The sequence below is a fragment of the Galleria mellonella genome, unplaced genomic scaffold (genome assembly GCF_026898425.1).
Source record: "Galleria mellonella isolate WM207_F2 unplaced genomic scaffold, CSIRO_AGI_GalMel_v1 utg64, whole genome shotgun sequence".
In the NCBI taxonomy this organism is placed as follows: domain Eukaryota; kingdom Metazoa; phylum Arthropoda; class Insecta; order Lepidoptera; family Pyralidae; genus Galleria; species Galleria mellonella.
The window spans coordinates 6340785-6888834 of NW_026442133.1; the positions used below are offsets into that span (position 1 = coordinate 6340785).

The 548050-nt window shown below is 31.9% G+C and overlaps 15 protein-coding genes and 1 long non-coding RNA gene across 26 annotated transcripts; 6 read left to right on the top strand and 10 right to left on the bottom strand.

Annotated features, from left to right (window-relative positions):
• Nucleotides 1–29864: 29864 nt before the first annotated feature.
• On the bottom strand, nt 29865–45179 carry LOC113512445 (putative uncharacterized protein DDB_G0282133). The gene is made up of 9 exons (XM_026896335.3): nt 44899–45179; nt 43717–43916; nt 41555–43617; nt 39629–39798; nt 38107–38712; nt 37585–37681; nt 36271–36405; nt 35664–35784; nt 29865–30097 (listed from the first exon to the last, which is right to left on the bottom strand). The coding sequence occupies exons 1-9, from the start codon at nt 44976–44978 to the stop codon at nt 29928–29930; spliced, it is 3642 nt and encodes a 1213-aa protein (XP_026752136.2). The 5' UTR covers nt 44979–45179; the 3' UTR covers nt 29865–29927.
• Nucleotides 45180–46429: 1250 nt separating this feature from the next.
• On the top strand, nt 46430–50950 carry LOC113512390 (ATP synthase subunit delta, mitochondrial). 2 transcript variants are annotated; one of them, XM_026896270.3, is made up of 6 exons: nt 46430–46588; nt 47311–47428; nt 47958–48048; nt 48611–48717; nt 50036–50140; nt 50782–50950. In XM_026896270.3, exons 2-6 carry the CDS (start codon nt 47312–47314, stop codon nt 50848–50850), a joined length of 489 nt encoding a protein of 162 aa, XP_026752071.1. In that variant the 5' UTR covers nt 46430–46588; nt 47311; the 3' UTR covers nt 50851–50950. The 2 variants fall into 2 exon arrangements, with proteins under 2 accessions (XP_026752071.1, XP_052756080.1); XM_052900120.1 differs by lacking the exon at nt 46430–46588 and adding an exon at nt 47207–47225.
• Nucleotides 50951–52683: 1733 nt separating this feature from the next.
• LOC113512373 (cell adhesion molecule Dscam2) lies at nt 52684–126515 on the bottom strand. Its single transcript, XM_052900115.1, is given in 42 exon segments — nt 52684–52905; nt 55273–55333; nt 56551–56700; nt 57151–57289; nt 57377–57490; nt 57792–57964; nt 60835–60933; nt 61878–62054; nt 62525–62722; nt 63140–63241; nt 63640–63704; nt 63840–64016; nt 64614–64696; nt 65116–65267; nt 66003–66162; nt 66403–66494; nt 66497–66511; nt 66944–67076; nt 67439–67587; nt 67939–68094; nt 68182–68423; nt 68513–68623; nt 68710–68961; nt 69087–69243; nt 69329–69536; nt 69636–69724; nt 69808–69981; nt 70073–70192; nt 75486–75770; nt 81851–82005; nt 82777–82934; nt 83804–84060; nt 84675–84778; nt 85108–85291; nt 85382–85530; nt 91775–91898; nt 93092–93241; nt 97203–97373; nt 100373–100511; nt 102629–102813; nt 119019–119172; nt 126089–126515. Coding segments are annotated over 41 exon segments (5937 nt in total). The 5' UTR covers nt 119068–119172; nt 126089–126515; the 3' UTR covers nt 52684–52826.
• Nucleotides 126516–127099: 584 nt separating this feature from the next.
• LOC113512284 (glycogen phosphorylase) lies at nt 127100–143300 on the bottom strand. The gene is made up of 9 exons (XM_026896069.3): nt 142748–143300; nt 140739–140970; nt 139437–139621; nt 135914–136025; nt 134421–135538; nt 134221–134328; nt 133343–133521; nt 131242–131443; nt 127100–129541 (listed from the first exon to the last, which is right to left on the bottom strand). The coding sequence occupies exons 1-9, from the start codon at nt 142985–142987 to the stop codon at nt 129392–129394; spliced, it is 2526 nt and encodes an 841-aa protein (XP_026751870.1). The 5' UTR covers nt 142988–143300; the 3' UTR covers nt 127100–129391.
• Nucleotides 143301–144163: 863 nt separating this feature from the next.
• Nucleotides 144164–146713, top strand: LOC116412638 (uncharacterized). The gene is made up of 3 exons (XR_004223840.2): nt 144164–144291; nt 145603–145653; nt 146465–146713. It is a non-coding gene; the product is annotated as an uncharacterized LOC116412638 (long non-coding RNA).
• LOC113512460 (galectin-8-like) lies at nt 146665–161869 on the bottom strand. 3 transcript variants are annotated; one of them, XM_052900119.1, is made up of 8 exons: nt 161726–161740; nt 161392–161629; nt 151295–151404; nt 150998–151144; nt 150285–150504; nt 148847–148968; nt 147788–147992; nt 146665–147594 (listed from the first exon to the last, which is right to left on the bottom strand). In XM_052900119.1, exons 2-8 carry the CDS (start codon nt 161494–161496, stop codon nt 147403–147405), a joined length of 1101 nt encoding a protein of 366 aa, XP_052756079.1. In that variant the 5' UTR covers nt 161497–161629; nt 161726–161740; the 3' UTR covers nt 146665–147402. The 3 variants fall into 3 exon arrangements, with proteins under 3 accessions (XP_052756079.1, XP_052756078.1, XP_052756077.1); XM_052900118.1 differs by having other exon boundaries at nt 161392–161869; XM_052900117.1 differs by lacking the exons at nt 161392–161629; nt 161726–161740 and adding an exon at nt 160250–160550.
• A 2164-nt stretch (nt 161870–164033) lies between these two features.
• Nucleotides 164034–175195, bottom strand: LOC113512459 (PR domain zinc finger protein 10-like). Of its 3 annotated transcripts, XM_052900185.1 has the most exons (17): nt 174926–175194; nt 174738–174829; nt 174344–174428; nt 173892–174146; nt 173520–173651; nt 172690–172815; nt 171896–172096; nt 170162–170259; nt 168958–169031; nt 167845–167892; nt 167094–167373; nt 166925–167010; nt 166354–166471; nt 166209–166271; nt 165745–165916; nt 164832–164968; nt 164034–164256 (listed from the first exon to the last, which is right to left on the bottom strand). In XM_052900185.1, the coding sequence occupies exons 1-17, from the start codon at nt 174933–174935 to the stop codon at nt 164194–164196; spliced, it is 2040 nt and encodes a 679-aa protein (XP_052756145.1). In that variant the 5' UTR covers nt 174936–175194; the 3' UTR covers nt 164034–164193. The 3 variants fall into 3 exon arrangements, with proteins under 3 accessions (XP_052756145.1, XP_052756146.1, XP_052756147.1); XM_052900186.1 differs by lacking the exon at nt 174926–175194 and having other exon boundaries at nt 174344–174446; XM_052900187.1 differs by lacking the exon at nt 164034–164256 and having other exon boundaries at nt 164861–164968; nt 165693–165916; nt 174926–175195.
• A 1216-nt stretch (nt 175196–176411) lies between these two features.
• Nucleotides 176412–187470, bottom strand: LOC113512644 (transmembrane protease serine 9-like). The gene is made up of 8 exons (XM_052900229.1): nt 187329–187470; nt 184993–185161; nt 184021–184276; nt 182878–183195; nt 179241–179301; nt 178195–178363; nt 177712–177967; nt 176412–176785 (listed from the first exon to the last, which is right to left on the bottom strand). Exons 1-8 carry the CDS (start codon nt 187369–187371, stop codon nt 176459–176461), a joined length of 1599 nt encoding a protein of 532 aa, XP_052756189.1. The 5' UTR covers nt 187372–187470; the 3' UTR covers nt 176412–176458.
• A 2594-nt stretch (nt 187471–190064) lies between these two features.
• LOC113512540 (signal-induced proliferation-associated 1-like protein 3) lies at nt 190065–219432 on the bottom strand. Of its 2 annotated transcripts, none has more exons than XM_052900053.1 (15): nt 218467–219432; nt 210143–210376; nt 209150–209438; nt 207233–207833; nt 206829–206964; nt 206412–206527; nt 205718–205850; nt 204207–204380; nt 203603–203772; nt 202496–202658; nt 201450–201607; nt 200077–200304; nt 199111–199209; nt 198652–198870; nt 190065–197613 (listed from the first exon to the last, which is right to left on the bottom strand). In XM_052900053.1, the coding sequence occupies exons 1-15, from the start codon at nt 219107–219109 to the stop codon at nt 197503–197505; spliced, it is 3474 nt and encodes a 1157-aa protein (XP_052756013.1). In that variant the 5' UTR covers nt 219110–219432; the 3' UTR covers nt 190065–197502. The 2 variants fall into 2 exon arrangements, with proteins under 2 accessions (XP_052756013.1, XP_052756012.1); XM_052900052.1 differs by having other exon boundaries at nt 198652–198873; nt 218467–219431.
• On the top strand, nt 213914–217104 carry LOC113519363 (uncharacterized). Its single transcript, XM_026904423.3, has 2 exons — nt 213914–214006; nt 214448–217104. The coding sequence occupies exon 2, from the start codon at nt 214458–214460 to the stop codon at nt 217083–217085; it is 2628 nt and encodes an 875-aa protein (XP_026760224.2). The 5' UTR covers nt 213914–214006; nt 214448–214457; the 3' UTR covers nt 217086–217104.
• A 1260-nt stretch (nt 219433–220692) lies between the features above and the next one.
• Nucleotides 220693–261999, bottom strand: LOC113512538 (cilia- and flagella-associated protein 44). The gene is made up of 42 exons (XM_052900230.1): nt 261966–261999; nt 260223–260388; nt 258984–259146; nt 258134–258288; nt 257736–257899; nt 257418–257548; nt 257192–257296; nt 256956–257105; nt 256730–256789; nt 256415–256657; nt 255927–256103; nt 255608–255799; nt 255384–255526; nt 255056–255183; nt 249287–249467; nt 248353–248518; nt 247661–247764; nt 247243–247354; nt 246841–247013; nt 246031–246240; nt 245744–245854; nt 244637–244805; nt 244211–244384; nt 243621–243818; nt 242805–242943; nt 241675–241774; nt 241369–241471; nt 240930–241049; nt 240344–240542; nt 239830–239989; nt 231360–231498; nt 230561–230763; nt 229495–229723; nt 229231–229335; nt 229025–229132; nt 228774–228928; nt 224983–225132; nt 224537–224678; nt 223924–224080; nt 222812–222925; nt 221826–221965; nt 220693–221352 (listed from the first exon to the last, which is right to left on the bottom strand). Exons 1-42 carry the CDS (start codon nt 261997–261999, stop codon nt 221311–221313), a joined length of 6114 nt encoding a protein of 2037 aa, XP_052756190.1. The 3' UTR covers nt 220693–221310.
• LOC128201900 (uncharacterized) lies at nt 236803–239454 on the bottom strand. Its single transcript, XM_052900260.1, has 2 exons — nt 239218–239454; nt 236803–238892 (listed from the first exon to the last, which is right to left on the bottom strand). Exon 2 carries the CDS (start codon nt 238887–238889, stop codon nt 237300–237302), a length of 1590 nt encoding a protein of 529 aa, XP_052756220.1. The 5' UTR covers nt 238890–238892; nt 239218–239454; the 3' UTR covers nt 236803–237299.
• Nucleotides 262000–263377: 1378 nt separating the features above from the next.
• On the top strand, nt 263378–265125 carry LOC113512328 (electron transfer flavoprotein regulatory factor 1). The gene is made up of 2 exons (XM_026896137.3): nt 263378–263577; nt 263872–265125. Exons 1-2 carry the CDS (start codon nt 263533–263535, stop codon nt 264079–264081), a joined length of 255 nt encoding a protein of 84 aa, XP_026751938.2. The 5' UTR covers nt 263378–263532; the 3' UTR covers nt 264082–265125.
• LOC113512435 (synaptotagmin 1) lies at nt 264442–313705 on the bottom strand. Of its 5 annotated transcripts, none has more exons than XM_052900264.1 (11): nt 313551–313705; nt 283580–283678; nt 282011–282133; nt 281061–281203; nt 280312–280404; nt 279133–279327; nt 278871–279047; nt 273153–273261; nt 272396–272529; nt 270928–271135; nt 264442–268148 (listed from the first exon to the last, which is right to left on the bottom strand). In XM_052900264.1, exons 2-10 carry the CDS (start codon nt 283674–283676, stop codon nt 270941–270943), a joined length of 1266 nt encoding a protein of 421 aa, XP_052756224.1. In that variant the 5' UTR covers nt 283677–283678; nt 313551–313705; the 3' UTR covers nt 264442–268148; nt 270928–270940. The 5 variants fall into 5 exon arrangements, with proteins under 5 accessions (XP_052756224.1, XP_052756222.1, XP_052756223.1 ...); XM_052900262.1 differs by having other exon boundaries at nt 273153–273270; nt 313551–313704; XM_052900263.1 differs by having other exon boundaries at nt 280312–280410; nt 313551–313704.
• A 119086-nt stretch (nt 313706–432791) lies between these two features.
• LOC128201894 (uncharacterized) lies at nt 432792–433805 on the top strand. Its single transcript, XM_052900231.1, has one exon. It carries the CDS (start codon nt 432792–432794, stop codon nt 433803–433805), a length of 1014 nt encoding a protein of 337 aa, XP_052756191.1.
• A 37032-nt stretch (nt 433806–470837) lies between these two features.
• LOC113514129 (uncharacterized) lies at nt 470838–473359 on the top strand. Its single transcript, XM_052900232.1, has 3 exons — nt 470838–471231; nt 471291–472459; nt 472495–473359. The coding sequence occupies exons 1-3, from the start codon at nt 470838–470840 to the stop codon at nt 473092–473094; spliced, it is 2163 nt and encodes a 720-aa protein (XP_052756192.1). The 3' UTR covers nt 473095–473359.
• The last annotated feature ends 74691 nt before the right edge of the window (nt 473360–548050 follow it).

Consider the following 548050-nt stretch of genomic DNA (forward strand, 5'->3'; position numbering starts at 1 on the left):
CATTACATAGCTACTTATCACAGACATATATATACTTTAAATTTTGCAAATCGTAAATAGATAGATAGGTATACTTTTGATAATTATATTATTTTAATAATAGTAATAATATATTTATCTTTATTTTACTACTCTCAAGGAATATTGTACAATGTACAACTATTTAGGTTTTAACTTAAAATAATTATCCTTATGAGAGTCTGGAGTCTGAACTAGGTCGAAACATTTTTACATTACATTACTGAACATCTACATTATTATATCAATTCAAGTATTGTGAGGTAAGTATTTTTGGTATTTCTATTTTAGAGACGAATATTTGAAGAATATGTTTTGAGTGTAATGTGTGTGTGTGTGTGTGTGTGTGTGTGTGTGTGCGAGCATGTTGTGGGTTTGAGTGCATGTGTTGGGTACGCACTGGTGGGCACCAGTGGGTGTTTTACTTGTATATAGTACTAGCGGCCCGTCTCGGTTTCGCACGGGTGGATATTTTTACAATATTTTACATTTTTATCTGATCCTACCTAGCGACCTATTTCATAGATGTGCCCGCCCCCACCCGCCCCTCTCCCGCACCGCTAAAATAGGTATGAATAACATGTACAACGCGACAGCGTTATTTATTCTATGGTTTATTAATTTCGTAATATCTATTGAATGGAATAGCCGATTTGAACAATTAAAAAAGTGATCCACATAAATTGAAACAGTTTTGAAAACAATATGATTTATTTGAATAAGAATTTAAACAGAATTATGAATAACATGGTGTAATTTTGGTCGGTATTTTTATCAACTTTTAAAATGTAAAAAGTGGTTATTGTGACATAATGATAATAGTTGGACATATAGTATCGCGAAGTTTTTTTGTAGTTATTGATATTTTCTTCAATACTGTAGAACATACTTTTGTTCTATTACCAATAGTTTCCGCAGCGCACGTGACGAAAATATTATATAGCATTACTTTTACGCCTTATGTTACGTTACTAAAGTTTTAGTAAGTATCCCTAATTTTTCTATCAATATATATAACCTATGTTACTTAGGGTCAATGCTTTAGCTTTCTAATGGTAAAAGAATTTTTGAAATCGGCAAAGTAATTTGTGAGTTTATTCATTATAAACATACACACAAAAATACAAATCTTTCTTCTTTATAATATTAGTGTAGAAGTGTAGATATACATTTCTAGTTTTGTAGTTTTATACTTACTATTATTTTAGAATTGACAATCAGTTTGGTCATATGACAATTGGTTATCTTTCTCTTACAATTAATTTTATTTTCAGGGTAGATTGACAGCCTCTTGTTCACCTTGTTGTACATATACGGATCCAAGAAACAAAAAAATCTTTGTGCAAAGGTTATTCTAAATTTAAATGTTTGCTTGCAAATAGTGTATTTTTTACATTTTATTAGTGATTATTAGTACATTACTTTAGCGGCTGGCAAGAGAGGCATTGATGGACGAACGTGTGAATGTGGGCCGAGGGGAACCCGAGGCACACATACGTGAGTCCATCAATGCCTAGTTGCGGCCAAGGCTTGTATAGTACTTTTCTCAAATAATGCGCGGAAATTATTCAAATTCACGTTATGTTTCATTAAAATTGTGCATTTTAGCATTGAATAGATGACCCAAAGCGTTGTAGGCTTCACTTTCTTGGCGAGTTCTCCGAAATAAGCCAGAAAAACATTTTCGGATAAGGATTTCTATTTTCTTTCATTCTTCCATTGAACAAAATTTTCATAGATTTTCAAATATTTTTCTTTAGATTTTGGCGGTAACAAGTTTTCTACTACGGCTCTTGCTGCCTCTTGAATTTCAGATGACGTTAAAATAATTTCATTACACTCATTGTCTTCACTTGTACTAATTTTGTCAAATACAAAAGTATTTAAAACCAATGACGAAGTTGACGAACAACTAATAACAATAGTTTTTTACGCGCCAAAATATTTTTTTTCACTAAACAGCTTTCTATGTGCAAGCCAGTTCGAAATTTAAATTAAACATTTGATAAGTTACCTCTTTGATGGTCATGTTGCGGAGTAGAAGATCGTTCCATTTTTAAATTACACGACAAATATGATTTTACATAGTAATTTATTTGGCCGCTAAACACGACAGATATGGATTTTCATACAACTATTGCCGGCCGCTGCTCGACCAGTACCGCAAGTTCGATTTATCTCGAAGAAGGTTGTCAAAATAATGCTCAAATTTCCAAGCATGTTTGAGAAAAAGTTATATATATACTCTATTTGGCTATGTTGCTTAAGGACGATAGTAAGTATATAGAGTAAGCCAATTGTTAATACTTCGCATGATTCGTACGATTGTCTTGTAGGATATAATAATGATCGAAAAGTAGAAACTTTTAGAACGGCCCTCTGTGCTGATTCAAGTAGCTTCAGAATCGTTTTTGGAGACCCTCTTCATATCGATATACCATAAGTACACAAAGATTGGCATAGCGTTAGGTAAATTGTTCTTATTAGTTTCTTATCAACAGCGTGACGGAGTCTTTTAAAAACCACTATAAGTTTTTGTACACGACTGGTAAGATATGTTATGTGGTGTTTGATTATAATTATAATTGATTGTACACTTACCTTAAGTGTACAATCAATCAATCAATTACAATTTCCAAATATTTTAGTTATGTGGTTTTTTCTAACAAAGGACAATCGCACCGACAGTTTCTCCTTGCCACGCAGTTGTGATTGTGTACTTTGAGATTGAAATTTATCGTGTCTGTATTTCGGGTAGAGAAACAGATATATTTTGTTTTCTTAACATTTAATGACAATAAATTAAGTGTTAAGAATTCCCCCACAGTATTTAAACCATTTTAGGCCACATCATAAAGCTCGTTTCAGGTGTTAGCCGTATCGTCTACATAATAAATTAATTTTTCCTTTGTAAGTTTGGTTGAGCATAGATCTTTAATATAGACGAGAAAAAGTATAGGACCCAAAATACTTCTCTGCGGAATACCATGGGTTACCGGTAACTCAGAACTACTGTATACATTCATATTCACTGTTTAAGTTCTTTCCGAGAGATAGCTTTAAAAAAACTTTTTTTTATACAACTTAGAATAGCAAACAAGCTGACGGTCTACCTGATGGAAAGTGGTAACCGTCGCCTATAAACATGAGCAGTACCGTGGACATAACAGAGTATACTGTTTCGCACATGATACCCCCCATGCGTTACCATTCCTGAGGACTCCGGTGTTATTCCTCTGTACCCAGTAAATTCACCCATATCCCAACCTTCAAACCAAAACACAGCCATGCAAACACAGCTCCTTCACGGTTGAAACACGAACGAGACAGAGGTACCCAAGCAATCGACTTTTGTACAAAGTCTCCCTCTGGTAAGCTGTAGTTGTTGACCTGTAATACCAATAAATTCAAGTTTATTTATTAAATACGATACTGGTATTATATCGAATGCTTTAGCTAGATCTAAAAATACAGCTAAACATTTTTACCTTCATCGATGTTATTTGCGATAAAATCAGTCAAAGAATGTACTGCATCGGAAGCGGATTTCCCACGTCGAAAACCGAATTGGTTTTCAGACAGTATGTAATTATTTTCAAGGTAACTAGTTAATCGCTTATTTATTAGTTTTTCCAGCACCTTCGAAATTGAGGGCGACAATGATATAGGCCTATAATTACCAATGTTAACTTTGTTACCATTTTTGTTTATTTGGAATACCTACCGTTTTTTTTAAACATGGAGGAAATATTCCTTTGTTAAAGCATCTATTAAAGATAAATGTTAGAGGTGGCACTAGAAACTCTCTCATTTCTTTTAGCATTTTCTTAGATAATTTATCCCAGTCAACCGAGCACTTAGTTTTTAATCCGATAGTAATATGTTCGACTTCCTTCTCATCTATTTCCAAGAAAAACAAAGAGCTTATAATTTTTTGTTTTTGATTTTCACTGTAACAAAATTTAGGTTTATTTGTATTTGTGTTTTCCGATATTCTTTTCCTAATGTTTCTGAAATAGTTATTTATTAAATTTACAGATTCTTGTATATTTGAAGCTACTGTTAGGAATTCTTTAGGATGATTTTAGTTTTATTTATTATGTTACTGATATTTTTATTGAGTCCTATATTTTTTTACAATTTTTACCCGTTTTTGTAATAAGTTCTTTATCATAAGCTTTTTTTTTTATTTTTTTAGTAAATTATTGCAATAAATCCTGTATCGAGTATACGTGAGTTTTAGTATTTCATTATTTTTATTCTGTTCTGCTTTAATGTGGAATTTGTTTATACAACGGAGGAGACCAGGCGAGATCCAGGGTTTAATAAACCTGTTACGTCTGGATACCGATACAATTACTGTATTATTTTCTACAGCTTTAAGCAGTTCTTGGGATAAGTAATTCATCGAAAATTCGGGATTACCAGAACTATATATAGGATTTAAATCTAAATTAAGAACATCAGACTTCAGTTTTTCGTAATCTATTTTCTTATATGTGGAGCTTTCAGGGTATCTTATAGTTCGATTTTGTAGAAAAATTATGACTGCCTTGTGATCCATTACTGTCGAGTTTGGACCAGGGTTAGTGCCGGTGTTTTTGATTTTATTAGTACATGATCTATACAATTACCACTTATATCTCTAGTTGTCTATGGTATGCCATGTGCAGGGAGTAGACCGTATAAAGCAGCTAAGTTTTAATAGTTATCGGAATTCCGGTCAAGTTTTTTCTAAGTTAATGGGTATGTTTATATCACCTATGATCAAAATATTTTGGTAATTTGATAACTGCTTTAGCAGTGTGACAAGCGATACATGAAAAGGTGTAATATCCTGTATAAGGGTGATCTATATATGCTAATATCAGAGTTTAATATTATGACAAGGCAATTAGAATGAGTTAGTATAGGTTTTTCCACATAGATATTTAAATTATTTTTAGCATATATCACGATTCCATCGTTTTGTTTGTGGCTATTTTTGGATGAAAAGTAGTTATTGTCTTCCAGAGTAGGTAGTGTTGTTGTACATGATAACTAACATTCCGTGTGAACCAGTAGATCAATACGAATACCCACCCTGCATATAAAAACAAACATTTCCTAAGACTAAAACTATTTGTTTGATCCACTTGGAGTCTACATTCTGAAAATATGTATATTATCTATAGACACGTAATTGAACCAACCATATGCTACAGTTATTATAAAGGTGTCGTCAAAATACTTCTTTCGGTGCAATGTAACTTTTGTGATCAAAATTATTCAATGCTTTCATACCGTTAGCAAGGCAGTAGTTCAATTAATGCCGCTACACACTAAAGTTTAAAAGTACGCAGACAATGAGACGATTAGATGCACAAGCATCGCCTGATTCCTTGCTTCAAACATAAATCTTCAAAGTCTAGCCAAATTATCAGATCTTCTCTACCCACACCTTAGAAACCATATATTCTTCGAGGAAGCCTTCACAGCAGAAGAAGTAGCGCAGCATGTGAGTCTCCTTGCATCTATCTTCACAGATAACAGCCAGCACGAGGGAATGATCGGGGCTGCATATGTCGCTTACCAAAATAATGGCAGTGGTTAGAAATGAAATAGATACGGAAAAAATATGTAGTTACTTTTTCAATACAACAATGCCTTCTATTAGCGAACAGATAACATGGTAATAAACATTCCAAAGCATTGCCAGATTGAATATTCTTTTCCAATTTTGGGTAAAAAATTCAGTTTATATATATATAGAAAAATTGACGTAAATTTGTCATTGGGTAAAAGTGAAGGAAATCATATAAATAACAAAAAAATTAAATTTGGACAGAAATAAAAAATCGCATCTGGAAACACGGAAAGGAAAAGGTGGAATAAGGGAATTAAATTTAAATAAGCACTACCAATGGAATAGTGCGTAGAAGACTCTGAGGGAGGCTACATCTTTATCTAATTGTAGAGGATCAAAAGTTTTGATCACCTCAGCGTTTCTGGATGCGAACATGGACAGCTCGTCTCTGCAGAATATCAAGAGCATATAGAAGGTTCTGAGCGGAGCCATAAGCCAAGCGATACATTACTCCACACTTGACTTTACCTGTGCTTTATATAGCAGAAGGCTTTGTTCCGATGTGAAGTATCGTCGTGCTCTGTTAAGAACTCCGATTTTTTTATACTATTTGAGTTACACTCACGACGTAATTGCTGTAGTTAAGATCGGGATGCAGATATACTTCCAGTAAATCGAGCTTGTCTTGTATATCCAGAGGAATGCTACAGAATGAAGGAGAAGGAGACAAGGGGGATTTTTTGCGGAGAACACGAATTTGTGTCTTGTTAGGGTTAAATGCGGCAAGTTTACTGTCACTCTGCGCAGTATTAGATTAATTTCGGCAACGAGCGTATTCCGCATTTATTGGATGTTGCAATGACCCGCTGATTCTGAGACTTTTCTTGAAGCTTTTCTCGCAGAAAGTCCGCTATCTAGTTATAAAGACGGTCAGGCAAGTCGTACGCCGAAAAAAATAAGTGCCTTGTGCTGGACCCTGTCCAACGCCTTCGAAATATTAAGGCTGATCGCCAGCGACTCGTCATGGTCCATAGCTAGTCCATAGTCTAGAGATGTGTGACATATAATAGAAGATTACCTGTCGCCTAATTTGGTCTAATCCCGTATTGCCGGTCATTAAGCAGTGTGTGATCTTCCAACTGCCTGAGAATATGGATATTTAAAATCCTCTCAAGCATCTTACACATCGCTGAGGTTCCAGAAATGGGATGATAATTTGTACAGGTCTGATGGATCCCCTGTTTTTAGGGACCGGTTGCATACTGGTCATTTTTCAAGATTCTGGCACGCATCCAGAGGTGTAACTTAGGCGGAACAAGCGTGTTAAGACGGGAAAAACTCGGATAGATGCCTAAATACTATCGCTGGAATACCGTCCAGCCCACTAGTCTTAAGTTAGTTAGTTATAAGGATAGGAAAAGACCTAAAAAGGAATGGAGGGACTGTGTTAAAGATAATATGGGATTATGCACTCATCTATGTTAATGGTATAAAATGACGAAGTATCAGTGTAGGATGAAACAATTAAGTTGAAACTAGATAAAGTAAGGAAAAACTATCATTATTATATTGTAATCTATAGTGATTTTTAAAGCTTTTCTGCTTCTTTTTCTTAATTTAAGAAATACAAGTTAGTAAAAATATTAAAAAAAACCGGCAACGCACAAGCAACATCTCTTCTGTTGTAGATGTTCATGGGCGCTTTCCATCAGGTGGACCTGTTTGTTTGCCTCCTTTACAATAATGTACATGTATATAAGTATCATATCTATACTAATATATAAAGCGATACGAGTTTGTTTGTCGTGTGTTTGAACGTGCTAATCTGTGAAACTACCAACCGGATTTCAAAAATTCTTTTTAGATTTAATAGCTCATTTCTTGAGTAAGTTTATAAGTGAGGAGTGACACCGCGGGATAAGCTAGTTAGATATATTTATTATAATTAGTATATTATCTGTGTTAGTGCAATGTTATATTAAAGAATCAAAAGAAAATAGGTAGTTGATAATTGTTATCTATTTATAAATTACCACTAGTCAAGCCTTAATAATTAGTTATCTAAGCTTTTATGTGGTATTGCAGTATCAGTTCGAAATAATGATAACCGATTGGGAAGGTCCTCGAGGATAGTCGTCTGCGTACTTACTTGTAGTATAGATAAAGGTTTGCGATTTTCAGTTCAGTTAATTTGTCAAATTCACTACAATATATAATGAGTTCTTTTTTCTATGTTTACCCAGAATTCTGGGATCAGATCCAAGTTAGAAAAGTTCGTTTCCTAAATTTAGCTCAACTGAGGATTTAATCCTGAACTGCATATATTTAGCTCAGTCGGACAATATTTGACTACGGTATAGGCTGGGAGTAGTTTCTAGTCTATCCTACTGTCTGGCCAGTCGTTAAGTTTCTAAATCGAATGGATGAAATCGTACGTATGCTGTTCTATTATATTATTTCCGTTGTATGGAATTGATACCTTTAAGTACCCTGATTCAGAAACTTAATCAGGGAATCTGATGCAAAAACTCGATGAGTGCGTCCAATTTGAATTTTGAAAACAAACCATCATCCGATAAGCTATGTTAGAAGTCTTCGCATAAACGAAGGAGATTTAGAAACTCCTGAAACCGAAGGGCGATACCCTCACCTGTGTCAAGGAGATTATCAATGTGATAACTGAATTCTGTACAATCAATTTAGTACTTATCACAGGACAATAATTTAATGCACTGCCTACTTATTTCTCGGTTTGCCCAATGGATGACTGGTAGAGCACACCGTATTGTATTCAGTCCGCTAAATGTACTTAGAATTTCACTGTGCATTAAAGTTTAAATAAGTCTTCCTTCACGAAAATTTGCTCGTCAGTTAGTCATATAACAATGCGATTAAATGTTAGCTGTAATGATAATCCTATTAAACATTGATTATAATATGGAATCAGACTGTTTTAGCTAACCGATATGCAATATGGCAAATTGTACAAGTTGGCTGCGATATACTCGTAAACTGGGCATTTCGGTCTCGTGATTGTGTCATTCTAGGCCCGTGTGATTCCTCTTGATTTGGCTGTGACCTGCGACATATGCATACAGTAAGTAACATTCGATAATATCTATATGTTATAATTATATCTAAGTAGGTATATGTAAGAATTATCTTACCATTAATTCTGATAATTACTTTTATCGTGTTATTATATTTGCCAAAATTATATAAACAAGATGTATTCAGATGACAATCTGTTTAAAATGTAAACACTTTATAAACAATAAATAAAACTCCGGTTCAGTACAAATCAAAGTAATGTACACTCAGATAATAATCTGTAGAAAATGTAAACATAAAAATAAAAATCCAGAACAGTACAAGTAAAAATAATGTAGCGATGATTCTACGCCGTAGTAATTTGCTTTGATAATTAATACTTTTATTATTACGATTATAAACTAGCGATCCGGCCCTGCTTTAAATAGTCAAACAGAATTTTCGAAAATAATATATAGCCTATGTTACTCACTGATAATTAAAATCGGTTAAGTAGTTTTTGTGTTTATCCATTACAAACAAACAATTAAATCTATCTTCTTTAAAATATTATATAGTATAGAAGTATAGATTAAGATGATAACAACTATAGTAGATATCTATATAAACATGTATCAATTTTATGCTAGCTTTTATAGATTCATAGTATGGTAGGTAGCAGCTTAACAGAAAGACGCGCAGGATTAGTAACATTTTTTTATTGTTCCACAAAAAAAAAGTTATTTATTGTAGGTACAATGATCCTTTAGAAAAATAGAATAAAAAATATTTATTGCTTACAAAAAAATCACAAAAAGTAAATCCATAATCATACTTACAAAAGAGAAAAGAAATGGTCAAAGGGTCCCTATATCTGCGGGTACTGTTGGTAGCGCTAATATTCTTATAGGTCCCATGGTGGCGTTACAGACACATTTATAAGTGTGAAAAAAAAACATATAAATAAATTAAAAAAAAAAATATAAATATCAGAAAGTGGATAATACGAGGGCTGCCTTTGAAATTGTGTCGTTTGCAACAAGTGTAGACAATTTTATAGCTTATTACCTATTACCATTTGTTTTTCAAAGAATTCTGCACAATATTTACACTTTTTTTATTTGCATGAGTTCAAACTAGTATTTAAAACATTGATTCCTCTTCGATGTGGGGGTAGTCAAAATGGCCGATTTGTATGCGTCAACAGCTTCTTTGGGTAAGCTGAAACGTTGACCACGAAGACTTTGCTTAATTTTGTAGAACGTAAAAAAATCGTTAGGGCTTAAGTCAGGCCTGTAAGGCAGATGATCTAAAATTTCGATATTTAGAGTGTTCAAAAACATCTTTGTTTGGCGGGCGGTGTGCAAACTTGCATTGTCACGGTGTAGTATCATACGACGTCTTGAATTGTTTTTTCGAAATAAACAGTGGTATACCAGTCAGCGATAACTGTCTTGCAACCTTCTAGTACAATAGTGGTGACGTGACCACCCTTTGCCACAAACGAGGCAACCATTTTTTTTCGAAGTGCTTCGTGAGTATATAACTTTGGTCGGTTTTGGCTTATCCTGGAAGACCCAGATAGTTGACTGCTGCTTAGAATCTGGATCGTAAGCATATATCCAAGACTCGTCACCACTAACCATATCATAAACATGTTTTAACCCTTCTCGGTCGAATCGTTGCAGAGTTTTGCGATACTAACTAACACGAGTTGTTTTTTGGTCGTCGCTAAGCAAACGTGGTATATCGTGGTATGGTTATCGGTATCAAACGTGGTATAAACAAGTCTGCGCGTTTACCGCAAAAAAGACGCCGTTTGTCGTATCTCCTCACTTTCAGGGCACTTCCCTTGATAAAAAGTCAAGTCTAGGAATTCTGGGCGTTGATATATCTTGCGACGTCCAGTTTTGCGGTCATCTGGAGGAGAAGGCTATAATAGCTTCCAAAAAGTTAGGAGTGCTCAATAGGGTGAGACGATATTTCATGCCAGAACACCGCCTGAAATTATATAAAGCCCAAGTCAGGCCGCATATGGAATACTGTTCTCAGCTGTGGGCAGGAGCGCCACAGTACCAACTCCTTCCGTTAGACCGCATTCAAAGTCGGGCGGCTCGAATTATCGATAGTCAACGCCTTACTGTCCGACTTGACCCATTGAAACTGCGCAGAGATGTTGCGTCTCTGTGCATCTTCTACCGAATTTATCATGGGGAGTGTTCTGAGGAATTGTTCGGATTGATACCTGCTGCTGATTTTCACCACCGTACAACCCGCCACAAACTAAAGTTTCATCCCAATCATCTGGACGAGTGGCGGTCTTCCACCGTGCGTTTTTCAAGGCACTTTCTTCCACGCACAACCATTCTTTGGAATCAACTTCCAGCAGCAGTATTTCCGAACCGATACGACAACATAACCTTCAAGAAAAGAGTATATTCCTTTTTAAAAGGCTGGCAGCACACCTGCAATGCCGCTGGTGTTGTGGGTGATCATGGGCGGCGGTAGTCACTTACCATCAGGTGAGCCGCATGCTCGTTTGCCCCCTGTGTTGTAAAAAAAAAAAAATCCAACGAGAGATCAACTTTCTTACGCCAAGTTCTTCGTGCATGATTTTTTGGACAGTGGTCCCTGAAATGCCCACGGATGCCTCTATTTCACGGTATGTCACATGATGATCTTTGAGGATTAGCTGCAGCACGGCTTCGACATTCTATTGCGTCATTGCGGTTTTTAGACGAACCGCACGTGGCTTGTCACTGAGGCTAGAGTGCCCACGTTGATTTTTTCTTAGATTATTCCATTTTTACAACCGACTTGTCACCTTTGAATAGACGATACAATAAAACTATTTGATCAATCTTGAAACATTCTTTTAATTTCGAATTCTAAATTCAAAAAGATGAAATGCCATGTGATTTTTTTAATAATCACGGGAGGTTGGCAAACGATACGACATAAAAGGCAGCTTTACGTAGTTCACTCAATCTAACTCATTCCTTTATATATATATATATATATATATATATATATATATATATATATATATATATATATATATATATATATATATATATATATATCATTATATACATTTATCACATTTTTCTAACAAATGAATTCAATAAATGGCCAATCATTTTGATAATGAGGATTTTTGTGTCAAATTCAAACTTTTTTTAAGATAGGGTTTGTGCTGTCAAATTGAAACTTGAAGCGAATTGCTAGCGATAATTATCGCTGGCAATAATTATAATTATTGCTTTGTGTTTATATTTTTAAACATATTGTTCAAATCGGCTATTTCATTTAATAGATATTATGAATTTAATAATTCATAGAAACAGAAAAAATAACGCTTTTGCGTTGTACATGTTATTCGTACCTATTTTAGCGGTGCAGAAGAGGGGCAGGTGGGGGCAGGCACATCTATGAATTAGGTAGCTAGGTAGGTACAGATAAAAATGTAAAATGTTGTAAAAATGTCCACCCGTGCGAAGCCGGGACGGGCTGCTAGTACATTATAAAAAATAAAGAAACAAAAAATAATGTTGTGGAAAGAAGGGATACAAATCAATGAGGTATGACAGGTGAGAATGAATAAACGTCAGCTAACCGTGATTAATACAATTGGAATTCAGTACGATGGTTTCCGGGGGGACCACGTGGAGGTCAACCTGACTATATAATATGCTTTATACTGCTAGCAATGAGAATGATAGTCCACATTACTAAATGCTAATAGATAAATACGTAGTTTTTGAAAATTCAACTGCAAATTAGAGACATGGGGTCATAATATTAATATAAAATAGAGGTTGAAAATATATAGGAGTCTGTAATTTTTTTTAGTCTTTGAAAATTCAACCCCAAACGGGAGAAATAAACTAATCTTTCCGACCCGGAAAGATTAGTATAAAAAAGAAACAAAAAATGGTCTGATCTGCATGACATTTATTATTTGTGTTCCTTCATTGAACTGATAAACTTATATTACACCTAACTAATTCTTCGGACACCCCCATATTATCCCTATTGTTGTCTACATCTACCCTACATACTGTACTCACGGTATCCACACTACGTTTAAATAAATAATCGCATGTCTTAAGTGTATTAACCACTGGATTCCAAGCTGTTGAAAGCCAATATATGGATATATGGAAGATAGCTCCTTATTTAAATTTTCGGATGCTTCCTAATTTTAATTGCTTCGAGGATAATAGGGATGCTCGGTTGGTAGAATTTTCAGGTCACACAGATCGCCGATTTATTTATTTGTCTGTTTTTGACTGCCACTATATGTTCTTTGATTCTTTTGGCTATGGTTCGATTTGTTTGGGCTATATACGATCTACCACAGCTACAGTCTATTTTATAAACGCTTGGTGTTTGTATGGAATCGTATCCTTAGATGAGCGCAGTAGTTTAACGATTTTCGAGAGTAGTGTATATACAGTTTTGAATGAGTAACTTATTCAATAACGTCACTCCTTTTAAATAGGGTATTATAAATCTGCAATAAAAACATCGCGTTAAGTCTGTCTACGCTAAGGGTATATACTAGCGGGGTACCAGTGCGGGATGATGAATGATGATGATAAGGATCTACCACCTCATGTTGCAATAATTTTGCATCAGTAGATATCGATATTCGGTGCCTATGCAAGCGCCGTTACAAAAGGCAGCGGCAAATTGTATTAAAATTTGTATATTATATTGTTAATCAAACACCAGAGTTATTATTATTATTAAATCAGCCGTCAATAGTCCACTGCTAAACATAAGGGTAAAGTGGGTTTCGTCAGTAGTTGCCATTTTTGGCAGGCGAGTTGGCCACGGCAATTAGACTTTAATAATGTTTTAAGAGGGACGCTGCCGTCCATCCCTCAACCAATAAATACACCACCATAAACATCCGAGTAAGGACGATTCAATAAAGATACCATAACATTATATCAGTTTAAGAGAATTCAAAAGAGGAAGTTCACAATTCGCTACTTTTGTGTGGGAGACTTTGTACAAAGTCGTCTACATGGGAGTACCTCGGTCCCATCCGTGTTATGTATGAGCAGTGTGCACTATGTGGCAGTGCACACACAATACGGCCATTATTCGTCCACTGCTGGACATAATCCTCCCCTATAGACTACCATCAGGTACGGTTGTGAGCCACCCGCATCCACTGCTCCCTGCAATGCATTTCAGGTCGTCACTCTATCTAGTGAGGGATCGTCCTACACTGCGCTTGCCCATACAGGATCGCCGGTTGTTGGTCTTTAGAGCTATGTGACCACACCATTGTCACTTCAGCTTACTTATTCTTGGGGCTATGTCGGTTACTTTGGTTCTTTTGCGAATATCCTCGTTTCGGATTCTATCAAGCAAAGAGACTTCTACCATTGCCCGCTGAGTAACTTGTAGCATTTGTTTACGGGCAATCGTATAGAACCATGTTTCAGTTCTATAAGCTATTACTGGCAACATGCACTGGTTAAAGACCTTCGTCTTCAAATACTGAGGTATTTTGGATGAAAAGATGTTATAGTTTTCAGAGCTCTCGAAAACAGTATGTAGACGCGCTCCAGAAGAGATATTGGTCTGTAGTTCTTCAATAGGGTATTGTTACCCTTTTTAAAGAACTTTTTCTAGTTTCCACTACTTGAACAGTTCCCACTAGCACATTGATGTCGTCTGCTATTTCACAGTTCACCAGGCACTGAAAGCAATTTGACAATTCGAGTTGAAAACCCTGAGAGTTTTCAACTCGAATTGTCTAAGGGCATACAATTAGGGCATACGAAGGTCGGAGCGTAGACTTCATCAGACGAAACATTCCTAGCCTAATAATCAGGTCCAATGTGCCTCACTGAATGTAATTATAATTCGGTGATTACATTCAGTTTTAAATCTGTTGATCATTGAGACATCATTGAACAAATGGCGATTACTCATCATGATGAAGTTTATCTCATTTTTTGTGTATCCATCTGAGGTAGCCCATTTTCTGTGCGGCTGCGTTTGGAAGAAGGAGTTAATCATAAAGAGTCTCTCTTTCTCTATGAAGTCAGCCAACTGCTATCCCCTAAGATTTCGCTTCCTGATACCGTAGTTCCCTATTCTCGTCTCATCGTCTTTTCTTGTGCCCAATTTAACGTTTAAGTTTTTTTTTTTTATAAAACTTAGAATGGCAAACAAGCTGACGGCCCACCTGATGGAAAGTGGTAACCGTCGCCTTTAGACATGAGCAGTACCATGGACGTAACAGAGTATACTGTTTCGCCCATGATATCCCCCATGCGTTGCCATTCCCCATCAATATTGTATATTGAGTATTAGAGGAATGTATAGGTCTTGCAATACCCTCATACATTGCTTCCACTTCTCATTATCGGAGTGGTCACGGTTGGCGCATATACCTGTATAACCTTCAGCGAATACCATTTGGTAATTCTAACTATCAGGTATAACAACCCTTGCGGACACACTTGATCTTTAGGACATTATTAACGAAGGACTTGACACCACATAGGACGGATGGTCACCCTCCCGGTGGTAGAACAAGTTATCGGATTCAAGGATCATCGTATCCTCCCCCTGTCTTCGGACATTAGATAATTCTATGATATCCTAGTGTAACTTGTTCACCTTTTTTTCCTTCCTCTTTTTTCAACTTTGTGTGTATATCGTCTACTAACGTAACAAAACTACCTTTTGGAATTTTAATTTTGAAGTGCAGTTTCATTTTGTAATCTTATATAAACTAAACATAGATATATTTGTCTAAAACTAAACATATATTAAAAAAACTTAATTTTTTTAATTCATAAGCAAAAAATTGGAATACCTAATAGGTATGTAGCGGAAATATTTGTTGCTTGAACGCCTGAATGTGACAGAAAGTGACCTCTGACTACCCCTTTTCCAATGGTATCTGTTTTTTATTTAGAATAAAATATCAAATGGTAGCAATGTAATAGACACATAATGTATTTTATTCATATTTCTTTTTTATTATTATTTTTATTAAGGAATTTCGCGACCAGCTCTTAGCCACAACAGAATATTAATGTTTTGCTCTTTTGAGGGCAAAACAATATACTGAGTTGTGACCATTTTGTATTACTATGACACACGCATGAAAGGAAATTGTTATTTTATATATTTTGCTTTCTTTATATATGCATTCTTTTATCTCTTTTTCTCGTCTATGTCTGTATTATGTGTATGTTTGTATTGTTATTTGTATGCTGTAAGCAATGCAAGTAAATTATCTATCTATAATTCAATTTTTTGAAAAAAGAAACAGTCGAGTTTCCTGCCTGTTCGTTTTGGTTGCAATTGCGTTCCAAATGGATGGTAGAATCATAAAAAAGATGACTATTTAAAAATACTTAAATTTATGTTTATTTGAACAAAAAAAATTTATATATAATTTTTTTATTTAATTTTGTTTTAATAAATTTAATAACTGTAAGGTTTTGAAGATTATTGGTGATTTATATTAAAATGAAAATTAGCCTATGATGTCGTCTATAGCTGAATATTTATTTTTTCGTAAAAGAAGAAATTTAGGTAATAATTTTACAAAATCTATGTATGATTATACAATGTTTTTAATGGTGTCATTGTCTGCCCTTGTTTGATAGTAGGTATCCATTATTCATTGATTGAAAAACGTAATACAAAGTTAACAAATATGATGTTTGTTTCATGTCCGAGTCGAGGAGGAAGACTTTAAAATCACACGTGTTGCGAGTCGTATTTTTTCATATTGTATACTAGTTTACTTACGCGGAAATGATAACATGATTCTTTAAGACATTTCCTTCATTAGGAGATTTAGATTAAATAAAAAGATAGGTTTATTTTTATTTTTAATTGATTGAACAGAGCACACGGTTAGAATCAATGACGGCAATCCACAGACTAAAGAGTTGCCAGCTCTAAAAACTTTTGATTTAATTTTAATAAGGAGATTGTTAATTATCTGTAGGTGACTTGAACGTTTGCCTTTAATCTTTTATGCGTCGAATTTTCACTTTAGGGGACTATTATTATTTGACTTAATTACCTATAATGATAAATCTAAGCTGAATAGAAGGCATAGTTTCAATAAAAAGAAAGAAAAAAAAAGCAGATTAGGTAAGAGATTGCCAAATAAAAAACAAAATAGCTCTCGCACTCTATTGTAGATAATAAAGTTTAGATTATAGTAGTACGACTATCCATGTAATGCGTACTAATATCTTTCTATCAGTTTTTAAATTATTTAAATCAGTATTTGATAAAAAAAAACTTGATTTTTACCTTTGATCGTGGTCACATTTTAAGTACAAAATGCTGATATTTTAAAAACTATTGATATATAATGAACAGTATAAGTAAATATAAAATGACTTAAGAAAAGAACATGTTGGAAAACAATTTTACTTCATAAATAGCTGCTTATGGAACATACATCTTATTTTTTATTCTCGAATGGGGTCAGCTAAACTATTGTGTGTGGGGGGGGGGGGAGGGATTGATACTAATATAACCAGGCAACTTGACTTGTCGCGGTCTTTCCTGGAAACTATAATGCTCAATTATTCATCATAATTGGCTAACAGACCTGCCTTTCTATCCTCACCTATATCGTCCTTCACTAGTGTCTCGTTAGCGTATATTGATAGCGTAGGCGGAGGTTACCATCTAACTTTTATACATTAAAATCTAAGACCCATTTGAATCTTTTGTGCTTTCTCCTGCCGTATACTATCATTTTACAGATCCTATGTATTACTTTTACGATATACTACGGTTTAAGATATCTATAGTTTCATGGCTCCGGATATGCCGTTTCCATTAGACTCATACTACTTATGCCAATGAATTACAATTGCACATCAAGTGTTCCATGGATTCTGCTTCCTCACTGCAGAATCTACACAGTGTATTTAAAGACAAACCCATCTTACATGTCAACCGACATTAGTTAAAACGCTTGAGATCTTTCAATTTTCTCCATTCCTTTTGCTGTTTTATTCTCGCATACTTCCCAAGGGTATAATTAATGACACCTGGTACAAGTGTCACAAATGTTTCAAGACCTATCATTTTGATTCTGATCCCTTTCTCGCCAACTCATCAGTTCTCCATTAACTTTAATCCCTATATCCCAGGGGACCCATATCAATTTGACTCTATTACGCCTACCCAAGTTATTTAAGTTTTGACTGGTAATTAAAGTTAACCTTGAATTCACTTTTGTTGATACAAGTGCTGTGATAGCCGCTTGATTATCACTTAGAATATAAATGTTTTTGTCTTTTACATTATTATTTATAGATATTATAGATTTATAGCTGCTCAGGTGGCAATAACATATATTTCTGTTTGAAAAACTAGAATATTTCTATCTATATACTATTATAGGTCATTCTTTCAATGATGGTGTACCAAATTCTCACTCTTCACTCTGCGGTATATGGACATTGAAGTTCCTTTTGAAAATATACTTTAGTGTTATTTTATTACACCTCATGTCCATATTACATGTCCAAGTATTTATCGGCCTCCATTTTCGTGTGATTTAAAAGAGGCATAGACGGTTCCATAATTCTGCTTCTTGCGATCTATGAAGAGCTTTCTTATGCCGTAATCATTATGCCGTAAGAGAAGATTCAGTATCATCTTCATCGCTGTCGTTAGCGTGCTTAGATATCGCCAGACATGCAAATATAGATAATCATATCATAATCAAAATATTGTTTTCCTAATGTTATCTGTACTGAGGCAAAGACAGTCCATAAGTGACTATCATATCTATTATTATTATTTGTATCCAATTTATATAGGTATAGTGTAAAGATCAGCTAAGAACTGAACTTCTGATGAGATGAAGTATATCATAATTTTCATATAAAACAATGAATTAAATTTCATTTAAGGTGCTTCATCCTTGCATGAAATTAGGCCATAGCCTTGGGTATAATTTTACCTTTTCTCCACGTTACCCTTCATAACAAAGAGAACTAAACTATGTAGATTTTTCGTCATACATAAGTGCTTGGAAGTAGATTACTAAATTATATTTTTTAAACATCCTAGTTCATTAGTAGAATACTTTTTAAATAATCAATCAGAAACATTAAAAAATGTTAAATTGTTTTTAAAAATTGACAGATAATCGCGACATTGTTACACTTCGAGATGCAACCATTACGAACGCTCTTAAATTTTTTTTTACAACACAGGGGGCAAACGAGCATCACCTGATGGTAAGTGACTACCGCCCGCGCAAATAGTTGCCACGCTTGGCAGGCGGATTAGCAACCGCAGTTAGGTTTTTGGTAATGTTTTAAGTGGGACGCTGCTGTTCATCCTTTATCTTAGTCTTAGCATTTTATGACACCTACGGGAAAACAAAGGGTGGCCCATTCTATGCCGAGACCACACAGCAATATTCACATTAGATTGGTTTTAAATGAAAGATTTTTTTTTTATTATTATTTTAGTCTTTTAATTAACATAAATACATTTACATACACACGTTCCAAATTTGCGAATACATGTAGTAAGTGATTGATGTCACGTAGCTACCTACCTATATTCATCATCGTATTCTGTGCTATCATAACATACTTAATACTAATACATATTAATACATCCATAATGTTCCTTGTGAAAAAAGGGATGCTAATGTATTTTACTTGAATTATATAGGGCTACTACATATATACGGCAAATACATATATGTATGTACACATTTCGATTTCGTTACAAATAAATATATACCTAAAAATAACTATTCAAAAATGCTCAAATCTAAGTTATATATATATATATATATATATATATATATATATATATATATATATTAAACGTAGAAAGAGAATATCAGTACTTGGCTTTGTCTTTTTAACTATTCTTTTGAATTTAGAATGTACAGAAAGAAGAGTAAAAAAAAAACATATAAAAATACAAATAGGTAAATAGAAAGGTCGACTAGCCAAATTGCCAGCAACACATGGAAAATTTTTGATTTACTTAAATGGTAATTTAATAAGAATGCTAAAATATATACACCATATTTTTACATATATGCGTTTTAATGGCAACACATGTGTTCCCATTTACACGTCTGTACGTAAAAATATGGTCGAATCGAAATCTACTTTTGTGTCTATTGGAACTCAGATCGTTTTATGCGAATTTTTCATAACTTGCTAATATAAATAAATTCTATATCTAATCTTTTATTTGCAATAGCTACGGAAGTAATCTTTCAATAGTATGGAGCTCCACCTCACAATCGTCGAGATGTTGTTATAGGACACTTAGATAATTTAACAATATAGCGCATAATAGCAATTTTCGTTGCTCTATGCTTGATCTTCTATCATGTGCTATTTTATTCGACTGCCGAAGAAAATTAATACTGATAGGTACTCCTTCTTAAAACTTTTGGATTAAATGTAAAAGGGTGATAAATTCGGATACTGTAACTGTTTATCTTCAACAATTTAAAATTTTTCACCGCATAATTATATATCTGTGTTGCCAAAAGTTTGACTGGGAGATAATGATATAAAGCATTAAATCTTCCTTTTGTACCAGAAATTATTAGTAATGTGGTCAATAAAGAATAAAGTAAATTCGACAAATATAGTAAGTTTTTTTATATTACAGTATATAACCCTAATGAACTTACTAGGTATATAATATACGCCCATATTGAGGAATTTCCTTAGGCATACAATTTAAGAAACTAACGTTAAAATTTAACCATTCTTACCTGACTACATATCTATCGGTAAATTTTATAATTCAAAATCGGTACAGTGCTTTTTAAGTTATTCTTGAAAAAAAAAAGGAACAAATAGTGAACAAATGTATTAAAATCGATTACGTGATAGTTTGTTTAAACTGCCACTGTAGGTCAAGTACAAAAATGCTCATATTTTCTAGAAAGTTTTTGTTTATTTTTAAGTTTAGCTTTATTATAAATTCATATTGGATTTAGATATTAGGTTATAAAAAATGACGAAATTCATAGGTGATCTTAGCCTTTGAAGAGATTTATTTCAGTCAACCTTGAGAATCCGAAAGTATCTCTTGGGTTTCTACGTTAACCCTAATATATATAATGATTAAATAATATGATAAATAATAAACTGTAATTGATTCATAAATCGATTGTATTTAATTCCAAAGATGGATTGATGCCAAACAGGTAACCGGTCTTAAAGCCAAAAACTACGAGCTTGTGTAATATAAATAAAAACATAAAATAAAAACATATGCCGATCCCAAATAATTGGGATAAGGGCAGAAAGATGACATGATGATTATAATTTGTTATTAGGAGTTCTTTATGTCACATTTTCTGTCGTAAGTAAAAAACTTTGAGTATAAAAATAATATAAAAAAACAGATTTTAGAATATGTAAATGATGCTTTTTTATGACTTACTTACTTGTACTAGTAGGCATATTTTGAAATTTCGAGCGCTTGCTTTAGACCTACTATCCAATCAAATAAAAATATTTTTCCAATTATTTTATTTGCAATGTGGGTCTATCAAAAATATCTGAAATTATTTCGTTCATTTCAAAATTTTCATAGTTGTTTAGCACAGCAATATGATAGATTGAACAACAGACGGACAGTCATATCAAAGTTTTCTTTGATACAAAACCTTAAAAAATATTGGACTTTGTAGGCATCATCCATGTATATAGTGGTTTCAGCGTGATGCCCGCACAATGAAGTAGATAATAAAACAAAAATAATAATATTGAACTATGAACCATGTATGCAGTAGTTTTGGACTTTGTGTCATGCATGTATTATACCTAGTTAACGAACAGTTATGTACCTATATAGGTAAATACCTATCCTTATAAATATATATATATATATATATATATATATATATATATATATATATATAGATGATATATATAATTTCTATTTCATGGATATCCATGAAAATAATATTCAATATCTAGAAATAAAATATTTAATAATATACACAACGTACCTACTTGTGTACAGACTCAAATTTTCTAATAGTTTTTTTTTCTATTGTGTGTATGATATAATGCATTTAAGTATTTGTTCCAAAGTTATTATCTACACTAAATTACATATCTATACAAAATTTTAATACTAAATAATAGTAAACAAGTATCATAATTTAAATTTAATTAGTCTAAAGTGCAAGCGAACAAACTCGTTTAAATCTTTTATTTCGAGAAGATTCGTGTGTAACTTTGTTATGACTAATTGTAAACACGATCATAATAGGTGCCTAATATAATAATCTGTATGAACGAACTGTTGACCCTAAAAGAAACGGCGATTGTCACGAGATCATATTTTATCAAAAAAACATCCACAATAGACATTCGTGGAATAAATTACCGAGAACACGTGAGTAACGACAGTGCAAAGTCCATAAGCTTTAATCATGAGCGTAAAATCAATTTAGTATTTGGTAAGGTTATCTAATCACGTGAGTAGAAAATAAATATAATAGATAGATAAATAAAATAAGTATTTGTATAATATGATTTCATTATCAAATTTACTATCATTATTTATTATCTCCTGCTTAGTATTTAAAAAAAATATTTCTCTATTTGTATATATAATTTATTAATTTACAATTATTTCCTTTTTGAGATTTTGGCTATTGTCATATTATATATATTATTAAGCTACAGTCTAAATTGACAAAATATTAGCTCTCATCCGCACCATACGACTACAAAATATAAACATTTTTCTAGGGTTTTGTCATTATACAAATCTTTATTCTTATGGTTCTGTATCAATACGGTATAAAGGAACTCACCGGTGTAATTTTGTTTATCTAACACAATATTATTTCTCAGCAACTATTAATACTATCGATTTAAAATTTGCGGTTCTATGTAGAGTTTAATCACGAATTGGCTATTCATCTATCAGTGGATAAGAAAAAATATGCCTAAAGTCCTGGAATTTGTTGAATCTACAGATGGAGACCGTAGTAGTCTTGGACGTGGAAACATATTGTAGGTCCTAGTGCATGTATTGAATGATATTTCTCTTATCTCGTAAACATTAAGCACCGAAATCTTATATATCTATCAACCGCCTTCAAAAAGAAGAAAGTTGTTAATTTTGTACTTATTTTATGTGTATCTTTTACCTTACATTTTTGCTCATTTTACACCGATTGCATGACTATTTTAAAATCGATAAGCACACATGCATTGGTCCCATATAAATTTTATCACGATGAAGTGAGGCCTTTTTGACCGCCGCCGGCAAGTTTCTCAACTTAAAATATCGATCGTCAGTGAAATACTAGGGTAATGGGGGGGGGGGGACTTTTTTTTGATGGGTGAAAATGGTATGGTAACCCCGCCTGCGCTAACGGGATATGCTGGCGGAGCACCAGTGAAGGGTGATAGATGAGAATGAAAACAGGCCAGTTAGCCCATCATGATGAATTCATCAAGAATTAACCATGATAGTTTCGAGGGGAACCGCAGGGAGGTCAACCTGATAGAGTATATTGCTAGCAATATACCCAATCAGGTCGCTCTCCATATAGTTCGCTGCGCCGTTAATTTTGAAAACAGCGGAATGCTATTCGATAATGTTAAACTACAGTAAAATCTTGGTTTAGCCATGAGTAATGAATAACATGTAGAGAAATGTAATGTTATATTTTGGTATTTCCAAATTGCTTTGATCTTTATGGCTGTGACGGAGACGATGACTAGTTAAAAGTGTTGCATCATTTTCTTATTTGTAGACAATGATGACATGAAAACTTCCAAAAAATAAAGATTACTAATTTTAATGTTCTTAATCTTTTTATTTATAATTACTATTATTATCGTTGTTTCTGTTTAGAATAAAGAGTAATAGAAATGCATATGTATCGTTTCATAAAACACTAGCTGATCTGGCAAACGTTGTTTTGCTTCTTATACTAGTAGGATTTGTACATTATACAATTCATACATTAGATGGTGCAACGGTTCAATATATTGCTTCGAGGATCGTTGCAGGTTTGGTTTTCGTATAATAAAAACATTAGTTTTTATGAGAAAATATGTTTTGCTCCGTGTTTTTTTTTTATGTATACCTAATATGTATGTATTTAAAAAAAAGTATTTAAGTATGTCTATAAATAGTCCAGTAGATACAAGTTTTAATGATTAATTTGAGATTATATTGCACTGTGTAATACCTATGTCCAGGCATATTTATTTATATAGTTATAGATATTCCTGAGATGTAATTTTCAGGTGGGTTTTATAGGTTTGATCTGTGTGTCCTATCCCATGCATATGAATGAGACATTTTTACGCATAAAAAGTGTCCCAAGTATAACTATATAGATTCTGATACTAAATTGTAATATCAAAAACAATCCAAATGTAACTGCGTGATTTGTGCATAAACAGAAATCCCGAGAAAAAATTAAAGAGTATATTTTATTGGTTTAGTTATTATAGATAACTAATTTGACAGTGAGGTAATTTTTCTAAATTTATCTCTTAATATTTTATTTTGATAATTTCGCGACATTACTGATTTATGGATATAAAATAAATTTAAATAATTTTAACTTATTTAAGTAAAAATTATTTAAGTAATATATTTATATTAGGAAATTAATTAATATTAGCCCGTACAGTAAAAATTGCGCTGTGATATCTAACTGAAAATTTTATTTTAGACATAAATTTAGAGAAATAGCACCTCAGAATTGGTCCCATTGTTTGTTGTTATTAATTATTTATTGTTATCTATATATTTCGCATTACTTAGGTATGTATCTACTTAAAATATTGCGTATCGAAAATCCGCGATAAAAAAAAATTATATCCAATACCGGATATAGATTATTTGTACGCAATAGGTAACATCATAATGTTATTTGCAATTAAGTATGTAATTGAATCAACGAAAATATTTTTCTTAACATCCTCGCATTTTGGCATGGATCTGTAAGAGTAATTTTTATTCAAGTAAATTTAATTAGATATTATATATAAGGGTATCATATCATGGGCGATACAACATACTCTGTTATGTCCATGTCTATAGGCGACGGTTATCACTTTTCATCAAGTGGGAAATCATCTCGTTTGCCAATCTAATTTGCATGAAAAAGAAAACATTTTTGAATAGTAATTTTTTTAAGACTACCGCCAATTCGATAGGTAATGCTGTTTTTCAGTTTTTGCGGCTAATGAAGTAATTTGGTTTTAAATTGAAGAAATAAAATAAGAAGGAAATGAATTGGATGTAGGGTTAGGAGATGTCAGTACAATTATAAGACTCGAAAAAATAACATCTTAGTGCTCAAAAATAACGCCTCAGAAGTGTTTTGGGCGACATAGTTCATTTTGTGATATCTACATATGATGTTATTCATATCTATAGGCTACGGTTTCCACTTCCCATTAGATGGTTAGTATGTTTGTTCATACAAGCTTCATAATAATCAGGAAGTTGTTAAATAATTTAATAAAAATAATTATTTTCTGTATAATAATAATGATTAAAATAAATAATAAAACTAAAAAGGCACTTGATGCATTAAATATTTCTTTTAAAATTTTAATAGGCATATATTATGTCGTCTATCTGTGTATTTGAGTACACAAAAACTCGTGGACAAATTTTGATGAAACTTTCACTAATGTGTTGAGCAAGGGTCAGGTAAGGATCTAGGAAATCATCACGCTGTTCCTTGTACAAGCTTAGCAAGTAGGTATTATTTTTTATACTCACTGCTTATAACGTGAAAATATAGATGGATTTTAATGGGATTTTCACTTACAACAATAAAATTTTATATCCTTCTACTGGACGAAATCGTCGATTTTGTTGGTAGGTTATTTACTTATCAAAATGTTCGTTCATTAATGTGAAATGTGAATAAGTAAAATAAGTACCTACATAAAGGTTATCAATTAAACTGATAAGATTTATAAGATAAGATTACCTCCTAGCTTCGTATATACAAAAACTTCCTATTTATAAGTTTTAAGTACATACTTGTTTACCTTTTTATAATATTCATAGTACATATATAATATACAGTGTTTACATCACTGTTATCAATCTAATTCAGTATTCAAGCTACGTAAGTTTCTATGTAGGTTTTATAAAGCTACGTAACAGATTCGGACAGTAACTTGCAGCTGGAGATATATTTTCGCGGATGTTTTTTTTTTTAATAGAATGGTAACCTCGCCTGTGCTAACGGTTTACGCTAGCGGGCCACCAGTAAAGGATGATAGATGAGAATAAAAAGATAGGCCAGTTAACCTATTGTGATGAGTAATCGTGAGGAATTTAGGACGATCCTTTCCAGGGGGAACCAAGTGGAGGTCGACCTGACTAGTTATATCGCTAGCGATGGAACTGATAGTCCGTATTACTAACAATCCCTTCTCGATTGTTAGCAATGGAGTTTGACAGCCCTATTGCTAGCAATATGCCCTATCAAGTCAACTTCCACGTGGTTCCCCCTGGAAACCATCCTGAACAATTCTCGTTGAATTCGTCACGATGTGCTAACTGACCTGCTTCATCCTCATCTACCATCCTTCAGTAGTGCCCCGCCGGTGTATACCGATAGCGCGGGTGGGGTTACTATTTCATTATCACCCATAAAAAAAATTCCTTCATTCCATCGGAATATTAAATTAAAAGAATCTTTTTTCAAATAGACTTGTTTACAAGCACTTTTAAAACGTTGTTATTTATGAACGTACTGAATTCGGAAAGTTGAGAAGAACCCGCAAGAAACTCCACAATTTTTTCTAAATCTCTGTTAAAGTTATGTGTATTTATTTACATGTATTATGTCTAAAAGTACATAATAAAATGCACGTGCAGAATCGACTAACACCATACATATTCAGGTCATTCAAGTAATCGTTTAGTGTGTAACGTGTGTGTGTGTGTGTGTGTGGCTTTGTTCAATAAGTGATTTCATTACCAATTTTAAATTTATTTTAATTAATTTACCTTTTAAGGTAGATTAAAAAGATCCTTCGGTGTATACTTATACCATATACTTACTATTTAATGCCCATTCCCATAAAAGACCTATTAACTTTTTCTAAACGATACTTCGGAATAGAAAGTTTGAATTACATCGCTGTTTTCAACTGAATTCAAAAAGAGATTCTCAATTCGGTTGTATTTTTTTAGGTTTGTGAATTCACAACTCTGTCGGTTCTAAATCGATTTGGAAAAATATTTTTTTATTTATTTTTTATTTATATCATTATCAAAATCGGCCCAGTAGTTTAATTTTTAGATCAAAATAACTGGTTTTGTTATAATTCATGTCGGTTTTTTTTATGAGACACAATCTTTGTTTAAGAAACAGTTGAAGATTCCTGCGTGAATGCACAATAAATGCATATATGTATTATGAAGCAATGACGAGAATATTTGCTTTTTAAAATTTCTCTCTTAGTGATTCACGACTTCCCACAGGATAAATCGCGCGAATAGCACGTTTTTGCACTACAAATATACTTTCGATGGCAGTTGCTTTACCCCTAATAATATTCCTTAGAACAGTATACTATGAAAGTAATCTGGAAATCTCGATATTTTTTTTTTTATACAACTTAGAACAGCAAACAAGCTGACGGCCCACCTGATGGAAAGTGGTAACCGTCGCCTATAGACATGAGCAGTACCATGGACATAACAGAGTATACTATTTCGCCCATGATGCCCGCCATGCGTTGCCATTCCTGAGGACTCAGGTGTTATTCCTCTGTACCCAGTAAATTCATCCAGATATTAGTAGACTGTTTAATCTTGCTTACAACATACACCGCAGAACTTAATTTAGTTGCAAATTTTGAATATGAAGACGCCAATGAGTTTTATTATTATTATGTATTAGTAGTTTTATAATACAGGGGACAAACGAGCACGCGGCTCACCTAATGATAAGCGACTACCGCCGCCCATGATCACCCACAACATCAGACGCATTGTAGGTGTGCTAAGAGTGACTCCAAGAAAGAAAATAGGAATTAAAAAATCAAAAGGTTTGTTATTTAATTTTACAATAGAATTGGAATTGAGATTTTTAGAAAGAGAAAAATTTGGTCATTTGTTCAACTATACGGGATATTCATATTTGGTTCCACTACCCTATCTATATTTCTTTATAGATACCCAGATTAGAGACGTGAGTGTCCGTGTTTCGAATTGCATATTAGTAGTATCTTACCCGTGATAGTGATCGTGAGCAAAGGGCATTGGCATTGACAGTGGCGAAACTATACCATCTGAGGTCTGTGGGAAATTTATTAGATAGAATACTCCCATTATATAGAATATTATAAATATTATTATTATAAAGAATCAAAGAATTTTCAAAGGATAAAATAGCCAAGTTGTGTAGCTTTGCTTCATCTTGATAGTTTATTTATATCATTATTTATGTATGTTCTTGAGTTAACACTTCAATTCTTCAAATAATTTAATATTTATTTACTAATTTATGCAATAAACAAATATTAGATTCTTCCTGACCTCTTGGACTAGGGACCTCTTCGAATCGAATTGGCATTTTGTCTGTTCTGTCACCATGTTGTTACGCCACTGGGTGATCAGTTCTTTGTGAACCTACCTTAATGAGTGAATAGACACTAGTAGTAGAATGAACAGTGCGGTAAAGCAATATTATTGCCGACGTCGTGTGTATAGCAATTGCACACATAAAAATGAATTGTGGACAATAATGGATTACCAATTTAAATTTATTTTAATTATTTCTCACTATCTTTTAAAAGTAAAAACGTACATAGGCAATCACCTAGGTAGTTATCATAGTTCTTGATATACTAGAGCTGAGTTTACTGCATCTTATAAAAAGTGTCAATTTGCTTCTTCATTTAATTTGGTGTAAGTAAACAAGTATTTGGTGGGCAATTATTTTTGTTATTTATTTGTATTAATGATAATGTCAATGTAAGGTCATATAGCAAGAGATTTGTTATTTAAAGTGAATACATAAGCCGATTATAAGTATAGCTATTTATATCTATGTTTACTACCTGATAAACGTCTTGTTAAAACGTGAGCAGGTGCAGATATGTGTATCACGTATGTATGCTAGTCAATCAAGATTATGATAATTAATTGACTTGTATAGATTTTTATGCATGATACTTTACCGCAGTCCGAGTTCACGTTACAAGTAAGATGGATTCTCAAGAATATATCATGGAAAATGTAGTGTGACAATGGACCGGCTGTGTGGATTGACAAATTAAAGTAACTGATGAGATGAAGGGTTTTTGTATTGAAACACTCAGTGTAAGACCCCGTTAGATAAAATATGGTATCACGTAAACAAGTAGCTTATACTCCACAAAACAAAACACCGACTTCAATCGTGGTTAAACTGAATTAGTATTGACTTCACTATTTTTATTTTAAAATATTTATTTTCAATATAACCATAAAGAGCATGTTTCTTCCTAAAAGGCTGGCAATATATACAATTTGTCTGATGTTGCGAGTGCCTATGAGCAGCGGCAATCACTTACCATCAAAAGAGCTGCATGTTAGTTTGTCCCCATGTTACACATAATTTAAAATTATGTTCCACAAAAACCGACTTCAATTGTGGTAGAATCAATTATTTTGATTTAAAAACTGATCTAATGAACTGATTTTGATAATTTTTTATGGATCAATCTGTGAATATATCCTTTCAAGTAAAAAATAACTTTCCAAATCGATTTAAAACTGAGTTTTGAGTTTATTCTGTAGATTTACTTATAGTTCAATTGATTACGGTGATATAAATTTGTCTAATCTATAGCAGTTTATTACTTACAATTATGTGGCCAGACAGTATGTTAATCCCAAGGCTTATATACTATGATACTTGTATACATACATACAAACAAACAAACATATTGAGAATCTCCTCTTTAAGATTAAAATCGTCGTTGATTGTGTATTGTTAAAGTTTGAAGTAGTAGTGCTAATAAGATTTCCGGTTTCGTCTCATTCATTTGAATATTTTTTTTTTAAAGAAAATATAAAATTTGGCATGGAATTTTCATTATTCATATTCCACAGTATCATATCAATGATATATTTTCATACAAAAAATTTTTGGAACTTAACCTATTTTCTCCCCTGTATTAAAATAATATAAATGTTACGGGGATATTTAAACAACCAAATGAAAAATCTAAACTTTCTATATAAATTCATGTATTAAAAATTATGATTACAATAACATACATAATTGTTAAACATATTAATCACAATCTTGAGACACTAGATCGGCTGGCCAAGATGCGGTAGCTGCGGGCAACAGCGCGGCCGGACACAACAGCAGTTCATATATGGAACTCAGAGTGTAGCTTCCGAGGGAGTTCAAGGCCCATTCGTGGTTCACCGGTACAATATTCAATTCCATTGCTAAATCTATAACAATAATAAAGTGTTATTTGGGGAAATTATTGTTTAACGTTTGCAAAATATGTGAAATTATGTTTATATTGATACATATATGAAACAAAATATGGATACAAACAAAACACTATTATTTCACATAAGAAGTTTCATCGGTGTGCTTAATTACATGTATTAAGATAGAATATCATATTGAACTTGTGCTTTAATAAAGGCACAAGTTCAATATGTTATTCAATAATGCCTTGCACAATAGTGCCTTGTGTCTCACATTATTCATACCAATTAAAAATCATCATATCAGCCGTTAACTGTTCACTGCTGAACATATGCTTCCCCCATCGGAGAGTTTTGCCAGTAATTGCCACGCTTGGGTTGGCAAATGCAGTTTACCACTTAAAAATACTGAACGGCAATTTAGCATGTTCACAATTATCGCCATCTGTAAAATTCGTAAGGATCTCTATTTTTTTTTAATAACATGTAGCATATCTTACTGATAATGTAGCTTTCTATTGATGAATGAATGAATGAATATGCATACTTTATTTGCTTTATACAATATAGGGAATAAGCAGGACAATAAATGTAACGATACAGTAACGACATAGAAGAAAGAATTTTTTAAAATTAGTTGTTTTTAGTTTATTCATTACAAACACACATAAATCAAACCTTTTCTCATTATAATAATATTACTTTACTTATTTCTTTACCGTGGTTTTGTCATAAAAAGAATTATATCGGTGTCTATGAACTACTTGTTGGCAAGTAAATCTTTTATTTTATACTAATTTTCACCTATGCTACGAAAAGTTTTCGTTTACATTAAGTACAATAATACATTTTTGAGCATTTTCGTTCAACGAAACTACTCTGCACATTGAAGTACTTTTTGTCATCGCGATACTTCTTACCAGGTAGTGGAGGAAAAACGGTAAATAAACCCATGCCTATACAGTCCAAAGCCAAAGACAAATGAAGTACCTTAAAACTGAAAGGTCGTTGCACTATATGGAAATCGAAAGTATATCCATCATTACAACGTCGCTCTAATCTAAGTTATATCTATTACTTATATACATATCTTAATTTTAAAGTCACGTGCAAAATAATGTTATGTGTTAAACATTATAATTCTTATCGCTTATGTGCATATAGACGTATCATACACATTTTTTTAACTTCTAATTAACTATTACTGCGATAAAGTATTTTGTGTTTATTATGTATTACACGTGACTATGCATATCAATCTACCGAATTTAACATAACGATAGGACGAGTTCAAAGTTCTTCAATGCACAAAAAATACTCTTTTGTATATTGTTAAATATATTCATTAATTGTCCTCTGCATAAGAGACGATTACGCAAATTACATATAAGTAGAGAGTACAGTAGTTTTTGCCTAAAAGAGTAACAAACATCCATCCATTATTATAAATTTTCGTATGTACTATATTAACCCTGTGTCTTATTATATATAAAACTTATTATATATAAAACTTATTATTATAAGAAAATAGGCATTATTACTGGAATTAATATAAGTGTATATTAGGAAAAAAACTGAACGATTCCTGATTCAAGGCATTCAAGAAGAGTACAACAACTAAATTTCAATTTTCCTCCCATGTTTAAAATAATACCAAAGATTAAGTAGATTTTTATCCACAGTGTAGATTTTTACAGAAGTAATTGTTACTTAATACTAATAATAATATTTGCTATCGCTCAATAAATCTGATGGCACTCTGGCTTGAAGGACCATGTGTGGGTCCATTTGCTAGTTCAGAACTTGATTCCCGTATTATAATAGTTGAATTATATCCAATATAAAACTGGTTTAGTTAGTAAACATTTTTACTTTTTGAACGTTACGAGCACACTAGTTATAATACTTTGTTTCGATTTAGTTTACAGTTTGAAATTGATAAAATGGAAATTATATGCTATTCGGTGATGATTTGAAATGTATTAATTGTGATGTATATTTTTTGCATAAGTTATAACTAATAAACTTAGATTATATAGATAGAGTATCGAGCCTCAAAAACGGGTCAACTTTTTGTTAGCTAATTGTCAAATTAGCTGACTCGTTTTTTTTTTCATTAATATTCTATATACTTACGCACACAATGGATCTTGACGTATCTATATTTAATTACTTAATAAATAAAATTATTTGCGCATGAAAAAGATATAAAAATTATAAGATAAAATAAATATAGAAATTATAAAGGAATCACTTTTTATCACGCAAAATTGTATGAAAAAGACCCGCTTTTCTTGAAGCATTTGTATGGAGCCATATTATCTATTTTTATAATCTAAGCTAATAAAATGCTGAGCTGTACAGTTGGTTATATCTGTACACACAGACTTATAAGTACAGAAGTGGGTTACCTCATAAGAATAAATGAATAAAAATTCTGCAGTTTCCTTAAGGAAGGAAACAATTACATGTTATAAAATACCAGCTTTTGTCCACACAGGCGTGAACAGGTCTCCAGGTATACACAGGCGGGGCACCAGTGAGGAATGGCAGGTGAGAATGAAAAGGCAGATCAGTTACCACATTGTGATTAATATATCTAGGCTTCAGCACAATGGTTTCTAGGGGGACCACGTGGAGGTCCACCTAACGGGCACATTGCTAGCAATGGGATTGATAGTCCGCATTACTAGCAATGCCTCCCCCCAGGTAATTTTGGTTTGTAGGCGACGAGACAGATGGAGAAAATGGGTTTAAGACAGGCAAATCTATGACTGTATTAGTTTTCATGATAGATTAACACTATTGTTGATTGTGAGTGATGCTTCCAAATGGGGTATGTATATTTCTTTCCTGTGCACCTCACATTCCCTTGTATTATCTGATCCAAATTTTTCGATTCAGCAACTACCAATTATTGGAAATTAATAAAAAAAAAATTAATAAATAAAAAAATTCATATAACTAAAATATTTTAAGGGCCACCGTTTTTTATTTTTGATGTAATTAAAATACTTTTATTTTTAAAATATATATCCCAAAGAGGGTTGACCTCAGGCAGGCGGCCGGTCGTAAAACTATAAGCTAAATCTTTGTGTAATATGGATAAAAAACATATATTACGCCGACCCCAAATAATAATTGGGATAAGGGTAGGCAGGTGATGATGATATAAACATAGTATATACGAAATGATGATGTTGACACTACGTCTGCGTTCTCTAAAGGTTGGGTCTTTCTAAAGTTGTGGCAAACGAGCTGTAGAGTAATAGTAATAAAAGATTTTTAGATTTAACTTTCTGAATTCTTTTGCGACATTATCTTGGCATTTTGTTATTAATACATTATTAATCTATAATATGAATCGTAATTTGACATATTTAATTATTATGATGTTATCAAAAATCACAATTATAATAACAAATTAAATGAAATCAATGGAATGATATCTGTAGTTAATAATTATGATTATTATTGAACAATAAACTAATCCTATATATGTATTATTTTATTTGTATATTGGTATCATTGCAATAAATAAAGATGAAAGTCTGAATTTTATCAACTCAGCACAAAGATAGATTTAGGCAAAAAAATTAAACTGCAGTTTCTTTATCTACAATTACCAAAATGCCATTGCATTAATTATTTATTGATACTGTTACGATGCATAAGTTTTTAAAAAACACATACTCCAAATATGTTCTTTCGATTTATTTTCGACATAGTTCTAGAAAGGCGCATTGACTTTGAGCAGCAAATATACATAGTTAATATATATATAATATGTGTATGTATGTATATGTATTTGTATATGTGTTAATATGTATATATATATGTATATGTGTGTGTAGGTGTATGTATATAAATATAATAATGAGTAGGGATAATATTTATATTATTATATGTATCACATCTCCCATATTTAGAACTAACAAAATTTTTCATCGTGCCTCCCACCAAATTGTTTATAATTACTCCTCTCCATCCAAAGGTTGCCTGAAAGAGATCGCTCTTAGCGATAAGGTCGCCCATTGTTTTCTCATTGTGATTATTTCTTGTAATTATTTATATTTATTATAAGTTTACTATTGTAATCTTTTGGAAGAAACAATAAAGAGTATCTATATATATATATATATATATATATATATATATATATATATATATATATATATATATATATATATATATATATATATATATATATACACGTGTATAGGGGATTTTTTTTATTTCGGATGTATCAATATCTCCTATATAAATTAAAATCAGCTACTGAACAGATATTTTAGTGATCTAATTTTGAAATTTTGAGTATGTTTTGGACTCCATAATAAAAAAATTGCAAATTCCATTGCGGACGAGTGATATGTAATCTATTCCAGTCTTCAACTCCTTAACATTAGTAGTTGCTGAGATATAACGCTGTGACAGACGGACGGACAGATGGACGACTATGAAATATCTGGATATGTTGTATGAAATTCAAGCTATCCCGTAAATGTGAACAGGCCTTTGACCCCTTTGAAGAAGCTGGTTCTGTGGCGCTCCTGCCCATCGGTGAGAATCTCATCTGTCCGCGTGTGAACTTATAAACACTCTTTCTTAGTCATCTACCATACCAAAATCATATCTTACATTCCCAGGCAAATAATTGTAGTTATTTCTTGGTAAATTGGTTCAATGGGTCAACAGATCAAAATGTTCTTATAGTAGGCATTAGTCTATTATAACTTTATAGGACCGCTACTTGATCTTTTCGCCTTATTGTTATAGTGCGTTTATGAATAATACTTTTTACAGATTTACTATATGATAGGTTTACAGATCATCTTTATGTAACGTCACTATTGAACAGTTATTGCAGAATTATAGTGCATTTATAAATGAAGATTTTTATAATGACGTTATTTCTTGTTATAGAGAACTAATAAAGGGTTGATAATTTTTAAAAATAAGACAGTTTGTACTATTAATTGACCAGACAAATGTTTTGACTCCTTCCTGGACTATTTTTTATCTAGTCTATTTATTATTTATATATTTATTAAAGTTGGAACAAACAATATACATTTAAAAAAAATTAATAAAACCAATTCAGCAATTTCGAAGATTAGCGTGCTCTACGTGTTCTACCGCTCATACAACGGATTGTGCTCAGAGGAATTATTCAATATGATGCCTACGGCCACTTTCATTCATCGTACGGCTCGCCATCGACAGGGAGTTCACCCTCATACCTTACAGTCTAAATGGTCGCGTACAACGCGGTTTCAGAGATGCTTTCTCCCACGAACACTCAGGTTATGGAATGAGCTCCCTGCCGAGGTTTTCCCAAGAGACTACAGCATGGGGTTCTTCAAAAGGGGGTAAAGAGGTTTCTTCAGGGTCGGCAACGCGCGCGTAATACCTCTGGTATTGCAGGCGTTTATAGGCTAGGGTAACCGCTTACCATCAGGTTGGCCATATGCTTGTTTGCCACCTCAGTGGTATAAAAAAAAAAGAACGAACATTGTGACACGGGACTTATATATACTAAGGAATTAAGAAAATATAATACATAAGAAATAATGCTTACATATAAATTTATTCTCTTGCGTGTTTTCTGGTTCGGCCAACAGTAGTGCCGGTGTATCGCCAGTCACTCTAACGCTTTTAGCTTCGTTCACTACTCGGCCACCTGCCGCTTCAAGTATATCCTATAATTAATTAAATATTACAAAATACAATACGAGTAGCATTATCAAAACCATACTTGAGAATAAAGTTTCTAACAAAAAGATTTTCTCCTTAAAAAAGTAACTACAATCGTGAGACATTTAATATAGATTACATTGATCTCATTGTTTACTTATTTACTTTTTATTGCACCACTTAAAGAATAATACAAAGATAAAATTATATTACACTTATGGAGTACAAAAGGGAGTCTTATAGCTAAAGCTATCTCTTCCAGACAACCTTTGGGAAGAAAAAAGATAGTAGCTATTTGACGCAAGAAATGTAATTAATATGTATTATTTTTAAACAAATAAAATGCATCATTGAACAAGATATTTAATAAACACGTTATTTTTTTTTTTTTTATTTAGAATGATGACTCGTGTGTCAACAAATAACTTAACTAATGCTAAACTGGACTTAATAATAAGTTTAACTTTTCTATTAAAAGATAATAAATTCACCTTTAATGTATTAACATCAAGTATGCTAAATGGTGGCATACAATAAAATATCATTCCCTCAAATAATTTTTTCTTCGCAAGCCGGGAACGCTTTGGTCCAGGTTCTCCAGTTCCGTCAAGCGCTTCATACTGTTCCTACACAAAAATACATTATTTATTTGAATGTCTATGCATACCATGAAAAGACCTAAGCAATATTGCTTTATATTGCATTGCGTTGAGAGTAAGAGACTTAAGAGACTCTATTCTTGCTAATAGATCACTAAAAGCAAAAAACACAACAATTGCAGTTAAATTTTATAGTAGATGGCTTTAGTATGAGCGTATTTATGTGAATACCTATAATAGGCATGTGCATTAATATTGTATTGTATTTAATGTTGTTATACCTATATGTTATAATGCAATATGCTGTTGGTGTTCCTTAAATAAATAAATAAATAAATAAATAAATATTTAATATTAACATGGCTAGTGGTTTCTGTAATTAATAACATTTGATGAAATTACCGAATACAGATACCTCTGTACATACCATAGTCCTCAAGAATGTCAATGCATGAGGGGTATCATGGATATCACAGATTATTCTGTGACGCCCACAGTGCTGTTCATGTTTTTAGGCGAAGGTTACCTCGTTCCATTAGGTGGGACATCAGCTTGTTTATCATTTTAAACTTAATAAAAAAATTCAAAAATGGCAACAATTAAGAGGTATCAGAGATATCTTAGAGTATATTCTATGATGTCCAAGGTGCTTTTCAAATTTATAAGCGACGGTTGCTAATTTTCATGAGGTGGGTCTTTTTTTTTTGGTGGCTGAAAATGACATGGTAACCCCGCCTGCGCTAATGGGATACGCTGGCGGGGCACCAGTGAAGGGTGATAGATGAGAATGAAAACAGGCCAGTTAGCCCATCATGATGAATTCACCAGGAATTAACCATTATAGTTTCCAGGGAGAACCGCGAGGAGGTCGACCTGGTTGGGTATATTGCTAGCAATGGGATTCTCAGTCTCCATTACTTACAATCCCTTTCCCCCCTCATGAGGTGGGTCATCGCTTGATTGGTATTCTATGTTTTTTTTTATACCACTGTCATTCTCTCTCACTCATCTAATGGTAGTGGGTACTGTAGTCTATGAATGCTTGCAATATCAGAAGTATCGCTTGCGAGTGGCTAACCCGGAAGAAACCTCTAAGTATTCTTTATAAAACCCTATACTGTAATCTCAAATTGTATAAAATATAAGCTGTAATTTCATTTGTTCTTAACTAATGATGGCTAATAAGTATTTTGATTAACCACCTACCTCTTTAACAATTTTATTATTTTTTAAACAGCTGTCGACCCACTGGAATGAAACAATCCACTTAGATGCCGCTAAAGCGCACATGTACTTAACCGATCTGTAATATTTAACAACATATTATTATTATACTGTGACAATAACTGCTTATTTCATATAATTTCAGTAACGTGTAGCGAGTGTCATACGGGAAGCAACCATTTATCCATCAAGGTGGCAATTGTACAATTCTTATTTCCTGTATGGATCCTAAAATATCTCAAAATATGAAAACGAAGACCTTTAACTAGATCACATTTAACATGTTTAGCATTGGACAGATATCTGCTGATATGACGATCATGTGGACCACTATATATAGTCCATATAGATAGGCTAGGCCTATAGTGGCAAAAATGAGGAATGGTAAAATTGAGACTGAGAATAGCTGAAGGTTAAAAGTGTAAGTGTTATGTATATGAAAACAGTGATTGTGATTTTTAAGATAAATGAAATAAAAAACATTACTTCTATAAAAAATATTACCTTTGTGACCGGTTTTCTTCATCGACTCCAACAACTAAATGAGTCAAATCTTTAATATATTTATCTGTATACTTCCAATTGTATTGGCGACATAACAGTTTTACCTTAGCCAATTCAACAGGACTCAAACATGATCCAGCCAAACAATTGTCTATATTATTCACTTTAAAATTTCTTGATACCAATGGTTTCCTTATTGGCGTTTGGGGGGTCTCTTCGAAAGCTTTAACTAAAAATTCTTTTTCTTGCGTAGTTTTTGCTACTGGTTCAGTAGTTGGACATAAAGTCTGGTCTATATCATCAATGTTTTCCGCTTCAAAATTAAGTGATTTTCTTGCTACGGGAGTAGACTTATGTGTTATGTGATCAACAAATCTATTAATTGTAAGAGGTGTCTCCAATGTGGTTTTTCTTGGAAGAGCTTCAATGACAGTCAAATCTTTAGTATCTTTAGATGCATTTGGCACAGAATCGGATACATCAACGATACTTTCTATCACTTGTTTTTGTGAATGCGATGTGCATTTGTTTTTACTGTTATTAATCTTCTCCGCTTCGTCATGAGTCAAATCCTTTTTATTTTTCGGTTTTGTAAAAGATACATTTCTGGAATAGTCCATAAAATATCTAAATTTGTAATAGTACATGTACAAAACGACAATAACCTCCTAAAAGGAGAAGATTATTAGATTGATAGATATATAATTTATTTGCATACTTACAATACACAAATAACAACAGATATAGATATAAAATATGCAAAAAAGAATTCATAAACAAAAAAAAATTCTAAAAAATTATTTAAATTATTTGTAACAATTTTGTATTACGATGCTATGTATTTTAGAATTTAGATTTTTCACGACATTATATTTACGAAATATACTCATCCACGCTTTTTGTAATACCAATTGTACCCAACTTTGCCCATTTTTTTACCAGCCTTCGTATTGTGAGGTTGAATAACTTATAACCTTCCTCAAGAAATGAGTTCTTAAATGCAAAAAGATTTTTTTAAATCAGATTATACTTTCAGAGATTAGCGTGTTCAAACAAACAGATATACTTTTCCTCTATTAATAAACTAGCGACCATCTCCACATCGCACAGTTTTTCTTTAAATTTCAAAATATGCACTTATTGTATTACATATATATATAAATCGTCCTTTTGAATCAATCTGTCTATTGATGAAAACTGCATTAGAATCCGTTGAGTAATTCGAAAGTGAATAGACAGCGGGAAGCAACTCTTTTAAACTATGTGGAGATAAATAAGTTCCACACAAAATTTATTATTATTATAGTATAATTATTAGTCTTTATGATCCTGGTACATAATATAAAAATAATCAATGTCGTTCTCCATCCCAAATAGTATGTGTATGCCAAATATTGCTGTCTGATTGAATTAAAGCGTCAAGAGGTGGCAAACAAAGAAATGAACAAACTCACTTTCTGACTTATAATATTAGTAAATGTAATATTAGTAAATATACTTGTAATTTATAAAAGTTATTTACTTTTGTGGTGTTTCTTCTACTATACTTTTGTCGGAATCGTCGTCGTTGGCGTCTTGTACAGGTGTACATAATTTTTTGTCCACATTCTCAACTTCATTTGTGTCTGCTAAATTTTGACATAATCCCGGCGTTAATAAGTTTTCTATGTGTTGTTGAGTAGAACTGGGAATCTGAAACGCATAAATATATTTTTAAGAATATACAAAGTTCCAAAACAAACTAATAATTGTGATAATATAAATAAATAAGTAGCTTAGAATCTGAGAAATTATTTTAACTGTAATATATTTTAATAAGGTGAACAGGTAAGTAAAAGAAATATTTATTATTTTGTTTTATAGATATATGACAGTAACGTACTGATTTGAGTGTAACAAAGTGTGAGTGGGAGGATTCATATGACGAATTTAAGCACTTAATCTAAAATAATTAAAGATTGTGTTCCACAAACAAAAGGACTTCAATTGTGGTAAAACTAGTTATTATTATTTTATATAAATGACTCCGGGTTCAATTCTCGATTGGACATACGCATATTTATTGTCTCTAATTGTTTTAAGTATGAAATATAATAGACAAACAATATTTGAGAATGAAAACCTCCTTCTTTTTGAGGTTGGTTGAAAAGTTTTTAATTCACCAGCATATTATGGAAGACTAGTTGATAATTTGTCTATATATAGTACAATTGTTGGTTGCTTACATATTCGATGGTAATAATAAATATCGGGCACGTCACACAGAAAAATACTTATTTACTTATTCTTTGTAGATTACTGTTACTATTCACTAGTATAATTTTTATATTAAAAAGGTTTTTTAAGTCACCGTCTACAAATGCATAACACTTTAGTTCTCAATAATAGCAATGGTGCCATGGATGTCACTGTGTATTTTGGGATGTACATAGTACTGTTTATGTCTATATGTGTCATAGTTGCCATTTTTAATAAGGTGGGCCAACATATTATCTTGATGAGTTGTCAAAGTGGTTAATTATAAAAAATGTTAATGCTACGCAGTGGTAGTTGATTTCGTATTTTAAATAACTCTCGATTTCAATAAAAAATAAAATTAACTAATACGAGTACTAGTTAATTATCATCTTTATACGTCGTAAATATTGTACTCACTATTCTTCTCTGATATCGACGTCAAATGGAGTGCAAGATTTGATAAAGCAATATATTCTATTTTGCTAACAACAAGGCTGCCCTCTTTTTGTTAGCAATATGTCCTGTCAGATCGACCCCACGCTTCTCCGATGCAGTTTGCAGGGAAACCATTGTGATTAATTCTTTTTTAATTTGTCTCTATGGGATAACTGAACTGTCTTCATCCTCACCTGTCATTATTCATTGGTATTCTGATAGTGCAAGTGGAGTTAAAAATTCATCATCATCCCTTACAAAAAAAGTATGGTTGAACACCATTACCATTGAAAAGGTTCAAGTAGTATGTAACGCAATTGAGGAGGGTGAGAGGAGGGTGTTGGATACTGTTACGAGGGGCGAAACGTAATACGTTTTCCGTAACTTTTTTTTAAACAAACTAGGGAAATAAAATCTCATAAGTTGGTAACATTAAAATCTCCCCGACTTCTTTTATGTTTTACGGGGAATCCCTCGTATTGTACGTAATTTTTATTCACTTTTCTTTATCAATATTCGTTAGTGGTGCGACTTTTAAGTAAAAAAATGATCACTTGGGTGTTACGTTACCTTTAGGGACAGGAAGGGGGAGTACAGAAAAATGTTACGGCGCATCACATGGGGGAGGGAGGGTAAAAATCAATCAATCAATAAAGGGTAATACTTGAACGTTCCCATTAGTGCAATTGTTGAAAAAACAATTAAATGACACATCTAAAAATTTTGCACTCAATAATATAATAAAATAGTTATGTACATTCAATAACTAACTTACTTGATTTTTGGGTTTGTCTAAAGTTTTCACTTCATTTTCTTTTTCCAGGAAAGAAAACACATTTTCACTGAATTTTTCATTACTTAATGTAATCTCATGTATAGATGTTTCCAAATCTTTTTTTCTATCTTCTGATAAAGAAATGAATTTTGTATTTTTTTCAGTTTCATTTACATTTTTGCTTTTCTGAGTATCTTTAATGTCTGCATCTATACTAGAAAATACTTGACCCATGACGATATCATAATCCATAGCTTCAATATTAAGTTCATTATTCTCTTGTGTTTTAATATTATCATCTACATTATCTATCAATTTTATTTTTTTACTGTTTGGCAAAAACAATTCATCATTCACTTCTCTGGCTCTTTTATCAATATGTTTTTGGGTTCTTATTTTGTTACTTTTTATTGTAGGTACTAATATTTCAGAAGGTGTATGTTTTGTACTTTTCAATAATTGTACATTGGCTTCTTTTATAGAATTACTATCAAATATATCTAATTCATTATAGTCATCTTCCTCCAAACATGGTTCTATAATAGTTGACTTTATATTTGAAATAGTGTTTTTCAAAGTAGTTATAGGCTCTGCAGTAATATTATCCATACCTCGTTTTTTTAGACATGAATCAATTGGATCGCATTCCATGATATTGGACATCTCCTTTTCCACACTTTCAGTAATTTCAAATTGAGCTGTTTTAGTATCAGCTGATGCAGTATTTTTCTTAGTAGAAAGAGATTTATTCATAATATTACTTGCATTTTCAGAACAGTTTTCCGAATTATTTTTTTGTGTGTTTCCACTAACAACTGACACTTCCTTTTCATACCCTATGTTAACTTCTATATTGTTATCGTTCATATTATTAGGAGAGACATTATTATTCTTAGATAAAGTATGCAGGCCTAATGTTGTCTGAATTTCTTTATCTGTGTGTAAACTATATTCCATATTATTTTTCTTCTTCTTTATAAAAATATTTGTTATAGTGTTACCTATTTTAATTGTAATCTCAATATCATCCATATTCCCTTCAGTATTGCAATGAACATCATAATTAGTAGTCTTCATATTATTTTCAACTGTTTTAGGTTGTAATGAGCTTTTTTTCAAGAAAGACAGTTTTGGATGATCTATGGATAAATTAGCTTTTGACTTTTCTGAAGATTGCTTTACTCTATTAACATTCTCATTATCACAATTTTTATCAATTTCTAAAACTTTAGATGTATCAAGAGAGGATACATTCTTTTCTAAACGCATATTGTTTGAATAATTTTTGTCACTAATGGGAACACTTTTTCCTACATAAGATGTAGATTGTTCAATTTTATTTGTTGCTTTCTCTGTAATTTGCTGATCTAATTTATTAATTAAATCAGGAGTGGTATCTCCAATAATATTATCATAATTTTGAGAAACTACATCTGTTGTAGTTATTACTGGCTTAGATATTGTCTTGGTTGTCAATTGACTTTTTTTACACATTTCTATTGAAACATTTAATTTATTTCTATTCTTTTTGTTTAATTTACTGAACTCTTTGCGCATTTTTTTAACATTCCCCCAATTTCGTTTATTATTATTTGATTTAATTTCTGTTTCTAAGCTTGAATTTTTAGAACTGTGTTTATCTGTTGATATATCGTAATTTTTTAAACTAGGCTCACTGTTTTTAATTTCTTTTTTTCTACAACTTCTTCGTGGATTAAATGTTGTGTACTCATCTTTATCATTCAAACTATGTTCATCTATAGGATCATGACTGTTATTATTTTCATTTGATACGGGTAATATTTCAATTTTTTCCCAATCATCTTGTGGAGGTTGTTTATGGATTATTTTTTTTGGAGTAGCAGTTTTTTTTGTGTCTGCATGTATTAGGACTTTACTTGTTAATTGTTCTACTATTATCTTATCTTGAGTAGAATGCTCTGAACTAAGCAATGGTGCTGAAAAGTGATTTTGAGAGCTGTCTAACCAATTCTTGACATTTTTTGTAGGATCATCTTTAGAACATAGTTCATTATCTTGTACATCTAGTATAAATTCATCTACTGCAAATACAATAACAAAGTAAAATAATTATAAAATAAGAATTCTTGTCAAATATTTTATTAATCATTTATATTTTTAAAAATGTATAATTTACTTACATTTAACATTAAAAAGTTTCTCAAAAACCTCAATAACGGTATGTATATGTTCAGTTTTATTCTGAACTGGTATATTAAGCTTTAATGTTCTTCTTTCTAATGGAGCTGCACAACTAGGACAGGATCTGCATTTTTTCCAACATGTATGGCAAAATGTATGTCCACAGTTTGCAGTTTCTGGAGCAATATAAAATCTGTAACTAATTATATTTAAATAATTAGTAATAACTTCCATTACAGTAGTCCAATGTTATGCATATTAAAATTAATATTTTATATATATCTGATATGAATAAACATATCAACATAAATTGTATATATGTATATGAGTAATTTTCAGTGCATTGTCAAGTACTGTTTTTGATGTCTTTTTCCTTCACCATGTTATTTTACACAAGGTATAGACATATTTAAGAATGGGGGTGAGGAAGAGAAGGGACTTGTCAACCCCAGAATCATCTAATGTTCATCCCAAGATGTGTAAAAAGATTTTAAGTATTTACAATGACATATTGTTGAGAATATATTTACACCTAAGGGTTCAGGTGCCTCTAGACAATAATCTTAAATATACCAAGATTATAAGAAAATATTTTGTCTAAAGGTAGAAGGAAGGAAGGTGTTCAAGTAGTTTTTATGTATTATGTTGATCTGTGGAGCCCACACGTTGCTAAAATAGAGTTGCTACTTCTGTTACTCTTAATCTAAAATTAAATAAAATATAATACACTATATAGATTTCCCTTATTTTATTTCATCAGAAGGAATATCTACTAGTGACATAATTGATAGCAAGCAAACCTCACTTGCATTGTGAGGTTTGTGCTTTCATATAATATTTCATGAGATAACAAGAACCCAAAATATTATATAGAATAAAATAAAATAATTTTAAATTTGGTTTACAATCCAAACTCATCATTACTCATTTTGGTTTATAAAAAATACTACTTGTAAAATAATAATAGGGAGTGCAATCCATAAGTGGTCAAATAAAATGTAGTAAGTTGAAGACAAAGAAATTAAAACTGACTGTGTAATGCAAAGTTTGAAATGATGCACTTGTTGTAGTATGGAAGCAAAAAAATAGTATAAATAACTAAGTATTACCACTCCCCGCACTCACTTTTTAACTAAAATCTGTCAAAGTAAATAGATAAGTAGTAAATCTCATATACGTACCATTCAAGACATGTAACTTGGTCAATAAATGAGGAAATTAATTTTGATATGTGTCCTAAGTCTAGTCCTTGTAGAGACATCGCAATCTGATGAAATTAAATATCTTAGTACATTTGAAATATGACTGCAGTTTTATTTGTATATATTTTTGGATAAAACGCCTATACTGTATTATATTTAGATTCACAATTATTTTGAAGAAAAGAAAATTAACCATTAAATTAATCCCGCTTTTTTCCAAAACAAAGTTCTTCCATAGTTACTGTCAGTGTCAAAAGTGACACTTGATAGGCTTAACTGGTGCTTTAGCAGGACAGGAAATAAGATTGATAGTTTTTAAAAAGTTACTTATATAGACGGTCAAGAATTACACTTTATACTTATATTTATTTGGTACTTTTTGTTATCTGTTATGAAAAGTATTCATAATGGAGGCAAAATTGGCGGGAAAGGTGAACATTTAGTTTAAATTGATAAGCTGTAGTTTGAATATATATAAATACGTGCTGCGACTACGTACACGTACGTGTGGTCTAGGATGAGCAGCAGCGTCCCTCTTAAAACATTTTTAAAACCTGCAGTTGCCAATCCGCCTGTCAAGCGTAGCAAATACCCTCTCGCGGGGGAGGGGGAGGCTTATGTTTTGCTGTGGGCAGTTAAAAGATGATATGCTGATAATGATGACGATAGTATACCCTTATTACTGTCAATAACTCAAAAAGTTTAGAAAACAATTCATTCTATTTAAAAAAAATGATACATAGCGTAATAAAAAGAAAGAAGTGTTTTTATTTGACTCAAGATTCATTTAAATCGAATGTGTTTTAGAAATTAATAACCTCTATTTTAGACATTATTCACCTGCTATCGTCATCGTGTAGCTATTGCCATTATGCATAATACCCTATGACGAATTGAGTTGTAGTGGAGCAACTCGATTCGGCTAATATCGTAATCAACAAAATATGTACTGATATGTGCGCATCGGTTACTGAATCGGTCGCATGCATCAGTGTATTGCGTTAAGTGTGATATTGGATATAAATAAGGGTATAAAATAATATGAAGTCTCAGCCATACGACGGTATCAAAGCAATACATTTAATTGCTTGTAGCAGATATCTAATATATAGTTTGCTTGTCTGGTCTAAATATAGATTTATAATTTTTGATCAATATACATATATTGCAACTGTAAACAGATTATATTACCTAAGTCTATTTATGACGAAACCTGCAGTTCTACCCTAAGAACAAGAAATTACAAAATTTTTGGTTCTAACAGATATAATGTGCAATGATAGTAATGGTTAGAACGAGATATGATTATAAATATAATATGGAAATGTGAGCAAGATCGGATTTCTTTTCTTGCATATGTACACTTTTATTTTTAGATGGCCCAATTTATTTCGCACGTTAAAAGTTTAGCATACGGTCATAGTACATTTTTCTGGCATTCTCTTTCTATAGAAAATTTAATTTGCATTTGACAGCACTGACATTTGATAGATTAATGCAATTTAATAACTTTTTATTGTGAGATTTCGGTTCGGTTGTCTCTGTTTTTTCTATTAATGGTTGTACTCTGTGCAAGGATTTTCGGAGCAAATTTTCAGCCACAGTTTTCAGCTATTTTCGAATAGTTTCTAAATTTTGTATATTTGTTGTGAATTAATTATAATATAATGTAAGTTTTAAAATTAAGGTTCAATTGTAATTTTTATTTATTGTCTTTTAATCTATTTTCTTTTTCTGACATTCGTTACATAATTCAATATCTTATAGAAAAATTTCAAGTTATTTATCGAGAGATAAATTTTTAAATTTTTGTATTTCAAGAGTTACTAAGATCTTATTTAAAAAATTTAAGTTTGTTTTTGACTTATGACAATTCTTAATTTTTTCTTTAAATAATTTAATTTGAATACTGAGTAAGTTGAGGTTAAGTAGGAGGTTGTCGATAATAATCGAGCAAAATAGTAGATACTTTTTAAAGTATACAGTTTTATACATATCTCACGAAATTCTAGAACGCTTGTACGAATCAGTGTGCTTTGTTTGTAACTAAAATAAGAGACATATTCTTGTATTTTGCACTTGTAGACTAATTACTACTATTTACTACTGTAATCTTTTGGAGGGGATAATAAAGAGTACCTCTGTGTCTATCTTTAACAGATAATTATTTTAGCCATTATTATTAAAGTAATAGTTATTTACTAGGCATATGTAAAGACAATTTAAAATTAACTCACCACTTTTCCATTTTATTAAGATAAAAGAGTAATAATTTATATCTTTGTAGACCAACATCTCTAACATAAGTATGACTTGATAATTATTAACCAGAAATTCATGATCCCTAAGTCTTATATCAGAGTTATAAAAGTGTATCTATTTTTGTTTTAGAATGGCAATGGCTTTTCGCAACATGTTAAGGAATGTGTCGAGGAGGATCCAAGTTCGAAATTATGCTGATGCCCCCAGAGGTGACGAAATGGCCCTTACATTTGCTGCTGGTAACAAGGTATTAAAATTATAATGAATTAGCTTTTGGTTAAAACTTTGTAATTGGTTCGCCTAATAAAATGTGGTAACCATTACCTACAGACAGAACAGCATCATGGACATCCCAGACTATAATATGGTGTCTATTATACTCTCCATGTATTGCCATTTCTAAGGACTACGGTGTTATTTTTCTGTCTGTAATTCACAATACCAGTATGGCTGCTTCACAATAGAAACAAAGTCATAAGTGTGTGGTATAAACAAAAAGTAATAAGTATGTGGTTCTTTGTAATATGCTTAATGCTTAAGCTCAAATTTGAGGATTGAGTTCTAAGTATCAAGTTCTTAAGCTGTTCTTGTTCCTACTTGACACTCATGTTGGAGTTTCTGGTTTCCTTAGATTTCATAGATTTTGTGTTATTGTTAATATTTTATTTTGTGATCAAATATTATTTGTATATGTTAAAAATATCTATATAAAGACAAAATCCAATTTATAATTGTAATTATGTTTATGCAAATAAATGTATGATTGATTGTTACAGGTCTTCTATGACAAGCAAGTTGTGAAACAAATTGATGTGCCATCATTCAGTGGGTCTTTTGGTATTCTACCAAAGCATGTACCAACACTTGGTAAGTAAATGAAACCTAAAGCTTGCTATAGCTAAGTGACTCTTAAGAGACAATAAATTGTAGCAAAATATATAATATTGGTTGCAGCAGTACCTAGTAGGTCTACAGTTTGTAAAATTATACCTGCAATATATAATATCATTTACAATTATATTTTTATTTTCCATTTTAAAAATTTTTTTTATTATAATTTTATTTGTTAGAGCTAACAAAGCTCATGCAAATTTAGTAAAAATGATATAGAAAGTACTTGCTTCTTTTTTCACCTTTAAATAAAAAAAAAATTACAAACCATTACATTACTACTTACTTTATAAAAAAACATTTTTTATTTGATTATAGAAAATTGTCATAGTTTTTAAATATCTGGTGTCCAGCTGAATAGTAAATTTGCAACAGGCTGGATATGGATAGTCATCAAATATCTGTTTTATCTTTAGAAACTACTACTATTTTATAAATGCCAGTTAGGTATTCATGTTTAAACACTGATTACAGTATTTGAACACATGAAATATCTCTGGTTATTGTAGTGTTATAACATTATTTTTAATTTCCATAGCTGTACTTCGCCCTGGTGTTGTCACTGTGATTGAAAATGATGGAAAACAAAACAGGATTTTTGTTTCTTCTGGAACTATCACTGTAAATGATGATTCTTCTGTCCAGGTAACCTAATTTTGCTTTTATTTTTTTTTATTTATATGAAGAAAAAATTTCTTTAATAATAATAATGTTGACTAAAAAATTGCTGCTCTGATTTCACTGTTTTTAATATAACTTTTTGATGGAACTTCATTTTTAATTTTTTTTTATGTATATTGTTGTTATATTCATCGGATTACATAATAACACTTTAACAAGGTTTGTTTTTAATTCATCTGCATTTATGTGTGAACACAATACTTCCACTAAGTTTGGTACATTTTTTTAAATCAGTAGGATTTACGCCCTAGCTTAATACTAGGTATTTTCCGCGGCTTCGTCCAAGTGTGTTAGTAAGTACATACATTATTCTATGTGTTAAATTAGGATATAACTTACCCGAAATCTCATTAAAATTCGTTTAGTAGTTTATGCGTAAAAGAATCATCCATCCATTCATCATTTTAATCAAACAATCGTTACAAAGTTTCACCTTATGATATTAATATTATATAAAGCGGAAGCATTAAGCAGATTTGAAAGTTTTTTTTTTTATTTGTTAGCCTATTTCTTGAGGAAGGTCACATAGGCTATTCAACAATAATTTAATTCATCTGCATTTATGTGTGAACACAATACTTCCACTAAGTTTGGTACATTTTTTTAAATCAGTAGGATTTACGCCCTAGCTTAATACTAGGTATTTTCCGCGGCTTCGTCCAAGTGTGTTAGTAAGTACATACATTATTCTATGTGTTAAATTAGGATATAACTTACCCGAAATCTCATTAAAATTCGTTTAGTAGTTTATGCGTAAAAGAATCATCCATCCATTCATCATTTTAATCAAACAATCGTTACAAAGTTTCACCTTATGATATTAATATTATATAAAGCGGAAGCATTAAGCAGATTTGAAAGTTTTTTTTTTTATTTGTTAGCCTATTTCTTGAGGAAGGTCACATAGGCTATTCAACATCACGGATACGACTCTAGGCGTAATTGATATAGCTAATAGTCCGATATTTTGTGGAGTAAAATCTATAGTCTGAGTTGGCAATACTTGCCCGAGACGTTTTGTTCTTCCGGCGGCTAATAATCTAACAATCAGCTAATTTATACAATTGAAAATAATATATAGGCACGGGTGATTTACTTCAAGTATTGAAACTTTCAAGAAAAGAGTATATTCCTTCTTAAAAGGCCGACATCACACCTACAATTTCTCTGATATTGCGAGTACCTATGGGCAGCGGTACTCACCTACCATCAGGTGAGCCGCATGCCCGTTTACCCCTATACAATAAAAAAACATTATTTTTATGTATAATTTTATTACTAGGTATTGGCAGAGGAAGCTCATCCCTTAGAAAATTTGGATCGCAGTGCTGCACAGGAAGCCCTTAGCAAAGCCCAATCTCAACTCAGTTCTGCAGCTAATGATAAGGTTTGTTATAATTTTTATTTTTGCCATTTATTCTTTATATCCAATCCTTCAAGTAAAGTGTAATAAAACGCTTTATGAAACCATCCAACTAGCCAATAATGGGCTAAACTTTTAAAAGTATAAAAAAAATCACTGACCGCGATTGTTGTTACTGCACTTGCTTTTAATGCACACAACAGATTTTTAAGTTATTCATATTGTAACTGTAAACAACTTTGTAGTGCCATCTTGGGTAGTTCACTAATCTTAGGATTGTGTGTGCGTCTTTCATAATCTTTGTAGCTTCAAGTGCCGAATAGAGAGCCTACTTTGTTTCCTTTATTTCACTTTCAGCGCAATAAATTTCTATTAGCTGGAGAGCACCATGCATTGACGCAACTTTTTCCGTTATCAGGGATTCAATCTTTATACTGTAGGATAAAATCTAATACGATTTCAGAAGAGTTCTTTCGTGAGAAGGTGCAGGTTATAGAATCCAAATGATATGCATTGCATATGATACCTCTAGTGTTGCAGGTATTCATAGGTCATTATGGTAACTGTCTACCATTAGAAGGGTTGTATGCTTGTTTGTCATTTACTATCATTGTGGTATAATAATATGTTTGTATTTCATAATATTCATAATAATTTTGTTATAGGCTAAGGCGGAAGCTGCCATTGCTGTTGAAGTAGCTGAAGAGATAGTGAAGGCGGCGGCGACTGCATAAACTGTCAGCATGTTTGCTAACGACACTTAGTGTTAAAGTTATATTTATTACTTATATCATTTATGTATAAATAAATAATTCTCCCATCTATGTAGCAAAATGTAATTTTATTTTCCTACATCGGTATGTACATAAGTAATTATAGGTTAATTAAATAAAACGAAGATCATGTTGTTGACTCTTGAGTAGTTTATTCAATACAAATCAAACACTTTGGTACAAACAGTTAGTTGCGTTGCGTTGCGTGTCATATGGCAATAAAACTAAAGTTAATATTTGACTATATGCAAAACTTATATTGCCACGAGACTATAAAAACATCATGATAAAAATACGTCAACACAATGCAGCATCTTTATGGTACAATATTCCGTTAATTATTATTCCATAGCTATATTATAATTTTGAATAAAATTCTTATTTAATTTGTTCACATTAATTTTTAACTAATTTCAATTTAATTCAAATTTACTAATTGGAAGGTCATGAGAAGATTTCGGTTGCTAGGAAGTCGCGAGAACCTAACTACAAGCCTACATTGCCAAGCTTACACGACGATGCACAACATATAAGGGAAACATCTAGAAAATCGACACACGCGTGTCTTATACCTAGTCATTTGCATAAATATAGAAGGGTAAAATTACGATTAATAGTATGATTAATAAAAATGCACCTTAGTATTCTAGAGTAATATTAAAAGCATTTAAATTCCGTATCAGTAGTGTTTGTTACATTTTCGATGATGTTCAATTTGTTATTCCTTATACTTTGATTAGGTAACTTTATTGTAATAGTATATCTATCCAGTTCATCCTATTTCATCGCGGCGGTTAAAATAGTTTTTTCCTATTATAGAATAATTTTAAATTTCACATAATTATACTGTAACACATATGTTACTAACTAGCTACTGATTAAATAGTAGGTACTTTTTAAATGTTGATTATTTACTATAAAAGGAAGCTTAATATTAATCTTAATCTAAATAGTATATGCGTAAACGCAAATCAAATAAAACAGTAAAAAATTACATACAAAAAGTATAGAAGGGCAAAAATTCAAAAGCGTTAAGAAAACCATAACATTACTAATTAAAAGGAAGCATTGTCACATCCAAGCCATTGCTGGATCATTTATAAATTACCAATCTACGAGTATAAATAACATTAGTATTACATCACGTAAAAATAAAACTGGATAAAAATACAAAAATATCACATTATTAAATTGTTGAGCTTAATTTAAATCGAAACTAGTGGTACACCCCAATACAAATGACTCATTATCATTTTATTTTTAAATTAAGCTAAACAAATAAGATCAAATAAGGTAAATTATAAAAACTCGCTGTTGAAACAGCACCTGCAGTAACCATGCCAAAGTTGGGTCAATAGCATGCGTATCAATGAAGGTATACAAGTATCATATTTGGATAAATTTGGAGGACGCGTCACATCACTAAAGCAAATATATGTATATCAATTTGAAATAACTACCACAACCATAGTTTTCTGTTTTACATGGTAATATTAGAAGGTGACGCGTTATGGGTATCCCCTACAAGGAAAGTAGAAATTACCCAACATTGGAATTTTACTACAGGCTAGTTGAGCCCAAACCTCATAGTTATGATACGAATATGGCACAACCGTGCCCACGTAAAACTAAAACTAAAAAGAAGAAATCCAGCCAACTAAGTTGGGATAATTTTCAAAAGAAATAGCAACAGAAAATAGCGACACACTAATTAAAATCGCTGATTAAATAATGTTTTGGCACAAGGATCACTATCTTGCTGAACACAATAATTGCAGCTTTTAATAAGGGATGTAACTTAAAGAGCGCGTATAGAAAAATGCTGTCGCTGAATGAAATGGGCCACATTGCTTCAGCAAGATGTTGATGGTCCATAAAACTAAAAACGTTAAGTTGGCTGCGTGTCGCTGTATGGTTGTGCAGTCCTGATTTACAGGTTACACTGCCACAGTATCGTAGGCTGTGAGTCCCCGCCCGTGGATTGCTTGCTGGGGGATTGGGGTGGCTGCTTCTGGTCTGAAAATTGTCCGACAAATTATTTTCAGTTCGTAGATTTTTTCCAATTCAAATTCAGTTTTTTATTTGTTTTGCTCAATTTATAATTTATGGATATCATTTAGACCCGCAATACTATCCTAGACCATTTTTACTATTCGATTTACATTTGATCTTTATACATCAATATATTTTTTTGTTGTTTTTAAATAATATATATCAGCAAGTACATAAAAGATTACTTATTTATGTAAAATTAACATTCAGCTGAGAAATAAACTGCTATACATCTTTCCAAAAAGCATTTCAACAAAATTATAAAAGTATTTATTTGCCTACGATTAAATCTATTGTAACTTAGATAGGTAAAATTTTTAAATAGTTATAAATTTGTTTATATCTTGTTAGGAAAATAACGTACACATAAGGTACTCTACTAAGCTATGTTGCAGACGAGCTCCGAGTAAGGGTTGGAATTTATAACTTTATATGTAATTTATCAGTAAGCCAAATTCTGTTTTTGTTTTTCTCTATATTTTCTTCTATTAATTATATATTATAGTTTTATTATTTTACTTTCATAGCTTGATATTTAATTGAATTATTAATTACATAATTTTCATATAATAATTTTATGGAGCACGCTAGCAATTTTGCAATCAATATAACAAGTGCAAGGGAACAAAAAAGTCAAGGATATGATTACACACTGATTAATATATGTATATTAATATAAATAGGTATTTAATGTATTTATTCATGCCGGTTATAATGAGTGACGCACTGTAAAAAATCTAGCCACGGCGTCTGAATGTAATGTCTCATTATTCGTTCAGCAAAAAAAATGGGTTGAGTGCATAATATAGGTTAGAGTGTTAGCCACATAATATTAATCACGTAAAAAAAAATCAGGCAAAATGAAAGATACTCAGTAAATAAGGCGTTTTTTCACATACTTTGACTTACTGTTTCCTGTAGACCACGGATGCAGAACATAACACATGCTTAATTACGGGCTTAGACTAGTCATACACGATGCTTTATTATATAGTATAGTCTATCGCACAACACATTTACTAGCACACACACAAGGAATCGGCAAATTTTGTTGAATTAGTACCAAATTGAATGTATTAAGGTGATCAACTATTGTTTGTTCAAAAAGAGTACATTGCAAGTATTTCATAGGCGAAAAAAAAAAGAAGAAAAAACGACAAAAACTTTATTTTCTTTTAAAAACATATTTTTCTTCGGAGTGGATTTTTTTGCTAAATGAGGATGTTCGTACATAGGATGTAGCCACATCCGAACAACATTCATTTTGCATATTAAATTTGACTGTTAAGACGGCAGATAATGTTTTAACAGAAAGTTGCGACTTCTCACTGCTTCAATAATCATTCCCTAGTAAAAATATCCTTTCAACAGCAGCATTAGTGCCTGGACAACATAAGGAAATTTCTATTAAAACATTTAACATTTCATGTGGGATATGTTCTACTGAAATTCTAATGAAATTCAAATCACTGTCAAAATAATTTCAAATATTTAATTAATAAAATTGAAATAAACTAAAAAAAAAATGTTTTAGAAATACAAATGAGTACTTTCAGAGTACAGGATTTGAAAAGAGTACGGTTTGCGAAAAAAGAGTACAAAACTCAGTAAATGAGTATAGTTGGTCACCTTAATGTATGTCCGAAAGTATGATATTCTGTCGTACCTCGTCTATTTATATGGCATACAGGGCATAACGGATTTCGGTACTGTAACTAGAGGTAGTCACAACATATTTCATTGTTAATATTAAATTGGTATGTTCAGATGTAGGATATTCCTATGGCTTGCAGAAAATGATCTTATTGAACAAAACATTTAAAACATTAATTATTATGAAACAACGACAAACATAGATTTAATATCAATCTATGGGTGTTATTGTAAGTAATACTATCAATTATAACAAATTCTACTCGTACATATTTATTGTAGGGATTTTTCAAATTGGTATAAATTAACATATTGTGTATGCGCCGAAATTTTAGCCGTCTATGTTCGAATAGTTTAAATCATTATAATTAAAATCGTAATTTTATTTTAATCGAAACTATTATAAAATAATATCTTTTATTTTGTGATCCTTAAACTATTTTTAAATAGTTTCGATTAATCCTATTTTGAAGTCACATTTGAATTTATTATATAAGGGAAAATAAAATTTGAATATGTGGAGGATTACATACCCAAATGTATGTGCATTTGTTATGTCTGGTGACCTATAGAGTTAATAGTGACATGATACAAGTGTTTAGGTAAGTATATCAATTTGTTGGCACATTATACTGTGGTGGAATGTAGTGAATGTACTTTAGGTCTCGTTGAACTGACCTGTCAATGAGTTTCCTCATTTCCTCGCTGTGCAAGCCGTCCTTGGCAGTGTGGGCCCTGACTGCAACAACACATAAGTCACGACGAGCTCTACTCTAGACACGAGACCCGGAGACACCTGCCCGCTACTGATACTGATCATACAACATCCATTCTGTCTGTCTTGATAGAAATATCGTAGTAAAATACACATAGAGTGGATGTTTTATGATTATAATCTCCAAAACATATACTAAATCTACAGAATTATTTTCAATAAAAATAATTAGTTAACACAATCACGTCTAAGCACATAAAGATCAATGATTTATAAAATTTAGAAAACCCTAGTAAGAACATTAGATACGTGGCAAAATTAAAGAAGTGCATAATTTATTTTCAATGTTTTATATTAGGAAGTATGTATAGGTATATCGTTATTTTATCAAAAGGACGTCATTAATTTTGCCGCGTTTTTAATAGTAAATAATAAGAAGTAAAAACATTATTATAAATATGAAATTTTGAAAGGAAAATCTAGAAAGCCAATTGCGTAAACGTCAATAATATATAAGCCTAAGTTCCAATATTGTTAAGTAACAATTATCGAGAAACATTTTGCATGCTGTCAGTCACAATGAAAATTAACATAAAATAATTATTGAGCTAAAATATTTTTACCGTCTTCTGTTCAGGTGACACCCAAGAGTGCATGGACCAATCCGACAATTAATTTGAAATATTATTTTATATATATGATATTTGATTTATGAAATGACCTGATGAGTTGATAGCCATACTTTATTATTATAAAACAATAATATGTAATTATAATACAAATATAATACATTGAACATATATTGGTAATGTAAAATACATTTTACTATTGTGTGGTAATAAATAAATAAATATATAGTATTGGTAAAAGTAGGTATGCCTTAAAAATTGTAAAACAATAATATATTGTGTCTATCACATTTTTCAGTGTCCCTGTCAGAAGAATAAAAAAAATACATTCTAATTTGTTAAACAAAAAATAAATATATTTTAGATTTCTATTTTTTTTTATAGATCACGTTACAAACCGTGCAACAATATGCACAATTTATTTTGAGATTAATGATAGAATGACAATGTGTTTCTTTCAATTTTTATGAGATATTCTAAAAAATCGTTCAAGTAGGACAATAACAGAGCGCATATAAATATCTCGTAAGCATGTGTAGGCAACGCTAACTGATGATTATATGTTTATAAAAATTTTATCGTTCCATTAGTTATTTGTTATGTTCTACGTACCAGGATAGTTCCGCGGTTGGTCACACTCGGCTTCGGAAATTTCGTTCGAATCCTTGCTTTCATTGAAAGAGGAAGAGCAGTTGTTGTCATTGTTGGCGTTGCGTGGTGGTGGTGGGGGAGGCTCGGGGGATCCTCCGCATTTGCGTGTACCTGTGATTGGTATACTTAATTCACTTTATGTCCTATGTAATTATAGTAATAAGACTTTAGATAGACAACAGAATTGCCCGCAGAGGATTAACAAAGAACCTAATTTATATAAAACAATGTAAACATATATTGTATATATTCATCTCACAGCACCTCTAAACATCATCATTATATGACGATGCACATAGAAATTTATTTCGTTCGGAGTGACTGTAGCAATTCATATTCACTTACAATTTTCACTGTCCTTCTTTCTGTCTTCTTCACTCGCCTTCTATATGCTTTTTTGTTTTTATAAATCATATTTATTTATTAATATATATCTAATTATTTATGTACTGCAACGTACAAATTATTATTGTACCATTGTAATACGTTGCTGTAGTAGTAATGTCACTCTGGCACGACGGAGACCATCAACGTTAAAAGAGTAGTATGTAGTACATATACCAATGCTGGGTCGTGATCCATAGTGGTCGGAGTAGGGAGTGCCATAGGCGCCGGTGTACTGCTCGTCTTCAGGTGCGCAGCAAGCGGGCTCGTCATACTCGGGACCACACGCGTACATCGGGCGAGAGTAGCGAGCACGCTGCAAATATTACATTACATATAAAATAAAATAATAAAAAATATATTTTATGTGTTGTATATGTAAAATTCATATTAAAACAATTACGTATTGATCTTCTTCGGCGCAGGTAGCCGGGTCGTCATATTCGGGCGCAGTAGAGTAGATAGCACTTTGTCCTCCCTGAGAATTTTTGCGGGCATAGCGGCTGTTTGCTCGAGGCTGTGTAAAAAATTAATAAAATGAATTAATGGACGAAATTTTATTTTTATGTAAATATATTTTAAATTGAGGAATTCTATAGAGGAATTGAAGCAATTTAAAATATGATAGCTGAAAATTTTTCAAGTAAAATAAGTTAACTATTACATTAAGTAACTGTATTGTATCTTAATTCTTTTTTTGGATCAAGGGTCGTTTTGATAATGTTTTTGTTTCTTCGACTTTCAGAAGCGCTGTATGTGTCAGTCTCAATTGAAATAATTTTTAATGTCGTTTGAAATATGTAAATACGTGCTCTCACCATGCTCTGCGATCCAGCGCGGGAGTGAGCCGGGTGGTGTGGGTGTGGGTGTGCGAGGGTGCCGGCGTGCGCCGCATGGTGGTGCGGGAATGCTAGCGCCTTGTTGGGATCCATTTCCTCACGGAAGCCAAGCAGGTGGAAAGTAGCGTACGGGCAGATTTCGTCTTCCATGCCTGTGAAATTTCATGCAAAATAATAATATTAATGTAGGATTGCAGTTGTGATAATACTGTTGGATAATTAAGTCCAACTGGCTGTTTCCTGCGACTTTGCCTCCATGAATCAGTGTAAATACTATCCTATGTTAAGTTAGAATATAACTTATTCGTGCACCAAATTTCATTCAAACCCATTCAGTAATTATCGCGTGAAAGAGAGAGAAACAAACATCTATGTACGAGTATACATTCTTGTAAACTTTCGGATTTATTATAGTAGGTAGTGGGGTTGGCACGTTAAAGTTTGCTGATATTTTTTATATATTGAATATTTCTGCAACCAATATTGTTCTTAATCAATCATTTTTTTACGTATAATTTACTACTTCGTCTGTAACAATTTACAACAGCAGCTGATTTTAATCAGATACTTTATTCTCAGTTATAACAATTAGATGAAGTATCTATACTTATTAACACTTATCAATCCGCATAGATACGAGTAGATATAAATATGTAAGAGTCTACTTGGTGTCTTTATTAATACAATATTATATTATCTGTGCTAATAAGTGTAAAAGTGAGATTGTTCATTTAAATATTTGTTTGTTACCTCTTGGTGCTTTAACCACTCGTTTAATTGCATTAAAATTTGGTATACATGTACTATTCGAGATGAAGAAAGGCATAGGCTACTTTTAATAGCGAATAAAGTCGCGGGTAAAAACGGTAGGATATCATTATCATCATCATATCCGCCTTCAGCTGTCCACTGCTGGATATAAGCCTCCCCCCGGGGGGGGGGGGGATTATTTGCCCCTCTTGGCTGGCGGATTGTTAACCGCAGTTAAGCTATAGATATGCTTTAAGAGGGACGCTGCTGCTCATCCCCCGTCCTTCTTTAGTCTTATGACACTCACAGGATAGGATGGGGTGTGTCGAGACCACACGGCCAATAGTAGGTAGGATGTGTAGGCTATTATTTCGTGGGTATGTAGTATTATATAACATATTAGGATTAGGGGGGAAAGGATTGTTAGTAATGCGGATTATCAGTCCCATTGTCAGCAATATACCCTATCAGGTCGATCTTCACGTGGTTCCCCCAGGAAACCATCGTGCTGAATTCTGAGTGTATTTATGACGGTAGGTTAACTGACCTACCCTTTCTGAGGATAAAAGGGTAGGTCAGTTATTTCCTATCATCTCTCACTGGTGCTTCGCCAGCGTATACCGTTAGCGCAGGCGGGGTTACCATTTCATTATCATCCATTGAAAAAAAAACATATTAGGATTCAGATATATTAATATCGTTAACAATTAGGTATTATTAACATAGGTAGGATCTTATTCTCTAAGATTATTATAAAAAATTTAAGTACTCACAATAGCAAAGACAACTTAAAGTTTTAAATAGTGTTTCATACCATTTTTTTAGATAATTATGATTTACTGAGTAATCGTAAAATTTTGAATAAGTTATTGATTTTATATAATTATTTAAACTATATTTAAATAAATATATATTTTATGAAACCGTAGTCTATTTTCAACGTAATATTTAACACTTTAACTACTGAGAATTTACCGTGAAAGTTTAATAGGTCGTATCAACAGTGTTCCTCAATTCACAGGGCGTCATCAGTTCGCAATTACCTAAGTAAGCAACGCATGTAGTATCCTCACGAGTTGCTCTAACCTACATGGCGATTTCAATGCCTATTTCAATGCACGAATAAACGAGATACGCAATAGTGAGCACCATATAGTTTACATCGACTTGCGAGGTCAGTTTATGTGTATCTATTCGCAAAAGAGGCATGTCTTTATAAAAAATAATAGCGCATAAAATAAATAATTATCTGGCTAGATAAAAAAAAAATTAAATAAATATTGTTAATATTAGTTCTTTTATTATTATTTTTTTTAAGATATGCCAACATTGTTTAGATGTTAAATACGACAAGTATAAAAAAAAACTGATTATACTTAAAATATAGTACATATTGGTATGAAATACTAATTAATAAAATTAGAAAAATTCTAATAAGTAAATGGTTAGTAGTTAACACTCTTACTCCCTTACTCATAAAAACTAAAACCTACTACTAACCTATATTAGCTATTGAACTGTTTTGTCACTTTCTTTTTAATTGGGATCGCTGCATAAAAGAAAAAGACAAAATAGTTCAATAGCTAAAATAGGTTTATGACACGTTTCACGTTTTTATGAATAAAAAGAACATTACATTATATTAACACTATACACACACGGGCAATGTTAGTAGCAATCTATAAGATACTTACTTACTTGTCTAAAACTATTCAGTTAATGAATTATGTAAATGATATACATAAGTTCTTAGAAAATTTCATAGATAATATGAAACTACTTTATTTGTAAATAGATCAAGTGTGCTCAGCTACTGCAAGGGAATGAGAGTGCAGTTAAGTGTCTAGTTGTTCACAGGATAATTGCGAGTCATCTAAAAATCTACATAGCAAACGGCATGCTAGTGTTTAGTCCATTTTACTCCATCTTAATATAAATGTAGACAAACTGGAGAAAGATACTTCTGCTCCAATAGGTAGGTTATTGGTACTTCACCAATCTTGACTTGTCTAACAAAAAAAGGAAACATTTGGAAAGTAATTATTTTTTAGAATATTGCCAGTATGTAATCAAAGATCCTTCAAACTCAGTTTGCTACCTGCCAATGTATCACAATTTTAGTGTTCGTATTACTAGATAAAGTTTCAGTATATCAATAGGAACTTGAATATTTCTAAAGTTGAGATGTAAGATCAAAAAACTTTGTATAATCGAAGTACATTTATATTGGGATGGATCGTTATGAACTATACATATTTTTAACGAGAAATACCTGTGGAAATGGTGTCACCGGAACCAGCACGGCGCATTCGCGGGCGCCGCACCCGCTCGTAGTGGTGTCGGCGCGGGTCCCACGTTGAATGCGCGCCCACTGAACCATACTACTGAGTTACGCATGCGCGTACCATATACCACGCACTCCCATGTACCATCTCACCAATTGTCCCTCCACGATTGAACTTTATTCCGTGGGATTTTAATAGTTATGTACTAAGTACATTAAATGGCACCATGAGCAAAGAATGTATTGATAGTGCACGCGAATAAACACTAGCGAGATGATATTTGAGAGGCATTCCATTAATCTACGGGTAATGAATGCACCAGTGTCTAAACCTGGACTTGTTGTAGGCTTCAAAAACATGTTGAACATGGATGGTACAATCAAGCAGACAACACTGCTAGGACAAAGCAAAGGGACACGCAAAACAATATTGTAGCTTTCGCCAGTTATGATGTGTGAAAATATATGAAATAATTTTGCATTAAACTTATAAACTACGGTATATATAGGTAGGAACAAAGATCTCTTGGGATTATTATCGCAACAATGTTTGTTATGACATTGTTTAGCTTTAGCTACGTAAATGTATATATATTTCTGTCTCAAAAATTTAACCATGCCAATAGATGTTTGCCGTGTTAGTTTGGATATGAGCATACTTTATTCAAGGAAAAGTTTTGAAAAAGGAAATAAAAAAGTAATATTTATATAATAATCCCAAAATCCCAAATAGGTCGTATTTATTATTATATAATAATAGATATATTTTAATTACCGTCACCTTGTACATAAATCTCTAAATACTATAGAGCATAAGAGCTATGAAAAAAATAAGATCGTGCAAATAGAGGAAGCTAATAAAAAAAAATTAAAAAAATGAACAGTGTCCTGGAATGTCATTTACCGACGCGGAGTTTTCGCCAAGCCTTCCAGAATGTAGATACGTGTGCAACCTATGAAACTGGTTGAGAAAAATATATGTGTGTAGTTAAAAGATCATCAAATACGTAATCAGAGATTACTGTACTCACTGATAACCGCCTGACGTTTGACTCTGTCGCAGGTGTTATAGTTGGAACCGGGAACGGGTGGCAACTTGCGGTTGGGCGGTGCGATGTAGCCAAGTTCATCACGTAGTCCTCCACGTTTGTCTAGCGTGCCTCCGCCGCCGCCCATCGCCGCTTGGGACGCGTTGTATACTGCATCATCTGTATAAGTAGACTGCTGTTTTCACTGTTTGCTAAAGCTATTGACGTTGACACGTAATTGAGTGCATATTTTTATAGCTTTATAAATTGGACTCGTGAAATATGTAAAGGTAGAGCATTTCAATTTATTATAAAGTGTCTAATTGGCCAATAATATAATTTTACGAGTATAGACGACTAATACTAATATTATATGACATGTTCAAGAATTTTTTGTTAGTCACATTGTTATTTACATAAAGATTGATTCTTAATTTAGCTAAAACTAAGGCGAAAGGCAAACAATAATTTAATGATGAATTTAGAACAATGAATACGTACATAAAACATAAGTGTGTCATAGACATTATTTACATGCTGGAAACTTATTTGATCTAAGTAGGTATAGTTTAGATATAGTATAACGTAAGGAAAATGTCGAATGAGATAAATTATAAGATATAAGCGGCGACCCATGCCTCCATACATACAGTACACGTCCTTCTGACCTCGCAGCCGATGTGGTGTGTTTCTACGCGCAAGGGTAAGACATATGACGACAACTCCCACTATGAATACGACAATCGTCGCTAGAATCGGCACCAACACTTCAGGTTCCAGCCAAGCTTTCACCCATACAGGCAAGTCCTTGCTGCCGTCCACATTGTTGGGTAGCGGTGCGATAGTTCCTAGAAATATTAAACGGTCAAGTACCTTTGTGGTGGTCCCTGGTGCCTCGCACTACGCATACGACTACAATAGCGATGATGATGACTAGGATCGCAGCGACGACGGGCACGATAAGGTTTAGGTGCGACAGGATAATCTTTAACGTCTGCTCGGTAGTTAGCGTGTTGCCGACATCGCGTGCGGGCGCTATTGTACCTGAAATGCAAGCCGCCATGTTATAATTTCGTGTATGATAGAAACGATTATACAAATTTTAAATATGACAAACATAAAGTTAAAAGGCGATGCATTTCAGGTACATTTGTACAAATTATAGTATATAACGATAAACAAAAATAAAATATTAATATGACTGAATTGTAAGAAATAATAAGTGATATAAAACGTAATATTTGGTAGAGTTATAGTTTACTTACCGCCAGTCATTGTAAGGGTAGCGAAATCATACTCAGCGACGTTAAAACCTGCGTTGTTATGGGCTGTAATCCTTAAAGTATACCATGTAGCAGGCTCGAGGTCTGTAAGGTATTTGTGTACATTAGTATAAAGGTTTATACAGGAATATGATCATGATGTCGACGAGTTTAATTGTATATAAAAAAAAAACTTGCTAGTATAGAAGGTTGTAACAACACTAAATAATAGCAAGACTTGTGTAATAGCAAGAATAAGAATATTCTTTCTGTTATAGAAGTATATATACATCTATTTATATAACTGTACTTTCACTCTAGTCCCATACAGGGAAATAGATGCATACCCAAATTATGATACCAGCTTTTTTAATTTTTTTTTAAAGGTAGATGGGCTTTTGTTTACTATTCTTCCCTATCTGCCGTCTTTATTATTTCACTATTCTACACATCATATGTTTCAAACAACCAATATACCTTTTCTTTAGTCTTACAATTCTTACCTAATACAACAAAATTGCCGCCTGGTTTAACTGCATTCGAGATTTGATTCCATTCAGCCGTACCCCTGAAATATTTCTCTCATTTATTACAAAGTTTTTATTTTTTTATTATTTGAAATAGTTATAAATAGTTATTATAATACTACGTAATCTCAATATTATTTTCGTTTGTATATAAAATAAAATTAATTCATACTAACTTCTTTTTGTTCTCGACTACGAAATGGCTCATGGGGCAGCCGCCATCAAGCCATTGTTTTAGGTGAAGTGTGACAGAGGAACTACCGACCTCGATGAAATCAGCGGCCCTGGGTACTGGGGGTTTAGAGCCGCGAGTTCCAGCGAATACTACATCCGATGCTTCTCCCGTTCCGATACTGAGAAAATAGAATATATTTAATTTTGCAACATATCACAACGCATGCAATGTTAAAAAATTTACTACAAATAATGTAAAAGTTTTATATACAGTAATATATAGTTCAATAAAAAGATAATAGGAATATAATAATAATATATTTAATTTATATTGTATTTTAAATTAAACTAGTGTAATGACTGCGTCGCGATCTAGGTGCAGAATTAGTTAAGCATTCTAATTTGAATTAGGTTTAGTCGATCTATATTAAGTTATTGCATATTCAGCAGTAGGTAGCCCTTAATTGTTCACTATTGAATATGGGCCTCTCACATAAGGAGGGTTTTGCCAGTAGTTACAGCGGGTTAGCACCCGCAATTAGGCTTTGGTGATGTTTTAGGAGCGATGCCACTACCTATCTATCCCTCGACTATTAAGTTCCGGTTTTCGCCTCTTACAACACTCACAAGAAAAAAAGAGTGGTCTATTCCATGCCAGAACCACACAGTCATATTGAATTGTATACATTTAAATGAGGCCAAAGCTAGTAGCTGTAGATAAAATTATTTGGTACCTACATATATCAGTGTCTTTATAGAAATAAATGTATATTTACCCATTGTAGGCCGTGACATATAATTGATATTTGGATCCGCAGAATAAGTTTTCCAAAGTGTAAGTATCAGTGTTAGCAGGAATCTGTAAAAAATATTTTTCGTTATTATGTTTTATTGTATTTGTAAAAAATACGTATATTAATGATACTTACTATTGTAAATACTTAGTTTAACAATTAATTTAGAAATTTGCAATTTTGCGAGTTTAATAATACGTACTTAATAAAAGTGTGAGACTACTCAACTGATAATTTGTCTCAGTGCTATGAGAGATACAACATTAAATATCATATGTAAGTTTTTAATTTAACGTCTATTTGTGCAAACGGTAAATAAATTCAGTACATACTTAGTTCGTGTACAGTAGAAAAGATTCTACAAGCATTATCACCTTTAGGTTCTGCACTTAGTTCTAAAATTGTATAAATATTAGAGAATATAAGATACATAATGGGTTTTAAAATTATTCACTCTTTATTTAAAGCTAAATCGGTAACTAACCTGAACAGTTTCCCAGTCTCCAAACTCTTGCTTGTAGTGTATGGTATAACCGGCCGCGGGCGACTGTTCAGCTTCGGCAGATGGCTTGAGACGGAGGGTGAGTGACGAAACGGATGACGCCGCGATAGTGAGTTGTGGGGGGAAAGGAGGAGCTGCAACGTTAAGTTATATTATTTTTTTGTTTTTTTAAAATACCTGTTTGGCTGTTTAATTGCAATGTACTGAGATGGCTAGAAATGAGGCTCAAAAACATTGAGGTACAAATATTGAACATGAATATTGAACTAGTAGTGTTTTTGAAAATACAATGTTACTCAATGATAATGTGTCTTTCTATAGGTAAGTATTTTCTGAGTTTATCCATTTATCTTCTGTCTTTTTCTGATGACATTTAATGTTTCGGTTTCTTTTTAATATCCCCTCTCGTTTCCTGTTTCTTAGTGGTATAATGGGCAACATGAGTCCCTTACCAATATTAAAAAGAATGTTTTGGTGCTACAAGCAGACATCAAAAAGTTTTTGTAGTTTATTACCCCGATACAAATATATTCTCTTCGTGTGTTCGAATTTGGCATTACAGACTATTGTCAGTTCAAATTAAAGTGTACTTACCTAGAGAGTATATGTATAAAAGATGTTGTTTTAGGATTTTTATTATTTTATATTATAATATCTAACATTTCATTGGATTATCTATGTCGCCAATCTTGGCAAATCTGTTAAAAGTATCTTTTTGTTGTGATTAGTCAATGCTATAATTATAATTTAATATATTTTACTTTTGTATATTTTAATCTAGACTATTTCTGTGTAAAAGACATGCCTGTTTGACATATTTCTATACCATAATAAGCCGCGTGTATTACCTAAATAGACCCGAAACTAACCAAGAACAGAGAGTGTGTGGGTGACGGTGTCTGTGCCGAACTGGTTGTCCACGTGACACGAGTACTCGCCGGCGTCCTCGCGCGCCACGCCTGCGATCTGGAGCGACCCTTCAGGCAGCTGGCGTATGCGTTCTAGTGTTTCTAATGGTTGTCCTTTGACCTGAGTATTAAATATTATCATTAGAGTAAACTCTTGTTGGGTTCGATTTTGTAACTTCCTCATAAGATAAATACTTATCTAAATAATCCTTATTCTTTGCCATTATCTATAAAAACTTCTTTAAATGAATTCAAGTTATTATATATAATAAATCATAATTAGGTATAATACAAGTAGATACGTATACTTTAGAGTTAAGTATAATTATTTAACATTTTAATTGAAATATATTGTAATTACCTTCCATAGAATATTTGGAGGAGGTACACCGACAGCAAGGCAAGGCAGCTTCACGTCTTCTTTGTATGTGGCAATGAACGCTTCATCAAAGAAGCAATTTTCGCAGGAACTAAAAACGAAAGGATTCATTTATTATTTCATTAAATAAATAAATAAATATACGCACGCGTAATACCTCTGGTATTTCAGGTGTTCATAGGCTACGGTAACCACTTACCATCAGGTGGGCCGTATGCTTGTTTGCCACCTCATTGTTATAAAAAAAAATAGAGATAAAAAGTAGCCTATCTCCATACTATATGGCATATGTATACCACATTTTATTTTAATTGGTTAAATCGTTAGCCGATAAGAGGTAATAAATAAACAAACAAACTCGCAAAGTCCATATATATATCCAAACAAATTCACTTTAACATTTATTATTTAGTAAGTATTATTTTGTAATTTCACAATTAAAGTAACTAAACATAGGTATGTTATTAAGTCGTCATAGTGCGAAATAATAGTATTTTTTGTTTTATGTTTAAAATTTCATTACCTTTGTCACTAGGGCTGCAGGAGGCTGTTGCTGAGGGTTGACCTTCGCCAATTATAGTAGAAGCCGTAACCCAGAAGTCATATCGGCCCGCTTTCAAATCTGTTGCGGAGTAGCTGGTCTGAGATGCAGGCACCTGGAATAATTTTTATATGAATACCAATTTGGTTTATCAAGCTGTAACTCAAATTGAATTTTATTGTTTAAATAGAAATTTTACTTAGAAGCCCCAAAACAATGACTTTCATCTATATTCTTGAAGTAATTTTGATATTACTTTACACAGCCACATCGCGATTCAGGTGTATACATTAGCAAATAATAAATTAGTACATAAAATTATGTTCTTAGTTTATAAAGTAAAAAAAAGAATAAAAATGCTCGCAATTGTAGGCAGATCAGGTGGAGATTAAAAACATTATATGATATGATATCAAGTACCTTTCAATTTGAATTTACATATTTAATTATTCTCTCTAGAATAGGTAATTAAAATACCTTATTGGGATGAGGTTCGGCGTTTTGTGCTTGCGTGTAGACATTGTAGTGAGTAACAACACCGTTAGGTTGTGCTGGAGGTCTCCAGGAAACGAGAATCGAATCAGATCCCATTACAAGGGCTTTTACAGCACGAGGAGCTTCGGGAACTGTAAAAAAATTTTTTTTCTACTTATGTGCTAAATAAATATACTGTCTGCGTACATAATCTGTACAGTGTAATGGAGTACATAATCTGAGACCCGTGTCAATTCATCGGATGGGGCTCGCCATTTATTAAAAAAAAAACTATATTTCCATAGCTTTTATGTCGCTTATTAGTCAGACTCCCAGTTTTCTGAATAATATTAAGTCATAATATACATTTACAGTCCACGATTTCAATTGAAATTTATTTCCCATGAAGTTATCTATCAGTTAATTTTTTTTTAAATTATAATTAGTGCTTTACAATAAGTAATAATATTACAAATTTCATCTGTTGAATTGTAATCACATACCGTCTTGTTCAGTTTGGCAGTGGATTGGGGTTGACCGTACGCCATCACCACCGTTCGTAGTCGCTAGCACTTCCATCGAGTAATTGGTGAATTTCTTAAGTCCATGCAAAATGGTTTCACTGCTGGCCGTGATTTTGGTGTCCTTTGTTTTTTCATCTAACAGAAACATACATTTAATATGTGTAATTATTTAAATTGCTTAAGTGACAAAGCGTTTAAAATATTAATTTTATAAATACTTACCATACCATGTTTCACTGGGTCCATATATCACCTTGTAAGCTTTAATAAGTCCATTAGCAGCAGCCAGAGGAGGGGATACCCAAGAAACGCGAATAGTTTGAGCGGTAAGCGTTGTGCAGAAAACATCTTGAGGAGGAGCTGACGGAGCACCTTCGGCGGTGTATGCTCTAACTTCGGTAGAAACTGGACCAGAACCCATTTTGTTAAATGCTTGAACTACCATAGCGTATTGTGTATATGTCCTACAAACAGTAGATTTTTCAATAATATATACGGATATTTAAAAATTTTAATCAGGTAAATTAAATTGTTTTAAATTTTCCATACTTACTTTAAATTTAAAATATCAAGATGATGTTCTTTACCCGATTCTTTTGAGATATCTACAGTTTCAAATACGAACGATTTGTTGCTTGAGGCCAATTTGTAACCAACATAATATCTGTAAAAAAAAATATATTTCTTAGATTTTGTAAAAACTTTTATGGACAATGAAGAAAAATGCGTAAACATAATATATTTAATTACCCTTGGAGTTCGCCGTTCCAATCTTGGGATGGAGGAGGCTTCCACGTTACTCGCAGCGTATGTTTATCTACAGCGTCTACTTTCACGTCTTGCGGTGGTCCAGTAGGTGCTTCTTCAGCAGTGATAATAGTTACTGTTTCTGATGGTTCCGAAGTGCCCAATTCATTTTCAGCGACAATTCTTATGTGATAAGCAGTAGCAGGTCTTAGGCTAAATACACCAGCTTCTGTCGCATCGCCAGGGACAAGAACTCTGAAAAATAAAAATGTGAGTAGAATGACATTGATTGTAATATAATTAATAAGCTAATAATCACTATATCTATTTACTAAAATCTTCGTAAAACAAAACCTAAGTATATATAAATAAAGAATTACCTATCAATATCTTTTTCCCAATTTCCCTTAGCGCGCTTGTACTCAATAAGGAACTTCTTAATAGGAGAATTTCCATCATAAGGCGCGGCCCAAGAAAGTTGCACTGTCCTTCCAGATTTGTCCAAAACTTTTAAACCATAGGGAGCTTCGGGAACCTCTGTAAAACAAATAAATAATGATTTAATTTAAATCCATTTTTTTTTTATTATAGTATGACTTCTACTTTAAATATTTTTCATTACCTTGTATAATCATGTTAATACTGGTGTCATCAGAACCGAAGGCATTGGTAGCCACGCAAGTGAATAAGGCGCTATCTGATCGTTCAGTTCTCCTAATACTCAAGTCAGAAACAACTCCTCCAGGCAGAATTTCTTCGCGAATTGTGTAACGTGGGTCAGATTTGGGTTCGAGACGTTTGTTGTTCATATTCCAGATTATTCCAATTGGCTGTAAATATACAATTAAATTAAGTTTTAAGTTTCCTTAAAGGACAAGTTCATTAATTATTGCACACTAATGTAAAACAAATATGTGCTTAAATGTCACCTTTTCACCCTTGGCTTGACATTGTAGTACAGCTGGTTCACTGCGACGTGCAGTTTGGTTTCTCATTTTAATTTCAAACTGAGGTGGTGCTGTAATAGATCCAGTTTAAAATGTTTTTATATGATAATATTAAACAATGTAAATTTTATATAGAATTAAATATTTCTCTTACCCTGAACGCTAATTAAGATTACAGCAGATAGTCCAGAACCAATTCCATTGACAGCTTCACACAGATAATAACCTTCGTTTGTTTTTTGGATATTATTAATAGTTAATGCCCCATCTTCTACTTTTACATTAGGATTATTTGGCTTTAGGTCTTTGTAGTCGCCAGGTGTGTCCCCTAATAAGAAGAAGTACAATTATAGTAATAACAAAAAAGAATTGTTGTAGCAATAATATAATACTATGTTTTTATAAAAAATTTTATCTACCTTCGGCCCTTTTCCATGTAACTTGAGGCTTAGGGAAACCATCGGCTTTACATTCGACCTTGGCATCTGATCCTTGCGCAAAGGCTTTATCAGTGGGTTCCAAAATCCAACGTGGAGGAACTGAAAACATTGAATTTGTTACAACGATTGTAAGTTAATATAAACATATAAAATATAAAAAAAAAATTACTATACTTTCATTATAAAATGTTCTTTAAAAGATGCAATTATATTTTATATGTATATTATTACATACAAGTAAATAAATAACTAAATGCTACGTTCACCTCAACAGCAAAAATTTATAAAATGTCATTGATTATTCCATTTATTGGATTATTAAATCAATTCAAATTTACTGTTATTAGATCTTAATTATTATTAGATATTTTAATAATCATCATCTTTTACGGGTTTTAATGTATACTTTAAATATTTTAAAGATCTTTTCAGTTCAGTTGTTTTTGATATCAAATTGTGGTATAAAAATATACTCTTATATATCAAAATAAAACTAAAATTCTGTAAGAACATGAATAAGTTATAAGTAAAACATTTAACTGATCATTAAAGTTTTTATAAATATTTTTTTGGCACTATGTATTAATAATACGTACAGAATTCTAGTTTGTACAATGTTAAGATATGATTAAAAGCTTCTATAATGTGTTCATTGTTTTATAAGACAGTAACAGTTTAAAAATAAGAATTTTATTACATTTAAAAGTGCAAATGGTATGCGGCGAAGCTGACTCTATAGAAGCTTTTAATTACTCACAATAATGCCAAATGTTTGTTTGGGCAAAATGTATTATTTTAGCTAAGTATAAACTATATTGGACAAGTAGTCGTAATAAATAAAAAGAAAAAGCGTATTCAATGCGCTAAAGCAGTCTTGAAATAATCTAGCAGTTTTTACAAAAAATATTTTAAATTTTCGAACGAGAATTTTATTACACATAAAAAATATTACAAAACTACTAGTTTATTCCACCAACATGTTAGCAAAGCAAAGCACGTACATTACACACATACACCGAAAAGCAAACGTTGCAAATTAATGAAATAAATAAAAATTAATAGACAGGAACCCGAGGAGTAGGAAGGAGGGAAGATAAATATGCAAGGAAAGGAAAAAGAAATGGTAGTCGATGAGAGCCGCAGCCTGTCCCTAATACAACGATTTCGACGTTTATATTTGGCATACAAAAGTAATCACCAATTACTTGTAGAATAATTCGTACTTGCAAAATCAATTAACCGGGAAACGAAATAGCTCAAATTGAGGAAGACAAATGGCACCTAAATAGAAATCGTGTCATATTTTTTATATTCTGGACTTTATACAATAATGACCTATAATAACTAATAGAAGCGTTCCTATATACTATGCAAAGCTTTTCCGTGCTAGGAATGAAGGTGACACAGATATGTGCTGGATATACCATGTATTTTTAATGTAGCAGTATAGTTGGAAAAGCCGGCGGCATTGCGTGCAAGACACGCATAAGAACCGCTATGTGACCATCCAGCCGGGTCAATGAGGAGCAATGAAGCTCGTTTTGCAATTTTGGTGGCCGTTACACCAGACTTCTCCTTCAAAGGCTTTCCTTCAAAATACCACTGAATATCCAGCGGTTGATCGCCTTCCGAGACTAAACAAGTGACTTGAGTAGCCTGCCCCGCGTACAGCGGTGTCTCGAATGAGAATGGAACTATGCGAGGTATGACTGGAAACAACCATATAAATTTAGGTTAGATCTGTGGCAGGCAATGTTAGCGAATTGTGAAAATATAATGGGAAATAGTGATATCGGTGATCGATTTCAATTTTCAGGTGCAGATTTGTGATGTTAGTTCCCGTGATTAACGACGCAATAAAGTTATATTGTTCATAAACGTGCCGTTGACGACGAGAGTAGCAGCGTATTCGACTCGTCCAGCCGCGTTCTGTACGATGCAAGTATAGTTTCCTTGGTGATTCGCGCTGACCGGATTGATCGTGAGAGCGGAAGCACGTGGGCCTAGCTGCACTGTCATGATGTCACGATGAAGGCTGGAGTCTATTGTTTCACTGCTGAATGTCCACGAAATGTCGAGAGGTAGGTCTCCTTTCGTAGCAACGCAGTTGACTACCACTGTATCTCCAGGATTGTATGGCATCTCACCGAAACTGAACGGCACAATTAACGGTGGAACTGGGACAATAAATTTTTTATAAAGAAACGAGAAATGTATGAGTAGTGTTGATAGGGAGGAAACTAGAAGCATTATTATTTAGTTGATTTGTTACTCGCACCATTTACGACTAGTTCAGTCGTAAGCGATGAGGTGCCAGCTGCATTACTCGCAGTACAATTATATACGCCCGCATGTTTTGCGTCTACAGATTCGATTGTGATAAAACTACTTCTTCGGTCGATGTTACTGACACGAATTCCAGGAATAAAATTGGCCGATTTATTATTGACCATCCATTCGATGTGTAGTGGTTGATCGCCGTGTGTTATTATGCACTGAAGAGCAAAGTAATCACCGAGAAACGCCGGTTCTGGCTCGGCAACGAAAGGTGCAATTTTGGGAGGAACTGAAACAAATATTATCTACCTAAATGTCTAAGATAAGTAAAAGAATTTATTAAGCCTTTAATGACTAACCGTAAACGACTAAATCTTCAGAATAAGTAGTGCTTCCTGCACGATTTTTTCCGATGCACATATAAGAACCAGCGTGCCTGGCATCTACAGATTCTATTATAAGTAAGCTACTTCGTTTAGAGTTATTTATAATATAATTATTATTTCTTTGTGATATTGGTTGTCCATTGACCATCCACGTAATTGTGAGAGGAAGATCACCAAAATTAATAGTACATGCTGCTTGCAAATATTCTCCGACGTTTGCGGGTTTTTCGCCGAATTTGAATGGCAGAATATTTGGAGGGACTGGAAACATTGTTATGGACGATATGTGATATTAAAACAACACAACGGAAAATTCGAAGAAAAATAGATACATTTGTAGAAACTTATTAGATATAATAAAATTTTAGAATTCGAATAAGCACCGTTAATAATTAACGTCGAAGTGTGAGATTGTTTTCCAGCTGCGTTCTCAGCAACGCATGTATAATTCCCGGCATGACTATGTGTTACTGCAGCGATACTAAGAATAGCGCTTCGTTCTCCAATATTAAATACGGTTACACCAGATCTGGGTTTGATTGGTTCAGCGTTAAAAAGCCATCGTAGTTGCAATGGATGATCACCCTCAATTACCGAACAAGGTTCAGTGACTACTTGCCCGAAGTTCATCGCAACTTCCCCGAATGAGAAGGGTTGGACCACAGGAGGAACTACAGGAAAAGCAAGAATCATCCGAGATAATAATATTAGTACCGATAACGTTCAGAAGAGCAGTATGGCTGGCGGTGCCTGCCCTATTAGCCGCAGTACACGTATAGTTGCCGCTATTAGGACCCAATGCATTTGGAATATCCAGAACAGAAACACGTTCGTTCAATATCATTGTTTTTGTGCCCATTCTAGATGTGATTGGTTTGCCTTGAAAACTCCAAGTTATGTTTAAAGGCGTGTCACCTTTGGATATGTGACAATCAAGATGTACAGATTCGCCAGCAAATACGGCTTCATCCAATTCAAAAGGCTTGATGTGTGGAATAACTGAGCAAAAAATTGTTGAAATATTAGTGAGGACCTACTATACAGCTAGCTGTAAAATGATCATTTAATGGTAACCCTTAAATTGAAAAGTAGTTGAATATCTTTTTCCACTCTATTCTTTACTATATTTGTATAATAACCCACTAAGCGTTACCATAACGGAAGTATTTATGGATAGGAAAAAGTTTGCTTCATCATTTTTTTCCTGTTTCCTGTCTGTCCTAAATGGCCAAGTAAAAAATATAAACAGTAATATTTGTTACTAGAATGGCAGGTTGTTTGTACAGATTCTTAGTAATATCTGAATTTCTCGCTCTTAAATAGCAATATGTGGAGAGGAATATCTCAAAAAGAAAAGTAATAGTAAATTCTAAATTATTTTCTAACCGTGCAATATAACAGATTGTCTAAAAATGCTCTATTGTATTAGAAAAATATAACGTATCTAGCACGGTAAAGGGGGCGAAATCTAATACCATGAATGTTGATAAGAGCAGAGTGATGTACTCGTCCAGCACGATTACTAGCAGTGCAAGTATAGTTCCCACTATGCTGGCCCATTGCAGTCGGTATACTTAAAACAGAAGCTTCTTCTCCAAGCTTAGTTGTCGTTATACCCTTGTTATTGTAATAAGGTATTTCTTTTCCTTGAAAACTCCATAATATTTGAAGCGGTCGATCGCCTTTCGACACATGACAAGTAAGATGCACCGATTCACCAGCAAATATTGATTCTTCGACTTCAAATGGAATAATATGTGGAATCACTTGAATCGAGACAGATAATTTAAATTGAATGAGCATGGAAAGGAAAAATGGGGAAATTAATTATAACTAAAAAAAATATTGAACTAATCCGATAGAAATTTAAGGTACCGATCACTTTAAGCAGCGTAGTATAAGAAGCTATTCCTGCCCGATTTTTTGCGATGCAAGTGTAGTTTCCGCTGTGAGCACCGGTTAGAGACGGTAGCAGAAGTACGGAGGAGCGGTCGCCTACTTTCGAAAAAGTTCCTAGTTGTTCTGATAACGCTCGACCATTAAATTGCCAATATACGTTCAGAGGTGAATCCCCTTTAGATATGTGGCACATCATTTGCACCGATTCGCCAAAAAATAATGCTTGATCAACGTCGAATGGCAATATGTTTGGTGTAACTGTATAAAAGAAAAAAATATGAGAGGTTCAAATTATTGAAAATAAAAGAAAAATAATATATGTAATTAGTCTGTGATTACATAGTCATGCTGATTTCTTCATTATATAAAATAAAATAAAAACTAGCATTTTTGAATTGTGATAAATAATAATTTAAACCACATACTTCTTGATGTCAATATTAAACAAAACTGACCATGAACATTAAGGACAGTGGAATGATTAGTAGAGCCGGCCCTGTTGGTTGCAACACAGGTATAGTTGCCACTATGCCCGGCCGTTGCCGCAACGATAGAGAGATATGAGGCACGTGATGTCATTTTAGTAGTCATAATGTCGAGATGTGATGAACTGTTTTCAAACCCATGGAAGTGCCACTTGATATCAATTGGTAAGTCACCCTTCGACACATGGCAGTTGAGCTGAACAGATTCCCCAGCAAACACTGATTCATCCGCTTCGAACGGTACGATGTGTGGTAATACTGTTAATTTACAATGCTAAATTCATTACTTAGGCAAGCGAGCAACGTGCGAAAGAGGCGAGGGCAGTGAATGGGTTACTTTTATACCGTGGACATTAACTGAGGCAGAATGGATAGCCACGCCAGCATGATTTGCGGCATGACACCAATATTCGCCGCTGTTACTTGCTGTTGCACTAGATATTGTCAACAACGATGAGCGCTTGCCAATCTTCATAGTAGTAATTCCTTGGTGAGAGGATAGTTCCTCCCCGTGAAAAGTCCAAGTTATAGTAAGAGGAATATCGCCTTTGGAAACATGACAGTTCAATTGTACGGATTCTCCAGCAAAAACTGGCTCTTCAGCCTCAAACGGAACGATGTGCGGAGGAACTGATAAGGGAAAACACATAAAATCATAATCAAAAACGAAAAATAAAAGATGAGAAAACCTATAATTATTGTACCCTGGACATTTAATACAGCAGTGTGGTTTACGCTTGCTACGATATTTGAGGCTGTGCAGGTGTAATTTCCAGAATGATTTTCTGTAGCCGCAGCAATTGCCAATATTGAGCTTCTGTCTCCTACTTTCGTAATAGTTAATGCGGCATGTGATTTTAGCGGCTGACCGCGAAACAACCATGCGAGATTCAAAGGCGTATCGCCTTTAGGAATGTGACACATAACTTGTGTGCTTTCTCCATAAAAGACAGCTTCATCAAATTCAAAAGCGGTCATGATGGGTGCCACTGAAAGACGACTAACTTTCTACATAAAATACATACTTATTTGAATATTATACATATAATGCATGACATGAAAAACCGAGTTAGGTTAAGTTTTATTAAAGCGAGACATCACCCTTAACATTGAGCTTGGCGTGGTAGCTAGCTGTGGCAACAATATTGGATGTTGTGCATGTGTAATTGCCAGAATGTTTAGCCGTCACCGAGGGGATTATGAGAGCTGACCCCCTGTCCCCAACGTTCATGATGTTTAATCCGGGTAATAAACTCACATCGCCTCCGCTAAAACTCCACTTGAAATTTAAAGGTTTATCTCCTTTTGGAACGTGGCACATTACTTGAACTCCTTCTCCAAAAAAAACTGATTCATCAAAATCGAAAGGAGTTATACTTGGCGCCACTGAAAATTACATTTTCCATGGAAACCTCTCTCTTATTGTAATTTTCCATTGTATAATTACGGATTGTTATTTATTTTAATATATAAGCTTATAATATTTTAGATGAGAATCAACATTCAAACATGAACAACTTAAAAGCACTTACGATTTTTATGACCCGCCAAAGTTACACTGTAAAGTGGGAATAATAAATGAGTCGGATGTTTACATAAGACAGGCACTACTTCTACCAGGCTCGAGGCTTGAGGTAGCAAACAGTTGAAACATATACCATTAACAATCAGTTGTGCAGTATGATTCACTGAACCAGCATCATTTGCCACTACGCAGGAATAATTTCCTTGATTTTGATGGGCGACAGATTCGATGTTGAGCTGGCTCATGCGACTACTCTTCGAGATAACAACTCCATTATAACCATTTGATATTAATTTTCCATTAAAATACCAATCAATTTTTAATGGCAAGTCTCCTTTGCTAGCTCCACAAGTGACGAAAACCATATCCTGGGCATTAAATGATTCCTCGCCGAATTCAAAAGGCATGATCTGTGGAGGGACTATTGGAATACGAGTCAGCAAAGAGGCATGACTTAAATCTACATTACTTAAAGCTACTGTATTTTTAAAATTACACAACCGTCAATGTGCCAGTCGTTCATATTTTTAAGCTCTTTAAATTTGATTTAACTCCTTTTTACCTACCAAATTTTACTTAACTATTGTTTTTTTATATTACTTTATAATCAATATTTGTTTTCGATTTCTTTAAGTGTTAATAATTTTGTTTCTATTTTTAAATTACTCGAGTGCTAAAAAATATTTATTAAAAATTAAATCATGGTTATGTTATGACTGAACAAGTGTGGGTTTATGACAATAAAATAAAAAAAAAGAATTAGGTGATGTGTGTTGTCTAGTTTAGGTCACACACGTTAATGATTGTACGATAAGCTTTAATTATTAAATACATTACATAAACAACACTAAGTAACACAAATCTGTATAAAATTAACAAAAACTGTGCGAATACAAGCGTAGTGTTAATGAAAGATCCAACTATATCCAAAACTTGTACCATTGACGTTGAGAACCGCAGTGTGGCTACTGTGACCAGCATCGTTTTCTGCGATACACGTATAATTGCCGATATGTTCGTGTTGTACATTATCTATACTCAGAATTGATATTCTTTTTCCGTTTCTATTTATTATAATTCCATTATTATTTCCCGAATACAAAATCTGGTCATTTAGTTGCCAGTGGATTTTTAAAGGTAAATCTCCTTTTCCAACGGTACATGTCAATGATACAGTATCTCCAGCATTTAGGATTTCTTCGCCGAAATTAAATTGTGTAACCTGTGGCGCAACTATCGAATTTATTTGTATTAGTGTCGACTCTACTGACTAATTTTATGTTATCTGTACATCAATTTATTGCACACCATCGTCTAACTCGTTTTGCCAAAGTAAAAGGATGGATTTGGGGTAAAACTATTTAAATGGATATAATAAATTAGTGGAAAACAAAACATATATTCAAGCAGTCTATAAGAATATGAAATTTGTAACACAACCATTAACTTCTAACGATGCGCTGTGATTCACTTGACCGGCCAAGTTTTGAACGTGACAGGCATAAACTCCTCTGTGTGTTCCATTCACTGAGTCAATACTCAAAAAGGACCCCTTCAGGCTCATTGTGCCAATTACGATTCCTAATGTATTGGCCCGAGATATTTTTCTTCCATTTAAACTCCATGAAAAATTTGCCGGCAAATCGCCTTTATGCATAACGCATTGAACGGAAGCAGTATCACCAGCATTGACCGGCTCGTCACCAAAATCGAAAGGAGAAATCTGGGGAGGAACTGTAGCGATGCAAATATAACTTATGTGGATTATAACGATCAGTAATAATATTCTATCACTAATTTGATTAGAAACTATCGTACGGAACCATAATCATCTCATAAATCTTCATTGTGACGTTTCCGGTTTTTTACTATGCTCTATTTGCCTAATGATTATATTTCTTTATTTTATGATATATTGTTATAATCTGTTGGCGAAAAACCTCTTTTTACCTTTTAGATTTAATATTCTTCTATTTCTAATATGTCTTTTTATAACTTATTATATTTGCTTTATTGATATATACGCCTTTGTGAAGGAAATAAAAACTGATAAGTCTCTAATCATATTTAATTATTGCCACTGTTCTTTCTTCCTACCAGCGCATATTTAATAATTACCGACTTCGATTGTTGATAGAATATGGAAAGGAACATTAAGGATAAATCTAAATAATATTTGTAAAAACATTTAAAGTTACTAAGAAGCAAAAAAATATTAAGGTACCATTTACTGACAACTCAGCTGAATAACTAGCGTTTCCCGCTGGATTAGATGCGAAACATGTATAAATCCCTGTATGAATCGAGTCTACTGCATCTATCGCTAAACTGCTTGATTTATGGCCGATCTTCGTGATACCAACTCCTTGTAACTTTTTAATGGGCTTTCCATTTAGATACCAAGTAATATTTATAGGTGTATCACCTTTTGTCACCATACACTGAATACCAACAGTATCTCCTGCATTGGCTGGCTCCTCCCCAAAAGTGAATGGATGGATTTGGGGTAGAACTGTTAAAATAATATATTTTAGCTAACAAAAATTATATAAATATATATTAAAAAAGATATAATTTGAAAATGAACCATTGACTTCTAATTTTGCGCTGTGATTCACTTGGCCTGCTAAATTTTCGACGTGACAAGCGTACAGTCCTCTATGTGTTCCATTTACAGAGTCGATATTCAAAAATGTGACTTTCGGACTCATGCTGCCTATTGCTATCCCCATGGAGTTTGTTTGCCCTATTTTTTTTCCGTTTAAACTCCATGAAAAATTTGCTGGTAGATCGCCTTTATGCATTACGCATTGAACAGATGCAGTGTCCCCAGCATTAGCTGGCTCGTCGCCAAATTCAAAAGGTAAAACTTGCGGCGGCACTGTAGCAATATTAAAGCACTATGTACACGAATTTTGAATTACGATTTATTTTGTTTTGTTTATAGGTATCAACATATACAATTTTGTTTTTAATGAAGTTTCTTGTTTCTTAATAGATTTGGGTGTATAGGATAAAAGGAGCCGTAAGAAATAAATAAATTAAGAGTAAAATAAATTTGAGTTGCTTTAGGTATGGGTACGAGTACCGTTAACTTCAAGAATTGCAGTGTGGTTGGTGGCGCCTGCCGGGTTGGTCGCCACACAGTAATAAGTGCCTCTGTGCATTTCATTTACTGAGTCTATATTTAGTATAGAGGTCTTTTTATTGACGGCTAACAATTGTATTCCATAATCATTATTTTTAGTCAGTATTTGTCCATTCAGAACCCACTTGATTTTGAGAGGTTGATCCCCCTTACTGACTGCGCATGACACTGAGGTCGATTCTCCGGCATTCGCAGGTTGATCTCCGAATTCAAAGGGTAATATTTGTGGAGGCACTAAATAAAAACTATCATTAGAGAAAAACAACAACTGTGCAGGATCATGTATGAAAAACGATGTAGCTTTGGCGGGTGGGTACCTAATAATTTTATCTTTTACTTAGAATTTAACTTATCTCTTATCGTGTTTTATAGTAGGTATGCTTTATTAACGTACATAGTATTTTATTAACGTCCTGCAAGAGAAATTTTATTAATAAAACATTTACTTATAAGTAATGTCATAGTTTTTTTAGTTAACTTTAACCTAAATAGATTTTTGATTTAGTGATTCGACTGTCATATTTATAGCAAAATATATTATATATATTTTTTTTATATTATATTATGGTTATCAATTACATGTACGATTTTTTTTAATCGAACAAAGCATTCAACTTTATTAGTTAAGTGTAATTAAGTAGGTATATACTTAGGTATAAACAATCTTTTCTCTGTATCAATACCGTAGCTGTAGAAATAGGTAACTAAATTTAATAAAATTAGTAGTTAGTCGAGTTTATTTATTTATGTATTCTTTATAGATTACATTAAAAAACATATACAAAAGGCGGACTTAATGTTATATAGCATTTTTTCCCAGTCAAACTTTGGAAAAATAGAAATAAAATTATGCGGTAAAAAATATTGAAAATTACATACATACATATCTGTCACGCCTGTATCTCATTAGGGTAGGTAGAAACAATGGAACGCCAAATGCTTCGATTAAATAGTTACACTTTGTTGACGTTGTCGAATCACTAGATTTATTGAAAACTTTTTAATTAAACTAATTGTCTGTAACAGAATTGCTCGTACTATGACATTACTATACATACAGAAGTGTCACTGAATAAAACTTTTAGTTTATTGAATATTATTTATCCATATAATATTTTAACTATCGATTACGTACTTATCATTATATAAAATTCAGTGTCGAAACCATTTACTTGTTGTAGTAAAACTGAATTACCTCATATATTCATATATATTATTATCTGTGTCTATACCATAATATCTCTATTATAACATTTACCAAATACTTAAATCTTATTTTTTCGAATTCGAAAAAATTCAATAGCCTAATCAAGATACATTTTACATGCCTGTAAAAATAAAGGAAATTCATATTAATAAGAAAAAGTTTATTAATACATGTAACAAGTAAATGGTTTTCTACTTCTGTAAATATTTATTTAATAAACAAATACGTAGTAGAATTTGTAAAATGGATCACAGTCAAATGTTGAGCAAGTCAAAAATGCTAACCTTAGTAATTTGTGCAACTAAGAAATTATAAAATAATATTTTATATGCTTAAAATAGTTCCTAGGTAGTCATAACTTGTAGGCATAGATTAGAAATATCTATATATCTCAAAGTTATTGTATAGATCTGGGAGTTTTAAATAATAAGGTATCACTTTTTCCGTTTAATTATCAACGTAAATTTGTTGTTTTAGATATTGTTATAATAAAATTTACCATTTGATTGTTAATTTTTTTTATTCTATTTCAATTGCTATTTTCGATTCTTTTACTCTATCTAACCTATCTTAGTTACTAATTGTAATGTTTTGTCTCTTTCTTTAGAATATGTTTCTTATTTTTAAAGAAAATTATAAAAAATCTAGATATATTATAGACGATAAAAGAATCTTAATTATAATTAAGAAAAGTTTATTGGAGGTTTTTTTATTACTTATTATCAACTATGGTCAGCATTTAATATCTCGCTCAACAGCTATCATCATAATTTCAACCATTCGTTGTTATTTAAAATCAATTTGGTATTATCATATTCTAGCCAACTTACCCATAACTTGAAGTTCGAGATTTCCTTTGACACTGTATCCCTGTGAATTCTTAGCTACACAAGTGTAAGTGGCTTGGTCGCTAATACGCTCTACGTTCTCAATAACGAGAGTCCCGTTGGGGAAGACTTTCTGCTTGCGGTTGATGGGTAGAACTCTGCAAAGTAGCATAAAAGATAATTTTATTTCGGTTACATCACAGAAATACTTTAATAGAAGGCTTCTTCGCATCTCTAAAAGGATTTAAATTTTTCAGTCTCTCACAAAATTGGTCTTCATATTAAATTGTACCTCAAGTTGTCACTTTTTATTACCTTTTGTGAAGAGAAAATAAACCATTCATTCATATTTCATACTTCATTTTCCCATTTAATTTTGATTAGAATCAAATATAGTCGAATAGTCGAATTTATCATCAGATGTACATATATATGTAGATGTACTATAACTACTACCTATGTTTTGTCATATTTCGTTTTATATATTTCGTTTTATCTATATATCTAATAGAGGTCATAAATGTACTTCGTTTGTAAGGGGTTAAAAGAAAAGCGTGCATGGCTGAAGTGTACCATAATATTGCACTGACACAATTGTATAATTTATATATGTAGGATCTGTACGTACTTATAACACAATAGTTAAAAAGCTATATAAATCGATTTAATACATAAATCGATTTTGTGTATTTTCGTTACGATTGTCAAGAAAAAGATTAAAAGAGAAAACTCACTTTTTACCAAAAGTGTGTGTAAGGCAAGTGTGCTTTTCACCGTGTGTATTTTACTTATGATTTTCGCCTGTATTATAAAATTTATAGATGTCACAGAATAATATTAAAAAAAAAACTGAACAGTAAAAATTGTCTGCATTTCCTATGATGCTACAAGAATTATATAATTTGTAAATTTCATAAATTGAAACTGACCGGCCATCTCGCTCCCACACAATAGAATCGATGGGATATCCGGCGACGGGGCAGTGGGCGATGAGGGTATCACCGGCAACAACTGGGCGTTTCTTCATAGGGCGGATGTAAGGCAGACCATAAACGTTAACGCGAGCTGAGTGTGAAGCGCTGCCGACCTGAAAGTTTACAAAATTCCATTTTGTAGAGAGACACTTCTCGATGTTTCTGTTTATGTCATTTTATACATTATTTCTTTAGCGAATTAGATATAAATCAGTCACGTAGAATAACTCAATTTAACCATATAAATAAAACTTATATAGTGTTCGTTACATAGGCCTATGTTCAGCAGTGGACAGATAACGGCATATATGATAAATATGATGATAATGATAGTGTTCGTTACTAGGTGTTTTTATTAATATCTGCTAGACGGATTTGGCAAGCTTTTTACTTTCATAATAACTATATACTCATGCTTATTTACACTTTTTGCTACATTTACCTACATATTGGTCGTATAGACATTTCATCAAAATCGGTTCAGTAGTAAAAAAAAATATATTTCAATAGTAGCAAAATCAGTTATTTTAATTTAAAAACTAATTTTGAAATATTTTCAACTACTATTTAAGTATATTTTTATGAGAAACATAATTTACGTAAATATTTGTAAATTTGATTAATAAAAATGAAATAAATAAATATCCTTATTACCCATGAAATTTGAAATTTACACAGGACAAATGAAGCCTGATAAGTCAGCTAGTTTATACAGGATAAAATTAAAATCGTTAGCGGTACATAAAACTAAGAATCTATTCAGCTATAGAATATATTAGGATAGAAATTTCGTTATACAACTATTTAAAAAAGACAAAATATTCTGAATTTCCTGCGCTAATTTGGCAACTGAACGCTCCGTGTTATTTTAGGATACTAAAATTTTTTGTCGTTTTCCAAATTAGTGAAAATGCTTAGTATCACTTTAATCCTGTAATAGAAAGAAATTGTATTTTAATATATTAAAAGTAAGATAGAATACCTTGCTTAGTGCCACACACGAGTACAATCCACCGTCGTTGGTCTGAACTGAGGAGATGTTAAGGTGCGATTCAACATTTCCATCAGCTGTGACAAATTGTCCGATTTGCAGCCGTTCACCGCTGGACAGTTTGTCGCCGTCGAGGAACCACGTGATATCGGGAGTCGGATTGCCGGATGCGATGCATTTCAGCCGCAGCGAAGGACCGGACCGGAGGGTTTGCTCGCCGAAGCTGTGACGAATTTGAGGCGGTTCGACTGAAATTTTAAAAGTTCTATGCAAATCTAGGCTCAAATAATGAATTAAAATGTTTTCTCGGGTCTCCGTTTCTAAATGACATATTAAGTTATAATTTTCATTTATGAAGGTTACGAATACATTATAGCAAGTTTGGAAAAACAAGATCACCTATCATATCAAATTAAAATATAAAGTTTTATATATTTTTCAATGATCAAGAGTACTGTGATCACGAATTAAAACCAGAATTGTACAATATTATTTATATTAAAATATTGGTAAAAAAATCTTTTTAAAATCTATATAATGCAAAATATGACAATGTTTAGATTTCTACTGACAAATTCATTGAAATTTATTTTAAGAGTAATAAAATAGATATTTCGTTAATCCTTCAATGAAATTTTTTAATAGTAAAAATAGTAGATATATGCACATAATGGTACATACAACATTAATGCTCTTAATTAGGAGTCTCTAAATTGTATATGACGATGCGCCTGTCTGTTGTGCTGTACCACACCTAGTACTTTATTTAAAACTCAAATTTAATAAACATATAAATATATAATAGGTGTAGGTATAAAGAAACAAATTTATACTGACTCATATAATTATGGTATATACTCACATCGTCCTCCAAGTTTCAGTTCAGCGCTAGCACCGGCACTCTCCTGGTCATTCCGAATAAAACACTGATACATGCCCTTGTCCTCTTTCTTGACCGATTCGATTCTGTAAATTAATACCATTATACATACATTTAAATTTGATTGTATTTATATCGTATCTTTCGTTTGTAACCCAGGTTCATTAGTTTTGTATTTTTAGTTATTGGTGGTTAATCGATTTAAGATCAGACTTGATTACTTCTAGTTATCAACATAATAACATAAGTAGGTATATTCTTCTCCCTGGCTAGTTACCGTATTTCTACGCAAAATTTTTTCGTAAAAAATGCTTATGATTAACATATATACAACAAAAAGCATCTATAATTTATTTCGGTGCGTGTCAAAGTTTACGTAACATTTAATTACGTTATAATATTTAAATAGTATAACCTCAAAACAGCATCATGATGGTTCATGTCCTTGCCGTCCTTTAACCAAGTAACAGTTTTAATGGGGTTGCCTTCATATTTGCAAGTGAATACAGCGGGTCGTCCAAAATCTACAGTTTGTGTCGCTGGCTCAACAGCAGCTTTGAGGGGAGCGGTTACAGTCAAAACAGTTTCTACTGATTCGCCTGAAATACATGTTAAATAGATATAATTTGCGTACTTCAAGGTTACTTGCGTAAAATATCTCATATAGCTAAAATAATTATTCAACTCACCTCCTACAGAATTGTTTACAACACAAAGATACTTTCCGGAGTCCTCAACTTTTGCCTCTTTAATGATCAAGGTACCAGACACTTGTTTTACTCTATCATTAAGTGTTACTGGTTGTTTACGTGTCGATCCGTCAATAAATTTATACCATCTGAAACAAGAGAGAATAAGTTTAGGTAATGTTCTATTAATATTACAATCAGAGGCAAAATAAATTATTGATTTATATTAATTAAAGCTGGTATTGCGTTTATAAATTAAAAAGGGGGAAATTATTTTCTATATTCCAACTAGAGCCGTCAATCACGAAACAACAACAAAATAACTTTTCGAGACACTGCCCTTTGTTTTTAGAAAAATAAAGTCTTCTAAGATTGCAAAATTTTAAGAAGAAACATAAATGCAGCCCATCGCAATAATCATCATATAATTTTCTCACGCCATTCATATGATTCAAATATGTAAGTCAAACAAAACTACCTACAATCTAAAAATACAGAACTACCACATCAATTGGAACTTAGGTTGTATTTAATATCCAATAAATTATGTTAACTGTAGCCGTTTTTTTTTAAAAAGCACAAAGTAAAGATTAGAAGCGGCTGTATAAAGCAAGAACACCCTGACACTTACCAGGTGTCTACGCTGCTCAATCGTTACTTTGGCTGGGGATGGTAATAGAGGCACGCGGCCGGCCGCGGTTCGTCACGCCTTCATGTCACGTGTGGGCGGGCCCACCGCCGCAACAGACTGCAATAACAACTCACATCAGTACATTGGAATGATATGGTGTGCTCGTGATAAATGAATGCGTGAGATGCCGACGACCGGCCATAAAGAATTAACAACAGTACCTCATTAAAGGAGCAGGGAAAGCTTGGACTTCACAAAGTAGTGCGAGACTATTATTATTTCGACCTACAAGACGATTGAGGCCATCGCCTGTCCCTTTTGGCCCGGTCCTACCAGTCGGCTCTGGAATAAAAACCGACAATCAACAACTATCCTTTAACACTCACCTAAATAAAGGCGATGGGAAAGCAGAAACTTGACATGTCATATAAGCCACATCTTTTTGCGGCACGAAGAAAACTTCCCAACCTTCAAAAAGTTTAGTAGACTCTTTTCTAGGGGCAATTTTATTTGTTGGCTCTGTAATGACAGGGACGACTCTTAGGTGAAATACAAGACTAAAGCTCTCAAATCGATGGTAAAAAGTGAGTTTTTTTTTTTTTTATTTAAATAAGACGTTTTAACTATAGATCAAGGGCTTACCTTTTTAGATGACAAACACGTGCTGTACCTCGCGGCGGTAGTGATTAGCAGATCGTATAATATCAATATTTGAAACTTACCTAAACCGGGGTGCAGGGAAACCCGTTACATCACAGGTAAGATAAACAGATTCTGCTTCAGAGACTAGAAAAATTTCACCACCTTCGAATTTTCTACTTTTATCACTTCGCGGAGCAATTTTATTTGTTGGTTCTGCAATATGCGAGATTTAATAGAAACGCACCTTGATATCGGTATGGGATATCCCTGCGCAGGGCAGACAAATGCCACTGAATGTTTTTGAGGATAATGTACAGCAGCTTTTGATGTTGCAGTAATACTTGGCGCTGAACTTGTGATTGGTTCTATAGGAACATTTTTAATATTCTTTGAAGATCCGGTAAATTTTAAACGAATAACTAGGTATGTTTAATGATAGTTAAACTTGCCTGAATGTTGGTATCGGAAAAGCTTGAGCTTGGCATAATAATCCAAAGCTTTGATTAATAGTTCTTATAAAAGTAATACTGCGGGCGTCGTTTGAGAAAGTAGGTGTTTTGAAGCCAACTGGTTCTGTAGTTAAAAAATTAGTAACTTTTATTTATATCATTCAAATACTACACTTGCCTGAAATTTGGAGCAGGATAGCTTTGAGCTTGACAGAGTAGAGCAAAGCTTTGTCCAATACGTTTTCTAAATATACTACCCATAGACTCAGTCGAAAATGTAGGAGATTTTGCGCCAACTGGTTCTATAAAATTGGAGACTATTAGATATCTCATAGAAGAAATTATATCAAAAATATGAAAGAGAACTTGCCTGAAAACTGGTACTGGATATGCTTGAGCTTGACATAGTAAGACAAAACTTTGATTTTCATGTCTTTTAATAGATGACAAGGTTGATTCACTCGAGAAAGTAGGGACTTTAAATCCAACAGGCTCTGTATAAAATAATATACGAGTATGTAGCTATATTAGCCGAATTACTATATTACTACAGATATACAAATATTGTGAAACAGTATTCAATAATCGCTTCATAGTAGGCAATATCAGAAATATTTCAGTAAGAATAGACTAGTAAAATAATACAATAAGGGCACTTGCCTGAAAAATGGGATAGGGAAAGCCTGGGCTTGGCACATCATTGCAAAACTTTGACCTCTATATCTTGTTACTGCTGATAACGTAAAATCTGTAGAAAATGTCGGCGGCTTGGAACCCACTGGCTCTGTATAAGAAAAATGGAAATATTTTTTATTGACTTACCTAAAAATAGGAGTAGGAAATGCTTGTGCCTGGCAGAGAAGTGCAAAACCTTGTCCAATTTCTCTGATAAATATACTGCCTTTGGAGTCAGTAGAGAAGGAAGGTGCTTTTGCACCAACGGGTTCTAAAATGAAATATGTACTCTTAACGTCTCATCCTACCTGAATTTCGGTTGAGGATATCCTTGCGCTTGGCAAAGCATTGAACCACCAGAGGACGCTTCTATATTGTAATTATAAGATGATGCGGATGTGGGGAATGCCGGAGCTCGAGCAGTAACTGGTTCTAAACCCAAGAAATAAACATCTAAGTATTGTGCACTCACTTGAATAAAGGAGGGGGGTGAGCTTGAGCTTGGCATAGTAATGTTATTGCTTGTACGGCCAGTTTTGTAACCGTAGTGCTTTTGAATTCCAATGAAAATGACGGCGCCTTTGATCCGATAGGCTCTGTGACAATTTGATCGAAATAGTTGAAGTTTATAAACTTACTTTTCTTACCTGAACATTGGGACAGGAAATGCTTGGGCTTGACAAAAAAGAGCGAAGTCTTGCTCAGTTCTACGCACTATTCCTGAGAATTGTACGTCATTTGAAAATGTGGGAGATTTCGATCCTACAGGTTCTAAAATGGAAAAATAGGCATATTTATTCACCTGAATAGCGGTACAGGAAAACCTTGAGCTGGGCATAGTATGTTTAAACTTTGACCAATTTTCCTCATATACCAAGAAAATTTGTTATCAGTTGAAAAGGAAGGCGACTTCGTTCCTATGGGCTCTAGAATTAAGAAATTAATAATATTAGCAATTAAAATACCTGTATACAGGAATAGGGTAACCTTGGGCTGGACAAAACAATGCTAATGTTTGTTGTATTGGTCTAATAAACCATGCTAATCTGTCGTCTGTGGAAAACGTGGGTGGCTTCGAACCGATGGGCTCTGTAATATATTATAAATATTAATAATTCTCACCTAAACAGTGGAACTGGGAATCCCTGGGCTGGACATAATAGGGCAAAATCCTCATTGGCTTGAATTTCAAACCATTGCAGTTTAGACCCACTTGAAAACGAAGGACTTTTGGATCCTATTGGTTCTAAAATTGATGATTAATTAGAGCATATAGTACCTGAATATAGGTGCTGGATATCCCTGCGCTGGGCATAATAATGCAAAGCCTTGCATAACGTCCTTAACATACCATGCCATTTTGAAATCCATAGAAAAAGTAGGAGATTTGGAACCAACAGGCTCTAAAACAAATTGTATTTACCTATATACTCGTTGAAACTCACCTAAATACTGGGACTGGAAATGCTTGCGCCAGACAAAGTAAAGTTACGTTGAAATCCCTTGCAAATTCCACAAATTCTATAGTTTTAGTTGGAACTTTGGGTGGGGCGCTATTAATTGGCTCTAGAAGAAAATTATTAAAAGTAATAATACCCTTATTTATTACCTGTATAAGGGCACTGGAAAAGCTTGAGCAGGACACAGTAGCGTCACGCTTGCGTTAACAAATGTATTAAAGCCCCTAACATTATCCAAAGTAGGGAACTTTGGCGGGACTCTTCCTACAGGCTCTGAAGATAATAATCCCAAAATAGCGTCAATTTTATAATACTCAAATAATCTATTACCTGAATATTGGTATAGGGTGAGCTTGTGCTGGACAAAGTACTGTTATTGTACCATTGGATGAACCTTCGATAATATCGATCATTTTAGTAGCAACCTTAGGGGCAGCACTACCCACGGGTTCTATAGAAAAAGAATGTTACGTATAATTCTATTGTAAAATATAGTCTCAGGATATATATACCTGAAAATTGGAGTAGGATATGCTTGAGCAGGACATAATATTGTAACGTTGTCGTCTCTTTTAGCATCAAATGCGCGACTTTTATCCCCGCTAGTGAATTTAGGTGAAACACGACCGACAGGTTCTATGAAAAAATAGCTATCATTATTCGTTTAGAAATTTACCTGAATAATGGGACCGGGAAAGCTTGTGCCGGACATAATAGCGTTAAACTGGTGCTAAGCAAACTGCTGAAACTTCTTGAGCTATCCATCGAAGGAAATTTAGGCGAAACTCGCCCAACTGGCTCTAAGAACACAAGAGTAACATGAATAACAATACCTGAACATTGGAATTGGAAATGCTTGTGCTGGACAAAGCATTGTCACACACGAATTCCAAGTAAAAGTAAAGCTGCGTCCAGTTTCAATCGATGGAAATTTTGGAGAGACTTTCCCCATTGGTTCTGTTACAGACAAATTAAAAATTACCTAAATAATGGAGCGGGAAATCCTTGTGCAGGACAAAGCAAAGGTACGTCATCACCAGTATTTGCTATGAATGTTCTACTAAAAGCTTGAGCAGGACACAGTAGCGTCACGCTTGCGTTAACAAATGTATTAAAGCCCCTAACATTATCCAAAGTAGGGAACTTTGGCGGGACTCTTCCTACAGGCTCTGAAGATAATAATCCCAAAATAGCGTCAATTTTATAATACTCAAATAATCTATTACCTGAATATTGGTATAGGGTGAGCTTGTGCTGGACAAAGTACTGTTATTGTACCATTGGATGAACCTTCGATAATATCGATCATTTTAGTAGCAACCTTAGGGGCAGCACTACCCACGGGTTCTATAGAAAAAGAATGTTACGTATAATTCTATTGTAAAATATAGTCTCAGGATATATATACCTGAAAATTGGAGTAGGATATGCTTGAGCAGGACATAATATTGTAACGTTGTCGTCTCTTTTAGCATCAAATGCGCGACTTTTATCCCCGCTAGTGAATTTAGGTGAAACACGACCGACAGGTTCTATGAAAAAATAGCTATCATTATTCGTTTAGAAATTTACCTGAATAATGGGACCGGGAAAGCTTGTGCCGGACATAATAGCGTTAAACTGGTGCTAAGCAAACTGCTGAAACTTCTTGAGCTATCCATCGAAGGAAATTTAGGCGAAACTCGCCCAACTGGCTCTAAGAACACAAGAGTAACATGAATAACAATACCTGAACATTGGAATTGGAAATGCTTGTGCTGGACAAAGCATTGTCACACACGAATTCCAAGTAAAAGTAAAGCTGCGTCCAGTTTCAATCGATGGAAATTTTGGAGAGACTTTCCCCATTGGTTCTGTTACAGACAAATTAAAAATTACCTAAATAATGGAGCGGGAAATCCTTGTGCAGGACAAAGCAAAGGTACGTCATCACCAGTATTTGCTATGAATGTTCTACTAATATCTCCCGTGGGAAATTTTGGTGATACTCTTCCCATCGGTTCTATGGAAATAACATTGGAATCTTATGAGAATTAGTGAAAAATGTACATATGTATATATGTATAGTAAGTATATCTTGTGTCTTACCTAAATACTGGGATAGGGAAAGCTTGCGCAGAACACAATATCGATATTGTTTGATTTGCATTAAAACTGAAAAGTCTACTTTTTTCAAGAGACGGAAATTTTGGTGATACTTTCCCCAAGGGCTCTGTAGTAAAAATACATTATTTTTACATATTGGAGGTAAATTTGAGAAAACACTAACAACTATTATTACTCAATACACATAAGACATAATACAACTATAATAAGTCATCATTGTTTGATAAATTCAATACTATGTATATATTACAAAGATACCTGAAAAGTGGGACTGGAAACGCCTGCGCGGGACATTGTAATGTAAAAGGATCATTTTTCTTAATTCCAATCATTGTTCCCATAACAACAGAAGCAAATTTTGGCGGAACACGACCGACAGGTTCTATAAAAAGTTATTATTAAAAAGATCATTTTGTTATTTATTATTTACCTGAATAGTGGGGTTGGGAATGCTTGTGCAGGGCACTGCAACGCATAAGATTCATTTTTCTTAACTTCGAACATAGTTCCAGTTAGTACACTTGCAAATTTAGGAGGAACTCGGCCCACCGGTTCTAGAATTATTTTCAAAATACATAGGATTTGATATAAGAAAATGTTATAGAGACAGAGAAAGCCTTTGCAGGACATAATAATCAGAATATTGATGCTGTTAAAAATATGATGTCGCCTAGTACTATGGACAAATTATTTGATACGCACCCTATTCACACTGATGAAATATGTGCATAACGTCGATAATTTAAGAATTCTTACCGGTATAGTGGTGCAGGGTAAGCCTGCGCAGTGCAAAGTACTGCGAGACTGGAGTCCACCATAAACTGGAATCCGCTTGTTGTCATCGCGCTAGGGAACTTGGGAGGTACTCGGCCCACAGGCTCTGCGCATGTTGGGAGAAGGTGGATTTGGAGAATGGACACAAAACGTCAGAAAATGTGCACTACATATAAGTAACCTGACAGACCCCTACTTTCTCTATGGCGATTTATCTTATAAAGTATCGTATTAAGAGTGACGAGTAAAGACCCTGCAGGGTACCCTATCCCAACATTCAGGCAAGTTTACACTTTTACACAAAGTTTATGGTGTAGGTCTATATATATATATCCATAAACTTCATGAAAACAATTACGCTGTCAATTAGTAGGTACTTATTCTATTAAATTTAAAAACATTTTCAAAATCGACCAGGATTCCATCAATGATAATAATTTTCAATTATTGTTATTATAAGAGATAGAATAAATACCATGATGGCAAAGCAGAATATCTACATCATAATTTTTTTAAGTCATTCCATATAAATAAAATCCAGATTATAATATACTGATAGTAGTTTAAATTAGAATAGTAGAAACTGTAAATCATTAAAAAAGAAAAGTATTCTGCTAAGCTTATTTTTAATAAATACTGTAAATTGATAGAAAAGAAAGACTGTGAAATTTATATTTTCCCTAGTAACTATTCCTATATATATATTAATTATTATCCAGCATAATATCAAGGCAATGATTTTAATTGTAAGAAAGTAACAATTTATTTATTTAAATATATTTTTCACAGTCATTTATATCATTGCACTACAAACTCACTGTATTAAATATATTCACTTTGTATATTATAAATAGGTAGTATATTCTTTTTTGAACAATTTTAAGGTAAAAGTAACATTTACTGTTAATTAATTACTGTATAAAATGAATTTGTAATACGAATGGAATTGCTAAAACGAGCTAAGTTTACTTACCAGTGATGACTAATCTTCCTTTAGTAGCCGACAAGCGTGTTTCGCCAGTAAGTCTATGTTTAGTTCGGCACTGATACGATTTGTATCCATCCTCGGGACCAACATCTCTGATATGTAATTCACCAGATGGTAGTACTAAATATTTCCCCTCTGTATACAAAAAAATAATAATTGTATCTTCTGCCAACAGAATATAATTAAAAAAAATAAAATGTAAACTCTCAATTTAAATCAATTATATTTATGGCAAAGCAACTTAAGGTTGCATTTACTTATAAAAGTCATTGCATGCATTAACCTAAGGAAGGAGGAAGTAAGGATAGGTAGGTCGTTAGACCCGTGGAGCTATAGGAACCCAAAAATAAGGAACACAACCCTAAGCCCTACATTCAAGGATTTATGAAGTTGGATAGAGGCCAAAAGTATATGGCAAATTACAACTGTAAGGTTTATACCGTCTAAGTTATTGGCGGAATCTAGTTTGATCTCAAGCACCTCGCTATCCTCGCTGATGATCCATGAAATGACAGTGACGTACTCTGAGACGAAGCTTGGTATATGACATTTCAAAATAGCAGCGTTACCCCGTAAAACGTACTCCTCCATTAGATTAACGGCGTATGCCTGAGAAACAACTGAAACAGATTTAGAATTCGAATCATCAAATACACCCCAAAGATTTTTTAGATTTCGTTTCGTCATAATCTAGTAAAGATTGATGAAGTACTCACAACTAGTTGGAACAGAGCGGGATAAAAAGGAAGAGGATCTAATCGGGATAGTTTTATAGAGTGGAATACCTAAATCTGAAGACTCATCAATTTTTACTTCCTGTGTATTATCATCTTCGGAAATTATCCAGGAAGTTACCGAAACATATTCTGATACAAAACTTGGAATTTGACATTTCAAAATGACCGCATTACCCCGCAAAACATATTCTTCCCAAAACTTCACATCATAAGATTGTGATACAACTGAAATAATCGAATAAATGGTTGTTTAAAAATACACAACAATACATACATTAAACCCTATTTGAAGTTATTGTACCAAGACTTTGAAGTGCAATGCATTTGCAGATGAGATAGGAAGTTCCGGAAGGAATGTGCATGGGAGTTATTTCAATACTAGGTACCTAAATTTAAATCAGAGTCTAAATTTATCTCGCCCTTATCATTGTCCCCCTCTGAGATAATCCAGGAAGTGACTGTGACATACTCGGTGACAAAGCTTGGTATGTGACATTTTAATATAGCAGCATTTCCGCGTAAGACGTTTTCTTCCCACAAATTTACCGTATATGATTGAGACGCCACTGAAATGGATAACTAAAGATAATTGAGCATTTTTACGAGGATGTTAAGGATGCTGTAGGATATACCATACTGAAATGTTGTTTATTTGTAAAATACCTAATGTCAAGGATTCATTTATTTTAATTTCTATTTCATCAACATCGCTTTCAGAAATTATCCAAGATGAAACAGTCACGTATTCAGTTACAAAACTTGGTATATGGCATTTAACTATTGCTGAATTCCCTCGTAGAACATTTTCTTCCATTAAGTTTACTGTATATGCCTGAGAAACAACTGGAAAGACAATACAAAATTTGTGACGAATAGAAAGTTAGGAATAATTGAGGAAATTGGGTCATAAAAATCCGAGTTACTACTACATAGATACCCAAATCATGACTTGATTCTGCATTAATTTCCAATTGATCTGTTCCTTCTTCAGATACTATCCAAGAAGAGACGCTTACATATTCTGTGACGAAGGTGGAAATATGACATTTCAATATAGCAGCGTTCCCCCGCAATACACTTTCTTCCATAAGATTGACTGTGTAAGCTTGTGACACTACTGCAATATGAATGTTGCTTTTAGCAAATAAATTTTGTACCAAATGGATTTAGAAGGAATTTAGGAATTGTAACTTATATAATGCTATGACATTTTTAGGTACCCTCTGTATTTCGCGTATCATTGGCGGTAATTTCGACATTGTTATCATCTTCAGATATTATCCATGAGGCAACTAATACGTATTCAGATACAAAACTTGGAATAAGACATTTCAAAATAGCAGTATTTCCTCTTAAAACGTTTTCTTCGACCAAATTAACTGTATAAGCTTGAGAAACAACTGAAAATATTGACTTATATAAGATAACGTAAATGAAATGGATGGAGAGGGATGTGAAGAACGAATAATATTATAATCCTTAACGATACCGTAGTTCTCGTTTAGTAAATACTCTCCGCCTTCAGTATCGTGCCAAGAAGTTACTTGCACATGATCGGATACAAACGAAGGAATGTGGCATTTGAACACGGCAGCATTACCCCTTATTACATATATATCATACACCTGTGATTCGTAGAATTGGTTGACAGCTGAAATTTTGTACATCCATTAAAAGTACATCTGAATATGTCCAAATGGAACCTCAGGGACTTAGCGGAGAGCGGATAGGAACAATTGGGGTCGCGCGGGCGCTCGATTACCGTAATTGTCGCCGGAGCTATTCAACGAAAACGCAGAGAGGGACTCTTCGTTAGTCACCCATTCCACAACATGAACATAATCTGCCACGAATGATGGGATAATACATTTAACGATTGCCGAGTTGCCACGTAAAACATCTTCATCGATGACACGAGGTTCATAATGTTGGTGCACCACTGTAGATATACAAAACAACTATCGGCTAATTAAATAAAATCAATAGAATTTTGGGATTTGAGAATTCAGGAAATAGAACCTTATATATGACTTAAATATAATTGTTTACTACCGGAATCTGTATTTCTGTGTTCTTCAGCAGTAATAGTATCGTTGTCCATAACCCATGCTATGATCTGAACAAAATCAGCAACGAAGGAAGGAACTATGCATTTCAATATAGCTGTATTTCCCTTCAAGACAAATTCATCATTGACTCTAGCCTCATATATTTGAAGGACCGCTGTGACAAAAATATTATGATGGAACTTTGGAATAGGAATATTAGTCTACTTTGAGGAGTTACCCTCATTGTTTCCATGATGGTATGTGCCTCCATCACTGTCCATCCACATTTCAACAGATACAAAATCGGAGACAAAACTGGGTACTTCGCATTTCATTATAGCTGCATTACCACGAATAACGTACTCGTTGTCCGCTTCAGCTTCATATGGTTGTGATACCACTAAAGATAATTTGTGTGTAATTTAAAGTAGCATTGACAACCTGGGAGTAAGGACAATATGAAGGATGTGAATATTTTAATTAAAGTTTTTAGAAAGAGTACCATTAGATGTTTTTGTATTATTAATTGTGAGTATTTCACCATCATCTATTAACCATGCTTCCACACGTACGAAGTCGCTAACAAAAGATGGAATCTTGCAGTGGACAATAGCAGTATTCCCTCTAATCACGTACTCATTTTCGGCTTCGGTCACGTAATACTGCGACACGACTGTAGAATAATAAATAACTGCTTATAAGGAATGACAGATTTGAGTAGTAAGGATATAAGATAAGTACAGGAAGCAGGTATGTAAAATAACATTTGGCGACACTATTTTTACCGAGGTCCTTTGAATGACTAATCACGGTCCCTTCTTCATCAATCCAAGCCTCTACTTTTACAAAATCCGCAACAAAAGATGGTATAGAACATTTTAATACAGCAGCGTTTCCTCTTATAACATATTCAGTGAGAATCTCGGCTTCGTAGAATTGATTTACTACTGTAAAGCGAACGTTTAAAATACAGTATTAAGGAATAGGTGGCACCGTATATAATAGGGAACGAAATCTAAGGATAAGGATATATTTATTAATATGACAAAATCATATACCGATATTATCGGTAAGCAAATATTCTCCTTTATCCGAATCAACCCAAGCCTCCACTTTAACGAAGTCAGCAACGAAAGATGGTATGTTACACTTTAGTACAGCTGTGTTTCCTCGAATGACATACTCTGAGACTACTTCAGCTTCGTAGTATTGAGTTACGACTGCAATACAAATATTGACACTGACGAGATGGATTGGTGTTTAATAATAGGAAGGATAACGGATTTATAAATTTCACTTTTTTTTTTGTACCATCTCCTTCCTTTGATCCTTCAATAGTGAAAGAGTTTTCTAAATCATCGTGCCAAGATATGACACTTACAAAGTCTGCTACGAATGATGGAATAGAGCATTTCAGAATAGCAGAATTTCCACGAATTACGTATTCGTTATTTACTTCTGATTCATACTGCTGCTGCACCACTGCGAAATATTGATGTTGTTATTATAGGAGATTTTTATATGCTCATATAAAGAGAAAATAAGGGGGGTAGGGGAAAGGAATATTCATTTGGAAGGATCGCAAACTAGTATTAATGTGGTTTTGAAATTGACCGTAGTTTTCGCCAGGAATGAAATCTTCGTTCTCATCGGTGTGCCAAGACAATACGTCTATGAAATCAGCGACGAAGGATGGAACCTGACATTTTAGCACGATACTATTCCCCATTATAACATACTCCTTGTTGACATCAGTATCATAGTGCTGCGCAACCACTGATATTCATAAATGAAATGATTGTCAATTTATTTTATCATTAACATATTTACCTACACAATAAAAGCAATAAAAACTACCTATTAAATTATATTGGCCAACCAACCTAAGGAAACAACAACAATAATTTATACTGCAAATAAAATTTAGTTTAGAATAATTTTTAAAATGTTTTGAAAATTCTTGAAAAAACACATTTTTTTTTAATTATTAAAAAATATAATTTCATCTTTATCTACAACTCAGCAGGAAGTTTTAAAATATAATATAAATATGTATTTTCAATTTAATATGTGAATCAAAGTTTAATTTGTTTAAAAATATGTGTAATAATTCCATAATTTTTTTTTCTTTTTATGGTCACATTTGAAATACATATTTATTTGTATATTTTTTATGTCAATTAGGTATATCGCCTACTAAGAGAAAACCAGACAACGAACATAAATATCACATGCACTGTTTACAAAAGGTATGGAAATATGAATCATTATTGAATACTAACTTTTACCCCCAACTTCGTCCACGTAACCGAGATATGCTTATTGACCGGGATAAAAACAAATCTATATCCTTCTCATAAAATATCATCATCATTTCAGTCATTATCCGCTAACTACTGGACATAGGCCTCTTCCATAGACCGCTATAAGGAACGGTCCTGAGCTACTTGAGTCCACTGACTCCTTACAATGCATTTGAGATCATCACTTAATCTAGTGAGGGGTCGTCATATACTGCGTTTGCTCGTATGAAGTCGCCACTCAAGAACATTTCTTCTTCATCGGATGTCAGATCTTAGAGCTGTGACCAGCCCATTGCCACTTTAGCTTGCTTGTCCTTCAGGCTATGTCGGTTATTTTTGTTCTTTTGCGAATATCTTCGTTTTGGATTCTATCACGCAAAGAAAGTCCGAGTATAGCCATAGCTCACTGAGTAATTTAAAGCTTTTGCATATGGGTAATCGTGTAGGACTATGTTTCGGCTCCATAAGTTATCACTGGCAACACGCACTGGTTAAAGAACTTCCGTCCTCAAACTGAGGTATTTTGGATAAAAAGACGTGGCGTAGTTTTCCGAACGTTGCCAAGCTGAGTTGGATTCGTCGATTGACCTCTCGGTCGAAGTTGGATTAATCCATTCGGACAACTTGTCCCAGGTATATACATTTGATTGCGCCATGATTACTATGTCAACGGCAAATGAAAGGTGAGTGATGTATTCACCATTGACGTTTATACCATATCATTTCCAGTCCAAAATTTGAAAAAAAATTCCAATGCAGCTGTGAAGAGTTTACTGGGATGTATTTCGTATTCTGGTTCTGTACTCGGATAGATATCGTAGCCTTACTGTGCATACGATACAACAGTTCTATATACCTATAGTCAATCTGGCGCCGCTGGAGTCATATAACTAAAATAATCGATTAATTTTCATTTCGATAGTTCGTCTCGCGTCTTCTGATTAAACAATTAACCCCATTTGACCTGGCCCTTTGCTCATAAAGGGCGCCGTTCTGTGACAACTAATCGACCATTTTACATGTTAATAAACCAATTTCAAAAACTGAAATGAAAATATCTAGGTATATACATTTATTATTACAATTTATAACTAATACGCTGTCTATACTGTTACTATAGTATTTATATGTAAATAGATGAACATAGTGTTTCTTTATATATTGGTCATAGGTTTTTACATAATACTCGTAATATAAACGAAATATATTTATTTGAATTTGGTACTTACGAATACGTATACATAAATTAAAAATACGTTTACATAAAATTGTTTTAGGGTCTTTTCTTAATTGTTGACAGATTTTGAAAAAATAACATTTTCCAAATTGATCTGTTGTTCACTGTCTGGTTTTTCATATAATAATAATTAACGTAAAGAGTCGGCAATTAGTATTTTTTTAAACTAACTTGAAAATCACAGCAAGCGTAATCACCACTATTTTTATATTATTATATTTAAAATAAAACGAAAATATATATCATATACTGTTCATCCCCCTTGGGGGGTTTTGCCAGTATTTGACACACTGTTGGCAGGCGGATTGGCAACCGCAGTCAGGCTTTAGAGATGTTTTAAGATGGATGCTACTGCCCATCCCTCGCCCTCCCTTAGTCGGCTTTTACGACACCCACGGGAAAGGAAGGGGTGGGCCTATTCTATGCTGGGATCACACAGCAAAACGAAAATATACATTCGGTAACTAATTAAAAAAAAACATTAAAAATAGTAGTGATTATACACTTACATAATGTGTACTAACTCTTATTAGGTACTTAACTAGTGTTATTAATTAATTTACAAATCTAAAAGTTTTCAATTTTTGGAGTAAAAATTTTTTCTTTAACATTATTTGATATAAAAAAATATATAATTGAACGGGCTTATTTAATTATATATTTATATTCAAATTTTGTCAGAATTTAAGCATTTTGATGTTTAATAGATTACTTTAAATATAATATACTTTACAACTTTCTTAAATCTAGTTAAATATTTCTCTAATTAGAAAGAGTTTTCTTTTAAAATAAATTCAAGATTGGATTAGTATCTCCACATTTTGTGAATTTTACTTAGGTAGATACTTCACTTATACGTATTTTGTTAACTTATTGTTTATAAAAACCTAATAAAATACGTCAATGAAGTGAAAATTAATAAACAAAATTATTGAACTTACCAGCTCGTACGTTAACATCTCGGGAGTGGATGGTACCAACTGGATTTCTAGCTAAACAAGCGTACACTTGGGCATGAACCTCTTGACGATAATCCTCAGCACGGAACGGAGGAAATACGAGGTTACCATTCGGCAAGACCTGGCGATGAAAATATTAATTGGTAAATTATTTGTAGATACTTTACAGTTTATTCACGATTGCACATAGTACATAAATAACTACATGAATCCCTTTACAGAACATATTTAATATATATTATTATTATCTATGTAATATTTTCAACCTATGTCAAATAGAAAAGAGATTCTTAATTCGGTTGCACGTATATTTTCTTTATATTTTTTACCTCATAACTCCGTCCTCATAAATCGATTTGGGATTTTTTTATGTACAAGAATATACTTAAAAATCAGTACAATAGAACTTTTATCAAAATCAGTTTAGTACTTTAGTTTTGAAATGAAAATAACTGATTTCGTCACAATTGATGTCAGACTTTTATGTGGAACACTTAAATTATTTCATTTTAACTAATTACTCTATTATATATGCGAAATCACTCTCACGAAACATATTATACCATACACCCTTTCTAGTACAGTAATTGTTCTAACCGCTTTCTTGCATTGTGATAAGGAAAAATGTCATATCGTCCACCTTTCAGAGCTATCTATTTTTCTTATACTTAGGTTTCAATAAAAATGACAAAAATTATCTTCAGTACTTGGTTTGAAAGACATAATTGATCGTGAGTTTCAAAGTAACTGATACCAAAATGTTGTGTCTATTATATTTCAGACAGGAGACAATAACTACACGTACATCCGATCGAGAATTGAACCCGGAGTCATTTATACACTCGTACATATTTCATTATGCGGTTGTGACAAAGTCGTGACAAGGAACGTGCTTGTGTTGTCCGTCATAAATTATTTTGAAACAAAAATAATGGTAACGTGTTGCTTTACAAGACTTTGAACTTGTTATTTATGTTAATACTTCAAAGAAAGTTGACTTATGATTTGAGGTATGAGTTTATTTATATTATTGCTACTTATATATATGTTATTTATATTTTACTCGCGATTTTGTCTGCCGTACAGAAATATATTAGTTGACCAGGATAAAAGTATCCTTATCTTTTTGCTTTCCAAATACTAATTTTTTTTTTCAATTATACAATTCACAATTAACAGATAACAAACAGCAAACTTTTACATTTCTAATATGAATAAGATTTAATTTATAAAATAATATGTTCTTTTCATGTTATACATGTTATAATTAATAACAACTAATTATGGCAGGTATGCACGTAATTTTGTTGTAATTAATAACGTTAAGGTACCGAAAAGTATTAAACAAACAGTATCAGTAGGAACTCATTTACATCGTGTCAAAAACTATATAAGTTTTTGACACGATGTAAATAAGTTTCAACCCAAACCATAAAATTAATCATTTTATCAATCTGTTGTAATACCAACACGTTGTGAGAATGATCTATTTATTAGTTGAAGTCCCACAGGTTAACTCCATCATCACCGTTAATAATGGTTAGTTCTCCACTGTTAGTATGTGTAAACATAAAAGTTGGAACACGTGATTCGCTTTTAAATGAGGCCTCTAAAACTTCGAGACTCTTAGATTGGTACAAATGGTTAGTTTTATAGCTGCAATGACAAATTAATTATATAAACAACTGCTATTTTTACAACTGACCTAGCACCATTATTATTATTAGCGCAATTAAGTGCTCCTTAATTATAATTATATGTACCTTATAAAGTTTTTTATTAGTATTTAAAAATTATGTATACCCTAAAGACCCTAATATTATCTGAATAACAGGATCTTTAGGTAAAAGAGAAAGAAGTAAGTACATCATAGTCTAGTCTAATTGACTAGATCAGTTTTTTGACCTGTAATTTTAGTATGGTCACAGATAATTGGGTATTGTGCTGAATATTTAAAGTCAAATAATAAAAGTTTTTGTTACGTGTAAAATTAAAATATATACTTACAAAACATTTCACTCGTATAAGTAAATCATGAAATCAGTCAGACTCGAAACAGTTTAGAAAAATTCGTTTTCTAAATTGGCCCGAAAGAAATTGGAATCGGGCTCGGGACTTTGTTTACGCAAAGCAACGTGCCCATCACAACTTCACGAGGTCATCAAATTGTAGTTATCCGTAAAGTACATATGTATATACACGTAAATTTTTCGTTGCATAGGTCGTGGTTGTACGAACCTGTCGTAATCCGGGGACATCTCCGACAGCAGTTCCATCAGCTCGGACCCAAATGACGTCGGGAGCGGGGGATCCTCGGGCAGCACATTCCACTACGGCACCGGTCGTGTTACTGAAGTCAACTCGATTTGGGGGTTCCTTCATAAATATGGGTCCTATCGTCTCGTCCTCACACGACACTGACCCTGCGAAAAAACAGTCAAACGTTACTTTCCTTTATTAATTAGGGAATTGTAATAAATACAAATATAGTCGTACCAGAATGCGTATCATCATCATCATTGTAGCCATTATCTGTCCACTGCTGAACATAGGCTTCCTCCATAGTATGGAATGCCTATAACATTGTATTATTGTATACTAGCTATTGTTACTAGATGGTGTATCAAGATAAAACACAACGAATTTTAAGATCGATTTTTAGTATTATTAGATATGCAACTATGAAACCCCTTGCTAAATATTGTTTTAATTTTTATTGCTATTATTAAGACTCCTCGAATCAATTGTATTTATACAGGTACGCCAATATCCATCCGTTTTGTGCGTTAATACATAAATTTAAAAAATCATGACATAAAGGAAAATATAAAATAAAGTTGATACTAAATATAAGATTCGGCTTGCCGTTATATATATTTTTTTTACGAGTGAAAATGAATTGATTACCTCGCCTGCACTTTTGATATAAGCTTGCGGGGCACCAGTGAGAAATAATGCTGCGCGAAGGACGATCTGATAGGGTATATTGCTAGCAATGTGACTGTTAGAACTCGTCATTAATAATCCATTTACCCATGCTTGTATAATGCAGTACGAGTAAAATATAAACTTAATTTTAACCAATTGACTATCCGCCCACCCAGATTTGAATCTAATGCAGCAATAAGTGAGTTGAGGCTGAGTACTAGCCTTAATTTTCAACAGACTAGTCTATCGTTATGGTAAATGATTGTGATTGTATTGATTGTCAATCAATAGCTTCCTAAACCTTACTAATTGTAATGCCAACAAGGAAGCTGGTAAATCGTTTACCGAAGATGTGTCAAATCGCTTGATTCGCAGACAATTTTATTTAGTTCAAATTTGAACTCAGTAAAACGGGGCATGGTGGTTAGTGATCACTATTTAAAATCGTAACCAGTTGTTGTAGTTATTGTAGTCTACGAGAATTATGACAATAACTAATTAAAGTGATGTAGCTATACAGACTATTTCAGACATTAGATCTTTTTTTTGTGAAAGCGGTTCACCTGATAGTAAGTGATTACCGTATTATGTATTATTATTATTATTGTATTCTGTCTATTTGACTATCATTTTCAACGTTTCCACATTAGTTCCATATTAATTTTGTCACAATGAAAGTGCCTGATTTTATTTTACAAAGCTAAATTATATATTACTAAAAAGAATGGTGTTGGGAATGTGTCAGATTAAGCTAAATCCAGACTATTTTTAACTACCAGAGGGGAAATGCTTCAAGAAATGTGTCTAACGGAAAGTTTAACAGAAACAAAATTCGCTTGTTTTCTATAGTTGAATAAATGTTTTTATTACAGGAAAATAAAAAATCTTGTAGAATACGACATTGAAACAATTTACAAACAAAAAGTTTTACGTGTAGTTAGAGTACATAAGATGATTAATTTATTAACAGAAATGAATGACTCTTAAATACACATTAATTAAATTATGAATAAGTCTCGATTATATAAATTGAAATAAAATAGGTTTAGTCAGTGATTATATCACAGAAACATTATAAAGATTATAAGAAACAAACAATGCGGTTTCAACAATCCGACATAAATATCCTTATGAGGCATAATAATATAATTGGGTTAAGCAAAATATTCTAAAATAGAAGCGTTATTATATTATAAAGGAATCTATTCCTTTGTTTTTTCAGTATTCTACTCGTACATCAACCACTTCTGCAATACTTGTACTAGTTTACGGGATCACTGTAATTCTTGACCCAGTTTGTGATAATGAAGCTCGACATGGAATAAGTGGCCTTCCAGCGACCAGATGTACATAGCACAAAAGCCGAGTGCATGGCACTCGTAGAGTTAATGAATGACCTCATTAACTATGATGGAGTATGTCTGTTGCATTATTCATGTTTCCTGTATATTTGAAGATGTAGAAAAAAACATCTACGCTGTTTTATATTGAGACGTATAAGCAGCAGCAAAAAGTTTATTATTCAACTAACTTGATTTTTAATTTAATAAACCTCTAACAGAGTTTGTATATGTATTATACAAAACAAGTAAGCTGCTAGACTAACCTGTTTAATAATACACCTACTTAAAAATAATACGAGCTTGATATAATAACGTTCAATTGCCTAAGATTTACTATGATCAAAACTATGATAGGATAAGAGGATGATTCGAACTCGTGAAAAAATGTAAATGAAAGACAACGAAATAGATGTAAACTGTACAATATAAAAATGGAAGGATATAGGAGACTTTGTGATTATTATGGGAGAAAGGAGTTAAAAATATCGATCGAGTAATTAATATACGAGTATGTAAGTATAGTGGTCTTTGACATACATTCTCTCCGTTTATTTCATAAGGGACCTGGTGTTATTTTTTTTTACAATCAGTAGATAGACAACCATAGTACTACCACTACTAAATAAAAAATATTCAATGTCCCATTTTATTTAACCATTCTACAACAAAAAGCAACTACAAAAGAAGCAAAAAACGTGCAGGCGTGCTCCGCTCGACAGATGTGCTCCCGCGCATGCTTCTGATTGGTCCACTCTTACGCCAGATGCGCTTCAGGCCGCGTTGATTGAACGTTGTTAAATGGAACAAAATTACCTTTAGCTCTTCCATAATCATGGTCATGATCACATTGCTTTATCGTTTACGTAAATCGATGACAACAATAAAACTCTACATTTACAGATACTATTCCATTCTTAGTTTTACATGATTTTACTCAGCTATTGAATCTGTACCGAAAACGTCCTATCAGCTTTTTCTATAAATGAGAGTAAGCATCAAAAATTGACCTCTCAATTCTTGAAATATTACACCCATCATCCCTAATCCGGTATTCGTGGCTCGTTTCAGACAATAAAGTGAGTTATAATGGGTATAAAATGAAACCTATGACAGTATTCATAAGATTGAAAATTTCTACATACAAGTCATGCAGTCAGGTAAATTAGGTAAATATTAGTGGGTTCAGTTCATCACCAAAAAATATATGAAAAATATAAAAATAAATACAAAAAAAAAAATAAGAATTTTATATATTAAAGGGAAATAAGTAGATAACTTATTTATTTGTTTTATCAACCGGATGAGCTTTACAGTCTTCCAATACGTTCACCCAGAAAATAACTAAGTACGTACGAGTTTACGTATGTAAGTACTTAAACTCTAGGTACTAAACCATAGGTACTTATAATATTACGTAAATAAATACTATCTATCTATCTATTCATTTAAGAGCTGCGCTCTTGTCGGTGGAGCTCTTGCCACTCACTACGATTTTCAGCGAGTCTCTTCACCTCTTGATACGACACGACACCAACTCCTTCCTTGATCTGCCTGATGTAACTATGTCTCGGTCTCCCTCTTCCCCTTCTTCCTTCTATCTTACCTTCTATTATAATGTTCATAAGTTCGTCGTGTCGTATCAAGTGTCCCAACATTTTTCCCCTTCTGTCCTCAATAGTTCTAATAATTTGTCTTTTTTCCTTAACCCTAAGCAGGACCTCCTCATTGCTAATTCGATCCCTCCAGCTAATTTTCTCCATCCTTCTCCAGCACCTATATACTATAAATACTATGTCATATATTTTTATGACGATTGTATATATTACAGATATACTCAGAATAAGTAATTGTACTCGCGCATATTACGTAGCCACGTTAAATTGGGGTAATGTTCGTGAAATTGAACAACTTTACCCGATCTCCGAGGGAGAGGGGAGGAGGGATTGTTATTGATGGGGACTAATGGTCCTATTGCTAGCAAACCCTGTCAGGTCGACCTCTACGCGGTTCCTCTTGGAAACCATCGTGATTAATACTTGTTGCATTCGTTACGATTGGCTAACTGATCTGCTTTCATGCTTATCTATCATCTCTCACTGGTGCCTCACCAGTGTATACCGAAAACACAGATGGGGTTACCATTCCATTATCATCAATAAAAAAAAAACCACGTATTAACTCTACCAGAATATACCATATACTCGTATACCAAAACTAACAAAATTATAAACCTACCTGTTCTGTTATATTGAGATAAAAATAAGTGAGTTTTACGTATATTTATCTTTTCTGATTTTATTAACCCATTTGTGATAGAGAGATATACATGTAATTTGATTATTGCAAAGAGTACACCCAGGTATGTATCTAAATTTACATTATATTTTTCGAGTAATCAGTGATACACTTATTATTATTAGCGCACTGGACTGATAATATTGTATGTAAATATCACAGAAAATCGGCAAAATTTGGTTGAAATTAAGAAACAGGGTGTACATTAGGAGAAATTTACACTCAACTTGTACATGGCACAAACAAAGGCTGGTAGGAAGAGATTTTATAAACACGTATATAATTTTGTTTAAGATAACATCATCTCTACCAAACTCGACAGATTTTGATACAAGCGAATACAAGTTAGACTTTTATCCCAGAGGTGAAAGTGTTTTTAAAAAAAAAACATACTAACAAAGTCGCTGCCGAAATTGCGTCTAGGTATAAAAGATTCGCATGTTGTTATTAATAATATCAGAATTTTCGAAAATAAATCTTTCATATTATTCTAGTTTATCTCGAATATTACTCATACTTACTTACCTACGAACTATTCAACGGTATGCTCACGACCCATTTACATTTAATTATAAAGAGCAATCAGAGCAATGCAATATTTTATTTACATTATTAGGAATATATAAAATATATTTTTATTAATCAACACATTTAAAACATAAAAGTTAGTAACGATTAATTCAAAACAAGATTGAATCTCCTGTTTAAAATGTGAGCTTTCGATATTTATCGATATGTAAAGAAGTTACTTTTAACTATATAGATTCTAGAACAGTCAAAGTTCGCCAGTTGTCGTTTTGGTACGAGTAGTTCGTCCGTCTTTGTTATTCCAACAATGAAGTGTTCGACGACGTATGTTTATGTTAATAACATGCACTTCACTACTACTAATGGATATACACATTCCAAAAATGGTATTCCTGTATATTTCCTTAAAAAATATTTTCATATTTTTCTTTCATAAGTCTTTAAATAAAAAGAACAGTATTTTTTTTTGTTACCCCATAACTATGTCAGTTATAAACCGATTTGGAAAATTCTTTTTTATCTGAATACATATGTTTACAGATTGATTGTACAAAAAATTTATCAAAATGTTTGTAGTAGTTTAGTTTTAAATCAAATATATATCTGGTTTTGCTACAATTGAAGTCAGTTTTTTTGTGAAACACAATCTTACATTTGGTCTCGTTTCTTAGCCTGTTCATTTTCGCGAACAGAACAGAAAAGGATTGATTTCCAAATCGTATTTTTTTGACTAACTTACTTTAATACTTACATTATACTCAAATCTTATTATTATATTATTAAAATATGTAAAGTATTAATTATTTTTCGTTTTTTTACAAACAATTTAGTTATAAATTATGTATTTCAAATATCAAATATAATTGTATTATATTTGATATTTTAAATTTAATAACAAATTATTATCGGTAAAGTTTTATTGAATTTATTAGTCTAAATTTTTTTTTTTAATAAGACTTGTCAATTAACTATGTGTTATGCCTACATCTTATAATTATTTATTAATTGTAAAACAAATGATTTAATATTAGTTTATGAAACCCACATTGCGTAGGTCAACGTACTTATTGTTAGAATTATAAACCATCCGAAATCTGAGTCTCACAAGTAACGGATACCTATCTTTGGAATACGAAAGAACAAAGCAAGGAGCATGTTAAGAATTATAAAATAGGTACAAACGATACTTATGTAGGTAACGTTGGTGTTCGGTATTAGCGAATTAATAGACACATTAAGGGTTCATTATATATCAACATAATAAATTTCGGGAACACAAATTGGATTAAAAAAATATTAAAATCGCTCTAATTCGCTAATCACTGCCTATGCATGATGTATTTAAAACCCATAATCATACTTCCTCTATATGATTTACATTAGTACTAATATCACTAATGAAATAGTACAAGTAGTCGGTTGCCCAATAATTATTCCATTTGGTGTCTAATCAAAATGCTTCCGATTTGATTCTAATTTCATTGTGCCTAAAATCAACCAACTGTTTGAAGATACAATCAATTTTGCCGTAAAAAACTGCCTACGTATTGTGTTTTAGTTTGAACGCTAAAACACAAGATAACAATCTATAGCAGCAGTGGCAACACATGATACTGTCGTTATAAGATCACAGGTTTTGAACATAGAAGTGATCGTCTTGTACAAGTGCGCCGGAAAATTCAGCTCGAATGCTAATGAACCTTTTAATATGAAAAAAATATCGAAAATATTGATAATCGCCAGGTTTCTTATAGGGCAAGCTAGGCAAAAAGAATCGAATGCCTCAGTCCTTACGTGCTTATAACTCGTCTTATTTACATCCACCTCTGAGTGCCTACACTGCGGTCCCTCTGACTATGCAAAATAGTTTTCCATTATATCTGTTTCGTCACATAGGAATTAAGTAATCAATAACTTTGTATTACCGAAGTCAGTAATTGGAATAATTACTATAGCTGTTATAAGATTTACAAATTTACGTAACCTCATTACCAAAATCCTTTGACTTTTTATTCCATAAGATCAAAACGATCTAAGCCATTACCTATTTAAATAACCAATTATCCAGTTTATTATAAGCGGAACCCTAAAGTCGATTATTTTTCTAAATAGACACCAATTCTATAGGCAACCAGCTTAAAGGATTGAAAAGACAATGAAATTAGTAGCGATTAAAACTCATTATTATCATTAACAGTCTATCATGAGTTTGCTTGGCTGCGTGTGTTGGTAGCAAATTGGTATTGTTATTCTTTTCCAAGGCGTCGTGAAGCCTTTTCTATCAACACACCATATAGGTATGTCTAGTAAGTATTATTATGATTACTCACAAGCGGCTACCGGTTTGATTGTGTGAATGAGTCATCAAATCTTCGTTCGTCATGAAGTATTTTATGTATTCAAGACAATTTTTATATAGAAAATGAAAATTTTAAATTATCTTTTTATTAAAAAACAATATACTATTATATACTAAAATAAGTATGTACGATCCTGGAGTATATATAGGCCTATAGATGTTTACAATTTTATTGTTTTTACCTCTACCTAATACAATGGGAAAGGCGGAAAAGGGATTGTTAGTAATAGAGAGAAAAAATCTCATTACTAGCAATATACCCAACCAGGGCGACCTCCTCGTGGTTCCCCTTGGGAACTATCATGGTTAATTCCTGATGAATTCATCATGATGGGCTAACTGGCATGTTTTCATTCTCATCTATCACCCTTCACTGGTGCTCCGCCAGCGTATCCCGTTAGCGCAGGCGGGGTTACCATTCCATTTTCATTCACCAAAAAATACAATGGGAATGGAAAAAATATATTGTTAGATATAGAGAATCAATATAAAGCTGTCCCGGTCTGGAAAATTAATATAAAAAAATTTAATGTAGGGATTAGTTAATTTTGAACTGTCGCGTTTTTTAGGAATACTTGTTTCTTATTTATTTTCAGGACTTATTACAATATTTGAGAACTGCTTTGATCATAACGCGGTGCAATCCGCATCTAAACGTCGGTAATAAAATCAATTGTATCACGTTAACCCTGAAAATATATTTAAATACATAAATGTATATTTTGTGCCACATATGTTATGCTTCATATACAAACCCTATAGATACTTTCGCCTTTCGGGTTCTTAAGGTTGACTAGAAGAAAATTCTTTAAAGGATAATCCGTTTGTATAATTTGTAATTTTGTTAACCTGACATTTTTACTACATGTTAATGTAAAATAAAGCTTATAATAATATACTAATGTAAAAGTTGGTTCAATTAGAGAGTAATAAAAACTAGCAAACATAATTATAAGCATAAGTCCCATTTTATGGAATGAAGTATGTTTGTCATCATAATTATGGTACTTCATCTCAATAGTTTAGAAAAAAAGTGCCAGTTGCTCTTTAGAAAAAGAAACTATTTTACTACACATATGTTTACTAATAGCTATTATTTAAACATTCGCGCAACAAACCCATTACCAGATGTCGGACACCGACTCTAAGTTGTTCTTTTTGAGATCATTGAACTAGGCACCCTAAATACCACTTAATTTATGTTATCTTCATGTACCTATCCTTATCTATTTCGTAACAACTTGCATCATTGTAACATTTTTGTGGTTTTAGGTTCTATTATAAACCATATTATTTTCAAGACGTTTTTCTTATTCTCATATAGAAGGTACTTATTATATAATGAACGATTCGTATATATTATATTTAGTTTTACATGGGTAAATAAGAATTACATTTCATAGTTTATAAAGATTGTATGTTCATCTTATTCTAGGTGATATAAGTAAGTATAGAAATATCTACATGGGCAAGTTACAATCATCATATAATGACATATATTTACATTATTACAAGTATTACATCTCCATATTTAGAAATAACAGAATTGTTGAGTCAACAAAACCAGCTCTAGTTACAGGTTACTCAATAGTTATTATATCTCATAATGCTTATCGTTGTTTTAATTTATGTATATGTATGTATATATTTCATATGTATTAGTTTATCCATATATATTAAAAGTAATGTTTATGTATTATATGTGCATTTCTTATATGTATATTATATTTATATTGTGTATTGCCTTAATGTGTTACTATAATTGTCACATATTTTTCACCACATCTGCCCTTCATACACTTTCTGTTTTTACCCAATGGTTAGCTGGTAGAGAATGCCATATGGCATTAAGCTCGCCATTTGTACAAAATTTTATGCAATAAAGAATAAATAAATAAATAAATTTTCATCGTGCCTCCGATCTAACTGTTTATAATTACTCCTCTCCATCCAAAGGTTACCTGGAAGAGATCGCTTTTAGCGATAAGGTAAGTCATTGTTTTCTCATTGTGATTATTTCTTATAATTGTTTGTATCTATAATAAGTTTACTACTGTAATCTTTTGGAGGAAACAATAAAGAGTACCTATCTAATGTTTTAAGTTAGTAGTATTTGTTTTAAAATATTACTTAATTCTATTAGATTTTTTCTAATTAATGACCAACCAATGGTGTTAAAATGGTGGTTGTCCCGGAAGATTGTGAAATAATGCTAAATGCATGGCATATGAATATTTATTAAAATATAAGTAATCCATTACTTTTAGTTTCTCAATATTTCAGAAATACAATCAATGGTATATTTTTATTTTTACATTTCTTCTATACCTACTAGGCATATGATTTAGAAGCCAATGAAATAACACCAGTCGCCTCTCCAATGTGTTTGAACTGTCATGGTACGTGCAGCAGTTTCCGTTGTTATTTGTTTGTATAGTTGTTGCGTAAGCTGTGGAATTTTGTCATCCGTGAACCAACGTATGTTGCTGCATATAGATCAGACGCATTAGATGGAACATGCTCTACCACGCTCATAGTGTACATCCTAATATACACGTAATGTATTTAACAATATTAGATATATTGAAATTTTATAAAGATTGGTTAACATCAGAAACTGATAACCATACGATTATCTATAATAATCTATAATACTAATATTAAAAAAGAAATATTTTATTGTTTGTAATGGATAAACTCAAAAAGTTTGCAACTGATTTAAAAAATTAATTTATCTGTAGAAAGCTACATTAATAGCGAGTTACGTAGATTACATATTATTTTTGAAATTTCTATCTGTACTATTATTGGGTTAATATTACATAAAAAAAGACTATATATTATATATAGCTACCTTAACTTTATATTTTATTTTAAAACTAATACATAATGATAAGCTTAAGATGCAAACTTTGAAAATGATTTGAATAATAAACTACATAAGTACCTATTTTAGCAGAAACTTGGAATACTGGTTTTATTAGTTTTTATAAATTGATTATAAATTAACTAGGTTTCTACGTATAAATTATTTTTGTACAAATTAATGAAATCTGTAGAAAATTAAATTACCCTATTTTCTATTAGTATATTTAACTCTCAATTTTAAAATTCATAACGGTAAAGGTAATTGACAATTGATTTATAAAAAATATACCTATTCGTAGAATATTGAGTAAATATTCACTCAATATTACCATACTTATTATACCTATGTCATATATATAATTAAAAATTTATAAGCATAAATCCATTATCTTTTTGAGCTGGTTAATAAAACTAGATATGTGCTATTATATTACTGGGTTTACAATTTCGTAATATAAAACAAGTAAATCAGATTAAACGGTAGATACGAACACGTATAAAGGTAGGTGGATACCTACCCACACATGTGCATGTACTACGAGCAGTACACCACAAGTTTCTTAACACGTAATGTAAACAAACGTCACAATAAAAATAAGGAACTGAAATAGACAAGTAAGTATAAATAGTTTACGACTTGATTGACATTTACATGTTTATATTATCTAATGGAAATAATTAAAAGAAATCTGGCGAGACGCGATGCGGATATCATAATGCATCTCAATAAGGTGACCGCAACTAAATTTCAATAAATAAACACAAAACTAGACTCTACTAGTTTCTTGTTGTACGTGTCTTTCTTAAAATTAATAAAAAGAGATTCAAATTTTGTTATGCGACTGTTTCATCTTGATGCATTGCGGTTGACCTTCAACACATAGCACCGATTAAGGCCAATGTTCTTGCATGTAGGTAGACTGTAAACCTAGCATTTGAACTGGACCCGACGACCTCGCCCACGCAAGACATTGGCGTGTAAATATTTACGAGAAATGTCTGGCTGAGTACGTGAAATAAAACTTATTCTGGAAACTATCTTTTGTATCATCATTACTTTATAATTGTAAGGTTTATTGAAGTTTTGATATTTAGTAAATATTGATATATAATTAAATATAATACTTATTCTTTTTTTTTAAGTGCCAACTAAGAATTATCATTATAAATTACATGTGCAGAGCTACAAAAATATGTACTTCATCGAATAGGTAATACTGGTTGTCATCATGCTCATGACATCCGATCAGGGGATGCGGCAGTGCCCCCTTCGAGGCGAACGCCGTCGTACCATACTTTTTTATTTATTAAAAGTGTCTTACGGCAGTTTTAAGCCCCCGTAACTCCTTTGTGAATAAAGTGAGAAGTCTGATCTTTTAGTGATCAAGAGGAGAGAGAATGGTCAAACTATATGTAGCTATATTGCCAATATACCTAAAAATTATATCTTATAGTTTACGCTGGTCGCTGGTCATAGTTAATTTTGTTACTGACATACCCATTGATCTTTAAAATTCTAAGTAATCTCACAAATTTCAAATTTTAGTTAGCATATTACCTGTAAAGTCACTATAAATGTTGATAGATAATTGATTAGATAACAATTTATAACAGTTATTGAATAAGTGCTTCCATAGACATAAACTAAAATTAATAATTTAGTTTTACATGAGATTTCAAAAATGTTATAGTGAAAGAACTACATTGCAAGACGTCATTTTTTATATTTTGTTTTTGATGGGATACATTATTTGTAAGCCTAATCTTGGGTCTTACAGTGTTTGATACTTATGTCAGATATTGCATTGGTTATAACACTTTGGCATCAAAACATATAATGTACTCGTATTGAAATGGGTTATGGACACAGTAAAATAGAAAATGTCAAATTAAGTATAATAATGATATTAAGATTATTACCCAATAAAATCACCTCTCCTCTTATTTCGCTCCGCTTTCAGATTGGTCATTTGAATTTAGCAATGTTTAATGCTGCTGTCATCACATTACTGAAATGAGTAATCGTATAGACATGCGTTTCCGTATCTCCAAGGACATATTTAGGTCATCATTCCCGGTTGTTGTCACTGACACATAAAACATGCTAGCTTTTACACAGCTTGAAAAGTGACGAGGGTGGTTGCACGAATTATAAATATCCACCAGTAGTTACGTACTAAGCTCCAAATAATCAGTAGGGTGAAATGAGGTCATATCCGCACAATACCTAATGATCGTTTATGGAACTAACCATTTATACTGAATAAAATGGTATTCTTTGTGTTACTAGTATAGTATTATATTATTTGTGAAAGTAGTAAACTGTCTTCAATTTCTAATTGTCGTCTTTCTTTGTTGTTGTGTTATTTTAAAAATGCCTGTAATAATAGTGGATATAATTGAAGAGAATTTTCGTATTTATAATTTTTAGACAACAACAAAATTACTTAAATATTTAAAGATAGCACTAGTGCTGAATAATTTTGCAACTTAGATAGGCATTTACGATAAACTAAGACACGAACGTGTTGATCCTCAATGATTTACATGAATATTTATTACCTAAGAGTATACGGCACGACACTAAGTTCTGGGCGTAAACATAGATAGACAGTTATTATTTTACATATTTTTTATTATGTTAAGCTATATTTCATAAGTGGAATCTACATATTTAAATTCAATGTCATACATAGAAAATCTTCAGTATTACAATAAAGAATCAATGAGATTTTGCTCTGCAAATTAAAAAAACGTGATTGCCCTGCCAAAAGTTATTCATATAATTATAGCTAGTGCCATTTAAGATGGCGCGAATATTTTGATGATACTATATATATTAAAATCTATTCAAGCGTTTAAAAGTTATTATAAAACAAAGAAGCTCACATTTTTTGAGCATTCGAGTAAAAATACCGACCATTTTTGTTATTCGCTTATGAACCCTTTACTTTACTAAAAAATATTCCGGTGAAAATATTTAAAACCACATACATATTTTTGACTACATACTAGATATAGGTGATCATTTAAGATGATAGAATATTCAATCTAAAAAGTTCAGCTTCGTGTCTTACTTCTGTTGTAAAAATTAAGATCTAGAGTTCATTTGACTCTATAAATTACTAAGTACTCGTAATCTACAAACAGTTCATTCTAAAGGAGAATACTAATAGCTTTTAATAATTTTATTCTATTTACCCATAATTTCCCAGTATGCAAGCTGATATTATTCATGTCCAGTGATAGAATCTATAAAACTACATTTCTGACAAAAAAAAATGTTTTTTTTAACTGCGCATTCACTTAATCGATTCAATTTATTACAATATTGAATAATTATTTAAATTATTAGAATGTCAGTCGTATATTTCAAATGAATTATGTGACTAGTCATCTGATTTACCTTCAATTTAGCTATGTCTTTGTTTTTAATGCAATGTTTTAACAGGATAAAATGCACATTAACAATCTTACATTTTGGAAATTTAGACTACTGTTAGTAGTTGTTTAAAGATGTTAATATCACAAAGATTTGATATAGTAGTTGTTCTGTTCACAATATTGCTACCCATAATAGACGGCTTCATAAAATGTAGCACTTACTTTTATTAAATAATAGATAGGTACTCCTGATCCTGACGTTACGGACTATGGAGCTGCAAGCGAATACCTCTATTGAATTAAGTACCTCAATTTTATTATTTTAAACTACAATAGGACAGTTCATATAGAAACTTAACTATACGAATATGTGTCAAAATTGAAGTCATCTGTAAATTTTCAATGACATTTGAACCATTTTTAATAGTTCTAACCGATTATTTAAAAAGTGCTCTGATAGCAAACTAAACAGTTAATCATAAAATAAGTTATCCTTATACCTACCTACAACTTAAAGTTTTGCATCTACATATACTTATTTGAAAAAAATTCAAATACTTTAATCGAAATCTAAATTTTCATTGATAGCCTTATAAGAATTTTGTTGAATAACATTTTAATTTGCTAACAGACCACTTATATCAATTAAAAATATTTAAATTATTTTCAAAAGTTGGCATATAAATTCGTAATACAATTTAGGATAAATATATAAGAATATTAAATATATATATATATATATATATATATATATATATATATATATATATATATATTTAGGTTTAATTCATACCTAACGAATAGAAAGCAGTGTATTAAAGTGCATGATCACACTAGTCATTTTGAGAATACTTGCTTTGGTGTACCACAGGGTAGTATCTTGGGTCCTACGCTCTTTCTTTGTTATATTAATGACTTACTATTAACCCCATTAATCAACGCAAAATTGTTATGCTGATGACACAGCTATTATATTCCATGGTAATAATTGGAACGAATGTTATTTGAACGTTGAGAGAGGTTTGGTTTTAGTTGCTACATGGTTAAACAAAAATTTACTGACAATAAATACTTTAAAAACGAAATATGTATGCTTTTATAAAACTAAAGCTTCAAGGCCGTTCTCCGTTCCAGATATCAAGATACACATGTGTATGGCTATTACTCCTAGTGTTACAAATCCGATATACCACTCTAACACGTGCTCCTGTGACACTATTAAGAACTCTCCAACTGTAAAGTATCTAGGGATGGTATTGGATGAGAGACTTACTTTCAAGCAACACATTGACTATATGTCTGCCAGAGTAAGAAAACTTATTCCCACCATGAGAATCCTCAGAGACGTGATGGATCCATCCTTACTCCGAAATGTTTATGTCGCGCTGTGTCAGTCAGTACTTACTTATTGCATCCGAGTTTGGGGATCTACTGCTAAGATCATATTGCTATATAGCGTTCTATATTAAATATGTTCAAAAAGCCTTTTAGATATTCAACAGCTTCTTTATTTAATGACGCAAAGGTCTTAAGCGTTCGTAAACTGTATATTTTCAAAATTATAACTATTGGTCACAGCATAATCCAAAAGTCACTGAATAACCCTAAGGCTTCAAACAAGCGTTTTTACACTCTCCCTACACCTACTACTAAAACTAGTTTTGCCAGACGCTTCTCTTCTTGCATGATCCCATTTATATATAATAAATTTTGCAAAATTTACAATCTAAAGAACTGTACCCTAAAAGAAACAAAATCAAAAGTAAGCGAACATCTGAAATCTATGAATTATGACGATACTGAAAATATGCTCTTGTTAATCATATAAATGAAAATACTGGTCACATACATACAAAAACACGCACACACACACACACACACACATAAACACACACAAACAGACACACACACCACACACACACGCATGCACACACACTCATTCATAATACTTATTTATACATGTGTATTGGTGGTGAGAGAAAGAAAAAATAAATAAATAAAATAATTGTATTATACAGATTAGTTACACAATTGTGAGTACTGCTAAAAAGCCTATGTTTAATATCTATATGCATGTATATGATAACACGAGTACTGCTTCCTACAGGACAGGCTCAGCCTAGTGTAGGAGGCAATGATAAATTCTGTGCTAATACAAACATACTTTGTTAGATAAATAAATAAATAAATAAATAAAAAAAAATAGATATGAAACACGCTTAATTATATATATATATATATATATATATATATATATATATATATATATATATATATATATATGCAAGTAAACAAATTTGTGATATTACGAATATTTTCTTGATATAAAATGTTTGCATTAGAAATTTGTGTGTTGAGTTAAATATAAACAAGTTTTAGGGGTCGAGCATACATCTGCGTGACGTGTAGAATTATTGGTTCGTTGCCCGGCCGCTGTATCGACCCGTGACGTCACTGGGGTGACTTCCGCCCCAACCCCTCTGATAGCTTCCCGAACGACGCAAACTCGTTCCCGTATACCATGAGTATTGTGACTCCAGACTAGACAATTTTTAACTCAATAAGAAAAGCAATATCGAACTATCGGTAAAGATGCAATATATTAATCTCTCAAAAATATATCAATTAATTCGGAGCTATAATTACAGAGTAACGAAACGTTCGTGAAACTGAACTTCCAAAAAAAAGTCCAAATATGAAACTAATTTTCGTACAATTCAAAAATTAAATTAAAAATTAAATTTATCAAAGGTGTTCCCTGGGATGGTCTGCACTTATCCTTTCTATGACGAGTACATACTTCATTAGAGATTTTTAAAATTAATTTAGGCATGTCTTAAACCCAATGCCATGAGATTTCTTAAAATTTGTAAAATTAAGTTTAAAAAAAAATATAAAAAAAGGAAATAACTTGTTCACTTACCTAAAAGGATCAGCGCCGCGAGAGCGGCAAATCCTGTAAAGAGTGCCATGTCACACTCACTGGGACACTTCACTTATCACTTTTTAGTCACTTGTCCAACTCAAAAAATAAAAACAGTCACTAAAACAAAATGAGGGGCCGGGCACAGCCCGATCTGTAACAAATAAAAAAATTAATTAGAATTAAAAATAACTTCATATAATTCCTGTATTCACATATATTTTGATATTTATGCAACATGAGATGACAAACAAGTTGGACGATGGTAACCGTGGACTGAAGACATGTATAGTATCAATTATTTCTTATTTTTATTTGATAAAGTTCACCATTCTTTAGATTTCACTAAGCAACTAATATTGTTAAAATCAATATATGAGGTATTTAAAAAATTTATATCTTAATACCAAACTTTTTTTTTACAACCAATGGCTAAAGAATATCGAATCGTTTATGGTTTAGTGGACTTATGTGAATATCTACGTAGGTAGGCAGGTTTCTGCCGTATCACGCAACGATGTTTATTTTATTGCTACACGGACTGCTTCGTTACAGTTAATGCATTTTCATTGTTTAAGCCTTTTTTTAACAGGATGCTATGTGTTTCTACTTCTACTTTCAGAATGTGTGTGTCAATGGGAGTATATAAAAAACTTTTAAAATAAATACTTAAATATTTATTTTATATATATAAATTCTTGTTGTCCTCATTCATATTTATCATTCATTAATATGTAACTAATTTTACAAAGATGTAAATATCTATCTCAAAACCAATAAATAAATAAAGCACACCTTATAATGTCCAAGAGCTACAAGTGAACTAAATGGATTATAAGATATAATTTTTTTAATTAACTATGTCTAAAAATTTATATAAAACATATTTTTTTAACTGACTTCAAAAAGGAGGTTCTAAATTCCGTTGTATTTTTTGTTTTTTACCTCACAACTTTGCCAATTCTAAAACAATATTTACAGATTGATCTCATAGAAAATTTAATAAAATCGGTTCAGTCATTCCTAGACCAAAATAACTGGTAACTGGTCACAATTGAAGTCGTTGTTTTGGGACACAATCTTTAATTATTTATGCAACTAGAAATGACGGTTTATCTGACGGAAAGTGGTAACTATCGCCTAAAGATATGACCGGCATGACGACTATAGTAAGTACCTCTCGTGCGTTGCCGTTCTTACAGACTTATTAGGATTTAATTCTATAAATATTTTTATTTAATGACTGACGAATAGAAATGCGTCAAATTGTTTGAGAATCTGTCAAATTAAAAGGTCATCAATAGTTATTTATTTATTCATACATATATTTTATATGTATTATAATTACTACATAATTTTTTTTAATAATTATTTACAAGTATTAGTTTTTGTAAGTTTCCTTATTAGATAGTCTTTTATAACAAAATTGTAATTTCAGTTGATCTAAACTTTCAAGCACTTTAAGTAAACACTGGCTAGTTTTGGTGAAATAAAATAGATAGGAAAGAGTTATCTTTTTATTGTTAACACGACAATTACCGATTCTTATTTTTTTAATCTAATACGCAACGTAGGTTGGTATCATTACCATCTTGACCATGAGTTAAAGTGTACAATCGTATTATGATGGTACACTATAAATCAACATTAATTAATATTATGGAACCCTTAAAATACTATCTTATAAATATTTTAGTCCAGTACAACGTAATATATATCACTTATCCTAACGTGATAATAACAAGTTCAGTGAGCTATCTATGTGATGAAATAAGACTGGATACGGCAGTGACATCATATTATTGTGACCAATTTGTCATATAGCTGCGAGCGTATGAAGTTTATATTAGATATGCAGAGTTAACGAATTATTAAGTCATTAATTTAAGCTCTTTAGAAGACTATTATTATTATTTTTTTACATCTACATTCTATTACTATCATTTTTAATTAGTCTCTGGCTACTCCGCAAGAGACTCGGCTTGAATATAGATACCTAATAAAAATAAAAAAATAAAATTATAGAAGTGAAATATTTCGTTAATATTTAAGTATGTATAAATGTAGCGCGTTTTTGTTTTACCTATAATTGTAAATGTTGCAAGTCAAAATTCTTAACCAGTCAAAAATACATTTGATTGGCAGAGAGTTTTGACTGCATCATAAATATAGATTGTAGAGTCTGATGTCCCATTTAAATTAATATTAGGATATCAACGATTACTAAAGATTTCACAAAAAAAAACTAACTATGATAAAATCTGTTATTTCGATAAAATTAAACTACTGGACCTATTTTGGTAAAATTTCTATGGAACAATTAATCGATTTTAATCTGTAAATAGGTATATCCTTAATATATTAAAAAGAATTTTCTATATCGGTTTAAAACTAACAGAGTTATGAGATAACATAAAAAAAAATACAACCGAATTGAGAATCTCCTTATTTATGAAGTCGGTTGAAAAGAAGTATAAATAGTAAAAGAATTTTTCAATTTAATGCAATTAATATGCAAATTGAGGTCTAGCCCCATTATACAGATGTAGAACTAGACATATGTACACTAAATACTTTTTTAAGTAAATATCTATATCACATATGAAAAAAATACTAGACCACTCAATAGAAATAGATAATTTATGAATTCAAATATATGTATAGAGCCAAGATCAAACCCGCAACCATCAGACGGTGAAGCAGTATGGATCACGTTTTACCACCAAAGTATGGTCAATAATGGATAAAATGTTTTGTTCATTACAATTTTGTTACTGTATATACCGTTTGGTATGTAGACATAAACAAGAATTAGTAAAATTTAATAGGTATATTTAAAACATATTTCTTAAGGGTATTTAAAAGGGAATGTAAATATGTACGGAAGGTGATGGTGACTAACTTTATCGGGCACGCGACTATCTCCATAAATAAATATAAACAAGTAAGCGAGGGCATTGCGGTAAGGTACGAGACGCCTTAGAAAGTATACACGAACGCCGTACATGAGTGACGGAAGGTTATTTTTGGTGCCGTTATCCAGGAATGGCTACGCTGAGTTCATGTTTAGATTTCACAAGAGCGAACGTTTACAAGTATACAACCATACTTGTGTAGAATGGTATATAAAATTTCAATAACGGCAAAATGCTCTAGTAAAGGTACTTATCTTTTATATTTTTTTTGATGGGTGAAAATGGAATGGTAACCCCGCTTGCGCTAACGGGATTCACGGAGCACCAGTGAAGGGCGATAGATGAGAATGAAAACAGGCCAGTTAGCACATCATGATGAATTCATTAGGAATTAACCATGATAGTTTCCAGGAAAAACCGCGAGGAAGTCGACCTGGTTGGGTATATTGCTAACAATGGGATTCTCAGTCTCCAATACTAACAATCCCTTTCCCCCCTATCTTTTATATTTCTTGATAAACAATAAATCAGTATACTGCATGACTATTAATATTTAATAAATATTTATCTATTTAAAGGGAATTCAAGTAGACTAGTCTGGGTAGCGGAGATAAAAATCTGTTTACTCATGGGTGTGCAGAACCGTCGCTGATAGACAGAATCTGTTGTTTGTAAAAGCTATTTACTAAATATATTTATTTATTAAAAATATTTAAATAACAAGGCGGGTATTCTATAATATATAATATACAAAACCAATATATAATTATGAACTAAACACGCTTCTTATTATTTTTTTTTTATTATTTGAAAGAGTCCTAATAAGTAGGTATTATAGTAAATAAAATATAGTAAATTCATTCGCCGTGTAGTTCCGGCATAGAATGAGTCACCCCTTCCTTTTCTGTGAGTGCCATAAGGAGCAGCTAAAGAAACTTATTGGTCAAGTGTTGGACAGCAACTTCCCTCTTAAAACGTTAACAAAGTCTAACTGTAGTTGCCAACCAGCCTGCCAAGCATGACAACTACTGGCAAAATAGGGCCAGCGCAGGCGAGGTTACCATTCCATTATCACCTATTAAAAAACCCCTGATTGAATAGTGAATATTTAAGAATATTTTTTTTATCGGTAAATGGAACTGATTCACAGCAATTTACACAGTAGGTATCTATTATGTATGTAAAAGGAAACGATGTCCCGGGGTATACTTTTAGCATAAAAATAAATAAATCCTTTTCTGTATTCTTATGTCTATAGCGAGACAAACATGAATATAATTTTCAGTTTAAATACTGAGTAATATCATTTTCAAAAGTAATGTTTTGCATAAGAAGATGGTGGAATGTCTCTGCAAAATTGATTATAAATCTCAGTTAAAGGTACATAAATGCACAACGTGGGTTCTAAGAAACAGTTTCTACGTATAGGTATGTATATTATAGCCGTAACGTCTGAGAGACAACGGCTACACTGGAGAATGACAATAACTATCTTTCTGCAGTCAAGCGAAAAAAATTGCATACAGAGAGGATTATAATCACATACAAGCATATAAAAACAGTACTCTATTTACACCTATTTAAAAGCTATATTATTATTTATAACATGATCATTAGACTTATTTTTGTAGTTACTATGCTAACAAAAAAGGTGACTCGTCCATATATGTAGGTAAGCTAGATCATTGAATAGGCCAATTCAATACGTTAATTTCTTACCATTACACGCTTACTACTATCTTTGTGGTATATATAATATAAAGCCGATTTTAATTCATTAGATACTCGTCTCTATCTATGGGTATAAACATAGTATAAATATTATTGATATTATGCATTAGCATCTCTATTTAGTATGTGCTTGTATTTAGTAATAAAGCTATATAAATCTACGCTACGTAATAAGGACGGGATCTACCTGCCAAAAAAAAAAAAACTCGCTCAGCCTGCTTGCTGGAATCTTTTGCACCTGTTCTGAAACTCGCTTGTTTGGACAAAAGCGCCATGTGAGGAGAATTTTTTGCTCGTGGTTTTATGCTATTTCCTTTCATAACAATTCTTATTTGCTTATAAGAAATTATAATTTTTTCGAGATTTCAAACTAAGTATACATTTCTTTATAACAAGTAGTTTGCTGCGTAAAAAATTGCGTCTTCATTCGTGACGAAATTATATATACAGTATACTTCATCGACTTCAAAAATATTTAAGTATAAAAATCGGATCAGAACTTTATATTATCATCATGGTGCCATAATACACTAACCGCCTGGTCCTCATGCTAAGATACCGTGCGTTATGAGGAACCAGGTAACGAACATTTGAGGGCAAAAGCCAAAACATCTAGATCAGAGTCATTTTAGAAAAGTTCATTTTCTAAAATCAGCTTGATCGAGAATTGAACCCCGGATCTCATTACGTCAATCAGACATGTGTTCTCATTAGATATGATAACTCTTAAAGTTTAGGAAAATATGCATGTTATTTGCGGTAAAAGACATAGGCACTTAGAACATGACAGTAATCATTAGTAGGTATAATCCAAGTACCATACAATATATGTAACAGTTTCAGGTGGATTGTTACCCTCTCAGTAGGTAGATAGGTATATAGGGGAAGGTCGTATGGAAAGGGCTAGGGGTTGCCAACACTTCCTGCCTTGCTCAAATTATGACTAACATCTACCTATAGCTACATAACTAATCATTCGAATCTTATATGTACCTGTCACCAACAGAATGTTTCTCGTCATTTTATACTATTTTAAATTTTATTAATACAAATAAATTCAATAAGGTAAAACAAATTAACGATATGGGTACCTACTTACGCAGTATTATTTATTAAATATGTACACTACAAATATGGAATTAAGGACCACACCCTACACGTGTAGTTAAATTAATATCCAGACATAGATTTAAATAGACGTCGCATTACTGCATGTAAGTACTTTACCTGTACCTTCTTTAACTCTGCTAAACTTTGATTCGGACTGGAAGTTCTTATCTTAGTGCGATAGTTTGTTATCAGTAAATAATAATAATATTCAATATATATATATATATATATATATATATATATATATATATATATATATATATATATATATATATATATATATATATATAGAATAAAAAATAAATCAAAATATGAAATCCTAAATTAAAAGCTTAGGTGCGTACGATCTTCGTCTGTCTGTGATACTCATGTGTATCTAATTTTTTTATTTAAATTAGATATAATTTTATGTACAAGTACCTTTACGACAGACCAATTTCAATAATCTCAGTATTAAAGTATATCAAATAAATAATTTATTATTAGAGCTCCTGAATGTTCATGGACGGTCGCTGACCGCGTGCCTAGACAGAAATTGTATACAGACCAATTTAAGAATATAGATCGACCGGTTCCAGTCTGCCTAGGTACTACCTACATTATATTGTACATATCTAATTTATGTGCAATGTAAGCGAAAGCTGTTCTCAATTCGATTAGGAGAATGAAAATAGGAAGTGTCCTAATAAGATTCTTCGTTATAAAATTTTAGAAATGTGAAAATATTAAATCAGCTGTTTAAGATACATTTAATTTTGCGTAAGTACCTACATATATAACTTTAGATATCAAATCAAACAGCAATAGCCATAAAATAGCGTTTCTTAATATCCGCCACCCACCGGCGATTTATATGGCAATTTTATTAGTCACACCTAATATAGGCATTATGCGTCGGACTTCATGAATGAATATTTATTTACCAAGTGTACATTCCACCTGTTATAGTGAAAACGTCTTTATCGGATTTAAATTTGTTTGATAAACTTGAAATGCGAAGTGAATAACAATTTCGATTTTATATTCTTCAATGATACCAAGCCATGTGGTTCCTATCGATCAGTGTTGCAGATAAATCAAATCGAGTTAGTTTATATGATACGTGCTACTATAAATATATTTCGATAATAGTACTAATCAGCAGAAATAAACTACAAGTTTGATATCGTACACAAGTGACTCTACAGTGCGAAGACAACATCGTTATCGATCGTAGTAGCGCACTTGCCGACTTGACGGGTGTTATTTACGGAAAATGCTTTTATAACACAAAAGCTATGAGAAACAAGGATTTTTGTCATATAGTACGCTTACCAGTGAAGAGAGAGCGGCGACTCAGCGCAGCACCCACAACACTTAAACCACAACACACACGAGAGGACGAGCGGCAACAACCGTTTCGTCCAAAGCTCAAACGCGGAATGAGTTAATACTTTGTAGATAGGACATGAAACGGCCGATGACATTCGACAAAAGAAAAAGGACAGATGAAGTAGTCGTATCATTCGCACACGAGCCGCTAAGGAAGCACCCTAGTCGAGGCAAGGCGAACATTACCGAGAGGGCAAGGCAGGATCCATTAATTGCGCACGCAGGACATTGGACACATCGTGTGTACAATAAAATTTATAAATAGGTGTGTATTGCAACGCTAATCCGAATTTCTTTCAACAATCCATCCTATGACTTTTGGGACATTTTCATATGACTTTTATGGTAGAAATGCATGTGATACAGGCCTAAATACTTTAATTGGGTTTAACTGGAGTTATTCACAAAATACTTAATTGTATAATAAAATTTTTATACAAAAGAAAAGAAAATTTTGTTTGATATATCTATTTACATTACACCCATGGTTTAATCGGTCGCTATACACCTAAACCCTGTTCTATACAAACTTGTATAGAACAAGGTTTATTGATAAAACGAATCAACTAATTTAGAATACCAAATTAATAATATTAATGCATAAAAATAATGCATGCTCAATGTTGAAATATTAGGAGCATATATTTGTGCATAAAATATAAAACCAGTTATTGATTTTGATAAAATTTATTAAGTAATACAGTAACTAATTTTAAGATAGCATTTCATATTATAGGTAGTAGAAAAATAATATTTTAATAAAATGTTATTAGATTCAATTTAACTTTTAATAAATCGAATATAGATATTACAAAACAGTATGTTAATGGTAAAAAAAAAATTCTGTTATAGATTAAAACTTGATGAACTATTCCTAAAAATGATCAATTGATAAGCAAAATCTACAAATAGTTTCATTACTAATTAATTAAACTAAAAAAAAGCAGATTATAATTAAAAATCGAATTTAGTTTAATTTCTTCGTTGTCCATAAATTACAATAATATTATTTCTGATACAGTTTTTATTGTAACTTAAGCTACTAAACATTATAATCTCATAAAATGATCAGTCATATGTGACTATCTGTTTCGATAGGAACAATATAAAAATACTACGAGACCAGATATAAATTAATACAAATTATTTATAGGCACTAAAATGGCACATTAAAACGATTTCGCAATATATTTTTAATTTTTAACGCTTTAAAAAATATTTAAGAGCATTCATAACAAGCTTATTGAAGTGTGGCAACATCAGAGCTATGCAGTTTTCAGAAACAATTCAATGATTTTCAACATTTTTGATTACATAGTGCTTTGACAGCGAATTAAAATGATAATCAAGCAATAAGAAGCTATCAGAGAACATATAAAAATAAAATAATGTATTTTGATGTCGAAAAAGACGAAGAAGTAGTATAGTATATAGTAGAAGTAATATACTCGTATAGAGCTAGATTTTTAGTGGTAATGTCATGGGCAATTAATTTAGTGAAAGCTTTAACTTACAAGTACAAATTATTATAAAAATACAAATATTTAATTGGAAATCGGCAGATACATTTAAAGTTGCTACATTTTGTTACGGACGCTCTTAAACAAATATTACAAGTAATATATATAAAACTATAACTAACTATAAATAATTCACAATATTTATTAAAACGATAAAACAAATTAGAATTCTACGGAATATATATTTTTTCAAAAAGAGTTTATGACTTACAATAATGTTAATGGACCACTCTCATTGTGACTTAAATAGAAATTGTAAATAAATATGCATTTATTATAAATTCAAACTGTTAAACAACATTTATATATTTTAATTTTAATGGAAATTTATTTATTTATACTTAGAACGTGGTTTAAGGACAATGCCAGCAATTCTTTAAAGCAAAGGTACTGACAAAGTCACTGAATGTATAAAAATAAATATACTATATAATTTTTTATTTACTTATGTGAGTATTCTAGTTAAATTACAACAAAATAGTTGGCCTTAATCTATCCAAATAGCTATATTCACTATCTATTCATTTTAGCTGCAACAACTTACCTAAATTGAATTCATTTTCCAGTTGCATAAATGGTGATAAAAATTGATTGAACCACCACTTCTTGATTGTAATGCACTGCACTCTTACAAGCCTGCACAATTAATTAATTTTCCATTCTAATTCGTAATGTATACTATAGACTACAATAACAATCTAGAGTTATAAAATTATACAGCACAATTTCATATTAAGATTACATTAACACGTTGCCATGGCAATTTTCAGTAATTTGGCTTAAAAATAACAGTTTGATTTAATCACATTATATTAATAAAAAGTCTAATTCTAGTGCATTGTTATCACCAAAAAGCATAAAAAGACAAATTTATTTCTTGATTATGAAGTTGGAGTCCCAGAACGCAATCTACGAGTTATCTCGTAGTTGGCAGTCAACGTGTTAATGTTATATTAAAATGTTATGATTAGACAAAATTTGTCTTTTAATTGTAATAATTTTAGAAATTGAATGTAATATTATGCATCTAATAATGTATAAAGTAAGTGTATCATCCCAAATAATCAATTAACCGATCCAATTACCGTTGTAGTTTGATCCGTTAACAAATTTTAATACTTAAACTTAATGGTTAAAATTTCATGATCTGTCTCACAAAGACAGTCAAATTTATATATCACATGTCAGGAACTACAATGCAGATTTGCAAATAGATACACATTTACTTGCCTTCTAATACTTGGCACTTGTTTTACCACGCATTAAATAAACAAAAGTATGTATAGTAACTGTAAATTATGAGATTAGAACTGAATATAAATAACTACACGACTAGAATCTTATTGTTTTCAATGCATTTCAATTTCAGCGAAAAATAACAAAATTGTCTTAGTTGTTGTCTTTACACTCAATGAAAAAATAGATAATCTTGATAGAAACTTATTAATTACGCATGATTAGTGCAAATTTTTTGCTATATGAGCCTCTTTATTTCCATAATAGAACCATAACAAGCATCATTATTATTTTAAAATAAAAAACAAAGTCTTCATAGTTATCTGGTGATACAATTCAAAGTAATTAGATGTCACAAATACATTTATATTCTAACACAAAATTAGACATTGTATAATAACATAATTGGAAAGAGTGAAAACCAAGTTAATATAAAGAAAAAAATCCTCAACCAATGATGAAACGTGTCATTTCAAACGTCCCTTAACATTTAAGCTGTCTCATGCGGTGCAGGCAGTTTTTCCCACGTGGGCTCGACACCCCAGATCTGGCGTGCGTACTCAGCAATTGTACGGTCTGACGAGAACTTGCCTGAAGACGCGATATTTTCGATAACCATTTCCGCCCATTTCGCTTGGTCCTAGAAAAGATATTTATTATCAGTTTTGTTTACATCCACATTACTTTAAAAGACAAAGCTGAATAGACTGAGCCTAAGTACAGAAATAAAAAAATTACAATTATAAAAAAAAATATGTTAATTACAGATTTTTATATAAAACCAACATCTGTCCACAAAAGGCATGCATGCGTGTATTTTGGAAGTAGGTAATTTATAGTACATTACTGCAGCGACCAGCAACTGAGGCATTGATGGACGGACGTGCAAATGTGGGCTGAGGCGAAGCCGAGGCACACATACGTAAGTCCATCAACGTCTAGTTGTGGCCAAGGCTTGTATAGTACTTTTCTCAAACAATGCGCGGAAATCAAAAACACAATTTTACTTTCTAAGTTCAATGACGAATAACGAACAATAATAATTTTTCACGCGCCATAATGTTCCTTTGTTTTTTTTTTTTTTTAAATAAACAGCTTTCTATTTGCAAGCCAGTTCGAAATTTAAATAAAACCTTGTATTAGTTACCTCCTTGGTAGCCATGTTTCGAAGTAAAAGGTCATTCCATTTCTAAATTATAGAACAGATATGAGTTTACATAGTAATTTATCTGGCCGCAAAACAAGACAGATATGGATTTTTATACAACTTTTGCCATCCGCTGCCCGCATGTATCTGGCCAGTACGGCAATTTTGATTTATCTCTAAGAAAATTGTCAAAATAATGCTCACATTTTCAAGCATGTTTGAGAAAAATAATATTATTCCCAAGAAAGATTTCTTAGAGCACCAAGGACGTAGCAACGTCAATATTAGAGATCTAGAGAAGTTGACATCATAATTGGTTATATGATTAGAATTATTTTGTTTAATTCCATTATCCATTACTCTGTGTGCGACTGCCAACACTTGAAGATTGACCATTATCATTATTATCAAAAGTTCTAAAACTTTGCTTGTTAGCTGTAAATAAATAAATAATTCTAGTCATATAACCAGTGATATGGACTTCTAATAGATAACACCTATTTTAGTAAAATATTAACATCAGAATGTCAATATAAAATATAAATAAAAGAATAACTGATCCGACAATAGAAAGTTTGCTAATATTAAACATTAGTAGTATAAATTAAAAATCGAAAAAATGTTTAGAATTGTTACTAACAGATTGGTGTAATATAACATGAAATGTTACATCCTGCTTTTAATTGCATGTTCGCTATAAGTGTAGACTCATCGCACATCCAAATCGCGTATTCCCTATGAACCTTCCATGTGCTTCTGTTTCTGCCAATTTACCATGAACACGACCGATTGTTTGTCCGAAAAACCGACAAAGTTCGCGAACACAAAGGGTCCAGGACTATGAGAAATTGTTGCAGTGTTACTTTTCATGATGCTTTTGAACAGGAAATTTGCCAGCAGTCGCCACGCTTGGCAGGCGGGTTGGCATTCGCATTTAGGCTTTTAGTGATGTTTTAAGAGGGACGCTACCGTCTATCCCTCGAACATTAATTTTCCCTTAGTCGCCTCTAACGACACCCACAGGAAAAAAAGGGGGTAACCTATGCCGAGACCACACGGCAATAACTTAGTTATCGTTTCATAAATCTATGAATATGCTATCAATGGTGATAATCCTAGCCTTGATAGAAATCAAGGATATCAGCTTGTGGCAATTTCAAGCCGTATAAAAATAAATAAGATGGACCCATTACCTGGTACACGTCGGAGACCTTCTGCTGGGCCTCTATGTACGCCTCGTAATCGGCCAGGTGCAGGAACCGGTCGTGATGCAACAGTACATCAGCGATGTGCGCAAAACGGCTTGGCTCGCCCGGCGAGAAGAACCCGCTGCGGATCTGCTCGATACATTGCCGTAGTTCCGGATTACGCTCGTAGTATTCGTAGGCGTTGTATCTGCATACACCAGGGGAAAGGAAAATTGTTAATAATGTGGTCTAGCGGGCCCCATTGCGAGCTCTATGCCCTATCAGGTCAACCTCTATGCGGTTCCCATTGGGCAGTGTTCATGGTTAATTTCTTAATAAATTATGGTGAGCCAATTGACATAACTGCAGCCTCACATATCATCTCTCACTGGTACCTAGGTTAGTGAATACCGATAATGTAGACGGGGTTACCATTCCATTTTCATCCATTAAAAGACCAGACAAAGATTTTCAAATGTTTTGTTATCATTTCCTCCAAAAATCATATTAAAAGAGAAACAACAATTGCCAGCATTCATACAGAGTAAATAATTGCTGGCCTTATTTCTAATAATGAATCCTTCCGAACAACCTTTGGATGGAGATGAGTAATCATAAAAAGTTTAATAATATACACGATAATTATTTATCGTGCATTCGACCACAATGTTTACATGACCAAAATATACTGTCAATCAATTTCATATACCATATATAATGTAGAGATAAAATATAAAAAAGGATAGAGATCAATGATATGCTAATGTGTGTACCATAACATACATACACCCCATTGTTAAAAATGAGCACTTTTCGAGTTAGATATCTTATTAGTGTTATAATTGTGAAAAATTGCAAATATTTTTTTTTTTTATTATTATTAAGATGGAAAACGAATAAAAAGTCCAATCTCTATTTTATGGTAAGGGAGCTTATGCATTTTCGTAACGTAATTATGAGAGATGGTATATAATAATAATAACACTGGACTATGCAATTCCTCAGGACATTTTTCAATGTAAAGACTGTAGGAAAGTCTAGTAAGTCCAACAGTCAGTACGATATCATCAAAAATGCGGAGTACTAAACATTGCAAAATGTCAAGTGAAAGGAGCTAATATTGGAGTGGTCAAGTCGAAAAGTAGAAACCATACTCTATGTACGATTATACAATTGGTTCTGATATTTAGAAGTAGTGTTTCTACATTGCCACGTTTAAGTCCATTATAATTTAATACAAGCGCAGTCGGCGGGAAACTTTAGTCATTACATTATAAATGGATGTCTTGTAGCAAACTTAGAAGTGACAATCTGTAAATATAGAATTGTGTAATAATTAATTAAAGTTAGACGAACCTGACAATCGAGTAACGTCATTAATTTAAATTCTATTACAGGAATATAGTACATTAAACTGGTGTAACTATGATTAAACAAGTTTAATTAGTACAAATTTTTTACTTATCAGAGAAGCTTATTTAAATAGCGATATATACCTACTGTTTTATAAAATATTACTAAATTACTGATTTTTTTAATGTATTAGATTTATTCCTATGCTAGTTTTATGAAAATTTAGCTCAATCCGATATTCCAACATGCACCTCTCTGCTATTTGGGTCCAATACGTTCCTATTTATGACATGAAAGAATATTACATATCGGTGGCTTTTTATATATAAACTAAATTAGAGTGAGCCCATGACTTCGTCTACGTGCCAGAGGTATATTGATAGACCAAGATAAAAGTAGGCTATAAACAAAATTTTAAACTTACAACATAATTGTTTATATCAGTGTCGATGAAATATAGGAAACTAACAAAGATATAATCAGAGTAAATATCTCATTCATAAAACATGTAAAGTAGGATGTTTTTCTTCATTTCACATATATAGACATTTCTGTACATAAAATTTAATAATTTTGTATAGTAAATGTTATAATGAATAGTCCCAAAAATACGTCTAAAGGTCGCCAAAATACAAACAAATTCACTTTAATACTAATATTTATAGTAAGAATTGATAAAACTCAGATGTGTGAGTTTAAATCCAGTTCGATCAAGCTCATGAAAATTAAAAATATAGATTTAAAAGTAAGTTACCCGCGGCGCTGTAACTCCTCGACGTCATTGACCCTCATGCCGAAGATGAACATGTTCTGCTCGCCAGCCTCTTCCGCCATTTCGACGTTGGCACCGTCCATGGTGCCAATGGTGAGAGCACCATTCAGCATGAACTTCATATTGCCGGTGCCAGACGCCTCGGTGCCGGCCGTTGAAATCTATTGTTAACAGTGTTTTATTACTAAGTACTAAGACTTATATTATTTGTACTGGCACAATTATTAAACGACTTTGGCATTTATTTTTTATCAAAATAACAATAAGTATATAATTAACGAACACTTATGCACGTTTTTGTATTAATTGATTACCTCTATTATTATTGCATATTATCTATTAAATTTCTCCAGATATTTACCCACGTGAATCAATATTACCAAGTATTCTGTGTTATGTAGTTGGATATAACATATCCGTGTAACAAATTTCATACGTTTAATTGTTTAAACGTGATTTAGTAGATAATAAACATATCTAAATAACTTTACACACTTTCATATTTATAATACTGGTACAACTATTTCTGTCTATTTCATTTATAAATGTGTAAATTTAATAAAAAAAATATGCCAAGTATAGAAAACAGTCTATAAATACTATATTTATTTTTTGAAAATAAAACACACTGTGATTCATTAAAACAAAAACGTTTTATAAACCATTAAAGTGTTTTGTCACAGTCCTTCAAATTGAGAAATCGGTACAAAAGAGAAAATTAAAGCACTTAAATTTACTAGACACAATGTTTACCTGTAATGTAGTTTGTAATTATGTTGTTACAGGGTTAAAGGCGATCAGTTGCATTGAAATTAATTCTAAATTGTAAGTTTCATTTTTAATTTATCCTTATAATATACCTGTTCGCTGAGATCTGCAGCAGGCATGATTCGCTCGGCCAAAGTGACGCGATAATTCTCCAAGAATATTAATTTCAATTTATCGCCGACATCAGGATCATTGTTTATCTGAATATAAAAAATTAGTAATGATAAATATAAAGAAATATTTTATAAAAAAAAATATATATATAAACACTAAAATATACAATACTACTTACGGTATTGCCAACTGCACAAGCTAAGGCAATCATTTGCTTAGCGACGTAATAACCTGGGGCAGCTTTTCCTCCAATCATAACTGTTCTAGGAGTAACCACCGAAGAAGGGTCGCGCTTGATCCTGTTATACAACGTTATGACATGCAAAATATTTAACAGCTGACGTTTGTACTCATGGATACGTTTCACTTGAATATCGAACATTGATGCAGGATTAATCTTCACTCCTGTATCCCTCTCAATTAAAGATGCAAGTCTCAACTTATTTTCTTGCTTAACCTTCATAACAGCTCGCTGAAAAGTTGGGTCCTTGGCCCATCGCTTTAAACCTTGGAGCTTATCCAAATGCACAGTCCAATCTTCGCCAATTTTGTCACAAATTAAATCTGAAAGCCCAGGATTGCATAACAGTAACCAACGTCGTGGGGTGATACCGTTGGTCTTGTTCTGGAATTTCTCTGGCCACATCTCATAGAAATCGCGGAAAACAGTTGCCTTAAGGATGTCAGAATGTATGGCGGCGACCCCGTTGACAGCGTGAGACCCGACTACACACAAATTGGCCATGTTGACACGTTTCTCTCCTTCTTCCTCAATCAAAGACATACGACGCAAGCGATCCATATCGCCTGGCCAACGCTTCTCCACTTCCTGAAGATGGAGGAAGTTAATATGATAGATCAGCTGCATATGCCTTGGTAGTACATTCTCCAACATGGAGCAAGGCCATCTCTCCAAAGCTTCGGGTAAAACAGTGTGATTAGTGTATGCGCAGCATTTAACAACTAATTGCCATGCTTTTTCGTATGGCACTTTTTCAATATCAACAAGAACCCTGAGAAGCTCAGGAATAGCTAAGGCAGGATGGGTATCATTTAATTGTATGGCCACCTTGTCTGGCAAACTCTCGAATGTTTTTCTGACAGCTTCGCGGCTGCCGAACTTGGACGATTTGTACCTCCTGATAATGTCTTGGAGTGTGGCAGCACACATGAAGTACTCTTGACGAAGGCGCAACTCCTTACCCTCAAAGAAGTTGTCGTTTGGATAAAGAACTCTAGAAATATTTTCAGCGATGTTACGATCGAGTACAGCCTGAATATAGTCACCTGAGTTAACTGAAATGAAGGCAAATTTGTTAGTTAGATGACGTCTGCCTTTGCTGCGGTAGACAAAAACAATAGACACAAATAATCCGGCTAAAACAGACCTCTTTCACTTCCTCCACATTCTCAGAATTTCGTTCATTATTACAATACATTATTTATTTGATCGCCATTCATACATGTTCGTTGTACATATCTGTTTTGTAATTCTACTTTCACCTATTCCTGCCTGATGACCAAACTAACACATCATTCAAATCAATTTAAATCCTCGTGATTATATGTTTGAACTTTTCTCTGATTGCACTATTTCTTTCTTTCAATTTAATAAATAACAAAGTACTTGATTCTATTAAGACAAAACGATGAACATAAAGTAATACTTACAGAATCGTAGGTTGAAGTCAATCGGACTCTTGGCAGACCAGAGACGCAACGTATTGACTACATTGTTGTTATAACCAGGAATTGGACTGTCATACGGCATAGCGAATACCACCTGCGTATGTATTATATAAGAATTAATAAATTTAGTTTCCAGTGGAAATCTTTGAATGAACTGTAATTATCAGCTGTGATTATAAATTATTCTACGGGATCGCATCTGCGATATAAAAATGTTTGTCAATTAGAATACAGTCCACCTGTGAGCCAAATTTTACTTAAATCCGTTAAGCCGTCTACATATGATTGAGTATCAATTATCTAAAAAAATTATATCCATTTTATGATACTTGGACACATCTGCGATATAAAAATGTTTAAAAATTACCATACAGTCCACCTTTATGTCAAATTTTATTCAATTCCGTTTAGCCGTTTACATACGATTGAGTATATTTTATCAGAAAATTTTATCTTTTTTTTTAAGATTCTTAGAAATCAAGCAAACAAGATGGAAAGTGGTAATCATCGCCTATATACATGAACAGCATCATGAACACCACAGAATACACTATGATGCTTATGGCATTCTTCATGTATTGCCATTCCTGAATACTACGGTATTAAACCTTCGTACCCTGTAATTTCACTGGCATATTCCCTTCAAACCGAAACACAAGCAAATAACACGTGCTTCATGGTAAAAACACAGACGGGACAAAAGTATACATGCAGACAATAATAATCATTAGATTTCCCATTCATACAATTAGTGGATTTGTATTAATTAATGTCACGTACACTCATAGGTAGCCAACATTATGGAACTAAACAGGATTAATAAAATGCTATGCTAGTTCATTAAAGGTGTGCCTGGCATTGACCATAGTCCAAATATAGTTACGGCATGAAATCCATATGCAGACATTATCGCCATCGACTATTGCAATGTTTTCCCTTTAAATAGATTCCCAAGACGTTTCAGTGACTTATGTATTATAACTCTAAGTCCTAACTTAAGTGATAATATATGTAAGAACACGATTCTAGTGACGTCATTTAATGTAGGTCCTGTTGGTTTTAAAATAATAAAAACAAATTAGTATCTAAAATTGTTTTCTACTTGCACTATATTGTCCGAAATTTTATTTTAATCGAGTTTACGATAGACCACTGTTATCTGAACATTCATTAGTTTATAACCCTTACGACGACCTTAACTATAAATTTTTTAACCTTTGGGATAAAATTCTCCTAACTTTTTATAAATTACTGCCATTACTGTCTATAATTTTGTTTATTCAATAAGTATACAAAAATAGATAGGTATAATGACGTTATTTTGCGTAAAAGAAGAGATATGATTAGACCAGCATGCCCAGTAGTCAGGTACAGGAAGTGGACCGTAACTAGTCGGTAGTCATTACTGATCTAGGTGATCACACCGTTGGAGTATTTCCAAATAGAGTAAATTATTTTAAATATTTACTTACATAAATTTGGACCTGTTTAATGTTTACATTAATTGGGTATTAATTATAAATAGATGGGCGAAGACGTTACGAGGCCCTTTGTAACGACTTTACCAGGAATGAAACAGGATAGTTTTTAGGTGAATAGAATAAATATCCGAGTATATTAATGAGGCTGCTGGTCTTCGTTACTAACAATCCCTAGACCTAAAAAAGCTTTAACTGTTCATACAAAAGAGTAATTTTCAAAAGGGTAGATCTAAGAATTAAAAGATTTACGGCAGAGTTATGACCTCTGGGGTATGGTACCCGCGTGCCCGCGTGCCACGGGTTACGACAAGCTTGGAACGACCTTTCTTAAATTAGCTGTGGTCTGACCTCACACATGTTTATTATTTGGATAATTGGTGTGATTGTGTCAAATCCTAAATAATAATTTGTAATTAAAATGAGAAATGACGTAGCTGATAACAGTTCGTCTATCACTTTTCTGTTGAATGGTAGAATGGTGATCGATATGATTATAACGTATATAGTAGGTTATACACTGGGATGCATGACTCATGGACAATATGAATCTTGTGTGTCGCTGCAATGTTCAATGTTATAGGTGTCTTATATTGTTGCCAAGTACTTAACGTTATAAGTATGAGACAAGGACTATCGTTAAATGATGTACTTATTTAAAAATCTCTGTTTCTACTAATTCATAATAAGAATTGGGCACAGCACATAATGACTTTAAAGGTGTTTAAAGTTCTTTACGATTTTGGTGATCGATACCCGAAAAATAAGAACATTATTTGTATTATATTCATAAATATGTTTGTATTAGTCTGATTTCATTGTTTCTAATATAGTATATAAAATCTAGCAGTTTATGACTTGTCTATTAAATTGTTTATCCTAGTATCCTAGTACAAGGTCCGCTTAGCTTAGGACTAGATAGCGACGTGTAATATACATACATACATACATATCTGACACGCCTGTCTCCCATTAGGGTAGGTTGTGTAATATGTCCAAGGCTAGTGATTTCTTACTCCTTAATACTGTACATACGAATACTAAAACTTATACTAAATGTGATAACTGTTGACATTTTTATTTAATCAAGTTTAAATGACTGAACAGTGGGTATTACTCTTGCAATACATTCCAATAAATCGATATTCAAATTAAGACGTTTCGCACTCTTGAATTGCAGTACTAGCAACGTAATGGTTCCATATTGTTCTGATAGATGCATATTTGTGTAACTTTCCAAAGCAAATTATTGTAAAGCAATCCCAATTATAACTTAATTTCTAACTGTTTTTTCATGAGTGCAGTATAAAATTGTAATTGGCAATAGTTTAGATTAATATTAATATTAGATTCAAGAGGAGACCTGCTAATCTCAATAAACATTTGTGTTTATTATGAGTATATTAGATGAGCACATAGAAGACTTGTTGTCCGAATTGACATAGGCATAGCCGCGGGTCACTAGTACCGAGTCGTAAAATGTTTGTATGTGTATATGGCAACACCTATCAAACTTTTTTTTAGCTACTAATAGTGATCTTGCTTTTCCCCTTCGAAATAATTACATGTAATATGATGATAATAACGAAGAAGAGATAATGAACATACTATGAATATGGATTATTAGAATTTTTACGAATATATTACAAAAATCCTTATTTATGAAAAATCACGCATATATCTAAAAACACAAATTGAGGGAGATTTTGTACAAAAGTCGTTTGCTTGGATACCTTTATTCCATTCGTGTTTTTACCGTGAAAAAGTTGTGTTTGCATGGTTGTGTTTCGGTTTGAAGGGTGGGATACAGCAGTGAATTTACAGAGTATAGAGGAATAATACACGAGTCCTCAGGAATGTCAACGCATGGGGGGTTTCATGGGCGAAACAATATACTCTGTTATGTTCATGGTATTGCTCATGTGTATAGGCGACGGTTACCACTTTCCATCAGGTGGGCCGTCAGCTTCGATTTCCATTCTAAGTCGCATAACAAAAAACATGCGTGAAAAGGCCGTAAGACAAACCTGGGTGTCGATCCATTTCTTCCCCTCCGGTGTGTCAACAACGCGACCGTAGAAGTTAACAGGCAACATGTACTCGGGACGAGCCTTCTCCCACGGGTTGCCATAGCGCAACCAGTCATCTGGCTCTTCCTGTTGCTCTCCGTTTTCTATTTTCTGCGCGAAGATACCATATTCGTAGCGTATGCCTAGTAAAAAAAATATAATACATCGGTTTTTTTTTTTTTCATTTATCTTACCATGGATCTAGTATAGGTACTTATGATACATAACATATAATTTAGTATAAATTAAAGACATACTCGAACTCCTTTCAATTAAATCTAAGAATCTGATGTAAAAATGTATTGATGGATATTCATCCCATCCTTATAAAGCTACACCTATGACAACAAGTCAACCACAGAACATTTTTAAATAAGTTGGCAACATGTATAACAAATACACAAAATTAAACAAGACTATATATATTTGACTTAAGACTATCTTGTTTAATTTCAACATCATAAAAACATTGTTTCTTAAAATTCAAACCAAAAATAAAAACCTATTCATTTAATTGGCGTATTGCCAGTGCCAGTGTATTTTCATATCTCTTGCCTGTTTCCATCAGACAAGAAAAAGGTTATTTCTGTTGAATATAGGAACACATGGATCTGTGTGGAATGTTTCAAATGCCTACAGGGAGAACCCCAACAGTTTTCTATAGATCTACTCGAATCCAGTTGGAGACGGTGATAAAGGATACAATTGCGTCAGCAGATCGAACTGGTTTTCAAATAGTTTCTACAGGGAGAACCCCAACAGTTTTCTATAGATCTACTCGAAACTGTGCTCGACGCAAAAATTGCTAAATGCGGTGATAAAGGATACAAATTAGAAACCGTTTCATTTTTAAGTACAAGGTTCGATGACGTAATTATGCAATATAAACTAATTGAGGCATTGCAGCGAGTAATGTCAACTATTTTTGCTAGGTACAAATTATCTTCAAATAATTGAATAATATTACTTATCTCTGTCTACACCTAAAGAAATGTGGTTTAAAGATAAATGTTTTTTTTTTCCTGAAATTCAATAAGTAAACATTTGACTTAAATATTTCCTAACTAAACTAAAACTAAAAAAGCATAATATCACTTTCATATCAAAATCACATTTATTTGTGTTAAATATAATTAGATATTTATATAACCATATGATCCATGTATGACAACTATGATACAATTGTACAATGGTACAACCAACAAAAATATTTTTAAGTAAAATAAAATGATATTTAATATACAATAAAAAATAACATACCATAACCATAAGCAGCTAATCCAAGAGTGGCCATTGAGTCAAGAAAGCAGGCTGCAAGTCTGCCAAGTCCTCCATTACCAAGACCGGCATCTTCTTCCAATTCTTCTAGTTCTTCAATATCTAAACCCAATTGGTACAGTGCTTCATCAACAGTACCTTGGATGCCAAGGTTAATCATGGTGTTCTGGAGCGAACGCCCCATGTAATACTCCAAGGAAAGATAATAAACACGCTGCCAAAAAAGGATTACAATTTTATTACACATAATATTCTTTTGAAAATTTCACTATATTTCTCTATCTTTAAAGTTACAATTCCATTACAAGATCAGGATTACAAAAAATCCTTATTACTCCAACCAGTATATACTATATGATTAATTGATATAAGTCAAAACTATGTATAATTTAGATATTAAAATTCTGTAAGATAATATTTTTGAATAAATTCAATTATAATTTTAGAGATATGATTTTAAAATAGCGCCTTTGAATAGACCCCATAAGGAATTTATTTATTCCTATTTTTGTTGAAGTTTCTATTGACCTATTTGACCTTGACAGACAAGAGGTGTCTGAGTGATTGTTCTACAATAGCAAGTAGCATTGTCAAGGACCAAATACTGATAATGTGCTTGGTATCATAACCAGGTCAGAATAGAAATGCATTTATAAGAATAAATTGAACTTAGAATTTGTTTTAATGCTACATAATTTTTAGCATTATTAAAAAACATATACCAATTAATTATATTGTGGTAAATTAACAGAATTAGTTTTATTTATAATCAAGATGTTATGAGTATTACTGTATTTTACTAATATATACCTACAGATCTGTGTCTATAGTCAGTTTAATTCTTAACCACCAGATAATCTTAAATCTCTACTTAATATGGAATTAGAAGAACATATTTAACAGACTGAAATTTATTTTGATTATTATTGAGTGAGACTCGATGACATTCAATCCAGCACAGTTTTACAATTACATTTTCTACTAATGAGATTCATTGTCATTGATGAAAAAAAAAGAGATTGCTCATCTTCCTTTTTTACTAATGTTTTAGTTTATCTTGTTTTAATGCTTTATATAACATAATTTAATTTAAAAATATATAAATGAAAATGCAATAAAATAAGTATAGAACAAATATTAGGAACTTTTATAGTAGTGTGTTTATTTTAAAATTTAGGTAGATATATTTAATTTGTACAGTATCACTCATTGAATATAATTTAAACAATAAAGATGCTAAATGGTTATGTATATAATGAAAAAAAAATTAACATTGTAACTTTTATGAATTATATTAATCAGATAAACACTTTATTTAGAAGATTAACAATGGTTAATTCATAAAATATCTATCTGATAAGATAAATGTCCTACCAAATACTATTTCAAAAATGTGTTTATATGTTATAATAATATTCTTATATTACAGAATGAAATTAGATGTTGTCTATTTATAGTTGACCCCATTGAACAATGACAATTTTATAAATTAAAAAAAGAGCAATTATTTCATTTTTCAAAAGTAGATAATAGTGCTCAGGTATGACAAGATATGAAGGATATCACGGGCAACATAGTAAACTCTGTTATATCCATGTTACTGTTTATGTCTATAGGGGATAGTTCCCATTTTTCATCTTGTGGACTGTCAGCTTGTTTAACATCAAGTTATATGAAAAAACTAAAAAAAGGAATAGTCATAATAATAATTTACTTTTAATATTTATTTTTATCCATGATATGATGGTAAGCCACTTTAAAATGAAATAAACCTTTTAAACAACATGCAAAACAAATGTTATATTCATTACAATTATAACAGTAAAGAAAACCCTTCAATACCTTATATACTGGGATTAATAATGGTTTATTTACTTAATAATTTATTAAAATATAAATTTAAAGAGTAAATAGTTGTTGAGTAAATGTAAACAGAAAGTTTATTTCATGTGTTATTCTGTTTAAAAGTAAACGTTTATAAAATCAATTACCTTTGGATCCTTTTCATAATAGTATTGTTGAGTACGAATCCACCGGGAAACAAGGTGATCCCTGACTGTGTGAGCCAATGCAAAATAATAATCTCTCGGAGTCGCAACATTTCTATCTTTCACCAGCGTGTAATGTACATGCCGATTAAAAGCCTTCTTTACTTCCGCTACATTTTCTACAGCAACAATACCTCTAACCGAAATTTGTTTACGTTTATCAGAATCCGTTTGTACGCTCATTTTGCCTAAATAATAGTCAAACAGAACAAGACCGGACCGTGCACAAACAATACTAACAAATGTGAAGTACTGACTGAACAGCTGCGTATCGGTCACCTTGAGAAGGTCAAATCATATTAAAGAAAGAAATGTATCCGACAATAGTGTTCTTTAAATACGCCGATTTGCTAATATTAAGTATATTAAGAAATATTTGTCCAATTGTGACAATCAAACTGAACACTTCTGAAGTTACAGGAATTTAGATTTCTAATAATTAAAAATTTATAATATTGAGAATGGCAGTAGTAAACAAAAATATATATACAAAGGATAACAGTGTACACTTCATAGAAACTATGTAAAATTACTTGGTCAGGAATATCTCACCAATCTACACAAAAAATCTTGCTTTCTCCTTAGTTTGGCCAGCCTGATATTCAAAATGGAAACGAATAGGTTATAATTATATTATAGTTTGATAGTATTGTAGAAACGCGAAACATGTAATAAAAGAAATATATATGGTATATTTTATGTTAAATTGCATGTTTCGACGAACATTATTAGCAAAAATAAAACAAAAGATATCATTCTTAAATATATTTATTATTTTATTCAATAATACATTGATCTCTCAATTTCGTAATATTATTGCTGTGGAGTCTGGGCAATAAAAATGAGGATTTTCGACTTGATGACCGTTTATTTCGTGCTTATTTGAATTAAACAATAAATTATACCTGAATGTTGTGTAAGTTTGTTCTACCATTTTTCGTTCGCCCTTCTCGCATCTTTCCGTCTCATTCATATATTCAGCCCGGGAAGGGGTTTTAATCAAACGAAACGATTAGTTTGATTCATACTAATCGTTTAGAATTTATTCCATATTTATATTAAACACAAGTTTTTAACATTTCTGGAATATCTAGAATATATATAATCATAATTTCTAAAGTAGATCTCGTAATAGAGTCAATATTAATTATTTATAGTCGTAATTCCCACAAAAAAAAAAGAAGAAATATCAAATACAAAGCTAAAACTGTTCCACAAATAGTTTAGATGGCAGCCATTTGCATCCTACTTGACAGTATTTTTGTTAGTTAAGTTGGCACTATTGTGATTTCATCATTTAATTAAATATTGGCATGATGTTTTCTGACCAACTCCATAGATTAAAAGCTAGTACGGAAATCGGGCAAGACTGGTAGTAAAAAAAAAACAGCAGTTTCTTTATCTATTCCAATTTTAGTATATGTATCGCCGAATTAATTACAGTTCGATATTCGATAAACTTAAATATCACTGTCACGAAGCGTCAGGTCAGATTTTTAACATTGATAAAGACTGATTGTAAGGTTGCTGTTATACCTACCTAAGATTCCATTATAGCTTCTTTTATTTCTCATAATAACATCAAACTGTAACTATCACTAATATCAAATTCCTTTCTGTTCCTTTTTGATACCCTGTCTCATTTCATGTTTATTAAAGGCATAATAGGCAACATAATACCTTGGCATGTTTAAAAAAACCAGTTGTGATGGGTAGTAAAAAATTGCACATTATTTGTTATGAAACTGAATTTTCAGTATCTTTGGTACTACAGTACTATTTATTTTACCTAAAAGCGATGTAAAGATCTCCATATACACATAGATAATTCATCTGAATCAACTATTGAACAAATGTTATTGTTGCATATGTATAACAATTTAGGAACTAGCGCCAAACCCAAAGACTGAGCAATACCGTAAGATTGCATAAGTAAAGCATCCAGTACGGCAGCCAGGAGAAAAGGTATTGTTAGTAATGCGGACTACCAGTTCCATTGCTAGCAATATACCCTGTCAGTTCGACCTTCACGTGGAAATCATCGTGCTATTCCAGCTGTATTCGTCACAGGCTCACAAGCGGTATCGAATCCTTGAGTCTTAAGAGAAATTTTGCCTCACTCTGCGTGTTCTACCACCTGTACAATGGATTGTGCTCAGAGGAATTGTTCAATATGATGCCCACAGCTACTTTCTACCATCGTACGGCTCGCCATCGACAGGGAGTTCATCCTCATGTCCTATAGCGTCAATGGTCGCGTACTGCGCGGTTTCAGAAATGTTTCCTCCCACGAACACTCAGGTTGTGGAATGAGCTCCCTGCCGAGGTTTTCCCAAGAGACTACAGCATGGGGTCTTTCAAAGGGGGGATAAAGAGGTTTCTTCAGGGTCGGCAACGCACGCGTAATATCTCTGGTATTGCAGGTGTTCATAGGCTACGGTAACTACTTACCATAAGGTGGGCCGTATGCTTGTTTGCCACCTCAGTGGTATATAAAAAAACATGATGGGTTAACGAACCTGCTTTTTTATTCTCACTTATCATCCTTTACTGATGCCCGTGTGGGGAAGGAATTGTTAGAGATGGGGAGGTTTATCCTCATTACGAATTAAACGATAATTATCGTTTAATACGTCGTTACCAAAGAAACAGATCCGAAAACAAAAAAAAAAAAATTGAGTTACCAGGTGCCTAGGTTTCTAAAATCAAATAAACAGTAACAAATAATGGTTTACATAGCCATTTGCAGAGCGACAAAGGAATTAATATTATTATTAATCAGTATTATTTATTTTCAGTTGATAGCTACGGGCGCTATTTTTCAGGGGAAAGTGCATCTAATCCATTCAGTAAGTGATTAAAAGTAATTATGCTACGTAATACCCAGAGATTTGTATAATATACTAGGTAGTAATACGATTATTTTTGAAAATAATCAATTTGTCAGAAAGATCTCGTCAATCGATAATTAACTCGTAGGTATTACAAATTATCTATACTTATAATAAAGCTGTAGAGAAATCAATTCTGTACATAAAATATTATATATTTCCAAAAATAACTATCAGGGGATGATTAGTGATCGATACTGATGCCAAAAATGCAATCAGTAAATTTTTTGTCTGTCTGTCTGTATGTTCGTTATAGAAACAAAAACTACTCAACAGATTTTAACGAAACTTGGTACACAACAATTATTCTTCATACTCCTGGGCAGGTTATAGTATACTTTTCATCACGCTACGATCAATAGGAGCAGAACAGTGAAGGGAAATGTTAACGCTAGTTAATAATAAGGGAGAGACACAGATAACATTTTGTTTTAGAAACCAGATAAATAATAGAATGATGACATAGTCTCTCTAATCTACGATAATAACGACCTTCGTGGTGCAATGGCAGGAACGGTGCATGTTGGTTTGTGTAAATTAGATATGGGGTTCAATACTTGGCCGTATTAGAAAACGAACTTTATAAAATTGGCTCGATCTAGAGATACCGGTTTGTATCCCGGATGTTAACCCTTTTAGTGCCATTGATTTTTACTCATATCTACTTAAAAATGCCAAAGAAATCTTTGTCGTGTTGCTGTCATTTACCCTTGTTTCTAAAAAAACTGTATCTCCAAAAATTATCCAATTTTAATATTTTTTTTTACAGCAAGCTAAACAGCGACTAATTTCACGAGCGCTGTGACGCTCGTGGCACTTTTAGTTGCGATGCGCACGAGCGCAATGGCGCTCGTCGGCACTCAAAGGGTTAAATGTCTGGTTTCTTGTTATATTTTCCAAAATATAGATTATCTTAGGCTACAGGACCATGTAACTGGTGTAATTAATTTATTTTAATAATATGAAGACTCAAATTGACATTATCTTTATTAGTAAAGTATAAAATTAATATTGTAAATAGCTTTTTTTATATTAAACATAACAATTTAAGGTACATTATTGTGATAATCACAAAACAGTAAAGTATACCATTAAGATATCTACTTAATATAAGTACTTATACAAAAATGTTAAAAGTAAAATAACTTATTTAATAAAACGAAAATAGTCAAAAATTAAAACTATGAGAGAGTACATTTTGGTTTGAATAAAAATTGTATTATTATTGTACAGATTCAAATTTTACATATATACCTAATATTCTCTTTTTAATTTCATATAAGTAGTGGCAGTTATATTGGATTATAGTTTCAAACGAAGCTTCTCTCAAACTGAGATGAATTGAGGGCATGATGTTATTTGCTTATGCCGATTGTGTCTTATTAGTCTTTCTAATAGTAATATAAAATTCGGAGTTTTATGAAAGTTGAATATTACATCATTTTACACTTGAGTAAGCAATAATAGTCACTTCAATATGACGACTAATAAGTGTACAAGCGAATCATGTGAAGTCATGTCCTGTATAGGTATGCTCTAAGTTGATTGTGAGTGCTTATAATTATGCAATAGTAAAAACATACCTACTTATTATTTGTCAAACAGATTAAGGCGCAAATACATTGATAGCCATCAAAATTGAAGCTAAATCGTTACTGCCATACGGCAATTAAGTAATAACATGTTGACAGCAATAGACACTGCCGTTCATGGACGGGCGTTATCACCAATAGGTGAGCTCGTGGAGGGGCATATATATATTTGTTGTGGGTACAAGTCCCCACGCAGTCTCACAGCTTTGGCACCGGCAGGAGAGGCACGATACTCTAGTTCACCTATAAGTACATCGTCGGCATACACTGACCACTCGTTCGCTCCTCGAATGATGCGGAACGTAGTCTGAAAAATATTTGTACATTGAGTCCGTAAATACACATAAATTATTAATTAACGTATTTTTAGACATTCTGAATATTTTTTTTATGATTTGGTCTTGGGATGGCAAACAAGCCGATGGCCTATTTAATGGGCAGTCATAAATATTTCTTAAAAATAAACATTTTAGTATGTCAATTTAGTATTAAATACTCACAAATTGTGCGGGGATGAGTCGCGCCGTCCTTTGGCGTCGCTCGGGCCCCCATGCTCCAAGCCAAGCATTGAGCACGACGAGCTGGCGGTCGCGCTGTGCGTGATCGTGCGCACGAAGGTTGGTGTGCAAGAGCACGTTGGGGCGTGGCCACTCGCGCGCCACATCCACCAGATCGATGGCGAATGAGTGCAGCATTGGACGCAATCTGGAGTGATATTAGGATCTACTCACTTATTCAGTATCATATATTTCCGAGAACTAGGATGTTATGCATCTCATCTGATATAAAATAATATATTACAATAACAATAAACATGCCATTATTTACTAGTATATTACATTACCTGTGCTATATTAATATTAGAAGAGGGAAGATTTGATATAACGGATAAAAACAAAAACTACTCGACCGATTTTAAAAATTGTTTCACTTATAAAAAGTTGCCCTCAAATCTATATCCAAATCTCAAATCTATAATAAATTGTATTCCAGGTACTCGGTAATAATATAATAACTACATATATACACACACACATGTAAGTTCTAAATATATTTTTTGTAAACACAAATGTATATAGAAAAAACTCCCAGAACAATACATAAGAAAAATACTGTATGAGCAATGTGCAAATAATACAGTCGTAGCATTAGTTAATTTACATATTCTCAATTCTCACACATCATTTCATTATTGAAAATCAGTTAGTACTCTGTAAGCAAGAACACCACGAATATTTATTTATTGTTCATTATAATTTTCCTAACAATAATTTATGCGTAGAGTTATAATTTATTAACATCTTAATTTTTGTATACTCCAAACATTGATCCTTCGAGCCGGATCTGAACCAGTGACCTATGGATACTACCTAAATATATTTGCATTACAGAGGGATCAACCTCGTACCTATCCTACCTGTACCTGTTCTAAAAAAGTAGTGTTAGAGATTTTTAAATACTATTACTTGAATCGGAGTCTGTTATAAAATAAATTTAAATAATTGAATTTTATGTCTACTTACAAATAAAGTAAAAAAATATTAAAATCTATTACTTACTTTCCGCGAATAACAATTTGATGACCCTCGGGTATTCCTTTAGTTAAGGCAGCGATTATATTCGGCCTCCAATTCGGCTCGATACCCTCAACTGGCGCGTCCAAGGATACTCTAAAAGGCACCTGAAAAGGTTATCATTTTAATTAGTCAGTGGTATTTTTGTAGCAAAATGAATCTAGTAGCAAAATATATCCAACTCTTTACCTAAATTAGCTTCTTCCCGTTAAAACGTTTTAACTTCGCGTGACCGGGATAAATAGTAGCCTATGCCCTATGCCGTGTCCTATGGAATAAAGAAGGCTCTATCCCATATAGAAAGTTTATATTGGTAAACGCTGGTGAGAATAGGTTATATTGCTAATAATGGGGCTGTTAAATCCTAATACTAACAGTTTCTTTCCCCGGCAGAAAGATACTGGCGTACTATTACTACACTAGCCAGGCAACTTGTTATGAAATAGCCTTTTAATTCCAGCTCCAATTTACTCACTTGTATTTGTTTACTTATTATATTTGGAGGGAGAAGGATTGTTAGTAATGGGGTCGGTAATCCTCATTGCTAGCAATACACCTTGTCAGGCCAACCTCCACGCGATTTTCCATGGAAACCATCGTGTTTTATTCTTATATAATTCGTCACCAATGGGCCAATTGACCTGGTTTCATTCTCATCTATCGCTGTTCACTGGTGCCCCCTTAGCGATTGCCGATAGCGCAGGCGGGGTTACTATTATATTATTATCCATTAAAATACCTATTGTGCTTTGTACCTTTAGTCGCATATTTCTTTTTTAATGGATGAAAATGGATTGGTACCCCGCCCGCGCTATTGGTATACACCGACGAGGCACCAGTGGAAGATGATAGGTGAGAATGAATGCAGGTTAGTTGGCCCACCATGATGAATTCGACAAGAATTAAACATGATGGTTTCCAGGGGGAACCACGTGGAGGTCAACCTGAGAGGGTATATTGCCAGTAATGGGGCTATTAGACCCCATTACTAACAATCCCTTTATTAGCACATTCTAGGTTTTACCAGAGGGAGACTTTGTACAAAAGTCGATTGCTTGGGTACCTCTGTCCCATTCGTGTTTCAACCGTGAAGCAGTTGTGTTTGCATGGCTGTGTTTCGGTTTGAAGGGTGGGATATGGCGTGAATTTACTGGGTACAGAGGAATAACACCTGAGTCCTCAGGAATGGCAACGCATGGGGGGTATCATGGGCGAAACAGTATACTCTGTTATGTCCATGGTACTGCTCATGTCTATAGGCGACGGATACCACTTTCCATCAGGTGGGCCGTCAGCTTGTTTGCCATTCTAAGTTCTATAAAAAAAAAAAAAAAAACATTCTAGGTTATAAAAGTTATTATATTTTCATTCGGCCACTACACAGAAAAGATTGATGCTTGGAGCACAAAATAAGCTTTCATACCTCTGCAGGTGGCGGTGCTAAGGTGGGGTATATTTCAGTCTTATTGATGTTTAATGCAGCATCTCGAACGCCTGTTACTTGGACCCATACGGCTGCTAGTGCACTAGGGTTCCTGTGCGCAAAACTGCAATAATGTTCTCCGTCAACTGCCCACAAAGTTTCTTTTTCGTCAACTACTACTTCTATTGTGAACGGACGATCTAGTTTGAAAGGAAATATTCTGAAATAAAGTTAAATAGAAATTAAAAGCAGTAGACAATATTAAATTATGAATTTCGTAGAATTCGCTATCAGGAACTCGTATAAATTTACTGAGAAACTGGTAATTATCATAGGATATCCAATCTCTAAAATATGAAGATCCTTATTCTTTCTAATATCATAAATATGAAAGTATGTTTGTTTTTTATTTCTTTGTGCCCTCTTGGCTACTTTTATCCCGGTTAATCGACATATACTGGTTACGCAAAGAAGTCACGGGAGAAAGTAAGTAAAAAATGTTGTTAATTTATTAATATATTTTTAATTTTAAATAGTGGCCTGTAAATATCCCTCGAAATCATTACATACATATTTAATATATAAAATAAAATTTAAATATAAAAGAAAATTTTGCTGTTTGTTGAATTGGGGGTTTGGATTGTCTAATTTATCAAACTGGGTTTTGCAAATCCGAAATTGGGGTGCTTACAGGGCAAAGATTTAACATATACCTAAACGCCGTGGTTTCCTCAGGTCCCCATTTGTTTCGGTAACGTGTATTTCTGACAACGTAGCATTGTGGAAGGCGAACATTGAAGTGAACAGCTATGTCACTCTGGACAGAGTCAACGTCTCCACAACCAATGTTCACTGCAAACCTGTTGATGGATTATTATAGATATATTTTTTAAATTATAAATAACAGTTTTTTTCCAGAGTAAAGTTATTCTAGGTTAATTTTAGGTAGGTTGAAGTACATTTTTTTGTGGATTCTTAAACTAAAATTAAAAATATAGATATATATTAACCATGGCAGATCTTCGCTTAGTGTTCCAGTGCAAACAATGTGTGATCCAATGGATAACGGCTCACTCAGTTTCTGGGTAAACTTCACATCACGAGCTTCTGCCAATTGCGTCTGAAACATCCAGGGAATATTAGAGATTTTTATGTAATAAGGGTTTTTTTTTTAAAATTGCAGTAATTTTTTGTCATACGACATCATCTATTCAATCTCTTTTACTCGGTCGCTAGTTTTTTTTGTGGTATGAAAATGGAATGGTAGCTGCCTGCGGTATTGATATGCTCAGGCGGGATGTCGACGAGTGATGAAATCAGGTCAATTGACCTGCAGTGGTTTCTAAGGATCATGTAGAGGTCAATCACCTATATCAGGACTATAATCTCTGTTACTAACAAACATTTCCCTTTGCTTTTAGATATTAGTCGTGTGTGCGTATTTTCATTGTTTCGATTCCTGATTCTGTTATTTAACCAGGAGTAGGCACCTATATTTAGATTTGATATTTTACTGGCCCAGTATACACATAGGTAAGGCGGCCAGACCGAGTTTCATAATCGATAGTGTAAGAGCAAATTGATTTGAAATAAGAATAGTGTTGGCGTGATAAAACGCGTTTCATTTTGCTCCAAGAAATACAGCGACTTCATTCGCGTCGAACCACAAACTAGCTTTTACCCGCAACTTTGTCTGTGAAACAGGAATATGTTCAGTGACCAGGAAAAAGTAGTTTTCTCCATCTCATACAATATTTTACACCAAATTTCAGAATGATTGGTTAAGGCGCCTATTGGTTTGTTACCTAATGAAACAAACAAATAAACTCACTTTTACATTTATAATATTAATAATGACGATATTTTAGATAATACATTGAAAAGAGTTGATTTTAAAAGAAATAATCTGCTCGAAGAGAAGAGGCGAATTTTACTTGATTTTGAGAAGCGATTTTTGTTTTGAAAAAATGGATGGTTTTAATCGTTACAAAATTTATATGGGATCAACACGAAAGTAAACCCTGTATTTAATAATAATTATCAAAATGGCTACATTAGCGAGTAACATAACTATACAGATGAATTGAGAATCTTTTTGGAAGACGGTTGAAAATGAGAATGAAGATACCTATCTTCATTCTCATTTTCACTAATCTTTGATGGGTATAAGATGTCCAGCACAAGAGTCTAGATAACTATCTAGATTCTTTACAAATGATCAACTGACCAAGATTGTACCTGTATTTTTTTTTGATGGGTGAAAATGGTATAGCAACCTCGCCTGCGCTGAGATACGCTTGCGGAGCATCAGTGAAGGGTGATCGATGAGAATAAAAACAGGCCAGTTAGCCCATCATGATGAATTCATCAGGAATTAACCATGATAGTTTCCAGGGAGAAACGCGAGGAGGTCGACCTGGTTGGATATATTGCTAGCAATGGGATTCTCAATCTCCATTACTAACGATCTCTTTCCCCCATTGTGTATTTGTGAACTGCTAGTAAAAGAAGTAGAAGGTGCTCAGAATCAGACGAGATGTAATTAAATAATTATACGTAAGAATATAAGCTTAAGCATTCCCCATAAGAGATCTGGCATGAAAATAAATAGAATCTAACAAAATCAATCAGCATTTCACTGCACGAATTCCTTTGACCGTTTTAATAGAACATGAGGTCATCTTTTATGATTGATGTTGCAACAAAGTGGCACCTGCCTTCCCGTGTGTAGAATATAAATGTACTGTCATATGTACCTTATAACTTATAAACCAAACTGCCTAATTTAAGTATAGAGCTCAGCATGAATATTGTATTGAATGACAAATTGGATATGACATGAGTCATAATAAGAATTAGATGTAAAATGGCCAAAGGAGCGTCCGAAACGCATTATTAAGGTTCCGTAGGTGCGGAGACAAACTTTATGTATAAACTGTTTAAATACAAATTGTTATAATAAAACTGCAGTTAAATACATAGATATGTATATTACGTAATGTATTGGAGATTCTTCCATAAATCTATTTACATATGCTATAACTACTAAAGCTCTATTACGAGTATGCCGACGTAAAAAGGTCGCGTGTCGAAAACCATCAACAGTTCACCCAACAACGCCTATTCTTGAGTAATTCTTGTTAAATCAATACTACGCGGAATTACAAATTTTCGTATGTATAGGTAAAGTACAGTATGAGGACCTAGATGCATTTAAAATGGACTGGCTTGAGGTGGTGCAGAACAGGAAGTTTTTGAAGGAGACCTTTACCTAAAAGTGGGACAGCATGGGTTAATTATAGAATCGATAAGTAAGATACATGGGAAACCCGGTTAGTTTCATACAAACAGAAGTACAATTTACCCATTCTCAATGTCCGACAAAGCAATTAGACGTGTAATCAAAGTTTCTTGTTTAACACACCGCTAATATATTATCTAGCGCAAGTTAGCTATACCTACCTACTAACACAACCTTGCTGTGGTCCAGATGATATAATAGTTGTAGATATCTAAGCCAGTAGACTAAAATAGATACCTACTTTTAATCACATCTCATGTTGTTTAATATGAAAACGCGGAAATTGTTGATTTGACTGGGTTTCTCGCTACTGCTACCTACTTCGAAGTAGCAATGACATCAGACGAACTTGGCTTTCGTTCTGAAAATAAAATACGTCGGTGGACTGTATATTGGATGAAATCATAATAACGCAAAACGCAAACTACCTAGTTATATGTATTTACTTATTCACTACTTGTAAGGCGAGAGCCCAATAGAGTTGTCAACTTTTTTATTAACCTGAAAAGACAACCTTAAAAATATGAGATTCTCACAAGATACACAATCTTCACTGTATTTTTTAGATTCTGTTTTATTTAAAGCAATATTTTCTTACAGACTACTGCAAAAAACAACAAAACATTTATGTTTTAACATGTAACATCCATCAGGATTTTCGTAAATACGAGATATACTCTCGAGTATATATCTCCCGGTAGAACATTGAAATTTATATAGGAAATACGCCCATATTACTATATATATATATATATATATATATATATATATATATATATATATATATATATATATATATATCCCGTGAAAACGTTAAAGCCTAATAAGTTTTTGCTCTGCAACTCATTGTCAAACAAGCACGCGGCCCGTCTGATGGTAAATGGGGTTACAGTTATGGACACATGTAACAAGATAGATTTCACGCACGTGTTAAATTTCGATGAAACCTCATTCAGTGGCGGACTAACCCGTCACAGGCCCATCGCGGCAAAGCTGAATAAGACCCTTAGTTTAAGAATACGATGAAATTTTACGTATTTTCTATTCAGTACACATTTGTATGTATAAGTGTTTATATTTATTTAGTTAAAATGTTGCATGTAAAATGTAAATAAGACGTAAATAAACATACGTAGAATAAGGATATTGATAAGGAAAATGAAGGCTTTGGCCCCCAGGATTAGAGGCCCGGGGCAAGCCGCCCTTTCCGTCCTCCTCTTAGTTCACCATTGACTTTATTACGACCCTTTTTTAAGAACCTCATATTGTAGTCTCTAGGGGGAATCTTATAAATTATAACCAATATATACAACGACTAAAGCTATTAATTGTGAAAAAAATTAATAAACTCGGTGCCGAATTAACAAATATATCTTTACACACAAAAAATAGGTATTGATAATATGATACTGATATATATTGATATATTGTCGTCTTTTCTGAAGTCGGAAAATGGTAACCAATTTTGATAGTTACTACTTTGTTGATTCTGACAAAAACGATCCTTTATTTATTAATACGAATACATAGCGATCCGCTACTGGTACTTATAAATTTTATTTAAAATAATATAGATTCTATGTTACTCGTTGACAATGCAGCTTTCTATAGGTGAAAGATGTTTAAAATTGGTTAAGAACTTTTGGAGTTTTTTTATTATAAACAAAAAATAAAACCTTTCCTTTTTATTCTAAATACTAGCAACTCGCCCCGGCTTCGCAAGGGTGCAAGATTTATTTGTATCTCTTTTAGACTGTTCAACACATTTTAGTAAGGCTGGTATTTTGTCGTATGTTATTGTACTGCACCATTATGATTTAAAAATGGAAGAACATCTAAACTCAGAAAATTTAACTCTTTATAATATTAGTGTAGATTAGTTTAGATGTAGTCGTGCTAGGTATTGCTAACTAAAATTCAAAATTAAAAAAAAATCTCTGATACATTATTGAAACTAATTTAATAATAATTCGTAGAGACTGATTGAAACACTAATAACCTGTACAAATATTATTTATTACCCCTAGATAAGTCACACACGAGTCCAACTTCGGAATAAGACGCTGGCAGGGTTGCTGGATTTTTACCTAAACATTAAATATTTTTTTCTCCAAATTGATGTGTTATTATATAATTTTTTACCTTCGTTCATATATACGTTTATACTGTTTACAAATGTTAAAACTTTAAAAAAATACCCAAAATTCTCCAAAAATATTTTACTTTCTCCAAATTTTTTTCTAAAATTCGCAATAATTTTTTTTAATAATTTACACTAAATTGCAAGATTAAAAACCCAACCTGGCAACGCTGGATGCTGGGCCTAGTATTTTTTGTGTTGGACGGCGTTGTCCCGTTTTACTCCATGCACGCGGTAGCTATAATATATCTAACGATACATTTATCACTTGTTTAAGGGGTCAGACCTTTATAGGTTGATTTAATTGATACTAGGTGTGAACTAGCCGCGCCTGATGTAATTTGTCGATTGACTCATGACCTAGAAAATATAGAATACAAAAAGGACAACTATCCTTATTATTGTAAATGCACTTTATACGATAAGAAAGAGATTGTTAATAGTATGGTATAACAGCCCTATTGCTAGCAATATACCAGATCTGGTCGACCTCTACGTGATTCCCCCTGAAACATCGTGATTAATTCTTGTCGAATTCTTCACGACGGGCAAACTGACCTGTCTTTATTCTCTCTCTCACTGGTACCTCGAAAATGTAGGCGGGGTTACCATTTTATTTTTAGCCATTAAAAAGAATGTATTTTATAAGTTTAATAATTGAAAATATTTATTTTAATGGGTGAGTGAATTTATCGGTATATATTGGCGCGGAAGTGAGAGATGATAGCTAATGATAAAAGCAGGTTAGTTAGCTCACGTTGAATTCCACATCGTGATGAGTTAATTCTTAACCACGATGTTTCCCATGGGGAGCCGCTAATATATATAATGAAACTAAGTTTACTGCAAACCTATTTTTGCACAGTTTGATCCGCTAAAAATCTAACTCTGTTCCCAAATTTATCAACAGAAACAGTAGGTACCTAACTTGGTGGGTTAAAAATAAATAATCCACATACATAAGATGAAGGATCGTCCTGAGTTCAATGTCAAGCAGATAGGCAAGCAAGATGGAGCAAGTTTTATTATTTTCAATCAACTTTAAAAAGGAGGAAATTCTTATTTCAACTGTATTTTTTCTGTACTTATATAGTACACAAGCATTACTTTTGCCAATTATAATTTCATTTGATGATATTAATTGGAAAGGTAAATCTGTATCCTTGACTCACGTCTCAGTTCCTTATATTTTTTCACAACTGAAGTCAGTAAGTACGTATGTTTAGAAAAAGCTTGAACTTTTTATTATTTATTACATGAAAGAAAAAAGACTTAAATATAATAAAATAAATTACTTATTATGTATTCCATGCTCAGAAGCTGCATCTTTTGTTAGGTATGTAAATAGGCACGTTATATAAATGAAAATCCTTAAGATGTTCATCAATCCATCAACATGCTATAAATATGTCCATGTATTATATTTTTATTATTTTTTTCTTAATATGAGTTATATTTGAATACTTAAGTATATAATATGACACAGTGAGCGAGAAAATTATAAAAAAAAAAAATACTGTATAATTTTGACGTTACGAAATTAAATTTAAAGTACGTAACTGAGGTATATTATAAATATAGTTCTTATTAGTCCTTGGAATAAAGATTTCACTGTAATAATAAATTGAAGTTTTATTTTTAGAGATACGTAGAGGCTGGTGCTTTTAAATTTACTAATGGTTTTTAATATTATAGGGTCACGAATGGTTCTTCATTACAGTTCTATATTACTGACATAACGAGTACTTTGGATCTACTTTGACCCTGAAATCTTTGAAGTCAAAGTGCGTTGCTATCGGTATACAATACGCAGTGGTATATATATGGTAGGATTATATTTTTATTTTTTGAATCATATTTAAAAATTAGTTTAAATGTATAGATTATTAGTTGTGATACTATTTTCTAAGTTAGTTATTTACATACATACATACATATCTGTAGACCTCATTCGCTTCTTCCACATTCATCAATCTTGTACGCTCGTCGGTTACGGGTACTTTTAATTTGGCCCTTCTTCAGCACGTCGCCTATTTGGTCGACATACGTCCGTCTAGGGCGGCCCCTACCGACATCTCCATTCATTCTTGTTAAGTTAGTTATTTATTTTTAGTTCAATTTGTTTTATATATTACGAGTACTGTTTGAGTTTCAAGATACTCATCGTTTGTGCAGGCCTTTGTCTTATATATAATACATATACTGTAATTAAGTAATCCTAAGATTTACTTCATTAAGATACAAGATAAAAATCTTATCGCTAACGTGATAATTAAAAATAAATCTACTATTAGTAGTATAACTGAGGTAGGTAGTTAGTTACTTATCCAGCTACTTGTAGTTAACTATGCTGCTACAATTATTATCGAAACTCAAAAATAAGCATACAAACCACTTATATTTTTTTCTACGTATTTCTACTAAAATAAGCAAGTGAAATATTAAAAAGTGAATATTTGATAAGTTTTCAATTATACTTAAACGGCTGAATGGATTCGTTTAAAATTTGGTACACAGACAATTCTAGCTAAAAATATATTTTATTCAAATTAAATTTCAGCTAATTATAACTAAAATAGAACTCTCCGTATGGGGGAGACCTATATTAGTAGTGACAAATTTTTAATGGGTGAAAATGGAATGGTAACCTCGCCCGCGCTATCGGTATACATCGAAGAGGTACCAGTGGAAGATAATAGTTGAGAATAAATGCAGGTCAGTTGGCCCACCGTAACGAATTTAACAATTAATCAATCACGATGGTTTCCAGGGGGAACCACGTGGAGGTCGACCTGAGAGGGTATATTGCTAGCAACGGGGTTATTAGACTTCATTAGTAACAATCCCTTTCCCCCAGTAGTGGCTAGTAGACAGTTAAAGGCTGATATGATGATGATAACTAAAATAAATTTCAACACATTTTTTTTTTAATGGATGATAATGGAATGGTAACCCCGCCTGTGCTATCGGTATACACTGTAGGGGCACCAGTGAGAGATCATAGGTGAAGATGAAGCAGGTCAGTTAGCCCACCGTGATGAATCTAACAATTAATCAATCACGATGGTTTCCAGGGGCAACCACGTGGATACAACCTGATAACAATGGGGGGAAGGGATTGTTAGCAATGGAGTTTGACAGCCTCATTAGCTCAGCAATATGCCCTATCAGGTCAACCTCCGCGTGGTTCCCCCTGGAAACCATCGCGAACAATTCTCGTTAAATTCGTCACGATGGGCTAATTGACCTGTTTCATCCTCGTCTATCATCCTTCACTGGTGCCCTATCAGCGTATACCGATAGCGCGGGTGGGGTTACTATTTCATTATCACCTATAAAAAAAAACCTGATAACAATTGTTAACAATCCCTTTCCCCCAAACAACCATTGTTAACAATCCCTTTCCCCCATTCAACCGAATTGAATACCCCTTTCTTTTTGAAGTCAATTGATTATAGTGGTTCAGTCAGCACATTTGCTTGTTACTTTATCTTTTCGAAAGATTATACTTTAATTGTTCCAACCTTAAAACAGTTGTGTTTGCATGACTGTATTTTGGTTTGAAGGGTGAGATATGGCAGTAAATTTACAGGGTATAGAGGTACCTCAGTCCTCAAAAAGTCCCGTTCATGTCTATAGGCGACGGGAACCATTTTCCATCAGGTGAGCCGTTAGCTTGATTGCCATTCTAAGTTGCATAAAACAAGATACATCAACGGACAGCCGAAACCACTGACTCTTGAAAATTTGCAAATAGAATCTTTGTATAGCGTAAGTAAATAATAGAAAAGAATTTTGAAAATGGAATCTCATTAGTTTTAGAGTTAGACATGCGATTTTTTATAGAACAAGAAATCGAATTCCACACGTGAGCAAAGCCGCGCGCAGAAACTAGTAACCTAATAATTTAATTTCATATTTTCACGGAATCATTATTTTATGATCATCTTAAACTAAATTTATAATAATTTTGACTTAATTCTATTATTAATTCAGTTTATTGGTCTGTTATGTTTGGTGACCGTTTATCAAAATAGTTACCAGCTTAAGTAGTCTATGTATGCAGCAAGATTAGGGCTTTGTATACATAGTCACCCTGAATTTTTTAAAGGAGCCCATCAAACTGATTACTACATCGATGAGGGGCATTTTAATTAAATTACATCTTACAGAGACACTGATAAACAATATATGTAGTACCTACGAAATAACGAAAAGTTTTTCTAACCGGGGATGCATAAAGGGCGAGTGGCACCCCGGCGCGGCGTTGGAATCCCATGGGATGCAACCTGTTTTTTTTTCATGCCCTCGAAAACGCAAGTATTATTTGGTCTAAATTATAAATAAGTAGGTACGTATGTATTAATTTATGAGTAATTCATGAATATATTTATTGCGTTTTGCTAATCCAACAATATAATATTATCAATGAATACAAGGAAAAGCAACGATGAGGTAAGTGCTAAGTACATAAATTATGCTTAAAACTATTTTATTACGTAGTACGTTGTAATTTAGAATTACCAAGGTGACGGGAGCAGTTTCTTCTTCATTAACGCTAGAGTCCGAGGTGTGTGAGCGGCAAAATAAACGGCGACAAAACGCACCACAACTGCATGATCTATCACCACAAACCATATTAAAAATAATGGACCACACGAAACTCGCTGATAAAATGAGTAGTACGACTACCAACTACTCAAATTAGCGACACTACGGGAACGCATTCTCACTAAAATATCCGCTCAGACGGCCAAACGTTTACACTATGATATTAACACTGAGTTGTGTGGTTGTCCGTAGATAGCTGGCTACCTACGTTCGCAGCGGTTCGTTTTTTATCGGTGCTCTCTTACCTACTGTTGTTAGTGTGTTTACTTTCTGTGGCGGGCTCAAACTTATGGCTAGAGATTTCGTGATTATAATGTAGGTCCTAGGTAGAGTAATGCACTCATATTTTTTAGTTGCAGTATTTTTCGTTATCACAGCATAGATTATTTTGTTGTAATATATGCACTTATTACCCCTTGGTTGTAATAAGCAAAATCCACTTTTTGTTTAGTATTTATATTATTTTACTATGTCAAAATAGCGACATCTGTTTTAAAATGTTTGCACTAGTAGGTTAATTCTAAAAACAGATGGCGCTACGGAATAAGTTCACAAAAAAAATCTTATTCTGACTGACTGTAACCCCTTACCATTGCTATTGATTGACGTTTATTACTTTGACAATTACAGTTTGCCAACCCTATTATTTTTAATATTATAGTAATTAATTCAACACATACCTACATCATCATGAGACACAAGTTACTTTTGTCAATTCGGTACTTACTATATCTATATCAAAAACATACACAATAAATAAATAAAAAATTGAGTTTTGGCTATTTATAAAAAAAGTAAATATGATGGTATTCACTACTTATTCAAATTGAAAATAATTTATTGACTTGGAGGATTTCGTACCTAGTTTAACATTGATACCTACTCAGGGATATTGTATCCAGTTCCTTGAATAATTATTTATTGAAATTCTACAAATGGTATGTATCTACTTAATTATTGGCTAAAAAATGTTGTCAAAAATGAGTCACAACACTGATAATAAAGGTAGATCCTATCTCATTACTATTGAAAATAATAACAATAAAATTTCTAACCTCAAATTCCAAAGCATCTTCGGCAAAATCAAATTCTATAAATTCCCTTGGTATTTGACCGTCTTCGACTCCATAATCCATTTTAACACAACTCACACATGTCATCACTATTAAAATTTATACAAATATACACAAACAGTTAACACCTATATTATTATTGACAACTTGTTTTGGTGTATTTTAATTATTATTTAGGAAAGAATCTTAGACCGAATGTAGAGTGAAGTATTTGTATGCCCTGAAACATTGCATAATATATGAATGAACAGTTTACTGCAATGCAGCTAAATAATAGTAGTAACGGTACGCATGTACCGTAAAAGCAAATTATTACTTTCACTTTTTTGCTTAGGTACACAATTGACAGTTCCACTGATAAACTGCTGACACTGGTAGTGGGTTGCCCTGGCACATTTATATGACGTAACAACATTGTTTGTTTATAAGCGCAAGCTACTTTAAACCATCCGATCCGATTCTAATTACAATACTAATAAAAAATAGTGTTAAGCAAAAAATGTTATTTATGTACAAGACCAATTTGTTAATCATCGTGATCTTGTTATTATTTCATATTCAATGAATATTTTACATTTATTATGTTCGAGATAAGAAAATTTGTATTCACAGATTAAGATATCTCATGATTAGCTCGATTAATTGTGATAAAAAAGACGCACATTTTTTAATCGGTCTGATTCGACTATAACATTTAAAATTTTAAATCCGTTCAACTATTTTACTTACGACGTGATGTAACAAACAAATATCAATTCTAAAGTGTCAAATTTAGCTATTATATTGGTACATAGAATTCTTTATTAAAAATATATATTTATAATTATTTAGTAAAGTATCATTATTATCATCAATATACCTAATATATTAATATTGTGGGGAAAGGGATTGTTAGTAATGGAGACTAAGAATCCCATTACTAGCAATATATCCAACCATGTCGACCTCCTCGCGGTTCCCCCTGGAAACTATCATGGTTAATTCCTGATGAATTCATCATGATGGGCTAACTGGCCTGTTTTCATTCTCAGCTATCACCCTTCACTGGTGCTCCGCCAGCGTATCCCGTTAACGCAGGCGGAGTTAACATTCCATTCTCACCCATCAAAAAAAAATTGATAATATAATACCTATAATATTTTGTAGATTCGACGTCAAATTGTCGCATTAAGTGTCACAATGCCTATGAATGCATGCTCCAGAGGAAAAATCCTTTTTGTAAGAATATACAAAAACAATTACTCATGTCAGATGATCAGATGGCTGAAATTGTCTATTTCCCTACGATATATCTAAAGATAAATCGGATGTTACAGAATAGAGATGTTCAGTCCACTCTAAGTTGTTCAATAAGTTACGTCAAACGCTTTATCATCTTATTCATAAAAATTTAAATCTACAAATCTATTTTAACTATTACACTGCTTTTTTACTTTAATTCAAATTGGGAATTTAGTGCAAAAGAAGGACAAAACCGTTCAATAGCTAAAATAGGTTTATAAAAGGTTTTACGTTTTTATGTATAAGGGATTAATGTGCAATCAACGTGATCATCACACCCTTCTGGATGAAGGGTTGGTGAGGGTCTTGGGGCGGACTCCTTTACCCCGGCTTCAACTCCGGGGGCTACTTTTAAACGGTGTGGTTATTTGCTTGAAAGTTGGTGTCAGTTTGATGTTGAGCCCTCTTCTTTCTTAATGTGTGTATGTATATATGTATATTAACGAAGGAGGCATAGAAACTCCTAACACTAGAGGGCGATACCGTCGCAGGAGTAGTAGTGAGAAATGTGCGCAATGAACTATCGTAACTAAACACCTCCATTTCTTCGTAAATGAAACCAAAAGTTATTATAAAAAATATCTATAAACAATTAATTAAAATACTCAAAACTCAAAATGGAAAAAATCTTGTGACAATGTTTAAGATGTAGAAGCACGGTAAATCAAAATATATATTTTAAGAATAAGAATTAATTTACCTATATAAATGGTAACTGAACTACACATTTCGCCTTATCTAAAGGCGATTCCCAATCAATTATGTATGGAATGCTTTATTATATAAAGTACGATTCCCAACTAGTGGAATTTGAAGCTTTTTCGTTTGGCTCAGGCTTTAAACATCGCACTCTTTGGGTAGTTCAACAGGTCGTTTTTTCCCTTTTGAACATAAGTCTCATCAACCCATATTTCGTTACAAAGTATGATTGGTACGATCCTAAACCACCTGCATTTAGCGACTCTTATTACTGTCTTATGTACGTCCAATGTTCTATGGATTTGTTATAATCTACTAGAGTCGATTCTGAAGTGCCGTTTTTCTAAATCTACCTCTAAATTAAAATTTTAATTTGATATTACAACACAATCTTTATTCTAAGGTCCACATGAACTAAATTTCTAATTAGTAAAAATTATTAAAATATAATTTTAGTATATGATGGTCCATTACAGTAACTTTACAAAACTACTAAATTAAAACATTAGGTTAAGAAATAAGTTTAGAGAAATGGCGCTTAAGAATCGAGCCCATTGCATAGTTATGTATTTTGTTCATTGGAAGGCTGTATAATGGACAATATACATGTATAATATAAAAATAATTAAATGAAAGATAAAAACTTGGGTCTAATATTTATTGCATTACATAGATCTATATTATATGTAGATATAAATAGATATTTTGTCTGCAGTAAAAATAACATTTTGGTAAAAATACACTTTAAAATTGTACAGTTACTCACATTATTTTCAATGTAATATATGCATGATGTTTATTAAATTAACACACCTGTATAATTGTTTTCGTGTTTTTCGATGGTTTCTTTTTGGTGGTCGGTGGAATCTGAAATGAAGTTAGAAGTAATTATTTGCCCAATGGCGTAGTAGTTATCAGCCTCACAGAATTCGATAGCCAGGAGTTCAGTTCTGGTTGACACTGGAATATCAATTTAAAATATTTATCTATTTTTTTAATGGATGAAAATGGAATGATAACTTCGTTTGCGCTTCCAGCATATGCTGCTAGGGCACTAGTAAAGGTCAATTCGTGATGATGAAAGCAGATCAGTTGGCCTATTAAATACAATAATACGCGAGGGGGCCACGTGGAGAATGACCTGACGGTAGACTTCTAGTGATTTCGTGGCTAGATCTCGCTAATAACAATCTCTTCCCCCAACATCCAACTATTAATACAGGGATGATAAACAAAATTTAATAATCCGTTGGATGATAACAACAACGGTGATATATTACAAAGACGAGAAGAGATTGAAAATTGGAACATTAAGTACCTAGAAGGTTAGTATGTAACGTGTCAATTAACAGTTGGCTGGCCATTAAAAATACCTAATGCTCCATTTAGATGTATATAATCTAGGATTCAATGGTGTAGAATAAAAGGATATTGATAATTACCAATTGTGGGTGACGTGCGCGACAGTGTTGCAGTAGTTTGGCGCGCGTAGCATACTGACGCGGGCATGCAGTACAAGCGGCTGGCTCATACTGCCGCTTACCTCCTATTATCGACTGAGCACGATCTATTACTGCATCTAAATTACATATAAGACATATAATTTTACAGACCCAAAGATATAAAATACGAAAGACGAAGAGCGCAAGGACTGTGGAAGGTTTAAACTGACCTATCGCGATCAAATAGATCGTACACTGTCAAATCTTCGCAACTGGTATCCAGAATTAGATAATTATAAAAATGGATGTAACAAGCGACTTGTGTAAAAATATACACATCTGGCACTCGGTTCTCTCTACCTATATCAAAATAACCTGCCTTGAGAATTGATAGGTTTTCTATAGTTTGTAGAAAATTTTTGTTCACTTTCCTTTTAAATAGAAACAATATTCTATACAATCAATTGCATTTACATATTCCTACAGTTTTACAAGGGGAAATCAGATTTGTAAGCGGCACGTAAAATTGGAAATCTATCCATCAATCTTCCATAGACAAACGCACCGCGTCATTGGAAGGAATGCTCAAACATAACTAATTTATTTTATTTGCCAAGCAATTAAAAAAAAAATAACTCGAATTAATAGTACTAGTAACCAGTTTTTTAAGAAATGATGAAAGCAGATCAGTTAGTCAGTCGTGACGAATTCAACAAAAATTAAATACGATTGTGTCCAGGAGAAACCGTGTAGAAATCGACTTGATAGGACATATTACTAGTGATGATATTGTTAGATCCGTTACTAAGAATCTCTTATCCCAGCGGTGACCAGTTATTGTTAGACAAACTTGTCAATTACCTAAAGATATATCTGCAGATATCAGCAGAGGGATGTTAGGTTATGAATTTACTTGGGTGATGGGTACGTAAGTGAGCGTCACGCTTGGCACGCGCGCGGTACAGCTTGGGGCAAGCGCCGCACATGAAGCAACGCTCGCGCCTCGCAAGCGGCAAAGCAGCTGCTGCTGCCGCTGCAGCCTCGCGATGCTCGCGCCACAGATGGTTCACTAGCATGCCGCGACGCTACAATAATTATTTAAGAATATTGGTCTATCTAAAATAAGATTTTATTTTTTACAGCATACAATTGAAACATATCATGCCGACAAATATGTATTTTATGATACAACTCTTAACAAGGAAACAGCAATCACATGTCGCTGGAATAAAATATGAACTCACGACTCTTGAGCAACAAGTCTATTGCTTCTTTTTGGAAAAATCTTAATACTTATATATCACGTTAAATCTACCAATGGATATAACTAAATCAATGATTATGTTCCAAATGTGATGGGCATGAAATACTATTTACCTTAAAGACGTGTAAGCATTCTTCACATTTGTAGGTCGAATCATCATTTGAGTCAGTTTCGGTCTAAAAAAAATTACTCTCATAAATGATTACTAATATAATAATAGTAATATTAAAAGAAAATAAAAAAAAAATACGATAATACCTGAGTGGGCTGTTTAAGTCCTTTGGTTGGGTGGTCTGCGAATACGTGTTGCGCTAATTTTTTTTTACAATAGAATATGGTCCCGCATTCACATTCAAATCTTAGAGCCGGACACTGTCTGTAATGCAAAATATCTACTAGTATAGTATTATATTATCTGTGCCTATAGTATAAAATGATTTGTGAATATGTTTTATTATTTTCATGCACCTTATTGTGTATAGTGTATTATTTAATATTAGAGTAGGTATCATTAGACAATTATTAGAATTATTTATAAATAGTGTTGAATTTTAATGAATTGATCGGGACAAATAAATATTGCCCGTCTTATAGAAACTACAAAAAAAAAAAAAAATTAAGTAAGCCTCTTATTGTTAACAAAACCAGACTTACCCCCTTATTCATAAAAGTGTCAAACCTCTCATAATCCTATTTTAGCTATTGAACAATTTTGTCTCTTTCTTTTACACTGAATTCCCAATTTTAATTACATAATGTAGATTTGTAGATTTTAGTTTTTGTGAATAAGGGGGTATATATTAACAATTGGAAAAATATTTCGATATACTTCAAGTGCTGTGTTTTCGTATCCTTTGCTATTTCTGTATGGCAATATGGACAAGATATCTTAAAAGATTCACGAGTTTTATTATTCTGAAACAAATAAAGAACATATTGTACAGTAATTACAAGACTTCTCTATAAAAGAAATCATCATTTAAATATAAAAATAGTACCTGGCATGTGTTAGTTTTAGGTTTCGTAACTTTTGATAACCCCAAATAATTACTTAAACTATTATCGTCTTTATATTCAATATCATAAGGATAATCGGCTTCCGACCGAGAGCTACCCGATTCCAGATTAGGAATTCTGTCAGTGTCAAACAAGTTAGTGGAAAAGTCTAGTCCATTTGTATAGTTCTGGAAGCTTTCATCTGAAGGCATTTTGTCCTCGACGGATAATCTAACGTTTGATTCAACATTTGGCGTAGTATCTGATTTGTTCGCAAGGTCCCTGGAAATAATATCAAATTATAGAATACAAGTAATCAGTTACATTCTGCTAATAATTTCCTGAATACCAAAACTTTTACAGTGCAAGCTGCTATACTTTGGAATTGCCTCTCAAATGTCAGAATGGCGCAGACCATTCTTGCCTTTATAGCTCAAACAAAAAGATCTTACAATGCAATGGACAGTTAAGTTACTTATTTATATTTGTGTGTGTATCTATATGTATATATTTATTATTTAGTTACTAATTATATAGCTACTAATAATTTATATATATATTTTTTATTTAAAGTATCATTTTAGCACTATATATGTTATGTATATAAATACAAAACTTTAAAAAAAATCAAAATATATAAATGTTTGCAGTTCAATAATTAAATAATGCAAAACAAATGTTAGTTTAAATAAAAAGTCATTCAATTGCTCGCTTATCCTAAATCCAACTTTATACATCGTAATAAATACTCACGATTTATTTAATTTTTTACGACAATGTCGCATTATATGTCGCCTTAAACTGTAAATAAAAAAGTATTATTATTCAATTTTTGTAGAACTTTAATCATATGTAGGTTTATAGATGTGTCATTACGGCACAATAATGGGCAATGTGCATAGACAGTTCTCTAGATAAAAGGACGATAGATAGCCTAGTAATAGGTTATCATGCTGGTCAAACGGCTTGTTATAGGATTTTATATCAGTTTCCTTCCTTTTCCTGTAATACTTTTGTACAAAGAACTGGTGCAAGTGTTTTGTTCCCTTAGTTGTTCTTACAACATGCTGGGGATAAATATGAGTGGTGATGCATTATATTAATACTTTTTATTTAGTTTTAACTAGTCTGATGTTTAACGGACTTTTACACTATATGTGTTTTAAAGTTCAATAAATAGACTAGTCAATAACGGGATAAATCTCGAATTTTACACAGTAAGTTAGTTGTCCTAAGAAATTCGAAAGTGAGCAGATTTAAATTCCAATTTTTCGACATTTAGGTATTATTTTATATCCAATAAATAAAAATTATTTATAAAATGTTATATTTACTTACTGAATTTTAATTCATCTAGACTAGTGTTTTTCAACTTTTTTTCATGACACGACCTCCCCTAGTATAAAAAAAAAATATTTCGCGACCCCCGACCCTTTGCTTCTTATTCAAGAATTTTATAATCGTAAAAAGATGTTATAGGGACTGAATACTTCAATCCATACAATATTTTTATGCATTTGCATAATCAGGTCTTGGATAAATACAGCATTAAATTTAATAGTATCTATTTTTATAATTTTGTTTTTTTTTTTTACTGAGGCAGGTTTCGCGATCCCTCTATAGAGGCTTTGCGACCCGCCAGGAGGTCGCGACCAACATGTTAAAAAACACTGATCTAGAAAGTGGACATTTTGTTTATGGCGAATGAAACAGTCAGTCGAAGCATCAAATCGGAGATAGAGAATCGCGTATATCACTATTAATATGTCTGATGCATTTGTAACTAAACTATCATTCTTCTACAAAGTGAGCGTACTCAAAATATAAGTATAAGATTTTTTCTTAAACTCAATTGCTAGAACTTACGTAAATAATCTGGAAAATGTTTTCGTGCAATGTCGACATCGATAGCGCCTCCGACGTGATCTAGACATTTTTTGCTGTAAAAGTTTTCGTTTTATTTTAATAAAATCTAAGAAAATACTTAATACCATGTGAGCTAAAATTGCAAGTTTATTTCTTTGTTTAAAAAAAGCATTTCATAAATAAATTTTTTTTCAAATAGTTTTACTAAATTTTATATATGAAGAAACAATAACAACTGACGGCCGACTTGATGAAAGGTGGCAAGCATCGCCGTCGCCTATAGACATAAATATGTAGTACCAAGGATATCAGATATCACCTATTAAAAAAAAACACCATAGTATTCAGGAATGGCAACGCATGAGGGGTACCTGAATATTACACTATATTCTTTAATAGGTGAGAATGGAAGGGTAACCTCGCCTGCGCGGGGGGAAAAGGGATTGTTAGTAATGGAGTCTAATAGCACCATTGCTATCAATATACCCTTCCAGGTCGACCTCCACGCGGTTCCCCCTTAAAACCATTATGGTTAATTCTTGTAGAATTCATTACAGGTCAACTGACCTGCATTCATTCTCATCTATCATCTTGCACTGGTGACTTGTCGGTGTATACCGATAGCGCGGGCGAGGTTACCAATCCATTTTCATCCATTTAAAAAAAAACCCCGCCTACGCTATCGGGATACGCTGGCGAGGCACTAGTAAGAGATGATAAGGAAGGTTGAAAGCAGGTTAGTTAGCCTATAGTGACGAATTTCACAAAAATTAACAACGATGATTTCCATGGAAAACCGCGTGGGGGTCGACCTGATAGGTTATATTGGTAGGAATGGAGCTTTTAGACCCCACTATTACTAATAGTGTCTAGAGTTACTAATAGTGGAGTCTTCATTATTAACAATCTCCTCCAGACTATGGTGTTATGCTTCAGTACCCTGTAATTTCATTATCATGCTTCACCTTTCAAACTTAAACAAAGCCATGCAACCATAGCCGATTCAGAGCAGAAAAATGGGTGGAACAGATGTACTCATGCAGATCAAGACTTCAGGCCAGGTCCTATATAAGTGATCGATATGTATAGCATAGAAAGGTAAGGTTAGATACGGTAAATATTTAGAATTTACTACATTTATAAAATTATTAATATTATTATGCTATTTTTTTTTAACTAGATTGTTTATATAGAAAGTTCTTACCTTACGGCAGATTTCCTCGTGTTGCTCAAGTAGAGCCGCCGATGGCTGTGCTTCGTGGCACTCGCAACACCACCAATTTCTTGATTCTTTTAATAACGCTACAAACGCAAATATTAAATATAAATAAACAGTAAAGATTAGATGGTAGATTTTAATTATGCCATCAAATTGGTTTGTGATTAAAGTCGCTAGCGGTGAAATTATAGCGAATTTAAAGTCGCTATAATCCTAGTTCCCATTGTTAGTAATATTGACGGGATACCGTTACGGGTTTCCGTGGTTATCACTACTTAACCCTTAGCATTACCAAAGGGAGACTTTATACAAAATTTGTTTGCTTGGGCACCTCTGTCTCATTCGTGTTTCTACCGTGAAGCAGTTGTGTTTGCATGGCTATGTTTCTGTTTGAAGGGTGGAATATGGCAGTGAATTTAAGGGTACAGAGGAATAACACCCGAGTCCTCAGGAATGACAATGCATGAGGAGTATCATGGGCGAAACAGTATTATGTTATGTCCATGGTACTGCTCATGTCTATAGGCGACGGTTACCATTTACTATCAGGCCGTTAGCTTGTTTGCCATTCTAAGTAGCATAAAAAATCCGTTAGCACAGGCAGGTGTTCCATTTCATCGTCATTGATTAAAAATATCCTACTACTATTATAAATGCGAAAGTTTTTGAGATTGGATTTGTGGATGGATGTTTGTTTTCCTTTTACGCAAAAAAAAAAATATAGAAATTTTAAAACTTTGTACACAAATCATAACTTATCCTTAGACCATATGATACCTTTTACTGATACACGTGAACGAAGCCGCATGGTAAGGCCAGTTATAATTTAATGTGGAATTGATTGGTATCTCTTGTCATTATATATATATATATATATATATATATATATATATATATATATATATATATATATATATATATATATATATATATATATATATATATATATGTATATATATATATATGTCTATTTTTCGGGAATTTTAATTATTTTTGTTTTTAGCAAAACAAAAATATTTTTTAAAAATAAATAGTTTTAATACTCTATGTACCAATACTAACACTAGTTTTAGGGAATAGGTTACATTAAAACAGCTCCAGAAATTGCTGTGAAATTCGGTATACAGTACACGTACATTTGGAGATGGTGGAGAAATAGACTACAATTTATTCCAGTCAATCAACATATCCAGACGAAGTCGTGGGTAAAAAAGCTAGTGTACAATAGTCGATAGCAAAGTCACTGCCATATTTTTTTTTAAATAATGCATACAATGTTTGTTTGAAACAGATGCTTCTTTACTCAATACGTAATTTATGTATACAACTAAGAAATTAAACTTGTTTAATTAAATATTACACTGTAAATTTCTACAATTCCTTTTTTATACTACTATGTGAAAAACAAGCATACGACCCGTTTGATGGTAAATGTGGTTACCGTGCCCTATGAATGCCAGTAACACCAGGCATGTCACGCGCGCGGTGCCGACCTTTAAGAAACCTTTTTGAAAAATCCCATACTGTTTCTTTAGGGAAAACTTCGACAGGAAGATCATTCCACAACGTAAGTGTTCGCGGGAGGAAATCCCTCTGATCCTTGAGCATTACACATAAAATGGTGATAAGTGAAGATCCAAATCGGTCCTGTAACTTTGCAATTACTCATTTTAAAGTTTTCGAATGAAGAGTAAATTAAAAAAAATATTTATAACATACCTTCAGTAAGATCTAATACTGGTTGGTTTGGAGGCAAATCATGATCCTCTATATACTGCTTGCTGTATCCCAGATAAAGAATTGTTCGCGCCGCTAATGGCAATGCAGTTATAGCATACAACTCATTATCATCTTGATATAACCATACATTCGCTTTACTTTGATCGCCTAGCGGTAATAAACTTAACCAATTTGATTTGTCTGGAAATAAAAATCAGTAACTGAACATAGATATTGTAAGTAATATTTATAATAGTGATGTTTGCAAAATGACTTTTCTTTTAAATTCCGTAACGGACTTTAATATGAATTTTAATGTCATTTAGCTTTTACAAAAGGTCTGTACATACTAATTTACACCCACGCAAAGCCGAGACTAGTCGTTAGTAATAAAAAATAAAAATACAACAAAGTGTGATCCCAGCTTAGAATAGGCCACCCCTTCCTTTTCCGTGGGTGTCGTAAGAGGAGACAAAGAATAGACGAAGAACGGGCAGCAGTGTCCCTCTTAAAACATCTCCAAAGACTAATTTCGGTTGTCAATCTGCTTGCCAGGCGTGACGACTACTGGCAAAACCTTCCAAGGGGGAGGCTTATGTTCAGCAGTATTTACGTACTGTATTACAGAGATCTGTAATATTTCAAGACAATAGTTACCAGTTACTATTAGGAGCTTTCTAGCCATTTCAAGTTCAAATATTATCATAAAAAATCATGAAATATTTTTCTTTCTTCAAAAACAAGGAAAGAAACATAAAAAAATGTAACCTATATTTAATAATAATGTAACTTACCTTTATCTGATACATCAATATGCGTTATGTCATCTTTGTTCTTCATAAGAAATATAGGTGCTTTCAAATCAGCCGCTTTAATTTTTAATTCAAGTGTTACAGCACTGCTTACTTTGTAATTCACCCCTTTAAAGAGAAAAGCCAAAAACACATAAAAAAATTTGTAAAACTTAACATATAATGGTGACAATACTATGCTTAAAATGATAGCTGAGGATGTTCATGCACCTGTGATAGGACATTTCGTCAGAATGATAACTAACACAAAATAACCATGTCTTAGTTACCGTCCTGACTGAATATTAGATATTTTACTAACGTAACGTAACATTTTTTACTGACGTAATTTTAAGTCTACTATTAACAAAATAAACCTTGTTGTCTGGAATTAGATGATTTTAAATTTGAATTTAAGTTACCAAAGAATTTTAAGGGCTTTGTGTACTAGTGAATGCACTAATGAATTTTGTTATTGTATTATTTCGAAAATGTGGCTTGTTACATTTTTTCATAGTTAGAAAACTGTTACTCAGTTATAAATTCACTTAGAAATTTACTTAGTGAGCAAAAAAGTAAAATTCAGAATGGTGCTGACAACAAAGCTCAAACAAAAATATTTTACAATTTTTATCATAACCTAATATATATATTAAAAGTGTATGCAGGAAAACATATATTAAATAAATAAATAAATAAGTTCCTTGTGTCAAGAAAATATTAATATACCTACACTATGTAAAAAAAAACCTCTTGCAACTGCAAGAGGTTTATGTAACTATATAAAAATAAGAGGGATGGGACACGACATGGCAGGCAACAAATATGCTTACCTCGCAGAGGGCCAAAGCGAGTACATGCGGGAAGGCGGCGTCTCGATACCACGCGGCCATCGCGCCGCAACTGCAGTGCTGTCGGCAACACCGCTTCTGCTCGAGCCGGCGCCGTGCGGTCCGGAATGTGCACTGCAGACACACCAGAAGTATTAAGTATTCACATAAACAATTTTTTTTGATAAAAATGCCTGCCAGACGTAATTACTTCATTAAATGATTATTGTTTTATTGTTGTTTCTCTTAATAATTGTTAATAATAAGAAATAATTTACATGACACTTAGAATGGCACACATGCTGATATCCCCATGTTGGAAGGTGATAGTTGCTGTTATAGAATACCCTACTTTCAATAAAATTTTAAACATACCATAATCATAAAATATTTTATTGCTAATATGTTGATGGGCACTTTCAACAGTTCCTTCTTCAGAGACAGTATTTATTTTTTCAGTGTGATGCGATTCTACCGACTTATTCTTAGATTCTTTACTGGATTCTGTAGCTTGATTTCTGAATCTTGTAATTACAGATTCTTGAGTTATATTAGCATGAGTATTTTCAAGTAGTTGGTTAAGTGTGTTGTTATCAATACAGTTTAATAAATTATTCCTTAATGTTGGATCTAAAAAGAAATTAATATTATTAAATATGATAAGAATTACCTATGTTCAGCAGTGCTTGATGATGAATTTGTGAATTATATTTTTCAAATACATTATGTTATATAATTTATTCTTCATATTAATCTTAAATTATGTGTTGTGATAAACAGTTTCTAATAAGAAAAAATATATATATATATATATAAAATGTCCTTACCAACTAGCATTTGTAAAGGGGTATTGTTATCTGTTTCTGTATGATCCGCTTCTAATGCCAGCAAACAGTGATCATTGTCTAGATTCTAAAAATATTTAAAGCACTAAAATATTATAATTAATTAAATAATTATTTTTTTCATAAATACTGCTAAATTAAATATTTATCATAGTGATACTCTTTTAAAATACTCTCAAAACTTTATTATTTAATATCAACTGGATCATTTTTTAATTCACTGTTTAAATAAACAGATAAAATATAATTAAACATGAAAAAGGTAATGTTTGCTATAGATGTTTTTAAGGTATCCTTGTAAAAAAGAAATTGTACAAAGTAATGAATTCTACAATTGAAATTCAGATTTTTAATATGATAATATTAGAATACATACCAGTACATGTATAGGTAAGACTTTGTGCTCCAATGAATCCTGGCTGATATTATGGTCTAATGTAAGAATATACATACGGGAATGACCTGTAACTGTATAAAGATTTCATGAATGATAGTTTAAAATAGAGAAAAAGAAACTATACATCCATAACAATTTATGTAGAAATAATATAGATAAGTACTTACTATTGTTCATTATATATTTTTGGTGATTGGTTTTTATGTACTCAATACTATTTAGATTTACTGACTTATTGAAATCTAGTAAGGATACATAAATATTTTTTTATGATAGATATTTAATTTTTCATTCAATGGGAATTTATCAAAACAGAAATTACTATAATATTTAATTTAGACAATAAGATAGTTATAAATTATCTTTATATTATTTTTCGGTAGAATTCGGAGCAGTCAGATCATAATATTTGGCGACAGACATTGACAGTTGATGAATTGACACTTTTAACGGCGTTTATCGGGTCCGCGTCACATTGACAAAAACAATAATTAAAATAAATAGTTTGTACAGTATCTAAGTTTATTTGGTATTTATATATATTCATTCATTTATTTATGTAAATTTTAGTATGTATATATTGATTATTATTAGTACCGCATTCGAGTATTTTAGCACTTTCCTAAGATTGTCTGGGAGAGAATGCTTTTAGCATTAAATCCATCTTGTACACATACATGTACTAATGAATAAATAAATAAATAACGAATTTATGTGTAGTTTGTATGGACATAGAAATTTGTATACTATTTATTAAATTTTATAATATTTTAAAGTATCTAGGTCTTTATGGTATTTATTCACGTCTTTGGCATATTTACAATAAATTTCTAGTGAGAGCTGGTCTGGTTTTTATAAAAGGCGCATCTGTATTCTTAAATATATTGTTACGATGCCGTACTTGCATTCTCGGCCAGGGGCGAGAGGAGGAGGGGTGGTTCCGGACGTTTTCAAGGTGGGCTCTAAATACAGCTCACTTCAATATTATTAAAAGTTCCAAAACATAAATAATTAATATTAATTTATATTATTTTGTTCATATATCGTACGTAGTGGCATAGTTTCATTTTTGAGTTTCATTAATTTAGGATAGTGCTGACCCTTAAGATGAGATTACTTACTCTGTGGTCTGATGCAAACATAGATAATAAAAGGTAATGTAATAATAGATACACTAAAAGACTAATTTATTCTTAATCCTTAATACAATTGCTTTTAGGTAATATAAAAATAAAAAAATTACTATAGACATCAGCAAATATCGACTATTGTAAACTGTTTGCGAGATACTTACCTATATAATCATTTTCTGGAAACGTTATTGATGACTTGTATGAGTGTTTTACAATTTTTTTTTCTAATATAAACTCATAATTAGCTTTAATGTGTAGAGGTTTTTAAAATGTTGATAAGTACGATGAAATCATATTTTATTTGAGGGGAAAGTCAAGAACACGTCTTAGGATTTTGTGTGTATTCATGTATGTATGAGACAAATTCAGACTATAAAACTAATTATGAAATGAACGAAGTAAGATATGTATTGTCCTTATAGGACGTATCATTTAAGATCTTTGGTATTCCATTCTCTCTGCCTAGCTTACAGACTGCGTGAAGACAAATGGATAATAATAATAAAATAATATCATATTTGATACTTTTATTTGTAAATATAATGACTTATTGATAGTAAACATATTTTAACTAGCATTAGCAACGATCCAATCGGAATATACAGATACGCGAGTATTAACCCCGGGGTAGTAGTCGTGCGCACAACCGTAACCCCATGATGTGATACCCACGACTATGTCGCCATCGTGGGCAAGTGGGCCACCTGAGTCGCCCTGACAGGCATCTTTGCCACCAACGTTGAGTATACCAGCACACAACATGCCGTCTGTGATTCTAGGCCAATGTTGGAAACCAGGTTGACTCCTTAGATAGTCATAGCGCTCGGTACAAATTTCTTGGTTGATAACATTAATGTTTACATGTTGAAGTTGTTCAGGATAACTACCGCCGGGCTGCAAAAGTATGTGAGTTCAATTTACCATAGTTCAATGCAATTTTAGAATAAATAACTATAACTGGATATAACTATCTGGGGGCAAAAGACTGTGAGCAGATAAATACGTACATCGAAATTTGACCGTTGGCAGTTTGGCTGTGGGAGAAATCAATATTGCTGATGGTAATGCATAGTCGATAAAAGTTAAAAACATGCAAATGAAATTGAAGTCCTTTTAAAAGTTTTCTATTCGTGGTTATACTAACTAGTGAAATTGAATATTCTGATCAAAGAAATATCTAGCTCATTCAGCTGCGTTAAATATGAGAACCAATTTATTGAATTCACTATTTTAAATTCAGATTTTTGAATATTTAAAACAAAATTTTCGCCTTAATTATTACTACTACTTTATGCATTATTCTACGAGTGTAGCATCAGATGTAGATTTATAGTTTTATGTACGGCTAACGATTTCGATTTTGTTCTACATATATATCGAGGGGATCACGTGAAGATTGACTGAATAAATATAGATACTCTATATTATTAATAAAAGGAACTAGAGTTCCCATTAATATTATACCCATATATCTATTCTCTTTATATCTTCTATACGTATATAAATAAGTAAATTTTTCATTAACGTAACTATATAACTAACTATAGGTAGGTACAAAATCTTCACATTCTAAGAAATTTTATATAGGTTGTAGGAGTCAAATTATTTTTATGATCCCACGATCGATTTTAATGAAACTTTCTCCAGTTTTTAACTTGAAATCTACTTTTTTTGTGGAAATCTGTTTATCTATTTTCATATGGAAGTCATAGACAAATAGATGGTATTTATTTTTAATTTCTCTAGTTAATTTATACGACAAAAAGAACAAAGTATATTTTTCTATTTATAACATCTAGTAAGAAAACAGTTGAACTTACTGTAAGGGATCCCCATCCTATGGCAGTGACGACGGCACCGTCGGGTACAATGTAGTTAACACCAGGAATGCGTGCTACCCCAACGCTATCAGAGAATATGGCCGAATTGGCCAGTCGGATGATTGCAACGTCAGCATCGGCGGTACTGCTTTGGTAGGCATTGTGAATGATTATTTGGGAGACAGCAATAGCTTGTCCGCCACTTGAGGCATACGATGTGCCCACGAGTACTCTCCAGTCGGTAGGCCTGTCACCTCTGTGTGCAAGAAAATGATATTTTAGTTTTGAGGTATGTAGGTATTTAGGCAATAAATGTGAATGTATAGACACATAACTGATTGACCATTTTCGTCACATATTTGATTTTAGGCTGATTTTTGCATTTTTTTAAATTTATGTTATGAGAATTACAAAGGAAGGCAGGTACTAGAGCAAATAGGTTAGATTACGTAATTATTACTTATTTAATAAGCTAGTACATACTCGTAGCAGTGAGCAGCAGAAAGTACAGCCGTAGAAGTAAGAAGGGATCCTCCACAAAATTGGTACCATAAAGACCCATAGAGAAGGTATTGCATGTTGCTCATGTATGGGTACTGTTCAACGGTGGTAGGAGTACCACCCACGATGCGCGACAAACGCTGCGGCACCGCTGTGAAGTGGAAGGAAGTAATTATTAAATGAGTATTGCTGAAACTTGTAGCACAACTAGTTTTAAATTCCTGTTTTTTTTATGCAAACTTAGAATAACAAACAAGTTGGTAACCATCACATATAGATATGACCAGTACCATGGACATAACAGAGCATACTGTTTGGCCCATGATATCTTCCATGCGTTGCCATTCCTGAGGGCTAAGGTGTTATTCCTCTGTACCCTGAAAATTCGCTGCCATATCCTACCTTTTAAACACACCCATGTAAACACAACTGCTTCACGGTAGAAACATGAATGGGTTAAAGGTACCCAAGCAAACGACTTTTGTACAAACTCTCCCTCTAGTAAAGCATCTGTTATTATTTTTATGCAATAAGCAGGTACGTATAAAAATCGCGTACCTTTGTATCTGGAGTTGTGAGAAGTAGTAGGATCGTACCTTTACTCCGAGTACACTAGGTATTAGGTAGCGTCGTGTATTCGCGTATAAACGGTGTAATTATCTAAGAACCTCTAAGAAGAAGCTTGGATATTATACTTTGTATATTATATTAGATAAATATATGAACTTACAATAGGTTTTTTTTTAATCAATGAAAATGGAATGGTAACTCCGTCCGCGCCATCGATATGCGCTGGTGAGGCACCAGCGAGGGATGATAGGTGAGGATGGAGACAGGTCAGTCAGTCTATCGTGACAAATTCACCCGAAATTAACCATGATGGTTTCCAGGGGGACTGCGTGGAAGGTGACCAGACAGGGTAGGTTATATTGCTAGTAAAGGGGTCACTAGTCCTCATTACTAACAATCCGTTCCTCGTGGACTTACATGAGATAGCTAAAGTGGGACAGATCGGTATAAGGACTCACCCAGAGCGGCGCCTATGAGAGCTAGAAGAATAACAGCACGCATTGTTAAGACAACTCTAGGTCAACTGATTAATGAGTAGAAGATCCTCAAATTTATATAGTAAATTAAAGATGTTAATGATATTGTTATCTATAGACATTGCATTAAATGAATTAATCTTTGGATAAAAAAAAATCCATTTGATAAATTAGGTGCACGTATTTACTTAAAGGTGGAATTACAACAAACAAGAGAACGCTTATCCTGCCCTACTCCTCCGACTGCTATGTGGTGTAAATGTGCTAAAAACGTTTGTATTCCCAATTATTTTAGTAAAACATTCTATGAATGTTCGCTTGTGTTCACTGAAAGAACAAGTTTGCGAAACACTTGAACGCACCCATTCGGGATAACATTAGTAATTCAATATAATTTAGGTACCTGTGGTGATAATTTTTTATATGTTCGAGCATTAACTTGATATTGACTTGATTATACAACAAAACAATATGAACAGTTGAATGAACGCTGTGCAGAACAAGAATAGAAGAGCATTCTATGTTTACAGACGGCCGAAGCGGTTTTAAGTTGAAACACCCTTGTTCTTTTAGTCGAGATTTATATTATCCTGTGTTCTAATTTAGCTCTTTTTTATTGTCAGGGCGGCAAACAAGCAGACGGTCCACCTAATGGAATGCAGCTATCACACCGAATGAACACCAGCAACACGAGAGTTGTTTGTACATTGTCGGCCTTTTAAACATTTATAGGTACTTTTTTTAAATATCTCATGTTATGTTGTAAGAGGAAAACTGAAAAAGAGAGCTTCTTTTATACAACTTAGAATGGCATACAAGCTGAGCTTATACCATAAAACAGATGCAAGAGATAGGAACGAACATAATCCACGGATAGTGGTAGTGTGCCACGCATCCAAAAATTGTGGGTGAACTTCAGTTCTATGGCGAGAGGTGGGAAAACGTTTATAAAAGCATTAGGTCATATAATTTCTTGGATCATTTCCTATTGTACAGATAATAGAAAAAATATTCAATCGTTTTGAATTTTTTTTATACAACTTAGAATGGCAAACAAGCTGACGGCTCACCTGATGGAAAGTGCTAACCGTCGCCTATACCTACACATGAGCAGTACCAGCGACATAACAGAGTGTACTGTTTCGCCCTAGTTCTAATACTGTTCTAACTCTTGCTCTTTGATCATTTAGTGTAACTTCACCTTCATAATAATCATAACCCACGTGAAATATCTGCAGGTATTATATTTTATACCTATTAGTATCTAAGTATGTAGACAAATAAGTAACAAAAATATATATACCTCACTTTAGATATATCGGTACCCATATATTTATATTTTCATGAAAATGATTTGTATAAATGGAACTAACAGCGTAGGCGGATTTACCCGTTTGCATTTTTGGTTTACGTAGGCGGCACAGACTTAGTATAATATGCTAAGGTAGGTGGTGTATTAATAAGAGATTATAATTTAGAATACTATGGCTATTTCACTAGGAATTAACTACCATGTTTTCCAGGATGGACCATGTGGAGGACGACTTTCGCTTCATCGAAATTTCTTTGACGTAATTTTCTTAATATAAGTAAATAAGTTTAGAAAATGTCAGCAGTTCTTAGTGAAGCATGTAGAGAACGTATATAAAACTATTATATATATATATATATATATATATATATATATATACTACATGTTTCATAGTAGTAAAGTAGGTTTTATCCATGACTTCGTCCGCGTCGCCAAACAGAAATCCTAACTATTAAAGTTAGGATTTCTGTTTTTTAATATATATATATTTTTAATATATATGAATAGATACATTATTATTATATTTAATATTTAATAATAATGTATCTATTCAGGAATAAAAAATATTGAAAGCGTTATTGACCGTATTCTAAATGAGACCTAATATTCTAAATGAGAAAGTTTATAATGGTTTTTGAACGTTTAGATGTTTGGGTGTTTGTTACTTAATATGATTGAACTTTGTGCATACTTACAATTTAGTATACAGGTAAATATTGGTACGCATTATGTAAAGTATCATATGTGTTAAGTAAGAATACACCCAACTTAACACTTAGTATACTTTATATACTGATTTACGCAGGGAAAACCACGGTCATTAGCTACAAAATAATATTTGCCAATTCTAAACCGATTTTGATGATCGTTGTCAGTCGGAAGTGTTTTCTTCAGAAGTTGTAAATTTTATTATATTGTTAAACCTTAATTGTATATATATTGTATTGGACATATAAAAAACGTAATATTCAATGGTGGACTTATACCATAAAGGAATCTCTTACAATCACATATTCCATACAGCTATTGTTGTAATATAGGTATGGAACAATATGTCAATAAAAAAACATATAGTTCTATACCTATCTATATTAAAATAATAGCTGTATACACTTTATACACTATACACTTTTACTATTGGTACACGCGAGTGCTTACAAATATGATATGATTTTCTTGTTAGATGACTTAGGTACTTTGTATTTCAGTAGTTAAGAAAAAAAAAACTGTCCAGTACCCGAAAAAGTGTAATTTCCGATAACTGAAACATTAGCATTTTTGTAATCTAAATATCAACAATGAAAACCCTCCAATAAATTATACCTAATATTAGTTATGAAATTAAAAATATTAGTCATAAAAATTTCAGGGCTTTTGCTGTATAACCCCTTTATTTCTTAAAACGTCAATCCTCACATAAACCTATTTTAGCTATTACAATATTTTGTCAATTTCTTTTAAATTAGGAACTTAGTACAAAAGAAAGAGACAAAACAGTTCAATAGCTAAAATAGGTTTATGAATAAGGAGATAAGAGTGTAACCTTAAAGTAATAATATTCGATATTAAATTTTTATTAGTAACGAGGTTCTGTTAGCATAAGGCAATATACCTTGTTAGGCCGAACTTCATCATCGTAATCATATCAGCCATTAACTATCCACTGCTGAATATAGGCCTTCCCATATTGGGGGGTGTGTGTAGCCATGTCAGTAGGTCATATCATTCATCACAACGGGCCAATTCACCTGATTTTATTATCATCTTTGACTGGTACCTGATAAGGTACTTAATAATACTTAATAATAAAGAGTTGTCTTTGCATATTCATCATTATTGAGGCCCCTACAGTAATTGTGCCGTGAATTCGCGAAATTTTCAACTCCAATATATTGCCTATTGTACATGACAACCTAATATTTACGTCTATTTACGTCAATTTCATATGTAACTATTGTATTGGATTTATATATACTTCATTGCACCATTTATAAAAATAACAAATAAATTTTAATGGGAAGTGATACAAAACGCAGCTTTATCGCTAAACAATCTCTTCCCGACAACCTTTGGCGCACTGTTATATAGACACAATTATATTAATTATGAATCTTGTGGGTTATTTTCGTACAGAAATGCAGTTTTCATATATCTACCTATCTATTAATGCATGACTATTAAACAAAATTTATTCACACTCTTCTCATTCATTCAAAGTCCAATTAATAGGTATCATTCTTAATTAAAGTTGTTATTTTTAAAACAAAGACTTTTACATGTATTTATTTTTCATATAATTTAACTAGCATTAGCGACGATCCAATTTGAATATACAGATACGCGAGCATTTACTCCTGGGTAGTAATCGTGCGCACAGCTGTAACCCCACGACGTGACACCAACAACAATGTCGCCTTGGTGAGCCAACGGGCCACCTGAGTCGCCCTGACAGGCATCTTTGCCACCAACGTTGAGTATACCAGCACACAACATGCCATCTGTGATTCTAGGCCAGTTTTGGAAACCAGGTTGTGTCCTCAGGTAGTCATACCGCTCGGTGCAGATTTCTTGGTTTATAACATTAACAACTACGTGTTGAAGTTGTTCAGGAGCACCACCGCCGGGCTGCAAAAGTAAAATAATAAAATATATAGTATTTATAACTATCATCATCATCATATAAATAAATAAATAAATATCAGCCGTTAATTATCCACTGGTATACATAGGCGTCCCTCTATTCGAGGGTTTTGCTATTAATTGCCATGCCATGCCATGGCAGGCAGGTTGGCATGGCATGACGTTGGAGGTTTTTTAAGAGAGATGCTGCTGCTCATCCCTCGACTATTAAGTTCCCTTAGTAGTCTCTTACGATACCCATATGTATAATGTGTAAACGATCAGATAAATATATTGTATTTCATACTTAATATAAGTATAAAGAAAAAATCTAATTGTTGTAATGACTTGTATTAGAGCGCAAGCTATGTATAAGTTTTTTTTTTGTAATGTACATACTCTCCTATTTTGACAATTTATGACTAAGGTTCCTAAGTTCAGGGCACATTTTATTAATAAACCCTATCAAAGCCCTATGGAAGTATCTTCACTTTTGCTCCATCAAATAGGTTTAATATCTGCTGCTAGTATTTCCCCTTTATAGTTTATTAACGATAATAAATTTAGCATTGGCATTGAATTTACTGCCGTGTTTACCCCGGCATAATATGAGCCACCCCTTCCTTTACCGTAGGTGTCGTAAGTGATGACTAAGGGAGGGCGAGAGATGGGCAGCAGTGTCCCTCTTAAAACATTTCTAAAAGCCTAACTGCGGCTACCAACCCGCCTGCTAAGCGTGGCAACTACTGACAAAACTCCCCTAATGGATAAGGCTAATGTTCAGCAGTGGACAGTTAACGGTTGAAATAATAATAATAAAATAGAACTTACTGCAAGGGCTCCCCATCCTATGGCAGTAACGTTGGCACCATCAGGTACAATGTAATTAACACCAGGAATACGCGCTACTCCGACACTCTCAGAGAATATGGCTGAATAGGCCAGTCTAATTACTGCAACGTCAGAATCGATGGTACTGCTTTGGTAGTTTTCGTGAATGATTATTTGGGAGACAGCAATAGCTTGTCCGCCGCTTGAGGCGTACGATGTGCCCACGAGTACTCTCCAATCGGTAGGCCTGTCTCCTCTGTGTAAAAGAAAGTGGTGTTTTAGTGGTATTTGTGTATTTTACTAATATGATACATAGATCCATAATAGATAGATACTTCTTTAGCATACATTAAGAGGATTTGTCATAGTGTAGATTGAATGTGACTAAATCTACATATAGAAAATCGTTTGTCTAAAGTTATTCATCCACGCGTAGCTTAAACTACAGAAGTTAAAAACTAGAAATTTTACAGTTATTGCATTTTCTGTGAATATCCAATAATGAAGTATTTTTGGAAATTTTACCCTTAAAGCGGTACAGTAAGGGATGAACGGTTGTATGAAAATCCGTTATTTTAAAGTTAGAAGCATGAAATTTCATAGACCCTTTCATAGTCGTTTTTGGAAAGTCAACCCCATACGGAAGAAATGGGGAGGAAATATTAGTATAAAATAGAGGCTAAAAGTTTATATAGTCCGTCGTTATTGAAGTAAGGATGAAATTAAATATTTAAGTTTTCCAAGACTCTATAGCACGGAGTTTTTTTTAAAAAAGGGGATAAAGAGGTTTCTTCAAAGTCGGCAACGCGCGCGTAATGTCCCTGATATTGCAGGCGTTAATAGGCTACGGTAACCGTTTACCATTAGGTGGGCCGTATGCTTGTTTACCACCTTAGTAGTAGTATAAAAATAGTAATTATTATAAGTATTATATATATATATATATATATATATATATATCTTATGACATACTCGTAACAGTGAGCAGCAGAAAGTACAGCTGTAGAAGTGAGAAGGGACCCTCCACAGAATTGGAACCATATAGATCCAAGGAAACCATACTGCATGTTAGTCATATATGGGTATTGTTCAACGGTGGTAGGAGATCCGCCTACAATGCGCGAAGAGCGCTGCGGCACCGCTGTAAAATGGAAAAATATCTTAGGTAATATAAATGTAAATGTTCTTTATACTGTCAATACCGTGATATAGGTTAGTAGATTTCATGTTCATACCAATCACTTCCTTTTTTATTCTCGTATTTCATTTTATGTTCAATAGTGGTCCCTATGTACAAATTGTAAAACCTAGTTATCATCTGAACCCATAGCTTTAAGTTTATGCAAATAGATATTTGACAGGATAGCTAGGCATATGGGTACTCTGCTGAATTGGGTGTTATTTTACAGAAGTCCATATCACTAGTTATTTGATTAATTTTGTTCAATTCCGCCTCAATTAGTACCTACGTGTGCGACTGTCAACACTCGAAGATTGACCACTATTATTATTACCAGAAGTTTTAAAACCTTCTATATTAGCTATTAATCTTCGACTGCCATTTCGTCAACGCACGTTCTGTGACACGTATTTCACCTCTAAACGAAGCATCTTCAGGCAAATTGATAGATCGCTGTTTGGAGCCTAGTGTTAATCGTTCGTTCGTTCGCAGATAGGACACCGGAGGATAATCAAATAACCAGTGATATAGGTACTCTGTTAGTTAAGAACTGATCCAGTAGTAAATATTAAGTCATGAGATACCTAATTTATTATACGGATGTTATTGAATGGTCGACGTGCTAAAATAATGTAAAACTGGATTTTTCATCAATTATTGACGACTATTACTGTCGTTCATTATTAGTTAATTCTTGAATATAAGTCCTCTCCATAAATTGCCATGAATGAAAGAGTACGGATGATGAATGAAACATTTCTGAGCCACTATATATCTGCATCTAACGCACATTTTAAATGTCATCCATTATTAGTAATGGAGTCTAATAGCTATTGCTATCAATATACTCCATCAGGTCGACCTCTATGCGTCTATTCCTGGAAGTCAACATGGTTAATTATTGTTTAAATTGTCATGATGGACTAACTGACCTGTTTTCATCCTCAACCATCACATTCACAGTCGGAGTTACCATTTAAATTTCATCCATAAAAAAAAAAAAAAACACTATGTATCGATTTTTGAAGTCACCACTGATAACACGCACTATTGGCACTAATGTATATATAAATAAAGATAACAACCTTCCGGACCCCCCAATCTACCCCCAGTAGATTATAAAAAAAATGTTAATTTAAAAGTGCTTGTAAACAAGTCTCTTTGAAAAAAACATGATTTGAATTTGAATGAAACTATTTTAATTTTAAGAGGACTTTTACAAACGCTCAGGTTTAGGATTTTTTTAATGGATGACAATGGTATGACAATCGCGCTTGCGCTGGCGGGACACCAGTAAATGATGATAGGTGAGGATGAAAAGGCAGGTCAGTTAGCTCATTGTGATGAATTCATTTAAAATTTAACACGATGGTTTCTAGGGTGAATCGTGAGGAGGTCGATCTGACTGGGTGTATTGCTAGCAGTGGGGTTACTAGTTCCCATTACTAACAATTCCTTCTCCCTCCTCTAAGTTTAGGTTACGCACATTAGGTTTAGGGTTTGCAATTCCACAGTATTCTATTTCCCGCTAAAATTTGTAGTAAATTTCCAATTATAGCGGAATGCCACTGTTATTTCTGCGAGAGGTTTAATCCATACCGCATGTTAAATTTTTCGAATATCAAATTGAATCTATATTTTTTTTAATAAACGGCTTAGAGAAGTAGAATGATATTAATACATAATAATGAGCAAAGTAAAAATTATAAATAGTATCTTTAAGATAAAAATATCTATACAATTCAGCAATCAAAATATATATCAAACCTTTAATTATTTAGAACCCAACCTCATAAACTCTTTTTTGTTCTCTCTCTCTCTCTAAGTATCGTATTACATTATAGTTTTCAGCAATTTAATATTTTTTATGAATGTTAATGGAATGATAATTCTGCTTGCGCTATCGGTATATGTTACTAGAGCACTTATAAGAGATAACAGGTGTAGATGAAGTCAGGCTAGTTGACCAATTGTGACGAATTCAGGTATTAACCACGATGGTTTTCAGAGGGAACCAAGATGAGGTAAACCTAACAGAGTATAATGCTAGCAATGGGACTGACGGTCCCCATTATTAACAATTCCTTCTCCCCCAGCAATTTTATTTAAGACAGTTAATAAAACTTACCTAGAGCGGAGCTTACGAGAGCTAAAAGAATAACAGCACGCATTGTTAAGACTAGTTTAGGTTTACTGATTCATTGGTAAAAGACCTTCTTATTTATACAGTAAATAGGTTAATGAGTAATATTATCTATTGTTAGACATGAATTAATCTTTGGATAAAAATTATCCGTTTGATAAAATAGATGCAAGTTGGTAGATATTCCGTAGATAGGAATTACTAATTAATAAATATATTTAACTTCTATTAAATGTGTAACTATATTTGTTGATTGTATATTTTTGTTAGGTATATATAATGAAGAAGAATTTACTGAACGCGCAGATAGGTACCAAATTTTTTTATTATTTAAGATTCAAATGAGGATCTATCATAAAATATCTACCTATAAGCGTCCAAATGTGACTACAAATGGACGTAAGCACAGATAATATAATACTATACTAGTAACTTAAGTATACTTCTACAATTTTCAGTGAAAAGTTAATCAGATTCGATCAAGTTTTACTGATATATATTATATATACTATATAAGTTAGTAATTAATCATGAATTTTAAAAAGAATACATGTAGACGTATTAATTTGACCATTTCACGAATTACGTACTATATATTTCATGATAGGTAGGTAGCATAGCCTGAAATTAAAAGAACTACGTGCCAAATGTGATATAGTATATATATGTAGAGAAATTATTGTGCTTTGACTAAGATGTTACATATTTATCTAGTTTTAAATTAGTTACAGTGTGATGGATCTAGTTTTAAATTAGTTACAGTGAGGTGGTACTTCGCCTCTCAACAAATGCTACCTACCAATAGTATATAGCGCTGCTCCTTACTAACAGGATATACATACAGCCTTGGCCAAAAGTGTTAGGCACCCTATATAAATTATTTTTACATGTTTACTAACTGAATAATTAACAAGTGCTTTTTATAAATGCAATGTCGGTGTCATAAAATATTATATAGAATAATAGACGGCATATTTTTACAGTCATAAAAGACCTGGGATCCAATCACAATAGATTTTGTTTTCTTTCTTCTTTCACTCTCGTTTTGGCATTCTTAGTCTCAACAAGCGTTTACTTTTGGTTTTGTGATAAATTTGGCAAGTGTCTCGTTTTATAATGCCCAAAATAAGTGAAATTAGTTTGGAGAAACGGGTGAAAATTCAACTTTTATATGAGCAAGGAAGGACGCAAAAAGAAATTTCCAAGTTGCTAAAATGTTCGCGATGTCCAGTGCAATTTGCTATCAAACGATTTGCGAAGACTGGCTCTTACGTGAATAAACCACGAACAGGCAGAAAACGCGTGACTACAAAATGCCAGGACAGAAAGTTAATACGCGAGTCAGTGAAAGATAGGAAGATAACTTCCTCGGAGCTTGCTACTGCCTTATTCGAAGAGACTGGAAAGACGATAAGCGCGAGAACAGCAATAAGAAGCCTCGGAGAAGTAGTACTAAAGGGATGTAAAGCCAGAAAGAAGATTCTTCTTTCAGAAGATAACAATAGAAAACGGCTAGAATGGGCTCTACGGCACCAACACTACGGAGAAAGATTGGTCTAATGTGGTCTGGTCTGACGAATCCAACTTTGATGTAAGTTTATTAGTTTCATCAACAATTAAAACAATTTTCTCTTTTAATTTTGAATCTTTTAAGTTAGAACGATTTATAAAATATATATTTTTCGTCTTTTTTGCAGGTATTTGGAACACCAGGCGTGGCCCTTATAAGGCGACGCGTGGGCGAAGAATTCCACCCAGATTGCGTTATACCAACTGTTAAGCACGCAGGAGGCATAATGATCTGGGGCTATATGTCTACTAATAGTGTGGACGAAATGTTCGTTTGCGAAGGCCGCATGAACAGTGAATAGTACATAGATGTGCTAGAAACTGCGCTTATGCCTTCGTTAACTCGTATTTAAGGCGATACCAACTTAGATGGTGTCATATTCCAACAATGTCCCGTGTTATAAATCATCGACTACAATGCGCTGGTTTAGTGAAAACAACATTGATTTGTTGAATTGGCCTGCTCAGTCCCAAGATCTAAACCCGATCGAACATCTTTGGGGTACTCTGAAACGAAAAATCAAAGAGCACAGCATTATATATAAAACCGCATTAAAAAACGCGTTGACGCAAGAATGGGACGCTATATCTAGTACTCAATATACTAAGCTGGTACGCAGCATGCCCAAAAGAATTGCTATTTTAATTTTTTTTTATTGTTCTTAAGCAAATAAAGTAATTTAAAGTGGTTTTTTTTTTCCTTTATGTAAGAAATATTGAATAAATTATGGGGTGCCTAATACTTTTGGCCAAAGCTGTACATAGATATATTCATTTTCAATGCAAATATCTAATTTGGATGGAAAATAAGTATAGCTATGCATGTATGTATATCTTAGAAGTTGCGGCCGGCGATCGTTAGTAACGTGAACTACAGCAATATATCAGGTCGACTTCCACACGATTACCATTGGAAACGATCGTGGTTAAGTCTTGTAAATTCATCCTCACCTTTAATCACTCACCGATATCCACTAGCGTATGCCAATAGAGCGGAGTTGCGATTTATTTTCCCTCCAAAAAAAAAATGCAGTCAATATCTTGGGTACGTTGTCTCGATGTGGCATAGTGGTAGATTATTATGTAATAATAGTAAACTTTAGGTTTTAAAAATATTTGCGATGATCACAGGGTAAAGTCAAATGAATATACTATCCTTTGGTAAATACTTTAATTGGAATGTCGCTAATAATTAATTTACAAATCAAATATAGTTTTACAGAACATAAACAAAAATATATAAAAAACTGTACTTAAAATACAAATTTTACAGAGTACATACGGCGGTTTTACCTTCATTATGTTTTGCTAGCAGGCGTACTTGATTATTAAAACATTTATTTAAAATGTGTTGCAATTTTTATGTTGAGATATAAAAAATAAGGTACAGTTTAGCAGGTAAGAGTTTTTTATGTATCAGCATAAAGCAACATGTCGGTAATCATGACGAATTTTTTGCAGGAAGATTGACTATTACGGGAAATGTTTATTACACATGATGCCCATATGAAGAATATCTACTATCTACCTGTATATATTTAATACAATATCAACATATATAATTTTCTAGGACTGGTTGCAAAAGCCTGTAAAAATTAAGGAGTCCTCGAGGTGGATTTTAGTGTGGACTTTTTCAACCGACTTGAAAAAGAAGGTTCTAAATTCGATTGTATTTTTCATGTCTGTGTTACGTAGTATTTAATTGCGAGAAGTCCTTTGACTTCAGCAGGTACATTGAAGAACGAACATGGTAAACGTTACTAGAAATTGTCCACTAAGTCAATACATACATCGAGACCACTTATATTCAGGATAAGCGTTATTTTTAATTGTTTTCAGCAATATTATCATTTATACACTTTTTATAGATATATTATTTCAGCTATTAGTTAACGCATGTTATATCCGTCAAGAGAGCCTGCTCCTTTTGGAGTATAACAAATATAATTATAATAATTAAATTTAGTTCAGATTTTGAAAGTGCGCTGTATGGATTTAATTAAATTCTGTTGGCTGCAACCAGTGCGTGGATACTTCAATCTGTGAGTGCCCCTGTATATTTTTGCCTATAATGTGGACTTAAATGTATGGCGCCGATGGCTGTGACTATGTTTATCTGCTGATTGGGTATACCTAAACTATAATTCTCATCTACTTAAGTATTTAAACGTTAAGTAATATTTTCTTACAAGTATTAGTTTATGTAAGTGTGTTCTTTTTTACTTTTATTTTTGTTTAAAAAAGAGCCTATAAATTATATAAAACAAAACAATTATTTAGATAGAACATATTCCATACAGGCCTGAGTCCAGCATTGGTTAAATAACAGTTGAAATGATGACATTGTTACTATTAAATATTCAAACAAAATTGAGATTGTATATGCTAATTTATATGATAAATAGCAACTAAGAGTCCATAAAAATATACACGCCGAGAAGTGTATTTATATCTTTATGAATTATCAATTATTTACGAAGAAAACTGATAAACAAAATCTGAACTATCACAAAAGTCAAAAAGGGCTTAAAAACAAGTTGGATTTTTAAATAATTTCGTTTAACAATAATTACTTACATAACTAATTAAAAAAGAAGTTTATTCTTTCACTCAGAAAAGATGTTGTTTTAAAATAACTTACGTACATTAATTAATTAATTTTAACATAAATATGTGGTGGGAAGAACCTTAAATGAATTATTTATATAACTTCACTATTGTTAATTCTACGGTCGAGAATTTTTGCCCGTGTTGTATAAATTAATATTTACATTTAATAACAAACGCAAACAGAATAATAAATTCGAATTTTATGTATTAAATTATAAATAGCATCTTAAAAAGCTACCCACCGAAGACACTTTAGTATTTGTTTTATAATTACCATGAACATAGTCATTTTAAAAAATGTATTTTTCACTTATAAAAGTAATTATCAAATTATAAAATTCGGTTACCAAATACAGTGATTTATTTCAATAATTTTATCCGAGGGTAGCTTTCTATATAGCTGAATTTATTTCATAAATTAATCGACCGAACAAATATTGCCCTTATTATAATTAAAAAAAAAAAGTTGTATCGTTAAGCTAATGGTTCTCACTCCTGGTATTGTATTTATATTGTCAACAAAATCCAGTAACAATCATGTACCTTAACAATCTATATTTCATAGTTTCATTACTTTGGTGGTTCTTGGAATAGTAAACAAATTAACATGTAAACATACATAAGAACATTTTTTATAATAATGTATAAGGTATAGACAGACATAAATATATGAGTCAATAAAAGTTTCCCAAAAGCAGTCTTGCAACTTGTAGGTTGTTTATATTATTATTATTACTTATTATCTACGAGAGCAATTAAAAAATATCAAAGCATGCATGGATAATATTGGTACCGTTCCGATATCTATATATTGGGTTATTTTGGATATAAATAATAAAGGCGAATAAAGGTATTCACCTATTTTGACATCGGTGATACCGGTTGGATGTCTATATTATTTCGATCGAATTCCTCATTTCATTGCTTGTTAATCAATGTTTATCTGTTGTTAGCAAATAAAATATGTAGGATATTGCTATGTATTTATTCGTACCTCTACATCAAAGTAATGACACCAATAAGTAATTTCATGACGAACTGGTGTATCAAATTATGACAGGTACTTTATGTTAAAGATTTTTTTTACATCGTGGGGCGAATAGACTTATTATAGAATTTTAATCTCAACTAGACGTTAGTTTTCAATGTTAATTAACAAATTGACTGCTGTCACCACATAAGGTAATGATAACTTGCTCAGTAGTCACTACCTTTATTTATATTAACTATTTCGAAATGGATTTATTCATAAAAAATTTCTTTAAATTAAAAACACAATTATTTTTTAATTTTTATATGAGAAATTAAGCATAAATTATATATATAAAAAAGTCGTGATTGTAATGTAATATTTGTAATGACTCATATCGATGGTGTACAAGGTAAATGATTATTATACAAACAATTTTGCTAACAAGCAATAAACGCTATTTTAAGGTAATTACAATATTCATAAGCTATGTGAATGTCTTGTGAAAACTTTCGTTGCTGTTTCCTAATTATTGTACATAATTTATATTGAAAACATTATATTCAGGGATGACACCATAAAACAGAAAGAACAAAAAAGAACGTACATAATTTATTTAACGTTGGATATTTAAACTTGGTATCATTTATTATGCATCTAAAGTTTTTTTAATCGGTTGTTTAGTTTCAGATCAAAGCAAGTCCAATTCTGTTTAGGTTGCTTTCTTGTTTTATATATATAATATAACTGTGTTTTATAGGATACGCCAATAGAACATTATTATTATATTCTGAAGTTAATAATTTTGTTGCTTTTAAAAAATGCTAAAAGAAGAGGCACTCGTTTATTTGCCTAGATATGCCTTACAAGTAGGCATGTAATAAAGTATAAAGCAAGTCTTTCATATTACATAAGTATCTCTAAGTGTGACTTAAACTAATAAAGCTTTCATTTTACGATCATAACATCTAATTTTACGAGACTCGAGACTCAATAAGACTATTTAATTGAAGAGTAAATCCATAAGAATAAAAACTAGGCAGAATAGACATTCTCGCCAATTAAATAATAATACCCCGTTTGCGGTTCGCATTGTCATTGAGAATTATGTTCATCTAATCTGCGTAATTGTGTGCAGTTCGGAGAGCATGTTTAATTGTAAGCCAGTAGATGCCACTTTATTTTTTATTTACCTTTGTCTAGATAACGCTGATGATTTGATTATTTAACAACCATAAAAATGTATGTGATATCACGTAAATGGATACTATCGTTAATCTGTAATTCCACAAAATTAAATTTGATGTTTTTTCAGAATAGTAATAAAACTTTAGTTCGGTAGTATTATTTACTTGACCTATTTAATATAAAGTCGATTATTATATACTTTTGAATACATAGATTATAGGAACTCTATCTGTACTTATCGGAGTTTAAGTATATAATTATGTTGAAAATATCAACAGCATATTACTGACTCGAATTGAATTCCTACAGTCAGTGGGGTCGCCCTAAACGACGTAAGTCTGTACGATGTCGTCATTAATTAATTTTTTACTCTTTCATTATTAAAACGGATTGTTTTTCATTATTTCTATCTATCTGTCCTATTAAAGAGCTGCGCTCTTGTCGGCGGGGCTCTTGGCACTCACTACGATTTTCAGTGAGTCTCTTCACCTCTTGATCCGACATGACACCAACTCCTTCCTTGATCTGCCTGATGTAACTATGTCTCGGTCTCCTTTTTCCCCTCCTTCCTTCTATCTTACCTTCTTTTATAATGTTCATAAGTTCGTCGTGTCGTATCAAGTGTCCCAACATTTTTCCCCTTATGTCCTCAATAGTTCTAATAATTTGTTTTTTTTCCTTTAAGAGGGATAGAATTAGCAATAAGGAGGTCATTGCTAATTCTATCCCTCCAGCTAATTTTCATTATTTATATATGAAAAAATTGTGATAACGCTATTTGATTGAGAGGAAGTACATTATATTTTTGGCATCGGTGCACTCACAAAGGAAAAGTATACGAGTGGTCATTTCTACCCAGGTTATTTATTCTTATGGTAAATCATTAAGTAAAAATCACATGTACATACAATGTAAAAAGTATAACCCTTCTTTGCATTTTTTTTATTGGTGAAATAAATCAAGGTAATATAATTCATGTTCAAAATTAAAGGAAAAATGCTTAAAAAAATAAATGTAACAGCTAGGGTTTTTTCTGCAATGGATATTAAAAAGGTATCCAGAGACGATCAACTTAAAGTGAACTTGTTCTTTTATATAATTTTTGGGCATTTAATGTTATGATGGAAATTTCCACAATTATGCGAAGAAGGGATAACAAAGTAAAACTCAATTGTTTATTTAAGAATTATGAATTATACAGAAGTGAAGCTAAGTTTATATGGAGCAACTATAATCGGATATAATGTAGTCACTGGTATTTTTTTTTTAGAAAAAAAGTAGTATATTTGTATTTATTTTAGTTAGTAAGATTGTGCTCTTGCGGTATCATTTTATGACGTTTCTAAAAGGCTTTCAAGATGATTTCAGCATAGTTCGTAAGCACACATAATAGTTTTGGTGTTAAATTAAGTTTCGTAATCAAGATTAATAAATTAAAAAAAAAAAAAACTTTGTGTCCTTGTGATACGACGGTGCAATTTTTAATTTATTGCAATGTTTTGATACTTACAAAAGCTTTAATAGAATGACAACGCGTCAATAAAACAGTGTCATACAAATTAAATATGTAATAATATCATAAACACACAGTGGTGTGTCTGAATGTTTTAACTACACATTCTCATCGCCAGGTATGTCGGAAGACACGAATGTTGGGAACAAAGCAGAGGAGGTAAACGCGAAATAAAAATATATCTAGTAAGCCGACTTGGTTAGGAATTTTATTCGCAGCTGGACTTTCCGCGACGATAACTCATTATCACGTATGGATATTTAAAACTGTTACGATATATTATAACTGTATCGTGGTACAGTAAACTATAAAAGCATCTATTACTGTCCTCCCGCTATTGTGCTGTTATATGCTGTTATAAAAATTAAATTTCTTAAATAACACGATGTACAAACAAAGTTTCACTTCTATATAATATTCGTTTCTTCTCACTAATTAATTGTGATGCGAGTATATTATTATGCAATATGGTAATAATGTCACTGGTTCAGAAGAAAAGCTACTTTTATCTAAGATAAAATAAATCATAGTATGTGTATAAAATGAGTACAATTTGTGCTAAAATTCGTGTCTCTTATTGTATTAATATTTGGCAGGTTTCAAGTCTGTATATTAATTTAACGTACTATCCGTAATTACTTAAGAGTACACATTTTATATCACTATAAACTCTACTGGTCATTGTCAATAGTGTAAAACAATTGTCATGTTACTAGTACATTTATGAAAATATAAAAGATAATACTATATTACGAAATAAATACTTATAAGGTACTTAAAAGAAAATTGATTAGATACGTACCGGATTAGATACACTAATGACAAAGACGAACGCATAGCCTAATTGGTGTTCACCTTACATTTTTTAACTAACTTTATTACTCATATATAATAATATATTTAATGTAATGTTTCTAATTGCGTATAATATATAAAATGATGTACGTAGCTTTGAAATTTGAAGCTATAACTCGATTGCTAAAACAACCATATAAAACCAAACTACAACATCCTATAGACTAAATAGTACCTAATTTCTACAATATCAGCTCGTAACAAAAACATAGTATGTATATCTTTTTATATCAAACATCAATAACGCCAAACGATAAACATAAATAACGCCAAAAGGATAGCTCCGTAAGAAGCACAGAAAAGGCACAAAATTCATAAGACAGCGCATAATCCAATGTGCGGTGTAACCGATGTAATTTGGTGATTTCATTACAATTATATTAATTGTTACGAATAATAATAGTTTTACCTGTTTATGTACACACACAAACAATGCTGCTGTCATTCTATTATCATGATATCAGCCGTAACTAGCTGATATTGGTAATCGATAGGGATAATAAACGGAAATGGTTTTCCCATAATTACGTGAGAGTATTTTTTAAAATAGAAAATGACGCGCACGATAGATGGATAAAATTATCTACATTAAAAATCGTATTACTTCTAATTCCTTTATCTGTGTATCAATTAAAGGCAGACAGGTTAATCTAGCTTCGTAATGTAATTATAAGCAAGTTATATGATACCACAAGAAATATGTACCACATCAAGAGAAATATAATAATCTTGTTCCTAAAGAGATAACACATAACAAGTGAATAATATAGCGGCCAAGTTGACAGTATTCTTGTATTTGATCATTGGATAAAATACAAGGATTTTGACATAAAGCTTCCGTTCGGATATCCGAGGAGGGCGCGAGCAGAGGATAAACAAAATATCAAATTCGACCTTGGAATGAACACTATAGACCGCAGAGTCCTCCATGACTTTTTCGTCGTCATCGTCAAAGGAGAAGTTCAGTGCCGTCAATATTTTGTTTGGAGGCACCTCAAAAATATTGTGACCTCATTTCAGACTACAGGCTAAGGTAGATCATGACTAAATCTTACAGAATTAAGTCTCATGGGAATGGGAGATAATGAACGATAGGCGGGCGAAGTTGTAGCTTTAATGTACTCGTATGTTTTAAGGGGTTGGGTAACCAATACTTTTTTTCAATCCAACTATAATCTTTATAATATATACATTTTACATCTTTGGGATTATTTAGAATTGGGTCTAAATTTAAATCATATCGAAAAGCAGTTACTGGACGCTACATTATTTTATATTTAACGTTTATTTGATGTGATTTCAATTTGACCCTAATTCGGTCACGTCAAAGATCAACACATATTTTTAAGTTATATACTCAGCAGCGTTGTTTGTATGACATAATTTTGTCAAAAATTACATAAGATAGGTAAATTAATGCCGGCCTATTATTTACCGTGGCATGCATGGTTGGTTCACTGCCGGTCGACCGTTCGCTTGAGCCACTGCGTGAAATGCCGTAACTGCCACACAGCGCGTGCTGATTCTTCGCGTAAGCGTGCATTGTGTCGTCGTAATCGACGTACCTGCGAACAAAATGTTGATTTCTTGTATTGGAAATACACTCCGAATTAACTCTACTAATAGAGAATATGTTTCTAGAGTGAGTCGATTTGGAAGTGTGACAGTATAAAAATGAGAAAGATTTATTACAGTATTTTAGAAAAACATTCAAAGTTATTAATCAGTGTCTAGCTAATCCATGACTTAATCTTTAATAAACACAAAAATCTTGAAAATGTTAAATAAGGCCTATTTACTAATCAACAGCATACCACTTTATCATTCATTATCAATCCAAGGCTCTTTTTACATTGCTTATTGCATTTTAAGTTATAATTACATGCAATTAAGCATAATTATTATTTAATTCATATAGATTATTATATAAATTCCCAAAGAGGGTTGACGTCAGGCAGGCGGCCGGTCGTAAAATTATAAGCCAAATCCTTTAGTAATATGGATAAAACCATATTACGCCGACCCCAAATAATAATTGGAATAAGGGTAGGAAGATGATGATAGTAAAGATAAGAGCATAGATAATGGTTACATTGGGTTACACTGAGATATTGCGATGTCGCAGTGTAACATTTCAAATTTTAGGTAAATTATCTTGTTAATACTTTTACATAGATAAAACAGTATTAATGTGATTTATGATGAGCTGATGATGATAAATTTTCCTAAATGTCCATTGATATCATACATACATACATACATATCTGTCACGTCTGTCTCCCATTAGGGTAGGCAGAAACAATTGATATCATGGCCCCAAATTATATATATAGATCGGAATTTCTATATTTCTTATTAATTATATTATTAGATGGATTTGTATTGTTTTAAAACGTTAATAACACAAGGAATTTTACATGTTCGCATATATGACCGTGTATATAAAAATTTCGTACGTAATTAATGGAGAAGTGGAAATAAAAATTGATAATACAACTAAACAATTAATATATTTTATATCGAAGACAGCGTGCTGTCTAATGTGCAGATAAATAATTTATTTTATTTTCATTACATTCTATTAAAACATACTATGTACTGACCTCCTCCTCGAGCTGGTGCTGGTGTCGCTGCGAGGCGACGGCGTCAGCCTCCAGTGCAGCCACCCTCGGCGCCAGGCCGCACCCGCACACCACGTTACTCGCCGCACCACTCGCCACTGCTGTATTCCCCACCGTCGCACTACTCGTCACCGCCACACTACTAGTCAACGGCGTACTCGGATTGCCCACCATGGGACCGTTTCCACTCGTCTCTGTACTCTGCTACAGATGAAACATATTATAATAGCAACAAAGATGTTTTTCAATATTGTATGGAACTTGGAACCAAACCCTATGCACAATATATGAAAAAAAGTTAAAGATTTGTTAAAATAACAAATCTTTTATTAAATTTGTGCCATAAATAAATTCAAACTTAAAGAATTATAATAAAGTTAAACGTCATTCTGATTAACATTATTTGGGGAAAGATATGCAAATTACAATAACACAACTTACTGGTACGTCAGGCCATGCTTCAGGTACGGGTTCAGTAGCTATACTTTCTAGAGATGGGTCTGTATTGTCCATTGATGGATATTGATGTTCTTCACAGATCTGAAAAGGAGGTCTCATTAAGGTGTTTATATAGTTCTTTTTTTTATACAACTTAGAATGGCAAACAAGCTGACGGAACACCTGATGAAAAGTGGTAACCGTCGCCTATAGACATGAGCAGTACCATGGACTAAACAGAGTATACTGTTTCGCCCACGATACCCCTCATGTGTTACCATTCCTGAGGACTCAGATGTTATTCCTCTGTACCCTGTAAATTTATGCCATATCCCACCCTTTAAACCGAAACACAGCCATGCAAACACAACTGCTTCACGGTAGAAACACGAATGGGACAGAGGTACCCAAGCAATCGACTTTTGTACAAAGTCTCCCTCTGGTAACTCTTATTTACAATTCTTAATCTATTTTATAATTTACCTTCGGGTTTTATTTGCAGTTTTCGGCAGTTTCGAGCAGTTCTTTTGGTGTAAGTAAATAGCCGAAATAATTAACATAATTAACATTAAAATAATTAATATTAACAAGCTCAAGCAACACAGGCCACGGAGGAAGGTCTTCCAATAAATATTACGGAAATGTCATCATAGTTATTTTAATCTTCTAACGTTTACATGTTCTCTTCTTAAATAGATTATCACAAGCAATAATCAAGAGCACGACTCCTCAACAACAAATTTCTCTTATGCGAAATTCAGGTATATTGGAAACCCACATAATTAACTTCCAAAACTTAGTCTTGTTAGAATAAGTCTTTTTTTATATTGTATTTGATTGAATTTTACGTTTTTAGATTGATTTGATGATTATTTTTGTAATCTAGAGTTTAATCTTGTTTTGGTCCTATTCTAATTTTGTCACAATTAAATGTATTTTTTGCAGAATAAAAATTTTATTATAATATACCTGGAGCATAGCGCGTGTGGCAGTGTGCACGAGCGCGGCCCAGTCCAGGGCGGTGGCGTCGGGCAGCGGTAGGGGCGGAGCCCGTGTGGCGTTGGTCACATTCGCTACTCCTACATTGGGGTTTCCCACATTTGGCACTCCACCACTATTCGCCAGTGCTGGTGTACTTGCCACGCTACTTGATCTAGTTTCGCCAAGTTCCGCATCCATTAATCGCATCAATTCTTCCTGTATGTAATGAGGAAAAATTATCTTTATTTAATAAATGTATTTAAGGGTGAATTTTAACGCCGCTCTTTATTAAATATGGTTTTATGTATTGTTATAATAGAAATTGTCTATTTTCAGCTTCGATTTCTGACTTAAGTAATATTCCTAAAAATATTTTAATACAGTTATTATATAACAAATGTTTCCTTTAAATAAAAAAATTCTCAATCAAGTCACCTTTAACAACGAAAATGGTTAATTAGTTTGAGAGTTTCGTTCTACGTTAAACTTAAGACTTTTTAGTTAAAAAAAAAAAAAAAAAAAAAAACTGACAGCTTATGCTACTACAAGCTCTGCTTAGCTTGGACCTAGATAGTGTAATGCATTATAATCATATCAGCTGTTGATTGTCGACTGCTAAACATAAGCCTCCCCCTTGAGGGAGTTTGCCAGTTGTTGCTACGCTTGGCAGGCGAATTGGCAACCACAGTTAGGCTTTGGTGGTGTTTTAAGAGGAACGATGCTGCCCATCTCTCGATTATTAAGTTCCCTTAGCGCCTCTTACGACACCCACGGGAAAGGAAGGGATAGCCTATTCTATGGCGAGAGCAGACGGCATTGTAGTATGTCCGATACCTAGATTATACAGATAGAGCATCTAGCCTTTAAAGTCAAGGGTAAAGTTTTTGTCAGTGTTCTATATAATTATGCATAAAATGTATCGTGATATAATATTTAATAAATAAAATGAGTGTTTATGCAATAAAAACATGCAGGAATTATAAGACAAAATAAGTATAGAAGTTATAAAGGTATCACTAATCAACTATTTATCACGTAAAATTGTATGAAAAAGTTGTGCCGTTTTTCTCGAAGCATTTATATGGAGACACAGTATGTGTATAACAGGGGTTGCCAAACTTATTTTGTCTACTGCCCACTTTGAGAATAAATTATTTTTTAGTGCCCCCATTTTTTCACCTACTTTAAAACCACTATTACTACAAGCCTCTAACGCCTCTAAGCCTTTAACATAACGCCCCCATTTTTTTTTAGGTCTCTTACCGCCCTTTAGACTTGCAGCGTCCACAAGGGGGCGTTATCGCCTACTTTGGGAAAGGCTGGTGTATGATGTGAGGTCCGGATGGTAGTAGGGTACGCACGGTGAGCGAGCTGGTGTTGGCGGAGGCGCGCTTGTGCCGCGCGTGGCGCGGCGCGTGCGGCGAGGCGGCGGCCGCGTCGTCGGTCGAGCGGCGCCGCAGCAGCGCCTCCGACACCGGCGACGACTGCGGCGAGCGCCGCGCGCTGCGCCCCGACCCGCCTGCCGCGCACCACGCCATATTCACGTTTTATTTTTTTTAATTGGTGATAATGTAATTGTAAACCGCCTGCGCTACCGGTATATACCAGTGAAGGATGATAGGTGAGGATGTAGCAGGTCAGTTAGTCCATCGTGATGAATTCCACTAGAATTAATTACGATGGTTTCCATATTACCTGTTAGGGTGTATTGCTGGTTGTGGGTCAGTGAGACCCCATTACTAACAATTCCTTTCCCCCCTACCCAATATTAACGTTAGTACAGTGGACGCGGGGGAAGAGGGATTGTTAGTAATGCGAACTACCAGTCTCATTGTTAGCAATTTACCCTGTCAGGTCGACCTCAACGTGGTCTCTCCTAGAAAACATCGTGCTGAATTTCAGGTGTATTCATCACGATGAGCTAACTGACTTGACTTTTTCTTTTGATTTATCATTTCTCACTGGTGGCCCCGCCAGTGTACACCGTTAGCGCAGGCGAGGTTACTCTCCCATTATCATACATTAAAAATAAAGTTAGTACAGTTGTTCGTTCTAGGGGTTTGAAAGACTAGTGGTCATTTGCTTATTTTGTTATGAGTTCGTTTGAAAACCATGCTTGTTATCTTAAAACGAATTCCTAGTGAATTGGTCATTACCATCAATAATCTCTACTTGTCGGTGTTAATAGCGGAGGCGGGGTTATAATTATAATGTTATTACATTAAAAAAATTTTCGATAAAAGAGAAGGGTATTGTTAGTGGTAATCCCATTGTTAGTTATCATTGCAGCATATACAATAGATCTTGGAATAACATTGTGTATAAATAGGTTATAAAAAGGCGCGTCGCGGCCGGACTGGTCGCTGTGACCGATGCGAGGATGGGGCGGGGAAGGGGCAATGTGTACCGGTGCCGTAGCCGGAACTGTCGGAACGCGGCGGCGAATGGCCGCGCTCGTACGCCCGGCGCGGCCGGCCCGGCTGCTGTGCGTCAGCCCGCGCGGGCGGCGCCCACTCCTCGCTTGCCGCCTCGCATTCGCACCGCGAGCTACTAGCGAAAGTTACTGTCACCTGCGCATAATTTTGAATTTATAAAACCTTGAATATAATTCATACTTCACCAGAGGGAGATTTTGTACAAAAGTCGATTGCTTGGGTACCTCTGTCCCATTCGTGTTTCAACCGTGAAGGAGTTGTGTTTGTATGGCTGTGTCTCGGTTTGAAGGGTGGGATATGGCGTGAATTTACTGGGTACAGAGGAATAACACCTGAGTCCTCAGGAATGGCAACGCATGGGGGGTATCATGGGCGAAACAGTATAATCTGTTATGTCCATGGTACTGCTCATGTCTATAGGCGACGGTTACCACTTTTTATCAGGTGGACCGTCAGCTTGTTTACCATTCTAAGTTGTATAAAAAAAATATGGTATAAAGTCCCTCACTTTTTTTGTATGTTTTTCTATGTTTCTCTTATTAATATTTTCTTTTTTTTTTTCCGCTTTATCCTTACCACTCAGTTAAAATTATATCAAATTATACTCTGAACTATTTACATTATTTTTATTATACACACACCGCACAGACAATCACCAATAATATTGCTCTTTTTATTTTGTATTTATTTTAATTATTATTTTCACATACCCTCAAATGGGTTAAAGCTGAAAATCAGTGTTTTGTTCCTTGAACAATGTTCCACGCTGAGCTTCGACCTTTTTGTGTTGCTGCAGATCACACATAATAACACAATTTTATAAATCTTATGTTGTATTATGTATTATCTATTCTTATGAACATGTTGTGTGTGATTAGTAACAAACAAATAAACGATATATCTATCTATCTATCACTGCGTTTACCTGTCTGTCTGTATAAAGCTAAGCTCAAAAATTTATGTAGGTATTTCGATAGAATTTTAATTGGATTGTATTAATTTATTTTGTTATAGTTAAGTACACACTCATAACAGTTAAGTGCAACAGTTTAAATATTTCAGGAGTAGTTTATACTGACTGTGACGGGGTCGGAGGTCTTGAGTAGGTCGACGAGCTGGTCGTGCGCGAGTGCGACGACGGCGGCGCGGCACACCTCGAGCAAGCGGGCACCGCGACGGATGCCGGCGCGCGCCGCACAGCCTCCGCCCTCCACCGCCGTTACCAGACCGTCCGGCTGCACGTGGAATCCTGATCATAACCAACTTACAATGATTAGTGTTACATAACGAATCGATAAATAATCCTTATCCAACGATGATTAAGTTATCTTGAATGTAGTCACAAATAATCGAAAATATAATCGACTAATAAGTTGTTATATATAATTAACCAATTATTAGTATTAGTAGTTCTTAAGCGTTATATATCAATTATAAGAACATCGGGATTCTCCATCTTCACGACTAGTATAATAATTCCAGACTTACTTAGTAATTTTACCCCCATATAAACAGCCTTTTAAACAGAATTACAAGTTTGCAGTATAGTTTAATGAGAAACATAGATGCTACTGTTTTATAAATATACAAAGTGTCCTTGTTATTTTATAATATATATGTATATACAATAAATAAGTAGGTTTTCATGAAAATCTTTAAGTGATCATCATCAAGTGATATTACCGAGCTGATGTGCGGCGCCACGCTCTAGCGTGATCTCGTGCAGCGCGGTGGCGTGCGGTGGTGCGACACTAGCGAGCCGCCGCCGCAGCGCTGCGCTACCGCTGCCGGCCCGCACTCGCACGCTCTCCCCGCGATGATAGTACACGCGCGTCCACTCGCCGTTCTCCACCCAGCCTGTTGAAAAAAAAGGTTATTAGTAAATGGGAGGTTTGTATTGCCTGTGCCATCGGTATACGCTGACGGGGCACTAGACTATAATTATAATTATAATTAATATAGTTACAATATAATAGTTGAGCTATCATGACAAATTCTATACGAATGAAACAACGGTTTCCAGGGGGAACCACATGGAGGTCAACCAGATAGGATTGTTTTTGTAGTAGTAGGCACATATCATGCCATTCTGTATGAAATCTCTGAGGTGCATCATTGTTACATTACAAAGTTTTGTACTTGGTTATTTACATTTATCTTACCGATACAATAAAATTGCAAGTAGATCATGTCTGTGAGAAATTTAAGAAAACTTATAATAAGAGGTCTGAGTGAGATTAATAAATAACAAAACTATAATTTTTAGAAATTTTGTCTACATGTATGGTTGTTCCGGCATTATGCAAAAACGATTGCATCAAGTTGAATGCATTATCCACAGTTGTGCTCCTGAATGTTTACATTAATCTGGTGTATGTTTTATATTTATACACCATCTAAAAATGGAAATCCACGTGCAAGAAAAAGTGAGGAAAAAGCTAGTGTACTATGTGTGTATAATGGTTAGTATTATATTTAGTAATTTTGGTGAAGGGTTTTTTAATATTTGTATACCCAATAATGGCGCAAAACAGCGATCTAAACTAATTATTATATATAATATCATGAAACTAAATACCTATGTTTATGCAAATAAATTATTGACTTAACTAGCATTCTTTACCAGTCAACCTTTGTAAAGACTGAGATGCAATTATATGGTGACAGACAATTGAAAATTGTTGTAGATAAATAGTTACAGATGTATTTATATTGACTCATAAATTATTTAATCTATACAATGGAGAACTACTATACATAAGAATAGAGAAAATATTGGAAAGCAACTTCAACTGTCTATTTTAACATATAGGGAGCCATTTAAACTGGGATCATTATTACGTAAATATAATATAAAACAAATAGAATCATTAATTTCGACGATGCAATTTATTAAGATCTTCATTATGATCAGAATAACATACATGAATATAATCAATAATGAGGGGAATAAGTGCATGAACAAGTCATAATATTAGTTTTAATTGGGGAAAAGTGCTTAAAATGATTAATATACTAAAGTGTGGCTATGACAGAATGACTAATCTCAGCTATTATTAGCATGACAGTCATAGGCATGGTTTGTTGATAATAGAATGTACATTATATTACTAAGACGGCAACTTCGAACTGTACATATAACAATTGAAATATAAATTTTAGTACATAAATGATTATAACAAAGCAAAACATACCAAGAAGTGTGCCAGTAGGTATGACCAGTATGATCTGCCGCGTGGTATCTTCTACAAGTACAACTGTATCGGCCGACACACCCATCATGCAGTCTAATAGCGACCCGCCGGCGCCTTCATCCAGCACTTGCACCTGTATCATGCACATTATATGTTAAATGGTAAATAAGCAGATAGCTTAAATGATAGAAAATAATAACCATTATCTATAAACATAATTAGCATCACTGTAGAATTATTAACTTTACTTCGTGACACCCATAATATCCTCCAGATCGTCATCATCTGTTCACTGCTGAACATATACCATAGACTGCCATAAGAAACGGTTCTGAACTACCTGCATTCATTGACTTTCTACAATGCATTTGAGGTTGTCCAGATATCCTCATGTGTGGCTGAGTCTGTGGACTATGCTGGGGAGCTATGTATCTCTTCCCAATAATTTAACTGTCATATCCAATTATTTAAACAGTCATACATGCATAGTTGCAGGATAGTAGAAATCCGAGTGAGATTCATGCAAACTTTGTCTTTGATAAATATTTTATTTTCACGTCATATAAGTCTGAGTGTCTAATTCCGGTTTTTAGGTTTATAATTATTGCTAGAGATAAATTAAGACATGCGCCTGTCGCAGTTGAGATGTTTTAAGGACTACTTATTATTATACACAGTACAATGCTATACTTACATGAAAACAGAGTGCTCCTCCAACAAGCACGTCGTTTGTGCAGTTGTCAATGCGCGGTAGGATCGTGTTGCTGCTTGAATTGTTACCGCTTTTCATCAATAAAGACGAAAATAAGGCTAGAGAAAAACATGAATAATAAATATTATATTTAATATTTGTTAATTATACGTAATTTGGCACATATACCAATTACTACACTTCTAATGGACTGGAATTCTAACTGACAGATAATTGTGAAGTTGCCACACTTCGGTAAGTAAAAATTAAGAACGTTCTAAATTTAAGTAAATACAATGATACTAATTAATTTGTGTTATTTCTCAAGTGTGCGCGGGAAACCCGATATGTCAATAGCCGACATTTTGTAATTTGCCCCCAAAGACAAATTAAAGATAATTAGGAAATAGGCAAACTTACAAAATTTCTGTCCAGTTTCCACAGTAGTGGCTGATACATAATTTTTGGCTAAATCCTTTAGATATTCTTGCCGTGTGCGTGTTGCCATTGTGCTAAATTTAGGCGATTGTATTGCTGCATTTTCGCCATTAATTACCTATATAAATAAAATTAAAATATTTATAAAAAAAAATTAAGTACATAATTATGACAAAAGCAATAACAGGTATGGGGCATTGAATTTATATAATGTAAAACAAAACAATAAATACTACAACAATATTAAAAAAAAAATAGTATTACACATTTTTTTTTCTTAAGTTTTTATTGTAATTATTCCATTAGTAATATTAAATGAACAATTAATTACAAATAGCCTAATGAACATAACAATATTAAGTATGTAACACTTTATATCAACATACCTTACTTAGAAGTAAATCAGTGAATGCTTCACCCTTTGGATAAACAGCACCATGTTGGATCGGAGGACCAAATAAAGGCACTTCTTTAGCACGACTCACTGCTATACTGTAGTGAGTGTTTTCTGTACAGGGATCTATAACCCTGACCACAACGAAAACGTGTTGAAATTGAGAACGAATATTGCGCGGTGTAAACGGTGCCGCGCCGGGTTCCTGGAAGACTATAGTTACTATATCGTTGCCTATGTGTCGCTTCCTTAACAGCTGCTGCCTATTATTTGGCGTGTATGGAAGCATAGTAGAAACGTGAAACATTATTTCACAACCCTGGTACGTAGTATATACTGAATACAGGCCAGTAGAGTCTGTTCGGTTGTCAAGACCCGCTTTGTATTTGTCAAATTCTTTTAATCTTACAGTCTGTCCTAACATTTGTAGAAATTCAACAAAGGCGGGCCCTGCTTCTTGATTGTTATACATTTCTTCCTCTGTGGACTGACCACTCTTGCAATACATAACTCCTACTTTATAGTGTCTGGTTACACATTGTTCGTCAAGCCGTAATAGTTGATCTTCTGCTCCACTATTTGTAATTCCAAGTCTGTAAAACATTATTGAATATGAAAAGAATTATGGCTTTATGTAGAATATTACATAACTGTTTTTCATATTTATCATTATCATCATCATCTCAGCCATTAATTATTTCTCCACTGGTGAACATAGACCTCCTCTATAAACTGACTTTTTTTTTAAATTACTATTGGTTAATGTCTGTTTACTGTTTACACTAGTACAAAATTAACAGATGGATATATACCAGAGCTCCCTCTGCTATATATCTTTTGTACAAAGTCGTTTGCTTGGGTACCTCTGTCCCATTAATGTTTCAACCGTAAAGCAGTTGTGTTTGTATGGCTGTGTTTCGGTTTGAAGGATGGGACATGGCGTGAATTTACAGGGTACAGAGGAATAACATCTGAATTCTCAGGAATAGCAACGCATGGGGGTATCATGGGCATAACAGTATACTCTGTTATGTCCATGGTACTGCTCATGTTTATAGACGACGGTTACCACTATCCATCAGGTGGGCCGTCAGCTTGTTTGCCATTCTAAGTTGTATAAAAAAAAAGTGAAATTTTAAATATATTTCAATTAGATATTTTTGCAAATCATGTAATACGAAATGAGAACATGATAAGCATGTCACATTCAGTTTGCGATAAACCCATTGCTATGGTACTTGAATATGAAATGTGTAGTGTTTTCCCTGTTTATAATTTCATATAAGTCGTTTATTATACAGAAAAGTTCGACATGGTAAGAGGGATGGACAGTAAGCCTATTTGTAGTTGCCAATCCGTCTGTCAGGTATGGTAGGCTACTGGGAAAATCCCCCAATATGGGAGGCCAGTTCAGCAGTGGACGGTTAACGCCCGATATAATTATGATGAAGATTAGGACTAATATATATAAGACATGAGTAGTGACAGTAAATTGATCTGTTAACCTTATTAATGAAATGTATTATTACCAGAGGGAGATTTTGTACAAAAGTCGATTGCTTGGGTACCTCTATCCCATTCGTGTTTCCACCGTGAAGCAGTTGTTTGCATGGCTGTGTTTCGGTTTGAAGGGTGGGATATGGCGTAAATTTACAGGGTACAGAAGAATAACATCTGAATACTCAGGAATGGCAACGCATGGGGGGTATCATGGGCGAAACAGTATACTCAGTTATGTCCATGGTACTGCTTATGTTTATAGGCGACGGTTACCACTTTCCATCAGGTGCCTCCCTGAGCTTGTTATCTTGTTTAAAATACTGAATATTTTTAAAAGTTAAAAAGTTAATTAATTAACAATAATAACTACTGAGTGTTATTTGGTAATTATAAATATATATGTACTCACTTCAAGCAATTATACTGCAATTCAGGTGCAACATACTCAAGGACTTCTTTAGTATTATAGGTGGCGCTGTTATTGCTAGGTTTAGCTGCGGGGATGGCGTCCTCTAGCACTGTGCCCCGTAGTGTAAGCAGTTCCGAAGTACGTATTATGAGACGATACTGCCAGGCGAGCTGCGAAGCTGGAGCTGACGCGTCGCCTCCCCCACCCCTTCTTAGCTCTACCCGTTCCTTTTTTATCGATATAGCTATCGGCCCTAAGTTCTCATCCATACCAAACCAGTTTTGATGAGCTGAAATGATATTATGATATGATTGTGATGTATATTGTAATATAATATTTTCCTATTTCAAAAAGGACAAGTTCTTCATTTCAATATATTTACAGTTTTTTTTTTGCGTTTAGTACGCATTATATTTGTAATTTTACGAGCTTGATGGCGTAGCAGTCTAACAAACTGCCTCACCTTTCGATTGTCATGGGTTCAGTCTCTGTACAGTACAAAATTTGTATTCTTATGTATGTCTCAATACTAACCAACACAAACAGCGGGTGGTGAAATAACCCCCTTATTCATAAAACGGAGCCGTGTAAAATACCCAACAAGTACATTGCAATTTGTTGCTTACAAAATTGCAAGTCGTGTAGGTCCCGGCATAGAATAGGCCAACCCTTCCTTTCCCGTGGGCGTTGCAAGAGGCGACTAAGGAAGCGTGTGGTGAAAGGATAGGCAGCAACGTTTCTCTTAAAACATCACTGAAAGCCAAACTGCTGTTGCTAACCCGCCTGCCAAGCGTGACAACTATTGGCAAAATCCCTCTTATAGGGCTATGTTCAGTAGCGGACAGTTAATGGCTAATGCAACAACAACTTTGTAATTATTAGGGTTCTTATATTTATACAAATTTTGTGTTATTTGAAGTATCTTTTTGTGGAAATATTGTATAATAGACGTGTATTTTAATTTGAAAATAGTTCAAGAAGAGATAAACTTACGTTGATTGTAAAAGTAGTTTCTGTAATACAAGGCACCTAAATCTTGACTTTCCACTGGTAGAGGTGCAGATAATTTTGCGAATGGACAGCCATGTCGCCAATGTGAATGTCCTGGAGGAAACTCAAGTACTGATATACCGTATGCCGCTCTTGGCCGATGCCACCCTCCATTTTGACCTGGGATAGGCCCTCGCGCCGTTCGCCAGCACAGAGGTACGCAGCGTTCTTCTTCACCTGTAATATTTTGAGATAAGACTAATTTGGTATTAAGGCGTAAATTATAGCTATATTTACACTGTGCATTGTTTAAATAAATAAAAAATATTAAAAGTAAACTGCAATTTACATACTACAAGCAGCATTTATATTTTTACTTAATAAAGCATTTTTAATATAAAAAAATACCTTAAAATTAAAGTTTCAAATTTAAAAACTTATTTAATTTAAATACGCAAATAAGTATTAAAATAATATACTAAACATGTGACAGTTTATTTAAACCGTGACATTTTTCGTACTTAGAGAATTTTTATGCTCATCATAACTTCTAAACGAAAAATCCGACTTAAATACTTTTAAGTGGAATTTACACGTACATATTCAGTCTTAATTATCAAACCATTTAAATGGATAAGGATTAATATGATGATATCAATATCACCACTATTCGATATACTTGAACTTAATAATTTAAACAAAAATTGTTATTGTGGCTTATCTTAATATAATAATAGTTAAACATATGCCATCGCGGACTTTTTTGAGTAATCATAATTACTATTAATATATAGAACACTATTTTATATACCGTTAATAGTTTTTTAGCGCACGCAAAATAATTATTGATTATAGGTAACACTTTGATATCTTGGGTTAAATTGTTCCAATTTAGATAGCGATTTCTAATGTTATTTGACGAAGACGTAGCTTTCTAACATTCAAAGAATTTATAAAATCGGTCAAGTAGTTCTCGAGTAAAATCATAACAAATAAACAAACTTTTTGTTTGTTGGAATAAAAAAATCTCTTTATGATATTAGTTTAGAAGATGTTTAATTTAGGTTTATTCTGTTACCTCTTCACTAGGGCTAAATGGATGAATGAATGCTTAATGAAGTTTTATTATTGATTAGAATTTACGCTAATTTAAAAATTGGTATATAGGAAAATAATTTGATTGTCACCTCAATTATTTGAAATTACGTAAAATTCTTTGTTAGTAGGATTATCACGTTTACGAAAAGACATGAAGTTGTATATAAGGGTACTTTGTACCATTAGCAAGGAAGCTAAGAAGGGATATTTTTCTTTATGGAGTATGTGAAACAACATGGACAAATAAAATTACAATAAAATTGAAATCTATTGGGTCAGTAGTTATGAAGGTAGATACTAGATCATGATGTTTGATGTTTCCAATATAATTTCTTACAAATATATCTTTAACACATAATTCTATAAAAATACAACAAAATCATTATAATGATATATTAATAAAAGGCAACAGACATATTACCAAAAAGTAATGAATTTAAAAGTTTATGTAAATGTTTAATTTTTATGAATTCCCAAGATAATAAGAGAAAATTTATTTATTGCACCTGAAAATGCATTGTTTTTTCAAATCATATGCATGTATAGTTTAAAAGTTTATAGTTTGCCATCCATTCTGTTGAGCTCTAGCTCGATCTGTTAGTTTTAAATCTAGATTAACACAGATATCAGACTAGTGAAAATTGTGTTTATAAAGAAAAATTACTTTCTATAGAAAGTAATTTAAAGATATCTAGTTGAAAATTTTTTAGGAAAGCCAAAAGACCTTTAAATTATCTGCAATCTATACTAATACTAATAGTGAGATATATCAATAAATATTATCCATTACAGATATACAATGTTTCACCTGGTTTCATCTGTGTTATTTTAAATTAGGACTGTAGGTACTAAATTTTGTTCAATGATAAATAATCAAGTGGTTTGTGGATATAAGAAAGCTTTAGCTCCTTTAGAATTGTAGTATAGGCTCTTAGGTGATGCGAACAAAGAATCACAGGTCAGATAGTACATAATAATCTTAGACAGATGTAAACAAGCTCATCAGTGATATATAAAGATAAAAATTATTTAATGAACAAGAAATATAAAAATAATAGCAATAGTAAAAGTTTATGAATGTTAAAGTTCAATAACCCTTAATTCCTATTAAGGTTGGTAAATTAGTAGCCATTTATTCACAGAATCTGAGGAAACTGTCATGTGTAATGTATGAGTCATGTAAGGTAAATGTTGCTCATAAAACCATGTCACTTTGGGGAATTTATAACTATATTACATAATTTATTAGTTGACACAATACTGTATTTTATATCATATGTTTTAAATAGAGAACATAAATAAGTACACAAAAATTATGTATCACTACATAGTATAAAACAAAGTCTCTGACGCTGTCTGTCCGTCCCTATGTATGCTTTAGTCTTTAAAACTAAGCAACGGATTTTGAAGCGGTTTTTTTAATAGATAGAGTGATTCAAGAGGAAGGTTTATATGTATAATACATGCATAAAATTGTAGAGAAACACTGATAAATTTAGAGGTTTCTAATGTGATGTAGTAAATAAACACATCTTTTGCCCTTACATTGCAAACACTGGCTGAAACCCACAAGATAAATCAAAATAATGTACTACAATATTGTATACCTTAAAAAGTTTAACAAAAAAGTCTGCGATAACCCACAATAGCCATTTTTTATCCTTTACATTTTACAGAAAAATGGCTTATTTACAACGTGATTTTAAGCAATACAGCATTAATTTTTATCCAATTAAGTATCTTAAATACATTGTTGTTTAATATAGATGAATATGGTTTTTATAGCATGTAATTTAAATGAATATTTTCAAAGATATTATGGATTTAAAATACAGGAACATAGCAGTGTGGCATTGCACCCATGCGAAGCCAGGGCGGGTCACTAATTACAAATATAAAGTAAATATTAAGTTTACAGAAATAACTTGATAGACATTTATCTTTTCCATTAAATAAATGAAAGTGTAGTAATAAACACTCACAAATATTCAGACATTGTACTAGAGGTACAGTCAATAAAGAAAATTACTTGTAACAAATATCCAAGATTGTACTCATGTATATAATAACAGATACCACTTCTCATCAATTAGGCTGTTTATAATTTCTAGTAATATTCTATTTACAATATAATGACACAATAGTTGTGACTATTATTAGTTCAACTTATAATGTTGATAAACAATATATATGGGCCTTTCTCTACTAACAGGAAAATCATGGTCCAAGCATTTTTTTTCACTTTGGCTATATTAATGCACAGTTTTGTTTATTAAAACACATAATATATAACCTGTTTTTTAAGGGGCCAAGCTTAATCAATATTTAGAATCATAATTATTTCATAAATTCGGTCTAAAAGCCATTAAAAACAGTCCTCTGTTATGTCCTAATTCCTGATTGAGTATGTTTCAGTTCGGTTTTTATTAGTTGTATTTCAAAATGTAAAATCTTATAACTCTATGAACATAAAGAATATTGAATGCATGTGAATAAAAAGCAATTATAATTTTAGAGAATTTTTTTGTACTAAAAACTAGTGTTCGAATTTTGTCCGATACATTTGTAAACAGTCCTCTGTCAGAATTTTAATATCGCGCCACAAAAATATTAAACACCATTGTGGCTACATTTTGCATGAAACGGAACATTAATAGTGTGAAGTTTACTCGGTCGCCATGCTAAACAAGTCGCCGTCATTTTGCGCAGTGACAACTCCGCGTCTGTGTGGGAGCCTCGTCTCTGTAGTGTTGAGTGAACATTCCTCTGGTAAGTCTATTTTACGGTATTTTATGTGTTAGAATTATATTTATTTAACAAAAAAATTGCTCAGTGTGATAGTTTAAAGTTGTTTCTGTGTTATGAAGTAATATTTAAACTAATACGTGGTATGAATTTTTTTACGTAAAAATAACAGTCCTCTGTGCAACAGTCCTCTGGAAATTTATAACACAGAGGACTGTTCAATGTGACAGAGGACTGTTTTATTTGACGTCCGTGTATTTTATTAATATTTTTTATAGTCTGCACTAACCTACTGCTTGCCGATAGTCTCTTTCTTTCTTACATTGGCCTGTCACGCTAATTCAGGTCTTTTGTTTTCTATTATTATGGATTTTGGAATATAAAATAATATGTACCTAGTAACTACGTGTATTTAAACCCTTACGGTTTTTGTTTAAATATTGAAAGTATGTTTTATTGTTTTAGTACCACCGCAATGCCACCAAAGAAGAAACCTAAAACCAAAGAAGAAATAAAAGAGCAGAAACGAATTGCAGAAAGATTAAGATATCAACGTCTAAAAAATGATCCTGTAAAAAGAGAGCAATTGAAGGAAAAAGAACGACGAAACTACCAAAGAAAGAAGGAAAAAGGTACAAGAAAGTCCGTTAAAGATATGAGTCGACGTGAACACAAAGCTGTGACTAAAGAATGGAGAAAGCACTGTGCTACCTATCGCGCAAAAAAAAAAGCTTTGAAAGAAATTACAAACAATTTTGTACGAGAAAATACGCCCGAATCCGAGGGTTCACCTTCTCCTCAAAATTCTGTCTCTCCATCAATACCACCTATGACCACTCCACGAAGTGATGCAAGTAATGCGAGAAAGCGTAATGCTAGGAAGAAACGTAACAAAATTATAAAGGATAAAGACAAAAAGATCGAGTATTACAGAAAAAAATCCGAGAAGTATAGGAAGAGATTAGAACGTTTGAAAAAAGTTAAGACAAAGGAAAATGTAGACATATCTAGCACTAAACTTATCGAAATGTGTGATTCGCCAGAAGCTCGCAGAGAAGTAGTAAAAAAGGCGCTATTCGGTGAAGTGTTGAATGCCCAGCTGAAAGAAAACTATGCTAATTTAAAAACCTGCAAAGAAAAACAAATATTCGGAAAAGTCGTGTCCGGTAAACTAATACACAAGTACAAGTTATGGCGAAACAAAGATAGTTCTATATCTTATAAAATAATTCAGAAGTCAGCACGTCAATCAGGTTTAGTACCCAAGCTTCGGACTCGTAAAGACAAAATTTCATCTGATTGCATAAACACTGTACGAACCTTCTACGAAAATGATAACAACAGCAGACTTGGCGCAGGAAAACGAGAATGCCTGACCAGAGAAGGGGTTAAAAAACAAAAAAGATATCTATCGGATAGCTTAGGAAATTTATACAAGAAATTTCAAGCTGAACATTTTAAAATAAGCTACACAACGTTTTGTCGTCTACGTCCTTTCTGGGTCATAACACCAAATGTAAACAAACGTGACACGTGCCTGTGCATAAAACACGCGAACATCGATCTGAAACTGTCAGCATTGCACAGAAGAAGAATTTTGACTTACAATAATCACACTGCACTGCTTGAAAAGACATGTTGTAATCGCTATAACGAACTATGTTTGTCACGAACCTGCCAACGCTGTATTGACAAGAATCCTGACTACAGGGAGTTTGATGACAGCAGGCCTATTGAATTTAAACAATGGATATCTGAGAAACAAACTTACAACGACCCCAAGACCAAGAATACTCGAACACTTACCAAATACCTAAAGAAAACGTTCACGGTTCGCCCTCGAGAACTAATAGAAGAGCTGCACGAGGATTTGGAAGCCTATTATCAACACGAGAGAAACATTACCCATCAATACAATGCTATCAAGAAATACAAACAAAACCTTACCGACGAAGACGCTATCATACATATTGATTTTTCAGAAAATTATTGTTCCAAATACGGTCAAGAAATACAAGCATTTCATTTTGGAGGGTCGAGACTTCAGCTAAGTCTTCATACTGTGATAGTGTATACCAAAAACTCTATCAAATCTTATTGTACCGTTTCCAAAAATCTCACACATTCACCAGCTGCTATATGGGCACATTTGCGGCCAATCTTTAAAACTCTCCCACCTAATATAAAGAGCATCCACTTCGTCAGCGATGGACCCGTAACTCAATACAAAAACAAAACGATGTTTTACATTCTGGCATCAAGGCTTCAAAAAGAGGTTTTAAATGTGAAGAAGTTTACCTGGAACTATTCAGAGAGTGGTCATGGCAAAGGGGCTCCTGATGGCATTGGAGCAACCTGCAAGAGAACCGCTGATGCCGTCGTTGCTACAGGGGGTGATATTGATAACTTGGAATCATTTGTAGAGGCCATTCAACGAAGATGTTCCGGAATTACCTTGTTCACAATCGACGATAAAGCCATCCAAGAATTGACAGACGACCTTCAAAACGAAACAGTTAATTTAAAAGGCTTTAATGGCACTCTAAAAATACATCAAGTAAAGGCTAAAATATTAAAAAGTCCTCTGGAATCAGCTCCAAGTGCCGCTAAACTCATAATGAAAAGCTTAAGTTGCACTTGTGAAGACGAGTGTCAGCATTTCAATTTAGGAGTGTTAGAGTACAAAAACAAGACAAAACTAAACGTACATGATATTTATACAGACTCTGAAAGAAAAAACATGGACAACTTACAGGATTCCACAATGGAGACCGACGACGATGCTGCATTAGCTGGACCTAGTTCAATCAACCAACAGAATTACACCATTGGCGATTACGTCTTGGTTAAATTTCTAGTAAGAAACACTGAATATTGTTATGCTGCAGTAATCAATAAGATAGACACGGAAGAAGGCGAACTAACAGTAACCTTCTTAAAAATTTGTGACGATAAAGGACACACATTCAGAGTCGATGAAAATGATGTTTCTGATGTGTCCTTTGACCAAGTATTAAAGAAATTGCCAAACCCAGATATTGCCCTAAAAGGGAAACGAATATTTTATTATTTTAATATACCTGTACCTGTTTTTGAGAAATAAGTCTGCATTGATAAGTAAACAAGGCTGATTCTTAGTACCTAAGCTTAATTTTTATTATAATTATTTTAATTCATTATTTAGAGAGCTAAGCCCGCAATTTGTTCCTGATTTATCATCAATACTTATAAGTATTTAAATTCTGTATGTGATATTTAATAAAGAAGAAAATTTATTTGATTACATTTAATAATTAATATTGTGTTTTTCTTCATATAAACATTGACATAAACTGTTCTCTGGGTGGAAAAAACAGTCCTCTGGATGGCAAAACAGTCCTCTGCCACATTTTTTTACAAAATTGCCTGTAATTCGAAAAAGAAGGGAAAATTACAATGGTTTCTTGTTTATATGTATTTATATTATAATTGTCTATCGACTTAACATATTATATTTTGAATTTTCTAGAAAAATAGGGTGGGACAACTATCAATAGACAAGTTTCCAGTTAGTAGAGAAAGGCCCATATAAAGAATAGATAAACAATAAATATAAATAAAAAATAACAATTTTTTTATTTATATTTATCATACAAGAATTGATAAAATAATCTAACAGTTAGTATAATATTTTATTTTCGAAGATATTAGGACTATAAAGGACTTTTTTTTATTAGTGATTTAATTACATTATTAATTTAATCTATTATTAAAATGTATAAAAAAGTAGTAAATTAGGAACAAAATTATCAGTTTATTATATAAGGGATGGTTTTAAATACATAAACACCTATAATAATTTTATAACATAGACAATTATTAAGCTAACTGTATCATGTTCAGCTTGAATGAGCCAGAGTTAATGCCACATTAATTACAAAAGAATTTAATGACATCATAACATGAATGGAACTTAGGTGTTGCTATATGATGCTGAAAAATCATTTATATTTAAAAGTTCTAGTATTCAATAAGTACTATCTAAATAAATAAAAAGATTTATGTAAATGATCTTTTTTTATGTCAATACTTAGCATTAGTCATGAATTATGTATCACTCTAAGAACAATATAAGTATGAGAGTGAAATTTGTATGTCACCTGATTCACAGGTGACACAATGCTCATATGAGTTGTAAATAAAATGTAAAAGGAAAATAGCATGTGAAGAAACACAAAAATATTAGGTGTCACAATAAGATTAATAGGAACATTGTCAATCATTGTGTAATAAATTTATTCCTATTATTAAAAAATATATCAAATATAATATATAATATATATACATATACATAACATAAACAATAAATATTGGAATAGATAATGGTTATTCATATATCATAAACTTCATGTTTATTAATCAATAAAATAATTATTATATTACAAATGATTGCAATAAAGATAATGAAATATGAAATGATAACTTATCTTTAATGATTTACTTACCACCTAATTCATTTCTAAAAAATGGACAACTGTCTAGAAGTTCATTAGAACGCCCATCACCAGTATCTGGTACAGCATCTTCACCTGGTGGTAGACCACGAGTGGCAAGTAAAGACGCTGCAGAGGCTCCAGTTGTAGTATTACGGCGTCGACTCAATAATGCTCCACGAATTTCTGCAGCATAGCTTAAGTTGGCCATGAGTGACTGGCAGTCATAATGTGCAAATTGTTTTCTTTTAGAAGCATCAGATATGGTTGTTAATGTACTATCTTCAAGTGGTTGCCGTGATAATGCAGGTGCATTACCTCCCCATAGTTTATTGAGTTTCAGTCGAGGCTTTGGGCTTGCATTTGCTCGAGGTGGAGGACCATCTGCATGGTCGCTATTCAAAACATCTGCAAGTCGATCAGTGGGTCTCGCCAATCCAGGAGGCTTATCTGATGCAGAAACAACAGTGTAATTATGTACCATTGCCGGAAGCCGATCGTTGGCACCCCCTATTACGTCGATTGAGCCGTGACTACCATATTCCCGTCTAAGACCGTTTCCTGATGGATGTTCGGCGTATATCAAGTCAAGGCTCGAGTTACTACGGTACATAACATCCCTTGTTTCCTTTCTTCTATGATCCGGGGCATACATGGCATATTTTTTTTTAACACTGGTTTACTTCATTATGCCTAATTTTTAAAGAATTCAATAACTTCGGACCATCAAATCGATTAACTTTCAAAGACGAGATTAAATTCTTCAATAAACATTGACACCAAACTAAAACTTGAACTGTGAAAGTTCAAACGAACAAGTACTATATTTCCACATACTTATTTACATATGAATCTATATGTGAAACATAAAATTATTTTTTAATTGCAATAATGGTTTGATAATTAAATTACTTTGCAATAATAAAATAAAGTGAAAATAATGCGACAACTACGATTGTGAATTGTATAGTAATTTTTTTTTATTGAAACATTTGTATACGTATGGCTCTGGGTTCCAACCTTTTAATTTGCAGTGCATTATAGAAACAACACTGGTAGATAAAAACAATTTTTCTTATAAAGAAAGCATTTAAAATATAAATATATATAATAATACAATAATCTTATACGTAATATCGAATGATTTAATAGTTTAATTCACGTAAAAAAAAAACAGAGAAAACTGTGTAAAGAATAATAATAGGATTATTTGATCGCAGTCTTAAGAAGTATGTTGATTGGTTGTTTTCAACATCAAAGTGTCAATGTCATTGTTTATGGATGCGTTTTCTGTTTAGTATGTAAAGTAAAACCAAATTTAAGTAAATAAAAATTCTTATATTCAAAAATAATTTAATTTAAAGCATAATTTATTTATTTATTTCATTAACTGGATAAGTTTTACAGTATTCCAATACGCTCACTCAGGAAAGAATCAGTATCAAATAGAAGTAACATTAGATCCTAAACATCTGACTGCAAACACTGTCGTCATCCGATGAAACTCCAGCAAGTTGGAGACAAATACGTCTAATTCTGGATGCCGGATCAAAATTTCATTGAGTAGTTTCAGTGCAAGAGATTGGGGAGCTTGTTAAGCCAACTCTATTCTTCTTAATGAAACATCAAATAAGTGCCGTCTTTGTTTACTACCTATATATTTTTTAATGTATAATAATGGAATCGTATGTTATACTCATAGACGTAGGTAATATAACGTATTTACGTTATACTATGTCTATAGTAACATCAACCGCGCTATTAGTTTACGTTGGCGGGGTATTAGTGAATAATGGATAGGTAAAAATGCACAGGTCCGTTGGTCCACTGTAACGAACTCTTTACGAATTATTAACCACGTGGTTTCACCAAGAAGGATCACGCGAAGATTAAACTGATAAGATATATTGCTAGTAATGGAATTGATAGATACTATTATTAATATTTTTTTTTATAAAATAATGGAAATGAAAAGATGTATATATTTATATGAAATAGTATTATTTAATACTTTGTAATTTTACTGTATGATGGGATATGTTTACTAATAGATTTAAGCTAACAAACAAACAAATCCAATTTCACGTTTATATTATTAGTACCTAGGGATTATACACTAAGTAGTGATACGTATGATGAATTGAAAATAAAAGCATTGGATTTTGATGATAATGATGCGTGTTAGGTCATCTAGTTAAAAAGAAAAATAAATCGTGTATAGATAATCATTTATTTGGTTTTAACATTATTATTACGTCTATAGTAGCTAACAGTAGGTACTTAAAAGAACAAGTTTTTACCTGAGGAAACTTTATATTGAACTAATCTATTTAAAATAGGTATTAACCTTATTATTACCAAAAAACAAATCTTTTAATAATATGGATAAAACCATATTATGCCGGTCCCAAATAATAATTGGGATAAGAAGATGATGATTAACCATACTTGTCTATTATTGAAACCTGGGAGCACGATCAAACGGTATGAATAACATTAAACATTAGGTACCTATGTATATAGTATTAACATGAACAGAGGTACTCGTATTATTTATCGTATCGCTAGCATTGTAGAAAATTACTGTCACAGGTTCCGTAGCTAATTATCATGTATTGCCATGTGATGTCGTATGTACCGTACAACTATAGTTTCATTTTCATCTAAAGATTACAAGGAGTGCTATAAATAATGATGCCTATAAAACCTTTGCCATGAGCGTTGGCCTAATAGCAGATAATATCTAATTGTACTTCACACCATAGGCGTTTCATCCGTATCGATATGCATAAGAATAACAATTGAAAATAGTAAGTATGGCAGATATGTAATTATTAGTTTTATGTCTATACTTTATTAGTCTTCATCAGTGCGACGGCTGCGACTTGAAGTTAATTTCTGTTATAAAAAAGATGATATTGGTTAATTGTAAAATATTTGAAGTGGATTGTAAAATTGGGTACACACATAAAAGTTTAATATTTATCGTTATATATATATAGCTATAAACTATACTAACTATATATATATATATATATATATATATATATATATATATATATATATATATATATATATATATATATATATATATATATATATATATATATATATATATATATATATATATATATATATAGTACGATTAGGTTTTCTCCTATTATTCACTGATTTCTTGTTAAATAAAAAAAACACCCCCTATATAATTGTTAAATGATTCTTTTGATAGATACGATACTATACTTTTGCTATCACTTATGCATGATTTAGAAATTTATGCTCGGCGTCTCTTTTGTTCATATGCATGTGGTATAAAAACTTATCTATCTATTTATTCGATTTGCACTTGTATAGTGGCGTAGAATTTATACCGTTTCGACAGAAATAGTTTTCTCCATTTCGATTTCAAGTTGCTCCATCTCTTCAGGTCCAAGTAATTGAGCTCGAAGACACTCTATAGCCAGCTGTACTATATGTTCTAGTTCCTCATTTGGGACTTGAACACCACAGTCTAAAAATACAAGTTATATTTAAAATATTATAGACAATCGGTTGGATTCTGAGGCACCATTCTATAATTTTATCTCTGAAACTAATACTTTTGTTTAACATAATAGTTTCGTATAGGTACTATTTTATGGAGCATCGTAAATTAAATTTATAATAATTTTGACTTAGCACTATTGGAAATTTAGTTCATATTACACTTTAGAAGAAAAATTTCACTGTGGTATTTAATTCAAATTTTAATTATAGAGATAAGTTTAGAAGGTGGTGCCATAAAATCGCCTATTTATGTGTAGTATTATGCATATTATATATATAATTATGCATAGTAGTAAGCCATTAATGGGCTGATAAGGTAAAAAAGTATGGTATATAGAAAATGTACACTCTAATTGTAAACCTAGACAAAATAACGGTAAGTATAAAACCAAATATCCAAAGGTTTTAATTTGACAAAGATGTCACATAAAAGATTTGATCCATTTCACCAAATCGTTCAAAACTAAGTTATAACATTAGGTATAGATAGATATCTTTGATTTGTGTTAATAACCGAGGGGTTTATTGACTTTTTTATTTTGAGGAAAGTGGTGGATTACAATTGTCTACTTAACTTTGCCGGACCTTTAATTTGACGGACTTTTTTAAAGCACCTTACATTTTTTGCCGTGAAAAAGAGGATATGTGCATTATTAATAATGTTGAATTCTTGTGTCCTTAAAAACAGCTACGTACGAAGATTTGCAAAGATCTTCTGTCTGTAATGTTTATGGTGCTTTTCTTGTCTATATACAAGCAACGGCTGTCCATTTCAGGCAAGTTATTTACTAGTTTATTATAATTATAGTACCTTTTATATCTTCTATAACATTGATGACTTCTATTTGCTTTATAGATTCAGAAGTGATAGGATGTTCTTCGTCGACAAGTGAGTTCACAAGCGCTGTCATCGTCTCTTCAGTTTCTGAAAAGGTTGTTTGTGTTACATTATTTTTTAGATTTATTATAACTTAAACATTTATATGTATATCACGTTTATTATCATTAGCTGCTTCAATTAGGTGGATCAGGTTAATCTGTTCTGTAAATGGTGAGGGGAACAGGAAAATAGTTTTAGGTCAATATTCAGATGGATTTTCGAAAGACAGCGCGACAGTGCGAGGGAAATGCATACAAAAAGTAGAGGATCGCATTGATTATTTTATACATAATTGCATACGGGGGGGGACAGACCTACATTTTTTTTAATGTGTAACGATGGAATAATAACCCCGCCCGCGTTATCGGTATTCATTTGCAGGGAACCAATGAGGAATGATAGGTGAAGATGGAAGCGGTTAGTCCATAATGACTAATTCAAGATTTAACCACGATAGTTTTCAGGGGGAACCACGTGGAGGTCGATCTGATAGGGTATATTGATAGCAATGGCAAGGCCCCCCAGGACCGGAATATGACGATGGTGATGAGATACTGATGGAGATGAGATGAGGGAGATAAAGGATATGGCCTGGGATAGAGCTGGCTGGAGGAAGATGTATGAATTAGTTGCACCGACAAGAGGAAACTCTTAAATGAAAAGAAGATGAGATACTGAGAGGTGTGAGAGGACTGTTAATTATGGGGACGCTATTGAGCGTCAAGAATAGGTCATCATTTTGTCACCAATTATGATGACAAAATGATGACCTATTCTTGATTAACTGACTTAATTTCAGCTTTCACTAATGTCCCATCTTTGTATATCATTATAATAACCGGGTGTAAAATTTCAATTATATAAATTAAATAACTTAAAGTTTTTCTAAGTACTTGTAAAACGTATCGATTGCAGAATAACTAATCAAAATCGAGTCATACATAAAAAATAAGAACCTCATGCTTTTTAAAATCGTTTACAAAATGCCTTTGATTTTAATTTAAAACAAGAAATCTAAATGTAGGAAATAAAATGCAATTAACCTAAATCGGTAGACTGGGTAGTATGGAATAAGGATGCGATGGCAGGCCCCAAACGTTCATGTAGAGGTTGTTTTACATCCGATATGTCTTTAAGTGCTTCCTCTAAAGATTCCATCACTTGATGAGTATTGCTTCCTGCGCCTTCCATCGCCTCAACCTGCAATAAATATTAAATAATAAAATCGGTTAAGTGTGAGACAAATTCACACATTGAGAGTTCCGTACATAAAAATATCTGAGAATAATTGTTTTCTTGATTAAGAGGTTTGTGTGATATGGTAATATAGTGGTATATTATGTGGGGTAATATGGTAATATAGTATATGGTAATATACGTACAATGAAACATGTTAGTGTGCATGCAATATGAAATAATTTCCTAATGTAAGATATATTAGGAAGTTATTTCATTATTAGCACGCAAGAGTTATTATAAAAGTAAGTTGTAACTAGTTAAGATCAGAGTATTAATCATGTAAATCTGAGTTAATATTTAGGTGAACCTTTATCATCTAGTTAATTAAGTTACATAATAGATAGTGTGACATTTCTACATAGTTGACGTCTTTCTGAGGTCCCTATAAGTACTTATAAAAAACTAATGTCAACTTACGTGTTGTCTGATCAGCCGGTCAGCTAAAGTAGCAAGCGCATCAAAAGCGCGCGTTTGTTTTTTGTACTGACTGGGGTCTCCTCCATACTTTAAGAGCCATTTGCGAACCAACATGTCCACTACTTCGAAACGAGACTTAGTTCTGTTGTATAAAATGATATTTTTAGATAACACAGAGTAAAAACAAAATCACTAGCGTCTATTATATTTAAGAATGCGTTCTATGAGTGAATCTGAAAATTTATGCATAGAAAATGGAAGGAAAAACGATAAGAAATTTAAGCTTCTCCTATGTAACATAGTGTCTCCATTGCTAGAATAGTATAAGAGATTAATTAAGAAGCACTTGTATTTATTGTTGAATATTAGAACTTATAATATTTTTTATAATAAATAGAAAAGCAGCTTTATCTCGCCATGTAATTATTAGATAAATCTTGTTATACCCTGCGAGCACGTCTGGTAGTTCGGATGTGAGCTCGTGCAACAATTGATCTGCATCGTCGCGCGTCACACGCATAGCATCCAAGCAGTCGTATAGTAATTTCATTACGTTAATATCGTACACCATCTTGACCTGTGATCCTAATGGTGTGCTAAATAAAACAATAATATCGATAATGAATCCATAATTTCCTTATCTTATTAATGTTATAAATGTAAATATGTGTTATTTCTTGGCGCTTATTTATTGAATAGGGAGGCTATTTTTAATTCAAGTTAATTTATTCTAGTCACGTGGAAGAAATCGCAAGTAAAACAAGTATTTATAAATATTAAAATTTATAATGATGTTATTTCTTAGAAATAATTTATAATAACAGACCTAATTTTATTTTTATTTATTATTTTTGAGCGAAGCTTATAGGGGTGATTCTCTGTAAACTCGTAATCGGCTGTCCCGACTGTTTTTTTCAAAAAGTAATATAATTACTTTCATAAAAATCATTTCTAATGAAACTTTAACCCCAAAAATTTACGGGCCCATTGTTTTTAGAACCATAACTATTTAAATTTTTTTTCTAGAAGTGATTGAAGCTCTAAAAATACAGTCCCCTAGTTGTCCCCATCACTGTATTCCCGCCTAGAAACGAGATTTATGAAGAAGTTATTGAAACTACATACATTTGGCAGTTAACATAATAAGAAAAAATATAAAATTAATATTATTTTCGTAAAACAAGGTCTCATTACGAATTCTATTATATTAGTAAACACTTGTAAACTTTGTCCCTAGAATTTCCATACAGTCCCCTGCCAAAAATTTAAATCCATATTAAAAAAAAACTGTAATATTTACAAAAGTTTTTTAGAGAGAAACGAAACGCAATTATTGTTAAATTGGCAACCTTGCCGAAAGTGGCAACGAGACACCATTTTGTTTAGCGTCAGAGCTTCATTTGTAAGGTGAATACGCGTTTGGTCCGCTACCACACACAGTCCTCTGGTAAGTAATATTATTTATATGTTAATTACTTTAATAATCGCTATATAGTTTATTGTTTTATTATTTATGTCTAAATTGATAGGCAGGTTCTTAAAAAACTATTTTACATCAGTTTTGTAAATATTGTGAAATCTAACCTAAATACACAGTCCCCTGGCAACAGTCCCCAGCCTGAAAATGCAGCAGGGGACTGTTTTAAACAACAGGGGACTGTGTATTTTGCATATTGGTTATTGTTTTTATATATTGTTGGTGTAAATTTATCCGCTAAGTATCATTGCTTTGCATTATTTTCCTTTATAAACTTATTTTATACAGGTCGATCAAACATACATGATATTTTGTTCCTAAAAAGAAAAAAAAAATTCCCGAGGGGAACTACTATAAAAAAAGAAAGAAGCAGGGCGACTACGATATAAAAGAAGAAAAAATATTCTGAAAAGAGATAACAAATAAGAGAAAAGGAGAAGTTGAAGTACCAAAAGAAGAAAGAAAATTAGTAATGGTCATCTCGTGAGTGCAGAGCTGCCTTAAAGAAGTGGAATGAATATTGTACTATATACCGAGCCAAAAAACTAAGACTGAAAAGCGTCACTAATAATGTTGTACGAGGAAATACATCGTTATAAGATCCAGAAGCAGATACTTTGTCTACAAGGCCCGCCACTCTAGTTCCAGTTCAAATATCTCCAGCTCCAATCCCAGCAGTTTCCAGTACTAGTCTACAGCAAAGAAGAAAAGAAGTCTTAGAACAACAAAAGAAGTTTAACAGAGAAATAAATAAATAAATCGCACGTTTAAAAAAAACTTGTGAGGTACAAAAAAGATTAGCGAGATTTAATAGTAAATACAAAAAGATCGTTGAAGGTACACCTAAGACAAAAATTTTTAAAATGTTAGCGGAGCCTGGTCAAAAAAAGAAGTAGCCAAGAAAGCGTTGTTTGGCGACGTCATTAGCAAACAGTTGAAAAAAAATTATTTCACACTGTAACGTACCAAAGAGATACAAATCTTAAAAAAAAATTGTTACTGGCAAAATTGTACAAAAGTACAGGTACTGGATAGCTAATGAAATAAAGTCGATGTCTAGACCTGGAAAAAAATCTAATCTCAATGGTTTATATGTACCTGTAGCTAAACGATGTAAAATACATGATAAAAACAAACTGATGACAGAAAAGATATAAAATGTGGATTTCTGAAATTCAAGATTTTAAGACTAAATGGAACCGACTGGTGACTAAATATTTGAAAAAAACATTTGGATGTCCAAGACAGCTCATAACACATTTACAGACAGATTTACACAAATTTTTGGATCACCAGCGAAATATTGTTCACCAATATAAAACAATGAATAATTTAAAGGCAAATCTACAAGATGATGAAGTTCTGATCCACGTAGATTTTAGCGAGAATTATAGCACTAAAAACGCAAAGGAGATACAGAACTTTCATTTCGATGGGTCTCGAGCACAATTGAGCCTGCATACCTTAGTAGTTTACCTACGAAATTCCATTCTTTCTTTTTGCACAGTCTCCGAAAACATAGCCCATTCATCTGCTGCTTTTTGGACACATCTACGACCAATTTTCAATACTCTTCCATGTGGCATCGAACGAGGGTATTTCTTGAGCAATGGCCCTGTAACAGTCCCCTGATACCTCATACAGTCCCCTGTCATGATTTTTTGAAAAATCGTTAATAACTCAGAAAATAAGTATAAATTTAGTGGGCCTCCTTATCTAACTAAAATAATAGTTAATTTTCTTCGAAATACGACACGGTTTTTTGGCAAATGGCAAAAATAATTGTCAGGACAGCATTTGTATGGGACCTGCACGAGCTTACAGAGAAATACCCATAGCTGTAATATTTACGCGAACATGTGCCTAATAATTTACCTAATATTACCCAATAAACCTCTGTTAAATCTTACTACCTCTCACTTTAGTACTATTTTCCTGTGTTCTCTCTTCGTTTTCCTTCGTCATTTTTTTCTGTTGTATATGTGCTGTTAAGTATGTGTATGTTATGTATATATTTAATTGTGTATATATTATATATGTATGTGTATATATGTATGTATGTATCTATATATGTTTGTATATGATAATATTTATATAATAGTGCGCCACCTACTTTTTGTCTTTTTCTCAATGTCCTCTACCCAAAGGTTGTCTGGAAGAGATTGCTTAGCGATAAGGCCGCCTTTTGTATCACTTCTCATTAATATTTACTGTATTTGTTATTTCTGTTTTTACTTGGTGCAATAAAGTGTAAATAAATAAATAAAAAATTTTTAACCTTTGAGTAAGAAAGTGTTACGAAAACTCAGGTAACGAACATCAGAGTGTACAACATTAAATATTCAGATCTAGCTTATTTAGAAACATTTGAATCGGAAATTGATCCGACTAAAAATCCAATCCTCATGCAAAGTAACGTAGCTATCACAGTACAGCGGATCGTCACAATATTCACACCTGATACATTAAGTATTCATCATTATCATATCATCCCTAATTTGTCTACTGCTGAATACAGGCCTCATCCTTTTAGGGATTTTATCAGTAGTTGCCACGCATGACAGGCAGATTGGCAACAGCAATTAGGCTTTGGTGATGTTTAAAGAGGAATGCCGCTGCCCATCCCTCGACCATTAAGTTCCCTTGGTTGCTTCCTACGACACCCACGGGAAGGGGTGGCCTATTCTATGCTGGGCCACACGGCTTATGCATTAAGTATTATTCGTAGGTAAATGTAGTAATTAGATTTAATTTACTCACATTGGGAAGTATTTACGTTTCGGTTGTCTACTGACGTGAGGAATCATACTTAGGTATATCTCAGAGCGCTCGGATTCCGGTTGAGCGGATACGGGTGGCGGAGTGGTCTGTGATAGAGGTTTCAATCGAAGATCTTGGATTTCATCGCGTAGTGCCTAGGTTTTATATAATAACCAAAATGAATATGGTAGAAAGGCGATAGCGAAGTAAATAATATGAACATAAGTTAAATATGAGTAATCAGAAGTTACCTTGATCTGTTGCATTTGTTGAGAGCGGATGATACGTAGGCGTACAACATCGCGTTGATACTGTTCTGGATTGTAACCTCCCACCATAACTGATGGGTTTTTTTGAGGCTGTGTAAATAAGACAAAAAATAATAATTCCAATGTCTACTGACTGATAGCTAAATATATTTAGTATAGATATATAAAGAATCTAAAAGTTTCTTTACTTTTTGTGGCAAAACATCGGCTTGCAAGGCAGCAGCAAGTCGTAAACGTTCAGAATAATGATTCAGTACTTGTAAATATTTCTTTTCTAGTTCACTGTGACGTTTCTGGAATAATGATAGACAAGTGGGTGATATTTCCAAATTTCAGTCATTAGTATAATTGTAAATACCCTGAAACTAAGAAAAATTTAATTGTATTTAAAAAAAAGTACTGTTATGAATTAATTTAATAGATAAATATAATAGTGAAATTGAATATCAAACCCGCCACTGTTGCAACTGATCTAAAATCTGTGGCAGTGCGCCTAAAGTAGCTGAAAACTTGTGCCGGCGGGCCATCTGCCGCAATAGGTCGTCGAGTGTCCGGTCGACGCGCCGCGGCCGCCCAAGCTTACGCGTCAGTACGTCGCGCATTTGCGCACGAAGTTGTTGCGCTTGCGCTTCCATCTCGCGAAGGTCTACATTCATGCGGAATAAGTGAGTGCGGTTGACCCTGTGAGCGATAATTGGACTACGTGTATTGTCTATATTCGAACTTGTCTTTCGGATTTTAATCGAGATAGTACACCACTAGTACCATAATGAGGGGGAAAGGGATTGTTAGTAATGGAGACTAAGAATCCCATTGCTGGCAATATACCCAACCAGGACGACTTCCTCGGGGTTCCCCCTGGGAACTATCATGGTTAATTCCTGATGAATTTATCATGATGGGCTAACTGGCCTGTTTTCATTCTCATCGATCAGCCTTCACTGGTGCTCCAGCGTATCCCATTAGCATAGGCGGAGTTACCGTTACCATACCATTTTCACCCATAAAAAAAGTACCATAACGATCTTTATGTTCAGTTTTCAAAGTTCAAAGTTTATCCAAAGTAAAGTAGAATGATACATTACATTTATAAATCCGTATGGATCATCTAATATGCATAAGTATTAATTTTATGAACCTTATAGTTACTGTAATCTTTATCTTTAAGTTTAACTCTTTTATTATGTATAATGTAACAAAAGAGCTTGAGCATGTTACACCATATCCCTCGAAAGAGTTAAAGCACCCGGGGTAATGGGTGGCGGATAATCAGTTGTTGCCAATTTTATGTTATATGTATGTCTTCTGTCTCTTTCTATTGTGTTCTAAAAGTCACATGGAATGGAAAGAGATAGAAGACAATACAAATAATATTTTTTCTTAGTTTAGACTTAGTTTATAATTTTTTTTGTCTATGGCAAAATTTATGGTCTATAAAAAAGAAAAACATTTTACTTAATGTATAATTGGGTAGTATTTGCAGATTCATTATTTTATATTAGTGCAATGATAGCTTACTTTTGTCTCTGTTTCTGTTGTTTAATTTCATCCTGCAACTCGAGTACGCGTTTGCGTAATCTTGCTAACATTTGTTCGGGAAATACTACAGTGTTTGACAGCCCCTGGGGGCCAGTGCACCCGCGCAATGCAGATGCTCTGATCTGATCATACCGGAGTACTATTACTTGGTCAACGTCGTTCAAGCAACTTTGTTTCTCCATCTGAATTAAAGTTGTAGATAAGTAGAAAATATTAACTACTACTATTTATTTTATAAAATAATAACAATATATAACTTTTAGCACAGTTTACAGTAAAGTACTTTTAGTATTTACGAGGAAATGTATTAAATGAAGTTTGAAAATGAATTTTAGAAGTGTATGCATTCATTACAAAATGATGTTGTACTAGGTGTATCCTACAGCTTGGCCTGCGTAAATCAGTAGACATTATAATGTATTCTATATTCTGAATTAGAATATAATCTATCCACTAACTAAATTTCATTAAATCCGTTCTGTAGTTTTTGCGTAATATATCCATTAATACTTACAAATTGTCATGTTTATAAGTAGTAGTAGAATGTTTATAAGTAGTAATGAATTTAGATAATTTTAATTTTAACTTAATTCTATAATTTTTTAAGCAACCTGATAGAAGTGTACTTTATAAATAATTTGTAAAAATAGGTTTTAGTAAAAAAACAGAAAGAGAATATGGAAATCCTTTTAAAACAATAGGATTTTAAGCGGCAGCGAAAAAAGGGAAAAACAAAATCACATTAAGACATACACACACAAAAGCAATATTCACTTACCATGAATTCTTTTAGTTCATTCTTCCTCTTATCGAGTTGCACGCTGAGTTTACGCTTCACTTTATTATGAGCTTCGATGTCCCTTTTCAAAAGTTCCACTAACTGGTCTTGTTCTAACATTTCTTGCTCATGTTTATGTCTAAAAAATAGTTTAAATTATCAATTAATTTAAAATTACATATATATAATATAAGAATCAATATTATTAACTAGCTTTTACCCGTGACTTAATCCGCGTAATCAGGATCTATTGACAGGGATGAACAGTAGTCTATATTTTTTTTGCATCTCACAGTATTTATCACATTTTACGATGACCGATTGGGTCGTTAAGGCACCAAAATATTTGGAAAACTGTGTAAAGTGGTAATTGAATTAATTACTTAGTAAAATCAATGTGTTATTTTGCAATTTTAATAGTCATGAATATTGTTATTTTTTGCAATTTGTGTAGGTCCACTACATATGTTATTAGCTTTTTTAATGGATGATAATGGAATGGTTACCCCGCCTGCGCTAACGGTAGGTATATGCTGGTGGGGCACCAGTGAGGGAGGATAGATAAGACTGAAAGAGCAGGTCAGTTAGCTCATCATGATGAGAATACACTTGGAATTTAAAACGATGGTTTCCAGGGGGACCACGTGGAGGTCGACCTGACAAGGTATATTGCTAGCAACGGGATTGGTAGTCCTGGCATTACTAATATTCCATTCCCCCTATGCTATTAGGCAAAAGTTAATTAGAATATTTAGAATAGAAGTGGTCCTTTTAGTTTTACTTAAACAAAAGTGTAACGTCAGTGAAACAATGCAGTCAGTTACTAACTGGTTTATTGAAAAAAGAACAAATCTCTCCACCCGTCTTAATATAAACTATTAAACTACCCTCCATTTCTCCCCACTTAATTTAAGACAATCGTTTGTTTATACGGTAATGATACATAAGTTAAATAAAAGAATTACACAACTAAATACTAAGAACAAAAATACATTTTATGAGAATATCTCTGTTATCTCAACTTAATTTGAAATACAACTATTATCCGTGGTGGTAACATTTTTTATGTTTATATAATCCGTTTATTACTTAATGTAAAACATAGTTGCATATATTAACGATAGGTATATAATCTTAGTATCTTAAGTTTATAAATATATATAAAATTAAGCAATAAACACAATATATCGCACATAACATATACGTGTATTACTAGAAATTGGCTCATATCTCCATCCCCTGTTTGCGTAATTCTCTTTCATGCGCGCGCCTAGCCCGATCACTACCCTGATCTAATGGTGGCTGTTGCTCAAACTCTAAACTCTTTACATTGGTTGACATATTCCCTTTTTCTTCCCGTTTCTCATTTTCACCTATTATCGGACTGTGCGAGCTATTTCTTTTCTGTTGTGTTTGTTGAATATCATTATCAAATGACTGATTATTAGTACTATCTGATATTTCGTTGCTATTTGAACCTGACATTGAGAACCTATTACGTGTTAGAGGCCATAATTGGTCTGAATGTCTACGACAAGGGTTTCCAGTATTTAACTGAACCGTATACGAGACTGGCCCTGTTTTAGACGTTATCCGGCCTTCGGTCCATTTGTCCCCCTGCGACGAATAGTCTCTTGCTAACACACTTCCAAAGTTCCCACTTCAAAAGTTCTGTCTACCCCGCCAGCATTCAATATTTGTTTATCTTGCGCCTGTCTAACGATATCACTAGTATTAGGTCGCACCGCATCTAATCTAGTACGTAATCGCCGTCCCAGTAAAGCGACTGCTGGTGCCACACCAGTCGTAGCATGCTCACAGTTTCTATATTGAAAGAGGAATCGACTCAATGCTAGGGCCAAATCTTTTCCTTCATAAATAGCTTTCTTTAAGGCTTTTTTATTGTTTTTACAGAGTTTTCTGCGGCTCCATTACCTTGTGGTCTATATGGTGATGAAGTAGAATGTCTAATTGTGTTTTTTCTACAAAAATCATTAAATTCGTGACTCTGAAATGGGGGACCATTATCCGTCACCAATTGTAAAGGCAAACCAAATATTGAAAATAAATTACGAAAATATTGAATAGTGTCACTAGCTGAAGTACTACGTAACAGTGTTGCGTCTAACCATTTTGAGTTGGCATCGACTACCACAATATAGTACTTTCCATTCAATTGTGCAAAATCGGCATGTAATCGTTGCCATGGTGCCGCAGGGAACTCCCAAGGATGCAGTGAGGACCGCGGTGGGGCATCACGGACATTCCGGCACGCCTCGCACTCACGTCCTACCCTCTCAATATCGAGGTCTATCCCGGGCCAATAAACATAATTCCTGGCGATTGATTTCATTTTGATCACCCCTAAATGACCTTCATGTATCTCTGATAATATTTGTTGTTGTAATTTACTCGGTATTACAACACGATATTTATATAATATACACCCATGTTCCACATATAGTTCCGTCCGTCTATTGTAAAAAGGTTTCTCAAATTCCGTTAAAGTTACATTCGTCCAACCATACATAATGTAACCATATATTTTTGACAGCAATGAATCGTATTTAGTTGCGACAGCTATATCTTTATAATTAACTGGCAAAGTTTCATTTATTAAATTTAAATAATGTGATTCATTATTTTTGCCTATTGTATTGGTTTTATTTGACACCTTTAGACCTAATTCCCCTTGCAGTGGTAACCTAGATAAGGCGTCTGCGTTACTATTATTCCTAGAGCTCACATATTCTACTTCAAAATCATAAGCTGCTAGTTTAATTGACCATCGTTGCAGCCTGCTCGCCGCCGTCTGTGGTATACCTCCTTTTGAACCAAAAATGTATGTCAATGGCTTATGGTCCGTTTTTAATACAAATGATCGGCCGTATAAAAATTGATGGTGCTTTTGCACACCGTACAAAATAGCCAATGCCTCCTTATCTAATTGATTATAATTCTTTTCGGCGTTCGTAAGTGTTCGCGAAGCACAGCTGATCGGTCGCTCGGTACCGTCTGGATACCTATGCGCTAAAACTGCCCCTAGTCCATAGCTACTACTATCTACCGATAGTAACAAAGGCAATGACGCATTATAATGAATTAAAACTTTGTCACTAGACAGAAATTGTTTAACCTCCTGAAACGTTTTCTCACATGTTTTGTTCCAATTCCATGGTGAGTTCTTTTTCAATAATTGGTACAAAGGATGGAGGAAGGAGCTCAAATTCGGAATAAATTTTCCGTAATAATTAATTAGTCCTAAAAAAGCTTTTAGTTGTGTTACATCATCTGGCTGTGGTGCTTTCAATATGGCTTCCACTTTTGATAAATCTGGATGTAACCCTTTTTTGTCTATTACAAAACCTAAGTACGATACACTAGTTTGTAAAAAAGAACATTTATTAATTTTAATAGTGAGGCCCATTTCAGCTAATCTTTTGATTACAGCACGCAGGTTTTGTATATGACTGTACCTGTCGGGTCCTGTGACACAGATGTCGTATAAAAACACTACTGTATTCGGAAGACCGCGTAGGGTCTCCTCCATGATTTTTTGGAATTTTTCAGGTACACAACTTAAACCATAAGGTGTACGTCGAAATACAAAGATGCGTGGATATGGCAGTCACCGCTTGGGAGTCCTCTTCCAGCGGGACCTGCATGTAGGCAGTGGTGAGATCTATTTTCGAATATTCTTCTCCTTCGCTTAAGGCAGCAAATAATTCTTCTATCCGAGGCAGGGGATAATGATCTCTTTTTAATTTAGGATTTATAGTTGTTTTGTAATCTCCACAAATACGAATTTCACCTGATTGTTTAATTACTGGTACAATAGGTGTTCCATAATCGGAATGTTCGACGGAATATATAGAACCCTCCTTTTGCAGTCGGTTCAGCTCACGCTCAACCGCCGCGCGTAACGCGAGCGGTACCGGTCGCGCCCGCATGTACACCGGTTCCGTGTCTGTTAACTGTAATCGGATTGTTTTTTTACATGTGCCTAACTTATCTGTAAATACTTGTGGGTAATCTTTTTTTAATTGATTTACAATATTAGTACGGAACTCGCTATCATCTCTTTCACAAATACTATTAATATGTAACTGGTTAATATTGAATCTACGAATCCAGCTCCTCCCTAACAGTGGGCGACTACCATTTTTTATTACATATAATTTTAATTTATTTTGAGTAATTTTATTAATACACGCGTTTACCACAATATAACCTATAGGTTCTATAGTCGAACCAGAGTATGAACACAATTTAATATGATCGCTTTGTAAAGGATAATGAGTAAAAAAATCTCTATAATAATGTTCGTTGATTGCAGATATCTTACTACCGGTATCGACTTCACATCTAATTATCTTATTGTCTATAATAACGTCCACAAAATAAGGATTGTCTCCGGAAGACATCACCCGTATATTATATAAATCACTGTCTGATTCATCCTCGATGAAATTGTGTCTTTTATTCTCTGACGTCTTACACATCACTTTCAAATGACCTTTACGCTGACACTTATCACATGAATAATTTTTAAAACGGCACTTATCTGCTCGATGCGGTTTACCGCACCGCCAACAAGTGGCGCTCGCCGCCGCCGCGCTCCCCGCGGGCCGCGAGCTGCGCACCGCGTGCAGGCCGTCGGTCGGCCTGTCGGTGTCGCCGCCGCCGCCGCCGCCGCCGCCGCCGCCGCGCGCCCACACGCCGCCTGCGCCCGCGCTGGTGCCCGCGCCGCTGTCCCGGCCGCCCGCACCGCCATGAGTAGCGCTCGCCTCGGCATGTTTATCAGCAGCCTCCAATGCCAGAGCTAGTTCCACCGCCTTTTTGTATGTTATGTCTTTTTCGGCAAATAAACGCGATCGCATGTCATCACTGCTCAGACCGGACACGAACTGATCTCGAAGATTCTCTTCGAGCATCGACCCGAAATTGCAGGTCGTCGCTAGATGTTTTAAATTTTGCAAGTATCCGGACAGCGATTCACCTATTGATTGCCGTCTCAACCTAAACACATGTCTCTCTGCTATCACTGAACGTTGTGGTTCGAGGTGGTCTGCCACTATTTTTTCGAGCTCCGTGAACGTTTTATCTTCTGGGTTGGCCGGTGCACACAAATCACACATGAGATTGTAGGTGGGTTCACCGACTAACGTAATTAATGTCGCGACTTTCAGATTTTCTTTAATTTCGTTACACAATAAAAATTGTTTGACACGTCGCACGTATGCATTCCATTGTTTGGTATGTAAATCGAACGGTTCTATTTTACCCACGGGCATGTTCACCACTAATATCAACTTTTTATAACACAATTAGGGGAGAGTCGGGTAGCCTCGGCCACATAAATAAAACTCATGATATCTTGAAAATCAACCAAAATAAACATTTATTTTTAAACTTTAACTTAAACTAAACATATATCTTATAATATTAATTAAGTTAGAAACTGATAGTTTTATTATATTAGCTTAAATCAAGTCTCAAAAGCAGTCTTCAATATTTGTTAAAATAATTTTTGGAGGGTAGCCCCGGACATAGAATTACTGATGACCAAATCGTTCTTTAGCCTTGCATACGTCACAATAGTAGTAAGCCAGCGATGGATCAATATCCACACACGCTTCGTGCGCCCAGTCTTTGCATCTATGACACTGGATCCAATCTTCCTCGAACGTTTCTCCACAAATGATGCATTCTGTATCGTGGTCTCTTTCTAGCTGAGTCAAACTTTGAATATTCTTCTTTGTTTTCATTTTATTAGTTGCCGCCTTTCTTTTATTCGTTGTAGTTTTATTGGTTGCAGCCTTGGTTGTGTTGGTCGCAGCCTTTTTCTCTACCAACGCATTTTTGAAGGGCGAAGATGTCAGAATCTCACTTTTTTGTGTTTTTCGTGAACGCGCTGCAAGACGCCTCTTGGATGCATCCTCATGGAAGAGGGGACAACTGCTTAAGCAATTCATTTACAGTAGCAGGTGCAGTTGATTCTGTAATTTCTGACGTTGATGCGGGCATAAATGATGGCTGCGTATTGCCACTGGCTGATGGGTGTGATATAAGACTGGTAGATGGTTGCTGGTTACTACTAGTGGATAGCTGCTGGGTGCAACTAGTGGATGGCTGCTGGGTGCAACTAGTGGATGGCTGCTGGGTGCAGCTTGTGGATGGCTGCTGGGTACCACTAGAGGATGACTGTTGATTGCAGCATCTGGATTTCTGCTGATTGCAACTAGTTGATAACTGTGATCCCACGACTGTCTCTTCAGAAAAAGCTGGTTCCTGTTCAATATTGGTCATCAATGATGGCAAAAAATCCAAATCACTGAAAATTTCCCTATTGAATGGATAAATCCCTGTGCATTTGAACCCATTCTGTGCTATTTCTAGTCTCGCTACCTTAACGAAAGCTGAATTGACTAAAGCAGCGATGTCATAATCAGTGATCCTAGCCCCTGGATTTTGTCTCATCCACATTGCGCTTGCTGAACCAAATGCAGACTTAAACGGCTTGAAAAATACCCTGTCCAGAGGTTGCACCTTGTGTGTTGTGTGTGGTGGAGTGCTAATCATATGGATGTGATTAGCTCGAGCAAATTCTATCACTGCCAACTCTTTATGGCTTCCATGTCCATCGAGAATCAGAAGGACAGGGTTCTCCTTCGAAGGCTGTACGTGCTGTTTGAAATGCTGGAGCCACATTAAAAATATCTCACCATTCATCCAACCACTTTCGTGTGGAATAGCAATGCTATCTGGTGGAGCTCCAATCATCAAACGACCATTTTTATCCATCCTTTTCCTCGGGAAAATAAAAAGTGGAGGTATAAAATGGCCGCACACGCTCATAGCAAACATCAATGTAATGTTTCGTCCTCTTTCACCAGAAGTCAACTTGCCAACTTGCTTTTTTCCCTTAGTAGAAATAACTTTCTCATTCTTGTGTACAGTGGAGACCCCCGTTTCATCAGCATTGTATATTCTGGAGGCAGGGAATTTGTATTTATCTTGTAGTTGGTGGAGCTGATCATAAAACCGATAGACTTGTGGTTTATTAAACCCAACGGCTCTTGCAATGCTGGTTGACTCTGGACTTCTGAGAGCAATATCTGGGTATTTCTTTATGAAGCTATAATAAAAATCTTTGCCGGCCATTTTCTTTTCTTTATTGAACCTATGAGGTATTTTTAAACGTTCTGCAAATTGAAATGCCAATTTCAAAAACTCTACTTTGGTCAGCGGCATCAGGCGATTATCGAGGTCTTTGACATGGTTATATAATTGCAGTGATTGATTTTCTGAGAAGGTATGTTCATATCTCCCTAGTGTTGGCTTGAACTGTGCTTCTTGTCCACTACCGACAGCTTTTATCCGATCCTGAAGGGTGCTTCTCGGCACATCATATCTCTCAGCTGCTTCTCTCACCGATATCTTTTTTTCCAGTACACATCTTATAGCCTGTTTCATTTTATTTTCGTCCCAATTTCCTCTAGGCGTAATCCTTCCTTTGAATTTTGGCATTATCTGCAAAAGACACAAGATTTTATACACTTGTCTCAACATTGTAATAAAAAAAGACTGTAACATAGAGATGCATAGACAAACAGACATGGTGAAACTACCACGTTTCTTAATTTCACTATGCAATCCAAGAAACTAAACATTTCGTCATAAAAGAAATGTCCGGGGGTACCCGACAAAAAAGTGTCCGATTGTACCCGACCGCCTCGATCCTATGTTTTTATTCATATAGGAAATATCAATAAAAACAACGTCAAGTATTTACCTAATTTGTTAACTATAATGACTAACTTACAGAATTAGTAATATACTATGGTGAAGTACTTACATTGTATAACCAATAACCGCACTCAAAAAGTAAACGGCGCACACAAAAGTATAGGTACTGTTAAACAAACGAATGTCACGTGTTGTTCGCACATCAGTCGCAGCGCGTTTGATATGAATATACGGCTAAATGGTGCTGCGGTCGTGTGGATGTGACACTTGTGCATGTATGTGTGCGAACTTTCCTGTAACTAGCACTGACCGAGGGTACCCGCCGGCCGGGGCTACCCGACTCTCCCCTACACTTAAAACGGTTAATTATAGTTATTATCGTTGTTTTTTTTTTTACTCGTCGCCAGTGTAACGTCAGTGAAACAATGCAGTCAGTTACTAACTGGTTTATTGAAAAAAGAACAAATCCCTCCACCCGTCTTAATATAAACTATTAAACTACCCTCCAAAAAGATATCTTAACATATAAAAAATCACGATATCTCATGATGATGTCTCATGATGTCTCATGATGATTCACGGTTACAATGTAATTTTGTGAATATATAAAGTTGTAAATAATACCCATATTATAATAATTTGAGACACAGGATTAGTTTTAATCTCACAAACAACGTATGCGTGGTAGCAAGTAGAATATTAAAATGTTAATGATTTTGACCTGATGTTCCTTAATTCGTAAGTTTTATCATAGACGTCTTTGTCGCAACCTTCCGGACATATATTGGGATCAAGTCGAATAGGACCAATGTCGCGACTGTCTAAACTGCCTTCATCCTCTTCTTCACTTGATGATGATGACGACTCCGATTCAGAAGACTCTGTTTGACATAGTACAATCAGAAATAGATTGAAAGAGAAAATAAGTTCACAACAGATGAAGGGCGGTCAAATAATATTGAGATTGCAACATTCAACATTATTGCAACAAGAATAACATGTATTGATTTAAATTATTATTTTTAGTTAACTATTCCTAGGTCAACCAAATGGACCTCCATACTTATGAATATAATAAATAATAAATTATACGATAAAATTAGTTCTCTCTAGTATCACAACAAAATTGAAAACTACAGTATGTGAATTGAGCATATGACTAACTTAGTCTTCTATTTAAATATTTATAGATATAAGTATATTTTATTTAAATAGGTACTGGAATATTTCCTAACCATCTTCATCGCGATCTCGAGGCGGTTTGTATTTCTTCTTGAATATTCTCCGCAGGAAGTCAGCGAACTTGTTATCTTGGATGAGACGTTTAAACTGTCTCTGCAGCTCTTGGCATTCGAGATCCAAGGTTTCTTTATTGGCAAAATGTTCTTCAATACGGTGCTCGCAGTCCATTATTTGATCCTGTACACCTCGAACCTTGAACATGAATAGGAGATGTATTAGAAATACTATTTCTAATATATCTAATTTTTTTGTTAAGTTCTAAATATATAAAATCACTTAATTTATTATCTTAGATTTTAAATACTAGTTATGGCTTTAAGTATATAAAAAAAAATCAGTTACAATATTTTGAAGTGAATTCAAATCAGTGTATCCAAAAGCATTGTGTATATCAGAAGATAAACGAATGTTAAAAATAAATGTAGTGTCAGGATAAAAGTAAATAGTGATATGATTTAAATTTTCAATAGGAAAAAACTTAAAGCTGTTTTATTTAATATTGTTTATTGTTTTCTATATAACAATTATTAAAGAATATTTAAGAAATGAAATTTATTTCTGCGTAGCTGGTTATATTACCTGCATAAGTTTAACATAAACCCTTTCGGCTAGTTTATCTTCATGAGCTTCGAAACGATTCAAAACGTTCATCTCTCTATGTAATTGATATAGGTGCAATTCAAGCAACTGATTATGCTCCTGTAGAAAAAAATTATAATATGAGATGGCAAGCCCAGCACACTGCTAATTAAGCGCAGGCAATCCAGGTGCACACTATTATAGTTTAAGCTCATTCTTAATTTAAAGCAAATTTAATTAAAAAGTTTTATAACTTCAAAAAATAGCTCCACAGGTTATTATAAAAACAAAGGAATTTTTTTCTATCAATTCGAAGGGCATGGAGACATGAAGGTAAATATAGAGAGAATTATAAATATTGAATCTTCCACATGCTATGAATAATAATAGTTTTTCGGCTTACAGTTTACAGAAAATTATCAGAAAATAATACTCGTGCCTGTACACGAATTCGTTCGCGTTGCAATTGTCGCAAACGTGAGTCGAATTGTTGTACTGCGATTTCGGCATCTGCTAGCAGCATGTCTTGCTCGTAGAGGTGTCTAATCATAGAGACAAAAAAATTACTGCGTTAATTTAATACACTGATAGGTAGAATGGTTGTAATATTGATAGATTTATATAAATTAAAACTTATATTTTAAAGAGAATGAAATTAATCGGTAATAATAATATTGTGTAATATTTTGAATTAAATGATACCTGATGACCTATCTACTTTTGTTAGGACGACAACGTTTGATACCTTTCAATGCGTCGATCTCGTATTTCAATTTCGAGGTTCGAAAATTCTTGATCTGGTCTTGGTTTCAATAGTTCCCACGAGGCAACTAGTGGCTGTGATTCTGTAATGTTATATGGAGATATAAAATCTGCATTAGTAACATATGTATACAGTATACCATAATGTATAGTATAATGTAACCTATATATTCTTTTTTAGTTAATAATTAAACAAAATATAAATTTGGTCCATAAAAAATTTACTTCAATCGTGGCAAAATTAGTTATTTTGATTTAAAACCTAAATTATTGAACCGAAAATTAAGATTATTTTTAGGCGGTAGGGGAGTATGAAGAAGGGAGGGGAGTGATAATGGATTGCTAACCCCGCCTGTACTATCGATATACACTGGCGGAGCACCAGTGAATGATGATAGGTGCCAGCAATAGGGCAAAGGTCAAACCCCATTACTAACAATCCCTGTCCGGGGGGTGGATTGTTAGTAATGCGAACTACCAATCCCATTGCTAGCAATATACCTTGTCAGGTCGACCTCCACGTGGTGTCCCCTGGAAACCGTCGTGGTGAATTCCAGGTGTATACATAACGATGGGCTAACTGACCTGCCATTTTATTCTCACTTATTATCCCTCACTGGTAGCCCACCAGCGTCTACCGTTAGTGCGGGCGGGGTTACCATTCCCATAATCACCCATTAAAAAAAAAACAATCCTTGCTCACCCTAGGGGAGGGGGTAGGATCCTTAATAAAGTAGCATGTTTATTTATGCTCTATGAGAAATATTTTCGTATATAGCTGAAAGCTCTACGCGGATCCTGAGGCGGGTGCCAGACGATTTTGGGGTAGGTACGGCCACTTGACCCCTTCCCTCCGTCCTTAAATAAGCATATGGAAAAGGAATATTTTATTTATGATTTGATCGACTTTGAGAAAGTTGTATCAGGTATATGTGTTATTTGTATCAATATATACATAGATACAGGCAATTTCTGGTACATACACACAGAATGAATGGATAGTCAGTGATGCGAAAGCTATAGGAGAGTAAGAACGTGTATCATTGCTTGTGTGGTCTGCGAAGGAGTCGGCGTGTGGAAGTAGTTTCTAAAATATACAATCAAATATCATACCAGTAACTGGCACAAATCTAGGTATTCGCTGTTGTCGAACACGTGGTTGTGGATAAAGAGTGGACTTCCTGCGTTCTTGTATCACCGACTTCTTGCTTAGTGCCCTAGTAGTGGGAACTTGTGCAGATTCTAATTTTATCTGAAAAATTTTAATTTTGCAATTCACGCATTTCTTAAAAATTGGTAAAACATTGTCTTATCTAGTTGGCTTGAGTGCTATAATTTTATTAGCTTGATATTATTAGAGAAGATTTATGTGAACTCGGCTAAACAAAAAGAAACAAATATACGGCTCTGATGGTAAACAGGGTTATAGTGATCTATGGACTTGGTTTTTAAATATATATATATATATATATATATTTAAAAACCAAGTTAATTTACTACTATTTTCGTTATAAGGTTCAGCCCGGTAAATGAATTATTATTTTGTAAATAATAATGTTCGGGTGAACTCAGTGACCTTATATTGGCTATATAATTTAGTAGTATTGAATGCTTGAATTTTAGTAAAGGCATCTTTTCTGTATTTAATTATTATGGCTACACTTGTAAGAAAATCAGCGTCGGCTCTAACCCTTCATAAGCAGATCGTCACTTCATTTACGGTTTTATTAAATAAATAGTAATTCCCTGATTTTCAGAAATCAATTTTTATTGCAACTATCGATATTGCTCCTGTGCTTCTCAAAAGATGCCTACGAAATTTTAATTTGCACTGGCTACTTTTAAGAAGCGTTTTTTGTAATGCCTGGAGCGACCGTTTCCTCGTTTTACCCTAGGACCAGCGCTGGAGAAAATAATAGAGGTATTTACTTCGAGATTTTTTTCAGGGAATTCGAGGTCATCGTCAATGTGTGGCACCAACGGTGGTGGTTTCACCTGCCGTTGCGGTATTTCTGCTCGAATTTCGCTTAATCTCTCGCCGATCTTCTTCATTTGTGTCACCAGCCGTACTTTGTGTTCCCGAAGTTCTAAAACCTTGACGTTGAATGCATGTTTATTTTCATAAATCTAAAAATAGGTATCTGTTGTTAGCATCCATTAACATTTATTTTATTTATGTATATTTACTATAATTATTATAAATAGTACACATTAAGAAAAAGATAACAAATATAAACAATAAGTATGAAAAAAATCTAGATATTGTTTAGTTAACAATGCCATTAATTTACATTAGGTTATTTGTTAACGTATTGAGTATATAAATTCTGATGAAAATATAACCGTCAACGAGTGATCATTAATGAGAATATTCTAAAAAGTCATGACTTTTCTTAATTCATCTTTGTATTACAGGGTTTATCTGCCTTTATTCAAATACGTCTGGTATTTTGGATGTAAAAACCAGTTTGTGATGGTGCTTTTTAAATATATATAATAAAATTATACATGCCACTTACCTCTTTTCTTGTAAGACAAATATGCAATTGAGTGTTATGGCTAGGGGGTGCCACATAGTCGGGTTGAGTCTTGAGCAGACGGTTGCCTATAGTGGCTTCAGCTTCTTTTAATGCTTCTGCTGCTCCTGGAGGTAAGGCATGCGGGTCTGGTTTACGTGAAAGATGTTCTTGCCACTGAAAAAGGTAATAAAACCGAGTAACTTAAATGAAAATCATCACTTTTGATGTTTTTATCGTATAAGAACATCATATCATCATGAATATGGTACCTGAACATCCCTGACATTACAAATATGTCTAATGAAATATTTAATATTATACACTACACAACAATAAATTTTTATTTCATTTGACGTATTGTTCTTTGTTATTTTACACATAAAATGATGTATAATTATTTTTATTACTAAATACATAATAAATTACCTCAATAAATTGGAAGTGATGTCGGTGTAAACGTTGCCGATAATTTCTCAAAGCTTTCTTTAAAGGATGTGGTGGTCGAGGAGGCAGTCCCAATAAGAATGATGCAACTCGTGGCGGGCCCCATGACGACTTCCTAGCAGCTACTCGGCGAGTGGTAGATTCAGTTCGTCTAATTAGCAGATAATTGTAATATAAATTTAATACAACGATATATATATGCACGGTTAATTCAATATTTATGTTGTGATTTCTTGACGGAATTTCATTATTTCTACATTTCCACTATGTAATATTATTCAGAAGACCTACTTGTATTTAGTTCTATTGTTTTTATAAAAATGTTTTTATTATTTATACAAGTGACTGATTTCGAAACTTCATCTTTAGACGAATTTATTTATTAAAACAATTAGACATAAGTTGGTATTAGTCAACATTTGTGTTAATAATATCATGATTTCAAAAAATAAAATACTTCGTGTTTTATAATTATTATTTATTTTCTATTAATCAAGTAGTAATAATAATAACAATGTATCGTTAACTTGTAAACACAATTAATTGTGGTAACATTAAATTAATTTATTTTAATTTGTAACCAGCGCAAATAAAAAAAAATATAGAACATTTAAACGATTACCTCATCTCTGCATCGGCTAGTTCCAGTAAATTCATATTCCTATGGTAAGCATGTAATTTAAAAAAAAATTATATCGTAATCAATTATTATGTGAACTTTTCATGTAATTTCTTTTGCTGTATTAACTTTACTGCTGTAACTTTTTCGAGGAGAATACATATAGTATTTATTCTATTTATGCCAGGTCGACATAATTATAGATTACGATTTTTCTTCCTTATTATAATTTTGACATTTTTAATATTAAACTTAATTAAAAAAAAAAAAAACTAAAATTACACCACTGTTACATTTAACCTAAGACCAGACTAGTATAAAAAAGATACCTAAATGATTAGTGCGGAAAAAATATATTTATTTATTAGGTAATTAATTACTTTTTAATTTGCATATCAGACAATATTTAAAGGCATTTTAAAAAAATTAATACAGTTTCCTATAGTATTTCTATATTTATAGATAGTTACCTTCCACGTGAAGCTGCTTCTGCCATTTTTTGATAAACTTCTTCTAGTTGATCATGAAAAGCTTTCGACAGATTTTTTTGCCGCAAGGGTCGTATCATGACTTTAGGATCCCTGAATAATGAAAATAAAATTATGAATTTAAAGCGATCAAATTATACTTAAGTAGTTTAAAAAATATGAAATATTGAGGAGTTTAGTATATTTAGATTTATTGGCTAGCATAGATATTAATTATAATGTGGAAAAGTGTATAAGCTTCGATATCAAATCTATTATAGCATAATTACCTGATAGCTTTCAATGTAAAAGGGTAAACATCCAGTTGTACAATATTTCTAGAGTACATTTTGTGCAAGGCCAAATCAGAGGCTTCCAGCTGGTGAGCAAGTTTTCTTCTCGTGAGTGCTTTAGCTTCATTTAACTCTTGTTCTTGTATTGCTAATGGACGTGTGTCAAGAGTTATATCAATTTGTTGAGAATATGGCAATAATCGGTTCCTAAAAAAGTTTTAAAATTGTTAATCCGCTATTTTTATTGTTTTTATTTAAATTGGGTAAGTGTACGTAATCATAATAATTATGGATTGATGAATCACGTAAATGTAATTAATAATGAAATAATCCTAATTTTTTCAGATAATTTTAGTAACAGAACTATTTAAGCATTAATTATTTAAGCATTAGTTAGGATGTAAAAAATATGATTACTTATTTGATTAGTATACTATTGGTTGAGCATTAATTCATGCGAAAATTGTGGTAGTAGGTAACTAAATTGCATTTATTATATTGTTTTTGTATTATCATCATCATATAAGCCATCTACTGTCCACTGCTGAACGTATGTCTGCCTCAAACGAAACGGTGGGGGGGAAGGGTGTATGCCAGTAGTTGCCATGCTTGGCAGGCGGATTGATAACCGTAGTTGCTGGCCCATCCCTCGACCATTAAGTTTCATTAGTCGCCTCTTACGACATCCACGAGAAAGAAAGGGGTGAACTATTATGCAGGGCCCACATGGCAAACTTCTATTATACGTACTATAAATTACAGTTTACATAACACCTGCATATTAAAAGAAATATCTGAATTACTAACGCTTTGACGAGTTTATTGTATTCAGAAGTAAGTTCGACTAGCTGATCGCGGACACGTTTTTTATGTGCATTAGCAATGGCCATCATCTTGTCGTACTCCTCCTTTTGTTTTAATTGTTCGTGTGACATTAATTCGCCTTCAAGTGTACTTGGTTCTTTAATTTTAACTATTTTCTGTGAAAATAATATTTGAATTTTATGTCGGTTTTATTCACATTTTAAATTCGGAGATGTTAGAACTTTGAATTTTAACAGAATCGCGAATCATAATGGTACTATAGAAACTGTTTAGAAATATTATTTTGATTGAAATTTATTATTCTATCATGTTTAACTCCAAATTATGACTGAAAGAATTGTTGTGTAATTATTGTTTAATTAAGGCACATTGGTTTTCACTTACTGGCGGTTCTGTTTCAAGTTGTTTTGGCAATAACGGAGACGGTAATAAAGGCTCCGTAAAATTTATTTTGAAGGAAAATATATTTCCATCTGAACCGCAACTATATAATAACCTGAAATAAAGATTTTGCCTTGGATACTTTGTTTACTTTAATAGGTACTTCTATTCTATGTTATATAATAAGTAAATTATTTACAGTAATCACTGGAATAGATGAATGAAATTTTGGAATTTTATATTATCCTACTAATATAACTTAACACGTAGGGTATTTTATACTCATTCACGCTCGCAAAGTCGTAGGTAACAGCCAGTTATAAAATTATAAATAATCAGATAATAATGCGTTTTAAAATAATCTTTGAAAGATATACTTTAACCAAACAATATTTTGCTAAAATATAATATTTCTACTTACTTCCCGTCAGCACTAAATTCTAGACATGTTACAGAACCAGTATATCGGTCATGCATAGGTAAATAGTAATTGTCGAAAAAATCCAGACGTGATGTAGGCTGAGCCTTAAAAAGAAAAAAAAATATTATGAGAAGATTGGAACATTCAAGTTTTTCACCTACTAAGAGACGAATTTTCTAAAATCTTTTCTAATAGCTCTATAAATTTAGTTTTCTAAAGTTCTGTTATTTTGGCACAGTCATAAAACGTTATGATTATATACAGACTAGCAATAAATTCCGTAATGGCACTCTGTATATTTGTTTAAATTTTGTTCCATCCTCATAGGCCATATTTATATTATATATTTTTATTTTTATAAAAGTAATAAATTTTAATATTAAAATTTATTACTTTTAGAAAAATAAGAAGAACAACGAATTTAGTTATAAAGCTTGATAGTTTTTTTTTTTATATTTGGCATGTAACTTTATTTAAGAGTATATTACTCATATTAATTAGGCTGGTTAAGAATCTGAGACAGCAGTTTTAGAGCATTTTTACGGTAACTTATCGTAAAAAATATATATCAAAAAGTTAGAAATCGCTTTTATATTTAAATATATAAAAATATATAATATTGTATAAATAATTGTAATTAATTTATATGAAGTAAAAGATATGGATGTATGTTACTCTAGTTTTAAGTATACCTCTTCCTTAGCTAATCGTCTTCCTTTAAGTTTCTTGAGTAGTTTTTGTGTTGCCGTCATCCAAGTCAAATAATGATGTTCTGGGGTATCTTCTTCTTTTGTAGGCATCCGTACTACGCGAATATATCCCGTGTTTGTACCGATGACAAGGTACCGGCCTTCACATCTAAAAGAATTAAATAAAGAGTATATAGATTTCTTTTATAAAAAAAGATTAGTATTAAGTAACAGTCCTAGTTGCAAATAACCATGGTCGTAAAGCAATAAGCAAAACTCGCGCACTTCTGAACTTTGTGATGAAAATAGATGTGCTTATGTAGACAATTTTGAACTAATAACCATTATATTGTAGTAACATTATACCGACTGTGGCGTGTGTGGTGCGTGGTGTAGAATGAGCGATGATAATAACGATGTCCTCAATGCACGTATACGTATATAGATATATGTAGAGAATCTTTAAATATATATAGTGCTAGAATTTTATTTTTACATATTTTTCTGAAGGATTGAAATATCTTTCAATATAATAATCATACTATCGTAAGAGAATTAAAATTACACCCTGAAAGTTCTATTTATAAGTTTTAAACACTAAAGGGAATACGTTGATGAGTGTTTGAAGTTACATTAAAATTTAAGCAAATAAATTGATATGAACGAATTTTAATAAATTTTAAACATTGAATTTTTAATTAGAAGTTCTACTAAATTTATGGAAAGATATTTTTCAGCTATTTCTGGTAATTCTAACATTTTAACCTCAATTTTCAATTTATTGTTAAAAATAATATTTTAATTCTTATATGACAAGAATCCACTAGCATCAAAAATTTTTTTACCACGAAGGTGGCAAACAATTATACAGCCCGTCTGATGGTGTACGGTTTAAATAACTTTTTTTTTTATTTATCTTATAAATATAAAAACTTACACAAATTTCAGGAAAGTAATATCGTCACACCACGCTCCTGGAAATGGCCCATATTTAATAACTTTATTAACTCCCGGCTTCACTAATAGAAGAGCGCCCGTACCACGTTGCACTATCCAGATGCCTTCATCGCAATATTGAGCCCAAGTAATAGTGGTTCCTAGCATACTTTCATTTTCCACTGGAAATAAATAAAAAAAAAAAAATAAAAATGTTTATTTGGGATCCTTAGCTTAATTTACAGTTTTTTGTAGGTTCGATAATAACTGCATTAGTCACAAAGAGACTGTGTCGCAGCTATTAACGCCCGCTCAATAACATGCGGTACAAAATTTAAATAACAATAACACAGAAGAAAATTAATAAAATTACTAAAAATAAAACTAATCAATGGATTTTGTACGAGTGTGTGTGTGTGTGTGTGTGTGTGTGTGTGTGTGTGTGTGTGTGTGTGTGTGTGTGTGTGTGTGTGTGTGTGTGTGTGTTGTGTGTGTGTGTGTGTGTGTGTGTGTGTGTGTGTGTGTGTGTGTGTGTGTGTGTGTGTGTGTGTGTGTGTGTGTGTGTGTGTGTGTGTGTGTGTGTGTGTGTGTGTGTGTGTGTGTTTGTGCGGGTGCGTGCGTGCGTGCGTGTGCGAGCATATGTGTGTGTGTGTGTATGTGCATGTTTAATTTTAATAATTAAACCTTGATCAATGACTCGACATCATCATATTCAAGAGTCATTAGCCAATTAATCAATTTTATTTTGCAATCTCGTAAAGAAAGTGGATAGATTGTTAATAACATATTTATTTTATTATATAACTTGTTACTCATGTACTTATATTGACGGTTCACTACATCTAGACGACATTTATCAATTTTACAAACTTTATGAGTAATTCTTTTGTCTATAAGAAATAAGGGATCATATGGAAGGGACTTATGTTTACGCAGTATGGACATCAGTACAAATAACTTTCTTACACTATTTACTTTCCATAGTGCGAACAGATTTTTTGTTGGATACCTGATGGGTTTAAAAGCCATAACTTTTAATACTGCTCGCTGAGCTCTTTCCAATCTTAGCATTTGCGTTTTATTAAAAGCTCCCCATGCAGTTATACAATAACCAATAATGGATTGTGCAAGTGCAAAATAGGCAGTTTTCAAAATTTTGAAATCAGCACCATTTCTCAATTTTTTAAAAACGTAAATTAGCTTTCTAACACGTGTGATTACAGATTCAATATGTCTATTCCAAGACAGCATACTATCTACAATTACACCAAGGTATTTGAAATTTTCTGTTCGTGATATAGAGAGGCAATCACAATCAGAATTACCTATGGTATTACATTTGTGTGCTAGTATTTTAAAAGATGAGTCTGGTTGGGAGATCTTATTGGGAGAAAATGTTACTAATTTGGTTTTATTTAAGTTTAGCGTTAGAAGGTTTTGTGCCAACCAGTTTGAAATAACAAACAAAGCAGATTCAGCATGAGATCGGGCCTCCGCCCAATCATGCCCATGAATTATCAAAGCTGTGTCATCGGCATATGTTATTATGTTACAATTTGGGAGGGACATTTTGCATAAATCATTGATATATATCAAAAACAAGGTAGGCCCAAGAACACTACCCTGTGGTACGCCGTAACTGACAGATTCCTCATGACTCAGGATATTATCAATAATAACACTTTGATGTCTATCACTAAGGTAACTTTGAAACAATTTTAGGGCTATACCTCGAACACCCAAGTACTGAAGTTTGGAAAGAAGGATAGGGACCGAGACAGTGTCGAATGCTTTAGATAGATCAAGGAAGATACAAAGAGACTTAAGTTTATTGTTAAAATCATCGGCAATTAAACTAGTTAGTTCAAGAACCGCGTCCTCTGTTGATCTTCCAGATCTAAAACCAAACTGATTAGGAGCAAGTATGTTTTTAACATCAAGATATTGAAGCAAACGTTTATTTAGTATCTTTTCAAAGATTTTTGAAAGGGCGGACAAAACTGAAATGGGTCTATAATTATTAATGCTATCTTTATCTCCACCCTTGAAGATTGGGTGTACGATTGCTTTTTTGAAAACTTTTGGGAAGACACCACTAGAAATACATAAATTGAGAACATAATTAAGAACAGGGATTAATACATGCTTAGCAGCTTTTATTAAAGACGAGGGAATATTATCCCAACCTGTAGCAACATTATCTTTTAATCCTATTATTACTCCTTCAATTTCTTCCTTATCAGTATTTAACAAAACCATCGAGTTTGGCTCAGTTAATTCAGGCTTGTGGCTTTGGCACACACTGTTTAAACTATTGTTACATTGTATTTTTGTTGCTAGATTCTCACCAATTTGTACAAAGTATTTATTAACTGAGTTCACAGCATCAATAGGGTCTTTATGAAGCGATAAAAGTTCTTTATGACATGACAAATTTTTATTGTTTATATTAGCAAGTCTTTTAATAAGATTCCAAGTCTCCTTCGGATTCTTTTTATGTTTTTGAAATTCGACTCGTTCGTAACTACGTTTAACCTTTTTTAGCAAAGAGTTACAATATTGTTTATACCGTTTGTATATAACAATTAAAGTTTCATTATTCGGTTGATTTTTAGTTTTACGATACAAGTTATCCCTGTGTCTAATACATCTCAATAAACCTGGAGTAATCCAAGGCTTGAGATTCTTGTATTTATTAGAAACTTTTTTGTAGAGAGTATGTTTTTTAACGGCAGAAGATACAATATTGACTAATAAGTTAGATGCAGTCTCAGGATCAGAGCAATATAGTATATTAGAGAAGTCGAAATGTTCTAGTTCATTAACACAAGCCATTATATTAAATTTTCTATCTGTATGAGCATAAGTAACATTCAAAATGTCATGACCTAATTCGCAGCAATAAATTACGGGTGCATGATCAGTAACAAGAGAGTCTAAAACCAGTGTAATTGATTTTTTATTGGATCTAAGTACGACATGATCCAAGCAGCTTTGGATTCTAGTGGGAAAAAGATGCGCAGGCAACATACCGTGGGATGAAGTTAGATTTTGGTAAATATCTGAATGAGGGTCCAAGTTATTGGGTATAATATTAATGTTTAAATCGCCAATTAGAGCCACCGTAGTATGTGATCGTAGTGACAGTAGCAGTGCATCAAGAGAGTTGATAAAGTTCTCAATTTTTTTATATGCAGGCGATCTGTAAACTGCTAAGATTACCATACTTTTGGGAATTTTAATAACCAAGCAATTAGCGTCTATTAAGTTTGGTTTTTCAACTGTAGCTTCAATATTGATCCGTATATACACAACGACGCCATCGTTTTGATTATTACAGTTTGTAGAGAAAGACCTAAATCCTCTCATCTGCGGAATATTAGGACATTTACTTAACCAACACTCAGATAGAATAAGTATGTCAAGATCAAAAGATAGTCTGTGCATTAAAATTGTAAGGTTTTCAAAATTATTAGTATTGCCGATACTCCTTATATTAACATGTAACACTTTTAAGAATCTATTTGCATTAATTAAATATTTTGCACAGTTTTCAGGGGAACAAACATATGCATTAGAAACTGCAATCAATTCTATATCCGAATTTATGCGTGATAGATCATCCATAATTTGAATTTAATATAATTACGATTGTACAAGAAACGAGAGAATTCCACAATTTGATGCAAATTAAATATAAAGACCGTCTAACATGATGGGATATATTGTAATTAAATATGAGTACGAGTATTTTTACTATTTGACATAGTGCATCGTTTTTGCAAGTGATTGTTTTTGTAGATGTCTGTATTGATATACGATGGTGTATGTTAGTGTAATGTGTAGTATTATTATAAGTCATACTCCAAGACTTTGGAACAGTGAATGTATGCTTTGTGTGTGAATGTGTGAGTATGGAAGACGTATTATTTGTTGTAAAACTGTGTATTTTCTTAGTATTACAATGAGTGGTTAGGATGATAAACAAACTAAAGACTATATAAAAGAGGAAAAACATAAATGTATGCAACAAATTCCGATAACCATAACAAATTTGTCATTGTTTTTTATCCAACTTTTGTAGATCAACTTCATCATTTATTATGTGAAAAGCAGCCCCATCCGTTTCCCGAATAAATATCTTTCCTTTTGATGACCAACAATATTTGTAACCATTACTACTTGCGAACACACGTGCGAGGTAAAACAATCTTTTTTTCTTGGCTGTAAGATTTTCTGAAATAAAAACAGGCCTTGTGGGACAGCTTAGTCTTAGATTGTCAGTAGTGAGTCTGTTGCGTTCTTTATTAAATTTTTTATACATTACCATGACCTTCTCTTTCATGAGAACGCTAGTTAATTCGACTATAATGGTTTTGTTTTCCAAGTTTTTCTTGCCAATGCGAAAAACATCCTTTACATCTTGGGGTTTTATGTCCACATCTAAGATATTTCCAATATCAGTAAAAATTTTGAGTAAACTCGTCTTTGATTCAGAGTTCGCAACAGGAATATTCCTTATTTCCAGGCAAGTAGAGCGAGAGCCGCTTTCCAATTTCTCTATTTTGTCCTCTAAACTTTTAATATATTTTTGTTTCTCTATATTTTCAGATTTAAGTGTATCTATTTGAGCCAGTAATGAGATATTTTGTTGTGACAAAAACTCTATAGTATTTTGAATTTCAGAATTTTGATCTTTAATTTCTTTGATTGCTTCATAAATTCTTTCATATTTTTGTTCTTGTTGTTCACGGAAATCATCAAATATTTTTTTCATGTCTGACATAAAGGTGGATAATTGGGTGTCAACTGTATCAGACCGTTTACGTTTTGGACGCCGCAATGCCATATTATTCGTGTCAGTATTTGTGTCAGAAGACACATATAAATCATGTTCCGACGAACTACGATGCAATTTTTGCAGAACCTCTAACTGAGGTTGCGATAATGCAGGCGACCGAGACGAGCGTGTAGATGTGGACGGTGGAGGCGAATGTCTTAGTGGCATATTGGTAGTATGGACGCAAACAAGTATCTGGTACAAACTTGCCCTCCCTCAATTATAAGTAGACCCTCAAGTAGCAAACTATAGTTAGAATACACTCACAGTTACTTCAACAGGTGTCATTCATTTATGTATGCGTCATCTCAAATAAGGCAAGGCAGTTGCCTCAAGTTTATGCGTTCCTAGTATTTCTTCACAATTATATCTGATTGAATAAACGGTAATCTTATTTGGGTCCAAAGGTCAATTATTTGTTTTTTGATTAATGTGAGGGTATTCGTATTTAAACGGTTTTTGTTTTCAGATATTATAATTTTTCACTATTTCACTGATTAATCACTTATGATGTTTAAATACGAAGTTTCGTTTATCACTTTTTGCTGTATAATGCTCACTTAGTTGTTGTTTTCAATAATATTCTTATGATGATTCTATAGGGCAATTTAAAATTTCTTGATTTGTTTTTTACTATAAAATCATAACAATAGCAAAAAAATTGTCACAAAAATAATACCACTTATTGAATTCTATGTAATGAAGTTATTGTATACGTTTTTATTTATATGTAATATACTTTTATATTTTTTTTTTTTAATAAAATGTACGGAGCTAATGTTTACCGTGACGTGCCCTTTCTAAATTTTTTTTTTTTTTTTTTTTTTTTTTTTTTTTTTTTTTTTTTTTTTTTTTTTTTTTTTTTTAAATATATAAGTTATCAAAATTATTACAACAATATGTATGCAAATTTATTAAAAAAATATTTACTTAGCTCTATTTCTCCGAGCCACTCCTCTTCTTCATCTTCTTCTTTTGCTGTATTGTCTTTAGCTTTTAAAGTCTCTTCGTCTATACTTGCGAGTTCTTCCTCCGTAGGAAAAGGACGATACCGCATACTGTGAAATACGCATTTCTATAATGAAATAATATACAGCTTCCCCTAGAAGGTTGAATTGTGCCATATGGAGCTGTACACGCTTGAGCTACTAAAGTTGTAAGTAATGTAGCTTCGCGTAAAGCCATTTTTCAGATGCTTCAGTGGACATGCGATAGAATTACAAATATATAAATATACGTATATACAAAGGATACATACAAATGCTTTTTCACTAGTGTTTCCTTGTACGATTCGAAGTGCAGTTTAAAAGTTGTGATGTCAGTGTACTTGCGAATAGGGACATCCGGAAGTACAGTTTCCATTAGCAAACCAACTTGTCCACATAGTAGCAATACTCTTTCCTGAAATGTTTATTTTCAGTAAGTATATTTAATATTTTTTTTTAAATAGAATAATAGTTTAAAATTTTTGAAAACACATACCTCTCCGGGTTTCCACGTCATGTAGGCTATGTTGTTGGGGGTTTCAATGAAACCAAGTTGGTGTAAGGTGAACGGTGTACCTGTTTCAAGTTTGTAGAGGAATATAGTCGTATCTTCGCCGCAAGTGACTAACAGAGTGCGTTGTTCATTTAATGTTATTTGGGTGAGAGCCTTCGAATGAGGTTTTAGTAACTGCAGATATAAAATATAAATACTAAGAAGAGAAGAAATGATACATCAATTAAAGTGCCTTAGGTAATATTATTAATAAAACAGTCTTAACATACATATTTTAAAAATAATTATTATATAATTATACCGAAATCAAGTCCATGGCGTCGACGTTAAGAGAATCTTCGCTGTGGATACTGAGGGCGGAATGTATACGAATGTTTATCATACTGGTTTGTGCTTGCAGGCGTTCCGGGTGTAACAAAAGAGTTCGCATTATTCCATCAGCAAAACCCACCAACAAGATACGCGAAGTGTCATCGACCTAGATGATATTGCAAGAAAATTTTTAAGTGTTTTTTTTCTTATTATAGAAATATGTTAGTACAAAAAGTAACCTAAGTATGTGTTAATCTAGAAAATGTTATATCTATGTTCAATTTTCAATAAGCAATGGTTACTATTTACTATTGGGTACCTTACATTGTTCGCCATTTTAAGTTACTTAAAAATCCATTTAGCTATTTAAGCGTGATCAAGTAGCAAACACCCAGAGATCAAACTTTCACATTGATAGTAGTAGGACGTGTAAAATCACTAATAAGGAATTATAAATAATCTAAGTAGAATACGTACATCCACAGGTGGATAAAGCAAGCACGTAATAGGCGAAGGGAAATGGTAACGAGCTAATAATTTATGTGTATCAGTATTATATGCTTGCAATGCACCATCTTCGCCGGCTGTAATTAAGATCGGGTGAGTTCTAAGTGCAGCCATCGAGACTATTCCGCCAGCGTGACATGTCATCACCTTGCTGTGGTTGCATTCGATTTTATCTATTTCAACCTCCACTGTCCATATACCACCATTGCCGTCCTGAATAAATATAGGTAAATAACATATTCCATATACATTTTATATTTTATTTTAGTGTAATTATGTGATTACCTGCGCGTACCAATACATATTTTTTTGGTGTTTGAGACACATTATTTGACAATTAGGTACCTGTAATAAAATTTTCTCTTTTTATTTTAACACACTGAATTCTGTCTCACTAATATAATTATTATTATAATAAGCTTTTTTTTTTTAATTTAATCTTCTTTTTGCTTAGTATTTAATACTTGCAATTTTTAACTGCCTTTTGGTTTAAATAAAATTAAAATCATACGCAAGTTTCAGCAACAGGATTTAATTCAATGTAAGGATCATCTTCAGGCGGATCGGCTTGCTCCACTGTATCCCAATACCAAGCTCGAATACATCCATCGCGGGATATGGTTGTTACTTCGTCACCCACTGTACTCAACATGAACTGGATCTAAATTTAAAATAAATATTTTACATACCCGTAAATTAATGTAGTGATCTTTATTTAGTTGCTAGAATTTTGTTAAGTTTTCTTACCACAGGAGCTTTGTGACATGATTTTCTACCACGTTGTGTGACTTCTAGTTTAACTAGTCCAGCTTCCCATACCAAAATATTGCCCCATTCACATCCCGATAATACCTAAAAATGTCAAAAATTTTTCAACGTCCATACTTTAAAAATATAATACATGAAAGGCAGTTAGGTTAGTGTTTGTAAAAAATTCTGTTTCAAATGTTAAAACATATAATTTTTATCTTACTTTTTCATCTGGCATTGGATAAACTCCAAGAACGTCACAAATCTCTGTTTTACCAAATCGGCCTAGTTCACCTTTTAACTTCAAACCTGTGAATGTTTCAGCCATTTTCCAAAATTTTATGTGAGCAGCACCTGAATCAATATAAGAAAATATGAAGAAATTAAAAATTCGTTCTATATTTATAGCTAAAAACATATAGACATCTTATAGGTAAAAATTAAATTAGTAAAATCATAGAGAAGACACATACTCGTAAATTATTTTGTTATGTAGAGTCAACTTTTTGTTAACAGAGAAGTAATAGAAGCTAGAATTTACCTGCTGTAGTGAGTTGTCCGGGGCAATATGGTGAAAACATGACGGTGTTTACATCGAATGTAAAAGCACTAGTGCGAAGCAAAATACGGTGCCGTTTCCAGTTCCATATTGTAATATTATAGTCTGGTTCCTTGCCTACAGAAGCCAAAAGTTCGCCATCGGGACTGAGTAGATAAGAAAACAGTACTTACTTTTTTTAAAGAATGTTATACCAATACAAATAATACAATTAATATCACGATGAAAACGACAACAAGTCAGGAGCGTATCGAAATTGTGGTCTAATGCCAACTGACTCTTTACTTTATATAAGTAATCAAAGCAATATTTAATCAAATTTAAAATCATACTAGGACGCAATAAATCACTCAGTCAACTAGGTATGTAATATTAATTACCTAAAGTCTAAGATGGAATAAGCATTAGTTGTGCCATCTCTAAGCACCGCATCTATATCCATTTGTGGCCAAGTGTATAGTAGTATTAAAGGATCCCGATATCCTTCTCTTCCTTCAGCTACTGCTATGCGATAATTTGGGTCCTTCCTATAAGACTAAAGTATGTCTTACGAATTAGTTCAGGTTTTGAAATAAAACTATTATGCAATAATAAGTATCAGTAATAATCTATCGGGCTTTATTTATTCAGGATTTAAAATTTATTTATATATATATATATATATATATATATATATATATATATATATATATATATATATATAAATAGTAGATGTATTTGAGAGGGACCAAAAATAGAAACTAAGAAAATTAAAGATATTCGAGGGGCTTGATATCAATTATATCGAATATCATATGTGGAGTAAACAAAATCTAGTATTGGTGCCTGATAGGAGGCAAGTTATTGTCAAATTTCTAACATTAATGTATAAAATTTTTGAAGTTTCATTATTAAAAAATCTGTTTAATATTTTATGAAATAATTCTAAGTTTCTAAGAGCACTATGAACTAAATTTGTAACAAATAGATTTGAGTCAAAACTATTTTAAATAGGTAGGTCTAATATAATGCTTTTGCTAAAGTATGAATTTAGTAAGTATGAAATATTACTTTTAGAAATAAGAATTAACTCTAAGAACAGTTTTTTTTATGTCAAATGGACGATATTTTATTATTTTTTTTTTTATTATATATATTGCTTTATGTATTCGTTATTTATTTATTATATATATTGATGTCTATTTGATATGATTTGAATTTGTTTGCGTTAAAAGTTATTTTATTTCTTACTGTAATATTCCCTATAGATCCACCAGTAGTGCTCCTCCGGAACCAAGTTTGTTTTGTGTAGACATCCATAAAGCTTATAATGCTGCCGGCTGCCCAGCATACTACACTCTCATCACAGGCACATAAATTGAAGTACTTGAGACAGTTGTAACCATAAGAATATCTGTGCATAGCATCATTAAGAAATACATATTAAACGACGTTAAATGGCAAATATGCTGAGACCTTAGATTATATATAATAGATAGAGCATCGAGTCTCAAAACGGGTCAACTTTCGGTCAGCTAATTGTCAAATTAGCTGAATCGTGAATTTTTATCAGTGTTCTATACTAACGCACATAATGTATCTTGACGTATCTATATTTAATTATTTAATAAATAAAATAAAGTTTTACGCATTAAAAAGACGCAAAAATTATAAAACAAAATAAATATAGAAGTTATAAAGAACACTGATAACTATTTATCACCCAAAATTGTATGTAAAAGTTGAGTTGCTTTTCTCGAAGCATTTGTATAGAGACATTCTATCTATATAATCTAAGGTTGGACCCGCCGAATAGAAAATACTGACAGGTGCTGTTCATAGACATGAACAATGCCATGAATATCATGAAATATAATGTAACATTTATAAACTCCTCATAAGTTGCAATTACTGAAGACTATTATTTTAAGTTTCTGTACCTTACAATGTCTTCTTTTGGTATAGAACTTATTCGTTTTTATGGTTTAATCTATATCTATTTATTATTAACGAATATGGAAAACTTAACTCAGCGGCCTTTATGATATTATAAAATTATCAAATTGCTTCTAAGTACTCTTTTATCTCATTTACAGTTTTTGAGAGAGTTTGAGCAGCTGGTGCTTTAAAATTTAATTTAATATTCAACAAATTGTTTGTGAATAATATCAACTGTAGTATTTTTTTCCATTAAGAGAATTCGAATCTGGAATAACGTCTTGGCGCGTAATTAGATACCTACTCTTTATTTGAGTACCCAGTCTGACAATTATCTGTATCTGTCTAATTTCTAGTACCTGTGAACAAACGCTGTTAATTTTTTTCGGGACGATGCTGTAAAACAATATCATATATATGTCAATAAAACAATATTGTAATTTTTTGGAGAAACAATAAAGAGTATCTATCTATCTATCTATCATGTCTAGTAGTAACATTTCATTATTATTAGGGATAATGAAAGTAAAAAATATATTCTTGAAAGGATACTTAAATTCGAACAAATCAAGTGGTATCGTTGAGTCCAAGCTATTGACGGCACTTGATAAGAAGTCATCTGGATCATATTCGGTAAGAAGAGATTCTTCTTCTTCTTCATCCTCCTCTTCTATTTCTTCTGCCACCGGTGCTTCTTGTATCGGAATTTCTTCTTCTTCTGGTATAAATATATTTAAGTGCTAATTATGAATTAAGGCATTTTGGATATAAGATAATTTGAATACGAGCAAAATTAAATTATGCCGTGGTGTCATAAACTACAATTAATATTATTAAGGACAAATGGATCAAACTTGAGACTTGGTATCCCTTTGTCCTATGACTGCTTTAAGTGTTTATTTATTGGTTTTGTAGAAACTATAAAGCAATATCCTATTTTAAAATATAGGATGTTTTTTACAAATTGATTTAGCGGGCAAAGCCACGGGAAACAGTATGTAGAAAATATAGTATTAAATACTGCGGCGCAATAAGGTTTTTAGGGTCCCGTACTAAAAGTATAAAGAAGTCATTATGATGCGACTTTGTTTGTTCGACAAAATATATATATATATATTTGTTGCTTTTGCTTGGGGATCCAAAAAAAAACATACTCAACATTTTAAATTCAAATGGGTCTACTAGTTAAAAAAGTTCAATCTAACATAAAACAACTTTATTTACACATTGTTTATAGTGTAAGGTTATTTATTGCTACTTGTGTGTACCATTTGTAAGTAGTACACACTAAATTACTCTTCAAGGGCTGCGGGTTTAATGCTCGCATAATTACTTTATGTAGGCATTTATATTTATTTACGTGTATTTCTAAGAAATATCATTTACGTATTTTTATAAGTTGATTAAGCTGTCTACGCTCTCGTATTTTTTTTATACAACTTAGAATGGGAAACAAGCTGACGGCCCACCTGATGGAAAGTGGTAACTATCACCTATAGACATAAGCAGTACCACGGACATAACAGAGTATACTGTTTCGCTAATGATACCCCCATGCGTTGCCATTCCTGAAGACTTAATTAAATAAGATCTAGTGAAGTGAAGGGTTTTTTTTAATGAACAATAATGGAATGCGCTGACGGGGCACCAGTGAAGGATGACAGATGACAATGAAAAACCAGGGGGAGATTTTGTACAAAAGTCGATTGCTTGCTTGCATTCGTGAGGTACCCCTCTGTCCCATTCGTGTTTCAACCGTGAAGCAGTTGTGTTTACATGGCTGTGTTTCGGTTGTCCATCAGGTGGGCCGTTAGCTTGTTTGCTATTCTAAGCCGTAAAAAAAAAGAACAGGCAGGTCAATTAGCCCATCATGATGAATACATCTGAATTCAACACGATGGTTTCCAGAAGAGACCACGTGAAGGTCGACCTGATATTGCTAGCGATGGAACTGGTAGTCCGCATTACTAACCATCCCTTCCCCCTAGTAAAGTAAAGGTAGATAAAAAGCGTAAAGTTGAATATTATCTCATTTTGCGTAGAATTATATAAAACCAGCTGTCTGCCTTAGTTTCGTACGGGTGTACAATTCCATAGGATTTTTCTAACATTTCCTTATATACAAATTTGGTCCTGATAATTACAAACACAATAAATAAATTAGCAAATAGATGCAGCTGTTCTTATGTGAAGTGACGCGTATACCTATATATATTCGGCAAATTATTTTTATTTATATAAATTAAATTATCTAAAACTAGTAGGTATCTTTTACAAATAGATATTTAATTTTACCTTCCCCTGTAGCTGTAGGTTCATTATCAGACATTATGTATAAAATAATATAATGAAAATATTTATATTTTAATTATTAGTATTTAATTAGTTGTGCAGAAAATTATATATACACATGAATTAATCAATATTTCAATCAACAAGATATTAACAGTATCATAGCAACTAGTAATTTTATTCTTTGTCTATGTTTAGCTGTTACATTCTTAATCTACTTTTTGGTATAATAATGATTTTATTTGCATTAAATAAATTTAAATAGGTATATACAATGATCTTAAGTATGTTTCTTGATTTAGTCATGCACCTGCAGAATCATATAGTACTGGTGCAAAATCACTCGATTGATCTTGAAAAGTACCTATATAAAATACTTATTTACCTATTGAGCAGATAAAACTAAAAAGTAGAAATAAAAAATAATATCTTTAAGTAATATCTTTATTTAAAGTTTATTAAAAAAAATTGTAAATTTATTTTTATTTATGTATACCAGTATATACCATAGTTTTGTGTTATACGTTGGGTATCTTTTTTATTTTTGTTTTAATTTTAAGGGCTTTTATCTTCTTCAGGTATATCAGCCCTATTGTATTACCCTGAAATAATTTCTCAAATAAAGTTTTATCTACTTTCCCTAGACACGAAAAGAGAGGAATTAATGGGTGTCAATAATTTACAAAGATGTTGAAAATTTTCTGATTTGGGTTCAGCTAACATAAATTGAAATAAGATCAATATTTAAATTAGATTAAAGTGACGCATAAAATCTTCTCTTTCTTTCGAGTTTATACGATACTCTGACACTATATGTTACATATCATCGGTAGTATCACATACTGGACAATGAGGTGACTAGGATTTTTCCATCATATGTGCAAATGTTTTTGATTAATCGAAAGTCTAATCGAAAACCAGATTGAAGTTGAACAGCTAATTTAATACTATATCTATTAATTTTGGTTCCACAAAATCAAGGAATTTGTGGAGGTTCAGCCTAAATAGTTTTATACCAAATATCTTTTTCTTTTGAAATTTTGTTAAAATATTCTTTCCAATCTTATTGATATTGATTTTTGAAGTTATGTTAGGTATCTTATACCTAAGAAAAAGGAATTACATAGAAAGAATAATAAAATAAAAACTGTAAATCATATGGTTGCCTCCTTTCTTCTTATGCAAATATGATTAATAAAAAGAGGACGAAAGATACACCATCAGGTACAATTTTTTTCAATTCATAGCATAATTTTATTTTATCATTCCTTCTATGTAGTTCCTTGTTCTTAGGCACGGAACTTATTGCTGTTGTATTTGTTATATTGGTACTCCGACATAACTGTCAAATATGTCACTGTACTGTCAAATATGTCACTGTACTGTCATTTAATTGTCAAAACATATTATTTTGACTTTTGAATTTATGTAAACTTTTTCTTGTCATAGACTTGTTGCTTCTTCAGGATATTCTAATCTTCACTAGTGTTTATATTTGATTATTTGGACTATGAACTTTTAGCTCATAATTTTTACATTTATATTTTATAAACGTAATATTTTACTAATTATGTCACTGCCGCAAAGGAGAGCGGTTTTGAACCTTTACAAAACGGTATGTTATAAGAATTTTGTTTTATTTATACTCTGCACAAGTGTCTTCCTACCTTGAGTGAAATACGTTAGCAATTAAATGAATTATGTACATGCAGAAGTTTATTGGGTTGGAATGATTTCATCGTTATTTTAAGTTAGCACTGTGTCTTCCTGTTCCAGTAATACATATTAATTGTTAGATTAGTTCTCATCTTTTATGTATATCATTTTTCACATAGTTAAATAGTAGGTTGCTGTTTTCTATAGGATTGAAATTATTTAAGAGATATTATTTTTTATTATTTTGTTCTAGATGCTATATATGGGACGGGATTGGCCTCAAGGTTACGATTTCTTTAGACACCGACTTCATAAAGTATTTATTAAAAATAGTGAAGAGACAGATCCTGAGAAGATAAGAATTATGATAAAACGTGGTGAATTTGTTATTAAGGAAATAGAAGCCCTTTACAAGTTAAAAAAGTATAGAGCTATGAAAAGAAGGTATTATGATGAGTCTTAAAAGTGTATATTTAACTTTTTGTGTTTACTTTTATATTAGTGTAAGCTTATAATATTAGCAATAGCAACTCTTAAATAAAACATGTTGAATAGAGTACAATCATATTTTTGTCGATTATTATACATAGGTATTATATGAAACTATTTATACCTGTGCCCATTATTGAGGTTTTGTTGTTATATACTTGTGTAGTGATACTGCTAATATTAATATGTAATAGTTTTTTAAGTTTAGTCTTTAGATATGCATGTAATTATTTTTTTAATACTATTTTTGACACAAATGATCATCAATGAAGTCTTAGTTAATAATTAGTATATTTAAAAAAAAAATTTAAAATGTAGCAATGAAACTGCATAGTCTATGTAATTATGTATTATAGACATTCTTCATAGTTTACATAATTCATTACAATAAAATCTAAGAAAAAAATTATATGTGAAAATAAAACAATCTATATTATCTAAAATAAATGTTAACATAAAATTAATAATATAATGGTTTTTATTTCAAGTGGCAAGTGATATGACAATTATTTTACTTTATCAATCAGAAATATATACATGATTAAATCTACAATAACAACATTGTAAACATAAAAAATAAATATGCTATACTTTTTAGTCATGTGCAAGAAGTAAGTAGTAATGGAGATACAGATACACCCTGCATTCATTTAGTGTATACTTCACTAAAACAAAGTATTGATTACATTATACATTTTCTAAATTCAGCAAAATTTTATTTCGTTTAAGTTTATAACAAACAGTAATCAATACAACAGCTCAACACATCATTACCAACATCCATTTTACATTTATTCATTGTGAGACTGCCAAGAATGTCACACCCAATAGACTACTCAAAGACAACTCAAACTCGAATTAGGAATCAACACACATTTAAATATATAGTACTCCCATATACTACTTTTATCATCTACACCTAGTATTCCATATTTAAGTTTGAGTTGTATTTGAATTTTTTAAGAAAATTTATACAGAAGTCTGGCAGTTTCTGCATTATTTGACAATATTAAAAATTTATAAAAGTGGCTTTCTATTACTTCAATATTTTAGCCATAAAACAAGTTCCACATTGTCCTAAGTTATTGTTTATCAAATTTCAAAATTATAGTAACAGTTAAATTTTTAATGTTTAATAAAAATCCTATTGTATGATTAATATTTTAGTTTGTTACTTTTATATCTTTTTTCACACATCACTTTTTATTAAATTATACTTGAAACATATGAAAATTACATTAATTTTAACAACTAATATATCAGTAGATATTGCTAGTCTTGTGGTATAAACTCTCTTAAAGTGACTCAAGTTAGGGTTTTATCTTTTGTCAAAAACACATTACAATTATATTTTAAACTTGTGTCATTAAGGGTTTAGTAAAATGGGTATGACTATCTTGATTCGTCACTATACCAGAAATCACTAATAAAATCAATATCTAAATTTTAATAAAAAGACTGAAGGATAAAATGAAAATGTGAAAATTTACATAGACAATTTTAAGAGTAAAACTAGATTTGATTTTACCTAAATTACATTAATTGCTCAACTATAAGTGTATAAACTATTGATTTTGTACAAAGGTAAATATCTACTATAGTTGAACAACATTGCGTAAGTTTTGAAAGAACAAATTATGGAGTTAGTTATGGATAATATCTAGACGATATTATCTACATATTATATACCACCATATTTACCAACTGCATCGAATTGTCGATTAAAATTATATTTTGGGCAAATGTCCAAGCACTTCCCTTGATAGAAGTAGAAATTTTAAGAACTGTTAATTGGTTTTGATTATTATTGTTATATTATTACCTTATTTTAGACATGGTTTATTTAGCCCTTCGGGAATGAAGATTTGTACATAAATTATTATTTATTAGTGATTTCGATAATTTCCATACTTGGTCATATGCTAAAGTGTATCACCATTCGTATATCAAATCGATACATAATTTCGGAATATTGAAGTACACGTATTAGAAAGATGTGGATATTTTAGCAAGTGACTGACACTGTTGGCTTAAAAATGTATCCACGTCTACAACGAATTACGTAAATTGTTGAGTGTTTGATTTTTTTTTAATATTCTAGCGATTATTCACATATTTCGTGGCGTTTCGTCTTAAGATTATACAAAATATTATTAAATAGCATTTGGAATATCTATATTGTCAATTCTACCGAGGCCCGACCGCTTCATTTGTGGCGGCCTGAGATATTATAATAGGTACTTTAGAGATGTTCCAACAGATTCATAGCAGTGTGCTATTTCGGTGGTTATGAAAATTAATTAAATATAGGTAATATTACTTTGTTAATGTCTTATTTTACGTCTGTGTGACTTTGAAGGTAAATGAAAGTAGGGATATTAATGAATGTTTTGGTAAACGTTACTGGTGATGAATCTGTTGCAATAGCTAGTTTAATCTATATATTACCGTAATTATATTTATTGTTAAATACAGTACTTGAACCACAAGGCTATCCCTACTTGTTTCGTGTTGGTGCACTTCTAAATGTACTTGAAGCCCGTCTCCTTTACTTCTATACGTAGATATATGTGACCGTGAATTTTAACATGTGATTACATTATATACACAATAACACATAGGTTTGAGATCAACAACAGTCAAGCTTTAGCTAAGTATGTAAGTATAATAGATCATTCATTTATAAATTAGAAGGATTTTATGTACCTAATCGCTTTGGCGTTGAATTACTTTCACAAATTAAGTATATTATTTTTTTAATACATAAATAAATGACTGTTTACATGATATAGCATTGTCGTAAATTCATTACCGAATTCAAAATTAGGTATGTAACAATATCTTTATTAATATGTGTAGTAAGTATTTTTTTATAATAGTACTTTATATTTTATACTTTTGACTAGTTTCAGTGACATCGCTTAGAACGTTGTTTGATTGAAAACATAATGATATTCGATTACTTAATTTTCCTAAACATAAATATGTATATCAACTAAGCTTTGTACAAATGATATATAATTTGTTACTGGTAACTAATGGATACTGAAGAGACTAATTAATTAACACGTAAAAAATGTCATGTCTTAAAATAATAAAGATTAGGTACCTATACGATAGGCCTATTGTTCCTCGTAAGAAGAGAATTTTTAATATTTCACGTAAAAATAGTATATGCTGTTGTAAAGATAATTAAATTTTCTAAATATAAGTTCATAACCACTATATATCTTCTCTTCTATAGAGGAACTTTTTTTATCATAATAAAAGGGTATCAATATTATAACACTTACAAGATAGTAAAATAGAATGTAATAAAGTTAACAGGATTCAACTTATTTACATAGCATTAGTTACTTTTTTATTTAAATGATATTTATATTTTCGTACATTAGTCAAGCGAACACTAAATATAGGTATTTACTTGGGTACAACAAAAACAAAGATTAATTAGTGTTGCAAAGGAATTCGCGGAATAATGCTTGAAAAATGAATTTGGTATGTACCTATTATATCTACGAGGATAATGCAATAACTTAATGTTTTTGTAAGAGTAGTAATACAGTAACACTTGATAATACCCTATACATCGAAAGGATTTATTTCAAAATTTCCTTCACTATCAAGATACGAGTATTATTTCGTTAAATGATTTAATTGTAAAGAAAAATCACGTTTAAATATTATTTAATACTCGGAAGATTTAAAACAATGAAAATTAGAACATCAAATACATTTTTTTTTACTTACTGATTCTTAAAATGATGGTTACCACATTTACATAGATAACAATTGATTACATAAGTTATCACAAATAATGGTAAGGTAGTTAGATTTGATAAAATTATGTACTTTTAGATTGGTATGTTACATTGTAACAATAAATTAACACTGAAAGCATATTTTGTGGGAAATAAGGTTTAAACTTGTTTCTCAATGTAGCAGAAAACTTACATACAATTCAGTTAGATAAATATTAAACTTAAATATTCCCAGTAAAATAATTCGCGTATTCTTCTCACTCGCACTTGAAGTGATATCCTGAAAACATTTAAAAACATATTAAAAAAAATACAAATATTACGCTCACGATTGTAAAATCAAAAGCGGTAAGTATATATTACTTAATTAGTCTATTTAAATTAGTCCATATTTCGCCGAACAAATATTAATTTATGAGGGGATGAACCTATTATTGCACCTACTTCTTGCATTTATAAGCGCTGTGTAAACCAACAATGGAAATTTGATCGGTTAAAAAGTTTTCGATAACGATTAAAACTAAATTAAAGGTACCACAGTACTGAGTCGTGTTGTGAATGATGAGTTTTAATAAAAAAATAATAGTATATAAAAATATGAATTCTGGTATCATATACTACCCGTATTATAGAAATTATATAAGTTTATATGTAATATAAAAATTATAATTTTGGAAAATTTCAATATAAAATAAATCCCCTGTAATTTTACTGCCCGTACCCTATAAACTGAGATACAGCTAAGCAAACGATCACGATTTAATAGATGAGTATTCTGTATGCAACTGTACCGTTAAATATATAAAATTATGTCGTTAAGACTAGAATGTTAAGTACCACATGGTAGCTAATAAAGTCTGAATCAGTTGAAAATAAAATGCTGAGATAGTTGAAAAGGGTAATAAGATTAGGCAAAGAAATGATCACATACGAGGAAGGCTGCAACTGATATGGTATCAGTAACGGAACGGAGGTTTGGAACTTATCTTTCATGAGAAAGATAAGGTTAGTTTAGACTATCATCCATGGGAAAAGTTGTGTAGTTTCATTCATATTATCAGTACTAGGTTTCTATTATACTAATACAATAAACTTTTCCCGTGTTTTTTAATATTTGCTTTTCTGTTCGACATATAGAATAGAATAGAATAGAATAGAAAATCATTTATTCAAATAAACTTACATTGAAGCACTTTTGAAAAGTCATTACATTTTTTTTAATTTACCGCTCGTTCGGAAAGCTGTCTCATCACAAGAAGAACGAGCAAGAAACTTGCGTGATGCTCTTTTAAATAATTTTATTATTATTTTACATTTTTAAGTTATATTGTGTGAATACAAACCACCAATTAGCACTAATTCAATTAAATACTCAAAAAAAAAAAAAAAAAATTGAATACATAACCAACTGGTTAAACAATTAATAAGAGGAAATCAGTCATAGTGATTAGAGCAGACCAGTCCCTACAAGCAGCACCCGTTCACGAGTATGACGGATGAGCCAGCCATCACTGCGCTCGACCATATTTTAGGGAGCCCAATGACCCGGCCCACCACGCCGCCACAAGTCTGGACATTTTAGTGAGCATGACTACTCAAAACACTAGACCACGTCAAAGCTACTCACAATTGCCATCTGATAGTTATAGTATTCACATTTTACATAAGAATGCATGCGGCAATTAATACAAAAAACCGCTACGCTTTCATATTTCTAAAATTAATCAATTAAATCAAGAAAGCAATGAGAAAATAAAATTATAACGTTGTATGCTAATAAACTAATTATTTACTTGATATGTTGTCATCTATGAATTCGTCTATCCTGTAATAGGCTTTCTTACATAAAAATTGTTTAATATAAGATTTGAATTGCCTCTCTGTCAGATTTAATGCAGATTCCGGCAGTTTATTATAAAATCTTATGCAATTACCATAGAATGAATTACTGATTTTGTGCAGACGGCATTTAGATAATGAAATATATAAGAATAGATTGGATTTTCTTAGATAAATTATAGAGGAACTAATTTAAGACGATCAGTAATTCAATGATAACAATATTGAATCAAATCATTAATCTTGTCATAGTGTGATGATGATGATGATATTAGTTGTTAACTGTCTACTGCTGAACATGAGCCTCTCCATAAGGAAGGCGGGTATTGCCAATAGTTGCTACTTTTGACAGGCGGGTTTTGTCACTGTAGTTAGGTTTTAGTGATGTTTTAAGAGGGACGCTGCTGCCCATCTCTCGTCCATTAAGTTCTCTTAGTTGCTTCTTACGACACCCACGAGAAAGAAAGGAGTGGCTTATTTTATGTCAGGACTACACGGCCAATATTGTACCTATTAGCCATGTTGTAATATGATTTGATGGAATATATAGGGAGCTCATGTTTACCCGCATTTTTGTTCACTTTATTTTACATCCTTAGTGTGAATTTTAAACAGTAATTTAGGTATGCACTTTTTTAGAATTAATTTAAGAAATTCTTAAATGTTTATCAAAATTCAGTTCAGATGTTTTGCAATAAAAATCACGTAAACAGATAATTTTTTAACATTTATAATGCCTTCTATGAAAGTATCTATAGGAATAAAGATCGAATAACTCTTAATTTTTTTTAATTTATAAAATATTAGAAACGATTTTTCTGCACTAATTGGTGCAGAATTAATCTGAATTCAATCTGAGTTGATGCATTTTGAACTGATCTTAATAAAAAAAGATCTGTAAGAATTTAAAAATTTTATACCTGGTTTTTTATGAGTATGAGAGCATGCCTAACATGTTTTGTCCACTTTTATTTAAGTTTCTCGTATTATTGCTTCTTTTACATGTTAAAGTGATTTATACTAAAAGTGCAATACACAAGATTGTTTGCGAATGTAGTTCAATAACGAAAAAATATTGTTAGAATGCTCTAACTACTTTTATATAAAACAAAAATTGCGCAAAGAATGAGCATCCGTTCACTTGTTTTATATTCACCTTCACATGCCGGTATAGCAAGTTGAATCAGAGATGAAATATAACTGTATATTTATGAGGTTACCTCAATTTTATATTTAATCCTTCTTTTCTCCATCATCGGGGTCTTTGAGAGTGTGCCATTGCGCGATCGGGCGCCGGGGGCTGGCAAGCATGTCAGACCAGTGACGCAGCTCAGTGCCTGACGCGTTGTAGCCCAGTACCACCTTACCGATCGGCTCCGATGTACCAATGCGATCGTAGTCCACCACCGTTACCACTAGATTTACTTTCTGAAGTGCAATTCAGTTAAAAGTTTTATTTAATGAGTTGATGATTATACTGATACGCTCTGATAATTTTGTTATGAATAATGAATATGAGTGTAAATCATGATACTATTTTTATATTTAATGAATCGACATTATCACATTGCAAACTGTTTGAATTCAATTGTTTTTTTCGCAATATAGAGATATGTTCGTAACTTGTGCATGCTGGAGGTATCTTTGGGTATTTTTTTTTTATTAACATTTTATTAACAGAAGGCAAAGCATGTTTACGTTTACAGCAATCAGATACAAGACAGTGACACTCACGCATAAGGAACGATCATGTCGATAGCATGCTGTTTTTAAAAGAAAATATAACCAGCAACATTTTGGATACTCACAAACGTAGGAGAAAGCATTCATTATGTTTAGTTACGGGGATGAAGTGATGAATAGTAATAACAGAGTTGCAGAAGAAAAACGAGGAACTGGATTCCTTAAACCATAAGTAATTACAATTTGAAGTCACCAAATTGTAATGCAGTTACGAGGGGAGATTATTAGACACCACTCAATAAGGATTTATATTATTCAATGCCAAAATACTTTATTAGACTCTTCATAAAAATGAAAACCTTTATCTGAGACGCTGAGTTACAAATAAAGGTCAACACTTTATCAAAGAAGAATTCTAACAAGATAGACTTTAAACAATATAAGGTTGGAAAGGTAGCATTGAGGTGTGGGTAAATTTTCAGGTGGACGAGCGACAGAATTACAAAGAAAATAGCTATACAAAGAACACACTAATGAACACTACATTTAACTAACATCACTACAACAACAACACAATAACAGTAAGAGAACATAATTTATAAACACAGCATGTATGTTTAGGTATGTAGCTTTTATGTGTATTTAATAATTATAATGAAACTATAATAAATAAATAAAACTTCAAATTTTGCAAGTCCACTTTATGTTTTGTTTTCAAAACATGAAATTAAAATATAATAATCTATTTAACGAAATGTATATAAGCAAGAAAATAAATATATATTTTTTTTGTTTGGGAGTAGGATTGGTATGGATGCAAGTGGTGTATGTACTTTTGTCCACAACAATAAATACACAACATCAAATGGCACACAGTACAGACAATACCGAATGAAAGACATATATGTACGAGATGTTTGATATCGGTCGTTGTTTATGTCGTTCATTCGGAATTTTGTCCGAGCCATGCGCTATCACATCGAATTTTTCAATCTCGGCTCGCACCTGTATTTGTTCGAATGGTACTTCAAAAGTAAATGACTCGTTGTAATAGGGATTCAGTGTGCATTTCTTGATGCTCGTTTTCTTCTTCTTGAGGCGTTTACCATTTTGCATGAGTGCTATCTTTACGTACGGATCTGTTGACACGCAGCGATGTTACCGCATATGAAAAAGATAGGTATTTTAAAGTTTTATAAAACTATTGATAATTTTTTTTAGTTAGTATACTAAGTTATGATGCCAAATATGAAATGAAACAATATGTAAAAATTAAAATAATGAAAATTTAACTAGTTTAGGTATAAGGTGATAATTGCACAATATTTATAATTATTATTATTATAAAAAAAGAATCTCTGTGTTAAAGAGAATAATCATCATCGATAAATCAATGGCTTCCTCAGTAAAATATTATAGACGTATCTACTTATTCTTAAATAAATATGATGCAATTAATTGGGGAAAATGTAGATGCTTGTGAATGAATGCGATTCATGAACGAAACATAATTAAGTCATTTTTGTGTGTTTAACTTTATAAGTGCGTACAAAATTAATATTACATAAAAATAATTCATGCATTTAAAAATTTTTTATGTAAATTCTAATACTAGTGTACAACTAAACGATTAAGAAATATGAAGTACATTTAAGAATTTTACCCTAAATTTCCTGTAAATTAGATAATATCATTATCATCAGTAACCTTATCGATTTATAATATTTATATAAAATTACTAATAATATGGTATAAATGGTACCTGATAGGCCACCAACGTCCATTTTCTTCAAATTCTTTGCTTCCAAAATGACAACTGTGAGTTTTCCTGCCGTTGGTACATAACGTAGTGAGAAACATATGTCTCCCAACTTGTTGTCCTGCAAAACATATAAATCGATATGCATAAGATACTGTTGCCAGTTATATAAAGTAATAACGACATTAGAAACAATCCAATAATACTGAGTAATTTATTTTAATATTATAATGACTAAAATGTTAAATACCATAGAAGTTAATATGGATGAATATCACTTTTCAATATGATAATATTCTTGTGCGATCCATCATTTCGGTTTATGTTTTACTGTAGGTTCTATAATTAATATAATTTAAAAGTAATTACTATTTCAATATTATCTAAATTAATATTATACAGAGGAAAGATTTGGTTTGTTTTTGTTTATATTGGATGAAGTAAAAAAATACTTAACTGATATTAAACATTTTTTCACTTATAGAAAGCTACATTATCAGCGAGTAATATGGGCTGTTTTTTGTTTTCAAAATCTAGACATATTTTACCTATCTACCCATGCGAAGCCGGGACGGGTCGCTAGTTTAATATAAAGGTATTTCTGTTGCGTTCTTTCGATGAACATGTATATAGTCGTTGCTGTCAATTTGGATGTGAGTAGTATGGAAGACAAAAGAGGAAAAGTTGTGTAAGGATAATAGTAACGTCCAGAGAACGGGTTATAAAAGCTATTTATATAACACAATATAATGGGCCATAAATAACGCGGCTTAGGGCGGGTCAGGGCACTCAAAATCTCGTTACACCAAACAAAAATAAATGAACGTAACAATAGCTCCGTGTGGTCACCTAGAAGCGTATTTATGGTTTTTGGTTGATCGGAATAGAATTTCAGTTTGCAGAATTGCAGGTACGAAATGTGCATAAGATTAAGTACTCTGTTAGTTTTATAACAAACTGAAAAGCTATACCGACTACGTGCTGAGGACGCATAGCCCATTAACAGTTGAGATAATAGCCTCAAACAATTTAGATTGCATCTAGTCATACGCACATTTGACGAACACTTTCATTGCGTTACATATAACGTTTTAGCACATAGACGTCATTTCCTCTAAAACAAGAAAAATAAACACGATACATATATTTTAATAACACCATACTATAATACGAACAAAACAAAACAACGTTCATCAAACCTAATATAAAGCAATCATTGTTTGCTGTAATATATAAGTAATAAATGGTAATATAGACGACAGTAATATAAATTCATTACGATCTGTTGCCGAAATGAAGCCAATGTATTTAGTTATGTAACACCCAGCTCAGATCATCAAAGTATTTGCTACCTTTGTACATACCTATGCTATCCTGTATATCTGTTTATAACTTACGTGTTCCGAAGTAATATTGGTTACAGCCAACCGTTGTTCACTAGTCTCCGTAGTAGACTACCCATTTTAGGAACAGATCGCAATATCTATAAGTACTAATAGTAAACGATAAAGATAGATGCATAAATATTATAGTTGCATATTAGGTATTATAGTAAATCCACCAAAGAAGTAATTGTTATTTTAATAACATCGCTAATGAGTATTGAAAATGAAATCATCTATGTACATTTGCTAAATGAAAAATTATCAACTTAAATGATATTTTTTGGTTCATTATCATGTTGCGATAATAAGATATTTTGATATTCAAACCATCAACTGACAATACTTTTGCATAGTCATTAATGTTTAAAAAAGAAAACGGGAAATGAAAATGTAAATATTTTCTGTGGTAAAACATTTTAAAGATATGAAACATATTATGACAGTTGTTATTAATTTATATTTTGAGTTATTATTTTTAGTATTATGTTGATGATCTAATATAACTGAATGTACATAGTGAAATTGAACAATGACATTTTTAAAAAGAGTTATAATTAGAGTTATATAGTACATAAATATAAGTTGAAAGTAAAATCTAGTAAATCTAATGTAATAACTAGTAATGCCAGCCAAACTATTTATTTTTTTAATAATAAAATTGTACATAAATGATTTTCTAATAATTCTATAACATTAAATTATAAAAACGCGGTAATTCCATTGTAATTATGTTTAAATATTTTTAATTTCTTCAATGGATTTGTGTCATTGATATTACATTATTTTAAATGTTTACACTTACTAAACATTTAGGCATTTGCAGAACATTCTATCAATGGAGTGTAACTGATGGCAAAAGTGATTATTGTGTGATTAACTTATTTGAATTAAACTGTATTCTTGTAAACCAAACGCATTTTGCGATAATATATTAAAATAATAATATTTTAATTAATGACAGACGTTTAATATATATAGCATATAGCAGTTATATATAGCAGTGGAGGCAAAATATTTTATATTAATATAAGAATACAGTTTATCCATATATATAGGTAAAAATAAGAACACCATGAAATACATTGTAGAACTTAAAACATCTAGCTATGTCAGTAACAAAATTGTAACATAATTGTTTTTAAGTATATTTATATGTCTAATATGAATATAGTACTTACATAATATTATATAAATAATTCGCACAATGTTATTCAAGGTGTCTGGCTACTGCATTCCGGTGCCAGGCAAACTAATAAAGTTCTAGACTCCATAAGGTAGCTTAGAGCACGCTCTAAGCTGCAGAAATAGGCATTAGCCATCGTATAATTGTTTTTAAATACCGTTAAAGATAACTAGGTATGACAAACAAATCAATAAATTAATAGTTCAAGAAATGAACCGGTAATTACATGAGTCTATTGATATTGCACCTGTACCCGTTTCGCAAAATATCAAGGGTAGCAAGCTACAGCATACCTAAAGTGTTTTAGGTAATCGCAACAATTGCTGACCGAGGTCTGGATATCGGGTTTAGGTGCAAATATTTGAAGTAAGATTAGAGTGAGCTTAGCTATATCGTCCGCGCTGACATGTTGTGGTGGATCAATGGTAGGTATAATAGTAATGGGCACGGTTTTTCTTCCCTTGGTCAGGAGAAAACCTGTAACACACTTTGAAATTACTTATTACATCCTTAGGTATATTAGAAATATTACTTATATTTAATGTAGGCAATGAACCAATAAAATATTTCAGATTAAAAAAAAAATAAGTTAATTATTGATGAATGAATAATAATATTTAATTGTATTATTTACATATATCACCTAACATTTACACAAGTAATTCGTTTTGGTTGATAAGTTATAATGATACCGAATATATGTAATTAGTCAGTAACTTTTCATGGAAATAATTATTTAATTTAGTTATCTACAAATAACATTTTTTTTATACACGTAGTCAATAACAAATTAAGATGCATTACCAATTTTATTGTCCTGAATTGTCATTTTATGCCATTATTTTAATTGATGATGATTACGTAAAGTCGCTGCAGGACCTATTATTGTAGCTAATATTATTACTCTGTCCAGTAAATAAATGATAAACAAATGAGTAATCTACTTGATATAAATAATCGTCATTCATACAGAATGAAAATTTACATATTGGTCATATATATAACAAAAAATGTATAATTACAATTTTATAATTTGTCGATGTGCTTACAGCTTACTATGCAACTTTGAAATCTTGTAAGTAGGTATTTTTTTGATTTGGTGTCTCAATCCAGAATTAATTTCTTTTTTTACATAAATCACATTTTTGTTTACAAACAATTACTATGCCATCCTCAAGATATAAATAAGTATAACAGAAATAACGTAATATGAATGTTACATATGACTACAGAATCTAAATAAATAGAAACAAGAGTTAACGCTTGTAAAAACTAGATAATATGTAATTTGTTTTCTGATGGAAATAGGTCTGCAGCGCCCTTTCTTCAATCATCTGCGTCTATTAGATCTTGTTCAGACTGTACATATTAGTTGAGTTGCCAGTTTCGTAAACAAATTATACGAGTGTTGTATTTGCTTGAAATGGCACTTCAGGTATGTAGTATCATCAGCAACAAAAGTTAATGAACACTTATTATAAACTATCATATATTTCGTTATCCTATAAGTCAAATAAAGTACCATGATATTCAACGACTTTTGTTGCTGACGTGAAGAACGAGCACAACAAAATAACAATCATGCAACATTCCCCAGCCGCAATATAAAATAAAATAAAGTGTTGGATGGATATAAATAAATAGACTAAACGAAATAATGTGGTATGATAGGTGATAATAGGTAACAGGTGATTAATCGTAGAGCTGTAATTGGATAAGATACAATTTACTCTGCATCCTGATGTCCTATAACCCCTAACTTTTTAGATATGTATCTTAGATTTTACTTTCTGTAATACTAATATGTGGTAGTACTTGTTCAGTCGTATTTTTATATTGATCCGGTCAACGTAGTATTAAGTACATGTTTAAGTACAATTAAACCTTGATGTGTCTCAAAATAATACTTACGTGAATGATCATTTCGTTTTTGAAGCGGCATGCAAGATTGTTCAGGACACAATCAAACACAGCCAAGCAGAGCAGAGAAAATATGGAGAAAAAGAGAAAAACCAAGTAAATACATTTTTGCTGTCCAAATTAAGTTTATCAGAAAATAAATGTATAGACTCAATCCACACGAGGTGCCTTGACTTGATAGTGTTTATTATTATGAGTATATAAGTCTATACTTGTTTATTTGTCTATAATGGTAATGTCATGATTAAAAATAAAATTGGTTATGAAGTACGTCAAGGTTCCTCCGTCAAAAAGTGCAGTAAAGTTTTAAAAAATATAAATTCATCTTTTCAAAAATTATAATGTATAAAAATTACGTTGGTTGTTTTAGACAGTAGTAGTAAGCTGTTTATGGCACGAAGATTTTTGAAAAGATGTTGGAATATTAAAAATAATGCTAATCTGTCAAAACACACTTAGATCTCATACTGATTTGTGTGTTTTGGCAAAATAGCTTAAGCTAAGAAAAAGATAAATATTCTCCTGAACAATATTTGTTACGTATTATATAGCTGTAGAATGATACCATATTTCTAGTTGTGCATTCATGAAAGTTATGTAGGTACCTAGTAGATTATTTTGTGTAATTAGAATAGGCTGTTGATGTGACCTGGGTGTAACTGTTAACAAAAGTGTTAACTCTGCCAATAGAAATTTTTGCAACAATATTAAATCTCTTGATGAAAAATAATGTAAATACAAATACAAAATAATACAAAAAAATTAAGAATTACGGCCCAACGTTCAAGAAGATACATACCGATTATTTTTATATACAAATTTAATATGGTACGAGTTACTTTTCGATAATCGGGTAATAAATAATTGATATTTACAATTTAAATCTGAAGGCCCAACAAAAAACAAATAAGAGAAAATCCTACGTTCTTTGTGGTAGAAAAGAGATTAAAATAATACCTATGTGAAGAGATGTTAGATGCTGAAAAGTAAAGCTTATTATATTGTAGTTATACAAAATATAGTGTTATAATAAAAATGTATATTTTTATTATAATACTAAATATTGAAATATATTATCAGGCACCTAAAAGAAATTGACAAAAGAGTTCATTTACTTCTACGCTAACCTGGTGGTGTGAACATTTTCGTATACCGCACAAGATTTATTTACTATGTTACTTTCCAAGGAAAATGTATATACTTAGGACATTATAAGTGTGTATGTCTCCGCACCTGCCCCCCTTCTCCTTCAACACTCTGTAGTTCACGCCATTCCTCGATAGTCTGCGCCAAGTCCACCTGACAGAGCGGTACCTTCACCTCGCCTATTTGGTCGTGTTTGGAGAACCGATCGAAGTCGAAGATCGCGAACACAAGCGTTTTGTTCATCGCATCAGCATATGGTACGTTCTGGATAAAAATGTTGAACTTGCGTTATTTTTTTAAAGTCTGTTAAACCAAGCAATTAATGAATGATATTTCGTAACACACTTGCCTTGAAAACGAAAGTCTCATTAAAGATTGGACTCAACGTTTTCCGATGAACTTTAGTCTCGAATTTCTTTTTCTTATCTGGTAGTAGGTAAACTTTCACGTAAGGATCAGATGTGCCACCCATGTCCAAGGCGGGCAGATCCTCCGCTTGAATTACAGTTACTGACAGACTGTTGCTATTAAAATCGTATTCCAGCTGCAAATTAACAAAGTAATTAAAATAGATTAGTAATATTAAAGTTTAATAGAAAAATCTTGTAAAAATGTCCTACTTCATTCACTTTTATTTACAAGGTATTTGAATATGCATAGAAAGTATTCTCTATATAAAAATGACTACCTATCTACTAAAAGTAAACTTTTAAAATTAGAAGTAAATGCAGTACACGTATGTGTTGTGAATAATTGCAAAAAGTATTTTTTTTTAGTTTTCATCCAAGATAGTCATACACATAATTAGTTATTCATAATAAGATATTATAATGTCATATTAGAAATTAATTGACATTTTTATGGGAATATTGATATTAATTGCTAATATTTCAAACTGCAGAAATGTTAAACCAGCAGCAAGGTATGATGATATACTCGACATTTTACGATAGCTTTTTTGTAATTGTCTGATATCTCAAAATTATTTAAAAAAAAGATTATAATTTTTTAGCGTACATATTTTTAGATCTTTATAAGCATGTCTATGCCATCACACCATGTCTCTAGTACAGAAGAGATTTTGTGCTAGAGTTAGTTCTGTATTAGAACTAACTCTAGCACAAAATCTCTTCTGTACGTATTTTTTGTATCTTATTATGAAATTAAAAAAAAGCCATTCCAGATTTAGGACATATTTAGATATATTACCTAAATATGTCCAGATAATAAAATAAAATTTCTTCTATAAGTAAATATAAAATATATTGAAAACAAGTTAAAATATCTACTATTGTGATGAGAATTCGATAAGGTTTATACTATAAAGGGTTATAATATGAATACCATGCCATAAGAATTAAATGGAAATGAATGGAAAATTCATTCTATTTGATTAATTTAAACTATGTCAAATCAAACATAATTTATTTAAATTACATAAGGAGTAGGTACCTACTTTATAAAGCACTTTTCTTGTCTTAATGGTTTTTTTTCCTGTGAACGAGAATATTATACATTTTATACCCACCTTATACTGTAGTTTGCCTAATTTCTGCTCTTCTTTCTTAGAATCACCGTCATCTGGTTCTTCTGCATTCTCCGTCAGCTCTTCCATGTCCGGCTGAACCTAAATGCATGTCCCGCGGCAAATTTCACATGAATAACTTATCTCTTACAAATAATGATGTAATGTAGTGCATATTCAATATTATATATATAATAAGGAGATGACTATAGTATTTAGGAATATGAACTATTTTTTTTTCATCGTTTATTGAATGTTATTTTCCATTTTTGTGCTAGAATTTTTTTTTAACTTATTGAAAGTTTAAGTGGCAAACAAGATGATGCTATATCTGATGGAAATTTATCACCGTTGTTTATAAATATGAACAGCATCACCTACGGACATCATACAATATGCCGTAATGCCTATAGTGCTCCTCGTGCCTTGCCATTCTGATCCATCAACAATATTTAATCACTTAGATAGAGTTTTGTTAAACTCTCTTTAGATAGACAATTGTTTAATTTATTTTTATGGTGAGACCGTTAATATAGTATGTCACATAAACAGATTTTCAATAACAACTTCCACGTCGCTGAATTTTATTGAAAGTAATCATTCGGTTATAGTCTTCTTCACTCATAGTCGTATATCATAATTTTAAAAATTATTATTATGTTGACTAGATTAACAATTACTTTTAGATAGGTAAGATAATGTTAAATAATGAGACCATGACGAAAAAAAATCATGACTATAAAAAACATTACCTTTTCTTTGTATGCTGATCCTAGGAGTTGGACGGATTTCAGGTCGACTCCCTTCATTCCTTTCTTGCCATCCTTGGAGCGCCGCTTTCGGAAACATCGTCTGATGCAGCAGAAGCACACTCCTAGCACCACTACTCCCACTCCTATATAATCATAATGCATTAATATAGGTGTACATACAATATTAAAGTAAAATTATCATCATCATTTTAAAGGAGAGTTTTTCAGTTTAAAGTTATATTGTTTAAAATTTTTGCTTTTTTATAATTTAATAATTTAATTGTAAAATATTATAAATATTTTAATTTCCCAATTTACATGAGTCAGCTTTGCTATAATAATATATTTTTCATATTACATATTGATATATCTGTTGACTATGATTAGGTAATGTTCGGAAAAAAATAAATGACCACTAGAAACTCTTATACTATCTAGTTACTATTGATTAAAAAGATGATATATGTAAGTGGTTTCTTTGTGTGACAGAATTTGAAATGAGGATATCCTGGGTTTTTGCCTCTTAATCTCGTATCGTTTCATATGAAGATGGGTTGAATAAAAACTCTTATGGAACAATAGGTTAATAGAATTATGTGATACATGAGATATATAGCCAACTAGATAAGGGTGAACCCTTAAAGGTAGAAGATAATAATATATATATATATATATATATATATATATATATATATATATATATATATATATATATATATATATATATATATATATATATATATATATATATATCTAAAGAAAATTTGACAATAGTAAAAAAGAAAGAAGAGGAAAAAAAGTTTTAAAAAAGAGGGAAAGATAACATGAACTGATACCAAAATCTGCATCAGATAGATAAGATGTCATTATTATGATGATAAATTTTTTAACATTTTACTTAAAAATACACATATGAAAATAATATACAATATATAAAACAAATTACTTACCAACAAGAATGGCAACTAGTTGCCAAGTTTCCATGTTCATTTTATGGGCCAAGTCCGCTGTCACCTCCACTATGGTCTCTTGAGAGGGTGTTGCCGTCGATGACTGTGACGACTGCGCTTCCTCTGTTATTGAAATAAATGAAATTATAATAAATATGTATAACAAAATAATATCATAAATGATATATTTTTTTGCAATGGTTTATTATCGCAATGTACCTGCTATATATTTTATATAATAACTAGTTATGAGTATTTCTCATTGCTTTTTTCGCATGTATTTGTTATCTCTTGTTCTGAAATAATTTTATAGCGCTCATTAACGATATATAAGAAAATGATGTGCAAAATTTTATGTTTTCAGAACCACGAGTTTCGGCTACTTATTCTGTTAGTTGTGGCTGCTGGCTATTGGTGGCATATCGCTAAGAGTTAAGAATTAAATTATATTTCATAAATTATATAGGAGATAGAATCTCAAGATCCGATCCGGTTCGAACCAATGATTGAGATGGTTATTTGCATAGAGGTAAAAATTTGGTTTCTGATTCAAGTAAGATTATTCCTTCAAGTAAGATTATTCCTTCAAGTAAGATAAGTCCTTTCAACAATATTTGTTAATTTGAAGTAAAGTATATATACGTTTTTTTTTATACCACTGAGGTGGCAAACAAGCATACGGCCCACCTGATGGTAAGCGGTTACCGTAGCCTATGAACGCCTGCAATACCAGAGGTATTACGCGCGCGTTGCCGACTCTGAAGAAACCTCTTTACCCCCTTTTGAAGAACCCCATGCTGTAGTCTCTCGGGAAAACCTCATTCCATAACCTGAGTGTTCGTGGGAGAAAGCATCTCTGAAACCGCGTTGTACGCGACCATTTAGGCTGTAAGGTATGAGGGTGAACTCCCTGTCGATGGCGAGCTGTACGATGATAGAAAGTGGCCGTAGGCATCATATTGAATAATTCCTCTGAACACAATCCGTTGTATAAGCGGTAGAACACGCAGAGTGAGGCAAAATCTCTCCTAAGACTTAAGGGTTCAATACTGCTTGCAAGCATGGGATCATCGACAATTCTCATAGCTCGTCGTTGCACTGAGTCGAAAGGTTCAAGCTGGTATCTAGGAACTGTACGTCACTAGAGATGTCGACGTTTATTTAATTTAATATAATAATTTACTTAGTATTCTTTGTTTTAAATAGATAAATAAAAATTGTCGTTGAATTTGTTTGTAAGTAATTTGTAAACATAAATGATAAACAAACAAATGAGCTACCTGATGGAAAGTGTCTATAGAAATGAACAGCTCCATGGATATCATAAAATATATGGTGAGTTGCTATTACTGAGAACAACTTATGATGCTTCTGTGCCCTGTAATTTTACAGCCATGTGCACAGCTGTTTTAGGATAACACAGCACGAATGGAGCAGAGGTACCTATGCAAACATTTTTTCTTTATCATTTAAGCATTCTCTATCTTTTTTAGTCTAACTGTGATGCTACAAGTTGCTTTTCTAACTAGGGAGGGATGTTTAAAATAGAATTAAAAACTTAAAACTTACGCGGGATCTCGGTGCTGCCCCCGCCGCCTTCTTCTGTCAAGGCTGCCTCCACCGCTTCGCGGCGCCATCGTAATATTGCTCCCAGCAGCGGCGACATATCTGCATGGGAATACAAAATGTAGTATTTAGTGTCATATTTTTGGAATACTTTGGAATACGAAAATTAAATCTTATAGGTATTTACATAGTTATATAAAAAACTATTTATACTAATATTATAAAGAGAAAATATTTTGTTTGTAATGGATAATCTCTAAATGTACTTAACAGATTTTTAAAATATATTCTTTCATCTACAGAATGTTACATTATCAGCAATATATAAAACCAAAATAACATATGGTCTTATTTTATTAAAAAAAAAAAAAATCGTGCGATCGATCTAGTTGCTAAATACAAATAAAATTCTTACTAATATTATAAACGCGAAAATGAGTTTGTTTATTTGTTTGTTGCAATTTGGCACTTCAACGGCTCTTTAAATCACGAAATAGGCTAATATACACATTCAACTCATATATGTTTAAACGGTCTCATTTAAAACGCGTTAGATACCTTACATGGTAATATTGTAATAGTCAATCATAGCGGAATGAAAAGAGGCGCTTGCGTCCCATACCACACGGGGGCGACTTTTGGTCACATTAACAGTTCAGTCACATTGTAAGGAGTTCTTTATATTGTGGTTCAGTAGTCTATCGGCATACTTCCAAATGTATATTGTATGCTATTTTGGTAACGAAGCAAAGTTTTGCTCATAATTTTTTTTATTTTTGTGAATTAAAGTTTAAATTTTAGCTTGTTGTATTTAGTGTCTTATATATTACATAAATATATAGGTACATATAAGAGGGCTGCTTTTTATTTTAGTCAAGTAATATATTTTGACCATCTGCACGAATTTGCAGGTAAAAATTAATGTAATCTAAATATTAGTAGTAGAATATTTTTTTTGGTTTTTTTCACCAGTGAGGGATGATAAGTGAGGATCATAAAGCAAGGATAAATTAGTTACGATGGTTTCCAGAAAGTACAGTTTAAAGGTGCACCAAAGGTGGACAGTGGTCGCACTTATTGAAAATTATCCTTTATCATTTTCGCCGTTGATTGTTTGCTGAATATGTATTGCCCGATACTTTACGATTTCATTGTAACGATATAACAGAGAAGCGCGATTAATGTTCTGTTGACAAGAACCTAATATTTTATTTATATACTTATATGTAGAGGCGTATTTATATATATGTATTTTTGTATCTTAACTACTCTTCTTAATTCAAAGATTGCTTAATTCTTTTAGAGAAAACATTACACAAATCTTGGAATTTTGACTTGCATACGCATTATGATATTAATGGACTGTACATTTACATTGGTGGGTTATATAAAGTAAATCCTATTATGTTTCGTGTACAATGGTGTTATTGAACCCCGAGGCCGCTAATTCAGTGGTCTTGTTTTATAATTGTTTGCGCTCATAATAAATTTACTACTGTAATCTTTTGGAGAAAACATTAAAGAGTATCTTTTTGTTACATTATGGAACTGTATGCAGTAGATCGTTAATTGACATTGGTACAATAGACTGATGGACATGATAAAATTTTAAAACTATCCTTTGATTTTCGTTATAACTACCGGACCCTATGAAGGTTATATATAAATATCCGTAAAGTTATTTATAGCAAAGCAATTAAAATACCGCTCGCTGGCTGCCCTTATTTTTTCCATAAAGTCAATATGAAAAATTTTGTTAATAAAACTACAGTTATACAAAGATAAGATAATAAAATTATAAATTACGTGCACTGAATTATTTCAGCATTGTTGTCTATTGTTGAACATAGGCTTGTCCATATACTGATGTAATTAATAGTTTCGAACCAGCTGCATCTACTGACTATCTGTACCTTTAGTATATTTGAGGTCATAGCTCTATTTAGTGGAAGAATATTCTACACTAATTTAATCTAGACGAGGTCGCCATCGCAACTTGAGAACCTTTATTTCCTATTGGTTTTCAGCCCATTGTAACTTTAGCTCATTTCATTTTACAGATATATAGGTTAGTTTAATGTTTTTTGGTAGTTAAAAATTGCGTTATCATGTGTAATGAAAAATAAATACATATTTTGACAGTATTTTAATTTTCACTCTTCACTTTTACATTCTATATATGTATCTTGTTGAATACCCCGAGTCTATAATAGAGTGTAAAGGAAAAAAAAAAATGCTGATATACATATTTTCTTAATTAAAAAGCAGTAAAAATATCTTTAATTTTAAAATTTAGGTCACACTTTTTATATTTCCATAGTAAAATAGGCGCAATTTGTAGGTCTTCTATGGTTTAAACCAGTGCTGTATGAATATTTACGTGGAGATATTTATTGAAATAATTTATTGACTACAGATATCGTTTTTTATTTTTATATGAATAGACGCTAATTTCTGGCAGGTTACGTTTCTTTATAATTTTTAATAAACGTAGGTAAACAAGTAAAATTTGATTATTGAAATGGTCACTATCCAACGAAATCTGTACCGTAATGGCTGTGAAGAAACAATTAAGTTCTGATTGAACACTATACTGACCTTTTTACTTTCCGATCTGCTTCGCCTATTACTGGGTTTCTTAAATTTGGTGTTGGCAGTCAGTCACTTCGAACAATTTTGGTTCATTTCTATAAGTATTGTATACGAATAGAGGCAGAACACTTTACTAAAGGTAGGATGGCGGAGATGCGCGCGCATGCGATCGATCGTCGCTGCGCGATGCGATGCCTCCACGATTCCAAGTTCCTAGCCAAGTCACGGGGTTTACGTCACTCGATGCGTACATTGACGACTGGACTAAAAACTTAACTATTGAGTAGGCGTCAAACACGTAAGGAAATCAAATGTCACAGAACATTTATAGAGTATCGCTGCATAATGCAATTGTGGTATTATATAAATTTGGTTACATTAGCATGATTTCAATAAATAACACAAATTGTTTATTTATAAAATAATCAATATTGGATAATAAAAGTCAGAAATATGCATATTTTCCTTCCTTTAGACATTTAAAACAGTTTCGACCAATTTTGTGAACATTATTACATTTAGCTAAAATACAGTAAAAATTATTAGGAAATAGGCTCCTTAGAAATCATCGTTTTCAACTAAGTTAAGATGGGGGAATGGGATTATTAGTAATGGGGCCTAACTGACCCATTGCCAGAATACAGCTTATCAGGTCGACCTCCACGTGGTTCCCCTTGGAAACCATTGTGGTTAATTTTAGTGGAATTCATCACGATGGGCTAACCGACCTGCTTTCATCGTCACCTAGTGTCCCTCACTGGTACTCCGCCAGCGTATTCCGATAGCGTAGGCGGGAATATCATTCCATTATTACTAAAAAAGGTCAGATAATTAATTATATACATATTGCGATGGATATGCAGTTACGGAATTATTCATAATGTATCATTTTTATGATGTAGCATTGTCAATAACGTACGTGTTAATTGATTGATAATTAATTAATCTAGGTAAATTGTTCATCATAGTCGTATTTAAAATTGGAAATGAAGTAATTATATCTACAAAATGTAAATATAATAAACTATATCTAGATTTTAATTCTTGTGATTATCTGAAGCTATTGACGAAATAAACTTTCAGCTCTTTAAAATACGCAAAGTCCTTTGGATTCCTAATTAATCCGTGGAAATTTTGGGTTCTCATTATAGGTCGTAATTATCGTAATTATAAGGATCATTCATGTTTTGCCTCCTGTATATTATGAAAATGAGCCAATAAAGGCCAAAAAAGCAAAAAATCTAAGTGTTGTGATTGTAATTTATCTTGGAATTAACATATTAATGGGGTCAGCGAAAGGCTGGCTTTCGTTTGTATCTTTTAAATGTTCTTATCATTTGAGATAAGAATCACTTTAGCTAAAGTCCTACTGTTACCTCTGTTACTGTTAGAAATTACAAAATTTGTCCATACTACCTTTTTTTTATATTACTATGGTAGCAAATAAGCATACGGTCCGTCTGTTGTTAGAGGTTGTTTGTTGCTGTTGTGTGTTGTTGTTGTGTTGTTACCGTAGCTTATGGCCGCCTGTAACACACTGTTTCTGGAAAAGAACTCTTGTAGAGTTTGTCCATTTCCTTTAGATTATCATATTTTTTATGTACTATTAGTGTATACAATAAAGTATAAAATAAATAAAAGAAAAAAAAATTAAAAATGATTTTTTTTTCAGATTTTTTTATTATTCTGATGCTAGTATCTTTTTTGTATTTGAGGGGGTTTTCATCTTACAAATATGTATATATTATTTTTGTTATTCTGTCTATGAGTGATTGATAGATAACGCCATATTGTGTTAAATCCACTTTTTACATTGTCTATATACAAAGTTCAATAAATCGATCAATCAATTACGGATAGCACTAGTATATTTGTTTTATATCAACAAATAAAAGTTTTACCTTAGACGAATTATTAAGTTGTACTTTCTATTGATATTTTTTTTAACGAAAATTAAATAGCTGCAAGTTTAACACACATGTCAAGAGTTTCATACTTAAATATGTAAATATAAGATAAAATTACTTTAATTTCATTTTTCATATGTAATTGATATACAATAGTTATTGTTATTGATACTGAAATTTGTAATTTCTTATTTTGGGCCATTACAATGGCCATAAATTGGACCGCATAACTAAGTTTGTTGTTGGAGGTATTTGATAATTTTACAAAAACGGTGCTAGTTAGAAACTTAGTTTTTATTCCCTGTAATATTCATATATATCTTTATAAATTGAATTATTTTAGTTTTTGCTTTGCAAATTTCGAAGGTATCTCCCCTTACCTTTTTCTTATAAGTAAAAAACTACGCAGCATAAAAATAAATAAAAACCTGTTATAAAATATACAAATGATATCCCACTTGGTTTAGTTAGCCAATTTTGAATATAAAAATATTAAAAGTTGACCTACTAATGATGGTCATCCTAGTAATGAAAATAAAAATATTTTTTATAATTATTTTTATTGTATATGTGGGTACAATAATATGTATAACAATTCCAAATTTCAAAGCGATAATGTTAGTACTTGCTGAGATATAATGCTGTGACGGACAAATGGACAGACTTATTTGCATCATTAGTGTTCCTTTGTAACTTTTTGATAGAGAATTTTAGAAAATGGAACAAAAACAAATATGTTTTAACGTTGTCAATAAACAATCTCGCTTTATTGGCTAAGAATCTCCGTCGTTTTATATTATTTAAAAATAAATTTATTAAAATTTTGTTACGTTCATAAATTAAGGATAATACCGATTAATATTTATGATCATGTCATGTGTGTATTTAAGTGTTGCTGTTTTTATATGAAAAAAGGTATAATATATAAAGATGGGGGGTTTATAGTTAAATATCAATAACTTTAGGATCCAAAAGATATAGTTAGACTTATACGACGTATTAATTATAATATACCATCACCACAGTATAAATATGCTGTTTTGTGAAAGTGCTTATGTATCGATTCGAAGAGCAAGCTAGCCGAAATAAATAGATATAACTTCAGAAGTGATAATACATGAGATGGACATTTATAACCTATTGTTAATAGGCAAATAATTTTGTTTTTGAAACATAGAAATAGAATAGATTAGATGTATCTCGTGACTTTGCCTATCTGAGTCAATGTATATCCGTTTACCAAAATTCATTCAAATGCGTTATGCAGTTTTTCCGTCAAAAAGTAACAAACATCTATCTATATTTTATGTACTGATTTACACGGGAAGTGAAGTTTGTATAAAATTACGGCAAGTATATAGTTTATTTTTGTAGTAACATATAAAAGTTATTAGTTTTTATATATTATATTAGTTTTTATATAAATAGGTCTTTGGGTCGTACATATCTAGGTATGTGACTTAATATTAAACCATAAGAAATATTTCAGAGGCCTCTCATATTTATAGTTTGTATGAAAGGAATGCCATGATAAAATTGACTTTTTGTCTTCGAGAGCTTCGTGCATAATATTAAAGGTTACGAGGAATAAAAATATTTGTAGAATATATACTGGATACATGATATCTATTATATATGACACGATGTATGTATATAGGGTTTAAGAAAAAATAATATAAAGAATCTCAATAGGATATAGAATTCCAAGCTTTAATTTAAAAAAAAAATTGTCTGCTATTATTATATTATGCTAGCGTTACGTAAAAACTATTGGACTAAATTGGAAACGGTTTTCAGTTGTGTACCTGTAGGTTGTATTTAAAATCTGGTGTATATTGACTTTATTACGATATATAGAAGGACTTTATTTCTATGGTCCCACTGCTTCTGTTGTAATTTCGATTGAAACTGAAATTTTAAACTAAGTTGTTTTGTTAAATTTTAAAATATCTATTAATTTTAACAATTATCTAATTAAAAAAATGCATTTTTATTAATGGATACTTCCATTAAGAAATATACATTTTTTGTTTACATAACTCTTAAAAATATTTTTACTTTCCATGAGAGTTGAAAAGCGTGTATTTTATAAGAAAACTAAAATTACTAATCTGGGTTATAAGTGATTTTTAAAAGAAGGATGTTTTTAGTTTATTTGATGTTTTAGATAAATTGATATCCACAATTTTTATTAAAATTATTTATTACAGTATTGGTCCTATTTCAATGTAAGGTTGGCCACTAAACAAAATTGCATACGGAATTAGGTGGTGCTAGAATTGAGAGTTGTGGTTTTCGTATTTTCCTTAGACTATGATTTTTTTTTATAAATTAAAACAAAATGCTTTTTTTACAGTGTTGCAAATAATTATATTAAAAAATTCCCAAATTAAGATTCAAAATTATAACAATATAAAAAATATCGGAAAAAGCTTGGAATGGGTCCAAGAGATGTCGATCTGGAAAGGCGATAGCGGGCGACCTTGACGTTGGGCTACCCTTTTGATATAGGTATAGGTACTAGTTTACATTACATTTATACATATATATAGTTGTCCTGTTAATAGTAGTAAATCGTTAGTTTAGTCACGCGTAACGATAGAGCATGCGTAAAAATGACAAATTGAGAAAGTCCTTAATTTGTCTCTTTATATATTACAAGATACCTTCGTCACTTCTTCTTTCACACAAAAATAATATTCTACAAAAGCAAGTAAAAATAAGTTGCTAGTTTGAATAAAGTCAAATAAATACTTTTACCACTATAAATAAAAATGGCGGCCATTTTGATTAATTCTGACATCGAACCCATATTTGAAGTATTCAAATACGGGTTTTCAAATATTGATTTTGAAATAAATCGGTTAAATAACTAAAAAAAATTACGGTAATTTTTATTAATTGTGACAGCGGATCTATATTTAAAATGTACATGGATCTTCAAATATCGATTTTGGAAGTAATTAATCGGATAATAAATAAAATAAAAGTGTCGGCCAGTTTGATTAATTCTGACACTGGATCCATATTTAAAATGTATCCGGATCCTCGGGTATCGATTTTGAACGCAATCAACCAAATAACAAAGAAAATAAAAATGGCGGTCATTTTTATTAATTCTGATACCAAATCCACATTTGAAACGTATACGGATACTCAGATAACAATTTTGAAACCAATTGGCGAAATAACGAAGAAAATAAAAATGACAGCTATTTTTATTAATTCTAACACTGAATTAATAAAAAATTTGAAGTGAATAGGGATTATTCGATATTGATTTTGAATGCAATCGGTCAAATAACAAAGTCTGTATAATACCTACTTAATAATATCTGTATATATATCTACATAAATATTTTATTTATATTATATAAAAAATAGTACAAAATACAAATAATAATTAAAAATAAATCAATTTTTATTGAAAAAATCTACCTCATTTCGGGAATTTTAATTTACTTGTGGGGAATTTTTTTTGCATACTTGCTACACTAAAAATGGTGCGTATACGTCTTATCCTTTTAAGTACGCAAAAACTAATTTTAATTAAATATAGACACGTCAATGTTCTATATACGTAGTATATACAACATTAATAAAAGAAAAACGAGTCAGCTAATTTGACAATAAACTGACAAAAAGCTGACCTATTTTAGAGGTTCGAGGCTCTATCAGAGGTGAGATTACTGTTGTCACTTGGATTACTTTGGTTTATTATCGATGTTTTCCATTGCAATAGATCTAGCCGAAAAGTCTTTTTTTGTGTTGGTCAAATTCGAACTCGGAACCTTTGGCTTTTTTTAAGGTAGAAACGACTTATATAACAAGTAAAATAAAACAATATCTGTAATTACAATAAATGTGTTAATTATTATATCATCCTAAATATTAACGCCCAATCTACCCAGCAATTCATTAAATATTCTTACTCAAAGTTTCTATGAAAGAGAATGCTTAGCAAAAGGACCGCCTCTTGTATTATGTTATAACTATTTAATATACATCATTAATAATTGTAAAAGTGGTAATAAAGGATTTAATAAATTAATATAATTGTTTTCTAACATTTTGAAATCGTATAAATTTTTTTTTTGTTATAACGATAATAAGAGTTCAGTTTCTTAGGTTACATTTAAATTTAGGTGCCTATTTTTGCTGTAAAAACTCGACAGTATTTCCATTTGAAGTGAGAAATAGTAATAATATATTGATATTAGAGGCAGCGTGTCGAATTTACCGTACAAAAAAAAAATATCAAATTCTGTTTAAAATTGGCGAAGAAATTGCATATACGAGTACAACCATCTTTTACGCTAATTGATAGGTAACTTCTTTTTTTAATGGTGGCAGTTAAAAATAAAAAGCTAATTAGAACTAGAGTTTTCCATGGAGAAAAAGTATTTGTTTCGTAAAAGTACAATGAATTTAATTTTTCAAGGTGTATACGAATAGTAGTGAATTAAGAATTCAATAACCAACGACTTAATGTTTCTTTAATAAGCAGCTACCCACGTAGCTTACCTATTTCATATATGTACCTACGCCATTTGTATTAATTTTATATTGTTTTATTTTATGTGTTTATTTATATTTTGCTACTCTGCATAACAAGGATAACAAAATATTGAGTCATTATACCAAATTTCATGAGATAATAAAAAAAATAACATCTAATAATTGTGCCCGCAATTAGTTCCGCAAGATAATTATTACTGTTGGAACTTAATTAATATTAGGTATGTTTTTCTACATTGTCATTTATTATTATTATTTTAGCCGTTAATTACCAGTGCTGAATATAGGTCTTCCCTATAAGGGTAGCTTTGCTAGTAGTTGCCACGCTTGGCAAGCGGATTGGCAATCGCAGTTAGGCAGGGACGCTGTTGCTCATCCTTCAATCATTAAGTACCCTTAGTACTAATTTATAATGTTTTTATATAATACCAAAGGCCCCTTTAAAAATGCGCATAATGTTTATGCATAAAATTTGTCTGAAAGTTATTCTCAGACGTATTTTTGCACGCAATTATAGGATTTGTTTGGATCATTGAAAGGATACGACCCATGCGGCTTCTTCATTAAACATATCTATGAGTAGAGTAGTTAAAAAAGGTTCACCATTGAACCGAGGGTTTTGATGTCCAATTAGTGAAGACTAGATAACAGAAGAACGGAACTCCCAAATTTGTTAGGTGATTTGTTAGTAAATAATAACTATGTTCATTTTGTGATAGTTTTAGTGGTAGCTAAAGTCCTACTGTTACCTCTGTTACTGTTAGAAATTACAAAATTTGTCCATACTACCTTTTTTTTATATTACTATGGTAGCAAATAAGCATACGGTCCGTCTGTTGTTAGAGGTTGTTTGTTGCTGTCCGGGGTTACCGTAGCTTATGGCCGCCTGTAACACACTGTTTCTGGAAAAGAACTCTTGTAGAGTTTGTCCATTTCCTTTAGATTATCATATTTTTTATGTACTATTAGTGTATACAATAAAGTATAAAATAAATAAAAGAAAAAATAATTTAAAAATGATTTTTTTTCAGAATTTTCATTATTCTGATGCTAGTATCTTTCTTGTATTTGAGGGAGTTTTCATCTTACAAATATGTATATATTATTTTTGTTATTCTGTCTATGAGTGATTGATAGATAACGCCATATTGTGTTAAATCCACTTTTTACATTGTCTATATACAAAGTTCAATAAATCGATCAATCAATTACGGATAGCACTAGTATATTTGTTTTATATCAACAAATAAAAGTTTTACCTTAGACGAATTATTAAGTTGTACTTTCTATTGATATTTTTTTTAACGAAAATTAAATAGCTGCAAGTTTAACACACATGTCAAGAGTTTCATACTTAAATATGTAAATATAAGATAAAATTACTTTAATTTCATTTTTCATATGTAATTGATATACAATAGTTATTGTTATTGATACTGAAATTTGTAATTTCTTATTTTGGGCCATTACAATGGCCATAAATTGGACCGCATAACTAAGTTTGTTGTTGGAGGTATTTGATAATTTTACAAAAACGGTGCTAGTTAGAAACTTAGTTTTTATTCCCTGTAATATTCATATATATCTTTATAAATTGAATTATTTTAGTTTTTGCTTTGCAAATTTCGAAGGTATCTCCCCTTACCTTTTTCTTATAAGTAAAAAACTACGCAGCATAAAAATAAATAAAAACCTGTTATAAAATATACAAATGATATCCCACTTGGTTTAGTTAGCCAATTTTGAATATAAAAATATTAAAAGTTGACCTACTAATGATGGTCATCCTAGTAATGAAAATAAAAATATTTTTTATAATTATTTTTATTGTATATGTGGGTACAATAATATGTATAACAATTCCAAATTTCAAAGCGATAATGTTAGTACTTGCTGAGATATAATGCTGTGACGGACAAATGGACAGACTTATTTGCATCATTAGTGTTCCTTTGTAACTTTTTGATAGAGAATTTTAGAAAATGGAACAAAAACAAATATGTTTTAACGTTGTCAATAAACAATCTCGCTTTATTGGTGAACAATCTCCATCGTATTATATTATTTAAAAATAAATTTATTAAAATTTTGTTACGTTCATAAATTAAGGATAATACCGATTAATATTTATGATCATGTCATGTGTGTATTTAAGTGTTGCTGTTTTTATATGAAAAAAGGTATAATATATAAAGATGGGGGGTTTATAGTTAAATATCAATAACTTTAGGATCCAAAAGATATAGTTAGACTTATACGACGTATTAATTATAATATACCATCACCACAGTATAAATATGCTGTTTTGTGAAAGTGCTTATGTATCGATTCGAAGAGCAAGCTAGCCGAAATAAATAGATATAACTTCAGAAGTGATAATACATGAGATGGACATTTATAACCTATTGTTAATAGGCAAATAATTTTGTTTTTGAAACATAGAAATAGAATAGATTAGATGTATCTCGTGACTTTACCTATCTGAGTCAATGTATATCCGTTTACCAAAATTCATTCAAATGCGTTATGCAGTTTTTCCGTCAAAAAGTAACAAACATCTATCTATATTTTATGTACTGATTTACGCGGGAAGTGAAGTTTGTATAAAATTACGGCAAGTATATAGTTTATTTTTGTAGTAACATATAAAAGTTATTAGTTTTTATATATTATATTAGTTTTTATATAAATAGGTCTTTGGGTCGTACATATCTAGGTATGTGACTTAATATTAAACCATAAGAAATATTTCAGAGGCCTCTCATATTTATAGTTTGTATGAAAGGAATGCCATGATAAAATTGACTTTTTGTCTTCGAGAGCTTCGTGCATAATATTAAAGGTTACGAGGAATAAAAATATTTGTAGAATATATACTGGATACATGATATCTATTATATATGACACGATGTATGTATATAGAGTTTAAGAAAAAATAATATAAAGAATCTCAATAGGATATAGAATTCCAAGCTTTAATTTAAAAAAAAATTGTCTGCTATTATTATATTATGCTAGCGTTACGTAAAAACTATTGGACTAAATTGGAAACGGTTTTCAGTTGTGTACCTGTAGGTTGTATTTAAAATCTGATGTATATTGACTTTATTACGATATATAGAAGGACTTTATTTCTATGGTCCGACTGCTTCTGTTGTAATTTCGATTAAAACTGAAACTTTAAACTAAGTTGTTTTGTTAAATTTTAAAATATCTATTAATTTTAACAATTATCTAATTAAAAAAATGTATTTTTATTAATGGATACTTCCATTAAGAAATATAAATTTTTTGTTTACATAACTCTTAAAAATATTTTTACATTCCATGAGAGTTGAAAAGCGTGTATTTTATAAGAAAACTAAAATTACTAATCTGGGTTATAAGTGATTTTTAAAAGAAGGATGTTTTTAGTTTATTTGATGTTTTAGATAAATTGATATCCACAATTTTTATTAAAATTATTTATTACAGTATTGGTCCTATTTCAATGTAAGGTTGGCCACTAAACAAAATTGCATACGGAATTAGGTGGTGCTAGAATTGAGAGTTGTGGTTTTCGTATTTTCCTTAGACTATAATTTTTTTTTATAAATTAAAACAAAATGCTTTTTTTACAGTGTTGCAAGTAATTATATTAAAAAATTCCCAAATTAAGATTCAAAATTATAACAATATAAAAAATATCGGAAAAAGCTTGGAATGGGTCCAAGAGATGTCGATCTGGAAAGGCGACGGCGGGCGACCTTGACGTTGGGCTACCCTTTTGATATAGGTATAGGTACTAGTTTACATTACATTTATACATATATATAGTTGTCCTGTTAATAGTAGTAAATCGTTAGTTTAGTCACGCGTAACGATAGAGTATGCGTAAAAATGACGAATTGAGAAAGTCCTTAATTTGTCTCTTTATATATTACAAGATACCTTCGTCACTTCTTCTTTCACACAAAAATAATATTCTACAAAAGCAAGTAAAAATAAGTTGCTAGTTTGAATAAAGTCAAATAAATACTTTTACCACTATAAATAAAAATGGCGGCCATTTTGATTAATTCTGACATCGAACCCATATTTGAAGTATTCAAATACGGGTTTTCAAATATTGATTTTGAAATAAATCGGTTAAATAACTAAAAAAAATTACGGTAATTTTTATTAATTGTGACAGCGGATCTATATTTAAAATGTACATGGATCTTCAAATATCGATTTTGGAAGTAATTAATCGGATAATAAATAAAATAAAAGTGTCGGCCAGTTTGATTAATTCTGACACTGGATCCATATTTAAAATGTATCCGGATCCTCGGGTATCGATTTTGAACGCAATCAACCAAATAACAAAGAAAATAAAAATGGCGGTCATTTTTATTAATTCTGATACCAAATCCACATTTGAAACGTATACGGATACTCAGATAACAATTTTGAAACCAATTGGCGAAATAACGAAGAAAATAAAAATGACAGCTATTTTTATTAATTCTAACACTGAATTAATAAAAAAATTGAAGTGAATAGGGATCATTCGATATTGATTTTGAATGCAATCGGTCAAATAACAAAGTCTGTATAATACCTACTTAATAATATCTGTATATATATCTACATAAATATTTTATTTATATTATATAAAAAATAGTACAAAATACAAATAATAATTAAAAATAAATCAATTTTTATTGAAAAAATCTACCTCATTTCGGGAATTTTAATTTACTTGTGGGGAATTTTTTTTGCATACTTGCTACACTAAAAATGGTGCGTATACGTCTTACCCTTTTAAGTACGCAAAAACTAATTTTAATTAAATATAGACACGTCAATGTTCTATATACGTAGTATATACAACATTAATAAAAGAAAAACGAGTCAGCTAATTTGACAATAAACTGACAAAAAGCTGACCTATTTTAGAGGTTCGAGGCTCTATCAGAGGTGAGATTACTGTTGTCACTTGGATTACTTTGGTTTATTATCGATGTTTTCCATTGCAATAGATCTAGCCGAAAAGTCTTTTTTTGTGTTGGTCAAATTCGAACTCGGAACCTTTGGCTTTTTTTAAGGTAGAAACGACTTATATAACAAGTAAAATAAAACAATATCTGTAATTACAATAAATGTGTTAATTATTATATCATCCTAAATATTAACGCCCAATCTACCCAGCAATTCATTAAATATTCTTACTCAAAGTTTCTATGAAAGAGAATGCTTAGCAAAAGGACCGCCTCTTGTATTATGTTATAACTATTTAATATACATCATTAATAATTGTAAAAGTGGTAATAAAGGATTTAATAAATTAATATAATTGTTTTCTAACATTTTGAAATCGTATAAATTTTTTTTTTGTTATAACGATAATAAGAGTTCAGTTTCTTAGGTTACATTTAAATTTAGGTGCCTATTTTTGCTGTAAAAACTCGACAGTATTTCCATTTGAAGTGAGAAATAGTAATAATATATTGATATTAGAGGCAGCGTGTCGAATTTACCGTACAAAAAAAAAATATCAAATTCTGTTTAAAATTGGCGAAGAAATTGCATATACGAGTACAACCATCTTTTACGCTAATTGATAGGTAACTTCTTTTTTTTAATGGTGGCAGTTAAAAATAAAAAGCTAATTAGAACTAGAGTTTTCCATGGAGAAAAAGTATTTGTTTCGTAAAAGTACAATGAATTTAATTTTTCAAGGTGTATACGAATAGTAGTGAATTAAGAATTCAATAACCAACGACTTAATGTTTCTTTTTAATAAGCAGCTACCCACGTAGCTTACCTATTTCATATATGTACCTACGCCATTTGTATTAATTTTATATTGTTTTATTTTATGTGTTTATTTATATTTTGCTACTCTGCATAACAAGGATAACAAAATATTGAGTCATTATACCAAATTTCATGAGATAATAAAAAAAATAACATCTAATAATTGTGCCCGCAATTAGTTCCGCAAGATAATTATTACTGTTGGAACTTAATTAATATTAGGTATGTTTTTCTACATTGTCATTTATTATTATTATTTTAGCCGTTAATTACCAGTGCTGAATATAGGTCTTCCCTATAAGGGTAGCTTTGCTAGTAGTTGCCACGCTTGGCAAGCGGATTGGCAATCGCAGTTAGGCAGGGACGCTGTTGCTCATCCTTCAATCATTAAGTACCCTTAGTACTAATTTATAATGTTTTTATATAATACCAAAGGCCCCTTTAAAAATGCGCATAATGTTTATGCATAAAATTTGTCTGAAAGTTATTCTCAGACGTATTTTTGCACGCAATTATAGGATTTGTTTGGATCATTGAAAGGATACGACCCATGCGGCTTCTCCCTTAAACATATCTATGAGTAGAGTAGTTAAAAAAGGTTCACCATTGAACCGAGGGTTTTGATGTCCAATTAGTGAAGACTAGATAACAGAAGAACGGAACTCCCAAATTTGTTAGGTGATTTGTTAGTAAATAATAACTATGTTCATTTTGTGATAGTTTTAGTGGTAGCTAAAGTCCTACTGTTACCTCTGTTACTGTTAGAAATTACAAAATTTGTGCATACTATCTTTTTTTTTATATTACTATGGTGGCAAATAAGCATACGGTCCGTCTGTTGTTCGAGGTTGTTTGTTGCTGTCCGGGGTTACCGTAGCCTATGGCCGCCTGTAACACACTGTTTCTGGAAAAGAACTCTTGTAGAGTTTGTCCATTTCCTTTAGATTATCATATTTTTTATGTACTATTAGTGTATACAATAAAGTATAAAATAAATAAAAGAAAAAAAAAATTAAAAATGATTTTTTTCAGATTTTTTATTATTCTGATGCTAGTATCTTTTTTGTATTTGAGGGGGTTTTCATCTTACAAATATGTATATATTATTTTTGTTATTCTGTCTATGAGTGATTGATAGATAACGCCATATTGTGTTAAATCCACTTTTTACATTGTCTATATACAAAGTTCAATAAATCGATCAATCAATTACGGATAGCACTAGTATATTTGTTTTATATCAACAAATAAAAGTTTTACCTTAGACGAATTATTAAGTTGTACTTTCTATTGATATTTTTTTTAACGAAAATTAAATAGCTGCAAGTTTAACACACATGTCAAGAGTTTCATACTTAAATATGTAAATATAAGATAAAATTACTTTAATTTCATTTTTCATATGTAATTGATATACAATAGTTATTGTTATTGATACTGAAATTTGTAATTTCTTATTTTGGGCCATTACAATGGCCATAAATTGGACCGCATAACTAAGTTTGTTGTTGGAGGTATTTGATAATTTTACAAAAACGGTGCTAGTTAGAAACTTAGTTTTTATTCCCTGTAATATTCATATATATCTTTATAAATTGAATTATTTTAGTTTTTGCTTTGCAAATTTCGAAGGTATCTCCCCTTACCTTTTTCTTATAAGTAAAAAACTACGCAGCATAAAAATAAATAAAAACCTGTTATAAAATATACAAATGATATCCCACTTGGTTTAGTTAGCCAATTTTGAATATAAAAATATTAAAAGTTGACCTACTAATGATGGTCATCCTAGTAATGAAAATAAAAATATTTTTTATAATTATTTTTATTGTATATGTGGGTACAATAATATGTATAACAATTCCAAATTTCAAAGCGATAATGTTAGTACTTGCTGAGATATAATGCTGTGACGGACAAATGGACAGACTTATTTGCATCATTAGTGTTCCTTTGTAACTTTTTGATAGAGAATTTTAGAAAATGGAACAAAAACAAATATGTTTTAACGTTGTCAATAAACAATCTCGCTTTATTGGTGAACAATCTCCATCGTATTATATTATTTAAAAATAAATTTATTAAAATTTTGTTACGTTCATAAATTAAGGATAATACCGATTAATATTTATGATCATGTCATGTGTGTATTTAAGTGTTGCTGTTTTTATATGAAAAAAGGTATAATATATAAAGATGGGGGGTTTATAGTTAAATATCAATAACTTTAGGATCCAAAAGATATAGTTAGACTTATACGACGTATTAATTATAATATACCATCACCACAGTATAAATATGCTGTTTTGTGAAAGTGCTTATGTATCGATTCGAAGAGCAAGCTAGCCGAAATAAATAGATATAACTTCAGAAGTGATAATACATGAGATGGACATTTATAACCTATTGTTAATAGGCAAATAATTTTGTTTTTGAAACATAGAAATAGAATAGATTAGATGTATCTCGTGACTTTACCTATCTGAGTCAATGTATATCCGTTTACCAAAATTCATTCAAATGCGTTATGCAGTTTTTCCGTCAAAAAGTAACAAACATCTATCTATATTTTATGTACTGATTTACGCGGGAAGTGAAGTTTGTATAAAATTACGGCAAGTATATAGTTTATTTTTGTAGTAACATATAAAAGTTATTAGTTTTTATATATTATATTAGTTTTTATATAAATAGGTCTTTGGGTCGTACATATCTAGGTATGTGACTTAATATTAAACCATAAGAAATATTTCAGAGGCCTCTCATATTTATAGTTTGTATGAAAGGAATGCCATGATAAAATTGACTTTTTGTCTTCGAGAGCTTCGTGCATAATATTAAAGGTTACGAGGAATAAAAATATTTGTAGAATATATACTGGATACATGATATCTATTATATATGACACGATGTATGTATATATAGAGTTTAAGAAAAAATAATATAAAGAATCTCAATAGGATATAGAATTCCAAGCTTTAATTTAAAAAAAAATTGTCTGCTATTATTATATTATGCTAGCGTTACGTAAAAACTATTGGACTAAATTGGAAACGGTTTTCAGTTGTGTACCTGTAGGTTGTATTTAAAATCTGATGTATATTGACTTTATTACGATATATAGAAGGACTTTATTTCTATGGTCCGACTGCTTCTGTTGTAATTTCGATTAAAACTGAAACTTTAAACTAAGTTGTTTTGTTAAATTTTAAAATATCTATTAATTTTAACAATTATCTAATTAAAAAAATGTATTTTTATTAATGGATACTTCCATTAAGAAATATAAATTTTTTGTTTACATAACTCTTAAAAATATTTTTACATTCCATGAGAGTTGAAAAGCGTGTATTTTATAAGAAAACTAAAATTACTAATCTGGGTTATAAGTGATTTTTAAAAGAAGGATGTTTTTAGTTTATTTGATGTTTTAGATAAATTGATATCCACAATTTTTATTAAAATTATTTATTACAGTATTGGTCCTATTTCAATGTAAGGTTGGCCACTAAACAAAATTGCATACGGAATTAGGTGGTGCTAGAATTGAGAGTTGTGGTTTTCGTATTTTCCTTAGACTATAATTTTTTTTTATAAATTAAAACAAAATGCTTTTTTTACAGTGTTGCAAGTAATTATATTAAAAAATTCCCAAATTAAGATTCAAAATTATAACAATATAAAAAATATCGGAAAAAGCTTGGAATGGGTCCAAGAGATGTCGATCTGGAAAGGCGACGGCGGGCGACCTTGACGTTGGGCTACCCTTTTGATATAGGTATAGGTACTAGTTTACATTACATTTATACATATATATAGTTGTCCTGTTAATAGTAGTAAATCGTTAGTTTAGTCACGCGTAACGATAGAGTATGCGTAAAAATGACGAATTGAGAAAGTCCTTAATTTGTCTCTTTATATATTACAAGATACCTTCGTCACTTCTTCTTTCACACAAAAATAATATTCTACAAAAGCAAGTAAAAATAAGTTGCTAGTTTGAATAAAGTCAAATAAATACTTTTACCACTATAAATAAAAATGGCGGCCATTTTGATTAATTCTGACATCGAACCCATATTTGAAGTATTCAAATACGGGTTTTCAAATATTGATTTTGAAATAAATCGGTTAAATAACTAAAAAAAATTACGGTAATTTTTATTAATTGTGACAGCGGATCTATATTTAAAATGTACATGGATCTTCAAATATCGATTTTGGAAGTAATTAATCGGATAATAAATAAAATAAAAGTGTCGGCCAGTTTGATTAATTCTGACACTGGATCCATATTTAAAATGTATCCGGATCCTCGGGTATCGATTTTGAACGCAATCAACCAAATAACAAAGAAAATAAAAATGGCGGTCATTTTTATTAATTCTGATACCAAATCCACATTTGAAACGTATACGGATACTCAGATAACAATTTTGAAACCAATTGGCGAAATAACGAAGAAAATAAAAATGACAGCTATTTTTATTAATTCTAACACTGAATTAATAAAAAAATTGAAGTGAATAGGGATCATTCGATATTGATTTTGAATGCAATCGGTCAAATAACAAAGTCTGTATAATACCTACTTAATAATATCTGTATATATATCTACATAAATATTTTATTTATATTATATAAAAAATAGTACAAAATACAAATAATAATTAAAAATAAATCAATTTTTATTGAAAAAATCTACCTCATTTCGGGAATTTTAATTTACTTGTGGGGAATTTTTTTTGCATACTTGCTACACTAAAAATGGTGCGTATACGTCTTACCCTTTTAAGTACGCAAAAACTAATTTTAATTAAATATAGACACGTCAATGTTCTATATACGTAGTATATACAACATTAATAAAAGAAAAACGAGTCAGCTAATTTGACAATAAACTGACAAAAAGCTGACCTATTTTAGAGGTTCGAGGCTCTATCAGAGGTGAGATTACTGTTGTCACTTGGATTACTTTGGTTTATTATCGATGTTTTCCATTGCAATAGATCTAGCCGAAAAGTCTTTTTTTGTGTTGGTCAAATTCGAACTCGGAACCTTTGGCTTTTTTTAAGGTAGAAACGACTTATATAACAAGTAAAATAAAACAATATCTGTAATTACAATAAATGTGTTAATTATTATATCATCCTAAATATTAACGCCCAATCTACCCAGCAATTCATTAAATATTCTTACTCAAAGTTTCTATGAAAGAGAATGCTTAGCAAAAGGACCGCCTCTTGTATTATGTTATAACTATTTAATATACATCATTAATAATTGTAAAAGTGGTAATAAAGGATTTAATAAATTAATATAATTGTTTTCTAACATTTTGAAATCGTATAAATTTTTTTTTTGTTATAACGATAATAAGAGTTCAGTTTCTTAGGTTACATTTAAATTTAGGTGCCTATTTTTGCTGTAAAAACTCGACAGTATTTCCATTTGAAGTGAAAAATAGTAATAATATATTGATATTAGAGGTAGCGTGTCGAATTTACCGTACAAAAAAAATATCAAATTCTGTTTAAAATTGGCGAAGAAATTGCATATACGAGTACAACCATCTTTTACGCTAATTGATAGGTAACTTCTTCTTTTTAATGGTGGCAGTTAAAAATAAAAAGCTAATTAGAACTAGAGTTTTCCATGGAGAAAAAGTATTTGTTTCGTAAAAGTACAATGAATTTAATTTTTCAAGGTGTATACGAATAGTAGTGAATTAAGAATTCAATAACCAACGACTTAATGTTTCTTTTTAATAAGCAGCTACCCACGTAGCTTACCTATTTCATATATGTACCTACGCCATTTGTATTAATTTTATATTGTTTTATTTTATGTGTTTATTTATATTTTGCTACTCTGCATAACAAGGATAACAAAATATTGAGTCATTATACCAAATTTCATGAGATAATAAAAAAATTAACATCTAATAATTGTGCCCGCAATTAGTTCCGCAAGATAATTATTACTGTTGGAACTTAATTATTATTAGGTATGTTTTTCTACATTGTCATTTATTATTATTATTTTAGCCGTTAATTACCAGTGCTGAATATAGGTCTTCCCTATAAGGGTAGCTTTGCTAGTAGTTGCCACGCTTGGCAAGCGGATTGGCAATCGCAGTTAGGCAGGGACGCTGTTGCTCATCCTTCAATCATTAAGTACCCTTAGTACTAATTTATAATGTTTTTATATAATACCAAAGGCCCCTTTAAAAATGCGCATAATGTTTATGCATAAAATTTGTCTGAATGTTATTCTCAGACGTATTTTTGCACGCAATTATAGGATTTGTTTGGATCATTGAAAGGATACGACCCATGCGGCTTCTCCCTTAAACATATCTATGAGTAGAGTAGTTAAAAAAGGTTCACCATTGAACCGAGGGTTTTGATGTCCAATTAGTGAAGACTAGATAACAGAAGAACGGAACTCCCAAATTTGTTAGGTGATTTGTTAGTAAATAATAACTATGTTCATTTTTTGATAGTTTTAGTGGTATATTTTTATGCCAAGTCGGAATTTTGTGAAGTTTTTATATTGTGCAATTGCAGTGCGAGATGAGATGCTGTGATGCAAAGTGTTGTACGCCCCCCGAAGACGACTTCCGGATGAAGCCGAATCAATTGTCGAAAACTATACTATTAGTAGTATTTATTATTATTTGAAATAATATTGTACGTTTTCCGACTCTATTATCGAGAAGTTATATATCCCGAGACGTCTTTAAGATAAATATGCACAAATTCCTTTGATCAACAATTTCTAACTGACTTTGAAATGAAATATGATAATTTTGTATTTTATAAATTATTTTTTGCCAGTTTCGTACCAAATTTGACGATTTTTTTTACAATTAAAAATGTTCACTTCCTTGTTATTCAAAATGTTAAATTATTTGATAGCATTTTCTTATTACATACATATAACATGAAAATGTAATTTATGTTTATTTAATTTATTATGGTTCAATGTTCTTTAAAGTTCAATGGTTTCTTGTAAGTACGAGTACCTACAGGTCAGATAATATATAGCAATAAATTCTCTTTGAACCTTGATACGTGGTATTGTATTTAAATAGGTTGTGTGGGCGTTCAGTTACTCGCCCTAGGGAATTATGTGCCAACATTAGGACTTCTATAAGTATTTTTTTATTAGTTATCTTTTTTAGTAAACAATTCTATGTATACTTATTATTTTCGAATTAACAGTTAAAAGTAATAAATTGGTAAGATTAATGACTTCTATGTATATATATAACGGGAATTTTATTAACTTCTCACTGCAGTTCGCAGAACCCGTGAACACGTCGTTGCGCGCTTGTTTGCTACCACCGCTATCTCCACTCCCATTTCTACTCGCTCTGATGTCTCCACGGACTCTGAGAGCTGGAGCTTGTATCACAATGCAAGGGGAGACGTTGCGTTTTATAGCACCGTACTTACTCTGAAGAAAACTTTTGGATGAAGTTGAACGTACTGCAATCGGAGTCGTACCGGCCAATAACGTTGTTGCAACACGTGTCCAAGGTGTATGAGAAGCTCTTCCTCAGGCACCTACAAGCACATTTGACGCCACGACCGGAGCAATTCGGGTTCAGATCAGAACACTACCACCCTCCAACTAACCAGAGTACTGCACACTATCACAGTAGCCAGGAACAAGAAGGAATAATTCGTTGCAGTATTCCTCGATACGGACAAGACATTCGACCGCGTGTGGCATAACGGTCTGCTGTACAAGCTGGCGATACAAACGGACATGCCAAGAAGACCTATCCGAATAATAGTGTCGTTTCTCACGGGAAAACACTTCATGGTGGCGGTGAAATAAACCTGTTCGGGAATGCGCTCCGTCCGGGCCGGTGCGATGCCCCAAGGAAGCTGCCTATTGCCTGCGCTTTACGCGCAGTTTACCAACGATATACCCACACAACAAGGCACGACGCTAGCCCTGTATGCTGACGATGCCGCCTATATCGCATCATCCCTTACTCAGAAGCATGCAGCGCTCAAACTTCAATGGCAATTAGACGCCCTATCTAAATGGCTGGTCACCTGGAGATTGTCGGTGAACGTGCGCAAAACGCAGGCGATCTGATTCGGCCAACGATTCTGCCGCCGCAACTACAACTGAAGGGCGCCCCGATCGAGTGGTCCGCCACCACCACCTACCTGGTAGTGGAGATCGACAAGCAGGTCACATTTAAATCACACATCAAGAGAGTCTGCGATAAGGCCAGAGTGGCCCATCATCTGGTGCGTCCAGTGTTGGCAAGCAGATTCCCTCTGAACATCAAGCTCGCCATTTATAAACTGTACATCCTGCCACGCGTCACGTACGCAGCGCCGACGTGGTACGCCCACACAAATGAGACAAACAGAAGAAAACTACGGGCCCAACTGAACATCACACTGCGTATCATAACCGACGCAAATAGGTATGTGAGGAACACCACTCTGCAGAGGGACCTAAAGATGCTCACACTGGACGCCCACATCAGCAACCTGGCCACCAGGATGTTCGCGCGTGCAGACCTCCTCAAAGGGCCACCTCAAAGATCTGGCACCGCTGCATGCGCGACCACCATATTCAAGACCGTACACAACATTGAAGTCGGAGAGACAGAAGGAGGGCAATAGTGCCATATGACTCGCTCATATGCCGGCAGTTTGTCTGGCCTCCCCCTATGTGGGTCTTACCCGGCAGGCGAAGACCGTGATAGAGCGAGACGAGTGGCACTCACTAATGTGAATTGCCGGAAGATTTTCCCACCCAAAGACTCACCGTGAGACTGAAGAAAACTTCTGGATGAAGTCGAAACAATTGTCAGAAACAACAGAGGTAAAGGTAAGGTTATAAAATTCTCGTTATGCATATCGTCGAAAAATTGACATAAGTTTTAAAAATAATATAACGACTTAATTTACGTAGAGAATGCTTTAAATTTACTTGGCCTATTAATCTTAATTGTCCACTGCTAAATAAAACTCTCCCCAAAGACTGTAAGTAAGTATAACATGAGTAAGGAACGGTCCTGAGGTAATTGCATATATTATTACTACTCGCGTGAGAGTAGCACTCTCTGGTGTCAAAGTTTTTAGGCCGCCTTCATTATACACGAAAGATTCTGGCGTAGCTATTCAGATGACGGATTTATGTGACTGTCAAAGTTGTGCTTCGGCAATGAGTGAAGATTTAGTTGAATAATCCAAAAATGAATTTGAAAAATTCAGACAATATACTGACTTATAATACATTTCGGGTATTATTTACTAATACATTCACTAACACCATCTGGGAGATTTTCTCATAAACAATTCAATACCCCCTCTACATTCTACCAACATTATAATGATAGAGGAGTTGTGTTTTTTACTGTAACTCTGTTTGTGCCATCAATATACATTGGCACCACACCAGTGGGAGATGACAGGTAAGGATGAAGTTAGGTTAGTTGTAATGAATTCATCGAGAATTAACCACAGTAGATTAAAGATATATAAAAATTAAAAAAAAATTAGTTTATTCATCTCCATAAATTACAATGTATAATAATATTACATTTTACTTTATACAAAATAAAAGTATCATAATTTGTGGGAGATCTGGAGCCTAAACTAAGTCGTAACTTGTATCTTAGACACCAGGTCCCCCCCCATATAAAGTATTGACAATTCAAAGTAAAAGGTAGTTGCGTGGAGTAAAAATAAATATGATTTAATATTAGAACAAAGAGGTGCGAGCGCGCGCGCGCGCTCCTGTGTGTGTGTGTGTGTGTGTGTGTGTGTGTGTGTGTGTGTGTGTGTGTGTGTGTGCAAGCGCGCGTGCGTGCGTGTGCGTGTGCGTGTACGTACGTGCGCGTGTGTGTGCATGTGTGTGTGTGTGTGTGTATGTGTGTGTGTGTGTGTGTGTGTGTGTGTGCGTGCGTGTGTGTGTATGTGTTATATTAGGTATGTGTTGTATTCGAATTACAAATAAAAATATCATATACGTTTTATTTTGTTTTATTATACCCTTCCTTTTCTATTGTTTTAATTAATTATGTACTTAAGCGTAGATAACGCTGTTATACACTATTATAATTTTATTACTTCTATTACTTTTTCCGTATCGTTATAGGTTTGTTTTAATAGCCAATTTGTTACAATATGTTTACATTCATTTTTACTATATTTAAAGATGTTTAATAATTTGTTTATCCTGTTATATACGATTCCACTGCGGAATTGGTAAAATCTCTGCGCAAATGAGGTCTTAACATTTACTGATTCACAGACTTGGAAGTGTCCTCTTGTGTTGCTGACGCTAATTATTTTTTCATATGATAGAGAGCAATGTTTGCGCAAGACTATTTGTAATATATACAGCTGTCGTACAGTAAGCCTCTCTGCGTCTTCATAAAGTTTTATAGTAGGAAAAAGACGAGGTTTATGCAGCATTACCTTCAATATTAATCTTTGAGCTCTTTCTAGTGTTATCAATTTAGTTTTTGCACAGCCACCCCATGTACTAATACAGTAGGTTAAGACAGATCTTGCTAATGCATCGTATACCAATTTTATAGTTTTCTCGTCTGCGACATTTCGAAGTTGTTTAAAGATATAGACAAGTTTACGCACCCTATGTGAAACAGAATCAATGTGCTTTTCAAATGTTAAATTTGCATCTATTATAACACCTAGATATTTTATGTGTTGTGTTGTGTTAATTTTGGGGCAATTGCAATCTGATATTGGAGGAAAGTTACATTTGTGTGCGCGAATAGAGTAATTATTATTGTAAATTTTAGCGCATTTATACATTGAAAAAATAATATATTTAGTTTTATCTTCATTTAAAGTAAGAGAATTACTCATAAGCCAATGAGATACTTTATTAAATCCACTTTGTGCAAGTTCAAATAGTTCTTCCCATGAGTCTGCAAAAAATGTGAGAGTGGTATCATCTGCATATGACGCTATTCTACAATTTCTCAAATTAAGTTGACACAATTCATTTATATAGCAAAGGAACAACGTTGGGCCCATAATGCTACCCTGCGGCACACCAAATTCTATAGGTAAGTCACTACTCACAAAGTTTCCTATTTTAATGCACTGTGTTCTATTTCTAAGGTAGTCAGTTATTAGTTTAAGTGTCGTACCTCTAATACCCAAATTGTTCAGTTTATTAATAACTTTTGTGGCAGAGACCGTATCAAATGCCTTGGCAAGGTCAATAAATATTGTCAAACATTTCTTTTTAGTATCAATTTTATCAACAAGGTAATTTACAAAATCATTGATTGCATCATCTGTAGAAAGTCCTGGTCTAAAACCATATTGTGCTTTTGAGAGTAATTTATATTTTTCTAGAAATTTAACTAATCTTGAATTTACGATTCGCTCAAATACCTTAGATAATGTTGACAATATAGCAATCGGTCTATAGTTATTTACACAACCTTTGTCACCCGCTTTATATATAGGATGGACCACAGCTTTTTTTAAGGCATCCGGAAAAATTCCTGAATCGAAGCATCGATTTATTAGATCTGTAATAACAGGAGATACCGTATCAGAAATAGCATATAAAACCTCAGTAGAAATCATATCCCACCCAGGAGAGCAATTACGTTTTAATTGTTTAATAGTAGATTGAACTTCTTCAATATCAGTTGGCAACAGAACAAAGGAGTTTACAGAAGGTTCAGCTTCACAGGCAAAATAAGGGATGGTAGTTGGAATTTTATCTGCTAATTGCTTTCCTATATTTGTGAAATATTTATTAATATTGTTAACTGCAATGTCTGGTCTATTTTCGGTTTTTAGAAGTTCCAACGGTGGAATTTTAGCAGTGTTAATGTTAGTTATTTTTTTAATAGTAGTCCATAATTTTTTAGAATCATTTTTATACATCATAAGTTGTTCTCTTTCATATTGTTTTTTTATACGTTTTAATAGGTTATTACAAAAATTTTTGTATCTTTTATATGTAACCATTAGTGTATTGTTGTTTGGATTAAATTTTAACCTCTTATGCATCCTATCTCTTGTTCTAATACATCTAAGTATACCTGTAGTTATCCATGGTTTTAGTAGTCTGTTATTTCTAGATGCTAATGTTTTTACTGAATTATTAGCAATCATTGTTGCTAGAATATCAATAAATATTAAAGTAGCTGTATTTAAGTCTTTTTCTTTGTATATTATGTCAAAATTATAGTTTTTACATTCTGATATAAATTTTTCTACATTAAGTTTAGATTTTATTATGTTATTAGTTGGTTTAGTTTTTGTTACTTTGGTTTCAATACAAAATAAAATGATAGTTGATAGATGATCTGTGATAGTTGTGTTAAGTGTAAATGTATGCGATTTTAATTTTGTTTTTAATATCACATGATCAAGGCATGTGTTGATCCTTGTTGGAGTATTTATAACGGGAAGAAGACCATGAAATGCTAGAATGTCTAGGTATGATGAAGAGTAAGAATTGATCGTCAATATATCAATATTAATATCTCCAACCAGGATAATATTTTTATAATAGGTCAAAGTTCCGAGTAAGTTATGTAAAGATGCCAAAAAATTTTCCAAGTTACTAAAACTAGGTGGTCTATATATCGCAAGTACAGCAGTATCTTCCCCAATTTTAGCAATTAAACAGTTTGCATCCGATAGATTGGGCTCTTGTACTGTATGAGTCAAGCTAGTTTTTATATACAATACAACCTTACAATACAAGATTAAAGATATATATATAGATTGTGTGAAAGACGACACGGTGAGAATGGAAGTGAATGTGGATATGACAGCGAATAGAAAAGAATTCAAAAGAAAAACATATTAAGTCGACCATAAATAATAATAAGGATAAGGGTAGGATGATAATGATAAACACGGTATGTTCCAGGGGAACTGCATGAAGGTCTATCTGATTGGGTGGATATAATAAACCCCTCTCTTTCTCCAGTCAAACTATGTTAAACGATTTAATAATTTGATAGAACATACCTCAGGTTTATAATGAGTGAGGATACTTTTATCGGTTATATAATATAATAACACATTAATAATAAATACAATAGATACACCCAACTGCTTAAGTATAATAAGGCAGCAGTAATGCTGTAAGCAATTTTTACAAGACGATATTAGAGTGGCGTCGATACTGAAGTACCATTCTATATCTCTATCTCTAAAATTAAAATTTCTTTTTGATATTACAGTGAAATTAATACTTTAAGTATTAGCATAAACTAATTTTTTAGTAGAATTGCATTAAAAATGCTATGCATTTAATTTACGATGGTCTGTACCGTAACAATTTTGTCAAATTAATAAATTTAAATTGCAATTTTAGAGAAAAAATTAGGGGATATGTGTAGTAACGAAGTAAGAGAACAATAACAAAAGCAAACACTTTTTTTATCATATGGATGGCATAATACGTGTCAAGAGAAACAAAGCACTTACACGTGCAAGAAAAGGAAACCTCTATATAATGTAGTTTCACAACAGAAATAAGTAAGAGGATGAGTACCTACAGTCGGTGAGTTATATAGAACTCTATCAACATGTAATGGTATGTTAGTCGATTAAAATTATTTTATTTAATTCCGCTACCATTAGTATACGTGCTATTGTCAACATTTGAAGATTGACTACTATTATTATCAGTAAAAGTTCTATGACCTTCCATATTAGTCGTCAATTTTTGATAGTTATCCAATCCTTGCACATATCGTGATACGTGTTTTGCCTCTAATAGTAGTCAATCTTCAAATGTCGACAGTCGAACGCATACTATTCGTAATGGTAGCGAAATTTAAAAAAATGTAATCGACAAACCAGTGATATGGCGTACCGCAAAATAACACCTAGTTCGATAAAATATTGTAATCGTTTGATTTATCCATTCATAATATATATTTAATTGTAGATTTAAGTATTTATATAGCTGTAATTGTAACGTTTATGAAAGAACTAGTTGAACCAAGTAGTTTTGCTTGCGTGAATTATAATAGTTGTATGAAGTATCTACTAATCTAGGATTATATATATTAATCTAGGTTTATCTGTATTTTCCGGTATTTATTTTTCTGCCCTTCTGTATATTATTGTAAGTATTTTTCCCTTTCATTCATCTTTGTTTCCGTTATATTTATTTTAACCAAATATATATAAATTGTATATAACAATATATGAATTGTTGCATTCTAAAATACAGTAATAATTTGTAATCAGAGACAATTGAGTATAAGTTTAACTCTGCTCTAAAAAAGATATCACCAGTTGTAACTTGATTCAGTTATAACTGGATGATATCTTTTTTATAGATAAATAGATTTATTTCAATCCAATTATAAGAGAAGTAGGTTTCAATTTATCTGTATTTTATGTGTATATGTCATGTGATCATCAGTTCTATCGAATTCGATCAATACTAATTTAGTTCCAATTGAAGTTAATTTTTTCAAAACAGAACCCTGCATTGTCATTAATAAAGTTAATATTGAGTTATAAGAAAATGAACTACGCAATAATAATAATTCTTTTTTGCCAAGAATATTAATAGCAAATAATAAATTACAGCAAAAGAAAATTATACTTAGTCTTTGTTGTAACATTATGTCGTGGACTGGTACTTATAGATGCTGACATTTGCGGACTATGCCTGCAGGTTTAATATTCGTTAAATATTCATAACGAGTTGGGATAATATGCCAGAGCTTGTTGCGTAACTGCAAATCTTAACAAATAAAGGAAACTAGTAGCACAGATCTATAAATTATTATATTTATCACGTACTTCGTACTACGTAATGTCTATCGCTTTGTAAATGAAAATATACAGGTATACCTAATTAGAGCTGTATCGATTTTAATACTTGTTTGTAAAAAAGATAAAGTTCTTTTTAAATATAGGATTCATATTTTCATCGGGTTGCCTGGTTACCAGCTGAAAAGTAGTTTTGTTCTAGTATTTTACTGATAAATTTGATTTATTCGATATATGCATATAATACAGACCGTATTATAAAATATTAGAAACATACAGATTATAATTTTTTCCCATTTTCGTAATGTAGTTTGTTTAGTTAATGCAAATCGTCGACCATCATCTTGTATACATATTTTGTAAATCGATATTAAACTAAAACTATTTACTCACCGAAGGTTTAATGTGCACTAAGTATGAGAAATTAGAGCACTATGTAGAAATCCCATCACGGGGGAGGCTTCACGCACTAGTAATGGTGTTTCAGTGAATGTTACGCCCGCGGCGAGTTGGACTACGCCTGTGACTGAACTCGATTTCAGTTCAGGGGCGCTGTAGTCGCCGTGACGCCCCCATCGCGAGGTTGCAGCGATTTCAGCGGCTGTATGGATGCTTAAATTATTAAAATTAAAGCATATTAGGACATTTAAGAATATATTACTTTATATTTGTAAATATTATAGAAAAGTTAAGTATTATTAGGACAATGATAAAATTTTGGTTTTATTACTTTAAGATTTTGTATCACAAAAAAGATAACAATATTAATAAAATTTTATGTGACAATCTTGATAGTAAACCTTTTGTTTGGAAAAAGTAACTACAAACTTTTTTTTGCTTCGTATATAAAACAATGATTTGAATGTAATATAATTAACATGATATTAATACAAGATTATATCTCTATAATTTGCAAATTATTTTGAAAATTATTGTAATTGTTTTGAAAATCGGTTCTGAACTAGTATTACAATACATATTGTGTTTTGTAAATGCATTTCCTTTTAAACTTAGTTGATGAATTGTGTTTGGGGAAAAATGTGTTTATATTTTGTTTATGTACATAATAAAAATGTGAAATGTCTTAATGTTATATTTAAATAAATGTTTAAATATTACATTATTTAATTTTATCAAATTGAGGTATTAAGAGCTATGTGAGAATATTTTATCTTATCAGCATAACTAAAACAAATAGTAGTACCTACTATGTAACAAAATAGTAAGTAGTACCTATATTTCATATAACATGCATGGATGTAAACAATACATGTCTGATACTTAGTACCATGTATATAAATTTTGTTAACTTTTTCAACCAATTTAAAAAATTTTTTGTCTTAAAAAGGTTCTCATTTCGGACTTATGTTTTTATGGTTGAATTTTTTTGTGAATGCATAACTCATAATCCCGTCAGAAATTACCTGATATGAAAAATTCTTTTTTTATCTGAAAGGATATATTTATAGATTGGTCTCATAGAAATTATATTAAAATCGGTTTTAAATTATGACAAAAAAGCATTCAGCTCGTCTGATGGTAAACGTTCACTGTAGCCTATGGATGCCTGCAACACTAAGGATGTCACGTGCTAATCAAATAATTGGTTTTACTACAACTGAAGTCGATTTTTTGTGCAACATAAGTTAATTATCAAATCATCATTATCATAATTGAATTCATAAATATAGTGTTCATTCACAGATTGTTACGATAAGGGTCACTTTTGAGCCATTTGGATATATCAATTTAATTTCCGTCATTGAAATGAAAATAAAGTCGTTTCTGTATTCATGGAATTGGTCATCTCACGATGTGAGAAATATTTTTTTGTAGCTTTATGATGCACGATGAAGCTATTAGAGAATCTTTCATTATAAGTTATTGGTATACACCAATGAGCTATGCAGGTGATCCATAGCCACTTAATTTTTTAGTATTTCGAATTATAGAAGTCAGTTTGGAATTTATATGGATGTCTTGTTTAAGATTCTATTACGTAGTGAAACTCCTAGTATTGGCCTCTCCATAGCTTGTTAAGCAACTTGACTGCTTCCTCAAATGTCAATACAATACGACTTCATTTTTATTTTAAGTATTTTATAATTTTTATAGTTCTTGATACTATTCTAATTTGAATTGTAATCCTTGAATACAATTTAAAATGCAAATATTATATATAAAATTTAAATATTATTAAAATAAAAACATGCTTACGACTATAATCCCTAATGACAAGGTTTATTTTTTTATGTTAGGCACTTAGAATGCCAAACAAACTCACGGCTCGCCTGATTGAAAATGGTAATCAACGACAATAGACATGAACATCACAAAGTATATTGTGACGCCCATGATATCTTTTCAGAATTGTCATTCTTAAGGTCTAAAGTGTTTTTTATGGATGAAAATGGAATGGTTACCAAGCTTGCTCTATCAGTACACGTTTATGGAGCATGGAGTAATCCTTGTCTTCGTACTGCGTAATTACACTGCCATAGTGGTAGAAGGGTGGAACCCTTCAAATTGGATCACAGCCTTGCAAGAACAGGTGCTTAACGGCAAATACATGGGTAGAGAGGTAACCATGCAGATGACTTAAGTAGCGAAATATTAATGTAACTCCACCATACATAAATATTTAAAAGCGTACACATTAACTACATTAATTTTTAAATAGAATTAATATTATTTTTTAAGATTTCCAAACGATTACATATTTAATATTAGAAACCGTAACAAATTTCTGACGAGTGCAACCCTAAAACACCCAAACTCGTGCCCATTTATGTGGAAAATTCCTAACTTCTATGTATATAAATATGTATGCTATTCTATCTATCTATATAGGTACATGTATTATAGGTAATAGAGACGATGTCAAATCTGTACACAAAACAAAAATAAGTTAATGATTTTTGACAATAATTCTAGATCATAGAGCTTAAGCAGAGGACTTTTATATGAAGTCACCCTTTGATGATCTACCTGATGGAAAATTCTAACCATTGCCTCTAGACATGAACCGCTCTATTAATAATATAGAATACACTTAGTACTCATGATACCCTATGTGTTGTTGTTTCTGAAGACCACGATGTCTTCCCCATGTACTCTGTAATTTCAAACACGATTGGATGGCGTGTGTAAATTATTGTATTTCAAAATTTTTATATATTTTTGAAGTAATATTCCATCATGTATTTTGTTAAATTTTGTATTCTCGTCTATTGAGATCTACCAACAAAATGTATTGCTAATACATTTTTTTTTTCATTACTTGTTTTATTTTACTGTTACTCTAGTTTCTTTAAGATTGTCGAAAGTTTGGTTTAAATCAACATTGTTATCTTCCTAATTCACATAATCTAATATTTTTTTTTAATTAGGGGTTGCAATATAGATAAAGTAAATTACAGCCGAGAACAGAAACGCTGACACCGTTACATTACAAAACTGAAGAAGCGCTTCAGCCGCTGCTCGATTAAGTGATGCCCTCGTGTTGCCAAACATCATTGATTTTTGAATAGCTTTTATCTACAAATCTTATTGAACGTTTTAAAAATTTTAATGCAGTTTCAAGATATGTCACAAGGTTAACAAGGCATTAATGTGTATATTATTTAGTTCATGTTATATATTGATGTACTTAGTGTCTACTTCTGTTACTTTAAACGATTTAAGTCAGCAAAAGCCTTAATATTAAAATTAATTTTGACAGATGGAAAAATAAAAGAATCAATGTGTTTATTACACATGTATAACTAATTGTAAATTTTTTTATTTCTTCATTAAAAATAACAATCCTGTGAAAATTATAATAGAAACATATAAAATTAACGATTTAAAAGTTTTATCTAGATTTTTAATTATAGTTACTGAATTGACATTATTTTTATTACATGAAAAAAAAATTAATTGATTTATAAAATAAAATCCACAATAAATAAAAAATTGTTATATATCCGGAAACAATAGGTATTTGTATATTTTAAAATATATTCACAATAAGTGCAACGCTCGATACTAATATGTAATACCGTAATATGTACATATATTAAGTTGTATAAAAAAAATACTGATATATATTTTAGATTTTTCCAAAATCATTTATTACAGCTATTCATAATTTTAAAATCTAAAAGTACTGTACGTAAACACTATATGTAATAAAAATAATATCTATTTATTGTATTCATACAGAATCGCAAATTTATTGTTTTTATTTATTGTCGTATCCGTTGATAACAATTGTGTATGTGGGCGTTGGTACTTTATATATATATATATATATATAGTAATTTTATGTACTGGTAGGTTATTTTATAGAACAATTATATCAAATTCAATTTTGAATTATTATAAATGATCATCATTATTGATACATACTTATATATATTATTTCTGTTTCCAGAGTCATATTAAGAATTGTTTTTATATTTGTATATTCCTCTAAATTATTTTTAACCATTGGATTGACTGCCATCTACATACATAGATTGAAGTCAATTAGATGCTTTTGTATTTATCTACAAAAAGCGTAGAAGGGTAAGCAGCTACTGAAGTTTAGGAAGATTAGTAACAGGTACATACTTTTTACATGGCTTTTAATGAAAGCGGTTAGAATCATTTGATATTAGAGGGCACCACATTTGCACTGACTGCTAAAAACGCGATCTGTGTAACTTTTACGAGTCCATCTGCTACTTATTTAGTATAAATGTAGCGAATATCCGCTAGATGTCTCCCCTGTATATCATTCTATGCAAAAAAATGGAATAGCAAAAATGTTTTCCGTACTTATTTCACCAATAAGGATTTTTTCGAATTACTCAAAATGAGAGAGTTTTTTTGATTTATTTGATAAACTTGTAATTTATTATTTTAAATGTAATTGTAAATATGTACATTATTTACAAATTAAAAAAAAAACTTATATTTACCTATTTATTATTTTTTATTAAATACTTTGAGGTATATAAAAATATTTATAGTTAAAATTTCTCTACCTATACAACAGACTTTACTTTATTAATTGATGAAAATGATCTCAACATGGATAAAATGTTGAAGTAATTTTTTTTATATAATATATAAATGGAGAAATGTAAGGAAAAATTTCTCTATTTCGCTTAAAGCGACCTCTTCCTGGTAACCTTTGGATGGAAAGGAATATTACAATATAACAATTTAATCGAAGGCATGGTAACATATCTGTAATTTTTTATATACAGGGTGGCCCATAAGTCCTTAGTAATGAAAAAAATTAATTAAAATAAAACTAATTACACTATGAATAATATTTTTATTTGTAAATATAGCTAGAAAAACGGGAATTATTTTTTGTAAATAACGTCGTCCAAATGTAATCTGTTACAGTCACGGCACTCTTGCAAACGCCTTCTGAAATTGTCGATGACTGCGCGGCACGTCACTGCTGAAATGCTTGCCATTTCTCTGCGGTAGTTTTCTTTTAGGTCATTAATTGACCGCGGGTTAGAGTCGTACACTTTAGCCTTAAGGTAGCCCCACAAAAAAAAATCCATTGGAGTCAGATCCGGGCTACGTGGTGGCCAGGAAATGTCTCTTCTCTTAGAGATAACTTTGTTTGGAAAAAAATGACGGATAACGGGCATAGCAGTATTGGAGGTGTGGGAAGTTGCTCCATCCTGTTGAAACCATGTTCGGGCATTAAAGCCTGGAAAGTTTTGCAATTTTTGTGTGAAAAACTCCTCGATCATGGCCACATATCGCTCCGAAGTAACGGTAACAGCACGCCCTCTGCCGTCCTCAAAAAAGTAAGGCCCTATGATGCCATGGGCTGACATAGCGGCCCAAACTGTAACTTTAGGGCTATGTAAGGGCTTCTGGTGCTTAAGTTTTGGATTAATCGGGCTCCAATAGCGGCAATTACTAACATGTCCGTTAATGTGGAAGTGTGCCTCATCAGAGAACATTATGTTATTGAACGAAGTAAACAGATTAAACATTTCATTAGCATAATTCACTCTCTGAATAGCATCAGTTTCTTTTAATTCTTGCACTAACTGAATTTTGTAAGGGTGCATAAGTAAATCTTTCTTCAAAATCCGTTGTAACGATGTCCTGGATACTTGTTTAATGCACTGGAACGCTTACGAGTTGACTGTGTAGGATTTTCACGAATAGATTGTGCCACTGTGTCGATGTTTTGTTCCGTACGTGATGTCCTTGGGCGACCCAACCGCGGTTTATCTAACGTCGAACCGGTCTCCTCGAACTTAGCAACCCAATTCTTAATCATTTGGAGAGCTGGGGTGTCATCAAAGTTGTGTAAATCTTTGTGTTCTCGAAATTTACGCCTCGCAACGGTTGCCGAATTGTTGTTTTGATAAAACTCGCGCACACAAAACGCACGGTCCGCTCCGGTGAAACGCTCCATCGCGACTAAATTCCCAGAAACCGAAGTTACTGCCCCCGCTTCCCCTGCACCGCTCACGCGCGCCGTTTTCGTTTAATTCAAATTTTACTTTTCTAAGGACTTTTGGGCCACCTGTATTATATTTATATGAAAATATTTATTGCAATATATGTAAGCCAATAATGTATAAAATTATCGCAATTTTTAAGTCGTTAGCATGGGGAGTTGCTAAGATATAACTCAGCGCTGTGTCAGATGGATGGACGGCGGATGGACGGACAAAGTCGTATTTTATTTATTTATTAATTTATTTATTCTTTATTGTACATAAAAAAATTACAAACATATAATATATATTAAATAAAGATGTACAACAGGCGAGCTTAACTCTGTAAGAGTTCTCTTCCAGTAAACCCTGAGTGAAAAGGAGCATTAATTACCAACGGGCAGTGTGCGTACAATAATAGGAGGAAACAGTATAGTTGTTTCTATTAAGAAATAATAAATATGTTGATATATACACAAAGTAACTCATATAATTAAAATCAAAATACATACATATCTGTTAAAATATCTCTTCACATACAAAATACGTACATATACATACATAGACATAATAAGTTTATGAGGACAGAAGATGCTCTTTTAATTTGCTAATCGTATCGTTAGGGTTTTTTTTTTGTATCTGTTTGGTATGAACATTAAAAATATAATTGTATTTGTGTTTTTACAAATATAGTGTATAATAAAAAAAAATGGTTCAGAAATGGCGAAGACATCGCGTAATAAATTTAGCTACTCGTACCTAATTTTTTTTTATTATTTCAGCCGTTAACTGTCCACTGGTAGATATAAACCTTTCTCATAAGGGGAGTTTGTCAGTAGTTGTCACGCTTGGTAGGCGGGTTGGCAACCACAGTTAGGCTTTTAGAGATGTTTTAAGAGGGACGCTGCTGCCCATCTCTTATTATTAAGTTCCCTTAGACTCGCTTCGGGTGTCGTCGTCGCATTTGTGCCGTGGGTGTCGCTTCATACGACACCCACGGCACAGATAATATAATACTATACTAGCAGTACTGCCCACGGGAAAAGATAGGGTGGCCTATTCTATGCCGGGGCACACACGACGATTAATACACCTAGTTTATACGCATTAAAAATACACTCGGGTTTAACATTCTTGTCTTTTTGAAATCGTTTGAAAGAATTTATAAATGAATGAAATAGATATTTGTAATACCTATTTCTTCATTGATAAATAGTGAATGGACGCAACACAATATTAAGAAGATAATAATAAACAAACATTATCCTATATAAGCTCAACGTACATGAAATTGGAATGTTCGCTACCTACCCGCATTTGTTAAGAAAATGGTGCTATTTGTTTTTCCTTTGTGATTTCGTTTATAGATCGTACCGTTTATTGACGACAAGCAACTATATCGATTGTCTCATTTGTTATAAGTAATTACATTTATTGATTCTTTACAGTTCGTTGTTCATTAGGTGTCATCAAACACATTTCTGTATTGAAACAAAATAAACAATGTAATTGGATTATAAGTATTATTTTTAGACTGTTATAAAATTATTTAGACGTTAGTGAAAGACGATAATGATTAGCTTGGTTTCGAAATGCCTTTCTGTGTACGTAAAGTAAGTATTCTGATGATGATTGATAGCTGTAATACTGAAAATTTATATGTGAACTAATTCGAAATTTTGGATAATGTATTCTTCTGCACAAAATTGAACCCATGGTCTCGTAGAATTTCTTCTACTTAGCACTATTGAGGTTGTAATTTAAAGTAGTAGTAGCAGTAATAGTGTTTGTGAAATCAAAACTAGTCGTATCTTATCTGTATACCATGTTTGATTTAAAAAAAATACTTATAAATTTAAGCGCAACTATCTATATATTATAATATAGATTCCGCCCGGCTTTCCTATGGGTAGATAGAATTTTCGAAAATAATATATAGCCTATATTATACACGTATAATGTAGTTTTATATTTATAGGTGATAGAATTATTAAAAGCAAATTAATAGTTTTGGACCTTGTCTATTATAAAAAATGAAACATCAAATCTTTTCTTTTCATAATGTTAGTAAATGTTAGTATAGTAACACTTTATAGTTTTTCACACTTATATATATATATATATATATATATATATATATATATATATATATATATATATATATATATATATATATATATATATATATATATATATATATATATATAATTTTAAGGGCCTTTATCTTCTTCCTTATGTGTATTTATATTACTGTATGTAAAAATTGGTAATGCTAACGTGCATCACATTGTCCAGTTATGCTGTAAAAGTTTAAATTTAACTACTAGTCTACATTGTACTGCAGTAACTTGTTTGTAACTACGCTTTTCTTATTTTATAATTTTAACTACCTACACTCTACAAATAAATTGTATCTATAGGATTATAGATACAATTCAGCTTATAAAGCACAAAGTTTAATGAATATTAATTATTTTAAAGTAAGTTACCGGCGACGACCTGTTTAATACTTCACTGTTGGGCAAAAGCTATTATTATTAAAATCTGTGCGCTTTGATAAAGGGTAAAATTAAAATATTTACTCTATAGTTCTGTAGCTTTTACCTGTGACTTCGTTCGCATGACCGAGATATGTTTATGAACGAAAATAAAAAGTAAAGTCGTTATGGTAACAGTAGATTAAGTGAATATACTAGGTAGGCACACTATTGAACAAATAGTTTGAGTTTTTTTAATGGAAGGTAATGTAATCGTAACCCTACCTGTACCAACGGTATATGCTGGCGGGGCACCAGTGAGGGATGATAGATGAGAATGAAAAGGCAGGTCAGTTAGCCTATTGTGATGTATACATCTAGAATTCAGTACGATGATTTCCAGCGCGGACCACGTGAAGGTCGACCTGACAGGGTATATTTCTAGTAATAGGATTGGTAGTCCGTATTACTAACAATCTTTTCACCCCGGCCAAATAGGATAAGGCGATAGTTGTTTCTCTTTCACACTAGATTCAGGCTCAAACATAACGCACTTTACGAAAATCTAGTATACAGTACAAGAATTGATTTGTATTTTGTGTAAGTTTTGTTGCTTAATTTTTCGATAGATATCAATGTTTTCTAATAAATTATTTTTTATACATAATAAGTAGTTATTAAAATTACATGGGATACATAGTGGGTCGTTTTTAAAGTGGGTATAGTAAATCGACTTACTATGAGCCTACTAAGATGTCCTTTTTTTTATACAACTTAGAACGGCAAACAAGCTGACGGCTCACCTAATGGAAAGTGGTAACCGTCGCCTATAGACATGAGCAGTACCATGGACATAACAGAGTATACTGTTTCGCTCATGATACTCCCCATGCGTTACCATTCCTTAGGACTCAGGTGTTATTCCTCTGTACCTTGTAAATTCACGCCATATCCCACCCTTCAAACCGAAACACAGCCATGCAAACATAACTGCTTCACGGTTGAAAAACGATGTCTATATTTTTATTTTACAGAATAGCGAAAAATGCCTGTTATGTAGGAAAATAGGTAATCACACCGAAGAAGATGTGTATAAAAAACCTCTTCGAGAAAAAGATCTTAAGCTATTTAGTAAACATAGCTACATTTTGTTATAAAATATTTTTTATGTTATAATATCAAAGCTTATTATGTTAAATATATCCCTAAAATACAATTATTACAAAAAATATTTAAAACAGGCGACTCACCTCGACTTCGCAAGGGTGCACTTCACATCACATTAGAAACCTCTAAAATTATCAGTGTTCCTCTACTATATTATACATGTATTATACATATATACTTTCCTCTTGAATCATTCTATCTATTAAAAAAAAAAAAACTACATCAAAATCCGTTGCAAAGTTTTAAAGATCTAAGCATACATAGGGACAGACAGACAGGAAGCTTTTTTGTTTTTTATTATGTAGTGATATTGACAATTAATTGTTTTTTTTTTTTTATATTAATATATCGTCTTGATTTACTGTGCCATCACGGTTAACTCACTGATTATTCTTCCAAGGGCACAGCTTGAATAGTTTTCGAGCTATATGACTCTGAAAAAAGAGTGACCCATTATTATCACAACGACCCTATCCTGTATTTTTCTCCATCCCTACGTAGACTACGTGTATGTATACAAAATTTCATGGTGATTGCTTAACCGTCAAGAGGTAAATTTTTTTATTATTTTAAAATTCTAGCTGTTTTCTGTGCTCATATACTGGTCCGAATGAGTTAGTATATAAAGTATATACTATGTCCTGGCATAGATGAAGCCACCTCTTCCTTTCCCGTGGGTGTCGTAATAGGCGATTAAGGGACAGCGAGGGATAGGCAGCGTCCCTCTTAATACATCTCTAACGGCTAACTGCGGTTGCCAATCAACCTGCCAAGCATGGCAACTACTGGCTAAACTCCCCAAGTGGGAAGGCTAATGTTCAGCAATGGACAGTTAAAGGCTGATATGATGATGCTATATTACATTAGAGTATAACCTATCCGTGTACCAAATTTCATTCAAATCCGTTCAGTAGTTTTACATAAAAGAGAAACAAATATCCATCTATTCATCCCTACAAACTTTTGCGTTTATAATAGAATTAGGATTCTTTGGTTATGGTATTATAATATCAACTCATAATTATATAACTGTTTACTTTTCCCTACATGAGAAGCTTTACGGTGAAAAGTTTTAATTTAAGGCAAATTTAGGTTGTTCATCCTTAAGGCAGATGCACAGGCACGTTGTGGCTCAACGGTGAGGCATCGTGAGCAAGTTTAACGATTTAAAGTCTTGTTGTTGACAATAGTTCCACGATTTGAAGTGATACTTCTATCTTAGATATTTATGGATGAAGATGGAAATCGTCCACCCGTTTATACTAATGCTAATAATAATAAAGGTAACAGTGAAGAATGACATGATGAGCATGAGTCGAGGTAGTTGTACCATGATGGCGAATTTAGTAATAATTAACCACAATGGGGTAACCGCGGGAACCTGACCTGATGGGATACAATGCTAGCGATGAGGAATATTGACCCCATTATTAGTAATTCCTCTTCTCCTATTTTACAGATAAGATCGAGGTATTTTTGATTGGGCACGACAAAAACACCGAGAAACTGTGACTCGTCACAACCTACAAAATTCGTCTCACGGGGTGGTGCGCCTCAAATTGAGGTAGCATCTTCACTAGGCCCGCGGCTATCTATAATGGGAACCGTGCTTAAGGATTACTACGCTTGTCTGTTATGGAGCGAATTTTTCTTCTTCCATAAGTGTTAAGTAAAATCGTCACATCTTTGTAACCTTCTACAGAGCTCTCAAGATTCTTATCTTGGGAAAGTTGCTATACATGTAAAATTTTTTATATATAATTATTTTAATTTTGTTTTCTTCTCTTTCATTAAAAGAAATTTTATTTTTATCTAATATTTAAAAATATATTTATCATTAAATCTTAATATTACTTTAAAATTGTAAATGTACCATGTCGTGGAAGATATTCACGTGTTGTCAGTGATGACTTACGAAATAGAAACGTGGTTGCACGCATGTCTACAAGTTATGAAGAGAGATATGCTCGGAATTTCTTTGTGTTTTAGAATTCGAAATGAAGATATCCGCAAAAGAGCCAAAGTGACTGATATAGTCCGAAGGCTAAGCAAGCTGAAATGGCGGTGAGCTGGTTATATACCTAGCTTGAAGAACCGACAATAGATGGGTATGAAGTTTTTGGGTAGTTATCTCGTACGGGCAAATGTAGAACGACCCCTTCAATGTATAATAAAGGATGTAGATGGACCGTAGATTATGATGTGAGTTTGTTTCGACAACACGCAAAAATTGCTTTACAAATTTCGATAAGGTTCTCAAAATTGTATAACTGAAGCTTTGACTTAAAAAACTGATGTATATTTTACATTGATACGTCAACTGAAAGTGGTCTATTTTTTAGATTTTCATTCTTCTGAAATTCACGCGTACGAAGTAGCGAGCAAAAAACTAGTCAGTAGTTTTTAATTTGAAAATATGTATAAATACTAAGTATTAATAATAACTACTTTAATTATATTCATTCACAAAAAAGAGCAATACTCAGCGACTGTTAATTTACTGTTGCTAAGAGTTTAAGACATTTAATCCAATGCTCAAACGGAAGCAAGTTTTCAAGAAACAAAATTAAGTTTAGGTCCCTTACCAGAGAAGTGGGATCACAATTAATCTTCATGTTTAGACAAAGAATTATGATGTTGAATTTTAAATATATTTGTTTAATGTGTATTTAATTCGTGTAGTATAGTATAGTAGTAATATGAACATTAATATTACTGAGTTCTGCAAGGTACCACTGTTGATCCATTATTTCTGGTAAACAGGACTTAAATTTAGTAAAATCAGTTATAATGTTAAAAAGCATGGAGAAAATACTATTAACTCCGGTTTTATCTATATTACCTGAACTAGCTTTTTGCTCGTTACTTCGTATATGTACATTTCATACCAATTAAATGGTCTACTTGAAAATATGAAAATGACATATATCAGATTTTAAAATTAAATTTTCAAGAATTCAGCTGTGTAAACCGTATCTAATTTGGTGCAGTAGTTTTTACATGATGCCGGAACAAACATACATACAGACAGATGAACGGACAGAGAGACAGATAAAATTACTAAAAATAAATGTTTTGGCAACTATTATTTTTTTTAAGATCTATCTCCCATGTACTGGTATCTCCCATGTTCTGGTATCATCTAGTTACAAATTTTTATATTAATAAGATAATTAAGGCATGGCTCTCTCTTCTTAAGACGAAAATATAGCTCACAATTTTTACGCTGCCTATGGGGTTTGGTATATATGGCATTGTCCTCTTACGATATCCTAGGGGAAAGAAATGGTGATAATTATATTGCGATTGCATTTCAACAGGAAAACATTAATTTTATTATATGTATTTTTTTTGTATTATCATATACATATACATACACATATATAACATATACGTATATATAATGTGTATGTTTGTGTAAATATATGTGTAAGTAATTTATAATGTGTAGTTTGTATTATATACATAACTTAGCAATATATGCAGATCGTATGACTGCCTATTTTTATTTATAAAATAACACATTTGGAAAGGTTTTGCTGGAAGAAATCTCTTATTAGAGATAAGCGCCTTTGTACATTATGTTTATAATGAATAATTAAATTAATAAAGAATGAATAAAGAATACAGAGAAAGTTATTAAGCCCAATTTAAATTAATTGAAGCGGTCTAAAATTTAATTGTAACAAACAATACATCTGTGATTTTTATAATGTTTTGAATATTGTGCATTATTTCGAAGAACCCATCTAACGTTTAATTTGAATATAGCTAGGTATCTTAATGAGCTTTATGATTAATGATACCATTGTCTAGATACAGAAAATTATATAATGTCTGTAATTAATCAGAGTAACAACAATTCGAATTCAACAATATACAATATGGAATAGTGTTTTTGTAATAGCCTATTTTATTTTTTATTTAATGGTTAGGGTTAATTATTATGGAGAAAGTTATAGGTTAGTAGTCAGCAAGAGTTGTCAGTCTTCAGTATCAAAAGTTGGCTGCAGCGTACTTACTAATATGCAATAGCGAAGCTAAAATAATTCTAATAAACCGATTAGCGATATGGGCTTACACAATATAACTCATTTTTCAGTAATATTCTTCGTATTAAATTCACTGATTGTACTTATGAATCTGAATATCTTTCCCTATAAAATATGCATCGAACTAAATTGTTCCTATTATCACGCACCGGTTTCCATAGCTAACTCTCCAGCTAAGTCAGCGTCGAAATATTTTAAAAACCTTTTCATTATTTTTAAACCTTTGTAGTTTTGAATATAAATATGTTTAAACAGAGATTAACAAATAAGTAAATCTACTCTATAATGGCCAGGACGATCTATGTAGTATGTAGGTACTGTTTACCATAAATTACGTCTAATTAAGTTTGAAATGTGGCTTAACATGTAAGTATTAAACACGAGCATTGAAATTTAGATACAGTAGATATGTACAGAATTTTAATTAAAAAAAAATGATCGTGGGAAAGTTTAGTTCACGCAGTAAGAGCTCTTAAAATGATATGATGATGACAAACTTTTTAAAAAACATCATTTCAGTATTAAACATTATTGTTAATAATATTTTTGAAATTTATGATATGTTTATGTTATATATAAAAAGCACAGAAATATTGAGTTATTGTATTACCAATATCATTAACCACATATTACTATTTATATGCACTCGTAGGTAATAAACTGATTTAATTAATAGAGAATATAGTATTCAATAATAATGAAATAATACTATATAAATTATACACGCGAGAAACTAAAACAATAATAATGTTATTTATTATCCACTAATAATATTTTTCTTTACAAATTAGTATGTATTGGGACCTTCAAACTTGTATACATATATTACAAAAAATAGAAATGCCGTTAATTCTTTGATAGTTTTATTATAATATCATAAATAGCTTCTGTTATATTTTAATCTTTGATCTTTATCGTTTCTATCGTCTGTGCCGCCATTTTCGACGCTGTGTCCTTATCGCTCACGTTGTAAAAACGCTACTGTTGTCCTTTTTTGAACTTACTATTTAAATGGTTATTACTTATTAAATATGGATTTTTTTTTATGGCTGAAAATGGTATGGTAACCCCGCCTGCGTTAACGGGACACGCTGGCAGAGCACTAGTGAAGGGTGATAGATGAGAATGAAAACAGGTCAGTTAGCCCATTAGGAATTAAACATGATAGTTTCCAGGGAGAACCGTGAGGAGGTTGAATTCTCAGTCTCCATTACTAACAATCCCTTTTCCCCCTATTTTATTAATTTGGTCTTATTTATTTGTGAAACGAGATACCATGAACTTTATATATATTTTTTAATTAGTTTGATGCTATAAAAGTGAATTTAAGTTTAATTACCGCGAAATGGAAGCATGTAGGTACATAACATTTATTTGTTTGAAAGTAATTAAATAGAGGTGTTTCTAATTGGCTTCACATATACACTATACCTACGGCGCACTGTATCTATATTTTCAACCGACTTCAGAAAGAAGGAGATTCTCAGTTTAGTTGTATTTTTTATGACTGTTACCTCATAACTCTATCATAATACTAAAGGTCTTTTTGTATTTATTCATGTCGCTAATATAGCACCGTGTGAAACATATCGTACGCATGACGATTCATGCTAATATCAAATTTATAATCAAATGCTATCCAGATTGTTCTGTTCTGTGATAGACAGTTTGACATTTATTGAGTAATCGTATAGTAGTTCAGTTTTTTATGGTGAGAAAACAAAATATAGAACTTGAAAATGTACTCCTTGCAAATTCGAATATTTTAATATTATAGGAGTAAATTTCACGTTGAGTTTTAATATAAACACATTTTGTATATAGCTAGTCTATGAAAGCTTTCAGAAAACTTTTAAATCTAGTGACTTAATTTTTCCAGGCGAGATTTTAGCACAACGGTGTACATTCTAGGCAAGCCTCACCCTCTGTATGACTAACAAAGTTACAAATTTAGCGGAAGAGAGCGTCATGAACAAAATCTAAGTGAATTTGTCAAACGCGACTGTATAATAAGCTTCCACTAAAGTTACTTAGCGACTTGTGAGACAAGAATTAATGCTTAAGTCACTTGTCTTTTGGAGCGATGCGAGGCGATGCACCTCGTCAAGATAAATTGTTCCAAATTTGTCATGACTAATACCGTGCCTCTAGATTTTTTCGCTGTCGCTAAAATTGGACAGGCGTCAATTAGGAAGGGCGCAGTCTTAGCTTTTTGTCAGATAAATTGCCGAGAACTAGAAAACTACCGCAGTATATATTATTAATATAATTATATATATGTAACAAACGAAATACAGAAGTATTTTTTAAATGTATATTTAAAGAAATTAAATGTGTAATTGTTTAAGTTTGTTATCTATACTAACATTATTACGAGGAAAGAGTTTATTGTTTAATAGTTTATAATGGATAACCTTAAAAACTATTCAACCGATTTTCAAAATTATTTCAATTATATAAAATTTCATCATCAGCGAGTAATATAGGCTGTATATTATTTTAAAAAAATCTGTTTACCTGCGTGAAGTCGGGCCATTATTTAATAAACTCTCGTCGATTTTTTGTTATTGTTGTTTATAGCTAGCTATTTTTTCTATCATTATTTATTTACATATTGGTATAATAACAATATTCTACATCCATACATATTTAAGTAAATTCATACCGTAAAATTTTTCAATATGTATTTATTTCCAGAAATATATATTGATTGATTTTGTACATATATTATTCAATGACAAAAGTATAATCGAAAGGGTAAAAGTTAAAAAGGTTTTATTTTACCTTTCACGACAAGCAATATAAAATGATTGATGTCGACCGTACATAGAAAAGGAAAACTAAATCGAGTCACACTTAGAAAGATTCACAAACTCAAGATCAATTTATAAAGAAGGACAAAAATTTTCGTTGAAAGCCGCTATCCGATTACCTAAGGGATGTATTCCGAACGCGTTTCTCGTCTGGTTTAGATGACAAGTTTCAAGCGGTTTGTAGACATTTCTAAGAGCGGAATAATTGTATAAGATAACAGCTATATATACGATTTTTAATGGTGGAAGTATTTACGAATTCTCATAAATGAAGTTTATACAACAGATTGATTATAATTTGTTTCAATAGAATTCAATGAAAAGGTTTAAGTGTAACTAAGTTTTGTTGAAATTATAATAGAAATATTCTTTAAATGAAATTAGTAACAATTCGAAATAATCAATTAATTAATCGCTTTTTTTTGTATTACTATTGGACATCCGTTGATTGTCTTATGTTCGTGTCAATTATTCCTTTAGTTACATTTTTATTAAGTTGTATTGAAATAGACTATACATAAATCGTGCTTAGATTAATCATATGCTAATTGGTTATAAAACTAGAGTTTATATGGTGGTTCAGTTAACCTATAATGTCTATAGGGGTGATTTTTCAGTAAATATGATTTTTGATAATTTCAGTGAATTTTTTTGGCTTCAAATGTTTAGATAAGTAAATATCTCCAGAAAGTTTTTATAAAATGATTCCTTTTATATATTTTGGAGATATCGACTTTTCTGGGGGATTGAATTTAAAAGCACATTAAAAAACCTACCGAAGTTGGAGAGGGATCGTACTTATTGAAAATCACCCATAGGTAAGTTCATGCTATCCATCATGTTTTTTAGTATTTTCAATATCATAAAAAATACATTGCTTTAAATATGTATTTTAAAAAAAATTATAAATGTATTTACAACTATAATAATCTAGTATAGAAAGCAAAAATTCATTATTTATTTTACCTTTGTATAATGTAATGTAAATACATTAAAATAGTCAAATTTTAATCTACTGAAATATTATGGTTAAGTTGTTTTAAGTCGTTTATGATCTTATTAGTAATACAGTATAAAAATATTTAAAAATAAAAAGAAAAAAACATAAAATAAAACGATTATATATATTAAATTAATTGAAAAATAAACATAGCTGCTTTATTACTATTAGTTATTTATTTATTAGTTAATTTATTACATTAACTAATATACCTGCTTTGTCTATATTATAATATAATTCTTAATTTATAATATAATATAGCTATGGAACGATGAAAATAAAACCTGTACGTACGTAATTGCAAAATTAAAGATATATTTTATAGATTTCACCACGACTTCGTTGTTTTGCTTTATATATGCTTGACGATTTCTAAACAGTTATTTTAAAATTTTAACTGAAATAACTAAAAGTATTTAATTTTAGTTTTATAATTATAGGCATTAACAGTAATGCCCTAATAATAGTAGATACGTAAATCGAAGTATTTAATCCTGTTTGTGATATAACAAACTAAAAAAAATCATAATAAAGTCTTATTGTTTTAAGAGTTAAACACGCACAGTTTTAGTAAAATATCAAATTAAAAAAATGGGTTTAGTGTAATACCGATCTATTTTCAAAACCTAGTCAAGAAAAACATACATTATACTTTAGGTTTTGTTCTGTCTCAGAACAAGGGATATTTTTCCTTTTTTCATTTATAGGTAAGGTGTAAAAACTCTGAAGTAACTCCAAATTAATCACTTTTACATTGAAAACACACAAAGTTAGCTAACAATTTTAACTACCTAATTAATGTTCTTTTTACTTGAACATTAATTAAAAACAAAATTCAAAATACTTGTTATAGTTATATACAACTCGTGTATGTATATTATTGATCGAATCCTTAAAATATAAATTTTAAAAAGTAGTACTTATTGGATCGTTCTATTTTATTACACTTTGCTTCTTACTTCCTCTTATTAATACGAAAATTCCTAAATTTATACTGATTTAAGATAAGAATGTACATTGCAGCAGTTCAATTTGTTTGTGATCGCTATCTTTCATATTTTGCAAAATGCCATTGGCTGGAATCGCTTTCGCGTGATAATCGACAAGCGACAGCGATTCAGTACTCGCTCCACAGATTTATGACGTAATATCTAAGGAGACGCGTTGTGTCTCAGGGTTGACAAAAAGCTGTTACCTAAAAGTAAAATATGGTTAGTTAAGAATAATGCATAATTAAGCTTTTGATTGCAGATTATTTATGTATTTATACTTTATTGTATATACTGATAGTACATAAAAATAGGACAGATGTAATATAATAAAAATGTACAAATTTAAAAAGAATTTTAACATTACTAAACTTTTGATTAAAAACTGATCACTTACCTAATCATTTACAATATTATGTTTTTTTTTTTATTTTATAGATATAATATTATATTATTTCTTTATAATGATTCATTCAGAAACTTAAAATATATTAATTTAATTTATAATAAAGTATACTGTAATATAACGAGAGTAATAATCTATTGAGAGGGCGGACATTTTTGGTAGTCGAATATTTTGCATTATTTTCCTTGTGTTGTAGCTATAATAATGAAACAACATAGCATGTTATTTCCTTATTTCATTTCTGAGTTATAGGTGCATTAGTGTATTTTTTTTATTAGTGACAAAAAATTACATAGCAATGTCAATAAACCGTTGATATTGTCATGGTTCCATGATTATCATGATCCATGCAGCATGGACATCACATAATATGTTGTGACACACATGTGTTTGTACCATATGTACTCTTTACGCGTTATCATTAGTGAATACTAAGATATTATATTATATTCTTGTTTTAAAATAATTCATAATTACAATAACGTTTGAAATAAAACAAAGTTTAGACATGTTTATTTAAAAACATTAGTAAAGTTCAACATGTTTAGCTTTAAAATTGGCTTAGTTATATGTTGAAAAATATTTATATTTTGAATTTTAATTAAAATATATTAAACGTATTAATGTTTATAGAAATAATATTCGTCCTTACCAGAAACATTTATATATGGTTATTACAAGATCCTTAAGTACGATAGAAAGGAACGAAGATTATTTACATATTCATATTTTTTATTGAACTAATACACAAAATTGTCACATCATTTAAAATAAATGAGTGCTACACAATTATTTCAATAAATAATATATAAAGTAATTTGATTAAATACAAAGTAAAAAATACAAGTAGGAAATATTAAAAACCACCATGAAAAGTATAAAAAGTAGATGTGAAAAATAAACAAAAAAGACAGTTAAATTTTACAATTTGTTTACTATCATTATGTACACACATTTTATAGCACATTCACATTCAAGACGAATTTATCGACACCTCATTTATTATAATCCGTCAAGCCGTTTAAGTATTTAGGTTACATGTAGCGCCAAAGCTTCAAAGTACATCCACGGTAAACATCACACTCGTATCGTCTGCAGTGGGATAAAATAAATATACACGCTATTTATATAATGATGATATTTTATTAATTAAACGACACAAAAATCCAGTCCTTCCATGTACTGAGTTAACTATTGATACCTATCCAATTAAATGTTAAGACAACTGTAGTTAAGAAAATAAAAGTAAGAAATTTGTGACATTCTGTCAATTAAGGCAACCCTAAAGCGAAAGAGAGCAATTTTCTAGAGCGCTATAGTTTCGACATAGCTTCCTTCCTGTTTATCTATAGCTATTATCTTTATTATAACTATTTTCATTTAATAGTTGCATATAGCACAGATAAAATATTTTTAATTTTATAGTTAGAAAGTGCTTAAAATAATAAGATTTAGATTAATTTAAGTTGTAGAAAAAGAAGCATTTACAATTCATTATAATCTCACTTGTATAAGGCTTACTATAAAACGTACTGCAGGTGGGTTTAATATAGGGTTTTATCTGGATTTTTTTTCTCTTGTACTGGGTTTATTGTGCCTCTTACAATATTCTAGGGGTAAGAAGAAATAGTGATTTTATATTATTACTTGACATATACTGAGAAAATCTCCGTCACGTATATTATAAGTTTGTACATTTATTCATATGAAAAAGATAATATGTACAGGTATTATTAATGCATAGGTATAACTTGAAGGAAAAAAATGATATAAATTTCCCACCAGTCATCACCTGAAATTTCAAAACAATATCTTAGAACATTCTCGTAGCTTCTTATTTCGTTGTCACGTTTATTTTAATTTAATAACTACTGGTTTAACTTTCATGTAATTTAGTCGAGAAAGCTCGACTAGTTTCGGGATCATACGGGCTCTTTAGTCTTGAGCTGCTATGACGCTAGCGCGAGCTTGACTGAGGTAACACCGGCAGTTATTACATTAAAATATAATATGTACTTATGAAACTTTTAGCAATAAAATCGTCACGTAGTAAAATTCCAAGATATTAGTAGGTAACTTATAATATAGTCGTGGGCAGATCCGACGTAAAATAAATTGCAATAATTATTATTTAAGTATATTCCGGACAACCTAATTTTTTTATTGTGCAGCCGTGTAGATAAATCTCTTTGTTACCGCTTTTTATATGTACTGTCATTTAGACAGCAGGAAAGGTCCACTTTTTGTCACAGGAGTTTTCGCACAAATAATATGACATTAATAATTCTCACCTCCCTTTTTAGCGAGATGTCACGTATATAGGTCAGCTATTACGTTCGTGTTACTTTGATATGGAAATATTCAAATTTGAAAATTTTGTGGTCATCGGTCCAAATCGTAGTTCGTTTTAACCACTTATATTGAGTGCTTTCATATGAAAATTTTAGTTTAAAGTGCATTCAAAAAATTGGAATTGAGCTATAACATTATTTCTAAGCTCTTTTCTTATAGGTATATCGGGGTTGATCAATAATATCATAATAAAACAAAAAAGGGGATCGCCGGGATATCTTTTTCTCTCTCATTTATTTCTATTTTTCTTTACACTCTTTCTGGCATAACATATTTATGCTATCCATTTTTTTAGGCCTCTACCATTTATTTTCACTACCATTCATATTCATGCTCAATACTTTCATACACGACGTCATTCAATAGAAGTACGTTATTCTTTATTTAAATAAATATCATGTAAAATGTTTACTTTAGTTAATAATAACCTACATTTTACTGTCTTCAAATATACTACTATTTAAGTTTTCAATAATGTATAATATGATGTTGTTCAAAGGGTTTAATCAAAGTTAAATTAATCAGTGAATACCTAACTCAAAGAATCTTAAAAGTACAAGAATAGCGAAAAGGATTTCAAGCGAAATAATAGGGCTCAGGTTGTTTGAACATATATGGTGACTACATATAAATATTACAGTATATATGCATTATACAAATAAGTATTTATGTAGGTAAATCGAAATGTTCGCGAGAGAATTTTCCTTTCTGCAGCCTTTATTTGCATTGGAGCGAAAATATTTAATCAGGCGTATAATCTTAGCGCTCCCTACGCTTTTGTGGTATGAATGTGTACGTAGCCATCGCGTCAGTGTGATATACACACAACGAATGTTAACTCTACATGCGCTGCCGTTTTTAGTATTATTATGAAAAATGAGAAAATTCTATAAAGAATGCATGAAGCTACGGTCGATTAACAGAACTCCAGTGCGACGGTTACTTGTGTTCTGCACGAAATGCGATATTTAAATTGTTATTTCTGGGGGTTCTGTAGGTAGAATTTTATAAACAGACTAGACGAAAACTATGTGGCATTGTCCACTAGTTCTCTTTTGTTTCTGTAAGATTTTACGTAAACCCTTTCCTAGTCTTTCCTGTCTTCTCTGTGGTACAACATTTTAAGCTCGTATTTTGATGCCGATGATTTTGTAATTAAATTGATTAAGATTTGTTACTCTTTTATCCTATAAATTCAACATGTATATAATCATATTTGTCGCATTCAATTCATTTCATTGTTATTTAATGTATTATTGTGTATGCACGTATTTTTATAAGTATGTGATTATATCATACTATGTTATATGTATTTTGCCATTGTATACAATTAATTTGTGTGTTAATATAGATACCTGCAGACATATTTATAATCAATACTGATTTTAATACACAATTTATTTATTAATAATACATATTTATTATTATATTATAAAGTTTTTTTTATATTTTATATTATAGTTTTTATTATATATATATTAGCATTAAATCTGGATCTTGTGCCATATATTTTTTATAAATATAATGAGTTAAGAATAAACAAAAAGAATTTGTTATATACGAAATTAGTAGCTCCAATTATGTCAATATTAATATGAGACGAACACGGAATTCAATCTTATTTAAAACAAATATCAGAAACGTATATATAACGTATATAATCTTGTAATTAAAACAATGATATCATTTGAAAAAAAAAACGTTTCGAAAATATAAAATATTGTTTAGTTTAAGTTAGATGACAAATATTGGTAAATATGTTTTAGATAAGTGTATTTTTTTATTGACCCAAATATATTAAAAAAAAAATTGTCTTTCAAATTAATCCTCAAGGTAAGAAAAAGTAAATCCATTTGGCAACAGGAGTAAGAGTTAAGTACCCCTTGTAAACTTACTGCGCCTAATATATTATTTGAATTCAATTCACCTATCGATTTAGCTCTTTGGTTGTTAGAGAGCGGGACTTTCCCGATTTTCTACACCATTAGTAATGTGACAAACGGCGGTTTGTACTCGCGATGTCGTTTTCTTCCATTACGAGATTTCAAAGATTGAACAATCTTATTCGCTCTTTTAACTTCGATCGGGTGGCATACTTATCTTCAGTTCGAAAACTTCTAAAGTAAGTTGTTTATTGCATCTTTATTTAGAGGGAAATCTATCTATACATTAATCTATAGTTCTTTTCAGCTATTTCTAAAAGGAGCTTTTCGGTTTGTGTTACGTGTTATCAATAATTATTTCCGAGCCCATTTTAATATACTTTTTTTCTATGTATCCGAAAGGGTTAATTACTTTGTTGGTTTCATATGAATTTTGCGATGGTTGAAGAATTTTATCTATTTCCATGGTTTTACCTATTCTCTTTACAAACACGTAGCTTAGTAAACTTTATTATTTTTGTAAGTTTTCAAACTTTATTTGAAGATGAATACAAATAAGTGAAACGTTCTTAAAATGACTACAAAATCACTACGAGTAATGTAGTTATTTACTTACTAATTTATTTCTATAGTTTTTACAAATCATTATATAGTTAAATATTTATTTAAACTTAAACATTATATAATACATACAGCACAATCATTATTCAATAAATTTATATAAATAAATTATTAATTTATATTTGCATATAAATTTTTAATTGCTTATTTTTTAATACAAATAACTACGAGTAGTTATATATAGGCTTCTGGATGTATTTATAACGTGAATTCAGTGTACGGTCTATCTCTGTATCAGTTTCATCTGAATGCGAAGCTGAATATTCACAAACTTTCATATACAAAATCAATACCTATTAGCGGAAGTGGAATTAATCATAACCATTTGCTTTTTTATATAATATAAGGATTTTTTATTAGCTTTTATTAATACTTTAATATTTACCTATGTGTAATGTAGTAGGGTTATATGTTAGTCCTACTAATATTTTAAATGCAAAAGTCTGTTAAGACGTTTGTTGTTTAATCATGCTTTTCTTGACTGAAAGAGTTAAAATTAATATTGAAAGGTAATAGCTCATATTTTAAAATACATAGGGTACTTTTATTTTAATTCTAACGGATCACGAATAAATCTGCGGGGTCCAATATATTTTTTTTTAATAGTAAAGAAAAGTGTCGTCTGTTTATTAATTTATTTCTTCTAAATTATGTGATAGATTTTGATACGATATTCATTGTTATTTAGATATTTTTTACAGAGACTTTGTATATACAATATTTCTAAATTCCACCGATGCGAAGCAGGGACGAGTCTTTAGTTATTAATATATCTAATTTACGTAGATCAAATGAAACAAAATTTTATTATAATTTTATTATCAAAATATAAATTGAATATGCTTAATAGGTACATCGAATCTGTCTAAATATATTTATATTATTAATCGTTTCATTACGATACATGCAAATTCTAAATTCGTAAGAATACAAGTACAACTACACTAAACGAGTGACTGTATAATTTTCTCTAAGGTAGATAACACGAAAGCCACCTAAGAGACTCAAGGGAGCCACAGAGAGCCGGAAGGACGTGCCTTGCCAGGCCGGAGCTGGCATTCTCCGTCCTCCATCCCATCTTCACATCCGCCGGGGGAATTATTTTAACGCCAGTGAGAGCTTATACGGATAGCTCCATTCACCAATTACATTAAAAGCCTTTGATGCACAGCTTTTTACTGCACCGTATCAGGTAATCAAAATTGCTGTGTGAGTATAAATTAAGCTGTCTGACAGAGTATTGTAGTAGATAGATTAAAAAAAAAAAATATATCATTTAATGAAATAAACATATATATAATAAATATACGTATTTATAGATAGATCAATGCCTAATTAATTCAAAATGAAAATTAATTTCAACAAATAATTTTATACCATGCTTCATTAGTTTCGAATCAATGGTAAAGAATCACACGGTTAGTATTCTTTAAATAAAATTAGATAAAGATAATAAATATAATAATTTTTCTATTTTATTAAACAGAAGGTATCAATGATTCAACAACGCTGATATTTTAAATAATACCTATGTTATTTTTCATTTTGTGCAAAGACAAATGTTCGCATATTTTATTCAATATAAATAATAGTGAGGACACCAAAATGGTAAGCCACTGGTGCGTGAGGACGAGACCAGTCAAAATAAAGTCATTGCCTCACCCGTATTTCATCGTAGTAAGAAAAAGTATCACGTACAAGTAACACGACGTCACTCCTAAACGGCTGCCTACTGTAGTAGCCGCGCAATAAATAAAAAAGGCGATTTAGGAAATCCCGACATGACTCCCCGGATTTATACAGAGTGTTCCGACGCAAACTTTTCCTTGAGGTCATCAAAATTCTCCCCTCGTGCGGACGATTGAATGTTATGGCCCGCGAGACGCTCTCTACTTCTGAGTTATGGGTTGTTACCCCCTGACATGCTTACTGGCTACTGATTTAATTCAATGAACTGCAGACCACTGCTATTTTTAACAGCAAACACAAGTTTGAAATGTTATACACTGTAGGGGAATTAGTAGTCAATATGTTTTGAACGAACACAAAACTTTTTGTAAGTAGCTACGAGTGTTACACCGTTATTCAAGTTAGTTAATACCATGAATACCAGAAATGAAATAGCTTTTTTCTGAAAAGTAACGCATGCATTTATGATTTACTAAGGTATATTCTTATCTTTTTAAAGTTTTCATTCGGACGAGTTATATGAAATTATACTAAATAAAATAATGAGAAAACGGTAAATCTCTGCATTTGAAAAAATAAAAATAAATATTGTAATGTTGATACTTCCGATCAATTTTGTTTATAAAATAAATTTTTATTTGTTTGTACTTGCACAAAAAAAAAAGGAATAATGAAATCATGTTATACATTTGTTAATGTAATAAAAAGATAACTAAGTTCTAATAATTTATTACAATTCCACAAATTTGCTGTGATATAATTATACTTACGAGAAACCAAATGTATATATATCGTCTAATGATTTGTTAAGGGTTTGTTTCTCAGATTTAATAAAATTTTAAACATTGTAAAGATTCTTTATGGATGGTAGAAAATCAAAATATACTTCTACAAATATAAAAGAACGTTGAAGCTCTGAAAACAAGTTAAAAGAAATAATGGATAAAACAATTTGTAAACGACGAGAATAACTCAATCCCAAGGAGGTAGAGCCGACCCTCAGAATAGTCTATCACGTTAAGGTGAATTTAATGAAACTAAAGTGTGGAATGGCTTTGTATCGCATTCACAATATAAACTGTTTTGTTCGAGTTACTTTTAAAGGTATAGTAATAAATATAACAAACTGCTATGTTATTTATTTAACATTTTATTGCATCAATATTGTAGAATTTTGAAGGATTTTCAATACAAGCATAGTATAGTACAAAAGGCGTTCTTATTGCTAAGCAATATCTTTCAGATAACCTTCGGGTAGAAGGAATTAAAGAATGTATGGGTAGATGGTGTATTGAATATATATATATATATGTGTGTGTGTGTGTGTGTGTGTGTGTGTGTGTGTGTGTGTGTGTGTGTGTGTGTGTGTGTGTGTGTGTGTGTGTGTGTGTGTGTGTGTGTGTGTGTGTGTGTGTGTGTGTGTGTGTGTGTGTGTGTGTGTGTGTGTGTGTGTGTGTGTGTGTGTGTGTGTGTGTGTGTGTGTGTGTGTGTGTGTGTGTGTGTGTGTGTGTGTGTGTGTGTGTGTGTGTGTGTGTGTGTGTGTGTGTGTGTGTGTGTGTGTGTGTGTGTGTGTGTGTGTGTGTGTGTGTGTGTGTGTGTGTGTGTGTGTGTGTGTGTGTGTGTGTGTGTGTGTGTGTGTGTGTGTGTGTGTGTGTGTGTGTGTGTGTGTGTGTGTGTGTGTGTGTGTGTGTGTGTGTGTGTGTGTGTGTGTGTGTGTGTGTGTGTGTGTGTGTGTGTGTGTGTGTGTGTGTGTGTGTGTGTGTGTGTGTGTGTGTGTGTGTGTGTGTGTGTGTGTGTGTGTGTGTGTGTGTGTGTGTGTGTGTGTGTGTGTGTGTGTGTGTGTGTGTGTGTGTGTGTGTGTGTGTGTGTGTGTGTGTGTGTGTGTGTGTGTGTGTGTGTGTGTGTGTGTGTGTGTGTGTGTGTGTGTGTGTGTGTGTGTGTGTGTGTGTGTGTGTGTGTGTGTGTGTGTGTGTGTGTGTGTGTGTGTGTGTGTGTGTGTGTGTGTGTGTGTGTGTGTGTGTGTGTGTGTGTGTGTGTGTGTGTGTGTGTGTGTGTGTGTGTGTGTGTGTGTGTGTGTGTGTGTGTGTGTGTGTGTGTGTGTGTGTGTGTGTGTGTGTGTGTGTGTGTGTGTGTGTGTGTGTGTGTGTGTGTGTGTGTGTGTGTGTGTGTGTGTGTGTGTGTGTGTGTGTGTGTGTGTGTGTGTGTGTGTGTGTGTGTGTGTGTGTGTGTGTGTGTGTGTGTGTGTGTGTGTGTGTGTGTGTGTGTGTGTGTGTGTGTGTGTGTGTGTGTGTGTGTGTGTGTGTGTGTGTGTGTGTGTGTGTGTGTGTGTGTGTGTGTGTGTGTGTGTGTGTGTGTGTGTGTGTGTGTGTGTGTGTGTGTGTGTGTGTGTGTGTGTGTGTGTGTGTGTGTGTGTGTGTGTGTGTGTGTGTGTGTGTGTGTGTGTGTGTGTGTGTGTGTGTGTGTGTGTGTGTGTGTGTGTGTGTGTGTGTGTGTGTGTGTGTGTGTGTGTGTGTGTGTGTGTGTGTGTGTGTGTGTGTGTGTGTGTGTGTGTGTGTGTGTGTGTGTGTGCGTGCGCGCGCGCGCGCGCGCGCGTGCGCGCGCGTGCGCGCGCGTGCGCGCGCGCGCGCGCGCGCGCGTGCGTGCGCGCGCGTGCGTGCGCGCGCGCGTGCGCGCGCGCGCGCGCGCGCGCGCGCGCGCGCGCGCGCGCGCGCGTGCGTGCGTGCGTGCGTGCGTGCGTGCGTGCGTGCGCGCGCGCGCGCGCGCGCGTGCGCGCGTGCGTGCGTGCGCGCGCGCGCGCGCGCGCGCGTGCGCGCGCGCGCGCGCGCGCGCGCGCGTGCGTGCGCGTGCGCGCGCGTGCGCGCGCGCGCGCGCGCGCGCGCGCGCGCGCGCGCGTGCGCGCGCGCGCGCGTGCGCGCGCGCGTGCGCGCGTGCGCGCGGGCGCGCGAGCGCGCGCGCGTGCGCGCGCGCGTGCGTGCGTGCGCGTGCGTGCGCGCGCGCGCGCGCGCGCGCGCGCGCGCGCGCGCGCGCGCGTGCGTGCGTGCGCGCGCGCGCGCGCGCGCGCGCGCGCGCGCGCGCGCGCGCGCGTGCGCGCGCGCGCGCGCGCGCGCGCGCGCGCGCGCGCGCGCGCGCGCGCGCGCGCGCGCGCGCGCGCGCGCGCGCGCGCGCGCGCGCGCGCGCGCGCGCGCGCGCGCGCGCGCGCGCGCGCGCGCGCGCGCGCGCGCGCGCGCGCGCGCGCGCGCGCGCGCGCGCGCGCGCGCGCGCGCGCGCGCGCGTGCGCGCGCGCGCGCGCGCGCGCGCGCGCGCGCGCGCGCGCGCGCGCGCGCGCGCGCGCGCGCGCGCGCGCGTGCGCGCGCGCGCGTGCGTGCGTGCGTGCGTGCGTGCGTGCGTGCGTGCGTGCGTGCGTGCGTGCGTGCGTGCGTGCGTGCGTGCGTGCGTGCGTGCGTGCGTGCGTGCGTGCGTGCGTGCGTGCGTGCGTGCGTGCGTGCGTGCGTGCGTGCGTGCGTGCGTGCGTGCGTGCGTGCGTGCGTGCGTGCGTGCGTGCGTGCGTGCGTGCGTGCGTGCGTGCGTGCGTGCGTGCGTGTGTGTGTGTGTGTGTGTGTGTAGATATATATATTTACCACTTATAATTCTAGAATTCTGGTAGGTATGAAGGAGGACTAAGTGATTATAAGATAGAAAGTGAGATTTAGATGTTTTTAAAAATAGCCATTCTATTATATATAGGAAAATCTGATAAAACAGTCAAATAGTTTTAATGTTTATTATGTACTAGCTGTAAACTTTGACTTTGCTAACGTGAATTAAGATACAATATGTTACATGTAGTGAGCTAGATTATGGTTGATCGTTTAGAACTGTCTTGACAAAAATCTAACATAATATATACATTTAGAAACAGAGAACTTTATATGACTACTTACAAAAATAAGATATATTGGGTATCCCGGGATTTCTTTACTGTAAAAATTTAGTTTTTATTACAGATAAAAATAAATAATAAAGAATTAAAATTAATTCAGTATTGACGAAAATATCACAGATATATATATATATATATATAGCGTACACAAAAAAAAAAAATACTATCCAATTGAAAACCTCCTTCATGTTTACAATTTAGTTGTATTAGTTGACTAGTTTAAATGGGGGATCGTTTTGTGACACGCTAACAAAACAAAGCGCTTCCGTGCTTCAGAGAGCACGTAACACCATCAATTGTATAGTCATCTTTTGATCAGGTAATGTCCAATTGAATTGAATTGATATAAGGCGAGTATATAATTTAACACAATTTTTTTGTATTTCTAGGTTACATATTAGACGTGTGCTAAACCTATGGTTTCAACAAATTTACATTAGTTCTAACACCGGCTGGCATCGCTAAATATAGACTTATAAAGCACTTCGAGTGAATTTAAAAAGGTTCTTGGGACTGCGTGGTGATTTAAACTTCAAGACTCTTTCCAGGTTATTTTAACAGTGAGGCATATGTAAACCATTTATTATTATTACGGTTGTTGAGTATAGTATTTGTTTTAAATTCTATTGGGTACTATATATAAATGCAATTAGTTCGTATCGTATGATTTGACTAAGTTTAGGACATGAGAGCTTCCGAGCCGTGCTCTTGTTATATGTGACAGCGATAACGGCAATTTACGGCACTGGTCATAGTAAGGAGTTATGATTATATATTATATGTGCATGTGACGTGATTATTTTTTGCTGTAGTATATACTAAAAGTTTTACATTTCTGGTTTATCACAACTTTTTGAATTTCGAATACGTTTTAAAACATAGAAAAATATTAGTTATTTAGAAAAATAAATGGTTATTTTACTTCGTTGAGTGAAATGAAATAGGAACTAATATTAAAAAATTCTGAGTATTTCTCCTCAAGAATATGCCGCTTGGTATTAAAATGCTTTTGCGAGAAAAGCACCACATTGAAATACTGATAAGAAAAATAACTCTAATATAATGAACATATCTTCATGATACAAAAAATCTAAGAAAAAAAAAAACAAGTAAAAAATTATTGCATAAATCTAATATTAATAAAGTGATTTTTTATAATGAATAGATCTACTCGTAAATTTATGTCAGTACAATATTACGTTTTTGTTATAATAATATTTTGTCAAGTCTTACGTTTTTCTTTAAAATCGTATTTTGTCAAAATTACGCTTCATTTTTTTATAATAGTTACGATAATACAATAAGTAGATTTAGTAAATTGTATTGAGAATTTCCATTTACATTTACATTTACATCAGAATCGAGTGTTTTGCTTAGAAATTCAATAAATAGCGAGTGAAGGAAACTGGATATTTGTAGAATAAAAAAATTAATAGAAGTCTATATTTAATATAAACGAAATCGTCAGCATTATTTGCAGAATAGAATTTGCTGAAAAATTTCCTATATAATATGCATAAACATTATGTACAGTGTGAAATCATGATTGTTAGCGGTAAAACTTAAAATACATCCATGCTATAGAATATAATTCAGAGATATTGCGGAATAAAAAATCCAAAAATTACAAAATAATTTGAGTCTTCCATTCAGCGTTAATAGCTTAAGGCGCTTATTTACGACACTACTAGTTAAAAGTAATTTGCTTGGGCACCTCTGTCCCATTCGTGTTTTTACCGTGAAGCAGTTGTGTTTGCATGGCTGTGTTTCGGTTTGAAGAGTGGGATATGCAGTGAATTTACAGGTTCAGAGGAATAACACCTAACTCCTCAAGAATGACAACGCATGGGGGTATCATAGGTGAAACAATATACTTTGTTATGTCCATGGTACTGCTCATGTCTATAGGCGGCGGTTACCACTTGCCATCACGTGGGCCGTCGGCTTGTTTGCTATTCTAAGTTGCATAGAAAAATACATTAAAATAATTACAATAATAGGGCAATAGCTCTAAAGTGTAAGTAATTTTAATGGTATGGTCACATGTTATCGATGTGATTTGAATACATAATCGATTACGTAAATTTATATAAATACAAAACATTGCATATGTAAACTCCACGCGTGGCTTTGATTGAAAACTGATAGCACATTTAATGGTTTTAAGGATTACAAATATATTTGTATAGAATTGTACAGTTAGAATTTAGATTATAGATTTTTTTTATAATATTTAACAGAATAATAATTAAAATAAAAAAATGTCTGGTATATCTGAATATATATTTATATAAATATGTATATAATGTAAGCATTATCTAGTGTTGTTGATGGTAGAAGTATGTTATGTATTTTTTTTATTTGCGAAAAATTGTTTGTATTGAAGATTGTAATGAAAGATAAATATAAATACAAATGTCTTTATTGTATTACAGAAATTATTACAAACATGTTTTGCTACTAAAGTTTGTTTATGTTCATTGGTTCATTGGTGGTTTCTTAGTGTAATATTTTCATATAATTGATTGTATTTATAATAAGTTTACTATTGTAATCTAATGGAGGGAACAAAGAGTGTCTATCTAATTATATATGTATAATATTATCATAACATTCCAATTTGTTGTATATTAATAATTATGTTCATCATATATGTAAGATATCAAGTATATCAAGTATTATACGTTCAAATAAACATTTAATCTACTTTAATGAAGATTTCATTAGGACAAAGTTATTCAAGAAGTTTAAGCGCAAAATCCTATAAACGCAGAATATACGCAAAAAGTACTTATAGATACTCGTAATATTTACAACTAGCAGTACCCGCGAGTTCGCGTCTACATATTAATAAGTAAAGAGTGAATAAGGCAACTCTGTGTAGTTGATCGGCTGCGTTGCTTCTGCTGCTTAACAACTAGTGTGTAATTTATGTGTTAGTTATTTGTATCCACGTGAAATCACTTACATGGAAGGTTTTGGCATGACAGTCAAACACTCAGACACACAATAATTAAAAAAAAAATGTTTTTAGTTCTATATCGACAGTATACAGCATAACATTTTCAAAAAATCTTACACTTTTTGTGTACTAATGTACACAAAAAGTGCCGTTTTAGTTTTATTATAGAAAACTTAGATATTAGATGCAGTATAATACAGGGAATTTAATATTGAATTATAAAAATATAAGAGATAAGTTTGTGTTAAGTAAACTTCATAGGCCTTGCTTATTTATTTTTTCCTGTTATCTTCACAGACTTAATCTTATTGGAAATATTAATATTATGGTAATGATATTAGAACAAGAAGTGTTTAGTAGTAATTGAATTTTTTTTACCGTCGTATTCATCCATTAAGAATCATAGTCCTTCCTTTATAATGATCGGATTTCATCAATCACCGTTTGCATAAACTTATAGTTACTATCGGAGGGATCACAATTTTACACTTAAAAATCTACATCTAAGTGAGTTAGATACTAAAACGGGAATACCTAAATTAAAACCAATAACTCTAACAAAAGCTAGTACTCAATGTTGTGTAGTATTCTTATCCGCTCTTCGCAGCTGAAATTCTATCTCGCAGTGGATTCATAAAAAATCACCACGTAAAAATACTATAATTAAGTTTGAATAAAAATATATTTACTTTATTTCTTTTTATTCATAAATAACTTAAATGGACTATTTCGGATAACGTGATCAGAGGCAATCTGATTGAACTCTATTCCGTTACAAACCGAAATGTACAACAGGCAATTACCATAAATAATGTGGCAGATCTAAATTAATAAACGTTTGGCCAATAATTCAAACTTAATTTAACGCAATGCGGAGAAAACACGAGCAATTACATTGTAATCCACTTGCGTCCATTCCGAGTGTAATCTGTTTTGTATTAAATCCATTTATTGGGTTAACCAAGAAGATTGGGATTTAAATGAATTATAGAGGAATTTAAAGTCAAGTTTGAAATTAAATGGTTGATGCAATATATAAAGAAAAGTACCTAAGTTTTTAAGAATCAGGCAGTATAACTTTGTATTTTATCTGAAGTATAAACATAAGAAAAGTTCATAGTTATTACTGTTGAAGAAATATAACTAAACAATGGGATTTTAAATAACTTACTGTTTGTCATTTTATCAACTTCATATAACAATAAAAAATTTAAAATATCCTTTTATTTAATTTCTAATTAATTTTTGGAGGGTGAAATGTGATATATTAAAGAATATTTCATACCCAGTAGTTATATTGATTTACGATATATTAAGAAAGATTACGAGGTATGTTTCAGAAGTGACGAATTGTATTAAATTGTTAAAATGTATGTATGCGTACAAAACGTTTCACATTTTGTTCAGCCGTGGCAGTTATTTATGGATGGTATTGCAAGTGCTTTATTTTCACGGTTTATATTTATGAGTATATTATTTGAATTGTTATATAAACAGGCATTACTTAACTCATGCCTGACAATAAATTAAATTGCATGTAATACCATAAAGATTTATTAACGTCCCATTGCTGGACACAAATTCTCTTTATGGGAAGAGTAGGTATGTTACCACACTGTCGCTGCTGGTCAGGCGACTGGTGTAGGGTGATATATTTTATTTGGATCTCTTAGTCGCTTCTTATGATCTGGTGAAGATGAAAAGTGGTGCAATAGATGAGTATTCATATAAATATCCTTAAATATAGTTTTGGTTGCATGACCACTAATGTTGTTGAATTCAAAACAACGAAAATATAGTCGATTTGATTTTTTCAGTTAATAAACTCAGATTACTGTAAACTGTACGGATACGCTCATAAACTATGACTGTTTTTGCAAAGATATATATTACACTTGGTGACATTATATATTTACTGCCTAACTGTACTGTGCAATATTATTAATTGATAATAATCTTTTAGTAAAATATAAAAATAATATTTTCTTTGTCGCAAGTGGTAAAGAGGCGGCATGTCACTGCTTCCTTCCTACATCTATTCATAATAATAAGAAATGACGAGGGTTTCTGTAATATTGTTGATAAGGTTATAATATTATTGTATATAAAAAAATAAAACTGTCAAATTGACATATTAATGCGTAATAGCTATTCCATTTGCGCGTACAGTTAAGAAAAATAGAAGGTACAGAGATACTTCTGTATTGTAAGTAAAATTTTCAAATTGACATAAAATGGAAAATGTGGGAATTATTATGATCAATTTTAATTTTTTACAAGCTGAGCTACAAGCGATATTCTTATTTCTTTAATCCAATTTATTATGTTATCTAATAAAACCTGTAGATATATTGAACATGTGGTAAATATTCGGAATAAATAAATAAATGTTTCATTGTAATTAAACGTTCAAACGGTTTATGAAGCTGATGAAGTTGATAATAATAAGTGCCATACAATCACACAACTTGTATGGTTCTCAAGCTAAAACATTCTATAATATGATAAATTAGATAATGAACACTTGGACGCACAACATACAATAACAATACCCAGATTTTAAATCGACAGAAAGAATTTAGAAATTTCTTTTTCTAAAATGGCAAGACTAGAAAGCGAACCCAGGACCTTATTTATGAAAAGGAACATGACCATCACTGCGCAACGCCATTTGTCTGTTAAATGAAATTGAATATATTAGAAATGTTCATTAATTTAAAATACAATTTGTGGAAGTAACTAAACAAATGTAATATCTAAAACATACTATGTAAAAACCATAAGATTTAAATGTAGGCTTAAAGCTATCATCTTAACGGGATGATAACACTCTTTAATACACTCTCATAACACTTGATTATTTTTTAGAATTTTAGTCCAAGTAAACTTCTAAAATTGTAACGGTTTTTTAATCAACACAATTAATACAATCCGAATAAAATTACTTGGTTGGTTTCAAATGAAAGTATACATGAGCAAGAATAAATATACCGGCTCAGCATCATTTTCAACTTTTCCAATTCATTTAGTTAGTCTGAATTCATACTGGTAATTATACACTTTACTAATTACACGTACTTAGTCTTGAAGTTTTATTTCAATTGTTGAAATTTGAAATGTAATATTTATTTAAAAAGAATTTATTAGCTTTTAACATGGTTTTATAGAAGAAATTAAGTAAGTAGTTCTACGCAAATCAATAATGAGGAGCGAAGAGAAACACGACGTTAGGCGTTTATTTAGGCCATCATACTATGTTCAGATTCGTTAAGGGCGCAAATGACTGGAATAATAATTATCCTCTAGATAAAGACAATTACGTTAATGGATGGGTCATATAAAGTTAAAGTGAATGACCAAATTGTTACTTAGAAAACTATGACATATGTATATCCTATAAAATTACTATATACTGATTTTATTTTTAGGGTAGGTATATTATTCAATTCTTTTTTTTTTTTTGCATAGCATATTTGTGATCTAATAATAGTCAGTATACATGCACCAAGTTCCATGGCACCACGGTAACCAGAGACATCTCTTGCTTCATTCACTTGTATAACTATTAGTATTATAATTATGGTCTGTTAAACAAATATTCACTTTATTAACACTCCTTTCGGTTCATCAATATTATAATCATGTCACCTATTAACTGTCTACTGATAAACATAGGCCTTTTTTTGGATTTTGCCAGTAGGTGCCACGCTTAGCAAGCGGGTTGGTAATCGTAGTTAGGCTTTGGTGATGTTTTAAGAAGAATGCTACTGCCCATCCCTTGACCATTAAATTCCCTTAGTCACCTTTTATTACACCCACGGGAAAAGAAGGGATGGCTATTCTATGCCGGCACACCACGGCTAATACTCATATGTAATTCCGGTTTTATACTTATAGGTAAATGTACATGCAAGTACATGTTAAAATAGGTAATAGTAGCAAATTTCTTTATTAAACGACTTTTATATTAACAGACATTTTATTAATTTCCTTTAAGAATATCTTTTCATTAAAATCAAAGTCAAATGCAGCTGGGTTTTTATTTTCTTTCATATATATTTTATTTTTCTTTTCAAGTACACATTTATATTATACTTGTGTTTACACTGATTAAACTACTTTTATAACTTATGTTGTTTTTTATTTACATTATTATTATTAGAATAGGTGTGAATGCCATTTCTGTTAATTATTGTAGGGAAATTTTGTATGTTATGTATATGTAATTTACGTACTTAATATATTGTACAATAATATATACACTCATAAACTATAAGAACAAATAAATATAGTCACATCAAGTTTGTGTTCATATGTAAGTAATAGTGCAATAATGACAACATGTTTCTTGTGACGAGGGAGTAAGAATTTAATATGTTACTATTGTTAATCATCCCCTGGATGTTGGAATAGGTGACTAAGAAATCTCAGTATGACATTTTAGTGCAAAATGTTTATTTTAGAATAAATAAAAAATAAATATAAAGATAAAAAATGTATGGCAATAAAACCGCCAGTATGTCAATACAAGAAAAGGAAAACTAGGAATAAGATTCTGTACCAAGCCACTTGATACAACTATTTGTCAGCTTTTTTTATGTTTTTAATATTGTTATGATATATTGTTATGATATGTATGTTGTATATATTTTACAACATATAGGAATATGTTGTAAAATATTTGCTACTACAAATGATAGAAAAAATATATTATGGCAATCTTGGTGAGCAAATGACAAGCTTAGTGAAATATTAGTTATGTAAAAACCTCGGTTTAGACTTGTATTCGAGATATACATACTTGTATATGTAGATATAGTATTTTTATACGAATGTTTGTGGTTATTAGCATTTCTATGATAAACTTAATATTAAGTTATATAATGAGGCCGCACTTTTATGAAATGAAATCTATTTTTAATTTATTATATCAATAGGTCTGCAATTTCACTTGATAAATCAATATATTTCTAAATATATAAACTTGTATTTCAATTGTATTCTACTTTACAATGCTCACGCATTTAGCATTTTTTTGCGGTATTCTATGAATTTCTATGGATACCATATCTACGGCAACAAAGGGAATTTTATGAACATCTTTTATGAACTAGCGTATTTAAAAAAATAAAAAAGTAAAGATTTAAAAATAAGTTCGATATAAATTAAAAACTTACCTAGTATTCACGTTACTTACTACATTGTAATTCTATGAAATTTACAAAGAGCTCATAAGTTAATTTATCTTTGTAATTTACGACCGAACTTGATACCTCTCTTTAATCACGGCTGTTTTTTCGTAATGGGCGATAGCGACGAAGTGATGAAAAATTAAAGAGAATGTTTTAAACTTTTTTGTCAATAAGATTACAGTTGATTTCATAGTATAGAGAACAGACAGTTTCGCTATGAATTTTATTTATATATGTATGAAATCTTCAAGTCAAATTTCTTTTCCATGAAAGCTAGTATAAGGCCGGATCCATGATACAATGCTGGTCTCGGTCTGTTCTCAACTGTAGTATGAATATGAATACAAACTTTGTTTCTTACCTAATAATATTTTTGCCAGACCGAGATCAGATCGAGAGTCCGATATTGTAGTGTGGATCTGGTGTAAGTAAGTAGATGCGGAAGTATGGGCATCTAATTTGCCCAGTTTTTGCACAGAATAAATATAATTAATATTTATATAAAAATTTCTCCTCTTTTTAAAATATATCCATAAGAATAGATTGTATTTTACCTAATATAAAATTTTACAATACAATACTTGTCTCCAAAGCAAGAGTTCCTAATTAGGGACTTTACTTTCTATAATTGCAAATGATAGTATTTAATAGAGTTGGATATAAAAAATTTGTTGCACTAATGCAGGAAAAATTAACTCTAAATACAAGAAAACTTTTATTACGAGTAATAATAAAATTAACTTTTTATTATTCTATACTAAAAAAATTCAAAGTAGACCAAAAATTATGTATCTTTAAATAGTTGCAAGACAGAAAAATGTATGTTCAATTAATAAGGGTATATGTTCTTCATGTTTCATATAATAATAATTAATATATAAGTTGTAACATTTCATGGTTTTTCTTAAATCTAAGAGACTTTATTTTTTGTAATTTCAGCTGTATGAATTTTCGAGGATCTTTTTTCCATCTTGTCTATTTACTAAAACTTTAACATACAAATACATATATGTATAACGTTGCACATGAGGAACTTAACTAGAGATGTAATATAAAACACGTAGTCATCTAGGGACAGCATACAAATATTTTTATAAATTGTTTATAATTTTGAACCTCACTCTTGCGAAGTTAGTCATCACATAGCATCAACGATAGTATTAAAGTTTTACTCAATAGTTCAGTAATCACGTTTCACTATAATATACAGAACAGTTTGTACAGATATTTAGTGTAAATAGCGAGAAACTACTTTGAGGCAGAGAAATTAACAAATACGTAGTATCTACGCCGAGCATCATACCTCGTTGTAAGGAGCGCTCGGTCGTTACTTGGATAAGCTGGAACGAGATACGATCTTGGTTGAATTTAGTTAACGTTTGACGAGTAGTCCATCATCAATTGGTACCTAGATGAAATATTACCTACAATTATAAATAGCACTGACACAAAATACCTCTTAGAATTTTATTTATCTGTAACTAACTCTTATGAAATATATAGACATTAAACCTCTAACTGCCTACTCTCCCATCTCTCGGACTATTTTTACACGAACGAAATAAAATTTGGTGTAAAAATAGTCCGGTTCTAGAGTACCTATATTATAATTTACCTTCGTGAATGGTTCCTATAAGGTAATACAAATATACAACAAATTTATGTCAAGGAATTCGTGCGATAATAGTCTTATTTCGATAATTTATCTGTCGTTTGGTCCCGGCATAGAATAGCCATCTCTTTCTTTCCCATGAGTGTTGTAAGAGGCGACTAAGGAAACTTAATGGTTGAGGGATGGACACCAGCGTCCCTCTTAAAACATCTCTAAAAGTCTGTGTTGCTAGACCGCCTGCCAAGCGTGGCAACTACTGACAACATACACCTTTTGTGGAAGACTTATGTTCAGCAGTGGACAGTTACGGGATCAGCCCTTAATTGTCCACTGCTGAAAATTATGATGATGAATAGTTTTGTCTTCAGTTGTACGTGACATTTTTGCATGATGTTATTTACAATAAATTTGATTATAATATGTTAACATAATACATTTATTACCGAGTTACATTACGCTCGAATAATCGCACAACACGTGGACAACTGTTATTTTCCTACATTATATGTTGTACAAATTCTGGTAAACGAGTACCACTCAATTGAACAGCCATCTGTTATAACGATATTTTTAGTGATATCGACATATTAGCTTGAAATTCGAAAAAATATGATGGTGAAGTCGATAATGTTGATGATAACAGTATAAAATCACTATTAATATTAGATAAATGTAAAAGTTATTTTAGCACGCATTATAAAATACCTTAATAATAATTACCTATAATTTAGCAATATGTAGATAAACTAGTGAGTGGCGCATCTATTATAATAATTATTACACGAACTATAACGATCTATAATATAATTAATATGTAATATTTATAATAATGTATATTATAAGTAATATATTATATGTTATTCTTTACAAACCTAAATAAAAAATAAATAGATATGTTAAAAATTGGAGCTGTTTAACAGACAAATGAATTAGCAAAATATAATACACATATTAATAATTCTTCAGCCTTATTACGTGTAGGTATTCGTTGCAAGAAAACTTAACTAACCAAATATGTATTTGAAATGTTATTTTTCTGTGTTTATGTAGAGAAAGTATTTGTACCTACTAGATTCTTTATTATTCCGTATGTTTTCTTTTGGTTATAAATTAATTGTAGTATTTATACTTGATTAAGTATATTTTATTAGACAGGTGTACTTATAGGTATTTACAAGCGAGCGAAAAGAATAAAATTGTTGAGTTGAGTCCATTACAGCCAGGAAGAGTCGGAAACTTCCTCGGAGAGCGGAAATGAAAGAAACGGGCTCCGGTCGTCACGTCCGCGTCCCGTTCTCGTCGCTGGTAGCGCAGAGATCCACTGGTCGTTGTAGTAATGTAAAAAAATCTATTTAATTTCGGATATAAGAAATCGAATAATAGCCAATCTAAAGATTTTAATAACTTTGTGTATCTGATTTTATTTTTATACTAGCTGTATCCTGCGGCTTTGCCTGTCTAAATTTGGTACATAATGCATTATGTATTGACTAATCTAAACTTCATACTTAGCACAAAGAATACATTCAACCTCTGTACCAAATTTCATTCAAATGTATTCATCGCTTCATTCAATTTTACAAACTTTTGGATTTTTATTATTAATAGGATTTAAATATAAAAATAAAATAAATGTAAAGTAGATACCTACACTATTTACCAATATATTTTTCTTCAGGTCAAACATAATGTATATGTTTTACGACAATTTGTCGAGCCTTTAATACGCCAAGAGGTAACAGATTAATTTTTACATTTCCAATTTTAGTAAAGATTACAATATTTTTTATCAAGTGATACATTTCAAAATATTCAGTAGTTATTAATGTATATTTTCATGTTTTTTATAAAAGTATCTATATACATCAATTCCTAACCATTTTCTTTTTGAATCTGAAATATTTATAAAATAAATACATTGAAAAAGAAAAAGAGAACGTTAAAAATGTCACTGAAAGTAAAATATTTTACGCGTGTTTGTCGTGTAAAAATATCGAAAACAACATTAAAATCCACATGGAAAGCTTTACAGGGCGTGACTAATAGATTCACGGTATGGAACAGAAGACTTGAAAGTAGAAAAAATACGCAGCAGCTGTTTCAATGAAAAATAACGTGTCATTAATCATAACGATGAAAGGAAGGAGCGACAACGCTGCGAGTCTGCGACGACTAATACCTTCCTGTAGGTGGAGTAGGTGGAGGCTGTGAACGAGTGAGCGTGTTGGCACTTACGCGTCTCGTCGCGCGTTCAAATGATTTCTCACTGCTTTATTTTTTTACATCCAACAGATAGGCGTATATATTTTTCGGTTATTTTCCAATTATCAAATAAATATTACCTAGCAATGACATGTAGTTTCTAATTGAGAAAAACCCGATGCAAAGAGATACAGATATTTATTTGAATACTAGCTATATCACGCGGTTTTGCTCACGTGAATCAGTACATATAAGTATTACATGTGCTAAGTTAGGATACAACCTACCCGTGTACCAAATCTTATTCAAATTTGTCCAATAGTTTATGCGTCCATGAGTAAATATCAATTTATCCTTACAAACTTTCGTATTTATAATATTAATTATATTATTATTTACAATATTAAAATTTCATTCCATCATAAGATTTAAGTCAAAATTTAATATGCTGTCGACATACTCAGTTAAAAAAATATTATTATAATAGGTTACAAGTTGGCAATGGTCTTTTATACCTAATGTGGACTGATCATACTAAATTATTTCTCTTTTTAATTAATGTTGAACAACGTATTAGAATAATTCTTACTATTTCAAATGTTACAATAGTAGTAAACAAAAACCTATAAAAACTGTATTCTTGTAACAAATTAAAAAATATATGCATTTTGACCAAAAATATTTATAGTATATAAATAATTAAGAAATTAAAAACTAAGTGTATTAATTGAAATTGAGAGCTAAATATATAATATAAATAACATGCAATTTAATTAAGCAAGACTTGTTATTGGCCATACTCTTATGTTATAAAATTTTTGGTTATTATAAGTTTGATTTACCTGTGGACTTTTTTTTTTTTAATTATTATTATTCATTATATTTCTCACCACAAACAATTAAGGACTTAACATCTATAACTTGCAAAACATTTTAACAATATTATTTGTGGGAGCTGGTGCCTGTACTAGGTATTAAACCTATATTACAAGTCACCAGGACCCTTACCTCGAACAGTACAAATTATATAAATAAAAACTTTCACAAAAAAAAAAAGGTGATGGTGAGTACATAAAAAATTCAGATACAGCGCGTATACAAAATAAATAGCTTTCGATATGTATAACATTAAAACAAAAACAAATTATATGCTAGGGTAAATACGAATGCATTAAAATATAAGTAAAAAAGTGTGACACGAGTTTATGTTATAGAGTGTATGTTATGTATGTGTATTTGTATCTGAACGTGTGACTATATATGAGTTTGTTCGGTGTGTGAGTCAATGTATGGATATGTGTATGTGCGCATGTGTGATTGTGTGCGTGTGTGTGTATGTAAGTGGTTTTATATTCATATATCTTAGATTATCTGTTTTAAAAGATCTTCTGTTTTATCATAATTTTGATTTTTTTTTATGTAAATAAATACATAAATATATTGTTTATAATCTCTATACAATATATAATATAATTCAAGGAGAGAATGTTAACTGAAGACACACAGAGTGACTCGGCCGTGTCACAACTAAAGCTATAATTTCAACTTTAGTCTGCATTTCCAAGTGAGATGTGTACTGGTATCATTTCCGGTGACATGAAACTATTTAGATATAGTAAGTATAAACTAAAGTACCTAATATATTATTGTAATTTTATCAGATATAATATTTATTACTTCAACTATAACATTTTAAAACATATTCCGACTAAAAGAGAGTCTGGTGATCTAATAGTAATTAATACAAATATTTTTTGTTTTATAATTGACGAATATTATGATTTGTTACAAATTTCATTTCGAAAACGTGGTTAATTTTTTTTTGTTTTGAAAAGTTCTTTATTTATCATAATTAATTAGAAATATTACAAATTCTAGTGTACGTAATCCTAGAATCTACAATCAGCCATAAATCGTTTAGAAAGTGTTTCAGTAATAATTTGTTTGTTACTTTTTCAATTATTTATTTTGATACTTTAGATTAAATTAAAATACTCAGATTGGCATTGTACAACAAAAATAAATATAAAAACAAGTACTTGTAGGTTATTCACTTGGATAATATAAATTGGAAAAGGATTTGGCTAGAGTATGACCAAAATAATATCTGACTTTGAAATATATCTAATTAGATGATTGTAGGTAGTAAAAACACATAAGTTAACATACACAGACACACTGAAATTGTGACTTATATGAAATCGTTGTTATAAATAGTTGTCCAAGTTATGAATCGTTGTTATAAAAAATGACGTAGATACTTACCAAACAAATAAAATTTTACGGGCATTATTAAAAAAGTTTTGCATTAAACAATACGTTTGGTACTATATGAAATGTGTATAATTTTCACCTGAACGTGCTGCCTCCCCGAAAACTTTCTCAATTAAAGGTTTTGTTTCTGATACGTTCATAATTATGCCATTACTAGCTTTTACTGACAGGTTTACGTGGTGAAGTTTATCAGTTCCATATATCGATATTAAAAGCCATTGTCTATGTAAAATTTATACTTTCAGAGAAATTAGAATTTCGCTTTTATACCTACAAACATGTCTTTTTGTATCTTCTTTGATTCCTTTTGGGATGTAGGTATCCTATAAGAAAAGGTTGCGAGTTATTATGGAAACAAGAAAAGAAAAAAAAACTGACTGACTGTTGTAACTGAAATTAACAAAACTTAAGTTCTTCTATTATCTTTGTAAAACGATTTAATGATTTCATTTGTAATGCTGTTCAAACCGTTTGCATGAAAATAAATAATATTACATGTAAAAATTTATTAATCAGCTCTATACAAAAAAATAAAATAAAAAAACAGGCGTACCTATATATAAATAATTATCATCATTATCATTTCAGACATAAGCCTTTCCCATAGACTGCAATAAAAATGGTTCTGAGCCACCTGCATTCACTGACACCCTGCAATGCATTTCAGGTCATCACTTCATCTAGTGGGGGGTCACAAACGTAGTGTAGGACACTGCGTTTGCCCGTACGCAGTCGCCACTCAAGAATCTTTCTTCCTCATCGGTTGTCGGTTCTTCGAGCTATGTGATTAGCCCATTGCCACTTCAGCTTGCTTATCCTTCGGGCTATGTCGGGTATTTTAGTTCTTTTACGGATATCTTCGTTTCACATTCTATCACGCAAAGAGACTCTAAGCATAGTCCTCTGAGTAACCTGAAGATTGTGCATACGCGCAATCGTGTAGGACCACGTTTCGGTTCCATAACTCATCACTGGCAACACGCACTTGTTAAAGACCTTCGTCTTCGTTCTTTGTCTATATATAATTATACTTGTATAAATGATTGTTACATATTATATTGTTATACATTACTATATTATTTATTCTTTTTTTTTGTGTAGGTCACTTTCATGTTAGTTTAATAACCTTTACCCCTTGGTAAACCAAAATAACAGAAAAATTGTGTAACTGTCCGATTTTTTACTCTTTTTATTTTCCTAATTCAGATTTTTATCGAATCCAAGAAAATGTACCTACATACCTGTTGCTTATAGCCTTCGACTCAGTGCAGTGACGAGCTATGAGAATTGTTGATGATCCCAGGTTTGCAAGCGGTATCGAATCCTTAAGCCTTAGGAGAGATTTTGTCTCACTTTGCGTGTTCTACCGCTTGTTACGTGCTCTGAACACAATCCGTTGGTGTTCAAAGGAATTATTCAATATGATGCCTACGGCCACTTTCTATTATTGTACGGCTCGCCATCGACAGGGAGTTCACGCTCATACCCTACAGTCTAAATGGTCGCGTACAACGCGGTTTCAGAAATATTTTCTCCCACGAACACTCAGGTTATGGAATGAGCTCCCTGCCGAGGTTTTCCCAAGAGTTTACAGCATGGGGTTCTTCAAAAGGGGGGTAAAGAGGTTTTTTTAGGCTCGGCAACGCGCGTGTAATATCTCTGGTATTGCAGGCGTTCATAGGCTACGGTAACCGCTTACCATCAGGTGGGCCGTATACTTGTTTGCCACCTCAGTGGTATAAAAAAATATATAGAATTTTTACTTTAAATTTTTATAATATGTAAAGTAATTCCAATAATAAACCTGATAATTGGTGTAATACTCGTATTATGAAAAATAATTTCCAGACAAAAAATTATGCTAAAAATTTAAACCGTTCTAAATCGCTTATTCGATTTAAAAACGATTTAAAAAATATTTTCGAATTAAAAACATTCTTTTTCAATGTATATTTAATCTACTGAGTTTTGTTTTGTAAGATATTAAAATAATTAAAAAAATAATATTTCCAACATAGTTACTTAACATAGTTATTAACCTAATTGAAATTTACATTGATGTTTATATCTAACATATCGATACTTATATTGATCAGTTTGAAATAAATTTATCAATTGACATACTAATGAAGTAACATTAACAATATCCTACTAACGTTATAAATATGATGGTTGTAATGTTAGAAATAATTGCGTAAATATATTTGGAAGTTGAGATGTTTGGATATATGTTACTTAATTACGCTTAAACTGCTATAGATTTAAATAAAATTCGATAGGTATTATTGTATATATTTCAACTTTTATATTATATTAAAGTCGAAGTCGCGACAGGTGGCGAGATATGTGTCAAACCGCTAAACCACAGAATAATAAAAGTGTGTATATATATTACTGATTTATAACTTGCAGCTTAAACATATGATTTTTTTCTTTAATATTATTTTCGACACGCTGTTCATCTTATTGTAAGTAGATGACAGCACAAACTTAATATAAGGAAATTTATCATAATCCAAAGAAGGTCGACTTTGAATGTGTCTCAACTCTATAAATAACACACACGGACGTACAACATGCGAAATATCTTACTCCAGCCGATGTTTAACATATAAATTGCTATCAATTTTTTTCTAAATTCATATTTGAGAGGCTGCACGAAGGAGATAAGGTGCAGAGACGCGCGTTTGTGGTTTTATTGCCAAATGCAGAATCATCTTCGTCTCGATGATATAAAAAGCGATTATGGCAGTCTTTTAACTCACGTTCACATATCTATATATTATAAATATATTGTAAACCGTTAATATCGTTTATTTTACCTCATAAATCTTTTAGTTATTTATTTATTCATTTTACATACTTGGTTAAGATAACATACTTTAAAAGCGCACTGCTTTTAAAGTATGTTAGTTCTGCACTAAGCTCAAGGTTTGTATCACGAGAATTTAATGTCATCATTATCATATTCCTACCCTTATCCCAAATATTATTTGCGGTCGGCGTAATATATTTTTTATCTATATCACAAAAAAATTTACTTATAGTTTTACGACTGGCCGTCTGCCTAACGTTAGAATCTGACAATCTTATATTATTGAATACAAAATTTTTACGTTAATGCAGACACTATTTCTAAGTATTAAATACAAAACATATAATTAAAGATCAATATATGCATGAAAATGTGTTTAGTAGTGTGGTTAGTTATTCGTTTTGTCATGTTCTCTTATAAATAGAAACGTCCATTATACCTACACAAGTACTTAATATCGTTACATTTCTTACTAGAAATGGTGATTCACATGATCTTAATTTTATTTACTATATTTTATATGCTAAGGTAAAGTTATATCAAATGATCAAAGAGCATACAGTAAGAGCTAGAACAGTCTTAGATGTGTAACATAAAACTTGTAAGTTTAGGACTAAAGAGCAAGGAGGACGCGCAAAGGTTAGAACATAATGACAGCGGTTCTAATGTCTGATAGAATATTCTTGTAGTCTTGCTTTTTCGCCCGAATATGTTAGAGAAATATTCTGTGGCCATGTTTTTGTAGTACCACTGAGTTTTCTTAGCGCATTCAACAGTATAGATCACAAATGCAGTAAAGCAACGAAATAATGCTCTTAGCACGTTTAAAATAAAAAATAAGACAATTCTAGCTCTCACTCTGTGCTCTTTATTTTTTAGGTGTAATAATACTACAAAATATTAGATTAGTAACTAGAATTAGATTTTTTTTTATAGGATGAAATTGATATAGTAATTTTGCACACACTATCGAGGTACGTTAGCGAGGTACCAATGAGGGGTGATAGGTGAAGCTGAACTTAGGTTAGTCATCCGGTCGTGACCAATACACTGGTAATTGATCACCACGATGGTTTCCAGCGGGACCACAGAGAGGTCGACTTGACGACAACAACTTGACTGAATTTACCATATACAATTATTAACAATTTCTTCCCTCAAAATAAGGTATATACCTAATACCTTCAGGTTAGGTATTATACCAGAGGGAGACTTTATGCAAAAGTCCATTGCTTGGGTACCTCTGTCCCATTCGTGTTTCAACCGTGAAGCAGTTGTGTGTGTATAGCTGTGTTTCGGTTTGAAGGGTGGGATATGGCGTAAATTTACTGGGTCCGGAGGAATAACACCTGAGTCCTCAGGAATGGCAACGCACGGGGGGTATCATGGACGAAACAGTATACTCTGTTATGTCCATGGTACTCCTCATGTCTATAGGCGGCGGTTACCACCAGGTGGGCCGTCAGCTTGTTTGCCATTCTAAGTTGTATAAAAAAAATCAATCATAGCTGTTAGTATGATATTTGACTAGACAAGCGATTCGACATAGTTTTATATCATTTGGGACATAATAATAATTACACAATTATTATTATATGAAATTGAAAAGGGTATAGGCTAATATTTATTTCAGTTATTTAACATATCTCAAGTAAAATAACGTAACATCAAGTGTATAAAATAAATGTTTGAAAAATTAAATCTTCGATATCTATCAAGGTTTTAGCCTATTTTTCACTGTAATCAACTTAAATACTATTCATGTCTATAAGCGACGCTTACCACTTTCTATCAGATGGACCGACTGCATGTTCGCCATTATAGTCGAATAAAAAAAACAGTGAGGGTAATTGCGAAGTTATGTATCTGTAAACATATATATTTATTATGAAAAGAAAGAAACATTCCTGTGTTATAGAATAATTTATTACGTATATATTATATCAAATGGAAAATAAATTGTTAAGCGTTGAAAGATATTTTACCTTAAGCAGTACTGGAAATTACACTCGATTTAGATTTCAAAGGAAGGTTCCGCAAAGCAAATCGGAAATGCAAAATGTTTGATGTTTACTTGCACGCCCTTCAAAGACGGTTTTCTATCAAATCAATGACTACTTCCAAACAGTTAAACACAGAAAAATATTAGTTTTTTTTTTTGTGAGGTTATATATTAATATTTAAGATGTTTTTGTATAGATTATATTATATTCGTACCTATTCGAATAATATTGGTAAGAATTCATAAATCCCAAATATAAACAAATGTGAGTTTTTTTGTACAATTTATAGTTTTTATTAATGAAATCCAATTATATAATATACTGATAAAACTATCTTTATATAGTGGATTTGTTTGTTTATTTGTTACCTCTTAATGCCTTAACAACTTTATCATTATGAAATTTGGAACCATTCTATAGGTTGGAAAAGGATTAATTAATTAAATTTATTTTTCATGTAGGTACTGTATAAATTTTATTATACCTACTATGACATTCAAATACAAATTCAAATAAAAATTGTTTATAAATAAATGAAATAAAAAAAGTGTACCAAATTTCATAATAATGAAAGGGAAAGGGATTTTTAATAATGGGGTCAAGATGGGCTAAAAAAGACTAGTTTCCATTCACGTCTATCATCCTTTACTGATGGTCCGCTAATATATACCGTTAGTTTAGACTGAGTTTCCATTGCATTATCATAAATTAAAAAAATCATGGCGATTGGTTGAGTTGTTAAGGCGCCAAGAGATAACAAACAAACAAACTTTTATATTTATAGTATTCGTGATATTAGTAAGTATTATATATATAGTATATAATACCTTTTAATTTCAACTTCATTGGAGTGACCAGGATATGTTTACTGACTGGAATAAAAAGTGGCGCATGTCTTTCTCTATCCCATAGAGCGATTCCAAATTACATGGTGATTGGTAAAATCGATAAGGCATTAAGAGGTAACAGATAAACAAAAAAATCACTTTCATATTTATAATATTAGTAAGAATTAATAAATCCCAAATATAAACAAATGTGAGTTTGTTTATATAATTTGTAGTTTTCATTAAATCCAATTGTATACAGATCTTTATATAATTATTTTCTTTATAGAAATAATAATTATATTATATCGATTGTTTTATTCCTAAAATTCAATAGTATTTTTTTCATATATCTTTCCTAAGGAAACTTACAACACTATAAGATTACGTGAGGGTTCCGATCCACATGATACTTTGTTATTATATTTTTATTTCAAAAAGGGAACACAACTCTACAATGCAGTTTCTATAGAAAATCTCAGCAAGTAATTATGATCCAATTGACTTAAAGGGTTATGAAGAAGGTTCGCTATAAAAGCCAGTTATGAACTCCAGTGCGTAACTCGACCGGAATACTTGGTCAACAGGTGTCCAATATTAAATAGGTACCTGAAACCCATCAGCCGGGGCACTTTAAGTACTTTTGTGGACGAGAAATTTTATTACAATAACGTAAGTGAAACCCATATTATAATAATTTTATATTTGAATTATTGTATTAAAAATAACTATGAAAGTTGTCATTCGCTCCAATTTGCATTTTTGATTTTATTTATTCATAAATAATAATTTGTATTTGAATGTCATGGTAGTTATTTATTTATTTCGCATAAATTTCAACAGTGTCAACTACGAGTAGTAAGTAGATAAAAAAAAGATTAGACTACAAAAAGTTAAACTTGTGATAAACAGGTATTTAATACATATTTTGATGTTTTACTACAAATATTATATATTTATTTATGTCTAAAGAAAGTCTGTACTTTTTTAAAAAAGGTAGGCATTTAAAGTATCAAATCTTATTACAATAGTTGATTGTTTATTACTGGCACATAATGTATAATCATAATCAATAATACTTAATCATTTAAACAGACTTTTGGTAAGCAATATTTAGGTAGACAGTGTTTTAAATTATTTTTATGGTTATATCGCAAATACCAGGTCACTCAGAAAGTATTGCGAGAAAAAGGTTTTATACCTATTTTTGTACTTATGTAAGACTGGCCAGTTACAATTTATTTAAAAATATGATTACTTATAAGTTCTAAATTCAAAACTTCCTCCACCTTTTTTGTGAGCTAATTAAACTTACTGTCTTATTGAAAAATTGATTTGCGTCGAGAACATTTTCGCGCTATGATTTTTTACAATTTTAAGTGTCGCCTAAAACCGGACGAATCGTACAATAGACTTCAAATGGCATTTATAGATGAAGGTCTTTCTAAGGCAACCGTGTATCGTTGGTATAATGAATTTAAGCGCGGTCAACTAACTTTGGGGGATGAAGAAAGAAGTGGTCGCCCTTTAACGGCTGTTACGGAAGAAAACGCGCTAGCAATAAAAAAATTGATCCAAGACAATAGACGAGTTACATACCAAGAGATTCAGCATATACTACAGATTAGAGCTAGTCTTCACGAGATTCTTCATGCATCTACGGGTGCGGAGAATAGTTTCACGCTGGGTGCCGCACAACCTCACCGATGTTCAGAAGAAGGCAATGGTGGAATGGTGCCAAGATACGGGTATGATAGACAAATTTTGTAGCAGGCTCGTATCGGCATATTTAAGACATCGTTACAGGTGATAAATCCTGGATTTATCAATAAGATCTAGAAACAAGGCGCCAGTCGACGATTTGGGTGTTTCAAAACGAATCAACGCCTATCAAAGCGACCTAGAAGCGGGGGGAAGATTTTGATCGCGAGCTTTTTCAATTTGACTGGCTACTTGGTGTCAATTCCTTTACGAAACCAAAGAAGCATTAACGTTGAATAATATACTACCAAATACTTGGCAGAAGTTTTCTCTGTTGTGAGTAACGCGACCAAACACAGGGCCCACACCGCAATCAAAATGACGGACTTCCTAGACAGCACACCAGTCAAACTGCTGGGTCACCCTCCTTACAGCCCTGACCTAGCACCGTGTGACTTCTTCTTATTCCCAAAAATAAAAAATCGGCTCAAAGAGATACAAATTTCATCGCCGGATGATGCGCCCTCAGCGTTTTTTTTATACCACTGAGGTGGTAAACAAGCATTTGGTCCATCTGATGGTAAGCGGTTACCGTAGCCTATGAACGCCTGCAATACCAGAGGTATTACGCGCGCGTTGCTGACCCTAAAGTTACAGCGTTCGAGCAGACTGTAAACGAGGTGTCTGCGGCGGACTGGAAAAAGTGTTTCGAAAACTGGTTCAGACGCATGAAACTTTGTATAGAGGCTAGTGGAGAGTACTTTGAAAAGATGTAATAAAAATATATTTACCTATACAACATTTTTTTAGTGTCACAAAACTTACTGAGTGTCCCACGTATTTGAATTTACAATGCAGAATCGTACGTACTCAGATAAGTTACTTGTAGTAATATGGAATGAAATCTTATTGATTGCAAAAAAGAATTATCAAATTAGTTCAAAATTAGCATTCTAATCTTATAATACAAGAGGGAGAAGAGATTGTTAGTAATGGGGACGAGAGGTCTCACTGCTAGCAATATAGTAGGTCGACCTCCACGCGGTTCGCCCTGGCAACCATCACTATTCATATTTATAAATTCGTTATGATAGGTCAACTGGTGTGCTTCATCTTTACTTATAATCTCTCATTTTTGCCTCGCCATCGTATACCGTTAGCGCAGGTGGGGCTACCATTCCATTATCATTTATTTAAGAAGAAACTTCATAATATACACACAATGGAAAAATACGAATAATGAACGAAGAAGACGAATTGAGAACTTCCTTTTTTACAAGTTGCTCAGAAATTTCTTTCAATACTACGCGGACGAAGGCGTAAACATTTCCATTAGTGCATACAACAATACCTGTTAAGATTAGTTTACAAAGAGTTATTCTGAAATTATTGTTAGTTATTATTACGTTTTTTAAGTGATATATACTTTATATATGTTATATGTTGATAATTGTGTCATCACATTACATATGTAATGTAACAATTATTACTATGTCTGTATTATCTATGGTCGTACATCAATTACCGCCACAATAGTATTCAGATACACCTTCATAATGGACTCTGTATTAAGCTATTTAGATAAGGATACAGGCCACTATTAATTATTTCACATATGGTGACAGTTGGATATGTGTAGCTTATAAACCCTTTATCAGTGACGTATCAAGAACTTATCATAATAATTTATCTTTCAACAAGGTTTTATTGGAATATTTGTCAAAATAATAGTTGCTTATGCTTGACTATTATTTTAATTAGTACGATTTTTTGTGATTATTAATTAACATTGCCAATTCTTAACAGTTTTTTGTAGTTGTTTTTTTTTATATTAAAGAGGGTTTATTCTCATTTTATTCTCTTATAAATTTTTTAGCAGGATTAAAATAATCGTTTTTCTTTTTGGAAGAAAAACTACTTATTGTGAAGTAAAATTACACTAAATTGTAATTTAAAATAATTCTAATTTTTTCCAAAAAAACCAAGGTTATAAACCTAATATAGTAAAATGAATAAAATTATCTAAGATTAGAGATTATTTTGAGGTTTTAATTATGAGGACAGTTGTTTAGTTTCATAAGTAGCACTGGCTTTCAGTTTATGGCTGATCCTGATAAGTAAATATAAATAAAGAATCTTATGATATTCAATTTACACAGATTATTTTCTTATCCAGAAAAAAAAATTAATCAGGTTTATTATTCATCTGTAGTCAAATATAATGGCAAAGTAATTACATATTACCTATTAGAAGTAGAAATAAGAGTCATAAATAAGAGGTACGCCTGCGTTCATGTTATTCATCTCGATAAACTGGTCATCAATCTTTTTCTTACGTCGCAATGGTGTGGGCCGGTAGAGTTGTTAAATAGAATAGAGACAAATATATAAAAATTCTAGGAAATGTATTGAAACAAAAACTCAGTGATATTTTCATTTAGTATACATTAAAAATAATGAAATGAAAGAATGACCAAAAATATTTTTATGAATATTTATTAGAAAGTTGCAATTTTTGTTTATTAAGTTTATTACAAGAATGCTTTCTTGCTCTTTTTTATTAAAAAAATAGCTTTTACTCGCGATATCATCGGCGTGACCGGGATATATTCACTGACTCCGGGATAAAAACTAGCTTATATTTTTCATCATCCCATATATTATGTGTATACTAAAGTTCATTGTGATTGTTTAAGCCGTTTAGACGCTAAGAGGTAACAAACAAACTTACTCGCTTTCATATTTATAATATTAGTAAGGATATTTTATAGGTTATTCTCTAAAATATAAAATAATATATAGACGTTAATTTTCTTAAAAGTTATTTTCGTTTTATATCATTATATCATATATAAATCCATAAATCAGGTATTTTAAATTTTTCTTACCAGAGGGAGCCTTTGTACAAAAGTCGTTTGCATGGGCACCTCTATCCCATTCGTGTTTCTACCGTAAATTAGTTGTGTTTATATGGCTGTATTTCGGTTTAAAGGGTGAGATATGGCAGTGAATTTACACCTGAGTTTTCAGGAATGGTAATCCATGGGGGGTTATATCTATGGTACTGCTCATGTCTATAGCCGACGTATACCACTTTCCATCAGAAGGGATTTTTTTTCTTTCAACTTGTTTGCCATTCTAAGTTGTACAAAGAAAAATCAGGTATAGAACATAAATGTAAAATTTAAGCAGACAATACTTTTTGTTGTGCGTTAATAGATTAGTCATGATATTTATCTGTAAATTAGCAATTTTTGTAAGCTGAACATGAGTTATACAGTAAAAGAGGTAACTATGAAAGATAATTGGATGTAATAGCTGAAGATACAGGGATTTATCTTCATTAATCAAATGATTATCTTGAACCGGAACAATTGTGGCGAGGGTGGGCGGACAGATGTTTCGTGTATTTGTTTTTCCGTCAGACACCTGATGTTGGGATTTCGAATTATATTGCCTACTAGTAAGAAGTAAAAAAAAAACATTGACTACTGTTAGATGATATTTTTTTCTCACCGTATTTTAAGTTAGACTTTGAGGAATACGATTTAAAAACCGCATTCAGCGCAAAGAATATTGCTCCATAGTTTTTGTGTGATGGTAAAACATACAGGTAGACAAAAATTCTAAAAAAATATTGATTTAGATTGTACTTTTTTTTTAATAGATAATGATGTAATGACTACCTCACCTGCACTAACGGTATACGCTGGCCAGTGGGGTATAAGTGAGAACGAAAAGGACGTCAGTTAGTCCATCGTGTTGTATACACCTGCACGGTAGTTTCCAGGGGGGAACATTTGTAAATCGGCTTAACAGAGGATATTGCTAGCAATGGGATTGGTAGTCTGCATTACTAACAATCTCTCCTCCCTCTCTTAAATTACATATATATATATATATATATATATATATATATATATATATATATATATATATATACACACACACATATACATAATATCAGCATAGTTATAAGTAATGCTCCCTTAATCGACGCATATACAACGCTCGCGGAGATTATGAATGGAGGGATTATGCAAGATAAAGAAGCATCAGTATATGACCATTCAATCGAAAACGTGAAGGTAACCATTTTAATTATTTTCGACATTTAGAGACATGATCAAATTTACGCAAACCGTAAACGAAGCGAATGCATAAAATTTGTAGACGGTCAATTTTAGAAAATTACTCTGAAGTGGCGACAAGTAAACATACGTTCTTACGTTATACATACATTATACGTTCTCTTTTCTAAGGGCTAGTGGAGCTCTTCGAAACCCTTAGATGGACATATTTTCCAAGTCAGTGACATAACCCACCCTTTGTCTTATTGAAATTAGGCCCACAATACATTTTTATTACTTCGTGAATTTTGCAAGGACTTACCTTCCCTCTTGCTACACGACAGAACTATCTCTCTTCCCATTTTTCATGGAGCGAATGTGCTAAACCAGTGGACTTCCGGATAAAGTCGAAAAAATAAATTGACGGTAATGGCAAATAGCAAGTTTGTCAATTCCCTTTATTCAGTTACATTATGGTTAGACATAAATATAAGTTTTGAAAATAACTATTTTATAGATAACGGCAATGGGAATATAATGAAAGAATATTTTTGGTTTATTTCGACTTTATCTATTAGTCTTCTTTAGGATGTTTATAGTTTTTACGACATAGTATCTCGTCTCGCACATTATTTCGTTTCCATTATCATATATATATATATATATATATATATATATATATATATATATATATATATATATATATATATATATATATATATATATATATATATATATATAATAACTATTTACAACAATAAACAAGAGAAATACTTTGTACAAAAGTTGTCTACATGTATATCCTACTCTTGTTTCTATCGTGAAGCAGCTATGCTTGCATGGCTGTGTTTCAGTTTAAAGGGTAGGGCATGACAGTGAAATAATAGGGTACAGAGACATAACATTGTAGTCCTCATGAATGACAACGTACTTCACAGACATTCTGTGATATACATGACTGTTCATATTTACAGATGATGGTTATTACTGTTTATCAGGTGGACCGTCACTTTATTTACTAGTCTAAGGATTCCATAAAAAAAACGCAAAGTGCAGTGTCTTAAAGAAATTTTTTAAGAAACAAGTTACCCAAGAGCTACCGAGTGAAAGACATGTAATAAAGTTCCAGTCAATTGTATTAGTGAAGTAAACAATCCATTGTCTAAGAAGTTAGACATTGTATTTTCTTGAAAATGAAAAAAGTAAGATATTTAGTTGTGTACACGTATTTTTTATCATAACGCTTTCTTTAACTTAAATTATGGAATGCACTTTGCAATTGTATTCTTTATTACAGAACAATCATCATCTACTATTGTATTTACTATCGTAGATATTTTATATGGTAATAATTATGCCCTGTCATAAACTTTATATATAATATTTAACTTAACATAAAATATTTAAAACTAAAAAAGTTTATAATTAAGAATCGGAATATATTAAATAAGCGTTGCAAAAAGGGACAATTATTGAAAAAAACCACTTTGAATAATTTAAAATTGCATGATTACATTAATAAGTGTAATAATAAGTTAGTGGAAAGCCAAAAGTTATATGACATTGATACAGACTACCTAACTTCAAAAATCAATAGTTTAGAATCTTCGCTTCATGATTTAAATACAAAGTATATTATCTCTCAGAAACAAATCCAGGAGCATATTTTAGCAATGGATGATCTGATTGATGTCAGTAAATACAATGCTGACCGTTTTGAGTCGTTGACTAAGCATTGTACATGTAATCACACAAATATATCAAATAATAATTCAGTTGTAACTGTGCTGGAAAATGAAGTTCAGGGTGTTTGTGCCAGTGACTGTAACCCTAAGAGTAGCACAATGGTGTTCTCTGACAGAATAGGCTGTAACTTTGGGTCTATATTGAAGTATCATCTTAAGGGTGATTTATTAAACTACTGCATGCCAGAAGCATCATTTACACAAATAATAAATAAAATTAAGTCTACGAAAATGAACAATATGACCACAATTGTGTTATTTTTTGGTAATAGTATTCAATTAAATAGGCAGGATGTAATTAAAGGAATTGAATATTTATTACAATTAAATGTGTATAAGATTGTATTGTGCGCTTTTCCTTACACAAATAGACATCTTCATAAAAAAATTAACAGTAAGGTACATTACCTGAATAACTTATTACATACATTGACATGTCGTCATAGTGACATTTTGACATTTTTTGATACTAATAGTTTTATTAGTGATTTTTATTTGACAAAAGATACAATGTATCTTTCTAAATCATCTAAAAATAAAATAGCCACTTTAGTGGCTTATAATATTGACTACATGAACAGTTTACATGGTAAACTTAAACATAAAAATGCTGACATAACAGATAATTCTATTAATATTTGTGACATAAGTACTATGACTGCAGATTTAAACTGCTCACAAAGACAAAGGGAAAGCAATCAGAATTAATAATTGTTCATCAGAACATACAAAGTTTTCCCGGCAGCGAGTTAATTATACAATTATTTTTAGAAAAGTATAATATTGATATTGTCTGTTTCACAGAACATTGGCTTAAAGAAAGCAATATGATGTTCAATTTAAATAATTATAACGTTGTCAGCTGCTTCAATAGAAAGTCAGTTAACAGAGGCGGGTCTATGATAATTGCAAGAAATAATATTAAAGTAAAGGAACGTGCTGACATTGTTAGACTTTCTATTGAGTGTTGTATAGAATTATCTTGTATAGAACTAGAAAATTATATCCTTATATGTGTGTACAGGCCTCCTAATAGTGATTACAATGTTTTTGAAGGGGTGATGGAGGATATTTTAAAAAAAGTATTTAATAGTATTAAAAAAAATATTGTATGTGGAGATTTTAACGTTGATATTCTTTGTAACACACCCACATGTACAAAAATTATTAGTTTATTTCAGTCATTTGATTTATGTCATGTCTTTCATGAACCCACTCGTGTAACTGCCACGTCTGCTACTTGTCTTGACAATGTTTTTTGTAACTGCGAGTATACAGAAAAATTCATAATAAATAAACTTCCTTCAGATCACTGTGGTCAAGTTGTTAAGTTTAGCAGTCAAATCAATAAAGTCAACAATAATAAAAAATCAAAAAGACAAATAAACGTTTACAATATTAATAAATACAAAAGCGCGATTAAAAATAAATTGGATTTGCTGTTACAATCTAGTAATAATCCTGATTATCTTTACACCAAGCTAATTAATATTTTATCCGGAGAATATGAACAATTTTTCAAGAAAAAAGAAGTTCATGTTAAATCTAAATTCACGGAATGGGCAACAGTAGGAATACTTAAAAGTAGAAATATTTTGTTTGATTTATACGATCAAAAAAAAATATCGATTTGATGACAAATTCACCACTTATGTAAAAAATTATTCTAAAATTTTTAAAAAAGTTTGTATTATGGCTAAGTCTAATTATTTTAATAAACAAATTAAGCAGTCTTCTGACAAAATTAAAACCATCTGGAGCATTATAAATAAAGAAACTGGAAGATCTAAAATAGCCTGTAATCAATTTACATTAAATTATGATAATAAATTAATAACAACAACAAAAGATGTAGTTAATATTTTTGAAGATTTTTTTGCTAATATTCCGATTGATATTACATCTTCTCTGGACTCATCTCAATCTCGAGCAAAAAAATTACTAGAGACTAATATCGGTTGTTGTTCTTTAAGATTTAAATTTTCACATGTTAGCCCCTTTCATATCATAAAAATATTCAAACAGCTAAATTTAAAAAATACGGAAGACCTTTGGGGCATGTCTGTAAAAGTAGTTAGTTCTTTCATAGATATTGTTGCTCCATATCTAGCCACTATTTTTAATAAATGTATTGATAATGGCGTTTTTCCACATTTAATGAAATTTAGCAAATTAATCCCACTATTTAAATCAGGAGATAAATTTGAGCCAGGGAACTATAGACCTATATCTATTTTGCCAGTTCTAAGTAAGGTGTTTGAAAAGATAATGTTAAATCAAATGTTACATCACTTCAGGGTTAACGGACTGCTTCACAGTCAGCAATATGGTTTCACCGCCGGCAAGTCTACCACTGACGCAGGTGTTGCGCTAATGACACATATTTTCGAATCTTGGGAGAGGTCACAGGATGCACTCGGAGTTTTTTGTGACCTATCAAAGGCATTTGATTGTGTGGATCATAAAACGCTTTTGTACAAGCTCGAACATTATGGTATAAGAGATAATGATCTAAAATTAATGAGAACTTATTTAGAGGATAGGGTTCAAACTGTAGATATTGACGGTGTAAAATCTAAGGGAGCTAATATTAAGATGGGCGTTCCACAAGGGTCAATCTTAGGCCCCTTTCTCTTTTTAATCTACATAAATGACCTTCCCTTTATGGTAGAGAAAATTGCAGATATAGTGCTGTTTGCGGATGATACTTCGTTAGTGTTTAAAATTGGACGTCAAAGTAATCAATTAGACGATGTAAATTGTGCTATGTCTGCAATATTAAATTGGTTTACATGTAATAACCTATTATTAAATTCCAGCAAAACAAAGTGTATAAAATTTACACTTCCTAATGTAAGACTAATAAATACACAGTTATTGCTTAATGACGAAATAGTAAATTTTGTTAATGATACAGTTTTTTAGGTATAACAGTGGACTCGAAATTACAATGGGGGCCCCATATTTCAAAATTGGCCAGTAGACTCAGTTCTGCTGCATATGCAATTAGAAGAATTAGGCAATTAACAGACGTGGCGACGGCTAAACTTGTATATTTTAGTTATTTCCATAGCATAATGTCTTATGGCATACTGCTGTGGGGTAAAGCAGCCGATATAAATACTATATTTGTTTTACAAAAGAGAGCCATACGTTCTATTTATGGTATGGGTTCAAGAGAGTCATTACGTCAGTGCTTTAAAGACTCAAATATCCTCACAGTTACTTCACAATACATTTATGAAAATATTATGTATACACGGAAGAACTTAGCGAGTTTTAAAAAACTCAAAGACTGTACAAGTAGAAACTTACGCAATATAAATAAGCTTATTTTACCTAAATGCCGTCTGCACAAAATCAGTAATTCATTCTATGGTAATTGCATAAGATTTTATAATAAACTGCCGGAATCTGCATTAAATCTGACAGAGAGGCAATTCAAATCTTATATTAAACAATTTTTATGTAAGAAAGCCTATTACAGGATAGACGAATTCATAGATGACAACATATCAAGTAAATAATTAGTTTATTAGCATACAACGTTATAATTTTATTTTCTCATTGCTTTCTTGATTTAATTGATTAATTTTAGAAATATGAAAGCGTAGCGGTTTTTTGTATTAATTGCCGCATGCATTCTTATGTAAAATGTGAATACTATAACTATCAGATGGCAATTGTGAGTAGCTTTGACGTGGTCTAGTGTTTTGAGTAGTCATGCTCACTAAAATGTCCAGACTTGTGGCGGCGTGGTGGGCCGGGTCATTGGGCTCCCTAAAATATGGTCGAGCGCAGTGATGGCTGGCTCATCCGTCATACTCGTGAACGGGTGCTGCTTGTAGGGACTGGTCTGCTCTAATCACTATGACTGATTTCCTCTTATTAATTGTTTAACCAGTTGGCTATGTATTCAATTTTTTTTTTCTTTTTGAGTATTTAATTGAATTAGTGCTAATTGGTGGTTTGTATTCACACAATTAAACTTAAAAATGTAAAATAATAATAAAATTATTTAAAAGAGCATCACGCAAGTTTCTTGCTCGTTCTTCTTGTGATGAGACAGCTTTCCGAACGAGCGGTAAATTAAAAAAAATGTAATGACTTTTCAAAAGTGCTTCAATGTAAGTTTATTTGAATAAATGATTTCTATTCTATTCTATTCTATTTATGCAGCATTGAATTTGTATACTTATTCTTTACGCAGGTATGCCAACTTCTTGTTACTCTTTTACTTTCTAGTTCTTAACACGATTTATGTTTGATTTTGAAACATCGATATTAAAAAACAAACCAAGTGTTATTGTATTTCTTATATAAAATTGATACTTAATAGTTATTATTATTGATATTACAATTCATAATTTATTTTTATCCATAATTATGATTAAAAATTGAACCGCTTAACGGAGTTTGTTCTGAAGATTTTATTGATAAATCCTCAAAAACCGTTCTCAAGAACAATAATGTCTCAAAAAAAGTTACCTGTGATATTTACGTCTTTATAAACTGTAATTGTTTTCGATTTATCATTTCTCAAACTTCGGAGATAAAGAGGGGATTGGTTCTCTCATATTTTTGATTTTAACTTAACTATATAGTAAAAATGACTTAAGAGTCAAATTTCAAAATGTACAAATAAAGCCCTTTCATATGATACATCACTTGAACTAGTAGGTAAATTTTGAAACTTTGAAATTTTGAACTAAAGAAAATATTTTCATTGCAATATGTGTGTGAATAATATATAAAACTATTCCAAATTTCAAATTAATAGTTGCTGAGATATAGCGTTGTGACAGATGGACGGATGAACTGATGGACGAATAAACAAAATAAGGGTAAACTAAATAATAATAAACCATTAGGGTTACTTTGCATCTATTTGGTACGGAACTCTAAAAAAGCTAGAATGTATAATTAGACATTAAAAACCGGTACAGAAAGAGTGCCTTCATGTACTGAAAAATATATACGAATATAAAAATAGAATGTCTAGACATGGAGTTACATATTTTTAGCAAATTAGGTAACGAATATATTTCATCGATAGTTAAACTGTTACATTATTTATTTATTTATTTAATACGATATCTACTTTTTTTATTTTATTTAATTATAACTTTTTACATGAAAGTAAATATTGAATTTTAACTTTTTTTTTAATTGTTTATATATCAATAGTTTTAATATCTTATGTGTATTTTGTGTATCTATTCCGTATATTATCTATATTCACAATATTTACTAGTTATGCGTGCAACTTCGGTCGTACGGAATAAAAACTATATATAGACTATATTCTTCTCCATTCCAAATACTACGCGAATGTTAAATTTCTCGAAAATTGTTTGAGCTATTAAAGCGTTAAAAGATATAGAAAACACTTTCACATTTATTGCGTTACTAGCTGACCCGGCAAACGTTGTTTTACGATATACATTATTTCTAGAACTATACATGAAAATTCATAGTACTACAATTATTATATTCGATTGCCATCTTTCAATCCTATTGCGTAATATAAAAATTGCGATTAAAAAGCAGGAATTGATCGTAAAAGGATGAAAATTTGAAGTTGTATGTACTTTTCAATGCTAAAGCATAATAAAATAAAGTAAAAAATTTTGTCAAAAAAATTAAAAAAACAATATTTAGGGGTGGGTCACCCTTATCATTGAGAGGTATAAAAAATAGATATTAACCGATCTTCAGACCTACATAAAATTTCATAAAAATCGGTAAAGCCGTTTCGGAGAAGTTTAGTAACAAACAAAACATTATTTTTGAGTTTCATAATATTTTTTTAGAATTCTATGGGATATGCTCCCATATCGGCCTCATATTAAAAACTCCTTTTTTCTGTTCATGATTGAAAACTCCTTTTTTATGGAATTAATTCTCTAATCTTTTTCGTATTTTAAATACCCATTTTATTTGATTAAGTTAAAAACTAACTTCAGAAGAAACTTATAAACTACGATCGTAGTAGTAATTTTCTACACAAATCATATGTATTTGCATACAATAGGAGTGTTATTTATTCTGTTTTTTTACTACTTCAAGGCAAGTAGAGCACACCTTGTTATTTACCTACCAAACTTTGCAACTCAGACTTTATAGGAAGCGTTTCTCTGTATAATACTCAAATAATAACAACAATGTCTAGTACATGTATTCTTTTTTTTTATTAATTATAAACTAGTTATCCGTCTCAGATTCGCACGGATTTGCTAATTAAATAAATGAGATTAAATCTTCCTTTTCACTCACTCATTTTTACATAGGGATTTAGTAATCCAAATGTTCACTTTTTCGAACAATTTTCAAACATTTTCTATCATACAAACGTTGACATGACAATTACAAATACTATAAAAAAGAAATAGTCAAATACGTGCAGCCGTTTTGAAGTGATATGCTTACATACATTCGCTTATTGACTTTTATTTATACCTATTTGAAAATGAGTTTGTTACCGCTCAATTGAAAGTTTTGGGATTTGCTAAAATCCCAATACTTTCAATTGTTGTCCGGTATTGTAAAAGTGCTGCCTTTTTCAAGATGTGTATATAACTTGATAAAATGTAACAAGTATATACGTTCACATTACGCAAATGAAGTTACGGTTACAATCATTAACTAATACATTAATTTAGCACGGTTATGATGCTCATAAAGCAGATTGTAAATATCCGTAAAGTAATGAGGTGGGTCCATCCAAACCTTGATAATTATTAAAGCTGCCTAATGGATACTTATTATACTGAACGGTACAAGTACCTCTTATAATTTTACTTCAATCACACTCAATCTACTTAAATATAATACAGATAAAGGGATAGAATTTTGCTTCTGATGTATCAAATATTAATTAATTTACATGATTCAATAAAATACACAGTTGTGGCACATCCACAAATCAAAATGTAAGTCTTTAAATTATCATCCGGGTAAGATATATATGTATGATATATATATATATATATATATATATATATATATATATATATATATATATATATATATATATATATATATATATTTGCATTATTTATACACTGCGTAGTAAACAACACAAATAGATTATATAAAATGTAAAATATATAACAAGAATATAGGACAGTGGCGGAAACTTTTCTGGAACTAACTCGATCAGTGATTTTCAAACCGCACTAACTAATATTAATTAAAGGTGGTCGTCTAAAAATTAGTATTATTCAACATTATTATTTACCTGATAGACAGCATATTGTTTTTTAAAAGGTAGGCAGCATACCTGCAATTTCTTCGATACTGTAGGTGCTTATGGGCAGCGGTAGTCACTTACCATCAGATGAGCCGTATGCTTGTTTGCCCCCTCTGTTATAAAGAAAAAAAAAAGAAATAAAAAATATTCTTCTTCTTCTTATAGCTGAGGGATGAGATTGTAATTTAAAGCCTGTGCCACCACCCTTTTACAAGCCGCACGATTTTGTACTTTGTGGATGGACTCTTGCAAGGTAGCTCCAGTTGCTTGCTGAATAATATTCATCCATCTTGTTGGTACTTGACTTCTACTCCTTTTTCCTGTCACATAGAAAAAAATATTACCATCCTTTCAAGAGAATATTTTACCAGTGAAATTGCACATATTCTTTATTAAGGAGAAGTCAGATAATACATTTTTGTATCTCATATTAACAGGACTCATTGTATCAAAATTATTCGTATATTTTTTTATACTACTGACGTGGCAAACAAACAAACGGCCCACTTGATAGTAAGCAGTTACCGTAGTCTATGAACACCTGTAATATCAGGGATATCAGGCGCGTGTTACCGACTCTGAAGAAACCTCTCTACCCCTATTTTGAAGAACCTTATGTTGACGTTTCTGAGAAAAACCTCAACAGGGAGCTGATTTCATAATCTGAGCGTTCGTGGGAGAAACCATCTCTGAAACCGCGTTGCACGCGACCATCTAAGCTTTAGGGTATGAGGGTGAACTGTCTATCGATGATAAGCTGTACGATGGTAGAACGTGGCCGTGAACATCATATTAAACAATTCCTTTGAGCACAGTCCATTCTACAAGCGATAGAATACGCAGTGTGAGGTAAAATCTCTTTTAAAACTTAAGAGTTCAATATTGCTTGTAAGCCAGGAATCATTGACAATTCTCATAGCTCGTCATTGTACTGAGTCGAAGGGTTCAAGCTGGTATCTAGGTGCACCCGCCCATAAGCGACAGCAAAACCCTATGTGAGGCCGGATTTGTGATTCGTACTCGTATGTTGATTTCACACTGTAGCTATATAAATAATAACAATCAGATTTTTATTCCTACTAGAACTATCAGCTTTATAGATTGTGAAGTTTAGTGCAGAGTTTACGAATTCAATAACTTGCTCATTGTTACTCAAATCCGGAGTTCTCAGCAAAACATGACTTTGTTGCTTGTAGGTCGCAGATGGCGCAGCTGAGCACCAACGGCTCCCCACCGAAGCGACAATTCAAGCATCCTCCGCAAACTTCCACACTTCTTGCTTTCGCACGGAAATAATGTGAAAACTTGGTCTTCTTTTTAGGTGCCACTTGTGTCAACAGCAAGTTTTAAACTTATTTTTATTTACATACGACGATTTTGATGTTATTTTTAAAGTATTAACTGTATTTCACGACTCTCTTTTTAATTTTGTGTTAACAGTACAGTTACAAGATCTACTACTCGAGTGAGGCTGTCATCTTCTGTTATTAAGAATTTCAAAGCCATCAATCGTCACATACGAAGGAAAGGTATTTTTGTATGGCGATATCATATAATATGATGAATCTTTGATAAAAAAATACGACAAAATAACATGAATATTGACAGAAATGAATATGAATATTAAATATAAGACAATAATAATAATATGAAATTTTATTATTATTTATATTACATCATTATTTTTGAAGGTATATTTTGCATACGGGCTAATCAAACTTAATCTTTAAACATTGAAACAAGCTTGCGGAGCGCTGTCGTTATACGTTCCGATAGTCATTAATAACCAGGCGACCTCTGGTGTCGCAAGTGAGTATAGATGGATAGCGGCGGTTTAATATATATAAAAGTACACATATAAGCAAACTAGTAAAGGATATATATATTATTAGAAATTATTTATATTTTTTTTATATAAAAATGCATAAAGCCTTGTGGGTTGAATATTGTATTTTGTTTATTGGAAAAAAATATAAAAATATTAATTGTAAGATTCATACATGAAATAAAGATGCAACTTATATTAAATGTATCAGTATAATATGTGAGTTCTGTTTATTATCTTGAAAAAGAAGTTTATGATAAAAGATATGAATATAATACACTAGATTTTTATGCTACTTCATATGCGTGGAATTTTAAAATAGGAAAATCAATTAAAAAGTAAAATAAACCAGTTCAGATGACGAATCGTAAAGTATACACCAGATTTTAAGTTGGACCTTCAGCAATACAATTGTGATGCCGAAACAAAGAAGAAAGACTAAATTTCTAAAATTGTCTTATTAAAACCCCTCATATAATTTTTTTTTAAATATGTGCCATGTAAAGACATGGTTGGTTTAGTTCCAATTTTATTGTAGTAGTATGTTCTTAGATGAAATTATATATCTTATATTGAGATTGAAATGAAAAAGAAAGCAAACAATTATCGCCAAAAAAAAAAAACCACTTAAATAATCACATTAATTTTTCAATTCAAGCTTTATTTTATCAAACAATCGTAAATCAAGATTTATTTCAGAAGACTGTATTTTTATGCTAACAAGTTAAAAACTTGAGGTCATTGCGAAATAAAAAGGTGAACTTAGAATAAAGGCATGATTTTCATATTGATATTATTAAAAAACGCTTCAACTTCTTCATAAAAATATTTTATAATAAATACGTGACCGGTTTCAACGTTTAGGGTATTTTTTAAAGTTAATTTTACACACTTTTGAGATAAGATGGAAAAGATTAAATAAATTATTCTACTAAACAAAACAATTAATCTATGTTGACAACATACAACAACAGTTAATAACAGTCTTTTTTTTTTAAACTACTTGCTATTTTAATTTCCAGTCATGCTTGAATTAATTGTACGGAATAAAAGTAGTATAAAACTGAGCTTTGAAAATATTCTTTACTAAACAGGGAAACTGGCATTAGAAATACATTATAAGTACTTTTTTAGAAGACTACAAGTGTTTTTCTAATATGTAATTAAAGTTCCATCAAGTGCTGACAATTACACCTATTAACGTATGATTTTATATTTAATCTGAACAGTCACAATTTTGCGTTACGTTTAATTGGTTCTGTTAGAACGGCAAACAAGCTGACGGCCTACCTGATGGAAAGTATTTATATTTATTGTATTTATATATTGATGGTTTTCGTACAAGTATATTAAAACGTTTAGAGCAAAAAGATTAACTCATGTTACGTACATTTGCAACAGGATTTAGGAAAGGGCAATCTTGTTTAAATAGTCTTGTTCATTTGTTGTCATATTACAAGTATGACAAAGAACAAGTAGATTGTAACATGTTTTTTTTTAGATATTGGAAATATTTAATTACAAAAAGATACAAGAATGTTCTTGCAACAAAACTGTCTTGTAAAAAAGGTTGAAATTCTTAATGAAATATTGATAGGTACAAAGATGTGCCAATGTCTTTAGTGCTTTTTAAATGAGACACGTCTTAAAATTAAAAACTAGCAAGGAGAGGCAAATATTATCAATATCATCAAGGGTGCCCGATATTTCCGCTTCTTATTAAATTGGTTACTTATAAAATTACAGTATGACATATTATGATATCGAAAGTTTTACAATGTGATGTTTGATATAAAAATTTTATAAATTGTAAAATCAATGTGCAAAATGTATTAAATTGTATAATAATTGCTTAAGTAACATAAGGCTTAAATATATCTGGAGTGAAATCCATGATTTTTGTCTTTAAAACCATAAAATCTTTAAATACAAAAATACATAAGCCGTAGGTGTTGTGGGTGACCATGGGTGGCGGTAGTCACTTACCATCAGGTGAGCCGCATGCTCGTTTGCCCCCTGTGTTGTAAAAAAAAAAAAGCATGCGAGTAAGTAAAGAAGCGAGCAAGCTAACAAATAAAGAAAGAAATAAATAAAACAAAGTAAATTTTATATTTGCTATATGGTTCTAGCATAGAATTAGTTATCCCTTTCTTTCCTGTGGATATCGTAAGAGGCGACTAAGGGAACTTAATAGTTGAAGCATAGACAATAAAGTAGGTTCCTTTTAAAATATCATCAAATGTTAATTGCGGTTGCGAATTTTTCTAAGCGTAGCGACTATTGGCAAAACCCCGTTTTACGAGGGAGATCTATGTATAGAAATGGATATTTAATGACTGATATGATGATGATGAAATTTTATATAATATTGCAATGGATTTCAGCACACGTTGACTTACGGAGCAATAAAAAAAGGAAGGTAGAGAATAGTAACTACATTTTCCGAATTTATAAGTATACCTAAATTAAAAAATCGATGATAAATATATAAAAAAAATATTTGAACAAAATTCCAAAAAGCCTTTTGTATTTAGTAGTTGGAACGATCCAAGCTAAATCTCCACATATTTGATGTAGAATGAAAATCATCGGATATACCTACTGTGAATGTACTACTACTACTGTGAAATAAATTCGACGGGCAAAGAGAAATTCATGTGCCATTTTTACTTAAATAGATTAAATATTGGGTTTATCCAATCTATATGAGCTGAAACTAAATAAGATTTTTTTAATATCTCTGTAAATTATTGATGTCAATTAATTTTTCTATATCCGTGGGTAAGCAAAGTAGGTAAAATTTATCTTTTTTTAATACGATAGGGATGTTATAGTAAAGAACAGTAAAAGTCCTTTAAAATAATAAACAAGTGTTCTTTAAATACACCATCGGGACTTAGCGCAATGAAACCTAGGTACATACCTGCTTCTTTATTGTCGACGTTTCAACATGGATTGTACCACGTCGTGGCCACGACAGGTCTTCGTTTATAAATAAATGTTTTTTGGAAATTCCTACTAATACGAGGATAAGATTACCTACTAAATACATAAGAGTTCCTGCATGGGTGAGTACAATAATATTACTTTAAAGTGCCACCAATATTATATCAAAACGTTTAGATTTAATCTTAGTGTTATTAATATATAGTTTGTCTTATTGTCACAAAAGCAATTAATTTATAGGAAAACATTTTTCACAACAAATTATTTTATAAATGCTTTGTATGATTTTATTTTAATATAATTCCTAATTTTTGATGTCATGCGTATATAAAATATATTAATGTATGAACAAACAGAAATGTTTTAGTCAAATATCAGGTATAAATTATTTGTCCAAATCAAAATTTAACTAAAATTAATAAAGCATCGTTAATTCTACCTATTACAGAGCGGTGGACTGTGATGAGGTGATGAAATGATGTAGACACGGAATTTAGTAGCGAAATAAATGTATTAAACAGCAAGCAAGGAACAGAACAATATGATATATGTCAAAAAATATAAAATTGAAATTACAAATAATAAGAACATTCTAAAAGTAAATGTATATAAAAAAGTACACTAATGTCTAAAGAGTTTGCATCGGCTGGTCGTCAATAATACCATAATTGAGACCCAATATAACAAAAAATAAACTCGCAATGTAGATGTGTAATAATCCTATAATATTATGTACTCGCAGTATTGATATATCTTCGATAACAAATATAATTGATAAATCTCTACTATTTATTACAACACTACACATTTTCTTAATTACATTGAGAAGTAATCGCCTTACCTTACAGAAACTGATTTTCCTTGTATTTCAGATATAATCCTTACCTAATATACCTCAAAGTGATTACTGGCCCAGTCTCATTACGAGAATTAAGGGTTATTCAGGATTGCGTTAGCTAATTATGATGTACATACAAACTTTTTCGCTTAGGTGGCATTGTCATTACAAAAGCATTACAAGCCTTAGCTTGTTATTGTTACTTTCCACCAACGTTTATACATGAGAAAAGCATACCAGATGTAACATTTAAAAGATAGTGTAATATCAAAACGTGGTTAGCGCTGTGACGCGGTCGTAGCGGCGCCGTCTTGCATGCTGTTAATGCGTGTCGTGACGAACGTAAAAATCAATGATTATAATCTAAACCCACCTTTCTCCGTTGATGAAGCAATATGCCATGTCAAAGTTAATAAGTAAAATGCCAGGTTCTCTGTATATTTAACCTTTTTAGTATGTATAATATACGAGAACGTTTATTATGAAACTGCCAGTATAGATATTTATCCTTTTGATACATTTTCACGGACCAATACTGATGGTTTGAATGGAAGTTATTAGAGATATACCTACCATATATAGCATAGATACATACCAGTAAAATAGTAGTTATTATGTCCATGCAGTCTAATATATCGTTGTGTATTTGTGGAGATATTATTTGTGTGAAGTAAATATATTCAAGTAAATGATATATATGGATTACATATTAATTTTTATTTATTTATGTATGTAAATTAAAATTGAAAAGTAGTCCACAGAACCAGTAGAAAAGAGAGTGACAAAAAGCTTTTCGCCAAAGAGCTGATCTTAATTACTTACATACAAACAACACTTAAATATACACGTCACGAGTGAGTAAATATCGTGCAAAGAAATAAAGATTACCCTACATATTATGGTTGTATATACAAGTGTTTATAATATGATACAAATATATAATATAAAGCTGTGATTAATTTATTGTAAAATATTATATTAAATAACTAATGTTTTTTTTTGTACTACTAAGTTAATATTAACAATAGTAAGAAAATTTTATAATTATATCGTCATATTTTTTAAATGTTATTTAAAGAAAATTGTCCAAATATGTCAAGAGCAAGTAAAACTCAGAGTATGGAATATAGTAAATTATTGATATAGAAAGAGAATACTAATACTATTTTTAATCTATGCTTATTGACAAGTGAACGACAGACTCAATCAGAGATTCAGCAATATCCAAATTTCACTTCCTATTTCCTATACTACGAGGTACCACGATGGTAGATCAGAAACTGCATCCCTGTATGATAGACCACCCGCGCTCGCATACAAATAAGTTTACGAACTCTTACCTGAAGCGTAAAAAAGCACTTAGTGAGCCAGTATAGTAAAGTCGTTTAGAGTAGAAAGAGAGAACATTCTTTTTTTGCATGATCGCATTTATTTATCAAATTAATTCAATGTTTTCTCAAGTTGATGTGGTCATATTATAATAACGTTTTACACGTTAGAACTTTGTTGTTATAAATCTCAAGTTTTTACAGTCACTGCTACAATGAATATGAATCTGATGGTACCATATTTATTAAAATTTATAAAGTTATTTAAATTTCACGATACAGTAATGATCTGGATATAATTATATATATCCTACATATATTAGTCAGTGATTTATAGCCTCATAGTATCCCACTGCTAAGTAAAGGCCTCCCTTAACTATTTTCACATTTCACGGTTCTTGTCAAAATGCACCAATTATACGTGAATCTGATGAAATCGTCTCTTCATCCTACATACATCTAAAAAAATTCTGCCCTCTTTTCTTCTATACCTATATAAAATTTTCAGAAAATAAACGAAGTAAAAATTTAAATATGATATCTATTATTGCGATTCTATGTTACTAGTAATTAATTAATGATACATGAAGTTATTCTCTTATTATATATACTCTCTAAATTCTTATGATTATTACCATTAATAGGATTGAAGTGTATGAAGAACATTCCATACTCTTCATTATATTTATTGAGATCTTTGATTCAATATGTAGTCTAAATATACGGATATATAGTCACTATTGATATTACTTACTACATGAGATATAAAACATAATATTTTAATGCACTAATATACAACAGCGAAAATTGTTGAAATAATAAATTATAATCTATTTCTTACTTTTCGTCTATATAGGTTAAAACATAAATTATATAATCCCTCGAGATTAATCCCCTGAAAAATACTCAAACATTCAATTTCAATTTCTGTCCCGAGAATAAAAAATCTTCAATCTTAAGCTCTGGTTGTATACCGAGGGTGTATTGCTAACACTTAAATACTAAGAATAGAGACATTTGGCGTACTGCCAACGTAATCATCGTTAAATAATACGTAGATATTTGTTTGGTGAGCGTTTTTATTACTCTCGAGCGAATATACTTTTACAGTCTCATTAAACTTTACTATTAATATTGCACTTGAATATTTTATGAAAATAAATTTTGTGATTGTTTTTTTTTTATACTGTTTAAGCTAAGCGGTGTGTTTCTAGTTAGTGTATGTTGAAGTTGTGTTTGTAAATAAAGGCAGGCCCTTCGAACATTTGTTTTCGTTAGCAAAGTTTCGTGCCCCCTTAAACATCATACTTATTTGTAGGTTTTTCTTCGTGCCCCATAAAATTTTGTTAATTATAAGTTTGTGGGTTTATATTGTTACATCGTTACAAACCTTATCATTTCGGTTTTATCAAAATTTATTTGGTAGAAATTTTATCATGTGAAATGCAGTCCATGTTTACTTGTGAGAGTTATTTAAGCTAAGTTAGTGATTGATTATCATACAAACCAAAACAGAACGTACGCATTATTATTAGCGGAATTTATAGCGGAAATAAGTTCGGTTTGCGAAATACTTTCCTATGGCTACTTTTTTGCCCTCGTTTCTTTTTTTTAGATTTCGAAATAGAAAGGATATAGAGCAACAGATGCTTCCTGGGATCTTTACAGGCGACCTTACTGTTCCAAAGATTGCTGAACGTTCAGAGGTCACTGCTACACATTCCAGGATTACGTGAGCAGCTGTTTCTTCGGCGTCTAAACAGCCTGTCACAACAGAGGACTGTCTGTGGTTTCTATTATGTGTAAATGTTTATTTAAGGTCGAAAGGCTCGTGTGATGAGTATGACATATGACCTTACAGTTCAAAAAGCCAAAAGTCGATGGGAAAGAAATGTGTCGAAGTGGTGATCTTATTTCCACGTAAATCAGTATATAATGTATCCTATGTATTAACTTAGAATATAACATATCATCATCATCATCATATCAGCCGTTATTTGTCCAGTACTATTCGTACGAGGGGAAGGCCCTCATAGACTTCCATAAGGAATGGTCTTGTGCCACCTGCATCCATTGACTCTCTGCAATATATTTAAGGTCATTACTCCATTTAGTACTATGTACACTGCGTTTACCCCTATGGAGTCGCGAGTCGACTGTCGATTCTTTGAGGTATGTAGCTAATCAGAAGGATAAACAAACTAAAATGGTAATCCATTTTAGTTTGTTTATCCTTCGGGCTATGTCGGTCACTTTGGTCTTCTGCGGATATCCTCATTTCGGAATTTAACACGTATTACGTAAAGGTTCTAAACGGATGCCGGTATTGCATATGGGAACATGTTTCGGTCCCACAGGTTATCACGGGCAACATGCACTAGATTTTCGTCTTCAAGTGTTGAAATATTTTAGAAGTATTATTTTATGTAGCGTAGTTTTATGAACTTTGCCTAGCCGAATTAGATTTTTTGGTTGAGTTCTTGGTCGAAACTGGACTGACTATGTTGGATAAGCTATCCCAGGCGCGACAAGAAACACCATGTGGTTTTTAGTTGGTAAGAATCCGGCAATATCCCCACGCCTTCCCCGGAGTGCATGGGCCTGCATAACGCATTTTCCACATATAAAAAAAAGGTACACATACTCATCAACAACTTCGAGCGAAGTGTTTTCAGCTATAACCGGTATATGTGTGATGTGGACGTTAGACGTGATTTTAGTCTTGTCCATCTTAAAACCTACCTGTTGAGAATCACTATTGAAGCCATTAATTGTATTCAAGTCTTTCAGGGATTCCGCCATGATTATTATATTATCGGTAAATTGAAGGTAGGTGATGTATTCACCATTGATATTTATACCATATTTTTTGCAGTCCAAAAGTTAGTAAACATCTTCCAATGCAGCTGTGAATAGTTTCGGGGATATGAGCCTGTATTACACCTTTCTGCACTGGGTTGAGTCTTGTCTCTAGTTCTGTATTAGATAGATAAATATATATCTATATAGAATATATAAACAATAAAGAGTATCTACACTTTATTGTTTTCTTCAAAAGATTACAACAATAAACTTATTCTGGAGATAAACAATTACAAGAAATAATCATAGTGAGAAAACAATGGGCGATTAGAGATCGCTAAAAGCGATCTCTTCTAGGCAAACTTTGTATGGTAAGGAGTAATTGTAAACAGTTTGATTGGAGGCACGATGAAGATCCTATTATTTTGAAATATGGAGATTACATTATTATTAAATATTAGGATACATATGGTAGCCTTTCTGTACGTACACTTTAGAACTTTGATATACCTATAGTCAATCTGGCACTGTTGGAGGGAACATAGTGTCGTCTATGTCTCGGCCGAATTAAAGGCTTTCTAATAGTCGACAAACGACAGACATAGCTTTTTCCATTACATAATTACATTTTTGTTTTGCCAAAGGTTGACTGGAAAGATATAGAATATAGCATTAAGACTACCTTTTTTACTAGATATTTTTTGTACTGTGGTCAATAAAGAATAAATAAATAAATAAATAATTGTGACAGATTATACTCTTTGGTTATTTGTATAATACGAGTATATTGTAGTATTACATACACTATAGTAGATATATAAGTGTAAGTGGTAAAAAAGCCGTTTTATACAGCATATTCGTGTAGCAAATTTTATTCAAATTTGTTGAGTTGTTATAACACAAACACCTAAACATTTAAAGATCTTTAAAAACTTTTACATTTATAATATTAGTAGAATTATACGTCAGTGCAAGTAACATGGACTTAGAATTGAGTTTTGTACAAAGTCATCTGGCCAACATCACAAATTACTAAGCTAACTTGCCTTTTGTTCTATGAAAGGAGCTCCATATCTATGGACTGTTATAGTATAAATGTTTCAAAGTTTACATTAAGAGAAATGTTATACGAATAATTACATAAAGTTTATCTAATATGAGTATATAAACTGGTGTGTTATACAGGTAGTAAACAATCCTACTCTGTAATCGAAAATATAGTTACTAACTGCAAGTTCTAAGAGCCAAGTACGTTATGACAGTTTATGCCATATATAGTTTGTAAATAATCTACGTAGTAGTTTCAGTTTTGTACTTGCTGTAGGTAAAATAGATACATTATTACATGATGTTCTTTTAAGGTTCTTCAAGAGGTTATATGAAATTTTCCAGTCCAAGTCTTAAGGATATCTTGATTATGATTAGTTTCTTCACTTAGCTTAGTTACTTGAATTATTTGTAAATACAAAACGAAATATCTTAAACAATTACAGTTATGATACTTTACCATAGTTAATTATCTACTGATTAAATTAATAAAAAATACTTATATAATTAATTATACTTACATAATTAATTATCTACTTATTTGTACATATTTAAGGACTTGTGAACAATCTACAGTCTCAGATTTAGACCTGCTATTGATATAGTAGTTACATAGATAAAAAAAACTCAGTTATATTTGTGATCTCATAAAACCTAGAGTAGAATAATCTAACGAATATAAACGAATCTCTATATAACAAACAAATTACAAAACGTTTAAATTATAGAAGATTCAAGTCGCACAATACTCAAAATTTTTTGTCTTCATCATGATTATTAGATGTTATTAGTTATACTATAATTCAATTACAATTGAATTTTTGATTTACATAAAAGAGCTTTTTCTTAAAGTAGAAACTGGACCTGAGCTAGTCTCGACGGATATATAAAAAATCTCGAGAGTTTTCAACCCGAATTGTCAAATTGCTTTCAGTGCCTAGTGAACTGTGAAACAACGGGCGATATCAACAATAAAAAAATAATAGTGGACATTATCCAAACAGTGGGAGCAAAATTTTGCAAGCCCCAACGCTCAAAAAGAAACACTCTGATCGCACTCTAGATCTTATGAGGAAACGGCGTGAATTATGGTCCCAGTATTCACCGTGATTATGTCAGAACATAGGCAGCTTAATAGGCAAATCTTCAAGTTTATATGACGTAACATACGCTAGTTCATTTTTGTATGCATTGAACAAGCAATAGAGCGGATTCGAGGCTCTAAAGTGTTCGCTAGAGATTTGGCTATTGGGCGAAGTCAACTGGCAAAGTTAACAAATATAATTTCCGCCACATCTAAGATTTTGAGTGAGATTGAGAAGTTCTATCGACAACTGTACATAACGTCGTTAACACCGAAAGTATTGCGAATAAAGATCAAAGATCTAAACTCACCCGCCACTATACCGATGGTACCCCGGACGTCAGTTTGCAGGAGATTGAAATGGCTCTCAAACAGCTTAAAACGGCAAGGCACCGGAGGAGGACGAAATTATAGCAGTATGTATGTTGCTGTCAAAACTCTTAACCAGTTAAAAGTACTATTGACTAGCAAAATTAATCAAAAATACTTTTGACCGTATGCTTTAGTCAATAATACTTTTGACTAAAATAACATATAAAAGTACCTAACCTAACAGCAAATTTGCAGTCAAAAGTACTAATAACCAATAATTTTTAGTCAAAATCACCTTTGACTAATCTGTTCAGTCAAAAGTACTTTTAACTGATTTTGCTAGTTAATAGTACTTTTGACTGGTTAAGAGTTTTGACTGCAACATGTATACCTCTTTTACCTCACATCTTTTCATCCAAAATACTTCAGATTAGAAGACGAAGGATTTTAACCAGTGCGTGTTGCCAGTGATAACTATTGCATTAACACGATTGCTTGTATGCAAAAGCTTCAAATTACTCAGCGGGCTATGGAGAAGCCTATGCTTGAAGTCACTTTGCGTGATAGAATCCGAAACGAGGATATCCATAAAAGAACCAAAATAATTGATATAGCCCGAAGGATAAGCAAGCTGAAGTGGCAATGGGCTGGTCACATATCTCAAAGAATCGACAACCGATAAGGAAGAAAGGTTCTTGATTGGCAATTCAGTACGGGAAAACATAAACTCAAAGTAATAATATAATATTTAGAAATTTCTTAAATAATTTTGTTTTGTTTTTTTATTTAACTTTCTTTATGTTTATGTTTCTTTTTATGATTAATTTTTTCACTAATAGTTACAACCTAATAGCTTTGTTGCAGTCGCATTATTATTAGATCATGCTGTATGCACATGTTGTGGCAAGTTTACCTGATCAATACATTATGTACTTGCATGTTATAATTTAAGTTTGTATTTGTAAACTTCTGTTATGTGCGCCTAATAAATAAAATAAAATAAAATAAAACTCAAACTAGTCATTGGATGCAAGTGGCTCAGGGCCGTTCCTTATGGCAGTGTATGGGGGAGGCCTACGTCCAACAGTAGACAGATAGTGGCTGAAATGATGATGATAATGATGACATAAAAGAGATACAAGTAGTAAAAAAAACATAGTTTCACAATTTTAGTAATAATAATTAGAATATTGTTTACGAAACTGTTGATAAATTAAGTACATATTGTATATACTTTATTTGCACCTAGTGAAACAAAGATTTTATTACACAACTACTGTTTCAAATGACAAAGGTGTTCAGGTGCCTTTAAACTCATTGTGGAGACAGAACACAAGGTAATAAACAGTCAACATACGACGACGTATAAAGTTGTGTTCTCTGTACTCCGTAGCGACGTCGTCGTGCCCCACTTACATGCAACACATAGCACTGACAGGCATGATTATGCGTGTGATTGAAGGGGCAGGAGGGGAGTGACAACAAAAATAACGTAAAATGTCACATATGTGTTACAGGCTATATTTTGTTTGCATATCAATTGTGGGGTGAATACACAAGATACATAAGCATTATTATTAAGATGAAACTATAATGAAACCGTAGAGATGGTATAATATATTATATACTAATAATATGTACTACAAATAAAAATATGTAAAGATGTTTGTATGAAATTTATATATAGATAGAACATGTCCTAAATTATCATACAAGATACCTTTTATTGTTGTTCATGTGAGAAAAGCTGCAGACAACAGCTGGTGAAACAATAAAATGGTGAAACACACACCAATTATGTCCTCGGCACTATATAGTTCATAAATAACGGTAACTACATTCGACGTATTCTAGATACCGTTATTTATAAACAGTATAGTCACAGATAATATAATACTATACTAGTAGTAGATAGTATAAGCTGGCGAGCTTGTTTGACTTTCTAAGTTGCAAAAAATATATAAATATTTTTAAATAATTTGCAATATATCGTTGACTTGTATCCTACTACTTTGAAAAGTTTATAGAAATCAGAAAGTTCTTACTAACTGCAATAACGGTTTAAATGTAATCTGTGTATTTCATTTAGATTGAAATTTTGACACAATAAATAAATAATTTCATAACTAGAAGAATATTAAGTTATAGGGTACTTTTCTACAAATCAATAAAAAGATTTAATAAATTATACTTTCAATATATATATATATATTGAAAGTATAATATATATATATATATATATATATATATATATATATATATATATATATATATATATATATATATATACATATATATATTTGGAAATTTCAAAACCAATTCTTTTAAACTTTTTTTTTAATTTAATGGGTTTATAATCAAGATAATTTAATATAAGTATAATTAATATTAAGGTTTTTTATATTAAAAATATTCGGAATAAAACAGAATAAGTAGATATACTCATTACGATATGATAATGATACATTCTATAAATATTGGTACAAAATAATAATTACAAGGGGTGGCCATTCTAAAGTTATTACAAAGATTAACCAAAAAGCTTGTGGAATTATCCTCTTTACTAATAAAACATGAACGCCTTGCATAAATTATAATCCCACCACAACAAGCAGATTCTCAATTATGAGTAGAAGTTTTATTTCTCACTGTCGACGTGTTCATTATTTAAACACGATAAAATTATAGTCCTTGAAATTGTGACAGTAAATGAAGTCTTATGTTATCAATCTGCCACGATTATTAACCATATAAATGTATTTTATCCAAAGTTAATTAGATATTAATCACGAGTTAATATTGAAATTACGCATGGAAGCAAATAAGAATTAATTAAGTCTGTGTGATAATGAGTGAAATAAATATGTATTTTCAAAGTTATTTCAATATTCGTTATGACTGATGTGTAAAATAAGCTTTATTTATTGTTTTAGACATCCAACGAAATTTTTTTGCTTAGTAAATCGCATTTTCTCCCATTAAACAGTATAAAATAGATATATACCAATAGCTGACTATGAACCATTGATATAGAAAATTTGATTAAATTCTGTTTGACTTCACATCTGATTTGTGACTGAGTAATAAAAGTAGAAACGTTTTTTCAAACAACCTTTACATAATTATCAGTTTCCTATTGATGGTTTATTTGTTATTGACTGGAGTTATGAATGAAAATTAATTGCGTAAATCTGTTGTCAATTTTAAATATCTTACTGTATTCACTAAAAAAAAATAGAATACATAGGTACCCCCAGAATCTAAATTAAACTTCTTATACTGCGATTACAATATATTAAACATATATAAGCACACAAAACGTTAAAAATACGTTTTCAGATTCCTCAAGTAAACTTTGGGGTACCTAAATTGATGTGGCATGTCGCTGTAGGAAACCCAAATAAATAATGTTCCCTCCTGATTCGCGCGTAGATTATTGAGGAGAAAAAGATGTGTGTCATGAAGAGTATTTTTACGCCGCTCGCGCCGTACTTTACCCTCTCTGTGTTTACGACACTTCTTCATCTACGTTGAGTAAATCAGAGACATTTTGGAGATTTTTCGATTTGCCGCTACACACGCGGGTGGCGCGATTGATTGACTCCGTGATTCGTTGACGTTACGTTTTCCATTTATATGAAGATCTCAGAAATTTGTTCAAGAAAATACTCGGGGGGATTCCAGAAAACTTATAACACTCGCCATGTCATTGATGCCTTTTTTATTTTATTAACTAGAAAGGTATTTCACTCAAATGGTATAAGGGACCTGAAAATTACTTTATTTAATAAACTGTTATATTATATAATTGATTTATTTATTTACTAGAGGGAGGGAGACTTTATACAAAAGTCATCTGCTTGGGTATCTCTGTCTCATTCGTGTTTCTGCTATGAAGCAGTTATGTTTTTTTTTTTAATGTATGACAATGGTAACGTCGCCTGCGCTATCGGTATACACTGGCGGGGCACCAGTGAGAGATGATAGGTGAGGATGAAGCAGGTCAGTTAGCCCACTGCGACGTATCTAACAAAAAAATCAATCAGGATGGTTACCAGGGGGAACCACGAGGAGGTCGACCTGACAGAGTATATTGCAAGCAGTTGTGTTTGCATGTCTGTGTTTCGGTTTGAAAGGTGATATGGCGATAAAATTACAGGGTACATATACATAACACCTTAGTTTGGCGAAGGATTGTTAGTAATGGGGACGTCAATTCCCATTGCTAGCAATATACCCTGTCAGGTCGACCTCTAGCGGTTCCCCTTGAAAACTATCTCGACCAATTATTGTTAAATTCGTCGCGATGGGACAACTAATCTGACTTCATCCTCATCTATCATACCTCACTGGTGATTCGCTACTGTATGCTGTGAGCGCGGGCTGGGTTACCAGTTCTTTTTTAATCATCAAACACCTTAGTCCTCAGGAATAGCAACGCATGAAGGGTGTCATGGCCAACACAGTATACTCTGATGTGTATTTCTGTATATGTGTAAATCTGACGTGATACTGTTAATGTCTGTAGGCCAAGCTTAGCCATCAGCTTGTGTGCCATTTTAAGTTGCATAAAGAATATACTTTTGTATCAGTTAATAATAGACTAATTGTTATTGTAATTTTATTTTAATGATAACAAATATAAAATTTTTGTCAACCGTAACTATTAACATATTATCCATCTCTGTTCCTCATTTTTGACAGTTATTTATTATTATTTGTTATTTTCTATTGCTATAGTTTTGTTTTCTCAACAGTAAAATTCCTATTAAAGGTTAAGTTGGTAAGTAAAAAGCTTCAAAACATAAAAGAAATTTTGTTCGTCTTATTTTAAAAATCTTACAAGTAACGAAAAAGCTACCTGAGCTAAAGCTAGTGACTTAAATAATGAAAAGAGCTTACTCAATGGAGCAATATTAATTTTACTGAAGTGCCGACTTTAAAAAATTTCGTAATTCATTATTGTTTAAGATCTTAAATTTATATAATGCCGCTAATTTATCAAAACAAGCATAAAATGTTTTATCTTTTTAAGGTTAAAAATAGCTTTTTCAATTATAATAAAACGAATAAGATCAAAATTTGTTTCAGAATTAGCCTTGATATCACATATGTACACAAAAAAATGTAATCAAATTGAGAACTTCTTTCTTTCTAAAATCGCTTTAAAGCATTATCTATAAAAAACAATAATCTTTATCTAAAATATTTGTCATGCGACCATGAACATCTGGTGAATCAACCAAGGATCATTAGGTAAAATAGACTTAGAGCAGCATTTTAAAAGTTAGTTCGTAAGTTGGCCTCACCGAGTATCGTATTCGCGACCTCTCTTTTGCAAAGCAACATACTGTTGTACCATAGACGCTATAACATGGTAACAGCAAATTAAATTACTCATGTACCTAGTAACTACATTGGAATATGACATTTATCAATACATGCATATATGGCGAGTTACATGATGTGATCTCAAATAATCTCCCTATTCGAGTTAAACGTAGCCTGTGTGGTCTGAATGTAAACGAGTCTCCTATGTGACGTGTGGAGTACTTTATATAGAAATAAGTACACTGACTAATATTCACACGGTATTTGGACTAAGAACATTTTGTACTTTAAACTCAATCTTAAACAATTTAAATTGAGTTAGTCAAAATATTTATATAGTTTATCGAACCATGTTTCTTATGGGAGCATGTTTAGTTTTACTGGTAGAGCATTTCCTTAAAAGCATGCTAATGATTTTGACGTCACTCTGTATACGGTGTATTCTGTTACATTTAACTTCATGTAATTGAACACAAACAATGCTTTAACGGTAAGACGGATTTTAATAAAATTAAAAATAAAAGTCCCTGTTGTTTTTCAGAATAATGAACGTTATAAGTATTTATAAAGTTCATTATTAATAAAAGCATGATGCACTGGATGGCTAAAATATTAAAATAAAATCAATACTATGTTCAATCAGTATTTATACGAGGGGAATCAAAAATTATACCCGAGGTGGTTTTTATCGTTCAAAGTACAGGTGAGTCTGATTTGCTATTTGATACTTGTGATTCTCCAAGCTGCCGAGCTCCGAGGCAAAATTCTACAACATACTCACGTAGCTCATTTCCTTAGTAATGGGGTTATATTCCGCGGCACAATTTTCAATTTCCTAACCTCTTTCTATATTATATCCGTTTTTTTCGCGACTGAATTGTATTTTGTGATTTGTTCTGTTGTGATAAATATTTGGACGGTCATTTCTAATAATTATAACATTATTAAGCAAATTGAAAAGGCACCACGGTTAATCGCAATTATACCGAATTAGGTCACATAGCGATGTTCTTGTAGTCATTCAAGTTTATAGATAATGGTCACAACCTTCCAACAGATGTATTATCAGTTTGCTATTTCTAATCTTATAAAATCTGTTTTATTATCATAATAACAACAATATTTAAGTATGATAACTTACAATTATAAAAAGATAATTTTGCTACCTAATAAAAAATAGGGACTTTAAGTTGGATCACTAATTCATATTACGAGTACAAGAAATACTCCTGAACCTAAATACTGATCCAAAGAGATGAAGACGACCCCTAATGATACGGTAGTTTGTAATCAAGAGTGATCTAAAGAGGACCCAGGCAAACAGTGCGACGACCCGGGACAGAAGTGTTTGGCTAAAGAAGACGAGGAGAGCCAATCGAGACTGAGTACAAAAGAGCGGACTGCATAAATTTTAAAAGAAAATTTCGTAAGTAGAATAAAATACATATAATTATATCCTGGGAATAACATCTATCATACTGCGATCTTTCCAAAGGCAACAACGTTAAATTCATTTAACTTTGGTCTGGAAGGACCAATACGTTTAGTGGCTTTTTGACTTCAACACTCTGTTTAATATTCAATTTACTAGAAAAACATACACTCTAGACTATAAAATACGGAGAGTTCATCAAAAAATTCTTAAAACAAAGTTTTCTTGTTTTATTTAATGGCAATGACAATGAAACCGGTCAGTATTACCGAACGCTTGATTGCATTAGTAAGCAAGTGCTACATGCTAATAGTAAGAGACTAATCCACTATAAGAGATATACTACCAAGAGAGTAATTTTTTTTATACAACTTAGAATGGCAAATAAGCTGACGGTCCACCTGATGGAAAGTGGTAATCGTCGCCTATAGACATGAGCAGTAGCATGGATATAACAGAGTATACTGTTTCGCCCATGATACCCCCATGCTTTGCCATTCCTGAGGACTCAGGTGTTATTCCTCTGTACCCAGTAAATTCACACCATATCCCACCCTTCAAACCGAAACACAGCCATGCAAATACAGCTTCTTCACGGTTGAAACACGAATGGGACAGAGGTACCCAAGCAATCGACTTTTGTACAAAGTCTTCCTCTGGTGATCCTATTAATAATATAAATACAAAAGTTTGCAACGATAGATGGATGGATGGATGTTTGTTACTATTTCATGCAAAGCCTACTGAACGGATTTGAACAAAATTTAGTACACGGGTAGGTTATATCCTAATTAATATATAACACACACTTTATATGTTGATTTATAAAGGTAAAGCATGGGATACAGTAAATTTCAAATATATTTTAATATTTTTGAAAATTATTACAGGTATACCTGTAGTAATATTACATGATGTTATATATAGAATTTAATTACTGACACATAGCTCCAATTATTAATTACATCACATCCGTTTTCCAGATTAATAACGCGTCAATAGCCATCGGATTATAACGCATCAATATTTTTTAGATTTATTCGAATATATTATAGAATTAATTAGTATTTTATAAAAGTTTATCCATTTTTACATACATACATACTGGAAAATAATAAGAGATTCAAGGATGCCTTTGAATAATAATAATGAAGTTAATGATTATTATATTAAGAATTTAAATTTAATTAGCGTTTCTCATTAATCATAACGTTAATCATTGCATAATATATAATAATCAATCATATTTAATGACATTATAAAAAAAAAACATAAGAAAACATATTTTGGCTTCCAAAGGGCAAAAGTTAATATTTTTTGGGTATAGGTATGTATGTAAGTAGATTATGTCCGAATCTTTGGTGCAGCGTGTGGCCGAAACGGCTTAAATGCGGTGTCGTTAGATTCATATTAAATGTGGGAGTCCGTTATATTATCCATATATAGTTACATTACCTAAAGCTATAATAATATTACATTTACATTTACAATATTAGCAAGGATAAGTAGATTCTACGTTATCTGTGGTACCACATGTACGTTATTTCTAAGAATGAGAAGAGGAACACAACAGTCGACCTACTCTCTACTCATAGTGAGATTTGATATCTGTCTTGCATGCTGCATCATCCAACATCATCCTACGACTCACGCCCTATACTTTCTGCACTAATAAGTAGAAACCAGTCAGAAAAGTTCGTTTCCTAAATTGGCCCCACAGGGTATCAGACCCGGAAACTCAACTACGCAAAGCAATGTTTGCACCATTGCGCTAAGGATTAATTAATAAAAAATAGTATATTCTTCTACATTTCTTAATTATCATTAATACTGATGTCCTTAATGCACTATGTTATTTTTTGTAAAAAAAAGATGAAAAGAAAAGGTTGACGTGAGAGTCTTATCGATACATTTCCTAATAAATAACAGTTAATAAGATTTTGCCAGACTCCTCTTCTTTCTTATTTTAATGCGCATTTAATTTTGGAATACTCCAACTGTTGTAGGATTCATTGGTTGTGAATTCGAATCTGACCAAAACCAAAACCATACCTATTTAAATTTCTAACTTAGTAGTTAAATATGCTACCAGCATTACCTTGCCACACTGAATTAAAATAATTATACTATGGGATAATTGAAATTTACAATAAAAGCTGCGTAAACGTTTCTAATGTACGTATATACCTATTTTATATTTCTAAGTTATCGTAAATTTGTAATGTAATTTATAAAATAGCAAAATTTTCTAAGTAAGTTAGAGATATGAATTGTTGCCATTCATAAAAAATACATTCACAGAGGTTGCATTTTATATAAAAATTAAAATGTCGACAAGAAATATCATAAGTAGTCTATTTAACATCTTAGTGCTTGTTTTCTTTTTTATAAAAATACAGATATGCACATGACAGATGGACGTGCCGCGTTAGTATTGTGTGTTCTGCTAGTGAAAAATGAAAAATACATTGGGAAAAATGTTCAGTTTCATTGGTAGAGCACATCATTAAAAAGACGTCAATAATTTAGATTTTATTTAATATACACATTGAACATGCTAAAATGGAGGCATATCGCGACATTAAAAATAATTTTTTTTATTATAACACACGTATTCTAAGTATTTCTTTTAAAGTGGTTTCTATTTTATAAGGAGGAGATGATGCACTTACTTATATTAATAGTTAAGCGATCTATTGATCTATCAATAGTAGCTGGATAGATAGTTGTGGCGCTATACAAAGATAGTAGTATAATCTCTTCCCTAATCTCACATTGGGATCTTATGCAGTAAGTACATATTAATTATGTAAAATGTACTTAATGTAAACACACTGTGTATATTTATTTGATTTAGATTAAATTACCAAATATCCGCATATACTCTTGCTAAATAGAAAGAGAAATTATTTAAAATCATTATTTATGCGTAACAATTAACATAACGCTAAATTGCGTGTATGGAATATCTCTTTTAATATTTTGTTTGTGGCTAATCATGTCGTCATTTAGAGTTGAGATAAATTTATGGCGTTTAAATTTTACGAGGTTTCATAAAATTAGCTATTGTTAATAACGTACCCCGGTAACGTTGTAAGCGCTCTGATGGTGCAAGACTCGCAACAGATCGCCCTAATGAGAAAAGTTGGATAGCCTTCGTGAAGCTGAGAAACAATAGCAGCACCCAACAATTTCCTGAGACTGGACAATCAATTCAAAAGCTTTTTGCCGCTTCCACCAGCTCACTAATTTTCTTGCTTTCGATACTCAACTTTTTAAAAAATTTTGACATAATTTTTTTTCATAATATATGCAATACAGTTGTTATTAATCTATTTAAAATAACAGCCTAGAGCTAAAGAACGTTTGTCATTAGCTTCAGAGCAGTGATCTATTAATTTGCCTGAAGATGATGATGATGATTTTAAAGGAAAAATACGTGTCGCAAAATGTGCGTGGACTTAATAGCGGTCGAAGATTGATGGCTAATATGGAAGGTTATAGAAATTGTGGTGATAATAATAATAATAGTAATTAACCTTCGAGTGTTGGCAATCGCACGTATATTAATGGTAGCAGAATTAAACAAAAAAAATTTAATCAACGAACTAGTGTTATGGTTTTCCGCAAAATAGCATCTAGTTCAATAAAGAAAAGTGAAGTCCTACATTATGTAAAGCTAAAAGCATCGCCTATAGACATGAAGAGGTCATTGGACATCATAGAATAATCCCAAAAAACCTCTAATGCGTTATTTATTATATATATATAGATTATTATAGCTCCATATTTTGGATTAGAGGTAGAGAAATTATCGATTGTCACAATGTAGCCTGCAGCTGCCAGTACATAAGTAGGTGACAATTTAATTTAACAAGTCCCAGCTAAGGGATGTTTGTAGTAGTAGATGTTAATACTTACACTGTGCTATGTTTTCTTTAAATAATTATATGTTTTAACCACTATCGAGCATCTCTGCTCCTAAAGGATTTGTAGAGAATGTCTATAGTATTAAGTCCACCTTTTGTACCATATTTTGTTTGTTTGTTTGTAGCACTTTATTATACAGTAAAGCGACACATTTTATTGGTCAATAAAGTTTAAATAAATATGTTAATAAGAATAAATACATGAAAACAAAATCCATACATATGCGATTGAGCGGTAGTTGAGACAAACACCTGTATTTTATATTTTGTACAAATGTTTCTAATTACTTGTTTGTAATTAGTAATTTTAGATAATAATAATTTGATATATTTTAAAGACTACTTTCAATCTTAAAGCCTTTCTTATTTCTCTTGCGAATCTTGCAAAAACTTTGATTGTTAATAATTGATAATGCATTAATAAACTATAGTGCCCTCTCACCGTACGAAATTATATTCGGCAAGTGTGTTTGTCTTGTTTCGTATTTTTCCTGTTACTGCGAGTCGAGTGTTAGGGAGTTTGTTTTCTTGTTTACAAAAGGCCATACAGGGCGGGTGTTTGCCTTTGTTCACGTAATTACATTGTTACTCTCACTCGCTCCACACCTGTCACCATCAAATAGGTAACTATACTGCTCAAATTTCACATTATAAGCTACAAAACTTGATAAACTATGATTATTTTAAGCCGGACGTAGGGCAATCAAAATTATTGTAAAATAATTATTTAAGTGGATAACAATACATTAATATATATAAAAAATAGATTTTTTTAAATAATAATAAGCGATTTATTTACACTATGAAATAATAATTAGAAAAATGGGCATGTAATATAACAACAAGAATAATTCATTATTATGTCACAAAAGTAATTGACAATGTAATTTCAAAGCCATGTAATAGTTTTCCGTTTTAATACATTTCTTGGTAAGCGTGCGAGAGACGCGAAATTAAATTGATACATTAATGAGAGAGCACCGTTATTAACATGCATAATTACAGTGTCAATGTTGGCTCATTATCACAACCCTCACGTAGTGTGGGGGCTGGGGCCTGCTTTTTTTTCATATTACATTAATTCGAATTCTGGATAAAATTGAAGCTATACAAGCTCGCAATGCAATATAAAAAAGTATATTCATACTCTATAGGGTATATATCTCTGATAGGGTAGTCATCGACTTTTTCTGTTCCATTTCGCCGAGAATATTAGAATAGAACGTGGTAGAAGGCGAGCCTGTTGCTGTTACTCTAGTTAATTTGGTTTGTTCGCTATAGATTGCATAAAAAAAAAACATTCGATTGATAAAATTTACTAACAGACACTACAAAAACTGATCTTTTATTTCTTCCGGTCTTTAATCAGTGGGACCACTTTCGACGCGATCGAAAAAATTGAGTTCACATCAAATAGACATTGCCTTCCTTTGCAATTGAAGTTTATTTAATTTGATCCCTATTCAATTGCGTCGAAAGTCACCTCGTTGGAAAAAAACGAAAAAAAAAATTGAAAGATTAAGTAACAATTTTTTATGTTGTAATTTAGAAGTAAAGCAACCCCGGACTATGGGAGGAAAGGGATTGTTAATAATGGCTCTATTGCTAATATACTTTATCAGGTCTGAAAAGAAAAAAATAACAATTATTGGCTAGTTCATTAAAATTCATTCTCAAGATTTTTTTTTACAAAGTTTTAGTAGTTATTCACAAACTAAAATATAATAAATAGTTTATTTACAAACTGTAAACATAAAGAGTATAAATATACAGAGCTTTAAATTAAGTAACTTTGAATAACAAATAGTTTTTTTGTCCTAAATTTTTTACTTAATATAATTACATTATATTAATTTTAAAGGTTTATTTTTTAATTTATTTATGTAGAATAACCATAATATAAAGTACGCAGTTTCACACAATACATATAAAAGTCTCTATATCTATTAATTTATTAGTTTTTATTTATTTATTTTTTTATACAACTTAGAATGGCAAACAAGCTGACGGCCCACCTGATGGAAAGTGGTAACCGTCGCCTATAGACATAAGCAGAACCATGGACATAATAGAGTATACTGTTTCGCCCATGATACCCCCCATGCGTTGCCATTCCTGAGGACTAAGATGTTATTCCTCTGTACTCAGTAAATTCACGCCATTTTAAAACTACTATATATTAAATAGAGCATAAGCACTAAAATGTATTGGCATTATACTCGTAAATGTAGGTCAACGTTGTGCTAAAAAGTAATGTACCAACCTTAAATTGTACAAAATTCGCAATTTGTTACTTACAAAAAATATGAACCACCGTGAAGGAAAATGTTTTGCAATCAATACTACCTGTGCTTCCATTGAACAATTTGTTATACCTTAATAGAATTGGTTGTAGCGCCATGTTGTTTTATTTGTGTCTGTACTTATGTTGCTCATAGAAGTGTGATGAATTTGACTTCTTGCATTTAATCAATTACTTTTAGCATTCCTTTAATAATAAATAGTTAATAAATAATATCATTATTGTAACGGAAAAAGAAATTGATATAATTAATGTTTTCAGTGTTTGGGATCTACTAATTGTTTGTATATCTATAGTCTCTAGATATATAATCTATTCATTTATTATTTAATTTGTTCTTTAAGCAAGGAGGTATAAATAGTAAGCGGATTTTCATTTCGTTTGTATTTCTACGATTCTGTACCAAAATGTTACAAAGGAACCCTTATGGCGTGTCTTTGTCCGTCCATCCGTCAGTTCATCTGTCACAGCGCTTTATCTCAGCAAGTTTGTACTTGCCGAGATAAAATATCAATTTTAAATTTGGATAGTTTTAGATATAGTCCATATATATTGCAAATGAAATAATTGAAATTTTTTTTTTATATTTTTTGCTAGGGGATTCAAAACAGTCACTCAAAATAATCTTATTAATTCAAGGGAGTTTTTATATAAACATAAGAATAAAGACTAGGACGAAGTAACACTCCTGCCAATTCAATAATAATTTTGCGTTCATGCCTGGAGCTGTATGCGAGAATTAAATTCATTCAATCAGTGGGGTCGTGCACTACTCAGGTTGCATGTTTATTCATATTTTTTTAAAGAGGCTTGAAATGATAAACAAGCTGGCGGCACACGTGATGGAAAGTGGTAACTGTCATGTTTATTATAGATATGAACAGCAACATAGATATCACAAGATTTTTTCTCTTTTATGCAACTTAGAATAGCAAACAAGCTGTCGGCCCACCTGATGGAAAGTGGTAACCGTCGCCTATTGACATGAATAGTACCATGGATATAATAGATAAATTGTGATGCTCATGCGTTGCTATTCTTGAGAATTATGGTTATCTGTACTTTCTTTTTCATTGCCAAATCCAATCCTTGAAGCTAAAGCACAGTTATGTAAGCACAGGTGTTTCATGGCAAAAACATAGGTTGGACAACAGTACCCATGCAGATGAGTTTTATACAGTCTCCCTCTGATAATTCTTTTATTAATTATAATATTTTTTTCTAGTGTTGGTTCCATGTTAATTTTGACAAGACTGAAACTGCATTTTTTTAAAGCATATGCCTAATTGTTGTAAAGCAAATCTATTTGTAAAGACATAATTGGAGTATTTTATTTATTTAAAGCACGAAATTAAATTTATAGTTAATAGTAATAATTTTATTACGACTAAAATAATTTTCTTTTTTGTTTCCATCGATTTTGTTCACAATACCAATGTATATTGATAAGTGATCATGTAAGTAAAAATCCCGTAGAAATATATCAGTATTTAACACACATAAAGCTTCTCCGAGGAACACATGTCGTAAAAAATGAAGTCACATCTATTATCTTATATATTATCTTTTGGTGTTTCTAAGATTAGCGCGGTCATACAAACAGACAGACGAGCGCCAAGGGACTTCCTTTTACTTTATGTATAGAGTCTTTATTTCCCGGAGTAAGGATATCAAATATAAATTTGACTTGTCAGCCCCTGCCTTAGTCTGTCCCTTGTCAAAGAAAGGCTATCGCGCATTTTTTCTATCTCAGTGGATAACATATATACATTTATATGAATGTTTTGATTTAGAAGTGCGTTTTATTAGGGTTTTGGGGGACGAAACTGTCATTGTGTATAAAAAAGAGAATAATAAAACTTGTATAGAAAATGTACCATTGAAACTATTATGGTACTGAACATCTAAGCATATATATTTATATTAAACGAGCCCGACTTTTATGAAACACTATCTTTGAATATCGTCAATTTGTATTTTAATTGAAATTAATAATTAATCAAAATAATTAAATATTGTATGTCTTTTTAATTCAATATAATTCTTTTACTGAATATAATTAGGATAATTATTATTTTGCGAAATAAGATATTATTTTGCGGAAATCCATTTGATAAGAATTATTTTGCAGTAGCGAGATTAAACAAAATAATTGTAATAAATTAACCAGTCAATGGAATTAGAATTTATAAAAACCCCAAACGTATTTTTTTTTTTGTCTGAGTGAGTAAGTGTAAGTACTGAAATATAATATTGCAAATTATTTCCGATCTACTGAACGTTTTATTTAATCCGGCTTTACGTTTGTTCGTATCTTGTAACGGTATTCAAAATTTTATAAAAGACCTTCTTCAGAATGAAAAGACATTTTACTGCATCGATATGGGTTCTACGCTTCTATAGGGCCCTAGAGATTTCACGGCAATTTCTTCAAAGGCGACTTAGTTTAAGAATTAACATGAAATCAAATGAAAATACTACTAAATTTGCTAGGAAACAGTTCGCCCCTGCTCGAACCCCGAGATCTCTTTGTTGCAATAAATATTGGATTAAATGAAAATTCACTTGGGCTTAACACTCTCGAGATAAATGAATATGGAATAAAACTCGTCGTAAATTTTCAATGTAAAACGTCTCCTGGGCACAAAATTACGTTACTTGTTATCAGTTGTTACTTTGTATTTATATTACAATGTATAATTTAAAACAAAAATACTAATACAATTAAGTAATACAAAACAATCGCCTAGTAGCTAAGTTTAAATTGCTGCTTATTCCTTTAAACAACACTTTGTAATAAAATTACATTTTATTATTGATAAAGGAAGTTAATACTTAGATTTATTTTAATAATATACATAACCATAGCAAAAGCTTAGTGTTCTTTATCTCAAACATCCTAATTCACTAGATATATAATTTACTGTAAATTACAACAAGTCAGCATAACATAGATACTATATCTAGAGACCTACCCGACCTTGTACCCAAAGGCCCCGAGAGGGACATATTATTCGAAATGTAAAAATATATAGAAAATAATTTGAAAATATTTAATCGATTCTATTTTGTAATAAAAATTGGTCAACAATATGTAAAAAATTAACAAGATTCAAATCGGGTATTTTTAGTAGTTGTCAAAAATATCGCTAAGACAGATGGAGGAATAAAGTCGCATCATTAGGTTACTTTTTTATTTATTTATTATTTTTAGTATTGCATGGTAAAATCAGTTTATAAAAATTGATTATATCGCATAGTATACACATAGTTTACCAGAGGGAGACTTTGTACAAAAGTCGATTGCTTGGGTACCTCTGTTCCATTCGTATTTTAACCGTGAAGCAGTTGTGTTTGCTTGGCTATGTTTCGGTTTGAAGGGTGGGATATGGCGTGAATTTACTGGGTCACAGAGGAATAACACCTGAGTCCTCAGGAATGGCAACGCATGAGGGGTATCATGGGCGAAACAGTATACTCTGTCATGTCCATGGTACTGCTCATGTCTATAGGCGACGGTTACCACTTTCCATCAGGTGGGTCGTCAGCTTGTTTGCCATTCTTAGTTGTATAAAAAAAAAACATAAACTTTTGTAGAACTATCTTTTTTTATTTAAGCTAAAAATAAAAAATAAAAAATATAGCATACAACTTGTTAAATGTTCGATGTTGGCTGAATATTTTCGTAATATTTTTTAGACAGCGTTTCATTTGCATAGATAGGAAATTTCATGGTAATTAATAGTCACCGTTGCGTTGAGAAATGAGGGTTACGTCTGACCACTTCATTCTCATTTGACAAGATTAATGGAATAATGCCACGCAGGCACTAAATTGTACCACAATAATTATCAAATATATTCTAGTATCTTATTAATCAACAAATAAATGTAAAATACGTTAAATTAAGTAGGCATAGATATTTACATATAAAAATATAACCTATGTATATTAGTATATAAGTTATATTTTAATATGAATATATTAAATGGGAAAGTTTGTTTGTTTGAAAGCGCTTATCTCTGAAACTACCAGTTGGATTTAAAAATTCTTTTTAAATTTGATAGCATTTCTCTTGAGAAAGATTAGGCTATCCTTTAATATTATTTAACCCATAGTATTCGATATGACCACTAATGAAGACACGTGTTGCAGCCAGTACAGTATAAAGAGGTTATATAATATAAGTATATTTTTATAAAACATAATTGAAGACAGATAAAATAATAAATTGTTTCTGATTCCTAACAATGTAAGAATAAATAAAACCAGTTAGGTTCGAGTTGAACTCATATACAGAGGGTTTTATAAATAGATATGACATAAAATTATCTTTATTGCATTTTGTATACTAACTAGACACCTAATATCTAATTATTATTATTGATCTTCATATAATCATGAACTGTGCTAGTTAGAAACATTGTTTTCCTTTATAGTTTACAATAAGAATTTTTTTCAATTTTAGATTTTTCACTTTACAGATCTCGAAGATAAGAGGAAGAGATGATTTTTTCACGTTTTTGATTAGAAGTAAAAAACTAAGCAACATAAAAATAAATAAACTTCAGTTTTAAAATATACAAATGAATCTCTATCGTATGATATACCATTTGTGCTAGTAAGTTCATTTTAAGTACATCTTTTGGACTTTTAATAAAGAAAATAAAAATATATTTTCAATTATTTCCATTGGAATGTATGTGGGTCAACAATATATAACATTGCAAATTTCAAATCAATAGCATTAGTAGTTACTGAGATGTGTAATTGAATGACAGATGTACGGACGAACACAGTCACTCCATAAGGGTTCTTTGTGCCTTTTTGTTACCCCCCCCCCCCTCCCTGTAAACGATGGTTTGTATATATATTTACTTAGCTGTATATGTACGTGAGCACATGAGAGTTTTGAATTTCTGACTTTTTATAAAACAACTGTTTAAATTCTGAATGATTTATTTTTTAAAAGGTAAACTTTTATTATGAATCGTCTTTTTTTAACATCTTTGATTATAAGTCAAAAATATATTGCATAAAAATAATTAAAATATGGTCATAGAATGTATAAATGGAACTCTTTGATCCAAGAAAATAAGTTATTTTTTTATAATTGAAAAAATACACATGGTTTGCACCATATGGTGGTTCCTTTGTACCATTTTGATATGGAAACATAAAAAAACATGACGACCATAAACCAACAAAATTAATTAATTAATTCAACCGTATTTTTTCTCTTTTTATTTTGTCATGTTCAGTTTGCCTGAATACCTTTGAGAATACCATTTTATCAATTCAAATAGCAAATATATATAAATACGTTATAGACCACGTATTTGCTAAATTTATTTCAGGTAGTGGTCGACAGTCGATCGAAAAAACAACAGAGGTGGAATAACATTTATAAGGCAGGATCGTTGTCCTTTGCAGCTCACATTTTTGGTTAATGTTTTATTTATCAATTCACGATCGGTACATCCCCCTTATAAATTATGCTGACATTATAGGACAAAGCGACCCAATGTTCGATATTGCCTTTTTATTTTTAAGTGTCGTCGTATGGTTCGATTTGGTTAAATTATAGTTGTAATAAATATTTTATTACATACATATTATATATATACCCTACCCTACCCATAAATTTGATAATTTAGTGTGGGCACTTGTGAATATTAGTGCACTCATAGCATCACCTAGAATTAAACTAGATGGTGCTAGATGGACCCAGATCAATACAAATAAATTTATTAAGTAAATAAATACAAACTTCGTATCGTACAGACATCAAACACGTAGGTAACAATTAGAAGGTGAGGCAGTGTGTTAATCTACTACACTATCAATGTCGTCAAAATTATATCTACTGGAATCCATCCTGGCAGAAGATGAAATTTGTTTTCTGAATTAAATTATTTTGTTAGCGGTGTTTCCGATATTGAAGAGTTAGTCACTTTTATACAGTATCATGGTACATTTAACAAATGCCTTTCACTAGCATATCGTTAATAATTTTAAATCAACGGTATAGTTGAACCATTTGACAATTTATAAAATACGATTGCGAATTATATTAAGTAGTATCTAGTACATCAAGTACACACTGCACTATTAACGCAGTGAAAAGCCTTTGTTTTGTTAATTACTGAGCCTCGGGCTTGTCCGCACCTGCTACTGCCACAAAATAAACCGAAAGACTAAATTTTCTTTGGATTTAAATTAAAATACTTAAATTTTTTAGAACAATGCAATTTATTCTTAAAATAAATACATACTTCAGATTATAATATATGCTTAGATTATATAGATAGAGCCTCTCCATACAAATGCTTCGAAAAAGCGGGTCAACTGTTTCATAAAATTGTGTACGTGACAGGATATCCAAAATAGAAATTATTACATTAGATTAAGCTAAAAAGGTGAAGGTCGTAACTTAAAATATTATTAGGATTAAATAATTCTTTATAATGTTTAACTTTATTTACATATTTAATAATATTATTTTTTAAGAATAATACGTAGATAAAGAATAAGAATGCGGTAAACAGAATTTTATAATGCTTTGATATTGCTATAAAAATTAGTAAAATTTTTAAGTGAAGATTGAAAATCGGTATTTGTGGATACTATTTATTATGGACGAATAATGCCACTAAAAGTGACGGAATTTATAGTTGGTAAATTTTAATTATTTTTATTTAACCGATTTTATATAATATGAATATTTTAAAATCCTTGTAGATTTTAAACATGTAGTGATGTTAGAATTAATTAAAATGGGAACTATTTTAATCTTATGCATGTTTTTGGAAATACCTACGTATGGGAATGGAAAATATGAATTAACTAATTATAATTGACTAAATTTAAAAAAATATTGTATTGTATTTTATAAATGAATGATTGAACATTCTTCATTGTTCTCTTCAAAGAATGATATAGATTATTATTAAAGTTTATACAATTAATGCAAATCTTCACTTAGATTTGATTTTTAAATGTTATATTTGACAAATTTTGATGATTTTTATCTTTGTTAACAATTTGTTCACCAAATTTGTTGACAAATTTAGTACTTAATCATAATTTTACTACAATAGTGCACAATAGTCTAACAATCTATCAATCTAATCAATCAGCAGTGTCTCTTTTAAAATATCTTTAAAGCCTGATTGAAGTTGCCAATCCGCCTGTCAAGCATAGCAACTACTGGCGAAACCCCCCAAGGGGGAGGCTTATGTTCAGCAGTGGACAGTTAAAGGCTGATATGATGATGATAATTCTATTATACTAAGAAATATTTCATTCAAACAAAGTACCTACAAATCTTCAAGTGTACTTGTATAAGAATTTCATAATATTTAGTGATAAAGTATCTATACTATGGAACTTAAACTGCAGTATTGACGCCTCAAAGCGGACGCTAATTCTAATCTACAATCTAAACGACGTCGGGTGACGTCGACTGATCACAGTATAAATCGTAGCTATACATTACATAGTATGTCCTCTTATTGTCTGGAAAACGGAGAGGAGTATAATCGGATTAACACTTTAGCGGGGGCCGTCGCGAGGCGGCGTCGGGAATGCGATGCGACGTGGACGAGGCGCGTGCGAGCGTGCGCTATCGTGGCTCGAGGCGGGAGACCTCGAGGATACTTCACTTCCTTCTCGCACCTATCCTCTGTAATCAAACAAGCTAGGTAATAGCCACATCCATAGCTGTATATAGATAGAGTACAGGATTACTACATGAACTGCACAATAAAAAATTGTACAAAAAGCGGGCTTAATAAACCTAAATATACCGTATGACATTATCGATCAAGCTAATTTTCTATACAATTCAATTTAAATTTTTATGAAATGAGGTATTAAATTTTTTTTAGTATTTTATAAATTTACTTTTTTGAAAAAAATATGGTTATCAAAATTCATGTAAAACAAAAAGCAATTAATTTCATTTTATAAATTTACTTCTATATAAATTATGAACCGCACTTTTACCGGTAATAATTTTATTTTAGCAAGACTATTTGTATTATAACCATTATTTATTGGTTATGATATGGTGGTTATTGTATGATATATATATGTATATATTTATATATATTCTCCAACCCATGTAATATGTTTATAGCAAATTTCATAGTAATTATTTAAGTCGTTAAGGCGCTATGAAGTAACAAATAAACTCACTTTCATATTTATAATATTAGTAAGGCAATATATCTTCTTTAATGGTTGAAAATGAGTCAGATGATTTAATAATATGCACATTATATTCGTTATTTAATTATTAGAAATTTTATGACTAGTAATATGGATTTCCCAAAAATAACACCTAATTCTGTAAATTATTGGCAGTGTTACTAAATCACTATATTCACAATTTTACTAACTTCATTATGTCTAATTTGATAAATTTAATGTATATTGTACCTATTCTATCCATTATAGGTAAACACTTCTAATTATCATTTAATAATTCATAAATAAAAGACAACGAAATTTTATTCAATTATAACTGAAATAAATATTATGTAATTGTTAAGAATTACTTTTCCTTACAATGTTAACATTTTGCTATTATAATTTTATTTAAGTCAAAATCTGTTTATAAAGTTAGCAAACAATATTTAATTGAATCATGTCTAACTTTTGGATGTAGGTATACTAAGCTAAAAACTAATGAATAAGCTAATGAATAAATTTGTGTCTACATGTCTAATAATATAAATATTTGCTTAGACCGACACAAAATTTTATAAATTAGTAGTTTGTAATTTTAAGCAATAGTAAGTAAATAAATAAAAATATCTAATATCAATATAATAAGTATATTTTTACTCTGGATGATCATTGTCACTTATTATAATTATACTATTTAATGTCAACATTAAATTAAAGGAAATTGAAATGTTAGGAAATAAAATTAAAAAAGCTATATGAGGATTGTATTTTAGAAGTTTAAATATTTTTGTTTAGTTTTTATTATATATGATAAGAGAAAAAAAAGAGAAATTAACAAGAATAATAACAGAATGGTACCTACGGGACACAAAAAGAAACAGAGGTAGACAAAATAAGAGATAGGGGGATGACATTGGGAAAATAGGCGGATTAATATGGGCTCGCAAAGCAAAGGACAAGGCAGAAGGGAAATCTTTAGAGGAGGCCTATGTCGAAAATAAACTATATTGGATTAATGACCGTTCATCCATATTTACTATCAATATAAATTATAAATATTAGTTTTAGTCATTTTTATATAGTATATTTATATTTATGTAATAATAAGTACAACATTAAAGGCTTTTTATTTTTATTGTATAGTTGTATCAGAAGTTTAAAAGAAAGAAACGTGGTAAACATAACATTTAATTTGATTTTATATATGGATGAAATTGATAAATATACTGTCAATAGAATGTCAACTGCCATTATTCCTATACATTGTACAGGCTTACAAACCTTTCTCCAAATTTTTGCGAATTGGTTAAGAAAATACATCCATGTTTGTTTGCTTAATTATACTTAGTGGTTGTTTTTCCCTTCATCAGCTCTCTTATTGATTTTCCGAGAATTTTCAATCCTTATTTCAGTTTCCTGCTGTTCTTGGAAAGTGAATTTATATTATAGAGGTCCGCATATATTATAAGCTTCAATTTATTGTCTGGTTCAGTTACTTTTACGAAGATATCACGTAATATACATCACTCAAAAAATACAAAAGAATCGAACACTTTCTCTTTGGAAATCGCTTAAAAATAGCACTAGAAAATTATTGTCTACATCATTTTCCGTTGTATTTTATTATATTTCAAGATGATATTGTATGTTTTATTTAAAAAAATCTACGATTTAAGTGTGATCACGTAGCACTTTATTTATAATAAATTATTAAAAAATATTTAAGTAATTTTAATTATAAGTATTATTGAATAGTATTTTTTTATGAATATACCGTCGGATTCGGAATGCAATTTCACCTGATAAGAACGTACAAGAAACTCAGCTTTTCTTTTTTTCAACCAAAATTTAAGTTTACCTAGTTATAAAAAAATAGAATGGACACCAAAAACGACAAACATTATACTGAAAAAAATCTTGACAATCATTTGTCATTTCTAATCTTGAACAAACCAGTTCCTATAAAAAGCATCAATTGGACTTTTTTATACTTTTTTTGGAACTTCACGCTATCATTCAATTTTACTGTCATGATACCATACAAGATCAAAATGTATGTTTTTGTATGGAGCCGCTTTTAAGGTTCCTCTATGATAATAACGTGATCAAGCACCAACTACCTTAGCGTTTCTGTAGCGGATCTAGGCTTGTAACATCCTTGCAGCAATTCGGTGAGATTATTATGTGTATATATGTATATTCACTTGTCTGTCTGCGCAGCTGTATATAATACCGTGGGACACTTAGCTCTCTGTAAGGTTATGGCAGCAATTGTGCGAGTGTAGTATGTACATACAAAAATGTAAAATATGTGTGAGTGAGTCGATGCTCCCAGGTACCTCTCCACGCTGTTTCTACCCGCTTCCTTAGGAGGATTCCTTGATTTTCAAGAGAAAAATAAATGCGCACTTTTTTTTATCGATTTCAAACTGAGTTTTACAAATATGACGTATTATTAAGAAATATTTTCGGTAATTCTGATCTGCATCGATTTTTAATCAGATTAAAAAAGCAGGAGATGCTTAAGCAACAACTTCGTTTTTATTTCTGTTTTATAATATGTGATAGTCAACTGGTTAAGGTTGGATATTTAAGAAGGACATTTAATTCAATAATAAAATTTTTACTTTTAACATGACTAATATAATTTTTTTTCTTCTAACTTTCCGATGCTGAACAGCACTATTATGAAACCAGTTCAAGTTGTTTTCCATTTCATATTTTTAAGTAGGTAGAGCTTTAATAAATTTGTTTAAAAACATTTTAAAAAACAAACTTATAATAATAATCCGCCACCTTGAGTTGCGGGCTTTTTCATCGTTACATAAATTTTTCACATCCATAATAACAAGTTTAATAAACACGCACAATACGTCATCTTTGCCATTTTGATGATACTGTGATATTAAGTATTATATACTGTAATGTTAACAGAACTAAAAGTTAATTTCGAAGTAAAATTACAGTAAAATTATTAATTCACTCTTGCGCCACCTACCCACTTCTATATGTTCTCCTTTAACCAAAGGTTGTCTGTGAGAGATAAGATCCCTAGCGATAAGATCGCCTTTTGTACTTTTATATGTATATTTTGATCTGTTCCCCATGCTACTGTATTTTAGTTGAATTGTTTATATATCATTGTTTATTTTTTTGTTTTGGTGCAATAAAGAGTTAAATAAATAAATAAAATTGGTCAGAAAGAACTAGTTTTAATTCAGCTTGCAAGAATTGACCTAAATATTTCTGTTGATACTGAAGAAAGCTTTACCTGCCTTTCTTTTTAAAACTACTTTTGTGTATTGAGTAATATACATTACATATTTTAAATACGCGGATATTGGACTCTTGGTTACTGATTGAACATTCGGAAACTGGGAACTCAGACAACAGATATTGGGACACAGGATATTTGGACACTACGCACTCAGGCACTCGAATTTTGGACATCCGATATTTTAAAAACAAACTTTTATAATAATAATTTACTATTCAGTTAGTTGGTTAATTCAAAAGCAAAATTATTTAGGAAGAAAACAAACTAACAAATATGCAGTGCATGCAAGTTAAATAAAAGATACCGTCACAATATTGTGGACGTCCACGATAAAATATAAAAGTGTTCAATTGCACGATATGTTGTGTAAGTACACGGTAATATCGTGGAAGTCTAGGATATATCATGCACGGAATAGTATAAAAATGCCCATTCACGAGTATAACGGATAAATCAGCTGCCACTACGTTGCAATTATGAAATGAATATGTTATACCTTCTTAACGAGATATTACAGGGAAAGTGAAATTACGAAGTGTCCTACAAACTTAAATAGAGCCATATATACACAATTTCTTCGCAGCAGAAGCACAAATGAAACATAGGTATTTACCTAAGCAAGCGACTTTATAGTTTCTCTTTGGTAAATTATTTATTTACTTAGACGTAAATTTGCGACTTTCAAATGTAATTTTTTTTTAATTTTGATGAAGATTTTTTTTTATTTTGAGTCTTCAAAAAGTTTGTGGATGCAATTTTTATGATGACTCAAAATCAAAGAACCTATATAAAAATAGCTTTTAAGAGACCCAGAAAGTATTTTTTATACAAAACATTCTTCTATATTTCGAGGATATCAGCTTTTCTGGGGACTCAAAATTGAAAGTACAACTCAAAGAGTTCACAAAAATTGGACAGTAGTCACATTTGTTAAAAATTACACAAATGTTTTAAATACCAAAATTCCGGGCTCTACAAAGAACAGTTTTATTTAATTACTTTTTAGTCTAATTTTTTAGAATAATCCAAATAAAGAAAATGTTTTTCTAGTTTGTATTTCAATCTAAAGATATTCCTAAGTATAGAAAGAGTACATATTAGTTATTAGCTAGTTCAATGTAATAGAATATTAGCGATACAGTCATTCCAATAAGGAAAATTCCAATAAAATAGCTTTAGGCATTTTTATTGAAGCGTGTACGAATAGATAAAAAAGTCAATAAATAATTATTTAAGCCATATCTAAAAATATTATATAAAAATGCACAAAATTGCCTTCTATTTATTATTTTGTTCTAATATTAATAAGGATAGATTGAGATAAATTCATTTTTGAGAATGTACTTATATATATATATATATATATATATATATATATATTGCCCCTATTTAAGGGAGATAAATTCAAAACACGCCAAGGCTTTGAAAACATTGTGTACGAATAAAATTGACTCTACATTTTCATTATACTATCTACTCTCTCAATAATCCTCTTTCTTAAAATAATTAGGTTTATTAATATTTTGATTTCACCAGTTTAAGAGAGCATTTATTTTTTTATATTTATTATTACTAGTTATTTTTCATAGCTGCACCCACGTTAAATTAATTTACAAAGTAACCTTTGTATTAAGATGTAATTTACTCGGTGGTTAAATCGCTAAGATATTTTCTTACACAAATTTATATTCTCTTGCCTAGTTTGCTTCAGATACCTGATTTAACATCGATCGCCTATTAAACAAGTCTATTGGTCGAGATACACACTGAAATCCTGAAAAATATAAATAAGAAAATCTTAATATAACTGGCCACTAATAAAAGAAAGAATGTCATCATGTTTCATAAAAAAAAATTCGTCTTTTGTTATAATAAATATTTTTTTCCGCCTTGTACTAAATTATACTCTTCCGCTTTTTTCTATAAAAATACATATTTGGATGTGCTTTCGCGCGAATTTTATGAAGATACCGCCATATAAATAATTGAACTGGTGTTTTGATAATTCAGGAAACAGTCTTAATATACTGCAGCCATCTCCGCCTTCATCAATCAAGTTCCGATGCACATATTATTTTTTAATAGTACCCTGGATCGAATTACAAGTCAGTGGTTATCGTTGTTTGTTTTTTGTATATTTTAATTGTTTTATTGTATTTGTTGTCCTGTACTCAAGAGACTATAAGAAAAAAAAACCTTATAAAATAGGTTTTTTTTTATAACATAAGGAAAAAACAAGCATGTGGCTCACTTGATGGTAAGTGACTACCGCTGCCCACGAGTATCCACAATACCAGAAGCATTGCAGGTATGTTGACGGCTTTTTAAAAGTAATATGCTTTTTTGTTGTCGTATCGGTTCGGAAATACTGCTACTAGATATTGATTTCAAAGCGTGGTTGTGCATGGAAGAAAGTGCCTTGAAAAACGCATGCTTAAGTTCTGGCATGGAGAGGCTATTTACACGCCGTTTATCTTCCGTATACTAAATTTTATTAAAATTGTTCAGTCATTTAAGCGTAATTAAGTAGAAAACATTCAAACATTTTTACAAATTGTTACATTTATTTTAACATTAATTGGACGATGATAATAATAACACAGCGATAATAATTATATCATCATAAAATATTATGATAGAAAAATAGTACCTATTTTAATTTTGTAGTTTGATATACACAAACTCTACTGGAATTAATTCTATCTAATACAAGGAGTTCTTTGATTAACTACTTAAACAAATTTAATACTGAGAAGCAATTTTGTAATCAAACACTAATGAGTAACATAATATGATATAGGATCTACGAATACGTACATATATATAGAATAATCATTACCGGTGGCTTCACAATCCGAATCCATCTCCAAATTGACAAAATTATTCTCAGGTACCTTGATTAAGGAAATCTTATGCAAAATTTTATATTTTTAGACTCAGCAGTATGACTAGAGCAAATAAATTTTTTACTATAAGTGACTATATGTTGTGAATCTATTTTCATATTTTATATGCGCATAAAACTTATGAGTAAAAATTACTTTAACAATTACCAAGTAAACATCTGATTTGTATACTAATAAAAAAAAGATCTGTTTTAAAAGAAAGTTTGTAATAATATATTATAATTTGAGAATGAGAATCAATACAGGGTATTGAATCGGAACTTTCAATGCTCTTTTGCTTACTCTACTAGATGTCTTACTTATTTACGAGTAGGTAGTCTTGTATTGAAGCACAAATAAAGTGAGTAACGAAAGTAACGGAAAGTAAAGAAACTACTGTATAAAGCTTAATATATGTAGGAGACTGACTTTTTGCTTATTTACATAGTTGGTTAATCTAGATCGTAGCAATGAAGTAAACCAACATTTACATTTACTTCCTTCCTATTCACTAACATTTATTTTAGATAATTACATTTACTCTGTTGCTTGTATCAATTGCTATTTATTTAACTTATTTATTCATATTTACCTAACTTTTTTATACCTATATTTATGCTACTTTTTATATTTTACATGTATATTTTTACAGTATAGTCGAAAAATTCCGCAGAAGCTCAAGTACCAATTTAAATAACACTAAAACTGCATAATTATATGTTTGATATTCAAGGATATCATTACTTATAAAGATAAAATTTTAACATCAAATAAAAGGACAATAAGAAATAAATAATTAATAATATAATAAATAATAAATAATTAATATTTTACTAATATTAATTATTTTTGATAATAATAATTTATATAAATATTCTAGTATTATACTAGAATATTTAAATGAATTATTATAAAATAAGTTTGTTTGTATGTTCTTCATGATGAGAACGAAGTCGCGTACATAACTAGTAACAGAATAAATAAAATTCTGAGAAAAAACTCCGGAAGTTAAATATGTATACAGTAAACCATCATGACCAGCTGCAAGCTAGCACATTTCACTAACAAATATTATCTTTCATCTTCTGCTATATATAACTTATTTTATTTTCCTTCGGCAAGAGAATGGCTTTTCTTATCTGCATTTCACATTACCAGCCGCGTTGGAGGCTACGAGTTGTTTATCGACTCTTAATCCCCTGATCTCCAGAGCTTTTGTTCTGTTCGCTTCAGCGACTAATTGGTACTTTTATCTAATTGTACAAATTAGTCTTGTAACGCGAATTTTTCTGTATAGCACAATAAGTACATAATATTTCTTAGTTCTACGTCACATCTTAATAAAAACATCTTTTTCAAGATATAAGGGACACCATTGATGGTATTATTAATGTTTATTAGCGATGGTTACCCTTTTCTGCCTCGAGGTGTTGAGCTTATTTTCTATTTCATGTTAAATAAAAAAATTCAACAATAAAAGTGGGATATTAATTTACACGATATAAACTTAAAATCTTAATTATTTAATATATATTAATTGTAATATAAATATTGATAACAAGACTTTAAAATATTAATAAAAGATAAAAAAAAATCTTTATAAATGTAAAATACAATAGTTACATAATATTAAAAAGCCAACAAACTGTAATAAAATTGTTGTCCGTATCTTCGTGCCCTTATCTAGATAAAAGTATATTTACTAAATTACATGTAAATTGATACTAAATTGCATGAAAATTGGTTGAGCCTTATAGGCATCAATAAGTAATAAACAAATTAATTTTATTTATAGTATTAGTAAGAGTTCCAAACTTAATTTCTAACCTTACTTTAGTAATATAGCTTAAAATTAATAGTTGATTGTTAATAATGCATATAAAAATGTTGCATGCCAAGCCGCTGAATGTTAAGGTTACACAAAATAATATTACCTAAACTTACCACATTCATCGCAATAAATTTCATTTCATTTCAAAAACCATTCCGACATCTTAATCCCAAGTGAATAATGACTGATGATTTTATAATTCATCCACTCCTATAAGAAATTTACCTATTACTACTAGTATAGTATTACATTATCTGTGCTATTACTATAGAATTACAAATTGTTAAAATGATCAAACATATGCGTTCTGGAGTGCAAGAAACCGCACAATCTTTTCTTTGTCTGCTATCCAATTTTGTAATTTTCCGTGCGTTGGATTTTGATTAATTATATACCTAATCCTATATTGTGTTTCAATAGGATTTAATGAATAGATAATCGATTTTCCTTGAGATTATCACAGGGAAATTCTCTAAATGAAATTAATAATATATCGTAACATTCAGTTAATATTTTTTTATTAATTCTACTATTGAACATCATTAAATTGTTTATGGTTTGGTAAAATTGTTCATTTGTATCCGATTTCATATTTTTTTTATAAAAACAGACTGTAGTATACAGAGCATGGTTCGTGTAATTGGATTATGTTGATTGACCGATATAAAAATTAGTGTATATTTTTCTCTATCCCAAATATATATTCTGAATTTCATAAATATTGGTAAAGCCATATCAAAAAGTAATGTTTTTATATGCAACTTAGAATGGCAAACAAGTTGACGCCCACCTGATAGAAAGTGGTAACCGTCGCCTTTAGGGTGGAAGGGATTGTCTACTAATGGGGAGGTTGGTCCCCATTGCTATTAATATAACCTATCAGGTCGATCTCCACGCGGTTCCCCCTGGAAACTATGCTGACTAATTTATCTTTGAATCCATCATGATCGGCTAACTGACCTGCCTTTTAATCCTCACTGGTGCCCCGCCAGTGTGTGCCGATGGTGCGGGTGAGGTTACCATTCCATTATCATGCATTGAAAAACCGTCGCCTTTACACATGAACAGTACCATGAATATAACAGAGTATATTGTTTTTGTCCATGGTCCCCCCCCCCTCATGCGTTGCAGTACATACAACATACAAAGAACTCCCTATCACGAAAATAAGATTTTATTAAATATTAGTCTTTAAATATCTATTTAATATAATTATATCGGATATTGTAAATTACCGATAACAAATTAATTCGATCAATGATGGTACGTTTGTCTCCTGCCACATTGGATTAAAATATGATCGGCGTAATGTGGGTAATGGCAATGGCAATAGTCGATAAATGTCTTTGACTACCCTAAACATAATTGTTTATTTATAAATATTTATAAATTATAATTATATTATTTTAAGATTTTTTTACTTTTTTTAGCTAGCTTAAAATTCAGGGAGATTTAACGCGACGTCTTTGAAAGTCATTAGCGATTTCAATGGGGAGCGCTCAGAAGTTTATTGAATGAAGAAATATCCGTTAGAAAGGCGGTAAATATCTCACAGATACCTATATATGTATAAACTATTGCAAACTGATGATTTATTTATCTATTGGTGATTTAATTATAGGTCGTCTACAATTTGAGAATAAAAAGCGCATAATGATACAAAACTAATTTTTATAATGTTTTATTTTGAATCGATTTAAAAATTCTCAATTCGACTGTATGTTGAAATGACCTTAAAAAAGCAGCTTCACAGTTTTTCTAAATTTTGTTATGTGTATATGAATATCAATAATAATAATCTTTATTTGCTTAAATGTGATAAAATCAAAGATGATACATTAGTCAAAGAACATTCGTGCTTAGCTAACAATGTGATACCATGCCAATTTATTTTTAGATTAACAATTAACATTTTGTTTTTTGTTTAAGAAGTCTTTTAAATCATAAAAGTTATTTACATTCAGCCAAGTATATATTCTCTTTCTAAATGAAGTCACATTCAAAAATTTTATTTCATTCGGTATTATATATTTTTATACATATATTTACACAACTTTTTTCGTATTTAGCTAAGCGGGGAATGTCATCCAACACGAGTCTATTTGGTGTATCACATACAACAGTGTTATATGAAATCTTCATCAATTGTGTACTGATTCTTGGCCATTTTTATAGAACAACTATCATTGTTATTCCATTTATATGAGCTTACTGCGTCATGTCTTTTTCACTAACCCCTATCAGCCATCATACCTGGTCTCATCATACTTTTTATGCATATCATTTTTCACACAATTCATCCACATTCTTTCTTTCGTCGTTCCCTTTATTTACACCCATCCACGTTTATATTGAACACCTTCTTCAAAACATGGCTTTTATTATATCTTTTTATTCCTCCGTGTGACATGACACATTTCGTAGAATATTTTAATTATCATTATTAGAATTTTTTATTTATCACCTAATTATTTTGTCAAATTTTTAATGTTTCCTTTTTTTTATTATCACTGAAAATGAAATCTTTGTTACTATATACTTCTTCCTTAACTATGCCTATTCATTATTCAGTTAGTCACTGACAAAATGTGTCCCTTTTTACCTTTTCAACCGACTCCAAAAAAGGACGTTCTCAATTCGATTGTATTTTTTAGGGTCCTGTACCTACAAAAGAAAAAACGGAATCCTTATAGAATCACTTGGTAGTCAGTCCGTCCGTCCGTTCGTCCATCTGTCTAGACCCTTTTTTTAGAACATGTTAGAACACGTGGACCTCCACGCGTATTAATTTCAACTTGATACCTATCAAGTTGAATTTAATATGAAATACTCAAATCTGCAGTCTCTTAAAGCAGTGAAAAATCAAGCTTATAAATTGACGGAATCAAAAGATACGGCCGTTTATATTCTATTTATGTCGCATATTTTGACATTCGCAAAGGGAATCAAATCTATAGGGTTCTTCCCGTTGACATAGAATCATAAAATTTGACAAGAAGCAATATTATGTAGTACAAGTAAAGAAAAAAATCCGAAAACCGTAAATTTGTAGTTATATCACAAAGAAAATTTTTAAACTTGATGATTTTTTACGGAACCCTTATTGCGCGAGTCCGACTCGCACTTGATTGGCTTTTTTTAGATTTGTTACCTCAAAACTCTGTCAGCTATAAACCAATTTAGATTTTTTTTATCTAAAAGGAAATGCATATAAATAATAAATGGTCCCATAAAGAATATCAATACTTATCAGTTTTTATAGTTTCGTTTTTAAATCAATGTAACTGATTTTGCCCCAGTGAAGTCTTATGATATTATTTTACCTTTATTTTCTCAGATAAATATTTTTATTTAGGAGTTTCTCTTTTGATTTTATATTATTTATATATTAAAAAAATATACATAAGTATTCACGTTACTTACTAGATTATTTTATATGTAACTTACAAGTGCAATAAAGAATATATACTTTTAGTATAATCATAGTAATTATCTAGTTTAAAACTATACAGCATTATACTCGTATGTCCAAGATTATTTATTTAAAATTTATAAACATATTTACAGTTCATAATTCGTAAACAGGTAGGCTAATCATAATGAAAAAGTATTTACATACAATAATAAAAAAAAAAAAATATCAGATTAATCAACTAAACTAATGAAATAGTTACTGCAGTGCTTTCTAACAAATTCGACCTTTGAGAGGACCTTAGGGACCCAAGTAAATAGTTCATTATTTTTTAATAGGTCGAGACCGAACTTGCTACTCTTTTAGTATCTCTGATGTTTCTGGGTCGTGGCAATAATTTACCGAAACTGTATAAAGTTAATTACAAGCGAGATTGTTTATTTATTTCTTATCAAGCAAAATTTATTATTGACATAATAAGTCATACTCAATAAGTACCTGTAAAGCATAGGTATCGAATATATCTTTTTTTTACATGTGGAAAATGCATCATGCAGACCCACACCCTCGGGGGAAGCGTGTGAGTATTGCGGGACTTCTAGCAGTTAAAAACCACATGATAGTCCCTCGTTTCGCCGTAGTGTTGGGGTCCCGGGTACCCTATCGTAGTCCACCGATATCCCCAACGGCGTTGGTCCGTGCCGGCTCGCGGGCCCCGATACATGTTTGGGGCAAGTACAAGATGGTAGGTACCCGCTCTCATCTAGGGAAGCGCGTGGGGATGCGCGCGCGCATTCCCAGGGCCATGTTGGTGTGGGGTGGGATTGCCCCCGCAATCGTCACCCCGGTCCTGTGACAATTGCCATTTATTGCCAGGGATATTGCCAGGAAGTAATAGGCTTAGCGGCCCATTTCCATTTCCTGGTATCGAATATACCTATATTTATTTATCGCTATATCGATAGTATTACATATAATTTGTTAGAATACAATACTTAATATTATAATCATGGTAATATATGCACACCAGTTGAAGATGTACACAGTAATATAACTCCGTATATTGGGCGCAGTATAATAGTGAAAATATATGTATTTTTTCTGTTCATTGCTAACATCATTATAACATAGTAAAACATATATTTACTCTTAAAAATATTTAAATAATTTTTAAAATGTTATTGTTAGTATTAAATAAATGTCGCCTTTTGCGCGGGCTTTTAATGACGTCAAATTCTGTAGGTACAGTGTTTGTTTACTACAAATATTCCAGTTATTTCATATTGATTTCTAAAGTGCTATACAGTTTTGTGCCTAAATGCCCTATATTATTAAGTACTTATTTTAATGATATATTGTATACTGGTTGACCAGTAAACATTTTGCTCGCTACCACCAACTGCGGTGTCAATTTATTCTTATCTTAATAAAAACTATTGTATCTTTCAAGTAAAGTAAACTATAATAAAATTTAATTACAGTTTAATGTACATTTTAATTCATTTGTGAGCATCAATTAGCGTAAACAAAAATCGTGACACGAGACTTTTATTATTAAAAACAAGATAAACAATTATGTTATATTTCAGGATTTTGAACTAATTTTCTATCAAACGCTATTTCCGCAATATGAATATAGACACCAATAAAGCCGATGTGAAGTGTGTGACATAACGTATCGTTTCAACCAGTAGTGACGCATTTCGCTATTTGATTTTCTGTTACATATTTTTCGGTTTTTCTTTTATGTAATGTATTATGCAATTATGAACTAAATACTATAGAAATATTATACTTTTTATGTATATATTTAATGTATAAATTTTAGGTAACTTGAAATCATATGCATATTCACCTATTTAGTATTATGTTTTACCTGCAATCGTGGTCTACTCTATATAATAAAAAATATTATTTTTAAACAATTTTTTGATGAAACTGTTATTATAAGCCAATGGTATCTTAAGAAAATAATTAATTATAAAAATTACGTATTTGATTCTGTTAATGCAAAAAGTATACGAACGAGTTCTCTTTATACTTATGGTAATACGATAGTATTAACTAGTAGGAACTAATATTGATACCAATTGTATAATTTACTTCTATAAACTGTTTAAACGGCGGATAAATTTTTTATATGTCTCTATAACAAATTGGTAGTTTCGTAAACATAACAAACAACACACTATGGGGATTTTTGCGTTCTATCTATTATATTAATTCCATATAAATTTAATGCAACTTGTTCAATATTTAATAAGCAATCATTCAACGAATATAATTTTTTTATATATAGCACTGACTCTTCGTTTAATTGTTCTTATTAACTTCCTAAGAGCCAATTCCTTACGAATACACAATTATCGTGCGATTTTTAGCAATTGCGAACTGTTTGAATGTTTTCCTATAATATTTCCATAATGCGAGTTTGGGGTCGATTCTGTGGTGGTATTTCTCTAAACTTATCTCTAAAAATGACAGCATTTTACAATGACCTTTTGTATTTTGTATAACTTGTATATTTTTGTAAAAAGTTTGTTGTCAGCCGTGGGATATCTCGCGATGACTCCCTTTCCCCTAATGGACATACACTCAATTAGCTTTTATAGCCGCAACGTCGTTCAATTTAACGCCTAACAGCAACCGCACTGCAGCAGGTACCTATTTATTTTTATTGACATCCAAAAAAGAATAACTTTTTTTCTTTCAGGGCCAGGTAAAAGGGAATAAATAGCGCTCGGTTTGTTCGAACGAGTTGTGCTTGTTTACCTTTCTATTTTTATACTGTACAAATTACATGGAATTTTCTTTAAATTTTATACTCAATTACAGAACTTTCTCTTAGTCGCTTTTATAGAAAACTGACTTCTCGCTTATTTTGTACAATAACTAATCAAATTTGATAAGACTTATATTTTACAATTTGTATTAAATATAAATAAATAACAGTAAATAAGAACATTGATATAAAAGTGGTAAAATACTGTTCATTGTACTGTTCATGACTATAGACGTTATCACAAAAGCAATCCACCTTAAAGTCATAAGTGCCATGATTACTGATGCATTTTTGGTGGCCTTAAAACGCTCCATAGCTTGAAGAGGTTTACCCTCTGACATATTTGCGATAACGCAAAAACTTTTAAAGGAGTATAAAATAAACTTTCCGAATTCTGTAAATTACTTTCCAAAACCAATTTTATTCAAATTATAAATAGTTATGCTTGCAGTAAAGGTTTTCAATTTCATTTTTTACCACAATAAACTCCCAATTAAGGAACTGTCAAATTTGCAAAGTATCATTTTAAAAGAATAATCAGCAATAGATTATTTACACTCAAGTTTTAATAAAAAAAAATATTTATAGTATTTTTTTTCATCAGTATTAAAAATATATTTTATAGTTTATAGCTTTTCTTTAGATAAGTTATTGATAAAATGGCGCATAACTTCATTTATTTTTGGGTAATAAAAATAAAGTTACGAACATCGATGTAGTATCTAATGAATTTTCAAAAGTGGCACGATGTTTAATCTACAGGATTCATATTAAGGTACAATGAGAAACTAATAAAAAATGCGTTTAAAGGCATATTTAAGTCATTAAGGTATTACGTCGGTAAAGTTATTTATAATTCTTCTTTTAAAGGTTATGGTTTGTAGTAGGTATTATGCTTTAACTATTTCAACCGGTAACATGTCTTTGATATATTAAATGTTCGTGTTCATTTGACCCTTCAACTTTGTTAATATAGTCTCAAATCGAGTTCTGTTCACCCACGCTAGCCTATGTGTAATCACTCCTAGGGCTGTTACCAAAATGTTACCTTCATTTTTATTGATACATTAAAGTTAAACAGTTCCTAAATTTTCATAAATTCTATGAAATTAAAATAATTATATCTATCCCAGTTTAAACTTAACACTTAGGATACTTTCTGTATAAGCAGCTAGTAATTAATGTTCATATAATTATAGTCTATCTAGTGAAATGATTAAGTAGGTAAATGATATTCGAGAACGAATCTTGAACATGAAACAAGTGACAAATTTTTGAAGTAATCCAATCATAAATTAGAAATATTCAGAGCGTCTGTCTGTAAGGTTTATTCTTGAGATTCCAGGCACACTTAGTGTTTAGCTCGATCTGTCACTACATTAGTTACATATTTTTTGAATGCAGGATTATATATTTTTATCAAATATAATTTTTAACCTCTTTAAGTCTGTTTTAGTGTCTTATTCATATGTACCAATTATAGCTGTGTATATATCATCATCATCATCACACATCAGCCTTTAACTGTTCACTTTTGAATGTAAGCTTTCCTTTTGGGGGGTTTTGCCAATATTTACCATGCTTGGCAGGTGGATTGGCAACCGCATTTAGGCTTTGGAGATGTTTTAAGAGGGACGCTGCTGCCCATCCCTCGCCATCCCTTAGTTGCCTCTTACTACATCTACTGAAAAGGAAATCTACTGAAAAAAAAAGATTATATATATATATATATATATATATATATATATATATATATATATATATATATATATATATATATATATATATATATATTCTGGTTAACAAGTCAAGATATTCTGGTGCTAGCATATTTGCATGATTTAGGATAGTGGTGATGTAACTAAATAAAGATATCGCCTGCACTCTATGAGATCTGTCGTCAAGGCAGTATTTATTTTCAAATATATTTTAAAAAACTAAATAAAATGTGATAATTATATTTTTGCTAAACAAAATATAAAACAAACTGACAGCAACCCTATAGAAGGTATTCAATAGTGAATACGTAACAAGAAGCACTATGATTAATTCCTTTCTGATACACCTACATCTCGTAATATAGATAAGTCTTCATTTGAATTATAAATATTGGCAATGAAAACATAATTTGTAATCGGTTATTAATAAAGTTGTATCATATGATTAGTTATGAAAAGAATTTTTTTGGTAGTAAGTATATTGAATTTATAACATGACTGTAATGTTTAAAAAATAAGTTCAAAGACTATACCCCAAGAAGAATGAAACTATAGACGTAGTATATCATACTATGTACTGATAGACTGGCAATGCAATCATATAAACAATATAAGAAAATTGTTGCATTAGTGTGTGTATTTTATAAATGTGTGCACGTGATAGCTCTAAATTTTTATGGAATTGAAGTTGCAAAAACAACAAAAGTTATATATGTAATAATTTTAATTTCATTTTGTTAATGTTCGAAACTTTATTTGGACATTATTTAAATTATTAATGTTTTACTCCTAATTCTTGTACGAAATATTCTTTTTTTGATAATTCTATAATATTGTATTTGAGGAGATAAATGTATAAAGCGTAATTAATTACATAAAAATGTGTAATTTTGTATTTCTTTTGTCTAATTTATGTTATATCTAGGCAAAACACAATTATAACTAACTATATTAAAAACTAATTCTACTCCAAAATCTAAAAATAATTTTATTTGAACTTGTTTTTTTCATATTCCCGCCAAATCAACTTCGAGAATATGAAATAATAATTAATCTTTCTATCTTTGCGAAACTGGGGCATATCACTATACTAAATGCATTAAAATATGAATGAATGAATAAATGGAAACTCTTTATTATTTCCTTCAAAGAATGATTCAGATTACAAAGATTAACAATAAGTAAACAAAAAAATTAATAAATATTTACATAAATTTAATTACACGAAAGCAAGAAAAAGAGGCAACAATGGACGGCCTTATAGCTAAATAGCGATGTCTTTCAGACAACCTTAATAATAAGTATATTACGTAAAAGTTGTTTATATAATTGAAAATAAATATTGAATGGTTTGTACATAACAATTACAGATAAAAATTAAAAATATTTTCTTGTGTATACTTTATAGGGCGTGATTATACAGTAGTCGGGTTTTAGTTTATGAACTTATTTTTTATTTAAAAGATTTTGTAATAATAATGTCCTGATGAAATATTTTTTCTTTTGGGTAGTTTTGAAGAGAAAATATTTTTGGCTCATATCTGAGATGTTTTTTTTAGTAATTATTCCCAATTATCGTATCCATGCAAGAAAAATCGTGAACTAGCAGTTAACAAAAAAAAAAATAGTGTTGGGTATGATATAAAAGGGCTTCTTGGAATAAAAAAATATACCTACTTATATCTCTACATATAAGTAAATTCACTTCCCGCCGTCGGTATGCTTAAATTTTCTGAACTACGCAACGGATTTTAATGCGGTTTTCATCAATAGATAAGAGTTATTCAAGAGGAAGTTTTATATATATAGTTTAATCTTATTTTTGTGCTAATATGTTAAAATATCACAATAATTGTTTGAGATTTCAAAAGAAATTAAGTCGATTTACATCTTTCACTAAAAACGCTGCCTAATCCATTTGTGATATAATATAAAAAGAAATATGGTGGTAGGTGGGATTGTCTCTCTTTTCTAGGGTTTACAAATAAGTTTGCAATAGCTTATGTCTATCTAATTTGTTCTCGACGTATGATTTAAAAAAATATAAATAGCTCTACTACCTGTGCGAAGCCGGGTGGATCGCAAGTACTTATACATAAATGTACAAGGTATGTAAAAATACATAAATGTATGTATGTATGTACCTTATACTGAGTAATGCATTGTTACAGATACAAAATTTTATGTGATTTTTTTTTTTAGTTTTCGGTAATATATTTTTTACCTATAAAAAATTATTGACCCTTTGAATAATGAACGAATGAGTGAATATTAACACTAGTTTTACGGAATGAGTTACGTTAATTAACATACTGTATATATGTACATTTTTGAATTTTATTCATTAAGCTCTTTCGTATGATATCCATATATCGCGTCACACGTCTTTTTTAGTTTATGAATTTATCGACTAGAAGGCGCAATCAATTTAAAAAAATGTGATGTTATATATCCAGTAACTAGCGGACGATAAAAATGATTGTAACTTATAAAATATATATAAATATAAACCTCATTTATAAAATTAAGATAAGTAGTTTAAAAGTTATGAGGGATAAAGCTATGATGAAGATACATACCGTACCCACATACATACGATATACAAAGTCAAAATCATAACCCTACTGTCTGCTTCGCCGTAGTCGTCACAAAAAAATGATTAAATTTCTTATATATCAAATTTACATATCTATATATAAAATTTATATGTTGACATATAAACACGTAGTCCTTAGGGAATTAATTTATGACTCCTTAATTTAGTCCAAGTCAGGGATATACCTACACCTAAGAAATATAATTTGATCCATACCTACATGAATTTTAGTGGTACCATAAATCAGTTTATATAACATTTGCCTACCTAATGTGATTAAGTACCCGAATCATAGAATACATAATATGTATTCTATGACTTATATATTATCTCCATTAATATCTTACATGCTGGCGATTTTATTTGTTTTCTCTTATTTCGTTAAATTTATTCTAATTATACGACTAGTATAATAATGAGTAGACATTTTCTTAGATTGACATGAAATATTTATAAGTAAAAAGGCATCTAAAAATGGCGTGGCGTTTTAATAAAAGCTCTTTCAGACCGCTAGTTCCGATTGTTCTACCTTCAAAGTTTGAATAGTTCAATATTGGTACTCATGGGTTGTTTGTTCTGTCATGGAGAGTTAGTTTGATTTGTCGGTCTCGTCTTAATATAGAATATTATGTTCCTTCTAGGAAAATAGATATAGGAAAGTCTTCAATCTATATCTCCCTAAAGAACAAAATTTTAAATTTTTTTGTGAAAATTAAATGGTAGGCTTCATGCAGAGTCAAAAATATGCTTTTTATAATTTAAAATATCACACAAGTTAAATTTCAGGACCGCACTTTAACTGGGGCGTCAGGAAAGTATCAGTTAACAAACTTACGTACATGAATTGACTATTAATAAAATATTTATTGTTAGTTGCCATTAGGAGAACATGACAATAATTAAGCTAATTATATTGTCCACTGCTGAATAACTAGACAAATAACAATAATGAACAATATTAATATTTCTAAAGGCCTGCATCTATACAGGATCCTCTAGGATGGACATTTAGTTCACTGATAAAATTTGTTATTGTGTACGTCGTGTACGTGCACAACACATGTGCTATATAGGATGTATTTTTAAAGATTTTATTGTTACCGGACTAAAATTTGGGGGAATATTGTCTCTTATCAGATTTGAAAATATCAGAAAATGATGAAAACGTAAAGGAATGCTTTGTTTCCGGACATTCACATCTAGTTTGTACAAAAGTCGATTGCTTGGGTACCTCTGTCTCATTCGTGTTTCAACCGTGAAGCAGTTGTGTTTGCATGGCTGTGTTTCGGTTTGAAGGGTGGGATATGGCGTGAATTTACTGGGTACAGAGCAATAACACCTGAGTCCTCAGGAATGGCAACGCATGGGGGGGTATCATGGGCGAAACAGTATATTCTGTTATGTCCATGGTACTGCTTATGTTTATAGGCGACGGTTACCACTTTCCATCAGGTGGGCCGTCAGCTTTAGAGATGGGATTTTACCCGGAAAAAACTCCAATGTGGGAAAAAATAGGGAAAAAACCCGGGGAAAATTCCCGAATGGGAAAATATTCGGGTTTTTTCATATTTAGCATATGTAACATCTAGGTAATGTGTAGATACATGTATATATCAAATGATACATACTATTTAAGTACTATTAGTACTAGTTAGAGCTAATCTAACTTTATTTACTTTCATAATTCAATAAATACTTTATATACATGTACTCCATGCTATCTAATTAAATTAAATTAAATTAAATAAAAAACCTTTCTGTTTGTGTGTAGCGACAAGTAACCCGAAACTACGTATGCGGGTAGGGGGCCGGGGTAGCAGGTAATAGCAGTGGCGTACGCGTATCTGTCTATCTCACACGTTGTTTTGGCTTCGTACTGTTCGCACTTGCTTTAATTTGTTGGTTTAATTGACGACTTGGATTTTGTTTTGTGGACTTTTGATTTCCTAGTGATTAAATACGTTTTTTACTTTGTATTGACAACTACTGCTACTCTTACGGACTTCGATACCTACTTCTTTTTATGAACGGTAATTTACCGGTAAGTTTAAGCTTTAATAATTGTTATATTAGACTATAAAAGTTTTAGGTACTATATTTGTGGATTCCTTGCAAACCTTGTACTTTTATTCATTGAAATTGATATATTTTCCAAGTTTATTTACTGTAGGAAATAAATATTTTACAAAAGTAGAAATGAGTCATGTATAGAAATGGCCAAACGCTCGGGCGTTTTAGGCAAATTGGGCAAAATATAAATTCCTTCTTTTGGCCATTTATATTTATTTCATATTAGTTCCGAATGTTCACCTACTCTGTAAATATACAATACTTTAGAACAACTCTATGCATTTCTACTGTTTTTACATTTTTTTTTTCCTTAGATCACATCATGCCCAGAAAGAAAAATACTGATGTATGGGAAAACTATTTTCATTCGGCAACCAGTAAAACAGTAAAATGCAAACACTGTGATAAAGTTTACCAATTCGGCAATGTTAGCAAGATGACCAGCCATCTGTTGAAATGTTATAGATGTCCAACTGTTATCAAAAACAAACTACAGAAAATACCTGTTACTAGCACAACTGCCACAAATCTGCCCTTGCAAGAGGAATCACATCATGAATTGTCACAGGATAAAAGTTTGACGGATACAATTTCTATTATTACGACTTCATCAGAAATTTCAACAGAAAGAAAACTTTATCTAGATCAGCTCTTATCGAAGGCAATATTTGTTAGCGGTTCTCCTTTATCCATCGTTGAACATCCGCTGTGGGTACGATTTTTTGACGATTTGCAACCACTTTATAAGTTACCATCTAGAAAAGCTATCTCCACAACACATTTGGAAACTATTTATAATGAAATGGCCAATGAAATTACAGACGAACTGAAGTCTATAAATGATTTGCATTTGCAATGTGATGGCTGGAGTAATCAGCGCAATGAAGGCATCATCAACTTCATTATTGCAAAACCCGAGCCTGTTTTTATTAAAAGCCTTAATACTCTTACAAACCGACATACAAGCCAATATGTATCTCAAGAAATAATCAAAGTTATAAAAGTGTATGGAGGCCACAAATTTGTAACTCTTATCGGAGATAACGCAAATAATATTCAAAGAGCATTTCAGATAGTTAAAAATTCATATGCACATATAATACCGCTGAGATGTGTAGCGCATACATTGAATTTGCTTTGCGAAGATTGCTTAAAACTAGAGCCTATTAATGCGTTCATATCGATTGCCACAGATACGATAAAAGCAATAAAAAGAAACCAAAGTATGAGTGCTTTATTAGCTCAGATTGTAAAAGAAAAAGGTTCAGGTGAAACATTAAAATTGCCAGGGAAAACCCGCTGGGGCAGTTACTGCACTGCGTTAAAAAGTTTAAAAAAATCCAAAGTTGCATTACAGACTTTAGCTGTTCACGAAGATGCCACTATTTTAGACGAAATAAAATCAAATTTATTGGATTTAAATTTTTGGACCATGGTAGAAAATTGTATAAAGCTACTGGAACCTATAACAGACAAAATTTTCAAACTGGAAGGCAATGAAATACTTATAAATGAAGTTTACATGGCTTTCAAAGATATTAAGTCTACATTAAATTTTGCATTTCCAGATATATCTGTTCTAAATGAGCATCATAAACAACATATTACAAATGCTGTAATTAGGCGAGCAGATAACTGTTTGAAACCCATTCATTATGCTGCATATTTATTAGATCCAAGATCGCAAGGCATTGAATTAGAAGAAGAACACGAGGTGGATGCAATGGAATTTATACACGACGTGAGCCAATCGCTCAATATTGACGTTGGTGTAGATTTAGCCAATTATAGAGCTAAACAGGGTTTATGGAGCAGACCATTTATATGGAAGAATGTCGCTGAAATTGACCCGGTAGTTTGGTGGAGAGGACTCTGCAAGTCCAAATTGCTTAGTAGGGTTGCAGTACGTATTCTTACTGCTCCCTGTACTTCAGCAGCCACTGAACGATCTTTTAGCACGCATGCGCATATACATAGTCATAAACGAAATAGATTGACTACAGACAGGGCAGCAAAAATAGCTTTTATATCGTATAATTGGAACCTGTTACACAAACATAAAAATGATGACAATGACGATGATGACGAGACGTTATCTACGCCCAGGCAATTATCAAGTCCGTTGGGTAGCCCAATAAATGAAGAACAACCTTCAACATCTCGTGGATATACACAAGAAATAGAATTTTGTAATATTAATAATATATTTAATGACAATGACAGTAGCGACAATGACTAAAAATTTTCAATTGTAAAAAACTTTACAAAAGTGTTGTAACTTTTATAAAGTGTAATAAATAATTGTTAGTAAGTATCTCTCTTTGTTTTATTTTTTTTTTTTTGGTCAAATATTCTTAAAAGCTTTAATAGAGATTCTTTCTGCAATTAAGTAACATTCCATCACAATGCGCAAAAAAATCTTATGATAAAACAAGAAGACGTCTTTTTGTTGTTATAAAAAACTGCTGGTTTTATTCTAGTTTCTGAATCAGGCTACACATTTTGACGTTTCGAACAACAGTCAATAGCTAGTGCCTTATACGCTGGCACAAAATACGAGTATGTACGCATCACAATCTACCTATTTTTCGCTGCATTTGTTTTAAACATAAAAAAATATATAATTTTTTTTAAGATCGTGATAATTACGGTAAATAATGAAAATACCCGTCTATTGGGTTTTTTCCCATATAAATACCCGGTTTTTTCCCAAATGGGAAAAAACCTGGGTATATTCCCGTTGGGTTTTTTCCCACTGCCCATCTCTAGTCAGCTTGTTTGCCATTCTAAGTTGTATAAAAAAAAAAAAAAAAAAAAATAGTATTGACAAATAAGTTTTTTTTCTCTACGTTTATTATACACGTCGGACAAATTTATTGTTTACCTACCACTTGGAGAGTAAACTACTGTTTTTTAAAAGAAAGGAAAAATTTATTCTGTAGAGTGTCCTCTCTCTCTCTCTTTCTATATATAATTAATTCTAATATTAGGTTTACAATTGCTAAAGAAAAAATTAAGCGATTTTCTGTGTTTTTACCAATTTTTATTATTAGGTAAAAATTTAGTGCTATAACGAATTTTAATCTTACTATTAAATTTAAAAGACCAGCGCAGACGGACACAGTTTTGTGCATAAGAGGATTATGGTTCTAATTAGCTTCAATTAAAACCTACTCCAATGCTTTTAGTATTTAAAATGTACAATCTTTTTATGATCTATTTATAGGTACAGAATTTCAATAACACAATTTGATAGCTCCATTATGTAAAATACTAAAATCATTATTTTCATAACAAATATTGTGTACAGTGAATGACTCAATATGATCATGACTATGATAAGAGGAAATAAGAGATATTTTAAGCAATTTCCAAACACGTTTTCTCTTATACTGCTAAGGTATCTTTCCTGTTAATAAGAAATTACTCTAGCCTATGACTCTTGCGATAATACTAGATGAATTGAGTGCGTGTTGTCGACCCTGAAGAAACGTTGTTACCTTTAATAAAGAACTCAATGCTGTACTCTATTGTATATATCGACAGGAAACTCTTTCCATAATCCAAGTGTTTAATTTAAGATTGATTGTCAAGTCGTAGATATTTTTATGTAATGCATCTACACTAATATTATAAAAAGGAAAACTTTGTTTGTTTGGTTGTAATGAATAAAAAACTACTGGACGGTTTTGAAAAATTCTTTCACCATTCGAAAGCTACAATTATCCACGAGTAACATAGGCTAAATTTTATTTAAAAAAAAAAGTAGGGTTCCGCAAAATATTTGGGTTTATCGGACACAAGGTGTAAAAAATCAACCAGAAAAGTTACTTATTTTGCGTACGCTGCCTAAACTATAAAAAATAAAACCATAAAATGTTTTAATTAATTGTAGATCTTATAATTATCTACAAAAAAAGTCCGCGACACACTATACCTATCTATGTCGAGTGAGGCACAACAACCATTTTTTTATTTAAAAATCTTGAATTTTTTGGACTACATTTATTTTACTCATGCTATTAATCCTTATCAAAATAATTATTTCATCACTAAGTACAGTTTATGTAGATAATATTTGGTCTTTGAATGATTAAAATTGGACGTTTTGTTTAGAAGTTATGGCGAAATTAAAATATTACGATTTTTTTTATACAACTTAGTTGTGTTTGCATGGCTGTGTTTCGGTTTGAAGGGTGGGATATGGTGTGAATTTACTGGGTACAGAGGAATAACACCTGAGTCCTCAGGAATGGCAACGCATGAGAGGTATCATGGGCGAAACAGTATACTCTGTTATGTCCATGGTACTGCTCATGTCTATAGGCGACAGTAACCACTTTTCATCAGGTGGACCGTCAGCTTATTTGCCATTCTAAGTTGTATAAAAAAAAATATTAACTGGAAATAATATTTATTTGCAAAAAATATCAATTTACAATATCTATATTTCTTTGAAAAAACCCTTTCACATCAGTATACATTCAGGAACAGAGACGCCCATTTAGTTTTGTCCGCCGTAGTTTAAGTCGAGGAGGGACGTGTATGCATTCTACATATCACTATGCAGGATTCTATTGTTACATTGCGCAGTGCGTGTTTCCGACTACTTTAGCGGTAGCTACCTACATTATGTATGTAATGTATTTTTTTTCTATAGGTAGCAAAAGCGATAATTAAATTAGTCACTTAAAGCGCTGTGCTACTACTAGTAGGTATAGTGCTTATCCATTACATTACTTGCAAAAGTACTGACTCAACGTATATTAAAAACTTGATTATAACAAAATTTTAGTAATACATTTTTTTCTTCAAACTTACTATGTATACACATTATAAATTGCACCTTCTTCTACCATAACATAGGTCATAATATACCTTATAAATATTTTATTTTACAACAAAAAACATTCGACAAAACACTATTAAATGTATTTGTTGTGTGAATTTCTGAACTTGTCTAAGATTTTTATTATGCCTGTCTTCATTCCCAATACTCGTGCATTATGAAATTTGAATGATTAGTTGAACCGGTAATACTATGAAGTAATTGCAAACATACTTGATATATTATATATAATTAATTTCATTATGCCAAATCTACCACATCAAAGGAATAATCACTTGTCAACCACATCCATTGACTGGATATAGCCAACTTGTAATATCTCTATATCTCTTATAGCATAGGCCGCTTATTACCTGTACTGATAGTAATTACTAATAATCGATTATAAATTAATTTAGATTATTTACTCAAAAGAATTATTGCTGCCTTATTGTTTCCTGAAAAATACAATCTTGGATTCTTTAAGTAAATACTGAAAATAATCTACGTCACTTTTTATCAAATGAAGCAAGTCTAAGTTAGAACCTACCGTCCAATAAAAAAAGTACGGATATTTACGAAATTTACCGTAATTTAATTGATAAATATAAATAATAAACAACTATACGTATAAAATCAATGCCGTATGTAATGTTATCGATAAAGTCTATAGCAACTTTAAAAAATATCGATTAAATTGTTACATCTTCACTTGACATTGTCGCAGTCAACTGTAATCAAATTTCAATTATACAATCAATTATTAAATTATCTAACTATCAGTTAATCGAGTCCTATCTATATTAGGGTACACTAGTGTCTATGCTTATTTTAAACATAATATAATTGTGGCTGCACAGTCAGGTCTTCCAATCTACTATGATATAATATTGCATAACTATAACAATGCATTATTTAAATGTGAAAAGTAACATGAATATGCTTTAAAATATACGGTGTACAAATAGGTAAGTAAGATAAGAGAAAGCGGGTAACAACCACAGATCGCATTCTTAATTTAATAACTACTTTTCGTTGGGAGAATATTTTAATTGTAAAACTAAAATAAACAACAACAACTATTATAAACTGCTATTTCAACTAGCATCATGGCAATATAGTCATACATAACTATTTTTTCCAGTTTTTCAAATTTGTGATTAAATACGATATTAGTCATGAATTAATTTACATAAGAATAGTGTTTTCTACAAATTCTAGTAAATGTATATACGAAAAGTTATATAGAAAATATTTATTTATTGTTAGCATTTAAAACGTACTGTGATCCGATTTAGAAATAACTTTCTATCACCTTGATATTGTGCCATATTATTTCGTTTATCATTTTAATGTCTTAATAATATAATAATAATCATTTTTCATTATATACTCTTTTTAGACTAGCTTTTGCCCACAACTTCGTATGCGTGGATTTTGGAAATAGGTTATTTCTGTACTCGTATTTTTAAAGCAAACAAGCAGACCACCTACCTGATGGAAAGTGGTAACCCTCACTTATAGATATGAACAGAACCGTCCATGGTTCTGTTCATATCTATAAGTGACGGTATAACAGAGAATACTGTTTCGCCCATGATATCCCCCATGCGTTGCCATTCCTAAGGACTCAGGTGTTATTCCTCTGTACTCTGTAAATTCAGTGCCATATCCCACCCTTCAAACCGAAACATAGCCATGCAAACATCACTAGAATCACGAATGGGACAGAGGTGCCCAAGCAAATGTCTTTTGTACAAAGTCTCCCTCTAGTGATTAAAAAATATACCAGATTTTAAGCTAAACCTTGAAGAACATATATAATATAATAACAGTGAACTTCAATTTGGTGCAACAGTTTTTGTTCGTGATACCGGTTTTTTACGTAAAGGCAAAGTGTCTTCTCTGTGTATAAATATACGAACCTAACATCAGATCAGTCAGTCAGTTTCGTCAAACATGAAATTTCATAAGATTCCTTACAATATTACGTACTACATATGTAAGAACTTGGAAAGAATTTCTCTAAATTTCCACGGGGACAGGATATAACGAAATCCACGCCGACGAAACGCGAATATAAACAGCCAGTTATTAAAAAAAATGTGGAGATCCATATATAGTAGAATTCATTTATTATGTTTTTTAATGAATAAATATATTTTTTAATAAACTAGGTATCCACCCCGGTTTCGCTTGGGTTTATTTTTTCTCTATTTCCTAAGACTTTTCATACATTTTCTTTCATACAAGCCTTGTATGAAAACACATATTACATACATTGTAAAAGAATTAGCCACATAGGTGCGACCGTACTTAAGTGTTGCAATTCTGTTATAAATAAATCCATATAAATATTAAATCTAATAATAATAACGAAAGTAGAACTTTTTAAAGAAATATAACTTACACTATTATATTTTATTTATAATAACAACTTCTGTGGCATAGTGGCAGATACTTTGCGTAACTGATGACCGCGAATTGTACCGTGAGTTTGATACCCGGTTTGGGCTAATTTGGAAACTAACTTTTCTGTATATTTTTCAGATCTGGATATTTTGGGTTGTACCCTTGTTCGTTTACTGGTTTCATGTAAAATAGGATATGCTAGTTTGAGTATCAGGAGATTTATGTAAATAGGTAGCACTTATTTAAATAGGTTTTTAAGTTGTTTGAAAATTATAAAAAAATATATTTTAAGTGCCTAAAGTAAAAATTGTAAATATGCAATTACTAATTAAATTATTCAATATTCTTTTGTCATATAAGTGAATTTTTCTGTCTTTTTATATGCTTTGTAAATTGAAAAGCTATATAACTTATTTTAAACGAAATAATAATTTTAATAACAAATGTAAAATTCACGCAATCAAGATCAGACAAAACCTTACTTTTTTCCCTTAATTAGCGTTCGACCGACTTTATGAATATTCTTTCATTAAGCAGACAAACGCAGACAAAAATTATAAAATTTATTGTATTTTTATGAAATAATTATATTCATTATAATCACAAAGGAATTATTTTAAAAAATACTGATCATATCTAATTATTGAATTCACGTGAATTAGGTAAAAAATGTTAGATGTGTTAATTTGGGATAAAACATAGTTAATCCATATACTTTTGAACCAAAGCTAATCTGTTTAAACTATCCTAATTTTAAAATGTTTTCGTAAACTTTCGTATATATATATATATATATATATATATATATATATATATATATATATATATATATATATATATATATATATATATATATATATATATATATAATATCAGCTTTTACCCGTGGCTTCGCTCGCATTAGTATCGAGTCCCTGTAGTCCTGACATAGAATAGGCCACCCTTTTTCTTTTCTGTGTGTGTCGTAAGAGCCAACGAAAGGGACTTAATAGTAGAAGGTGGGCAGCAGCGTTCCTTTTAAAACCTGCGGTTGCCAGCCCGCACTCTGCCAAGCGTGGCAACTAATGGCGAAACTTCCCTAATAGGGAAAGCTTATGTTCAACAGTGGATTGTATGGCTGAAATGATGAAAATACAAAAAAATTTTGACACAGTAAAATAAAAGTGACAAAGTAGAATTAGATGTAAAATAATATCCTTGAAAATATTAAAAGACGAATTATTGATCAAAGAAAAAGAAAACAATGTGAAACGTATATATACATACGTATACGTACAATTACAATATTAATAACATAGAACTTAACACAGATAATCAATCTATACCAAGTATATATTAACAAAAGTTGACATCGAGTAAAATAAAAGTAAAAAATAGAATTAAGTAGATATAAGATAACGAATCTGAAAATAATAAAAGAATATCGTTCAAAGAAAAAAAAAAACAAAATATATCTCAATACAAATACAAATCAATATAATTAAAACCACTGATACATGCAAATCAACCAGTCAATCAATACCAAATATAAAATGAAAAAATAAATCGACTCTCAATCATTTATTAGAATGCATCAAACTTGGCGTCTTCTACATTTAAGTAAGCGCCGTTTATTGAAGTTTTCATTCTTAAACTCTCACGCCTAAACTATTGGTAACATTGTAAAAAATATCCTTATATAATATTAAATATTAGTCTGATAAAATAAAACCATTCTGTGTTGTAAGAGTTGCTTAGTACCATCTATCAAATTATTATAGTACTAAAGTTGTAAAAATAATATTTTTATGTGATTTCACTGCATAATACAAAATTACAACAATTTTGTCAGTTATCTTAACGGGTAAACAGAAAGAGCTGAATTAGCTAAATGCATTCAATTGAGTACGATTTTTCAATATGAATTTTGCTATCCCTATTTCACACTCTTTAAAAAGTAGTTTGAAAGAAAAACAATAATTCTGTAAAATTTGAATCAATTATACGATGCAAAAGTTTCATACAAAAATTACACCTCCCTATAAATTTTTGAAGGAATATCTTTTCTTCTAAAAACTTATAGAGAGCAGGGTGTTATATATATAACTATTTCCAGGGTTACCTACATCGATCTCTATACCTACTAAAATTCATCTTAATTGATTCAGTGGTTTAAACGAAAATGTTTAATAAAAAAACAAACTCACTTCCGCATTTCATATTTTCAAGGTAACACATATTACCGTGACTGAAATTAATTATACAGACATGTCCTTATTACTTCCTGCTGAGACAAAATTTAAGCAATAATCGAAGTTGGGAGCGACAAAGTCGATTGTCTATAAAGCATCGAGTATAAACTCGGGGACAAAGCACCTTAAACCTTAATGTTATGTCTTGCTGAGCTTACGCCTGAACCGTCCGCGATCCCATCCAAGAGTTCTTGCAGCTTACAACTCAATTTCCTTTAGCAAATCCTGGATCAAGGAAGGTAAACGCTCTTTAGGTATTTTATGAATACATCATGCCAAGAAAATACGTAAATTTCATTCTTAGGCATATTTACATATTGTCTTTTTTATTTATTTTTAATTATGACTCCAGATAATGATTTATTACTCAATGTTTTGTTGTTTTAATAATAATGAGTAGGTTTACTCTAAAACAATATGAGATCTACTTATTATTTTCTGTTAATACGAAATGATCATAATGAGGTTTCTGATACAATAACTATTAAGTAATTTATAACTTCATTAAAAGAATCTAGTTCAGAAACTCTTAAGATATAGTAATGTATTGTTATATTATATGTATTGTTATATTAATGTAGTAACTACCGATTTAACTTACATGTAATTTGGTCGAGAAAGCTCGACTAGTTTTGAGACCATTCGGAATCCTTAGTGTAATGTAATTAGCCGTGTGGTCCCGCATAGAATAGGTCACCCCTTCCTTTCCCGTGTGTGTCGTAAGAGGTGACCAAGGGAGAGTAAGGATTAGGCAGCAGTGTCTCTTATAAAACATCTGCAAAGTCTAACTGCGGTTGCCAATCTGCCTGCCAAGCGTGAGAGCTACTGGAAGACCCTCTAAAGGGGAAGACTTATATTCAGCAATGGACAGTTAAAGGCTGATATGGTGATGATAATGATGAATATAATACAATGGCAATACTTGTTGCGTATTTCATTGAGTATTGAAATTGTATTTTAAATACTAGCAATATGTAGGTTGTTAATTTTTTACTAAATGCATTTTTTTTACAAAACAGGAGGCAAACGAGCATGTGGCTTACCTGATGGTAATTAACTACCGCTGCCCATGATCACCCACAACACTAACGGCTAATTATTGGAAGTACATTAGATTAATTCCTTTGCAATAATACCTATCTATCTATCTATCTATTTAAGAGCAGTAATACCTATAAATTCAAAATTTTTATAACCCTGATCTGACAACCCGTAAATGCTGTATTATTATGTAGGATGATATTAAATAAAATGTGGAACATCATTCCATGAAGATTAGATAAATATAATATGATTACTTTGATAAATTTTGTTTGATATTTTCCACGAAACACCCATAATGTAACATCGTAGTTTGATTCCTACCTAATATAGAAAAGAAAGGTTTAATTTTATAACTCATACTGGGTTTACAATTTCCACCGATTTACGATGTTCAAGACAAAAAGATATAACACTTCTCTATCTCTTAAGTCAACGTTCTAATGATAGCACTTAAATTGGATTAATTGTAATGCACTTTATAAAGTAGTCTCATTAATGCCATTCAAGTCTATTGTGGAATCACGATTTTATTAGAAAAGTTTTGGGTACTGCATAATTGTTGATTGCTGGATCGACCTCTCACCTCTGGATCTAGATATTGTTAGCTTGTATTTGATTTTTTGATTAAACAAAATGTAATGCATTTTGAAAATGTAGTCCCATGAATGTGTGACTGCTATTAAAGACAGATTTGTAACTTTCAATTATATTTATAAATGTGGTTAATTACTTAGGTTACTAGCATCCTTCGCCGAAGACACAAAAACGCAAAAATATTTAAACAAAATAAAATACATTAAATATTTTCTCATTTATGTGTATTAAATAATAAAAAAAAAATTGTATAATTATGAATTACAACATTTTTTAGTAAGCACAATGCAGTTAGAAACTTTATAGTAAGTGCAAAGCAAGGATCAACGAAATGAAATTTCAGATCTAAAATATGAATAGTCTAGACTAGAGGAAACTGCAATTTCTTTAGAAGTTTTTCCTCGTAACGAAGTTCAATTTCAAAATTAATAAGCTTAAACAATTTTATATAATAAGGTTTTTATAAATTAATTTAAAAGTTTGTTTTTCAGCATTGTTTGATAACTAATACTTAGGTATATAAACATCAAAACTTTGTTATGGAATGAAATAAGTTTATGAAAATTGGAAAACAGTTTTTCTAATGTTTTAGAAAAATTTAAAATAACTGTATATAATACAAAAAGGTAAGAAACACTTATACATACTTATATAATTCAAACTTACAAGATGGATAAGGATAATTTATTTTAAAATAGAAGCCATGGAAAACAAGTATACATCCCATTTAATGAAAAATCGTTACTGGAACCTACGAACTCTAACAACAGTAGAGGTGTTACCCAGAAGAAGCTATAATATAATTAGACTTCACTTACCTAAAAATAAATTTAAAACTGTAAGTAATATGTGAGAATATTATTGGTAATGTAATAATTATATTTATAATAAATGATCCTTCACAATAGAAACATAAATGAAAATATACATTTTTTAAATTATAATAAAAATTGTGCTAGTTTTTTTTTTGTAATATCCCATTCCAGGTCGTCTATTTTACTTTTTTATAATCTATCTCTCTCCATTTCAATATGCCACTCAATTTCATTCGGTACGACTATATACTTCTCTCATGTGTATTAAAATGTTTCCTTTTAATCCATTTATACCTTTAAATAACTTTCTCCAATAATTACTGTCGACTATAAGTAAGAGCTACAAAATAATATTGTACATGAAAAAATATACATACAAAATGTTATAGATATCGCTGAAGAACTGTGAATCGCCATTGAAAGACTACTAAATAATTCAAGTCGTCAATGCTGTAGCTTAGCAAAATGTAAAGTAATACAAAAGCTCTATATATAAAACAATAGCTGCATTAGATAACTTTACTAATTCTCTTATACAGGTTAAATGAGATTAAACTCTCTTACAAGACGCTTTTATGTATAGTAGAACAATAAAGCTTATTCTAAAGCAATTTATATTGATCATGCACTGGTTGTGATTATTTTTGGTTTCAAAATATTTATTTTTAAATTAATAATCAAAATATATATAAAGAATCAGTACTGTGTGCTGTTGTGCTTCACATTACAAAGAAACTTGAGTTTGAATCTCAGTTTAAACGTCTGAAACTTTGCAAGTTTGTATGCATATGTTTGTGTAATTTTTAAATAAAAAAAAATATTATCTGCTACTGAATACAAGCTGTATCCCGCGAGTCCACTCATATAAATCAATAGATAAAGTATCCTATGTGCGAAGTTAGGATATATAACCTTTCATGTACCATATTTCATTAAAATCTGTTCAGTGGTTTTTGAGTGAAAGAGTAATAAACATCCATCCATCCATGCGTCGTTGCAAATTTTCGAATTTTTTATATTAATAGTATATCTACATAAATCCATCGTCAAATAAGGCAAAATATATTGCTTGGTATGCGAAAGCAACCTATAAAATTTTGAAACCAGAGAGCGCCATCTTCACAGGAACAGCAATGAGTTCGAAATAAGGACTTCTATGATTAATATATAATACTTTTATTATTTTAATAGCTGCTACTAATACATGAATATTAGTACTAATATAATAACTACTACATCTACACAAAGTAAACGTAATTATGTCATTTACAGATGAATTAAGAATCTCCTTCTTATGAAATAAAAAAAATGTGTACTTGACCTTTAGATTAATATTTAACCAATAATTAATCTAAGACTTCAACTTAAAATTTACGTTCACAGATAATTTATATCAGTTAAGTAAATATTCAAGAAAATAATACCTTTTTTCATCTACTTAACTGAAGGTTGCCTGCAGGTGTTTGTAAAATATTTAACAAAACATCTTGTTTTAGACTTTTGACTTTTCGCATTTATCAAATACCTATTAATTAACATTACCTTGTTCTGATTATTTTGACTGTCTGAAAAGCAATAAATTAATCAGTCCATTTGTACCAATAATTCTGTTTATGTTCACACGTTCGTCCAATCGGTTTTTCATCTAGTGAGCCGATATTGGGCCGGAAATGAATACGTCGAGTGTCGTTACCAAAATGGCGGTGGTCGTCATTAAGTCGGAGTGCCCTCATTTATACTCCCAGAGTTACCGTCCGCTCAATTTACAAAACGGGCAATAATTTACACGACTTATCTATTGAAATACATCATACCAAGATATTCACGAAGGCCATATCGTTGATTTTCTATTGATGATTATTTACCATTTTTTTCTTTTTAAATAACGTGCAAATGATTAGACTGACCGCTCTGAAGTTCATCATAGATTTTCATAAAGGATATTTTGTTTAAGTTTAGATAGTAACTAATCTATTTCTGGATAATGGAATATGTATATTATGAGTATTTTAAGAGAAATATCTTGTCAATTGCAAAAGCATGACTTTGCTTTTCGAATAGTCAAGCTTGTCTTGCGGTCGTTACTTGGTCTCGCGCGTGACTTTCCTTCAGAATGCTATGGGTAATTCTCATGAAATCTCGAAATTCCAGTCCTAGTAGTTTTTACAATAAACTTAACAGACTTAGTATGGTATTTTATTTTTTCAGAAAGAACATGATGAAGGCTAAAAATTTTGGTAATAACTTTGGAATCGTACGGGCATTTATGAGGAATAAAAAAATATATAGTACATTGAAAATCATTCCCTCACTATGTCCCAAACTACAGATTAAAACATTGTATGAAACATTATAGAAAATTTCTCAAAAAATCTGTTTGTAATTATGGCTAGTCTCTTGTAAATACAACAACTTTTTAAAATTTCTCTGAATTTAAGATCATAAATCATCAACAAGTTCTCTAATGTTGACTCAACATGTGTCCCATGAAAAATAATCATTCCCTCATATCATTATCAACAGTCGATAAGTAGGTATATTTATGATGACTTCAATAACATTATCATTAGTTTTTGATAGTTGGTAGTACGGTCACTTGTTCGGAATGGTGAATTGACCTCACGCTTGCTAGAGTACTTGTTGGAAATAAATATCCATGAAATTTTGTAAAGATTATATTTTAAACAATCATTCCATCACAGTGTAGAATAAACAAGGTAATTAAAATATTTGAATTTTGATGAAGTAGTAAAGTATGTTTTTGGAGGTAGAAAGTGTAGAGAAAACAGTTAGATGGTAACAAGAGGTTATGTTGCGAGATTTTTTAGGTTATGGTTTATTTTGTCATTCCCTCATCATCATTCCCTCATTTTGAATAAAAGTGAGGGAATGATGATTTATGAGGTAATTACTTTCAGACTGGATCAACTCGATTTTCGTACATGTTACTTCCGAATTTTTAAGTTAATATAACCTAGTAGAATTCTAAATGTATTTAAAAAATAAATGATACGATTTCATATGAGCAATGAATATAAACATCATTTCCTCACCTCAGTCATCATTCCCTCACATTTAAATATTTTAAGGGTTCATAAATTCGTTCAAAACTCATTTATTCTGGGGACCACGATATTTTTCACTCCTAATTACATGAATAATATAAATTTAAGAGAAAATGAAGATCAATTAATTCAAACAATTTTCATTAATTTATTAATAGGTAATTTCGGGATTTCATGAGAATTACCCCTATACGTAGTTAGATTTATCTATAGACTGAAATGCATAAAAAAGGAAAAAATATAAAGTAGTTCATACAGTTTTCTTTATGGGCAAAGAAACTAATCATCATCATCATCATATCAATCTTTAACTGTCCACTGCTGAATATAGCCTCCCCCTTAAGGGGGTTTTGCCAGTAGTTGCCAGGCGGATTGGCAACCGCAGGCTTTAGAGATATATTAAGGAACGCTGCTACTCATCCCTCGCCCTCCCTTAGTCGGCTCTTACGACACCCACGGAAAAGGAAGCGGTGACCTATGCTATGCCGGGACCACACGGCCAGAAACTAATAGTTTCAATATATTACAAAGCTTCTCGATATTTGCTATTCTGCTGTGTGTGTGCTTGTGTGCGTGCGTGTAAACATATGTGCATTTACTTGAAGTAGATTTTTATCCGATAAAATGCACTTATTATTGTTTATTTCTTTATAATTTTATTATTTACAAGTATTCAGTCTCCAAGAGTAACAGGTTCGTGGCGCGTAAACAGAAACGGAAGGAAGGCGAGCTAAAAGCCTCTGGGTACTGATGCAGCTTGCAAATTAGCCACGCTTGCTGGATAAAACACGTGAGGATGGTGACGGGCTAAAAGATTACTCTCTACCTAACAACAACACTGTATTTGCATACATTTTAAGGGTTCAGCTTAGCACTTTTGACATTTTTGCTTTTCAAAAGTTCCACCAGTTAATTTGAAGTTGTTCTACTTACCTAGATTCAGTTCGTTACCCGTGTACTATTTCTCTGAACACGGTAGCAAATAAAACTATAATAAAGAGTTTAATTTATTTAATGGTCTAAATTATATAATTATATATATATATATATATATAGAATATAATTATTTACTGCTTACCTAATGAGATGGATACAAAACAATTGACAGATTAGATTGATTTTAAGCGGTCAAGATGCCTGTCGACTCTTTTTTTATTGAACAAGATTGTTAATTACTATTTCTGCAAATATTTGTATATTATTTTTAAAACATACCGAGACGAAGAAATATTGTGCATACTTACATTATATAAATAAAGAATCGAATGTCAAAAATGTTGATACATTTAGTCGGCTAATTGAACGATTGGCTGACTAGATTTTTTTAATCAAACTAAAATGTACTTTTTTCCGGTGTATGTAACACCGGTAATGGTTTAGAGGAAATAAATTCCTCTGCAGCTTATAATACAGAGAAAGATGGTTAAATCTAAGGCAGTGGTTCGGAATGAGTACCTAATCCCTTTTTCCTCATCTCCTGTAGGAGATGGTACCCCAAGAAGAATTATATATATATATATATATATATATATATATATATATATATATGTGTGTGTGTGTGTGTGTGTGTGTGTGTGTGTGTGTGTGTGTGTGTGTGTGTTATCGTTATTACGAGTATGGGTTATGGATCTAATCTCTATATTTTACTTAGATTCCTACATTATGTTTAAGTAATGTAAATTCAACTGGCATAAACTCAGAGTGCAATATCATGTATAAACATTTTAGTGTCTAGCCGCCAGATAGATATCGATAGTTGGACCATATTGAACATCAATTTAGAGGCGAATATTTCAAGTTTATGGCAGACATAGTTCATCTTTAAATAATTTTAATTATATTTACATATAATTACATGAGTATTGAGTAATTGATTAGTATTAATATTATTGCATTCCATCTGTTCTATACTTGTATCTTTTACACGCATTAACAACATCGTTAGATTAATGCTTATGTTAATTGCAGATTTGCTCTATATTTTTTTTTTTACTACCCAATTGTTTGTAATAAAAATAGCTTATTAGTTAAAGCATGGATAAGACTGCAATTTGAAAATGTTTAATTGCATCTTATCCATGTTAATATCCATTGCATTATTTAGCCGGATAGACTCCGATAATTGAAATGCGATGGATTTTGCCGGAATATCTACTTTGAAACAATGACTATATCAGTCATGTCTAAAAAACTCATTCGATATAAGTTATTATTGTCACTATATTTAATGTATACTAGTTTTTGCCTGCTTCTTTGTTTAAATGCGAGTACTTGTGAACCAAATGATGATGGTTGGTTGAACTTTTAAGGCACTAAGAGGTAACTAACAAAGTTGAAATCTAGGAGCTTGAATATTACCGTAGCCTCAGAAATATTAATATCTACTCACTAAAACTAGCTAATAAATTGGTATATAGATTCTTATTATAAATTCACCTTCAAGCGATTTACATTTCAAAACAAGATTAGTTACCTGCTGATAATATTCTAACTTGGTAAAATTCACTAAAATTTGCAAATAATAAAGGTTATTTCCGTTTTTTTTTGTACTTATAGGTGAATGTTCTTTTGAAAGATAAAGAATATTTAATTTTTTCATGATTAATTTTTTAAAGATTGAACTATGTCAAATATTAATTAAACTCATAAATTTACAGAATATTGTTACTAATACTTTTCATATTTAAGTAAATATTGAGTGCCTGCTACTATTACCTAATCTAGGAGTGAGGGGCGCCTTTTGATATTAAAATTTTCCAAGTCGTCTTCATTATACAAAAAAACCTTCTTCTAGCTTGACTCACTAGACGATGGTTTTATATTCAAAATCAATTCATTTTATTCGAGCTGGGATTCGATCTTGTAATCCGTGGACCTTAGTCGAGTTTTTTCCGACTGAGATGTCATTGCTGATGTGTATAATAAATGTACTTCTAATTTTTCATAATCTTTAAACACAATGGCCAGGATAATAATAATTTGAATATGATAGATAAAATATAATAAATAGGTATTTCGCTTCTTAAATACTAAATTCGATTTGCGGTGAATAGTTAGGGCACAAGTGAAAGTTTTACGTAACTTATAAATAAAACAAGTTAAAATTAAAAAGTTAAAATACTACATTTGTTTTATATCACAAAGGTGGCAAGCAAATATACAGTCCATCAGATTTAAAATGATTACTAAAGCCTACAGATGCCCACAACACAAGGGGTGTCATGTGCGCGTTGCCGACCCCAACCCGACTTATTGTTTGACATTGTGCTGTCCTTTATATTTTATTTTTTTTTCCATTCGATCGAACCATTTTTCAAACAAGAGCATTCATCACAGAGTAAGTGTTGCACGTGCAAATTGAAATCTATCACCATCATTTCTGATGTAATAAAAGTGGAACCTCTCATTAAAGGTGTAAGGTTTGCACAATGATGAATCACGAACTCGATTTTTTTTGTAGGTAATAAATATATACAAATATAATCGCATATATCCGTCACGTCTGTTTCTTATTGAAAAAATGTCTTTGTTTTATTAACTGTATATGAAGAACCGCTGTACAAGAAGACATGTCTTCTTCGTCATCTCTCTTCGAATTTTTGGGGTGTACCAATTGGCACTGAAATTCGCTTGATTCTCAAAAAGGATTGTGTAAACACGTACAGTAGAAAAAATGCAATCATATTTTGACCACGTTCCTCGCCTGCGTCAGTTTTATAGGTCTGCTTCATTTCATAATACTCATTTACAATATTGGTGCCTATTTTCTCATTCAAAACAATAAATTCACATTTCCTCTACTGTGACACTGTCATAAACTGCGTTTGAATATTCGTGTGCGTATTTAAGCAAAATCTTTAAGTGCCATTCAATATGAACCTGTTATTGTTCCGGTGTCAGTTCATATATGATGTGATTCAGTGACAAGAAACTTTCCTAACTACAATCTTAATTTATGCAATCGTCTTATTCGTTACCTTTATTAATACGTACTTTGCTGTCGTGTTTTTCCACGTTAGTCCTAACAGTCGCTGTTAAAGGACAGCTTTCATGAATCTCGTCGTTCAAAGAAATTCATCCATACTGAAATTCGGCGTATTATCGCCTTACGGTACTTAAATACGGTGTTAACGGCAATAGCATTTTGAAGCCGAGCGGCACAATCTTGAGAAGAAAGACCACTTTTATAATCATAGAAAAACATTGCTCTGAAATCTTTTTGCGTTAGTTTTATTTTCTAAGGAAAAGCTAATAATAATATAAATAGCATTACACGTATAGAGTCAAAAAATAACCCGATTATTTAAGTAAAACTATGTAATTTACTTGAATTATTTACTTATTTATATGTTATTTATAAAACATGCGGTATGAAAGTCTAAAAATTAACGGTATAAATACCATAATTAACATTGCAAATTATAATAAAGTCCACGGCGCCCTTTAAATAAGGTGAGATTCATGGAAATATTATGCTTTTTGTGTCACAGATTTCACTGAATGTTTTAGCCCTCAGACCAAAATAGAATAAGCACCATTTTACTGATAAACGACAGAAATATGTAAAATGATGGTACCACTTAGGAATTCTCGAAGTGCTTACTCTGTTACACATAAACATCTTTACCGCTTAGTACAGTTCTTTGCCTCTATTACGAAATGTTACAATTCAAAAATAAAATGCTATTTTTAAAGAGAACCAAAAAACAATATTTAATTAAAAAAAAATTATGTGATAATTAAAAAAATACAACTTGACTTAATATACTTCTTACTAAAGGTAAAATTGTACGTACGTATATTACTGTTTGTCTTTTATTTTTAAATTTTCTTTATACCTCAATTTGAAAGTTCTGACAAAGAGTTACTAGAAATCAAAGTAATAACGATGAGTTTCAAATTTCATTAAAAATTCCTTTAATAGTTATTACTTTGCACGCAGATTTTGCAAAGTCAATAATACTCAGATAAAGTTGAATGAAACCTGCAAATAAGTGAACTAATTCGACACTGCCCAAACTAATTTTATAAAGTTGATTCTGTTCATTTCATTTCCAGGCACATTTGTATAATAGATCGTGATCTTCATAGAATAAACGTATTTCCAGAGAAATAAAAAAATCAATTTTAACCAGATAGGTAGTGTTGATTATGACTTTATTTGTATAATTATGAATAACATGAAATATTTTTAAATTAGGCTGCCTATCTAAATGGTTTTTATCTCCAAAAATATTAAATTTATGTTTTTTTATGTTTTATGTTTTTTTTTTTATTATTGTTTTTACTTCATTGTATATATCCTGTGATGAAATACTAGTAATATGTAATTTCTCAAAAGCATCCAGGAACATACTTTTCTTGCGGATAACACATCCACAATTCTTATATTTTGGCATATTTTTAATAGCTATCACTGTTCATTGACAACCAACAAGACTCCAAGCAACATTACGTGCCATCAGATTTCATCTGTGATATGTTAACATAAGTATATATTTCTATCAGCATATAAAAGGCATTATAACTTTTTAAAATATATTTATAGAAATACGCACCGAATAATAATTAAAAAGACATTTGTCTATTTTTTACAATTCTTTGATTAACGATAGAGTTAGAATTCAAATGGCTATAAAACGGAATTTGTGCTCAGAGCAACACTGCCGCAAAGCTTAAACAAGACCTTAGGGTCCAATATAGATGGAGAACTGGAGATTTACCGCGGTCAAAGTTAGACGTTACTCCCTAGAGAAACCCTCTGAAGTAAGCACTTATTCATTTGTAGATACGAGTATGATGTCATACATTCGTTCTATTAATAGTAAATAGAAATAGTAATAATTGTGTTTGATTTTATCTGCTCCTTATATTTTGATTATGTTACTACTATGAAATCTTTAACAAACATCTTAGAATGAATACAGAGGTTTTTTCGTAATTTTCACATAATACAGTATATTATCAGCAACTTTTTTTTATATGTAAATTGTAATTAATGTCTCAGAAAACTATTTTGTTTATATTGCTATTATTGCTTCGCATTGAATTGTTTATTTTCTAAACTCTATTTTTATTGCACACCTAATGCAAAAATGTTTACAACCCAATTATTGATATGCAAATATTAAGATGTATGTGTGATGTGACAAAAATGGATAAAATCAAGAAAGAATAACGAAAGAATGAAGAAACCTGAAAATAGCGTTAATAATAAAGAAATTGACACGTCATCTTTGTCGTGGTATGGGCATATGGTACACAGAGAACAAGATAGATACATATTATTTATTGTTTACTCCAAAAGATTACATTAAAAATAAACCTATTAAAAATACAAACAATTACAAGAAAATATTACACTGAGAATAAAAATGGTCGACCTTAACGCTAAGAGCGATCTCTTTCAGGCAACTTTTGATAGATAATGTAGTTAAGACATATGGTATATTACGTATAAATATGGATGGCTGTAAGACAAACCCAATGCGAAAAGATGGATTGGAATATATACATATCAATTGTCTAGTACCCAATAAAAGCTGAGATTGAGATTATCTACTACTTATTTTTTTACAACAACATTGTATGTTACTTTTTTATTTAGAACTGGTGGTCTACCATGAAATGAAATTCCGAATTTTCGGGCTCAATTTCGTGTTTTTGTTCGTACCGAAATCGAGCCAGTAAATGGAGCTTAACATTTCGTTCATCATATATCGTATCCTAATAGTCCAGGGGAACGATATTTTAACATTTTTAATAATTTTAAACGGCGTGTATTATGTAATTTTAACATCAAATTTCTGTTTCGTTCGTCTCCGAAATTTCGGAAATCATTTCATGGTAGGCCTACTGGTTACTTGATAATTTTCGATTATTTTTTAATTTAATTTTTGTAATTTTTGTTTTATACCTCCCACAATATTTTCACTAAAAACAGTTATTTAATTAAATAATAAATATCTTGTCTTTATTAATTTGGAATTTCGCCCGAAAATAGTCGATTACATGACAATGCGAGTTATGACTATATCATTCGAAAAATAACGACTCTCTTCTCTAACGGTATTTAAAAAAAAGATAAACTACAAAACGTGTATCGTTCCAATGTGTAGAAGTACAATCATTAAATATTCTCATAATTTGTTTATACACGTACCTAAACTACGAGTCAGTACGTAAATGTCTAAAACAGCTAAAGCTTTAATATCGAAATCCAATCGGAATTGGATAAGTCTGTGATTTTGTCAAAGCCTTTAAATGTAAGTACTTACATATAAATTAACTCTCCCAATATAAATTAAACCTAATTTAACATTTTTCACACTTTTTTTTATACATAACACAGGAGGCAAACGAGCATGCGGTGAGGTATGCTTTTGACCTTTTAATAACAGAGAACAATTATTAGTTGTTAAAATCATAATATGATTGATAACTAAGTGAATTGTTTTTAACCTATAATACAATGTTACTAGGTGCAATAACTTCTTTTCAAAATTTATTGACAAAGCGAAAAAAGAAAAACCATCCTAGAAAGAAAAATAAGTTCGACTAGAACTTATTTTTCTTTTTAGCAAATCATGTCAAGAGGGCCCAACTTCACTTAAAAATATTGAAATTAATCATGATTATATATTAGTAAATTTTCTGTCAAATCGATATATTTTTATCAAATATTAATAGATAATTTTAATATTTAATTAATATAAAGTAGGTATTATTTTGCTATGAGGATAATTATCATGATATTTGTTACCAACAGAATAATAAAAAGTAGTAAAGGTATTTTGATAAATTTTCTAAGCGTAGAGTACGTATAAGAAAGTCTATTTGTATTTCTGTGCCTGTTGTTCTAGTTTCTGAATATAAGAAATATTGAATTAATCTTTTATTTGAATCCCATCACATCAAATTTTATTAAATAATGATAGTGATAGTAGTATATTGTACACCTTACGTGATTCTTAATAAAGTCTTCTCTTAGTCGGATGTTCCTGAAGATAAACACTACATCCTTCTGTGATTATAATGTTAAGACCATTCTGAAAAATATATTCATATATTGATGTATTAAAATAAATTACTTAAAATAAATTACTGTAAATCATTGTGAAAATATATGGAGACAAAGGAAAAAAACCTTTATTTTTGCCTCAAAAAACCGCCGAGGTACCTACATTGTGATAACGTTTTACCATTTCCATTTTGTTTTGCTACTGCCTATGCTTCGTGATACAATTTTATTTTTATACAAAAAATTCAATCCTTTCTTTTTGCCTACCTTTTATGGAATTAATATTTCAAAGATAATGTTTATTTTTTTGTTCCTATATTAAAAATATTGTTTATGTTTTGACAACTAATATTTAAACCGATATTATATATATATATCATCTGACCATGAGTACGAACATCAGACACTGAACATGTGTAAAATTATGTCTAGCGCTGTAAAGAAAAAAAAGGTCAAACTAACCTAACCTACCTTAGGTTCAGATTGGTTTGGTAAAATATACAAAAATGATCTTGATTTTTTATAAAATCCTCACATTTACCAACTTACATTGGTAAATCCTAAAATTTATAGGTAAAACTTAAGATTTACCAATGTACGTGCTTTTACAATAAGATATATATGTATTCTAGACCATGTCTCAGTTTTCATTACATTCTTTGGGGAATGTCCAGATAACTATTCCGACATCTCTTAAAAATATTAATAAAAAATTTGGCTGATTAAATATTATCTAGTAATTCTTTAAATTTATTAGCTCTGTGTTAACTAAATTAAAAATTTAATTACTAGTATCTATTAATATTACTTATATAAGTATAGTAAGTACTTATATTTACACTTCATCAACATTGTTATTTTTTGGGATTTTTCCCATTTTAGAATAGGAAATAATAGATTTTGCTTTACATTCTAGTCTTAATTTCGTCATCTCTTTTTTAAGTCTATTCTTGTATATATCCATCTACTTTCAAAATCATTATTCTTTCAATAATATCCACATGCTACTTGTTCCTTCGAATCATATATCTACCAAGGCAACCTCCGATCTCTTATACAGATGGTACTTTCAAATTTCCTTATATATGCTTATTTCTATAGATATTGAATTGTTTACAAACGGAAAGATTAGATTTTTTGTTAGTAATGGATATTAAAAATTAAATATTATTAAAGAAGAAAATAGAGATCTACTTATCTACCCTTGCAAACTCAACGTGGGTGGCTAGTTATCTTTTAGTATAGATGTAGCCTTATATTCTACATTTAAATTTGAATAGTTTAATACATTTGTCTGAAAATGTAAATCTGAATGCACACTAACGTAACATTCGTTGTTTTGGCCCTCCTCCAACTGCTTGTTAAGGAAACTAGGAGTTTCATGGAGCCACCATTGTTTCTTGTTCTATAAAAGCCGCTTCCATGTGACAATTTTAATATCAAACGATACTTTAGTAAGAAATTTGTTAGTGATTCAAGCAGCAATTACTTTATTGAGAGGCAGTGAAATAGTAAACTCATCTTTATTGCCTATTTAATTAATATTTAAATATATTTACCGAATTTGTTTTATAAAAGTCTGAAATATTTATTATGTATTTTTTATTGCACAATAAACCTTTGTACAAATGGCAACCTTATGCCATATAACTTTCTTTACTAGCTAATCAGTTAATCTACTACATAATAATATTTCATCATTATCATCACATCAGCCGTCAACTGTCCTATACTGATTATAGCCCCCCCCCCCTCCCCCCCTCCTGTTCAGAGATTTTGCTAGTAGTTGCGATGCTTGGCAAGCGGGTTGTCAACTGCAGTTCGGCTTTGTTAACGTTTAAAGAAGGACTTTGCTGTTTATCTCTTGACCATTAAATACCTTTAGTCGTCTGTTGCGACAATCACGGGAAAGAAAGGGATGGCCCACTCTATATCGGGACCATACGGATATAATAATATTTACATAATAGTATCAATTATGTAAATAATTTAATTAGAAATAGAAAACAATTATTTACGCTATTCTTGGTTTTTTTATCATCTTTTCAATCAGAAGGTAATCAGTATGTTCTCTATTATTTGTTAATTCAAATGTCTGCTTTGCTGAATGTTAAAGGTACTGACACTGAGCATAATACTATACAAATGAGACCAATAGATACTAGGGGTGAGCAATATATAGCTATATTTATATATTTTTTTTTTTTTTTACAACACAGGGGGCAAACGAGCATGCGGCTCACCTGATGGTAAGTGACTACCGCCGCCCATGATCACCCACAACACCAGCGGCATTGCAGGTGTGCTGCCGGCCTTTTAAAAAGGAATATACTCTTTTCTTGAAGGTTATGTTGTCGTATCGGTTCGGAAATACTGCTGCTGGAAGTTGATTCCAAAGAATGGTTGTGCGTGGAAGAAAGTGCCTTGAAAAACGCACGGTGGAAGACCGCCACTCGTCCAGATGATTGGGATGAAACTTTAGTTTGTGGCGGGTTGTACGGTGGTGAAAATCAGCAGCAGGTATCAATCCGAACAATTCCTCAGAACACTCCCCATGATAAATTCGGTAGAAGATGCACAGAGACGCAACATCTCTGCACAGTTTCAATGGGTCAAGTCGGACAGTAAGGCGTTGACTATCGATAATTCGAGCCGCCCGATTTTGAATGCGGTCTAACGGAAGGAGTTGGTACTGTGGCGCTCCTGCCCACAGGTGAGAACAGTATTCCATATGCGGCCTGACTTGGGCTTTATATAATTTCAGGCGGTGTTCTGGCATGAAATATCGTCTCACCCTATTGAGCACTCCTAATTTTTTGGAAGCTATCTTAGCCTTCTCCTCCAGATGACCGCAAAACTGGACGTCGCAAGATATATCAACGCCCAGAATTCCTAGACTTGACTTTTTATCAAGGGAAGTGCCCTGAAAGTGAGGAGATACGACAAACGGCGTCTTTTTTGCGGTAAACGCGCAGACTTGTGTCTTTTTGGGGTTAAATTGGACAAGATTTTGTTCACCCCAGATCGAAACTTGATGGAGTGAAGTTTCAATTTCAGACACAAGTCTATTCCGGCACTCATCGGTATGTGCCCGCGAGATCTTTGCATGACCGGTATATAATGTATCTCCTGTACTGTCGTCCGCATAGCAATGAATATTACTTATCTGTAACATATCATTGATATGCAGAAGAAACAGAGTCGGAGATAGTACACAGCCTTGCGGGACACCAGCATTCAAAGGTTTTAAATCAGAGCATGCACCGTCGACTACGACCTTAATGCTACGTTCCTTGAGAAAACTGGCGACCCAAATGCACAGTCTCGCAGGCAACCCAAATGAAGGTAGCTTTGAAAGCAGCGCTCTATGCCACACCCGATCAAAGGCCTTCGCAATATCCAGACTAACTGCTAAGGCCTCTCCCTTACTCTCGATTGCCACTGCCCATCGGTGTGTTAAGTAAGCTAAAAGATCACCGGCCGAACGTCCCTGTCGAAAGCCATACTGGCGATCACAGATCAGCCGGTGCTCTTCTAGGTACCGGAGCAGTTGACGGTTAATGATGGATTCCATAACCTTCGAGAATAAGGAAGTGATAGCTATGGGCCTATAGTTAGCTGGATCTGAGCGATCTCCCTTTTTAGGGATCGGATGCACCAGAGCAGTCTTCCAAAACTTTGGGACTATGCCCGATGAGTAGCTAAGCCGAAAAAGACGCGTAAGAACCGGAGCCAACTCTGGTGCGCACGTCCTAAGCACAATTGGAGGAATACCATCAGGCCCACTCGACTTATGGATTTCGAGGGAGAAAAGTGCTCTACGCACTGAGCTATGCGTGAATTTAATGTCAGGCATAGAGCTCCTACAACACGTGATGGTCGGTGGTGGTTTCTCCCCGTCATCCAATGTCGAGTTTGACGCAAAGATGGATCCAAGAAGATCGGCCTTTTCTTTAGCGTTCTGGGCCAACGAGTCATCCTCCCTGCGCAAAGGTGGAAAAGATGACTTACAGAAATTCCCTTGTGCAGCTTTGGCAAGAGACCAGAAAGCTCGAGTCCCAGAGGGCAAACTAGCCAGTCTCTTGCCAATTCTACTAATATGCTCTGACTTCGCTGTGGCTATAACTCTTTTGAAAGACCTAGAGGCAGAGTTATACTTCTTTTTAAGAGCACTGATGTTAGGATCTCGCGACGCCACACCTTTAGCCCAGGTTAGGAAGCACTCCTGTTTCAGACGAGATGCTGTTCTACAGGAGGCTCCATACCAGGGCTGGGATTTCCCGCCGACGGGCACCACAGAGTTAGGAATAAATAATTCCATTCCCTGAAGCACCACATCAGCAATGGAATCGGCAATGGCGTCGGGATCATCCAGTGTGAAGCAAACCTGCCTCCATGGGTAAGATGCGAAAAAAATCCGCATCTCATCCCAATCTGCCGACCTGTAGTGCCAAATGCGACGTCTACCCGTAGAACGAGGTGGAGTCGGACTCGTAAGAGGCACTTCGCTCCGCACCAAACAGTGATCCGACGATCCAAGCGAGGCTTCGACGGAGATCACATAGTTGTCTGGGTGGGTGGTCAGCAGAAGGTCCAGCAGTGAAGGTGAATGGTCCAACACATCAGGGATTCGCGTAGGCGAGGAAACAAGCTGTGTCAGACCATAAGCCAAAGCAAAGTCATGAACAGATCTTCCCGCATAGTCGGTTGTACGCGAACCAAGCCATTCGGCATGGTGGGCATTAAAGTCGCCAACAATCACGACTTCAGCGGAAGGAATCTGCTCAAGCAGGGAATCTGTAGCCATTTGGACGTGCTCAATTAGTTGGTCGGTTTCAGTGTTACCGCTGTGGGACCTGTATAGGCACGCATAGATGCGAGGATGGTCATTGCAATCTACGCGCAGCCATAGAATGGACAGGTCCGTACCTTCAAGAGTCCCAAGGCGTCGACAGCAGATATCCTCTCTGACATACGCACATACACCGGCACGCGAAACAAAACAATGTTCAAGCTTATACCCCGGGTAGGTCAGGTATGATGTTTCGTTAGGAGGGGATATCTGTGTCTCCGTGAGGAAGAGCAATGCCGGCCGCGCCGTTTCTAGGTGGTGGTGGACAGCGTTCAGGTTTGAATGAATTCCCCTAATATTACAGAGGCTCACATTGAGCAAAGGGGATGCCGCAGAAGTCTTGCTCTGTTTGCCCTTGGTCCCATAGAGCGAAATTTTGCCCCCCCCCCCAGAATACGCAGGGCAGCCCGAGCGTGGTTGCTCGAGGGAGGATTCTCCAGCAACATGGCTGCTGGTACCTCCCTGGGGTACGTTATTTTTTTTAAATTCCACTGCCATGGTATTGAAAAATGGGGGGACGGAGTTGGGGGAGGATTTTAGGATAAGGAAGGGGATGGGTATAGGATGGGCCTCCGGACTCCCTCACTCACCATACGGAATGTGGTCGCACTAAAAGTGCGGCCACTTAGCGTCGGTATTCTGTGAGGGTGTGGTACTTCCCCGGTCGAGCCGGCCCATTCATGCTGCAATACCATATGGTATTACAGCGTGGCTCTACCACCTATAAATATATATATTTTAATTATAGTATGTATATACTGGTCCAATAATGAATATGGTAAAAGTTTGTTATTTAAAAAATATTATTGGATAACAGTATGTTAATATTATGTAGTATGTTGATATCCGACCGATATGGATGATATCAAAATGGGTGATGATTTTTTTTTCCGCCATCAACTTCCAGACGAACCTAATATACAGATATCGGATCAGTGTCAATATTACCCATACCTAACAGATACGACTAGGGGGGAAAGGGATTGTTAGTAATGGAGACTGAGAATCCCATTGCTAGCAATATACCCAACCAGGTCGACCTCCTCGCGGTTCCCCCTGGAAACTATCATGATTAATTCCAAATGAATTCATCATGATGGGCTAACTGGCCTGTTTCCATTCTCATCGATCATCCTTCACTGGTGCCCCGCCAGCGTATCCCGTTAGCGCAGGCGGGATTACCATTCCATTTTCATCCAATAAAAAAACAGATACGACTAATAAAAATAGTGATTATGATCAAAATTTCATAAGATCTGATACCAGCCTACACAAATCTATCTATAAGCTTCACGAATATCACAAGATTATAACCTTCAGAATAATATAAGATTAAGCCTTAGTTGTGAGAGAGACCACACAATTTCCATTTGATCCCTCTATTTGAACAACGTCATACAATCACACGATCTATATCTGTCACCGTTTACCTCTATCTAAACAACACTTTCAATTGAACCCTCATATCATTTGTATCGATTGTGTGATTTTCGTCTTCTTTCGTCTTTCGTCATTAAGATAGAAAAAAATTATTTGGTAATTTTAATGTACTAATATTCCTACAATCGGTAAAAAATATTAATTTTACATTTTAACTAACTTTTAATCGCGACTCCGTCCGCGTAATCGATAGTCGATACGATACGAGTATGTCCACTGATCACGATAAAAAGTAGCCTATGTTTTTTTCCATTACGTATAATATTTGTATATTAAATTTCAAAGTGTTTGGTTAAGTCCTTAAGGCGTTAAAAGGTAATTAATATACAAATTAGCTGACACATTTATAATACTAGTAAGAATTAGTATATATTTTATTAATAGATATTTGCGAACATAATTATTAACTTGTATAATACATTAGATATTGAAAAATAAAAATACAAATACAAGATAAAATAATCTACATTTTCGAACATAAATATATTAATGGGATCATCTTAGATCAGACTTAGTAAAATGTCCTTACGTACTAACAGACATGAATTACAATCATAGAAAAATGCCTACCATGCACATTTTTCGCTACGTAATTTATCGATAATGATAAGAAAATCCAAACCTAAAACTCACAATTTTATTTAACAATTAGTAATCTTATAAGATTGTGTTCCATAATAAAACATGTTATTTTTACTTCAGAACTCTAATTATTTATAAATTTGGAAATGTGTCTCTATTTGAAAGGATATATATATATATATATTCCCATATAAATTTCATTAAATCGATTCAGTAATTTAGTATTTAAATATTTACGAGTACTAGTTTACTTATCTAAGTTTCCATAAAAATAAATAAAAATCTTCACATATTTGTATGTGTATCAGTTCATATACAAATTATATTTGTTATTTTACCTACTAAATATTTTATTTTTTTTATACCACTGAGGTGGCAAACAAGTATACGGCCCACTTGATGGTAAGTGGTTACCGTAGCTTATGAACACCTGCAATACCAGATGTATTACGCGTGCGTTGTTGTATTTAAAAAAACTGAAATGTTTCAAGAATACCGACACGTAAAACATGTTTAATTACATGCTTTCTTCGTTATTTATATAACATCTATGTACAGCACAATTAATTGTAACTAACTATATTCATATAGAACTAATTTTAAAAAGAACTATAAATTGTTTTGTTCATGCTCCTGCCAAATCAGCCTCGAGTATCTATTGTGCAAATTAATGTCTTATTGTCTATCTCACTCCGTCTCTCTCTCCGTATCCTATTTCCGCCTTTTACATTACCTAATTATATACTTCATAGTCTAAGAGCGAGAGTACGAAATCTATAATTATATTTCGCATCACAATAGTCAATTTTCGAAGGAACTCTCTTGGATTTTCTTTTACTACGTTTTTCGTCATTTAATCATGTACCTAGATTCAGTAAGTTAAATAATATGTAGTACAAATACATGTTTAGCTGTAATATATATATATTTTTAATTTATTACATGAAACTCAACTGGTTTTCTTATGCAATTACTAAGTTAAAATAATTAATTAATGAAAACATTAGGTGTTTTGTAAAATATAAATACGTTTTCTCGTAAATGTTATTAATTGTTTAAATACAATAACTGATAAAGGAAGATAATTAAACATTACATTGGAAATATTTTACATAGCATACTCATCCATTTCAATGAGACAGTAAGTACAACTGTATCCTTACTTGATTGAATCTCTTTTTACAAGCGAGACGAGGGTAACATTCAGTAAATTTGAATTTTATTCGTATCATGCAATACAATTTCAATAAAATCGACGCGGTTTTAGGAAAAAACGTGGCTATTGTAAATGTAAAACATCAGTGGTAAGTCAGAGAAATCGTGTATTCAATTTGTGCCGGGGATTACTTCTTATTTACGTACTGGGCGCATCCGTAATACAATAAGTACGGCATGATGATGAAATGCTTTGGGATTTTACGAAATCCTTTTCCATTTTAATTTAGTAATATTTTTTTACATTTATCTGCAGTCATTTATGTCAATCTTTATTCTATTTTATCTTAGACATCGTATGTAATATATATATTCTGAAATTACTCGTTATGTTAAACGAATATTATATATGTGTTCATATATAAAATGTGTTACAGACACATGAATTTGAAAATGATAATAAAGTTTTTTAAAATCAATAATAGTATAATGATTTTAAATTTTTTTTTCGTTTAAAATGAATATATTAAGTACCAGCGATCTGATTTCTAATTAACTTAAAGAAAAAATCTATTTACGAATATAATATTATTGCTTTGCAATAAGAGCGTCTTTTATACTGTATACTTATTGAAAATTCTTCAACAAGTTTTGTAATTTTGCTGAAATAAAGTGGTAAATAAATAAATAAAATAATACTTTACAAATACAATTTTAATTTTTGAATAAAAAAGTTATTACATATTTAACATTTTATCGTCATTACTATAAATAACAAACGCCATGTAATAAATCCTCTAGTGGATATTTCACTTTCAAATAAGAGATGGTATTATAAGCACTTTTATCCGATGGCCTTTGCCAAGTGTAGAGAAGATATTTCTTGCGATGTCTCCGCCCACTGCACAACGGTCTCTGCTTTTGTCGTCATACAACACTAAATCTTGGTGGCTTCTCTTTAAATTTAGTTGCTTTCTTTCCCAAACATTCTACTCGCTTAAGAGACTTTTGCATAAATTTAAACTTAAATAAGTACTTCGCTTCCTTTGCCATTTTAATAAACTACCTACTGTTTACTTTAACCTACGACTCTAACTTTTTTATTAATAACTAGCTGTATCTCGTGGCTTTACTAGCAATATATGTGTATTAATGTTCCAAGTTAGGAAGTAGCTTACTCGTCTACCAAATTCCATTCAAATTATTTTTGCGTGAATGAGTAACAAACATCTATCCATTCTCAGAAACTTTTACATTTATAATATGTAGTAGCAGGATTAATCATTATTAAGTATCTACATCATATAAAAATATTATTAGGAAATAAGCCAGGAACTTAGGCATAAATATAAATTAAACAAACATGTGACATCATCAAAGTATTTACACATACATCCATAGTTTAATGTATCATCTAGTTCAAATAGCTTTAAAGAAATATCAGTGTTAGTTTACACTTCTGGACGAGTCATAGTGTTAGTAGATTAGTTGATTTCATCAAAGCATTACAGGTTCATTCCAGTCCCGGATCGATCTTGTAATTGGATTCCACCGAATAGATTAAATCGCACGGTATCTAGTTATTACACAGTACCATACAATATCGTAAATGAGTAATTGCAAATTATGGTCAATTTTGTATACACAAATTCGCGACACAGGTGTGTTGTATCTTTGATATAGTATATCGCATTAAGTCATTAAGGGAGGAAAGGGTATTTTCTTCGAATAATATTTTTCCGCTAATGCGCTGTACTAGTCCTCGGCGTCCTCGATCCTGTTGAGAGGGTGAGTAGCGATAATTTTGCGAGAATGGCCGACTTGTCGACGGCAGTGGCTCTGCCACGGCGCGGGTGAAATAATAACCACATTATGATTTTAGACAGGCCACCGCTTAAAGTGGTTTAAGGTGACGCAAAGTAAGAGAACGGCTTTGTGGAATGTTGAAAAATGTAATCAGGATATCCTTCCTTCGTCTTTTGTTAATTTAGTTAGCGCATAATATCGTAGCTTTGTATGTGTTAATATTTTTACTCTACAATAGTGGAAAATGTGAAACAGTATAAGATTACTCTCAACAGACAACAGACGAACCTTAATTCTAATCATTATACTATTTCATTTACAGGTAATTACATATATTCATCTAATTTTGTGGTATTTTGTTAAAATAAGTAATTAAGATTTGAATTAATAATTCAGTAGATATATTTATGTATTTGTTTGAGAATTACTATAAAAAATTCAATAAGACTATTTGTATAGGGAATCCTCACTAAAATTCCATTATTATACCATATCTCATCAATGTCATACTGGTGGACATATATCACTTATTATTCGTATTAGTCTCTAGTTAATTGAAGAAAGAGAAAACACTGATCGTAATACAGCGAGCTCAAATTATAATAACTCGGATCACAATATAATTATTTATTTAAAATGGAAAAATGAGCAAAAATGCTGCATCAGTTTCCGAATATTCCCTTTCTACTGTTTGTATATAGTACCTAATTTTAAAATAAAAATCCGTTACGTGCGATTTATACTCACATGCCGAGAGTTCCGTACATAATTATATCTATAGGTATAAAGCTGACTTATTTGTGTATTTTTAATTGATATATATATATAATATTAGAAAACTCCTTAGCCCATTTTAAAAATTCTTTCATATATAGAAAGTTACACTACCAGTGAGTAACATATGCTATATATTATTTTTAAAAATATTGGAGATCCGTACGAAAATGATAGTAATGTAACCCAATGTATCAAAAATTTTTCTATAAAAGTTATTATTTGACGAGCGCTGTGAAAAAATTTATAATACATAAAATAATGTACTATATATTTATAGTACTTATTTTATGTATTAAAAAAAATAAACAGTTATTATTTTTGTTATGGGCAACATAACAAAATTATTAACTCTTTTTTCTTAACTTAGTCAATCTAAATATTGGTAGAATCAAAAGGTAATAATCGTATTACTATAAGATAGTTTTATCTAATTAAATGGTTTCATAATCAAGGTTGATTATGTACAGAGGGAGACTTTGTACAAAAGTCGATTGCTTGGGTACCTCTGTTCCATTCGTATTTCAACCGTGAAGCAGTTGTGTTTGCATGGCTGTGTTTCGGTTTGAAGGGTGGGATATGGCGTGAGTTTACTGGTTACAGAGGAATAACACCTGCATCCTCAGGAATGGCAACGCATGGGGGGTATCATAGGCGAAACAGTATACTCTGTTATGTCCATGGTACTGCTCATGTCTATAGGCGACGGTTACCACTTTCCATCAGGTGGGCCGAAGCTTGTTTGCCATTCTAAGTAGTATAAAAAAAAAACATGTAACTTCTTCCTTTAATTATTTGAACCAGATCTTTCGTTGAACAATGAGCCAATAGCTATAAAAATGCTAAAACTAAGAAAAATGCTGCTGCATGCGAGAAAAACCTTACGCTTAATATTGTTGTTCTTTTCAACCAAGTACTTAATCTTTTATCCATCTATCCGTGCGAAGCTGGAGCGTGTCGCTAGTATAAGATAAAATTACTTTTATTCCATTTCTTATACAAAATATACACCTAATAATTATTATTACTGATACTGCAATTCGTAATTTTAAATTATACTTGTGATTAAAAACTGAACTGCAAAACTAAATTTGTTTTTAGAAGTTTCTTAACAATTTTTCAAAAACTATGTTTGTTTATAATATCGCTTTACTTTTTCTGTAATGTTTACATATACCCATAATTATTTCTAATTTTTCGCTTCCTAAAATGCTACGCAGTATAAAAGTAAATAATAAAATTTATAAATGAAACCTCATAACATCTTGGACAACACAAATAATTCACGTTTGACAACACTTTAAGCTGAAGTCTATACAAACGAAGTTGTTGATGTATTGAATTGTTTTTGTACTGAGTCATTAACGACAGGCTAGCTGCGGGCTTATTATAAATAAAATATTAATTTGCATAATAATATGAAATTGGAAATCGCTCAATATGAAAATTGTATCCACTGATACTTATTGTAGTTTTATCGTGTAATCTTTTAGAGTATTTTTAAAACATCGTTATAATATTAATTTAAAATTATTGAATGATGGCAAAGCATCACATTGATGCTGAAACAGTAATAAAGAAATTAATTTCCTCGTCTCGGCTTTCAGAAGTAATTATTTGAAAACAGATTGCGCCTGTCACTCGGTAAGATTTTGTGTACTTACAGACTTGGATACTGTTTCAATTTACCAAACAAATCATTTGTTAATCCTGATGACATTAGTTCCATAGAATAAACAATTTTATTGCAATTTTTTTTTAATGTTATGGATTGTAGGAATCATCTTTTTTATGTTAATATTGTTAACGAAACGAACGTATTATAAATAAAAATAAAAAAGTAGACAAAATTAATTTTATGACTTTTATATCAAACCTTACCAAGTATCTATGAAATATAAAATATAAAAAACTATCGGCACATCCTTATTCGATATCTAAATTCCACGGGAACGTAAATGCGACCATTAATATGTATTTACTTAAAGATATTTTACTTATCGATATTTTATTTGTAGCTATTTTATTTATAAGTGTTACTTTATTATTTAAACAAAGCTCTAGATCAAACTTTAATTTATGTGAAAGAGTTTAGTATCTCCTTCAATGACCAGGTGTGTTAATAACTTAATAGTTGTAACTAAATAGTTACAACTTTTGCTTTTATAAAAAGTCCCGTCATGACGTAAAGCGTTATTAATTACTAATATCGTGATCAGGACCACTCGTATAGTATTATACCGGGTCGGTCTCAGTTTAAACTTATTCTCGGTTGCGTACGTGCGATAGCTTCATAATACTATTAGTTTGCAATTTGTCATACAGAAATGGCACCGTCTTAAAATATATACGTAATCGCTTCTTGTTACATTCATTAATACAGTATGATAGAAAACACGCAAGTATAGTTAAATTATTTTACTCACATAATAAACTTAAAACTATAATAACCAAATGTCAAGATAGCTGAAGTTGTTTTCATTATGACTAGTCCTAATGTTTCAAAGCGGCATCTTTAATTTATTTTTTATTTAATCCAGACACAACACATTGCTCCACGGATTCACTTAATGACGTATAATAAGTTTCGATCTGAATTAAGCAAAAGATAAAAGTCGTATGTTATATTGATGTGATTATTAGAATTATAACTTTTGGTTTATATGTAATAAAAATAAATTGATAAAGAATCGCCTTCTGGTTACAAGCACGTCGCCTTGGAAAATCTTTCATGAAGTTTTCAAGTTTCATTTCACTATAGGGTGTACGCAGCTGATGTAAACCTCAACATTGTTAGTATAACAAAATTAATTAGATATGGCACATAATGTATTATAAGGTATTTAAGATCATCTTTTTTAGAGACAACAATGTAATTATCAGAATTTTGAATAATTAGGAAAATAAATAACTTTTCGTGTTTTTAGGGCGCGGTTTAATTTTCTATTTAATTTCTCTTTAGAATTACAAAACAAGATTATATGATATGCAGTTATTATTTAATTAGTGATTGAAACGCAGTTAGCATACACATACATGAGTAAGATTAAAACGTTATTAAATTTTATCTTTTGCACTCGGTATCGAATAATATGACAAAGATTTATATTTATTTTTATTTGCTGTTGATCATTTAAGGGGCCTTAGTAGCGTAAAATAAGTGTGACAGTTTAATTATATGAACCGTCCTTATAAATTCTATCAAAATTTGGAAAAATGGACATCTAGCATACACAATTTAGATAAATGTGAAAACGAGTTCGTTTGTGTGTTCCTTTTTTTAATAAGCATGACTTGCGGCTACACTATCCTAAGCCAACACGGAAAATATAGTCCATGAATGCAATCAACCGAAAAGAGAATATTCTCTCAACGGTTGGCCATACTGTGCCGGTTCACTAAGTATACTTTTGCACTAGGCTTGAAGGAGTTGAGGTTATAGGATGATGGGAATACTAGTTACTTGGCGCCTAAATAGTTCAACCAATTATCATGAAATTCAGTATTACATACACTACTTCAGATGAAGAAGAAGATAAACTACTTTTTATCCCGGCCAATTATCATATCTCACGTGGATGAAGTCGTACCTTTTATTTATATATATGCCCAAGATGGCGAAATCTCTTTTATAGCGCTTGATATGGGTATCGAATAAAAGATCTTGACAAACAATAAACGATAAATTATGTGAAGTCGTTGTTAATCAAATATGGCGGAGATCTTGATATATCAGATTACCTTCCTCTTTAAAAGTTTGCTGTCGAAAATAGATGATTTAAGATACTCGTATTCCAGAGACGGCTAAATTAATAAAATACCTAAGTAAAAAGTTTAACATGAGCTCTTATCAAGATATAAAAATTCATAAGGACTACCTTGTATTATGTTGTATGTCTGTGTATATTTTTATATTTAATTAATAATTGAATTACGTATAATAAAATAACTATTTTTCTACTTCTCTGCGTGATTTCTGTGGTAATCAAATTACAATTTAGCTAATTATGTTTTCTTAATAATACCACATAACTGAGATACAATAATTGACCAGAATAAGAAGTGATATATGTTCTTTTTCACTACAATTACTACATTGTTTATGCCAATTTTCATGACAATCGTTTTAAAAAATAATCCAGTTCTTTCTTTTTATTCATTTTTAACATACGTACATACATATCTGTCACACCTGTCTCCCATTGGAGTAGACAGAAACAATTGAACGCCAAATGCTTTGTTTCAAAAAGACTTCCTACGCTTCCTCCACATTCATAAATCTTTTCAATTATATCATATTTAAAAGTTATATTCCGTTGTTTTCAGTATAAAGGATATTATAGCTCATGGTTCAAAACTATTTATACTTTTGCTGCTACTTAAGTACCTCTATAATACTATGAATATACTTATCACACATTCATCATTCCTTATTACGAGATAGTAATTCATTTGATGGCTTTGAGTAATACTCGTTGAGTTTTATCAACCACAAACAAGATGTTGAGACTTCAGATTTTATATCTGCAGTATTTGTTATCATTTGAAGTACGGTCAGAAAATCTTTTAGTACCTATTTAACTATATAATTTTGTGGCTTCCACTTGCATATTCCATCAAGTTTGTTGCGTTTTATAAATTAGAAATCAAAAAATTTTATTGTAGATTGAAAAATGATACTAGTGTTTGTATACTAATTATAATTATACAGGTGGCCCATATGTTCTTTAAAAGGTAAAATTTAAATAAAACGAAAACGTCTCGCGAGAGCGGTGCAGGGATAGCGGGGGCAATAAATTCGGTTTCTGGGAATTCTGTAGCGATGGAGCGTTGTAGCCATCACTCGATTACCTACTCTCGGTATTCGAGAGAGCAGAGGCCGCCAGCGCCGCCTCCCAGCTCGATTCCATGATTGTATACTCTAGATTAGCGAATGAGTTGTCTCTGCTTGTTAATTAGACTGTACTGTCTGTAAGGTTATTTTAAGAGTGTCCATGTTTTTGTGTATTACAATAATTAATACGAGTTATATGTTTACCTCCAGTAAAAGTATATTCCCACAATAAAAAAACGTTTTCTTTGGCCCGTAACCCCAAGAATCTCACTAAAGTGGCAGCCCAACGCGAGGCCGAACATTTAATAATTAAAAGTGGTGCAAGTTGTGAACAAAAGACTGTGAAAACCATTTGTTTGTTGCCGAGTGTTAGTGTACAGCCTAATCCATAATCATTAGTGCTAGAACATTCGACAAATGGACAGTCCTGGTTCAAAACTTTAATATTTTTACAAAAAATTTTGAGGTAAAGACATTCCATATAATAGTTACGTCGTATTTTATGGACATTTTTAACAGTATCAAGTATTAACAGTGTATCGAAGTAATTGTTGCATCAAATCAAAAAAGAAATTCAATATTGTAGTGTGTATAATTTTGTCATATTTCAATTTCCGTTTTTTATTCGAAATTCTTCTTGTCATACTGCTATAGACAATATAGAGTGAAGGAACGGACAATTTTGGATTGAATGTTGACAGTACAATATTGCCAACATTACGTCACAAATAGTGATGTACATGTGTCGATAAATGTAGTGAAGTACGAGTCGCTATCGAAAATCGATTTGATGACAAATTATTTGTTGTGAACTTTAAAATGGTTCTTACACGTTCTAGAGCTAATAGTTTAGTGAGTGAGGACAGTTCACGGGTTTTGACTACAACTGTCAGTTCGGTGACATCGGCTAACCCGGCTGCGCCTGTCGCGAGTACGCAGTGCACGCGATCGCCTGTCATCTCAGGCACAGCTGATGACACACTTCAACACAGCGTGTTTCAGCCTGGCTCCGGCGAAATTGGTGGGGTGCATACTATGTCAAGATTGCCCCCGCCGGTCACTACAGTTGCACCTGCTGAACCTGGCGTGCATAGCGTGCCGCCGCCTCAGATTCATCACATCGTGTCTACAACAACGCCTGTTGCCACAATGCAGGCCACAGCTACTACGTGTCCGCAAGTGCCTATTCAGTTACCATATGCTATGTCTCCTGGTTGGCATGTGCATCCTGCACATCGAGTCCCGCCGATCCCACTGCTCCGACCACTTCAGCCGCATTTTATGGCATGCCTGCATGGTCTACCCAGACGCACACGAATGTTTCGCCATCTATGTATGCTCCGCCATATATACATCATGCTCCCATACACTTCATTCCACCCGATGGATACTTACCTTCGCCGACGATGCCTGCACCTGTAAATAATATGAATAGTCATCAATCTTACCTCGATGGTGCATCGAACACTACTGCTTCTGCTGCACCTACGCCTTTGGTAATCACTGATGGTCAGTTAGCTCAGATTGTGAGTGCGCTTAGAACGCAACCTGCTTCTGTTGGAGGTAATTTTGCCAGGTGTACTGCACGTTTTGATGGAACGGGAGATATACAAGCTTTTGTGGATGCTATTCTTATATATAAAGAATGTGTTAGTATCTCAGATGAAATAGCGCTTCGTGGTATACCAATGCTTTTAACAGGTTTCGCAGCAACCTGGTGGCAAGGGATCAAGCACTCTGTGACGACCTGGAATGAAGCGATACAACTACTTCAAGGTACCTATGGTGTTCACTTACCGCCACATAAGGTGTATAGACGCCTGTTCGAACGAGAACAAGGAGACGAAGCTACTGATATTTTTGTAACTAAAGCGAGAGCGCTGATTAGTCAGCTGCCGCCAAATACGCTTTCAGAAGAAACTCAGCTGGACATGGTTTATGGTCTACTTAGTTGTCATATACGAGAGAAAGTACCTCGAACATCGTTTTCATCATTTGCCGAACTGCTTCAGAAAGCACGCATTGTTGAAGAACTGTATGCAGAAGGCCAGCAAACGCCTGTCACAGCGACGATGTCAACACCCAGTAAATTAACCTTCTCGACACCCGCTGCTGCATCTAAGGGTCCCGTTATGAAGAAAACCAGACCGAGATGCGGGTATTGTAAACAATTTGGTCATAAAACAGAAGGATGTCCGAAAGGACAGAGACAAAGAGGTAAGCAAGAGGGAAACACTAAGGAATATCCTCCACCTCCAACAATTACATGTTATGGCTGTGGTGCGCCGGGAGTGATCCGTTCAAATTGCCCCACGTGCAAGAAGCGGCCGACCACACCAGTAACGGCATCAACATCCTCCACTGCTTTCCAATCGGTTGCTGCCTTGGGAAATAAGGATATAACCCACGAGCACGCCCGAAACTTGATGTTGAGATATATGGTGAACGTGGTACCGCTTTAATTGATACCGGTGCAAAACAATCTATTGCTAGTAAAAGTTTATATACATTTTTAAGAACTCGAAATCATGTGTTTAGTTTTGTAAATACTACTGTTAAATTAGCCGATGGCTCTAGTAAATTAATGAATGTTGCAACCACTAAGGTTGATGTAAAGGTTCAAGGTATAATTATACCAACTGTGTTTATAGTATTACCCGATGCTACAGACTCCTTATTAGGAATGAACTTTATACAGGAAGCTGGTATGATACTGAATTTTGAAAGGCACTTGTATACTCTTAAATCTGATTCTAGGCACTTCAACCTTAGGTATGAGGCGATTGATCCAGTGGGTGAGATCGCAACAGCTTCAGCCATCGTTCTTCGTGACGAGGAAGGTGCGTTCCTCTCAGCTTCGGAACGGGAGTCATTTAACACTCTCCTGCATGACAATCGGGACATCTTCGAGCCAGGGGGAGCCCCTACAACGTTCGCAGTCCACAGGATTGATACAGGTGAGCATGCTCCTGTAGCTGTACCGCCTTATCGTGTCTCGCCATGGAAGAAAGAAATTATGAGGAAGGAGATAGAACGTATGTTAGAAGAGGAATTCTTCTATAGAAGCAGAGTCTGAATGGGGATCTCCGGTAGTGCTGATTCCAAAGAAGTCGCCTGGTGAGTGGCGGTTTGCTATAGACTATAGAAACGTAAACGCCATCACAAAAACAGATAAGTATCCATTGCCCGTCATTGATGACATCCTGTTTTCTACCAAGGCTGGTGCAGTCATGTCTACGATCGATTTAAAGTCAGGATACTGGCAGATCGAGGTCCACCCCGATGACAGAGACAAGACGTCTTTTGTCACGCCTTTCGGTGTGTTCCGTTTCCGCCGCATGCCGTTTTTACGTAATGCGCCGGCAACCTTCCACAGGATGATGGATCGTTTCAAGGCCGGACTAAAGGAGGTAACTATCGTTGTATATCTTGATGATCTCCTTGTGATCTCCTCTGATCTGCAGTCGCACCTGCAGGACCTGCAACAGGTGATCGATCGACTGCGTGTTTTTAACTTCGAGCCAATCGAGGGAAATGTGTATTTGGTCGTGAGAAGGTAAAGTATTTAGGTCACCTTATCTCCGCGAAAGGGATAGAGCCGGATCCATCTCAAGGTGGATGCTATCGTAAATCGGGAACCGCCGGTGAATCTGAAGGAACTGAAAACCTTCTTGCAAACCTGTTCTTGGTTCCGAAAATTTATTCCGGAGTTCTCAAAGGTGAGTGAACCACTTACAATGTTAACACGAAAAAAACAATCTTGGCTGTGGGAGGAACCGCAGAAGAGGGCTTTTGAAGAACTAAAGTCTCGCCTAGCTTCTGCCCCGATTCTCCGCCAGCCCGCTTTCGACGAGCCGTTCATTTTGAGGACTGATTCTAAAAGTGCGTATGCCATAGGGGCCGTACTGATGCAGGGACCTGACCCCAAATCCGAACGACCTATTGAGTACGCCAGCCGGTTACTCACCAGTGCTGAGCGTAATTATACCACTACGGAGTAGGAAGCTTTGGCCGTAGTATGGGCGTTAGAAAAGTTCCGAGGTTATTTGGAGGGAGCCCAGGTACGTATCGGCACTGATCATCAACCACTGAAGTGGTTGTTCTCTCTGAAAACCCCCAGTGGACGTCTAGCTCGTTGGAAACTGAAGATACAAGGTTTCAATCTAGATGTTGAATATACTCCCGGCAGGATTAACGTGGTTGCTGATACTCTTAGTCGTCCTGCTGAGTCAACGAATTCTACGTGCGATGTATGTCCTGTTGTTTTAGACTTACCACATCGAGATCCAAAGACGCTCCGTGATGCACAGCTGGCTGATCCTGACTGTAAGAAGATCATCCTGGCTTTCGAGGATGCTGATCCTACGCGCGCGACTCTCTGGACTAATAAAGGGTACTATATGACGCAAGGTGTCTTATACCGAGCTGACGAAGGTGAGAGTGAGGAACCTTTGCTTGTCGTTCCTGTTACCATGCATGATGAGGTGATGAAGGAACTCCACGATGCGCCGACAGCTGGACATCCTGGAATCGAGCGCACGTACCTGAAACTGAAAGAAAGGTATTATTTCCCTAATATGAAACAACTAGTTACGCAATATGTCAAGGCTTGTGAGCTATGCCAGAAGTATAAGCCTACCAACTTGAAACGCGCAGGGTTTTTACAAACCCCAACACCTCAGCAGCGTTTCGAAGTTTTGTCCATGGACCTGTTCGGACCCATATATATTTAAGATTACCGGAAGGACCTAAAGGTGAGCGCTGGATATTTTTAATTGAGGACACAGCAAGTAGATGGGTGGAGATTTTTCCTCTCATAGATGCTACTGCTGAATCATGCAGCAAGGTCTTGGTCGAAGAAGTGTTCCTACGTTACGGTTTGCCCCGTAGAGTTATCTCCGATAACGGCGTCAGTTTGTCTCGAATGTGATGCAAAAGGTAATGCTTGCTTTTGATGTCTATCAGAACTTAACGCCCTTATATCACCCTGAAGCAAACCCGGCAGAACGCAAGAACCGAAGATGAAATTGATGCTCTCTATTCTTCTTAGTGCTGATAGCGATCATCGGGACTGGCCAAGTAAGTTACCCTTGATAAGATTTGCCCTCAATAACGCTCCAAACCAAGGTACTGGTAAATCCGCTGCTTACTTGACGTTCGCTCGAGAGATGCTCTTTCCTATACATCTTGCCGACGATATCCGTCAAGTTGTAAGTTCTAATAATTATGTAGAGCAGATTACACCCTACTTACGTCATTTCGCTGAGAATTTAGAGAAGGTAACTAGAAGAATCCGGAATGAGTAAGAGCGACGAAAACGATATGCTGATAAAGGTCGCCGTCCTGCTCCTGAACTTGCTGTTGGTGATAAGTGCTGGTCGAAGCACATATCCCGAGCAACGCCTCTAAGGGTATTAGCCATAAGTTTGCGGCTAGACGAGAAGGACCCTTCGTTGTTAGACAGAAGGTGAGTCCCACCACTTTCGAGGTTGTAGGAAAGGATAGGCAATGAAAGGCAAGTATCATACTAGCGCCTTAACTCCTTATCATGGTTCGGATGCTACGTTGAGGCCCTTGAAGAAAAGAGGCCACTCGCGGTTGCCAAGCCACCTCCGGGACGTACCGGTGACTTGGAGGGGATTGTAGCCATCACTCGATTACCTACTCTCGGTATTCGAGAGAGCAGAGGCCGCCAGCGCCGCCTCCCAGCTCGATTCCATGATTGTATACTCTAGATTAGCGAATGAGTTGTCTCTGCTTGTTAATTAGACTGTACTGTCTGTAAGGTTATTTTAAGAGTGTCCATGTTTTTGTGTATTACAATAATTAATATATATATATATTATATATATATATATATTATATATAAAAAATATATCTTTGGCCCGTAACCCCAAGAATCTCACTAAAGCGTTTCCCCGAAGCGGACCGTGCGTTTTGTGTACGCGAGTTTTATCAAAACAACAGTTCGGCAACCGTTGCGCGGCGTATCTTTCAAGATCACAAAGGTTAACATAACTTTGACGACACTCCAACTCTTCAAACGATTAAGAACTAGGTGGCTAAGTTCGAGAAGACCGGTTCGACGTTAGATAAACCACGGTCGGGTCGCCCAAGGAACGTGCGGAACAAAACATCGACACAGTGGAACAATCTATTCGTGAGAAACCTACACAGTCAACTCATAAGCGTTCCAATGCATTAAACGTACCCAGGACATCGTTACAACGGATTTTGAAGAAAGATTTACTTAACCCTTATAAAATTCAATTAGTGAAATAATTAAAATAAACTGACGCTATTATGCGAATGAAATGAATGAATCGGTTTACTTCGTTCAGTAACATAATGTTCTCTAACGATGCTCACTTTCATCTTAACGGGCATGCCACTATTGGAGCCCCATAAATCCAAAACTTAAGCATCTGAAGCCCTTATATAGTTCTAAAGTGACAGTTTGGGCCGCTATGTCAGTCCATGGCATCGTAAGGCCTTACTTCTTTGAGGACGCAGAGGGCGCGCGGTTACTGTTACTTCAGAGCAATATGTGACTATGATCGAGAAGTTTTTCACATCAGAATTGCAAAACTTTCCAGGCTTTAATGGCCGGACGTGGTTTCAACAGGATGGAGCTACTTCCCACACCTCTAACACTGCTATGCCCGTTATCCGTCAAATTTTCCCTAGCAAACTAAGAGAGGAGACATTTCCTGGCCACCACGTAGTCTGGAACTGACTCCGATGGTTTTTTTTGTGGGGCTATCTTAAGGCTAAAGTTTATGACACTAACCCGTGGTTGATGTCCTAAAAGAAAACATCCGCAGAGAAATGGCAAGTATTTCAGCAGTGACGTACCGCGCAGTCATCGACAATTTTAGAAGTCGTCTGCAAGAGTGTCGTGATCGTAACGGATTACATTTAGAAGATGTTATTTTCAAAAAAATATTTCCCGTTTTTTAATTTAAGCTTCATTTGTAAATAAAAATATAATGCATAATGTAATTGGTTTTATTTTAATTTTTTTTTCATATCAAAGCCTTATAAGCCACCTTGTATAACATTGTAATTACACACATTCATTGTAATCAAGAATAAGTAAGTATCTAGATTTCAATAAAATTATTTGTACTAGGCGGTATATTATGTAATCTTAGAATTTCTCCCTTGCACGAATTGCATTGAAACTGGTATTGCAGGCGTTCATAAGTTACGGTAATCGTGTACTATCAGGCGAGCCACATGCTTGTTTGCTACCTCAATAGTATAAAAACAAAGATACAGCCAGAAATTAAAGATTTCCACTTGTGTCTATCCTGATATACCTCTAAATTCATGTCTCTTCAAATTTTCTTTTTAATATACATAAATGGTCATATAGAAATAAATAACAGAATGGCTCCTTATCCGTGGTGACAAGTAGTCAAGCTTAACTTGACTAGCCTGCTCTTTTCTATGGCTTCATTATTCTTATCTTGTTTATTTTTCTGTCACTTACTTTGTTTCGGAGGGACGTCAATTTAATTAGTCATTTTCTCAAAGAAGTAAAATAGACATATTTTTTTTTATTAATTAAAGTAGTAATTGAAAATTAATTAAATAGCCAAAATAGTACTTTTCTCTAGTAATACAGTAATGATTTTCTGTAAATGCTTTAGCAATTTTAAAAAACACATACTTATATAACAATATTATTGAGTTTAAAAATAAAAATTACATATCTAAATCAAATAAGTCAAAAAAGTGATTGTAAAAAATCGGCATCAGTTGGGGTTTTTACCTCTATTTTGTTCACTTGTTTAAATAAAATTCGTTTAAAAATTATTTAACTAATCAAATCTCAATTCAACAATAGGTACAATTCCTTTGATATGAAGAGGGTTAAACTTCAGCCATTTATAAAACTTCTAAAATATAAAAGTATTGTGATTCATATCCTGTTGAATATGCAAGAATATTCATGACTAGCTCGTTAGCGAGCGGGTCGAGCGTATTTATGTAAAATATCGTATTAAATAGGTAGCTCTGTGTTTTATATCGGATTGTGTTATTGTTCTAAGACACTGTTGTGAACTGTCAAAGGTATAGTCCTAGATAAACATTTCCAAATAAAAAAGTAAATGAGTGAAAGTGAAAATTTGATCTTATTTTCTTCATTACTACATCCATGCAAAATCGGGACGAACAGCTAGTTATCATATTTAAGATAACCTAAAAGTTAATAAAATTAATGATAATGCCTGAGTAAATAAATAAATAAACTCTTGATCCTTACATTCAGGTAGTTACAAATACGTTTCTTAATTACCCAAACATTCAATTGCCAATCATATTAAGAAAAAAAAAAAAGAACGGGAAAATAACTACAATTAACTATCGGAATTAATTATACGCTTAATTCACTTTTTACTTTATAAGTTGTTGGAATGTTTCACTCAGTAGAAGCTTTTATTTATAAGCTCGTCACGCAACAGCGTCGCCAGCTGTATATTAGGTCACTTCTGTAGGATACTTGGGTAAAGGTATGGATAGTAATTATAAAATAATGTGATACGAATAATTGTTACTTTAAAAAGATAATAGCTAATTCCATATTATAGTTACTATTTTCTAAATGAAGTATCGAGGAGCGTGTATTTCATCATTCAAGCACTTAATGTTGGTAGGTATTTGATTTACCAATCGTAATAATTAAGATTGTGTATCTATGAATAACAATCCATGTAGATTTACACTTAACTAATATTGAATACTTACTTGTGTAGGTAAGGCATAGCTCTTTATCATAATTAGAACTTACTAATATTAAGTGACGCTTGTTTTATTGATGTTTAATTAAAAATGTTTTAAGGAATAGTAATTAAATATTGTTTTTTTTATAATTAATTATAAATTAAATTAACTTATAATTAAATTAACTTATAATTAAATATTGTATCTCAGAAAAAAAAAAACAATTTCAATTATGACAAAATCTGTTATTTTAACAAAACACTAAAGTACTGAACCGAGAACTTTTCAAGACGATTTTCTATTTTTAGTGGATGATATTTTTAGTGGATGGTAACCCTGCTTGCGCTAACGGTGTGTGATGACGGGGTACCAGTGAGGAATGATAGATGAGAATAAAAAGACAGATCACTTAGTCCATCGTGAATACACCTTGAATTCAACACAATAGTTTCCAGGGGGGACCACGTGAAGGTCGACCTGCCAAGGTATATTGCTAGCAATGGAATTGGTAGTCCGGATTACTAGCAATCCCTTCCCCCCTCCCCCCGCCTTTCAAGGCAGTTTATAACTAATGGAATTATGAAGTAACAAACGAAAAAAAATAAAATCGAATTAAGAACCTCTTTCTTTTTAAGTCAATTGAAGTAGTCGGTTGAAATATATTATATTTTATTTATTATATATATATATATATATATATATATATATATATATATATATATATATATATATATATATATATATATATATATATATATATATATATATATATATTAACAACAACTTAATCCATTCATCACAAAGAAAACTTACAAATAAAGTCGAAATAATCGTCGAAAACGATAAATTTTACAGAAGTTCATTAGATTCTCGTTAATCAATTATATATAAATTAACCTAATGAAATTAGTTCCTTGAAACAGTTTTTAAAACATGGAAACTAGAATAATAAAATTTTAGATTACAGGTAGTTCAAATGTATATATTAAATTATAGTGTGTATGTATATATTAAATTACATTATAATCTAAAATATATAATAATATATATTTTAGATTATATAATATATAAATAAAATGAAATCTTTCTCTTCCCTATCCAGTATGTCGTGTCAATGCTCACGTTGAAACCCATCAATCAACTAAAAAATTATCTCGTACACTAGAGCTTTTTTCGTTTATAACTAAAATATAGTTAGTGGTATAAAGTATTGTACCATATATAAGAAAAAATGAGTAATGCACTTTATCAATAACTTTTAATATTCTTAATAGAATAATAAATCCCATTATATCGTAGTTGAATTTATCTTATTAGGTTTCTTATTATATTTTAGACATTAACAAAGACGATATACCGAGTTTGGGGAGAGACTCGTGAAAATACAGAAACGTAAATTTATATCTTTTTTTTTTGTAACTAGATGACAATAATAAACTATATTTTTATAAGTTTCTAATTAAAAATAAATGTACAAAAGTATTTAAATAAATAATAATACATACTACCTGCTTAGTATTAATTTCGTAATTTCAGGAATATTTATGCGTAATAACGTTAAACATGTAGCAATAATATTCTCTTTCTTTAAATAATAAACCTTAATTTTAACTTTATGTTTTAAAAGAGAGTGAACAAAAAATATTTTATGTTTATAATTAAATAATAACACTAATGGAATAGTCTAAGGCACTTATTAATTATTGCCGAAATTGTTCTCGTTTTCTTCTTTTTTATATAATACTTAAAGTTTGTTTATTAATTGTTCTTCATTTTCATGAATAAAAACCTGCCTTCCATTAATTTATAAATATTACATAATCCAAATGTGGCGCTTTATTAAAATTTTCGCTTTTTTTTTAAATATAATTTGTATTTTTATATAATATTCTGATTCATAGATAGAGATCAATGTGCCGAGTGGAATAATAAATAGTGAGCATACGTTACTACTGGAATTTAGCAGTATATCTGATGGAAAGCAGCATATTCAGACTATTATTTTCGGTTTACTCCATGAACTCCTCATTTCGTTTGAATAATGGGAGAAGCTAGCTCTTATTATATAGTTAGCTATACACGTAGGTACTTATAAATAAACTCATCCTTGCATAAAACTGCGTTTGTTTCTTCACTTGTAATACGAGTACTTTATCTAAATTGACAACAAACAAAAAATTTCGAACAGACGTTATCTTTAGTGCCTTTATATACCTACCTATTAAAGAATCAACTAGACGGTCTAGTTAAAGTGCTGTCAACAATATCAATGATAATAAATATTTAAGTTTTAAATAACCACATTTCAACCCGATAAGATATAACAAACAGAAATATCGAGGTATTTATATTTTCAATTGCTTTTTAACAGAATTTTAATAATAATTAAAATTTTGTTCTCGAAAAAATGTCATGATCTCTTTACTAAAAAAATCATGGGGGCGAGAACCAATAAATTCTTTGAAGGCGGTTTGGACTGTCGCATCGGAGTTGAATTTTTATTCTTGTAAGAAGTTGTCCAAAAAAATGATAATCTGTTGGAGCAAGGTCCGGGGAGTACGGTGGATGTCGCAGACATTCCAATTGTAGCTCATCTAACTTAGTGGTTGTTTGTTGTGCAGTGTGTGGTCTTGCGTTGTCGTGAAGCAGCAGTAGCCTAGAGCGATTGACCAATCTCAGTTGTTTAGCAGCTAGTTCTTCCTTCATGGTTTGCAGTTGCTGACAATAGATATCATCCGTAATCATTTGGGCCAGATTTTAGAAAGCTGTAGTGAACGATACCGGCGCTAGTCCACCGAACACTCACAAGTAACTTTTTTCGGTTCAATTTTTGTTTAGGGCAGAATTTGGCTGGGTCTCCAGGATTCAGCCATTACGACAAGCGCTTCTGATTGTCGTACAGTATTCACTTTTCATCACAAGTAATAATTCGATTTAAAATCCCTTTATTATTGTGTCAGTTGAGCAAAGTAACACAGCAGTCGACGCGTGTTTGCAAGTTCGATTCACTCAATTCATGAGGTTGAAATGATGAACCCATCGTTCAAGTTTTTTTACTTTTCCGATCTGCTTCAAGTGGATTAATACAGTTTTATCACTTATTCCGAAGCCTGCAGCTATCTCTGAAGTGCTTTGTGATGGATCTCCTCCCACAATAGCCTTAAATTCTTTATTTTCCACTTTGGTTTCCGGCCGTCCACGGGCTTGGTTCTAAAGGTTGAAATTTTCAGAATAAAACGTTGAAACCAAAAACGTACCGTGCTTTCTTTTGCGACACCAGCGCCGTATACATCATTAATCCTTCGAGCTGTTTCTGCAGCACTGGTGTCACGGTAGAACTTGTACTCGTAAATATACCGATATTTTATGTTTTCCATAGTGCGGTAATAAGCGACGCAAAGGAAAAATAATGAATAACTATTTTCAAAATTCAAATGTACCAGCTTAATTAATTTATAATTCGAATTTGGAATTCTCAATCAAGGAGGAGATATTTCAGATCAAAGTGGTCAGTATGACAAAACGCTAATTTCATATGTAAGAACCTAATATATAATTTTTCTGTTTCTGTGTGGACTCCATGCCAACTTTAATTAAAGTCAATTCTTTTAACCGTTTTATTTATTACTTATTTAACTCTTTATTGCACCAAAAATATAAAAAATATATAATGACATATATATAATGACAATAAAATTAAAATTCTTATTAAATATTTTCTAATTAAAATAATATGACGATATAAAATATAGATACATTGGAACATATTTATTTATTTATATATAAATAAATAAATATGTTCATTAGTACAAATATGTGTACATGGCGGACTTAATGCTAAAAGCATTCTCTCCCAGTCAACCATAGGGAACATAGTCATACTCGTACATATGTCATCGAAAACTTTTTAATGACAGAATGACAAACATTTGGTCATAAATACAGTTCTAGAAAAAGTAATCAAACATTATAATGATTGTTGCATTTGTAATGAACAGCCATTGACTTAATTACATTCCACCGAACATATTCAAATCCAAGGCCGCATGACAAATAGCGGGCATTTGGTAAATTATCAAAGTTTTTATTGGTGTTTATCATTATTTACTGGTGGTCGAAAATTTGTATTATCTCACAATATTATTCTATTTTAGTTAAATCACAGTGGACTAATTCAAAGTAGTAAATACTTAAACCTGCCTAAAACATTTTGATATAGCGATGAATTTAATTATTTTGTAATAGAACATTTATTTGTTATTGACGATTCATTTATTAATAATGAATTGTCAATAATGAATATTTGTAAACGTGCCACTAATTTGTAATGTTTTAGAGGCTGACATGAAACACTAGAGATGTTTTATAAAGCCTCTAAAACGTGACAAATGAGCGTCAGTTGCTACATTTTAAGATGGCCGTTTTTCCTACGATTTTCTAAATGCAAATAGAATCCGGCCTTTAGATCGAATACGCAATGGCACGTAGAACGCATGATGTAGGTTCAGTTTTAGTGGAACTGCGAACAATTTCTCGTCCAAAATTGATGAGACGCTTTCGTCGCGTAAATGGACCTTGCAGTTGAGAGTTATAGGGATCGATATATATACCTACATTTAGGAGAAGTTTGACTGTTTTATTGGATGCAAATTATTAAGTAGTAGATATTTTTTAGATACTTTAAATACCTTTTTAAAATCGATTCTTATAATTTTGTTATGTCTCTGTGTGTGATAATATGTTACTTTGGCAAATTAAGAGAAGTGATACACAAAAGTATACATAGAGAGTATAGCTGTTTTTAATAAACCTTTTAGTACATTAAAGTCCAAATGATTTTTTCTTTTATTTATTTTATTATATTTTAATGACAAACCTATTAGGTTATATGGAGTCCAAGGTACTCGTAAATACTAAATTCGTAAATTCATATTAAAAATGCAAAAAACGATTACTGTTTCTTAAAATGGTATTTATCATTAAATTTATAATATTGACTTTCGTTCATATTATAAATATAACATCAGCTAACAGTCGTTTTTTAAGATATTTTTGTAATTCCATCTAAATATAAAACTATGATTTCAGCTAATCTAGTAACAAAGTAATAATTTATTCAGATACGTAGATGTTTGATTTGACGCCATATAATATAATTATACTTAAGGTATGTTTTGTAACGATACATAATCTACAATCTAAGTCCGAGTGAGCTCGTTTACGCTAAGACATATCAGAATTCTATTCAATAAACTGAGTTCAACTTGTAATAGTTTATTCCCTGTAGCGGTTGATAAAGTATACGAGTATAGTGTCTCAGACTAGGACACTGTGAAATTTTCGTACTAGATATAAAATTTATGCGTATCCAATAACTATTTTTAGGATTTAGGATAACGGTATATATTTTATATTTTCATCATCTTTTAAAATATATTTATAATTAGACTCAAAAGATACAATATAATTATAATTAAATTTCGTAAAAAATGTAAAATAAAATCTCGTTCACGTTATTACAACGCTATCAAAGTTTAGATTGGCGTTGTCAGATAGGCAAGTCCCACTTTACCCTGATTTGTGAGACAGCCTAAGCACCGATATATATTTTCATCAACGTTATTTATACGAACAAGTTACTTTTATAGCGTTCTTAGGAGCACAAAGTGCGAGAAATGTCTTGCATGCCTTTGAAAAAATGTTTCCATATGTTACATTCATTTTTTGTAAAGCTTAACCCGTAGGTATTTTGCGTACCTCCATATTATTACAAAAGATGCAAAATAGTACGTATTCCCTCTCTTGCAAATGTCTGACAGGCTATATTTTAGACCGTAGATCCAAATCCCAAGGTGAATTTGTTTTAATAATTACCTTGAGATAATTGGAACGCACCGGGGGAAAAGGGATTGTTAATAATGGAGACTGAGAATCCCATTGCTAGCATATACCCAACCATGTCGACCTCCTCGCGGTTCCCCCTGGAAACTATCATGGTTAATTCCTGATGAATTCATCATGATGGGCTAACTGGCCTGTTTTCATTCTCATCTATCACCCTTCACTGGTGCTCCGCCAGCGTATCCTGTTAGCGCAGGCGGGGTTACCATACCATTTTCACCCAACAAAAAAAAAATGGAACGCATCAATATTTAGACATGATTATGTTTTCAACTGACTTTAAAAATAGGATTCTCAAATCGGTTGTATTTTTTTATATGTGTTACCTCATAACTCAGTCTGATGTAAATAGGTTTGCAAAATTATTTTTTCGGAACGAATATACTCATATCTATGAGTATTGGTTTCATAGAAATTTTATCAAATTCGATTCAGTAATTTAGTTTTTAAATCAAACTCTCCATTTTTTTTGTGGAATACAATCTTATTTTATAATTCCACTTTGAGTAACTTAAGATAGAAATCCGATTTGTCTTTTTTAAGAAACCACGTTCTTTACATATTATTCACATTATGCCTCCTTATTTTGTATTGATTTGATTTGAATGAATATTAAAAGAAAATCATCCATGGACATAAGTTTGATGTAATAACGATGATTGATGACTTTCATCGTAAATTTGAATAGCAGATTAGTAAGGAAGTAAAATTGTTAGGTAATAGTACTAGCTATTAACATAAATAATTTAGAATTTTTATTTAGGTTAGAGATTATTAATAAAACAATATTGTTATATCTAGTAATATATTATATGCATCCAAAAAAAAAAAAAAGATAGGAAGTAAATAAATTTTAATATTACTAAAAAAATAGGTAATACATTAACATTATATTGACATTATAAGATTAGGAATAATCCTTGATATTGCTTTTAACTAATGATTAGAATGATAATTATATCTTATTTATTTATTTATTTATTCATTTGTACATATATGTGTACATGGCGGACTTAATGCTAGAAGCATTCTACCCCAGTCAACCATAGGGAAGTGTCAGAATACTTGAATGCGGTACTAGTGATTATTGACAAACATACATATTAAAATTACATATATAAACGAATAACTATATATAAATATCAAATATACTTACACATATAAAAACTATACTGTATTATACACGAAAATGAGGATAATATATAAGAATTCTAACTTGAATAAATTATAAAAGACAGTTTAGTCAGTAGTAGGTTTTGAAGAAGAGTAAAGAGGGTGCAGAGTCCTAAGGTTTCTGCATTGACGAATGGGAAGCCATTTAAGTTGGTACTGATAAAGAGAAATGTGATTGAAATTTCAAAATTGAAGATAAAGCGTAGGACTTGGTTGAGTAGACGGTCCAGCTTATCGAGAAGATACATTTTTGGTATCATGATTTTCGTTGACACTAATTTTTTAAATTACTCGTTATAAAATTTCATTAAAAAACAATTATATCAAAATTTTATAAATATGTATGTTTGCTCTAAATTGAAAGAGAAGGTAGTTCTTATTTCGATAGGAAAAAAAAGGACCTAGTTACGGCAAAGGGCAAAACAAAGGGTTATTTAGTTATAATATAAAAGTCATTATATTTTTTACTGTTTATTTAAAAGATAAAAAATTTATATATATTACTTTTTTCCTTTGGGCATATATTTAGCTATGACGTAAAATAACACACACATTATTATGCTTTGAGTAATCGCTTTGGAAAGCAAAAACAACAACGTGTAACTTTGAAAAAATTTCACCAGCTCCAGCTAAAGGTCTTTGTAAGCAAAATCAGTAATTGATCGAAATTTCTTATGACGGAATTGCGAAAATGTTGAGTTGAATTATATAGCTTTTAAATATATACTGGTAAGAACATATTTTCAAGATTATACAAGGCCGTTACGTGATCGAGTAACAAACATTTTTATAAAGTTTCGTATTTATAATGTTAATACGATAATTAAGTATTATCTATCGATAGAGATATAGCCATTCGAACAATATAATTGCAATCAAATATGTGTCAAATCCGTGAATGATTTGGCAATATTTTGGTAGGTATTCAAAGAAGTAGACAAAGAAAAATAAATTTTAATGAGGAATTTTGTTTAGTTAATAGAGGGTTATAATAATATGGGACAAGTGAAAAATTATATATGGTCGATGTCTAGATTTAGTCTAAAGTAAAATGATTTACTTGTAGTTATGTTCTGCAAATTAGCAATTTTTTATAAATATTTGAAAAAAAAATTGTATTAAAGCTATTATATTATGGTTTTATTTAGAAATGTCATAAACAACATTGCTATTTAGATTGTTAATACAAAAAAATAAGATTGATAATTGGTAAATTGTGAATACAGTATGCAAAATATTACACAGAATATCAAATATCAAAGTTTTTTAAATACATTATTATAACTTTTAAAAAAAGAGCTGAGTTTTGTATTTTTTTTTTTTTTGGTCATAAACTTGTCCACTTGCTGTTGTAGGCTCATCGTTCAGTTTTGAAATACGTTGTATATATGCTTATATTTTAGACTATTATGCAGCTGAAGTGTCCACCCAAAACAAACAGCGAAAAATACTGAAACATGCAATCTCGTTGCAGCTACAGAAGGGAGGTTGCCTCGCCAGTTGCCCTGTTAAGAAAATGTTTTATTACCCCTACAAAATCTTCCGTGTTTCGAGAACTCTCCGACTGTATGACTGGCTACAATGTGAAGGCTAAAGCCTGGAGTACACAACAAAACTCCAGTGACAAAATTGCATCTTTAGTTACTGCATAGCTTCATAGCAATATTAAAATTAAACCAAACATACATACGCACGCACACATATGTACTGGTATATGCATACGACCATACACAGATACATGCACACGGTTATACATTATTATTATTAATATTTAAAACACATAATTAAATAGAATTGGCCAAAGTAAAATGAATTAAATTAAATTATATTGAGTTTGTATAAATGCAAGTACCTACTGATAATACTTATACCACATATTAAAATATTAACGTTACTAATATTTCAGTAATTACTTATTAATACTGTGAAATTTTACATTAAATAAATTAAACAATATAATGTAAATTAATTAGTGAAATTACTGATTTTCACGTTAAATATGATATAAATATTTTGACGTAATCGAATATATACGAGTAGTAAAACGAGTCATGCTCATATATTGAGGGCAACGTGGTGGACCGCGTAGTTGGATTTCCTATAATATGGTTGATCACGACGATGGTTGGCTTATATATCATACTCGTGAACTGTGAACTGATTGTAAGAATATAAAAAAGTACTATGCAAAACGCTGGAAGATAGGTGTTACTCACGTTCGCAAGATGTAATCAAAAATACTCACAGACTGCATTGAACCGTATCTGCCAATTAAATGTAGATGGAATAAGTTTAGATACATTTACAATAATTAACAGAATGACTGATAAACGAGTAGGTATATACCAGACAATTGAATAAATAAAATTTAAAAACGCTTATTATTAAGATTACTTGAAAATAAAATATTTTTTAAATTTTTAGTTACTATCTCGCCTTTATTGGGTATTCGTTACGATGGGCCAGTAAATCAATTAATAATTCAGGCGAAATTACCACTCCAATTTTATTGATCACAAGTATCAAGGCTTTTGTCTTACTTATCTTAATTTTTCAAAACGACTGTAAAATATTTTTTATTTGAAATAGAAAATATCCATGTTCTTAAAACTACAACTATACTAACGCATGTTTGTAGATACGTTAGTTTACTGTATTTTCAATATAAGGTTAAAATATAATAATAGTTGTCTAAAATAACAATATTTAATAATAACTATTCATCTTACTCATCATTCAACTTTACTCATAATTATTGCAAGAGAATTCATCACACCAAATAAAATGAAATATACGCGAATCACTATTTTAAACTTTGCAAATTAAAGTTTATAACGAATTTTGTTGCTGTCATGTATTCTAAACCTATTTTTACAGTTGCAACTGTAATCGTAAAATCCACTGTTAAGACTGATGCAGCACAGCTCTGAACATTTAAATTATATTTTTTATTTGAAAAGATTTTCAGAAGCATTCATTTATTTGTTTTTCCTGAATTTAGTACCTAATCTTAAATATTATCAAAATAACTTGATTCAAGAAGATTCAAACTAACATCTCTCAGTTATCTAGTCAAATGGAACCATGGAAAGGTTACAATTTTCAATTTAATATTTATTAACCGACTTTAGAAAGGATCTGAATTTACTTCTATATTTATATCAGTTTTAAACTGATTTTTATAATTATTTTTTTAAATCGATAGGAATTATTTCTGTGTTTATTGTCATAAAAGTAATTGTGTTATTTCGCGGAATATTGAGTATATAATTAGTCTGAAATTATTTTACTTGATGTTCTGCTATTAATAGATTATTAAAAATCATTTACAATATGACAATTGGAATATAGGTGTAATATTATGCATGAGTTTTACATTTTCTGATATCTGAATAAGTGTATTGAGAAAATGTATATGTATTCAACGATTTTAATTATTTTATTTATTCAATTGTTATTACTAAAATTTTATACCAGTTGCAATAAAGTTTGAATAACTAAACTTGTTACACATAACAAAAATCCTGCCCGATACCTTTTGCATAAAATACCAACAGTCTCGCCGTATATATTCCTAAAACTAAAGAAAGGAAAAACAAGGTTTCCATATGTATTCCCAAACAGTATGCGCCAACATTCATCCTTACTAATATTAAATAAATATACCGTATGCAAATTTCGAACACGATTCGCAAAATGATAAATTGATGTAAATAGTGGTAGGTTACTGCTTACCTACTACATAATACAGAAAATGATGCAAAGCACGTACTCAACTATTTTACGTGCCGTTTCTCTAGTGGACTACGGGCATAGACTTGGATTGGAGCTGCTTAATTCTCCAGGCAGTGAAGCAAAAAACGGAAAAAAGAAATACAAAAGGCACGAACCAACAAAATACTTGCCGGTTTGGTACGATGGATTAAGAACCATGCGTATTAGGAAATAAAACTCATATGAGACTGTATAGTTTTATGGTAGATGTATTCGCGAGCTTCATTTGGGCAAAGGGAGGTCAAACACTTAAACTCCGGAGATACAAGATTGCAGACGAGTTGAAGCAAACGAAGCAAGCCTTATGAATCGCTTTCGTAGATACAAGAGGGAAATTTCAGCCCTTCAGTCATAGATTCAGGAACATTCTTACATAGTCTATATAGGTATTTGTGTTTATATTTATGGTTTTTAATTAAGTATATGAGAATACAAGTGCGCTATATCTTCATTATTAGTACATATTAATAGAAATATAAATAAAAGAAAATCTGGTACATATAAAATGTGTTAATGTGTATTATTATGTAAATTAGATCTTCATTATAACAAGCATAATGATGATTTATAATATATGTATATTTCAACAGATATAAATAAATAAATAATAAAATAGTAACCTAGTAGTATTGATATTATCACAGAAACACTTTTTAAATTAAATTAGTCACAAATCGAAACATTCTATCAATTAATCGATACCTGATTTATTACTACTATTCGACACCAACAGACTGTTTATGGTTGGAACAATTATACGTTTATATTTGTTCTATTGAAACAGACTTACTATTATTAACTAATATATTAAAACAGTGTTATTATATTTTTTTATTTCAGTCGTTAACTGTTCACTGTTGAATATAAGCCTTTCCCATAAGGGGAGTTTTGCCAGTAGTTGCCACGTTTGGCAGGCAGGTTGTTAACCGCAGTTAGACTTTTACAGATATTTTTAAGAAAGACGCTATTGCCCATCCCTCCATTATAAGCTTCCTTAGTCGCCACTTACGACACCCACGGGAAAGGGAAGGGTGATCCATTCTATGCCGGAACCTACACGGCGGTGTAAAACAGTGTAATTGATATTAATAAATTAATAAGATTTGCTCTTAACTAGTAAGTATTATTAATAGGTATTGTTATAGTAGGTTTATCTACTGTCATATTATTATGTGACTGTATTCACTTAGATATCTTTGATAATACAGAAAGAACACATATCAAAATATGAAACAAAAATATTCTATATCACTCTTGTTTCAATAGAGTATTTAGGAAACCAAAACTAAATATGTACTTAAACTAAATTAATACAATTATTTATACCTATATTAAACAAAGTTGTGTTATAAACATAGACAGTATACATTCACGAAAGATAACGTGTGAAAAATAAATAGGCCTTTTTCTTGCCGAGCGGGTGCGAAAGCGACGCATCACCTATTTCTAAAGAAAGGCAAATACACGCACATTGAGGTGAAGAGTGCGTTTGAATCGACACATACTGACTAGCGTTCAGTCCTTTTGCAATGTCAACAGGGACTAAGCGTTCGAGTTTCACTATTCCAGTATAGAACACAAACATGGCACACATAAATGGAATTTTTTGTGAAGATATTTGGATATTTCTTCCTCAATCCATCTCAACCCCCATTTCTACCAAAATACATATCGCACATCAAGTTGTGTATGCGACATATTGTATTTTATATGAAAAATAGCAGATTTTTATAATTTTAAGAACACTTATATAACATATCGTTTATTTTCCCTAATTTTTGTAGAATTTTGCTAACTTTATGTGATTACAGTGGTTGTGTTTATAGTGTATGCTTTTTCGGTTATTAGCGGTTTTTCTATATTTGAACCATTACTAAAATATAGATACACATTTTGTGCCACAGAACTTAAAATAGTTTTTTTTTTAATTAATCCTAATGTAATACTTCTTTACATATAATTATCAGTATATGGTATGGTAGGTATCTTTAATTTAACATTTTCATTTGAATACAAACCGTAATATGTATTAAAATTTACACCATATTTGGTAAAACGTGCACGATCAAAATGACAGTCAAAAATTGATGGCTTATATTGAAGGTTGTGGAACTTTCGGTTGTAATAGTGGTGGTCAAACTTCGAATGTTGGCAGTGACACACTTACTAATTGTAGCAGAATAAAACAAAATAATTGTAATCAAATAACTAGTAAAAAATATTTTAAAAACTTCTTACAATCTATATGCAAAATTCTAATTTTTTACATAAGAATAGATAAGTTTATACAGATTACTTAATATTTATATATTTCTAAATTTATTATATTCTCCCTATTAACATTCATTTTATAGCAGTATGTATATCTAATATTTAATAGTATCTAACAAGTAATATGAAATTTGGAAGCGGATTACCATGAATTTAAATAACATATTGAGTTACTACGCTATATAAACTCAATTTAGTTTAACTAGAGTTTATTATTTTTAGCGTTCAATATCAATAATGTACAAATGATCTCTTATTTCATATAGGTATGAAACATTGGCATATGAGGTAAAAAGTAACAGTAGATCGGATAAATTTTGTATGCACATTACATATCAATTATTACTGTTAAGTTTTTTTTTATTCATGCCAAAGGAAAAATTGAATTACTCGAATTATCATTTTTTGTATTTATTTATTTATTCATTAGTAGAAATATGTGTACATGGCGGACTTACTGCTAAAAACATTCTCTCCCAGTCAACCATAGGGAAGTGTCAGAATACTCAAATGCGGTACTACTAATTATTGATATACATACATACTAAAATGACATATATAAACGAATAAATATATATGAATACCAAATATACTTACACATATATGATATATACTATATTATACACGAATTTGGGAATAATATAAAGCACTTACTGCTCGGATAAAAATAAAAAGTGAGCGTGAACGCTTTTAATCACACTATATAAAATGAATGGCGATGAATGATTTTCTAGTTCTAGTTTCTATCGATGATTATTAGATCTAAATTATTTTATTGTTAGGCAATCTATATAAAACCATTTATGATGTTAAAGTGAAGACTGGACGATTTTTTGTTTTTATTGTATTTATTGTTTTCAGCCCATCAACTCGGTTTTATCAAAATAATCAACTTGAAAGTTAATTTTATATATTTGCTAAAAATTTAATATTAAAAAAGATCAAAAGTTATTTCTCGTTGTCAAATTAATATTTAGCCACGGTATTTTTAAGATAGAAAAATATTTAATAAAATGTATTTACAACCTTTACCAAACAACAAAAGAGCATTGTAATCTTTTCTACGAATCAGAGTGAGAATGGTTAAAAATATAATTTTAGCAGAAGTGTAATGAATCAATTTATATTCGAGTACCTTTTATTTATTCTTATATGAATGATATAGTAGTTCCAATCAAAGGAAAACTTTATACATAAATTGTCTAAATTTAAACTTGATATACAAATACAGAAAGTTTTATTGGTTATTGGGTAAATTGTCTATTTTGGCGACAAGTTTCTTATTATATATATAATGTTTGCATATTTGTTGTACTAGATCAAGAATAAGAGAGATACTATACATACTATAGTCAGTAACTTTACTTTTCAATCGACTTCAGAAGAAAAGAATGAGGTTCTTAATTCAGTTGTATATTTTTATGTTTGTTACCTTAATTCCGTCAATTGTGAATCGATTTATATATTTTTTTTAACTAAAACGATATACTATAAACGATTGGATTCAAAGAAATTTTATTAAAATCGGTTTAGTAGTTTAATTTTTAAATCGAAAAAAAACTGGTTTTGCCACTACTGAAGTCGGTTTTTTTTTTGTGGAACACATCACTAAATATTTTATCCTCTACAGGACGTGGCACTAAAAATGCTAGTACCTTAGTACGAAATATAGCCATGCAAGTACCACTACTTGGCAAAAGAAATACTAACTACCCAAGTAGAAGACATTTTGTACATTTTCATTGCTTTGTATGAAAAATATCCGCACAGTATATCTGGGAATAGTATTATTCATTTATGGTTACAGGCTATGGTTACCACTTTCCATTAAGTGGGGTTCTTCAAAAGGGGGGTAAAGAATTTTCTTCAGGGTCAGCAACGCACGCGTAATACCTCTGGTATTGCAGGTGTTCATAGGCTACGGTAACCACTTACCATCAGGTGGGCCGTATGCTTGTTTGCTACCCCAGTGGTATAAAAAAAAGTGGGTAGTTATCATCATCATTATATCAACCGTCAATTGTCCACTGCAGAATGTAGGTCTCCCCCCCTTGAGTTTTGCCAGTAGTTGTCATGCTTGGTAGGCGGATTGGCAACCACAATTAGGATTTGATGATATTTTAAGGGTGTACTCAACTTGTAAACAATTCGAATTTGCATTAAAAAACTCGTATTAAAAACTCTCTCAGAATAATCCCTCTTATCGCTTAGATGTATTCCTGCGGACGTTTCTAATTACAACAAGTCATAGCTAGTGGGTAGCAGTTTGTCTTTACCGCACTATCAAAGGGATTGTAAGTGATAGCACTCTCAAAGTAAAGCCGTTTTTCTTTTTTCTTTTTAATCAAAACTAGGAACAATCTACATGTTTAATGTTTCTTATACCTATAAACGTAGTTAAATCTACAAAAGCAAAATTTTCTAATTTTCATCAATAAAAGGTATGTGTTGATTTTTTATTTATTAGTATTCGCCCAAACTGTATCGTAGCATTTTTATATCACGCCTGTCTTCCATTAGGGTAGACATAAACAATTCAATGCCAAATGCTTCGATTCAAATAAGTCTCGACAGAAAACTGAAAATCATCAAATTAATTTTCTTTCAACTGTAAGTCTAACTCTTTGCTATACTCATTCCTCAAAGTTTGAAGACAAAGGCTTTAACCAGTGCGTGTTGCCAGTGACGACCTATGGAACCAAAATATGGTCCTATACATTTACTTCTAAGCAAAAGCTTCAAGTTACGTAACTAACCATAGAGAGAGCTATGCTCGGAATTTCTTTGTATGACAAGAGTCCGAAATTACGATATCCGCGGAAGAACCAAGCAAGCAGACAATCGATGGGGGAGAAAAGTTCTTGAGTGGCGACCCCCTACGGGCAAACGCAGTTTATCACGACCATTAACTGCAATGCATTTGAGGTCGAATTAACCTAGTGGGTACTAGGTTAATTCGACCTCAAATGCATTGCAGTTAATGGATGCAAGTGGCTCATAACCGATTCTTATTAACTTTTTATGTCATAAGAAGTTCAACAGTGGACACTGTCACTATACCACACTACGATATCAAAGTCCAATGATCGTTAATGTAAAAGGTTAAGTAAATAGACAAATTATTGCTGTAACTAAGATCAAGTCAAAAGTTAGCAAGTTGTATGAATAAATCAAACCCGGCATATAAAGTTAGCGGACGAAGTAGCGCGCAATCCGCTCCGCACACCGTTGTAAATCCAGATCGTGAACCAACATTAATCGTCCGTAGAGAACCAACTAGTTTCTCTAATTATTTCCTCGCCTTCGACCCTACGGTTTTGTCTCTCAAATTGCTGTATTCAAGTAATGACACCATTAATCCCCCAACTCAATGGTATCTTAGCAGGTTACAAAGTAGAACAAAATGGGTCGCGCCGATTTACTGCTGTTATAGAAACATTTAACAATAAATTAATGGTCCTCCACTTACCTGTTGGAGATAATCAACATATTTTATAAGGAAAGATTCACAAATAACTATGCAGTTGTAAACTGAGTAGACCTTCTCAGGAGATCATTGGTTGTTGTTTACTAAAAATAACCTCTGTTCCACTCTGCCACAAAGGATGTGTGCTTAATAGCTTTATTTCGATTAAAAAATAGAATATGATAGTAGATAGATAGATTTTAGGAGATAATAATACTATTTGTTGCCTGCAACCTCGCTCGCGTGTAAATATAAGTAAAAGATAAATGGTTATATGGAAGTCTGAAATTTTCGAAGTAAGAAACATGAAATTTCATTCTGGTTACAATAAAGTATACTATAGTATTCTTTTTTTTTTTTATTTAAGCTGATAATTATTACTCTAATTACAGAGTGTAACTTAATATAGTTTATATATTTCGTCTTAATAAGTTTATATAAACCGATTTAGGGTTGAATTTCTTTTACGTATATCTTCCGATCTACGATTCTGTAGTTCAAATGCATCGGAGTATGTATAAGAAGTTTTTTTTTAGCGAATATGTCTATACAAACGCTTCCAAATGGAAATAAAAAATTGACACTCCTTTTCTCATCTGACGAGTGGAATCCAAAAATTTTATAAAATACATGTTTACCATACAAGAAACATGTAATAAATTTTAAGCAGATCAGACCATTTCTTATACTAATGTTGGAAGCATTAGTATAAATTCCCCATTTCTCCCATTTGGGGTGGAATTTCCAAAAACAATTAAAAACGTATGATTTTCTTTTATACTTAAAAGCTTTAATATTATATTTCAATATTCTAATTTCAAAAATTATGAACTGTCTATATTCAGTTCTAATTTTATCTTTTTAGATACAGAAGTTCAAAAACGTATCAATACGTATTTATTTTTACTTAGAAGCTTATATATGTAAAATCATGTTTTTAATTTTGAAAATGACGGCTGTTCAAGCAACTGTTCATCCTTTATTTTGCCTTTTAGAAGTGACATATTCAAAAATATTTTTTTTTAATGGATGTTAACATAACAAAATGCATCAACTGAAAAAAAAATTTTTTTATCCCTGTAGTTGATGAATCGGTCAGATTAATGATTTTATACATTCATACACATATATACATATATATGTATATACAAGCTTTAGATTTGTCCTTAATATTATATAAAAGATTATTTTGAGATCATTTTATAAAAAATTACATATTTAAATATATATATATATATATATATATATATATATATATATATATATATATATATATATATATATATATATATATATATATATATATATATATAAATTATTTACAAGAATAATTCAGAGAAATTATCCACGTAAATGAACATAACATGGTAATTACAAAGCGGCTACGTGAAAAGCGTTCATTAGATCTGGAAGTTTTGTCAGACGGTTATTTGAATGAAATAAAATGACTTCAAGTGTCACCTCAATATGAAATTTTAGAATATAACGATATACCATATAGTTGGGTTAGTACGTGCTTGGAAAAGTTATGAGATGGATCTAGAACCTCCTGTGATAAAAAGGTTTCATTGTATGTTATACTACTCGTAAGTCTATGGTTTTTTTATCAATTTATTATCTAAGTAAATAATAAAACTATTAATAACTGATTTAGAATAATATGTTTAATGTCATTGCAAGTCTGAATTGGATTTTAATTCTAACGTTTTTCAACTAATTTCAAAAAGAAGGGGTTCTCAATTCTGTTATATTCTTTTTACTTTTGCTACCTCATTAGTTCTAAAACGATTTTTTTATCTGAAACGATATACTTACAGTTTGGTCCAATGGAAACTTTATCAACATGGGTTCAGTAAGTTAGTTTTTGAATAAATAATTTTAATACAACTGAAATTGTTTTTTTTTTTTCTTGTAGGATACAATCTTTAATTACGGATAAAAAAGAAATGATAGCTTTGCTTGCGCTATTGGTTTATTCTGGCGAAGTACAAATGTGTCAAGCCAGTTGGCCCATCGTGATGAATTCACTAGGATTTACTCACGATGGTTTCTAGTGAAACCACGTAAAGGTCTACCTGATAAGCTGTATTATAATAGGACAATCAGACCCTATCAGGTATTCAATCAACATTTAAGTTATAATCTTACTAAAATTACAAATTGTTATATTTTATATAGGTAAATATAAAATTAATATTGGAATTTAAAATCCACATCCACATCCACAAAAAGAACGACTTCAGTTACAGCAAAACCAGTTATTTCAGTTACAAAACTAAAGCACTGAACCGGTTTTGATACTATTTCTATTAGATCAGTCTGTATTATATTTCTGATAAGAAAATAACTTTCCAAATCGGTACATAACTGATGATATTATGAGGTATTAAACATAAAAAAATAATTACTACAGAAGCGAGAACATCCTTCTTTTTGAAGTTGGATAAAAACTTTGCTATAAATGGAACAATCCTGCTAATTGGTGCACAAAACGTGTGTCTGTAAAATATGAAAAAACATGCGAACCTGAATATCCACGCGGCTTACTGCAGTCTAAATTAAAATTTGCTTCAATTTCAAAACCATTGGATTTTATGTGATTTTATAATTATGTTTGTATATCTGTCCATTATGTCTGACTAGCCATTTTCTTCACGATATTGAGAATGGTAACCCGGCCTGCGCTATCGGTATACGATGGTGGGATGTGAAGGTCGACCTTACTGAGTATATTGCTAACAATGAAGTCGCTAGTTTCCGTTATTAAGAATTCCTTCCCTTGATACTAGACGACATGGTGACGCTGTGTGATATATATATATATATATATATATCCAGAACTATTTATTTATTTATACCTTTATACATAATGTTAAAACTTAATGTCTAAAACATAGTTTTTATGTAATTGTATCTTGTAATTAAACTATTGTAGCGGAACCTCCTCCATATTATCCTCCATAATAAAATTAATGACATAAGTAAATATCCGACTATTACTAAGTGCTCTGATAAAATATACTTTACCTTGATCATATTTCATATAATAAATTCAATTCTTCATGAAAAAAACTGTTTCTCTGAATTGTAAATACTGTGGATTCAACGAAAATGTGTATTTCATATTAATGAAATAAAGTTTGACGAGAAATGTTATTCAAATATTTAAATGTAAATTATTTAGATTTCGATGCTTTTCAAAATATTTTTTTTCCAAACCTATATTGTTTTCGAGAAGCTTGTTATATTATTTGAAAAGTCTATATACTCGTAATCAAATATAGATTAATAAATAGCAATTGTCGAATGTACCTCTATAAGCTCATCAATTCTGAACGGCTACTCTTATTTGGCTCATTCTTTTTTTTTGTTTTATAATTTTTAAAATGTTTTATGCAACGATAAAAAATAGATTAAAGGAAATGGCAAAATGGGGCGAAGAGCTAGTAACATGATAAAATTTTTGTATTTAAAACAAAGAGAATGAAACTGAAAAAATCATTGCGAACCTATGTAAATAAAACAAAGACCTGAAAGCGATTGAAGTTGGAGGAATAGTATATTAATAGGAGTTGTTCAAAATGATGTATTCTACAGCCAGCTACGATTTCAGAAGAGATCTTTCCTGCAAACTTTCAGGTTGTGGAATGAGATCCCTGCCTAGGTTTAAGTTACAACATGGGGTTGTTCAAAAAAACGTGTATTAAAATTTCTCGCATAACATTCCTAGTACTGCAGCCGTCCACAGGCTACAGTGGCTATTTATCATGTGACGGATTGTATGTTTGTTTTCCAATTTCGTGGTATAAAAAAAAAAAGAAGAGCGCCGCATAAACAAAAACAACGCTGTTGTACGTCATAACTGGCGCTATTTATGATGAAGTGAAAACAACCACAAATAAAATTGTCTCTATTTCGGACACGTTTGAGATTAGGTGTAAACGTCAATTTAGACTCTAGAGTGACGTTGAAGTACTTAACTTCTCCCCCAGAAAATGGTTTTTAGAACATTTTCATAAACGCAAGGAAAACTGAGCCCGGTGCTCTGGAAAAATAACGCTTTCATCGGAATTTATCTCGTTTCGCCATTTTTGGAATCACCAACCGATGTCGGTCAGTCTATATTATCCGCGAAGAGGGCTAACTTTACTTGAAGGTGGCATGGAATGTCGTTGATATACTACGAATATAGAATGAAAAACAGGGGGTGCCTTGAATAACTCTGGTTCTTGTAGGATGCGTACTAAAGCGCGTACCATTGTCGCGATACCAGTAACTATAATGCAATAAGGATCGTATGGCGTGCGCAAGCCCGTCTAGCATACCCATTTTATCTTTTTTGTCACTTTAACTTGTAAATCAATCCACTGTGCCAGGCTTTGTCTCTTTCGCTACGTAGAAGAAAAGTCGATTGCCACAATACGATAGACTTGATGAATAACAAAGAGTTTGGCACGATAATAAAATATTCATCAATCAGAAAACCTTTGAAATGTATTTAGTTGCAGGTGCAAGAGAATGACTCCTTATTTCTGTCTCTCTCTTTCATACAGATTTTCCCAGGAATTTGGGGAAGCTGATGAAGTGGGAATTAGCGTAGTGCATCGTGTTTTTCTCTTGTTTTAAAAATGCCAATGTCGTCGGCATGTATCCAGGTGTCTGGGAAGATAGCGCTGGAGAATGCTGCATTAAAGATAGCGATGAGAAAAAGCAATAAGGAGGTAGGCAAATTATACATTAAGAAGTATGTCTGTGGTCCACAGATTCTAAAATAGAAATTCATTTTTATTATCCTAAATCTATAATATTTCAATTTTATGTTTGAATCGTTTAAAAATAAATGTGATTCGCTTTATGAAGCTTGATCTCTCCACTGTGTGTAAAAAATAAAGAAGTATACAGAACATAATGATTTTGTTAATTGGATATGATATTTACGATAAAATCCCCTTAATATAATTTATTTATACATCTAAATGTTTAAGAATTTTCTTAATTATTTGTATGAAAATACAAATAATTACAGAAAGATGGCAGCTATAGTAATACTATAGGTAAATATATATAAATACATTAAACCAATTAAGTAAAATCTCACTTTGCTCCATTTTTTGTTTTATAATTTTTCTTAACGACCTTATTAGTAACTGAAATGCCTCCGACTTCTATATGCGGATAGTCTCAAAATCCTGCATACTCGTTATAATGGTGTAAAGAAAACTACATTTATCTTAATGTCTCAAAATACTTTGTAATAATAATTACGAGCTTGACGATCAGTTCATTATTAGGAAAATTGTAGTCGGAGGCCTTGGTTTGATTAAATTGTTACTATTTAATTTTATCACTAGATTCAAAACTGACTTTAAGAGCCCTCATGTAGTCGTCTTCTCTTGTTTAATATTCTGATAAGAAGCATATTTGAGTATGATTCTGTTGTATGGTCATCTAGCTATTAATGCTATTTTAACAGAATTCAAACTTCTAAGTTATCGATAATAATAATATACGTATAGTTAATTTTAGGTTATTGGCATACTCTATCAAGTTATGAAAACTGACTACAATTTTTTTTAATGACTTCCTTATAAATAGACGACAATAGAACACCTAAAAAATTGTTTATTACCATATTTACATAGCTTCTTTGCTCTCTGCCTTGAGCTATAATATAAGAACTGTAACACGAAATTATACATTATAAGATAAACACGTTATATTACAGCTTGCTAACCCGTATGTGTCGTATTTATAATAAAATATCATCAAATTAATATCTTCGACTCGCGTTCTAAAACACCTTCAAAAATATTTTACAAACAACCGTTGACTCTCTCTGATAAAAATTTAAATTAAATTAAATTACACATTTAAATTTTTTTTTGTTTTTTGCATTTGATTGTTCTGTGTTATTTACTATGTTTATATCGTCTTTATATACCATTTAATATTAAAAGCATTGAGTGAATAATTGTATAATATAGCAACGGATTTTCTTATATGTATAACTGTTAATACTCTTGAAAATGTATATCTCGTTATTTCTACCACATATTATATAATAGAATATGAAATATATTATAGAAATTAAATATGTAATAATTATATGTTTTTATAAATTAAGTAAAAACATACTTGTTAATAATTATAAACAAATCGATGACTGTATTCGTATCTACGTATAGTTCGACGATTAAGTTCTACTATTAGGATGGGACAGGAGACCTAAAAACCCACTTTACACAAATCATAATATGATTCATTTTCGTATAACCCGCAGTTGAAACTATACTATTTTGAGTGCGTTAATATTACTCCCTTAGCACGAGATGCCTATTCAACAACTGTGCGAGTTACACGAAATTAATATGTATTAAAATTCACGTAAAGCAGTTTTTTAACCCCCTTAAGTGTGAATGAAATTGCGAGTATAGCTAGTGCATAATTATGGATATATAATAGTAACTGTGACCGCAACATCGTGTGCGTGACCAGGATAAGAAGTACCCTTTGTGTATCAAATAGTAGACTTATAAAATTATATGATTATTGGTTGAAACGTTAAAGTACTAAGATGTATTGGTATTTTTTATTTGTATGTATACAAACTCACTTTCGCATATATATTATTAACACAGATATTTTATTCGGATGTTACTTTAATTTGTACCTTTGTATTTAAAAAAGCTATTTAAGTATTTCTATCAGTCGCCTAGTATCTATAGTACAAGATTTGCTTTAGTATTAAATGGCACTACGTAATATCTCCAGTAATATTTGCTTATTATTTACTAGTTTATGCCCAGTACTTACCCAGTAGGAAAATTAATGAACTAGACCACTTCTAGATGGCGTATATAGACGAAACATACACTAGTTTTTTTAAGTTAGATCTTCTGGAGTACAACTGTGGAAATCGCATCCAATTCGTTGCAGTCATTATTGCGTAACGCCGAAACAATCATACAATTACACTTTTAAAGCCCAGAAGCACACCTGCAAGGCGTCTGGTGATGCAGGTGCTCATGGACAGCGGTACTCATTTACCATTTAGTGAGCCGTATGCTCGTTTGGGCCCTGTGATATAAAAAAAAAAACAGACAGGCAGATGGACAGACAGATAAATAATTTTTTTTAGCATCTGTTGATTTTATTAAGACACCTCATATAATTTTTTTCTTAAATACCTCCCATTTATAAACATTGTCTGGTTACAATTTTATTATAAAAAATGATTAAAATAAGATTATATAAAACTAATAAGGAACTAAGAAATAAGTAAGAACTAGTAAATATAAAATATAATTGAAACAAAACTGTTACCTATCGAATGTTTCAACCTAACTTTAACTGTGCCTATACCTATAATAATACATTTGTGCAATCACAGGTCGTGTTTATTCAAGGATCGTGGTATTTATTTGCAAAACTCTCCAGGGATCCTCTGGTTACGTCGGCCTAATTTCCAAACGAAAGCTGAATAAGCAATCGATTGCAGATTCGATAAACACATAATCAAATACTGGGGAGATTGAATAGACCAAAACTAATTCAGGAAGTTTCTACATATAACTGTGGAAAATGTATATAAATATTTCACAAATTTACATCAAAAGATTTAAATAATGATAAATGTTTTTTTTTAGTTATACAAAACAATGAAACGTGTATTACAATCTATTATCCAGTATCCATAAAACTTAAATAACAAGGTCGAAATAAGTTATTTTTATTTTATTGTTAACAAATATAGCTTGAAACTACAATATAGAAATTTGTATTATATTTCATTATTTCCAATTTTCTAATATATATTAATATCTTTTTATTTCTATTAAATAAAACATTTTATTTAAAAAAAAAATGCTCGCCTAATACTTTGAAAAGGCATTTCAATGTACATTATATTTAAGTTTCAAATGCAACTCTAACTTTTTTAACGGTCTGGCAATGATTGCTTTACAATTCAAAAGGAGTTTTCAATTAAATGGAAAACCGAATGAAACTGTTTGAGAGCAGAGAACACGACATAAACGTGAACAAAGCTTTACATCGAATACGACAAGCAAGTTTGTAATTTCTCTTTTTAATTTGACTTTTAATGCCTTAATTGAAATAGTTATTGCTTTTGTCATAATAGACTATTTAAATAGTATAATCTAAAAAAACTATATTTTACATAATCTAAACATAAATACTAAGTATTAAAATATTTGAAAAGTTAGAAACTTAAAAAAAAAACACATAAAATTGTTGAATTGATCTAAAATAAAACTGCTAGCAATGGTACCTTTTGTTTGTGTTGGTATTTGATGGTTTTTTTTTTGTAATTGTTGTATAATGTTGATAACCTACATGAACACTATCTACTTACAAAAAAAAAATGTTGTCTATCGTCATATTAACAAGAAAATTCAACGAAATGTTGCGTTCGGTTTTCCTATTAGTATGTATTATTTGAATAGGTATGCCCATTGAAATATTGGTAATTCAAATAATAGGTTCACCACAACGGCAATATTTAGTCAATAATATGCACCACACATAGTCTGGGATGATTATCGGTCATTAATCTTTGCTATTAATGTATCTAGTAAACTTTCATGAAATACGATTGAAAGATTTTTTAATTTTATAGAATAAATATAATTTATATAACTATATATGTAGCCATAGCTATTTAAATGTGACGATTGAGTAACAAACATCTAAAAATCTTGATATACTTTCACATTTGCAATAGGATTAAAGCGTTTTGGCAATAATCATTCCAAAATAATCCTTTTGCATTCACAATTGAATTCTAAGTCAACCCTTTGAGTTTACAATTTCATTTCACTCGGTGTATTTGTAATGTTGTATTAGGTACACGTATGTACGTATATATATATTTCCATAATACCTCGCACACCTATACGTACAGGTTTTGCTTGTATAAATATCCAATGGTTGTTTGTTTAGGTCAGGTTTGTAGAATACGTTTATCAACAGCAATAGTTGAGTTACTCATAAAAAATTTATAGATTAGAAACAATAATCTCAAAGCAGAATTTGTATATCACAAATTCAATTTTATTCGAATTAGAGTAAAAAGTTATATTCTTATCATTATGTGTATTGACTTCCTCGTTAGTATAGCAATTAGACACACTGTTCATACATACCTTCACAGACATACCTTCTAAAAATTGCAAATTAAATCCCTAAATACGAAAATCCTTTTACTTATTTCACAAAAAAACTATATAACCAATATAATTATTATAATCAGGTATCGTTGCATTAATATTATATCATGATTTCGACACAGATTTTACATCATCTTACATACAAATACCATATATTATATATTCGCGAAAACAAACTGCTTTGAAACATAAACGCATGATTGAGGCCCTTCTGCAGAAACAACGTCAACGTGTTTGATTAAATTTAATTGCGCGCCTATTCAGATAAACCATTTATTACATAGGCTCGTAATTATATTATAAATAGATAAAATTATATATGTACTGTTTGATAGGGAAGGATGAGCTAATATTGTAACGAAAAAAATATCATGGCTAATAGGGATACCTACTGCAAAAATATGGAGAAGTTGATCATCGTTGAGATCGTGTTTTAATATAAATTAGAATTTTTTTTTATATGTTTTTTTTAAACCAATAACTTGTGGAAATTTACAATTAGATTTACAAACAATTTTATTATACACCACACCATATTATAGTACATTAGCTTTTACCTGTGACTTTATCCGCGTGACCGAGATAATCATATTAGTGTTCATTGACCGTGGCTCATTTTTTACGTGGCGCCTTTTTTTTATTTCAAGTAGTTCCTGTATATCTAGTTTCATGTCGATGGGTTAAGCCGTTAAGGCGACAAAAAGTTAAAAATTCACTTGCACTTATAGAAAGTTAAATCATCAGCGAGTAACAAGACCTGAAGTTATTTAAAAAAATACCGTCCGAATTCGGTACGAATAGTATTTTATAAATTCAGTACAAAATAAACATGTGTTTCACTGTTATATTTAACAGTTTTTTTTTAATTGGGATACAATAGTAAATAAAATGTTATTTTAGAGGTAAAAGAGAAAATATATAAAGTTCATAATAATTTATATTTACTTACTGGTCATTCATAATCATTCGTGATTACAAGCCCTAAATAAACACAAGCAGTATTAAATCGTTTGAAATTTTAAACATTACATACATATTACCTACATATATGTACATTCATACGTATTTTAGATATATTAAACATATGAAAATATTTGTTTAGCCAATACATGAACACTATAATAATTTACAGATGCTAAAATACTATAAGTTAATATATAAAAATATATAAATTTGTTTCTTTATATATCTACTAGTTCTTTCTCACAACTTCGTCTGCTTGACCGCGACGATATATATATATAATTATCTCAGTCGGATTGATCGAAATAAAAAGTAGTCTATATTTTTTATTACAAAATAAAAAGATTCTATATTGTACCTACATCCTTATACAACCTATATACTACGAGCATATCAAATTTCATAACCTTTAGTTGATTCATTAAAGAGACGTAACAAATAAACTCAGTTTTACGTTTGTAAAATTGATACAGATTACACGCCTTATATAGCTATTATAGAGACATTAATATAAAAAATATATTCATATTTCCCTATAAAAGTTGCACTTAACATTGTATCTAATTATAATAAAGTCGTAGTTATCGAAGAATGAGGAATGAGTGGAACAGCTTCTGACTAGTTAAAAATAGGTGCATTATTTCATTGTTGCATTCTATTTTTAGTAACACTTGTAGTCTCTGATTATTATTTTAGTCTCTTGGCTTTTTTGTACATCATATTGTAATATCATAATAATTAAATAATATTGAATTATATTTCATGATTGTTTTTTTTTTTACCGGACAAGTGATGTCCGTAATATTTATTTATCTATAACCCAACATAAGTCGTCTAAATACCTATTCTAAAAAATATAAACATATATTGCAAAGGACTCGTGGTTTAATATATCTTTAAGTTCCCCCATAACCAGTATTCAATATTAATGTTTTGTACGTGGCATTAGCTTGTAGCAAAGTACGTAAACATTTAAAATAACAATAATAACTCACCTACTGTTTGATTATTGCGTACAGTTAAAAACTATAAAATCATAGATATAAAATGGAGATGTACCACGTCTTTATCAAAACATTTTCAGCCTTAATTTTTTTAACCTTTACTAATACAATTACTATTGTAATATAATAAGTACTGTTAATGACGTAATACTTCTAATATAATTCGTGTACCAAATTTCAATCATAATCTTTTAGCCATTGCACTTTCACAGAAACGCTCAACATTAAAACATGCTTTCTAAAGATCGATTTAACTTTATTTTATTGACAAAGGTTAAAAAAAAATTCCAATAAGTAAGTTTATCGGAAACAATGCAGTGGGATCCAGTGGTGACCGCAGCCGTACTGAGTTGCGGTGCGAGTCTGAAATTTGCACAAAGTTAGTTAGTTGCGACCACCGGACACGGCAAGCCACTTGATCGGTAAGCCAGGCACCACCCGCTCCTTGCAGCTCACACTACACTGAAGTACTTAATTATTTGCTTTAAAATTTTAACAGTTGATATTCGATTTTATATCGACAGTTTACACTACTTAAAATAAATTTAATTCGTAATTATGTAACGTAATTTTGCTAATAAAATCCAGGAATTTTATTATTAAAATATATAGATAAATTGTTAAGAATATTTATATGGCAAGAAGTTATTCCTATTACTATGTCAAGGACGTCGCTTATATTCTACTGATATAATATATATAGAGAATAGCAAAACATTATATGAAAAATTTGAATGAAATATTGTGCTAGTATATTCCTAAATTTAGGCACACTAACCTAAAAAGATGCCTACATACGATATGTTTACAGCCAGACAATATAATGGACCATACACATGCAAACTAAAACTGTAACCAACAAACCTCTGGTTTACGGGCAAAATAACTATGCAAATTAAACAGTATTCGTGATAGTTCCTTTGCTGGTGACTTTTGTATCTTTCGAATCTGTCTTGACTCTCACTTGATGATTACATCATAAATATTTTTGCAGAAAAAAATTAAAGACCCTTATAAAAAATCTTACTTCAGTTGATTGCGCACCATAATGTAACTTGGAGTGAATAAACAAGAAATATGCGGCCGCTTGTGTTTTGTTTCAGCTTTATAAAGCGGGACGCCTTTATGGTTTATAGCTCAATAATATAGACCGTAAAAAGGCCCGGACCCTCCGTGGATTTTACTCTGTTTCACAATTGAGTCATCGTAGTGAGTCCTCTCTACTCCTTCAGGACTTCTTGAATAATTCTGCTTTGTAGGTAACAACAGAAATATATTTCGTGCGCGCTCCTTTGTCAACTGTTTTATCTAAGCTGCTGTGCCTAACATTATTTGTGTATCTAAGTACATATTATTTTACAGCTATGTAATGAAACGTAATAATATGCCTACACATATAAATTGATACCAAACAAATACAGAAAGTCACAATATTAGTATGTAGACCTAAGTATAATATATATATTATCTACAAATAAACTAGTTTCTTTTCATGCTTATTATTTATCAAATATTAATTCTTTGTTATATTTTTAAATCCGACTCTTCTCGTTGCACGGGTAAATAATAACGATAAGTATTAAATTATTTCTTAAATTTGTGTTTTATAATACAATATTTTATGTTTACAGAATATTAATTGATTACAATATCTGTCGGTACTTCTATACAAGTCAACATTTATAAAAATTTAAGAAAATGTTAATTAAATTTAAAAAATCATTTGCATGATTAGATATCTATATTCTACTCATAAACGTAGTATGACTAATGAGATTGTGACCCCGCCTGTTCTAATGATATACACCAGTGAGGGATGATATGCAAATGATATGCAGGTAATTTGCCCATCTTGATGAATACACCTAAAATTAAACACGATGGTTCCGGGAGGAACCGCGGGGAGGTTGAACTGAGAGGGTAAATTGCTGACAATGGGGCTAGTAGTCTATATTACTAACAATCCCATCCTCCCAATAGAATATGGTATGAAATGAAGCGATCGATATAGTATACGAGTACACCGGATAGACAACTAACAAACAAACATTCGCATTTGTAATATTCTACTCAGTAAGTAAGGATTTTCACGCAAACTAAATCTTTTCTGCTTTTAGTAAAATACCTATTTTTCAAATTAACATCCGTTCCATAAAATTCAATTTCTGTAACGATGCATTCCAGTAAGCAAATAAATAAATGTTAATCATCTGACAACATTGGCTGTATGCATAAGTATACGTTTAAAAATTGTATTCTGTTTAATTATTTGAATATAAAATTGGAAGGAAATTAATTTACAATTTCAATAAGTATATCAATCAATTCATATCTTTTGTGTGGACATAAATCATAACAAAATTATATTGAATTAAATATATTAAATCGAAAAATACATTAAATAAGAAAATAAAAACTCTTTACCGAGTTAAAACTTCTCTATAGTACTTTACAGTAGATTATTATTATCTGTGTAGCTTCGTTGATGGAATCGCCGATAAAATCCATCCTTGACTTGAGAAAATTGCCAATACTGAATATTTTCCTCAGGCGAAAATTGAAACGGCGTGTTTTTGTGTTAGCGCGTAAAAAACTACATATAGCAACCATAAATATAATTTGTATTGTTATACAAAGCTATTTTTAAACAATGTTAGCTATTTTTAAACAATGCTAAGATAGCTTCCAAAAAGTTGGGGGTGCTCAATAAGGTGAGACGGTATTTCACGCCAGAAAACCGCCTGAAACTGTATAAAGCTCAAGTAAAGCCACACATGGAATACTATTCTCACCTGTGGGCAGGAGCGCCACAGTACCAACTCCTTCCGTTAGACCGCATTCAAAGTCGGGCAGCTCGAATTGTTGACGATCGGCGTCTTACTGTCCAGCTCGACCCACTGAAACTGCGTAGAAATGTTGCATCTCTGTGCATCTTCTACCGAATTTATCATGGGGAGTGCTCTGAAGAATTGTTCGGATTGATACCTGCTGCAGATTTTCACCATCGTACAACCCGCCATAAACTAAAATTTCATCCCAACCATCTGGACGAGTGGCAGTCCTCCACCGTGCGTTTTTCAAGGCACTTTCTCCCACGCACAACCACTCTTTGCAATCAACTTCCAGCAGCAGTATTTCCGAACCGATACGACAACATAACCTTCAAGAAAAGAGCACATTCCTTTTTAAAAGGCCGGCAGCACACCTGCAATGCCGTAGGTGTTAGTCACATCAGGTGAGCCGCATGCTCGTTTGCCCCCTGTGTTGTAAAAAAAAAAAATGTATTACGAATATATTTATATAGTGAAAGTGAAAATTTTTTAATGCCATTTTTTATTATCAGTCCACTGTTGAACATAGGTCTCCATCTGCATTCACTTACTCCCTGCAATACATTTGAGGTCATTAATTCATCTAATAGGGGGCCTTCTCACACTGCGTTTGCCTGAAAGAGATCAAACAAGGCCGTGATTTTGTTTTTGTAATTTTATATGTAAAATTAATATTAATACCGGTTATCCAATGTATTATTATACCGAAATGAAAATATCGGAGTGGTACCGAAATTACCGATTATATCCGTATGTACATTTATGTACGTAGGTACATTTATGATATAATCGGTAATATACTTTTATGTAGATTTTTCAAACCGAACCTAACATCATAAAATTAACACCAATAATATTTACTTATTAACTTAATTTATCATTTTTATATACTTTTATATTAACGCAATGAAAAATGTCAAAATTGTAGATACCTACACTGCAGTAACTTGCAGTCTTACAAGCTGACCGAAAAAATAAAACAGAGCGAATAAAGAGTATCTCAGCCTATTTCAAATGTAAATCTCTGCCGTTGTAACGGGCCGACTCTCTCTGAAAAATAAGACATAGGTCGGTGAGATTGTCGCTTCTTGCTTTCGTCGACTTGGAAAATTTTCGAGACGACGCTCACAAACCCTCTGCAGGATTTGCGACGAGTTTATATGTCGTCCTGAGAGAGAAAAAGTTAAACAATACGCGGGTAGGTTTATGTGAGTGTAGGGGCGAAATTGGCGGAGTTACTCTGATCGGCTCGGATCTCCACGATTGCTGTAACGTAGGTATCGAAGTTTGCTTTAGCCAGCACAGCTCGTGATTCAATTGCATGAACGATATTTCTTCCATATTCTTTTGGCAAAATTGATATTGGTTTTGCTCTAACAATGCCCCTGTAACGAATGGCCTCCTATTTATAAAATATAAGAGATTTCATTCGTCGAATTGTTGCTATTACTTTGTGATTTCTTATAGACCTAACATATAGAAAAGTATCACATTGATAACATTAACAAAAGTATAATTTTCTAAAAGATTGCCATTTGAGACCAAATATAGTAAAAAATATAGTACAATATTCACATGAGTAAATAATAAATATTTATGTAGTAATACATATAGATTCCATAGCACTCTATTAATGTCCCACTGTTGAGCACGAGTTTACATAACAGGAGTACATAGTACGATAGCCAGACGTTTGGACATAGTTTCGAATTTTCCTTTTTTTTAACCCCCGACACAAAAAGAGGGGTGTCATAAGTTTGACGTATCTGTGTGTCTGTGTATCTGTCTTTACCATTATAGTTCCTAAACAAATGGATTCTGAAACAGTTTTTAGTGTTTGAAGGCTAATGTGATCAAGATGGATATTAGCTACAGTTTATGAAAATCTTCATTGACCAAAGGAGACTTTGTATAAAAGTCGTTTGCTTGAGTACCTCAGTTCCTTTCGTGTTTTTACTGTGAAGCAGTTGTGTTTACATAACAGTGAATTTACAGGATACAGAGGTATAACACCTTAGTCCTCATGAATAGCAACACATGGGAGGTATTATGGGCAAAACAGTATGCTCTGTTATATCCATGGTACTGTTCATGTCTAATTTTTTTTTTTTTTTTTATACCACTGAGGTGGCAAACAAGCATACGGCCCACCTGATGGTAAGCGGTTACCGTAGCCTATGAACGCCTGCAATACCAGAGGTATTACGCGCGCGTTGCCGACCCTGAAGAAACCTCTTTACCCCCTTTTGAAGAACCCCATGCTGTAGTCTCTCGGGAAAACCTCGGCAGGGAGCTCATTCCATAACCTGAGTGTTCGTGGGAAAAAGCATCTCTGAAACCGCGTTGTACGCGACCATTTAGGCTGTAAGGTATGAGGGTGAACTCCCTGCCGATGGCGAGCCGTACGATGATAGAAAGTGGCCGTAGGCATCATATTGAATAATTCCTCTGAGCACAATCCGTTGTATAAGCGGTAGAACACGCAGAGTGAGGCAAAATCTCTCCTAAGACTTAAGGGTTCGATACCGCTTGCAAGCATGGGATCATCGACAATTCTCATAGCTCGTCGTTGCACTGAGTCGAAGGGTTCAAGCTGGTATCTAGGTTCCCGCCCATAAGTGACAGCAATACTCCATATGGGGCCGGATTTGCGATTTGTAAAGCATTAGTCGCTGATCCGGCGTGAAGTAATGCTTCGCTCTATTGAGCACACCGAGTTTTTTGGATGCCAGCTTCACCTTATCTTCGAGGTGGCCACGGAACTGTACGTCACTAGAGATGTCGACACCAAGGATCCCAATGCTTTTAGAGATGTTAAGAGACGTGCCTTGGAACTGTGGGGCCACAGCAAATGGGGTTTTTTTAGCGGTGAACGCGCAAGCTTGTGTCTTAGAGGGGTTAAATTGGACCAAGTTTTGTCGTCCCCAATCTCGAGACAAAACTTGGTCTCCAGTTAGTGTTCTCTCGATTTCAGACACAAGCTGTTCACGATTGTTCTCCACGATGGAACGGGAGACATTGGTACGACCCGTATAAAGGGCATCCCCGGTGCTGTCATCCGCATAACAATGAATGCTACCGAAGGTTAACATATCATTAATATGCAGTAGAAACAGCGTTGGGGACAGCACAGAGCCCTGCGGGACGCCAGCGTTAATATCCATGCTATCGGAGCAGCAACCATCTACAACGGTTTTTATACGTCTGCCGGATAAAAAACTGGCGACCCATTTACAGAGGCTGTCGGGAAGTCCATAGTAGGGCAATTTCGATAGAAGACCCCGATGCCAGACCCGGTCAAATGCCTTTGCAATATCAAGACCGACAGCAAGCGCCTCACCTTGACTCTCAATGGCTGATGCCCATCGGTGCGTATGATATACCAAGAGGTCACCAGTTGAGCGACTATGGCGAAAGCCATATTGGCGGTCACTCAATAAATCGTGATCCTCTAGGTATTTTAACAGCTGTGCGTTAACTATACGCTCCATCACCTTAGAGAGAAGGGAAGCGATCGCAATCGGTCTGTAATTTGAAGGGTCCGACTTATCGCCCTTTTTAGGTACAGGATGTACAAGGGTGGTCTTCCATGTCGAAGGAAATTGCCCTTTGGAGTACGAGATCGTGAAGAGACGCGTTAATACAGGACACAATTCCGGAGCACACTGCTTTAGGACCACTGCCGGTATACCGTCTGGCCCACTCGACTTATGAACATCTAAGGATAGTAACTCCCGCCGGACTTTACATTGTGTTATTGTAATTTCCGGCATGGAGCTTGCAACACAAGATGGTAGGTGGTACAGAATTACCTTCGTCCATAGTCGAGTTAGAGGCAAAGAGAATGCCAAATAAGTCGGCTTTCTCTTTAGCACTGTATACCATTCGGTTTCCGAAGTGGTGGAAAAGACGACTGACAAAAGTTTCCTTGGGCAGCTTTAGCAAGCGACCAGAAAGCACGGTTACCAGAAGGAAGGCTTGATAGTCGCCTACCAATTCTGCCCACAAATTCAAATTTGGCTCTGGCAATTACTCTCTTACTGGACCTCGAAGCAGCATTTAATTTGCGCTTTGCATCACTGATTCCAGGATCAGAGTTAGTGCAAGCCGTAGTCCAAGCCTTGTAAGCAGCTTGCTGAGCAAATCTGGCTTTCTTACAAGACCGGTTAAACCACGGACGCTTCTTCGATCTAACCGTCGTCTAAAGGCGACGGTTAACACTTTCCATCAAATGGACCGTCTGCTTATTTGTTGTTCTAGTTGAATAAAAAAAAGATCTGTTCAGGCGTTTCAAGGTCATCGGTTCGAGGGTTGCTTAAAATTATTTTATTTATATTATTGCATTGTGCTTTGTTACCTTAGTGACCTCTTACGACATCCTAAAGACGAAAAGTTACTATGACATCATCACATTGAAAAGATTTTTTTTTTTAATTAATCTTCATTTGTTGATTACAGCCGCACTGATTGCCTATTAGTTTTTTTTATTGATTTTATTGATGATTGTTTAAAGATGGTCAGATTAACGATATTGGATCCCCTAGGCAATGCACATCTCACTTATGAAAGAAAACCGCTACAATACCTACCAGTTTATATGTAATAACTAGAAATGCGTTAGGAAATTACTGCAGTATAACGATGTAAAATAATTTAAAAAAAAATAAGGTCAAATTATATTCGCACGTTGAAGGGTCTGCATGTACATATGAAACAAAATTATTTTGTTCTATTTCTTTTACGAAATGGACACCAAATTATTATCAATAATTACTGCAATTCGTAATTTTGATATTTTGGGCAATAATTATGGTTAAAAACTGGACGGCAGAACTAAGTTTGTTTTGGAGAGTTTTGATAAATTTATCGGAAACAGTTTTTCCTGTAATAAACACGTTCACTTTTATAAACTGTTATTATTTTAATTTTTTCTCGCCACTAAATTCTAATATACAGGGGGAAGAGGTTTCTCAAAATTTTAATCATAGATAAAAAACTATACTTTCATATGATACATCACTCGAATCCTTTAGCAAAAAAAATAAAAACTTTTAAATTATTTACAATTCAATATATGTAAGCTAAGAATATATAAAATTATTCCATATTTGAAATCGATAGAAAGAAATTCATTGGAATTTGCTGAATCAATGAGTGGGGCCTCTAGTCATTCGGCGACCCCTAAGGCGCCCTAGGCAATTGCCTACACTGCTTAATGAATAATCTGGGCCTGTTTAAAGATATTATAAGTATTTTTTAGGAAATTCTGTATTTAATATTGTTGTTCCCCGCCATACTGTTTCTCGTAGTAATTCTGTTTACATTTTAGGTATATAATTTTAAATAAACATAAAAATTGTCATTTCTCCTACGAATTTTTATATTACATTACGTAATACGATATTACAAAGAGAAGTGAAACTCAACAACGTTACGCGAGAAGCTATTTTAGCATATTATATGTATTATATTTCATATTACCTATTTAACTATAAGAAAAGTGTTAATAAACATAAATACTATTATACGTTGTTATTACAATAAAGCATTTTTATCTAGCCTAATTTATAATAAATACACAATTAGCCAGCCATAATTATAAATGGATTTCTTACTCCTAGTCTAGGACGTGTTACCCCGTGAAGCGATAAGGAGTACAGAATCTTACTATTCCGACCAGCCTTACTCTTCTTCTGCGGTGACACACATACTTTGTTTCTTTTAAAATGTAAAATACTACTTGAAAATGTTTTATTTTCAAAACTTTTTACTTAAATTACGATAATATGGGATTCTGTCGAGTGCAAAAAGAATTATTAAAATCGTTTCGAAATGGACAAAAATGTCGTGTAACGTAAAAAAAATGAGAAATTCAGTCTTTTTCAAGCCGCTTAAAAAGAAATATTGTTGTACATGAAGTACTCTTTAAGTCTCCGGGGTCCAACTAACGTGCCAAATTTCTTGTCTCGAGTTTGACAAGGGTAGTTTATAATTTATGCCATCAATATTGATCTCACGATTTTGAAGATAATCTATATAAATAAAAATTAACTACCGAATGTACATAAGAGCATCATTTCAGAACGAATGCACTTATTTGGCGAATTATTTTTTTGTTGTATTTATAATTGTTAGAATAAGGTTTGTACTAAAGAAAGTGTTTGAAAAATTCTATGAAAAAGTAAAAAAATTGAGGTAAAAAACCCCATATTATAAAAAAGTAAAAGAATGAATAAGACAGAAGAGAAACTGTAAATGGAAAATATGGTCTCATTCTTTTCATCACTTTGAAGCCGGGGTATCCAAAACTACTAAATCTAGAAAGCAGAAATTTAGAACATAGACTTATTTTATAATTGTAGATATTTATCAGAACGGAATGCGCGCTGGCGGGCTCACCACCCTGGGACTTGAAGCCCAATGCCTGCGCGACGGTCTATGAGTGACGTGCGGAGCGGAGGCGCCAGGGTGCCGAGCCTTCCAGCCTGGAATTTGCGCTGCGGAAGTCCCACGTTCAACGGGTCCTGCTACGGGAGTGGTAACTCCGGCTTATCGATCCATCGGCGATATCTGCGTCATAACGCGCGCAGGGAGCCGACGGAAGAGCGTATGCCGATGAGCGTCGTGCCTTGCCCGCGGTAGTGGAGACTGATCTTTCGTTGCCCGCCGTGGTTCGGCGGATGGTGAGCAGTGTGAGATCGTGGGAAGCGGTGCTCGCCTTCTGCGATGCCGTCATGTCCCAGAAGGAGGCGACGGAAAGGGAGAGGGAGAGTGCCACTCTCGCACCGTCAATCCGCCGCAGACGAATCAGAAGGAGGGGCGCGCCCAGTTTCACCCCTCTTTCTTCCCCACTGGGGCCGGGTGATACCTATGGGAAGGTATTACCCCAACGGCCCTGGAGGATGTGCTAATATACCAACGCGTACCCCCGAGTGGTAGGGAGAGCACACCAGTCACCCTATCTTGAGAGAGAAAACCTGCCCTTACCATCAGGAGGCGGATCGCTACCGTCGGAGACGTGGTGAGTGCGAAAGCGAACCCATGTCTCCGACATATGGCACCTCAAGGGTATATCGTCTGATTTTTGGTAGGTACACCCCGCCTTACGGAGGAATTCCCACAGTACCTCCCACAAGGTGTATGGGTCTGCATAAAGCATTATCCAGACGTTAAAAAAAAAAAAAGTATTTATCAGAAAAAACTTTTTTTATTTTTTTATTTCAACTTATAGAGCAAACACGACAATATGTGTACAAAGCCGCAGGCACCAGCAAGTTATCAATAAAATCGACTGTGATTCGGTCATAAAAAAATAACTGGAAAAATAGATTTCTTCTATTACTGGGGCTATTTGACTCTATTACTAGTAATCCCTTTCCTCCAAGTAATAGTAACAGTACAATGTGTATTTTTATCCTTCGCATAAAGCTGTAGAGGCGACAAAGGCAACAGCATAATATATCAGGGCAAGAAAATTAAAACTCAAAATAATGTTCTGTACCAAACCAACTCGCAAGCATGATAACAGTAGTTTAATAATCTCTTCCCAGGGGGAGAAGATTCGTATCCTATAAACGTTAATGGGTTGTTATGATACAAAAACATATATCAACAAAAACTAGAAGGCAATAAAACGCAATAAATATAGTTGTCAACGCAACCAATTCGCCATTATGTGGTAGCAATTTACATTTTATTGCCAGCAGCTATAGTCTATAACTAGCACGTAATATAACTTAAGTTTGATCAAGATAAATCACAGTTATTTTATCGCTCGAGAAGGCACAATGTTAAGATACAATTCTACTAGTGTTTACTAGGGCATAATACTCGGCTCGTTCGATAGATAAGTCTCGTGGCGTAGTTATCGGGCCGCAAGGGCAGTAAAAGCTAATTGGTGGGGCGGCAGTTACGGCCAGAACGTTAACGCGGCCTCGGGATTGGGAAAATTAACCCTATCCGAGGGACCCAATTGGTGGCGTATGATTAGTTTGTAATTTGTGACGGCTTCGCTGAATTGTGGTCGGGTACGATGTTATGGTTTTTGTCATATTAACCGCTAGTGAATGGTTTCCATCGATAGATATCGGAGACGCACATTGCCATTCATATCAATTACATACTGACGTGATTTGATTTGGATTTTTTTGTAATTCATTAGTTAAACTGAATTTTATAAAAAATCGTTACAAATATTATTATATATAACTGTTTAATTTTATAATTGTTTTAAGTTTTTTAAATACGCCTGATGATAAAATCTCGAGACCGATCAATTCATGTATATAATAAAAATATTTTAATAAAGACAGTGCAACAAAATAGAAGTCTTTAAAATAATATTATATAATTGATAAAATGAAATTCCATCAAGAAGTCGCAATATATTTATTTTTATTTTAAAAAGTACATCAACAGTGACTTGTGATATTTATCAAGAAAGTATGGAACAGAGCAAATTCAAATACATATTGTGTATAATTAAAGAAATGGTTTCAATTAGAAGCCTTCACATAATCAGTATCATGCGTTAAGTGATGAATTTTCCCAACTATTATGTAGAATATAAGTTGCTTTTAATAGTTACTTTATACTCGTATAAGTATTGTAGATTCTTTTCTTAATATTCAATATACTAATTTCATATATGTTGAGCAATATATCTCACTAATCCTATAGTTTACTTCTCACTTGATTTCAAATAATCTCATCGAATGATTTGATTATAAATGAGAGAGTAAATATATAGACTTACCTTCATTATGACAACCACTATCATTAAAGTTCTACTACTTACTAGGAACATACATATATCTATAAAAGAGAATATTAGCTTACTACCGTATTACTACGCTCAAGTTGCCAAGAAACTATACTATAATCAGGTTCCATCTTTTTTATTTTGATTTATGTACATACAGAAAAATTAAGATATAAAAGTATGAAAGGTAGTTTATGTTGGTGTCGGGGATAATTTAGTGCATTGTACTTAGTTAACGTCGTCGCTGCTTACAACTTCTTAGAGATAAAAAAGTTGGTAATAAATATATTCTGTTCTTACTCTGTCGCTACGTAAAAGGTAAATGTAGATAATCTATTATTATTAAAACGAATATGAACAAAGCAGTTCGAATCTGTATTAAATTCATCTCACTGTTCAGTAAAATACGCAGCTGTTCCTTCAATAGACGTCAGTGTGAATACGTTCACTGTTCAGATTATGAATTCTTGCTGGATTCTAGTGTAAAAATGTGTTCTTCTTAATAAATATAAATCTTTTACAGTCGTTTATATGACTATATAATAATATACACTGGGGTAAAATAGTCTTTATCCTTATCCACACCAAATAATATAACACATGTATCAAATTTCATGAGGATTATTTGAGATGTCAATAACAAAACCACACAAACACTCGCTTTTAATATCTACCATTGTAATACGTCATATTAACATTTCGATAAATAATTTAATGTTTTGTATATTTAATTATTTAATTCATATATACCAAAGTCTTGTTTTCATAAACCGTTAAATAATAATATTGCTGTGAAGGAAATCTTCAAAAAGTCTAAACATATGGAAGCTTTACCGAGTAAGCGCTCGCACACAATCGCATTAACAAAAGTAATTTTACTTGTATAATAGTAAACTTATTTTATATGCTACAAGATTAGCAATAAATCATGCTATGCCTATGGCCGTTTAATGATAATTAATTATCGTAAACCACTTACCTCTTTAATACCATTAGTATCCGTTATCTTGATTTAATTACTAACAACCGCACCAATTGAAATAATAACTAATTGAAATACCAACTTATCAAATAAGTTACTGAATATAATAAATATATAGAGCGAGACATATTAGTACAAATCTGTCTTAGTGGTAAATGTGGTCTATTTTCATACAAGTTTTCAATCCTTGGATCAAATTATAAACATACCAAATAATATTGACTTAGCCTAACAACATTGGGTATAAAACTTTAGTAGATAATCAAGTTACACAGCAGTAGTTAAACTTTAACACACAAATTGAATAAACAGTTTTCAACAGTAGATCCTCTTTCTAAATTTAATATTATATGTTGCGAAACATTAATTGGGCTATCCCTAAATTTATATAATATTCATGTCCTAAGTGCCTTTTCACACGATCCCCAGTGGCGAAATACCTTTTCAGATGTTTAGCTTGTCAGGTACTTGACGACCTACGTGTGATGTATCCAATAGTCATGTAACACTTACCTATGAGTATTCCTAAAAAAACATGTTTATTTGTTTTATATTAATATGCATTGTTATTTACATCCATTTATATGTATAAGTTCTATAAATATTCTATTTTATTATTATTATTATATCAGCCGTTAACTGCCCACTGTTGAACATAGACCTCCCCATAAGGAGGATCTTGCCAGTAGTTACCTCGCTTGGCAGGTGGGTTGGCAACCGTAGTTAGGCTTTAATGATGTTCTAAAAGAGACGTTGTTGCCCATCCCTTCGTTCTCGAAGTCACCTCTTACGACAACCACAGGACAAAAAAGGATGACCCATTCTATGCCGGGACCACATGGCGAATAAATACTATATGTTAATTATAGGCAATCTGTTTAGTATCTGCTTTTAGTTAATTTTATAAGTACCCAGCTAGTAGAAAATTGTGCCAACTGAGCCCCAAATAATGGTATAATTTATCAAACAATATAACGAAAACAAATTGTGCGGGTCGGTGCGATCCATCAAAGATTTTTTTCTTTCCAAACAATGCATAGAGTTACTTATACATATATATCTACTTTGTAATCCGCGCCGTACAACGTTATTGATGAGCTACCCCTTACAGTCAATAACCATGAGAAAAAATTACCATCGTTTTATAAATATTTGAGAGGAAACAAAATTTTTGTACAATTTTTATTAATTGATTAAAATTAATATTAATGTTCAAGTCTATTTTAAGATCCAGATTGAAATAGATGTCGCAATTAAACGTTGTGTGTAAATTTTTGGCCTTAAATAGACTCGGAAGAGTTCACTTGAATTCCGGCCAAATTTCTATTTGAGGATCCTTTAAAATTTATATCAAATACAAATTATATTATGAAAAAATTCGGTTACTAAAAGATGGTTACTATCAATTGATAGTTTTTATATCTGATTAAATGATTAGAACTATTTTATTTAATTGTACTAGCATTAGTATGTGTGCAACCGTCAACACTATTCTGTTTACATTCGATGCGGTTTGGAGATTGATTGCTGATATGGAAAGTTGTAGAACTTCTGGTAATAATAATACTAGTCAATCTTCGAGTGTTGTCAGTTGCACGAATACTAATTGTAGCAGAATTAAACAAAATAATTGTAATCAATTAACTAGTGATATGGCCTTTTGTTTAAAATTTTTATAATATTTCTACCAGTAGTTTAGTACGTACGCAGTAGACACGCTTACTTTATTAAAGTATATACCTCTATATACTTATCACATCTAAGTCTGTAATTTATTATATCTTTTGTGAGGTATTTGAATGTGGAGTAAGTTACATCACTAAATATTCAACTCATTAAAAGAGAAATATTGCACAATGCACCAAATTTCCAATTAGTCTACAATGAGTTCGCAATGTAGAGAACGTTGAAATTGAAAGTTGGTCTGATTAGTAAAGGCATTCATTTACCATTCTCGTACAGTAGCGGTGACAGGGTCTACGTTCGGAACAATTTATGCATTCATTCCCTTAATTAAATTATACGGGAGACTTTCCCACGAGGATCTTTTAATGTCCCACTCATAAGATCGGAAGACATAAATTAACTGAGCTATTTGTTATGCTGGGCCACGCGCGTTTAATTATTAAGGCAACGTCACTCTTCTCCGCAGAGCTCTGGGCATATAGTACACGATTCATAAATAGGGTTGTGCTAACAGATTCGCTATATGTATCGAGATTTATCCAAATTTATTGATATATTTTATACCAGTATCTTAATTATTTCTTCCATATAGCAACAATGCATTGTTGTATTTCGGTCTGTAGAAATGCCTTTCTTCTGGTCAATGAATAATGTGTCCCGGTTGTAAACTCGTACAGAATATAAAAAATACTCCTCCCAAATTATTATTGGAGATTTAATCCCTGGCCGGGTTCGCCCTTCGATGGCATTATCGAAGGTTTATCTAGAAATAATTGGCATTATTTTACTCTGTGCAATCACAATAAACAAAGACGATCAATCCGTACCTTCTTTGTTTATTCGATTAAACCTGTAATAATACCAAAAAGGACGAAACCAGTCAGAGCTTAATTTCACAATAATAATTATTAATAAGTAGATTTATTTTAAGTACCAGTTTTTATCTATGACTACGTTCGCTGAAATATTGATAGGTTGAAGTTGAACTAGTTACTATTACTAACTTACCTAGTTGAACAAGTTTTTTCCACATTTTTCACATGCAGATAAAAAGGTATACACACTTGTCGACTTCTTTGAGCGTCAATTCTCAAATTATCACCATTCTCGTACTTTTTTACTTCTCTAAGGTCTTTAACAAGGTTGATCACAATATCTTGTTATCCCTTCTACAATATTACAAGTTCTCATCCTCAATTTTGGAATGGTTCGGCTCCTACTTGCTTGGATGTCAACAGACAGTCCGAGTTGAACGTGAATTCTCTGACTGGTGTGATTTGTCTGCGGGTGTTTTACAAGGGGGAATCTTTTCTCCTTTATTATTCTCTTGTATCTTGTATATATATATAATTAGTTGTTATTTTTTTTACCAAAGGTTGATTAGTAAAGAATACTACTAGCACTAACTTCGCCTTTTGTACCTTATTTTATTTTGGTCAATAAAGTTATTTAAATCTTGTCTATGTTCATCTTAAGATCTACCTGTTGAGAAGCACTAATAAGATTACTGAGCACAGTATTCAAGTCCTTCAGGAATTCCACCATGATTACTTTATCAACGGCAAATCAAAGGTGAATAATGTATTCGCTATTGATGTTTATACCATATCTTTCCCAGCCCATGGATTTGAAAACATCTTTCAATAAAGCTGTAAAAATTTTAAGGGTTATGACGTTGTTTCTATTCACAGATAGACATCGTAGGCTTACTATATATACACTTCAGCACTTCGATATATCTATAGTTAATCTGACACCTCTGTGAAGCGACTGTTGTACCTTCCATATCTCGATCGAATCAAAAACTTTCTCATACATACGCGCACACACACACACACACACACAAATACACACACACATACACACACACACACACACACACACACACACACACACACACACACACACACACACACATAATGAAAGAACATCTCTTCGGTCTTGCGTATAATCTATCGTATATATATCTATAGTAGCGTATGTATGTGGTCTATGGCGATAAAGCTTTTTCAAAAACCAGCTTGTTCAGGTGGCTGTAATTCGTTAAGTATTGCACGTAATACGATTAGTCAAGACTCTCGAAAGCTCTGTAGTGCTTCAATATGGTATTATCACTATTTTTGAAAAACAGAAGTACTAAAGGAAAGCAGTTCTGCTCTACGCTTCGGAGCTAATACCTTTATGGATGATGAAATTAAATAACCTCTGACGGACTTCAAGTATTGGTTTTTCACCCTCTCTAACAAACTTTGCTGTAATTCCGTCCTCCCCCGATGCCTTGCCTTTTTTAAGTTGTTTAAGAGCCATTTCAATCTCATGCAAACTGACGACTGGGATATCATCGTTATTGTTATAGTGTCAAGTGACTTTAACTCTTTGGTTGTTATTCGCTTTGTCATACGCTGTTAACGACGATGTATACAGCTATCCACAAAACTACTCAATCTCACTCAAAATCTTAAATGTGGCGGCAATTATATAGTATTGGTCTTTAACTTTATATATAATTTATATATGGACCGCTTTATGTACTTACGAATATACATTATACTTATTAATTGTCCTGCTTTATTTTCTTATATACAATGCAAATAAAGTATACTCATTTATTCATTCATATATACAAATTTTTATGTATGTTAGATGAGCCGTTAAAATGACAAGAGGAAACAAAAATATAAATTTATCTTCTATAAAACACGTGTAGAGTTTTAAATAAATATTAAAAGTCACAAGTTATAATTTGACAAAGATATTATTATTCTTAATTACTTATGATAATTAGAATACTAGCTATTTTTATTATATTAATTTTTCACTCAGGTAATTTTTCACTGTTGTACTTTAATTATTGTATTATAGATTTAAATAGTCACTTGTAAGCTTTTCGTCCACGATTTAAGATAATAGCTGCCTATAAACGAGTGAGTACAAAATATAATAATAAAAACAGTCCTTATTGAATAATAAATTACATACATTTAGTTACATCTACTAGCTACTGAAATAGGCCGAGCCTGTATCTCAGTGGATAGTTAAATAATATAAGTAATATAACGACGTACGACAAACTTTATTTTATATCTGTCATTTTTATTTCCGAAAAGGAATTCATCTGTAGGTCGTATTACTTTTCACGGTACCTACAATGAAAATGAAGAGTAAAAATCTTGTGAAACAGAGTTTTATCCAATAGCTGAAATAATGTAGTCATTCCAGTAAAAGGATTTTATGAGAAAGAATTCTTTCAGAACAAAGGATACGGGTTGCATTCAACTAGGGTTGATTTAGAAATATATTTTTTACAGATTATTCTCTAGCTATATTATCAGCAAATGTAAGGATTATGATTATGACATCCTAGAGGATTCGCTCTTTACATTTTACTCGACAATTAATCATGTTGCTCTTATTTGATTCTGAGTAGCTGCTTTCTTGTTCTCGCAGCCTAGGGTAGGAACAAAATCCATTAATTTTATATAAATCTTATTTGATGTTCTGATTTTCCTTGTAATATTCCTTTAACATTAAATAGGTACCTAAATATTACATATTTATTTCTAATTAATATTTCACAATTAGGTAGTACAGTATTTTGATAGCTTTGTAGTTACTATATTTTAGGTAGGTTCAAATAAGCATAACTTAAAATAAAATGTACTAAATATATCATTAATTAAATATTTACCATACATTCAAAACCTAATTTAATCATTAAAAACTGTATTTTTTTTTAATAAATTATATTCTCTTCATACCTTGTCACGGTCATCTTTATTATTCATCCGTTCACTATCTTTATAACTATAAGAAAACATTCTTCTAGGCTTCTATCCATATGTATGCATATTTTGATATATTTAGGTAAAACGAAACAAAAAAATGTTATAACTTTTTGTCACCAGGGAATTATATATTTACATGCTGCTCTCATGATAAATCCTGAGGTACGCCTTTTGCGTCATTCAGCGTTAATTCTTATGAATTCTTGTCAATTCCCGGTAGTATTTATAATATTGTCTTATCGAAGTAAGCACAATTTGACCCATGTATTTTAGTCGAAAATGCACGATTCCCATTCGCACAAAACCTATTTCTCAAATAATCTTTGAAAAGGTTTGGCAGGTTTCGCCAAGCATTTAAATTATTTGATTAGGGCAAAGTTAACCATTACCGATGCGTTATGTATTAATTAAATATGCTTGTTAACGATCTTTACCGTCACCGGAAAAATCAGTTAGACAAAAATCCAAATCGATACAAAAATTTTGCTGTCAACTCGATTTAAAATAATGTATAGTGTAGTCTTACTAAATCACTAGCAATCCCCTCCCCCCTTAACCTTTCAGTAAAATTGGTTAATTAATTTTTGAGGTAAATGGTAATAAACAAAAATCAATCACCTTTCCTCATTATATATGTATAACTACATACTACTCATTATATACTGTAATAAATTATGTGTGTGTTAAATAGTATGACTAATAAGGGGAAATATAATGTAGAATTATGTAATTTTTTCATATTGTTAATAATTTGCACGCCGACATAGAGGCAGAATGTATATGGGAAATGTAAACCTCTTTCATCGAAAATTACCTACATTCTAGCAAAATAAATTCATTTCATTTCATTTCATTTCAACGAAGAAAGGTGATTGATTTTTGTATTTTAATATTATATTAATTTATATTGATACACTACCTGAACTTTCGGACTTTTTGAGTTTGTCGCGAACAGACTGGCAGATAAACGCGGCGGAGGACTTTGTTTTATAATATGTAGTGATAGTAGTACCATTAAACTATGGCTCTCTCACATTTATTTAATTTATGCAGCATCAACATGTATCTATGTTTAAATATATAAATTAAATGCGGTTGAGAACACAGTAATTATAGGAACTAGTAAAATAATTTATCCAATAAATTTTGGGTTCCAAATGTCCGTTGAATTCTACGAATGAATACTATAAACCGTTACGCGTAGTTTATTGTGCGTGTTGCTATAATTGCTAGCAAGTGTACAGTGTGCTTTATTGTAGCGACATCAGAGCCTATCGCTCTCATGACAGTTTACATATGAATTCGGGAATAGACAAAGAGTGTACACGATGAAAGAGCCTTTCATTCAGCCCCAGCTTCCGAGCTGACTTCGGGAAGAGCTGTATATAGTGTGATAACAGTTAAATTGTCCCTGAATATAACTTCCGTTCTGATTACCGTATATAAAAGAGCCTTACAAAATTAGTACATTGCATAAAATATACCTAATGTATAAGAGACAGTAAATATTCATTTATACATTTAATAAAATATAATTAGATATAATTTTAATCTATTTTTTATTATATATATTTTACAACCATATAGTTACTCGACACTATACTGCTATATATTATTATATAATGTATGTGGAAATGAATGTTTTTAGAAGATGAATGAAAGAAATAAAAATGTGAATAAATGTGATGAGTGAAAGATATTCAAGATATAAGTGAGAATTATTGACGAATAAAATTACAAAGACTGTGTTACTACCTGATTTTATATAATACGCTTTTGGACAAGTATACAGTTCAAAGTTAATATCTTAAAGATTTTCAGCCTACGCCTACCTACATGCACATTTAAAACATTCATCTTCACTAGAAGAGTACTCTCTTAACAGAATTTAATCTCTATAATACTAATCATATAGAGTTCATCTTATGCAATACTCATGTCCCATGTACTTCATGGACAAAGTAAATTTAAATATTATATCAACCAGCTACGGGCGAGTAATATCACACCCCACACATAAAAGCATGTAACTAATGTGTTCTATTTTTTTTATAATGACAGTTGTTGTAGGCTTTACAAGTTTATAAATATCCATAAAGTCATAGAGAGGTCATGTCGTTTATTGTTTCACATGTCTCTAAACATCATTTTACATATTTACATTTTTATAATATTAATCAAAACATAACAGAATATATGGTACAGGAACTCCATCAAGTGTTATAACTTTTTAACGATTTCTGAATACTGTAGATTCCTAATTCGCCACTATTGTTTGATTATATATTTTGAGTCTAATTATAATTTATAATACAGGGTACAGAGGAATAATACCTGCGTCCTCAGGAATGGCAACACATGGGTATGTATCATGGACAAAACAGTATACTCTGTTATGTCCATGGTACGAGCAGTACCATGTCTATAGATGACGGTTACCACTTTGCATCAGGTGGGCCGTCAACTCGTTTGCCATTCTAAGCTACATAAAAAAAATATAAGCAATATCTTGCATGTACTTTTGTATTAGTTATACATTAATTTTATCACGACCAGCATCGTCATTTTTATAAAGCTATATACAATATTATTTTAATTATTTATTTATAAACTATTATTATTGATTTTTTCTATTTTTAAATAGTAGTAACAATATTAGTATCACAAGTCCCTTAGATCAAGTATTTTTAAAAATGATTTAAATAATAAATTATATACTAAATTAATTTTGAAATCTCTTTTCCCGTATTACAATGTTTGCTTTCCTTATTTCTAGAAAAATCATATATAGCCTTCTTTTAAAAAAGTAATTTAGCAATAAAAAAGAACCACAAAATTCTCAAAATATGAGTATAATATGCCAAAATAATAACACTGGTTACTTTGATCACTTACTCCCTAAATAGAATATTCCTGATTAGATGATCATGAGACCTAGGTAAGCTTTACCTTTAGGGCTGTTATTAGCGGCAGCTGTCCCATATATTAAGTCTGCTGACTTTTAAATATCATCTCAAAAGTAATAAACAAATAGGAAATATTAAAACCATTTTCCACCAAACATACACTTTTATACATGTAGATAGATATAATAATTGTAGAGCTTTTATACAAAGTATGTATATGTATGTAGTATATGATGTGACAGAAAAATTATTTTAGGTTATGTAGATGTCACAATTCACAATGCAAACGGCAAGGACAGTACTTGTTGCAATACATGCCACATTTTACGACACATAGCTATTTTGTAGAAACGAAGAGTTATTATTTATATTAAATAACGACCCTCAAATTTGTTGAAGGCGAGGTTTATTAGATCATCACTTTACACTCAATTATACAGGTTGTGATAACAATCCCAAGACTAATTTAGAATACGTGTAATCAGAGAAACTAAATTAAACAAATATGAAAATATATTTTTCAGATTAATATTTATATTTTATAATAAAAAAAAGAATAAATGGTGTAGCAAATTAACCAATACAAATAGTTATGTATAAATTACGCTTATAGAACTAAGCTAGTGGACAACATCACTGATTATAATAATACATATTGTGATATCATGTTTTATATACATAGCTACTACCACTACCTTTATTGCGTAGTTTAAGATTTTGTTCCAAAGAAAAAAACAACATCAGTGTAAAGAAAATTACAAAACATATATAAAATAACGAGGAATAACTAATTAATCTCTGCAGACTTCATTAAAAATCATATAAATTAATACACAATTAGCGAAGAATGGCACACAAGATTTATAGCTGAATTTTTTTTTTGGAAGTTGGTAAAAATATTGCAAGGAATTGTATTAAACAGAAATAATTTAAATACTAATAGTATAATATTATACCTATTACTGTAGTTTAAATACTCGAATAATGGTTGGAAATATCTAATAATTTTGTTAGTTTACACATAAACATAAATACAGAGACAAAAAAATAGATATAGGTACAAGCAGAAATAAAGAGAAATAACAATAGTACTTCTAATAATACCTGCATAATTTCATCCAAAGTATATTTTTCTTAATTATGCTAATAGTTGCAAACACACACATCAACAAACACAATGAGAGTAAATGAATAAAACTGAATTAATTGCTAAGAAACTTTTGTAACTCTTTATTGCCGGTCTCTAAGCGGTTGTGGGCTTCGTACCGAAAAGTGTCCTCAAACAAATGTTCCTACCGCAATTTTATTTCTTTCGTTACAAATTGGCATCGTTAGTTCTCTTTATTTAAATGAGTACTCGACTATTTTAAACTTCAAAGTTGTATTAATTATAAAAATAGAACATAGTACCAAATATATTCTATGGTTTTTATTCCAATTTGTCTATGGCATTTATCATTTACACACATAATGATGCATAATTATGGCGAACACTATAAAGCGTTTTCTTCCAGTCAGTCACGGAGCAAATAGATATTTATAAACGTAGAAATTACATATAATGACAGATTTATATGACAGGTAAATATATATATGATAATATTTCATAATTTAAGATAGTGTTCCACAAAAAATAAAACTGGACAAGTTCGATTTGAACTTACATATAATTTATGAGTACATAAAATAATCTGTAACTAGGTTTTAACTTTCTTAAATAAAAATGTACTTGAAATAATGCAATTTATTTAAAAATATATGTAAGGTATGGGATAATATTACTATCTTTACAAGCATACTTATTGTGTTTTTTTATTATATTAAGCTCTAATAATATTCATCATAATAATAATTATTTTATTACAATTCAGGACTCTTTTAATTTGGACCATTACTATGCTTCAAGACCATTCCCATAACTAAATTTGTTTCTGATGGTCTTTTTAACTCTTCAAAAACTGTGGTAGAAACATCGTCCTATTTTTTTAGTGATATTTATGTATGAACTGTAATTATTAAAGATTTTTCACTTACATCTCTTTTGATACCTCAACAAAAAAAAAATAACATAATATGATTAAATATATTTTTTGCATTTTTTTATAATATGTAATATTTAAAACATTTTCTTTCTAAATTTCAAATTGGTGGTATTAGTAATGACTGAAATATAACCCTGTTATATCTATTATATATAGACGGACGGACAAAATCGCATCGTGAAAGTTCATTTGAGCATATTTTACTACAGAACCCTAAAACCAGCAGCATTAATCTTAATAATAATAATATGAGCTCAATCAAGAAATAAACCGTTTTAATTATCATGTGAGAAAATGAATTGGCAAAAATATCGCCTAATATATTCATACACCGCAAATTACAGTTGGATAGAAAACATCCTTTTTTTAAATCCATTGTAAATCTGTACCAAAAATATTAATTTATGATAAATTATCATCATGTCAGCCGTTAACTGCCCACTGCTGAAGATGGGCATCCCCCGATTGGGGGGAACCTTGCCAGTAGTTATCACCCTTGGCAGGTGGATTGGCAACCGCAGTTAGGCTTTAGTGATATTTTAAGAGGGACACTGCCCATCCCTCTACTATTAAGTTCCCTTAGTCGCTTCTTACTACACCCACAACAAAGGGGGAATTAGAAAATAGTGAAACAGCTCTCCATAGATAGTTTTTTTAGAATACTCATACAATTAACACGAATAGGCATTTACACTGTTTACTGTGTAAATATCATTAGCATACAATTACAACTGAATATTTATCGCTCGTACGTAGTATTGAGTATTGATGTAGTCTATATGGTCTGGTTATTTGTACTGTGGTTAGACTGTGAGTCGTTTAACAAAATGACGGGCCCTTTTTATCTTAGTCGGGTTGCAATTTGTGGCTCACTCTATTTTCTCCGCACCGCAAACTGACGGCTGCTATTTTGAATATCCGTTTTCTCTCAAACTAAATAGATCAGGTTCTTTACACACTTTAAAATGGCACAATTTCTATTGTTCATGTATTAGAGTTTTATATTTGACGTTATATATGTAATATACGTTTTATATATGTAAGTATTCATCTAAATATAGGTATGCATCATACTTTATTATTTTCAGTAACCTCGTCTGTCTGATTAGAATATGTTCCTTAACTGGTATAAACTATAATTTATATACTTGTTCACTTCATATATACCTAGTCCGTGTATATCAAATTTCATAGTGATTATTTGAGTCAGCCGTTTAGGCGCTAGGAGATAACAAACAAACGATCTTATTTTCACAATTATAATAATAGTAAGGATTCATTGGTTTACATTAATTTAAAATATTATAAGTCCGGAGATCCGTCATGCGTGTATGACATTTAATGTCAGTTCGATGAAACTGATTGACAGGTAATATGACGTTTCTATTCAATTGGACCTATAAAATAGAATGCCGATCGATCAATAATATTATGCATATTTTGTTCCAAAAAAGGAATTACTATTTCGGAAAATATTCTTCGAGAACATAAGTTGTGCGCACAAAATGTCAAGCTATATCATAGAAAGCTCCAACGCTAATGTTTTCTTTAAGCGGAAGCATCGAGATAGTGCACGGCCAATTTTTCAAAATAGCTACGTTAAAAATAGTGGTAGCTAGTAACTGTCTACAAGGGAACTCATTACCGAACTCCTTGAGGTACAATTTCGGGTGAATAGGGAGGCGGCGCAGCGAGATAGCGGCGTTATGTGCGATATCGCGACAAACGAAGTGCCTCCCGACGAGCGACGCGGCGACGTCGCCCGCCATTGCCGAGATTGAAGCGAACTCCACTTCATAAAGCATCCCATCATCTCCCTCAAATCTCAACCTTACAACCATCACTTTAAGATCCTTCCGATAATACTATCAACTCCCGAGGATGTTAGTAACTAAATAGTTAGATATTTCAGTGTTTATTACATTACAATAACGCTGATGGAGCAATTTCAACGGTCGCCGTTCCATCTTGTAGAAAGCGCTGTTGAAATAAAGTAATTACTCATCTATAATAACTTTTGAAATACAATTTAATATTTACTGCTAAAAATCCAACAGGCTATCGTTCATATAACTTTTATGCAGAACTCGCTGTTATATATGAGAGCGGTAAAAATTTTGCCGATTTCTAAAAGTTAAAGGGCAAAAGTTGTTTAGAGCAGCTGGCGTATTTTCATTTATATATCATATTTATTGCCGTTTTTCTATATTACTTTAAATTGTTAGTGTTCTATGTGTACCACTATACTAAACACACTGTTAAGACATAAATATTATACATAATTATATACGTGTGTAATCGTCACAGATATATTGTTCATTATACAGTGAAACGTCATTCAGGTAATACCTTTTTCGCTATTCTATAAATAACGCTATCTAATTAATCTGTAGAGACCTTTAAATCAATACGTTCCTATTTCCCTAAAATTACTCCGTCATCGTGACCATCAGGCTACTAGGAAGGTCGACTCTTTGCTTTTGCCATTGATGTCCAAGTACAAATGATTTAATTAATTATTTTTTACAAGCTAATTACTATTGTTTTTTTTTTTTTATTTTCGTTAGGGTAAATTAAAATTATATTTTTTCATCTTATCTACTTACTATTTCAATTTACAAATTTAGAATAACCACAAAATCCGTTCGAGTTACAACAACCAATATACTATCAATATCAATACTACACACTCAGAAATTTGGTATGTTTAGTGCATTAAATCAATATGAATAATAAAAATAACAAAGCAATAAAATAATAAATACATTATTATTATTATTATTTTGGCATAAAAATTAAACTACTTAAAGATTTTATTCGACTTTGGTGACATAAAAATAAGAGAAAGAAATAAATTCTGCCGACTGTAAAAATTGCAGAAATGTAAAATAGCATTTACGTAAAGAAATTCGTACTTCTAAGTAAGTACTATAGACGTCACTGTAGTAGTATTAGTAGTAGTCTTCGACTGCCATTTCGTCTACGCACGTTTAGCGCCACGTGTTTCACTTCTAAACGAGGCATCTTCTACCAAATTAATAGATCGCTGTTCAGAGTCTAATGTTAACCATTCAGCGTTATTCGCAGTTTGGACAGTCGGAGACTGGGAGCTAATATGGGAGGTTGTACTATTTCTTTTAAGAATAAGTCAATCTAGGTAGAGGAATTGAACAAAACAATTTGAATCAAATAACCACTATATTAAATGTGTATAGTTATTTCTTTACCAATATTATAAACGCCTTTTCGTGCCGAATATGACATTTCAAGTAGCATTCGATATACAAAAGGACACTATTTCATCCCAGTCATGCGGACGAAGTCACAGTCACAAGTAGTAAATATATAAAAGTATAGTAACATATAAGTATAAAAGAAAATAAATAAGGATGTAGATATTTACTAACTTTCTTATATGTTATTCGTGTTCAATTCAACAAATTTTTGTGATTTTAGTTACTTAGGTATGTCGAAGAAATCTGGTAGTTTGTTGAATCGAATCTAAACGGAATTGTAACAAAGTTACTTCGTATACTCGTATATAATTTTATCAGCTATAAAGCGTATGACTTGCAGAAAAACAAGTAGGCATACGCTTCCTGAAAACTTTTATTTTATTGAAACGCCCTGCTCACTCGATGTCGTGACGCCCAACTTCGATGCGTTCAACAATTTCTTTGTTAAGTCAAAGATCGGCTTTCTTTTGTAGAAAATAATATGAAACATGACATGAATTGAAAAAGTTCATGCTAAAGAAAGTTGCACTGAATTATAAGCGTATCTTTTTTGTTATTGATAAAATTATCTTTCTTGTATATTAATGCGAATATGAAATATACAAATGATACAAAATAATGGAAAATGCTCAGCGTCGTCTGTGAACACTTGTAATACAAAAAGAAACATTGCGTTGCTGGGCTTTTAAAAGTTTGTTGCTACGTATTAACATTATAAAAATTCAAACCATATAGAAAAATACTAACTACATATATACATGCAAATAATTTTTATTACCTAAATGTATTTGACATGCAAAAACCCAACTAAAAACGGTACTGAAAATAGAATGCATTCAACCAATTTATGCACACATTTTTAACTATTCAGTGACGTTTATAGCAAAACGTGCCAAAATGATATTATAAAAACATGACTTCTTACTACTTACTTCAGATACAGGGTTACATATTTACGAGATAATGTAATCTACACCTGTCCTACAATAACTTTTATTTTTTATTTTTAAATCGGGACACCTTTGAACCACATTTGTATTGAATCTATATTTTTTATAGTAATACGTAAATAAAAGATACGTAAAACAAAGATTTTGCGCAAATATAAAATATGTAAAAAACTAGAATAGGTGTAACTACACACAAATACTTTTTAATTATTTTGTAGTTTACACCTCCAATCACTGAAGCTCATTAGAGAAATATGAAATTCTACATACATTCAACTCTACATTCATACAAGAGGCTAAACTTGTGCATAAAATCTGTAAGATTTTATACATAAAAATATTTAGAAATTTATTTATTTGTTTATTTATTTATTGTGCACTGTTAAAATAACAGAGTCTAAAAAAATAATTTAATCCCGAATATATATTCCACATATATTGCAACTTTTAACACAGTTTAAATATTTTTTTCTTTTACACTTCTTTGCATGTAAATCCGACTAGTAAACTATCCATTCTTTAACTGTTAATATACACTAATAACTCTAATATAGAAATAGTCCTAAAGATATCAAAATTTATCAATTGTAACGGCTATCTTCATGTATTTTCAACTTCAATTTTCAAGAACTAAATTGTCAAATATCTTTTTTTATACAAATTAGAATGGCAAACAAACTGGCGGTCCACCTGATGGAAAGTGGTAACCGTCACCTATAGACATGAGCAGTACCATGGACATTACAGAGTATACTGTTTCGCCCATGATACTTATATCCTTACGCACGTAATGTATCTTGATGTATCTATATTTAATTATCTAATAAATAAAATGAGTTTTTATGTATTAAAAAGATGCTAAAATTATAAAACAAAATAAATATAGAAGTTATAAAGGAAATACTCAAAACTATTTATCACGCAAAATTGTAAGAAAAGTTGACCCGCTTTTCTCGAAGCATTGGTATGGAGACACTCTATCTATGTAATCTAAGTAATCATATTACTTTACTAATCTATATTATAGGATAAATAATTACAATCAATATACAAGGAAATTGTATCAATACTATTATTTATTCAGTAACCACATATATGTATATTCATCAGCCTCATATGAAACGATCATGCTTTACTATGCTAATATTGATGGTTATTGGCACCTACTTGATGGAATTGGAATCTATTTATGTAAATAAAGCTATACTTGCAAATATAGTTTATATTATTTGAAGGCAAAGGCGGTTAATGTATAATTTATATTCTGCTAAAAGCAAAAAAAATGTTGAAAAATAAATATTTGAATGTTTGTTAATCACGCTTAAAAAGCTGAATAGTTTTGAATAAAATTTGATATATTGAAGTTTCATCCTAATTTAAATAGCTATTATCTAATAATTTCATCTTAGTTCAAGATACATAATAATTGATATAGAGAAAAACTAAGAGAATCAATCAGATTATAAACATTAGGGGCTTATTTGTGAAACCGACTGAAAATTATGACAATCAAAAATTATTAAGAATATCACGTGTAGACAGTTTCATATTTTTTGTATTAAACTCTAGTAATGCTTTGTTTTACAATTTGTAACATACTTATGCGTTACTAAGAAACTAAAAAACCCATCAGTGACTGAACTTAACATGAAAAATGTATAAAGCAATAAAATAAGCATTATCAATATATTAGCAATTATCGATGTTTTAATCATTTATAAATTTCATTGCTTATACATATAACACAATTTTATTACTATTATTAAAAACAAGTTATGTATTTATATTTGTACTTAACAGTTTATTATTTTTATGTCATTTTACATCTAATTCAAAAACTTAGTCAAACGTTCAATCTGAAAAATTATAATAACTATAATGTATAAAATAATAAATAGAAAATATAATTTATTTCGCAAAATGAACCAATATTTTTCTAACCACAGGATTTTTTTATTTAAAATTTTATTGCAAAGATATCCAAAGCAGTAAAGAATTAATTAACTTGATTATTGATAATGTGATATTTCACCTTTACGTAATTGACCCCTTCACATAATATATTTGAGACCTAAATGCACTGACATGAACATTGGAAAGCTAAATATTTATAGGATAGGAATTTTAAATGTATTCGGGTAGGAAACCGAGGCCGTGTATCGCAAGCAGAGATCGCTGGCAACAAATTGCGGTTGGTCGAGATAAAAAAGGTCCGTCCGTCATTTTGCTAAACGAGCGACGGAGGACGCGGTTGGGCCGCGCACGAAAAAACGACGAGCAACCCTTCTGGCCAGTATCATGCGCTGTCTTGAAAAAAATATACGTAGGTACTGCCATTTCTATTCACGACGGTTTCGAGTTTAGACAAGAAGAAAGTTGTCCTGATCAGACTTTATCGTGGACAATAATGTTTTTAAATTCTAATTGAAAATGTTTAAATTTGAATTTTTTAAATTATTATCCTTTTATATTTAAGATTAAACAAACTCTGTATATTCCTCAGCTATCCAAGCCGAGCGAATTTTCAATTTTATGTTACTTTATAATACAATAGCACCTATGGAAGGCCATTATGGAAAAATATGCCTACTGATAGTAATCATTTCGTGGTGTATTTGAAAATACACTTAACTTGGATAACATCACGTGATGACACCTATAGTAGACTTAATGATAGAAAAATGTACCTATTGATATAACATTTTCATGATGTATTTTTACGTGCACGTGTCTTGGATAGAGTACAAATCGATCAGTAAGGAAACCTATTTCACCAGATATAGTAAATATTATTGAATAAATTAGAAATTATTGGATCGTAAAATGTTATAAGATATAGTAAAAGGATCATCTAATAATATTTAACCAGTTATCTAAACATTTCCCCAAGAAATATAGTAAAAAAATAATTAAAAATATTAAGCCTCCTTAATACTTAGATCCAATCCAATCCAATAATCCATAATGTCAAAATGCTAATGTAAATCTCTTTTAATTGTATTTATTTACTTCATAATAGATAAAAAATAAATGACAAACATGATAAAAATGAATAAATGTCAGTAATTACCCACAGAAAAGGTTCTGCTCGCATCACCGATTCGGTCAGAGGTATTTAGGTTATAGGAAACATCACTGGCCAACTAATTACTGTACTCTAATACTGTAAGGTAAATTGTGCTTTATTAAAAGGCAAATAAAGTTCATTTTTAATATAAGTAAAGCAACCATTTAGTTACAAATGACGGTACTGTTACCTATAAATACATTTATGTCTCAGTTGTTCATTAACAAAGTTAAGCAAGTTTAAAGTTTATACGTCTGATGTCAAGTTTCAAATAATTACCAAGTTCTTGATTCTGTTTGAAGCCTCCTTCGAAGTGCAATTGGCGACAACTGTTTAACAATATTATATTATAATATAAGTATGGAAACACTCCGATTTGAACTTCCATTGTTTATATTTTATTTTATAACATCCTTGCAAAAATATAAGTCATATGGCAGTGAAATTATTGTATTCAAAGACATAACACCCTAGGTTTTAGGAATAATAGAGCGGTATTATAATTTACTTTATGAGAGAGGTGCCTATGGAGGAAGCTTATGTCCAGCAGTGGCCGGATAATGAGTGAAATGATAATGATGATTATAGTTCCTCGTTTTTGCCCACGACGTTGTCCACATAAGAAATACGTACCTACATATATCAGCTATGTATTTCACATACGATACGCCTACATTTCGCTAAGCATATCGGAATCCAACATGCACTTACCATCAGGTGAGTCGCACGCTCGTTTGCCCCTATGTTGTAAAAAAAGCAAGAAGTCTGCCATAACCTCTTGAGTTATTTAATTATTAACAATATTTTCACTACTTTTAACACTGGTGACTTAGCCTGAACTTCTTCTTTAAATCAAATTAAAATTAAATCTTAAGGTCTTAAGTATGTCTCTAAATTTTTTTAATCGATTGCAAAAATTCTTTTACCTATATAAAACTGCATTTTTAATAAGCATATGTTATTTAAAAAAAAATAGATTATACCATAGAGAGTTACAAAATAAAATTCATATCGAGAATCTCACACTAATTGCATTTAACAGCAATAATATTATAGCTATCTTAAAGAACCTATGCAATTACAAAACACTTAGCCGTCTTTATTTTTGCCTAAGTTTACTTATATAATGGCAAATTATATTTTCATGATGTTTCATTGAATCAGAGATACTTTGTGAAACATCGCAGTTGAGATCGAGTTTTGAAGTTGAGAAACATAATAATAAGAAACGCGATATTGTTTTATTTCTAATGAAGTTAAGAATAAATAAATTGCCTTTTATTTAAAAGACAGACATGTCTCTAAAAGTTGTTATAATTCAATAATGTCGTAAAGATATAATTAGTTATTGAAATAGATCTTTATACATATTAACAAGTAAGTTCAAGAGTATATTTCTACGCGGTTTTTGCACTATACCGAAACAAACTTACACAAAAATTTAAACACTTTTAGTTTTGCTTTTTATTACTCATATTAAAACCTTTCACATCATTTTTTTAAAATGTTTCTTGTATACAGATATTATCCAGTTACAATGTTATTATATCAATTAGTGTAAATAAGATATGTTTGTTATTGTTTCTATTCATATTGAATGTTTATTTTTTTAACCTTCAACCTAGGATTAATAAACATCTTTTTTTTTTTTTATTTCTTTATTGTAGTCTTTCCGTTTCACAACTTTAAATTTCTATACGCTTTCTAAACGTTCAGACTCGAGACACTCTCGAGATACTGAACACAAAGTATCGGACAAGGTATCTAATGAAAAATATAGAATAACCTCTCTGCCAGGTTGCTATACCTAGCAAGGTGCATGTTGTGTTATGTATTTTGTAATGCCAGTAAGGTACACCATACTTTTTTATTACAAGATGCATTTCAACTGTAATAAATAAATAAAAAACAAATCCAGAAAATATGTCATAAATCCTTCCAACTAAATAAACTATCACTATGCCCATTTTTAATATAAAAATGGTCGATGTTTGTAATATACAGAGTGACATGACACTTTAGTGACATTATCTAGGAAAGCCAATAAATTTATATGTACGTCGATCCGCATATATAGGTACGCAATAAATATGTAAGAATGTCACCACATAACCGTAGCTTGGCTTACAAAAACAAAAGGATTTCGTCAATCGAAATCGGTGGTAGTCTGCCTGAAGATAGATAAAAAAGAAGACCGTCATTTTATGGAATAGATTGCGGGATAGTTCTGCTATCCAGTCCTTAATGTAAATATACTGTTAGTTATTCAAGATCTTTTTTATAGAATATTTATTTATATTTCAATGCACAATGTAATTTTTACAATTATACATACATTTGGTGAACTTGATGTTGGGTGGTTTTGTTTACAAGTAATACTAATACTTAAAGTATTTGTATATCACAATTATAAACTAATAAAAATTAACACAAAAGCCATATATATATATATATATATATATATATATATATATATATATATATATATATATATATGAATGTGAGTTTATTTGTAACCTCTTGGCACCTTATTGGCTAAACCAAACGTCCATAAAACTATTAATATACCGTCAATATAACTATCTCGGTCACGCGGATAAAACCGCGAATAAAAACTAATAATAATTAATGTTTTCCTACCTCTTGATCGATGTATCATCGATGTAACATCAAACGAGTACATTCTGGAATACAATTAAACTAAAAGAAAAAAGCATAAAAAATCTACAACAAAACAGAAGCTTAAACTACAGAAATGTATTAATATATGTATTTTTACATAGAGCATGTTTATTTAACTCTTTACTGCACCAAAAATATAAAAATAAACAATGACATATAAACAATTCAAGTGAAATACAGTAGCATAAAGTACAGATAAATATAAAGTTACAAAAGGTGGTCTTATCGCTAGGGCAATCTCCCATAGACAACCTTTGGTTAAAGGAGAACAAAAAGAAAAGTGAAATAACAACTTTTACCTATAATGTACAAAAACATTAAATATATAATATTTATTAAACTAATTATTATAAGAAATAATATATAGTATGTGTATACATAGCACATACAAGAAAATATTACTTATGCAATAAAATAAAATAAAATAAGAGTAACTCCAGGGGAAAAAAATGCAAGTTGACTTTTAATTAATGTAAGTATATTAATTGTAACATCTAATATCTACAAGTTTTTAAGTCTACCTCCGCTAAGTTAACACTAAATAGCGGTGTATAATTAATCCAAGACCAAAAACTTTTTTAATTGAAAAATGCTAGAACAACATTCAAAATAGTTCACAAGGAAGTAAGATTGCATGCTGCAGAAAAGATTTACTTCTACGATAAAAAGTAGTTACATCAATCTTGATAAAATTTATGTCAGACTAACCATAGAGCAATTTAATTAAGATTAAAAATTATTCAGTTTGTTTTTAATACAATATTTTTAAGTGTTTTACAGCAATCTTATCATAATTAAAAAATTAAAAATAAAGTTTCTTGTTGTATCACGACCCACAGTTTAATTATTATACGCATCTTAAATGTCTCAACTATATCACAACTAAATAGTTTTTAGGTATATTTTAATATCCATTTCATGCAAAAAATATGGCTAAAATGAATGCCAGTATTCCCTAAACTAACTAATATTATTTGCTAATTGATCGCTTTTATTATTGAAAATACTTAGACCAATACTAATATATACTTAATCATGAATACTATAATATTTATTGTCTGTAGGATAATATTTATCTGTGGGATTCAACCCCGACCTCTCCCCCCCCCCCCCCTACTACCGGAAGTCTAACTAATTACTACAGTTTATTAAACCACTGCATCACCAAGATCGACATACTTCTATGAAATATCGTTGCTACACTCGAATAATGAATTTACTACCTTGTATCCATAGATTCATTTTACCTGAAAATATAATTTTTTATCGGTTTAAATATCTAATAAAATATAGTTTTTTTTATGTAACAATCAATATTTTTTATAACTGGTGATCCACCGTGACTTTTCAAGGGTGTAAACTAAAATGTATAGTACAATCTTTCTATAAAAAATATAACTAAATAACAATATATACTCGTATCAAAATCCACTACGTAGTTTAGAAAAAGTAAGCAAACAGACACACACGAACAGCAAGTTGGTTTTATACTATTTACATAAATTCGTACAAATGTCTTTTTATGACATAATGTCCAGCAGTGGGGCCAGGCCTTTAATAGGTTGTGTAACGATGATGAAAATATGATCATCATTGGCATAATACTTATTTTAAGAAATCAAAATTTCAAATGCAAATCTCTATTCCAAATTTTAATAATTGTCAAGAGAGAAATTTCGAAAATAATGTATAAGCTATGGTTCAGGCTGATAAATATTCTATATATTCTCTATATTCTATAGGTGAAAGAATTTATAAAAACGGTTGAGTAATTTTTGTTTATCCATTACAAACATTATGATAAATAAGTCTTTTTACTTTATAATATTATAAGATATGTATTAATAATATCGACAATCGAAAACGGATCTCGTTTTTTCATAATCTCAATAACGACCTCATCGATGACGTCAGTATTTATTAATCTACAGATCTATAGGTCTAGATTGAAACAAGTATATTTTATGGTAGAAATAAATTTGCTTTTTTAAATAAAAAAATTTAGAAAAGCAAGCTAATATTTCTAAACATATAACTTAACGCACGTCCTCAATCTTATAAAGATAGTTACTATTTTTTTTCCTCACTGCTTCGTACGCATGGATTTCAGAAATAGGCATACCAATGAAATAGACCACTTATAGATAGCGTAAAAATAAAGCATATACTAATTTTCAAGTTAGATCTTCAAGAATACAACTGTGAACGCCACATTGAATTTAATGCAGCAATTTTCGTGCAATGCCAATTAACAAAGAAACATACAGACAAACAAAGCTTCTAAAATTATTATTTTACGTTCTTTTGCTCTTATTAAAACCCCTCATATCTATTTTTTTTAAATATATCCCCATGTACAAACATCGTCTAGTTACAATCTTATTATATTATTAAGACAAGGTATTATAATATGATTACTTAGAAAAATATAATAACAGAAACAAAATTTTGTTAATATTGTTATTGAGATTTGTTACTGTTTATTGTGTAGTCTTACATTATTTATTGCAATATGTGAAATATTGCAACAATTATACCTACGATAGTAGAAGTCAAATAGTCCACTCTTTCAGATATAAAACTATAAATGTTACTTAGGGATAGTGACCCTCTTTGAAACCTGTGTTCCGATAAAGCAAACCGTAAAAAGAGCTGCTTGGGACCACGAGAAAGTGGTCTTGACGGCACTTCACAAACACCTTTTCTTTGTGTTAGAAGGTCAATGGTTTTTTAACTCACTTTTTTGAAATGTAATGTACTGGATATGATAGGTCTGTGTTTTTGAATGCCTAATACAAGTTTTATTAAGGGGAAAGAGATTGTCAGTAATCTAATAGCTATCATCGCTAACAATATACCCTACCAGGTCGATCTTCACACGATTCCCTCTAGAAACCAATTTTGTTGAAAACATGTACTGGGCCAATCTATCCGATGGCATGCTTTCATTTTCACCTATCATCTCTCACTAGTACCCTACCAGTATTACCTAGATGGCGCAGACGGAAGTATCATTCCAATTTCCTCTATTAAAAATGGATACAAATTTTATTTTAAAAGGGCAAAGTTATTTTTTATTTCATTTTTTATTATCAAATGAATTAAAACTCCAACCTTTTTCAATTTCAATCTTTATATCAAAATTCAATTTACGTATTTACTTTTCTATTTTACCATTAATTTTATAAATTCACTACATAAAATATTTAATAGTTTTATATCTCACTAAAGAGATTGTCTTAACTTACTTATGATTTGAGAATTTTTTCTTAGCAGATATATTTTCTCAAAAATAGCATTACTTGTTGATTTTTCAAATCAAAAACTTATTTCAATAAATAAGTATTAAAATAAGTCATTAAGGTTTCTACTTAAAAAACTATAACTCCTAAATAAAAGATACTCGTATGTAACCTAAACAATACTATTCGACATTACCTACCTGCCATGGCTACACAGGTGTAGTTTTTTTTTCTTTTTATACGATTATTTATTTCAAAAACAACAAAGAAAAAGAACTGGCATTAAAAATAAATATGACACCATTCAATTGCAAGCATACTACGTAGATCTTTTAGAAAAGAGTAGGTACTTAATAAACGATGGAATTTAAAGGTTAAACACATAAGTGCATAGTCAAGACGGCCATACTTTTATATTATGCAAGTTTTGTTCCCGCTGCTTCATCTACGTGTATTTCAGAAATAGGAAAACTAATGAAATAGACTACTTTTGGATGGCATATCAAATGAGATAAACACCAGATTTTAGTTTACACTCACCTCCAGGAATATTGAACAGTGAAAACAGCATTCAATTTGGTACGGGAATACTTGCATGATGCTGAAACAAATGTACAAACAGACACTATAATTCTGATGGTCTTATTAAGACCTCTCATATATTTTATCTTGAATATCTCCTATGTACAATTATAGTCTGGTTACAATTTCATTATATTATAAAACAAACTTTAAAGTGGTAACTAGCATAATTCTAAGGCAATATTGTTTATATTGAGCGCCGCAATGCTAAAGAAAATAAGAACTAGTTGCTACTTATACTACCTATATTGTGCTGTCATTGCAACCGACAGTTTCTGAGCCACGCACCGCCAACTCAGACGAAAAATAGAATCTTTATTTGCGCCAGCATCAGTGCCGACTGGCACGATAAAGTTTACAAGAGGCCATCACAGTGCCAGTACTATGAGTAGCACGCCAGAGAGTTTGGCGCAAGTGATTGATTTTATATCAACTTTCTTTATAAAAAAATATCCCGGGCATATACCGTCCTTGAACGTGCTGAACAATCACGATGTTTTAAATAAAAATTCATGTTCTAAATTGTTTACTAAATTCATACAAATTTGAATTTGATAAATAAAATTAAATATTATATTTACAGAAAGCGTCGTGGACAAGTAGTATACCTACTACACTCCAATTTACAGACCCCAAAGACCATCAGTTGTAATCTGACAGACGCCAAAAATTTTGTATATATTTAAATTTTTAAATATCACTCCTATGATGAAAAACATCATTGTCAAACCAAATTTATTAAGTTGGCACTTTGTCGCATTAAAATTTTGTTGAAATAAAATTTTGTTGAATAAAAAGAAGAATAAAAGACAAACCTGGTTCACTTAGTACCCGCGTGTAGGTCTTTTGTATGCGTTCTCGTTCTCTCTTCAAATTATCCAACACTTTTGTTGATTTGCATAAGGTGTCACTGTATGTTGCGCGGAGATCGCGGCTGATTGAATAATTCGCAACTGGCGGAGACTTGTTCGTGATCTTAGCGGAACTTGACCAGCTTGACGCGCAGTTGGATTATAAACAGTTTTTGACCATATACCCCCCAATGTGATCCCAGATTTTATAGGGAGTATGGATAGGTAAGGAGAGTAGAAGGATATTGCGTTTGGAAATATTCAATGCATATACAAATGATGAAATTATATTTACCAATAATGATAACGGTTCAAAAATGCTTCTAGCTATACAATTTGGGATCATAGCGATGACCTTATTTATGTTTATTCTATTGATAGATTATAATGGTAAACTTCAGAGCAAATCTATGATATTTTATTCACCTGAGACAGAGACGTATAGGAATCCTAAGAATTTAGCAGATAAATGTGCGTGAGAGTTTCATTGATGGATATAGAGAGAAGAAAGTAGAAGTCACCGACCATGCTAACTTGCTAGTCTTAATTATAGACGTATATATCCTATGGCTTTGACTTACTGTGGATAAAGGAATTTGGAACATCTATTTTTTTATGCAAGTTAGAATGGCTAATGAGCTGACGGCCCACCTGATGGTAAATGGTAACCATCGCCTATAGACATAAACAGCACCATGGATATATTAGAGTATACTGTTTCGCTCATGATCGTGTTCCCCCATGCCTTGCCATTTCTAAAGACTAAGAACTAAAAACAACACTACATAGTAAACTTCCGTTTTGTTTGTTCCGTTTAATTTTATCTTCAAAGGATCTATTTGACTAAGTTGTTTTTGTAATTTCGGTAACAATTCAATGTGAGAATGAGTTAAATTCTTTATACTTAGATTCTATTGATGCTGAAGATTGTTAGCACTTGGTGGAGATTGAAAATTATGTTTATAAATTAAAACTTATTTGTCCTTCTTCCATAGATTTTATTATTCATGAAAGAAGACATTATCCATAATACAGTGAACTAATACAGTGAAACCAGTCAAGTTATAAGATATAGTTTAAAAAATCTGTAGAATGAAAAAAATTATGTTCTAACTTATAAAGATAATTTAGAATTTTGTAGTTAGTAATAGTACTTATACGCTACAAAGATATCGATTTACTTTTTTCAAATCTCAATATACTTAGGTGCACAATACTTACACTAACGTTCAGAAAATAAGACAAACAAGAGATAGATACAATAACTTTAAATCAACTTAACTTATTACTCCAGGACGGCACCGCCACGGGCACGCAACGACATCGTGTCGACGACGGGACGACAATTTACAGCTACAATAAAAGTATCGCGTTTATTGTCGAACACAATTCGTTCGGACAGTTCTAATTGCTACTGCCGCACTCGGTGTCTATTGGTTCCGTAATTTAACTCTCACTATTTTAACATCATGCCTTTTGTTAATGGACTTTTTTCATTAAAATAATCAAGTATAATCTCTTATAGCTGAATGTATTAATAGAACGAATATTAGATGAAACGGGCAACTCAATTTGCGTTCAGTAAACAATAAATTGGGTTGGTTTATAGAAGAGGAATATTGTTGACATGTTGTGGTCGTCAATTCACATTGCTAGCAATAAACCCTGTCAAGTCCATAAGTGACGTTTTCCACTTTTTATATGAGGTCGTTCATGATACGATCCTCATAAAAGTTATCATGGCTAAACTAAAGTGAAATCACTACGATGGCACTTCAGTTCACTTTATTCTAATCATTTCATCCTTAACTGGTACTTCTTCTTTCTTATTTAATTCTCTTTGTACACTATTGAGATAGGCTGGTTCATTATTACATCTTCATTCATTAAAAGAAGCATTTAATTTTGGCTTTGAATATAGGACTTCACTAAATAACAAGATATTGTGGTTTACATTACAAGTAGTTTGTATTCCAGTCATTCCTTATATAATCAGAATTCTGATAAAAAAAAAAATACTAAAACTAATTAATATATCGTAATTGCATATATCGACCACTCAATGTTGATTTAAGTCTATGTGGTCGACTTTTTGAATTATCAACTTAATATTACTTGGATACAATCTAACAATAATATCATAAATGGATCTTTATTGAACTAAACTATTTTAAAACTTTTTTTATGCAACTTATGATAGCAAATAAACTGGCGGCCCATGTGATGAAAAGTGGTAACCGCCACCTATAGACATGATTCCCATAGTTTTGACCCTATCCTTGTTCCTGTGATAATTTCATTAAACTTTATGGATACTTACATCATATAAAAATCCTCTGTATAAAATTTCAGACCTCTAACGCTTTTTCACTTTTCCAAACTATTTTAACATTTTTGCTGTAATTCTAGCCAGTGAATAGATTAGTTCCATTTTATAATCTGTACAAATATACTTATTATACATAGAAAACACCCGGACCAGTATAAACAGGGAACGCATTAGTATATGTACTAATAAGTTATGATTAAAACAAATTTTATGATATTTATGTTGTGCGAGGATCAAACTCACAATTGCCCTTGAATTAAACCACTACCCTATTATAAACATATATAGTTAAGTTTTTTTTTTTTTAATAAAATCACAATCTGCGGTTACGATAATGTTTGCAGATAAAAAGTAACCATTTTAAACAAATTCAACTCCAAAACTAGCAATGTAATGTTGTTTTAACGCATTTCACAACACTCTGGAAAGTTTAAATTTTAAAAAGAGGCATTCCTCTTAACCGTTCCGTACCCATCGTTAACCGCAGTAGTGCTCGTATATTGTGTTGTATTCTTATTCGGTCATTTTACTACATAAGAATAAATTCTGGCCCCGAATATAATAAATTGCATAATCTCCGTATAACGTGAAGAAAAGAGACAAAACATTTGCTACAAAGGAGTCGTTTTGTGCACAAAACCTCACGTATGGAATTAACTGAGTCCGTGGTTGGTTGTCCTTAATCCGTTAGCTCGTTGTCAGTATAAGCTGCATTATGCCACAACAGAGTAGTTTACGGCAAACTAAAAAACTAGAGTACAAACTGAGCAAACGTGCCTAACTATTATGTATCTTCACTATTTATAAATATATTTTATTACAGCACCACAACAAAATTTAAGTGTAACTTTTCATTTATAATTAATTAGATGTGGCTCCATACTACATTTTTGACATCTTATTAAATATTTTTATTATAACTCTATATAGAATCAGTAGATTTGTAAATATTCAAGAGATAAATAAAATTTTATTATTTATTTTATTATTTACCATGAATAACAAATAAAAATAACATGTTAATAACAATTAAGAAACAATCCAGAATTCGTGAACCCAAATATTATTAAGTTACATTACCTTAGTTATTAGTAACCTATCATTATTACGTAACATGTATTTAATATTGATATACTTAATACATTGTACTGTTCATCACAACAGCAACTGTTTACAAAATTCCTCTAACTGCCATAATATAAAAACAATTTAACGCAGTTTTATCATGAAGACCGTAACCAGAGAGGTTATTTGGGACAGTATCTCAGAAATGCTTCTTAAATATGACAAAGTAAGTTTGAGGATAGCTATGGAAAGAAGTTCATTGAATTATCGAGAGCACAACTTCAATTTTACGAATAAAGATAACGCTCATATTGCAATTTTCACAGGGACATTGTGCATCCTTTTATTTAAAAAAAAGGTATTACCATAAATTATTTTAGCATCTACTGGATATCTTTATTAGATTTGCTGCATACGCAATTAATTTTTTTTTACTACAGCAAGAAATATCATGCCTAGATATGTGACGTAATGAATATCTGCCAGTCTGCTCATGTCTGAATCAGAATTGTCTTGCGGCTTATAAAGAATAACAAGAAAATAGAATAAATACCTTTATTATAAA

Bases quoted from the DNA above. Each gene is read 5' to 3' on its own strand.
- LOC113512445 (XM_026896335.3), bottom strand. From the start codon at position 44,978: ATGTCTCTACAAGGACTAGACTTAGGACACATATCAAAATTAATTTCC. The intron at 35,785-36,270 runs GTGAATTTATTA...AATTAATTATAG, and splicing joins TTGATGTTAATACATTAAAG to GATATACTTGAAGCGGCAGG. The intron at 30,098-35,663 runs GTAAGCATTATT...TTATTGTTATAG, and splicing joins GCAAGAGAATAAATTTATAT to ATTTAGCAATGGAATTGAAT.
- LOC113512390 (XM_026896270.3), top strand. From the start codon at position 47,312: ATGGCAATGGCTTTTCGCAACATGTTAAGGAATGTGTCGAGGAGGATC. The intron at 48,049-48,610 runs GTAAGTAAATGA...TAATTTCCATAG, and splicing joins AAAGCATGTACCAACACTTG to CTGTACTTCGCCCTGGTGTT. The intron at 48,718-50,035 runs GTAACCTAATTT...TTTTATTACTAG, and splicing joins ATGATGATTCTTCTGTCCAG to GTATTGGCAGAGGAAGCTCA.
- LOC113512284 (XM_026896069.3), bottom strand. From the start codon at position 142,987: ATGAGCGTACAAACGGATTCTGATAAACGTAAACAAATTTCGGTTAGA. The intron at 139,622-140,738 runs GTATGTTATTTT...TTTTTTTACTAG, and splicing joins ATTAGCTGCTTATGGTTATG to GCATACGCTACGAATATGGT. The intron at 131,444-133,342 runs GTAACTTACTTT...TGGTGTATGCAG, and splicing joins GAGGAGTTACAGCGCCGCGG to ATACAACGCCTACGAATACT.
- LOC113512460 (XM_052900117.1), bottom strand. From the start codon at position 160,363: ATGGTTTGTGGTGATAGATCATGCAGTTGTGGTGCGTTTTGTCGCCGT. The intron at 151,405-160,249 runs GTAATTCTAAAT...TGGATGTTTCAG, and splicing joins AAACTGCTCCCGTCACCTTG to ACGCAATTGGCAGAAGCTCG. The intron at 147,595-147,787 runs GTGAGTATTTAA...AATATTTTTCAG, and splicing joins GACTCATCCCCGCACAATTT to ACTACGTTCCGCATCATTCG.
- LOC113512459 (XM_052900185.1), bottom strand. The intron at 166,272-166,353 runs GTATTATCGTAT...AATTTTTTTTAG, and splicing joins GACTTAAACAGCCCACTCAG to ACCGAAACTGACTCAAATGA. The intron at 165,917-166,208 runs GTAAATAGTATT...TAATTATTGTAG, and splicing joins AATGCTTACACGTCTTTAAG to CGTCGCGGCATGCTAGTGAA.
- LOC113512644 (XM_052900229.1), bottom strand. From the start codon at position 187,371: ATGCGTGCTGTTATTCTTTTAGCTCTCGTAAGCTCCGCTCTAG. The intron at 184,277-184,992 runs GTATGTCATAAG...TCTTTTACACAG, and splicing joins TCTGCTGCTCACTGTTACGA to AGGAGACAGGCCTACCGATT. The intron at 179,302-182,877 runs GCTAGTTAAATT...TTAATCAGTTGA, and splicing joins CAAATTGGATCGTCGCTAAT to CCTAGAGTTGTCTTAACAAT.
- LOC113519363 (XM_026904423.3), top strand. From the start codon at position 214,458: ATGCCACCAAAGAAGAAACCTAAAACCAAAGAAGAAATAAAAGAGCAG.
- LOC113512540 (XM_052900052.1), bottom strand. From the start codon at position 219,109: ATGTATGCCCCGGATCATAGAAGAAAGGAAACAAGGGATGTTATGTAC. The intron at 210,377-218,466 runs GTAAGTAAATCA...AAAATATTACAG, and splicing joins TTTTAGAAATGAATTAGGTG to GTGAAGAAGAACGCTGCGTA. The intron at 197,614-198,651 runs GTCAGTACATAG...TTTTGTTCGCAG, and splicing joins AGCACCAGCTCGAGGAGGAG to GTACGTCGATTACGACGACA.
- LOC128201900 (XM_052900260.1), bottom strand. From the start codon at position 238,889: ATGCCAAAATTCAAAGGAAGGATTACGCCTAGAGGAAATTGGGACGAA.
- LOC113512538 (XM_052900230.1), bottom strand. From the start codon at position 261,999: ATGTCTGATAATGAACCTACAGCTACAGGGGAAG. The intron at 255,184-255,383 runs GTATGTATCCTT...CGTATTTCACAG, and splicing joins ACACTAGTGAAAAAGCATTT to TATGCGGTATCGTCCTTTTC. The intron at 244,385-244,636 runs GTAATTTATTAT...TACCTTTTTCAG, and splicing joins ATCACTTCCAATTTATTGAG to TGGCAAGAACATCTTTCACG.
- LOC113512328 (XM_026896137.3), top strand. From the start codon at position 263,533: ATGTCACTGCCGCAAAGGAGAGCGGTTTTGAACCTTTACAAAACG. The intron at 263,578-263,871 runs GTATGTTATAAG...ATTTTGTTCTAG, and splicing joins TTTTGAACCTTTACAAAACG to ATGCTATATATGGGACGGGA.
- LOC113512435 (XM_052900261.1), bottom strand. From the start codon at position 283,676: ATGTCGCCGCTGCTGGGAGCAATATTACGATGGCGCCGCGAAGCGGTG. The intron at 282,134-283,579 runs GTAAGTTTTAAG...TTTCAATAACAG, and splicing joins GGGCAGCACCGAGATCCCGC to AGGAAGCGCAGTCGTCACAG. The intron at 271,136-272,395 runs GTGCGAGCCGAG...ATTGCACTTCAG, and splicing joins TACCATTCGAACAAATACAG to AAAGTAAATCTAGTGGTAAC.
- LOC128201894 (XM_052900231.1), top strand. From the start codon at position 432,792: ATGAGTGCTTTATTAGCTCAGATTGTAAAAGAAAAAGGTTCAGGTGAA.
- LOC113514129 (XM_052900232.1), top strand. From the start codon at position 470,838: ATGGTTCTTACACGTTCTAGAGCTAATAGTTTAGTGAGTGAGGACAGT. The intron at 471,232-471,290 runs GTTGGCATGTGC...CGACCACTTCAG, and splicing joins ACCATATGCTATGTCTCCTG to CCGCATTTTATGGCATGCCT. The intron at 472,460-472,494 runs GTGAACGTGGTA...GATACCGGTGCA, and splicing joins ACTTGATGTTGAGATATATG to AAACAATCTATTGCTAGTAA.